This window comes from Pinus tabuliformis, chromosome 1_2 (assembly GCF_031772625.1).
Source record: "Pinus tabuliformis cultivar Carrire ecotype Pingquan chromosome 1_2, CPIR1, whole genome shotgun sequence".
Lineage (NCBI taxonomy): Eukaryota > Viridiplantae > Streptophyta > Pinopsida > Pinales > Pinaceae > Pinus > Pinus tabuliformis.
In genome coordinates, this window is record NC_142298.1 from 380,204,432 (window position 1) to 380,781,147 (window position 576,716).

The 576,716-nt window shown below is 38.4% G+C and overlaps 1 protein-coding gene across 1 annotated transcript; it reads right to left on the bottom strand.

The window, feature by feature from the left end:
- Window positions 1–214,024: 214,024 nt before the first annotated feature.
- On the bottom strand, window positions 214,025–465,191 carry LOC149205963 (ferric reduction oxidase 6-like). The gene is made up of 9 exons (XM_089395232.1): window positions 464,548–465,191; window positions 464,149–464,239; window positions 463,323–463,520; window positions 342,794–343,028; window positions 276,655–276,982; window positions 275,684–275,957; window positions 246,002–246,257; window positions 245,423–245,864; window positions 214,025–214,452 (listed from the first exon to the last, which is right to left on the bottom strand). The coding sequence occupies exons 1-9, from the start codon at window positions 464,783–464,785 to the stop codon at window positions 214,274–214,276; spliced, it is 2,241 nt and encodes a 746-aa protein (XP_089251358.1). The 5' UTR covers window positions 464,786–465,191; the 3' UTR covers window positions 214,025–214,273.
- Window positions 465,192–576,716: the final 111,525 nt, after the last annotated feature.

The following is a 576,716-nucleotide window of genomic DNA, read 5'->3' on the forward strand; positions in this document are numbered from 1 at the left end:
CCAATATCATTAATTCAATCAATGATATTTGGTCATCAATTCAAATCATTTTTGAACAAATTGACTTAGTGAAAGTTGCTCTTCAAGAGATTGAAAAAACCAAGGAAGAACTAGGAGGGAAGCCTGAAGAAGCTATCAGATTAATAAACTTTCTAAACAGTAGAAATAGGCATTAGTTGGAACAGTTAAACATTGAGGATAGGACTGCTACCATCCTTGAAATAAAGAAATTATTGACCAAAAGGAGTCTAATGCAAGGTCTGGAACGCAAATGTTAAAATATGTAGGAAGACATAGATGAACTTATGGAGAAATTTGGCATCCTAGAAAGTAAAGGACTTCCAAGTCCTTTAGTCATCAATGACAAGCTAATGTATCAGGATGATTATGTCAACAAATTATATCAGCAACCTAACAATCAAGCCAGTTCATCTGCAGCCAAAGCATTGCCCACAGGGAGAATTCTCTATGACAATTTGGAGAACCTTTTTTACATTGAGCATGAAGTGAGGCACTTGTTTCCAGTGCAACCAAATTTTGTAAAATACATAGAAGCAGATGAAATCTTCAGAAAACTAACAAGGACAAGAATACTGAGAAATGATTGGTGGACCAACATGAAAGACATCTTATGATTTACTATGGTAAAAAGTGAAGTAAATTGAAGTATTTACCATATCCAATTTTGGTAAAAAAGGATGAAGGATGGTAAAACAAGTAAAGAGTATCAGTCACAGGTAAAAGAGTATCAGTGAAAAGCTAAAATGAATCATGTAGCATAGAATTACGAGCAAGACAACAAGATGCATATTCATAGGAACTGCTTCCAGCTCCTTCAACAAAAACAGGGACAACAAACAAGCAGTTCACATTTAGTTTCTTCTTTTGAGACCATCTGTCTCTATATTCATGTAAAAGATATTTGGTTTTCCTAGAATGTATCTCTCTTAGTTAGGAGATATTTTGATGTAAATTTTATATAAGTACTTCCATATTTGAAGTACTAAGTGTGGATTCTTAGATATTTCTGTAGACACTTTATTTTGGAATAGAAGTGTTGTTGAACAAATTTTGTATGGCTGGATGGAAAAAAGTAATAAAGCAAAGGACTTTTATAGGATACCTGTGTCAAATGAGAAACAAATAAGTACTCTATATCCTGTGTTTTTATAGTTTTCTAGTTTAATAAATATTCATATGTGTTTCATGTCTAAATGATAAACAAAAAATTATATTTTAGAAAGAGTTTTACTGCATTCTGTCTTTAAAATCATTTATATTCTTAATGTTTTCTTCCAAGCTATCATAGGTAGGAAATTCTTAATTTCTCCTTGCTTTTTAGTTTATCATTGTGACCATTTAACAAAGAATTCTTAATTTCTTTTTGTTAATGAGCACCCACTTTCCCTCATCTTGAACTTTGTTGAAGGATTCTTAATTACCCTTCCTTTCAAGACCATTTCACCCTTTTAAGCTATCATCTGTCTTTTGTTTAGCTATCTTGCCTTGTGAAACCCTCCTTTGTTAAATCAACCTAATCCAGTTAAGCCATCTTCAGTTGACTCCATAGCCCAATGGCCTGAAATACCTTGTTCTATCCATCTGCTCCTGAATTCCACCACCAAACAAAATCAAAACCCCCCAAGCTTCATAACTAGCCTAATATCCCATAAACAAAGCTAAATCATAAAGAGAGAGCTCTCTCTGAGTACAGATTGGCTAGATTATGTACTTAAAATATTGGTTTGTGGTTACCTCGAACTCCTTTCCTTCTTCTAACAACTTCAAGGAGAATTTGAGTGATAAAATAGTGGCGACTTCACTGGGGAAGACAATTCCTCAGTCAAAACAAATCTTTAAGAAAATTTAAACCTTAAATCTAAAAGTATCTTAAAGAAATCATACAAGTTTTTTTGATATCCATTAAGAAAACCAAGAACAAACCCAAAAATCTAGCTTCAGAAAGGACTTGTTACACTAGAGCTAGTCCTGATCCCAATCCACCACAAGTGTTTTAGAACCCCAATCTGATCCCTAGAATTCTTAGAAGATAAGAAATTTCTGTTAATCCTCAACCCACATTCAGATCCTCATCTTGTCCTATTATGTGGATTTACCTCGAAGACCTATCCTTTGATGAATACTTTGGAAACTCTTTGTTTAGGACTTCATCCGATTCTGAATTAAAAGACCTAGTCCAAGACCAAGAGTTCATCCAAGCAGCCAATTTGTTAATTGATAGATATTTTCAGAATTCACCACAGTCTGATCTTACCACTGAAGGAACCCCTAATCCCTCTTGTAATCACTTTTGTTTCGCAAGCTCATTATCATTCCCTCATATCTCTCAACCTCAAACCACTCCACATCTTACCATCACCTCCAGCTCTTCATCCTCAACTCAAAAATCCACTGTTATTCCAACCCCATCTTTTGTTTCACCATTACCAAAAGCAATGGCCAACAAATATGCCCCTCTCGTACTACCAGCAAACTTAGGTGCCATGCCCCAGGACTACCAAAGTAAGATCACTACTTTTGATGGCACTGGAACCTATACAGCCCAACAACACACTAAGAAGATGACTGATTATTTTGAAATTTATGAAATAGATACCGCTGATGTGCAAACAAGAATATTCGTGCAAAGCTTATCTAGGGAAGTTAGAACCTGGTTCAGAGCCTTAGCAGCAAATAGTATAGACAGCCTAAGAACTCTCTATCAGTAATTCCTGAACAGGTGGGAGAAAAGGAAATACCCCCTTCAGATTCTATCTGAATACGAAAACCTAAGAAGAGGATCACAAGAAACTGTGTAGGACTGCTGCACTAGATTCAACAGTGTGTATAATGCTATCCCACTAGATCTTAGACCGCCACCTGGTTTAGCCTTAATCAAATTCCCTGATGGATTTGATTCTGATATGGCTTTCCAGCTAAGAGAATGAAACCCCCTACTTTGGAAGATATGCAAAGCATAGCAGTCAGTGTTGAAGCCAACCTTCTATTTAAAAGAGCCAGGGCAGGAGTGAAAGAAGGATACCATTAAAGGAAGAAAGCTCACCTTTTGAACAAAAGATAGATGCCATAATTAAAGGAATGGATAGACTAGGAGACAGAGTGGAGACAATTGAAAGGAAATCTCCTTGGGATAGCCAGCAAACCAACACAGGGACAAATCCTATTTTCAGAAAAAATCAAAACTTGAACACTGGAAAGAATGGTCTTGACCAAAACATTAGACCCCCTTTCCAAGAGAACTATGCAGAAGCTTCCCACGCTGAAGGCCCAGAAGAAGATACTCAAATTAATTTGATGGGGCTTGGTAATGAAGGAGAAATTTTCTTGACCCAAGATGATCAAGAGGCCCACATACTTAAACAGTTCCAAACCCAATCAGGGGAATCGTTCGACTTTAGAGAAGGATATGACACAACCATCTTTTCGGTGCATAAGCAATACAATCTAAGAAGTAAGAGAATTTATGTCCCTGAAACGAACAAGCAAGTGGTTCCAAATTAGCCCCAAAAAAGTAAGATAGTAATCACACATGTACAAATTCTTTCTAGATCAAACATTAATCTTTCTAACCCCATAATTGAAGATGTCTCTGATAATCAACCAAACAATAAACAACCCTCCACTTCTCTTCTTTCCAAGGGAACTGTGGAAGAACCTCCAGAGGTTGATCTAGAAGAATCAGCAAATCATGATTCTACCCCTGAAAAGGAGAAAAACATAGAAAACAGAGAGAATACTGTTGCTCGAAATCCAAAGGCCCAAATAGAAAAACCCTTTAATCTAGAAACAGAAGTAGGTAAGCTAAAAATTTATGTCCCATTATCTGAATTAGCTAAACATGATGCCTACCGAACTCAAATCAATAGATCACTGAAAATTACTGGAACTGAAGACTCAATTAATCTTTTTGATGACCAACCCGAATTAATCTTTGGCCCAGAAGTGAATGGAAAACCATTGGAAGGAGGAATTCCTCCCTTCTATGTGAGCTTAAACATACATGATAAGATTCTTCACAATGCCATGTTTGACTCTGGGGCATCTCATAATCTCATGCCCAAGTCTGTAATGGAAAAGCTAGACCTAGACATCACTAGACCATACAAAGATTTGTTTTCTTTTGATTCTAGTCAGGTGAGATGTTTAGGACTGATAAAAGACTTGTGTGTTTCATTGGTTCAATACCTTGCAAAAACAATTTTAATGGACATAGTGATAGCAAATATACCACCCAAATATGGCATGTTATTGTCCAGATCCTAGGGTGCTAAGCTTCAGGGATCTCTTCAATTGGATATGTCATATGCTACTATATCAGTTTTTGGACAACCAAAGAAACTATACAGAGAAACATTGATGAAATACATAGTAAGTAGTCAGGAAAGACCCCAAAATTTCCCCATCTACTCAGTACACTCTGATATGGATTCGTTCATTCTTTACAATGCAGAAACCAGTCCTTCCAATACTTTAGAGGTTTTAGCAACAGAACCAAAAGAAATTGAAAAATAAAAATCAAGTGTTCATATTCAGGAAATATCAGATAACAAAGAAAAGTCAGATGAAAATGAAAACCCAGATCCCACGGTTAAACAAATTCCTACTACCCCAGACACAAATTATGAGCATGAAATCCTTTGGCATTTAGAATTTGATGGTTCAGTCAATAAACTAGGGGCAAGAGCAGGCGTTTGGGTGTACAATTTAGAAAATGATCATGTTGAAGGCCATGCCTACAAATTAAATATTAGATGCATCAATAATATGGTAGAATATGAGGCTATCTTGTTGGGTCTTAAACTTGTTAAAAGATTAGGAGAAATCAGGGTGTCTGTCATAGGAGATTTGGAATTAAGAATTAAACAGATTAAAGGGACTTACTTAACTAGGGGTCCTAGACTAGGATATCATAGAGGAACAGTCATAGAAATTCTCAACACTTTTTTGGAAACCCAGCTTGCAACTATCCCTAGAAAACACAACATGCAAGCCCACAGCCTGGCCATGTTTGCCAGCACCTGTAAATTACCTTTTCAACCTAATCATCAATATACTGCTGAGATTAGGCACAGACCAACCATCCCTGATAATTTGAAGAATTGGCAGGTTTTTGATAGTGATAAGCAGATCAATAATTTTTTAACTTTAGATGAAGAGTTTTCTAACAATAACATAGATGTTGATACAATTATTAGTTCTAATCAAATAAATGAGGTAGAAATTAACATTTCAGAAGAAAGTTCAATAAATATGCTTCATCCCACAAAATTCACACAAAAAGAAATTCAAGACCTGAAACAAATGGATCTAGATGAAATAATTGAAGAAGAAACAGAGGTTATCAACCTAAAAGGCAATCATCTACCCAAAGGACTGACTCCTCTAGAAGATCTGCTTGACTCCAATGACATTCCCAAGAAACCTAAAATGGAGCCATTAAAAGAAGATATTGAAGAGTACAACTTAGGAACACAAGACAATCCAAAAATGATAAAATTGTCAAAATCTTTACCTCCTAATCAAAAGCTAAGGTACAATGAACTTATGAGGGAATTCCGGGATGTCCTTTCCTAGAGTTATGAAGATTTGAAGTCCTATGACACCTCTATTATTCAACACACAATACCTCTGAAAGAAAATCAAAATCCCTTTAAATAGAAACTCAGAAGAATTCACCCCGTGCTATTACCATCAATTGAGAAAGAAATCAAATGCATGTATGAAGTAGGGATCATTGCCTCTATTAGATTTTCAGAGTGGGTGTCTAACTTGGTACCTACTAGGAAGAAAACTGGGGAAATAAGGTTGTGTTGATCTGAGAAATGTAAATAAGGTCTCTCTTAAAGATAACTATCCTTTACCCAAAATGGATCACATTTTGCAAAGGGTAGTGGGTTCTTCTAGAATTTCACTTTTAGATGGGTTTTTAGGATATAACCAAATCTTGGTTCATCCTGATGACCAAGAGAAAACTACTTTTACAACACCATAGGCTACTTTCATATACATCAAAATGCCATGTGGACTAAAAAACGCAGGAGCAACCTTCCAAAGAGCAATGGACATTGCATTTGCCAAAGAAATTCATGATTTTCTTGTTATATATCTAGATGATCTAACTGTTTTTTCTAAATCAAATCAACAACACTTGGACCATCTCAAGCAAGTATTTTTAAAATGTAGAAAATATGGCATTTCTTTGAATCCAAAGAAGTCCTTGTTCAGTCTGGAGGAGGGTAAACTTTTATGTCACATTATTTCCAAAGATGGCACTCGAATTGACCCTTCCAGGATCAAAGCTATTCTACAGATACCTCATCTAAGAAGTATTAAAGAACTTCAAGCTTTCTTAGGGAAGATAAATTTTTTAAGATGATTTATTTCTAACTTAGCTGAACTCATTAGATTACTAAGTAACATGCTAAAAAAGGATTCAAGTACCAAATGGATAGTAGAGGGCAAGCAATCATTTGAAGAAATCAAAATGGCCTTAACCAAAACACCAGTCCTCACAAGTCCACAATTTGATAGAAACTTCATCATTTTTTCTTTTGCATCAGAACACACCATAGCTGCAGTTTTATTACAAAAGGATGATCAGGGATGTGAAAAACCTATAGCCTTTTTTAGTAAAGCACTCAGAGATGCATCATTAAAATAAAAAATAATGGAGAAACAAGCTTTTGCACTAGTAAAAGCAATTAAAGATTTCAGAGTCTACATATTATACTCTCATGTGATAGCTTATGTTCCTAATGCAGTAGTCAAATACATCCTCACTCAAGATGGAATTGATGGTAAAAGAGGAAAATGGATAGCTGCCATCTAAGAGTATGATATAGAGATAAAACCTACCAAGCTAATAAAAGGTCAGGGATTGGCCAAACTCATGGCAGAAACTAATTGTCAAGCCCTAGACATAAATGAATTGGATAACGAGCAGGACATGGCGACTCCACAAATCAGCCAGGACATTTTAGACTCACCTTGGTATGCTGATGTAATTTATGTTTTACAAAACATGCAGGATCCTCCAGGGTTATCTAGAACCAAGAATAGGTTTTTGAAAATGAAAGCTTCAAAGTTTTGCATCTTAGATAATACTCTTTTTTGGAAAAATCATGAAGGAATTTTGTTAAATTGTTATTAAAAGATGAAGTTAATAAGGCTCTCCAAGAATTTCATGCAGGAGACTGTGGTGGACATCTCTATTGGAAGTCAACTGCAGACAAAATCCTAAGGGCTGGATTCTATTGGCCAACCTTGTTTGCAGATGTGAAGAGATTTGTAACTTCTTGCCATAAATGTCAAATCTTTGAAGGCAAAATAAAATTGTTACCTTTACCCTTGAAACCCATTTCCATTGGGAAACCTTTTCAACAATGGGGTTTTGACTTCATTGGAGAAATTCATCCACCCTCTTCCAACCAACACAAATGGATACTCACTGCCACTGACTATTTTACTAAATGGATAGAGGCCATTCCCTCCAAACAATCCAATGACACTGTGATCATAGATTTCCTAGAGCCCAATGTTTTGTCCAAATTTGGTTGTCCCATTAAAATCATTACTGATAATGCTACAGACTTCAAGTCAAAGAAAATGATTAATTTCTCTAACAAGTATCACATTACATTGGGCCATTCCACAACCTATTACCCTCAAGGGAATGGACTGGCAGAATCTTCCAACAAGAGTCTAATTAATATCATCAAAAAACTGTTGGAAGAAAATAAGAAAACTTGGAACAAAAAATTGATCAATGCTTTGTGGGCAGACAAGCTTACAACCAAAAAATCCATTGGAACCAGTCCCTATGAGTTAGTATATGGCATGGAGGTTGTTTTTCCTTCATCATTAGGAGTTCCTGTCATGAAAATACTCCAAGAAGCTCAAGTGGAACCTAATGATATACAAAGAAGGATAAACCAGACTATCAATTTGCAGCAAACCAGGGAGGAGGTGTACCAAAGATCCCAAGTGTTGCAGGAGAAACTTAAGAAGATATTTGACAGAAGAACCAAGGCAGAATATTTCTACCTTGGAGATAAAGTGTTAAGATGGGATTCAAGAAGAGAGGACAAGGGGAAACATGGGAAGTTTTACTTCCTGTGGAAAGGACCATACATCATCTATGCTTTCAAAGGAAACAATGCATATTTTCTTAAAGAGTTAGATGGCACAGAAGTAGAAGAAGGACCAGTCAATGGTCGGATGTTGAAACATTACTTTGATCCTACTTACTAATGTTACCATGTTCTTCATAGTACTTATTATATCTTTTGTAATGTCATAATGTTGATTGGACAATAAGATTTTAGAGTTGAAGCCCAAAGAGAAGGCCCTAAGCTTCAGAAGTATTACTGTCATACATATACATAAAGCAGCAGGCAAGAGGAAGATTGCAGAGCACAGTCAAAGTCATTCAGAGGCCACTGATCTACTATTCTTGACTTTCCACTAGGAAAAGCCATCCCCAAGTGGAGCCACTATTATGCCCCTATACCAATAGGTGTCATATATCATGATTGACTTGGTTTAACTCTGAAATATGTTCATACCTTTGCTTGTTGCCAAGGTTTTCCACATTTGTAAAAAATAAAAAATAAAAATAAAAAAATGTAAAGAGGGTATACCCTAGAAAAAGAATAAAAGGGTGAAAAGAATAAAAAATAGATCAAAAAAATGAAAGAAAATGAACCCCACCAAAAATAAAAGACCAGGAAACTGTGCTAGTCTAAATGCCACTACCTTTTTACTTTTGTATGATAAAATATTGTGTGCAGTTTGTCACCTATACCACAATTCATGAATAGTCAAATAGTTTAAGCTTGACTAGTTCATACTTCAATTTCATGTTGTAGAAATAAAGAATAAAGATCTGACCAAACATTGTAATCTTGGCAAATAAGTAGATAGGTAGAGTGAATAAAAGGAGCTCAACAGTTTAATCCGAGCCCTTGGATGTAATAAGGTTAGACTTAGATAGATATCTATATGTAAAAGAAAAGAAAGTTTGATGAGGGTTTGCCAGTTTAAGTGCACCCTAATAAGGAAGTAAAAATTCTAGTTAACTAGGTAGGGTAAGTAGATAATGGTTGCAGAATAAATATGTGGTCAATGACAAGTTTAAATGTTTATATCTTTTACTTTCATCACTAAGCAAAGGAATGTATCACATGGAAAGGCACTTCAACATTCAAAGTCAAAATAATTAACTTCCCCACTCATTCCCCTAAAAATCTTCACTAATTCCCTAAGTACTAAAGGTAATTACCAAAGTTAGAGGGGCTCAGAGCATTTCTCTGACTTTTGGAGGGACTGGACCCTCGGCCCAATAATTTATAATGCCTAAGCGCTTAAGCCCCTTCATCAATATTTACCCCCCTTCATAAGTTATTCATTTCCCTAATAAAGCTTTTCCCAAGTAAAATCCTATTTTACTTAGGGAAAATAAAACACTTTCCATATAAACCCTCATATTCACTTAGCCTAAGTTTTAAATGTGTATGATGAAAATGTTTTAAACTTAGCGCGCATTTCACATTCCATAAAGTCATATTAACCACTAATTAATATTATTATTTATTTCCCGAAAACACACTACCCGCGCCCGTATTATTATATAAATCCCAAATATTACATATTCCATCCAATGGTTAAATATAACCATATAAAGTCAATAAAATGAGATTAATTAACTAATTCGTAGTTAATTAAGAACCCAACCCCGCCACCATTTAATGAGGATTAATTATGTCATTTGGACTAATTAATAACTCGATAACCAATAGAATCACCCCCGATATTATTAATCTCTTTAATTAATATCAAGCCCGCCCTTCGTATCTGTCAGTCACTTCAGCTCCCCGACAACCGTCCGACTGGATCCCGTAGATTCGACGGTCATCACGCATATCGCACGATTCTATGTGGTCGACATTTAGCGTGCGGTGGTGATCAGTGTCATGAATAGTACATATTCTACGTGTCAAGCATCGTATGGAATCGCGTGGTCCCGCCGAAATACCACTTACACTCCATTAGCGGTGCGATGAAACCCGTTTACTGCCTCCCGCTAAAGACAAAAAGTTAAGTCACCTCCCCGCTGACGCCACCTGTCCATATCCCAAACCTGCCAAAAGCTTTGACTTTGCATAAAAACAAAGTTAAAACAGTTTTTCATCCTTATTCTGAAAGCGCATGCATGCGACTTGAACATTGAAGTCAACCAACTCTTACACCAACCGTTAGCCACCCTGAAACTTGTAGTTCGACGCTGCTCTAGTCCACCACTTGCACCCAGTGAACTTGCACTCGATTGCCTGTCACTTAAAAATAGGTATTTACCAGTTTCCTTCCAGAAACCCTGTAAATACTTGATTTCCTCTGTGATTATTTTGAAAAACCCAAAAATAATTATAATTCAGTGGCGGAATTTAGAATTAAAGACTCCCATGACCCTCTGTTTTCACCAAATCTACTTGAAAACCCCATTTTCCTATCTAAATCCACAAGAACTAGAAATGGAAACCCTCGTGGCCCTCAGTATAACTCCTATCACTACCCCTCACAGAGATTTTGATTATCTGCCTTTAGCAGATAAATATTTTCAAATGAAAGACCTTGTAACTAAAGAAAGCTCCTTGAAAGTATTTTGTCAATGCCGGGACAATTACATGAATGGCTTTGATACCATAGGACTTTGGGAATCAAATCTCCCAAGATACATGCTCTCATCTATGCGCATTTTCCCTAACATTATCCATCAATGTCACGCCAATTATAATCCCACCCTCAGAGCAATAATGTCCCCCAATCAAACTGTTCTCTTCACAATTACTGTAGATTCAATCAATGAAATGCTACAGTTTCAGCGCAGTCAAGACCTCACCCCCATTTTCCTTGGAGAATGACTAGAGAAATCATCTAAATTGTCCCAATCTAAACTCAGTCGCCTTTGCCGGACTTTCATGGATAAACAACATCAACGCAAAGATCCTCCTCCCTATGTGGTATCTTTCTTCATAGAGATAGGCAAAAATATATTCAATATGATAGCTGCAGTCATGGGCTTCAATACTAGTGAATATGTGGATGAATTGACTCTAGTTTTAATGTCCGTTTTTACCCCTAGTTAGCCTCCTACTGTCAAATATAACTATGTTGCTTTCATTGCTGAGAAAATCCATGACCAGTTCATGAGGCTCGAAAATGAAAAGGTATTCAAATATTCTACAGTCATATATCACCTTTTCCTTTACTATCAGTCTGACAAGTTCCCATTCTCTATAAATAAACTTAATACAAAGGGTAATCCCAGATCAGTCATTTTTTGTACTTCCATCTTCCACTATTCACATACTTGTCCATATTCATATAATGAATTCATTGACCAGTTTGTCCACCCTATGACCACCATGCTAACAGGAAGTCCTCCTCCTAGGATTAGTGATGAAATCAACAGAATCCTTCAATTATCAAAGTAGTACAAGATAGGTGACTGGTACTTATACCAGAATCACACAGAAATCTAAATTTATGGTTGTGAACTCCCTCCATTCAAATTGCCTAAGTATGTTCCTATGATATTATTTGCTCTAGAATATTATAGGCAAATGTTAAACTCTGATCGAATTCATTTTACCAAGGCAAAGAAGAAAGCACAATTGAGAATTAAAGATCATGTAGGCCCATTTGTCTACAATAATAGGGAAGCAGGGAAAAGAGCAGAAGAAATCATAGAAAAAATGAGACTAAAGAAAAGCTTTGCTTGCAAATATGATCCACAAGGTTTCATTTGTGATAGGAGAATGAAACATAAGCTGTCACCATATAGTCATCACAGAATCCCTGAAATAGAGCAGTATGCAAATATGGATGAATGGAGGGAAGGAACTCTAGTTGAAATGGATAGTGATCAAGTTGAGGTAGAGAAAGTGATGAAAGACTTAGAAAATAAACTTGACCTAGACTCTTGTGAATAGGTACCAATTGAATCTACTCAAAGGCCAACACTAGAGCATAGTGCCTCTACAACAGAGACTTCTCAAAGGCACACACAGGAAACTAGTGCACCCCCAGCAGAACCACCACAGGAACAAGACCAGGGAACAAGTACTCCAGCATCGAAACAACTAGAGATGTCAGAGAAACCTGAAATCTCTGAAGAACGAGTTCCACCTCAGCCTCATCCAGCTCAAGTTGATATGGGAAATCCCCCAGTTTTGCAGACTCCTCTGAATGAAGAAAAGAACTTGAAAAGAGACAGAGAAGTAGCTAACCCTGCTAGTGGTCCTTCAAACTAGCCTGGTGCTAAGAGGCATAGGCTAAATCCATATTGAGAGGAAGAATTATTTGAGGAAACAATGGGGAGTTTGAGGAAAGAAGGTGGAGATAGTCTACATACATTCCCAACAGGTGGGACACCTTCCACTTCACAAACACAAGAGCTTGAAAGACAACAGAGTGTCGAAGTTTCATCTTTCAAATCTTCATCTGAGAATATCATAGACATAAAAGGAAAATTCAAGGAGATAAAGGCCAAGAATGAGCAGCTGAAGGCTCAAGCCTATACTCAATATTTGAGGATGACCCCTACAAATCAAACTAGATTGATGTCAGCCTATGACATCAAAGAAGGCAAAATGCAGATGAGCTTTCTAAAGCCCACAGTACAACAGCCCAAGTCATTTGCAGACTACCTCAAGACTGATTTTGAGGTCTTAGCTAAAGATATCCACCCCATAGATCAGATAGAACTGCATAAGCAAATAGGGGAGATGGTTTATTCTACACTGACAAGTAAGGCAATGATGGCACATAGGCTGCAAAATTCACTGAACAACGCTACTACCCAATTGCAATTAGAAAAGGCCTCCTCACAGGCAAAGGACAATAGAATCAAATCATTGGATGATTTGATTATTGATTTGGGCCATAACCCAAAGGATATCAAGGATGCAGAGAATTAATAAAGAAAGAGAATGAAGAAATAGTTGCACTGAGAAAGCAATCGAAGTTGCCACCACTCATTCACCCACAGACTGCTGAAGTGATTGAGAAGAAAAATGAAGAAGAGCTTATGGACTTGGTCCTTAAGCTAAATGAGAAACTAAAAGAGACAAAGAAAGAATTAGAGAAAACGCTACAAAACACGTAGAGTGAGTCGACCTCTCAACCTCAAAATGTAGTACCAGTGGTTTCTACATTGGCAACTGCTTTAGCATGAAATTTCCCTTTGGAAATAGCTGCAACTATTGAAGTAACAGGTACAGGTACATCACAGGCAGGATTTTCAAATCAAAGCACATAAGAGTTGATCAAGTCCATGGAGGAAATGAAGCTCCAGGTCACTGAACTGCAAAAAGTAAAGGAGAAATTCATTACTTTAGAACAAAAATATGATATATCAAAATTCAATTTTGCTGAAGAGATGAGAAAAAACAAAGGCTTGACTCAACAGATTAAAACACTGGAAAAAGATCTTACATTTGAAAATCCTTTGACTGATATCAAAAAGATATTATGGACCAATATCATTAATTCAATCAATGATATTTGGTCATCAATTCAAATCATTTTTGAACAAATTGACTTAGTGAAAGTTTCTCTTCAAGAGATTGAAAAAACCAAGGAAGAACTAGGAGGGAAGCCTAAAGAAGCTATCAGATTAATAAACTTTCTAAACAGTAGAAATAGGCATCAGTTGGAACAGTTAAACATTGAGGATAGGACTACTACCATCCTCGAAATAAAGAAAGTATTGACCAAAAGGAGTCTAATGCAAGGCCTAGAACGCAAATGTCAAAATATGCAGGAAGACATAGATGAGTTTATGGAGAAATTTGGCATCTTACAAAGTAAAGGACTTCCAAGTCCTTTAGTCATCAATGACAAGCTAATGTATCAGGATGATTATGTCAACAAATTATATCAGCAACCTAACAATCAAGCCAGTTCATCTGCAGCCAAAGAATTGCCCACAGGGAGAGTTCTCTATGACAGTTTGGAGAACCTTTTTTTACATTGAGCATGAAGTGAGGCACTTGTTTCCAGTGCAACCAAATTTTGTAAAATACACAGAAGCAGATGAAATCTTCAGAAAAATGACAAGGACAAGAATATCGAGAGATGATTGGTGGGCCAACATGACAGACATCTTATGGTTTACCATGGTAAAAGGTGAAGTAAATTGAAGTATTTACCATAGTCAATTTTGGTAAAAAAGGGTGAAGGATGGTAAAACGGTAAAGAGTATCAGTCACAGGTAAAAGAGTGTCAGTGAAAAGCTAAAATCAATCATCCAGCACAGAATTACGAGCAAGACAGCAAGATGCATATTCATAGGACCTGCCTCCAACTCCTTCAACAAAAACAGGGACAGAAAACAAGCAGTTCACATTTAGTTTCTACTTTTGAAACCATCCGTCTCTATATTCATGTAAAAGATATTTGGTTTTACTAGAATGTATCTCTCGTAGTTAAGAGATATTTTGATGTAAATTTTGTATAAGTACTTCCATATTCGAAGTACTGAGTGTGGATTCTTAGACATTTCTGTAGACACTTTATTTTGGAATAGAAGTGTTGTTGAACAATTTTTGTATGGCTGGCTGGAACAAAGTAATAAAGAAAAGGACTTTTATAGGATACTTGTGTCAAACGAGAAACAAATAAGTACTCTATATCATGTGTTTTTACAGTTTTCTGGTTTAAATATTCATATGTGTTTCATATCTTAATGATAAATGAAAAATTATATTTCAGAAAGAGCTTTACTGCATTCTGTCTTTAAAATCATTTATATTCTTAATGTTTTCTTCCAAGCTATCATAGGTAGGGAATTCTTAATTGCTCCCTGCTTTTTAGTTTATCACTGTGACCATTTAACAAAGAATTCTTAATTTATTTTTGTTAATGAGCACCCACTTTCCCTCATCTTGAACTTTGTTGAAGGATTCTTAATTTCCCTTCCTCCCTTTCAAGACCATTTCACCCTTTTAAGCTATCATTTGTCTTTTGTTTAGCTATCTTGCCCTGTGAAGCCCTCCTTTGTTAAATCAACTTGATCCAGTTAAGCCATCTTCAGTTGACTCCATAGCCCAATGGCCTGAAATACCTTGTTCTATCCATCTGCTCCTGAATTCCACCACCAAACAAAATCAAAACCCCCCAAGCTTCATAACTAGCCTAATATCCCATAAACAAAGCTAAATCATAAAGAGAGAGCCCTATCTGAGCACAGATTGGCTAGATTCTGTACTTAAAAGATTGGTTTGTGGTTACCTCGGACTCCTTTCCTTCTTCTAACAACTTCAAGGAAAATCTGAGTGATAACAGGCGGATGTCCCTAGGTGACACATCTTCATCTGACAATTACTCTAGAATTTCCATTCCATTTTAAAGGTACAAGTGAACTTTGACATCCCTATATTTGAAGGTCAAATAGATGTAGATGTTGTAGATAAATGGTTAAATCTGTTGGAAGGATGTTTTTCGGTTCATGATTTTTCCAATAGGGAAAATATCATTTTTTCACTCCTCAAAGCCACCCCCCACTTCAAGGCTTGGTGGCTCACTACTATGAGTGAAGGGACGAAAGAGATCCCTCACTATTTTTAGCCATACACACATGGAATTATTTCCAAGATACTATTAAGGAATAATATTACCCTGTCTGGAGCTATGAATACAAATACATACAATGGACTACAATGCAATAGCAAAGGGACCAAGATGTGCATGAGTTGACGAATCTTTTCCATACCCTATGCACAAAGTTGGGTATCAAATATTCTGAGAAACAACTGGTGCTCAAGTACCACTATTGTTTGCTAAAATACACTCAAAAGGAATTGGAGTTCCTGGATATCTCCTCGCTTGATGCATCATACCGATATGCTCCCAAGAATGAGCAAAAGTTCAAGCAGGAGAATCGAGACATTGTATCTATGAACCCAAAGCAGAGAAAATGCATCCCCAAGCCATAGAGCAAAGGGAAAAGCTAGGCCATGACCCCCAAGACAACTCCTCGAAGTTGCAAGCCAAGAATAATGGAAGGTGAAGTAGGACACTGACAAGTGGTGTGAGTTCCATAAAAATCCCACTGACAACATGAACGAATGTCATGCAAAGTAGGCGTTGGTGGACAAGTTAAAAGACTCAAAGAGGGATGCATGCTCTGATTCTAAGCGAGAACCCGTTAAGGGAAAGAAGATCATTGATGCAAAACCCACCACTACAGTAGCCACCACCAAGCTCTAAAGGGTAGAACCTGAAGATCCAGAGGAGGGGGAGTGCTTCTTCCACTCATAGATATAGGTAACGGGTTCGCTTGTGTAGTTCATCATTGACAGTGGAAGCTAGAGGAACTTGATCTCAACCCATGTCATTGAGATATTTAATTTTCCAGCAATGTTGCACCCATAGTTGTACACCATCAGGTGGCTCCACCAAGGGTGAGATCTTTGTGTCAGCTAGCAGTGTTTCCTGCCTTATAGCATCAAGCCCTTTGCAGATGAGGTATTGTGTGATGATTTCCCTCTAGAAGTTTGTGATGTTTTGTTATTTTAGCGTACCTATGGAAGCGTGATGTTGTATATGAGTCCAAACCTCGTTATATTATTATTACTTTGGGTCATAAATTTTATAGGATACTAGAGGTATCGCCACCTACTACTTTTTCTTTTATCCCTGCTAAACAATGCAGTAACATCATTTCCCAAACTAGGAAATTTTTCTTCCTTATGATTTGCCCCCAAAGAAAGAGGAATATTATGGCCACATCAACAACCTCCAGATAGATCTTCTCCACATGGCAGCAAAAAATGGACAAGGTCATGTAGGAGTAAAAGGACATATTCACTTCACCGATAGGGGTACCCATACACTGTCAAGTCAAGCACTCCATTGATCTAACCCTGGGCACATCGCTACCTAATGGACCGATTGTAACACCCTCCTCCCACATTTACCTAATTTAAACACTCCGCTGGGATAAACATGTGAGGATATGCTACTATGATGTGATTCAACTCCCCATTGTAAAATTAAGGAATTGGAACTGACACATCGCAACCATTTTGACCTTCAACACATCCTACAAAATCTTCGAGAGCCAACCAACCCTTCTAGGTGATCAACCCCTTAGCCAACTTAGTATTTCACTGACCTAGGGCCTTAGTCACTCCCATGACATGGGAATTCATGTGATAGGGACCCTCCAGTTGCTCTCACAGCAAGGGCATGTAAGCGACTAGGGTGTTTTTTAGCTAGTTCTGAGCCTGCGACCCAAGATTATATGCCACTTTTTCAAGTCCAGGTCTCAGACCACTACCCATAACTCCATGAAACTTTTAGAAATGAAAAATAACATCGAAGCAATAATACTAATGAAAATACATGATCAATGACTTGATTGGACTCCTACTAGCCATGACATGGATTTCATCAAACATGTCACAAATATGCATTCTATAGGTCATAACAACAAAACTAAGCATAGGGGTCTCATACTTATCTGAAAATCGCTAAGAATCATTGATTCCTTATCAAATTAGCTACATTATCGTATATTAGGTCAAATATCCATTGTTCATTCATTTACAAATCCAAACATGATGAGAAGCATACTTCATCATTGTCGTAAAACATGATCATAACTAGCATATAACCAACATAAAAAATAAGGATATAACAGCCATAAAAACAACATATAAACAAGTATATTTACCCATCAAAGACAAGAGGAAAGAAGCTCTTATTATCATAGTAAAAATGTAACCAAGTCTGGGACTTCTACGAACCACCCAATCATAGACTAGGCTGAACCAAATATTTCTTTCATCCATTTTCCCTCGTGACATATTCCAAGCATGAAAGTGGGATCTCATGGAACACATCCAACAAAACCAAACCAGGGCTTCCAGAGGCCAAACCACATCAAGCATAACCCAGTGATTCCACCTCACAGTCAGACATCACTAACCATCACTAGATTGGTCTCTACCCAAGTTGTCGAGGGCTCTGAAGTCTTTATTCCAACCAGGGCTTCCAAGACTAGTAACTCAACCCACAAATGTTGCCTAGCTTCTAAAGCATTTTTCCAACCAGGGATTCCAAGACTAGTAATTCAACCCACAATTGTTGTCAAGATTTTAGAGCATTTGTCCAAACAGAGATTCTAGGACTAGTAACTCAACCCACCAAGGGCTTCTAAAGCATTTGTCCAACCAAGGCTTCCCAAACTAGTAGCTCAACCCAAGTTGTTACAGGGCTTCAAGAGCATTTTTCCAACCAAGCCTTATAGGAACTAGTAACTCAACCCACAACCAAAAGAACATGAGAACCAACCAGAAATAAAAGGGAAAGACACCCTCACCACCATGGTTATCCAGGAAATGGAAAGGCTAAGAAAATACACTATCAATCTAGGAATCCCTCCTTGACAATGACAAATCATAACCAAGAAACCACATGCATATGCCATGCATGCCAAAAATGGCAAGGAAATCATACATGCAACTCGATACCTACAAGAAAAACCCGTTTTAGTTACTGATCGCAATGCTCTCTTGCACTTTCCTACTCTTCCTTTGCCTTCTTGCTCCAAAACTCTAAGTATGCCACACTGCTCAAAGATTTCTCCAAGAAAACTCTAAGTGTCCAAGAGTATGAGAGAGAGAGAGTAGAATAGAGAGCTCCATGCTAAAACTGACAAAATTCTAAGAAAAAGCTACCAATTGATCATCAGCAGCCCTTTTATCAACGATGCCACTAATTTGTTCACTTTCCCATTATTTTCCTTCATTCTCCTCCTCACTTGCAACCTGTGACTTTTCACCTTCCTTTTCTCCTAATTTCCATTATTTTCATAAATAAATGCCAAATAATGCCTCTTGCCTTTCCAAATCCTTTTCCAGTGCCTTTTCCAATTTCCTTAGCCATCATAAACTAAAATGAATGTTGAAAATAGCAATAAGAAATGCTAAAAATAGAATTGCTAAAAATAGCACTACTATAAATAGCAATTCAACCAGTGTTGATCTTAGCAACAATGGATGGAAAAATGGAAGTGCTAAAAATAGCATTTCAGGATAACTTCCTATTTTAGTTAGTCCCTAAACTAAAATAGTGAAGTAAAATTCAAATTTGATCTTAAAAGCAGTTTGTAAAATAATTAATTAATTCATCTTGAGTTAATTAGTTAAGGAAAATCAAACTTGAAGTCTATGTGGGGACATGCAATAGTTTCTCCATTAATTGAGGAATTTATCCATCAGTTAAAGAGATAAGGATGAGTTGTAATATTGAGTTGTAATTAACTAGCTCAATTAACTGAGTCAAGTCCAGTTAGATTAATTCAAACAATTTGTTGAACTAATGTAAGTTCAGTTAGTTAATGCTTGCATGCATATAACTACTGCACTTCAGATAACTGAGTATTCTCTCATAAATAACTCATGCATGTCAGTTTAGACAGAGACCCAGTTGAGATCAAATGGAGGGGCAGTGTACTATCAGTTGCTAGAATATTCCATTGTGAATATTCCTTGCATGCAAAAGGAATTATTTCCTTGAGGATTGCGCAGTTACTTCTTCAAGTTTAGTGAGTGTGATGAGGCCAATTCACACATGTTACATCATTGGACCCCAAGAAAAATTTCATAGGGAAATAGGAGGCTTGGAGGGCTTAAGGAGGACATATACAGTGTCTATTCAGTCTATGAGTTGTATTGTTTGATTTGCAGAGAGAGCATGATAGCTTGAGAGATGATTCTTTTTGTAACTTGAACAAGATTTCCACTTGTATGATAATACAGAGTTGGGGTTTTAGGCTGAGGGTTTCCCCATGATATTTGTTTTGTGTTATGGTGATTGATTTCTCATTCTCAATTATATGTGTTCTCTTGATCTTGCTCAATTCGATTAAGCTTCCACAAAGTGTTGTAGAAGTAGATCTTGTATTGTGTTTTAGTCTATTGCATAATATATTGATCTACAGTGGGAATTCCTACATGGTATCGGAGCAAAGGTGATCAAGGCAAAGAACAGTATACAAGAAGGAGGAGATCAAAGTCTGGTTCCTGAATATAGAAATCAAGTTCTTATCACATCTCTGTTTCACCTATGGCGTTCAGTGGTTTAAGACTCGAGTATGCCCTTGATGGCAGCTTGAATTATATAGCCTGGAAGCATTGCATGGAAGCAGTGTTATAGGATAACGGTCTAAAGGACTTCATTGATAAAGAAGTCCCCACGCTGACTGATGCTACTCAACTGACGAAATGGAAGAAATGTGTGGCTAGAGCAAGGAGAATCCTCCTGGAAGGAGTTCGAGACCACATTGTCTCGAGCCTCCATGGGAAGGAGACACTGTTTCCAATGTGGAAAACATTTAAATATTTATATCTGAATAGCAGCAATTAGAGGAAGCTGGAACTGAAAAACAAGCTTCGTAAGATCAAGTGTGAAAAGGGCGACACGATCTCTACATATTTGAACAAACTCACCACCTGCAGGGATGAGATTGGAAGTGTAGGGATCACTATTTTTTATGATGACATGGTGAGTCTTGCACTCATCGGTCTTCCTAAGAGCTAGTATAGCTATGAGGACTCGGTTAATGGAAGAGAAAAACTGCCAAATTGGGAACGACTTTGTCATCTTATGCATGAGGAAAGAAGAAGAAGAACCAAAGATGGATCCTCATTGAAGCAAGATGATGAGGGAAATCTAGCCTTAGCGAGTAAGGTGAGGAAATGGAAAGGGAAGGTGTCCCATCCCAAATCCGGTTCTTCCCATGGTGGGAAGAAGATTGAAAAATCGAAAGTGTGATGCTTTCATTGTCATGAAGTGGGCCATTATGCTACAAATTGTCCGTAGAAGAAATCCAAGAAGGGTTCCTCAAAGGGGTCCGATGGTGAGGCACTGGCCTCACAGTTTGGATTTCTCACTTATCATATGCATGGTTTCATCCATGGTGGGATGTGTGTGGTACCTGGACAGTGGAGCTTCATTCCACATGTCAGGTGACAAGAATCTTTTCAGTACTTTGGAGGAGAAGGATCTCCAGATGTGGATCAAGATGGGTTATGATGGAAAGTACCGTGTTTCAGGTGAAGGTAGGGTTGTGTTTTAGAGGGAGCATGGAGCTCCCCTCACCCTGACTGATGTAAAGTATGTACCAAGTCTAAAGAAGAATCTTGTGTATGTCGCTATGCTATAAGATAAAGGTTATGATGTAGTCTTTAGTCAAGGAAAGGTATCCTTGAGGCATATCAGTACTGGACAGACAAAGTGAATAGGGATTCGAGTCAAGAATCTCTACAAGCTGGAGGTAGATGACTATGCTACATTGAGTTCCAAAGCTAAGATGGTGTAGAGCCAAGATGTTGGCAAGTTCAGGCATAGAAGACTGGGCCACTTGCACCATTAAGCCCTGAAGATCATGTAGCAGATTTCTACCGGATTACCCAAGGGAATACTTGAGCAGACAACTACATGCAAAGGTTGTACCTTGGGTAAGTATGTGAAATATTCCTTTCCCGATCGAGACAATAGAGCTAGAGCAATTCTGGAGCAAGTTCACTCAGATGTTTGTGGACCTTTCTCTACAACCTCCATTGCTAAACAAAGGTAATATGTTATTTTTAAGGATGATTTTTCTCGTAGATGCTGGATCTACTTTATGCAAAAGAAGGATCAGACATTCTTGATGTTTTGTTAGTTTAAAGCCTTGCTAGAGAAAGAATCTGGAAAGAAAATAAAATCCTTGCGTAGCGATAATGGTGGAGAGTATGTCTCCCAACAGTTTAAAGACTTCTGTGTTGCAGAAGGTATTAAACGGGAATTGACAACACCCCATAACCCACAGAAGAATGGGGTGGCCGAAAGGAAGAACAGATCGATTGTGGGAGCAGCTCGAGCAATGTTGCATGACTAAAGCCTACCACTGCATTTGTGGGCTAAGGCATGCAATATAGTAGTATACTTGCAAAACAGAAGCCCGCACCAGATACTGGTGATGAAGACACCTATAGAGACCTATTCTGGGAAGCGACCTAATGTAAGTCACTTCTGAATCTTTGGATCATCAGTTTGCTGCCATGTGACTAAATATACTAGGAAGAAGCTAGACCCAACAGCTAAGTTGAGAATACTTGTGGGGTACACAGATATACCCCACAACTATCGGGTGTACCTACCTTCCACTCAAAGTACTGTGGTATGCAAGGATCTGAACTTCGATGAGCAGAAAGCCATGTTCTTATCACTTGAGAGGGAGCTCAAGTTCCACACGAATGAGGAAATTTCAGTTCCTAAGGATGAGGAGCCTCAGATTGATGCGGAGTAGCCACATGCAGAGGATCCGAGAGTGGAGACATCCACTCATGCTGATACTTCCAGAGATGGGCATAAATGCTCAAGGGAAGCTGACAGGTTGATGTTGGATGTGCGGGAGAATGTGGGACAACCATCTTCTAAGCATAGATAGAGGAGGTCGCCCGAGCGGTACACTAGGTACATGGCCCTAGTTGGGGAGTGTGTAGATACTAAACTTCTTCATTCGAGGAGGCAGTGCAGCAACCAGTTTGGGTTGATGCAATGGTGGAGGAGTACAACTCTATCATTCATAACAATGTGTGGGATGTTGTTCCAAGGCCTCAGGGCAAGTTAGTGGTGAGTTCCAGATGGCTTTACAAGGTAAAGCAGGCAGTTGATGGTAGTGTTGAGAAACATAAGGCAAGGTTTGTTGCCCAGGGTTTCTCATAGGTCGATGGGATCGACTACGATGAGACTTTTTCTCCTGTAGCAAGGTACTCATCGATTAGATCAATGTTGGCACTATCAGCTCATATGGGGTGGAAGATCCACTAAATGGATGTGAAGACAACATTCATCAATGGGAAGATTAATGAGGAGGTGTACATTAAGCATCTAGAGGGTTTCGAGACCTTCGATTGTGAGTCGCATGTGTGTCAACTCAAGAGGGCTCTGTATGGGCTAAAGCAAGCACCCAGTGCTTGGTACACCAGGATCGGCAGCTATTTCACCAGTTTGGGCTTCACCAAGAGTGAAGCAGATGTGAACCTTTAGCACATCATGGTAGAAGGTAAACCATTGATCATTGTTCTTTATGTCGATGATCTGATTTTGACAGGTGATGATCAACTGATACAGTCTTGTAAGGAGGACCTTGTAAGAGAGTTCGAGATGAAGGACATGGGCCTTATGCACTACTTTCTAGGCATGGAGGTGTGGCAGAAATATGGGGAAGTATTTGTGTCTTAAGGCAAGTATGACAATGAGATACTCAGGCACTTTCACATGGAGAAGTGAAAGCCCATACAGACTCCTCTAGTTGGGAACTGGAGGAAGGAGGATGCTACTTCAGGTGAGGTAGTAGCTACTACTGTTTATCGGTAGATGTTGGCTTCACTTATGTATCTGGTGAACACATAACCTGACTTATGTTTTGCAGTGAACCAGCTGATTCAAGCTATGATTCAACCTACCAAGTTGTTTTGGAAGGCAACGAAGCATGCGTTGAGATACCTCAGACGCACATCTTAGTTCGGATTGTGGTATAGACGGACAGAGGGATTGAAGCTTCAGGGCTTCACAGATGCGGATTGGGCAGGGAGTCCATCATACCAGAAGAGCACTTCTGGAGGAATCTTCGACCTTGTTTCAGCTACAGTTTCCTAGTACAACAGGAAATAGAGATCAGTGGCACTTAGCTTAGCAGAGGCTGAATACATGGCTACTAGTAAGGTTGCATGTGAGGCCATCTGGATGCGGAAGATTCTAGTGGGATTGTTTGGTCAGATGATGGATCCTACAGTGATCTACTGTGATAACCAGAGTTGTATCAAACTCTCGGAGAATCCATTTTTTCATGACAGGTCCAAGCACATTGATATCCGGTATCACCATCTTCGAGACTGTGTGGTCAAGAGGATCATGTTGTTGATGTATGTTTCGACTGAGTAATAGGATGCAGATATCTTGACTAAGGCATTTTCAAGATGCAAGTTCGAGTTCCACAGAGACATGATTGGGGTTACTAATAATTCCTCTCTTGTTGAGAGGGAGTGTTGAAAATAGCAACAAGAAATGCTAAAAATATAATTGCTAAAAATAGCACTGCTATAAATAGCAGTTCAGCTACTGTTGATCTTAGCAACAATGGATGGAAAAATGGAAGTGCTAAAAATAGCATTCTATAAATAGAATTTTGAGATACCTTCATATTTTAGTCAGTCCCTAAACTAAAATAGTGAAGTAAAATTCGAATTTGATCTTAACAACAGTTTGTAAAATAATTAATTAATTCATCTTGAGTTAATTAGTTAAGGAAAATCAAACTTGAAGTCTATGTGGGGACATGCAACAGTTTCTCCATTAATTGAGGAATTTATCCATCAGTTAAAGAGATAAGGATGAGTTGTAATTAGTTGGCTCAGTTAACTGAGTCAGGTCCAGTTAGATTAATTCAAACAGTTTGTTGAATTAATGTAAGTTCAGTTAGTTAATTCTTTCATGCATATAACTACTGCACTTCATATAATTGAGTGTTCTCTCATACATGACTCATGCATGTCAGTTCAGACAGAGACCCAGTTGAGATCAGATGGAGGGGCAATGTACTATCAGTTGCTAGAATAATCCATTGTGAATATTCCTTGCATGCAGAAGGAATTATTTCCTTGAGGATTGCACAGTTACTTCTTCAGGTTTAGTGAGTGTGATGAAGCCAATTCACACATGTGACATCATTGGACCCCAAGAAAAATTACGCAAGGAAATAGGAGGCTTGGAGGGCTTGAGGAGGACATATACAGTGTCTATTTAGTCTGTGAGCTATATTGTTTGATTTGCAGAGACAGCAGGATAACTTGAGAGCTGATTCTTTTTGTAACTTGAACAAGATTTCCACTTGTATGATAATACAGAGTTGGGATTTTAGGCTGAGGCTTTCCCCGTGATATTTCTTCTGTGTTATGTGTGATTGATTTCTCATTCTCAGTTATATGTGTTCTCTTGATCTTGCTCAATTTGATTAAGCTTCTGCAAAGTGTTGTAGAAGTATATATTATATTGTGTTTTAGTATATTGCATAATTTGTTGATCTAGAGTGGGAATTTCTACAATGAACACCCACTAGTAATTTTTTCCCACTATTCAACTTGGAATACCTGTCTCATGACCTTGGTCTTATATTTTCTTACATGAATTTTTAAACAAGGTTGTTACACCAATCTACCAATTCTCTATTCTATAGAACGATGAAATCAAGAGGCATATTCAAGAGTTGTTGCAAAAAGGGAACATCAGTCCAAGTTCATCACCTTATGGGAGCCCGATCATGTTGGTATAGAATAAGGATGAAACCTTGAATCTCTGTATCGACTATTAGGCATTTAATAAGATCATTGTTCAGAATAGGTATCTAATCCCACAGATTGATTACATTTTGACCAGATCAAGTGGGGAAAATATTTCAACAAGATTGACTTGAAGTCTGGTTATCACCAGGTACCAATCGAACCCTCCAATTTGTGGAAGATTGCCTTCAAATCCAAGGAGGGACTTTTCGAATGGGGGTTGTTGAATACCCTCGCAACCTTCATGAGGTTGATGGACAATATCTTGTATCCCTTCACCAACTCATTCGGGGTAGTTTATTTAGAATACATCCTAATCTTCGGCCAAAGTTGGGAAGAGCACCTACACCATATTTGACAGGTCCTCCAAACCTTGTGACAACACAAATTGTGTGCTAATTTAGACAAATTCACTTTTGGTATGACCCAGGTTTAATATCTGGGATACATTATTGAAGAGATGGATGTGCATGTGGACCCATCCAAGATACATGTTATTCAATATTGGCCAGCCCCAACCAGTCTAATAGAGCTCTGCACCTTTCCAGGTCATGCCAATTTCTATCGCAAGTTCATGTTGGGATTCTCTCATATCACTTGGCCTTTGAGTCAAGTCACCAAGGGCAGAGCAAAACCAAATTTTTTTTGGCCCAAATCCCAACAAAAGGCATTTTTTGATTTGTAGCATCGCCTCTTCTCTGCACCATTTCTCACATTACCTGACATATAAAAACCAATTGAAATTGGGACAGACACCTCAGACTATGATATTGGTGCAATTCTTACCTAGCAGGGGCATCTGATGTTGTTGGAAAATCAGTAAGGTAGTAAAGATTTAATCGATCTTGATAATTACTTGTGATGTTTCTTATTATTATGATTCTTTATATCTTCTTTCTTTAGTTCATCAAGCAATTACCAAAAGCAGTAGCACATAAAACAATGAACACAAGATGTAGACACAAGCCAAGGTAAAACCCCCCTCAAGGGGAAAACCCAGTCAAAGTAATTCTTCCTTTCAACAGTATTCTTTGAGACTCTTCACCCCAGAACTTGACCAAACCTTCCCTCCACACCAAGTCAACCTCTATAATATTTACCTCTTCCCAACAAATTCGAACCATGCAGCGACTTGTAGCAGCTAATAGCTTTCAACAACAATCCAACTTGGAAGACTTCGATTTCCCAATCCAGAGCACAAAACAGAGAAAGATGACCACCAAAATTCCAGTTTTCCTTGACTCCTTAGAGTTACTCAAACTTGCATTCACTTCAGCTTCCCAGAAACAAACTTTCCTAGCTACCCACTTCGCACTTTTGCCCAATAGAGAATTTGAACTTGATGAGAAGTGATTGCTCCAAATGAATTTGATGTCATTCCTTTTATAGGATTCTTGTGGGGTTGAATAGGATCTTAGGCCAAATTGGTCTTCCCTTAGGCCGACATGGTGTGGGGGTTCCATAATTGATATTGGACTCAATACTAAATCTTTTTACATGATTCAAAGCCCAAGAAGGGTCCCTTTAAATGTACAATAATTCTGTAGACTTGGAATAATTCCTAGAAGTCCTCAATGGGGACTTTGACCTAAAACATGGTGACCTAAGCATGAAACCCATGCTTTAATAAGTCACAATAATAATAATAATAATTATTTTCTTTATTCTTTTGACAAGTACATTACATAATGACTCAAGTACATTATTGAAGACTGAACATAGTTACTTTTTCCAACACTCCCTCCTAACTAGGGATGTGTTCATAATGTACATATACAATGGAAGATCTCAAACTATATGAACCATGAAGAAGTAATTTAGGCACTGTAATTCTGTGGACTAGATTCCTAACCAGGGCAATCTATCCAACTAGTCACTCAACAATTTGGGCATCGCAATGCCATGGACTAGATTCCTGACTAGGGAAATCTTTCCAAGTGGGACTAAGGTGGACTCAAGCTTTCAACCCCTCTAGGTACCATCAAGCTTACTTTCTAACCACCAACCCAAAATTCCAAGTGTCTATCCAAAACAGAGCTCAATAATCAATGCCACCTTTCCTACTTTGGATACTCAGACATTAACATAAAGTGCCAGTCATATGTCTCCCTAGGAAATGATTCACTCACAAACCCTCAACAGCCTTTGATCCAGAAAATCAAGAATGACGAATCTCTCCTAATCAAATTGATTGGTAACCAACATGCTATCAAATCCTTTGAGAGATTCACCTGTACAAACACAACCCTAATCAATAATATACTTTCACATGTACATAGTCAAATGCAAACCTTCGGGGTCTTCCATGCAACAGATGTGGCTTATCAACTTTCCATAGTAGGAATATCAACCAAATCTTCGACAAAATATTCCTCAATCATACATTTTTCTTCCTACTTCATATGCAACAACATATTCTTCAGTCAGATCTTGCTTTCCTTCTTTCAAAAGCACTTCAAAATGAATTCTCCAATTTCCTTTTCCTATTCATGGCCTTCACTCAGACTTACGACTGTTAGCCATGGTATAGTGCATGACACATGAAGCAGATAATGATATCTTTCACTCCCTCTCAATCAGGAAGCACCTTTTTATCTGGAGATCTCTTATATTCATGCTTCCTCTGGGAGATCAACTTCTTCTTTTCGACATCGGAGAATATTTCAAGGCTTCCAACCATTTCATCAGACTTATCATCATCCCCATCATGCTTATCACATCAATGAGCATCTTCACCAAGTTGAAGATTGTGTACTTGCACAACTTCAATAACAAGTACAACCAAAACTATAGAAGCATGATGTTAGCCATATCAAAATCATGGAAGCATTTCAACTTTATTCATATCAAATACCCAAACAAGAGACATATGCTCTTCAACATCTTGCTAGGGACTTTATACAACCTAGACTATTTCATAACAACATTCATTCCATCTAGGGTTTCAATAAGTCTTCCAAAGGTATGACATACCTTACTACAACATATAGAAAACCCTAGAAACCATTCACACAAATATAGATCTTCAAAGTGTTTAACAACCTTTCAAAACATATATGTTAGACTTCTCACTAGGGATTCATACAAATCCTAGATTTCATACAAACAGATTCATCAAAGTCAATCACAACTTAGTCATTAACTTGACCAACTTCCACTAGGGTTAGTTCCAACCCCTAGATTTTCAATCATCAAATAGTCACTAACATGACTAGCTATCACTAGGGTTAGTTGCAAACCCTATATTTCCAAGAAATCACCAGAGTCAACCAAAAATTCAAATTTCAACAAATTTTCACAAATCTCAATTCATCATATTTCAAAGATTTTACTTTGACTAAGGTTTAACTCCAAAACCCTAGAATTCCACAATCTCAACAATCATTAAATACATAGATCTCAGATTGTTACATTACACACAATAGACAATGTTACTACTAGGATTTAATTGCCAAACCCTAGATTTTCATTTTTCCAACAATCACTTGTTATATCACACATACTAGATATTTTAATTTCTCTAAGGTTTAGCCACAACAACCTTAGATTTCCAAATATCATCATCCTAGAATCTCAGACAAGGACTTCCATTAAATCCTAAAACAGGGACTTTCATTAAGTCCTAAGACTTATGACCATCAATAACTAGGTCAACACACATATCTAGGAATTCATAACCATACATATGCATATCATATGTCCAACAACATTAATACATCTTGACCTAGACCAACCTAGGACATATCCATATATATGCCTAGATTTTATCATCATGAAAATTACATTTCATATCATGTGTTAGTCAAACCCAACTTCACAATAATATCAAATAAGAGTTAGACACACAATCATCTTGATTATACTAGGGTTTGATCAATCATCACACACATACCAAGTAAATCAATTCTAAGACAATATAAGGGTCTTTCTCACACATTACATAAAACCCTAATAAACTAGGGTTCTAATGTAGAACACATGTTCCACCAAACCCCAATGAACTAGGGTTCCAATGTAGAAATATAGAAAACCCAACATTACCAAAACTTCAAAAGTTCAGGATTTTAGACCTCATCATTCAACCCTAACAAGTTAGGATTTCTAGATCATACCAAAATCCAAAACATGACATCATCAATGATAATTCAAATATAATTTCGCAATATCCCTAAGCATTTTAGGGTTTCAGATAGTCACACTAGCAAACCCTTTAGTTAGGGTTTTCCAAAACCTGTCTACTATTCTACATAGTAAATCAAGAATATGAGTGGGGTGGGTAGATTTATCAAGAGATGAATCACCCAAACAAGAATCACTAATATTTAATAAAGCTAGTCATAACAAAGTTAGTAATAGATCATCAAAGGAATCATCCTTTCAATCAATGTATTCAAGGCATACCTTTGTTTCTTGACTAACCTTGTCTTGAGAGATCCTCCTTGCATATTTTTCCCTAACCAAGACAACTGAGGGAGAAAGGCGATTAGTATTTAATATAATAAAAACTAAATGAATACATGAACCCAAAGCTAAAAAGACATGAGATACTTATCTTTTAGAGTTGTTGGGAGATCCCTCCAAGGCATGAGTGAAACCTACAACCTTAAAGTAATACAAAAATGTATTTTCCAAAGATATGATAAAATCCCATAACTTCTAAAACATATAAAAGAAGTTATGTAAAGAAAATGACTTAATAGTGTAAGTCCCTAATGTTGGATTCTTCAAGCTTGACTTTCTTTGAGTCTCCTTCTTCAGCAAAGTTGGCTTGATCTCTGCTTCTCTTCTTATTTGTTGGATTCTCAGGACAGTCACTCTTGTAGTGACCTTTCCTATGATATTGATAGCTCTCTATCTAAGACATGTCAAATTTCTTCCTTGGTCCCTTCGATCTCTTTCATTTATGATGAGAAACATAAGAATTTTATACTCCTTCAGGATTGGCAACCATTGATATCCTTAATTCTTCTTGACTACATGCAGTCCAAATTCTTCAAAGGTGGAAGCTACCTTCCAACTGTTGAGACCTGAAGCAAATACACCCCAGGAGGGTGGCAATCTTAATATAGAAGTGATCACCAATTCTTTGTCTGGAACAATCTCATCGATGGCTAAAAGATCATCCCTAAGTCTAGCTATCTTCACAAAGAAGGTTGCCATGGTATCTTCTTTAGTCATCTTCATATTCCTCAGCTCATTCTTCAAACTTGCTACTTGACCAATTTTCTTAATAGTGAACAACTTCGACAAGGATTCATACATCTCCTGAGCATGATCAATGTTAGACATGAATGGAACAAGATTGTCTTTTATCCCTTCTACCATCAAAGTCATAGCCACCAATCCTAGATCTCTGAATTTTTCTTTGTCGGCATTACTGACTTCTTTTGTAGACTTTTTTACATTTCCTTTAACCAATTCTAGCACCTTGTTCTTCTTTAGGATTAGGTCAATACTCTTATTCTAGGATCTGAAGTTATATGCTCCTTCAAGTTTGTTCTCACCCTTAATTGAGTTAGAAATCTTCCTTCAATATAATATACTCTTTCCCTGAGATAGTGCCTATGCATGGATATTCCTTTCTCTTCTTTCTTCACCAAAGCTCTGAAACCATGTTGGAAAATTAGAAAGGAAGTAAAGATTTTCTCAATCTTGACAATTACTTGTGATGTTTATTATTATTATTATTCTTTATATCTTATTTTACTAGTTCATCAAGCAATTACCAAAAGCAGCAACACATAAAACAATGAACACAAGATGTAGACACATGCCAGGGAAAAACCCCCCTCAAGGGGAAAACCCAATCCAAGTAATTATTCATTTCAATAGTATTCTTTGAGACTCTTCACCCTAGACCTTGACCAGACCTTCCCTCCACACCAATTCAGCCTCCAGAAGATTGACCTATTCCCAACAACTTCTATTATGCAGCAACTAACAACTTCTGATGAAAGTCCAACTTGGAAGACTTCGATCTCCCAATCTAGATCACAAAACATACAAAGGCAACCACCAAAATTTCAATTTTCCTTAAATCCTTAGACTAACCCAAATTCACATTCACTTCGGCTTCCCGACAATAGACTTTCCCAACTACGCACTTTGCACTTCTGCTCAAAAAATAGATTTTCGCACTTCTACCTAGTTGAGAGAATTTGAACTTGATGAGGAGTGATTTCTCCAAATGAATTCGGTGTCCTTACTTTTATAGGCTTCTTGAGGGATCGAATAGGGTCTTAGCCTAACTTGATCTTGCCTTAGGCTGACATGGTGTGGAGGTTCCATAATTCATATTTTACTCAATACTAAACCTTTTTACATGATTCAAAAGCCCAAGAAGGGTCTCTTTAAATGTACAATAAATCTATAGACTCATAATAAATCCTAGAAGTCCTGAATGGAGACTTTGACCTAAAAAATGGTGATCCAAGCATGAAACCCATGCTTTAATAAGTCACAAGAATAATAATATAAATTATTGTATTTATTCTTTTGACAAGTACATTATTGAAGACCGAACATAGTTACTTTTTCCAACAGATGTCATATCATAGTGAGACACTTTTAGATACAGTCTGAAAGTATCCCACTTATGACAATGAGATATATTCCATTTTGTAGGTTTTCTGACAATGGAAACATTACATTATGGGGAAGGAAACAGTCATCCACACACATCACCAACCCCTGTAGTTCATACAGACACAAGGAAAGTTGTAGAACGGTCACCATCAAAAATGTTCCACATGTCTGCAATAGTTCCATTTGAACATCAAATACAAGAAGGGAAGCACCAATAATGTTGCAGACTACCTCAACCGACCACTGGTTATGACACTGACCAATGTGCTCGACTTTTGTGGACACAAGACTTTGGAATGGTCACATCTTCATAAGAGTGATCCAAAATTCAGCACCACATACTAGATGCTCTTAGAAGGAAAGAAAGTTCTAGGCTTTCACCTCCACGGTGCACTGTTATGCCACCTGGGACACCTCTTTGTTCCTTCAAGTGAGTGTTCCAGGATGATTTAGGAGGCACACTACAATAGGTTCATTGGACATTTTTGGGTAGAGAAAATAATAACAATGCTGCAAAAATATTTCTATTGGTTGAACCTTCGACCGAATGTTGGGAAGTACATTAGATCCTGCCTACTTGCGTAAATTCAAAACCTAAAATCAAGAAACAAGGCATGTATACTCCTCTTCCTACTCCTAACCAGCCCTGGTAATCCATCTCCATGGATTACATGTCAGGCCTTCCTTTTACAAAGCATGGCAATGACTGTTTTTCGTGGTCATCGACAAATTCTCTAACATGGACATTTTGGTGGCCTTCAAGAAGAGTATCACAATAGAAACCACTACAAAACTCTTCTTTGAACAAATGTGAGTAAATTTTGGGATCCCACGGTCCATTATTTCACATTGGGACAACAGGTTCCTAAGTACATTTTGGTAAAGCCTATGTTCATTATTGGATATCAAGCTCACTAAGTCCATGCCCTTCCACCTACAAATTGATGGTCAAACAAAGGTCATCAACAAGATAATTATACACATTCTACACATGTACAACTCAAATAATCTACGCACATGGGATGAAATCCTCCCCTATGTCCAGCGTCACTACAAAAAATCTCTCCATAGCTCAATTGGCCGCAACCCCTTTCAGGTGGGATTGGGATTCCAACCACTATCCCACTAATGTTGTCGTAGCACTTGTAACTACTCAAAAAGATTCATCTCATGTCCTGTCTAAAGCTGAAAGAGCTACCAACTTCATTGAATGCATTCAAAACATCAACCAGCAGGTCCATGACATATTGGATAGAGAAAATTTCAAGTACAAAGAACATCATAATCAACACTGGGTGACACAAAAGTTCCAGGTGTCCAACAAATTTTGGTTACAATCGTAGAAGGAGTACCTCGCTGGACCCCACCACAAGCTTCGCATTCTCTGATATGGGCCTTGCACCATCACTAAGGTAGTAGGAGACGATGCTTTGAGCTAAGCATTCTACTGTTCCTTGGCTTGCACCCAGTATTCAATGTGGATTGACTTCGGCGATACTTTCCCCCATTATTGATCGGCTGACACCAACAAAGATCAACCAAAGTTGTATTGAAAAAACCACCAATAATAGGACCATGGATACACAGGTAAGAACATTCGCTAATAGAGTATACAACTATATTGAGTTTTCAAAGAAGGCCAACTAGTTCACTAAGGCAAGTGGCTCACCAAGGACGAGGTTCAATAGAAATTTCCTCACATCATGGAGGCCCTACACGCAATGGGGACAATTACTTCCTAGGGGGGAGGACGGATCCAAGTGGATATTGCTGGACACCTTGCTATTACACCTATACCTCTAGTTGGTTTCATAACTTTCCTTCTTTATAGCACAATTTATTATTTTTAGTAGTTTTTCTGGTCTTGAACTTCCAGATCTATTTTGACCCCCTAAATGGAGTTATTTTGAGGTCTGCAACAGGCATGTAGCTGTAGGAAATGGCTTGCTACAAATTAGGTAGTACTTAGAGATATATTTCTAACAAGGTATCGTATGTGCCACACGGAGATCATATGACAAAGTTATAACCCTAGGAAGTTGGTTGTCCAACTAACCCCAACAGGGCCCACAAACTCTTTGTGTTCCATCTCCTAGGGTTAGGGTTTTGGTGGTTCAGGGTTTCCCCTTATTGTTCAATAATAAAAGGGCCTTGAGCCCATTATAGCACAATTTAGAGGCATGTAGCTGCCACATATCTTCTCAGATATAAGCTACCATCATCTGATCTAGTTTATTTCCATTATGTTTGTAAGCATATTTTATTTCTTTGATATTAATGAAATGAAGATTTATTTCTGCTGCATCTATATGTTTATGTTTATTTCTATATTTTGTTTTGTTCCTTCATAATTCTGGATCAATGGTATTAGAGTGTTTACTCTTTCTTTGTCTTTCTCGGCATGTCCCATTGAAGTCAGTGTATAAGGAGTTAGGGCTCGCACTGGTTGAACCTTTGCAAGATTGGCCTCCCCGAACCTGACAACCTCCCATGGAAGAAGAAAAGAAAGATGAGGGAGTAGGATATCCTTTCAAAATATTGTTTGAAGAGGCCCTCAAGCAAAAAAGGAACGCAATGATCGAAAAATTTTCCTAGATCCTTCAACAGATGCCCACAGGCGACACACCTTCACCTAACAGCCACTTTGGAGGCACCACTCCCTTTAAGGTACAAGTGAAATTTGACATCCCTATATTTGAAGGTCACATAGATGTAGATGTTGGAGATAAATGGTTAAATCTTTTGGAAGGATATTTTTTGGTTCATGATTTTTCCAATAGGGAAAATATTACTTTTACGCTCGTCAAAGTCACCGCCCATGTCGAGGAATGTTGGGAAACCTACTATGATTAGAGGGACGAGAGGGAACCCTCACTGTTGTCAGCTGCACCCACTTGGAATTCTTTCCGAGATGCCATTAAAGAATAGTATTACCCTATCAAGAGTTGTGAAGACAAGTACATATAATGGACAAAGGGACAAATATGTGCATGACCTAACAAATTTTTTCCATACCCTGTGCACAAAATTGGGTATCAAATATTCCGAGAAAAATCTGGTGCTCAAGTATCGTGAGTGTTTGTGCAAATACATTCATGATAAAATGGAGTTCCTAGACATCTCCTCGCTTGGTGCAACATACTGATATTCTACCAAGATTGAGCATAAGTTCAAGAAATATAAGCGAGACTTTGGATCTACAACCCAAATCAGAGAAAAGGCGCCCCCATGACATAGTGCAAAGGGAAAAGTCAGTCTGCGACCCCCCAAGAAAACTCCTGGAAGCTACAAGCCAAGAAGAACGAGAAGGTGAAGAAGAACACCAGCAAGTGGTGTGAGATACATAAAACTCCCACTCACAACATAAACAAATGTCATGAAAAGTAGGTACTAGTGAACGAGCTAAAAGACTCAAAGATGAATGCATGCTCATATTCTGATCCAAAACCTAACAAGGGAACTGACAAGGGAAAGAATTCATTGACATAGAACCCACTACAATGGTAGCCATCACCAAGCTCCAAAGGGTGGAACCTAAGGATCCAGAGGAGGGGGAGTGCCTCTTCCACTCACAGATGTGGGTAAAGGGTTCACCTATGTAGTTCATTATTGACAGTGGAAGCCAGAAGAACCTCATCTCAGTTGAGGTTGTTAAGAGATTGAAGATTGAAGATGCCAACAATGCCACACCCACAACCGTACACCATCAGGTGGCTCCACTAAGGGTGAGATCTCTATGTCAGCCAACAGTGTCGCTTGCCTTATAGCATCAAGCACTTTGCATATGAGGTATTATGTGATGTTTCCCCTCTGGAAGTTTGTGATGTGTTGTTTGGTCAACCATACCTATGGAATCATCTTGTTTTATATGAGTCCAGAGCTCATTCTATTATTATTACCTTGGGTTAGAAATTGTATAGGATACTAGAGGTAGTTCCACCTACCAATTTTTATTTGATCTCTGCTAAATAATGCAGTAACATCATTTCTCGAAATGGGAAATTTGTCTTCCATATGATTTACCCTCATAGCAAGAGGAATATTGTGGTCACATCCATAGCCTCCAGATAGATCTCCTCTGCATGGCAGTAGTAGGTGGACAAGGTCATGGAGGAGTACAAGGACATCTTCACTTCACCCATAAGGGAACCCCTACACTGTTAGATCAAGCACTCCATCGATCTGACCCCGAGTGCATCACTACCTAATGGAATGATCTACCAATGCTCTGTTTTGGAGAATAATGAAATCAAGAGGCAGATTCAGGAGCTATTGTGTAAAGGGTACATCAAGCCAAGTTGATCACCCTATGGGAGCTAGATCATGCTGGTACAAAAGAAGGATGAAACCTGGAGGCTCTGTATTGACTATTAGGCGTTGAATAATATCACTTTCTAGAATAAGTATCCAATCCCATGGATTGATGACCTTCTGGACCAGCTCAAGGGGGCCAAATATTTTAGTAATATTGACTTGAAGTATGGTTATCACCAGGTACCAATCGAACCCTCCAATGTGTGGAATATTGCCTTCAAATCTAAGGAGGACCTTTTCGAATGGCCGATCATTCCTTTCAGGTTCATGAATTCCCTTGAAATCTTCATGAGGCTAATGAACAATATCTTGCGGCCCTTCACAAACTAATTTGTGGTAGTGTATTCAGACGATATCCTGATCTTCATCTAGAGTTAGGAAGAGAACCTACACCATATTTGACCAGTCCTCCAAACCCTATAATAACACAAATTGTGTGCCAATTTGGACAAATTCACTTTTGATATGACCTAGGTTAAATATCTAGGGTACATTATTGATGAGAGGGGTGTGCATGTGGAGCTAGCCAAGATACAAGTTATTCCGAATTAGCTAGCCCTAATCACTCTAAGAGAGCTCTACAACTTTCTGGGTCTTGCCAATTTCTATCATTGGTTCATGTTGGGATTCTCTCATATCACTTGGCCTTTAAGTCAAGTCACCAAGCAAAGAGCGAAAGAAAAAAATTGTGTTCGAATCCCAACAAAAATTGTTTGCCCAGTTGAAGCATCACCTCTGCTCTGCACCAGTGCTCACATTACCCGACCTGCAACAACCATTTGAAATTGAGACAAACACCTCAGACTATGCTATTGGTGCAGTTCTTACCCAACGGGGGTATCTGGTGGCGTATCACAGTGAGACAATTTCAAATATAGTTTGAAAGTATCCCACTTATGACAAAGAGATGTATTCCATTATGCAAGCCTACCAACAATAGAAATGTTACGATTTGGGGAAGGAAATAGTCATCCACATAGACCACCAACCCATGCAGTTCATACAGACACAAGGAAAGTTGTAGAATGATCGCCATAAAAAATGGTCCACATATATGCAACATTTCAATTTGAACATCAAATACAAGAAGGGAAACACCAATAATTTTGCAGTCTACCTCAACTGACCACCAATTATGGTGCTAACCAATATGATCGACTCTTGTGGACACTAGACTTTGGGTGGCCGCATCTTTACAAGAGCGATATAGAATTCGATACCACATATCAGATGCTCCTAGAAGGCAAGTAATTTCCAGACTTTCACATCTAAGGTGCACTATTATGCCACCTAGGACACCTCTATGTCCCTTTAAGCGAGCGTGCAAATATGATTTTGGAGGCGCACTATAGTCAGGTCGCTAGACATTTTGGGGTCGAGAAAATAGTGGTAGTGTTGCAAAAGTATTTCTATTGGACGAACCTCCGACAAAATGTTGGGAAGTACATTAGAAATTGCACTACCTATGCCATTTCCAAACCTACAATCAAGAAACAAGGATGATATACTCCTCCACCTACTCCTAGCTGGACCTTGGAATCGATCTCCATGGATTACATGTCAGTCCTTCCTTCTACCAAGCATGGAAACGACTGTGTTTTTGTGGTCGTCAACAAATTCTATAAAATGGCCATTCTGGGGGCTTGCAAGAAGAGTATCACAACATAAGCCATTGTCAAACTCTTCTTTGAAAAAGTGTGGGCACACTTTGGGATCCCACAGTCCATTATTTCATATAAGGAAAACAGGTTCCTAAGTACATTTTTTTCAAGCCTCTAGTCGTTGTTGGATACCAAGCTCACTATGTCCACGACCCTCCACCCCAAACTGATGGCCAAACAAAGGTCATCAATAGGATGATTATGCACATTCTATGCATGTACAACTTTAAGAATCCACACACATGGGTTGAAGGCCTCCCCTATGTCCAACAAAACTACAACAAAGCTCTCCATAGCTCAACTGGCCATAGCCCCTTTCAGGTGGGGTTGGGATTCCAGCCACTATGTCCAATGGATGTTGAGATTCCATTTGCAACTACTCAGAATTTAGCTCATGTATAGTCTGAAACTAACATAGCTACCAGCCTCATTGAACACATTCAACACATCCGCCAGTAGGTCCATGACATATTGGACAAATAAAAATCTAAGTACAAACAAGTTCATGATCAAAACTAGGTGCCACACAAATTCTAGGTGGATGACAAAGTTTGGTTACATTTGCATAAGGAGGGCCTCACTTGTCCCCACTGCAAGCTTCACCTACTCTGATATGGGCATTACACCATCACTAAGGCAGTGGAAGACAATTCTTTGGAGCTCAGAATTCCACCATTCCTTGGTCTGCACCTTGTATTCAATGTGGATCAATTGCAGCCATACTTTCCCCCATTGTTGGACACATCAGACATTGCTTAGCAGCTGACACCAACAGAGCTTAACCCAAGTTGTATTGAACAAGCCAGGATTGATAGGATAATAGATATAAATATCAAGAACACTCACTATAAGAGGATCCAACAATATCAAGTTGTCAAAGCAGGCTAACTCCTTCACTAAGGCAAGTGACTCACCAAGGACCAGGCGCATTATAAATTTCCTCACCTCATGGAGGCTTTGCACGCAATAGGAACCATTACTTCCTAAGGGGGGAGGACTGATCCAGGTTGATATTGGTGGCCAACTACCTATTCCACCTATACTTATAGTTGGTTTCATCAGTTTCCTTGGTTATAGCACAATCTACTATCTTTAGCATTTTTTCAATTCTTGAACTTCTAGAGTTATTTTGACGCCCTAAACAGTTTTTTTTTTAGGTTTGCTACAAGCCCATATCCATAGGAAAGGACATGCCAGAATTGTTGTAGTAATCAGAGAGATATTTCTAAAAAGGTATCATATGTGCCAAACAAAGATCATATGACCAAGTTATGACCCCGAGAAGTTGGTTGTCCACTAACCCCAACGAGACCCACAAACTCTTTGTGTTCCATATCCTAAGGTTAGGGTTTTAGTTGTTTATGGTTTCCCCTTGTTTTTTAATAATAAAAAGGCCCTTTAGCCTAATTGTAGAATAGTTTAGAGGCATGTGTCCACCACATCTCTTCTCATAGATAAGCTACCATCACCCAAGCTAGTTTATTTCCATTCTATTTATAAGAATATTTCAGTTCTTTGACATTAATGAAATGAACATTTAATTATGTTACATCTCTGTGTTTATGTTTATCTCTATATTATGTTGTGTTACTTCATAAGTATGGATCATCTAACTAATAAATCATATGTCAAATAAGCCAAAAAGAATAAAGGTGAATAGAAAATAAAATGTTAAGATCCTAAAAATGATAAGGTTTGAGCTATTCCACCTCACTATGAAGCCAATGCGCCTAGTCCCATGTTTGTCTACGAATATCTAAAGAAAAAAGACTTCACAAAAAAATGAAACAATGAAACAAAACAAAACAAAAAGGGAAGGAAATGGGTAGTAAGAAACAATATCGAGGGAATAGTATGTCAAAGATAAAGCTTCATCTTAAAAGGCTTCCATATTAAAAACTCCTAGCTCATGAGAGTTAGTTGGACTCGTTAAATACCTAAAAATAATCATATATGAAATTGAGGGTGTAATATTCCTAATTAGCCATGGCTAATTGGAATATTTGATTTTGTTCAATTTTTGCCTTCTATAGTTATTTGTAAATAAAAAAGTGAGGACGGGGGACATAACTCACTTTTAAAATAAAAAGTCACTTCCTAGTAGCACAATGTTGTGACTTAGAGGGGACCCAAGGGGGCCAAAGGGGGATGCAGAAATGGAGCCCACGCAGACACATGGAGGGACTGCGTAGGACGGAAGAAACACGTGGCAAGAGAGGAATCACGCAGGAGGAAGTGAGCCTTGGGATTGAGAGAGGCAAAGGCTATAAAGGAGAGAGGAGACCCCTCATTTTGATCATTTCGGTTATGAGCATTTGTGATAGTCATTTCGACTTAGAGCATACTGGTTGTTTAGCTAGTCTGCAGCACTATTTAGTGCATTGAGTGTCTCCGTTCGGAGATCTCACCCTTAGCCTTGGGGGACTTCGAGTGCCTGCTCAAGCAAGGTATTTCCATTGGCATTCCAACAGTAGTTTCATCAGCATTTCAGCAACAGTTTCATCAACGTCTTTGAGGAACTACACAGAACCCCAAGGGGGTGATTTTCGGGGGTGGCCATTTCAGAAAAGCTTTCTGGGTTTTTCTGGGTTTCTTGAGTAGAGTCTGATTCCAAAGTTTCAACCTTTTCTAAGGAGTGGAGCAGCCCAGTCCTCATTCTATTTCCAGCAGCAGCAGCGGCATGGCAGTTTTCCAACAGCTGGGACACAAATCATTGTGAGGTAGTTCCTTTGTTATTTTGAGTGTATTTCTTCACTTGCCTTATGCAAGTCGAGGTGTCGTCCTTTTGATCACCTTTGTACTCATTCCTTTACTCAGTATGATAAAATCGCTTAGCATTTCTCGCTGCATTTCGTGTGTATCTGTTTATATTTCATATGTTCATTATTGTTGCTGCACTACTATTATATCTCTGTCATTATATCTCTGTGATTTTCTCAGCTACTATACCACTTGTGCGTTTTCCTGGTTGAGATTTTGCTGGGGTTTGAGGAATATTCTAGGTTAGGGATATTACAGTGGTATCAGAGCATAGATCTGGCTCAGCCTGTGGAGCTAGCAATCTATGACACCAGGGGAAAAACCCTATATTTATTACAGAGGTCAAAGATACAGAGACATTGAGCATAGGTTGGAGAACACTTACAAAGAGGGAGACTGTGTTCTGGTGGTGGACGCAAAACAATAGGAGCCTGTGGTGGACGCAGAGCAGGAGGATCCGATGGTAGATGATGACGGGAAGAGATTTGCAGATATGCTCCTCAAATCCGTGCAGGATCTATCGAGGCAAATTGAAGTGCTGGGGCAGAGATTCACAGCAGTAGAGGCCAGACAGCGTGAGAGCCCAGAGGTTTTTCAGTTGGTGAGGGATCGGGCGCATCCCACCATTTTCCAGAGTAGCGTGATATTGCACAATAGGTGGCCTCACATGCCCCTACACACTCTACCATGCCCACTTTCTTAGGAGCCGGCACGGGGTCATAGCCCAGCAGGAGGCAAAGCCCAGACATATGGGCGATTATTTTGCAGAGTACTAGGCCTATGGGCAGGAGTTCAGGGAAACCCTCTCATTTAGAGATTTTGTTCAGCTCCAGCGAGATAGTAGACCCCGCGACCATCACAGAGGGTACCGGCATTACCATGATGGTGACACCCACTGTGCAGAGAGTAGATTCCACTTGCCTATGTTTGATGGTTCATCAAATAGTTCAGCAAAGTCTTGGGTGGAGAAGCTGGACATTAATTTCCAGCTTAACCAGATGTCGAAGACAAAGGCCATCAAGGTGGCAACATTGCATTTGGATGGTGAGGCCCAAGATTGGTGGTTTCATGGGATGGTTACACTAGGGCACTCCACAGTGACGACATATGCCGAGTTTACCAGGAGACTGATGGAGCAATTTGATCGGAGGGATCCAGAGCAGCATTTTGTTGAGTTGACAAGGCTCAAACAGACAGGGAGCCCAGAGACCTACATTGCATATTTCTTGAGGGTCTCTGTGATGGTGCCAGACCTATCCACGGCACGGAGGGTCTATATGTATGTTGAGGGGTTAGCAGAGCCACTTCGGGGTTTAGTCCGATCCACTAGACCAGCCACACTCTAGGACGCTATCAACAGGACCCGGGACTTACAGGATGTCTTACCCAGGACTCGGACACCTTACCCCCAGAGACAGACTTTCCAGTCTAAGGGGAAGGATGTGAGGATTCCACCTCCAAAGGGGAATCCAGGATGAGTACAGCTTGACGATGATGCCAGGAGGGAGCTGAAGAAGAAGAGGTTGTGCTTCACTTGTCAGGAGCCTTGGGCACCAGGACATAGATGTTATGCTGGTAAAGCACATTTTATTGAGGTCTTCTGTAAGAGCAATGGAGAGGAGGATGACGAGGGTGATGTGGAGGTAGGAGATAGCCATGTTGTACATGGTCCTTTGCCACCACCACCACTAGTAGCAAGTGGTGCATCTTTTGCACCCACCGGAGGGGCCCTTATAGCATTGCGAGGAGTTCCCAAGTATCTGATGCTACGCGTACGAGGGATAGTACATGGCCAGAGAGTATCAGTTTTGGTTGATAGTGAGGCGACCCACAACTTCATCGATGCCCAGATGGTTGAGCGGAGAGGTATACAGACAGAGAGCTTCGATGGGTTTTCAGTCTTGGTCCCAGGAGATCAGACCATGACGTGTGCTCGTTATGTTTTAGAGCTTTCGGTGACGATGGGCACCTACACATTGACTGACCACTTTTTCGTGGTTGATATTCCAGACACCAACATGATATTGGGTGTTCAGTGGCTTATCACTCTAGGGAAGGTCACGACAGATTGGAAGACCATGGAGACGGAGTGGGATGATGAGAAGACAGGGAGGCATGAGAAGATACGAGGACAACACACATATCCGCCTCAGACTGTTTCAGCTCATCAGATGGAGGAAGTATTCCAAAAGGGAGACATAGAGTGGGCAGTGGAGCTGCATGCATCAGAGGCAGGGACTACAGGGTAGACAGTACACCCAGAGATACAGTCTATCCTTGATCGGTATGCCATAATGTTTGGGGAGATTCCACCAGGACAGCCACCGGATCGAGGGTTTGAGCACACCATCAAGCTTGAGCAGGGCATACAGGCTGTGATTACCACCCCCTATAGGCACCCCAAGGCCTATCAGGATGAGATTGAGCGGGCTATCCAGGAGTTTCTGGCTCTTGGGCATATCCGACTGAGCACGAGTCATTTTGCTTCTTTTGTGGTGTTAGTGAAGAAGAAGGATGGTACATTGAGGATGTGCATTGACTACATGGCCCTGAACAAGAAGACCCTGAAGAACAGGTACCCCATACCCAGGATCGATGAGTTGATGGATGAGTTGAGAGGGGCATTTTACTTCTCAAAGATTGATTTGAGATCTGGGTACCATCAAATTCGCGTGAGGGAGCAGGACATTCCCAACACTGCCTTCAGGTGTCACTATGGGCACTTTGAGTTCTTGGTGATGCCTTTTGGGCTAACCAACGCCCCCGCTACATTTCAGTCCTGCATGAATCACATCTTTCATAGTCACTTGAGGAAGTTTGTGTTGGTATTCTTTGATGATATTCTCATTTACAGTGGGACTTGGGAGGAGCATCTCCAGCACATTGAGACAGTATTGTGTATCTTACAAGAGCAATGTTCTATGCCAAACTCTCCAAGTGTGAGTTTGGGTTGACAGAGATGTTGTATCTGGGACACATCATAGGGGTGGACGGAGTGAGGGTCCATGAGGAGAAGATCAGGGCCATCAGAGAATGGCCAGATCCAAGAAACGTGATGGAACTTCGAGGATTCATTGGCATTTGTACTTACTACCGGAAGTTCGTCAAAGGTTTCTCACAGCTTTCTGCACCCCTAACAGATTTGACGAGGAAGGGGGCCTTTAGTTGGTCGGATACAGCGCAACGAGCCTTTGATAGGCTCAAGGAGGTTATGAGCAGCTGCCCAGTGCTTTCATTGCCAGATTTCACGCAACCATTTGTTTTGGAGTGTGATGCGTCGGGAGAGGGGATCAGCACAGTATTGACGTAGGGAGGTCACCCTATAGCCTTTGAGAGCTGGAAGCTCCTTCCGCATGAGAGGTTGTATTCTATATATGACAAGGAGATGCTAGAAATCATGCATGCCTTGGCTAAGTACCGGCAATATTTGGTGGGTAATAGGTTTAGGGTGAGGATTGATCACAACAGCCTCAAGTTCTTTTTGGAGCAGAAGCAGCTACAAGAGAGGCAACAAAAGTGGATTAGTAAGATCCAAGCATATGACTTCAACATTGAGTATGTCAAGGGTAATAACAACGTGGTAGCAGATGCCCTTTCACGTAGCCCAGCCACTTTGTCTCTTATTAGCTTGGATACAGACTGGAGGGCTCAACTCTTAGTAGAGTACTCCAAGGACAGGTTTTCATGTGAGGTCATGGATGGGCAGGTGGCAGATAACAAGTACAGGGTGGTCGATGAGATCATCTATTATAGGGACTAGATCTTCTTGACTGAGGGGTCTCAGCTCAAGAAGAAGATACTCCAAGCATCACATGATTCACCTTTGGCAGGACATCAGGGGTTTACCAAAACCTACAAGGCCATTAGAGAGAGGTTCTCATGGAAGGGCCTCAAGGAGGACGTACTCCAGCACATCCGGGAGTGCGATGTTTGCTAGAGGAACAAGGGAGAGATGAGCCATCCCGCGGGTTTATTGCAGCCTCTTCCCATTCCGAAGGGGAAATGGGAGAGTATTTCGATGGACTTCATCACAAGGTTGCCCATGGTACAGGTCTTCCTAAGACCATCGTCAGTGATAGGGACAGTCGTTTCATGGGCGGGTTTTGACTGGAGCTTTTCCGATTGGTGGGGACAGAGTTGACACTGAGTACCAGTTATCACCCACAGAGGGATGGGCAGACAGAGATAGTTAACAAGTGGCTAGAGGTCTACTTGCGTAACTATGTCAGTGGGCAGTAGCGAGCATGGCTGAAGTGGTTGCATCTGGGGGAGTACTGCTACAATAATTCACATCACATGTCCATTGGTATGTCACCATTCTAGGCCTTATATGGGTATCATCCTTTATCTTTTGCTGACATGATGTTTGGTGATAGCAAGGCTCCTAGAGCCAAGATTTGGATCCAAGAGAGTCAGGATATCCTTCGAGCTCTCAAGGATAACATGGCTACAGCACAAAACCAACAGAAGCTGTATGTCAACAGGGGTCGGGTGGAGAGATAGTTCGAGGTAGGGGACATGGTCTACCTACGATTACAGCCATACCGACAGTCGTCACTGAAGCAAAAGGGGGTTGAGAATCTCAAGCCCCGCTTTTATGGGCCATACAGGGTGATACGCAGGATTAGACAGGTTGCATATGAGTTGGAGCTGCCCCAAGGCAGCAAGATTCATAACATTTTTCACGTATCATGCCTGAAAAAGGCATTGGGGCAGCAGGTGACAGTGACAGATGAGCTACCACCCATGGATGATGAGGGGCATTTAGTATTGCAGCTGGAGGCTATCATTGATACCAGGGAGAGGCAGTTGCGGAACAGGATGGTCCGGGAATTCTTGGTGAGGTGGAAGAGTTTGCTAGATGAGGATGCCACTTGGGAGAGTGAGAAGATCTTGCAGCATCCATCACTTCAGTTGCTTGAGGACAAGCAACATTTTGTCGGGGGAGACTGTAATATTCCTAATTAGTCATGGCTAATTGGAATATTCGATTTTGTTCAATTTTTGCCTTATATAGTTATTTGTAAATAAAAAAGTGAGGACGGGGGACATAACTCACTTTTAGAATAAAAAGTCACTTCCTAGTAGCACAACGTTGTGACTTAGAGGGGAGCCAAGGGGGCCAAAGGGGGATGCATAAATGGAGCCCACGCAGACACATGGAGGGACTGCGTAGGAGGGAAGAAACATGTGGCAAGAGAGGAATCACGCAAGAGGAGGTGAGCCTTGGGATTGTGAGAGGAAAAGGCTATAAAGGAGAGAGGAGCCCCCTCATTTTCATCATTCTGGTTATGAGCATTTGTGATAGTCATTTCGACTTAGAGCACGATAGCTTTTTAGCTAGTCTGCAACACTGTTTAGTGCATTGAGTGTCTTCGTTCGGAGATCTCACCCTTAGCCCAAGGAGACTTCAAGTGCCTGCTCGGGCAAGGTATTTCCATTGGAATTCCAGCAGTATTTTCATCAACATTTCAGCAGCAGTTTCATCAGCGTCTTTGAGGAACTGCGCAGAACCCCAAGGGGGTGATTTTCGAGGGTCGACCATTTCAGAAAAGCTTTCTGGGTTTTTCTGGGTTTCTTGAGTAGAGTTTGATTCCAGAGTTTCAGCCTTTTACGAGGAGGGGAGTAGCCCCAAATCCTAATTCGATTTCCACCAGTAGTAGCAACACGGCAGTTTTCCAGCAGCTGGGATGCAGATCAGTGTGAGGTCGTTCCTTTGTTATTCTGAGTCTATTTCTTCACTTGCCTTGTGCAAGTCGAGTTGTCGTCCTTCTGATCACCTCTATACTCATTCCTTTACTCAGTATAATAAAATGGCTTAGCATTTCTCGTTGCATTTCATGTGTATCTGTTTATATTTCATATGTTCATTATTGTTGTTGCACTACTATTATATCTCTGTCATTATATCTCTGTGATTTTCTGGGCTACTATACCATTTGTGTGTTTTCCTGGTTGAGATTTTGCTAGGGTTTGAGGAATATTCCGAGTTAGGGATATTACAGAGGGTCACTACGTGTTGTTTTAACTTCATTTTCTATATGTTATTTATCATATTATTTATCCCTAACTTAGTGATATGAGAAAAACCTTTTTGTCTTAGGATTTGTCACATGGATAAGGGTTAAGTGTGTCCTTCCATGGTAAAACTTAAGTAATTTTTAAAATTAACTTGTGTTTGATATTGTTAAGAGAAAGTGAATCGTGTGCATCACCTAATAACTTGTAATGTGTTTAAACCCGCCACTATAAGTGGACGTCCAATGATTTATAAAAAATAGTGTATATTCCACTAGACATTTCATCACAACATATTTGATAAAAATTCAATGAAACTTGAAATTGATATTATAAGGGTTATTATTTCTTTAGATTTTATATTATTAAGTTATTGATCTCTATTTTAGTATGCAATATTCAAAAATGTAGAAAATAAAGAAAAGAAAAAAAGAAATCGCTCACAAACCATAATAACACCAAGATATGACTTCGGGAACCCTTTTGAGAGAAAACCCAACTAAAAGGTGAGATTGCTTTTCTCTCTCATTCTCTAAATGGAAATTGTGCAAATATAAAGGAGCAATACCTATGGCCCATGGGATACTACATGACATAAACCCTCTCTATTTTTCCCTCTCTTTATCCACTCTTATCTACTTTAATAAACTAGGGAACAAAATGCACTAGAATAGAATTGAAACACTTTTCCTACTAATGGCCTGATTATAACACATCTCAATAGCCAACTATGGGTTAAATTTGACCCATTAAACCTTCAATATGAGTTACAACTCAACTCTTCTAGAGTCTTCTTCATAATGGTCACATGATTGGTCCCTTTTCCATGAGTAATGGGGTTGATGTGGCATCCTCTCAAATCATTGTGGATAAAATAGGAAGGTCAACTTCTGAGTGACATATCTTTTGCATACAGACTTTGTTTGAGGTCTTTCCTGCATTATTGGAAATTTATTTGAGCAAAAAACAACAAAATTTTGGTTGTCATAAGAGAGATTTTTTGGACCACAAAAAACTTTATTAAATGCCTCAAACTGCCTTAAGAAGGTTTTAAACCCCAATTCACAAAATTGGGACCCACTGATAAAAATGGCATTATGAGTTGATTCCTCCAATATTTCCACTCTAAAAGCATCATTATAGATGAAAAATAATCTAGTGATCTAATCTGGATCATCTTTCATTTAAATTCTTGTACTATGCCTTAAGAACTATGACACTACATTCTGATTTTTAAAGCTATCTTGGGATCTATGTAGCTATGCAAAACCAATGTTTATGTAGCTATGCACAACCATATCTATAGACATGTTGATCCATGCCACTTTTCTTGGGATACATGTCACTATTTTGTGATCCATGATAATACATCAAATATTGAGAGGGAATCCACATCATCATCATATTCCAGCTAGACCATTCTAGGGGGATGAACTTGATTACATTGGTATATTTCCTATTACATTTGGATTATTCTAGTGTACTAATTTTTATGGAACACACATGTGGATTTTTTAGGTAATTTTATGAGGTTGTTACATAGTTGGACCATTGGTTATAATATGCTACATTTTGTTATGAGGTGGTTGAGGTGGTTGTTTCTTTATTAAATAACATATATGATGAGGCACCTTTCTTTTGGGTCATACATACAATTTACTTCCCATTTCTAAAAGGGCACACTTATCTTGGTTAACCATCTTTCCACTCTGTATTATTAGACCCTACTTCATAGAGTTGGTTATGGGAGTGTCTTTCCTATTGGATTTCCGTGTTGACTAGATTCATGAATTTGAAGAGTTGAACTTTTAGAGGGGGGCACTCCATTTTTTTATGTATTATATTTATTCAAAGTGGTATCAAACCATGTTATCAAGGGATCCCTCTATTTTGGGCCCTTGGTTTTCTCATGCACATTGTATTTGCACATGGTTTCTCACACATGTTTTGAGTAGGGAACATTATCTATATAGGCATACTATAGGTTTTAACCTTGTACAGAAATTACCTGCATACTAATTCTAAAAAAATTGAAAAAAAACAATGGCGAGAATATAAAACAAATACATTGAGATTTCCCTGGATCCCAAAACTGGGACTACTAGATTGATTTTTTATATTCCTTTCAATGTTACAATACATATATATACATGTCGAAGCATTCATAAACAACAATCCATTAACCCTGGATTAGAACATAATCGTAGTTCCATCGACTAGATCTATGAGATACCATGGGCAGAAAACCATCATGCCTAAAACCATGTGCAAAATCCATGCACAAAACCATAGGTAGGTTTGCCCACCTAATATAGGGTCTTAAAAAAAATCACGAGGCCCTACCCCGGACCCTGTAGAGGGGGCCTAGAGCCCCCCTCAAACCACCCCTATGACCCCCCCTCTTCGTGCGTGGGGCTATTCGTGGAAAGAATATAACACATAGCCAACATTCTCCCGTTTGTTGTTTTCTTTTCCACATAGGGGGTCACAAGAGAGCTTAGTCATTAGTCCAACCCTATAACGCCCATTGTTTCTCTACACCAAGAAAACTTCTCAGTGCTCACATACTTCATCAATGCATCTACAGCATTCTTCAAAGTGTCCACCTTTACCAACAACACCTTTTTGTCCTCAACCATATCCCTCACAAAGTGATATTGAACATCAATGTGCTTTGTCTTTGAACAATAAGAAGGGTTCTTTGCCAAAAAAAATGCACTTTGGATATCACATCCTATCATTATAGATCATTGTACTAACCCCATACTTAAACACAATTTATGCAACCAAACTGCTTCCTTGCTTGCATGAGTGGCTGCCATGTATTCTGCCTCTGTAGTTGTGCCACTACAGACTGTCTTTTGCTCATCCAACTAACTGCACCTCCAAATAGGTTGAAGATATACCCACTTGTAGATATTCTATGATCCATATCTCCAACCCAATCTACATAAAGAAAGCCATGTATGTCCAAAACTCTATCCAATCTTGTTCTTCCTTGGTAGCACAGACCATAATCACTAGTGCCACGCAACTACCTAAAAACCCGCTTCAATGTTGTCAAATTCTCCTTCCCTAGTTTTGACATAAACCTACTCAATACTCCCATTGCATGTGCAATGTCTGGTCTAGTACAGGCCATTGCATACATCATACTATCGACTGCACTTTCATATGGAACACGGGACATGTACTCCTCCTCTTCTTATGTCTTGGGACATTGTTCAACAGATAAATATACACCTACAAGGATAATAACCTTCACTGTTTACTATTATGCATATTAAACCTATACAATATTGTCTCGACATACTTCCTATGGTTTAACTAGAGATTCCTCTTTTCTCAATCTCATTTAATTTCCATGCCCAAAATATAGTTTGCAACACTAAGATCCTTCATATCGAATTTGGAGGTTAATTTGGTCTTTAAGTCCTGGATAATTTTTTTTTCATTTCCAATCAGCAACATATCATCCACATACAAGACCAGATAAATAAGACGGTCACTAATTAATTTAAAATACACACAATGATCCACTTTGCTTCTGGTGAAGCCAAGTACCCATATAGATGTATCAAAAATTTTATACCATTTCCTCAGTGACTATTTTAACCCATACAAAGGTTTTTTTAACCTACATACCAATTCTTTCTTTCCCTTCATTGCAAAGCCTTCAGGTTGCTTCATGTAGATCTCTTCTTCCAGATCCCTATGAAGAAATGGTGTCTTCATGTCCATCTATTCTACCTTAAAATCAAAAGCGGTAGTAACAGATAAAAGTAATCTAATGGAAGCTACCTTGGAAACAAGAGAAAAAATATCATCAAAATCAATTCCCGACACCTGGGAATAACCTTTTGCCACCAACCGATCTTTGTATTTCTCCACTTTTCCTTCTACATTCATATTCTTCTTAAACACCACACCCATTTTATTCTAATGGATTTCCCTCCAACTGACAAATCCACCAAATCCCAAGCCTCCATTTTGTCCAAAGATGCCATTTCATCAACCATGGCCTCTTCCCAGAGTTCATCCTCTAAATTTGCTGCCTCCCTGACAATTATGGATCATCATCAGTAATATATAAAGAAAAATTTGAACAGAAAGCAGATGGACTATGCCTTTCTGTCTGCCTTCTTTCTCGAACTAATCTTCTCATAGTTGGAGTTTGTGGCTCGTAATCTTCTGATTCCTCTTCTATTGTAGAGTCTGATTCTTCCTCCTTTAGCTCAAACTCTATCTTCTCAGATTCTTTTGGTAGAACTTCATGTTTAATAACATATTTCACCTTTCTAAACACCACATCTCTTCTATACACAACCTTCCTTGTTTCAGGGTTCCAAATCTTATAACCTTTTAAATGATCCTTATACCTAATAAAGATGCACCTTTCAGGTTTACTATCCAACTTGGTTCTTTTCTCCTTTGGAACATGTACATATGCATTAGAGCCAAATACCCACAGATGTGAAAGAGAGGGTTTCTTACCAATCCATACCTCATGTGGAGTCTTATCCTGCGATGTTGATGAAGGTGATCTGTTAACCAGATAAAATGCAGTCTCCATTGCCTCTACTCAAAATTCTTGTCCTAACCCGACACCACTAAGCATGCTTCTTGCCTTCTCCATCAATGCCTTATTCATTCTTTATGCAACTCTGTTTTTCTAAGGTGTGTATGGAGTAGTCTTCTGCCATGCTATAACACACTTCTTACAGAACTCTTCAAATTCCTTCTTTCATAACTCTCCACCATTATATTTCCTCAACAACTTTATCTTCTTCTCTGTTTGGTTTTCACCAGAGCCTTAAATTCTTTAAAATATCCATATATTCCTTCAGAAGTCATCCATAAATGAAACATAGTACATAGACTTACCTAGTGATGGAACCGACCCAGGTCCAAACACATCACTGTGAACAAGCTCTAATATCCCTTTTGACCTCTTAGCACCAGAGGGAAAACTCACTCGATTCTGCCTCCTTTATACACAATGTTCACATAAATCTAAATCTAGAGAGAAAATTAGACATACCTTCTACCATACCATTACCATGAAGTATTCGAAGGACCTTCTCTCAAATATGTTGAAGCCTTTGATTCCATAGCATGGTCTTTTCTCCAGAGACGACTAGATTTTCTTCTTCACTTTCAGGAACCACATAACTATTGCACCCATCAACAATAGTGTTATCCAGAAGTGTGTACATAATTTCAATATTAAATCCCTACATCAATACCAGTGCTCCCTCAACCATCTTGTAGGCATATTTCTCGAACATTGTTTTTACACTTGCATCATCCATCTTGCTTACAAAAATTAGGTTTCTAGCCAATACAAGAATATACAAAACACCCGAAAATGTTCTAATCCTTCCACATTGCAAATTCAGTTTGACTTTTCTGCGATCGATGATCCTAACCTTCCTATCATCCCCTAAGAAGACATCACCACCATCATATTTCCCACACTCGCACACCATCATATTTCTCATACTCGTAGAACCACTCCCGAGAATTTTAGGCTACATGGATATATTGATGGTGACTGTGCTGGCAGTGTGGTGAGGGTAAAAGCACGTCTGGAAGTTTCTTCTCACTGGGGTCTACTTCAATTTCTTAGATGAGCCAGAAGAAGAAATTGGCTGCTCTAAGCATCATCGAGGCCGAATAAATTCTAGCGAGTATGGCTTGTTGTGAGGTTGTTTGGTTGAGGAAGCTCTTTAGTGAGCTATTTGATCACATGTTGGATACCACAGTAATATTCTATGACAACCAGAGTGGGATTTTCCTTTCAAGGAATCCTGCGTTCCATGACCTCTCCAAGCACATTGATATCAGGCACCACTTTATCTAAGATATGGTACAACATGGAGTAATAAGGCTCCAAGACATCAGGACTGATGAGTAGGTTGAAGACATCCTCACGAAGCCCTTAGGGAAGGTGAAATTCCTAGCTTTCCAGGAGAGACTTGGAGTCATGGAAAGACACTCCGATAAGGGTCTCGATTGAGTTGGACATTGATCTTTGTGAGATTCTAGGAGTTTGGGTTACTTCTTGGAGCTATGAACAACCGTAGGGTGAGTGGTTCACCTTCCCTTATTGGTGCAATGTATACACGGTGAGTGATTCACCTTCCCCTGTGATACCCATGATGGTTGACATTTGTGTAGGGTGAGTAGTTCACCTTCCCCTATGATTGATGACACATGTGTGTAGGGTGAGTGGTTCACTTCCCCTATGATTGAGATATGCATAGAATGAGTGGTTCACCTTCTCCTGTGGCATATGAGCAAGATGATTGGCTCATATTCTCTTGCTCATGCACCAAGATACATCCTACCCATGTAGTATTAGACCCATGGGAAGTACATCTCATCTAGCCAATGAGTTGGGAAAAGTGGATACGGACCATAACACTACCAATGGACGCATCATTTATTGTTGTACTCCCTATGTCTAGGATGCATAGTGTTCAACAACTTGATCTAGGATCAAGTCTAATTGAGGTTCTACATATGGATTGACCTTTGTCAGTGGAGAGTGGTAAGGCCTTGTGACTCACTCTTGATCGATTCTTCTTCATTATTCATATCATTTTTCAGAAGAGAAAAGATGAGATGAGATACAAAGATGGTACATGATGGCATGATGATCAATGATGATGGATGGATTGGCAGGTGGAATTCTCCGTAGTTGAGAGGGAGTGTTAAAATTGGAAACTAGGGCCAAATTCCACTTTAGACAGCTCATTTGATGGAGATAATGATTGCATCAAATTCCTCTTTTCGAGAGGACCAAAATTGATATAAATATCATCTAATTTGGACAAGAAGAAGTGTGTTTTTGAATTTATGCCACACGTGCAAATTGTTCAGCTCAACCAGATCATCATGTAGGCTCATGAAGCCCACTGGACATGTCACTTCACCCTCAATGACTTGTATAAATACAAGTGACCTATCACCTCATTTTGCATCATCATCACTCACACATTCTTCTCTCTCATTCTCTTATCGGTTCATACAACTATTGGGCATTCTCTTTCTCTCACACATGTGACAAAGGAGGACGAATTTCAAACAAAATTAAAGGGCCGAAAATTGGAGACTTTCCTGCAGTTTTATCAGTGTTGACTTTGACTTTCCAAGTGGATTTTCACTTTGATTTTCTAGGAAGATTTCTGTTTGATAAATCCGTACACTTCGATATAAGAACCGAGGTATTTTGGGCACTTTGACTGCAACAAAAAATTGCAAGTTGACCACAAATTTCAAGGCAGAATTTTTACAAAGTTTGACCATTAACTTTATCACTGTTTTGCACTAATTTTCACACATGTTCATGCCGAGTTTGATTGGGTTTTCTCATGATTCAAAGGAGAAATTTTGTTTTTTATTTGACCATTGTTGACAGTCTAGTTAGGGATAAATTTGACTACAATTAATTACAGATTTGACAGGGTTGTTTTGACTATGATTTGGCGAGTCAAATTTTCACTTTGTACTCTCTCTCTTTTCTGAACATTTGATATAATGAAAAAAAATGATCAAAGGGTTTTCCCCACATTTTGGTTTTTCCCTGGCATCTACCAAATTTGGTTTCCTCTTGTCTTGGCTTGTCTTTTTCATTTTATTTTCTATTCTATCTATAGTTACTATTAATGTGATTTATGGTTAATGTGGTTGCTTTTGGAAAACTAAATTAGAAATTGTCATTGAGATACTAAAGGAACATTGAAGTAATTGTGCTAAGCATAGAACATACCATTGTTAACTAAAATTAACATGGTATTAGAGCTCAGGTGAAGGAAAAGCCCAAGAAAGAGAGAGAAAAGCAATCGCTAAGGGAGAGTTGTTAGACAAGATTATTGGAGTAGCTTCAATGGCTGCTACATCTTACTTCAAATCTGAGGATAAGCTCAAGGAAAAATCTGACTATCGTGCATGTAAGCTGACTTTGGATTTGACTTTGGAAGAGCATGATTACATGGACTATGTGCAAGGAAGAGTGGTGGAGCCTCCTTCAAATGCACCTGTTGCTGCAAAGATGACGTTCAAGAAAGGTGAGGTCAAAGCTAAAAGAATTATCATAGAATCTATTCAAAATCATTTGGTTTCCTATATTTCTAATTTGGTAACATCTAAGGAGATGTATGATAAGCTTATTTGGATGTTCAAAGCAAACAATGCAAATCAAATCCTCTTTCTCAAGAAAAAGTTGAAGGACATCAAGATGGATAAAGGGGAGTCTATCCAATCCTAGTTTATGAGAATAACACAAATCAAGAATGACCTACTATCCATTGGAGAAGTTATCACTGACAGGGAGTTCACTCTCATTGCACTTGGAGGTATTTCAAGAGCATAATTGTGTTTAACACAACCATTCTCAATAATGATAGGATTCCTAGTTTCGATGAATTATTTGCTAGATGCACTTAAGAAGAGACGAGGGTGATGGATAGAGACAAGCCCTCAAATGGAAATGAACCTATTGATTTCTCCGCTTATTCTAAGAGGAATAATAATGTTGGTCCAAGTAGACAAGGTCGGGGGTTCAAGCAGGGATTCAAAGAAGGAAAGGAAGGTACTACAATTGTAACAGGTTCAACCGCTATGTTAGAGAGTGTCCTCACAAGAAGAATTCTCTAAGGGATGAAAACAAAAACAAAAACAATTACAAAGGCAATGAGAATCAAAGAAACAACAAGATAAACAATAAAGGGAGGAGGAATGCTCCCACTACTTGATATGGAATGGTTGACCTCCAAAAAGGACAACAAATTCCAGGTATGAGGAAAGTAATATTGTAGAGAAACAAAACGAATTTTATCTTATTTCCACTCTATCTACTGCCTCTCATGTAGATACGTCGGATCATTGGTTGATTGATAGTGGAGCCTCACGGCACTTCACTAGCTACAAGGAGGCCCTCTCAAACTTGGTTGAAAAGAAGACTAAGTTGGATATCATACTTGGAGATAATGCTACCTATCCTATGAAAGGGATAGGTATTGTCACTCTTCACTTAAATCAAGGTCAAACCATTCATCTACTAGAAGTACTTTATGTGCCCGATTTGAAGAAGAACCTAGTGTCTATTTCTGTGCTGGAAGATAAAGACTTCAAGGTAGCATTCATTGATGAAAAGGTACGTATTTGGAAAACAAACCCTAAATATGAATTTACACTTGGATTTAGGGTTGATGGTCTTTATCAAGTTGGAGGAAGTATTTTGGGAGACTTGACTTGTGATACTGATGAGCCCCAAAAATGGGTAATGTATTGGGCTCATTTTGCCTATTGTTCTCCATTTATCCACCATTTTTCATAGTTTATGTATGCTTTTGAAGTATGTTTATGTTCATTGAATGAATGAGAATAGTCACTTGACCATGAAGGCTAATACATGTTTGTTGTAGATTTTTGGACAACTTTTGGACCAAGGTCAAGCATTTATGGACCATTTGACAGCCAAATACGAGGGGACAAGGCTGAGGATTCATAGGAAGGGTGTCCCCTGCACTAAATGACCCCTTCCTCGAGTTCTCCACCATCAGCTCAGAGTTCAGCAGCCCACCAAAGTCGATTTCCAAAGGCAGCCGAGCAACGTTTATGAAGTGGTTGAGTACTGCAGTTTTGAAGGCTTCCAGCCTTCAAAGGTTACTTGTTGAACATTTGTATTTTGCACTATAGTGTTGCTTTATTTCTGAGCCCATTTTGGAGCTTCTGCTGTAACACATTTTGGACATGGTTGTTTTTTGAGCGATGGAAACCAGTTTTATGTTGCATCAGTTTTGAGCTTCTTTCAGGAGCCTGTAGATCTTGGGGTTGGGCCCAACCCAAGTGCCAGGACTTCCTCCATGTACTGTTATATGTTTTTCTTTACTGTCTTCATAAAATAGTTTATGTTGATAGATTAGAATCTTGATTGGTTATTTAGGTCAGTGTTGATGATTGAAAAAGCTTTCATGTTTCAGAGTGATTTGATAGGTTGACAGCAGAAAAGATCTTAGAAAAAGGCCATCAAGAAACCTTGGATCTCACCTCTCCCTCCTCAAGACCATGAGCTGAGACCATGGTGTCCTTGCTGCCATAAAAACACTGATTTTGCTTCTTCATGCAATTGCGAGTGTTAGTTTCTCATTTACAAAAGTTAATACTAGATGTGATTACATGCTCAGATTCATTCTCACTTGGTTTTCATAGGTTATTTCACATGATTTTCTAGCAAGAGATTTTTGTTCATCATGGTTGCTAGTTCCTAGGTCAAATTAGGTTAGAATAGCTAGATACTTGGTTTGCATGATCTTTGTTTGGTCAGTTTCAAGAAGTAGTGTGCAGAACACCTGAGAAACCTCCTTGCCTACCTTTCCTCCATCAGCGCAACCTGCTCCATCCCCTAGCTCAGATTCTTGCCCTTCGTTTGCCACATTTCCTCACTTTGACCTAATTTCCATATTTTTGTGCAACATTGCTCTATTCACCCTTGAAAAAATCCAGCCATCCTCATCACTTCTCAGCTCCAATTTCTAGGTCTTAGACCTCTTCACACCCTCATCCAACCTCCATCTCCACTTCTCCACCTTTCTTCCTCCTCCAATCCTTCAAACTCTCCTTTCGAAACATCCTGTAGAACATCTTGTAGAACCCCTGCAGACTTCCTGTAGAAGCTCACGAGAGCGGTTTTTCAAGATCCGATCACTGTGAAAATCTCTGGAAGGGTGTTAGGGACCCATTAGGCCCTCTTCTCACCTTCCCAACCTCTTACAAGCACCCTCACCATTTCCTTCCATCAATCAACCTCTGCACAGTCAAAACAGTTAAGCACATGCATAATAATTCTACAAGAACACTCAAAAATACAAAAGACATTCCTTTTCAGATTGCACTGCAAGAGTGGCTTAATCACATGCATTATACATTTCTAGAAGTCAATGGCATCCATTTCCGCTGCTTTCATCTTTTTCCTTGCACCGGTAGGGTTAGTCTGTAGAACTAGGGTTTGCTAGGGTTTGCATTCCTTTTTCACTTTCAGCTTCTTTCTGCAAGTAGACTAGCTCCCCTTGAGTTAGCTTTCATCCATCACCATTAAAATATTCTTCTCAGAGCTCATAGAAGTTGGCTTAAGCTCCTAGCGGACTTGTGCCAGCTGATCTAGTGACAACTGCGGCAAGAGCTAGTACTTGTGCATATAGCACTGTCGCTTCCAAGTTTGTTACGAACTACTGGGTTGATAAAAGTAAAGAAGGGAGTCCCAGGCGTTGCAGCATTATTGCTACAATACTGGAGCCCACCATCTTTTTGGCGCCGTTGCCAGGGAAGCGTCAGACTATTTGTGATTGCTGCCTTTCTTCTATTTTCTACTACAACCTTATGCGAAGTAGTTTATTTCATTCCCATTTTGCAATTTCATTTCTGCAAAAGTAGATAGACATTTCCTACTTTCATTTCATTTTAGCAAGCATAGATTAGATATTTCCCGCTTTCATAGATTAGCATTTCAATTCCGCAATTTTGATTCTGCAAGCATAACCTAGCATTTCATTCCTGCAATTTCCTTTCAGCAAAATAGATTAGTCCTTTCCTGCTTTCATTTCAATTCCGCATTTTCATTTCAGCAGGATAGATTTTAGTTAGTTGCAGTTCAATCACTTTCAGTTTTGCAGGTACAAGTAGAAAAAAAACGCCAAAAATCCACCAAAAATATTCTATTTCATGCCTCGTAGGAACAGAGACAATACAGGGAAATTCTTACCCAACACCCCCACCACATCACTGAGTCACCCTTCTCTCTTCTTCGGTGGCAGTGATCCAGAAGAACCTATAGGTGAACCTCCAGAGATATACGAAGATCCTATAACAGAAGAAGAGCAAGAAAACATTCCTCTTGAGACCATGGTTGAAAACAGAAACGGTAGAGAAGATGAGGAGAGAATAGAAGGTGCCTTTCCCATTCAAGAGACCAACGGGGACATGAAAATGGAAAACATAAGTCCCTAAGCCTTACCTCATTTCCATGGATTGACCACTGAAGACCCTGATACCTTCCTGTTTGAGTTTGTTGTCCTTTGTCGAACATATGACTATACAGAAGACGAGCAAAAGTTGAAACTCTTTCCGTCTACCCTCAAGGATGCAGCACTACGCTGGTTCATGGGGTTACCTGGAAACAGTATCATAACTTGGGCTCAGATGCAGCAAGCCTTTAACAAAAAATACTGGGACTACTGTAGGTCAAAGGAAATGAAGGGAGAGATCTTTCGGATGACCATGCACAGTGATGAGTCTTTAGAAGACTATGCAGAAAGGTTCCAACTTAGATATAAAAGGGCCAGGTGCACACTGGACCCCGAGTCTCTGAAGCTGGTCCTGCTCCGAGGAGTACCTGAAGACCTTCTATATACCCTCCATCTGCTAGCTGGAGGAGACATCTACCAACTACCTTATGAGGACATAAAGACTGTGTTTAGAAACCACTCTAGGGCAGCCCGAAAAAGAGGTAGGGGGAATCCACTTTCAGCTAGTGCCACCTTCTCCAAGCATGAGTTTGCAAATCAGATGGAAGACCTCAAAAGTGAGATGAGACAGACCATTTCCATGCAACTGGATACCTTCTGAATCCAACAGAAGAAAGAGGAAGCTGAGAAGGCTTTGGCCATCTTTTGTCCCAGATGTACAAGGAAGCATCCTAAGAATGAGTGTCCATTGCACTCAGTGGAGGTATGTTTCATTTGTGAGGAAGACCACCCCACAAACCAGTGCCCAACCTTACCCGGACTTAAAGCCATGTACCAAGGGGCTAAAGGGGCCACTGAGCCACTCTACTTCGTTAACCAAAGGAGGCTACATGGATCTAAGCCTTACCAGCAAGGGATGCAAGGAACATCCCAAACCTATTACAACCCCAACCAATCCACTCACCTGCCTTCTTGGGGTCCCCATGTTCATCCTTCCTGGTCCGCACCTCCTCCTTGGTCCTACCCATTTCAATACCATACTCAACCTACTACTCATTCATTTCACTCTCATGTTCAGCCACAACCTCAGTGGAATGCACCTCAACCGGGGTGGAGGCCCCAATACAACTCTCCTCCCGCTATTTTGCCTCCACCTCCTACTCAACCACAACCATTACCTCCTTCTCCTCCAAGACAACCCCAAATGCCTGCTCAACCGACCCCAACAATAGACAGGCCCAGCAGGTATACACTGGAGAGACAACATGCCCTACCTATGCTGTGGAGATTCAGGAGATCAACCTACGATCTGGAAAGGTCCTTCCATATCATCAATCTCATCCCCTGGAGGATGAGGAAGGGAAACAGGAAAGTGAACCCAAAGCCATTCCACCCTTTCCTGAGACACTAACAGTAGCCGCGCAACCAAACCCAGAGGAGACTGAACTTCTGGGAGAAGTTAAACAATTGTGTGTGAAAATCCCACTTCTCCAGGCCATAAAAGATGTACCAATCTACAACAAATTGATCAAGGAGATTCCCTGACTATCAATGTCATAGGACAACTGTCCGATCTGATGTTGGGGCAGATAATATGTCCAAAATATTTGGATCCTGGGAGTCCTGTAGTAGATGTCCACATAAATGGCACCATAATCCCCCACACCCTGATTGATCTAGGGGTTGCAATCAATGTGATGACCAGGGACACTTTGCTCAAACTCAACCTTCAGAGTTCCTTAAGAAAGACCTTGACAGTACTGCAGTTAGCAGACCGCTCCACGTGACACCCGAAGGGATTATGGAGGATGTCCTGGTCTCTATTGATTCTTGGCAGTACCCTGCAGACCTTTTGGTCCTTCGGCCAAAGGAAAAACTCACTGGATACCCCCTCATTTTGGGAAGGCCTTGGTTAGCTACTGCGGATGCTTACATCAGTTGTCGAGCTGGGAGCATGACCATAAAAAATGGGCCTATGTCCAAACAGCTAGTCCTATACCCTCCTGCCCAACCTCTTCTAGAACATGACTTACCTCTCTGGTTGGAGGAGGAATATGGGGATGAAGTCTACTCTACACCAGTGTGCATAATGGAAGCCACCCAGGGAGGTCCTCAAACCGAGGACGACCTAATTGAGAATTTGATTCAAAATCCACCTCCCGGTGTACTTCCATTAGAGAAGTTGGTGGAAAGTACCCAATCCCGCGCTTTAGTGGACCTCTGTGTGGCTGATCCGACCTCTCCCAGAGTTAAGAATGTCGAATTTGGCCTTGAAAGAACCTTGAAAATCAGCTCATCCTTATCTCCCTCTCAGGAGAAGGAACTATGTAGCTTATTGAACCGCCATTTGGAGGCTTTCACTTGGAGCTATAAGGAAATGAAAGGAGTCCATCCGTCGGTCTGTACCCATCACATTTACATTAAAGAGGATTGTAAACCAGTCAGGTAGCCCCAGAGGAGAATGAATCCAGCCCTTAAGGACATCGTTAAAGAAGAACTACAAAAGTTGTTGGATGCAGGATTCATCTACCCCATCTCGACAGCGAATGGGTTTCTCCTCTGGTGCTTGTGCCCAAGAAAAATGGGAAGTGGAGAATCTATGTAGATTATCGAGAACTTAACAAAGCCACCAAGAAGGACTATTTCCCTTTGCCTTTCATAGATCAAGTGTTAGATGGGCTGGCAGGGAAGAAGTTCTTTTCTTTCCTAGATGGGTTCAGCGGGTATAATCAGATCCAAATCAGCCCGGAAGACCAAGATAAGACCACCTTCACTTGTCCTTGGGGAACCTTTGCCTACCGGGTCCTTCCCTTTGGGCTATGCAACGCTCCTGCCACTTTCCAGAGAGCAGTACTGAGCATATTTGTTGAGCTGGTTCATGATTCAATAGAAATCCAAGAAGCATTGACTAACCTAGGAAAAGTTTTAACCAAGTGTATTGAGATGAACCTGTCCCTCAGTCCTGAAAAATGTGAATTCCTGATGACTGAAGGGACCGTTCTAGGCCATACAATCTCTCAGCAAGGATTACAAGTGGATCCTAACAAAATTTCTATTATCCAAAAGGTTCCACCTCCTCAGAAGGTAAGAGATGTTCAGAGTTTTCTAGGCTTAGCAGGATACTATAGAAGATTCATCAAAGACTTTAGTAAGCTAGCCTCGCCATTGTTTGGTCTTTTGGGGAAAGATGTTGAATTTAAATGGACTGACAACTGCCAAGAGGCTCTGGATGAGTTAAAAGATAAACTGGTAACTGCCCCAATCTTGAGAGGTCCAAACTGGGCCCTACCTTTCCACATCCACACCGATGCCTCGAACAAAGCCAGCCTTAGGACAAATTGAAGAGAAGCTACCATATGCCATATACTTTATCAGCAAAAACCTGTCCAAGGTAGAATTAAACTATACTGTGACCGAGAAAGAGCCCTTAGCTGTAGTCCATTCCCTGAATAAGTTTAGGCACTACATCACTAGTTATCAAACATTTGTACACACTGATCATGGTGTGATAAGGTATTTGATGAATAAACCTGATGTGAAATCTCGTACCATTATATGGTTACTTTTATTGCAGCAATTTGACTTAACCATTGTTGACAAGCCAGGGAAGGAGAACGACGTTGTTGATTTTCTATCTAGATTAGATTTGCCTGCAAATGAAGAAGGGACGGTGGATGACCAGATGCCAGATGAACACCTGTTTGCTATTTTAGTACTCTCTCCATGGTTTGCTGATATAGCGAACTACTTGGTGTCAGCACAATTCCCTCCACACCTATCCTCGAAAGAAAAGAGTAGAATCGTGAGGAAAAGCGCCCCCTTCACTTGGATTGGGGTCAACTTGTTCAAACTCGGCCCAAATCAGATCCTGAGGCATTGTGTTAGGGAGGAGGAAGTTTTTGACATTCTCCTCACCTGTCACGATGGACCCTGTGGAGGCCACTTTGCAGCAAAAAGGACTGCCTTCAAAATTCTACAGGCAAGCTACTATTGGCCCACTCTTCATCAAGATGTTAGAAGATACATCAGCCAATGTGACCGATGTCAAAGGATGGGGAAATCGACTCCAAGGGATGAAATGCCCCTCCAACCTCAAGTGACTTTCGAGCCATTTGAGAAGTGGGGCATGGATTTTGTGGGTCCTATCAACCCTCCTTCAAAGCAAAAGTCTTACATCATTTTGTGCACAGACTACCTGACAAAGTGGGCGGAAACAAAGGCAATCAAGGCAGCGACAAAAGAAAAAGTGGTTGAGTTTTTAAGGGAAATATCTTCTACAAATTTGGCTACCCAAGAGAATTATTCACAGATCAAGGAAGTCAATTCACCTCTAACCTGATTGAAGACCTGCTCGCTCATCACAAGATCAAGCACAGAACTTCCACCCCTTATCATCCACAAGCCAATGGGCAGGTGGAAGTCACTAATAGGGCTCTAAAAGAAATTTTGACTAAGGTGGTGAGTGGCAGCAGAAAGGATTAGGCGGATCGCTTGGTTTAGGCCACCTGGGCCTAAAACACCACTTGGAAAACCACAATAGCTTTCACACCTTATGAGCTGGTCTACAGGAAGAAGGCTCTGTTGTCCATAGATTTCAAGTACAACACATTAAGGTTGGTAGCTCAGCTGGACCTGGATCTTAGCCATGCGCAACAGGAAAGGTTACTACAGCTGAATGGATTAGATGAACGGAGAATGTAGGCCCTCCTCCACTCAGAAGTAGTTCAACTCTAGAGAAAGATATGGCATTACTGGCACCTTAACGAAAAGCAATTTCAACCAGGAGATTGGGCACTGTTATATGACTCAAGATACAAGGATTTCAAGGGGAAGCTAAGGACAAGGTGGCTGGGACCATATGCAGTGGAAAAATGCAACGAAAATGGTTCAGTCCTTATCAGGACCATTGATGAAGAAACCATCCCCATGCTCGTCAACAGGCACCGACTGAAAATCTACAGGAAGCCCCTTTCCAAGTAGGAGTTCATTGAAACTCTGGATAAGTCAGTGCTGGTAGTGGAGCAGGGCCTTGTCTCTACTCCATCCACACCTTGATCATCAAAAAAAAAAAAAATTTCCTTGGGTGAAAACCTCTTAGAGGCGCCCAGGGTAGACAGTGAGGGTAAAAACCTCTTGGAGGCGCCCCAGCTATCTCACCAAAAAAAAAAAACAAAAAACAAAAAAAGCAATAAGAAAAAGGAAAAAAGAAAAAGAAATAGGCCTAATTTCTGTTGAATAATTGCAGGTTGCAGAGAAGACATTGCAGGTTCGGGGGGGCGCACAAAACAAGGATAGAGATCAACACCAGACTACAAACATCCCTCACACACACCTCCTCCATGATCACTCCCCTTTCCTAGGATTTGATCACATTCAGGCTAATATTTCACCTTCTACAAGAAGTTCTATATCTTCTACAGGAAGATCCTGTAGAACCTCCAGACAAGCAAAAATTGATCGTGGGAGGGAATCCGAAGGTTGGAATCTGCCTATTAAGCCTGCAACCACCCCTGTTTACGTCCATCGCCATACATCACCCCGTTTCATCTCCTCACACCTCTATTGCACCCATTCTTTTATTTATGCCTGCATAGTCACACAAAGAATAATAATAAAAAAACCCCTGCCAGCAAGAACTTTGAATGACATATCTAGCAGTGGTGTTTCGCTCTCCCTACCTGTCAATATCCATCTAGACCCCTCATCAGCTGAATGCCTTGTCAGCAGTATAGCCCTACTTGTTTAGCTTGCATCCCAGGAGGAGAAGCAACTACAGGACATGCTACAGGAATCCTATAGCAGCTGATCCCTATGGAAGACATACTCTGGAAACAAGGACAGCCAAAAGATAGCAAAGGAGGCATGCAAAGAGCTCGTCTTGAACGCGGAAACATCATCAGCAGCCAAAACCAAGCAACACCTGAGCATGCAGCGACAGCAACCAATGGAATGAATTCCAAAACACGTGCATGCAGTGTCAACGACTGAAGGATTGGGTTCCAAAACCCGTGTAAGAAGCAGCAACAAACAGAGAAATGGTTCAGAGACCCGAAATCTGCATAATGCAGCCGTGACCACGCAGGTAAGTGTCTAAACTCATTCGTCAATTACATAAACTATATTTTAAAAAGCTACATGCCTATGGAAATGGTTGGATATACTGGGATCGATGGCCAGTGAACTGGCCACCCTCAGCCAGTTACATAGCCTCGTGGGATCCAAACAAGCTCAGTTACATTCAAATTTCTAACGAGATACGCAGCCAACACGTGTGGAGTGTCCACTCAGGGAGAAATCGTCGGGACTGGCAGTGGTGGCGGTGGTTAACGGCAGAGGGGAGGTGATGGCGGCCAGAGACACGCAGAGAAATTATGGTCGTGACATTGGATCAATGGTTCGGTCCGGCCACCTCACCCCCTCACCACAAATTACACCACAGTTAAAATATGCTCGGCTGAAACTCACACCACCCTCTGTTCATTTGCACTTGCAACGTCCTCGACTGAAGTACGCATCCTCCGCTCCAAAAACTGTTAACCAGTCGCCCACCACCAGTTTTTCTACATGTTTCCGAGAATCTCCCGCATATCGGGCTCATGCAGAGGCACAGAGATATTCTACAGGAACCGGGGAGTCTTCTACAGGAAACCCTGCACAGCTTTCCGGAGCAAGGAAACCTGGGATTTTTCTTCATCGAATTTGGAGCTCCAAGGGAGGTAGGCACGAAAACTCTTTATGCATGGTGTGATTAAAAAAGGTGGTGAATTGAAGAATATCAGAGTGGGGAACCAGAGAAAAATCTTCCTGGGGATTGGAAGAAAACATTTACCTGTGTGTTGCACTGGGTTTCTCAGTTGTTTTTGCATCTAAATTCTCCTCCACGTTCCTTTTTTTTTTTTAATTCTCCTGTAAAAAGATATGCAATTGTCAAAGTCAGCCTGTGTATGAAATTTGAATTTGAATATCTATATATGTGCTCGGAAGGAAAAGTTGAGCTCTGTACTCTATCTGTAGAAACGAAATTCTCCCTTTCATAAACAGGCAGCCGTGTTCTGGGCAACAACAGTCTTGAAAACCAGGGAATAGTTGTTAATTAATATTTGATACCTGAGAAATCCCTTCTTGAGTTAAGGGGGAAAACCATAAGCAACATTCCTTTTTCTAATCAAAGCAAAAAGAAAAACACTCTCACCATGCCAGGGGGATTCATAAGGAAAGAACCCTTGGACACCAGCAAAATTCACAAGCATCCTGAGGTGGTGGATCTTTTCATCCGGGCCAATTGGATGACATTTTTTGACAAAATTCGGGGTCATGACGAGGAGATGATAGAGGAATTTTTTATGTCCCTGAGACCTCAATCAAAGACATAGGCCATAGTAAGTTTTAGGGGTTTGACCCTAGAAATTACCCCTGAGCTCATCAGTCGTGTTACTGGTTTGCCATTAGGGCTCCCTTGGAGCAAAGAAGAGAGGTCATTGGGCCAAGTTGCCAAGAAAACATTCTTCCTACCAGAGGAACATGTTGTAGAAGACAAAAACGGGGTTAGGAGAACCAGCTTGCCTCCTCTCTGGAGTGAGGTTAGTTTTCAAATTATGAAGTACATTACATGTGAGGGAAGGTTTAGCATTGTCTATGGTTACCATTTCAGGTTGTTGTGTGAACTAAGGCATGGGATTGATTCACCTCTAGCCCAGAAGCTGAGCATTCCCTATTTTCTTCTTCAGTCACTCATTGAATGTGGTACAAAATTGAATTAAGGGACCCCAAATCAGCTGGCCCATCATGGGCTCATTAAGCTATTAGTGGAAGATGCCCTGCATACCTACACTATCCCCATATCTTGGGAAATCTTCCAAAACATGTCCCGGGATGACGATATCGGAATCCTGGCCAAAGACATCACCTCATCCAGCAGTGAGGGGGGAGGACACGCTGAAGAAGGTAAGAAAACCAATGGTGAAGGAACACAAGATATTCAAGCACAACAAGGATAGAAAGAAAAAGGGGGAGAGGGACAAATTGCTGAGCCTAAAACAGAGCAAGGAACAACAACACAAACCCCAAGGGAAAAGAGACTGTAGAGGAGAGCAGAGAAGGTAGAAACATCCCAAGTGAAGGTTGTCACAGCCAAAGCAGTCACACCAATACAGGCAGAAACAGTTGACACAGGGACTTCTACAAGAAGCATGGAAAAAGAACAGCAAAGGGGGAAATCACCTGAAATATTGGCCAGAGAGGCAGCAGCTGTGCTTGCCGCCTTAAAAACACCTCCAAAACAAAAAGGGAAGCGAAAGAGGAAAACCTCCATGTACTTTAAAGCAAGAAGGAGCACACGGATCAAAGTAGGCAAACCCTAGCCATAGTCAAAAGAGCCAATTATCATTGAGGACACAACACCTAAACCAAAAGAAGGGTCTCCCTCAAAGATATCCGTCACCTATGAACGAGGAAGCCCAAAAACTTCCACCTGGAGAAAGAGACTGAAGACAATGGACTCAAAGACAGTTCTATAGGAAGCTGAGAAGTCTCTACAGGAAATTTGGGCTAAGCTAAAAGCAACCGAGGAATTGGAGGAAAAGGCGGCCAGACAATCACAGGAGGAAGAAGAGACAGAGGAAATATTAGAACCAAGCCCTCAGCCCAGCTTGGACTCATATTATGACCTATTAGAAGCAAGGAAAATAATTCCCCAGAAATTTGCAGTGCCACTCTTCTTTGCACTGGAAGAAGAAGGAATTAGGACTCACACTTGGATGAGGATTTCCAAGTCCAAGGGTGTGGCGGACATAGGCCCCCTAGAAGAACAACTCAGGGAGTCAAGGAGAGAATTAGCCATGGTGAAGCATGTGGAAAGCAGTCAGAGGGCCAAACTACAAGAAGAGAACGAGCTGCTGAAACAGCAGCTACGGCTACAAGGAATTCATAAGGATGACAGGCCCTCCATTCTAGGAGAACAACAGCAACAGGAAAAGCCTTCAGCAAACAAAGAAACCTCTAATGAACAGTAGAAAGTGGATGGGCTGCAGGCCAAGGTTGAGGCACTAACAAAACAGCTACAGGAGAAGGAGTCACAGGCAGCTGAGGAAATACAGTCTCTAAAGAAATAGGTACAAGAAAAGGAAGCCCAACTGGCCTGCATGGCCAGTTGGGCAGTAGAGGCCTTGCAGTGTAGGCAACCTGCCAAGTCATATGCCCTATATCTTAAAGATCAATGGTTGTAGTTCCAGATTAACACCTTGGCCCAAAGGGGCACCATTCCATTTCAAAGCTACCATCAATTCATGACCTTGTGTGACAGCAGCTCAGCAGAGGATAAGGTTAAGTTATCTAAATTCTATTTACACAACTTAGCCCTTCCAAACATGGACCTTTGGGACTCCAATGCTACATTGGGAGATGTGCAACTTATGGCCATGGCCTCCTGGTTAAATCATGAGGAAAAGAGGGCAGCAGAGATTCGGGATATTATGAATAGGGAGCTTAGTGAACCACTCATGATCAGGGAAGAACCAAAGGATACATCAGCTTTAATACATGCCCATCAGCACCTGGCCAACAACCCTCAGGGTTTACCAAATTACATTAAACAACAAGCTCAAGCTATTTCCCACTTTGAGGACATGGAAAGACTATTGGGGGATAACTGCATTCATGCTTGCACAAGGAGGTGGAACACACTACCCCACAGTTTGAAAATAAGAGAATAACACTCTCCAACCAGGATGAGGGAGGCCTTGGCAAGGGTACCCCTCTATAAATAGTCTGCAAAATCTACAGGCTAATTGGATCGGCCTAAATTTCAGTCCTCCCTTGCTTTTGGGATTGCTGGAAGGAGTTAAGGAAGAAGAAGAAAACAGGCAGTGGGAGGAAGTGGAAAGAAAAGTAGGATTTCATGACCGAGAAGAAGACATCACCTCAGAGGCCTGGGACGTGAGGGAGGCAGTCAAAGCTATCAAGGATGATGAGCTAGACTAGTTGCTCAGAGGATGAGCAACCCATTTAGCAGGGGGGTGATGATGAGCCCCAAAAATGGGTAACGTATTGGGCTTATTTTTCCTAATGTTCTCCATTTATCCACCATTTTTCATAGTTTATGTATGCTTTTGAAGTATGTTTATGTTAATTGAATGAATGAGAATAGTCACTTGACCATGAAGGCTAATACGTGTTTGCTGCAGATTTTTGGACAACTTTTGGACCAAGGTCAAGCATTTATGGACCATTTGACAGCCAAATACGAGGGGACAAGGCTGAGGATTCATAGGAAGGGTGTCTCCTACACTAAATGACCCCTTCCTCGAGTTCTCCACCATCAACTCGAAGTTCAGCAGCCCACCAAAGTCGATTTCCAAAGGTAGCCGAGCAGCTTTTATGAAGTGGTTGAGTACTACAGTTTTGAGCAGCCAAGCCCCTTGAATTAAGGAGGACTGCTGGAGGTCCTTGTAGTGCATAAGTAGGAAGGCTTCCAGCCTTCGTAGGTTACTTGTTGAACATTTGTATTTCGCACTATAGTGCTGCTTTATTTCTGAGCCCATTTTGGAGCTTCTGCTGTAACACATTTTGGACATGGTTGTTTTTTGAGTAATGGAAACCAGTTTTATGTTGCATCAGTTCTGAGCTTCTTTCAGGAGCCTGTAGCTCTTGGGGTTGGGCCCAACCCAAGTGCCAGGACTTCCTCCATGTACTGTTATATGTTTTTCTTTACTATCTTCATAAAATAGTTTCTGCTAATAGATTAGAATATTTCTTGGTTATTTAGGTCAGTGTTGATGATTGAAAAAGCTTTCATGTTTCAGAGTGATTTGATAGGTTGATAGCAGAAAAGATCTTCGAAAAAAGCCATCAAGCAACCTTGGATCTCACCTCTCCCTCCTCGGGACCATGCGCTGAGACCACGGTGTCCTTGCTGCCACAAAAACACTGTTTTTGCTTCTTCATGCAATTGCGAGTGTTAGTTTCTCATTTACAAAAGTTGATACCAGATGTGATTACATGCTCATATTCATTCTCGCTTGGTTTTCATAGGTTATTTCACATGATTTTCTACCAAGAGATTTTTGTTCATCATGGTTGCTAGTTCCTAGGTCAAATTAGCTTAGAATAGCTAGATACTGGTTTGCATGATCTTGGTTTGGTCAGTTTCGAGAAGTAGTGTGCAGAACACCTGAGAAACCTCCTTGCCTACCTTTCCTCTATCAATGCAACCTACTCCATCCCCTAGCTCAGATTCTTGCCCTTCGTTTGCCGCATTTCCTCACTTTGACCTAATTTCCGTATTTTTTTGCAACATTGCTCTATTCACCCTTGAACAAATCCAGCCATCCTCATCACTTCTCAGCTCCAATTTCCAGGTCTTAGACCTCTTCACACCCTCATCCAACCTCCATCTCCACTTCTCCACCTTTCTTCCTCCTCCAATCCTCCAAACTCTCCTTTCGTAACATCCTGTAGAACATCCTGTAGAACCCCTGCAGACTTCTAGTAGAAGCTCACGAGAGCGGTTTTTTGAGATCCGATCACTGTGAAACTCTCTGGAAGGGTGTTAGGGACCCCTTAGGCCCTCTTCTCACCTTCCCAACCTCCTGCAAGCACCCTCACCATTTCCTTCCATCAATCAACCTCTGCACAGTCAAAACAGTTAAGCACATGCATAATAATTCTACAAGATTACTCAAAAATTAAAAAAGACATTCCTTTTCAGATTTCACTCCAAGAGTAGCTTAGTCACATGCATTCTACATTTCTAGAAGTCAATGGCATCCATTTCCGCTACTTTCATCTTTTTCCTTGCACCGGTAGGGTTAGTCTGTAGAACTAGGGTTTGCTAGGGTTTGCATTCCTTTTTCACTTTCAACTTCTTTCTGCAAGTAGACTAGCTTCCCTTGAGTTAGCTTTCATCCATCACCATTAAAAGCTTCTTCTCAGAGCTCATAGAAGTTGGCTTAAGCTCCTAGCGGACTTGTGCCAGCTGATCCAGTGACAGTTGCGGCAAGAGCTAGTACTTGTGCATATAGCACCATCGCTTCCAAGTTTGTTACGAACTACGGGGTTGATAAAAGTAAAGAAGGGAGTCCCAGGAGTTGCAGCATTATTGCTGCAATACTGGAGCCCACCAAATACTTCTCTTCAATTTGAATTATGCCACAGGAGATTTGTTCACCTTCATTATAAAGCCTTACCTGGGGTAAGGAAGATGGTCACAGGAATGCCTGAGTTCAATATGAATCATGAAGGAGTTTGTTAGAGTTGTGCTGCTAGAAAACTCACAAGGAGACCATTCCCTTCAAGTGAAATCCAAACTATCGATATTCTTCAATTGGTCCATTTTGACCTATTTGGTATGTTTCTCATAACATCATTGGGAGGATACTTATACTATGCAATTTTTGTGGATGAGTTATCTTGCAAAACATGGATCTATTTCTTGAAAAAGAAGGATGAAGTGTTCAAATGGTTCTATTCTTTCAAAGACTTGGTGGAAAATCAAACAAGGAAGAAGATCAAAATATTGAGGGCCGAAAATTGAACTAAATAGAAATCAAATGAATTCAATGACTTTTGAAGAGAGATTGGCAATAAGAGGGAGACAATCATTCCATACACTCCTAAGCAAACTGGATTTCCTAAAAGGAAGAATCAACCCATCATGGAATCCACCCATGCCATGCTCCATGATCAATGTCTACCAAAGTTCTTATTAGGAAAAGCTGTTAACACTACCGTATATGTTCAAAATAGAAGCCTACATCAAGCATTGGATTTCAAGGCACCCAAAGAAGTTTTCATTGGTCAGAAACCTGATGTTTATCATTTTATAATATTTGGTTGTCCCGTGTATTTTCATGTGCCTAAAGAGAAAAGAAAAGAGTTAAAAGCATCTGGGAAGAAGGTTTATTTGCGGGCTACATTGAAAATTCCAAGGAATACAAAATTTGTGTGCCTGGACAAAGAGATGTGAAAATTAGCCAAAATGTTACCTTTGATGAAGATACTGCCCTTGGGAAAGCCATATATCTCCCCATTCCAAGGAAGGATAATGATGATGCTACAAAAAAGCAAGATTAACCTCCGACCAATGAGGTTATGCCCGACGTTGAAGGCCTGATGGATCCCATTGATCCACCTCCTGATGATCCCTCTTCCTCAAGGAAAAAACCTTTATGGCTCAAAGATACTCTCGAAGATGTTGAAAGACATATTTCTCTAATAGGGACATTCCGTGAAAGTAAGAAGTCGAACATGTATCAAGGGTAATTGTTCAATATGAGCCATGTACGTTCGAAGAAGTCATAAAGCACCAAATTTTGAAGGATGCGATGAATGCAGAATATGAATCTATCATGAAAAATGATGTTTGGGATGTGGTGCCTAGGCCGAAGGAAATGTTCGTAGTCACCTCAAAATGGCTATACAAAATAAACATGGAGCTGATGGGAGTGTTGAAAAATATAAGGTCGGGTTCATTTCTCAAGGCTTCTCTCAAAAGAAAAGGAGTGGACTATGACAATATATTTTCACCGGTTACCCGATATACCACTATCTGATCGATTATTTCTCTTGTTGCCTATCAAGGATGGAGCCTACATCAAATAAATGTTAAGACTACTTTCTTTCATGGCTTTCTTAAGGAGGAAGTCTACTTGGAACAACCTCAGGGGTTCAAAAGTAAAAGATCGAAAGACACATGTATGCAGTTTCAAGAAATACCTCTATGGGTTGAAGCAAGACCCTAGGGCTTTGTATGAGAGGATTGATAGATATCTTATGAAGCTGGGATTTACAAGGAGCGATGTTGATCTTAACCTATACTTCAAGGTTGAAAAAGACATGCCTCTCATTTTGGTCCTTTATGCATATGATCTCATTTTGACAGATGCAAACCCTCTCATTTATCAATGCAAGAGGGAGCTGTCTTCCAAGTTCAAGATGAAGGGCCTACGTTTGATGCATTACTTCTTGGGCCTGGAGGTCTGAAAAAAGATAGGTCAAATTTTCCTTTCTCAAGGAAAATACATTGTGAAGTTGCTCAAGAAATGTGGGATGTTGTATTGCAAGTCTATGTCTACTCTTATGGAACTCAACTTCAAGAAGCTATGTGGAAGTGTTGTTGGTCACAAATTTTTTAAACCCTTTTGAATATAGAAAACTTGTGGGGGCACTGATGTCCTTGGTAAACTCTCGTACGGAATATGCTTCATTGTAAATACATTGATTCAATTTATGGTCGAGCCTCATCACATACATTGGATTGTTGTTAAGAATCTCTTAAGATATCTCTGTGGCACAATCAACTATAAACCAAGATACACTGTCGGGAATTTTAGGCTATATGGATATACTGATGCTGACTAGTTTGATAGTATGGTGGATCATAAAAGCACGACTAGATGTTGTGTTGCATTGGGGTCTGCTTCAATTTTTTGGATGAGTTAGACGCAGAATTCGGTTGCTCTAAGCATCGCCAAGGCCGAATACATTGCAGAGAGTATGGCCTATTGTGACATTGTTTGGTTGAGGAAGCTCTTTAGTGAGCTATTTGAGAACATTTTGGATACCACTGTAATATTATACGAAAACCAAAGTGGGATTCACCTTGTAGAGAATCTCGTGTTCCACGACTGCTCCAAGCACATTGATATCAGGTACCACTTCATCTAGGATATGGTACAATGGGGAGCGATAAGGCTCCAACACATCAAGACTGATGAATAAGTCAAAAACATCCTCACAAAGTCCTTAGAGAAGGTCAAATTCTTAGCCTTCAAAGAGAGACTTGGAGTCATGGAAGGACCGTCCCATGAGGGTTGTAGGTTTTAACCTCGTTTAGAACTTACCTGCATATGAATTCTAAAAATAGAAATTAAACAAAGGGGAGAGCATAACACATAAAACAAATATACACAAAGATTTTCCACTGGATCTCAAAACCAGGACTATCATATTGATTTTTCATTATGTTCCTTTTAATGTTACAATACATATATATACATGTTGAAGCATCCAATACCATGGACTGAAAACCATCATGCCCAAAACCATGTGCGAAAACCATGCACAAAACCATGGGTCCAAAAAAAAACAATTCATCGGGGCACTGCCCCAGACCCCGTAGAGAGGGGCTAACCGCCCCCCTCAAATCCCCTGTGACCCCATCCCTACGCATCAGCTCAACAAAGGGGGGCTCTACCCCCCCCCTCTAACCCCTCAATTTCGCTAGAGGGGCTAGTCGTGGAAAGAATATAACACAACCCAAGAAGGGTCTTGCTTGAGTTGGACATTAAGCTCTCAGAGCCACTAGGGTCTTCGGGTACTTCTTGGAGCTATGAGCGACTATAGGGTGAGTGGTTCACCTTCCCCTATTGGTGCGAAGTGTACAAGGTAAGTGGTCAACTTCCATTGTGATACCCCATGATGGTTGACATGTGTGTAGGGTGAGTGGTTCACCTTCCCTTATGATTGATGACACGTGTGTAGGGTGAGGGGTTCACCTTCCCCTACAATTGACATATGCATAGGATGAGTGGTTCATCTTCCCCTATGGCATATGAGCAAGATGGGTGGTTCATCTTCTCCTGTTGATGCCCCAACATACATCCTACCCATATAGTCCGGGATTCATGGGAAGTACCTCTCATATGGCCAATGAGTTGGGAAAAGTGGATAGGAACCATAACACTACTGATGGACGCATTGTGTACTGCAGTACCCCCTATGTCTAGGATGCATGGTGTTCAACAACTTGATTTGGGATCAAGTCTAATTGACGCTCTACCTCTGGACTGCTTTTTGTCAATGGAGAGTGGTAAGGTCTTATGACTCACTCTCAATCGATTCTTCTTCATTATTCATATCATTGTTCAACAGAGCAGAGATGAGATGAGATACAGAGATGGTACATGACGACGGGATGGCATGATGATCGATGATGATGGATGGATTGGCAGGTGGAATTCTCCCTAGTTGAGAATGACTGTTAAAATTGGAAACTAGGGCCAAATTCCACTTTAGACAACTCATTTGATGGAGATGATGATTGCATTAAATTCCTCTTTTTGAGAGGACCAAATTTGATATAAAGACCATCTAATTTGGACAAGCATAAGTGTGTTTTTGAATTTATGCCCACACATGTGCAAATTATTGAGGTTGGGCACATCATCATGTAGGTTCATGAATCCCAATGGATGTGTCACATCACTCTCAATGACTTGTATGAATACAAGTGGCCGCTCACCTCATTTGGTATCATTATCACTCACACATTCTTCTCTATCCTTCTCTCATTGGTTTGTACAATTATTGGGCATTCTCTTTCTCTCACACGTGTGGCAAAGGAGGACGAATTTCAAACATAATTACAGGGCCGAAAATTTCAGACTTTCTTGCAGTTTGACCAATGTTGAGCAACGTTGACATTGAGTTTTTAGGCATATTTTGACTTTGATTTTCTAGGCAGATTTCTGTTTGGGCAGGTCATACACTTTGGCATAGGAACCAAGGTATTTTGGGCATCTTGAATACAACAAAAAATTGCAAGTTGAATGCATATTTGAAGGAAAAAGTTTGACCAAGTTTGACTATTGACTTTGTGACTACTTTGGGTTGATTTTTACCTCCTGTTCAGGCCGAGTTTGACTGGGTTTGACTGAGCTTCAAAGGATACATTTTGTTGTTGATTTGACCACTGTTGTCTTTTTGGTTAGCGCTAAATTTCACTACATTTGACTATAGATTTGACGGGGTTGTTTTGATTATGATTGAGCAAGTCAAATTTTCACTTTTGTACTCTCTCTTTGCTGAACATTTGACATAATAATAAGAAGAATTAATCAAAGGTTTTCTCCACATTGGGGTTTTACCCTCGCATCCACCAAATCTAGTGTCATCTTGTCTTGACTTGTCTTCTACATTTTATTTTATGTTCTATCTACAATTATTGTCAATGTGATTTATGGTTAATGTGATTCTTATTGGAAAACTAAATTGGAAATTGTCATTGAACTACTAGAGGAACATTGAAATAATTATGCTAACCATAAAACATATCATTGTTAACTAAAATTAACATTATTGAATTCACCCTAAGTACATGTGATGGTACACCCTTGCCTCGAAAGGCATTTGTTAATCATTATGCATGGGCATGAGTGTGGCTTGAGCGTCGATTTAGTTTATAGGTGGTGATAAGAAAACATCTAATTTATACATTCAATGTTTTTCTTTTCAAAATCAGCGGCGAATCTGGACTTATGGCGACCAATATATAACAGGCTATAGACCCATTAATGCGGTTAGACTGTATATGCCAATGCAGTCAAGTTGTATATGTTGGACCATTAGAAAATGGTACTATCTTCAAGACAATGTTAGAGAGATTAATTAGGAAGGAGAAAAATAGTTTCAAATGCTTCAACAGCCATGAGTTAACAAATATAATTCAAAGTGCACTTGAGAAGTGCAAAAGAAAAAAATAGGAAATCGGAATCAAATTGTCTTCCTGTAAATGCTTGGTTTGATGAGGAATGAAAAATTGTTGTGGGGAAAAGTATCCGACTCGGAATGACCCTATCCCTACTCTAAGGGCGATAGTTCCTTAGCAACAACTGAAAGTAAAGCTTTGATATTTTCCTTTATGAAAGTACAGAGAAGGAAGAAAATATTGACCAACCGATATCCTTCGCTTTTGTCGATCTTGTCTTCTCTCTTCGTCCCTTGCTCCCAGCTCCTTGTTCCCTTGCCGGCCCAGCTGCACAAAGGTCCTGCACAAACAAGAGAGGGAAACTACAAGAAACATGTACTCATAACTGATGCATGGATTAGAGTGAATCAGATATACAAGTAAATACAATACATCAATGCAATACAAGTATATAGGAGAACATTCAAAGCTTTATTGATAGAAGTAAAAGGTTCTGAGAAGGTTACAACCATCAATGGCTCCAATCCAGCAGCACCTCCCCAGCAGCAAGAAATCTCATCTTCACCTCTATAAAAGCAATCACCCAATAGCTCTAACTGTAAACCAACAGCACTTCCTTGCTTTGCACAAAATTCCAGCCTCCCTAGACCTCATAGAAGAGCTCTATATATAGGAGATTTGGAGAAAGGATGAGTCAGCTTGAGGCTGGCATAAAGCTGACTAGTGTCCTCTCCCACTTTAGTTAATCTTCAGTTCTTGAGTCCACTTGGAGAATCTTGCTTCCACTTGGAGATCAAGACCTTCTTACTCATCATAGGGCGAATCCCTTGAACCAAGTGTCAGTTTGGAGACTTCCTGGGCAGTTGACACCTTGCAGAATGACTGTGCCACTTGGCCAATCTCGCCCAGCGCAGGTAGCCTTCATTGGTTTTGACTTTCAGCGCAGGTACAAGGAGGAGCAATTGACATTCAGCACAGTTGCTCAGTGGAGCAGCTGACATGATCCAAAAATAGCCTGTTTTTGAGTGTTTTCAGGTGGAGAACTGATGGGAAGTGCTGTGGTTTGTTGACCTTGTTTTTCTAGGGGTAAGAACAACATGTTTAGGGACTGAGGATCCCTGTAATTATTGACATTTCATGCTCCATGCTGCGAGGCACAAAAATGTCTATAACAGTTGCCCCCTAAAGTATGAGGTCGTTTATCGGGTGAAATGCTTTATCTAGAGGGTCCGAAGTTCATTCCAGTGCTGAGGAGGCGCCCTGTAATACAATACAATACAATACATTATTTTTCATTCTGTTTTCATGATCTAGCTGAGGTGGGCATTCCCATGCTCAGCTTTATAAATACATTTTGGTACATAGAACAGACGATCGTCTGATAGTAGACTGATAATTCTCTGCTGAAATTATCATCCTTTGAATAGGATGATCATCTGCTGCAATGATGTACATGACAAATGCTTTTATATTTCCTGAATATATATCGCAGCCCGGATGGATGAAACTAGATCCGAGGTCTTCAAACTCGTTCGATCTTCACTCTAAGTACAAGTCGATCCATGTGAGAATTTCGCTGAAGTCGAACATGGAAAGACATCGCTTGATTACCGGTCAATGATGAAAACCGTTAACAAGCGCGAGAGGAATCACCGATAATGATAATGACCCTCAAGGTACTGCAATACAATTCACGTGGCGTGAATAAAGGACTTGGCGTCGAACGCCACGCAAAATCTTCCGGTCGAAGGCCATTGATGTATACCTGTCGCCGGAAGTGAGAAGCTTGCCATTGAGGCATGCAAGCTTCAAAGTACTGATGGGGTTGTTCCTAGATCAACTTCTTGGATAATGAGCTGAAGTCGACAAGAAGCGATCCGTCAAAGGAGGGCCTTAATGAATCCCACATCAATGACACGGAACGGAGCTAATGATTTTAGTGGAGGTGAAAACAAACTATGACATATGATTTAGGGTGGCGATCATGAATGGATGAAGGATAATGTATGGCAGTGGATGGGACACGGTTGACACTTTCAGAATGACCTCTCTTGAACATATAACGACACTGATGCGATGGATCGGTAGCATTACCCCATGGATGGTTTGGCGAAGACCATGGTGATGAGACCGGTGAATGAAACAACCCAACCCGATGCGGTACGGAAGAAAAGTGTCATGTTCAAGAGCGACTTGCTACCATTAAGCTTCGATGTTCTCCCAATTTTTCCCCAGTCATTTCTGACCAGTACCTCTTTATTTTTGTCAAGCTCGAGGAGGATAACATATGCTTGTTCTATAACCTGCCCTTCGGGCAAGCCCATCGCTATGATTTAACGAGCTTAGCGATAGGGAAACTCGTTCTCGTCTAAAGACAAGTTTGTCGCTATCTAATCATTTTAACGAGTCTAACGACAAGGAAAACTCGGTCCTTTTCATCTTTAGAGAGTCTGAAAAGGTACAGAAAGTTAACTCCATAATTCCTTTTTCGTCATCTAATCCCTTAAGTCCGAAAAATTATAAAACAATACAGAAGGGATGGGTGTTCGGTACTTTTAACGAGCCGAACAAGACAAGCGCTCGATCTTTTTGTGTAATAATCCCTCAGGTCCAAAAAGATTAAAGTCTAAAAGAGGGATAGCTCTCCGGTCGCTTTAACGAGCTGGAAGGCCAAAACTCGGCAAACTTTTCATATTTTACGAGTCAGTGAAAAGAGCTCAAAGAAGACTCGTCTTTTGAGGAACGAGTGATAAACAGGGATAGCAGCAGATTCCAGGTACAGGTTGGAATTTTCCAATCACGGCAGTGTCACAAGGATGGCTAGGTGAAATCACTCTTCGCAGATGTTCCTCAAAATGGGTAAACACACATATGGGGGTGAACGACCGGCCAAATGACAATGGAGGTGATGGATGAAAACACGACCAAGGCTTTTAAGGCTGATAAATTTACGATCGTAATGGTTATTTACCGGGATAGGTTCATTTTTAATGAGCTTGAACTCTGGTGGAAACTTTTGCTCACACTTTTCTATTTTTTAACGAGCATAAATTCCGTGGTAAAACTGCTCGATTCATGGTCAAATCTGATTTTTTACTTTTACTAGCTTCTCTCTTTTCAAATGTAGTACTTCACCTTCAATTGCTGCAACAAACTTTGTTAGAAATGGACAATATTTGCATGAAAAGGAGATTATAACCCTAATATTTAACTTTAAACTGTGTAAAAAGTCATAAAAAGGTGTTTTTACCTCTCATTTACCATTTCATTTGCATTTTGCTTGTTGGAGCTCTGGAGGTGCCTCTTCTTCCTTGATTTTCACCAGCTGATTCCGGGAGATTCTGTGGACGATTTTCGGCGCCGTTTGGACCAGGTAGGAGCTAAACCTTAGCCCTTCACTTTCATGGTTTCCTTTTTCAGTTTCATGCACATTTTTCAGGGTTTCTGAGCCTCAGCGGTTTCATCAAGGCGCCCTGGCATCAGCGCAGGTTCTTCTTTCGAAACCTGCGCTGTATGTCAGGTTGTCTTAAGGCAGACTGCGCCTCAGCGCAAGGGAGAGACTCTCTGCCTGTGCTGGGCCTAGAAAAACTGATCCTGTATGTGATTTTTGATGATTTTTCGCTAGTTTTTCATCAAAATTAGGAATTTACTCCTTCTCTTGTTTGCTTGCAGGGAACTTTGAACAAAATGTCCCTTACATGGCGAGAACGAGAACATGAAGCAGAGGACATGGTTGCACTCCATGACCCGGTCACGGTGAACGCGCTTCGGAACTATGGCCTACTGAGGTTCTTCCGTATCTCTAGCATGAGAGCACAGATTTCCTTACTGCAGTACATGCTTGATGCTTGGGATCCTGTTAACCAAGTATTCCAGATTAGGGGGAAAACCATCCCCTTGACCATAGAGGACATGTACTTCTTGACTGGGTTGTCAAGGCGGGGTGCCCCCCTTTCTTTGTCAGGTACGGCTCGAGGGACTAATTCCACCAGAGACTATATCCGTCAGTATTGCCGGGAAGGTTCACAGCCGAGCAAAGACGGCAAGATCAATATCCGTGACATCACTGACAGGTCTCTTAGGTCCATTCTGTTTACCATTGGTAGGATGGCCGGTAGCACAGCTTTACATGTTGCCAACAGATCTTATATGCAGCACGCCTTGGAGTGTCTCCAACCGAAAGTGTTTAACTGGTGTGATGCAGTACTTGTTCAGATGAAAAGTCAATTGACCAAGGTAAAGGACGGGAGGCTGAAGAACTTTGGATTTGGTTCTATTCTGACTGCCTTTGCCTTGGAGAAAATCCCATTGATGCAGCCTCAGTACATCATACTTGACTTGCCTTCTCCGACCGAGCCACGCATGCAGAGGTGGGTTGACCACATGTCCCGACATGCTGGTCAACCTCAGATTACTTTTACTGAGGCCTTCTTTATGTGGTTCGAGCGTCAGGAGATGGTGTTTTCTGAGTATCCATATGTGGGTATGGACTACCGAGGTGATCCGGACTCGGTGCTACCGGATGGCGAGCAATGGGGCGCTATTGGTAAAATCTCTGACCATATCACTATTTATTGTTTTTACTCATGATGTTACTATGCAAAACTAATCAAACTCTTGGGTGCATGCAGATGTTGGTCCTGTTCGTCCAGCAGCCCGTCCACGATCGCCAGCTGCTGCCCCAGCAGCAGAGCCTGCTAGGAGAGTTGTCATTCGCGACCTTGGTGATACTGAGACACTTACAGTTGTGCAGGAGCAGGTTGAGAGCCTTACTCGTGGTCTTCCGGATGTACAGATTGACGAGTTACCTTTACAGTTGCAGCGGCACACTATTGGTGTGCCTAGACGATGGACTCGTCTCTTGCGCATGATTGCACAGACCGTGACGTACTATCATGAGCACCACTAGGCTAGGGTTCCCCCTAGCATCTTTTTGAGTTCTAGGTCATACGACCAATTTTGTTTTGATTACAGCACATCATGTACAAACTATAAACAGCTTTATATATTTTGATTTTCGGGGTTTATTCTGGTTTATTTGCGATCCACTCGCATAGCACCGATGCATCTCTTTTTATATATGTCGTAAATGTCTATCTAATACATAGTTTGCTAATGAATCTGTTAATGTGTTCAAGTTTCTGGAAATATGTTGGTATTGAATTGAATCAAACTCTCTTTCCAAAATCTTAACCCTTAGAAACATTCGATAAATAGCTGGATTGCGGACTGAATATATACCAGTGAGTTGCAGTATCACAAGCTGTGAGTCTAGCCTAACAATTAGTCGGCGTATACCATGAGCGATGGTATCAGAGAGGAGTTCAATCAACGCACTATACTCAGCGATGTTGTTCGTTGACTGCCCAATACACACACCTCTGAAACTTACTAACTCGCCGCTTGGATCAAAAATGGCCCAGGCTGCGGAGGACAAATTCCGCGTACTACGACTCGCTCCGTCAACATATCCTACATATGTCTCAGAAAAATTCGACATCTGCAACAAACGAGAAGGGTGGATTACTAAACCGAAAAAAACACTTTAGCGAAAACAAAATACAACAAAAGCACTCAGGTTACTATTCAGGCATAGTAACGCTTGAGGTACAACCCGTTGCGGGGTTGCGCCAGTGGTATCCCGTCATAATCCATTAACTCGTAGGCTCCTTTTGCTAACACCCTTTTAACAATATAGGGACCCATCCATAAGGACTTAAATTTTCCTGCTCCTAATTTGTCGGATTCTTGGTCGTAAAGCAAAACCAAGTCACCCTCAGAGAAGATACGAGGTTTGACATTCTTGTCGAACTGTGCCTTGACTCGTTTCTTATGGGCTTCGTTCGCCAAAGCGGCGTCACGACGGTTTTCATCCAACTGGATCAATTCCAAGAAACGAGCCTCTTCTTCTGAGGTTCCGGGGAGGAGGTCAATTGCGAGTTTAAGAGACGAAATTTCGCACTGGATCGGTAAGACTGCCTCCAGGCCATACACCAATTGGAATGGTGTGAACCCAGTGGCGTTCTTTACCGAGGTTCGGTAAGCCCACAATGCTGAGTACAGGAGTAGGTGCCATCTTCTTTTGTGAACCCCGATCATCCTTTGCAACATACGCTTCAGGACCTTGTTGATTGCCTCAACTTGTCCGTTGGCTTGTGGATAATATGGGGTAGAGCTGTCGTGAGATAGCCCTAGTTTGGCAGCTAATTCAACCATCATGTGATTGCGAAAATGCGATCCATGATCTGTCACTATAGCCTGTGGAACGCCAAACCTGGCGACTACATGATTAAAAAAGAAAAGGGCAGTTGTTTCACCAGTGTTATCCAATGTAGGCATCGCCTCGGCCCATTTGGTAAAATAGTCAACAGCGACTATAATATACCCATGCCCCCCGGTCGAGGTGGGGTTACATTGCATGAAATCGATGCCCCACTTGGCGAACGGCCCAACAGCAACTATAGGTTGCAAAGGTGTGGGCAGTCTCCTGGTTTTGCTATCAAAGATCTGACACGCATGGCAACTTCTGACAGCTATTATGCAATCTTTAAACATAGTTGGCCAGAAATATCCTGCTCGTAAGATTCTTTGTGCTGTTGCATATCCAGATTGATGCCCCCCGCACGCGCCTGAATGACAATCATTCAGGGCTTTCTCGGCCTCCTCATGGGTAAGGCACCTCCTCAGAACTGTATCGACACCACGACGGTAAAGTGTATCACCGACGATCATGTAGTCTTTAGATTGGTATCGTATACGCTTCTGTTCCGAGTGTGAGGTATTAGGCCTAAATTTTTGGGTTTGGAGATAAACAATGATGTCTCCATACCACTCATCGCTTACCGATATCAGTAACAAATTTTCGTCCACGATTGACTCTTCTGATGTTTCATCGTTGGACGACGATGGGAGATCGCACAGTAATTCCGCGAAAACTAGAGCTTTCTTCGATTTGGATTTTACAAAATCCAGATCAAACTCTTGAAGGATTGCTATCCATTTTGAATATTTGCCCCCAAGCAACTGTCGCGACAGTATATACGTCATGGGGTTGCAATCTGACAGAACGGTAGTTTTCCTAAAGAGGACATAATGTCGAAACCTTTGAATCGCTTGAACAGCAGCAAGCGCTAGTTTTTCAACATAGGAATATTTACTTTCTGTGTCATTTAAGTTTTTACTTAAATAATAAATAGGATGTTCAATTCCATCAACTTCTTGCACTAAGACCATCGCAATGGTCGTATCGGCTGCAGCTAGATACAGGTTAAAATCTCTTTGATAGTCCGGGGCGTACATTAATGACGCTCTTACTAGAGAATCTTTCAGAGCGTCAAAGGAAGCTTGCGCAACCTGGTCCCAGACAAAAGGCACATCCTTTTTCAAAAGACGAGTATAACCTTTGGCAATTTCTGCGTAATTTGGAATGAACCTCCTCAGAAAGTTTGCTTTCCCTTGGAGTTTCTGAATCTGAAGCAAATTTGAAGGTGGAGGCAAATTAATGATTGCCTGAACCTTACAGGGGTCGAGACGAATCCCATCCTTAGAGACTACAAAGCCAAGTAAACGACCAGAACCGACGCAAAACACACATTTGTGCGGGTTGAGTCTTATCTTGTAGTGTCGGCAACGTAGAAATATTGCTCTCAAATGTCGCGGATGATCAGTCTGCTTCCGCGAATGAGCCAGAAGATCGTTGAGGTAAGGTTGAACGATGTTCTTGATGTCATGGAAGGCATAATTCATTGCCCTCTGAAACGTCGCCCCTGCGTTCTTTAAACCAAAGGGTAATTTTCGATAAGCGAATGTGCCCCACGGATAGATAAATGCAGTCTTAGACTGGTCCTGTGGGCGGATATTTATTTGATTATACCCGGAAAATCCATCCATAAAGGAAAAGATTTCGCATCCGGCGCATTCATCAATTATCTGGTCGATGAAGGGTGTAGGGTAGTTGTCCTTTGGACAAGCTTGGTTTACATCCCTATAGTCGACGCACACTCTTATCGTCCCTTGTTTTTTCATAACAGGGACAATATTCGATACCCAATCGGTTAGAGGAACCGGGTAGATGAATCCAGCATGGAGAAGTTTTTCAACTTCTGCCTTAATGGCAGCGGCTTTCTTGGGGTGCACCTGCCGAAGCCGTTGTCTTACTGGTTTGATATCAGGATACATTTTAATCTCATGTTCAACTATGCTCGAGTCAATGCCTGGCATTTCATCATATGACCATGCAAAGACATCTCTAAATTCGCGAAAGAGAGCACCATATATTTCCAGTTCTGAAGGGGAACAACTTTTGCCGATATGAATATTCTCTACAACATCAGGTTTTGTCGAGATGTTTATGGCTACGGTCTCTTCAATATTGGATAGGTTTCGCTCTGAATCCACCGTATTTACAGTATTTGTTAGGAATTCAAACACTGAAGGGTGATATAGGTCGTGTTGAGTTTCTTCTTCACACTCTGGAAGAAGGGAACGATGGTGGTGATCATTCCATGGTGCCCCCTCAATCATCATTGATTGTAAGATTCCTTCGTCAGTCCCATGAACTTTTGACCATGGATCTAATGGGGTACCATATTCTCCAGACCTATCTACCCAAACGCTTGACGAGCGTTGATTTGGGCTCGCCTCTCATGCCTGAAACATTGATTGCTATAATATTTCTATAGGGCTAGGTGGCAAAACTACTTGATAATCCATGACGACTTTGTCTCCTGCGACCTTCGAAGAAGATACCATGTTGCATGTTGCTACAAACGAGATATCCCTTACATGGAAAGGAGGTGGCAACGCGAAAGTTCCCATCATTGTGGGATCTTTTAGCAAGCCTACTCCGATATCTTGCACTGAATGGTCGCTCCCATGGATCATGGGAATGCTTCCAGTAACTTGTGAACCATTAGGGAGGAAATTCTGTTGATCGACGATCGTAATCCCTCCTTCAAACGGGAATGCGATCCTCCTAAAATATGTCGACACTACAGCTGCCATGGCATATATCCATGGTCTTCCCAGTAGGATGTTATAGTCAAGATTGCCATCAATGACTTCAACATCAATTTCCACTGTTTTTCCTCCTAGTTCAACCTTAAAGTTATTTAGGATACCGTACGGAGTGTACGTCCTACCGTCAAATGCTTTCAATGTCGTCGAAGATCGCGACAAGGTTGGAGATCCAAGAGTTTTCCAGCAACTCATCGACATGATACATGTCGATGCTCCCTCATCAATAATCGTTCTATGAACAGTTTTGTTGAGTGCTTTCACTTGAATAAGGAAAGCTAGTTGCGCTGGTAACTGAGGATCATATCCTCTGTGATCAAAGGATACGAGATTGGAATCTTTAGGATCCACTCCACCAATTGCTGATAACAATGCCTGCCTTTGGGATGGACAATTTTGTAGTACCTCAAGAGTCGACATAGCAGATGGCGATTGGGCCAAATCTTCCACTATGTTATAATGTTGCGCCGCTCTGGCGCGAGGATTAAATGTCGACTTGTGGACTACTCCCTTAGGTGGCTTTATTGTTAATTCATGCGTGAGGGGGGGTACAGCTTCTGCCGAAGTTGTTGTCGAACTACTGGGTTGATCTTTCCCTTTGTCGTTCGACACCGGTGGATTCCCATAATCTTTATTCCTGGTCGAGATCAAAGCATCATTTTGCTTAGAAATCGACAACATAAGCACTTGTGACGGGGAAGCATTTCCACTATCAACCATATTTTGACCTGGGGTGGGAAATGGATCAGTCAACACAGCTGAAGTTTGGGAACTTTTAAAGAACCTCTTTAACTCAGCTTTGAACGGACAGTTCTTTGTCGAATGGTCCTTTTCATCGCATATCTGACATGGATAAATTTGTTTCCCTTGCCCAGGAGGGTTTGAAGGAGTTTTTTGAGGGGATGACTCACCCTGTTTCTTCTTCTTCCCTTTGTTTTGTTTCTTCTTGCTTCCTGGTTGATTGGAGTTTTTGCCTTTATCCGTAGATACAGCATTTACCTCCAATCAACCAGGAAGCAAGAAGAAACAATACAAGTAAATACAATACATCAATGCAATACAAGTATATAGGAGAACATTCAAAGCTTTATTGATAGAAGTAAAAGGTTCTAAGAAGGTTACAACCATCAATGGCTCCAATCCAGCAGCACCTCCCCAGCAGCAAGAAATCCCCTTTTCACCTCTATAAAAGCAATCACCTAATAGCTCTAACTGTAAACCAACAGCACTTCCTTGCTTTGCACAAAATTCCAGCCTCCCTAGACCTCATAGAAGAGCTCTATATATAGGAGATTTGGAGAAAGGATGAGTCAGCTTGAGGCTGGCATAAAGTTGACTAGTGTCCTCTCCCACTTTAGTTAATCTTCAGTTCTTGAGTCCACTTGGAGAATCTTGCTTCCACTTGGAGATCAAGACCTTCTTACTCATCATAGGGCGAATCCCTTGAACCAAGTGTCAGTTTGGAGACTTCCTGGGCAGTTGACACCTTGCAGAATGACTGTGCCACTTGGCCAATCTCGCCCAGCGCAGGTAGCCTTCATTGGTTTTGACTTTCAGCGCAGGTACAAGGAGGAGAAGTTGACATTCAGCGCAGTTGCTCAGTGGAGCAGCTGACATGATCCAAAAATAGCCTGTTTTTGAGTGTTTTCAGGTGGAGAACTGATGGGAAGTGCTGTGGTTTGCTGACCTTGTTCTTCTAGGGGTAAGAACAACATGTTTAGGGACTGAGGATCCCTGTAATTATTGACATTTCATGCTCCATGCTGCGAGGCACAAAAATGTCTATAACAAAAATGGCAAGGAGAACCTTGAAAAAGGCGGGAAAAAAGAAGATAAATGTAAATTTATATAAACATATACTTAAAAGGAAAAAAGATGAGTTCATGTAAACAAGGAGAGAAGAGTTAATATATTTAAGCAAGCATAATCCAAATCTTTTCTGACAGAAACTGCAATCAAGGAAGAAGGAAATTGAAAATAATATTACAACCAATCATTGGTTTGAATATGCAAGGAAACTCTATGAGAAAGAATCTGAGGCGAAGTCCTCCCATAGGATCCAACACAAATTCAAAGCTCTTCACATTACAGGAGGTGGGGAAATTATGGAATTAAGAAGCTGAAAACAGGAAAGGAAAAGGACTTTGTTGAACTTCAAGAAAAGTATCTAAAATGGGGAATGAACGCTCTTGCACCACACATCTTGAAAATATTCAACAACATCATTCAGTAAGGATTCCCAAGAGACTGGACAACTAGCCTAGAAATACCCCTTTTTAAAAGTGGAGACATTAATAATCCATCCAACTATAGAACAATTACGATCAATCCTTTATTTGCAAAGCTTTTCGGCAGCATGGTAGAAGACAAAATTAGCAAGTGGGCAAAAGTAAAAGAAAAGAGGGCAAGAGGACAAGTGGGTTTTAGGCCAAAACATTCTACAGCGGATCATGGCATCACATTAAGACACATTGTTGAAAAGGTTTGGGAGGACAAAGAAGAAGTATTTTGCTGCTTTGTTGACTTCAAAAAAGCATTTGACACAATCCCTAGGGATAAATTGTGGTGTAGAATGGAAGAACTTGAAATTCATATGCATTATAGAGCCACTGTCCATAGTCTTTATCAAGAAGTGAAAGTCAAAATTAGAACCTCAGCAAGTATTTCATAAATCTTTAGAAGTGACATTGGAGTCAAGCAAGGTTTCCCTCTATTCCCCACTCTTTTTTATCTATATATTGATAAATTGGAAGAGTGGCTAAATTTGCAAGGTGGAGATGGTGTTCAGTTGGGGGTGTTTGTGATAAAGCTTCTTTTATATGCTGATGATATTGTATTGATTTCTAAATCGGCCCATGGATTGAAAATGCACTTATATGCCCTTGAGCATTTTTGTAAAGCAGTGGGGATGCAAATCAATACTAGCAAGACCAAAATAATGATTTTTTCTAATAAAATGAAGTAGAGCCAGCATACTTTCTTCTTTGAAGACAACATTCTTGAAGAAGTAAATGAGTACAAGTACCTTGGGATTGATTTCAACAACAAACTCAATTGGGAGGACTGCAAAAAGAAGAGAATTTTAGGAGGGTGGAAAGCATTATATGCTCTTCAAAACAGATGTAGAGAGGAAAAGTTATGGGATTGGAAAACGATTAAAGTGCTTTTTGGACTCCTAGTTTTTCCAGTGATACTATATGGGTGTGAATTGTGGGCTAGCAGCACTCCCATCTCAAAATGGAAACAAATTGAGAAAATCCAAAAACGCTTGATTATGAACAAGTTCAAAATAAAAAGTTCGGTAACTTATGAGATAATGTTGAGTGAAACGGGAGCAACTTCTGTTGAAGCAATTGCTATGGGGTGGTTCATAAGATACCTAATAAGAATTGAACAAATGAAAGTGGGTAGATGGCTTAATGTTATCTTCAATGAAGGCACGAGTGAAAGAAAGAAAACATGGATGAAACAAAACTACACATGGATGCAAAAATGGAATATCTACCTCAATGCCTGTCCCATAAATAGCAAGGAGCTAAAAGATTTTGTTATGGAGAAGTTTCGTAAAAAGGTATGGGGGAAAGAGTTGGGTAGAAAGAAGAAATATTACATTGAGGAATTCAACCCTACGTGTGTTTTACAACGAAAAGAGTTCATTGGAGCTAACATTTCATGGAGGACAAAGGTTTTTATTGCTCAATTAAGAACCAACTCACATCAACTTCGGTCTTCAGTGTGAAACAAGACGGTGGAAAAGGCCAAAAGAAGCTTGGGAAGAACGTGTGTGTACATTTTGCACGTCTGGGGTTGTGGAATCGGAAAAACATTTCATTTTGGAATGTGATGCATTCAAAGACATCAGAGAAAGTTATGAGAACATGTTAGCTTCAGTTTCTTGGCAGTGTTTTTAGCGAGGGGATTGTTGGAAGGTTGGGTCAACTCATCATCAATTTGAATCGGAAAAAAACTGAATTGCAAAGAAAAAAAACAAGGAACTAATGGTCTCATAGACTATTTTAGTCTCATGCACCTTAAAATATCATTTGATTTCATAAATCGCAGCCACATTACCTAAAGTCCAAGTAGACCTATACAAAGCCGTGAGTGAAAACTTAAATTTTGAAATTTGAAATGAGGCAGGTATTTGGCGTGGTTGCTCCCCATCAGGGATGAATCACAACCGGAGTAAAGTTAACAACGGCATACCCCACATAAATTCACATTCAATCGGAAGGGGAGGTACAGTTCGGGCTTTCACAGGGTGGGTATGGTTGTTTGTTTAATTTTATCAAACGTCGAAAGATTCAGTTGGGGTCGAGATTGCAGGTCGATTGATGGAATTCGAAGGTATGTATATACATGTCCATGCTTTTGCCATTGTAATAATAAATTCCCTGATAATTTTTATGACGACGACGAGTAACGGGCTTTTGAAGGAGATGAGAGGTTGTGAGAGCAGTTGCTGTTGCGCATCGATGAGGAGGAAGCGGACGCTTTCTCCATCCAAAAATTACGTTTATGGGAGCGAAGGAGGGGATTTTAATTTTAAAATATTTTGGTTCAGTTTTAAATCTAAACAAGTGTTGTTGCTGGACGAGCCGACGAGTTCTCTGGATCCCATCTCCACTCAGAACATCGAGGAGTCGATCGTGAAGTTGAAAAGGGAGAAGTTACTGACCATTATCAAGGTGTGGGTGTGTCCCACAACGTCAAACAGATTCAGAGAGTGGCGTACGTCGCCTTTATTATTTTAATAGAAATAATAAAGATAATATATGTAAAAATAATATATTGAAAAACAATGTCTTTCAAAGTTTTATATTTAAATTGGTTTGAAATATTGTAATGTGTTGATCTTGAAATATTGTAATGAGATAATATTTAAATTAGTTTCAAATATTGCAGTGATGTTTATTCTCTCTTTTTGTGCACGAATGAGAAGTATAAATTGATCATGAAAACTTGTGCAAGCATAAACTGACAATAAAACCTTGATCTATCAACATAGAGCTATGGGTACCAAATTGTATTTAGAAATGGATGGAAAAAAAATTTGAATTTATAATTTTTGTGAAAAATTATATGAATTATTAAAAAACAAATTTGTATAGAATTATGAAATTGGAAAATGGATGATATTTTTTGGTTGGACTTTAGTGGGGAATGAAGGTGAAAGAAGACACTATGCAACCAACACCAAGCATGGGAGGCAACATAGAGATGTGCTTAGCCAATCAAATTTCCTAAGTTAGTATCAAGTATGAAGCACGTAGAGGGAAATACTTTCATGGAAAATAGGTCCATGTATTGTTTTGCAAAGTAATGTTTTTGTTAAATCAATTCATTAAGTAATATAGTTATAATTCATTATGCAACAAGCACCAAGTATGGGAGTCAACATAGATATATGCTCAACCAATCAAATTTCCTAAGTTAGAGGCAACATAGAGATATGCTTAACCAATCAAATTTCCTAGGTTAGTATCAAGTACGAAGCATGTAAAGGAAAGACTCATAAAAAAGGGTCCACGTATAGTTTTGCAAAGTAATGTTTTTGTTAAATCGATTCATTAAGCAATATTCTAGCTATAATTTTAGATATAGGTTCAATATGACACAATTCGAACAACTAGATTATAGCAATTTTGAATTTTTAAGATATTCTAAAATGTCTAAGATAGATAACATACCTTCCTTTGATCTTAATTTGTTCCATGGTTTAACTACAACAAATTTTAATACAAACTATATCTATTTTTGTGAAAAAAAGAACAATCCCATTTTTCAAATTTGAGGGTTTTGTCTTGCTCTATGAAAGCTAAGCTCCTTAGCAAGCCTCATGAGTAGGACCAATGAAGGAGAAACTAGTTCAATTCACAAAATATTTATAATATAACCAATGAAGTTGAATTTGATCCAATCCATTGAATATTGCTAACATAGTTAAACCTTTGCATACATCCCTTACATGAAGCCCAACGAGACATCACCAATGTTTTTGGGCATCTAGCTTGTTTTGTGCTAATAAGTGCTTGGTTTGAATCCCCTTGAGTGAAGTGCACTAGTCTACATTGATATATTTGCTAGGGATGCCATCTATGAAGATGTGGAATAATTCCGTAGGTTTCCTTAAGCAAAAAAAATCCCCTACTTGCATTACATTGTTAATCTCTAAAGAGAGACAAAGTTGAGAAAGAGCATTGTCATATTGATTGTGAGTAAGGACACATACCCATGTTGATTTGGATCGAGAAAATCCTACAGAAATTTGTGGCAATACTTTCCTTTTCCAATCATAAGATATCCTCCACTAGTACTGACTATTTTGTTAACCAATAATCAATAGATGGAATTATAAGTAATATTAAAAAATAAGTAAATATATCACACCAATTGCCACAATTAATATCAAACACTTGTAGGTAATGGTCGTTTTCCTAACATTGTTGTGTCGTAAAGGGCCATTAATCTATAAAAGAATTTTCAAAAGGCATTAGTCGAGGGTGCCCTTGGATTACTTAGCATTTCTGAGGTTGCCATCAAGGGCCTAAATTAGCACAAAGATAACCATCACTAAATGATTCTCATAATTTTTTTCTCTGTTGGAGCTTTGAGAGGGGAAAATTATGTTGTAAGAGATAGATTAAAGGATTTGTGTGTTAAGACATTACAAGTGGTGACCACTCAAAACATGTTGCCTAAGATGCCCACGAACATCCTTAATAAAGGGAAGGAGAAGCACCAACAATTTATTGACTTGTCAATTTCTTTGATGTCAAGTTCTCTAGGCAGGGGTGGAGGTTGACTTTGAATGTTTTTGCTTATGAAAGGCTAATAGGAGATCATTGTTAATCCAATGGAGTGGGCATAATGTGAAGAAGGAACATATTGGTTTATTGAAATTGTGGATTCTCGGGACAATCACTCTTGTAGTGACCTTTCCTATGACATTGATAGCTCTCTTTCTTAGACATGTCAACTTTCTTCCTTGGTCCCTTTGATCTCTTTCATTTATGATGAGAAACATAAGCATTTGATACTCCTTCAGGATTGGAAACCATTGAGATCCTTAATTCTTCTTGACTACATGTCGTCCATAATTCTTCAAAGGTGGGAGCTACCTTCCAACTGTTGAAACCTGAAGCAAATGCACCCCGGGAGGGTGGCAATCCTAATATAGAAGTGATCACCAATTCTTTGTCTGGAACAATCTCATCGATGGCTGAAAGATCATCCCTAAGTCTAGCTATCTTCACAAAGAAGGTTTCCACCATTAGGGAGAATTTTGAGGTCTAAAATGGACCTCCTAAGAAAAATGTACAACCAAAATAAACATTATAAGAACCAATACGATTCAAGATGATGATGTCAACCATGGGGTATGATTCACCATTTTTGAAGTAAAAAAGTAAAATGATTAAAAAATAATAAAACAATAAAACTACTTTTTCAACTCGTATTTTCAACTCATCTCCCTAAGGTTTTACTCAAATTTCGAGTGGGAGTACTCTTTGGATGCAAAATTTAATTCCTCGTCCAAGGAGTACCCTTGTTGCATACTTTCGATGGACCCTACTACACGAAAAATCAGAAATACATGAAAAAAGTGATTGCAATCACGTTTTTTCATATATTTCTCATTTTTTGTGTAGCAGGTTCCATTGAAAGTATGCAACATGGGTACTCCTTGGATGATGAATAATATTTTTCATCCAACGAGTGTTTACTCTCGAAATTTGAGTAAGCCCATAGGGAGATAAGTTGAAAATACGAATTGAAAAAATAGTTTTTCTTTCTTCCCTCTAAAATTCAATGATGTAATCTAATATTATTTTATTATTTACACTATTATTTTATAATTTCCTTAGGAGGCCCATTTTAGACCTCAAAAATCCCCTAATGGGTATCTTCTTTAGTCATCTTCATATTCCTCAGCTCATTCTTCAAACTTTCTACTTGACTAATTTTCTTAATAGTGAACAACTTCGACAAGGCTTCATACATCTCCTGAGCATGATCGATGTTAGATATGAATGGAAAAATATTGTATTTTATCCCTTCTACCATCAGAGTCATAGCCACCAATTCTAGATCTCTGAATTTCACTTTTTCTGCATCAATGACTTCTTCTGTAGACTTCTTCTTCTAGGATCTGAAGTTAGATGCTCCTTCAAGTTTGTTCTCACCCTTAATTGAGTTAGACATCTTCCTTGAATATAATAGACTCTTTCCCTGAGATAGTGCCTATGAATGGATCTGCCTTTTTCTTGTTTCTTCACCAAAGCTTTGAAACCATGTTGGAAAATCAGAAAGGAAGTAAATATTTTCTCGATCTTGATAATTACTTGTGATGTTTCTTATTATTATGATTCTTTATATCTTCCCTTTTTAGTTCATCAAGCAATTACCAAAAGCAGTAACACATAAAACAATAAACACAAGATGTAGGCACATGCCAAGGCAAAACCCCCCTCGAGGGGAAAACCCAGTCAAAGTAATTAATCATTTCAATAGTATTCTTTGAGACTCTTCACCTTGGACCTTGACTAGACCTTCCCTCCACACCAAGTCAGCGTCTAGAAGATTGACCTATTCCTAGCAACTTCTATTATGCAACAACTTTCAGCAACTAAAAACTTTCGACAATAGTCCAACTTGGAAGACTTCGATCTCCCAATCTAGAGCACAAAACAGAGAAATGCCACCACGAATATTTCGATTTTCCTTGAATCCTTGGACTCACCCAAACTTGCATTCACTTTAGCTTCCCGACAATAGACTTTTCCAACTACACACTTCTCACTTTTGCCCAGCAAATAGATTTTTTCACTTCTACCCAATGGAGAGAATTTGAACTTGATGAGAAGTGATTGCTCCAAATGAATTTGATGTCCTTCCTTTTATAAGCTTCTTGTGGAATCAAATAGGATCTTAGGCTGACTTGATCTTCCCTTAGGTTGACATGGTGTGGAAGTTCCATAATTCATATTTGACTCAATACTAAACTTTTTTACATGATTCAAAAGCCCAAGAAGGGTCTCTTTAAACATTCAATAATTTTATACACTCAGAATAAATCCTAGAAGTCCTGAATGTGGAATCTGACCTAAAACATGGTGATCCAAGCATGTAACCCGTGCTTTAATAAGTCACAATAATAATAGAAATTATTTTCTTTATTCTTTTGACAAGTACAATACATAATCACTAAAGTACATTATTGAAGACCGAACATAGTTACTTTTTCCAATAGATGTCATATCATAGTGAGACACTTTTAGATACAGTGTGAAAGTATCCCACTTATGAAAAAGAGATATATTCCATTTTGCAAGTCTGCCGACAATGGAAACATTACATTATGGGGAAGGAAATAGTGATCCACACAAACCACCAACCCCTGCAGTTCATACAAACACAAGGAAAGTTGTAGAATGGTCGCCATCAGAAGTGGTCCACATATCTGCAATAGTTCCATTTGAACATTAAATACAAGAAGGGAAGCACCAATAATGTTGCAAACTGTCTCAACCAACCACTGGTTATGGCGCTGAACAATATGCTAGACTTTTGTGGACACAGGACTTTGGAATGGCCACATCTTCACAAGAGCGATCCAAAATTTGACACCGCATACTAGATTCTCTTAGAAGGAAATAAAGTTCTAGGATTTCACCTCCAGGGTGCACTGTTATGCCACCTGAGACACCTCTTTGTTCCTTCAAGCGAGCATTCCGAGATGATTTAGTCGGCACACTACAGTAGGTTCATTGGACATTTTTGGGTAGAGAAAATACTAGCAGTACTGCATAAGTATTTCTATTGGTTGAACATTCAACGAGATGTTGGGAAGTACATTAGATCTTGCACTGCTTGTGCCATTTCAAAACCTACAATCAAGAAACAAGGCATGTATACTCCTCTTCCTACTCCTAACCAGCCCTGGGAATCCATCTCCATGGATTACATGTCGAGCCTTCCTTTTACCAAGCATGGCAACGACCGTTTTTTCATGGTCATCGAAAAATTCTCTAAGATGGCCATTTTGGTGGCCTTCAAGAAGAGTATCACAACAGAAGCCACTACCAAACTCTTCTTTGAACAAATGTGAGTACACTTTGGGATCCCACAACCCATTATTTCAGATTGGGACAACCAGTTCCTAAGTACATTTTGGTAAAGCCTCTAGTCATTATTAGATACCAAGCTCATTAAGTCCATGCCCTTCCACCTACAATTTGATGGAAAAACAAAGGTCATCAACAAGATGATTATACACATTTTGCGCATGTAAAACTTAAAGAATCTACGCACATGGGATGAAAACCTCCCCTATGTCTAGCATAACTACAACAAATCTCTCTATAGCTCAATTGGCCACAACCCCTTTCAGGTGGGATTGGGATTCCAGCCACTATGTCCCACTGATGTTGTCGTACCACTTGTGGCTACTCAAAAAGATTCATCTCATGTCTTGTCTAAAGCTAAAAGGGCTAACAGCTTTATTGAAGGCATTCAACACATCTGCTAGCAGGTCCATGACATATTAGATAGAGAAAATGCCAAGTACAAAGAACATCATAATCAACACTGGGTGCCACAGAAGTTCCAAGTGTCCGACAAAGTTTGGTTACATTTGTAGAAGGAGCACCTCGTTGGGCCCCACCACAAGATTCGCATGCTCTGATATGGGCCTTACACCATCACTAAGGCAATAGGAGACAATGATTTTGAGCTAAGCATTCCACTATTCCTTACCTTGAACCCAATATTCAATGTGGATCGACTTCGACGATACTTTCCCCCATTGCTAAGTAGATGACACCAACAGAGCTCAAACCAAGCTGTATTGAAAAAACCACAACTGATAGGACCATGGAGACACAGGTAATAACACTCTCCAGTAGAGTATCCAACTATATTGAGTTTTCAAAGAAGACCAACTCGTTCACCAAGGCAAGTGGCTCACCAAGGACTAGGTTCAATAGAAATTTCCTCACGTCATGAAGGCTCTACACGCAATGGGGACAATTACTTCCTAAGGGGGGAGGACTGATCAAAGTGGATATTGGTGGCCACCTTGATATTACACCTGGACCTCTAGTTGGTTTCATAAGTTTCCTTGTTTTAGCACAATTTATTATTTTTAGTAGTTTTTTTCAATCCTGAACTTCCAGATCTATTTTGACCCCCTAAATGGAGTTATTTTGAGGTCTGCAGCAAGCCTGTAGCCATAGGAAATGGCTTGCCGCAAATTTTGTAGTACTCAGAGAGATATTTATAACAAGGTATCGTACGTGCCACATGGAGATCATATGACCAAGTTACGACCCTAAGAAGTTGGTTGTCAAACTAACCCCAATGGGGCCCACAAACTCTTTGTGCTCCATCTCCTAGGGTTAGGGTTTTGGTGGTTTAGGGTTTCCCCTTATTGTTCAATAATAAAAGGCCCTTGAGCCTCATTATGGCACAATTCAGAGGCATGTAGCTGCCAAATCTCTTCTTAGAGATAAGCTATCATCGTCTGATCTAGTTTATTTCCATCATGTTTGTAAGCATATTTTAGTTCTTTGATATTAATGAAATGAAGATTTATTTCTGCTGCATCTCTATGTTCATGTTTATTTCTATATTCTGTTGTGTTCTTGTATAGTTCTGGATCAGTGGTGTCATAGCGTTTTACTCTTTATTTTTCTTTCTCTGCATGTCCCCAATGAGGTCGATGTATAAGGAGTTAGGGCTCGAACTGGTTGAACCTTTTCAACACTGGCCTCGTTGAACCTAATGACCTCCCATGTAAGAAGAAAAGAAAGATGAGCGAGCAGGAGATCCTTTCAAAATATTGCTCGAAGAGGCCCTCGAGAAAAAAAGGAACGCAATGATGGAAAAATTTGCCCAGATCCTTGGAAAAATGCCCACAGGCGACACATCTTCATCCAACAGCCACTTTGGAGGAACCAATCCCTTTAAGGTACAAGTGAAATTTGACATCCCTATATTTGAAGGCCACATAGATGCATATGTTGTAGATAAATGGTTAAATTTGTTGGAAGGATATTTTTTGGTTCATGATTTTTCCAATAGGGAAAATATTACTTTTACACTCTTCAAAGTCACCACCCACATCAAGGAATGTTGGGAAACCCACTATGAGTAGAGGGACGAGAGGGAACCCTCACTGTTGTCAGCTACACCCACTTGGAATTCTTTCCGAGATGCCATTAAGGACTAGTATTACCCTATCAAGAGCTGTGAAGACAAGTACATGCAATGGACTACGCTACAACAAAAAAGGGACAAAGATGTGCATGAGCTAACGATTTTTTTTCCATACCCTGTGCACAAAATTGGGTATCAAATATTCCGAGAAAATCTAGTGCTCAGTATCGTGGTTGTTTGCACAAATACATTCATGATAAAATGGAGTTCTTGTACATCTTCTCGCTTGGTGCAACATACTGATATGCTGCCAAGATTGAGCATAAGTTCAAGCAAAATAAGTGAGACTTTGTATCAGCAACCCAAAGCAGAGAAAGGGCTCCCCCATGACATAGTGCAAAGGGAAAAGCTAGGTCACAACCCCCCAGGACAACTCCTTGAAGCTGCAAACCAAGAATAATGGGAAGGTGAAGAAGAACACCGACAAGTGGTGTGAGATCCATAAAACTCCCACTCACAACAAAAATGAATGTCATGCAAAGTAGGCACTGGTGGATGAGCTAAAAGACTCAGAGATGGATGCATGCTCATATTCTGATCTAGAACCTGGCAAGGGAAAGAAAAGAATTGACATAGAACCCACTGCAATGGTAGCCATCACCAAGCTCCAAAGGGTGGAACCTGAGGATCTAGAGGAGGGGGAGTGCCTCTTCCACTCATAGATGTGGGTAAAGGGTTTACTTATGAAGTTTATTATTGACAGTACAAGCTAGAAGAACCTCATCTCAACTAAGGTCGTTAAGAGATTGAAGATGCCAACAATGCCGCACCCACATCCATACACCATCAGGTGGCTCCACAAAGGGTGAGATCTCCATGTCACCAATAGTGTCATCTGCCTTATAACATCAATGCCTTCACAGATGAGGTATTGTGTGATGTTTCCACTCTGGAAATTTGTGATGTGTTGTTTGGTCAACCATACCTATGGAAGCATCATGTATTATATGAGTCCAGAGCTCGTTCTGTTATTATTACCTTGGTTCAGAAATTGTACAGCATACCAGAGGTAGCGCCACCTAACACTTATTATTTGATCTCTACTAAATAATGCAATAACATCATTTCCCAGAATGGGAAATTTTTCTTCCTTATGATCTGCCCTCATAGCAAGAGGAATATTGTGGCCACATCCATAGCCTCCAGAAAGAGCTCCTCTGCATGGCAGTAGTAGGTGGACAACGTCATGGAGGAGTACAATGACATCTTCACCTCACCCACAGGGGAACCCCTACACTGTTAGGTCAAGCACTCCATCGATCTGACCCCGAGTGCGTCGCTACCTAATGGACCGATCTACCAATGCTCTGTTTTTTAGAATAATGAAATCAAGAGGTAGATCCAAGGGCTATTACATAAAGGGCACATCAGACTAAGTTGATCACCCTATGGGATCTAGATCGTGTTGATACAAAAGAATGACGAAACTTAGAGGCTCTATATTCACTATCGAGCGTTGAATAATATCACTTTCCGGAATAGGTATCCAATCCCATGGATTGATGACCTTATGGACTAGCTCAAGGGCGGCAAATATTTTAGTAAGATTGACTTGAAGTCTAGTTATCACCAGGTACCAATCAAACCCTCCGATGTGTGGAATACTGCCTTCAAATCCAAGGAGGGCCTTTTCGAATGGCTAGTCAAACCTTTCGGGTTAATGAATTCCCTTGCAACCTTCATGAGGCTAATGAATGATATCTTGTGGCCCTTCACAAACTCATTCATGGCAGTGTATTTAGATGATATCCTAATCTTCATCTAGAGTTGGGAAGAGCACCTACACCATAATCGACAAGTCCTCCAAACCCTATGACAACACAAATTGTGTGCCAATTTGGACAAATGCACTTTCGGTATGACCTAGGTTCAATATCTGGGGTACATTATTGATGAGCGGGATGTGCATGTGGACCCAACCAAGATACAAGTTATTCCGAATTAGCCAGCCCCAACCACTCTAACAGAGCTCTGCAACTTTCTAGGTCTTGCCAATTTCTATCGCAGGTTCGTGTTGGGATTCTCTCATATCACTTGGCCTTTGAGTCAAGTCACCAAGGGCAGAGCGAAAGCAATTTTTTTTTGTTCAAATCCCAAAAAAATTCGTTTGCCCAGTTGAAGCATCATCTCTACTCTACACTAGTTCTCACATTACTCGACCTGCAACAACCATTTGAAATTGAGACAGACAACTCAGACTATGCTATTGGTGCAGTTTTTAACCAGCAGGGGTATCCAATGGCATATCACAGTGAGAAACTTTCAAATATAGGCTGAAAGTATCCCACTTATGATAAAGAGATGTATTCCATTATGCAGGCCTACCAACAATGGAAACGTTACATTTTGGGCAAGAAAACAGTCATCCACACAGACCACCGACCCATGAAGTTCATACAGACACAAGGAAAATTGTAGAATGATCGCCATAAAAAATGGTCCACCTATATGCAACAATTCAATTTGAACATCAAATACAAGAAGGAAAACACCAATAATGTTGCAGACTACCTCAACCGAGCACCGATTATGGTTCTAACCACTATGCTTGACTCTTTTGGACACGAGACTTTGGGTGGCTACATATTTACAAGAGCGATCTAGAATTCAGCACCATATACTAGATGCTCCTAGAAGGCAATCAATTTCTAGACTTTCACCTCTAAGGCACACTGTTATGCCACCTAGGACACCTTTGTGTCCCTTCAAGTGAGCGTGCGAAGATGATTTTTGAGGTGCACTACAGTCGGGTCACTAGAAATTTTCGGGTAGAGAAAATATTGGCAGTGCTACAGAAGTATTTCTATTAAACGAACCTCCGAAAAAATGTTGGGAAGTACATTAGAAATTGCACTACCTATGCCATTTCCATACCTACAATCAAGCATCAAGGCTTATACACTCCTCTACCTAGTCCTAGCCGACCCTTGGAATCTATCTCCATGGATTACATGTCGGGCCTTCCTTCTGCCAAGCATGGCAACAACTACGTTTTCGTGGTCATCAATAGATTCTCTAAGATCCATTCTGGCGGCTTGCAAGAAGATTACCACAACATAAGCCATTGTCAAACTCTTCTTTGAACGAGTGTGGGCACACTTTGGGATCCCACGGTACATTATTTCAAATCAAGAAGACAAGTTCCTAAGTACATTATGTTCAAGCCTCTAGTCGTTGCTGGATACCAAGCTCACTAAGTCCACGACCTTCCACCCCCAAACTGATGGCCAAACAAAGGTCACCAATAGGATGATTATGCACATTCTACGCATGTACAACTTGAAGAATACACACACATGGGATGAAGACCTCCCCTATGTCCAACAAAAATACAACAAAGCTCTCCATAGCTCAACTGGCCACAACCCCTTTCAGGCGGGGTTGGGATTCGAACCACTACGTCCCATTGATGTTGACATTCCACTTGCAACTACTCAGAAAGATTTAGCTCATGTCTAGTCTAAAGTTGGCATAGCTACCAGCCTCATTGAACGCATTCAACACATCTGCCAGTAGGTCCATGACATATTGGACAAAGAAAATTCCAAGTATAAACAATTCATGATCAAAACCAGTGCCACATAAATTCTAGGTGGAAGACAAAGTTTGGTTACATTTGCAGAAGGAGTGCCTCACTGGTCCCCACCACAAGCTTCACCTGCTCCGATATGGGCATTACACCATCACTAAGGAAGTGGAAGACAATTATTTCGAGCTCAACATTCCACCGTTCCTTGGTCTACACCTCGTATTCAATGTGGATCAACTGCGGCCATACTTTCTCCCATTGTTGGACACATCAGACATTGTTGAGAAGCTGACACCAACAAATCTCAACGCAAGTTGTATTGAACAAGCCATGATTGATAGGAGCATGGATATAAATATCAAGAACACTCACCAAAAGAGGATCCATCTATATCAAGTTGTCAAAGCAGGTTAACTCCTTCACTAAGGCAAGTAACTCACCAAGGACTAGGTTCAATAGAAATTTCCTCACCTCATGGAGGCCCTACACGCAATGGGAACCATTGCTTCCTAAGGGGGGAGGACTGATCCAAGTTGATATTGGTGGCCAACTGTGTATTCCACCTAGACCTCCAGTTGGTTTCATCAGTTTCCTTGATTACAGCACAATTTACTATCTTTAGCATCTTTTTGGGTCTTGAACTTCCAGAGCTGTTTTGACCCCCTAAACAGTTTTTTTTAGGTCCGCTACAAGCCCATATCCATAGGAAAGGGCATGCCATAATTGTAGTAGTACTCGGTTAGATATTTCTAACAAGGTATCATATGCGCCAAACAAAGATCATATGACCAAGTTATGACCCCGAGAAGTTGGTTGTTCAACTAACCCCAACGAGGCCCAAAAACTCTTTGTGTTTCATCTCCTAGGGTTAGGGTTTTGGTTTTTTATGGTTTCCCCTTATTGTTCAACAATAAAAAGTTTGTTGAGCCTAATTTTAGAATAGTTCAGAGGCATGTATCCACCACATCTCTTCTTAGAGATAAGCTACCATCACCCAAGCTAGTTTATTTCCATTCTGTTTGTAAGCATATTTTAGTTCTTTGATATTAATGAAATGAAGATTTAATTATGTTGCATATCTGTGTTTTTGTTTATTTCTATATTATTTTGTGTTATTTCATAAGTATGGATCACCTAACTAAGAAATCATATGTCAAATAAGCCAAAAAGGATAGAGGTGAATAAAAAATAAAATGTTAAGAGCCCAAAAATGATAAGGTTCGAGCTATTCCATCTCACTCTGAAGCCAATGTGCCTAATCCCAATCTACAAATATCTAATGAAAAAATACTTGATAACAAAATGAAAGAATGAAACAAAACAAAACAAAAAGGGAAGGAAATGGGTATTAAGAAACAATATCAAGGAAATAGTATGTCAAAACTAAAGCTTCATCTTAAAAGGCTTCCATATTAAAAACTCCTAGCTCATGAGAGCTAGTTGGACTAGTTAAATACATAAAAATAATCATATATGACATTGAGGGTCACTACATGTTGTTTTAGCTTCGTTTTCTATATGTTATTTATCATATTATCTATCCCTAACTTAGTGATATGAGAAATACCTTTTTGTCTTAGGATTTGTCACATGGATAAGGGTTAAGTGTGCCCTTCCATGGTAAAACTTAAGTAATTTTTAAAATTAACTTGTGTTTGATATTATTAGGAGAAAGTGACTTGTGTGCATCACCTAATAACTTGTAATGTGGTTAAACCCGCCACTATAAGTGGACGTCCAATGATTTATAAACAATAGTGTATATTCCACTAGACAGTTCATCACAACATATTTGATAAAAATTCACTGAAAGCTGAAATTGATATTATAAGGATTATTATTTCTTTAGATTTCTATATTATTAAGTTATTGCTCTCTATTTTAGTATGCAATATTCAAAAATGTGGAAAATAAAGAATAGGAAAATGCAATCACTCACAAACCATAATAACACTAAGATATGACTTGGGAAACCCTTTTGAGAGAAAACCCAACTGAAATGTGAGATTATTTTTCTCTCTCATTCTCTAAATGGAAATGGTGCAAATATAAAGGAGTGAGACTTGTGGCCCGTGGGATACTACATGACATAAGCCCTCTCTATTTTTCCCTCTCTTTATCCACTCTTAGCTACTTTAATAAACTTGGGAACAAAATGCATTAGAATAGAATTAAAACACTTTTCCTACTAATGGCTCGATTATAACACATCTCAATAGCTAACTATGGGTTAAATTTGACCCATTAAACCCTCAATATGAGTTACAACTCAACTATTCTAGATTCTTCTTCATAATGGGGCTGATGTGGCATCCTCTCAAATCATTGTGGATAAAATAGGAAGGTCAACTTCTGAGTGACATATATTTTGCATACAGACTCTGTTTGAGGTCTTTCTTGCATAATTGGAAATATATTTGAGCATAGAACAACATGATTATGGTTGTCATAAGAGAGAGGTTTTGGACCACAAAAAACTTTATTAAATGCTTCAAACTCCCTTAAGAAGGTTTTAAACTCTAATTCACAAAATTGGGACCCACTAATAAAAATGGTATTATGAGTTGATTCGTCCAATTTTTCCAGTCTAAAAGAATCAAGATGGATGAAAAATAATCTAGTGATCCAATCTGGATCATCTTTGATTTAGATTCTCGTACTATGCCTTAAGAACTATGACATTGCATTATGATTTTTAATGCTATCTTGGGATCTATGTAGCTATACACAACCATATCTATAGACATGTTGATCCATGCCACTTTTCTTAGGATAAATGTCACTATTTTGTGATCCATGATAATACATCAAATAGTGAGAGGGAATCCACATCATCATCATGTTCCAGCTAGACCATTCTAGGGGGATGCACTTGATTACATTGGTATATTTCCTATTACATTTGGATTATTCTAGTGTACTAATTTTTATGGAACACACATGTGGATTTTTTAGGTCATTTTATGAGGTTGTTACATAGTTGGACCATTGGTTATAAGATGATACATTTTGTTATGAGGTGGTTGAGGTGATTTTTTCTTTATTAAATAATGTATATGATGAGGCGCCTTTCTCTTGGGTTATACATACAATTTACTTCCCATTTCTAAAAGGGCACACTTATCTTGGTTAACCATCTTTCCACTCTGTATTATTAGACCCTACTTCATAGAGTTGGTTATGGGAGTGTCTTTCCTATTGGACTTTCCTGTTGACTAGATTCATGAATTTGAAGAGTTGAACTTTTAGAGCGGGGCACTCCATTTTTTTTTATGTATTATATTTATTCAAAGTGGTATCAAACCATGTTATCAAGGGATCCCTCTATTTTGGGCCCTTGGTTTTTCATGCACATTGTATTTTCACATGGTTTCTCACACATTTTTTGAGTAGGGAACCTTATCTATATAAGCATATTATAGGTTTTAACCCTGTACAGAAATGACCTACATAGTAATTCTAAAAAAACCATGGCCTCTTTCCAAAGTTTTCCATCCTTTGAATCTAGTGCCTCCCTGATAGTTATGGGATCATCATCAGTAATAGATAAAGAAAAATTTGAACAGAAATAAGATGGACTATACTGTTCTGGCTCTTCTTTCTCGAACTAATATTCTCATAACTAGAGTTTGTGGCTCTTCATTTTCTGATTCTTCTTCTACTGTAGAGTCTGATTCTTCCTCCTTTAGCTCAAACTCTATCTTCTCGGGTTCTTTTGGTAGGAATTCATGTTTAATAACATATTTCACCTCTCTAAACACCACGACTCGTTTTTACACAACCTTCCTTGTTTCAGGGTTCCAAAGCTTATAACCTTTTAAACCGTCCATATACCCAATAAAGATGCACCTTTCAGATTTACTATCCAAATTGGTTCTTTTCTCCTGTGGAACATGTACATATGCATCAGAGCCAAATACCCTCATATGTGAAAGAGAGGGTTTCTTACCAATCCATACCTCATGTGGAGTCTTATCCTGCGACGTTGATGAAGGTGATCTGTTGAGTAGGTAACATGCAGTCTCCACTGCCTCTGCTCAAAATTCATGTCCTAACCCGACACCACTGAGCATGCTTCTTTCCTTCTCCATCAATGTCTTATTCATTCTTTCTCCAACTCTATTTTGCTGAGGTGTGTATGGAGTAGTCTTATACCATGCTATACCACACTTCTTATAGAGGTCTTCAAATTCCTTCTTGCATAACTCTCCACCATTATTCATCCTCAACACCTTTATCTTCTTCTCTGCCCGATTTTTCACCAGAACCTTAAATTCTTTAAACCTGTCAAAGAATTAAAATATCTTCTTGAGGAAATATATCTTTGTATTCCCTGAGAAGTCATCTATAAATGAAACATAGTACATATACTTACCTAGTGATGGAACCGACACAGGTCCAAACACATCACTGTGAACAAGCTCTAATATCCCTTTTGCCCTCTTAACACCAGAGGAGAAACTCACTTGATTTTGTTTTCTATATACACAATGTTCACATAAATCAAAATCCAAAGAGAAAATTAGACATACCTTTTCCCATACCATTACCATGAAGTATTCAAAGGCCCTTCTCTCCAATATGTCCAAGCCTTTGATTCCATAGAATGGTATTTTCTCTAGAGACCACTACATTTTCTGCTCCACTTTTAGGAACCACATAACTATTGCACCCATCAATAACATTGTTATCTAGAAGTGTGTACAGAGTTCCAATCTGAACTCCCTGTATCAATACAAGTGCTCCCCGAATAATCTTGTAGGTATCTTTCTCGAACACTGGTTTTACACCTGCTTCATCCATCTTGCTTACAGAAATCGAAATTCTAGCCAATGCAGGAATATGCAGAACACCCAGAAATGTTCTAATCCTTCCACCTTGCAACTTCAACTTGACTTTTCCACGACCTACAATCCTAACCTTCCTATCATCCCATAAGAAGACATCACCACCATCATATTTCTCATACTTGCAGAACCACTCCCTATGGGGAGTGAAGTGAAAGGATGCACCTGAGTCAATCAAACATGCCTCATGATCTACATGTATACTTGAAGAAGAATCCAAGTACACATCCCCACCTTCCTCTAAGGTGGTTTTTTTCCTCTACAGAAGGAGCTTCATCAAATCCATTTACTTTCTCAAGAGATTTGGATCTATTGTCCTTTTTGAAGTGCCCTTCCTTTCCACATTTCTAGCACAACTTTACAAGTTTTCTTGGATATTTAGATCTCCCACTCAAGGACTTATTTTTGTTTATGTTCTGGGACCGTCCTCTTTAAAACAAGGAATCACCATTCTGAACCTCCATATTTTTTCGTCTCATCTCCTTCGACATCAATGATGAGACTATTATCAAACTTCAAGGTAGTTGTATTGCTACCTATTGCAACAACCATACTATCCCACAAATATGGTAGAGAACACAACAAATAGATGCACTTATCTTCATCTGAAATTTTAATATCAATAGATAACAACAAGCTTACCATAATATTAAAGGTGTTCAGATGCTCTATAACTGAATCTCCATCCTTCATCCTCAATTTATACAACTTTTTCCGTAGGAACAATATGTTCACCAGAGACTTAGATTGGTACAAAGTCCCTAACTTGTCCCACAAAGCCTTCATCATAGCTTCCCCTAATACATTCAATAATAACGAATCTTAGATACACAACCGTATTGTGCTCTTGCTTTCCGATCCCACTTCCCATAGTCTTCATTTGACATTGTCGTTGGTTTAGTACTTGGATATACCACGATCCATTGATCTTTATCCACCAGTAGATCCTCCATCTTGAGTTTCCACAACTCAAAACTCTGACCATTAAATTTCTTGACCTCTATCTTTCCACTGCTCACCATCTTCTTTCATTGCAAGAATCGATCCCATAGGTTTCCCACTGAACAGGGTCTATCACATGCCCGAGAAAAACTCATCAATAGCAAAGGCATCCCCTTGAAGTCAAAACAACTCTGATACCAAATGTAGGTTTTAACCTTGTCTATAAATCATCGGCATACGAATTCTAAAAAAACAGAAAATAAACAATGGTGAGAATATAAAACAAATACACAGAGATTTCCCATAGATCCCAAAACCAGGACTACCAAATTGATTTTTCATTATATTCTTTTCAATGTTACAATACATATATATACATGTCGAAGCATTCATAAACCCCAATCCATTAACCCTAGATTAGAACATAATCGTAGTTCCCTTGACCAGATCTACAAGATACCATGGGCAGAAAACCATCATGCCCAAAACCATGTGCAAAACCTATGCACAAAACCATAGGTAGGTCTGCCCACCTAATATAGGGTCCAAAATAAAAATTTTGGGGCACTGCCCTGGATCCCGTAGAGGGGGACTACCGTCGCCCTCAAACCCTCAGACAAGGGGGGCTATTGCCCCACCTTTGACCCCCCTAGAAAGAATATAACACACACCCAACACAGATCATACTTATTTGTAATTAGTTGGAGAACAATAAAAATGATTATCTCTCATATACTTGTCTTTTAAGTCTATCTTGTTTATTTAATCTGAGGATTTTCTTTTGTAAAAGGTTAGCAATAATATTTCTATGCAACAAGTGAAGGTGGATGAAGAAGCTAACAAGGAGGCATAAGAGGAGTAAATTTGATAAATTTGGAGTTGCATGAGGTAAAAAATTCTTAATATTCCTCAATCATTTATTCATAAATTTATAGTATTGAGTTTTGCAAGATTCATTTGATTTCTAGCTCTTACTTTGCATAGAAATAGTTACACCCTCTTCTCTTCACGAAGATCTTGGAGCATCCAAGTGTCTCTTAGGGGAATTTGTTGGGTACACCTATGGTTGTCTAGAATCCAAAGGCATACTACAAGGATTAAGCCTCAAGAAAGGTCTAGTGTACAACCTAAGTCAATGTTAGGCAATGATCTATTTTATTCTAGCTTTCTAGCTCTTTCAATTCAAATTTTCCTTTTATTTTGTTTGTTACGATCTAAAAGTTTCAAAGTTGTTTTATTTATATCTAGATTGTTGAAATGCAAATCTTGTAACTAACCCCTATAAATCTAGCTTAAATTTGAATATTTATGCTAAATTGTTTGCTAGACAAGTTACCATCCATAATTGTTTACATAACTTTTCTCTATTTTTTTTATAAACAAACATTTAACTAGTTAATTAAACTTATATCTTAGTTTAAATTGCCTTTTTAATAAATCAAAGTTGTAATAAAAAATTAAAACTAAACATCTTTAACAAAATTTTGACTATTTATCAAAATCTATTTTTGTGTTGGAAGTTCGTTGGTAGTGAATTGTGATATATTGAACTTTCACTGTTTTGTTGCATTCACATTGAATCACACTAATTAACAACCTAGTTATGGATGAATTTGTTGATGGGGGGTTCATGTTTCTAATAGAGGAATGTGTCGATGGAGGTTTATATTTCTAAGGTATTTTAAAATCTCAATGTTCTATGTTGGAAACCCTTTAACACATTAAATAAATGGTATCTTTGTGAAATGACATGAATAGTAACCCTCGTGTCATTTGCATTTGGGTGATTTATTTTTAGAGGATCTATGGGATTTAAGGATACATAAGTTTTCAATGGTTATTTCTTGGGAACATTTATAGGGTGTCAGGCATGGTTTTTTGGACCCCAACCTAGGGTCTCTCATCGTTCTCGTCCCCATTCTCAGATTCAACTCTCTATTGTGTTCTCTATGCCATTTTTGCATTGAATAAACATGTTGTCTCAAATTCAGCTTCTTTGTCTCCTAGTAATCATATTATGTATCAAAATATCTATGGCAGCCTTGCTGGGAGGCCATACCAATGCCTGCAATAAGCTATTTTACATAGATCCATGCAAGGGCATGTTTCCTCGATGGGCAGATTCACTTGAGACCATTATTACTACATGTGAGTATCTACCAGCAATTTGGCCACCAAGCAGAAGCACATATAGTAAGATCTGCTTCTCTAGCTTCACAATATTTCAAATGGATACTTTTCCATTGCATCACTCATTAGTTTATTTTCACAAGGGGCAGTGAAAGTAGGGCTCGACGCATGTATTCTACAATTGTTGAAGTCTTGAATGTTTCCAGCAGATTTTTCCACCAGGTAGATGGTAAGCCTCAACCTGGGCACATGTTCTCCTCAAAGATGAAGAAACCTTATGTTGTCCCTCTCTATGTCATAGACTTTGGCCTGTCAATGCATTTGGCTAGTGATCAGCTGCACCACCTCAGAAGCTGAGAGAAGATATCCACTACGCGACTATATTATTAGTGTTAGATTGTGTAAAAGAGGTAGGAGATTAATCGCCTGTGGGTTGTTTCGCTCTACGAATTATTATAGACTTGTTCAAAGCCTTACAAGGCAGGTTCCTGGCACTTCTTGATAGGCTTGGAAATGACCATGGCTAGGTGGTTGTGATCATTGGATGGATTTTGGGAGGCCTCTATTGTTGGGTCTGAAATTGAGCTAAAATGGGCCTATTATGGTTCCTTTTCAAACCCTTGCAAGCTAGGTTCCTCACACTTCTTGCTAGGCTTGGAAATGGCCATGGCCACATGGTTGTAATCAGTGGGAAGGATTTTTGGAGGCCTCTATTGTTTGATCTGAAATTGAGCTAAAAAGGGCCTGTTAGGATTCCTTTTCAAACCCTTGCAAGGCAGGTTCTTGACACTTCTTGCTAGGCCTGGAAATGGCCATGGTAATGAGATGGATTTTTCGAGGTCATATTTGGTCTGAAATTGAGCTAAAACAAATCGATTAGGGTTCCTCTTTCTTTAAAAATTGCCCCTTCAATACAATCTCCAATTCTAGTCTATAACCATTTCTCTTGCTCGTATTTGTGGCACATGGATCGATTGACCTCTTAACAATCATTTTTTCTGCAGCCAACCCTACAAGACACCCAAAAATGTGAGTACAGTGGAAAATGAATAGACCATTAGCGTCTGGAGAATTCTTTTCTGTGTGCTATCGACATGGGAGATGGAAAGCAATATTTACAATGTTATAAGGTATTGAATACACCTAAGTACTTGTGACAGTACACCCCCGCATCCGAAGGCATTTGCCGATCATCATGCATGGGTATGAGCATGGCTCCATGGCTTTGATATGGTATGCAAGCAGCCATAAGACATCGTCTACCTGCATATATTCAATTCTTTTCCTTTCAAAGTCAAGTAATATTTACAATGATACAGGGTATTTGTTAAAATTGGCAACTAGGGCCAAATTTCGTTTTAGACAGTGCATTTGATTGAGATGATTGTATTAAATTCCTCTTTTTGATAGGACCAAAATTGATATAACTATCATTTAATTTGGACAAGAAGAAGTGTGTTTTTGAATTTATGCTCACACATGTGCAAATTGTTTAGGTAGGTCACATCATCATGTAGGCTCATGAAGCCCAATGGACGTGTCACTTCACCCTCAATGATTTGTATAAAGACAAGTGACCTCTCACCTCATTTGGCATCATCATCACTCACACATTCTTCTCTCTCATTCTCTAATTGGTTCGTATAGTTATTGGTCATTCTCTTTCTCTCACACATGTGGCAAAGGAAGATGAATTCCAGAGAAAATTACAGGGCCAAAAATTTATAGTTTGACCAATGTTGACCAACATTGACTTTAACTTTCCAGGCATATATCAACTTTGATTTTCTAGGAAAATCCCTGTTTGGGAAAACCATACACTTTGGCACATGAACCGAGGTACCCTGTGAATTTTGACTATAGCAGAAAATTGCAAGTTGACCACAAATTTTAGGGAAAAAGTTTGACCAATTTTGACTGTTGACTTTATGACAGTTTTGCGCTGATTTTGACCTTCTGTTCAGGTCAAGTTTGACTGGGTTTGACCGAGCTTCAAAGGAGACAGAATTTGATTGTGCTTGACTGAGCTTCAAAGGAGACATTTTGGTGTTGATTTGACCACCATTGAATTTCTAGTTAGGGTTGAATTTGACTACAGTTGACTGCAGATTTTATAGGGTTGTTTTCACTATTATTTGGCAAGTCAAATTTTTACTTTTGTACTCTCTCTCTCTTTGTTGAAAATTTGATATAATAATAAGAAAAATTAATCAAAGGGTTTTCCCCACATTGGGGTTTTTCCCTGGCATCCGCCAAATCTGGTGTCCTCTTGTCTTGGCTTGTCTTCTACATTTTATTTTATGTTCTATTTACAATTACTGTCAATGTGATTTATGGTTACTGTGATTGCCATTGGAAAACTAAATTGGAAATTGTCATTAGGCTACTAAAGGAACATTTAAGTAATTGTGCTAACCATAGAACATACTATTGTTAACTAAAATTAACATGGTATCAGAGCTCAGATGAAGACAAATCCAAAAAAGAGAGAGAAAAGAAATCACTAAGGGGGAGTTTTTAGACAATATTATTGAACCAACTTCAATGGCTACTACATATTACATCAAATATGAGGATAAGCTCAAGGATAAATCTGACTATCATGCATGGAAGATGACTTTGGAACTTTGGAAGAGCATGATTCCATGGACTATGTGCGGGGAAGAGTGGTGGAACCTCCTTCAAATGCACCTGTTGCTACAAAGACAAAGTTCAAGAAAGGTGAGGGCAAAGCTAAAATAATTATCATAGTCTACATTCAAAAGCATTTGGTTACATATATTTCTGATTTGGGAACATCTAAGGAGATGTATGATAAGTTGATTAGGATGTTCAAGTAGACAAACAAAATCAAATCCTATTTCTCAAGAACAAGTGGAAGGACATCAAGATGGATAAAGGGAAGTCTTTCCAATCATACTTTATGAGAATAACATGAATCAAGAATGACCTACTATCCATTCAAGAAGTTATTGCTGACAGGGAGCTCACTCTCATTGCACTTGGAGGTATTTCAAGAGCATAGGATGTGTTTAACACTACCATTCTCAACAATGATAAGATTCCTAGTTTCGATAAATTATTTGATAGATGCACTCAAGAAGAGATGAGGATGATGGAGAGAGACAAGCCCTCAAATGGAAATGAACCTATCACTTTCTCTACTTATGCTAAGAGGAATAATAATGTTGGTCCAAGGAGACAAGGTTGCAGGTTCAAGCAAGGATCAAAAGGAAGGTGCTACAATTGTAACAGGTTCAACCATTATGTTAGAGAGTGTCCTCACAAGAAGAATTCTCTAAGGGATGACAACAACAACAACAATATTTACAAAGGCAATGACAATAAAAGAAAAAAACGGTTCAACAATGAAGGGAAGAGGAATGCCACTGCTGCTCAATATGGAAATGGTCAACCTCCCAAAAGGATGAGAAATTTTGGGTATGAGGAAATTAACATTGTAGAGAAAAAAAATGAATTTTATCTTATTTCCACTCATCTACTGCCTCTCCTCCGATACATTGGTTGATTGATAGTGGAGCATCAATACACTTTATTGGGTACAAGGAGGCCCTCTCAAATTTGGTTGAAAAGAAGACTAATTTGGAGATCATACTTGGAGATAATGCTACCTATCCCGTGAAAGGGATAGGTACCACCACTCTTCACTTAAATCAAGGTCAAACGATTCATCTACAAAAAGTATTGTATGTGCCCGATTTGAAGAAGAACCTAGTGTCTATTTCTACGTTGGAAGATAAACGCTTCAAGGTAGCATTCATTGATGGAAAGGTATGTATTTGGAAAAGAAACCCTAAATATGAATTTACACTTGGATTTAGGGATGATGGTCTCTCTCATTTTGGTCCTTTATGTAGATGATATATTTTTAACAGGTACAGATCCTCTCATTTATCAATGCAAGAGGGAGTTGGTTTCCGAGTTTGAGATGAAGAGCCTAGGTATGATGCATTACTTCCTAGGCCTGGAGATCTGGCAAAAGCCAAGTGAGATTTTCCTTTCTCAAGGAAAATACATTGTGAAGCTACTCGAGAGATATGGGATGGTGCATTGCAAGTATGTGTCTATTTCGATGGAACACAACTTCAAGAATCTATGTGGAAGTGTTGTTGGGCCCAAATTGGAAAACCCTTATGAATATAGAAAACTTCTGGGCACCCTGATGTTCTTCATAAACTTTTGTCCAGACATATGCTTCAATGAAAATATGTTGATTCGAGCTATGGTCGAGCCTCATCACATACATTGGACTGTTGCTAAGAATATCTTAATATATCTTCATCGAACAATAAACTATGGAATGAGATACACTATTAGGAATATTAGGCTACATGGATATACTGATGGTGACTATGCTGGCAGTGAGGTGGATGGTAAAAGAACGTCTGGATGTTGCTTTTCATTGGGGTCTACTTCAATTTCTTGGATAAGCCAGAAGCAAAAATCGGTTGCTCTAAGCATCATCGAGGTCAAATACATTCCAACGAGTATGGCTTGTTGTGAGGTTGTTAGGTTGAGGAAGCTCTTTAGTGAGCTATTTGAACACGTGTTGGATACCATCGTAATCTTCTACGACAAGTAGAGTAGGATTCACCTTTCAGAGAATCCTGCGTTCCACAACCTCTCCAATCACATTGATATCAGCGACCACTTTTTCTAGAATATGGTACAACAGGGAGTAATAAGGCTCCAAGACATCAAGACTGACGAGAAAGTCGAAAACATCCTCACGAAGCCCTTAGGGAAGGTCAAATTCTTAGCCTTCCAAGAGATACTTGGAGTCATGGAAAGGCGCTCCCATGAGGGTCCCGATTGAGTTGGACAATGATCTTTGTGAGATCCTAGGGGTTTGGGGTACTTCTTGGAGCTATGAGCAATCGTAGGGTGAGTGGTTCACCTTCCCCTATTGGTGCGTTGTGTACAGGTTGAGTGGTTCACCTTCCCCTATGATACCCCATGATGGTTGACATGTGTATAAGGTGAGTGGTCCACCTTCCCCTGTTATACCCCATGATGGTTAACATGTGTGTTGGGCGAGTGGTTCACCTTCCCCTACGATTGATGACACATGTGTGTAGGGTGAGTGGTTCACCTTCCCCTATGATTGACATATGTATAGGATGAGTGGTTCACCTTCTCTTGTGGCATATGAGCAAGATGAGTGGCTCATCTTCTCCTATTGATGGCTCAATATACATCCTACCAATGTAGGACAGGAATCATGGGAAGTACATCTTATCTGGGCAATGAGTTGGGAAAAGTGGATAGGGACCATAACACTACCAATGGAAGCATCATGTATTGTCGTACTCCCTATGTCTAGGATGCATGGTGTTCAAAAACTTGATCTGGGATCAAGTCTGATTGAGGTTCTACCTCTAGATTGACCTTTGTTAGTGGAGAGTGGTAAGGCCTTATGACTCACTCTCGATCAATTCTTCTTCATTATTCATATCAGTGTTTCAGAAGAGCAAAGATGAGATGAGATACAAAGATGGTACATGATGATATGATGGCATGATGATCAATGATGATGGACGGATTGTTAGGTGGAATTCTCCCTAGTTGAGAGGGAGTGTTAAAATTGGAAACTAGGGCCACATTCCACTTTATACAACTCATTTGATGGATATAATGATTGCATTAAATTACTCTTCTCGAGAGGACCAATATTGATATAAAGATCATCTATTTTGGACAAGAAGAAGTGCGTTTTTGAATTTATGCCCACACATGTTCAAATTGTTCAGGTCAACCACATCATCATGTAGGCTCATGAAGCCCAATGGACGTGTCACTTCACCCTCAATGACTTGTATAAATACAAGTGACCTCTCACCTCATTTGGCATCATCATCACTCACACATTCTTCTCTCTCCTTCTCTCATTGGTTCGTACAACTATTGTGCATTCTCTTTCTCTCACACATGTGGAAAAGGATGATGAATTTCAAACAGAATTAAAGGGTCGAAAATTTCAGACATTCCTGCAGTTTTATCCGCATTGACTTTGACTTTCCAAGTAGATTTCGACTTCGATTTTCTAGGCAGATTTCTGTTTTGGAAATTCGTACACTTCGACACAAGAACCGAGGTATTCTGGGCACTTTGACTACAATATAAAATTGCAGGTTGACTACAGATTTCAGTGCAAAATTTTTACAAATTTTGACCATTGACTTTATGACTGTTTTGGGCTGATTTTGACACCGGTTCATGCCAAGTTTGAATGGGTTTTCTCGAGCTTCAAAGGAGACATTTTTTTGTTGATTGGACCACTGTTGACTTTCTGGTTAGGGTTGAATTTGACTACAGTTAACTACATATTTGACAGGGTTGTTTTCACTATATTTGGCGAGTCAAATTTTAACTTTTGTACTCTCTCTCTTTGTTGAACATTTGATATAATAAAAAGAAGAATTGATCAAAGGGTTTTCCCCACATTGTGTTTCTTCCCTGGCATCTGCCAAATTTGTTGTCCTCTTGTCTTGGCTTATCTTCTGTATTTTATTTTATGTTCTATCTATAGTTACTATTAATGTGATTTATGGTTAATGTGATTGCTATTGGAAAACTAAATTAGAAATTTTCATTGGGCTACTAAAGGAACATTAAGGTAATTGTGCTAAGCATAGAATGTACCATTGTTAACTAAAATTAACATGGTATTAGAGCTTAGGTGAAGGAAAAGCCCAAGAAAGAGAGAGAAAAGAAATCACTAAGGGAGAGTTGTTAGACAAGATTATTGGACTATCTTCAATGGCTACTATATATTACTTCAAATCTGAGGATAAGCTCAAGGAAAAATCTGACTATCATGCATGGAAGATGACTTTGGATTTGACTTTGGAAGAGCATGATTACATGGACTATGTGCAAGGAAGAGTGGTGGAGCCTCCTTCAAATTCACCTGTTGCTGCAAAGATGAAGTTCAAGAAAGGTGAGGTCAAAGCTAAAATAATTATCATAGAATCCATTCAAAAGCATTTGGTTGTCTATATTTCTAATTTGGGAACATCTAAGGAGATGTATGATAAGTTGATTGGGATGTTCAAAGTAAACAATGCAAATCAAATCCTCTTTCTCAAGAACAAGTTGAAGGACATCAAGATGGATAAATGGGAGTCTATCCACTCCTAGTTTTCGAGAATAACACAAATCAAGAATGACCTACTATCCATTGGAGAAGTTATCACTGACAGGTAGCTCACTCTCATTGCACTTGGAGGTCTTTCAAGAGCATCGGATGTGTTTAACACTATCATTCTCAACAATGATAGGATTCCTAGTTTCAATGAATTATTGGATAGATGCACTCAAGAAGAGATGAGGATGATGGAGAGAGACAAGACCTAAAATGGAAATGAACCTACTGCTTTCTCTGCTCATGCTAAGAAGAATAATAATGTTGGTCCAAGGATATAGGGTCGAGGGTTCAAGCATGGATTCAAAGAAGGAAGGAAAGGAAGGTGCTACAATTGTAATAGGATCAACCACTATGTTAGAGAGTGTCCTCACAAGAAGAATTCTCTAAGGGATGACAACAACAAAAACAACAACAATAATTACAAAGGTAATGACAATAAAAGAAAAAAATGGTTCAACAATGAAGGGAAGAGGAACGCTACCACTGCTCGATATGGAAATGGTCGACCTCCCAAAAGGATGAGAAATTTTGGGTATGAGGAAATTAATGTCGTAGAGAAACAAAATAAATTTTATTTTATTTCCACTATATCTACTGCCTCTCCTCCAGATACATTGGATCATTGGTTGATTGATAGTGGAGCATCAAGACACTTTACTGGGTACACAGAAGCCCTCTCAAATTTGGTTGAAAAAAATACTAATTTGGAGATCCTACTTGGAGATAATGCTACCTATCTCGTGAAAGGGATAGGTACTGCCACTCTTCACTTAAATCAAGGTCAAACCATTAATCTACAAGAAGTATTGTATGTGCCCGATTTGAAGAAGAACCTGGTGTCTATTTCTACGATGGAAGATAAAGGCTTCAAGCTAGCATTCATTGATGGAAAGGTATGTATTTGGAAAATAAACCCTAAATATGCATTTACACTTGGATTTAGGGTTGATGGTCTCTCATTTTGGTCCTTTATGTAGATGATTTATTTTTAATAGTTGTCGACCCTCTCATTTATCAATGCAAGAGGGAGGGAGTTGGCTTCCGAGTTCAAGATGAAGGACCTAGGTATGATACATTACTTCCTAGGTTTGGAGGTCCGGAAAAAGCCAAGTGATATTTTCCTTTCTCAAGGAAAATACATTGTGAAGCTACTCAAGATATATGGGATGGTGGATTGCAAGTCTGTGTCTACTCCGATGGAACACAACTTCAAGGATCTATGTGGAAGTGTTGTTGGGCCCAAATTGGAAAACCCTTATGAATATAGACAACTAGTGGGTGCCTTGATGTTCTTCTTAAACTTCCATCCAGAAATATGCTTTGGTGTAAATACGTTGAGTCAAACTATGGTCAAGCCTCATCACATACATTGGATTATTGCTAAGAATCTCTTAAGATATCTTCGTGGAACAATCAACTATGGACTAAGATACATTGTCAAGAATTTTAGGCTACATGGATATACTAATGGTGACTGTGCTGGTAGTGTGGTGGATGGTAAAATCACGTCTGGATGTTGCTTCTCATTAGGGTTTGCTTCAATTTCTTGGATTAGCCAGAAGCAGAAATCGGTTTCTCTAAGAATCATCGAGGTCGAATACATTCCAAGGAGTATGACTTGTTGTGAGGTTGTTTGGCTGAGGAATCTCTTTAATGAGCTATTTGAACACATGTTGGATACCACCGTAGTCTTCTATGACAACCAGAGTGGGATTCGCCTTACATAGAATCCTATTTACCACGACATCTCCAAACACATTGATATCAGGTACCACTTTATCTAGGATATGGTACAACATGGAGTAATAAGGCTCCAAGACATCAGGACTAATGAGCAGGTCGAAAACATCCTCACGAAGCCCTTAGGGAAGGTCAAATTCTTAGCCTTTCAAGAGAGACTTGGAGTCAGGAAAGATGCTCCAATGAGGGTCCTGATTGAGTTGGACAATGATCTTTGTGAGATCATGGGGGTTTGGGGTACTTCTTGGAGCTATGAGCGACCGTAGGGTGAGTGGTTCACATTCCCCTATTGGTACGTTGTGTACAAGGTGAGTGGTTCACCTTCCCCTATGATACCCCATGATGGTTGACATGTGTGTAGGGTGAGTGGTTCACCTTCCCCTATGATTGATGACACATGTGTGTAGGGTGAGTGATTCACCTTCCCCTATGATTGACATATGCATAGGATGAGTGGTTCACCTTCTCCTTTAGCATATGAGCAAGATGAGTGGCTCATCTTCTCCTACTGATGCCCCAACATACATCCTCCAATGTAGTATATGATTCATGATAAGTACATCTCATCTGGCCAATGAGTTGGGAAAAGTGGATAGTGACCATAAAAATACCAATGGAAGCATCATGTACTGTTGTACTCCCTATGTCTAGGATGCATGGTGTTCAACAACTTGATTAGGGATCAAGTCTGATTGAGGTTCAACCTCTGGATTGACTTTTGTCAATGGAAAGTGGTAAGGCCTTGTGACTCACTCTCGATCGATTCTTCTTCGTTATTCATATCAGTGTTCAAAAGAGCAAAGATGAGATGAGATACAAAGATGGTACATGATGACATGATGATCAATGATGATGGATGGATTGGTAGGTGGAATTCTCCCTAGTTGAGAGGGAGTGTTAAAATTGGAAACTAGGGGAAAATTCCACTTTAGATAGCTCATTTGATGGATATAATGATTGCATTAAATTACTCTTTTCGAGAGGACCAAAATTGATATAAAGATCATATAATTTGGACAAGAAAAAGTGCATTTTAGAATTTATGCCCACACATGTGCAAATTGTTCAGGTCAACCACATCATCATGTAGGCTCATGAAGCCCAATGGACGTGTCACTTCACCCTCAACGACTTGTATAAATACAAGTGACCTCTCACCTCATTTGGTATCATCATCACTCACACATTCTTCTCTCTCGTTCTCTCATTGGTTCGTACAACTATTGGGCATTCTCTTTCTCTAACACGTGGTAAAGGAGGACGTATTTCAAACATAATTAAAGGGCCGAAAATTTCAAAGTTTCCTGCAATTTTATCAGTGTTGACTTTGACTTTCCAGGGATATTTTGACTTCGATTTTCTGGGCATATTTCTGTTTGGGAAATCCATACACTTCGACACACGAACCGAGGTATTCTAGGCACTTTAACTACAACAGAAAATTGCAGGTTGACCACAGATTGCAAGGAAGAATTTTTACAAATTTTGACCATTGACTTTGTGATTGTTTTGGGCTGATTTTGATACCAGTTCATGCCAAGTTTGATTAGGTTTTCTCGAGCTTCAAAGGAGAAATTTTGTTGTTTATTTGACCATTGTTGACTTTTTGGTTAGGGCTGAATTTGATTGCACTTAACTACAGATTTAACAAGGTTGTTTTGATTGTGATTTGGCGAGTCAAATTTTCACTTTTGCACTCTCTCTCTTTGCTGAACATTTGATATAATAAAAAGAAGAATTTATCAAAAGGTTTTCTCCACATTGTGGTTTTTCCCTGACATCTGCCAAATTTGGTGTCCTCTTGTCTTGGCTTGTCTTCTGCATTTTATTTTATGTTCTATCTATAGTTACGATTAATGTGATTTATGGTTAATGTGATTTCTATTGGAAAACTAAATTAGAAATTGTCATTGGGCTACTAAAGGAACATTGAAGTAATTGTGCTAAGCATAGAACATACCATTGTCAACTATCATTAACATGGTATTAGAGCTCAGGTAAAGGAAAAGCCCAAGAGAGAGAGAAAAAATAAATCACTAAGGTAGAGTTGTTAGACAAGAATATTGGACTAGATTCAATGGCTACTACATCTTACTTCAAATATGAGGATAAGCTCAAGGAAAAATCTGACTATCATGTGTGGAAGACGACTTTGGATTTGACTTTGGAAGAGCATGATTACATGGACTATGTGTAGGGAAGAGTGGTGGAGCCTCCTTCAAATGCACCTGTTGCTGCAAAGACGAAGTTCAAGAAAGGTGAGGTCAAAGCTAAAATAATTATCATAGAATCCATTCAAAAGCAATTGGTTGCCTATATGTCTAAATTGGGAACATCTAAGGAGTTGTATGATAAGCTGATTGGGATGTTCAAAGTAGACAATGCAAATCAAATCCTCTTTCTCAAGAACAAGTTGAAGGACATCAAGATGGATAAAGGGGAGTCTATCCAATCCTAGACTCCTAGTTTTCGAGAATAGCACAAATCAAGAATGACCTACTATCCATTGGAGAAGTTATCGCTTACAGGGAGCTCAATCTTATTGCACTTGGAGGTCTTTCAAGAGCATCAAATGTGTTTAACACTACCATTCTCAACAATGATAGGATTCCTAGTTTCAATGAATTATTAGATAGATGCACTCAAGAAGAGACGAGGATGATGGAGAGAGACAAGCCCTAAAATGGAAATGAACCTACTACTTTCTCTGCTCATGCGGAAAGGAATAATAATGATGGTCCAAGGAGACAAGGTTGAGGGTTCAAGCATGGATTCAAAGAAGGCAGTAAAGGAAGGTGCTACAATTGTAACAGGTTCAACCACTATGTTAGAGAGTGTCCTCCCAAGAAGAATTCTCTAAGGGATGGCAACAACAAAAACAATAGCTATAAAGGCAATGGAAATAAAAGAAAAAACTGGTTCAATAATGAAGGGAAGAGGAATTCTACTGCTACTCGATATGGAAATGGTCAACCTCCCAAAAGGATGAGAAATTTTGGGTATGAGGAAATTAATGTTGTAGAGAAACAAAATGAATTTATCTTATTTCCACTATATATACTACCTCTCCTCCTGATATATTGGATCATTGGTTGATTGATAGTGGAGCATCAAGACACTTTATTGTGTACAAGGAGGCCCTCTCAAATTTGGTTGAAAAGAAGACTAATTTGGAGATCAGACTTGGAGATAATTCTACCTATCCTATGAAAGGGATAGGTACTACCACTCTTCACTTAAATCAAGGTCAAACCATTCATCTACAAGAAGTATTGTGTGTGCCCGATTTGAAGAAGAACCCAGTGTCTATTTCTACGATGGAAGATAAAGGCTTCAAGGTAGCATTCATTGATGGAAAGGTATGTATTTGGAAAAGAAACCCTAAAGATGCATTTACACTCGGATTTAGGGTTGATGGACTCTATCAAGTTGGAGGAAGTGTTTTGGAAGACTTGACTTGTGATAGTTCTCTTCAATCTGAATTATGGCGCCGAAGATTATTTCACCTTCATTATAAAGTCTTACCTGGGGTAAGGAAGATGGTCACGGGAATACCCAAGTTCAATATGAATCATTAAGGAGTTTGTTAGGGTTCTGCTGCTAGAAAACTCACAAGGGACCATTCCCTTCAAGTGAAATCCAAATTATCGATATTCTTCAATTGGTCCATTATGACCTATTTGGTATGTTGCTCGTAACATCATTGGGAGGATACTTATACTATGCAATTTTTGTGGATGACTTATCTCACAAAACATGGATCTATTTCTTAAAGAAGAAGGATGGAGTTTTCAAATGGTTTTGTTCTTTCAAGGCCTTGGTGGAAAATCAAACAAGGAAGAAGATCAAAATATTGAGGGCCGACAATGGAATTGAATATCAATCAAATGAATTCAATGACTTTTGCAGAGAAGCTGATATTAAGAGGGAGACAATATTCCATACACTCCTGAGAAAAATGGAGTTGCTAAAAGGAAGAATCAACCAATCATGGAATCCATCCATGCCATGCACCATTATCAAGGTCTACCAAAGTTCTTATTAGGAGAAGTTGCTAACACTACCGTATATGTTCAAAATAGAAGCCTGCATCAAGCATTGGATTTCAAGACACCTAGAGAAGTTTTGATTGGTAAGAAACCTGATGTTTCTCATTTTAGAATATTTGGTTGTCCTGTGTATTTTCATGTGCCTAAAGAGAAAAGAAACAAGTTAGAAGCATTTAGGAAGAAAGGTATATTTGTGGGTTACATTGAAAATTCAAAGGAATATAGAATATGTGTGCCTGGACAAAGAAACATGGAAGTTAGCCATGATGTCACCTTCGATGAAGATGCTACCCTTGGGAAAGCTAGAGATCTCCCCATTCTAAGGAAGGATAATGATGATGCTGCAAAAAAGCGGGATGAACCTCTGACAAATGAGCCTATGCCCAATGTTGAAGGCCCGATTGATCCCATTGATCCACATCTTGATGATCCCTCTGCCTCAAGGAAAAGACCTTTATGGCTCAAAGATACTGTCGAAGATGTTGAAAGACATATTGCTCTAATAAGGACATTCCGTGAAAGTAAGAAGCCGAACATGTATCAAGGGTACTTGGTTGCTATGAGTACTATTGTTCAATATGAGCAATGTACATTCGAAGAAGTCATAAAGCACCAAGTTTGGAAGGATGCGATAAATGAGGAATATGAATCTATCATTAAAAATGACGTCTGGAATGTGGTGCCTAGGCCGAAGGACATGTTTGTATTCACCTCAAAATGGATATAAAAAATTAAACATGGAGATGATGGGAGTGTTGAAAAATATAAGGCCGGGTTCATTGCTCGAGGCTTCTCTCAAAGGAAAGGAGTGGACTATGACGAGATATTTGCACCGGTTGCTTGATATACCACTATCTGATCGATTATTTTTCTTGTTGCCTCTCAAGGATGGAGCCTAAATCAAATGGACGTTAAGACTACTTTCTTGCATGGCTTTCATAAGGAGGAAGTCTACTTGGAACAACCTCAGGGGTTCGAAGTACAAGATCGAAGGACACACGTATGCAGTTTGAAGAAATACCTCTATGGGTTGAAGCAAGCCCCTAGGGCTTCGTATGGGAGGATTGATAGCTATCTTATGAACTTGGGATTTACAAGGAGCAATGTTGATCGTAACCTATACTTCAAGGTTGAAAAAGAAATGCCTCTCATTTTGGTCATTTATGTATATGATCTCATTTTGACAGGTGCAAACCCTCTCATTTATCAATGCAAGAGGGAGTTGGCTTCCAAGTTCGAGATGAAGGACCTAGGTTTGATGCATTACTTCTTGGGCCTGGCGGTCTAACAAAATCTAGGTCAAATTTTCCTTTCTCAAGGAAAATACATTGTGAAGCTGCTCAAGAGATGTGGGATGATGAATTGCAAGTCTATGTTTACTCTGATGGAACTCAATTTCAAGAAGTTATGTGGAAGTGTTGTTGGTCCCAAATCGGAAAACCCTTTTGAATACAGAAAACTTTTTGGGGGCACTGATGTTCTTGGTAAACTCACGTCCGAACATATGCTTCACTATAAATACAATGAGTCAATTTATGGTCGAGCCTAATCACATACATTGAATTGTTATTAAGAATCCTTTAAGATATCTTTGTGGCACAATCAACTATGGACTGAGATACACTGCCGAGAATTTGAGGCTACATGGATATACTGATGCTGACTGGGTTGGCAGTGTGGTGGATCGTAAAATCACGTCTGGATGTTGCTTCGCATTGGGGTCTACTTCAATTTTTTGGATGAGTTGGAAGCAAAATTTGGTTGCTCTAAGCATCGCCGAGGCCGAATACATTGCAAAGATTATGGCTTATTCTGAGGTTGTTTAGTTGAGGAAGCTCTTTAGTGAGCTATTTGAGCACATGTTGGATACCACTGTAATCGTCTACGAAAACCAGAGTGGGATTCACCTTTAAGAGAATCCTGTGTTCCATGACTGCTCCTAGAACATTGATATCAGGTACCACTTTATCTGGGATATGGTACAATGGAGAGAAATAAGGCTCCAACACATCAAGACTGATGAGTAGGTCGCAAACATCCTCACGAAGTCCTTAGAGAAGGTCAAATTCTTAGCCTTCCGAGAGAGACTTGGAGTCGTGGAAGGACCCTCCCATGAGGGTCTTGCTTGATTTGGACATTAAGCTCTCGGAGCTCCTGGGGGCTTGGGGTACTTCTTGGAGTTATGAGTGATCGTAGGATAAGTGGTTCACCTTCCCCTATTGGTGTGAAGTGTACAAGGTAAGTGGTTCAACTTCCACTGTGATACCCCATGATGGTTGACATGTGTGTAGGGTGAGTGGTTCACCTTCCCCTACGATTGATGACATGTGTGTAGGGTGAGTGATTCACCTTCCCCTACAATTGACATATACATAGGATGAGTGGTTCATCTTCTCCTATGACATATGAGCAAGATGGGTGGTTCATCTTCTCTTGTTGATGCCCCAACATACATCCTACCCATATAGTCTAGGATTCATGGGAAGTACCTCTCATATGGTCAATGAGTTGGGAAATGTGGATAGGGACCATAACACTACCGATGGACGCATCATGTACTGCAGTACTCCCTATGTCTAGGATGCATGGTGTTCAACAACTTGATCTGGGATCAAGTCTGATTGACGTTCTACCTCTAAACTGAATTTTGTCAATGGAGAGTGGTAGGATCTTGTGACTCACTCTCGATCGATTCTTCTTCATTATTCGTATCATTGTTCAGCAAAGCAGAGATGAAATGAGATACAGAGATGGTACATGACGATAGGATGGCATGATGATCAATGATGATGGATGGATTGCTAGGTGGAATTCTCCCTAGTTGAGAATGAGTGTTAAAATTGGAAACTAGGGCCAAATTCCACTTTAGACAACTCATTTGATGGAGATGATGATTGCATTAAATTTCTCTTTTCGAGAGGACCAAATTTGATATAAAGACCATCTAATTTGGACAAGCATAAGTGTGTTTTTGAATTTATGCCCACACGTGCAAATTATTCAGGTCAGCCACATCATCATGTAGGTTCATGAAGCCCAATGAATGTGTAACTTCACCCTCAACAACTTGTATGAATACAAGTGGCCTCTCACCTCATTTGGCATCATTATCACTCACACATTCTTCTCTCCTTTTCTCATTGGTTTGTACAACTATTGGGCATTCTCTTTCTCTCACACGTGTGGAAAAGGAGGACGAATTTCAGACATAATTATAAGGCCAAAAATTTCAGACTTTCCTTAGTTTGACCAATGTTGACAAATGTTGACTTTGAATTTCTAGGAATATTTTGACTTTGATTTTCTGGGAAGATTTCGGTTCGGGCAGGTCATACACTTTGGCATAGGAACCAAGGTATTCTGGGCATTTTGACTACAAGTTGAACGCAAATTTGAAGGCATAAGTTTGACCAACTTTGACTGTTGACTTTGTCACTGTTTTGGGTTGATTTTGACCTTCTGTTAAGGTTGAGTTTCACTGGGTTTGACCGAGCTTCAAATGATACATTTTTATACTGATTTGACCATTGTTGTCTTTCTGGTTAGGGTTCAATTTGACTACAGTTGACTATAGATTTGTCAGGGTTGTTTTGATTGTGATTGGGCAAGTCAAATTTTCACTTTTGTACTCTCTCTCTGCTGAACATTTGACATAATAATAAGAAGAATTGATCAAAGACTTTTTTTCACATTGGGGTTTTTCCCTCTGGCATCCGCCAAATCTGGTGTCATCTTGTCTTGTCTTGTCTTCTGCATTTACTTTATGTTCTATCTACAATTATTGTCAATGTGATTTATGGTTAATGTGATTCTTATTGAAAAACTAAATTGGAAATTGTCATTGAACTACTAAAAGAACATTGAAATAACTATGCTAACCATAAAACATACCATTGTTAACTAAAATTAACACTATTGAATACACCCCAAGTACATGTGACGGTACACCGTATTGAGTACACCCTAAGTACATGTGATGGTACACCCTTGCCTCCGAAGACATTTGCTAATCATTATGCATGGGCATGAGCATGGCTCGAGCGCCAATTTGGTTCATAGGTGGTGATAAGAAAACATCTACCTTTATACATTTAATGCTTTTCCTTTCAAAATCAATAGTGAAACTAAACTTATGGTGACCAATATATAACAAGTTATAAAACCATGTCACGTTGTATATGCTTGACCATTAAATTTCAACAAGTATAAATCTAACAATGAACATACACTGCGCCACCACTTTAATGGACCTATAGCCTCATAAATAAGGGCCAAGTAAACATATGCGAAGCCGTGAGCGAAAACTTAAATTTTGAAATTTGAAACGAGGCAGGTTTCCGGTGTGGATATTGCTTCCACATAAGGGATGAGTCACAACTGGAGGAAAGTTAACAACGGTGTACCCCCACATAATTTCGCATTCAGTATGAAGGGGAGGTACAGTTCGGGCTTTCACAGGGTGGGTATGGTTGTTTGTTAAATTTTATCAAACATCGAAAGATTCAGTGGGGATCGAGATTGCTGCAGGTCGATTGATGGAATTCGAAGGTATGTATATACATGTCCATGTTTTTGCCATTGTAATAATAAATTCCCTGATAATTTTTATGAAGACGAGTAACGGGCTTTTGAAGGAGATGAGAGGTTGTGAGAGCAGTTGCGATTGCGCATCGATGAGGAGGAAGCGGACGCTTTCTCCATCAAAAAATTACGAATTACGTTTCTGGGGCTGAAGGAGGGGATTTTAATTTTAAAATATTTTGGTTCAGTGTTAAATCTAAACAAGTGTTGTTGCTGGACGAGCCGTCGAGTGCTCTGGATCCCATCTCCACTCAGAACATCGAGGAGTCGATCGGGAAGCTGAAAAGGGGGAACTTAATGACCATTATCATGGTGTCCCACAGCGTCAAACAGATTCAGAGAGTGGCGGACGTCGCCTTTCTGTTGGTGGACGGGCAGATTGTGGAGACTCTGAAACCGGATCAGCTCTCCAATGCCAACCATCCCATGGCTCGCATGTTCCTTGAATTGAGTACTTAATTTAAATATTCACTATTAAATATTTTTTTATGAAATAATAAAGATAATATATGTAAAAATAATATATTGAAAAACAATGTCTTTCAAAGTTTTATATTTAAATTGGTTTGAAATATTGTAATGCGTTGATATTGAAATATTGCAATGAAATGATATTTAAATTAATTTCAAATATTGCAATGAGTTTTATTTTGTCTCTCTTTGTGCACAAATGGGAAGGGTGCAAGTATAAATTGATCATGAAAACTTAGTGCAAGCATAAATGGACAATAAAAGCTTGATCCATCATCAACATATATGCTATTGGTACCCAATTGTATTTAGAAATAGATAGGAAAAAGAAAATGAATTTATTTAATTTTTAAGTTATATGAATTATTAAAAAACAAATTGGCATAGAGTCATGAAATTGGAGAATGGATGATATTTTTTTGTTGGAATTCCATTGGAGAATGAGTGACAAACCTTGGTCGTTGCCCTTCCCATTCCAATGTGTGAGATTATTTAAGAATGAAGAAATGAAGGTGAAAGAAGACACTATGCAACCAACACCAAGCATGGGAGGCAACATAGAGATATGCTTAGCCGATGAAATTTCATAAGTTAGTATCAAGTATGAAGCACGTAGAGGGAAATACATTCATGGAAAATGGGTCCATGTATTGTTTTGCAAAATAATGTTTTTGTTAAATCAATTCATTAAGTAATATAACTCTAATACATTATGCAACAAGCCTAAAAATGGGAGGCAACATAGAGATATGTTCAACTAATCAAATTTCCTAGGTCAGAGGCAACATAGAGATATGCTTTGTTGTAGCATTTTTTGGTTTCGATAAGATAGAATATTTAAAAAAATGTTAAGTTAGGATATGGACATAACTATAGTGAATAAAATGTTAGTTGAAAAATAAATATTGATGATGATGTCCATATCAAAGAAAATGTTAGGTTAGCTGCTCTAAAAAATCAAGGCAAAAAGAAAATGTTAGGTTAGAAAGAAAATAAAACAAATAAACTCTGAAAGTGAGCAAGTCTAAATGCCACTATTCTTTTTCTGCAAAATAATGGTTGTGTGCAGCTTGTCTAAATGCCACAACCCATGACAGTTAAATAGTTTAACCTTGACTGCTTCATGCTTTAAATTTGATGTTATAGTTAGAGAATAAAGATCTAGCCAAACTATTTAATCTTGGCAGATCAGTAGTTAGGTAGAGAATAATAAGGTGCTCATCAGTTTAATCTGAGCCCTTGGATTGATATAAGGGTAGATTTAGATAGTTTGCTTTTGTTAAAAAAGAAGAAAGGAAAAGGGTTTGCTAGCTTAAATGCACCCATTAAGTGAAGAAAAAATGATAGGATAAGCAAAGGGTAAGTAGAGAAAGGTTGCAGCAGTTTGATTATTGATTGGACAAAATGTACATTTATCATGTTTTTTGTGTCCATGATCCAATTACACGAAGCAAATGAAGGTCTACTTGATCAAGTAATTAACTTCCCATTCATCTCCATTCATTCATATATTTACTAATTTCCCCTTCCTACCTTTATACATTCATATTCATTCATTTTCCACTAAGAACCCCTTTTCCTAAGGTCAAAACCCTTTTTTCCTAAGAAAAGTGAAAATCCCATACAAAATCTCTTTTTACATGAAAAACCCACAAAAATATATTTTCCCTAAGTATTGATGCTTATATGAAAAGCAAATAAACCATTAAAAAGCATTACACTTAGTGAAATTCCCCTTTTTGCATAAATTTCCCCTTTTCCGCTATATTCCATATTAACATTTAACTTAATGTATTAAATCCTTAATATTTTCCCTTTCCCGTATTATTAACTTCTTTATATAAAATACCCCGAAAACCCTTAGTTTTATTAATAAAACTATGTATTTCATAATAATATCGCATCGCAATATCGGCGGGACCACAGGCCTTTTCACATGCATTACTCCCCATATTGCGATATGCGATGGGAAGCCCGGACCTGACGCAGATATATATCGCAATCTAATCCCATATCGCATCCGCCCCCATCGCAAGTCCCGCTAATAGCATTCCCCTCTGCCATTGTGATATGCGATGCGCGATGGACCCGACCAAATATATATTACAGTTTACCGCCATTTCGCATCCGGCCCCTATCGCATTCCTTTGCGATGGGCCTACCCCCGCCTAACTCCGATTGCGATATTCGATTTGAACCTGGACCCGATATCATTATCCGCCAGAGTTAATACAAATTCAAGTCCGCCATTATGTGTTTTGCAAAGAATTTCTTTGTTAAATCGTTTTTACGATTTAAATGAAGAAATAGCCTAAACCTCCATTTAAACGTTAAACTCAGTTTTTAAGCCATAATTAACCATTTGATCCTCCACGCTGCTCATTCACTCCACCACCGTCTGATCTAATCCATCCAAATCAAACGACCCTCAACAAATTTCGGGTTGACTCTCTGTACGAGCATTACCCATCCGAAAAATGGTTTTCCACCATCCTCCATTGCTACATGTCAGGCTTTGATTATTTTGGGTGACTCCTCCCCAAAACTGCCCGTGCCTCATAAGCGGTGCGATGAAAACTGCCTTCCGCAAAACGACAGAATGGTCACTATTCACTATCGCGCCATATTTCAAAACAAGACTGTTTTTCCATTTAAAATGCCATTTTTGCTCTGTTTGCCTGTTTTATATAGCAAAGCCCCAATAAGCCTCTGCGCCCATATAAACCATCATTTTCTTTCCGATACGCCCCGGACTCCTTCTGATAGCCTTTCAAGCTCAGCAAAGCCATTGAAGATCCTCTGTCACCATGTTTTTCTTAATAAGTTTCTGGGTTTTGCAGGTAAAGACTGTTGTTCCAGGTTTGTAAACAAAAATTCTACGTAACAGTTTGAAGATAAATATGAGGATTTTACTATTGAAAAACACAGTAAAAACTAGAATGCACAGTAAAGGTAGAAAGGAGCACAGTAAAAGTCACTTAGCCAGGTCGAAGCATATTAAACAGAGTTTAAAGCATTATCAGGTAAAAAGGTTAAATGAAGCAATCTGCCAGCATGAAGGATACCAACAATCGATCAGCCAAAAGGGAAAAATATCAGACAAACAAAGCCAGCACAACCTAAATAAAAGGGGATAGCAAGAAGCAATTCAAGAGCTGCCCCTATCTTCTTGCATGAAGATCTTTTCCTTTCCTTGAATAAATCTTAAACAGTTTTAAGATATCTTTAGTATTATTATTATATAAATAACTCTCTTCTCGAGATGTTATGGGTTCGAAGTTCATGGTTTATTGCTCACTTCTTGTTAAGTCGTCACTGTTCATTCCATTTTGAACTTGGTTGCACCTTTGAAGGAAGCTTTTGTAGACACTTGATGTACTCAGTTTTTTTGGAACCTTAATACAAAGCAGAGGACTCTGAATCTGCTTTTGCACAGTTTTGTGTTATCCTGTAAGTTTTTCCAGTTTTCAATCATCATGTTTTTCTTCATATGCTTATGACTTATAGAGATATCTAGGTAGGAACAATTAGAGTTTCAATTGATTCCTATAAGCTCCTGAAGTGATCATCTATTAAGAGAATGGATTAATGCAATTGTTTGTATAGTTAATCCCCTCTAATCAATAAATCATCAACATCTTGTGTAAGCTTAAGTATACTGCCTCGAACCTTTGGAACGTAGATTAGAAGGTTTTCCAACTTATGATTGTTCTGTTTTATAGTCTGGAAACTATGATAATAATATTTTTTGTTGTCTTCTACTCACCACTATTTTTGATCTATATCATTGTGTAATGTTTTATAGCAGCCCTCTGTTGAAGTATTAATATAACCCAAAGGATTAATTACTTCAATTCTACATCTGTCTTCATTCATTGGTCTTCTAAAATTAAAACCAAAATCCCCCAAAAAACAATTATTTTAGATGCTTTGGCATTGGTAGCCTGACCTACTACTATCTCAGAGGTACAACATGCTTAACCAATCAAATTTCCTAAGTTACTATCAAGTACGAAGGACGTAAAGGGAAAGACTTAAAAACAAAAGGGCCCATGTATGGTTTTGCAAAGTAATGCTTTTGTTAAATCAATTCATTAAGCAATATTCTAGCTATAATTTTAGATATAGGTTCAATATGACACAATTCAAACAACTAGCTTCTAGCAATTTTGAATTTTTAAGATATTCTAAAATATCTAAGATAGATAACATATCTTCCTTTGATCTTAATTTGTTCCATGGTTTAACTACAACCAATTTTAATACAAACTATACCTATTTTTGTGAAAAAGAGAACAATCACTTTTTTCAAATTTGAGGTTTTTGCTTTGCTCTATGAAGCCTAAGCTCCTTAGCAAGCCTCATGAGTAGGATCAATGAAGGAGAAACTAGTTCAATTCACATAATATTTATATTATAACCAATGAAATGGAAATTGATCCAATCCATTGAATATTGCTAACATAGTTAAACCTTTGCATAAATCCCTTACATGAAGCCCAACTAGATGTCACCAATATTTTTGGGCATCTAGCTTGTTTTGTGCTAACAAGTGCTTGGTTTGAATCCCCTTGAGTGAAGTACACTAGTCTACATTGATAGATTTGCTAGGGATGCCATCTATGAAGATGTGGAAGCATTCCTTAGGCGAAAAAAATGCCCTACATGCACTATATTATTAATCTCTAAAGAGAGAGAGAGTTGAGAGAGAATATTATCATATTGATTGTGAGTAAGGACACATACCCATGTTGATTTGGATGGAGAAAATCCTATAGAAATTTGTGGCAACACTTTCCTTTTCCTATCATAAGATATCCTCCACTAGCACTAGTTGTTTTGTTAACCAATAATCAATAGATGGAATGATAACTAATATTAAATAATAAGTAAATATATCACACCAATTGCCATAGTTAATATCAAACACTCGTAGATCATGGTTTTTTTCCTAACATTGTTGTGTTGAAAAGGTTCATTAATCTATAAAAGAAATTTTCAAAAGGCACTAGTTGAGGGTACCCTTGGATTACTTAGTGCTTCTGAGGTTGCCCCCAAGGGCCTAAATTAGCACAAAGATAACCATCACTAAATGATTCTCATAATTTTTTTCTCCTTTGGAGCTTTGAGAGTGGGGAAAATGATGTTTTAAGAGATAGATTAAAGGAGTTGTGTGTTAAGACATTACAAGTGGTGAGCACTCAAAACATGTTGCCTAAGATGTACACGAACATCCTTGATGAAGGGAAGGAGAAGCACCAACAATTTATTGACTTGTCAATTTATTGGATGTCAAGTTTTCTAGAGAGGGGTGGAGGTTGAGTTTAAATGTTTTTGCTTATGAAAAGTTAATAGGAGATCATCGTTAATCCAATGGAGTGGGTGTAATGTGAAAAATGAACATATTGGTTGATTGAAATGTTGTGACTTCTCTCAAATTTGGATGGTCTTATCCCTTGAAAGTTCACTTTTGATTTTGTGATGGTTGGTTGAGAAAGCAAAAGGACAACGTTCAAAAGAAAAATAAAAAGAACATAAAATGACATCATTGAGCCTAATGATTAAGAATATTATTTACTCTTAAGAGGTCACAATACATACATCTTCATAGACTTTAATATATATAATGTTTTTTCTTAATTCTACATATTCATCTTTGATATTTCTCTTAACAACATTTTAATTAATAATTAAAAAACATAATGCTTTATATTATTATAAACTAAAAAAAAAAAATCCTATCATAACATTAAGGATCAAAATGTCAAAAATAAAATCTATATAAAGTTTTAGAGTTTTTGCTTCTGTGATCCATATCAAGTTTACAAAGGATTTTTCGGCGAAGATCACATGAGACATCATTTGTCGACGCGTTTCGAACCAACCAGTGTGTTTCATCATTAGGACAAGTTGGTTGGTTCAATGAAAACTTGTCCTGACGATGAACCACATTGGTTGGTTCGAAACGCGTCGACAAATGATGTCTCATGTGATCTTCGCCGAAAAATCCTTTGTAAACTATATAAAGTTTTTTCCATATTTAAATAAATATTGTTATTTAATTTATAATATAAAATGTAGTGATTTTGATAAACATGCAATATTGAAATTTCTAAACATGTTTTCATTGATATTGAAACTGCGAATGACTCCTTAAATCAATTATATAGATTATTAAAAAAACATAAAAAATATTTTAATCATAACATTAAAAATAGAAATCAAAAGTATCTTTAATCATAATACTAAAAGTGGAAATCGAAATCGTGATATTTTTATTTTTGCAATTTTTTTTTTTTGTAAATTGGTCTTCTATTCATTCTTCAAAAAAGTGTACATCATTAACAAAAACACAGGTAGTCTCACCCCGAACTGGCTTGTTGACTACTGCTAGTAGCAAGTGACAGTAAAACAAAACAACAAAAAGTAACAAAGACCACAGTCGAAAGGGCCAAAAGCATGAGATGACAAGTAAAACATATAAAACACCTAATATCATATCAATTGTCAAAAGTGATGGAGGTTGGGTTGTCAAGGGTTGCTCCACGAGGCGGAGGAGGGCAGAAGACGCATTGCACATGCTCTTCAAAATGGGCCATCCAGGCCTCCAACTTTTCAACTTTCTCGGAGAGTAGATTATGGCCATGCCAAACCACCACTACACGTTCTCGAGCATGGCACTAAAAATAGTGCATCTTGTTCAGTGTCATGATAAGCTTTGCGTGTTCCTCCTGCCTCAAACACTCCGCGATAGCCAATCTATCCATAATTGTCTAGATGAGGTCCCGACAATGATCCATGCAACATGTCTGTTGCTGTCCCCTTCCTCCATGATGCACCACCCCCTAACTTCGTCCTCCTCCGTGATGAGCATGCCCTCCTTGGTGCCAGCCTCTCATGGTGTGGACACCTCGGCCACCAATTGAAACTCCTAGGCCTCTGCCTCCCTGAAACTCCGAACCATCCTTGCAATTTCTACCAGATCTTCCTCCCCCACAACTTGCTGAAGGAGTTTTCTTGGGTAAATTACATTTTTGTTGATTTGTTTATATACGTAACAATAGTGTTTCACATATTAATTTAATTTGTTGCGATTTTTCTAATCTTCATGGTCGCTAACGTGTCAGCCTGTATACAATAATTTTGCAGGTCTTGTAACAAAAGGGTATCATGGATGTAAATGTTGTGGACATTCTCTGAAGGCTAGGTGGTCCAACCACCTACGAAAGCTAGTGCATGAATACTCCTAGGCATTCCTTCTAGAAGAACATTGTAATATTCCTAATGGCAAATTAACAGTGAATAATAAAAAAACATGCTCATGAAAAACACCCAAAAATTGCAAACATACATACATATCAGATACACATATATTGGCACCAAAACTGGGTCTTTGTATTAAAATTTGAGCTGGATAATTACAATATAGTGAGGGAAAGAGGAACTCGAGCTTGCTATAGCAAGCAAGACAAGGCCCAGGTTGAGAAATCACTACCCAAGTGGTCGAATATCAACCCAACTAAGCTCTGCACAGACCCAGTAAATTCTTGCTCCTACTACTGGAATAAAATAATAATATCTTCCACTCTTATGCTCAGAACCTCCTAAAATTGTAGCCGGTGCCTCTCCACAATTTTCTCAGCAAAAACCAGAAAGGAATCTGCCCCAAACCAACCACCCGGAAAACCCAAAAAATGGTGCAAATTACCAGCTAAGTAGTAAAACACACTGTTAGGTCCCTATAATACTAGTAATTACCCCATTACTATTGTAGTTGCATCCCTTATTAATATTGTTGTGCCCCTATTATCCCCATATTGTTATTACTGTGCCCCATAGAATCCCTCTATTGTTATTTTTGTGGCTTTATATTATTATTGTTAGGTCGGCTGGGTTATATTGTGACTCCTTAGACTCCCATATAAAGAAAGGAGGTTTTGTCATTTGAATCATCCAAGAATTGTTCATTTTTGTAATGTAAAGGAGGTTTCCCCCTCGAAGAGGCTAAATTCTAAGGCGTTGATCTATCTTTTCTATCTTTTCTTGACCTGGTTTCATAACATTTGGTATCAGAGCTTTGGATTCTAAGGTTTTGCTGCTCCAAACAGGTCATCCTGGAATTTTTGCTATAACTTTTCTTCTGCGATGTTTCAGAAGTTGAAAAAAAAACCCATTTGAGAAGAAATCGCACTGAACCCCAGGTCCGAATTTCAGAGCTTTTCGCGCTATATTTGCGGAGATATGATCTGAGGAAGTTGGTCTTTTTGCAGACTCCTGAATTACATTCCAAACAGGTGACCTGGGGAAAATCATCATAACTTTCTCTCTGGGGATCGCATTGAAATTTCATAAGAAGGTACAGAAAGAGGATAGACTCTAGTTTCTTTTATGCATTTTTCAGATCCAAATATCGAAACAGTGACTCATGGCACGTCGTACAAGTTTGCTCTACTGAACTAGTCTATAATCAAGTCATTGTGGGAGATTTCGCATAACTCTTCCTTGGAGAATCCAATTTGGGTCAGACTTGTGGCATTGGAAAGAGGACATAGAGAGCTACTGCAGGTCACAAATTCAAAACTAGATGATCAGAAATTACAGAGATACATCAGAAGCAATATCGAGCTCCTACAAAGTGAAAAAAGATGTGTAGATTTTCTTAAATTTTTGCTTAAGCTTGGTTTGAAAATTTATTTTGAAGGAATTCAAAGGGAATAGTAGAGCATTATTATCGGTAACTGATGCCCCGAGGAAAGAAAATGAAAACACCTAGTAAGGAACCTGAAAGCTCTAGCATGACTCATGAAGAAGAGGAAGAAATGCTACATGATATATCAAAATTACAAGAAAAAGTGCAACAAATGTCACTGTCACAAAAGCTAACAGAAGCTAAGATAAATGGCATGGAAGCTAAGATGAATGGCATGGAAGCTAAGATGGACAACTTGAAGATAGATTTGAACACAAATTTGAAGACAGGCATGGCATATTTGAAGACAGATTTGACAAATTTTCTACAAGAAATACTTACCAATGGTGAAAAGGTAGTAAAGGAAACTCATGATGCGAACAAAAGAAATGTTAATCATGATTTCTTAGACTCTAATGTGGGATCGAAAACCCATCATATTCTAAAAATCGACATGAGGAAGTTTGATGTCAAGGATCCCGCAACATGGATATTACAAATGGAGCAATTTTTCGATCTCAATAATGTGCAAAACACACAAAAGGTACGTATTGCAACTTTATATTTGGAACCAAATCAGTTTGTATGGTATCAATGGCTTTGCTCTTGTAAACAAATTATCACTTGGGCAATTTTTACGGAAGAATTGATAGCACATTATGAGGATACAAAAAGTAACACTTTTTTTAGCCAATTGATAAGTCTCAAACAAAAGGGTTCAATAATGGAGCACATTGAGGAGTTCCAAAAATTGAACATAAGCGTAAAAGATATTCCAGAGGAGCATAGGATTGATGTGTTCATAGGGACTTTAAAGGATAATATCCAACATGATGTTCGCCTTTGGGAACCTGATTCATTAGAGAAGGCATTCAGGTTAGCAAGAAAAATGGAAAGCAAAATTATGGCAACCAGGAAGCATACCACTCAAAACTATAAAGATGGAAGTGTGGTTGTTCCTAGTCTTCCACAACCTATAAGGTTGACACCACAACAATTGGAAGAAAAAAGAGCAAAATGGCTTTGTTACAGTTGTGATAGCAAATACACTAAAGGTCATAAGTGTGCTGAGAAGAAATTATTCTACATAGATTGTGAAGAGGAAGAAGAAAAGGAGCAAGGAAGGTCAAAAGAAGAGGATATACTCTAGGAACAAAGCCTAGATAAAGAAATGAATCTGACCATATCTTGTTGTTGTGGGGAAAAATGCCTATGCAGGACGATCCTATCCACCTAAGGTGTGACAGTGCCTTAGCAACAAACAGATACAGCTATTCTGGTTTCTTCCTTTATGAAATGTGAAAGAGGGGAGATCGATAGACTTACCGTTGTCTTCCGTTTGTCCCTCGATCTAGATCCTCTTCTCTTTAGGTGTTCACAGCCACTTGCCTCCTCGCTTGCTCAAGAGAACAGCTACTTGATTCCCACGAGATCACAAGAGAACAACTACCTGTGACAAGAGAACAGCTACTTGCGACAAGAGAAGAACACAACACAAAGGCAAATATTCATATTCATAAATGATTCAGGATTAGAAGTAAATCAAATACACTAATGCAATCATACAAATACACCAGTATATAGGAGAAAACCAAGATAGCTTTATTGATTGATAACAAGGTTCAGGAAGAGATACAACCCAGAGGGCTCCAATCCAGCATCTCCTTCCCAGCAGAATGGAATTCCTTCTTCAGCTCCCTTCAAAGCATTAAGCACCCAATGTTTCCAGTCTCAAACCAACAGCAATTCTTTGCAATAACAAAATTCCAGCCTCTAGATCTCATGGAGGAGAGATCTATATATAGTTGTTTTGGAGAGAGGATGAGTCAGCTTGAGATCTGACTAGTGTCCTCTCCCTCTCTCAGTTCTTGAGTCCACTTGGAGGTTCTTGCTTCCACTTGGAGATTTGGAACCTCTTACTCATCACCAGTCGAATTCCCTGAGGCAAGTGTCATTTTGGAAGCTTCCTGAGCATTGACACATTGAGGAATGAGCCTGCCACTTATCCAAACTCGCTCAGCGCAGGTAGCTAGTGTTGGAGTTGACATTCAACGCAGGTAGCCAGTGTAGCAGTTGACATTCAGCGCAGATGCTCAGTGGAGCAGTTGACATGATCCTGAATTGACTTGTTTTTGAGTGGTTTCAGGTGGAGAACTTCTGTGAATTGCTGTGGTTAGTTAGCCTTGTTCCTCTAGGGGTAGGAACAACATGTTTAGGGACTTTGGATCCCTTAGATTATGGACATTTCATGCTCAATGTTGTAAGGCACAAAAATGTATATAACAGTTGCCCCCTAAAGTATGAGGCCGTTTATCTGGTGAAATGCTTTATCCAGGAGGGTCCGAAGTTCATCCATTTGCTGGGAGGAGACTTGTAATAAGATACAATACAATACATTATGATTCATATTGCTTTCATGATCTAGTTGAGGCAGGCATTCCCATGCTCAGCTTTATAAATTCATTTTTGTACATAGAACAGACGATCGTCTGATGGTAGACTGATAATTTTGGCGAAATTATCATCCTTTGAGTAGGATGATCATCTGCTGCAATGATGTACATGTCAAATGTCTTTATTTTTCCTGAATATATATCGCAGCCCGGATGGATGAAACTAGATCCGGGGTCTTCAAACTCGTTCGATCTTCACTCTAAGTACAAGTCGATCCATGTGAGAATTGCGCTGAAGTCGAACATGGAAAGACATCGCTTGATTACCGGTCAATGATGTAAACCGTTAACAAGCGCGAGAGGAATCACCGATAATGATAATGACCCTCAAGGTACTGCAGTACAATTCACGTGGTGTGAATAAAGGACTTGGCGTCGAACACCACGCAAAATCTTCTGGTCGAAGGTCATTGATGTATACCTGTCGCCGGAAGTGAGAAACTTGCCATTGAGGCATGCAAGCTTCAAAGTACTGAAGGGGTTGTTCCTAAATCAACTTCTTGGATAATGAGCTGATGTCGACAAGAAGCGATCCGTCAAAGGAGGGCCTTGATGAATCCCACATCAGTGACACGGAACGGAGCTAATGATTTTAATGGAGGTGGAAACGATCTGTGACATATGATTCAGGGTGGCGGTCATGAATGGATGAAGGATAATGTATGGCAATGGATGGGACCCGGTTGACTCTTTCTGAACGACTTCTCTTGAACATATGGTGACACTGATGCGATGGATCGGTAGAACTACCCCAAATATGGATGGTATGGCGAGACCATGGTGATGTGACCGGTGAATGAGACAACCCAACCCGATTGTGGTACGGAGGAAAAGTGTCATGTTCAAGAGCGACCTGCTACCATCAAAGTTTTCTCGATTTTCTCCCAATTTTTCCCCAGTCATTGCTGACCAGTACCTCTTTATTTTTGTCAAGCTTGAGGAGGATAACATATGCTTGTTCTATAACCTGCCCTTCGGGCAAGCCCATCGCTATGTTTTAACGAGCCTAGCGATAGTGAAACTCGTTCTCGTCTAAAGACAAGTTTGTCGCTATTTAGTGGTTTAACGAGTCTAACGACAAGGATAACTCGGTCCTTTTCATTTTTAGAGAGTCTGAAAAGGTACGTAAAGTTAACTCCAAAAGTCCTTTTTCGTCATCTAATCCCTTAAGTCCGAAAAAGTATAAAACAATACAGAAGGGATGAGTTTTCGATAGTTTTAACGAGCCGAACAAAACAAGCGCTCGATCTTTTTGTGCAATAATCCCTCAGGTCCAAAAAGATTAAAATCTAGAGGAGGGATAGCACTTCCGGTCGCTTTAACGAGCTGGAAGGCCAAAACTCGGCAATCTTTTCATATTTTACGAGTCAGTTGAAAAGAGCTTAAAGAAGACTCGTCTTCTGAGGAACGAGTGATGAACAGGGTTAGCAGCTGATTCCAGGTACAGGTTGGAATTTTCCAATCACGGCAGAGTCACAAGGATGGCTAGGTGAAATCACTCTTCGCAGCTGTTCCTCAAAATGGGTAAACAATCATATGGAGGTAAACGATCGGCCAAATGAAAAGTGGAGGTGACGGTGCAAACACGACCAAGGCTTTTATGGCTGATAAGGTTACGTACACAATGGTTATTTTACCGGTAATGGGTTCATTTTTTAAAGAGCTTGAATGCGCCAAAACACTGCTCAGGCTTATGTTTATTTTTTAACGAGCATGAATTCCGCGTTAAAACTGCTCGGATCTTGCGTTTATTTTTTAACGAGCATGAACTTTATGCTAAAACTGCTCGTTTATACCAGTCATATGATAAGAGTGTCTCATTGGAGATGCTATTTTTTATGGAGCTTCATCTCACGTAAGCTTTGCCCCGGATCCTTTCTTTATGCAAGTTCGGAAACGACTAATCCTACGAGTTTAAAGGGTTAGAGGTCCTAAAAATTTAAAAAATAAATAGTCGCCCCTTGCTTGCACTCCAAAAGGTTTGCATGCCCCCAGGTATAAAACAGAGTTTCAAGGTTACCTCTACTTCTCTTCCGCCAAAACATTTGTTTTAACGAGAGAGGCTTACCTCTTTCAGGTTACCCAAAGATTGTCTCGTTAGTAGTTTAAACAAAACACTTCCTCGGCAATGTCTACCGAAATAGACAAAGGTGGGTGAAAAATAGTTTATTTCACTCACATAACTTTGACAAAAGAATCTTATTCTAGAACAACCCCTCTTCCTCTACGGACGGGGTACGGACTAGTCATATTCTCCCGCGGAAACCTACCCTATACCCAAAGTTTCCCTGCCGAAGCAGGCCAGGACGCATGCCCCCTGGGTTCCAGTCATATCCTCCCGGATTACTCGCGCTCATCAGGAGGACGGACCGTGGGTTGAGACACTTCTTGCGTGAATAGACCATTTAGGGATGGTATATGACTATTTGCGATGCGTGATCCGGGGAATGAAAGTTGGTCCACGAGCTTGACCATTCTTCCTTCATGCGGAAAACACATTACTCTAAAGAGTGATGAGACGATGGCTCCCATGCAATATATATAGTCTCGTCCAAGGAGTAGGTTATAATCCAAGGGTCCTTGAACGACCATCACGTTCATTTGAACGGTCTTCCCTTTCAATGTTATGGGCACATTGGGGAGGATCCCTAAAGGTCGACTGGTTCCCTTATCAAAGCCTGTTAGATTTCTCATTTCAGGCAAAAGCACAGGCGAACCAAGCACTTTCCAAGCAATAGAGGAAAGGATACTCACAGATGCCCCTTCATCAATAACTGTGCCAGCCATTACCATTCTGTATATTTGGACAATAATTCTGAATGGTATGCTAGCTGGCAAGTGGGGTCTGCCTAGTTGGTTCCAGTCAAAGGACACAACCAGGTTGCTTGGTGGTGGGACCGAGTATACGGCCGGATAGCGCTCTGATGAACTTCCTTCCTGCGATAAAGGAATGAAGGCATTGCCCCCTTGGTCATCAGAGTCAGTGCTGATGAAGAGAATTTGGATGGTGTCGTCTTTATTCTCTTCTATGATGATGTCATTCGAAGATAGAGCCTTTGAAGGCAAAACCGGATCAACTGCCGTATCAACCTTTTGACTTTCGTCAGGCATGGATCCAGACAGTTCATCTTCAATGACAGGTGCTTCGGCTGACCACCTGGGCGGGTCAGCCGGATTCTCAACTAGCGAGGGACTTGGCAAGAGTTTTTGATATCCAGGAGGAAGTTGCGCTCGTAAAATCGGGCGATCTTCCAGAACTCTTTTTGCCTCGTCTAAGAAGGGACAACGGTGGATGGCGTGATCGCCTTCACACAGTCTGCAGGGAAATTTAGCTTTCCCGCTCTGTCCTGGGGCTTCACTCCCACTAGTTGACGGTGAGCAGTCGACATGGCTATCAGAGGTCGATGCTACCGAATTGTGCAAACGGGGGGACCAGTCCCTTAGTATCTGGGGGATACAGGGACAATCTCTATGGAAGTGGTCTCCCTTGCATATGACGCATGGCGATTTAGGCCTTACGAGTGCTGTGTGTGGATTTTTGTTAAATGACACTTGTTTGCTCCCAGTCGCCTTAGGCTCCTTCTTCTTCTTTTCTTTCTTCTTCTTCTCCTTCTTCTCCTTAGGAACCAGGTTTTTTGTTCGACCAGTTCCGTCAAGCGAAGAGGAAGGAGGGGAGGAAGATGAAGTGGAAGGCTGGGAGGCAACTCTTGTCTGATCTAACTGTTGACTCGACTGTTCAGGAATGCTGGTATTCTGAAAGACATTGGTTGAAAAGAGCCAGACTGGTAGGCCAATTGTCAGTCCTGGAAGCGACAATGTGGCCATGTGGGGCGCACCAACATCTCCCCAAGAGAAGGGACTAGGATTTCCACCAAGAGGAATTCCTTGGTTGGTGTGCTCCATCTTTTCAACCTAAAGATCAACGCGGGAATAAAGGGTGATTGTTCCGTTTAAAATAAATTGTTAACGACGCTTTAGACACAACTTGCTTTTTCACTTTTAAAGAGTCGAGAAAAAGCTAAAGATGACTCTAGTCTCCTTCGATGTTTTAACGAGCCCGAAGTGACAAATGCTCGGATGGACTTTTTCTGTTATAGAGTCTGAAAAAGGCCAAAGGAACTGCTCTGGAGATCTAGGCAGAGGGTGTGCCAAACTTTTCGCAAAACCGCAAAATACTTTTTAAGGTACGGGCGGTCGATCTTCGTGAATGTTGTGTTCATTGCATTGCGATCAGTAGGGCGGCCGACACGGCTTCCTAAGGATAAAGGATATATGCCTATAGGGGTCTCCCAATATATACGCGACGGTACATGGGAGCACAATCCGTACTAGCGCTATCGTCCCTCAGGAGGAATCACCCACCTTCTACGAGATCGACAGTCACTAGGCTTAACGACGCCGGAACACGTCTCTAGCCTAGACCTCTATGTTGTGCGTTATGTTGCAAAGCATTGTTAGGTTCATTCAGTTTATTTTAAGTTGATCTTTTTTAGAAGTTTGCCTTTCAGGATCACCACGAGATGTATGGTACAATTCCTAAATGCAGTCTAAGATGATAAGCAAGCTTTATTATCTTTTCAACTTTGAAAATCCTAGCTACTAAGGGAAAAGAAAGACACTATCTTTTCTCAAAGAGCAATCAGCACACTCTAATGCACTCTTTCCTAAGTCAATCATGCAAACTTATCAAAATGCAAATGCACAATGCAGGTGTTTGTTTTCCACTTTCTTAGTATAGATGCCTACAAAGAAAGCTTTTTGTACAACTTTGAATTTGCTTTTAAATGACAGATACAAACAAGTTTACTTTTTCGAAAACAACAAGGGTAGAAGAGATTACAATCACTTTGCGACTTTCGAAATGAATACTTGTTTCAACATTTAAAAGAGACAAACTCAAACCAATAAGCAAAAGCAAATGATAATCAACTGTAAACAGCCAATGAACTCTCTCCTAAGATCACAGTCAATCAGATCTGAATCAAGGGCTACAGGATGATTATTTCACTCATGCAAAGGAAAACTGTAAATGACGTAAAAACACATAAAAACACTCACAGTCTTTTTGTACAAAAAGAGGCGGAATCTAAGCAAAGAAAAGGGGTTATCAGACTGGTACCTATGCTGGTTAAAGGCTGCAAAAAACAGAGATCAAAACAGGGCAACAGACAGCAGAGAACCCCAGCTGCACAAGGCTAAACTGGTTCAGCGCAAGTCCAACACTGTGGAGTTGACATTCAGCGCAGGTAGCCTTCACGGGACCTGCATTGAAATGCAGACTGCCTTCACAGTGTCTGCGCTGAAGGAGAAACTCTCGTTTCCCCTAGGTTCTGGGTCACAAAATGCTCAAAAATCAACTGTTTCAGGCCAAATCAGAAACACAAGCAAGGTATAAACAGAGGGATGCTTTGAGAGGGTACTAAATACTATCACAAAGGATCATCAAGTCATTTGTGAGTCCATTGTTCAGATCATAGACAAAATCCAGTGAAGGATCAAGGCAGCAACAGTCTACTTTGCAGAAGCAGTTCGATTATTGCTGTTGAGTCTATGAAGTAAACAATGATGTAAACACAAATAAAATGACTAAAACAATCTCCCCAGCGGAGTCGCCAATTTGTTGTGGGGAAAAATGCCTATGCAGGACGATCCTATCCACCTAAGGTGTGACAGTGCCTTAGCAACAAACAGATACAGCTATTCTGGTTTCTTCCTTTATGAAATGTGAAAGAGGGGAGATCGATAGACTTACCGTTGTCTTCCGTTTGTCCCTCGATCTAGATCCTCTTCTCTTTGGGTGTTCACAGCTACTTGCCTCCTCGCTTGCTCAAGAGAACAGCTACTTGATTCCCACGAGATCACAAGAGAACAGCTACCTGTGACAAGAGAACAGCTACTTGCGACAAGAGAAGAACACAACACAAAGGCAAATATTCATATTCATAAATGATTCAGGATTAGAAGTAAATCAAATACACTAATGCAATCATACAAATACACCAGTATATAGGAGAAAACCAAGATAGCTTTATTGATTGATAACAAGGTTCAGGAAGAGATACAACCCAGAGGGCTCCAATCCAGCATCTCCTTCCCAGCAGAATGGAATTCCTTCTTCAGCTCCCTTCAAAGCATTAAGCACCCAATGTTTCCAGTCTCAAACCAACAGCAATTCTTTGCAATAACAAAATTCCAGCCTCTAGATCTCATGGAGGAGAGATCTATATATAGTTGTTTTGGAGAGAGGATGAGTCAGCTTGAGATCTGACTAGTGTCCTCTCCCTCTCTCAGTTCTTGAGTCCACTTGGAGGTTCTTGCTTCCACTTGGAGATTTGGAACCTCTTACTGATCACCAGTCGAATTCCCTGAGGCAAGTGTCATTTTGGAAGCTTCCTGAGCATTGACACATTGAGGAATGAGCCTGCCACTTGTCCAAACTCGCTCAGCGCAGGTAGCTAGTGTTGGAGTTGACATTCAACGCAGGTAGCCAGTGTAGCAGTTGACATTCAGCGCAGATGCTCAGTGGAGCAGTTGACATGATCCTGAATTGACTTGTTTTTGAGTGGTTTCAGGTGGAGAACTTCTGTGAATTGCTGTGGTTAGTTAGCCTTGTTCCTCTAGGGGTAGGAACAACATGTTTAGGGACTTTGGATCCCTTAGATTATGGACATTTCATGCTCAATGTTGTAAGGCACAAAAATGTATATAACAGTTGCCCCCTAAAGTATGAGGCCGTTTATCGGGTGAAATGCTTTATCCAGGAGGGTCCGAAGTTCATCCATTTGCTGGGAGGAGACTTGTAATAAGATACAATACAATACATTATGATTCATATTGCTTTCATGATCTAGTTGAGGCGGGCATTCCCATGCTCAGCTTTATAAATTCAATTTTGTACATAGAACAGACGATCGTCTGATGGTAGACTGATAATTTTGGCGAAATTATCATCCTTTGAGTAGTATGATCATCTGCTGCAATGATGTACATGTCAAATGTCTTTATTTTTCCTGAATATATATCGCAGCCCGGATGGATGAAACTAGATCCGGGGTCTTCAAACTCGTTCGATCTTCACTCTAAGTACAAGTCGATCCATGTGAGAATTGCGCTGAAGTCGAACATGGAAAGACATCGCTTGATTACCGGTCAATGATGTAAACCGTTAACAAGCGCGAGAGGAATCACCGATAATGATAATGACCCTCAAGGTACTGCAGTACAATTCACGTGGTGTGAATAAAGGACTTGGCGTCGAACACCACGCAAAATCTTCTGGTCGAAGGTCATTGATGTATACCTGTCGCCGGAAGTGAGAAACTTGCCATTGAGGCATGCAAGCTTCAAAGTACTGAAGGGGTTGTTCCTAATCGACAAGAAGCGATCCGTCAAAGGAGGGCCTTGATGAATCCCACATCAGTGACACGGAACGGAGCTAATGATTTTAATGGAGGTGGAAACGATCTGTGGCATATGATTCAGGGTGGCGGTCATGAATGGATGAAGGATAATGTATGGCAATGGATGGGACCCGGTTGACTCTTTCTGAACGACTTCTCTTGAACATATGGTGACACTGATGCGATGGATCGGTAGAACTACCCCAAATATGGATGGTATGGCGAGACCATGGTGATGTGACCGGTGAATGAGACAACCCAACCCGATTGTGGTACGGAGGAAAAGTGTCATGTTCAAGAGCGACCTGCTACCATCAAAGTTTTCTCGATTTTCTCCCAATTTTTCCCCAGTCATTGCTGACCAGTACCTCTTTATTTTTGTCAAGCTTGAGGAGGATAACATATGCTTGTTCTATAACCTGCCCTTCGGGCAAGCCCATCGCTATGTTTTAACGAGCCTAGCGATAGTGAAACTCGTTCTCGTCTAAAGACAAGTTTGTCGCTATTTAGTGGTTTAACGAGTCTAACGACAAGGATAACTCGGTCCTTTTCATTTTTAGAGAGTCTGAAAAGGTACGTAAAGTTAACTCCAAAAGTCCTTTTTCGTCATCTAATCCCTTAAGTCCGAAAAAGTATAAAACAATACAGAAGGGATGAGTTTTCGATAGTTTTAACGAGCCGAACAAAACAAGCGCTCGATCTTTTTGTGCAATAATCCCTCAGGTCCAAAAAGATTAAAATCTAGAGGAGGGATAGCACTTCCGGTCGCTTTAACGAGCTGGAAGGCCAAAACTCGGCAATCTTTTCATATTTTACGAGTCAGTTGAAAAGAGCTTAAAGAAGACTCGTCTTCTGAGGAACGAGTGATGAACAGGGTTAGCAGCTGATTCCAGGTACAGGTTGGAATTTTCCAATCACGGCAGAGTCACAAGGATGGCTAGGTGAAATCACTCTTCGCAGCTGTTCCTCAAAATGGGTAAACAATCATATGGAGGTAAACGATCGGCCAAATGAAAAGTGGAGGTGACGGTGCAAACACGACCAAGGCTTTTATGGCTGATAAGGTTACGTACACAATGGTTATTTTACCGGTAATGGGTTCATTTTTTAAAGAGCTTGAATGCGCCAAAACACTGCTCAGGCTTATGTTTATTTTTTAACGAGCATGAATTCCGCGTTAAAACTGCTCGGATCTTGTGTTTATTTTTTTAACGAGCATGAACTTTATGCTAAAACTACTCGTTTATACCAGTCATATGATAAGAGTGTCTCATTGGAGATGCTATTTTTTATGGAGCTTCATCTCACGTAAGCTTTGCCCCGGATCCTTTCTTTATGCAAGTTCGGAAACGACTAATCCTACGAGTTTAAAGGGTTAGAGGTCCTAAAAATTTAAAAAATAAATAGTCGCCCCTTGCTTGTACTCCAAAAGGTTTGCATGCCCCCAGGTATAAAACAGAGTTTCAAGGTTACCTCTACTTCTCTTCCGCCAAAACATTTGTTTTAACGAGAGAGGCTTACCTCTTTCAGGTTACCCAAAGATTGTCTCGTTAGTAGTTTAAACAAAACACTTCCTCGGCAATGTCTACCGAAATAGACAAAGGTGGGTGAAAAATAGTTTATTTCACTCACATAACTTTGACAAAAGAATCTTATTCTAGAACAACCCCTCTTCCTTTACGAACGGGGTATGGACTAGTCATATTCTCCCGCGGAAACCTACCCTATACCCAAAGTTTCCCTGTCGAAGTAGGCCAGGACGCATGCCCCCTGGGTTCCAGTCATATCCTCCCGAATTACTCGCGCTCATCAGGAGGACGGACCGTGGGTTGAGACACTTCTTGCGTGAATAGACCATTTAGGGATGGTATATGACTATTTGCGATGCGTGATCCGGGGAATGAAAGTTGGTCCACGAGCTTGACCATTCTTCCTTCATGCGGAAAACACATTACTCTAAAGAGTGATGAGACGATGGCTCCCATGCAATATATATAGTCTCGTCCAAGGAGTAGGTTATAATCCAAGGGTCCTTGAACGACCATCACGTTCATTTGAACGGTCTTCCCTTTCAATGTTATGGGCACATTGGGGAGGATCCCTAAAGGTCGACTGGTTCCCTTATCAAAGCCTGATAGATTTCTCATTTCAGGCAAAAGCACAGGCGAACCAAGCACTTTCCAAGCAATAGAGGAAAGGATACTCACAGATGCCCCTTCATCAATAACTGTGCCAGCCATTACCATTCTGTATATTTGGACAATAATTCTGAATGGTATGCTAGCTGGCAAGCGGGGTCTGCCTAGTTGGTTCCAGTCAAAGGACACAACCAGGTTGCTTGGTGGTGGGACCGAGTATACGGCCGGATAGCGCTCTGATGAACTTCCTTCCTGCGATAAAGGAATGAAGGCATTGCCCCCTTGGTCATCAGAGTCAGTGCTGATGAAGAGAATTTGGACGGTGTCGTCTTTATTCTCTTCTGTGATGATGTCATTCGAAGATAGAGCCTCTGAAGGCAAAACCGGGTCAACTGCCGTATCAACCTTTTGACTTTCGTCAGGCATGGATCCAGACGGTTCATCTTCAATGACAGGTGCTTCGGCTGACCACCTGGGCGGGTCAGCCGGATTCTCAACTAGCGAGGGACTTGGCAAGAGTTTTTGATATCCAGGAGGAAGTTGCGCTCGTAAAATCGGGCGATCTTCCAGAACTCTTTTTGCCTCGTCTAAGAAGGGACAACGGTGGATGGCGTGATCGCCTTCACACAGTCTGCAGGGAAATTTAGCTTTCCCGCTCTGTCCTGGGGCTTCACTCCCACTAGTTGACGGTGAGCAGTCGACATGGCTATCAGAGGTCGATGCTACCGAATTGTGCAAACGGGGGGACCAGTCCCTTAGTATCCGGGGGATACAGGGACAATCTCTATGGAAGTGGTCTCCCTTGCATATGACGCATGGCGATTTAGGCCTTACGAGTACTGTGTGTGGATTTTTGTTAAATGACACTTGTTTGCTCCCAGTCGCCTTAGGCTCCTTCTTCTTCTTTTCTTTCTTCTTCTTCTCCTTCTTCTCCTTAGGAACCCGGTTTTTTGTTCGACCAGTTCCGTCAAGCGAAGAGGAAGGAGGGGAGGAAGATGAAGTGGAAGGCTGGGAGGCAACTCTTGTCTGATCTAACTGTTGACTCGACTGTTCAGGAATGCTGGTATTCTGAAAGACATTGGTTGAAAAGAGCCAGACTGGTAGGCCAATTGTCAGTCCTGGAAGCGACAATGTGGCCATGTGGGGCGCACCAACATCTCCCCAAGAGAAGGGACTAGGATTTCCACCAAGAGGAATTCCTTGGTTGGTGTGCTCCATCTTTTCAACCTAAAGATCAACGCGGGAATAAAGGGTGATTGTTCCGTTTAAAATAAATTGTTAACGACGCTTTAGACACAACTTGCTTTTTCACTTTTAAAGAGTCGAGAAAAAGCTAAAGATGACTCTAGTCTCCTTCGATGTTTTAACGAGCCCGAAGTGACAAATGCTCGGATGGACTTTTTCTGTTATAGAGTCTGAAAAAGGCCAAAAGGAACTGCTCTGGAGATCTAGGCAGAGGGTGTGCCAAACTTTTCGCAAAACCGCAGAATACTTTTTAAGGTACGGGCAGTCGATCTTCGTGAATGTTGTGTTCATTGCATTGCGATCAGTAGGGCGGCCGACACGGCTTCCTAAGGATAAAGGATATATGCCTATAGGGGTCTCCCAATATATACGCGACGGTACATGGGAGCACAATCCGTACTAGCGCTATCGTCCCTCAGGAGGAATCACCCACCTTCTACGAGATCGACAGTCACTAGGCTTAACGACGCCGGAACACGTCTCTAGCCTAGACCTCTATGTTGTGCGTTATGTTGCAAAGCATTGTTAGGTTCATTCAATTTATTTTAAGTTGATCTTTTTTAGAAGTTTGCCTTTCAGGATCACCACGAGATGTATGGTACAATTCCTAAATGCAGTCTAAGATGATAAGCAAGCTTTATTATCTTTTCAACTTTGAAAATCCTAGCTACTAAGGGAAAAGAAAGACACTATCTTTTCTCAAAGAGCAATCAGCACACTCTAATGCACTCTTTCCTAAGTCAATCATGCAAACTTATCAAAATGCAAATGCACAATGCAGGTGTTTGTTTTCCACTTTCTTAGTATAGATGCCTACAAAGAAAGCTTTTTGTACAAGTTTGAATTTGCTTTTAAATGACAGATACAAACAAGTTTACTTTTTCGAAAAAAAAAAGGGTAGAAGAGATTACAATCACTTTGCGACTTTCGAAATGAATACTTGTTTCAACATTTAAAAGAGACAAACTCAAACCAATAAGCAAAAGCAAATGATAATCAACTGTAAACAGCCAATGAACTCTCTCCTAAGATCACAGTCAATCAGATCTGAATCAAGGGCTACAGGATGATTATTTCACTCATGAAAAGGAAAACTGTAAATGACGTAAAAACACATAAAAACACTCACAGTCTTTTTGTACAAAAAGAGGCGGAATCTAAGCAAAGAAAAGGGGTTATCAGACTGGTACCTATGCTGGTTAAAGGCTGCAAAAAACAGAGATCAAAACAGGGCAACAGACAGCAGAGAACCCCAGCTGCACAAGGCTAAACTGGTTCAGCGCAAGTCCAACACTGTGGAGTTGACATTCAGCGCAGGTAGCCTTCACGGGACCTGCATTGAAATGCAGACTGCCTTCACAGTGTCTGCGCTGAAGGAGAAACTCTCGTTTCCCCTGGGTTCTGGGTCACAAAATGCTCAAAAATCAACTGTTTCAGGCCAAATCAGAAACACAAGCAAGGTATAAACAGAGGGATGCTTTGAGAGGGTACTAAAGACTATCACAAAGGATCATCAAGTCATTTGTGAGTCCATTGTTCAGATCATAGACAAAATCCAGTGAAGGATCAAGGCAGCAACAGTCTACTTTGCAGAAGCAGTTCGATTGTTGCTGTTGAGTCTATGAAGTAAACAATGATGTAAACACAAATAAAATGACTAAAACAATCTCCCCAGCGGAGTCGCCAATTTGTTGTGGGGAAAAATGCCTATGCAGGACGATCCTATCCACCTAAGGTGTGACAGTGCCTTAGCAACAAACAGATACAGCTATTATGGTTTCTTCCTTTATGAAATGTGAAAGAGGGGAGATCGATAGACTTACCGTTGTCTTCCGTTTGTCCCTCGATCTAGATCCTCTTCTCTTTGGGTGTTCACAGCTACTTGCCTCCTCGCTTGCTCAAGAGAACAGCTACTTGATTCCCACGAGATCACAAGAGAACAGCTACCTGTGACAAGAGAACAGCTACTTGCGACAAGAGAAGAACACAACACAAAGGCAAATATTCATATTCATAAATGATTCAGGATTAGAAGTAAATCAAATACACTAATGCAATCATACAAATACACCAGTATATAGGAGAAAACCAAGATAGCTTTATTGATTGATAACAAGGTTCAGGAAGAGATACAACCCAGAGGGCTCCAATCCAGCATCTCCTTCCCAGCAGAATGGAATTCCTTCTTCAGCTCCCTTCAAAGCATTAAGCACCCAATGTTTCCAGTCTCAAACCAACAGCAATTCTTTGCAATAACAAAATTCCAGCCTCTAGATCTCATGGAGGAGAGATCTATATATAGTTGTTTTGGAGAGAGGATGAGTCAGCTTGAGATCTGACTAGTGTCCTCTCCCTCTCTCAGTTCTTGAGTCCACTTGGAGGTTCTTGCTTCCACTTGGAGATTTGGAACCTCTTACTGATCACCAGTCGAATTCCCTGAGGCAAGTGTCATTTTGGAAGCTTCCTGAGCATTGACACATTGAGGAATGAGCCTGCCACTTGTCCAAACTCGCTCAGCGCAGGTAGCTAGTGTTGGAGTTGACATTCAACGCAGGTAGCCAGTGTAGCAGTTGACATTCAGCGCAGATGCTCAGTGGAGCAGTTGACATGATCCTGAATTGACTTGTTTTTGAGTGGTTTCAGGTGGAGAACTTCTGTGAATTGCTGTGGTTAGTTAGCCTTGTTCCTCTAGGGGTAGGAACAACATGTTTAGGGACTTTGGATCCCTTAGATTATGGACATTTCATGCTCAATGCTGTAAGGCACAAAAATGTCTATAACACTTGTAATGCATTGGCGGGAATTACCACTCCTCAAACCATCAAGATAGAAGGACAAATCAAGAAGAAAAAGGTACTAGTGTTGATTGATTCAGGAAGTACCCACAATTTTATTCATTGTAAGGTAGCAAAAGAATTGAATTGCTTCTTATACCCAGCACCAGAGTGCAAAGTGATGGTTGCAAATGGAGGAACAATAAATTGCTCTGGAAAGTGCCATAATATCAAGCTATCGATGGGAGAATATGTATTGACTAGCCCAATGCTTTCCATTCCAATGGGAGGTGTTGATGTTGTACTAGGAGTACAATGGCTACAATCCTTGGGTACAATAGCTTTCAATTTTCAAGAACTTTTCATAAAATTTTCCATGGAAGGAAAGGAAGTTGAATTAAGGGGTATTGCAAGGAAACCGGGAAAGATAATTAGCTCTAATGGTATGACAAAGCTTCTAAAAAAGGAACAAAGGGGTGTAATTGCACAATTATGTTCGCTAGATATTTCCACATTGCAATCATCTATTTCTCCAGATCTCCAAAAAGTCTTGGACAATCATGCCAAGGTATTTGAGACTCCCAAAGATCTCCCACCTATTCGTGATCATGATCATGCTATTCATTTCATTCTAGGAAGTGTTCCTCCAAACATCAGGCCGTACAGATATCCCTATGCCCAAAAGAGTGAAATTGAACATATGGTTGTAGAAATGCTAGAGGCTGGTATAATTCAACCAAGTCAAAGTTCTTTCTCTGCTCCAGTAGTATTAGTGCACAAGAAGGATGGATCATGGTGCATGTGTCTGGATTATATGGAGCTCAACAAGCTCATTATTAGAGATAAGTTTCCCATTCCGTCATTGATGAATTACTGGATGAATTGCATGGATCAATTTACTTCACCAAGTTGGATCTTCGTTCAGGATATCATCAAATCATAATGAAGACCGAAGACATTCCGAAAACAGCATTTAGAACTCATGAGGTTCATTATGAATTTTTGGTCATGCCTTTTGGCCTTACCAATGCACCTTCAACATTTCAAGGTTTGATGAATTCCATTTTCAAACCATTCCTTAGAAAATTTGTGTTAGTATTTTTTGATGATATACTAATCTACAGCAAGTCTTGGAAGGATCATGTTGAACATGTTGACAGGGTACTACAACTATTGGAGGAGAAACAACTATATGCAAAAAGATCCAAATGTTTCTTTGGAGTACAAGAGGCGGAATATCTGGGTCATATTGTATCTCATGAAGTAGTTAAGGTAGACGCTAGCAAAATTAAAGCCATTAAGGAATGGAAAATCCCCACATCCATAAAGCATCTGCGAGGATTTCTCGGGTTGACAGGGTATTATCGCAAGTTTTTTAAGAATTATGGGAGAATAACAGCACCTCTAACAACATTATTGAAGAAATATGCATTTTCATGGACTCCAAAAGCAACAAAGGCCTTCGAACATCTTAAAGAGGCAATGTGCCAAGCACCGGTCTTAGCTACACCGGACTTCACAAAAACCTTTATTGTGGAATGCGATGCTTCAGGAAATGGAATTGGTGCTGTTTTAATGCAAGATGAAAGACCCATTTCCTTTGAAAGTCGTCCAATCAAGGGAAAGTTTTTACACAAAGCTATTTATGAGAAGGAAATGTTGGCAATACTCCAAGCACTTAAGAAATGGCGACCCTACCTAATGGGAAGACACTTCAAGGTAAAAACGGATCATGATAGCCTTAAATACTTTTTAGAACAAAGATTATCCTCTGAAGAGCAACAAAAGTGGGTCACAAAGATGTTGGGTTATGACTTTGAAATCATCTACAAAAAAGGGAAGCAAAATGTGGTGGCAAATGCACTCTCAAGAAAGGATAAGGATGTGGAAGCATTGTTGTGCGCCATTTCTATTATCCAACCAGATTGGATAAATGAAGCAAGGGAGGAATGGAAGAATGACGAAGAAGTATGGGCACTTATTCGAAAGTTACAACAAGATTCCAGTACGTCTGATACATTTAGCTGGCAAAATGATTCTTTATGGTACAAAGATCGCTTATACCTCTGTAAGAATTCCCAACTAAAACAAAAGATTATTATGGAATTGCACACTTCTCCCTTAGGAGGGCACTCAGGATTTTTAAAAACTTACCATAGGGTTAAGAAGGAATTTTTTTGGGATGGCCTTAAATTGGATATTCAAAAATTTGTGGCGGAATGTTTGGTTTGCCAACAAAATAAAGTTGAAACAATTAAGACACCGGGTCTATTACAACCTTTATCCATTCCAAGCCAACGTTGGGAGGAGGTTTCAATGGATTTTATCACAGGTTTACTGAAGTCTGAGGGAAAGAGTGTCATCATGGTGGTAGTTGACAGACTTACCAAGTATGCACACTTTTGTGCATTATCACATCCATTTAAAGCCAGTACGGTTTCTACTGCATTTATGGAAACAATTCAAAAGCTACATGGAAACCCAAAGATTATTGTAAGTGACAGAGATCCCATTTTCACTGGAAATTTTTGGACATAATTATTTTCTTGTCTTGGTACTCAGTTAGCTCATAGCTCATCTTATCATCCTCAATCTGATGGGCAAACTGAGATAGTAAACAAATGTTTGGAAGGATATCTTCGTTGCTTTGTATCTGATAAACAGACACAATGGGTCAAATGGTTGCCTCTGGCTGAATGGTGGTATAACACTTCCTTCCATACAGCAACAAAAATGACCCCATTTATGGCACTTTATGGATATCAGCCACCATCCATCACATCATATTTAAGAGAAAATTCTAAGGTTCAAGCAGTGGAACATCACATCGAACATCAACAACAAGTCCTCCAACTCTTAAAGATAACCTCGTGTTGGCACAGAATAGAATGAAACAACAGGCAGATCAACATCACAGCGAAAGAAGTTTTGATGTAGGTGATTGGGTATTCCTACGACTACAACCATATAAGAAAATGTCCCTCAAGCAAGCTAAGAAGGATAATAAATTATCACCAAAGTATTATGGTCCGTACATGGTGTTGCAAAAGATTGGTACTATGGCATACAAATTGGAGCTTCCTGCAGCTTCTCGATTGCACCCAGTTTTCCATGTTTCATGTTTAAAGAAGGTTATAGGCGACAAGCTCCCAGTTCAAACAATATTGCCAGAACTTGACGAGGAAGGAAAAATTCAATTGGAACCGGAAGTAGTCACGGAAACAAGAACTTGACAGCTACGAAATCGATCAATTTCAGAGTATCTTATCAAGTGGAAGAACTTATCTGCTGAAGATTCCACATGGGAGGATGAGAATTTTATACAGAAGCATCCAGAACTACTCAAGTGTTGAGGAAAACACTTTTTTTTGAAGGAGAGGGGCATGTTAGGTCCCTATAATACTAGTAATTACCCCATTACTATTGTAGTTGCATCCCTTATTAATATTGTTGTGCCCCTATTATCCCCATATTATTATTACTGTGCCCCATAGAATCCCTCTATTGTTATTTTTGTGGCTTTATATTATTATTGTTAGGTCGGCTGGGTTATATTGTGACTCCTTAGACTCCTATATATAGAAAGGAGGTTTTGTCATTTGAATCATCCAAGAATTGTTCATTTATGTAATGCAAAGGAGGTTGCCCCCTCGAAGAGGCTAAATTCTAAGGCATTGATCTATCTTTTCTTGAGCTGGTTTCATAACACACACTGTTGAACAAAAGGGGATTTCTGGCCTCAATACTACCCAAAACATTTCGCAAATTTAATCGGGACCTCTCCTCCAAATACCCATAAATCCCAGAAATATTTAGGCCCCAATCCAATTCTCTAGAAAACCCACAATTGTGTGTGTTGGCCCAAATCGTTCTCCTATGCGTACTGATGGAGAAAGATGTGGAATTTTCTCCTAAAGTCTCCAAGAATTTCCCTCTGAAATTCCCTTGCAATTTCCCCACAAAATCCTTGTCCTTCTAGTTCTTCTTTCACACCAAAATCACCCACCAAAACCCCAATCAAACTCCCAGGTAATGATGGTTTTCACAGGCCCCAAAAATGCTACAATTCGAGTTGGGAAATTCCTCCACACTCAACCCTATAAAATCCTTCAATCCACCAGCAAATTTGCAAAGCAAACTTTCCTAAAAAGCCCAAAAATTCATTGGTCCTGTAGCTGCCTCCTCAAGGAATGTGTGTTCCCCTTCCAACACCCAATTTTCTCACAAGATGGGACGAATTCTCTGGAAAATGATTCTATAATAAATCTACAATGAATAAATCAAACTCCCCTAGAGTGACACTCGAAATCCACTAAAGGAGGAGCTGAGATTGTTGATCAGAAATCTCTTTTATTGAACAAAAAAATGTTGACTTGGATCAACTACTCAAGAAAACAAAAGTTCAATTCAAATATTGTCAAAAGGTCCAAAATAGAGGCCAATTCTCCTATTTATAGTTGTTGCTTGTCTTCTATCCTTGTGGAAACTACAATTCGACCTCCTTGCCTCTTCCTTCTTCCCTTCAATTTAACTTCCTCAATTAGTGTGAATTTCCTGATGGGGTGCCCCCCACATCCCACTATGTGATTAGTCTTCCCTTTGTCTAATGTTTGGGGCCTCCTTTACCACACAAAATTAAATTAATTAATTTTCACCCACTTTTCCTAAGTTTGTACCCAAAATTGTTCTCCATCCAAAATTTGCAAAATTGAGAAATGCACTTTGCAGATTTTTATTGGAAGGGACATTACAAACACCATTACAAAAGAGAAACATCCACTTTTAATGGTAAATCAGAGAGAACCCAAATGCATTCAATAATGACACTAGTTAAAATCCTTAGAGCATATGAGAGAGAGAAGGAAAAGGAGTTTGAAGAAATGTTCGATTCAAATGGGGAGCCTATGTTCGATGATCCAAAATTCTTTGATACCTATGTTGAGAAATTTCCCATTGGGATGAAAAGGAAATCTGTCTCTTATGAGTTCCCATATTGGGAGTTTCTTAAGAATTCCCACTTACTATATCCCATGCATATATCTAAAAATGTTTCATCTTCTTTATGAAGGCACATATTGTTGAGAAATCTAAGGCATTCAATGTTAACAATTTCTCTACTTGATAATTGCTTGTGATATGATTGTTCTTCAGTTACTCATGATATTTCACTTTGTTAGTCTATTAGTGTGTTATTTTTCATCAAGACAATTACCAAAATAAAGACAAGTGACACAAAATATAGGCTTCTCCAACCAAGGACAAAACCTCTCACCTTTAGAGAGGAAAACCAGATAAAATTCTTCTTCTAAATTTTCAATTGATAAGTACCAAGACCATGACATTGACCCTTGACTCTAGTATCCTCTTCAAGAACCTTGTCACCAACCTAGTCTTCCTTGCCCTTCTTTCTCTTGCTCCTTCTAGAGAAACTCAATCTCTACTTCTTATGTTGCACCTTCACAATTTCCCTAGAGAATCTCTGTCTCTAGGTCTTTTAGAGAAACTCGGTCTCTACTTTTCTATTCCAGAGGATTCCTTCCTTCACTATTCCAAAAGAAACCTATTCACTTCCTCCCAGAAGATTCCTTCTTCACTGCCCCAGAAGATTTCGCTGCCCCAAAAGAACCTACTTCGTTGTCCCAAAAGAATCTACTTCGTTACTCCAAAAGATTCTACTTCAATTTACCCAGAAGATTCTTCCCTCGATACCCTAGAAGAGTGTCCTTTTTACCTTAGAGAAAACCCTTTCTTACTCCTTTTTCTTCGAACTTCTTTCTGCACTTCTTCATTGGAATTGATTTCGAATGCGATTCTTAGAATGGAGGCTGAGTTCCCCTCCTTATACCCCTCTTCTCTAGGTCTTTATGCCAACTTGAAAGCTAGATGTAGGTCGACTTGTTCTGGAAGCTCCTTTGATGTTTTTAGGCTGACTTGAAGAGGTTTGGTGACAAGTTCTTTGGAGGATACTTTACATAGACAAGATGACCTTTTACAAAGTGTAACATGACTTCATTTACATGAAAATGACTCTTATAGACTAGATGAAAATTAAAACCTAAAGACTCTCAATGGGAGTGTTGACTCAAAAACAAAATCCTTGCTCATGAAACCCGTGAAGCAAGTCAATATGATAATTTTCATTTTTCTTATTTACATCTCTTTACATAAAATCATAATTACATGCCATTATGAAGATCGAACCTAGTTACATCTTTCAACACATATCATCGAAAGAAAATGACATATTGGCTGTTAGGAGAGATCTTATTTCTTCAAAAACTAGAAAGGAACATTGGCGAAGACAAGAAACTAGAGGAGAGGTTGGTCCCTCTTGGTTTTTCAAAGAAGGTGATGTCCCATGGATTTTAAAGAAAGATGATCTTTCTTTAACGAAGGAAATTATTATGAGTCTGAGGGTGCCTTATTTATATGGACCTTCACTATGACATTGTTTCACTATGGAAGGTCGTTTGTCGGGGTTGGAATCACATGACCATTTGAACCTTCTAAGAGTACGCATGTTAAAAGCATGATTTTTTTTTTTTTTCATTTTATGCAATGGGATATTTTATAATTAATTTTTGTATAATGTACTATTTATTTTACAATGTCATTATCCTTTGCTCATGCGTGGGTGTGTGAACCATGACTTCCCCTAAGACCTACGATGTGCCATATCTAAATTATCTACATTTGTACGTTGGATCACATCAAAGGAGATTCATATGGCTAGCATTCCATGGTGGCGTCAAGATATAGTTGAGATTGTTTGTATATTTGAGAAGGAACTGTCGACAAGTTTCATGGACTTGCAGGTTCATCTTCTAATTCACCTAGTAGATGAGGTTGAATTAGTTGGGGTGGTTTCTTGTCGTTGGATGTTCTTCTTAGAGAAGTACATGAAGAAATTGAAAGATTTTGTTCAACAAAGGGAAATATACGAGGGGTCTATGGCAGAGGGATATATATTGTATGAGGGTTTCTATTATGCCAGTGAGTACATCAAGCAGATTGACAACACACCAAGTGTGATAATTTGGGATGACGAAAGGGATGAAGACAAAGTAGAAGGGGAGCTTCTCATAACAAATGGAAAGAGGCACATGATGAAGGGTAAGTGGCTTATCATTTGTCAAATATATACACAGTAACTATTCACACTGAACTTCACATTAATACATATTTTGATCTCAAACGTACTATATATGTTGGTTTGATTTCATCAGCAGATTCAAAAATTGAAGCCATCACCAAATTCATTCTTTACAATATGGAACCAATGCAACTCTAGGTCACATTGTACAAGCATAAGAGGAGGAAATGGGATAATGACAAGAAAGAATTCAAACGGTTGAATGGTATAAGTTTTCCTTATCTTGATCATTTAAAAGAAAATATGCCAATGGCATGCCCTAATAGTTGGGTTGTTGATCAAGTCAGAGAGAAATACAGTGCATCTGGTCGTTACCCACATGTTGAAGAGGATGCACTAAACATAGGGATTAGGTGCAACAACTCGGTAATAATATCTTTCTATACATTTTTAACTTCATACTGCACCTTTGAATTGTAAAATATATATATATATATATATATATATATATATATATATATTATCTTTTAATTATGTTCGAGTTATTAGACACATGACACTGTGATTTTTTCACTTTTTTATAGGTGCATTTGTTCCCATCTATGTGGGCATATGGACATCATTTTCGCATGGAGGATGTCAATGATGGATGCATGACACAAGGCTTCCGATTGGAAGTCAAGTTCGATCAATCTAGTCATGCTAACCACCGCGATCAAAACCTAATGCGGGGGGCGCTAGGTTACATTGGAAAGATACAAGAGATCATTCAAGTGGACTTATCTTCATTCCAATGTGTTATTTTTAGGTGTAAGTGGTGGGACACCTTTGATCAGAATAATGTAAAGGAAGATCACGATAGTGGGTTGATATATATCAACTCTAGAGATGTGGCATGAAGCTAGGGAGCCTTATGTTTTGCCAAAACACTGCAACTAGGTGTTTTTTTACCCAGATGTGTTGGATAGGGATTGGTGGTTAGTATTAAGACACGACCCTAGATCAAAACATATTTCTGAGAACAAAAGTGAAATCATGTCAAGTGAGGAAAATAACCAGGGTGATGACAACAAAGAGTGATATGTACTTGTGTTATTTCATCATTTATATTATTGTTGTATATGTTTTTGTTTTCTTTATTTCGTTAATTATATTGTTTTTTTATTCATCATGTTGCCACTTTATATAATTGGTAAGATTCACAAACGTTTTTACAAGTTTTTTTTGTAGTGAAAACATTTTTGCACTTAAAACTAAGCATTTCCAATAGTGTACAATATCTATGATTATAAGAATTCAAGGTCACAATCCTTCTCAAATAGGAAAATGAGAAGAATATAACCAAAATGAGAAAATAGTGAATTTAGAAATAACATTGAAGATTTATTCTCGATTTAGATACTTATTTGTTTATTAATCAATTCACATGTTTTTTCTTCTTGTTTAGTTCAAAATCAATATAAATCATGTAGTGGTAACTCTATGAGGACTTTAACAATGAAAAAATTGTGTATTAGTATGTAAGATTAAATTATTGACATGAGAGGTAAAATCATGTTTACTATATTTAAATTACAGTTCTTGCAACAATATGTAAACTTAAAGGAGGTCTTATGCATGCATAAAATGTTGACTACATTTTTTTATGGACCATAAGAGAAACAAATGGGCTTACATGGATGCATGAGAGGTTTTAATTTTTTCTTCATGGATAATGGAACAATTTTGACTTTTCTTTTCAATGGTAATTATAAATAAAAGTTGAATTAATAAATATTTTATGGCTACGAATCATGATAAATAATGTGATGGTGATTAAGAGGCATTTGTTTGACTTTCTAATAGACTTGGTGATGCATTTTTCTTTCCTATTTAGATTATGTAAAATAAATATCTATTTTTATGTATTTATAAGTAAATTATTTAAAGTAGACATGTCTTTATCATTGTGAACATGATGTAATATTATCCAGGAGAAATGTGAAAACATGAATTTTACTGACTATCTCGTGATATGTATGTGAAAAAAATAACATTTCTTGAGTTGTTCATTAAGCAATAATCAAATATATTATTTGTAAAAGGTTTAAATCTAATATAGTATGATTTTTGTATTATTTAATTCATATTTCCTATTAAAAAGAGATAAATTTAAACCATTGCAATAGCAAATAAAGAACCAAAATAGCACCAAAATGTTATATCTTTATTACTAGAAAAAAGTTCACTTCCCTCTTTAAGGGAGAACTTCCAATAAATCAACTCCCGAACTACAAGTAATTGCACAAGCCTTATTTTACATTTCTTGATCATCATCTTTAGAGAGAGAAATTTCTAATTTAAATTGGTAAGAGTTGCTATAAATATTAAATTTAAATTGCTTGAAAATATCATAACTTTAGCAATAAATTAAATTTTATAAAAATAAAATAAAATTTTAAGTTATATTAAATCTAAATTAATTATAAAAAATTATGACTTAAGTTTTTAAAATTAACAATAGATTGAATTTTATAAACCAATATAAATCATTGTAACAACAGATCTATCAAGAGCTGAGAGGAATCAAATCTCATTATATGAAAATCTCTTTTTAGAATGTAAAACTTGAAAAAAGATGTACAAGTCAAAAGATTTAATCTCTTTTAGTGATTAATAAATCTATCATTAAAATAGATCTATAGTACCGGATTTCTATCACTATATATAGATCGACCATAGTGTAATTTTTCATTGGTTAAATTTTATTTTTGAATAATTTATTATTATTAATATTTTATATTAAAATTGAATGAGTTACATATTTTCGTCTCATTAAGAACTAACTAAATTATTTTACCTTTAATTATTTTTCCCATGTGAGTATTGAAATATTTTACTAATTAGGTTAGAATGATTGTGAATAAACTATCTAAGAAATAGAAAATATTTATCGTAATTTTACAATCATAGTTTCAACCATATTAAACTTTGTAATTTATAAAAATATGTTTGCATTTTATTTAATGTAAGTCGTTTGCATGCAATTTCATATATAAAATTTTGATATAAGTTCACCGATACATAATCTATAATAAATATTGTTTCATAAAATTAAACATCATTATGAGAACCATCTAACAAACATAAACATCATCTAAGATACACATTCAAATTCACTACCATCATCTAATTATATACACCTCTAGCACATATAAACGTCATTAGCTAGCACACAAATCTAATAATCTAATAGGGCATCATCATCGTGACCACATCTAACGAAACACAAGAATTATAATCCAACATCATCACCACACACATCCTCAAATTAATATACATATCATGTCAAATAATTGCTATCACATACACATCTATCTGCAAGCACATTAAATGAACATATCTAACATGACCTAATATATATATATATATATATATATATATATATATATATATATAGATATAAACAAGTCAAATAACTGTCTTATATAATAACAAGTCAAATAAGACAGTTATTTGACTTGTTTATATATAAGACAATAATTTGACTTGTTTATATATATATATATATATATGAGGTCATGTTAGATATGTTCATTTAGTGCGCTTGCAGATAGATGTGTATGTGATAGTAGTTATTTGACATGAGATGTATATTAATTTGAGGATGTGTGTGGTGATGATGTTGGATTATAATTCTTGTGTTTCATTAGATGTGGTCACGATGATGATGCCCTATTAGATTATTAGATATAAACAAGTCATATAACTGCTAGAAAATATCTTATACAACATATGTAGTAGTGGCAGCCTAGTCTGCAGTAGAAGGTGATAGATGGTCAACTACTCCCTCAACATTTGTTGAAATCTGAGGTGGAGAAGGAGGTGGCTGGTTGTCTCTCTCAGGAGAAACATGAGGCACATCCTCTAGCTCTAACGTCTGATCATCAGGTGAATGACGATGAGGTGTAATACTAGAAGGATCACTGACACCCTGACCATGATACGATGGGGTGTATTGCCAGAATCATGATCACCACTCCCATCATCATGATCTGACGGGGTAGCACTATGTGAAGGCTCATCTAACGTATTTGGTGTTGCATGCCTTGCATCCAACCTTGTTTCCAGTAGCCTACTAACTCTGACGATATGACACATAAGAGTCATCATCTCACGCAGACAGTCCCTTAAGAGATCCACGAACCTAGGAGTTGCACTGATGTCTCGAGCCCTCGTAGCGGACTCCCTCCTCAACCAAAACTCTAGAAAATCTATCGCAGTAATCCATCATAAATCTCAAACCATCCCTACGGGCCTGGATGCCCATGTCCCCCTGAGGATGTGCCTCACCCTCTTGGGCCTCGCTCATCTCCTGATCCACTCCTTCGAGTGGGGGAGGAGACATGTCCCCAAGGAATGTGCCGATGTCTACAAAATATATAGTACACAACAATAATTAGATGATTTCATTAAACAAGTTAAAGAACATGTTAGAATAAATTCTATTCTAATTAATTAATACAATAAATGGAAACTAGATTAATTTAATGAAAACATTAATATTACCTCTATCATTTGTAGGCTCATCCAATGTGAAGAGGATGTTGGGACACTGTCTCCAATAAATACCCACGTACAGAAATGACAACAAGATAAATGTGTGGTCATCTTCACTAGCCAGTAGCGCCAGTGCCTAGGTGAAAATCTTGGACGGATATTCCTACAGGCCTCTCTTGGGCATCATCTAGCCCCACATGCACATCCACACCTTAGTCATCGGCCTAGGAGGGAAACAATCAAATGCAGGGCTCATCTCTAGAAACCTATCAAAAAATAAACAAAAAACCTCTGAAGTGAAAGGAAAGCTCGTCCCCCCATGTATCATTGCACGACATCTATCTAAATCCATACAAAACTACCTCAAAAAAATTGCAGACCATTTGATACATCGTCGCGCCTGAATCAAAGAATCGACATAATACAAAAGAGGGAAACTAATGTGTTTTCCATCACTAGTATAGTGTGAAACGATGGTCACTAATAATGAGAGGCACCTAACCTCTTGTGCAGCAAAAGAAGCAATCTATAGATCTCCACCATGCACCTGAAAAGTTATTGGACAGACTACATGAGCCCCAACATATCTATAAGAGTAGACAAGCTGACTCTCTACTACAACCCTATGGGGGACATCAGGGAACTGGGGAGAATCCTCCCCTCTCTTGGATAGGCCAGTGATTACATATATGTCCTCCTCATAGGGCTTATACCATGCCTCGGGACCGACATGGAAACCTTGCTCCTGGACACTCCACTGGCGAATTAGATGTGCCAACAAGATAGAGTACGCCTTCATGGATGTAGCCTCCTCATAGTACTTAGGGAGGCCTACATTCCTTAAGAGCGCTAGGGTCATTGTGCTAATAGGGAGAGGGTATAAATCCCTATCCCTCTCTCTGGGCTCCCATGGTTGGAACACATTGTATGGTATGCCATTTTCTCTTACTCCTACAACTGCTCCTTCTGTTGATGTCTCTACTACATGATTGACATATAAAATACATCGGGCTCATACAAAAATCATAATTTTTTTTTTATTAAATGAAAATTGTATTTACAAATACGGAAACATAACTTTCAATTTAAAAAAAAATCCTTGGTGTGCCCAAAAAACAATAATCCACCCGCTTCGGTGCACTATCAAACACAACCGCACTGGAGACAGTGTGTACATATGTATGACACACCGTTTTTGGTTCACATATATAACTTTCATCGCAGTGCGTCTCAAACTTATGCATTGGTGCGTCTCAAACTTAAAAACCCTATAGTGATGCTTTTGTTAAGATGCCCCAGGACATTCGAATACATGTGCCACACCGATGCTTTGTTGGACTATAACACCACATTTTTCAAAAATTGAAAACTGCATAGAGGTGCTCTTTAGAAGATGCACTGGGGCATTTTAATACATGAACAACCCCAGAACTTCGTTGGAATATAGCATCACATTTTTTTGAAAACTAGAAACTATAGCGGTGCTCCTTCTAAGTATGCATCAGGGCATTTTACTACAAGAAGGGCATCAATGTTGCAGGTGTATATAACATTGAAAATTTTTAAAATTTAACCTTTATCCAATGCTATCGATTATTCAAGCATTGGTGCATGGTATATTGTGCACACACCAGGGCATTATAGTACTGGTTTAGCACCAAGTCGTCATCATAGTATAGCATAGGACTAGGCAAAATTAATTTTATGACCAATATTTTCGTAAATTTAACCCTTTTCCGGTCCTTGCGAGTAGTATATTCACCAATGATCTTTGTTATTTAGCACACCGTTTTTTCTTTTTTTAAATAAATCTGCCACAGTGCACCATTTTCTATTCGGCATCGATGCTTATATGTATAGTAAAGCACCAGTGCATTTGTATATTGTAGAAGCATTGTAAAAAAAACAGCCGCTAAAACTTTTGCCTGCCCACCTCCACTAGTGACCTCTGCTACAAACGGATTTTTGGGTTATTTTTATAGAGAATTCTGGGAAGGTATTTTCCTTGTAGTGCTTGAAAGGGGCATGGTTTTGTCAACCAGAAGGGGATGCTAATATGTGATAGAGTGATATACAACTCTTTTTCTACCCATCGCAAGAAGAGACTACAGTATTTCCATTCACTCTAAGCTTGTTACAATTATCAGATTTCAATAAAATAATTCCAAATTGCATGGAATAATGTTGTTCAGTAGTAGCTGCTCTGCCTCAAAATTGGTAGCATCGGAGCATGCTGAAACTATAATATTTCCATTTATTCTAGTAGTAGTTGCTCCGCATCAGAGCATGTTGAAGTAGTTCCTAACAAGATGTGTGAAATTTGTGTCTGCGGCTAAAGAGCAATGTGGATGTCCTCGACTAGGATGAGGCGTGGAAACTGTCACTACCGCATGACCAGGTTTTCATGGGCGTTTCCATAGCTTCAGACACTTTAATGTTCACACTTACAGTGAAGGTGTTATCTTGGGAAGCAGTTAAGAGTATTAACTACTTCGAATTTAGGTGAGATGTTGTGTTGAAGGCCGCACTAAAAGAGTAAGGTGCATCGTCAACATATTCTAGCCATTGAATAAAAAAGATAAGTTTCCTTCATTTCTTGAAATATTACATGTGAATTCATGTCCATGAAATGGTATAAGCCAATATTTTTATGCATACAGGCTCATTTTTCTTAAAAGATTATGCGTTGAATGCATAGAGGCAATGACTATTAGGTTAGAAGGAATACACATTCATATACACATAAAACATAACTACTGCATAAACAAAATAATAGCAATTGAGTTAGTGAAACACATAATTACATGCACCATAATAATAATTATGGTAATAATTCTTTTTGGAAAAAGAGTAGTTGTTTCTGCACATAAATAATAATGATTATGTTAAGTTTCTTGGAAATCACAAGTTTTTATATGCATAGAATCCATCGTTGTTATGCTAGATTTCCTTGGAAAATACATGCATATGCATGGACTATGTTAGTAATTAGTTCTTTTGAGAAGAATATATGTTGAGGTGCATAAAATTATAGCCATGATGCTAGTTTTTTTTTTAAGAAAACAAGGGTTATTATGTTAGTATTCTTTGAAAGAGAATTTATATCACATGAAATAATGTGTTAGCTTTCTTGTGGAAAGGATTATGCATTTGTGTGCAAGATTTAGTTAGCTTCTTTTGCGAAGAAAGATGTGTTTGCATGCAAAAAGAATAACTATCATATTAATGAACAAGTGGTTGCATGCAAGAAATAATAACTATTATATTAACTTTATGTTGGAATAGGGCATGTGTTTTCATGTACAATAGTTATTGTGAATAACTCTCATTTGGGAGAAAAATGTTGTTGGAAAAAACACGCAGTTATATGCGCAAGCATAGTATATATTACATTAGTTTTCTTTTAGAAAAGAACATGCATGCACACACATAAGAATAATATTTAGTGTATTAGTTGTTTTGGATAAAAAACACATAATTGCATAGCTAAGGAGCTAGTTTCTCTTGAATAAGTTATATAATTACATGCACAAAGATCAAATCTAGATGATAATAAAAGAAATTGGACAGTTGTAGTGGTTTGGTTTGGAAAACAATGTGTGTTTGTGCGAAGGGAATAATAGGTAATACGATATTTATTTATAGACATGTTATATGCTTTCTATTAATGCATGTGAAGAAGGCATGTCATGATGTTTTGTTTATGATTTATGTATGCATACGAATAGATGTTGAAGCATCACTTATGACAATTGATTATTGGATGATTATCTAATCATGATATCAAGTTTGCTGACAAGAACAATGGAAGGGAAGGATGGCAATTTACGCAAAGGATAGATTTGTGTATAACATTATGGAAGGTAAAGAATTATTTATCCATGCAAATTGAGGAATGTCAGTTGTAGGACTATCCACTAATGGAAGAACTAGACCCCAAATATGCAATGCTCAAGAATTGTGGGTAAATGATATCATGATGATTGTAATAGCTTATAGCTAGTTATATTGCATTTAATATGATATTTATTTGCAAATATTTTATGAGAATGGTCAATGGATGAACTCCCTTACGAGCCATTTAGTGAGGGGTAAATACCATCACGAGAATTTAATAATAAAATTAAAAATTTATTGGTTTTAACCCTACGAGCTTTCTAGGGTATATCAGAGTCTAATGATGTGATTTCCTGTTGTGTCATTTTTATGATGTCGATTCCTTGCATGATGTGACGTTTATATTATCAAGTATGATATTAACTCTTTGAGTTTAAAGAACCATGGAATTGATGCAAGGTTACAATAGGAAGTTTAAGTTAGTATGTTACAACAGTGGTAGTTAATGGTTGTGTACCTTATTATTCCTTTATTCAAGATTACTCTATGTAATGATAATGGTTTATCTATTGATCATTAAAGGAACATGGAAGTAATTCAAAAAGTTACACATTGGCACATGCTCTAAAAAATTTCTAACTCCGTTCATTTTCATGTAAGGTTACCAGGAGATGTTACAATTCCACTTCCTTGACACATTTGCAACCCCTAACGCTTGTGGCTTGATTACTAGTTTCCAATGGTCATGGCATACACCCCATGGCCCTGCCACCCTACGATGGTTTGCCCACAAACGTTTATATACAGGGATTGAACACCCTCGACACTAAACAATATTTCCCAACACCTTTATCATCATCGATGTTGGCCATAACTCGCAAGGTTACTCCACATAGTGGGTAGAGTTCAGGTTCATATAACACCAATTTTAACACCAAAGTTTTTAATACCAATTTTTAATACGTCCAGAGTGGTTGGGACCCCAAGCACCTTATAAAGTCATGTACTATTACTTCACCTTCGAACTTCGACCTCACATTCCATATTCGATGAGAGGATCATTTATTTATAAATTTAAAATAGAACATATGAATACATATAAACATGAGACATAAGAGAAATTATATTTATACCCATTTTAACATAACCAAACTTTGCCCCCATACAAACTTAATACCCTAGACCTGAACGAGGAGATTTTTCATGTAAGATGGGGGGCGGAGGTATATATATATATATATATCAAAAGTGATCATTTAAAATAAGTTTTTTTTTTTAAATAAACCCCCCTCCTTTCAACACCCAAAATTTTATAATGGCTTCATACATTTAAAAATATATAAAAATATATTTATTTATTAAAAAAATAACATTTAATCAAAATTAAATCTGTTTTTAATGGTGGCATGCCTTGCACATGAATTTTGGCTCACCGAGTCCAAAATTAATCAATTTCCTCCAATTTTATCATGTAATTAAACCAAATTAATCATCTTTGAGCCTTTATTAGCACCTGTACTCTATTTCAAAGGTGAATTTTCATCATTCTCATCCTTGAGACTTTTGTCAAATAGTTGGCGAAAACTTGTGATTTTTCAAATCCACTCCAAATTGGCCCATTACAAACCCAATGTTGTAATTGGGATATGATACCACCTTGTGATGTCCCCAACACCCAGTCGGGCAACACCACTCAACCAACGCTGCTTAATCATGATTAAATTAAATGTGGAAGTGTACATACTTGAATCTGCCATAATTTTTATCATGTGACTGCCTATTATAATTAATATGAATGCAACATTATATGCCATGAATGCATTCTTTTTCACATTTCAATTATAAAGGCAATAATGTTGCAGAAGTAAATGTACATTAACAACAATGACCAAAATTTTGAAACTAGGGATTTAACATAAAAACATTAATTAACACTGCATATGTTAATTTGGAAGCTCAAGGACAAATTCCCTCCTTTGGGCAACCTTGTTCATCAAGAAAGACCCCTCCTAGCCCTTGGAAAAATTTAATTTGGTAAAGAAAAAAATATTTTTAATGTGAAAACCCAAAAGTGCACAAAAGTTCAGGTCAACTTTAAAGACAAATTAGGTTTCCTCGAACCCATATAAATACAAGTGAAAGTCACCCCATTCGACATCATTATCACCCATTCAGTTCTTCTTCTCTTAGATGCTTATACATCTGAAATATTGTAATTCTCTTTCATTTGTGCAAGGAGGACAATGGAGGATTTGATTAGGCTGAAAGCCTATCTTTGGCCAACACTTTGACCAACATTGCCCTTTTGCGATTGGGCATAGTTTGACTTGATTTGAATTGGAATTTTGGACTGTTTTTGGAGGCCAAATTCTTTAGCACACAAATCAAGGATTTATAGGTAGTTTGACTTGCATTGACCATAGGACTTTGACCTACGTTGGCCACATACCAGCTGAAGCTTTGACGATAGATTTTCTCTCTCTTTTGACCGAGTATTTTGGTACTATTTTGGGCTAACTTTGACTAACACTGGAGGCTAAATATTTTGACTGTTGACCGAGCGCTTGGGGGAAAATTTGACCATTTACTTTATGATTCGTTAGGGCGTATTTGACCACGGTTAACTTTTACCACAATTGTATATTTGACAGTTTGACTAGATTTTCCTCTTGGCTCATCATCTGGATATTAGTTGATTGATTTTGTTGGATAGTCAAAGCTTTGAATTTGACTCTTGATTATTGAATTAGATAATTGTACTCTCTCTACTAAAATTTTTATAACAATCTAATAAGAAGAAGAATTTATATTGATCATTGGAAGATTAAATTGTTTTTAAATAGATTGCAAATTGAAGAAAATAATTGGGCAAAATTGATTGTAACAACATAGAACAATGAAAAATTAACATGGTATCAAAGCCAAGGTAAAGACAAGCCCAAGTAGACAAGAGAAAAGAGCAGTCATCTTTGCAAGAAGCTAAAGGAGCCTATTTGAATTTTTCAAGATGTCTACCTCTTACTTAAAGGATTTGAGAAGTTGGGTAACTCATCAAAAATTTGTTGCTTGGAGGACAGGTTGGAAGTGATATTGGATGAAAATGATGTCTTGGAATATGTGGAAGGGAAGGTTCCTGTACCTCTGGAAAATAACCATGCTGCTGCCAAATCTAAGTACACGAAAGGTGAGATCAAAGCCAAGAAAATTCTCATTGTTGGTTTTCAAGATCATTTACTTATTTATGTTGGAAGCTTGAAGAAGTCTGAGGATATTTATGACAAGTTGGTTAGGATGTTTGAGGATATAAATTTGAATCACATCCTCTCCTTGAAAAATCAACTCAAAGAGATGAAGATGAACAAGGGGGACTTTGTGCAATCCTATGTTATAAGGGCATCCCATCTAAGGGATCAATTGCAGACTGCATGAGAGCATATATCTTACAAAGAGTTGGTGACGGTGACTCTTCAAGTTCTTCCTCCTATTTGGGTAAAATTCATTACTAATATAACCAACAATAATGTACTTCTGACATTTAATGAGCTCGTTGGTAAATGCACTCAAGAGGAGACTAGGATGATAGCTAAAGGGAAGATTCAAAAGCATGAAGAAGGAGATCCCTGTGCATTTGTTGCTGAAGACAAGAAGAGAAAAGGAAGAGGAAGACCATCTAGTTCAAGAAGCCCCCCCCCAATCAAAGGATCTCAAGAGAATAGGAAGTATAATTGAATTCTTTAACTTCCACAGGCATGGTCATTATGCTCGAGAATTCCCAGAAAAATCAAATGACTCAAGATCGAACTACAATAACAATCTTGGCTTCAACAAAAACAAGTTCAATAATAAAAGAACACGAGATGATTGAAGAAGAAGATATGATCGAAGAAGAGGAGATGATAGAAGAAGAAAGTATTATGTAACACCCTCCTCCCACATCTACCCAAGAAACCAGCCAGCGAAGGTAAACATGAGACAAGGGGCCACTATGATATGATTCGACCTCCTAATTCACCTTAAGGAAGTGAAACTGATGGAAGCACACCATACAGACATCCAACATCATCAAAATAACCCTCAGAAGACAAGTCAGCCACTCAGACAACCTGTCCCTGGGTCCCACTGTTGTTTTAGGTCTCTTGGGCCATAGTCGCTCTCATGATATGGGAAAGGGAGTGACCAGGAACCTGAATTCGCTGTCATTGGCCTACCTACTAGTTATTGTGGACCAAAATTGTTAGTGTTGTGCCAACAACCCCGGGATTTAAGCCACTTTTTCAGGCTCAAAGTCTAGGACACTGCCCAAAACTAATCCATCCCTTCAAATCAATAAAGTAACATGGAAATGAAGGTACTAAATAAATTACTTATTCAATACCTTGACTGGATCCCTATTAGCCATGACAGGAATTTCATCAAACATATCATCAACATGTAATCTACAGGTGTAAATAACAGAATTAAGTGTAGGGATCTCATACTTATATGAGAATCGCTATGAACCATTCTTCCCTCGTGCCATTTTCTTCATTATCATCTATTAGGTCATAGACACATTATCCATTCACATACAAGTAAAAACATGTTGAGCTATCATAAAATGTGCATATAACCAGCATAATGGGAATATAAATACAATAAACATATGAACCATCAAGTCCATAAATATATTTGTACCTTTACACATGAAAATCAAGGGAATGGATTTCTCATTAATGAATGCAGTGAACCAATCGAAGATGGGACTATCACATTCCACCTGACCGTAGAATGGCTAAGCGAAATCTCCCTTCAACCATTTGACACCCCCGTGCCATATTCCAAGCATAAATGTGGGATCTCATAGAACACATCAATCAAAACTCGTCCAAGGCTTGCAGAGGCCATCCACCTCAACCCATCAAACAATGGTTCCACCTCACAGTCGAACATCACCAAAACCATCACCGGATCGGTCTCTATCCCAGCCATCCAGGGCTCCAGACCGTTTTTCCAACCCGATTATGGGACTAGTAACTCAACCCACAGCTTTTACCGGGCTACAAAGTGTTTGTTCAAGCAAGGTTATGGGTCTAGTATCTCAACCCACCAAGGGCTCTAGAGCATTTCTCCAACCCAGGCTAAAGGACTAGTAACTCAACCCAAGTTGTTCCAAGGCTCCAGAGCGTTTGTCCAACCAAGGCTACAGGACTAGTAACTCAACCCAAGCTAAGGAAATATGAGAACCAATAAAAAACACAATAAGGAAATAAACCCACAATAACCATGGATATCTAGGAAATGGAAAGGCTAGGAAATCCACTGTCATTCCCGACCATCCTCCATGTCAATGACATATCATAACCAAGAAACTACATGCATATTCCATGCATGCCAAAACTAGTGAAGAAATCATACATGCAACTCTGTACTTGGAAGAAAATCTGATGTAGCTGCTAATGGCAATGCCTTCTTGCACTTTCCTATTCTTCCTTTAGCTTCTTGCTCCAAAATTTTAAGTATGCCACACCCTCCAAGAGTGCTCCAAGAAAACTCCAAGTATCCAAGAGTATGAGAGAGGGAGAATAATGAGAGATAGCTCCAACTATGAACTGTAAAAAGGTTACCAACTGATCCTCATAAGCCTTTTTATGAACGAGGCCTCTATTTTCTTCATTTTCCATTATTTTCCTTCATTTTCCTCCTCACATGAAACTTGTGACCTTTCACCTCCTTTTTCTCCTAATTTCCATTATTTTCATAAATAAATGTGTCAAAATGCATTTTAATGTCTTAGCCATTGCCTTTTCCAATTTCCTTAGCCATAAACAACCAAATGAACACCCCCTAGGATGTCTTGCCCAACATTCAACTTGGAATAAGTGTCATAGTCATTTGTGGTTATTGTTTTTAACATTTATTACATGGAATTTTCACCAGGGCTGTTATAGAACCCTCCCCCTTGGGGGACACCATCCTCGGTGTTCAATCACACATATACCTCAACAACTTGCTGAAAGAAGACATATTGCTCCTGGAGCTTTATAACACAGCTCGATATAGTATTTATAATGAAATAGCTGCTCAAGAAATACCGCATCATGACAACATACCGCATAGTGGAGCTTTATATCACAACTCGTTATTTATTTACAATGATCATCCTGCTGAGTGCCAACTCATATGACATCATGACATCATGATAACATAACCACATGATAGCATAATAACATAACACCCATATTGCATAGTGAAGCTTTATAACACATCTCGTTATGGTATTTACATCCATACACGGGTGTACATATAACAACATAATCAAAATATATATACCAAACATATGCCAAATCATATATCAAAACATATATCAAACATATACTAACATCATATCTAAGAATATATACAAAACATCATATAGCACATATCAACCATCATAAATCATATATCGATCACCATAAAGAATTCACTAAACCAACATAAAACAAATACTAAACCACCATGCAGCATATACCAAGCCATAATAAGAAAATACTAAACCACCATAAGAAATCACCAAACCACCATATCAAAGATGATTTGCCTCAACCGGCAAACAAGGAAGGATAAATGGCATGCGTCTGATCTTCCATCTCCCATGTAGCTTCATCGGGCCCAAAGTGTTTCCATTACACTTTAACTTGCTCAATTGCTCAGTTCCGGAGCATGAGCACCTTTTTATGCAATATACAATGAGGCTCAAACTAGAATTCTCCATATGGTTCCACCTGCAATATAGACTCGTCAATCACATGATCAACATATTTAACATACTTCTTAAGAAATGAGACATGGAAAATGTCATGGAATTTCACTTTTGAAGGTAGTGCAAGTCGATAGGCTACTGGCCCAATCCTCTCGGTGATACTGAAGGGTCCAAAAAATCGTGGTGCCAACTTGGCTCATGAGCCAATCCGCAAGGATCTCTTCTTCAATTTGATGCGCAAGTACACATGTTCCCCAACTTGGAACTCATTGAACAACCTGTTCCTATCTGCATAACTCTTCTGCCTATCTTGTGTTTCCTTAATATTCTTCTTGATCACATGCATCTCCTGTTCCATGTTTGCCAACATATCTGGTCCAATCAATACCCTACTAACCGGATCACTCCAACTAATGGGCGTGTTAGAACTCCACCCATACAAAGCCTCAAAAGGACTCATACTTAGTGACTCCTAATAACCGTTGTTGTATGCAAATTCAACCAAAGGGAGATACTCTTGCCATTTGCATTGTTGATGCATCACATCCATCCTCAACATGTCCTATAATATCCTGTTGACCCTCTCTATTTTTCCATCTGTCTGTGGATGATAAGTTGTTCTGAAGACCAAATCTGTGCCCAAACCTACAAATAACTCCTTCCAAAACTTGGAAGTGAACTTCGTATCCCTATCTGACACAATCTTCTTTGGAACACCATGTAGTCTAACCATGTCTCAGATGAATACCTGTGCCACATCACTAGCTGAGAATGTAGACTTCACTGGAACAAAGTGTGAAACCTTTGTTAACCTGTCCACAATGACCATGATGGAATCATGCTACTTCACTGTCTTTGGCAACCAAGTCATGAAATCCATGGAAATGACCTCCCATTTCCACTCGGGAATATCGATCGACTGTAGCATTCCACTTGGATGTTTGCACTCTGCTTTCACTCACTCACAGTCGAAACATCTAGTCACAAAATTTGCTACCTCCCTCTTCAAATTCGACCAATAGTAATATCTCTTCACCGTTGTGAGTGTCTTTTGATAACTTGGGTGACCCGAATAAGGTTTCACATGAAATTCCCTCAAGATCACCTTCTTGAGTTCACTGTTATTTGGTACATATATCCTGTCTCAAAATCTGACCAAGCCATCTGTCGTAAGACAATAATCCAAGTCTTTTGTACCTGCACCTGTACTTGTACCTATGCCTGTACATGTACTTGTACCTATTCTTATACATGTACTGCCACCAATACCTGTACCACTACATGTACATGTACCTGTACATTCACCTGCACCTGTACCTATACCATGACTTATACATGTACCTGTACTATCACCCTACTGCAACATGTTCACAATCTCCATATATCTAACATCCTGTTGTCCTGCCTGCAAGATCTTGTCTTGAGAATCTGTCCCATAAGAGCTCATAGCTGCCAAGTGATTCACCTGTACCCTCTTGCTAAGAGCATCTGCCACTTGGTTCTCCTTGACTTTGATGTATCTGATCTTAAAGTCAAAATCGTTGATCGTGACCAACCATCTCGCCTGCCTGACATTCAGATTCTGTTGTTCAGACAAATACCTCAACCAAATGTGACCACTCATAAGCACAAACTGCCTACCAAGAAGGTAGTGTCTCCACATCTTCAATTCACGTATAATCGTTGCTAAATCAAGATCATGTGTCGGGTAGTTTTTCTCGTGCTCATTTAGTTTTTGGGACTCATAACAGATCACCTTTCCATCCTGCATAAGGACTCCACCAGGCCATCCCTTGCAAGCATATGTACATACTACAAACTCTTTGTCCGGTTCTGCAATCTGTAGTACTGGTGCATGTGTCAGCAACTGCTTAAGCTACTCAAATCTAGCGTCACACTCCTCAGTCCATTCGAACTTCTTACCTTTCATCTGCAATGATGTGATAGGATAATAAATCTACAAAAAGTTCTTGATGAACCTCTTATAATAGTTTTCCAGACCCATGAAAGATCTCACCTCATCCACACTCTTAGGAGCTACCCATTCCATGATGGCCCTTATCTTCTCTGGATCTACTACAATGCCCTCCTTGGAGACAAAATATCCCAAGTAGTGTACCTTTGTCTAAAAGAAACTACATTTGTTGAGCTTAGAATACAATTGATGCTCTCTCAACAACATCAACACTACTGCTAAGTTTTCAGCATGCTCTTCCTCATTTTTAGAATATACCAGTATATCATCAATGAACACAATAACAAACTTATCCAAATATGGATGCAACACACTATTCATCAAACACATGAATGTAGCCGGAGCATTAGTTAAGAAAAATGCAACAACAACAAACTCATAATTCCCATACCTGGTCTTGAACGCAGTGTTGTAAATGTCCTCCTCTTTGATGCGTACCTGATGGTATCCGGATCTCAAGTCAATCTTCGAGAACATTGTTGCTCCCTTCAACTGATCGAACAAGTCATCAATCCTCAACAAAGGGTATCTGTTCTTGATAGTCACTTTATTCAACTTCCTATAATCAATGCATAATCTGAGGGTACCATCTTTCTTCTTCACAAACAAGACCGGTGCACCCCAAGGTGATACACTTGGCCTAATGTATCCTTTGTCCAAAATTTCCTTCAGCTGCAATTTTAACTCAACCAACTCGGGTGTGCTTATCCTGTAATGTGCTTTTGATGCTGGAGCTGCCCTTGGAACTAACTCAATAGAAAATTATACCTCCCTATGAGGTGGAAACTCTGTAATGTCCTTTGGAAATACATCCCTGAACTGCTATAAAACCTGGTACTTGTTCACACATCTACATCTGCAACCTCCTTACCCTTATCACTAGAAATATGTATTGCAAATATCTTGCACCCTTTCCTGCGGCTACGCTTTGCTTGCATAGCTATCACCATCCTAATTGATGTGGATTTCTTCTTACCCTACAAGACTCTTGGTTCTCCATTGTCATCAACACATTCAATGGCCTTGTCATAGCAGTCAACCTTGGTTCTATGTAGATACAACCAATCCATGCCCAATAACATATTGTATGAACCCAATGGTAAAACATTCAAATGTGTTGTGGTAGGCATACCATTTAAGTCAAATGCGCAAGCTCTTACCCAATGATGAACTCGCTTCTTCATACCTGTATCCAACTGCACTAACCAAGACTCTGCATGCAACTCCTTATTCAAACCACACTTATCCACCAAGTTAGGACTAACATAGCTATAATTAGATACATGGTCAATCAAAATAGAAATAACTAGATCACAAAGCTTACCGTCCATCTTGATGATAAATTGTTGATGCTCTTCTTGTTTGTTATCCAAGGCTGCATAGATACATGGAATACTCTGACCAACGTCTCCAACAATTCGTGCCTCCCGCACAGTGTATATCTTAGGCCTACCACTCTTGTACTGTGGAAAATCCCTCCTGCGATGATCTCCTTCACAAGTCCAACATTGCACGGGCTCCTTATTCTACTCCTTAGATATGTGTCCTTATCCTCTATCTGATGCATTGAACCTCTTAAGTGGTGCAACATTCTACTTGTTACCCGAATCCTTTGTTCTTACTCACTTCTTGTCCCATTTGCCTTTGTTATTTGTTTTACCTCTCTAGTCTGGCTTCATCTAAGTTCAACGCTTTGATTGTTCATAGCAATGCTTCAATTTTCAGATAGCCTCCTCCAATGATATAGGCTCTTCGAATTCAATCCTATCTTCGAATGCAATCAGTAACCCACTAACAAATCTCTGAATCTTAGCTTTCTCCTCCTTGAGGTAAGGCACATACCTCAATAATTCCAAGAACTTACTGGTGTACTCATCATCTGTCATGGATCCCATTTTTAGTTCATAGAATTATTTTTCCCTGTCATCGAAGTATCTCTCTGACAAATACTTCTTCTTGAATAGCCGCTCAAATTCACTCCAAGTCAGATCTTCCTCATTTATGTCCCTGACATTCTTCACGTCTTCCCACTAGATGTCTGCTTTACCTTTAAGACTGAAAGTAGCCACTCTAGCTTTCATGTTCTCCAAGTAGTCATGCAACCTGAAGAATTTCTTCATACCAAGCAGCCATGCCTCTACATCCTGTGATCTATTTATCTCTCCATCAAAATTAGGTGGCTTTGCCTTCTTAAATTCATCTAGAAAGTATCCCCTATCACTCCTCCTATAAGGATGATAACGGTAACGATCATAGTGCTTATCTAAATCAGAACTACAGTCATACATGTGCCTATCCCTTCTCCTCTCCGGAGTGTCCAACAATTTACCATCTCTAATTGTATCATCTATATCTGATCGATGACCACCATGCGATCTACTACTGTATGCCCCATTAGTTTTATCTTCCTGCTCATGACTAATCCGTAGTGGTCCTTGTCGCTACAAATCTGACAAGCTCTGAAGTATTACTGCATTCACCTCTGCTAACTTTTCCTGTGACTATATGATTTTGTCATTATCTTCCTTACAACTCCTTATCTCCTCCTTTAAACTTCTCAATGTAACTTCCAAGTCAGAGGGGTTCCCAACACCATACTACTCTTCGAATTCGTAGGGAGAGTTTCTTTAGTCAACCATCTTGTTAGACATTTGATATTTCTTCCTACAAGGCATAATATGTCAGATAAACCAATCACAATAAATCATGTACCTTAGCATAACTTGGGGAGGATACCTTGTCTGCAAGATTACCAAATCAGCGTGATACATGTATAACATAATCATAACAACATATAGACATACGCGAGTAAATGTATAAACTCATAAACATTACTCTAACTAGGATCCAATCATCAATGCAAGGTCATATCAACAATGCATGCTATGACCTCATGCATGACAACAACCATTACTCCATTGTACACATTGTGTTATGAAACCAGCTCACAAAAAAAAAGAAAAGATAGATCAACGCCTTAGAATTCAGCCACCTCCTTTACATTACACAAATGAATGATTCTTTGATGATTCAAATGACAAAACCTCCTTTCTATATAGGAGTCCAAGGAGTCACAATATAACCTAGCTGACCTAACAATAATAATATAAGGCACAAAAATAACAATAGAGGGATTCTATGGGGCACAGTAATAACAATATGGGGACAACAATATTAATAAGGGATATAACTACAATAGTAATGGGGTAATCACTAGTATTATAGGGACCTAACATGCCCCTCTCCTTCAAAAAAGTGTTGTCCTCAACGCTTGAGTAGTTCTGGATGCTTCTGTATAAAATTCTCATTCTCCCATGTGGAATCTTCAGTGGATAAGTTCTTCCACTTGATGAGATACTCCGAAATTGATCGATTTCGTAGCTGTCGAGTTCTTGTTTCTGTGACTGCTTCTGATTCCAATATAATTTTTCCTTCCTCGTCAAGTTCTGGCAATATTTTTGAACTGGGAGCTTGTCTCCTAAAACCTTCTTTAAACATGAAACATGGAAAACCAGCTCACAAAAAGATAGAAAAGATAGATCAACACCTTAGAATTCAGCCTCTTCGAGGGGGCAACCTCCTTTACATTACATAAATGAATGATTCTTTGATGATTCAAATGACAAAACCTCCTTTCTATATATAGGAGTCTAAGGATTCACAATATAACCCAGTCGACCTAACAATAATAATATAAAGGCACAAAAATAACAATAGAGGGATTCTATGGGGCACAGTAATAACAATATGGGGACAATAATATTAATAAGGGATATAACTACAATAGTAATGGGGTAATCACTAGTATTATAGGGACCTAACACATTGCCACATGTAACCAGCAGTATGCATAAGCAATGCCAAACTAACTACAAATACGCATAACCGCATGTAGTCGAACATAATCGATCAATCCCTGTAATCAGCCTACAAGACTGATGCATGTAATCAAAATATTCAAAAATCTAACCTAACATACAAGGATGTAAGTAGGTATCATGAAAGCAACATGTAAGTGACATATAATCAATACACAGTCAGTCACATACCCATTTCAAATATACTTCATGAAATCAATAACAAATTCTTCATGATAACCATACTACAACCGTAATCTGACATCAAGAAAATGTAACAAGTATATAAGTGTAAGAAACACACATGCAATTGACATGTATGCATAACCAACACATATCCCATCCAGTTCGAGGGGTGAACCGTGCTCTGATACCACTTTATAACACCCTCCTCCCACATCTACCCAAGCAACTGGCCAGCCGGGGTAAACATGCGACAAGAGGCCACTATGATATGATTCGACCTCCTAAGTCACCTTAAGGAAGTGGAACCGATGGAAACACACCATACAAACATCCAACATCATCAACGAAACCCTTAGAAGACAATTCAGCCAATCAGACAACCTGTCCCTAGGTCCCACTATTTTTTTAGGTCTCTTGGGCCATAGCCACTCTCATGCTATGGGCAAGGGAGAAACCAGCAACCTAATGTCACTCTGATCGCAAGCCTGCCTACCAGCGACTGTGGACCAAAATTGTCAATGATGTGCCAGCGACCCTGGGATTTAAGCCACTTTTTCAGTCTCAGAACCCAGGGCACTGCCTAGAACCGATCCATCTTTTCAAATCAGTAAAGTAACATGGAAATGAAGGTACTAAATAAATTACTTGTTCAAGACCTTAACAGGATCCCTACTAGCCATGACAAGCATTTCGTTAAATATATCATCGACATGTAATCTACAGGTGTAAACAATAGAATTAAGTGTAGGGATCTCATACTTATCTGAGAATCAATATGAACCACAATTCCCTCATGCCACTTGTTGCATTATCATCTATTAGGTGATAGACACATTATCCATTCACATACAAGTAACAACTTATTGAGAGCCATGCATAGCTACTGTTATAAAATGTGTATATAACCAGCATAACAGGAACATAAATACAATAAACATATCAACCATACAATCCATAAATACATCCATACCTTTACACATGAAAATCAAGGGAATGGATTTCTCATTAATGAATTCAATGAACCAACCATAGATGGGACTATCATGTTCCACCTGACCGTAGAATGGCTGAGCCAAATATCTCTTCAACCATTCAGCCCAGTGCCATATTCCAAGCATGAATGTGGGATCTCATAGAACACATCAATCAAAACTCATCCAGGGATTGCAGAGGCCATCCACCTCAATCCATCAAATAGTGATTCCACCTCATAGTCAGACATCACCAAAACCATCATTAGATCGGTCTCTATCCTAGCCATCCAGGGCTATAGAGCGTTTTTCCAACTTGGCCATGGGACTAGTAACTCAACCCACAACTTTTACCAAACTCTAGAGCGTTTGTCCAACCAAGGCTATGGGACTAGTAACTCAACCCACCAAGGGCTCTAGAGCATTTTTCCAACCCAGGCTACGGGACTAGTAACTCAACCCAAGTTGTTCCAAGGCTCTAGATCCAACCAAGGCGATGGGACTAGTAACTCAACCCAAGCTAAGGAAACATGAGAACCAATCAGAAACACAACAAGGAAATAAACCCACAATCACCATGTCTATCCAGGAAATGGCAAGGCTAGGAAATCCACTGTCATTCTCGACCACCCTCCATACCAATGACAGATCACAGCCAAGAAACCACATGCATATGCCATGCATGCCAAAACTAGTGAAGAAATCATACATACAACTCAGTACCTGCAATCAAATCTGATATAGCTGCCGATGCTGATGCCTTCTTGCTCCAAAAATCCAAGTATACCACACCCTCCAAGAGTGCTCCAAGAAAAATCTAAGTATCCAAGAGTATGAGAGACAAAGAATAATGAGAGAGAGCTCCAACTTTGAACTGACAAAAGGTTACCAACTAATCCTCAGAAGCCTTTTTATGAATGAGGCCTCTATCTTCTTCATTTTCCATTATTTTCCTTCTTTTTCCTCCTCACATGCAACTTGTGACCCTTCACCTCCTTTTTCTCATAATTTCCATTATTTTCATAAAAAAATGTACCAAAATGCCTTTTAATGACTTAGCCATTTCCTTTGCCAAATTTCCTTAGTTATAAACAACCAAATGAACACCCTCTAGGATGTCTTGCCCAACATTCAGCTTGGAATAAGTGTCCCAGTCATCCATGGTTATTGTTTTTAACATTTATTACATGGAATTTTCACCAGGGTTGTTACAGATTCCATGGATGATCATGAAAAAGGCCATCATCCTCAAAATTGGTCAAGGAACTCCAGGTATGAAAATAATGCAACTGCTAGTCAATCTGAATATATTCTTATTTCTTCTCTTTCTAGTTCTTCCCCTCTCAATTTGTATGATAGTTGATTATAGATAGTGGGGCTTCTAGACACTTATATGGATACCGGGAATTCCTCTCTAACCTACTTGAGAGGGAGATAAATTTGAAAACCATCCTTAGAGACAATCATACTCATCTTGTGAAGGGATTTGGTTCTTTCAAATTCCATTTAGACTCTGGGGAATCCATCCTTCTTCATGATGTGATGTATTTTCCAAGATTAAAGAAGAAATTGGTATCTATATTTGCATTGGAAGACAAAGGGATGAGAGTAGCCTTCATAAGAGGAAATTCTTGTTACATATCCATTTAGGCACATCACTCCCATCATTCAGATCAGTACCATTAAGGCTCATCAAATCCTAATTCAGTTGCTACATGCCCTAGACAAGTCACCTCTTTGAATGCCTCCTTCCCTAAGAGTTCTTTGGCTTGAAACCCTCTAGAATTGCCTCCTTGAGGGACCAGTGCAGCCTTGGACAGGGGTAAGTGCACTTCAATTCAGGTAGGCCCATGTTAGGGTGCTCTGTAGAGCACCTAGGCCCACTTTGACCTGCGTTGGGCGAGATTGAGCGAAATTCACATAGGGTTCTGGGAATATTCTCATCTTTTAGAGTCATCTAGAAGATTCCCACACTTATCATCTCCTATGAGATCAAAATTGGATAGGGAATGAGTTAAGTAACCTCCTATCCTCTCATCCCTTCCTCCATGGAAACTAGCTCTAAGTTTGGAAGGCCATTCAATACCCTCATTTATGATAAAACTTCCTCCTTTGGCCTATAAATTGAGCACTCATCTAAGTGATCAGGGGATGGACTTTGAGAATTTGTAAGGAGATACTGTTGGAGTGAGAATTGAGATTGTAAGTGAGTAGTGTTATGTTGCCGGAGTGTTGTGCTATTGATGTGATGTTGGTTGGAACCCAAGCTGGAAGAGTGACAATGGATTGGACTTCATGGTTGTAATTATTCCTTCTATTCAATAAAGAAGCTTACACCCTTTTTCCATATGCTTATCTTGATATATGATGTTTATATGTGTGAATGTATCTGATTCCATTTACTTGTATTCGATAGATCTTTTGCTTTGATTGGTTCTTTGTCTTCTGTTTATGCTTGTAGGTACTTTTTGAGCGAGTTAAGTTCGAGAAGGAGTGATGAGAGTCAAACAAAGGAGACAAAAGGAAAGCGAAAGAACAAGTAGGTCCTTTGATCCCTTTGTCTTATTTATCATTTATAGAAAAAGGATAAGTGCTTTAAATCTGTTGTTCTAGGTATAGCTACCTACCTAGGGAATTAGTATTTATATGTAGATACCAAATTCCTCATAACAAGTCCTCACTTGGCCTATGGAATCTTGTATGGGGGATGCTTTTACCTCGGGATCTAGAATTGAAGGAATCTATAGAGTCAATGGAAGACCTTTGCAAGCTATGGTCCACAACATCAATCATCAAAGTGAGCTATGGAACTGAAAGTTGGCACATCTACATTATGAAGCACTGTTGAATTAAAAAACTTGGTTTTTGGGATGCCTAATGTTCAAGCTAGTCATGATGGGGTATGTTTGGGATGTGCCTGTGGAAAGAAGACAAGGGGACCATTCCCCTCTAGCAAAAAAAAGAGCAATTATATTCTTCAACTCATCCACTCTGAACTATGTGGACCCATGCCAGTGCATTCTCTTGGTGGCCATCTCTACTATATAATATTTATTGATGAATTCTCCAGGAAGACATGGATATACTACTTGAAGCATAAGGATGAGGCTTTTGATATTTTCAAGGACTTCAAGGCATTGATAGAGAATAAAATAGTGAAGAAAATTAAAGTATTTAGTTCATACAACAATGGAGAGTATGCTTCAAATGAGTTCATTTATTTTTGCAAGAAGGAAAGAATTAAGAAGGAAACTATTGTGCCATATAATCCTAAGCAGAATGGTGTGGTTGAAAGAAATAATATGTCCATTATGGAAGTTGGCCGAGCTATGTTGCATGATCAAAATTTTCCAAAGTTCTTTTGGTGAAAAGCTACAAATACAATGATCTATGTTAAAAACAAGGTTCCTCATCAAGCTCTGGATAACAAAACTATTGAAGAAGTATTCACAGGTATGAACCCGACATCTTGAGATATTTGGGTGTCCTGTATATTTCCATGTGCCAAAAGATAAGAAGCCACCAAAAAGAAATGTATGTTTATTGGATATTGTGAAAACTCTAAAGTGTTTAGAATATATATAGTCAAAGGAAAATCGAGTTTACCAAGGATGTAACCTTCGGTGTAGATGTTTTCCTTGGAAAAGCAAGGGACCTTCCTTTGCCTCCTCTTGAGAAGAAATATGATGACATGGATTTACTAGATAGCCCTTTTGTGCCCGAGACAGAGAAAGATGTCGATGATGATCCCATGGAGCCTATGGACCCCCTAGATTCTCCTCCAAGTGACCCCCCTCCCAGGAAGAGACCATTATGTATGTGTGATACATTACAGGATGCTAAGAGACATATTCCTACCAAAGGGACTATTAGAGAAAGAAAGAAGCCATGTTAGTACCAGGGATACGTTGTAGCTAAGATCTCGATCATATAGGCTGAACCTCCCACTTTTGAAGAAGCAATGAAAGAACAAGTTTGGAAGAAGCCATGGACGAAGAATATGAATCGATTATGAAGAATGATGTGTGGGATGTTGTTCTAAAACCTAAAGGATAGTTTGTCGTAACTTTGAAGTGGTTATGGAAGATTAAGAATGGAGCTGATGGAAGCATTAAAAAGTATAAAGCAAGGATTGCGGCTAGAGGTATCTCCCAGAAAAAAGGAGAAGATTATGATGATATATTTTCATGTGTTTCTCGCTACACCACCATTAGATCAATTGTTTCCCTTGCTACTAGTCAAGGATGGACTCTTCCCTATATGGATGTGAAGACTGTGTTTCTTCATAGCATACTACAAGAATAAGTACATGTTGAGAAGCCTTATGGATTTGGAGTGAAGGATAGGAATACTCATGTTTGTAGGTTGAAGAAATATCTTTATGTCTTGAAGCAAGCCCCCAGAGCTTGGTATGCCCGCATTGGTAGTTACCTGGTGAAGATTGGATTCACGAAAAACAATGTTGATCCAAATCTCTACTTCGAAGTGGTCCAAGGTATGCCTTTGATTTTGGTCCTATACATTGATGATTTGTTCTTGATAAGTAGTGAGATCCTGATGCTCGAGTGTAAGAGGGAGCTGACCTTTGAGTTCGAAATGAAATATCTTGTTTTTATGCATTTATTCCTGACACTAGAGGTGTGGTAGAGACCTTGAGAGATTTTTATTTCTCAAGGAAAATATGTGATGAAGTTCTTGGAAATATCTAGAATAGTGGAATGCAAGTCCTTGGCCACATCAATGGAGATGAACTTCAAGAGGCTATGTTGAAATGTTGTTGGACCTAATTTAGCAAATCCTTTTGAGTATAGACAGTTGATTGGGGCATTGATGTTCGTGTGATGTTCCTTATGAACACCCATCCAGACATATGCTTTAAGTGAACACTTTGAGTCAATTTATGATTGAGACCCTTCATGCACACTGGGTTTCTTCCAAACACGTGCTGAGATATTTGCATGGAACAATCAATCTTGATATGAGATACATTGTTGGAGATGTACGACCTCCTTAGTACATTGATGTTGACTGGGCCGTAAATCTTATTGAAAGGAAAAGCACATCAGGGTGTTGTTTTATCTTGGGGTCTACCATGATATCTTGGATGAGAAGGAAACAAAAGTTCATAGCTTTGAGCATGGATGAGGAAAAGTATATAGCTACTAGCATGGCTAGCTATGAGGTATTTTGGTTGACGAAACTCTTTGGAGAGTTGTTTTAGCAGGTCCTAGATATGACCGTGATATATTGTGACAACAAGAGTGGGATACAAAGTATCATCAAGCCCCAACACTCATTTCTAGGGGCATAACATTGGGGCTCTAATGTCAGATGCTCTCAAAGTTGGGCTAGATGTACTCTTCACTGTGTTGGAAAGGTGTCAAGCCATCCCTCAAGGGAAATCCAATATACATGTGATGAACTACCTAAAACATACCCTCAATAGAGTCAACCTCAGGTTGAAAAATGATTGAGGAGGATGGGCAACTGGGCATTTTACCCTAGCGAGGGTTTCGGTTAATCGTTGATTACTACAGACAACTGTAACACTGTTGACTCTTCGCTGGCTCCCCTCGATGCCTCCACTCCCCTGCAAGCGCCCACTGTCTCTGGCGGTTATGGTTCCGTTACACCTGTAGCATGGAGGATATGGATATCGAGGCCGTTGATTATTCTCCGGACCCATTCCCCGACCAACCTATATTTAACCGCCCTAACCCTAAACCGACTCATTCCTCTCATCGCTCACCTATCAATCCATCTCCATCTCACTCTTCTCCGGTGGTAACCCTCCCTAGACAATCAACTTCCTCTCTACACTTCGGGACTCTCTCCATTGATTCCCCGGCTCTTGATTGTCCCCTGCTCTCACCTGGGACCCTGCATCTACTTGTTGTTGTTTCGCCCCCATCTCCTTCCTTTGAGCCGGCGCCTCCAAGGGATCTTTTTCAATAGGACATTCCATCCCCTCACTCAAATCCGGACCACATTGAAGCGACTGAGCATCTGGTAGCAGGTTCAGACATTCCTCTCGACGCTGGATCGACGATACCATCGTCTATTCCCCCATCTGGTTGCTTCGAAACCCCTATCATCAGGGTGAAATCTGTGGCACAACAGTTGCAACAAGACGATCAAAGTCATACGAATTCACTGCAGGACGATCCCACTACCCCCCAGACTGGGAAAAGAAATATTAAGTGTGTCAAGGCATTGGCCAAGGATTTCACCATAAAGTTCGGCGAGGGTTTGTCCATGGGGGGAGTTGCAGACTCGGCAAGCAAAGTTCTGGTTGGTAGGGTTTGTGGTCGGGCATACTTTGCAGAATGTCTTGGCCTCTAGGTAAAAGAAATCTGGGGGAACATTTTCAAGGAGTTGCCAGATGTGCAGATTTTACCCTGGGGCTGTTTCACTCTCCACTTCGCTTAGGAAGAATATACGAATATGGCACTGGCCAGGTATTGGCACATTGAAATGGCCCCGATTATGCTGAAACAATGGAGTCCATTACTCGATCCAGAAAGGGAGCAGATTGGGGTTAGACTACTCTGGGTTCGCTTGCCAGGGCTCCCTCTACAATACTAGTCGGAGGATGTTTTCGTTTGTATTGGGAATACCCTTGGCACTTATTTAGACTATGATAAATCATACATATAGTCGAAGAACAGAACATTGGCCCACATATTGGTCCATCTGGATACCCGTGAAGGTCTGGAGGAGAAAATCACTCTGCAGTGGTGAAATTTCATGAGGATATAAATACTGGAATGCGAAGGAGTGCCATTCAGGTGTCATCGGTGTCATAAAGTAGGTCACCTGTATAAAGAATGCCCATTGATTTGAAAGAGTCCTGAACCTCCGGGGACTTCTGAAGGTGTAAAGGGTCAGCCGTGCTCATCTATGATACAGACACCAGCGACGGTCCCATACAAATACAGCATGGATTGCACTCCTCAGACATCTGGCTATGTTCATAGGCCTCCCTCCCCACCGCTGACTCAATCTTGGGCTGCTATAGAGGCTGCACACACCTTGGGTATTTCTCTTTCCTCCCTTCCTGTTAATTCTTTTATGAATGTATGCTCTGCACAACATCCATCTGCATTTCCTTCGGATAGGTCTTTTCCGCATCCTTCCATTCCTTGCTCCATTTCCTCCCACCAGCCTATTTTCTCCACCACTGCTCCATCTTTTCCCCTTGCATCCTCCACCCCTCCATCGCCTCCTCTAGATTGGCTGAATCCGCCTCATCCTTACAACCTTCACTCTCACACCCACTCTGTTGATTCATCATCCTCTCACACAGGTTTGGGTCTCACACACCCTGGACCGCCCATCAAACCCCCCCTGTGGGCGCAAATCCTTCCTCTCCAAAGCTATTCTACGTGCTGGGGCTGAAGTTGTAACTGGTAGACAATCCTCCTTGGATCGGGTTCTTAGAGCTATGAACACCCTGCCCTAGGTTCCCCCATGAAGTGGCTATCTTACAACTATAGGGGTATGGCTAGCTCCCCCAAAAAGTTAGCCCTTCGTAGATTGTTTGATACTGAACATGCAGACATTATCATGCTCCAAGAAACCCTAGGAGAAGCAGAGCATATCACTCGCATTCTGGGATCTCTGAAGCCAGGATGGCAATTCCTCTCCCTCGATGCCTTTGGTCGATCTGGAGGCCTTGCTATAGGATACAATCCACGCACTATCAAGCTTAGGGCTTCCTGGGGAGGAACAGGCTTCATCAACATGGACATTTTTTCGGCAGAACTTGGAATGGACCTTAGGGTCATCAATGTGTATGGACCCTGTCAAGGGCGAGAGGCTTTCTGGAATCGGTTTCTGAGTTTATCCATTACCTCGTCAGACAATCTCATCATTGGTGGAGATCTCAATTTCTCCCTTGGGTATGGGGAGTCCTGGGGATCCCAGGCTCAGGTGGATCCATTAACAGAAGCTATGGAGGCATTACTTGATCAACATTATCTGACAGATGTTCCCATGATTAAACCTCTTCCTACTTGGAGAAATAGAAGGGTTGGGGAGGCTGCCCTTGCAAGAAGACTGGACAGATTTCTGATCAAAGTCCCTTTGCTCCAGAAACTATCTAGATATAGACAATGGGTGGGCTCAGGTGGCATATCTGATCACTCTCCTATTTTCTTGGAGATATTGGGTTCTCATAACAAACCCAGGCCACCCTTCAAATTCAATCATGTCTGGTTACAAGATCCGGGATACATCAAGTTAATCACTGATTACTGGAAAGCAAATCCTCCTTCTGGATATCGAACTCTGGCTGAGGGTTTCTGTCATAACCTCTCCCATCTCAAACAACTTTCTATAAAATGGGAAAAGGACAAAGCACTAAGGGACGATCTTACCCTTGCTCAGATTGAATCATCTCTGGCTGATCTCTTGGATGATCAGAACAAGGGTTTCACATCGGCGGATGCAAAAGCTCAGCTTATTGAGCTGGAAAATCAGCACTCCAAAATTCTGAAGGAGAGGGAGGAAACCTGGCGACTTAAGAGTCGGGCAATCTGGCTACAAGCGGGGGATGACAATACAAAGTTTTTTCAGAACTATGCCAAGGGGAGGAAGGCATCCAACACAATCTGGAATCTGCCTATGCCTGATGGAGGCATGGCTGACACTTTCAGTAAGCTCTCTCAATTGGGGTATTCTCACTTTCAGAATCTCTACAAGGCTCCTCCAGGGGTTAATCTTGCAGAAATTATCCACATTACTGGTCACTTCCCCAGATTTGTGGATGAAGACTCGATGGATGATCTTACCTCTCTTGTCTCACTTGTTGAACTGGAAGGGACTCTGAAATGGTTCAAAAAAGATAAAAGCTCGGGTCTAGATGGTTGGTCGATTGAATTCTACCTAGCCTTCTATGAGCTCTTGGGACAGGATCTGCTCAATGTAGTGGAAGAATGTAGGATCTCTGGGTGAATGTACGAGGCCATAAATTCCACCTTTATCACCCTGATTCCAAAGTCAGACTCCCCCTCATCTTTCCATGATTTTCGGCCTATTTCGCTATGTAATTGTCTTTATAAAATCATAGCAAAGATCATTGCCAACAGAATCTGCCCCATCCTCTCCCGCCATATCTCTCCTGAGCAATTTGCTTTCCTCCAGAACCGTCAAATTCATGAGGCTATTGGTACGGCTCAGGAAGCTTTGCATTCTATCAAAATCAAAAAATTGAAGGGCATCATTCTTAAGATAGATTTGGCAAAGACTTTTGATAGAGTCAGCTGGCTATATATCAAAATGATTCTTATTCATATGGGATTCCCTCTTTCCTTCACGACCTGGATCATGTGCTGTATCTCCTCTGCAACTTTCAGCGTCCTCATAAATGGATCAGCCACACATTTTTTCCATGCGGAACGTGGCCTTAGACAAGGATGCCCTCTTTCCCCTCTTCTCTTCCTTATTGTCATGGAAGGTCTCAGCAGGCTTATAGCTTCAGCCAAAAGGGATGGAAGGCTTCATGGACTGAAAATGAGTGACCTCTGCTTCCTCACTCACCTCCTGTTTGTAGATGATGTTCTTATATTCCTTGATGGCAACATCCGAGATTCGGCCACTTTTGCTGACATTCTATTCATGTTCTCTCGGGCCACGGGTATGGAGGCCAATCATGGGAAGTCTACTATCTCTCCCTCCCACACATCCCCTCATGAACTCAGATTTTCCCATCAACATTTCCCCTATAACTTGCTTCCCCTGGAGCAGGGTCTTAAATATCTGGGTTTCTGGATTAAACCCCACTGTCACAAGATTGTTGATTGGATCTGGTTGGTGATCAAGATAGAGAAGAGATTAACTAACTGGAATCACTGATTCCTTTCTAGAGCTGGGCACCTTGTTCTAATCAAATCAGTGCTGGAAGCTACCCCTGTATACTGGATGGCATTGGCATGGATCCCCCATGGAATACTTGCCCGCATATAGAAAATCTGTTGCAGATACCTATGGAATGGACAACAAGATAAGAACATCTTTGCCTGGGTGAGTTGGAAACAAATTACACTCCCGAAAAAATGGGGTGGCTGGGGTCTTAAAGATCTGGATGTATTTTCTCGAGCTTTAGCTGCAAAAAATGGGATGGACTCTTCTAACATCCCATAACCTCTGGACCACGATCACATACCATAAGTACGTCTGGCCCCTTCAACTTATGGACTGGGTCTGTCTGCCTAGCTGGTTGAGAACTGGTATATCTACTGTCTGGAAGGCGATCCTTCAAACCCTGCCTATCATTCAAGAAAACCTGGCATTGAGGATAAATGATGGTCAATAGGTGCGCATTGGTTTGGACCCGTGGACCGGGGGAGGAAACAGACATTAGCTTCCAAGAGAGCTCATTCAGTACTTGAACCAAAGGGATATCAGAGTGATTATGCAGATAGTAGATGAAGATCATAGCACTATCTTTGAGCAAGGATGGAGATCTGCCCAATCCCTCAACATCCCTCTACAATGGCAGCATGTTTGGTATAATTATATAATTGCTCTGTCAGAATCACATGTGCGCATAAAAGATGGACCAGACGAGGTCATATGGACCTTGGTTGAGCATGGTTCCTACACCCCCAAACACAAATACCTTGGTTTGATTAAGAATAGACAGCCAAATATTATCCAGGACTGGTGGAGCATTATTTGGAAGCTAAAAGCACCTCCTCGGACCCAACTATTCATATGGTGTGCACTCAGCAACAAAGTTCCCACGAGAGACCACCTTACTCACTGTTCCTTCCACAGATCGCACTGGTGCTTTATGTGTAAACAAGAATCTGAAACAATTGACCATCTATTTCTAAAATGCTCGATCTCGGCTCAACTATGGCAGATATGCACATCCTCATTGTCCATTCCTGGGAGATGGGAAGGGAACAATATTAATCAAGCTTGGAATAACTGGGCTGAATCACATCACGGGACCAAAACTCTCTGTCTCCCGCTCCTACTATGCTGGAATGTTTGGCTCACCCACAATAGCATCATCTTCAAGGACGACACTGTCCGCTGGCCTATCATCTCTACAAAACTTGTGTCTGCATTCAATGAAATCCCAGAGACTTCACATGCTCCTCCCCGTCGCATTCACAATCCAGGGCCTATCAATAAATCTATCCCATGGGCATTTTTCGATGGTGCAGCCCAAGGCCATGGCTGCAGAGGTGGTTTCATTCTTCACTTGACCGAGAACCATTCATACAAAGTCCAACTTGGACTTGGGGAAGGAACTAACAATTTTGTTGAGCTTATTACTCTTCGGCACCTTCTACATTTCTCATTAGCTCATGATTGCATTAATCTACAGATTTTCGGGGATTCCAAAATCACTATCAATTGGTTCAACAACACTAATCTCTGTCATGCACACTCACTTAGGAACATATTGGATGAGGTGGTCTCTTTCAAAGCTCATTTTAACTCCATTTCGTGTCAACATATTTTCAGGGAATATAATGAAAGTGCTGACAGGCTTTCCAAGGCAGCCACGATATTACCCCGAGGTCAATGGATGATCCTGGAGTAGGACGGTGCAGAACAATTTCAATACTACCACAGGCCATATATTGATCGAGAATATCATAGGGTGGTCAGGCCCTAAATTTTTTGTGATATGATCGGATACAGTTATTGTATATTTTGTATTTAATTTTCCTATGTTTTAATCAAACTGTCTATATTATCTACTAGTTGGACACCCTGCGTGGTGGAGTTTTTTTTGCTTAAGTATTTTGAATGGCTGCTGCCATAACTTATAACTTGCTATGATATCTTGTATTGGCCTGAGGCCAATAGTTATGCATATGCCTTGGGCATCTACTATATGTAATTTTTCAAAATTAATGAAAGATTACAATTTTTCCTCTGGAAAAAAACAAGAGCGAGATACGTTTGGCAAAGAATCTTGCATTTTTTGACAAGTCCAAGAATATTGAGATAAGATATCACTACCTTCGAGATATGGTGCACAGAGGAGCAATGAGACTCCATCACGTTTCGACTGATGAGCAGATAAAAAATATACTCACAAAGGCTTTGTCGAAAGGGAATTTCTTGGCCTTTATAGAACAACTTGGACTAATCGATGTGTTGAAAATAGCAACAAGAAATGCTAAAAATAGAAGTGCTAAAATTAGCACTGCTATAAATAGCATTTCGAGATACATTCCAATTTTAGTTAGTCCCTAAACTAAAATTGTGAATTAAAATTCGAATTTGGTCTTAGCAGCTGTTTGTAAAATAATTAATTAATTCATCTTGAGTTAATTAGTTGTAGAAAATCAAACATGAAGTCTATGTGAAGACATGCAACAGTTTCTCCATTGATTGAGGAAGTTATCCCTTAATTAAATGAGATCAGGATGAGTTGTACTTTAAGTTGTAATTAGTTAGCTCAATTAACTGAGTTAAGTCCAATTAGATTAGTTCAAATAGTTTGTTGAACTAATTTTGAGTTCAATTAGTTAATGCATGCATGCATGTAACTGCTGCACTTCAGATAACTGAATATTCTCTCATAAATAATTCATGCATGTCAGTTCAGACAGAGACCCAGTTGAGATCAGATAATGGGACAGTGTACTATCAGTTGTAGGAATATTCCATGGAGGATATCTCTTGCATGCAGAAGGAATTCATTCCTTGGAGATTGCGCAGTTACTTTTGGGTTTGGTGAGTGTGTGATGATGCCAATTCACACAAGTGGCAGCATTGGACCCTAAGGAAAATTGCACAAGGAAATAGGAGGCTTGGAGGACTGAGGGAAGCCATATCTTGTGCCTATTCAATCTGTGAGCGGTATTGTTCAATTGTGTTGAGAGCAGGATAGCTTGTGAGCTGATGCTTTGTGTAATCTGAACATATTTCCACTTGTATGATAATACAGAGATCGGGGTTTTTAGCTGAGGCTTTCCCCAAAGTATTCTTTTGTGTTCATGTGTGATTGATTTCTCATTCGCAGTTATATGTGTTCAAATTGATATTGCTCAAATTCGATTAAGCTTCCACAAGTTTGTTGCAGAAGTAGATCTTGTATTTTGCTTTAGTATATTGCATAATCTGTTGATCTACAGTGGGCAATTTCTACAGGGTATCAGAGAAAAGGTGATCAAAGCGAAGAACAGTATACAAAGAAGGGAGAAGTTAAAAGTGTGAAGTTCCTAATTATAGCAATCGAGTTCTTATCACATCTCAATTTCACCAATTGTGTTCAGCGGTTTAAGACTCGAGTATGCCCTTGATGGAAGCTCTAATTATATAGCCAGGAGGGATCACATGGAAGCAGTATTAGAGGACAACGGTCTAAAGGACTTCATTGATCAAGAAGTCCCCAAGCCAACAGCAGCTAATGCCACAGAATTGGCGGAATGGAAGAAATGTGTGGCTAGAGCAAGGAGAATCCTCTTGGAGGGAGTTCGAGACCACATTGTCTCGAGTGTCCATGGGAAGGAGACATCGCTTTCGATGTTGAAAACATTGAAAGATCTATATCAGAATAGCAGCGATCAGAGGAAGCTGGTGCTGAAAGACAAGCTTCAAAAAATCAAGTGTGAAAAGGGCGACATGATCTCTACATATCTGACCAAGCTCACCACCTGTAGGGATGAGCTTGGAAGTGTAGGGATCACGAAAGTCGATGATGACATGGTGAGTCTAGCTCTCCTCGATCTTCTTAAGAGCTGGCATAGCTACCAAGAGTCAGTAAATGGAAGAGAGAAACGACCAGATTCGAAACGACTTTGGCCAGATCTGATGCAGGAGGAGATAAGAAGAAGCACCAGAGATGGATCTTCATCAAAGCAAGATGATGAAGAAAATCTAGCCTTAGCGAGTAAGGTGAGGAAAGGGAAAGGGAAGGTCTCCCATCCCAAATCCATTTTTTCCCATGGTGGGAAGAAGTTTGACAAATCGAAAGTGTGATGCTTTCATTGTCATGAGGTGGGCCATTATGCTACGAATTGTCCACAAAAGAAATCCAAGAAGGGATCAGACAGTGAGGCACTGGCCTCATAGTTCGAGTTGGATTTCTCTCTTATCACATGCATGGTTTCATCCATGGTGGGATGTGTTTGGTACCTGGACAGTGGAGCCTCTTTCCACATGTTTGGCGACAAGAATCTTTTCAGTACCCTGGAGGAGAAGGATCTCCAGATGCGGATTGAGATGGGTGATGATGGAAAGTACCATGTTTCAGGTGAAGGTACGGTTGTGTTTCAGAGGGAGCATGGAGCTCCTCTCACCCTGACTAATGTAAAGTATGTACCGGGTCTGAAGAAGAATCTTGTGTCTATCGCTATGCTAGAAGATAAAGGCTATGATGTAGTCTTTAGTAAAGGAAAGGTATTCCTGAGGCATATCGGTACTGGACAGACAAAGAGGATTGGGATTCAAGTTAAGAATCTCTACAAGCTGGAGGTAGATGACTGTGTTGCATTGAGTTCCAAAGCAGAGATGGTGCAGAGCCAAGATGTTGGCGAGCTATGGCATAGAAGATTGGGCCACTTGCACCATGGGGCCTTGAAGATCATGCAGCAGATTTCTATCGGACTTCCCAAGGGAAAAATAGAGCAGACGGATACATGCAAAGGTTGTACCTTGGGTAAGTATGCGAAATATTCCTTTCAGAATCGAGACAGTAGAGCTGGAGCAATCCTGGAGTGAGTTCACTCAAATGTTTGTGGACCATTCTCTACCGCCTCCACTGCTAAACAAAGGTACTATGTTATTTTTATTGATGATTTTTCTCGTAGATGCTGGATCTACTTTATGCAAAAGAAGGATCAGACCTTCGTGAAGTTTTGTGAGTTTAGAGCCTTGGTAGAGAGAATCTGGAAAGAAAATAAAAGCCTTGCATAGCGACAATGGTGGAGAGTATGTCTCCCAACAGTTTAAGGACTTCTGCGATGCAGAAGCAATTAAATGGGAGTTGAAGGCACCCCATAACCCATAGCAGAATGGGGTGGCCGAAAGGAAGAACAGATCGATTGTGGGAGCAGCTCGAGTAATGTTGCATGACCAAATCCTACCACTGCATTTGTGGGCTAAGGCATGCAATACAACAGTATAATTGCAGAACATAAGCCCGCACCGTATACTGGGAATGAAGACACCTATGGAGGCCTTTTCCGTGAAGTGACCAGATGTGAGTCACTTCAGGATCTTTGGATCATCAGTTTATTTCCATGTGACCAAAGATGCTCGAAGAAAGTTAGATCCAATAGCTGAGTTGGGGATACTTGTGGGGTACACTGATACACACCACAACTATCGGGTGTACCTACTTACCAGTCAAAGGACAGTGGTACGCAGAGATTTGAAATTTGATGAGCAAAAAGCCATGCGAGTATCACTTGAGAGGGAGCTCAAGTTGCATGCATAGGAGGAACTTATAGTTCCTAAGGAGGAGGAGCCTCAGATTGATGCAGAGCAGCCACATGCAAAGTATCTGGGAGTGGAGACATCCACTCATGCTAACTCTTCCAGAGATGGGCGGAAAAACGCTCAAGGGAATCTGACAAGTTGATGATGGATGCACGAGAGAATGTGGGGCAACCATCTTCTCAATGCAGATAGAGGAGGTCACCCGAGCGGTACACTGGTTACATGGCCCTGGTTGGGGAGTGTGTAGAGTCCGAACCTTCTTCATTCGAGGAGGCAGTGTAGCAACCAGTCTGGGTTGATGCAATGGTAGAGGAGTATGACTCTATCATTCAGAACAGTGTGTGGGATGTTGTCCCAAGACCTCAGGACAAGTCAGTGGTGAGTTCTAGATGGCTTTATAAGGTAAAGCAGGCAGCTGATGACAGTGTTGAGAAACATAAGGCAAGGTTTGTTGCCCATGGTTTCTCACAGGTCGAGGGGATCGACTACAATGAGACCTTTGCTCCTGTAGCAAAGTACTCATCTATCATATCAATGTTGGCACTATCAGCTTAGATGGGTTGGAAGATCGATCAGACGGATGTGAAGACCGCGTTCCTCAATGGGAAGATTGAGGAAGAGGTGTACATTGAGCAGCCGAAAGGTTTCGAGACCTTCGATCATGAGTCGCATGTGTGCCGACTCAAGAGGGCTTTGTATGGGATGAAGCAAGCACCTCGTTTGGTACACCAGGATCGACAACTATTTCACCAAGTTGGGATTCACCAAGAGTGAAGTAGATGTGAACCTTTACCACATCATGGTAGAAGGTAAGCCATTGATCATTGTTTTTTATGTGGATGATCTGATTTTGACAGGTGATCAGTTGATCAAGTCTTGCAAGGAGGACCTTGCAAGAGAGTTCGAGATGAAAGACATGGGTCTTATGCACTACTTTCTAGGCATGGAAGTGTGGCAGAAGGATGGGGAAGTATTTGTGTCTCAAGGCAAGTATGCCAATGAGATACTCAGGCGCCTCCACATGGAGAAGTGCAAGCCCATGCAGACTCCTCTAGCTGGGAACTAGAGGAAGGAGGATGCTACTTCAGGTGAGGTAGTAGCTGCTACTGTTCATCAGCAACTTGTGGGTTCACTAATGTATCTAGTGAACACATGACCATATGTATGCTTTGCGGTGAACCCGCTGATTCAAGCTATGGTTCAACCTACCAAGCTGTTTTAGAAGGTAGTGAAGCATGTGCTGAGATACCTCAGAGGCATATCTTAGTATGGATTGTGGTACAAACGGACATATGGAGTGAAGCTTCAGGGCTTCACAAATGCAAATTGGGCAGGGATTCCATCACATCGGAAGAGCACTTCTGGAGGAATCTTCAACCTTGGTTCAACTGCAGTTTCCTAGTACAGCCGGAAACAGAGGTCAGTTGCACTTAGCTCAGCAGAGGCTGAATACATGGCTGCCAGTCAAGCAGCATGTGAGGCCATTTGGATGCTGAAGATTCTAGTGGGATTGTTTGGTCAGAGGATGGATCCAACTGTGATCTACTGTGATAATAAGAGTTGTATCAAACTCTTTGAGAATCTAGTTTTTCATGACAGGTCCAAGCACATTGATATCTGATATCACCATCTTTGAGACTGTGTGGTCAAGAGGATCATGTTTTTGCTGTATGTTTCTACTGAGGAACAGGATGCAGATATTTTGACTAAGGCATTGTCAAAATGCAAGTTCGAGTTCCACAGAGACAGGATTGGGGTTGCTGATAATCCCTTTCTTGTTGAGAGGGAGTATTGAAAATAGCAACAAGAAATGCTAAAAATAGAAGTGCTATAAATAGCATTTCGGGATACATTTCAATTTTATTTAGTCCCTAAAGTAAAATTGTGAATTAAAATTCGAATTTGATCTTAGCAGCTATTTGTAAAATAATTAATTAATTCATCTTGAGTCAATTAGTTGCAAAAAATCAAACATGAAGTCTATGTGAAGACATGCAACAATTTCTCCATTGATTGAGGAAGTTATCCCTTGATTAAAGGAGATTAGGATGAGTTGTACTTTGAGTTGTAATTAGTTAGCTCAGTTAACTGAGTTAAGTCCAGTTAGATTAGTTCAAATAGTTTGTTGAACTAATTTTGAGTTCAGTTAGTTAATGCATGCATGCATGTAACTGTTGCACTTCAGATAACTGAATATTCTCTCATAAATAACTCATGCATGTCAGTTCAGATAGAGACCCAGTTGAGATCAGATGATGGGACAGTGTACTATCAGTTGCAGGAATATTCCATGGAGGATATCTCTTGCATGCAGAAGGAATTCATTCCTTGGAGATTGTGCAGTTACTTTTGGGTTTGGTGAGTGTGTGATGAGGCCAATTCACACAGGTGGCAGCATTGGACCCCAAGGAAAACTGCACAAGGAAATAAGAGGCTTGGAGGGCTGAGGGAAGGAATATCTTGTGTCTATTCAGTCTATGAGCAGTATTGTTCGATTGTGCTGAGAGCAGGATAGCTTGTGAGCTGATGCTTTGTGTAATATAAACATATTTCCACTTGTATGATAATACAGAGATCGGGGTTTTTAGCTGAGGCTTTCCCCAAAGTATTCTTCTGTGTTCATGTGTGATTGATTTCTCATTCTCAGTTATATGTGTTCAAATTGATCTTGCTCAAATTCAATTAAGCTTCCACAATTTTGTTGTAGAAGTAGATCTTGTATTTTGTTCTAGTATATTGCATAATCTGTTGATCTACAATGGGAAATTTCTAGACGATGTGACCCTCCTAGGTAAGGGTCCCAGATGATCGATAACATTAAGCGTTCTCTTCCCTCTTGTTGAGCTCCCAGAGTGAGGAAAGTAGTAAGGGCTCCTAGGGTTGAGGGACCTCTGCATAATAGGAGAGGGTGTGATCCTTACCCCTTTAGAAAGTCGATCTTGCCTATTGTCACTTTGATAGAGTATACCCCAATTGGCATCCTACCCACAAGTTAGGTTTGTTGGGATTGGTCCTCCCCATCCGACCAATGGGTTGAGGTGACTTTAGATAAGGTTTGATCCTTACCCGGGCAGGTAAGTTGGTCTTGCTCAAGTCTTGGGATGCAAGTTTTCTACCACTTGAATCTTAAGGGTCTAGATGGAGGATTAGAAAACAATAGGACAATGTATGATCCTCAAGTAGATCTCTCCTATTGTCACTAGATGATAGGATAGAGTGTGATCCTTGAGTAGATATCGCCTATTGTCCCAAACCAATAGGACATAGTGTGATCTTTGTTGTTGTGGTAAGTATATCTTGCCTATTGATGGGGTGGTAGATTTCGCTCCCCTATGATGGAAAAATATTCTTATTTTATATTCAAGAGTGTTCAATAGAGATGAGCAAATATGAGCAGAGACAACATTTGACTTGAAAATGACGAGATATTTGAGATGGGACATATGTTGCAGTTGGTAATTTCTACCTAGCTGAGAAGGAGTGTTAATTTGGTAGCTTAGGGAAAATTTCCCTCCTTTGGACAACCTTCCTCATCAAGAAACACCCCTCCTATCCCTTGGAAAAATTTATTTGGTCAAGGAAAAAATTATTTTTAATGTGAAAACCCAAAAGTGCACAGAAGTTTAGGTCGAATTTAAATACAAATTGGGTCTCCTCCAACCCATATAAAAACAAGTCAAAGTCACCTCATTTGGCATCATCATCACTCATTCATTTCTTCTTCTCTTGGAGGTTCGTACATCTGAAATATTGCATGTCTCCTTCACACGTGCAAGGAGGAGAGAGGGGATTTTGATTGGGCCGAAAATCTATCTTTGACCAATGTTAATTTTTAAGATTGGGCATAGTTTGACTTGACTTGACTTGGAATTTTGTACTATTCTTGGAGGCCGAATTATTTGGAGCACAAATCGAGGATTTCTAGGCACTTTGACTTGCATTGACTGTAGGAATTTGACCTACGTTGACCGCAAATCAACTTAAGCTTTGACTGTAGATTTTCTCTCTTTTGACTGAGTGTTTTGGGACTATTTTGGATTGACTTTGACCAACATTGGAGGCCAGATATTTTGAATGTTGACCAATTTCTTGGAGGGAGTTCAACTGCTGAATTCAGGACTGGTTAGGGCATCTTTGACCATGATTGATTTTGACTAGAATTGCAGATTCGACAGTTTGACCATATTTGACTCTTGGCTTATCATTTGGATATTGGTTGATTGATTTTGTTGGATAGCTAAATATTTGAATTTGACTCTTGATTATTGAATTATATCATTGTACTCTCTTTGCTGAACATTCTATGACAATCTAATAATAAGAATAATTTGAAAGGGTTTTCCCCCTTAGTCTTTGACCAAATTTTGGTGTCTCTTATTATAACTCTTGATTGTCGTATACTGTCATTGCATTTAATGTTCTATCTACAATTGCTATTGATCATTGGAAGATTAAATTATTTTGAAAGAGGTTGCTAATTGAAGAATAGAATTAGGCTAAAATGATTGTAACAACATAGAACAATGAAAAATTAATAACATTTGTATATACAACAATCCATAAGAATTTACAAGCATATATGGTAATGAAAAGTCGACTATTTGTGAGCTCTCCATGTTCCACCCATCCATAGACCGTGTGGTTAATAGCCTCAACCATAGGTCACCCTCGAGTTGGGACAACAACTCCAAGCAACATTTTTCCAACCACATCAAAACCCTGGCCAAGGAATCAACCCTAGAAACCTCAGTATCTAGCCATAGGCTCATGTCCCCCTAACCGACACCCAAGTTGCATAGCCTGAGTCTCTAAGTAGTTCCCATATTTCAAGGTGATTTACAGTAGACCAAGACGGTCCTATCCTATAGTTCCAGGAGCTCTGCTTTTTTCCAAGTGTCCAAGCACCAACAACCAAAACCAAAATAACCCCACAGATAGTGCCAAATTCCAACCAGGACTCTCTGATTATCACCGAAACGAGTTCCCCAACCAGAACTCCATGGCCACCAAGTCATAAACAGAGTCACCAGAGTTCATATAAAATAGCATGCATCCAATTCAGCATGGTTAACTGAATAACCGTACCACAATCAATTCCAGAGTCCACCCTAAGGATCCCTAACTAATCAGTAACCAATTGAATGATTAACTAATTGAAAAATATCAAAAAGAAACTACACTTCTTTATATATACATGCCCTAACTTTCCATGTGACACCCTTTTGAGCCCACATAGGCCCTAGGGTGCATTATTCACCTTGTGACACCCAACTGTTGCTTTATCCCTGGAGTTGCATCCCCCATACTCTTTCCATGGAGTGGGCTCCACAACCAACCTTATTTTATTAATAGAAAAATATATACAAATGTATAATATTTACTTCTCGACTCATCTTACAACTCAACCAAAACCAACATATCAATATCTAGGTACGGTGGCCCTAAAACATATCTAGATAACTACATGGGCATGCAATCCATATAATAAATTATCCAACTCACCAACCTAATAGTCACAAGTATCTGACTCATCATCCTAATATCAAAAGTACATGGATTTACATCATCAAATTAGGTATTTACATCATCAACATAGGTAGAGGTATTACAATATTTCTTATTTCATTGTTCTAGTCTACTACAAATAGAAATCTTTAAATAGAGTTGAAATTAATCTAAGTGTTGAGATTATATTATGATATGACAAAGTTTCCTTGTGATAAATTTTGGTTTAGTGATGGTTTATGGTTAATCTCATAATCATGTGAACTTTGGATCAAATGATAAAATTGTGCAAACACTTATTCCTATTAACCAACTATGTTGATGAATGTTGTAACACTCCCTCCCATCGCCTTGTCCCAACTCAGGTTGCGGGAGGTGTTACTTATTTTCTTTGGCCTAATCTCCAAGGTCTATTATGAAGATGGGACTAAACGACCTCTTTTTCTCATAGAATTGAAATCTCAAAACAAACATCACCATTGTGTTCAGCTCATCGAGAGATTTTTGACATATATATTTTCACCTCAATCTAACTCCTAGATTGAAATTTATGCCCTTCAAAAGTTTAACCAATTATGTTGGGCCTTGTCAACTTTGTGCTACCACATGATCCCTATTTTGGCCTCCATGGAATTTCCACATCAACACATGCATGGGGCCCATTGGGTCCTCACCCCACGGTGTTTTTCCATGCTTCTCCATTATATATGGCGCATGGGCCTTTGGCCTTTCCAATATTGTGATAACTTTTACCTCCCTCAGAGCCTTAATCCCTGGATGTGACATTTATAAGGTTAATTTGAGTTGCAAGCATCTGATCCTTTTAATATTGTAATGGATATTATAAACCTCGAAGCTCATATCCCTAGATGTGAATGGAACATAGAAAAGGGAGTCTGACCCTACATGATAAATGAGCCTCCACATAATTATTGGCCACCACCAACCTCCAGATTCTGGATCCCTAGATCCAATTCCCACGTGAGGGAAATCTAGCCTTGGAACCATTCAATCCTACCCAAATTTGTTGGTCCTTTCCCATCTTGGATCCTTGGATCCCAATTATGATCTGCTTGGAAAGAGATATCCACCCTGGATGAAATTTGGGTCATTGTGTATGGTGTTGGCTCTTTCCACCACTAGATCCCTGGATTTCCAAATGCAACAACACATAAAAAGGGAAATATGACCCCATACAAAGGAACTAATCCTTTCCAGCCCCAAACCACAGATCACTGAATTTATGTAGAAGCTCTAGGGAAAGGAGAAAAGGGAAATATGGGGCATTTCTTAAGGCAAGGGGCAACTACCAAAACACCAAATTTATTGAAGATAATGGCCAGGCCTGACCTTGAATATCAAAAATATTATGCCTTGTCCATAATAGGATAAAGGACACCAATAAGGGCCCAAACTACATCAGATCTAGAATAAGAAAAATGGCATGGCTCCAAAGGCCAATTCACAGGTTCAACACTATACAAGGTGGAATATGAAAAGTAATTCAGATCTATAGCTTGTTGTAGGTTGGTTATCTTCTTCAATGAAATAAGATTCCTTCATTCATATTCAAGGAGATCTATGATTTTGTGTGACCACTCAAGAAGGTTACAAACCATGTTTCAAATAGTATGGATCTCATGATATTAAACTAGTTGCAAATCTCAGTCAAACCATATATGAGTATTCTCAACCCACAAATTTATCAAATCAATCTTGAGCTAAGTAATCATTAGCATGAACAAAATACTCATTTAACTCAACATATAAAATAAACTCACAACCTGTAAGATATCCTACAATCATGAGTATGGCAGTGAATTGCCCAATTCAAACATTTAATATAACTAAAAACTTATAATATAACTAGCTAATCCCGAGTGAATTTTAGACAATCAATCATAAACATATAAGATATCATGTAATTCATGAAGATGGCAGTAACCACAAAGTTCAAGCATTCCTTCATGAATGTTCAAGACCATGCATTAGTAAATAAAATAACAAGGACAACCATAGCTCAAAATTCAAATATGCAGAGACTATTATGCTTATATGAGTGTGTGAGAATAGTTGGAAATGGAAGGAGGGACTTCCACTCTCCACCCAACCATCGAAAAACTACACTACAATATCTCTTGCAGCAAATCACCCCCGAGCTAGATCCAGAGTCCGAGGAGAAGCTTGCACATGGGATTCACACCAAAGGCTTGGCCAAACACTTGGGAGATGGAGTCCACTGTCTAGGTGGTTTATTAACTGCTCTCTAGCAGTAAGAACCATAGTGACCAACTTACTTTTATTATTTTAACCACAAGGCTTTTCACCAAGGTCCAGATGGGGATGTTTTTAAGTTTAGGAGGTTGAATTTATTGTTAAGGTGATCTCACAACTGTATTTTCATAGAAAGCACCATAGGGGTTTGTAGTCCACTATCCAGGTGGTTAACAAATATCCAGCAAGCACCACAATGACTCATATTTCCTTTTCTAAGTGATTAACAACCATACAACAACACCACAGTGATTCAGTCATCCACTAAGCCACCCAATGACCACTTAGGATTAGAAAATAAAGTCCAATGGCCTCAAAGACAAATTCATGAGGATTAACACCCAAGGTCACAAAGTACAGGCTCAATAGTAAACTCCAGTGTTGCTCAGTCATATTTGTCATACTCCATAACTTCACACCATCTAGAATTAGTCTTGTATGCCTTATATCCTCTAGGAGAGCACCCACACACCATAACTAACAATAGAGAGAGACAATTGACTCCCACTCATTACCAGAGACCAACAAACATGAAAACCCAAGAGAGAGAGGGCCAACACGAGCAAGCAAGAGAGAGAGAGAGGGCCAATACGAGCAAGTAAGCAAGAGAGAGAGAGAGAGGGCCAACACAAGAAAGAAAGCAAGAGATAGAGAGGGCCGACACGAGAAAGCAAGCAAGAGAGAGAGAGAGGGCCAACACGAGCAAGCAAGCAAGAGAGAGAGAGAGACCCACTCATTACCAGAGACCAACAAAAATGAAAACCCAAGAGAGAGAGGGCCAATACGAGTAAGCAAGAGAGAGAGAGAGAGGGCCAACACGAGAAAGCAAGCAAGAGAGAGAGAGAGAGGGCCAACACTAGAAAGAAAGCAAGAGAGAGAGAGGGCCAACATGAGAAAGAAAACAAGAGAGAGAGAGAGAGAGAGAGAGAGCAAACAAGAGAGAGAGAGAGGGCCAACACAAGCAAGCAAGCAAGAGAGAGAGAGAGGGAGCCAACATGAGCAAGCAAGCAAGAGAGAGAGAGAGGGATAACATGAGAAAGCAAGCAAGAGAGAGAGGGCCAACATGAGAAAGAAAGCAAGAGAGAGAGAGAGGGCCAACACGAGCAAGCAAGAGAGAGCAAGAGAGAGAGAGAGCAAGCAAGAGAGAGAGAGAGAGAGCAAGAGAGAGAGAGAGAGGGGTCCTTCATTGTGCATGTATTTTTATTTTTCTTTGTCCCTTGGTGCATTTGAGAAAGAATTGAATCAACTACACTCCTTGTTTTATTGAAGGGTTGTTTTCGGTTTTCTCCTTGATCCATGAGGAAAGAAGGGGAATGGGAACTTCCCTCTCCTCCCACTGCCCCAATCTAATATCATAATTACTGTCATCAAAATCCAGTTCTTCCCTAATCACATCATAATAAATCATATCAAACAATCTTTTTTCCTATTTTGAAAGTGGCTTTAACATTTAAGTTCGGGTTGGGTATGGCTTCCAAAACATGCGAGCAAGCAATTTCCCTCAAACTAAGGATCCATAAGATTGTCTTTCCTTCATTTTATTTAGTTAATTTTAAATAATGTGTAGTAATTTCTTACTTAGTGTTTCATCCAGTTGCAGTTCTTCATGTTGGTGTTGTAGTCACATTTAACATTATAAAAAGCATTGGTAAAATAGGGGATGGTGACAAATGTAACCCAAGTTTGCTATTCAAGTTGCAAGTATGGTAGATATGCATAGTTTCTTTGAACAATTAATCAAGTAACTCTCATTTTAGCATTTTTCAATAAGGATTTGAACATTGAAAATAATCATATACATAGATATTTCATGGTTTGCATCGCTAATAACACTATTGGTTTTTTTTCTTTAAGAAAATAATATGATCTTGCAATGTTCCAAGTTTTCATAGATGTCAAATGTTGATCAGTGTGTGATAAATAAATTTCAAGTATAGTATTTCACCCTAAAAAGATTCCACAAGCCCCTTGGATACTCTTTTAAAAAATTATTCTTTATGGTCACACCTTCATATCCTTACATCTACACCTTGAAGCAATATTTTGGCAAGTAACATTCATATACAAGCACTCTTAATGGTTCAATACACACACATATTAAGGAATTTGGGATTTAACAATTGCATTGAATGTTATGTGTGGTTCAATTGTTGCATGGGCACATTATTCTTCTTGGTGTAACTTAAAACTTTATGGTGTGTTCTAAGGTTGAGATATCCAAGTAAATCATACATTGAGCACTCATTTTTGGATTATCTTAAATGAATTTAAATATTTCACAACACTCAATCTCATTAGATTGTAAATTCATTTGCTTGGATGATTTTTCATTCTAAACTAAGATTACTTCCACACTATTACGAATTGGCTAGATTGAATATTAGGGATATCGCTTAGGCTAGGAAACCTTATACTTAGTCTACAACATGGGGCAAGGACACCACAATGATAATAAATGGCTTACTTGAGAGTTTCCTCTAAACTCTCCTATTGGGGTTAAGACTTTTCTTATTATGAAGAGTTTGAGTGGTAAAATTTTGGCATTGTTTCTGGGAACAAACTTCACTCCCTTGTTATTCACAGTTATGCTTGAACAATTTGATGAGAAGGATTCAAAGATTATCTAATTTATTCATTTGATCACTCCACGAAAGGAAGAATTGTTTCTATCTAGTAATTTTAAGATATATATATATATATATGACTTGTAGGGTGAAGCATGTGATATTGTGAAGACAATGGAAGTTCAACTTGGAAACCTCACTCAATCCGTTCTTGTCTAACATATGAAGATATTTTTCAAAGTACATTTAATCCATGGGTACTAGAATATTATGTTCCTCTATATTTTAGGGGCAACTCAAGTTTTCCACATGAGGAACCTAGTACTTGTCGAATTGATTATCTTCCTAATATTGAAGGTCATAGTTCAACTAGGTCTCATATTGTATCCTTCATGAAAACTATTTCTAAACTTAATGTATTTAATGAAAATATTGCGATGAGAATGTTTTTTCACCCTTTTGATTGTAAGGTAGAAGATTCATATGAAAACCTTAGAGAGAACTCAATATCTTCATTTGTAGATTCCTTGAGGGTGTTTCTCAAATATTGGAATCCATTCTATGAGGAGGTAAACTATGAAATATTTATCAAATATCCTATAATAACCCTCCTAAAAGAAAAAAGAGTCTTCCTATAGTCCTGTTGAAGAACAAATATCACCTCATGAACACTAGGAAGATCAAACCTATGCAAAAGACTCTAGAAAAGAAAAGTTATCCACCAAAGAAGAACAAATGAAGTACTTAAGTTATTGGGTTGAGGTTTTCCATGAAATAAAAAGAGAGAGATTACTTATTCCTTTGCTTTGAAAGCAATCCTTCATGAGAGTTGGGGGATGAAATAAGCAATAACATTGAAGACAACGACGCCTTTTTGAACTTATTAGAAAAGCAAGAGTCTATGCTTACAACTCAAGAGTAATATTTTTCTACCTTATGACCAATTGAAGATCAATATATGATTAATGCCTAGATGAAGAGGAACAACAAAGACACCATTAAACCTAAATGAAGAATAATTAAGGGGAGTTGAAGATCACATTAGAAATACATGCTTTAGTGATAAGGGAAACCAAAAGTTTACTTCTCCTCCATAGGGAGATAATGACTTAGTAATGTGCACCCCTTTCCAAAGTTTTGGAATTTTTTATGCATCCTTTGGGGTTAGGAATTTTTCTCTTTAGAAAGAGTTTGAGCAATAACACATAGCATTATCATCAACAAAAACTTAACATAAAGTGGGTGTGAGTGTTTGATGTGAAATAATTGGGCTAGGGAGAATCTTTGAATACTTGAGTACTAACAAGCACATGCTACTACCCTATATTGTGAAAACTAGAGCATGATAAACCCACTAATGATCCATTCTTCCATGCAAAGAACAAAACATATTAATAGCCATCATCAATTCATTTAGTAATTTGTTGAAAAGGTCAAATAAAACTAGTCTATTGCCACATAAGTGAACAAATAATTGATATATTCACAAATTCTTTGTCAAATGAAATGTTCCATTCAAGGAGTTACTTGGAATGAAAAGAACACAACTATATTAAGGGGAATGACAAATTTTAAAAAATATTGTTAATTATATTTTCATTGAGGGCTATTAGTTAGGAATGTTGTTTCATGTAGGTGTTATCTCCACTTTTTGTTGTATGTTGTTGGGTTAGTCATCCTTCCAATGTATAAATATGGCCCCCATTTTAGTTCCATGGACATCCCTTATTATTAATGATCTATGTTTGTATGTTGTGTGGGTTCCATGTTTTTCTTGATTGTTTTTTCTTCAACCTTAAGTATTAAGATATAACGTGTAATCCTTAGCCTTCCTTCAATGCCCTAGTATGGGTAAGGCTACATTCTCTCCCTTTGGAGTTCTGTAAGTTTCAGTGTAATTGGGAACAAAATATTGAAGTATGTTAAAGCATCACCTTTAATCCAGTAGGGAAAATGGACATGTGCAAGGATACGTGTAAATATGGATTTAGAGATACCACTTCTCACTCTATTATTATAGGCAATTAGAGTTGCTTGTGGGAAAAAATGTTGAATTTTTTGGAGTGTTCCATTTACATGTAGATTTTTAATATCAAAATCTTAAAAAAAATTGTCGAAAACAAGCATAGAAAAAGGTAGAAGAAACGTATAATTCTTAGCATTTCACGATTGAGTTTCATGACATTAAGAAGAAAGTAAAAGGTCTCAAGGAAGCTTCCTTTATATTTTAATGTTATGAAGTATTCACCACCTATTAAGAGGTTAGACACTATGTTGCACTTAATGGTATGTTATTTGCAATGTGATTTAATGACCATGACAATGTTTAGTATTCAAACAACACCTTGTGGAAGCTTATCAGCCCATGAGGGAAAAACCTGTCACTTTGGGAATTTACCTTGGTGGAGGAAATAACAATGATCCACTTTCACTAACCCAACATGCCTTGTGAGTGACATCAAGAAGAAGAAAAAAAGAGATTATAAATACCACAAAATAGTAAAAAACATTTTGACTTCAAAAGACAAAATAGTTGAAGTTTTGAAGGTAAATCACCCCAAAAAAAAGGATTAATCAAGTTCCTACAAAATAATGAGAACTTTGAAAACAATTATGCATCTTGGTAGATATGGAAGTCATGGAGATAATACATATAGAGAAGGATATTTAGGTTATCCTAGAGAATAAACAGAATGCATAAGAAGAAAATGAGGAAGGCTAAAGAGATCCAATTCAATTGAATGTTATGGTGGAGAAATTGGCTAGGGAAAAACTACATATAGAAGTAAGAACAAGAAGAAAACAATAGGAGATGAATAGGTAATTTGTCTTGTAAGAAGGAGAAAAGATAAAATGTCACATATTTTTGCTTGGATGAAGATCGCTATTCCCAAACATGTTGGTGGGGTAGGAATTAGAAGATCCCTTGAGTAAATAAGTCATTAGAAGCCAAATTTGTTTGGACATCTTGCAAAGAAAAATGAGCAAAGGTTTTAAGAAAAAAGGGAAAAAAAACATATGAAGAATTTTCTTAGGCTTCACCCCTTTCCATGGCTTAAATACTGCAAGCTTTGGAAGGAAGAGTTGACTCTCAAGCACCATCTTTATGAGATCAAAGAAGAAAAAGAAGCCAACTTCTCAAACAATGTTTGACACTTGTTCCCCTTACTACCAAGTAAACTTTGGGGATCACAAAAGAGATTGTTTTACAATGGTGGGATGGAATAATTTAAGGGATTTGTTCAAGTTAAAAGAGAGAAGTTATTAAGAAGATGTAAAATCAATATCTATGAATCCAAAAAGTTGAAAAACCAAAGTTAAAAGATACATAAATTAGAAGACTTCAAATAAACATCTTGAGATGAGGAAATGTAGGAAATGGAACTTTGTTTTTCTTTTTTCTTAAAAATGTCATATATTTACAAACATTTATGTACATTAGCGAATCAAAAAGTAGAAAGATATATACAATGGATCTTATATCCTCTTCCTCAATTCTACTAAAGCATGAATAAAATTAGAATACACTACTGCATATAGAGACTTTACATCCTTCATAGCAACAAACCTTTGGCTGACAACTGCATATGTACCTCACTCCACCACATGGTAGAGAAAGCAGTCAATGACCTAGCCTCATTATGCATTCAATGGATGTCTACACTTGATATTTGAGTAGAATTATGAGATGAGCCAAAAATACAAATAAAAAAGTTGTTTTATTTCTTTTCCTTTAAAAATTCATAACTCTTATTTTATTATTTTCCTTTCGAGCCCTATCTTATACCTCAAAATTCCCCTAATGATTGCAGAATTCATTTTGTAGACATCCTCATCAAGGATTAGCCCAACAATATTTGTGATAGTCGATATGAGTGGAGAAAAGCATACTCATGCACCAATGTATGTCAATCTTTCTAAGATCACATTGTTGACCCCCGTAGGTCCTACCAAAAAAAGATGCCCTTTCTACTCATGTGACTAGCCTAGGAATGTGAAAGCTCGACAATACAAGAATATTGCAATCTCTAGTTTCAAATAGGGCATCTTATTAAATCCCAATCCTCTGTACAACTATCACTATTCAATCTAACCAAACCTACTAATGTGCTCCAGCCTATCCAAATACTCTTGAAGATATAAAAAACCTAAAACCTAGAGTAAGTGGGGCAAAGAAATAATTTCACAGAAATCAAAAACTTCCCTAACCTTGCCAACATGTAGAGCTACAGCCACCCAATAATGCAACAACTCCTATCAAAGAGAAATACCCTCCAAGCAACAAACCACCCATTTAATAGTAAGAATACTCCTCTAGATAGAAATGTCAATCAAACTTAACTATATAAAATTAGCCATAATAAAAATTGTTTTTCAACATGAAAAAAAAGCTATATATTTGTATTGAATAAGTATCGACATACATAAACTCGATTTGATAATGCCCTAAGATAGACTGATTGCAGATTTCTCCACATCTAGAGATTTGGCAGAATTGTATGATAGATGTCCTGTATATATACAAAATATTTCTGATGGAGATAGAAAGCATATGAATCACCAGATATATAAAAAACAAAAAATATTTCCATGACAACAGAAGAGTATATGATCATACCTTTGCTGTGTGTTATGCCAATGTGTAGAGCCAATATAGGAAAACATACCAGAAAAAATCCCTTGATAATGGGTTATATGCCAGGCAGCCGAAAATCCTAGATCTGGAAGCAATTGTTTGCCGTTTTAATCTGCATCCTCCATACGCCTTGGGGAGAAGATAGGCCCTTTTTGGATAATGCATCAACTATCCTGTTATTTGTTCTGGCAATGTGTGAAATAGTATAGCTCTTCTTGTTGTTCCATAAAGCTGTTATCCTGTTCAACCATCCATCAAGATGAATGTTTTTTATGTTGTGCTTTGCCAAAACATGATCAATTATTAACTTCGAGTCTCCATAGATATGTAACTTTAGAATGTCAAGGAAAGTACAAAAGGAAAGGAGACCCGCTAATGCCACCGCCTCGGCTCTGTTGTTGGATCCCTGTCCAACATTCCAATGGATTTCAAAAGACTGTTCATCTGCTGTTTTGATGAAAACACCACATGCACTCGTCCCCTGTTGTGCAGCACCGTCGAAAAAAGCACATGGAGGGACCATGGACATCAGTGCCGAGTGTCTTCTATCATTCCTCTGCATGTTGTCTATTATCATATTATTTTTTCTTTTGCTGTTCCTGATCTGTTCGGACATATCTAGGGTGTTGTATAGAGATAGGATAGATGTAACAACAGAGGAGTTGAGTTCCATTTTTGCTTCAAAGAGCCTGCCATTTCTCCATTTCCATATAGCCCACATGGTCAATAATGGAATGGGCCTCCATCCTTTATTCATGGTGCTCCATCTTTTAAAAGCTTCAGGAATAGAATGGAAGGAGCCATGAGTGAAACCAAAGTGAGCCGCTAGATTTTCCCAGATAGGCCGCACCTGAGAGCATGTGAGAAATAGATGAATATTGTTTTCAGAGTTGTTTCTACAGAGGAGGCAGATTGCAGGCCCATGCCAGTTTCTTTTTTGTAAATTTTCCTAGGTGAGGTTATTGTGGAACACCAGCCATGCAAAAATTATGATCTTCGTGGGGCATCCAGATTTCCAGAAAACAGTAGGAAAAACGTCTCCAATATTACCTGCCTCCGAGGTTAGACGTTGTTGATATAATAGTTTCACCTGGACAGCCGATGATCCACCCAGGCCCTTCCATATAAGAAATTCTTTGTCGGCAGAGCGATAGATTCCATGGGCATGCAGCGATATTAAAACATCGTTCCATTGTATCTCCAAGTCATCCCGGAGCTGTAATTCATTCGTTGTTTTCCAAATGGGGATGGCTCCCTCCCATTTACTAATAGCGTTGGCCCAAAAGAAAATCCCTTTGTTGTGGAGCGATTTCAGCAAGAAAGGGGCTATTTGGATTTTCCCAGCCCCTCCGGCAAGTTCATCCTGTCTGATCATTATTTTTGCACCTGTTTGTAATTTCCAAATAAGGTTTTGCCTGAAAAAAGGTTCCAATTCCTGAAACCCCTCCAAATAGCGAATCCTAGTGGGGTCCCAATATGATTAGCCCTGATCCAGAATGTCATGTCTCTGTTGTCCATGTATTTGGCACATAATATTAAAATCAAAGGAATTGAAAGTTTCAAAATCTCTATAACTAAGTAATATTAAATTTTCCATTATAAAACAAACATTTATTAAATTCCCTATTATAAATAAAAACAAACAAACAGCAAAAAAAAAATGGTTACAATCTTTATTAGATACATACATTAACCTAAAAAAGTAGTTACAATCCTTATTAAACTCCTTTAAATTCTATGTTGTGAAAGCTCACTTGTAAAGTAATTTAAATGGAATTAAGACAAATTTGGTTATGGTTTAGTTACCAGAGTTACCAAAAATCACGCTTGTAAATGTCGTAATTATTCTTTTTAATGTTTATAACAAGGCAACGGATAATCAAGCCAAAATGGAATAACTAAAGGTTTGGATTTTTATTTCATCTGAACACTAACATGTTATAACTTAAGCGGACTTCAAACTTTGGTATAGACATTTTGAAATAAATTCAGAAATGTTGGTTGGATCTTAAACTCAATCATATGAGAAGGAATGAGAATGAGGTGTCGATCTTTTTTCCCACAAATGCATGAGTCTAAACCATCTTTATTTTAAATTTATTCACGAGATGATACTGGCTATATTGAAGAACTCCGCTTACTAAATTTGGGCAGGTTGTTATATGACCTTAAGTCTTTCATCATAACATTTGAATTTGAGAGTTAACCAACTATGCCACTAAGTCTTCTGAGTTTTGGAAAGGGCTATAAAGTTTGGCTCAATCATGTATGCCACCGAAATAAACTGTTGCCTGGTCTTTGTTAGGTGTATAAAAGACTACAATAAGTTGCAGCAGAAAATTATATCAACTGAGAACTCCATGTATTTTTTATACATATATTTATATGTTAACCAACTATGCTAGTAAGCTTTTTGAATTTTGGAAGAGGTTTTAAACTTGGTCTTAGATCATTCTTATTCATTTTGGTAGAAGTATGCACTTTATGCAGATATAATTCTTCACACCACCTCCTTTTCTTTACTTATTTTAATGTTTGTATTATTTCGAAGTTAAGATGCCTAATTTCACTTTTTCCATTCTTATTGAAGTCCCTCAAAGATCCTCATCATTCTTTTGTAGTGAAACATGCACAAAAGCAAATCACTTTTTATAACATAGATGCATACAGGTTTGTAGATAACAAGCAATAAGCCCAAGATGCACCTTGTCACTGTCCACCTATCAGAAAATCATGTTGACTACGTCACCTTTGAGAAAGGATACCATTGGGAGATAATGCAGACACATTTTTGCTTCCGCTGGGTTTTCCTAGAGATCAAACTCCTACTCGATTATAACCGAAACATATTAATATTACAGAAATAGATGAATAAATCATTAGGGTCATTGTCTGTGTAATTTATTGTAGACAATGTCAAATAACCTTTGGGAAAGTTATAAAATTCATATGAAAGGATATTAATTTACATATCAATAATTACATCATATAGATTTTAACTTGTATAGGTACCGTGAGGCAATTTTGGCCTTAGTGAGCCTTACATAATCATGTCAACTCATGAAATAGGCCAAACTAATAGCAAGACAGCAATAGAATTGCAAACGAAACCTATGTAAACATAATACAATGAGCCATTATGTCATAGTGATATCTCTATAATTAGTTCATTACAGATCAAAGCTATGACTGTTGAAATGAAACACGGCTCTGTTTCTCGAGTTTCTCAAGTTTCTTAAGTTGTATGACCTGCATTCCTTTGCTACGCTTGTCTCTAAACTTTCAGGACCACATACAAAAACACCAATGTCAACATTCTCCCACTCATTTGAAACTTTCCCAAATATATCTGCATTCAAAACCATGTAAAAGATTGTCAGATCTTGAGACCATCTTGATCAATGTAGCAATTATGAGTTTCCATGGGGATAGTCACAAGCAATTGGTTTAAATGTACTACAAACCATATATGAAATAATCTCAATGCAATTAACAAAATGATTATTTCGAAATAATCTTAATTATTTAGTTTAACATTACAGGTGTGCCAATTGGCCGATTTTTCCCTATTATTTCCTGATTATTGCAGATTTAATCTTTTCAAGGCCCTCGCTGATTAATTGCTGATTACAAATTATTTCATCTATGTTCCTAACAGTTGTTTCCCAATGTTATTCATATTATTTTATAGATTTATAGATAGAGATAGATATTCCTTAAAATCTGATCTATTTAAATTTCTTATATGTTCATTTTGCCTTCTCAAGGACGGCATTTGACAACGGTATGCCTCTTTGGCAATGCATAATCATGATTTTCTGGTTACTCAAAGCAGGCAAAGTAGGGGTTCTCAGCTGTGACAATATCTTTAGTCAATAAAAGTAGAACATATTTTTCACTAACAAATAAGCCCACATATGATACAGTGAAAGATGGAAAGGTTGAAACACCATTTTGAAATGTGATTAGAACTCAGGAACTGGGATGCAATAAGACATTTTAAACGCACAAGACAAGAAGGTCCAGAAAGGCTCACGTTATAAAGATAAAAAATGGATGGCTGTAAGATGAATTGAATTGATAGCCCATGCCAATTTAAAATTCATATCAGAAGGCAGCCTTGGAATTTGATTCAATCACCCCTAGCTATCTAGCTAAACTTCGATGATAGTTGCAGTTAATATCACATTGCCATTCATAATAGAATAAATCAGATGTGAAATGCTAAAAAATTAGAAGTTTCTGAAACAAAATCTTACTGCGAATCATATTTTCATATTTTTTATGTAAAATTTAAGATGCCAACTTATAGCTTTGTTTTGTGAGTGAATACTACTAAGTTTTGGGATTTTACATATTGTCTCGAAGGATGAGGTCAATTAACGAAATAATATTGATAATAGACAGTCGTTGGAGACAATTAAGAAAAATTACACAAATAATTCAATAACAATATTTTCTATCGAGTTGTTACATGTTGGGTGACTAGACCAAAGTGATTTGGATGCAACGATTGAAAATACAGTCTGTTTGAAATCCATGTCAGGGTATATATTTGTTTGTCGCAGTAGAATGCGTGTGCATGTACCCACATAGGCCCATCATAGGCAATAGTCTCATTTAATAAAGATGGTGTCTGACGTAAAATTTAATTCAGTGATAGTAACCTTAGATGTACTTTCAGTCTCGATTTATGATTAACAAGAAGCATATTTCTACAGCATAAACCTAACCAAACATTGGAGAGATTTTGAATATGAAGCAAGTAGGAATTTCTTCTTAAGTATAGCTTTGTAGTATTTCAGTCTATAATAATATTTGCCACTTGTACAACTATGATACATAAATGTACAGAATCAGAAAATGTGAATCAAATGCATCACAGCAAGAAAAATGAGGATCCTATAGAGATTTATGCTTTCAACTAGTTTCATTTTCCATGAACACATGTTTATCATTACAAGTTTTATTGACAAAATAAATTTGAACAGAACATTACAAGTTTTACTGACAAAATAAATTTGAACAAAATTGTAGATTGAAAGCCAAATATATAAACCAGTATAGATCCATCTTTAGCCTTGATCTATCAAGTACCAGAGTTTGCATTTTAAAAGAAGTTTGAGTATGGATCTAAGCTGATTATATATATATATATATATATATATATATCACACCTCCTTCATTTTGAACAACACACCAATAAAATGTTGTGGTGATACAATTCTTCCTGAGATTGCAAATTTTCATTGTATAAATAACATTTTTGAATGCATAAATATATTCAGTGCATTGAAAAATTCTCACACTCTGATTATGTAGACTACATAGATTAAGCTTGCAATAGCAACAAATCTTTATTGCATTTCAGTGACCAAAAAATATACTTGGAAAAGGGCCAAATAAATGTGAAATGTTTTAACCATAAGAAATTTCTTATTTTCAATTACTTTATAGAATATGTACATAGTTGACATTGAAATAATTTGCTCAACATGGTCATTCAAATACTTTATTTTCAATTGTTTTTAATATATGCATAGTTGATATCAACATATTTTATTCATTGTTATTAATATTTCTTAAATCCCACATATAAAATTCATATTAAGAATTGAATGAATTATGCATCTCTCTCTTTCTCTCTCTCTATATATATGTCAATTCTATGTTAAGTAGAGAAGGAATTACACATCCCCTTCATACTGGTTTTTAATATCAATCAACTAAGTGAGCAAGCACAATGAGAGTGAGATTATTGATGTTTTGTAATGCTTTTAATTAAACTAAACAAATATGTATATTTTCTTTTCTTTTGATTATAGTCTATACAATGTTTTTCTTTAGCGAATATTTTACTTTTATTTTAAAAGGGACATGTGTCGACTCTAAGTTGAACATTGAAGAAATTACACATCTCCCTCATATTGGGCAGTAGATTGTGCCTCTGGGCTCAACAAATGGAATGATGCAAAATCCAAGTACAAAGATTTGGAGGTGGAATTGATTGGATAACACTTAAAGCTTAATTTAGAATCTATGGATGATCTGGAAGGCTCAACTTCTAGGCTATCTTAGTTTCAAGAGAGTGTAATGTACCTTTCCAAGAATATTGATTTAATTGTTCATTTTCACATGGAGAAAAAGAAACATCAAAAAAATGAAATGAATAATTAAATTAAAAAAAATTATAATGAGAAATTGATAGTATTGACACATGGTGTTTGGATAGTGAAAATTTATAAAAAGAACGCTGAGAGTTCATTCAAGGCATGATTTGGTTATTGATTTTGATAATTGCTCGGAGCCAGGGAAAATTTTAAGAACCCCCTCTAAATTTACATGTGTAATAAATGGGCGAATCTCCATGGTATATAGGAAAAATGGAAGGCGATTTTATCAATAATATGATATGTATATATAATTTTTTGGCGAATCTCTCACCAGGCATGGCTAATATTTTACTCAATTATAAAATCTTGTGTTTATTGAATACACAAATGAAATCATTACATTTCTTTAAAATATCTTTTGAAATCAAAATATCGATAACCTAGTGGGTGTAGGATAAAATTCACCCGTGCCATTCACAGAAAGCATGAGAAAAAACCTAATACTATATATAAAAACAAGAAAAATTCAAATTCATCACTTCTAGGGACCTCGTAACCACCCTGCCAATACACAAGTATGTTCCTGTTTGAAATTAGAAAAATGACCCAAATTACAATCTGTTTACTCCAGCATATGTTGGAAAGTTATAGAAGGATGACTAGTGCAATCAATCCATTCCTTTTAGCCCTAGATTTGTTTCAATTTAAAACAGAAGTATACAAATATACTTGTCCAATGTCTATGCTTTAACCATTCACCTTAAGATGTTTTTACAATATAATTTCCTAAGTCTATTTAATATCTTCATTATCATAAAAACCAACCTATATCCATCTTAACTCCACATCTACCACTCTTAGGGGGATGAAATCTATTTATCCCTCTGAGCACTTGGTAGACCCAGAATTAAAATGGATCTAAGATGATAGAATTTCCCCTTTAAATAGTCTATGCTCACATGAATACCATGGTATTACCATGGGTCAATACCATGGGTTATCATAAACCTGGAGCTTAAAAATTACTATTAGTAATTTATAAAAATTAATAAAATTAATAGTTGATTTTTATTTTATTTTTTATTTTAACCAAGCTAAAATGTTTAACATACATTAAATTACAACATCCATTTTTACTCTTGATCAGATCAAATATTTTTTCACTCTATGCTAGTTTGCATAACACGATATTTGATACCTCTCAAGGGTTAGTAGATCTAGAGTAAAGATGGATCTATGCTGGTTTAATTCCCCCATTTAAATAGGCTACATTCCAGGTGAATACCATGGGTCAATACCATGTGCCATTTTGGTGAATACCATGGGTCAATACCATGTGCCATTTTTATTTTTATTAATACTAATATTAGGGTTAATAATGTTTTTTTGCATGGTATTAATAACAATCTAGTCCATGGTATTTGTCCCATAGTATTTTGCCCATAGGTTTCACCTAAATATAACGCATTTTTTGAGTGTTTGTAAATATAAGGTGACTTATGGAGTAAATATAAAAAAAAGTTTTATTTGTTTACCATACCTCTCGTTTATTTATATTTTTATTAATTTACCCTACATCTTTTACAAATATGGTATTCGGCCCATAGGATTCACTTAAATAAAACCTCTTTCTTGAGCCTTCATAAATAGAACGAGGGTTATGGACTAAATATAAAAAGAGGTTTTATTTATTTACCATGCGTCTAGTTTATTTATATTTTTATTTATTTACCATACCTTTTGAGTAAGTATAAAAAGACGTTTTATTTATTTACCATACCTCCACTTTACTTATATTTTTATTTGTTTACACCCTTGCATGTATATAAGGTGACTTATGGAGTAAATATAAAAAATGTTTTATTTATTTACCATACCTCTCATTTATTTATATTTTTATTAATTTACCATACCTCTTTTATAAATATGGTATTTGGGCCTTTGGCCCATAGGATTCACTTAAATAAAACCTATTCTTGAAAATGGGCGAATGGATTCACTTAAATAAAACCTATTCTTGAAAATGGGCGAATGGAAGGTTGTAACTCCTAATTTCAAGGACTAAATTTACCTTTTTTACCCTCTCCCTTAAAATAAGGTGAGCTATTTGAGGTGATTTGTAAAAATGTACTATGATACAAAATATTCGCCCACTAAAAATTTAAAACCCCTTAATTTCGCCAAAGGGCGAACATTCGCCCCTAAAATTTTCTATGTTCAGAGCTCTAGTGGCTTACAGTGTGAAGGAAAATCTTTTTGGAGATCCTAGTTTAAATTGGTGTTGAAATACACACCCTAGCTAGTGGCAATTACTTTCAACAGTGGAACATCCACCCTAGCTAGTGGCAATTAGTTTCAACAGTGGAACATCCACCCTAGCTAGACAAGTGGGAGAACCACTTCAGGGTCTTCATTGATGTTGAATGAGTAAGGGGGGTTGAACTTATACATTTTCACGAGGATGGAGTTGTGGGCCAAATTAATCTCTCCATGAAGATCGAGTTGCCAAGGACCCAACAAAAATGTTGAGGAAGTATCCAACCAAGAATTCTCGGACATTTATCCATCAGGTTCTCTCAATTAAATTGATGTAATTTCCTATCATTATTATAAATAAAATAGTTAGGGTTTTGCAATAAATTATCCACAGTTTGTGATCCCTGGATTTTTTAATTGTTTAAATTGGTTGAATTTCCCCAATTAAAATCATTGTGTGTTTTCCTAAAGAAAGTTCATAATAGAATTATGGGAATTTTAGATAAATAATTAAAGGGGATATTGCAGTAGTATTGAAGTTGGTTTTCCTACTAGCCTGAAGGATTTATTTGAGAAATGTTGCAGTAGGAGTTATTTCTCTCAATGGAAAGGGTGAACATAGAATTCTTGTGTGTTTTTGAAGACTATAACATAAACCTCACAAGGGTGATAGAGCAAGTTGGAGCATGGGCATTCTCAGATGCGGTTAAAGGAAAAGGAATATAGATCTATAGGTGGAGCAATAGTGGAAGACAAAATGGTCAGCCTCATTGTTGAACAAAATCTTAACACCCATGTTGCAAATACAAAGGAAACAAAGATTGAAGGTGAAGTGTATGAACAAAGTATCAATGATGAACTGAGAAAAGTTTCATTTATGGAAGATAAACAAGATGCAGATAGAATATATGTGCCCTTAAGCATTTATCACAAAAACTTAATGCAACTGTTGATTTTTGGTAGCATCAGATGTGCTCTAGCCATGAAAATTGGTGGAGAGGCTAAGGCACATGAGATCTCCAAGACCCAGAAATCGTTTGGGGAAATTCCACCTGAATGTTGATAAAATAATTAATATTTTTAATGAGACCCTAAGTCTAAACTTAAGAAAATTAAAATATTAATGTGTATTAATATAATATGGGTGAAAAAGTTCTAAATAACAAGGATCAAGCCAAATCTAATCTTAGTGTTGATTAGGGACATAATCTAACCGTTGAATTGTCAATAGGAAAAGTATAAGAGGAGGCTTGAGGGTTAGTTGGAGATACACCAATTTGATCAAGAATTCGATTTTCTGGGGCAGGGTTTGCTAAGAAATCGAGTTAGTGATCTGTTGCAGCGAGGGGAATTTCGGCAAGAGGTGGAGAATACATAGCAATGAGGCAGAGATAGTGCTGGAGAGAGCACAGAGGCTTAGAAGGCTGACGCAGAGGCAGTCAGAACTAATGCAGAGGCTGAGGAGGCCAGCGTAGAGGACGTAGAGGGCCAAGAAGCTGACGCAGATGGTCAAGAGGCTGACGCAAAGGTTGACGTAGACAACGCAGAGGGCTGCAGAGCTGACACTGGGTTGAAGAGGCAGCACTGAGGAATTTTCATGGGGCAGACTGAGAGTTGGTTAGCTGACACAGAGCCATAGAGGGTGATGCAGTCTCTAGAGGGTGACACAGTTCCTGAGGGTAGCTTGGAGCAGCTTTCGCTGTCCAGCTAAGGGAACAGTCGAAGTCACTGTGAGGCTATTCATCCGGTTGCTGATTAGCCAGAATATCTGTCTCCGAAGAAAGGTACTTCTACCAAGGAAAATCTCTGAAGGGTGAGCCATTTCTAGCACCCTAGTTGTATTCAGAAAATTGCATAATAATAAAACCCTCATATCTGTTGCACCGGTTTTCCCGCATTGGGTTTTTCCGGGGACGATTGTCCAAAAATAACGATGTCCCTTGTGTTGTCTCAATTTATTTCAGTTGTTGATCTGTATATGTGTGAAGGTTGCATTTGTGTTTATTTCGGTATTTATATTAATAAATAACTAGTTAGTGGAAAGAACAAGTAGTAGATAATAAACCAAATAATGCAGTAGGGATTTCTGATGTGTCAGACTTAGAATTTCCACATGGTATCAAAGCATTGTAGATCACAGGAGGACTGAAGACACCAGCATAAATCTGAAAATTTGTAGCAGAAGCAGCTGTCCTGAGAGACAACGTTGTTCCAGAGCAGAAGCAACAAGAGAAGAAGTGACGCAGAGCCTGCATCATCATTTCAAGCTAGAGGAAGGGTTAGTGCAGAGGTAGAGAGAGGCAGAAGAGGCTCACAAAGAGCCACGTCATCCTGCTCAGCCACGTAGGATTGATGCAATTGGCTGGAGGAGCAGATTCAAATTTTGCTAAGATTGCGCAAAGCCTAAAAGGCTCAATTTCTTCAGTTTCCAGGGCTTGGGGACCTGTGGGCAGATTGTGATTTGAGGATCTGGTGGGACGTTGTTTTGTCGATACATAATAGTGTCTAACGAGACAGAACCAAGGTAGAGGGAATCACTACCTTGACAGATTTCTAGCCAAGGAATCCAGATTCGAGTTCCAGTTGCAAGGAGGATTGGAGAGGAGCGGTTCGACAACTGGCCATAGGATTTCCAGGAGGGAAATCAGGACTCGAAGGGAGATTTCCAGGAGGGGAATTGAGAGTTAGAGGGACTTCAAAAGTGGAGCTAAAATGGAAGTGAACGGACAGAGGGATCAAGATAGGTTGGACGGGGCTTCCAACTTTGTCATCTAGAAGGCCAGGATCCTAGTAGTCCTGGATCATCATCGCATCAAGGACTTTTCCCTGAAATTAGTGGCTATCCCAATTGACCAAGCTGAGAATGAGAAGTATGAGGAGGCAATGGAGAGGGCGAAGTGCATGATCCTAGATGGGGTCAATGATCATGTCATACCACATATTGCTGAGAATAACACAGCAAAGGAGATGTGGGACACCCTGACCACCTTATACCAGGGCTCTTCCGTGCAGCGGAAGATGCTATTGGAGAATCAGTTGAGGTCATATCAGATGTAGAAGGGAGAGCAAATAGATCCTTTCCTTCTCAGGTTGCAGGAGATTCACGACTAGCTTACTTCTGTGGGGTCTACACCAGATCCAGAACTTATGGTGAGGACTGCCCTGAATGCAGTCTCCGAGGAGTGGGAGACATTTGTCCAAAGTATTTTGGGCAAGGCTACTCTTCCCGGTTGGGAGGAGATGTGGGCAACTCTTCGACAGGAAGAGATCAAGAGGATGACCAAGGCGGGGAGTAGTGGTAAGGGAGTTTGAGTCAAGAAAGAGGAGGAGGATGCAACTCTAGCATCTACTGGACAACAAGGGAAGAGGAAGAGAAAGGAAATCTCCAAGGTTAAGTGCTTCCATTGTGGGGAGTTGGGACATTATGCATCCCAGTGTCCCAAGAAGAAAAACAAGGGAGAGGCTTCCGATTCAAAGGCAGCTCCAGCTAAGGCGGAGAAAGAGGTCGAGACTGATGACGATTGTGCCATGAGTGCTCATGCACCTCTAGAGAAGAGGTGGGGAGACATCGAGTTGTAGTCAGGAGGACTACATACTAGGGGCAGGATCCTTGAGGTGCCCAAACTCTTGGATCACATCTGGCTACGGGAGCCCTTAACGATAGTAGCATGATGACAGGTGTCAGGTGGAGAAAAGTGTAGTGGAGCAGCAAGGCAGTGCTTGAGTGCAAAAATCTGAGGCAGCGTAGTGGAGGTTGCAGCAGTGTGAGAGGCACATAGGTGTATGCAGCAGTGCAGTGGCAGCAGAAGGAGCACAAAATAGCAGCAGAGGCAGCTTCAGCATCACGAAGCTTCCAGAATGACCGAGATGTCAATATTTGGGAGAAGACAGTTACTTACTTCTCGGTAATTGGGTTGCAGTGCAGCAGTTAGCAGTGGCAGTGCTAGGGGCAGCATGGGCAGCGTGTTGAGAGGGAGATGCAGTACAGATGTAGCAGTGGAAATGGCAGTGTCATGGGCAGTAGTACAGGAAGCAGCAGTGCAAGGATGTGAGGCAGCAAGCTGAGCATCAACACAGGTACCGATGTGGAAGATCAGTGTGATGTTTCTATAGTGAAGCATTGCTAGAGCACATTCCTCGCTAAGAGGAAGTGTTGATTTTTGGTAGCATCGGATGTGCTCCAGCCATGAAAATTGGTGGAGAGGCTAAGGCACATGAGATCTCCAAGACCCAGAAATAGTTTGGGGAAATTCCACCAGGATGGATAGATATTAAAATAATTAATATTTCTAATGAGACCCTAAGTCTAAACTTAGGAAAATTAAAATATTAATGTGTATTAATATAATATGGGTGAGAAAGTTCTAAATAACAAGGATCAAGCCAAATCTAATCTTAGCCGTTGATTAGGGACTTAATCTCGACTGTTGAATCGTCAACAGGAAAAGTATAAGAGGAGGCTTGAGGGTCAGTTGGAGATATACCAAGTTGATCAATAATTTGATCTTCTAGGGCAGGGTTTGCTGAGAAATTGAGTTAGTGATCTATTTCAGCGAGGGGCAACTCGGCAGGAGGCCGAGAATACATAGTAGAGAGGCAAATATAGTGCCAAAGAGACAGCACAGAGCCTTGGAAGGCTGACACAGAGGCAATTAGAACTGATGCAAAGGCTGAGGAGGCCAGCGTAGAGGAAGCAGAGAGCCAAGAAGCTGATGCAGAGGGTCAAGAGGCTACGCAAAGGCAACAGAGGCTGACGCAGGTAGCACAAAGGGTTGCAGAGCTGACGCTAGGCTGAAGAGGCAGCGCTGAGGAATTTTCGTTGGGTAGACTGAGAGCTGGTCAGCTGACGCAAAGCCGTAGAGGGTGACGCAGTTCCTAAGGGTAGCTTGGAGCAGCGTTCGTTGTCCAGCTAACGGAACAGTCGAAGTCATTGTGAGGTTATTCATCCGATGCTGATTAGCCGGAATATTTGTCTCCGAAGAAGGGTACTTCTGCCAAGGAAAATCTCGGAAGGGTGAGCCATTTCTGGCACCCTAGTTGTATTCAGAAAACTGCATAATAATAAAACCCTCATATCTGCTGCACCAATTTTCCCGCATTGGGTTTTTCCGAGGACGATTGTCCAAAAATAACAGTGTCCCTTGTGTTGTCTCAGTTTATTTTAGTTGTTGATCTGTATATGTGTGAACGTTGCATTTGTGTTTATTTCAGTATTTATATTAATAAATAACTTGTTAATGGAAAGAACAAGTAGGAGATAATAAACCATATAATGCAGTGGGGATTTTTTATGTGTTAGACTTAGAAATTTCCACAACAACCTGCGGAAATTGATAGCCAGTCAGATTATAAAGTGGCACTTGGTCCTTACTATGGTCAAGATGCTATCCAAGGAGTATTCAATTCGAGAAAGGTCTGATGTAAGAGTGTTGTCCAGGTTATTGGTACCTGCAGAAACCCACTAGATTTATGTATGGTACTAGAGTTTATGTCTAGTATGCACAAGCAGAAAGGCATTTTCAAGCTACCAACTCTTTGTAAGATTACAAAGATCTCAAGTGTAGTTTTTGTTATAGTAAATCTTCAGGAAAAATATTCCATTAGTTGGTTCTTTTTATGATCTCGTGAATTAAAATTGATGGGAAACCAACAACCCTCAATAGCTCAAATGAATATGGAACATGAGATGATATTAGTGTGAAATTTTTTAATCTATTGCAACAACTGGAAATTATTCTTCTAACTGATTATTACTAAGTGCAGTGTATTTTCTACGTCAAATAACGAATAAAATTTCACCAAAATTAAAATACGTTGTGGAAATAAATATGGAACTAAGAAAATAGAGCACACACACACACAAAATTGACATCATTATTTTTGGACAAATGTCCCCGAAAAAACCCAATGTGGGAAGACTGATGCAGCAGATGATGGTTTTATTATTATTATGCATCAGTGAAAATCCGAGTATAATCTAGATGAAAAATTGGCTATCCTAGGAAAATAATCTAGCCAATAATTAGTGAGACAATTTTTGTCTCAACCGACACTGATTTAGCTCCAAATCTGGCACAAACTAGCTACTCGAACTACCCCTGCGTCAGCCTCTGCACTGCCTTTGCGCAAGCCAAACTCGCACTGCCTCGAAGTTGCTCTGATGTGATCGTTTCACCCAACTTAGCCTTTGAGAATGACTCGATTGGCCTTCTAGAATTTATTCCGGCCTCCAACAACTGAATCAACCCTCTCTTCAACTAAATCGGACTCCTCCTCTGAAGCTGCTTGCGTAGTCCCTGCGCAACCTCACTGAGGAAAACTCGACTCTCCTACTACTGACTCTACAGAACCGGAAACTCCTCTGAAATCACTGTCTCTGCTCCCTCTCTATCTCTAGGTTCCTTCTGTCTAGAACTTCTCTCCCTTGCTTGATCTCTGCAACTGGGCAGCTCAATCTCTGCCAAGGAACTCGACCTTACAAGTGTGCACTACATATACCCATCAAGTTGCTCCTATACTCTCTCGTTGGTGAACCAACGACCATAATTAGAACCTAATTAATGGCTAACATAATCTCAAAATCGATCTGTGTGAGTTTCCATCTAAGAATTCTCACCTTTCTTAGTTAATTGTTGTTAATTAATCACTTTTCCTAATTTAGACTTAGCAAATATTTAATTATTGATCAATTAACTTAATTTAGCTGTCTCTAGGTGTTTTTTCCTCAAACCTTTTCTAGGTTTTGGAGATATTGTGTTTCTTAGCCTCTCTGTCCAATGTCGAGACTAGAAAACCTATCTGATGCTACAAAAACTAACACTCCCCATTAGCGAGGAAGGTGTTCTCACTGTCTCATAACATTCTCCCATACGTTGATGAGGCCTAACTACTGTGACAACCTGCCACTACCCACCAAACTACTATGCATACTCTGATTCATCTACCACTCTGTAGCTGAATTACCCTGCACTTGCATTGTTGCTGACATTGAACTATACCTCCTACACCGCTGCTAACTCGGCACTACGTTGCAAGTGATCTCATGGTGTTTCTCCTACTGCAACTGAGAACCAATCTTCCTGCTACTGAAAAGGGTTCTCCATTATACCCATCTGTTCTCTGAAATAGATTAAATTAGCTCTCACTAGAGATTTCATGAGTATATCTGCAACATGCTCTTCTGTGGGAACATGTTGTAGATGGACTTCTCCACACTGCACATAATCTCTGATGAAGTGATATTGGATATCTATGTATTTCAACCTATCATGAAACACTAGATTTTCAGAGAGCCTGATGCAATTTTGATTATCATAGTATATATTGGTCGCCTCCATCCTTTGACTAAACAGGCTCACCAGCAGCTTCTGAAGCCATATAGTTTTGCACGTGGTTGTGCTAGCTGCCATATACTCTGCGTCTGCAGAGCTCAGTGCTATTGACTTCTGCTTCCTGTTGCTCCAAGAAACCATCCTTGATCTAATGCTAAGCAGCACCCTGATGTGCTCTTCTTGTCCACTGAACTATTTGCCCAATCTGCATTTGTGAATCCACATAGTTTGACACCATCACCTCGAGTATACCTCAATCCATACTTGATTGTGCCACACAAATACCTCAGAATGTGCCTGGCTACTGTCCAATGCACTCTCTTCGGTCCCACCATAAACTAATTGAGAGTGTTGACTACGAAGCATATATTTGGCCTAGTGTTGACCAAATACATGAGGGAACCAATAAGCTGTCTATACAAGGTGGGGTCAATGTCCTCATCCTCTGATGCATCTAGCTTCCTCTAGTTTGTGATCATAGGCTTAGACATGGCTCTAAAATCCTACATCAAGAATCTCTTCGGAATCTCTATAGCATATCTCCCTTGACCAAGGAAGATCTCCCCATCCTTTTTCCATACTTCCAAGCCTAGGAAGTAATGCATAAGCCCCAAATCCTTCATGTCAAATTCTGCTATCGGGTTCCTCTTGTAGTCCTTTATGAGCCTTGACGAACCTGTTAAGAAGAGGTCATCGACATACAACAATATGATGAGTGGCTCATCCTCTACCATCAAATGGTAAAGGTTGGGATCTACGTCACTCTTGACAAATCCCATCTGCTGCAAGTAACTGTCAATCTGACCATACCATTCCCTCGGAGCATGTTTGAGTCTGTATATGGCTTTCTTTAGTTTGCACTCATGTGTGCCCCTCTCATGAGTATCAAAGCCCTCTGGTTGTTCTATATATACCTCGTCCTCTATCACCTCGTTCAAGAAGGTTGTCTTGATGTCCATCTGGTGAATTTTCCATCCCATTTGTGTTGCTAGAGATATAATTGACTTGGTAGAAGTATATCTGGCAACTGGGGCGAAGGTCTCCTCATAGTCTATCCCTTCTTTTTGCGCATACCCCTTTGCCACGAACCTAGCCTTGCACTTCTCCATGTTTCCATCTATAGTGTGCTTGATCTTATAGATCCATCGAGAGCCCACAACTGACCTATCCTTAGGCATCGATACTACCTCCCAAACATCATTTTCCATGATGTATTTGTATTCCTCCACCATGGCATCCACCCACACTTGATGTTGTGTAGCCTCCTAATAGTTAGAAGGCCCTACAACCTATGCCACCAATACGTGGTACCTGTTTGGCTATCTGTGTTCCCTCTTGTTTGTCCTAGGAGCACCAATAAAATCCTTGACATCTCTCAATGTCTGACGAACTTCCCCACTGGTTCGACCATTAGTGGTGGGAGGATCGACCAGCTCCTCATCCTGCCTCGATTGCTCCATCTACTATGAACTCACTGGATCTCCTGCACTTGAGGATATGCTGGTACTGGTAACTATACTAGAGCCTTGTGACTGACCTTACGATGGTACCAACAGTTTCCCCTACTGCTGGAGCAATGGAACTTCTATTAACTCACTTTGATCACTTGTTGGCATCTCACGAAATTTTTTGAAGGCTTGTCCTCCATAAACTTCACGTCCCATCTCACAATAATCTTCTTGATGCTAGGAACATAGATCCTATATGCCTTAGAGGTTCGCTATACCCAACGAAATATCCCCTCTCTGCAGTTTGATCCAACTTGGTACGCTTCTCATCTGGTACATGGCAATAAGCTATGCTGCCAAAGATCCTAAAGTGACTAACTTCTAGCTTCTTCCCTGAGAAGACTTCTTCTGGTGTTATCTTCCCCAATGCCCTGTGAGGAACCCTATTCTGAATATACATAGTCGTACTACATGCCTCTGCCCATAAGAACTTGGGAAAATCCTGGTCATTTAACATCGCATTTGCAGCCCCACCTATAGACTTGTTCTTCCCCTCTGCTACCCCATTCTGTTGTGGATTGTATGGAGTTGTCCACACCCTCCTGACGCCTTCCTTCGAACAAGAACCTGTGAAATCACTATTTGTGTACTCACCTTTGTTATCTAAGTGAAGCACCTTGATCTTCTTCCCTGTTGCATTCTCCACTAGAGCCTTAAACTCCTTGAAGCGACTAAAGACCTCATCCTTGGTCTTCAAGAAATAGATCCAGGTTTTCCTGGAATGATCATCAATGAACGTGACGAAGTACTCGTACCTCTGTGAGATCTAGTGGAAATAGGAACACAAATGTTTGAGTGTATAAGCTGTAAGACACCATCTAATTTGCTATCACTTCTTGGGAATGTTGCCTTAGCATATTTACCAAGCATGCACCCTTTGCACACATCATCATGTTCCGTGCCTAATTCTTGAACACTTGTTACTGTCTCGCTAAGCATTCTAAGTGCTCCATGATGTAAATGTCCCATCCTCCTATGCCATAAATCATTCAAGCCTCTCCCACTGTTACTGCCATTTGTCTCTATTGCCTTTGGAGAATCGAACTGCAACTTGTTCAATTTGTTGTTTCATACCCCAATATGTTTCACCTTTTTCCAGTTCTGGTGTTTGATGAACACCTTCTTCCCTACAAAGTGGACATCATATCCTTTATCTTGTAACTAGGATACTGAAATCAGGTTCATACCTAATCCTAACACATGCAATACATCTGTAACACTGGTGCTTGCTCCTGACTCCCTCTGAATATCAATGGTACCTCTCCCAACTGGAGTGCATTTAGTCCTATTTCCCATTGTTATTTGGAAGTCCATCTCCTCCTCATTGTAGCTGGAGAAGTAATATCTAACTCTAGTCATGTGAGTTGATGCTCCATTGTCTATATATCAGACTCCCTGTGAAGCTGAGCTAGATAGGCAAGTTGTCTGAGAAAACTTGTCCTCCAATCCAGAAGACAATTCAGTAGCCCCCCAAATATCAAATCTGTCTGTGGCCATACTGGAGGATTCTGGAAAATTTACTAAAGACATCCTGAGTATAATTTTGTGTGCTCTTTCTCTTCCAATCAACATTGATCTGTGACTGTTGGACTAGCTGCAAACCAATCTACATCTAGATTTGCTCACTGGAACTGCTTCTCAGAAATACCACTACCTGCTGGAACTACTACTAGGCTATTCAAAATTCTTTTTCCACCTGCAACTGAAAATCGAACCCTTGCCCAATAATTCGCACTTCCTAGCTGGACCTTTGTGCATATCTAGAATAAATTCGCTCAAACCCCCTATGAACTGCGAAATTTCTTCCTCTTCGTTACTAAGCTCCCGATCTATCTTCAACACTCTTTGATACCATGTAAATTTTTTTAATCTATTGCAGCAATTGGAATTTATTCTTCTAAAAGATTATTATTAAGTGCAGTTTATTTTCCATGTCAAATAACGAATAAAATCACAACTGCAATTTTCACCAAAATTAAAATACGTTGTGGAAATAAATCTGGAACTGAGAAAATAGAGCACACACACAAAACTAACACCGTTATTTTTGGACAAATGTCCCTAGAAAAACCCAATGTGGGAAAACCGGTGCAGCAGATGAGGGTTTTATTATTATTATGCAGCAATGAAAATCTGAGTACAATTTGGATGCCAAACTAGCTATCCTAAGCAAATAATCTTGCCAACAATTAGTGAGACGACTTTTGTCTCACTCGACACCGATCCAACTCCAAATCTGGCACAAACAGGCTACTTGAACTGCCCCTACATCAGCCTCTGGGTAGGCCAAACTCACACTGCCTGGAAGTTGCTTTGATGTTGTCACTATGCCCAACTCAGCGTCTGAGAATGACTTGCTTGGCCTTCTGGAATTTCTTCTGACCTCCACCAACTAAATCAACCCTCTCTTCAGCTAAAGCGAACTCCTCCTCTGAAGTTGCCTGCACAGCCTCACTAAGGAAAACACAACCCTCCTACTACTGACTCTATGGAACTAGAAAATCCTCCAGAATCATTGTCTCTGCTCCCTCTCTGTCTCTGCATCCCTATGAAAGAAACATTCTCTTCACATCCCACATAGAATTCAAGAGAGATCAAAGAGATATGAAGCTAGTGGTAAATTGTGTAGTAGCAAGGCACACCAACTCCTTGTTATTGGTGAACGTTCTCATCAAATGAAGTGCGCGCACGCACATACACACACACACACACATATATATATATATATTTGTTATGTTTTTTGATGATTTAACAACATCCTTGACAAAAGGAATTTTCCCTATGTCCTCTAACATCAAGTCAATACAGTGTGCAACACAAGTTGTCCAAAACAAGTTAGGATGTCCCTCCATAAACAGCCTGCCAGTAGTAACATAATTTGCAACATTGTCCATTATGACCTAGACAGCATGTTGTGGAGCTACCCCCTGAATGAGCATACCCAACAAATCATATAATAATTGTGCATCTTTGATATGTGTAGATGCATCAACAGAGTTCATAAACATTGTCCTCTTGGGAAAATTAGCCAAGTTAATAAGGGTTATATCCTTTTGATTAGTCCAACCATCTGACATCACAATGCATCCTGTGTGTTCCCATGATGCCTTGAATTCCTCCAATCTTGTAGTGCAATCGGACTTTTCATTTCGAAGAATAGGCCCTCTCAAGTCATCATAGGAAGGGGCTTTGTACCCTGGGCCAACAATAGCAATAACATCAAACATAGGCTGGTAAAATGGATTGTTCCTAGCAATGTTGAAGGGAATGTCACTCCATAGAAAACAACTACCTACTAGCTTGTCAGCTTCTTCCTTCTCCTTTTTTAAGGGTTGACCAGATAGACTGATCCGGGATCCTTCATCTACCAGAACTATCCAAGATCTTTTACTTCTGTGATGTTGTTAGAATTTAAAAGAGCACATATGCATGATTATATATATATATATATATATATACTTGTTATGTTTTTTTATGATTTAACAATATCCCTGACAAAAGGAATTTTCCCTATGTCCTCTAACATCAAGTCAATACAATGTGCAACACAAGTTGTCCAAAACAAGTTAAGGTGTCTCTCCATAAGCAGCCTGCCAATAGTAACATAATTTGCAGCATTGTCCATTATGACCTGAACAACATGTTGTGGACCTACCTCCTGAATGAACACGCCCAACAAATCACATAATAATTGTGCATCTTTGATATGTGCAGATGCATCAACAGATTTCGTAAACATTGTCCTCTTGGGACAATTAGCCAAGTTAATAAGGGTTATATCCTTTTGATTAGTCCAACCATCTGACATCACAATGCATCCCGTGTGTTCCCATGATGCCTTGAATTCCTCCAATCTTGCAGTGAAATTGGCCTTTTCATTTTGAAGAATAGGCCCTCTCAAGTCATCATAGGAAGGGGCTTTGTACCCTGGGCCAACAATAGCAAGAGCATCAAACATAGGCTGGTAAAATGGATTGTTACTAGCAATGTTGAAGGGAATGTCACTCCATAGAAAACAACTACCTACTAGCTTGTCAGCTTCTTCCTTCTCCTTTTTCCAAGGGTTGACCAGATAGACTGATCCGGGATCCTTCAGCTACCGGAATTATCCAAGATCTTTTTCTTTTGTGATGTTGTTAGAATTTCATTTAAAAGAGCATAAAAGAACCACATGTGCATGCTTAAATAAGAGGAAACATGACAACGATCAGCAAATCAAGAACACGATACATTTGATAACGAAGTTCACCCAATGTGGGCTACGTCTCCAGGCTCAGTGTCAAGATGGTAGAGGCTACTTCATATAATGCTGGAAATGATGATGATGTACATGGATTGTTGTTTTTCATAACAAGGTAATATTCCCTCAATAAGAGTGGCTTGTCTCTCCACGAGACGTTCTCCCTACAAGAATTCTCACTCAAAATGGCCTTCCTTCAGCATGACAAACTAACAAGATCTCACATAACGTGGCAATGAGTATCCCCTCAACATAGTTACACGGGGATCTCAACAACAATACATAGCATGAAAAGCTAATGACATCTCACATAATGGGGCAATAACGATACCTCAACATAGTATCAAACAGGGATCTCAAGGATAATACATCATCTCAGCAATAATGAAAGGAAACATTACATCACTGCTTCATGTACCTTCACTTCTAAAGATAGCCAAAAAATAAAAGGCTCAACTGCAAAAATTGACTACACCACTGAATTTTTGGCGTCGAATAGTGTAAATTCGACTACAATTCATCTAATTCTGACATTGTCAAATTCTGGGCATTCGGGAATCTTTTAGATTCCCCATGATTCTCCAAAGATTCTACTTAATGGGTTGACTGGAGATCTGCTGCTGAGATCACAAATCTGATCTCTCCATCATGATCCTTGCAGAATTCTGAGACTTTTGAGTATAAAGTTGGCTGCATTCTGACTCTGGTGAATTTCAGCCTCCAAAAGAATCTTTTAGATTCCTTTGTATTCTTCAAAGATTCCACGTTGCGGGGTGCCTGCAAATCTGCTGTTCAAATGGTGAATCTGACTTCACCATCGCGTTCCCTCTGAAATTTCGTGAAATTAGATAGCATTCTGACAATGTGAAATTTTATGTCCCAGGGAATCTTTTAGATTCCTCTCTGCATCAAGGAATATTCTCGGCAAAGATTCTATCTCGAAATTTGTGCCGCCATAGTTTTGCCTCGGCATCCATATCAAGGTTCCATCTCCAACCAAATGGTCCGTCAGGCCCCGTTCTGCCACCTCCTTCACTTATGGCTCCATTGACCTCTCCCACAGTCGAATGACAAAGAAGGGTTTTTATATAAAATGTGTGGCAGAGTTTTCAAAACCCAACCACTTGGCGCATTGGTTGATCCACCCGGGCCTAGGGCATTAGGCCCACCCACGGTTCACAGGTTCGAATCCCGTGTATAACAATCTTTTTTGCATTTTAAGTAATTTGGAAGGGTGGTTATGCATATTATGCAACCGTTTTTATTTTGTTTGGTGTAATATGTTATGGGGCCGCCGCATGGGGGCCATTCAACCCACGTGGCCAGCACGGGTTCGATACCCGCTGGCCTCCCATTCACTATACATATCTCGGTCATTGAAACGGCCAGCCCATTTTGGGCTTTAATATTGTAATATGTTATGCCATTGGGGTGGGCAAGTCTGGTGGGCCTAACCAACCCCTTTTTAATTATTTATTTTTTTTGGTTTATTTAAAACTGATAGCTATTTTTCAATTTGTCAAAAATAAGGGTCATTGGGAAAATTAATTAGGCAACAATTTCGCCCGCCTGGTGGCTGAATTCCGTGCGTCGGGTCTCAGTGAATTTGTAGGACCATTAAACCTGCCACTTGTCCAACTTTGACCAAAACTTTGACTAGCTTTATCTTCTTCATACGAACTCGGATTTGAGTGGCGTTCACACTGTTGGAATTAGGGTGATGAGCACATCGATCTGGTTCTAGTTTAAGAGAAATCTGACCACTTTGAATTTTGAGCTATTATAAACCCTCTTTGACCTCTGAGGGTCTTTGGAGCCACCTGGATCATAGATGGTTGTGCACCAGGTGTGGTTCTAGGGACAAAAAATGATGAGGCAAATGCGGGGCTGATTGTAGAAGTTGATGTTGGAGAAGAACCACTCTCACGGTCACCTACCACCACTCCACCCCTTGCCATTTGAGTCTCCATAGCTTCCTTGTTTAGTTTGGCTAATTTCATATCATCTAATGATTTGAGGGAAATACAGTTTATTTCTAGAGATGCATTTGGGCAAATTCCTACTTCATGTCCCAAAATTTGTGCAAGATGAAATTTCAAGCGGAAATCTCCCCCTGTCATATGCTTCCCACACAACTTGCAACTCAAATTTGATCTATTGAACCCCCCATTAGGTTGACCATATTCCCAAATAGGGTCCAAATGTCTTGGCATGTTTATTGAATTTTTTAATGTAAGATTGAACCTCGGGCACAAGAAGAACTTTTGAATTTTTGACAATAAAAACCCCTCTCCACTCAATGAAACAATAATGGCAAAAAAACACACTCTCTGTCCTAGCAAAATCATGGAAAATAAAAGGGTAAATGAAACCCAAGGAAAAAACAAAAAAATAGGGTCGAATTTGATACCCATACCTGCAAATTTGTGGCTTGTTGAGGAAATTCAGTCCACAATCCAAATTTATTTGAGTGGGATCCTAAATACCATTGGTTGTCTCCTCTCTTAGCTTAGTGGATTCATTCTCCTCCTCCTTGGCTCTCTAACTTGACCTTTGTTTGCAAAATGACACAAAAAACCCATCATAAAAAATTTATAATCTTGTTGTTTCGCCAATGATTTTTTTCAGGTCAGCTCCCGATTTAACCATGATTATTACGATAAATCTGCAATTTTTTCAATGAGAAAAATCACCCAATTTTATTGGGCGATAAAATTGGCTCCTTCAAAAAATCGCAATCTACTGATAAAATCACAATGTTCGCAACATGGAGTTGACCATAGGTACTACAAGGGAAATGGGGAGGAGGGATTCAACAAATAATCTAAAATATGATATTTAATTTATAAGCAATAGAATGATACTCTCTATTTTGCCTTTGATGCAACAAGACTCTACCTCAGCCCCACATTCTCTTACTCCTACTGTTTTAGATTTTGATGCCAAGGTAATGGATGGACTCATACAATGTGTTCAGTGGATGGTGTTGATTCCCATTAGATGCTTGAATATTTTAGAATAGATGGACACATAGACTAGCCATTGGAACATTTGGATAGGACATGAATTTCCCATATAGGACCACTAAAGAACCAAGTAAGATTCAATCTGTTTTAATCTCAATTTCTTTTCTACTCAATGGAAAATAATTTAAGTGTTTTTTTAATTCATTGTATACATTTGGAGGAAAAACTATTGTAGAGAGAACCAAATTCACAAAAACTTGCAATTTGGGTGCGCATCCAAACTTACAGCTCTTCAAGGTGCAAGCATAACTAGAGTGTGTTTGGGAAAATACACGCAAAGAAGCGTAGCATGTTAGAAATGTTCAACTAAAAATTCTAATTTACAATATTTTATTAATTTATGAACCACTTCCATCTAATTATAATATGACCCTGATGCAAGTTATATTCCTAGTGCCTTAATGGGATGATCAATGTCTACTATGATTTTATTCTATACTAGGTGAAGTAGATTGATAAAAGACCTGATATGAAGGCCATTTTGTTGAACACAATGAAGACCATCACTCATTCGAGGGTGGAGGTCAAGAGGCTTGTCATGGAGGAGGCACGTAAATGGTAGGAGAAGGATGTTGATGCACTGGAGAAGGTTTGGGGGGGATAAAGTATGGGGTGTTCCACTTCTAGCGTATACACCTTTGGAGGAGGAGATCAAGAGTGTATTGATGTCTCTATGTCCACAAAGATAGGTAGCTAGTGGAAGCCATTTCACTTTTACTTTGACCTCCACCTCAATCATAATGCCTTCCACTTCAACCCCATAATCATCCACCTCAGCCCAATAGCTACCACCTCAAGAGGATGAGAAGTTACTTTTTCTAGTAAAAACGGTAGAAGAAATTGATGATCCATAGTTTATTCATCATCATAGAATCTAAATGAATCATGAAATACATTTATTAATTTTTTTGATGTGATTTCATAACAACCTCACAACTATTAGGATTTAGGAAAACCATCAGGGTTTAGTGTCAAAATGTGATCTATCACTTAATATATTACACATCTTAGATAATGGTTCTATTTTCATATTTAGGAGGCGATATGTGTTGGACATCGGATAAACCAATGCTCCCCATGTGTTTCGTGACATGGACTAATCGTCTCTCGTAGATCCTTATCTCTGGCAATGCGATCATTGACTAACACTTGTAGGTTTTGGTCTAATGGCAATCGTGATTCCCAACAAGTGGTATCAAAGTGTATGTCACGAGTTCGATACACACCTAGCTCGCATTGGGCGGGAAATTGTTGGACATTGGATAAACCAACGCTTCCTCTGCGTTTCATGACATGGAATAACCACCTTGTAATGTTCCTAAGTAGGAATATGAGTGATATTAAGAAAATAAATTGTGCAGTAGCATATAAAATAAAAACATGCATTAGACATCCATGGAAACACCGCAAATATGGAACTGTTGAGCCATATATTATAAAATCAGAGAGCTAGATACAATATGAAATGGAATGGTGCACCTGGGCTTGTCTCAAGGACAAGCTTGACAAAACCCAGGTGAGAAATAGCTGAGCTGAAGACTGCCCAGCTGCTGCACCACTCTGCACTGCATTGTCCCAATAAACTGCTATCATGCTGAACTTCGACCTGCTGGAATGTGCCCAAAAAATTATATCCTTTGAGCCCCAGAGTCCTTGGACAAAACCCAGAAAAAATAGGAAGGGAATTTCTCTGGTTGTGACTTTGGATTTTCAGCCTCCTTGGAGCTTCTCCCCAGCTGCTGCTGCCAAATTTGACTTGCAGGAAACAACATGCAAATCCTTCTGAAAACACCACTGAAACGCTGGATTCACCTGTGCTAACTAACTCCTTGCTCCCCGGATAGCTCTTGGCCAAGATGACTTCTCTCCCAAGCCCCACGAAATTGCTACCAGAGGCCTCTGCACAATCCCTCTGCCCAGAAAGTTGTACAACTAATACACTGGTCTAGCTGGCTGCAAATCCCAGTGAAAATGCCCTCAACAAACAGCCTCCTCAGCTCCCGGAACTCCCAGCAAGCAATGGACCTCCCTGCTGGCTCTAACTCCACCTGCGTGTTTCTGGCTGCCCAGGAAATACGCAGTCCCCTTCTCTGCGTTGTTGGCTGAAGTGTGTGACTGAGCTGAACTCTCTGAAATCCTTGTGGAATAGCCTCCCTAGGGCGGGCACAGATGGTCCCCCGAAGAAGAGGTTGAATCTCCCGCTTGAGAGATTCGTGGCTAAACAGCCGATAGACTCGCTAAGCAGCAGAGCGTACTAAGTGTGTTTGTTTGCAAATGTTCAAGATGGTCGAAAATGAGAGCTCCTCCTCCTTTTATCACCTTGGGCCCCCTTAGCCTCATGTGGGCCCCTCCATCCACCCATTCGATTCCCTCCAAGCTCATCGAATGGCCAAGTTCGAATTACTCATGTGGGTGGCCCCCACATTCCACTAGCTGCAAAAATAAAGTCGAATTCCCCTATAGTTCCTAAGTCTAAGTGTGGGGTCCTCCTCCTAAGCCAAAAATGGAGCCAAAAATGTGTAGTTGCACCCTGTGACTAATATGTTTGAGAAGGGACATGACAGTCCTCCCCTCCCAAATGTTGCTTGCCCTCAAGCAACCTCAAAGTTGGGTGCTCCAGTATGTGCTCACCTTCCTAGGTGGCATCCTCATCCGGCAAGTTCTTCCAGCGTACCAAGAACTCCTTAATGGTCCTGCTCCTCAATCTCCTCTCCTTGCTCTCCAAAATGTCCTTTGGTTCCAACACCAAGTGGCCCTCATCATCCAGCGGGGGTAGATCAACTGCTGTTGTCACTTGTTGTCCCAACACCTTCTTCAAGCATGAGACATGAAACACATTATGGATTCTACTCCCCAAAGGCAGCTCCAGCTCATAAGCCACCTCCCTAACTCGCCTAATCACTCGGTAGGGCCCATAGAAGTGTGGTTGTAGCTTCTCGGCCCCCTTCTGTTTCAGCATAGACTATCTGTAAGGCTGCAACCGAAGGTATACTAAGTCCCCCTCCTCAAAGTGCCTCTCTGTCCTGTGTCGGTCTGCATACAGTTTTTGTTGATTTTGGGTTGTCACTAAATTATCCTTGAGAGCCTTGAGGATATCTTGGCTCTCTTGGACCCAGTCTTTGGCCTTTGGGGCCCAGCTGTCTCCAAAAACAATATCAACAAAAGTCAGTGCATCATATCCATAGAGGGCACGGAAAGGAGTCATACCGATAGACATGTGGTGCATGGTGTTGTAGCAGTACTCGCCCAGGTGCAACCACCGAATCCACGTCCTCTGCTGACCTGTCACATAGTTCCTCAAGTACCCCTCCAACCACTAGTTGACTCTCTCCGTCTAGCTATCTGTCTGAGGGTGATAACTGGTGCTAGGAGTGAGCTTCGTCCCAACCAACCTGAAGAGATCCTGCCAAAAGCCACCCATGAATTTGTTGTCTTTGTCGCTCACTATGTTCTTGGGGAGCCCATGTAGCCTGAAAACCTCCCAGAAGAACAACTCGACAACCTGTGCAGCCGTGTACCTAGTGGGGATGGCGAAGAAGTGGGCAAATTTGGTCAACCTGTCGACCACTACGTATATGCAATCCTTCCCCTGTACTGTGGGGAGCCCAGTGATGAAATCCATTGAAATACTTTCCCATTTCCCCTCCGGAATGGGAAGTGGTTGTAGTAGTCCTGTAGGGTGAGTCAGCTCCCCTTTGTTCCACTGACAGGCCTCACACTCCCATATGTGCTGTAGCATGTCCTCCTTGAGGCCCTTCCACGTGAACCTCTCCCAAACAACCATGTAAGTCTTTCGGAACCCCTGGTGTCCAGACAGTGGTGAATCGTGAGCTGCCTGGAGTATCCTCTCCCTCAACTGCTAGTTGGGCACCAAGTAAATGCGCCTCCTGTAATAGATGATCTCATCCATCATGCGGTAACACTCATCTGCATGTGTCCCTCCAGTACCTCACATGCCCTCTTGTCCCTGGAGTATTCCACCAACAACTGAGCCTTCCAATCCTAGCAGATGCTCGTGAGAGATAACCAAGCGGGCCTCTTAGATAGAGCATCAACCACCACATTGTGCTTCCCTCTCACATTGTCAAAATCATAGGCCTACACCTTTCTGACCCATCTTTGTTGCCTGTCATTGAGGCCCTGCTGCCCCATGAAATGTCGAAGACTGTTGTGATCAGTCTTCACTCAGAATCGGTTGCCCACTAAGTACTGGCAGAACTTGGCCAATGCATGGATAATGGCCAACATCTCCATGTCATATATGGAATATAACATCTCATGCAGTAAGAGCTTCCGACTCTCGAAAGCTATGGGATGCCCCTCCTGTTACAATACGGCTCCAACTCCTACCTCGGATGCATCACACTCCACCGTGAATGGCTGGGAAAAGGTCTGGGAGTGCCAAAACAAGGCAACTGCTCATCACCTCCTTGAGGCGATCAAAGGCGGCCTGTGCTCCATCAGTCCATGCGAAGGCCCCCTTCTTGGTCAAGTCGGTCAAAGGTGCTGCCAGTTGTGAGAACCCTTTGACAAACTTCCCATAATAAGTGCAAATACCCAAGAAGCCTCTCAGCATAGTCACATCTCGGGGTACTGGCCAATCCCGGATGGCCCAAATCTTCTCCTCATGAACTTTCACCCCATCTGCTCCAATGATATGCCTGAGATAAAGCATCTCTGTCAATCCAAACTCGGACTTGGAGAGCTTGGCATAAAATTGTTGCTCCTCCATAATGCACAATACCTCCTCCAAGTGTTGGAGGTGCTCCTCCCACGTCCAGCTATAGATCAGGATGTCATCGAAGAACACTAGCATGAACCTCCTCACTTGTCCCTGAAAGATATGGTTCATGCAAGACTAGAATGTGGCTAGAGCATTGGTCAGCCCAAATGGCATGACCAAAAACTCAAAGTGCCCATAGTGGCACCGGAAAGCTGTCTTCGGGATGTCCTGATCCCGCACTCTGATCTGGTGGTACCCTGAACACAGATCAATCTTAGAGAAGTACTTGGCTCCTTTAAGCTCATCCATCAGCTCATCAATGCGAGGAATAGGGTACCAGTACTTAAGAGTCTTTCGGTTGAGGGCTCAGTAGTCGATACACATCTGGAGGGTTCCATCCTTCTTCTTCACCAACACTACTGAAGAAGCGAAAGGACTAGAACTTGGCCTGATATGGCCCAACGCCAGCAACTCCTGGATGGCCTTCTCTATCTCGTCCTTATAGGCTTTGGGGTGCCTGTAAGGAGTAGTGATAACTGCCTATATACCCGGCTCCAGCTCAATGGTGTGCTCAAATCCTCTATCTAGTGGCTGCCCTGGTGGAATGTCCCCGAACACTACCGCATACTTGTCCAGTAAATCTTGTATGTCTGCTGGTGGTGGCTGCACCTGTCCCCCAACCTCTAAGATCCTCAACTCGACTGCCCATGCAATGTCCCCATGCCAAAGATCTGCCTCCATCCTGTGGGCTGAAACTGTTTGAGGCGGATAAGACTGCATGCCTCTCAAGACCACTAGTTTTCCATCTAGCCCAATGAACTCCATCTCAGGTTTCCTCCAATCCATCGTGACTCGCCCAAGGGAATACAACCACTGGACACCCATCACCACATTGGTGTCTGGCACATCGACCACAAAGAAGTGGTTCGTCATTGAGTAGTTCCCCATAACTACTGTCAAGGAGGGCATGTATCTGGTACACTGGATAGTACGGTCACCTGGCACTAGGACTGAGAACCCCTCAAACTCTGTTGTGGTGAGGCCCCTCCTCTGGACCAGTTATGCATCTATGAAATTGTGGGTAGCCCCACTATCCACCAGCACCGACACCCTTTGTCCCTGTACAGTGCCTCTGATCCTGAGTGTCAAAAACTTAGGAATCCCACATAAAGAAGCAAGGACTCCTCCTAATGGGGCAAGAGATGCCCCTCCCTATGGAGGTGGTGGTGGTGGCCCTCTGTCTGTCGGACTCTCTCCATCTGTCCCACCACAATCTTGCTGAACGTCATCCTCCCAGCCACTGTCAGAAAAGACCTCAATGTAATGTGCTCTAGCTGTAGTGCACCTATGGCTAGGTGCCTAGGGCTCTCTGCATGTGAAGCATAGCTTCCTCCTCCGGAGGTCCTTCCGTGTCTCCTCATCTAACTGCCCCCTCCCCTGTGTGGTCCTCGGTGGTGGGGGTCTAGTCTCATGCCCCTTCTATGGGAAAGGGGTCTGTGCAGGAAATGGTGCTCTGGTCTTGGGGATGGCCCCCTGTAAATCTCTAAAACACACAACCGCTTCCTGCAGCGTGGAGGGTCTGTGTGACTTCACCATTGCACGCAAAGGCTCAAGAAAGCCCTCAATGAAGGTGTACACCCTCCTTGCCTCAAACAGATCCGGGACCATCACTGACACACGCAAAAAATCTAAGAAGTACTGCTCTGGGTTGCTTGTTTGGTGCAGTTGTGTCAGCTCCCTGAAAGAAGCCTCTGGATCCCTCTGATCAAATCGCTCCACCACCCTCCGGGTGAAGTCCTCATAGGAAACTATCTGGGCATGCCCCAAAGTGGTTAGACCATGAAACCACCAATCATGGGCTTCCCCCTCCAAGTGCAGCGCTGCCATCTTAATGGCTTCCTGCTCCGTCATCCGATTGAGTTGAAAGTATGTGTCCATATTTTCAACCCAAGCCCTGGCTGTGCACTTGGCAGTGCCATCAAATGTAGGGAAATACATCCTCCCTATAGTTCTCTGCAACTCATAGTTTTGGGTCCCCTGTCCTCCGTACCCCTTGTTCCTCTCACTTTGCTTGAGCTTGCAGTAATCTCTGAAGGAGAGGGCTTCTTTGAAGTCTTCGTCCATAGCCTACCACTCTCTGAAGTAATCCCCCATCTGAGGAGTGTCTTCCTCCCTTGTTGGCTCGATTTGTGCCATTGGCACGAAAGAAGGTAGTGTAGCCCGAGTCGGCACACTAACTGAAGGGCGTTGTGCTGCTGGTGAGGGGTGATCGAAAGGCTGAGAGGCCCCGAAAGTTTCTCCACATAGAAACCCTCTAAGCATGGCCCTGTCCCTGTTCTGTGACTTGATCTCCTCCAGCATGTCTTTTTGCCCCTTGGCCAAGTCACTGAAGGCCCTTAGGAAGCTATCGAAAGCCATATCCTCCCTGCTCTTGGGTTTTGTCATTTCCTCCTCTTCGGCCACTACTTTCCCTCTTTCCTCTGTATCTAGCGTAATTTCTAACTCCCTTTCTTTGGTCCTATACCTTTGCCTACAGTGGGTGATGTTCTACTAGTCCCCTTCTCTCATAGGAAACAAACCCCACAACTGAGCCAAGAACTAGGCTTTGATACCACTGTAATGTTCCTAAGTAGGAATATGAGTGATATTAAGAAAATAAATAGTGCAACAGCATATAAAATAAAAACATGCATTAGACATCCATGAAAACGCTGCAAATCTGGAACTATTGAGCCATATATTATAAAATCAGAGAGCTAGATACAATATGAGATGGAATGGTGCACATGTGCTTGTCTCAAGGACAACCTTGATAAAACCCACGTGAGAAATAATTGAGTTGAAGACTACCCAACTGATGCACCACTTTGCACTGCGCTGTCCCAGTAAACCACTGCCCTACTAAACTTTAACTGGGTAGGATGTGCCCAAAAACTGCCCAGAAAATTATATCCTTTCAGCCCCAAACTCCTTGGACAAAACCTAGAAAAACCCAGAAGGGAATTTCTCTAGTTTTGACTTTGGATTTTCGACCTCCTTGGAGCCTCTCCCCAGCTGCTGTTGCCAAATTTGACTTGCAGGAAACAACATGCAAATCCCTCTGAAAACACCACTGGAATGCTGGATTCACCTGTGCTAACTAACTCCTTGCTCCCCGGATGGCTCTTGGCCAAGATGACTGCTCTCCCAAGCCCCACGAAATTGCTGCCAGAGGCCTCTGCACAATCCCTCTGCCCAGAAAGTTGTACAACTAATACACTGGTCTAGCTGGCTACAAATCCCAGCGAAAATGCCCTCAACAAATAGCCTCCTCAGCTCCCGAAACTCCCAGCAAGCAATGGACCTCCCTACTAGCTCTAACTCCACCTGCGTGTTTCTGGCTGCCCAAGAAATACGTAGCCCCCTTCTCTGCGTTGCTGGCTGAAGTGTGTGACTGAGCCGAAATCTCTGAAATCCTTGTGGAATAGCCTCCCTAGGGCGGGCACAAATGGTCCCCCGAAGAAGAGGTTGAATCTCCCGCTTGAGAGATTCGTGGCTAAACAGCCGATAGACTTGCTAAGCAGCAAAGTGTACTAAGTGTGTTTGTTTGCAAATGTTCAAGATGGTCAAAAATGAGAGCTCCTCCTCCTTTTATCACCTTGGGCCCCCTTAGCCTCATGTGGGCCCCTCCATCCACCCATTCGATTCCCTCCAAGCTCATCGAATGGCCCCCACATTCCACTAGCTGCAAAAATAAAGTCAAATTCCCCTATAGTTCCTAAGTCTAAGTGTGGGGTCCTCCTCCTAAGCCAAAAATGTGTAGTTGCACCCTGTGACTAATATGTTTGAGAAAGGACATGACACGCCTCTCATGGATCCTTATCTTTGGCAATGCGATCATTGACTAACACCCGTGGGTTTTGGACCTTGGTCTAACGACAATTGTGATTCCCAACAATATGTATATTTGATGTTGTTGTTGCTTTAGATGTTTAAAAAGTGAAAGAAAAATAATATTTTTATCTTTTTTCCAATATTTTGCTATAGTTTCCTTGATTTCATCAATAAATTATATTCCATATGGTTGACAATATATTCACCAACACAATATTTGCAGCATTGATTAATACATGTACTTAACTAATTTTGGATCTTGCAAATCTTACAAGAGAAGATAAGTTGTTCCATGTATTCTCTATGCATGACCTTTATTGCATTAATGCTACTACCATAGCCTAAACCTTGTGAGCCCTTAATAAACTGGAACGTAAAAGTTAAAGGATTTTTTATACATTTTGACACACTGAAGATAAAGAAGACTCTAGTAAGAGTTGTCCTAAGTATATCAAGAATGTCAACCAACCGATTCACTACATGAACAGCAAATCGATATGGTGTCAAATAGAAAACTAGGTCTTGGAGAGCAGAGATATAATAATTGGTACTATTCTAAAGAAACTTAAAAGAGTTTCGAGCCAAAGATAGAAGGGATCTTTTAGGATCCGATTTCAGTTTTGCATATTAGAAGTAAATGGATCTAAAGACTTTCATCATTTCCTTTTGAATTCCTTTTGTAGTCACAGGCTACCAAATGAATGCTTCTAGTTCTCCATGTAACTTACCATCATATCTCTCTGACCCATCTCATCACCTACAAAATGTTATATAGTTTCCTCTAACGAAGAAAATATTTGTGGATAGATTGTAGTCCCTTCGACCTAACTTTTGTTAATTTGTTAGACATTAATGATTAATACAATTATATCATCTTATCTCATTCATCCTCTGATTATAGTGGGACTCAGGTTTGCAGTCCTATATTCAGAAACATACAAACAGCCACCATAAAAATCCCAAATCAGGATATGACACCCAACAAATGAGAGACTTCTTTTTGTCAAAAAGCAAGAACATTAATAAAAAAGGATCAATCATCTTCCCTACCTGAAATTGTTTAGACCATTGAAAATATTTTTAGATGCAGAATTCTACAAATATATTATGGTCTGCAAACATGGCCCTAAAATATCACTAACTTTAATCTGAGGACTGCGTACTCTTTGCAATCGATGCATGCACTTCTTAGAAAATATCAGGTTGATTGCAAAAACAATATGCTCAAGAGGTAGAGGACGGAAAATACCTTTGAAGTTGGGTCTACATCCATAATGTGTATTATCGGGATTCACCAAATTCTCTGTTCCTTCACCAGCAACTACATTTTGCTGACTATAAGTATGCACAGTTTGTTTTGATTCATAGCTATCTTTGACTTTCTTCTGGTCCTCACAAGTTTTGAACTCCCACAAATTCCACAGGAAAATTGCCACACCGCCAAATATAACAACACCCACAAACATGCACAGAATGAGACACAATCCTTTCAACCACAATGGAGCACTATCGTAATTTTTGATATAGAATGTCTCTGTCAGTGCCATTGCTATGACAAAACCAAAAATGGATGAAACCAGGTAGAAGGCTAGCCATATATTATTTCCTGTACCAACCAAACTTGACATTGTTTTTCGTTTTATCTCAGGGTTAGAGAAAGAGTGGATGCCATTCACAATGCCCCCATTTCCCTGAACAGAAAAAACATATCAGATGCCTGTTTATCAATCTAGAAAACATTGGATAGCAGGGCTTGCCTTCAGAAAAATGTAGAATAAAATATGGTAAACAACTATAATCATGTAGTTTGCACAAAAGGCAACCTTACCAATTCAGGTTCTAATTCTCGTGTCACATAGACTTGAACCTCAAGGCATATCTTGTTAGCCCAATCTGGACAAATTGATTTTGTATCAACTAAGTCAAGTGTGTAAAGCTCCTTTGATTTTTTGACTGCCCAAATCAGCAATATGTTTCTTGGTAAACCAAACTGGCCCTGCTCAATACGATGAAGAAGGTCTCGCAAGATAGCCACAAATGGTGAAATTCCAATGCCACCAGCAACCAGAATCAGATTACCATAACTACATATACACATAGAGACATTTTAGACATCATTGTTTCATTTTGGTTCTACAAAAAGAGAAACAGCAATCTTATGCAATGGCTAAACTTTTTGTTCATATTCTCTCCTAAAAATATTCATTCCCAATACTGTAGTTCACCTTCATAATCCTTATGGAGACCTGGTTGACTTTATTGCATTAGCACTCCATCAACACTAACTGATTAAGCTTATTCTCAACCTCTAGTTAATTACATTTCCAACAATATAGAATACAAACATTTCACTGATACTGAAAAATATTCGGCAGGGATTTCATTGCAGCCAGTTCAACATTCAACAAGTCTGTAGGCTATGCCAGAAACTGGAAGAGTTCATATTTCAATTTCTATACTGAAAGATCAAGTCTCTTCTCCATAAAAAGAATTTGGAAAGTTGTCCTTGAATTGTGTCATTTGTATGGTTTTTAAAGAAGTGAAATTAATACCAAACTACTGGGAGTGGACCTTAAATGTCACCACAAGAAAAGAAACAATTTTAGCTGTAATTATACCCAGGAAATATAATTATTAATCCACATTTTCCCTGAAGCTAAATATACCTGAGAAACAAGATTCAAGTAGGTGGCTTACAGTTGACAGGGGATGAGCATGAGCAAGATTAAACATGCTGAAACTGATGTAGAGAAATATGAAAGCCCAAAATTTCCTTCTAACCGGGAGAAACAAAAAAATACCAAATACATGTATGTTAATTCTCATCTATATCTACATCTTCCCTCTTGCACTTGAAGTACTTTCTTTCTTAGTCCACTCATCCATTACAGTGCCCATGGTTTAGAACATTACCCCTGTGGCTGAAACCTGTTGAACCCCCTTGCTGCTCCTCCCTTTTTGAATCACCTCTAAAATACAAATCAATATCCTTTTTTTTTGTTTAAATCAATAGCAGAGATTGACTCCATGCATCATTTTTATCTACTATAAATCCATTCTGAGCTTCATATGTTTAAATAGGTTGTCATTGGGTGACAAACTGTAATATTCCTAATGGAAATATTAAGTGATAACAGCCATAAAATTCTCACATGCAACCCAAAAATCAAAAACACAGCAGAAATATCAGCACACCAACAATTTACTCCAAAATAAGTTGAGCCATTTTATTATATATCATGGAAAGAGTACAATGAGTTGGAACAAGTGCACGTGGGCTTGCTAAAGCAAGCTAGACAAGTCCCAGGAGTGAAATGGTGTTGCCTGAATGATACAGGAAGCTTGCCCTCCAACCCCTGCGTTGGCCAAGTAATTCTGTTGCTACTGGCTGAAGTAGAACCTGTGTTTGACCCTCCTAGAGTTCTCAGAAAATTATCCAAAATAGTTTGTAGGCTCTCCTCAACAAACCTATAAAAACTCAGAAAGCTTTCAGCCAGATTCCATCGCTCCAAATTTCCCACAAAATAGAGCCTAGTTGGCCCTCCATGTTAGTTTTTGTAGCATCAGATGTGTTCAAGCCATGAAATTTTGTGGAGAGGCTAGAATGCATGAGATCTCCAAAACCCATAAATTGTTTCTGGAAATTCTGCCTAGAAGTGACTTAATTAGATTATTAGTCAGTTTTCAAATATTTCCTAAGTCTAAACTTAGGGTATATGACTAACTAATCAGAATTAATTAAGTTATAGTGTGAATGTTCTAGAAACTCACACGGATCAATTTCAAGTTAATCCTAGCCATCAATTAAGATCTAATCTTAGCCATTGAAATCTCAAAAGAGGATTAGAAGAAGAAGTCGATGGGGCTTGGAGAAATGACTTTAGCAGTTCGATTTCATGAGCAGATAGATTTCCTGAGTAGCAGTATTCAGTTGCCAGAGAGAGAGCCAGAGAAATCAAAGCAGTGAGAGAGGGGCAGGGACAGTGAAGCCGAAGGAAGGATACCAGTTCCCGTGAGTGCATTTGCAGAGAGGCAGAGGAGCCACAGTGAGGCTTACATAGAGCAATGCAATAGCCTCCAGAGGAAATTTCGATTTTGCTGGGGAGAAGCAGAATTTCAGTGCCAGAAGTTTGGCAAAGGTTCTAGAGGCCAGGAGAGACATTTTCCCAGACAACAGCTGATCAGACAGCTTGAGGAGAAGTTGTTCCGAGCTAAGTGCAGGAGCAATTGTGCTAGGGTGACACAGTGATTGCACAGAGCCAGTTTGGACGGCTCAATTTGAGCTGAGGTCAGAGCCCGGATTTGCCTGTGGAGTGAGGAAATTCCTCACTAGATTTTTCTTGCCAGTTTTTCTCTGTAGGATTGCTAGTTTCGGCATCCAGTTGTACTCAGATTATTTCACTGCTGCATAATAATAAAACCCTCAGCTGCTGCACCAATTTTCCCGAGTTGGGTTTTTTTGGGGACATTGGTCTAAAAATAACTGTGTTATTTTGTGCGTGTGTTAGTATTTCTTCCAGCGTTTATTTTCTTCCGCAGTTTTATTTGTGTAGGTTGCAGTGTGATTGATTCAGTATTTGTTGTAGCACACAGTAAATAAATTGTTAATTTAACAATTAGGAGAATTATTTCTAGTTGGTGCAATAGGATTCAGGTTTTCGAATTTTCACATAGTATCAGAGCGCAGTTGATCAGCCGAAGGGCTTAGTAGCGAAGACAAAAGGAGTTTCATTGTTTAGTGTGGGCAACAATTCGAAACCCCAAAGGCAACATAGTCACTTTGCCAAGAGGCCGAGTTTCTTGAGGAGATTTGATTTTTTTGAGTGAGGGATAAAAAAATTCGATCTCTCTAGATCAAGGGATTCCAAAGGCAGAGGGAGCAACCCAGTATTTTCATAGAGTAGATCTCTAGCTAGACACAGTGGTTTTGCAGGATTTTGCTAGAGCAGAGCTATCATCAAGTGGCAAAAGAGCACACATTGAGGGAAAATTTTCCTCAGGGAACTTCTAGTCTCAAGAAGTTCGATTTCCCTTGCATATCAGCAGTCGTTGTGAGCATATTTTCTCACTCCAGAAGGGAGTGTGAATAGCCTAGCAGCAACTGAGCAGAAGGGAAGAGGAGATTTTCGACATTATCTGAGATGGTCACTGCCGGACTACGAGATCAGAACAGGTTGGATGGTGCTTCCAACTATGACATCTGGAAGACAAGGATGTCCTTCCTTCTAGATGAATATGACCTAAAACCATTCATAGATGCAGTGGTAGCTATCCCCATAGATGCAGATCAGCTGAAGGAGTACAGAAAGGAGATGGTGAGGGAAAAGAGATTGATCCTAGATGGTGTTTGGGATCATGTTGTATCACACATAGCAGCCAAGGAAATGGCCAAAGAGATGTGGGATACACTTTCCACGTTGTAACAGGGGAATTTTGAGCAGCGGAAGTTGTACTTAGAGGAGAAGCTGAGATGCACTAGGATACAGAAAGGGGAACACATAGACCCCTTCCTCACTAGGATTCAGGAGATACGGGACCAGCTGTCAGCAATTGGGGCAGCACCTCAACCCACAGAACTAGTGCGATTGGCACTCAACAGTGTCCCAGAGAAGTGGTAAGCATTTGGCCAAAGTATTTTGGGTAGAGAAACCTTACCAAGGTGGGACAGGATGTGGGCCGATTTCCAACAGGAGGAGTTGAGACAAGACCTAGTAAAGAACTCCAAAAGTGTCAGCAGTAGCGGATCGAAGTAGGTGAAGGAAGAGGAGAATGTGGCCCTCGCATCAAAGGGTTCCAGTCAGGGATAGGGGGAGCAAAGAAAGAAGAAGGACCTGTCAAAGGTCAAATGCTTTAGGTGTGGTGAGTTTGGTCACTACAGTACCCAGTGTACTCTCAAGAAGAAGGACAAAGAAGAGAAGGAGGACCAACAAGCAGCTTCTGCCGAGATCGATATGCTTTCCTCCAGGCTGGAGGAAGACTTGTGATGTTTGTCGACATACCTCTAGGAGTGAGGTGGGGTGACTTGGTGTTGTAGCCCCAAAGTGCTATAGATGGGCAGGATTCTTGAGCAGGTCCACTTTTTAAATCAATACCGTGCTACAGGGGCCCACATTATTTTGTAGCAGGATGGATCAGTGGCAGTAGATGCAGTCAGATGCCAGAGTGACAGATGCAGAGTCTAGTTGCAATCAAATGTTGGGCAGTGCAGTGCAGAGTGGCACAGTGCAGAGTCAGCAGGAGCGCAGATACCTCAATGACATCGCAGATACTAGTAGCAGTCAGAGACTTAGGTGACAGATGCATTGTACTAATCATAGTTAATTCAGTGTTTAGGATGCTTCTCAGTTGTAGATATTGCAATTGCAGCAACAACAGATGGAGAGGGAGTTGCAGTGCAGATGCAGTGTTGGCAGCAGTTCAGTAGGGTCAGTAGCAACACAAATGCAACAGATATCAGAGTTGCGCAGTGGTTGGTGGGCAACAGTAGCCAGACATCAACAACATAACAGGGGATGATGCGGAGACAAGGTGTTGCTACAATAGGTAGCAATTCTAAAACACACTCCTCGCTAAGAGGGAGTGTTAAATTTTGTAGCATCAGATGTGTTCAAAACACGAAATTTTGTGGAGAGGCTAAAATGCATGATATCTCCAAAACCCAGAAATCGTTTCTGGAAATTCCGCCTAGAAGTGACTTAATTAGATTATTAGTCAGTTTTTAAATATTTCCTAAGTCTAAACTTAGGGAATATGACTAATTAATCAAAATTAATTAAGTTATGGTGTGAATGTTCTAGAAACTCACACAGATCGACTTCAAGTTAATCCTAGCCATCGATTAAGATCTAATCTTGGTCGTTGAAGTCTCAACAAAGGATTATAAGAAGAAGTTGATGGGGCTTGGAGAAATGACTTGAGCAGTTCAATTTCATGAGCAGATCGATTTCCTGAGTAGCAGCATTCAGTTGTCGGAGAGAGAGCCAGAGAAATCAAAGCAATGAGAGAGGGGCAGTGATAGTGAAGCCGGAGGAAGGATTCCAGTTCAGTGAGTGCATTTGCAAAGGGGCAAAGGATCCAGGGTGAGACTGACACAGAGCAGTGCAGTAGCCTCTTGAGGAAATTTCAATTTTGCTAGGGAGAAGCAAAATTTCAGTGCAAGAAGCTGGGCAGAGGTTCCAGAGGCCAGGAGAGACATTTTCCCAGACAACAGCTAATGAGACGGCTTGAGGAGAAGTTGTTCCGAGCTAAGTGCAAGAGCAACTGCACTAGGGTGACGTAGTGACTGCGTAGAGCCAGTTTGGACGACTCAATTTGAGCTAAGGTCAAAGCCCGAATTTTCCTATAGAGTGAGGAAATTCCTCACTAGATTTTTCCTATGTTGCCAGGAAACATGGGTTTGGGGACAGGGATGGAGACGGGGACGGCATTTTTGGAAACAGGGTGCGTGGGTTCGTCGGGTAATATAATAATATTAAATTTTAATAATTATATTTTATAAATTATAAATTTATAAATTATAATTAATAATATATATGAAATTTGAATTTGTATATTTTTTCAACTTTAAACAAGAAAACTTTAATCATTTAAACATGCACATCATTGAAAATTCAACATTGACATTGAAATTTCAAAATTTATCACCAAAAAACTGTTCATTGTTTACATATTAATAAGAATCATAAATCATGATATATGTCCATTGTCATACTACATTCAAAATTTGCCTTAAGGCATCTTCAAACATGAACTAGGAAATTTTAAAATACTAAAATAAAAATACTAAATAGCTAAAGCCTAAGGAACAATGGCTTCCTCAAAGACCAAAAAACTGGAAAATACAAGTTATTTGACCTCCAATATTATTGCATCCCTTTTTATTAAAAAAGAACTAATAGGTATAAGAACCAAGGCTGCTTGGAAGTGGGAGCCAGAGTGGGGGACACAATTTTTAGAAGCTTCCAGATCGAGAGCGTTTTTTATACTATATATATTTTGAATCATTACATATAAATTCTGTGGTTTTTTTTTAGGCTTGTGGCTACATTAAAGTATAAATTATGGCTGCTGGCAGCATATATTTCACTGTTGTCCCACCAAACACACAAGGCAGCCCAATAAAATAAAGTTTAAAATGTTGAGTCTTTGAGAACTCAGAATACTTTAGGATTTTTGAGCGTACTCCTGAGTTTGTAGGAAACTTGGCTAGTGTATCTTAGTCAGCGGTGTGTGACAAAATCTGTCCCAAGTTTCACCAAAATAGTTGAGTCTAGCATTTACTTAAGTTAAGTAAATGTTGGACTTGTTGCTTTGGCATTAGACATCTTAGTATCTTACAATGTTACATGTAAATTCTTATTTTATGTTTGAATTTTTGAAATAACTTATAAAGTTATAAGTAGCATAAATATGTCATTCATGCATGCCATATCCTGGTATGTATTTTCAAAATATAGTTTTTTTTAATATAGTTTTTTTTATGAAGAACCCAAAGAACCCAACCTAAAGAACCCGAAGAACCCAAAGAACCCAACCTAAAGAACCCGAAGAACCCAAAGAACCCAACCCGAAGAACCCAAGAACCCATCAAAGGAAAAAAACCCAAATTTTCTTTTTGAAGAACCCAGTTCTTCATGTAAGAACCCGGTTCTTCTGGGTTCTTCTGGGAAGACCCCGTACCCGAATCCGGTACTTAGGCGCGGGAACCCGGGACGAGTTCAAGAACCCCATGCCCGGGTGCAGGAACCCGTGCAACATAGGATTTTTCTTGCCATTTTTTCTCTTTAGGATTGCCAGTTTTGACATCCAGTTGTACTCAGATTATTTCACTATTGCATAATAATAAAACCCTCAACTGCTGCACTGATTTTCTTTAGTTGGGTTTTTCCGAGGACATTGGTCCAAAAATAACTGTGTCATTTTGTGTGTGCTAGTATTTCTTCCAGCGTTTATTTTCTTCCGCAGTTTTATTCGTGTAGGTTGCAGTGTGATTGATTCAGTATTTTGCTGTAGAACACAGTAAATAAATTGTTAATTTAACAATTAGGAGAATTATTTCAAGTTGTTGCAATAGGATTTGAGTTTCCGAATTTTCACACTCCACCAGCTAAAACGCACTGCCAGAAATATTGTTGCAAATGAGGCTTTGATGCTGAGGAAATCCTCCACCTATTTGCCTTAGAACTCCCAACAATTTCCAACTCTCAATCCCTGTTCATTCCTCCCACATGAGCCCCACTCCTCAAAGGCTGCGTAGGCCCTACCAATCAACCTCTTTGCAGGCCCAGAATAGAAAAATTTGGCCTAGAGAACAGCCTCCAAGCGATCCCTGCAAATCACCGGAAATCTTTAGCAAATCCTTAAGGAAATCAGCCCTCAAAATCCCAGAATTAGTCCTGCTCAATTTTTGGTTCTCCCAAGAAGTGCATACTCTTGTTCTGTGCCCATTCTACTCCAAGTGATGACTGATTGTGCCTACAATTTCCTCTCAAAACATCTCTGAAATAAGAAGAGGTTCTCTCCTAGAGTGGCACTCAAGTCCATTGAAGATGGAGTCAAGATTCTCGCTTGGAAATCTCGTGTGCTGATCAGCACTTTGTAGACTTGGCTCAATAGCTCAAGTGTACGAGGGGGTTTGATCCACAAATTTACAAATGGCCCAAAGTGAAGCTCCTTCCCTCTATTTAACTTTCCTGCCTCATCTCTCCTCCAAGTGGGTCCCCCAAGTCGAATTCCCTCTTCTCCCACTTCACCAAGTTGAATTGCTCAAGGGGGTACGAATTCCCCTTTTTGGGAGTGGTCCCCACCTCCCACTTCTCTCTAAATTTCCTCTTTCCTAATGGTTGGGAAGCCATTTCCTTCAAAAATTTAGGTGGGGTCCTATTAACCCACTTTTCCTAAATTTAGAAGCCAAAATATCAAAATTGTGCAAAATTTGCTAAGTGGGAATATCACACAAACAAGGACTCTTTCCTTACGAAATATTGAGGGTACCCCCTCTAGCCCAAGAATTGGCTCGAATGCCTACAGTGGCATGGAAAGGTGCATCTTCCTCACTATACCATGGCATTTGGCCCCCCTATGCGAGATAGGGGACAACTTGGGGACAACACATATTATATAGGTTAAATTAAAGTGGGTTCCACAAAGAAGAAGGCCACCACGCAAAAAAAGGTTCACAATAAAAATCTATGGTTAAAGGTTCATCTTAATGAAGATCAAGCCAATAGTTCCATGCAACTTAAGGATGAGATTGAGAGGTTGCAAAAAGTAGGGGGGTAGGGGGAATTGACAACTTAATAGAAGATACATTGTAAGTATTGGATGACAAAATTAACAAGTCAATATAAGATTCCAAAAGATGATGGCTAGAATTAACAAGAAAGGTAAACAATGTCAAGGACAAAGCATCAAGTTTAACTAATCAGCATAAAGAAATGATTGGGCAATTAACTGGAAGATTAGATGAGTTAACAGTCCAAACCTTAAGTTATGAAATCCACCAATAAGGCTGAACTCATTAGCCATGTTAACCACCAAAATAGGTAACCCCATAGGAGAAAAAAATTCTCCTATAGATTTGACAGCTAGCTAGCTAGCAACCCCTGACATTCACTTCTCAAGGATGATATGCCATATGCCTCTACCATCTACATCATCCATGCACCTCTCACCATCTGACATTTCCTCTTAGATGAAGGTGGCTGCTACTCAATAGATACTTTGATCACTTTGCAGTCGGGTGCTTATTCTTGTTTTGCGTGTTTGGTATGGATAAAGGGGTGATCTGGGAGATTGACCAATTTTGACTGTAATTTTGTTCTATCATTTTACCAGGGGGCTAATCTTTAGCCCTAGTCCAATAGGACATCCCTCAAGCCCTTAGGTTTATAGGGGAGCATCACTTGGAAAACCTAGACTAAAATAGCATGTTCATTTTCCCTTACACCATAATTAACACTTTCCATATCTTATCACGGGCTCTTGACACCCTCTCCATTCTTTGGGTCTAACTTGTCATTGGTTCATTGGGATTTGGCACCCTCTTATCCATATCTTTGAGTAGGGCTGGAAAAACATTGGCCTGGAGGTTGATGCAACTAAAAGAATGGAAAAGCACAATATGGCCACAATGAAAGAAAAAGAAATTCAAAATGCAAAAGATGGTCAGGATGTAAGTTAGCGTGTGGGAAAAAGCCTAGCATGAGCTCTAACCTCCTCATTAGCCATCACTCAGTTCCAAAGCACTTGATGATCAAAAGGAACCCTTGCATGTCCCAACCTTGATGAGCGATAATCTGTCTCATATTAAGAGGTAAAATTGAATGCTATATCATGAAGAGCAGGCTCTAACCCTTGAGTTATGCAACCAAAATAAAAGCATTATCATGAAGAAGTAAAAGGCACACTAGAGGGGTGGAAAAAGAAGGCCAAGCAAGGTAACTCATGCCTCCACAATTTCTCTCTCTAATACATCTATTCACTCAGGATCTAAACTCCCATTAGCTAGTCCCCTTGACCATGGAAATTGGCCATGAAGCCTTTCCCCTCCATTGCCACTCATTTACACCAACTCCTATTGATTGAAGAGTTAATATTTGAAAGGCCACCTCCCATTGGGGCCTAGAAGAACCTAATATGGTTGACTATTAGCCACCCCTACCAAGGTAGGGAACACCTTTACGGGACTTAATCTAGTTAGATATTAGAAGGTGATCCCAGCTTGAAGTAACAATATGCTCTTAACATACAAGTTTGGTCCACTTAGATGCTTATATGATCTTAGTCTCTAATGAATAGTTTCTTTCACTTGAGTTTAAGTTGTTCTTGCCAAGTGGTCTACTATAGCACAAGCCTTGAGGGCACCCACTCTATAGTAGCCCAGACATTTCAGAGAGGTTGATGACTTAGCAGACGCAGTGTTTCACACTTACATCAAAGTGTTGGGAAATATGATGACTTGAGTAGCTGACGCACATCCCAAAGTACCCCAAAGACCCAAGACATTGATCTTCATTTTCTTGGCACAAAGGATTGTTGATGATTGCACCACTAGACCCAGCATACCCCCAAGTTGCCTTGACACTAGCTGATGGGAAGTCCATGATTCAGAGCCCAGATGAGGATGGTATTCCAAGAGATGACTAGGGAGGGCTTGTGGCACCTGATGGAGCCTTAATGATGGAGAGGAGGAGCACTACATTGACCATTGGACACCCCTAGAGATGATGTGAGGGCACCCCAATTGGATTTGGGACCCATGGACCTTCTTTGAGGTTGGATTTGAGGAATATTCCTTAAATGATGGTTGTTCATGATGCATGGAGATACCTTCAACCTTCATCTCACCATGACATAACTTTTGGAGCCCAAAAGTGGCATGATGTCATCATTAGAGGCTTATGTCTCACACATGTGGGTCTATTTTGGCATATTTTCACATTATGGTAGTGGGTTGGCTTGTAACCCAAGGATTATTTTATGTTTTCTCATTATCAAACTTGTTTAAGGGCTTCATAGGCTAAAATTAGGTGAGGTAGATCTCATATAAATAAAGGTCACCTCACTCTCACATTTCATCATAACATGTGGCCTATTTCAACCCTCTTAGAGATTCTAGCCTAGCTCTTGTAGGTTGCTACACTTGTGGAGATGTGATCTTTGTGAATATTTTTGCTATTGGAGATGTCATGTCCCCATTTTTATTTTCTTCTATAGTACAACTAGGATGGGTTTCCAAGGTATGTGATGGTCAGGGCACAGGAGCAAGATTACATCATCAAGGGTTTCAAAGGGGTTTTGTGGAGTTTTTTACGGGATCCAATGGCATTTGCTTGGCATATTCCATCATCTGCACAACTTTCCTTTTGTTCTGTTGCATTCCAACAACTTTCATAAAATGGGATTGTTATTGGGTCTGACTCAATTAATTACACTTGAGGTGGAATTCAAGGAGGAATATTTAATGGAATACCTCAATGTAATAGCTCATTGCAATCGGAATGAGAAATTATAAATGATGGGATGATGAGAAGAGACTTCCAGTGGCCAGATGAAGCATGGTGAGCGATTTACCATTTTCCCAGATTAAAAGTGACTTTAATTAGTCACTTAATTAAATAAAAGGAAGGGAAAATAATTAATTGAAGGAAAAATGGCCAAAAGTGACTTAGTGAAATAAAATAAAATTAAAAGTCACTTAGATGGAGTAAAAAAGGGAGCTTCTAGAATAATATTAAAATAATCAAAATAAGATGCTTCTAGAGGCTTGGAGATCTATCTATGGAGTCCTTTAAAGGAGGACGACGAGATCATTTGGGATATCTTGGATTTGTGCATTGTCTTGTGTGAGAGGTTTGAGAACCTAGTTCTCTACTCTAGTAGCCCTTAGACGAAAACCCTCGGGTGATTCAGTGAGAGTGAACAAGAACCCATCCCTCCCCTTGGTGGATCCATCCAGGATTCACATTATGTACTCTTTAGTTGCAGTTATTATGGAAGGTCGGTATCAGCGTGTAGCAAAATATTTGGAGGTCTACTAAGCTATCATCTCAGCTATTGTGTTGGTATGTAACTCTGCTCTTATATTATGATAAATAAAGCAGAGATTTCTTGCATGTATTGATTGACTATTCTTCAGTTACAATTTATATTTCATTGTTTGGCATTAATTTTCTGGATTAATTTGTGCAATTTGTTTATTGAAATTGCAGCAATATTTTTCTTAAGCAAAATCCCGAGAAATTCATAGAAATTAATATTCAAGACATTACAGGAGACTAGTCCTTTTTGTGGAGACCTCACTTTGGGATAATGATGGATTATTCATGGATATCTTGTGAGTATTTTTGTTGTTGAACATCTTTATGGTTATTGCATACAATATATTTTGCTAGGGCTTCTATGTTTGTGTAATTGCATATCTTTATATGAAATTTTGGTGGAATATTGTATGCTTTAATTAAATAATCTAGAACATCCCTTGAGAACCTTCTAGAGAGATTTTCTCATGCCATTATCCCTATATTGAGTGATAGCTAGGGTTTTAGAAGAGGAAAATTAGGGTTTACCCCCTTACTCCCTTCTAGGGTTTGATATCTCCATATTAATTTTTCCTTAGACTCCATCACCCAAGAAGTAGTTGTTGGCTTCCACATAGATTATCAAGCATTACTACAAATTCATTATTCTCTCTGTTAATTCCAGCCCTTCAAGGCAAGCCGCTAGGGTTAGGGCATAGGGTTGAATTCAACTAGGGTCAAGTTGTTGGCTAGTTTGAGGCTATTCTTATTGGTTGGACCTTATAACATTTAAATCATCCCTTTTTCACAATTGGAATAGCCTCCCTAGGGTTGATGTCACAAACCCTAGGCAATTTCCTGTAGGAAACCCTAATCTAGCATTAAAGCTTCAACATAGGGCTTGTTGAAGGCTTGTGTCTCCCTCTTGTTGATCATACCTATCTTGCAAGTCTTTTCTTGGTCTTATATGCCTATGTATGCCACTTTTGAAGCATATCACTCAAACCCTAGGCTATAAGCATTATTAGTAGGTTTCTTGGAGGGCATGCTACTACTTATCTCATTAGATTGAGCCTTGTTCTTAGTTTAAGTGCCCTGTCTGTGCCTATACTAACTGTCACCATTGAGTTATTTCCCTCGAATACCTGTTAGGTGACTTATACTAGGAAGCCTCCCTTGTGGTGAAAATCCACTAAAGAGCAGGAGGTGGAGTGTTGAGATGACAGTGGCCTCCACCTCCTAGTTGTTTCTTGGTTTAGCCCTTGCTTTGTGAGGCCTCTCACAAGACCTGCTATATTTAGAGGCAACGGGAATGTTACCACTCAATGTAGCAAGGGCCCTAGGAGGGGTTCCTAAAGGGAAACTACTAGACTAATTGACAACAATGGGACAAGGACCCACTGTCACCTCAGTCGATGTCCCCTGCGATTTATGAACTTTCACCGATGGGAGGAGTTTCAATATTAAGGAAATCACTAGAATAATGAGGTCAATAACCATGTACAAGGTGATTTCCAAAGCCCCTTCAAAAGAGAGGCTCAGATAATAGGTTTCTTGTCTTAGAAGCAAAGGAAAGGCTCTCCAAGAAAGGCTTATTGGTAGGAGGCATAGACCTAGGTGAAAGGGTATTCAACAGAAGGAATGCACCTAGATCAAGGATTCCTAGAAAAGGGAAAGGACCTCTCATAGGGTTTGTGAGATAATAAGCATGCAAGTGTTTGGGACCACAAGAGAGACCTGGGGGATCAAAAAAATATCTAGGGTCTCAGATGATCATCAATAATATGAATAAATCATGCAAAGATGAGAAGAAGAGTCAATGAAAGATGAACTTCCTTTGAGTTTTGATGTGTAAAGACCCTCAAGAAGACCCTTTACCAAGACTTTCAAAATGATTTTCAGGGTTCCAGCTAGGGTTTGAGTTTTCTCACAATCTGACTGTTAGAATTGGCTCAAATTTGGAGGAGAGCAAGAGGAAACATCAGTGCAGAAGGTTGTCCAAGTGATTTTATGTGAGCTCTTCTCTATTGCAATTCATACCAAGCCCTATTAGGTTGTCTAGGTTTAAGGCCAAATTTTAGAAAAAGGGAGAAAAAGAGAAGGAAAAAGGTTTGACCACCAAATTGGCTCAAACTAGTGCCTTATCCTTGGGCTATAGAGCCTATGTGCTTTGAAATTTGGCCAAAATTGTCTTCAAGGAGGCTAGAAAATGATGCCCTAGCAAGCACTCTCTAGCATTTACCCACCCAAGATTTATGGACTTTCATGGAAAGAAAACAAATTCTACTCCACTAGGAACATTCATCTACTTGTTATCAATGAGTAACATGCACAAATTTGCATTCTAACATTCTTTTACAATGATATTCAACAATTAGGGCATGAAAGAACAAGAGCTAGTTGCATAATTTCCACACATTAGACATTCTTTCATAAGCAAAATTCCTTAGCAAAATTTACTTACAAGATAACAAGAGATATATCCAAATCCAAGATCAAGAAGATGGCTCCAAGAGAACGAAAATTTCAGCTCCAAAAATATTGAAATGCATCAAGAGATCTCCAATAGACAACCAAGAAAGAAGTGTGAAATTCTCAAGAAGATATATCCGAGTCCAAGTGATGATGATTGATACAATGAGGCTCTATTGTATTTATATGAGCCTTTGAGGAATTCGAATTGCCTATTTTAGCCTAATGATGCCCCTATAATAAAAATAATGTGCAAAATAACATCACTTTGTTGACAAGCACACCAAATAGCTCCAAAATATGAAAAATTTTCCTCTCAAGAGGGCCGAAATGATAGTACAATGGCTAGAAGTGCCATTGGGAGGCCAATCAAAGTCCCTCATGTGCCATAATGAATAGGAGGGCTCCAACAACAATGATGAAGGGGGTGGCCCCTTAATCTCCAAGCAAATAACCTGTGGTGCTCCCAAGTGGTTGTGGGGGCACAAAGAATGGTCTCATGGGTCTCCAACTGAATCGAACAAACATGTGCTCCATCAATAAGGGTTGGAATGATGATACAAACCCTCCCACATCTCCCTGAGCGGGAGCAAAAGTGGGGAGCAAGAGCGAAAATGGGTGCGGGAGCGACATTTTCAAAAGATCCTGGTTTGGGAGTGAATCCCGGAGCATTTTTTATATAGTATATATATTTTTATATTTTGATACATATATGTCAACAAAAACATGTAGAATTATGAATTAGATATAAAAACATAAAAAAACATAGATTGAACCATATAACAACAATCATCTAGAAGTTATAATCTTCATCAACCATGTCCACAAGTTAGTAACATAGTAACATACAACATATTGAGTCTCGTGATTCATGAATCTTAAAGTTTCAAGCTTTCAAAATTCAATATATAACATTTATCATCATTGATCACCAAAGTGGTACTTGTAAGCTAAGTGTAACCATTACAACAAATAATATCTAACATGAAATGAAATGTTATAAAATGAAATGAAACAACTTTCAACTTTCATGAAGCATCATATTCATAATTCATTACTAGTGAGTTATAATTGCCAACTTAAAACTTAAATTGTCATATATTGTTTAAAAAAATATCATAATAAATATGAAAGAGTCAATAGTTATAAAACTACTAGAATCTAGAAAAGACAAATAAATTTATTATCTATTTCTTATGCTTGGGCCTCTTGCCACCACAAGAAATGTCTAATTTTTTAGTCGTGTTGGAAAATCAGGATCTTTGTCATTAATATCACCCTCTAAGCATTAATATCCAGAGGTATCTTTGTCATTACTTCTGTATTTGTATAGGGATCTTTGTCATTAATATCACCCTCTAAGCATTAACATAAGATAGAAAAAGCATAGCATGTTAAGTCAAGATTTTGTTTGAGTGATGCATACATTTTTAGGAGGGTCATGATAGAGGAGTTCGACAACCAATGTCACTAACATCAAGGTACATAGAGGGATTGGTGCTCTTGATTAAATACGAGTTCCATACCCTAATACATGACAAAATTCAATGGAAACATTGCAATTCTGAAATCTTGAAAAACTGATAAGTTTGTCGGATTTTGAATGAAATCTAAAATTCTACTTTCTCCATATGAAATCCAATGAGGTCGGAACCACTCTCAAACATCCTGAGTCATTTCATGGTAATGTTAAAAATTTAAGTAAAAGGATGAAAATGAAGATTAAGGAGAATGTCACTTTTACTTTAAGAATTTAACATTACCATGAATCGCATATCAATACTAGGGCCATAGGCTTGATCATTAAGTTGCCCCACTCAAAACTTATTTGTTTCTTTGAAAAAAATTGCATTTGGAACATTACTGCAAAAAAAAATTTGCAAAAAAAGCTAAACGCTCCCGAAAAGGCAGGGAGCATTTTTTTTTTAGGGAGCGCGCTCCCGACCCACTCCCGAGTCGCTCCCGCCCAGAGCGCGGATTAGGAGCGGGATCAAGGGGGGGACGCTCCCTCGCAACACTGACAAAACCCCATCTGGGCCCTGGATTAACAGTCAAGTGTCTGATGCAAGTATGTGGTCAGCTGGGCAATGTGATCTAGGTGCATCATCATCATCGAATAGCTGGGACACGGGAAAGCAATAAGTGGTGTTGAAGGATCCCATGGTGTGGTTATCTGCTCTCTGTTGTGGTGGAGGCCCATGGCTCTCAACGCTCACCCTACAAGTGCAATCATGTCCCTCTAGGGGGTTTGGAATCTGGATCCCATATAGGGAGGCCAAACCCCAAGATGAAGACCCACCTACAATCTTTTATAAGATCCAATGTGTCTCTTCACCTTCCAATACAAAAATTCATTAGTGTAATTGAGCAAATGAGCTTACAAATCATGGAACCAAGTGGACACTTCATGGTGGTATGCCCTTCCATAATGGCCTTTAGAATGTACAAGTGTCTCCAAGCTCAAGAGGGAGGTTAATCATGGACCCTATTAGGTGGTTTCAACCTCTAAGGGAGAGACAAGTCCATGGTACATTCGTTAGATGGCAGGTGTCATACGAAATAATGATGGAACGAAGTGGGGCAATAGGGAAGGCTCCAAGCCACATGCCATGGTACAAGGGTAGCTATAATGACAAAGGCCCACACTTGGGTGTATAGATGTAGGAGGGAGCAACTGTGGTACACAAGTTACCCCTGCCTTTGTTTTTCCACCCTTCTTCATATGCTTTTTGCCTTTTATTAATTTTTCTTTCCTTTAACTGCTCGAGGCTCCAGGAGATGAGAGCATGATGTGTAAGATATAGCACTGGTTACCCCTTTAACATTAGGCAGTTCATTGCCCACCAGGGGTTGGGACAATCATGGGTTCCTTAATGATGTAGGGAGCTCATATAGGACCCTAAGAACGAGGATGATGGCCACCAAATTGGACAAGGGGACAAGAGTACAGACTAAGCCCATTCTTTCTGTCGAATCCCCCCACTAATCCATGTCCAGATGTGTCCATGATAAGCAAGCAAAAATACCCAATTACATAATGAAAAGCCATACCTTCGGGGTTGGAAGGCCTATCTTCAAATATATGATCATAACAGATGGGCCAGGGCACATAATGGTTGGCTTAGGTGGCGGAGATGGTGGCACATTAATCTATCTAGTGGCTGCAAGGGGTTGTTGGCTTTTGGCTGAAGATAATCTAGGAGAAAATTTCTCCTATGTGTGTCACCCATTGTTGGTGGGTAATAAGGCCACAAATCATGAAAGAAATCAGAGTAGAATAAGTGATCCCAGTAAAAATAAAATTGAAATATCTAAAATTGACAATGAAGCAATGCCAAAATATCGTTGGCTTCAATCCCATCCCAACAAAGTAAGAATAAAGATAGGGTGTCCTTGTTACCCACCACTAGTGGGTGACCCCTATAGGTGAAGTTTTCTCCTAGATTTGTCTTCAGCTGGCAGCCAACAGCCCCTTGCAGCCACGTGATAGCTCGATGTGCTACTATTCTCTGCCACCTGAGCTAGCCATTGTGTGACTTCGCTTATCTGTTATGATTGTATGTTTGAAGGTGGGCCATCCAACCCTGAAGGTATGATTTTTCATTATGTAATTGGGTGTTTATGCTCGCTTTTCTTGGGAACATTTGGGTATGGATTAGTGGGGGGATTCGGTGGAAAGAATGGGCTTTGACTGTACTCTTGTTCCCTTACCTCTACTTGTTGGTTACCCTTGTATCCTAGTCCTGTGGGATCTCCTTTATGGCTACTAGCTTTAGGAGTGGCACTACATGGGAAACCTGGATTTTAGTTGCATGGAGTCGCTTCTTGATACCATACATCTCACTTCCCTCCGCTCATTAGAAGCCCCTTTCGCATTCTCCCCATCTGGGTGCGCATTTGTCCATTGGGTCCACAATGTGCTAGCCTACCCCTCCCCTTGTCCACACCTTAGGTCGAGCTTGGAACAATGCCCCGAAGGTTGATGCAGCTAAAAAAAAAGATAAAAGCATAATATGGCCACATACAACAAGAAATGTACCACAAAATGCAAAAGATGGTCGAGACAATAAAATTTAGCACGTGGGAAAAAGCTAAACATGAGCTTTACCCCCTATCATTATGGCCATCACCCTAGTTCCTAGGGCCCCTATGAGTTCCCCCTGCATCATTAAGGAACCCATGATTGTCCCAACCCCTAGTGGGCGATGAACTGCCCCACCTTAAGGGGGTAATCACTGCTACATCTTACACATCATGCTCTCATCTCCTTGAGCCCCGAGTAGTAAAAATGAAGAAAAATCAATAAAAGGAAAAAGGCATATGAAGAAGGGTGGAAAAACAAAGGCCGGGGTAACTCATGTACCACAATTTCTCCCTCCTACATTCATACACCCAAGGTGTGGGCCTCCCTCATCATAGCTACCCTTGTACCATGGCATGTGGCTTGGAGCCTTCCCATTGCCCCCACTCTATTCCATCATTATTTCACATGACACCTGCCATTTGATGGATGTACCATGGACCTGTCATTCCCTTAGAGGTTGAAACCACCTAATAGGGTCCTTCATTAACCCCTCTTGTTGAGCAAGGTAACACCATACATGTTCAAAGCCCATTTGGAAGGGCATGCCACTATGAAGTGTCCACTTCTACCCTTGATTAGCAAGCTTATTTACTCAATTGCACTAATGAATTATTGTACTGGAAGGTGAGGAGATGCATTGGATCTTATACAAGATTGCAAGTGGGTTTTCATCTTGGACTTGGCCTCCCTATATGGGATCCAAGCCCTCTAGAGGGTCATAATGGCACTTGTAGGGTGAGCATTGAGAGTCATGGGCCTCCAGCCATGCAGAGCATTGATTGGCATGCCATTGGCTTCTTTCGCACCACCACATTGCTTGTTCGTGCCCTAGTGAGCAAGAGATGATGATGCACTTAGACCACGTTGCCCAGCCAGCTACACATTACACCCAACACTTGGCAACTGATCCAGAGCCCAAAGGAGGTTTTGTCTTTCTTGGGAGACATGGGACGACATGTGTCATCTTCTAGCCCTAATTGATGGAGCATCGACTTGATCTTGAGCCATTTTGTTAAATTTGGAAACTAGGGCCAAACTCCACCTTGGACAATTCATATGATGCAGGTGATATTTTTATTGGATTCCTCTTTCCGAGAGGTGTAGGATTGATCTAAAGATCATCTCATTCTAACATGTACAAATGGAATTATGAATTTATTTCTTCTATGGACAAATTGTCAAGGTCAGCCAACAAACTAATGTAGGCTTAGAAGCCCGAAACACATGTATCTTCACCCTCAACATTTTATATAAATAGAAGGAGCATCTACCTCATTTAGACATCAGTCATCACTCACATTCAAAAGACATGTCTCTTCACCCTCAATGTTGCATATAAATAGAAGGAGCATCTACCTCATTTAGACATCATTCATCACTCACATTCTCTCTCTCTCCTCATCTGATTGGGTGTATGGATTTCTGGGCAGCCCCTCACCTCCACACGTGCAAAGGACAGTCTGTGATTCTCTGTTTCATGCGTTGAACAAATTGCAGAAGGTTTGACCAGTGTTGATCGGGAAGAAGTTGACCTTGTTTGATTGCGATTTTCTTGAAGAAAATTCTGTTTCGATAGGCAACATTTATGGGCACAGATTTTAAGGCATTCTGAATTGTTTGACCAGCATTGACTGCAGGTTTGACTCTGAGATGACCAAGTTTGACTGATATTTTCGGGATTGTTTTTGGCTTATTCGGACTGTCCTTGGAGGCCGAATTGACTGGGTTTGATTGAGCTGATTTGGAGGAAGATCTCTACTAATTTGACCAGTGTGGACTTTTTGGTTAGGACATCTTGTTGACTGCAATTTGACTGGACAAATTTGATTGTGATTGGGCCAGTGAATTTTGTATATTGTATTCTCTCTCTGTGTTGAACTTTTGAAGAAGAATTGATCAAAGGGTTTCCCCACATTGGGGTTTGTTCCTGGCATGCGCCACATCATGTGTCCTCTTGTCTGGGCTTGTCTTCTGCTTTTTATTTATGTTATATCTGCATTTACTATCATGTTAATGTGATTGCTAATCTGGAAATTGATATTGGGCTAATAAGAAAAATTGAAGTAAATTGCTCTTAAGCATACATAGAACATACCATTGTTATCTAAAATTAACATGGTATCAGAGCAGAGGTGAAGACAAAACCCAAGCAAGAGTGAAAAGAGCAATCACTGAGATTTGTTGGACAAGGACAAGAATCAATGGCCTTCGCATCTTACTTCAAGCCTGATGAAAAGCTCAATGATAAGTCTAATTATCATGCATGGAAGATGTCCCTTGATTTGACTTTGGAAGAGCAGGATGTTATGGATTATGTGCAGGGAAAGATTACTGATCCTCCTTCAAATGCACCGGCTGCCACTAAGACAAAGTGCAAGAAAGGTGAAGTCAAAGCAAAGAAGATCATCAGGGATTCTATTAACAAGAGTTTGCTTGCATACATCTCCAATTTGAACATATCTAAGGAGATGTATGACAGATTGGTTGGCATGTTCAAATTTAGCAATGCAAACCAAGTTCTCTTCCTCAAGAACAAGCTGAAGGACATAAAGAAGGGAAGAGGTGAAGATATCCAATCCTACTTCATGAGGATTACCAAGATAAAAAATTATCTTCTTTCAATTGGAGAAGTTATTGCTGGTATGGAGCTCACTCTCATTTCCCTTGGAGGACTTCCTCGTGAATGACATGTGTTCAACCCTACTATCCTCAACAATGACAGGATTCCAGGTTTTGATGAATTTTTGACTAGTTGCACTCAAGAAGAGACAAGGATCATGGAGAGAGACATGCCTTCAAATAGGAATCATCCCACTGCATTCTCTGCTCATGCTAAAAAGAAGAACAATGCAGATTCAAAAAAGCAATGTCAAGGAAGACCAGGATTCAAAGATGGAAGGAAGGGAAGATGCTTCATTTGTAACAAGTTTGGCCACTATGCTAGGGAGTGTCCTAATATAAGGGATACACCTCATGATGATGACAACCACAACCACAACAATTTCAGGGGCAACAACAATCAAAGGAATGGCATATTCAACAACAAAGGAAAAAGGAATGCTCCTGCTACTCAACATGGAAATGGTCGACCTCTTAAAAGATCAAGAAACTCCAGGTATGATGAATCTAATGTTGTAGATAACAAGAAAAAAGAATTTTATCTTATATTTTCCCTTTCTATTGCCTCTCCTCTGGACACCTGGGGAAATTGATTGATTAATAGTGGTGCCTCAAGGCACTTTACTAGGTATAAGGAAGTTGTTTCAAATCTGATAGAAAAGGATATAAATTTGGAGATCATTCTTGGAGACAATGCCACCTATCCCGTGAAAGGAGTTGGAAATGTTACTCTTCAATTAAATCAAGGTAGAACCATCCATCTACAAGAAGTACTCTATGTACCTGATCTAAAGAAGAACCTGGTATCTATCTCGATGATGGATGACAAAGGAAACAAGGTGGAATTCATCGATGGAAAGGTACGTGTTTGGAAAAGGAATTTCAAAGAAGCATTTACTCTTGGATTAAGGGTTGATAGCCTATATCAAGTTGGAGGAAGTCCATTGGGAGTTATGTCTTGCGACACATCTCTTCAATCTGAATTATGGCACCGAAGGTTTGCTCATCTACATTATAAGGCTCTACCCGATGCAAGGAATATGGTTAAAGATATGCCCGAATTTAAAGTAGAAGATGAAGGTGTTTGTTAGGGATGTGCCGAAGGAAAACATACAAGGGGACCATTCCCCTCAAGTGATAGCAAGACTATCGACATTTTGCAATTGGTTCATTTTGATCTATCTGGTATGTTGCCCGTGACATCTTTGGGTGGATATTTGTATTATGCTATCTTTGTGGATGATTTCTCTCACAAAACTTCGATATATTTCTTGAAGAAGAAGGATGAATTATTCTCATGGTTTTCTTCTTTCAAAACCTTGGTCGAAAATCCAATCGGGAAGAAGATCAAAATATTGAGGACCGATAATGGAACCGAATATGAATCAAATGAGTTCAATGACTATTGTAGAGAAGCTGGCATTAAGAGGGAGACTACTACTGCATATACTCCTAAGCAAAGTGGTGTTGGTGAAAGGAAGAACCATTCTATTATAGAAGCCACACATGCCATGCTTCATAATCAAAGCCTTCCAACGTTCTTATGGACAGAAGTTGCCAACACGGCTATGTACATTCAAAATAGATGCCCTCATCAAGAGTTGGACTCCAAAACTCCCGATGAAGTTTTCACTGGTAAGAAACTTGATGTTTCTCACTTTAGAATTTTTGGTAGCCCCATATATTTTCAAGTGTCGAAAGAAAAGAGAAGCAAATTGGATGCATCTGGGAAGAAAGGAAAATTTGTGGGCTACAGTGAAACTTCAAAGACATATAGAATCTATGTGCCTGGTCAAAGAGAAGTGGAGATAAGTCATGATGTCACCTTCAATGAAGATGCTTCCCTTGGGTGGATTACTAACCTTCCTATTCCAAGGAAGGACAAAGAAGCAGATTCAATAAAGAAGGGAGAACCGCAGGATGAGCTAATGCCCAATGTTGAAGGACCAATGGATCCCATTGATCCACCTCCTCATGAGCCCTCCTCCTCAAAAAGGAGACCCTCATGGCTTAGGGAAACTCTCAAAGATGTCAAGAATCATATTGCTCCTAGGGGGACTTTTCGCGAAAGTAAGAAGCTGAATAGGTACCAAGGGTACTTAGTTGCAATGAGCACCATTGTTTAAACTGAGTCGTGCACATTTGAAGAAGCTGTGAAGCACCAAGTTTGGAAGGATGCTATGAACAAAGAGTGTGAGTCGATTATGAAGAATGATGTCTGGGATGTGGTCCCTAGACCCAAGGACAAATTTGTTGTCACCTCAAAATGGCTCTACAAGATCAAGCATGGAGCTGATGGAAGTGTTGAAAAGTTCAAGGCCAGGTTTGTTGCTCGAGGCTTCTCTCAAAAGGAAGGTGTGGACTATGATGAGATATTTGCACCAGTTGCCCGATATACCACCATCCATTCGATTATAGCCCTTGCTGCCTTGCAAGGATGGAACCTACACCAGATGGATGTCAAAACTGCCTTCTTGCATGGTTCAATTAAAGAGGAAGTCTATGTAGAACAACCTGAGGGGTTCGAAGTTCAAGATCGTCAGACACATGTATGCAGGTTGAAGAAATCCCTCTATGGGTTGAAGAAAGCTCCCTGAGCTTGGTATGAGAGGATCAACAGCTATTTGATGAAGCTAGGATTACAAGAAGTGACGTTGATCCGAACCTTTACTTTAAGGTTGAGAATGATAGACCTCTCATCTTGGTACTTTATGTGGATGATCTCTTTCTGATAGGTGCAGACCCTCTTCTTCATCAATATAAGAGGGAGTTGGATTCCGAGTTTGAGATGAAGGACCTAGGATTGATGCATTATTTCCTAGGCTTGGAGGTTGGCAAAATCCAGGTGAGATTTTCCTTTCTCAAGGAAAATACATTGTGAAGCTACTTGAAAGATTTGGGGTGCTAGATTGTAAGTTCGTGACTTCTCCAATGGAACTTAACTTTAAGAAGTTATACGGAAGTGCTGTTGGGCCTGATTTGGGAAATCCTTCTAAGTATCGTCAACTCATGGGGGCCCTGATGTTCTTAGTGAACTCCTATCTGGACATATGCTTTGCAGTGAATACAATGAGTCAGTTTATGGTCAAGCCTCATCACATACATTGGATTGCTGCCAAGAATCTCTTGAGATATCTCTAGGGCACAATCACCTATGGACTGAGATACACTGTCGGGAATGTGAGGCTCCATGGTTATTCTGATGCTGACTGGGTTGGCAGTGTGGTCGATCGTAAAAGCACATCGGGATGTTGCTTCTCTCTAGGTTCTACTTCGCTATCCTAGATGAGCAAGAAGGAGAAGTCGGTTGTTTTGAGCACCGTTGAGGCGAAATATATTGTTGCTAGTATGGCCTCCTGTGAAGCTATTTGGTTGAGGAAGCTCTTTAGTGAGTTGTTTGGACATGTGATGGATACCACCGTGATCTATTGCGACAACCAAAGTGGGATTCATCTTTCTGAGAATCCCGTGTTTCATGACCGCTCCAAGCATATTGATATTACGTATCACTTTATCCAGGATATGGTACAAAGGGGAGCAATAAGGCTCCGTTATATTGGGACTGATGATCAGGTCGCAGATATTCTTACGAAGCCCTAGGGAAGGTAAAATTCTTAACCTTTCATGAACAACTTGGAGTCGTAGAGAGACCCTCTCATGAGGGTCTTGTTTGATTTGGATATCGAGCTCTGGGAGCTCCAGGGGGCTTGGGGTACTTCTTGGAGTGATGAGTGACCATAGGGTGAGTGGTTCACCTTCCCCTAATGGTGTGCGATGTACAGGGTGAATGGTTCACCTTCCCCTGTGATACCCCATGATGGTTGAGATATGCATAGGATGAGTGGTTCACCTTCTCCTATGGCATATGAGCAGGATGAGTGGTTCACCTTCTCCTACCGATACATCCTACCCATGTAGTCTGAGACTCATGGGAAGTACCTCTCATCTGGCCAATGAGTAGGGAAATGAGGATAGGAACCATAGTACTACTGATGGACACATTGTGTACTACCGTACTCCCTATGCTAGGATGTTTGATATTGATCTAGGATCAATGGAGACTGACTTCGGGTCAGTGGAGAGTGGTATGATACACTCTCAATTATTGGAGACTGACTTCGGGTCAGTGGAGAATGGTATGACACATTCTCGATCATTTCTTCTTCACTATTTCTTCATGGTTCAGCAGAGCAGAACAGAGTATAATAGGGATATCAGAGATGGTACAGATTGACAGATGGTTTGTGGAGTTCTCCCTAGTTTAGAGGGAGTGTTAAATTTGGCAACTAGGACCAAACTCCACCTTAGACAGCTCATATGATGCAACTAATATTTTTATTGGATTCCTCTTTCCAAGAGGTGTAGGATTGATCTAAAGATCATCTCGTTCTGACATGTACATATGGAATTATGAATTTATTTCTTCTATGGACAAATTGTCAAGATCGGCCAACAAACTAATGTAGGCTGAGAAGCCCAAAAGACATGTCGCTTCACCCTCAACATTGCATATAAATAGAAGGAGCATCTACCTCATTTGGACATTATTCATCACTCACATATCTCTCTCTCCTCATCTCATTGGGTGTACGGATTTTTGGGCAGCCTCTCTCCTCCACATGTGAGAAGGACAGTCTGTGATTTTCTGTTTCATGAGTTGACCAAATTCTAGAAGGTTTGACCAGCGTTGACTGGGCAACAATTGACCTTGTTTGACTACGATTGTCTTGGACAAAATTCTGTTTGGACAGGCCACGTTTTTGGGCAAAAATTTCGAGGCATTTGAATTATTTGACCAACGTTGACCGTAGAGAAGTTGACCGCAAGTTTGACTCTGCGTTGACCAAGTTGTCTAATATTTTCGGCACTGTTTTGAGCTGATTCAGACTGTCCTTGGAGGCCGAATTGTCTGGGTTTGACAACGCTGATTTCGAGGAAGATTTCTGCTAAGTTGACCAGCGTTGAATTTCTGGTTAGGGCATCCTATTGACTGCAGTTTGACTAGACAGATTTGACTGGGATTGTGCCAATGAATTTTGTATATTGTACTCTCTCTCTCTACCGAACTTTTGAAGAATAATAAGAATTGATCAAAGGGTTTCCCCACATTGGGGTTTGTCCCTGGCATGCGCCACATCTTATGTCCTCTTGTCTTGGCTTGTCTTCTACTTTTTATTTATGTTTTATTTTCATTTACTATCATGTTAATGTGATTGATAATCTGGAAATTGATATTGGGCTAATAAGAAAAATTGAAGTAAATTGCTCTTAAGCATAGAACATACCATTGTTATCTAAAATTAACACATTTGGAGACCCATGAAACCCCTTTGGAGCCTGCAAGGCCCAAATTGGGATTTGGAAATGTTTTGCAGCATTTAGAGGGCATCCCCCTCTTATACATTATTTTAAGGCCGTCACTCTCATCCCCAACACATGAGGCCTCAACGCTAGCATTGGAGAGCACTTTGCATTAATTACATGGGCTAAAAGAGAAATAAAATAATAAGTAATGTTAAAGCTATCTTGGTTGGCTTGTAACCAAGGGTTTGTTACCTTGTTTTAACACTTTAGGGGCTTCCTCATTAGAAATTTGAAATTATGAGTCTTGTAAAAATATGAGAGTCTCACTCTCATTTGAGATCATCACATTTTGGATTTTTAGCTAGCCTCATTAGATATTTTTGGCCTGCAACTTTGTGGAGTGATTTGGATGAATCTAATGCATTTTGACATTTGGAAAAAATTGTTTTCTCTCTTGGAGCTTCTCTTTGGCAATTTGATGGATGGATATATTCTTCATTATCTTGTAAGTGTTGTTTAATGCTATAATTCTGATCTAATAAATGTCTAATGCATGGAATATTGTCTATGGTTTTTAATGTGCCCTAATTTTGTTAGAACATTGAAGCTATTGGAAATTTTGCATGTGTTACTCATGGATAATGAATGAATGAATGTTCCTAGAGGTTGTTTTGCATATTGCATCCTTGAAACTCCATTTATTCTTGCCAACAAAGTATAAATTCCTAGAGTAGCTATGAAGCTGCCTCCATTAGGGCTAGCGAAGTTGCCTTTAGGTCTCCTTGAAGAGCGAAGTTCTCAAATCAAGATCATTTTTTACTCCAATCCTCCCAATTGCTAGGCACTAGACTTAGATCCTTGGTGATCACACATACTTGAGAAATCATTCTTCTATCACCTTCTTATCGCTCCTTTTCTCATCCCTTTAAGGATAAGGAAGCCTCCCTAGGGTTTGGTGCGAATTTGATTAGGGAAGAACTCTTGCAAAACCGTTTTGACAGTCTTCTGCGTTGGTGTTTCCCTAGCTCTCCCCCTGATTTGAGGCAATTCTCACAGTCAAATCTCAATATACTTGATGCACTAGCCATCACATGAAGTGGAAACCCTAGGTGCTATCCTTCAACTTGGGGATTCTTTAAAGGCTTGAGCATTTGTACTTGTTGAAGTATATCAATCATAGCCTTTTCTCTTGTCTACCCGGACTTTGGATGAACCTCTTTCTCATCAAATATTTCAAACCTAGGCCTGGGTAGTCCTCCTTTCAAGGGGTTTTTCTTGGAAAGTCTTCCTAGCTTCTCTCAAAGCTCGTACTTTCATTGAACCTTTCCATTGAATGAGCCACCTTGCCTCAGTGAAAACCTACCCTAGATACATTTATCACAAGTGAGCGATACTAGGACTCCTCCCGTTGGTGAAAATCCAAGAAGAGAAGGGGACAGAGGTTGTGGTCACAGTGGGCCTTTATCCCAAGGTGTTGTTGTGCCCTCTAGCTTTAGCCTATTTACCAAGCCTGTTAGTTTGTGCAGCAACAGTCCAAAAAAAGAAACTATTACCCAAAAAGAACAGATACAAGAATCTACTACAAAATGTACGTCAATTCATCTAAGGAAGACAGATAAGACCCAGGAAGTAGGAAAAGGGAGAAGTAAACCTATACTTTCCCTTGCAACCATGATGGGGAAATTATAGCCTCAGAGTTTGAAGCTCAAAGGAATTATAAAAAATAGAATTATGTTTGTTACAATTGGAAACACTTCAACACTAAGAGATGCATGTCAAGCTCCAAGGCAGGCACATCCAACAAGCAAGAATCTCAAGCTAAGTGCTCCATGAGATGCATCCAATGCTTCTCCTCCAAAGGACTCCAATGCTCCACTACTCCCTTCTAAGTTATGTGTACCTCCGGGTCATCACACTTGTGATAAGTACATCTGTTTAAAATGTTGTAATCTATACATGCTAATGATATAATTCTTTTACTTACCCAAACAAAGAAAACAGTTCCAGAATCTTTTTGAAAGGCCCATCCATCAGAAAGTTATGTTTTTGGTGATCAGGGATGCTCTAAGAAAGAGATGTGGTGGTTTTGGTTTTGTATCTTGTCTTACAACCACTTTGTTTCTTCGATCTATGAGATGTAAGGTAACATTTGAAGGTTCTAGAAAAATGTTTGTAATATTGACTAGCTTCAGTGATTACCTTACAAACTAAAATTCATGTCAAGTCCCTTTTCCTTAGGAAATAATTTGTATTAAAAGATGTCAGTACCTAGTCACAGATGCTTTTCCTTTCTAGCTTAGGTTAGAAAGGGGAGCACAAAAATACAATTATCCCGTTAATGTACTATATTGTTTCCTGTGTAATATGAAGATCCATGTTCTTTTTATTATTAAGAAAACAATCAAATGACAACCAATGTGTTCTTTCCACACCCAACACATGGATGGCCTCAACTCAACTCTGATCCTCATCCATGTGCTCCTAGAAAAAAGATGTCTCCTTTAGTACTAGGGAACCCTTCTCTTCTCCTATACAAAGAGAAAGGAATCACAAGAAGTTAAGATTGGTTCTCCACATTTCATAAACCTAGCTAGATTTTGTTACTTACGTCTGTTGCAAAAGCAAGTAACATAGGTTAGTAAAAGAAGGGGAGTCAAATTATGAAGGAAAAGTAATTGAAATTTATAGGCTGAAATTTTTGAAATGTGGGGGAAATCATACAAAACAGAGAGAATGAGCTAGCTGACTTCAATATTTTGTAAGGAAAACATAGGTTAGTAAAAGAAGGGGAGTCAAATTATGAAGGAAAAGTAATTGAAATTTATAGGCTGAAATTTTTGAAATGTGGGGGAAATCATACAAAACAGAGAGAATGAGCTAGCTGACTTCAATATTTTGTAAGGAAAGCAACATCAATGTAGAGATGAAACATAACTCTCATGGAGATGGAGAAATAGGCTGAAAAGGAGATATAACTTTATTTAAACTAACATTTTATCTTTAGCACACTCTAGGGCAGCTTATATGTCCCAAAATCTATAAAAGCATATTGGCTTTCACATAATTAGTCGAGGTGTATGTGTATAATAGCACTCTTCTTTAGCTCAACTAGTTAGAGCAATCGAGTATTATGAGATTAGAACAAAAATGGGCATCAGTGACTCTTAATGCTACTTTTGAATTCTTTGATTGTAATGAGTTCTATATTGTCATCCTGAGCAGATCGGGTATGTCTGAAGCATCATGTGATATGCATGCTTTAGTTAGTCAAGTACTTCCATCGGAATAGATATGTTCTAGAAAACAGTTGTATCAATTTCAGGAATTGGATTCGGTTCATGCGAATTAAGCTTCATCTTCCTCCTTCATTACATCATAGAATATAAGGTTGCAGTCTCGTTAACAGTAATTTCCTATTGTTCGTCAATATACAAGACTTGTAAGTGATAAAAAAATACTGTCTAAATTCTAACACAAAAAATAAATAATAAAAAAGCATATGAGTACTTACCTTAAGTGATAATCTACCTCATGCCCATAGGGACCTTCAACTGAAGCATTCAATTTAAAAGGACATCGAACTGCTAACTGTTGTTGTGTTTGTTCCCCGATCATTGAAACAATATTTTTCAGTTCGTGTGTCCATTTTCCAAGAGGTTTGATAAGAATTGATAAATGATGTCTACCATCATATGGGCTGGATGACACACTAAATGGATGCCATTGTAGCCAAGATAAATTTCTTATTTGGATAAAGACAAAACTCAGCGCATTGTAGCACAAACCTGGAAGAAATATGAACTCGTTAAAAATATAATGCTGAAGGACAATAAGTTGATAGACTAACATTCAAAATGCATAGAAATTGCTAGCTGAAGAGTATGTGACCATCGATTGCTTAATTGATGCTGGGAACATGGGATATTGTAGGGCTGTCACATGAGCACTGGTGTGCTTAGATTTTCAATTATACGAGCAAGGAATAACATAGGAGCCAGCTGACTATAAAACCAAGAGCAGCCCATGAAAATTTAGTGACCATTGCTAACATGGACTAACGGGGAGATGGAACTCCAGTTTTCTCCTAAGAGAATTTGACTTCTATGTCTCATTACCTGTGTATAAAAGAAAGGAAGACAAAAATGGCCTTATAATTTATCTTACAACTTTACTCGTAAGCAACTCCCATATCATAAGATTTCTTGTGAGTGCAATGTAAGGCTTGAATTTTTAATTTGTGAAACCATATGCGCTGAAAAATACTAGCTAACTCCCCTTTCTATGCTCTCTTAGTTCCTCTTTTAATTTTGTCTGGTACCAAAATGGAGGATATGAGTAAAGTTATAATGGTGTGGGAAATTGCATAATACAGCTTTCGCATAGATCACAATTCATATTGTGCATAAATAATCAATAAAACCATGCATGAAGGAATACCCGAAATGTCAAAATAACATAAAAGGGGACGACACTTGATGATACCTGGTGGCTTTGATATAACCAATTCGATTGTTCCACATGGAAGGCACTTTGCCGACAGCAAATCAACATCTCTTCGAGATTGACAGAATCTAAGAAACCGGTCAACTATGAAGAAAAAGATCCCTCCTGCTGCTGTGGCGAATAGATAGTCTCCCACATGTAACGCTAAGAACACTATGAAGACTATGTATAATTGATGTGTGTAGAAAAAGAGTTCGAAGTAGTGCTGTCGTACAAAGCGCAATGAAGTCACCCACATGGCCAACCCAGCGCAAAGGCTTATCTCCCCTGGGAGATTTGCAATATTATCCCGTTGCCACCGAACCACCTGTAAGGAAATATTTGGTTAAATAGAAGATAACAGTCTATACTAAACACGAAAAATCTTAATATTCAGGCTTGAATACAGAAATAACTGATAATTTTATATAACTTCGACAAATAAGAACAGAGCATCCTAGGTGATTTAACACTGAGATTACATACTATACAGAACCTTAATAATGTCTTTGTCGATGATCAATGGTTATCCACCATACAGAATCTTACTAGTATCTTCTTAGGTGATTTAGGATTGAGAATCTTTTCCCACACATCTATTTCAGAAGAAAAAACATCTACTATATGAATTCAAATGGTCAAAACTTACATACTCACTCTACATGGTGCTTATAATGGCCTTGGCCAAATATTGTGTGTGCATTTGGCTGTTATATAGTGTTGTTTTAACTGATAAGCACCATGTGGGAAAAGACAACATCTAACCATTCAACTATACCCCACTCACTCTACATGGTGCTTATAGTGTCCTTGGCCAAATATTGTGTGTACATTTGGCTGATAAGCACCAAGTGAGAATCTAACCATTCAACTATACCCTACTCACTCTATGTAGTGCTTATAGTGGCCTTGGCCAAATATTGTGTGTGCATTTGGCTGTTATACAGTGTTGTTTTAACTAATAAGCACCATGTGGGAAATGACAACATCTAACCATTCAACTATACCCCACTCACTCTACATGTTGCTTATAGTGGCCTTGGGCAAATATTGTGTGTGCACTTGGTTGTTATACAGTGTTGTTTTAACTGATAAGCATTGTGTGGGTAACAACATCTAACCATTCAACTACGCCCAATTTATCAAGGGGCTTATGTATCTTGATATCTCGCCATGCAAACTCTTAATAATGTCTACTTGGAACGGGCCAGAACCATCATTGGGTAGGTTGGAACTATCACTAATGGACAGTTCCAGCCAACTCGAGGCAGGACTATTAAGTCTGCATGGTGTTTTTTGTTTGCCGCCACCTTATCCAATATTGTGTGTACATTTGGTTATTGTACAAAGATTGACTAATAAGCATGTGTCACCTTATCCAATATTGTGTGTGCATTTGGTTATTGTACAGTGATTGACTAATAAGCTTGTGCCACCTTATCCAATTTTGTGTGTGTGTTTGGTTATTGTACAGTGATTGACTAATAAGCTTGTGCTACCTTATCCAATTTTGGTGTGTGCATTTGGTTGTTGTAGAATGATTGCACTAATAAGCATTATGGAATTAGAAGAAAGCTCTTCTTTACCTTTTCTACATGGTTCACTTTCTCGTCAAGTGTATCGCAAAAAGAACCACACTAACCGATACTTCCATGCCCAATCCCATCACCATCCAACTCATAAATTTGTGGGCTATTCGTATTTTTGATCCCCAGTTACTCTCCCAAGAGAAATCCCATCTAACTAAAGCATGAAAAGCAATGGATATTCCTCATTTCAAATCAACAAATCATTCCAAGCAACTCGTTTCCCTACCTCTAAGAAACCTCCAACCCTCCCCCTCAAGCTATGGTTTAGCTTCCTTAGATTAAAGGCACCATTGATCACATCTCCAAAATGTTAACCAAGAAAAACATTAAAACTCTTTTCAGGCCATGTAAGGCATTAACACAATTATCTAAATCCCCTAAAGATTAATTAGACCCATTATCAAGTCCTAGAATTCATAAAATTCCATGGTCATGTGGCATTTCCTATATAGGCCAAACCAGAAGATCAAATTAAATCTAGGCTGAAAGAACATATAGTCGATACTTATCATAATCACCTTGCGAAATTTTCTAGTGTTGAACATTCATTTAAATCTAAACACCTTATATGCTATGACCAAGTTGAAATCCTTGCCTCAACTCCCTTCTATTCCACTCAGATCATTTGGGAAGCCCTTGAAATCGAAAAGCACCAAAATAATTTTAACTGCAAAGATAGCTATAAGTAATTCCTAAAGACTCTCATTGAGCACCTTACCTCTGACCCCATCTTTCTCAATTAAATTCTCCATGAAATTATTTTATTCACCACCTTTTTTCATTTTCTTGTATTGCCCCCTTTTTCATATTCTTTTATTGCCCCCTTTTCATATTCTTTGTTACATTTTTACTTAATTATAATTGTTAATTATATATTTCACTTAACCCTCTATCACCTGAATAATTTTAACTGAGAAGATGGCTACACATTAAGTAATTCCTGAAAGCCTCTCTATTTTTTCATTTTCTTGTATTGCTTCCTTTTTCATATTCTTTACTCCCCATTTTTCATATTCTTTGTTACATTTTAATTAGTTATAATTGTTAATTATATATTTCACTTAACCCTATATCTTTTATTTCTTTATTATTTTCTTATTCATTGATTTTCAGTTATTTTCAGTTATTCAACATTTATTATTTGAACTAAAGTTTAGGTATCATTATGTATTAATCCCTTTTATCCCCATTCTTACTTTTAATTACCAATTGAATTTTTACCGTAATTTTTTTAGCATTAAATCTAACGTTCCCTTTTTTTAACCTTTGACTTTTAACATTCTTTTTCCCTCTTAGCATCTTTATAATCATTGTTTGCACTCCTTTCTAATCATTCTTCTTTTTTCTGGTCTCTGACTATTGGTGGAGTGTCCACCTGAAATGTTGGACATCATCCTTGCACCATACACCCAGTAAAAATCTCCAAAAATAGTTATACTAACAGCTAACCATTCAACTACACCCACTTGATCGAGGACTTAACATATCTTGATATGCCATGGATCATTTGTTTCCTCCTTTGGTATGTTCAACTGTTTGTTAGATAACCTTAAGGTATGTTTAGCTTATTACGCTTCTACAAAAGATGAAAAGTAAATAAAAGATCACCTTGTCAAAGAAAAGGGAGTAAATTGCTAGGTATTTAAATGTCATATTTCACTTTTATGAAATATAATATACAATAAGTTTGATCAATGTAAATTTACGTAGTGGAATGTAATATATGTTATCCACGTGAACAAAATTCAAACAACGATGAATGTTGTTTGATAGCATAAACTAGCTATTTCTTACTAGAATTGAAAATTGGTTCACCCTTTGAAGAGTTCGAACCAATCCCTGAACTCAACCAACAAGTTGGTTATGTCTTAAATTGGCTAGATTGGATGCCAAACTGGCCAATTCATAATGGAATTAGTTAGTTTGATTTAATTATGATATGAACTAGTCCTCATTCCACCATACCAATCCATGTGCCAATTCATCCCTACCCAACCTCACACTAAGTTATTGTTATATAATGACACCCCCTCCTTTATTCACCTCACTCATCTCTTAATGACCTTTGGAATTCACAGGTACCACAAAGACGATCCATTGTAGGGAGTAACATTTTTGCAACATGACGGTTTTTTGGACTCTAGAGGTTATTCAAAACCTTTATGTTTATGTATTTTGTTTCATATATGTATCACACTCAATGTCATTTTGCTATATTCATTTGTATATCCTATATATGGGAAAAACTTTCCATAGTCAGTGTCTAATGGCTCTATATATATATATATATATATATATATATATATATATATATATATATATATATATATATATATATAGATAGATAGATATAGATATAGATATATATAGACATACATTTTATGTATTATTTAGTCGATCAGTTTGGCCACTTGATGTTCTAGATTGTTTCATTCCATTCCAAGTCTGACCCTCATTCAGTTCCAATTTGGTTCAAGTTCTGAGAACTTTGGTATCGTCGAAGATCATTTGTTGATTTGTTTGGAATGGTGGTTATCAATGTATTTTTCATACCCAATACAAAGGAAGACCAAGGATTAGAAGTGGAACATAGATGCATGCTTGTTCCAAAAAAGGGTATATTGAATATTCACATAGGTGAAACACCTTGAGGCATTTACTCACACAAATCAAGATAGGGACACTAGTGTGCCCCTAAAATTGTTGTTTCCATTGTACAATAATACTTGTAGGGAAGATGCTTGATTTTTTCGTATTCTATAACCTCCAACTCTCTTTAGGAAAAGATCTAACTCTAATATTGGCTAGATAATAACTTACCTATAGCCATCTCAATGGGGTTAGTGATATGATAGGGAGGGTGGTACTTTGGCCCTTTTTTCTTAAATCCAATGAAACTAACTAAAGTTGTCATAATGTCTTGCATATTGTTAATCTAAATTAGAAGCAAAAGCATAAGGATAGATCTCGATGGTTTCCTTCATCTAAAATGAAGAGGGGATTCTCAGATTTTAGTTGTCTTGGACAATTTTATGAAAATCCAAACCTATTTCATTATTCCAATTATTCAATACTTCCTAAATCTTAGGTTATATCCCACTAAGTTGACATACATCCTAGCTCTATGAAACCTCAAAGTTAAACTCGCCCCTCATAGAGTATTTCTCGTTACCATAGTTTCTTTCTAAATGCCTCAAGTCCTAAGGGAGTTTCAGTATATGGTAGGCATCTTCCTAGAATTTAACAGCTTGGCCCCCATGGGTCTTCTCCATATTCTTCAAATGACATCATTAAGCTTCACTTCGATCCCTTGTCATTGATTAATGGTGACAAGGGCTCCCCTTCTCATCCCTCCCCCACTACTTGTATTTCCATCTACGATTATAATATTGAATAGAACTAGGAACAAGTTTAGAGTAGAATTAGAAGGCTTGCACTTGAGTTTGTCTATCTATTATTGTTGACATTGGCATTTGCTTCATTTATTTTATTGTCAGCATTTTTAGTTGGATACAAGGGCTTCAAGCTTGTGATAGTGATATTGATTCTAGTGTCTATTAACTTAAATGTATTATTGTTGTTGTAATTGTTGGATATCAACTAAGTTTACAAGTTTTAGTAAGGTTTCTATGTTGTTGCACATAGTTGAATAAAGCACTTAAAAAAAGATTGTGCAATGAATGCCATATTTGTATTATTTCTCCCTTTATTTTGGTTGTGTACTTTGAGAGGCACCCTGTCATTGCCTCATATGGTATCAAAGCATAAAAAACCTATAGTGATGATAGATTATCAGGTATTTTTAAAATGATTCATTAATTTTATAAAAGTGGGTCACTTCATGTAAAGTAACTTATATGTAAGAGTGAAATTATAGACAAAGTTAAATGAAGGAAAAAATTCTTTACTCTGAAACCTCATTGTGCATCCATCACCATGTGAGCCGATATCTACCTACCACATGGAACTTTGGTTACCTTTTATGTATTTCATAAAAATGGTGTAACTTTGACATCCCAAGTCCATTTTTAGTGTCATTTTTTAAATCTATTTATTTTTTAAAAAACATTCCATCCAAACAACCAATGTTTACTTTTGAAGCCATATTATGTGTGTATTTAATATGGCTACTCCAAGTGAGTTTTTTCTTATCAATTTAAGCCACTTCTCATAGTAATTCCATATCAAGGATGTATTACAAAGTAAAGGAATTTACTAGATTATTTTGGGAAAAGAAATTTCCCCCATTGATGCCTCAAAGAAAGAAAAATAAGATAATAAAAATGACAAAACACATTAATAGAAACATCCATCTCACCTTTAAGGAATTGATGACTCAGATGAATATAGGCAAAAGTTGCAAATTTTATTTGGTCAACAAAATGAGATTCAATCCCATCACTTGGAAACTAGTTGATTACTTTAAATTCTAGTGGTTCTCTTACATTGAAGTTTAACTAAGTTCATTCAAAACACTTGTACTTTTACTTAAAGACTATAAAATGGAAATGATGGATGCCCATTGTATAAATGGTATTCTCACTAAGCTTGGTAGTGCATATTTTTGTATCTACTTTTCACTCCACAAAAGAAGTCATAGGGGATGCTTACACACCACTCTCTCTTGAATCTTTTTTATTATTTTTTATTAGAGAGCAATATACTGTCTTGCACATTGAAGTGATTAGCATTGTAAGTACATCTAACAAAGCCCCAATGACCCAATAGAAGGATAAATCTAAGCATTCAAATAGGCAACCTCCTTGCAACAATAAGAAAAAAAAGGTTCTCAAACTTGCTCAACTAGCTTATGCTCCCAATGGTGACAAAGAACCAAATTCAAAAAATAATAAGACTAAGGGACATTGCAATTCTTGTGGGTGAGATGATCATTTAGAGCATACATGTTTCAAGAAGATGGAGGCCTTAGAAGCAACAATGAAGAAACACAACATCAATCTTCATTCTTATTCTTCTAACTCTTCTACTCATGAAGAAGCACATTCTCCTTCTAGGTTTTCCTTCAATGCAACATCTACTTTTTCTTCTAATGAGTGTCTTATTGATTCCAGAAAACCTGATCACACTGCTAATGTTAAAGACATATTTTCTTCTCTTAATAAATGTAATTCCAAACAAATATTTGTTGGTGATAATATATCTCTTTGTGTTGTAGGGTCTAGAATAGTTTAGTTAGATGATGGCCATTTTAATAATGTATCATGTGTTCCAAGTATATCCTAAAATATTCTATCAATATATCATATTACTCATTGAGATGAAGGTAAAACAATAGATTTTTCACCTCACCAAGTTGCAAACAAGGATTTAAAAGATATTAAACATGTCCTTGCGACTGGAATATTTGATGATATTACTAGGTTGTACAAATTTCAACTTTGGGTCATGATCTTTTCCATTGGTTTATATTTCTTATAGCAATGACTTGAGAAAACTTTGGCATGAACAATTTGGTCATTTAAACTCTCACTGATGAAATCGCTATGTAATCAAATATGGTGAGCGGTCTTCCTCTCATTTCTTGCAAATGTGGTGTTTGTGCTAACTATGTTCTTGGCAAGCATCATCAAGATAGTTTTGACAAGCATATATCTTGGCATATCTGGCTCCCTTACAAGTTGTTCATAGTGATTTGTGTGGTCCACTTCCTTCTCCTTATTTCTTTGTGTTAGAATACTCTTAAATTTCACTGATGAATTCTCCAAATGAACTTGGGTTTATTTCTTGAAATTTGAATGAAGTTTTTGACATGTTTTTTTACCTGTAAGGCCTTTGTAGAAAAACAATATGGACCTTAATTGTAAAGGTTAAGAATAGATAACAAAGACAAATATGTTCACAATAAATTTACAATTGTTGCACTACATAGGGCATTCAAATGCAACATATTATCCCATATACACCATAGTAAAATGTTGTTGCTTAGAGAAAAAATCACGCATTAAAGGAAATGGTAAATTGTATGATCGAATATAAGTGATTAAGTCTTCATTTTTTGGGTGGAAGCCCATTAATTGTGCCAATTACATAGTCAATTGCACTCCCACAGTGGATTCAAAAATTATAACACTAGAAGAAGCATGGAGTAATATTAAACCAAATGCAAACAATTTTTGTGAGTTTGATAGTGAAGCATGGGCTCACATTCTTTATGAGAAAAGGAAAGCATTCAACCTAAAATCAAAAAGTGCATTTTGGTTATAGATTTTGAAGATTTAAAAGTTATAGACTTCTTCAACCTCGTTCCAGTGAAATTATTATTAGGAAAAATGTTAATTTGATGAAAAAATCTTATCTTGTGAGCTTAATTCGATGTTTGTGCCCTCTTCAACTTGCAAGCCATCTTCGATGTCTATTCCATCTTCTCTTCCTATATTTTTTGTTAATGTTCCTACTCTGGTTTGTTCTTCAAACAATTGTAGTGAGGATGAACCCACTAGCACAAAAACTTCCCTAACATCTCCATACAACACAAGAAGTAGTCGATTATTTTCTCAGTGATTTTAGATATTAGTGATACATGTTCATAGTTCCATCAAGTATCCTCTCTATTGCCTCAAGTTTTAGAGACTCATGATTTATAAACATTTGTAAATGTTTCTATCCAATCAAATTGGGACACAACAACGAATGAAGAATAGTCTTCATTAATGGTGAATGAAACGTGGGAACTTGTACCTCTTCTGAAAGGAAGAATACTTGTTAGATGTAAATGTATATATAGAAATGTGTATAAATTAGATGGAAGTGTTGAAAGACATAAGGTTGGATTAGTTTCCAAAGTATTTTCTTAAGTTGAAGGGATAGACTATCGTATGAACCTCTTCCCTATAGCCAAAATGAATTCCACCTACCTTATTCTAGCTCTTTTTTCCCCACATAAATGGGAGGTCCATCAGATGGATGTTAAATTGTTAATTTTAGATAACAATGGTATGTTCTATGCTTATCACAATTACTTCAATGTTCTTTTAGAAACCCAATGACAATTTCCAATTTAGTTTTCCAGGAGCAATCACATTAACCATAAATCACATTGGCAGTAACTATAGATAGAACATGAATAATAAAAATGCAAAAGACAAGCCAAGACAAGAGGACACCAGAATTGATGGATGCCAGGGAAAAATCCCAATATGGGGAAAACCCTTTGATCAATTCTTGTTATTATTATATCAAATTTTCAACAGAGAGAGTACAAAAAGCAAAATTGACTCATCACTAGATGTCCAAAACAACCTTATCAAAATCAACAATGTTGTTATCAATCAACAACATTCAAATCAACCCTAACCAGTCAATGTGTAGCAGCAAACAATCCACAAAAGAGCTCGGTCAACCTTGGTCAAATGAGGCATGATCAGCTGGTCAAGATGCCTTGAAAATAGTACCAAAATTCCTCCTTAGACTTGGTCAAAGTCAAAGTCAAATCTATTCTAGAAACCCTAGTTGCAGGTCTAAAGTCAATATAGTCAAAGTCAATAGAAAGCCTCAGTTTTTGTGCCAATAAATGTGACCTGCTAAGACAAAGATCCTCAAAAATATCGAAGTCAAAATATGCTTGGAAAGTCAAAGTCAATGTTGGTAAAACTCTAGGAAAATTTGAAAATTTTGGCCTTGTAATTATGTCTAAAATTTGACCTCCTTGCCACACATGTGAGATAAAATCAACTACCTAATGAGGTGTATGAACCAATGAGAGAAGGAGAGAGAAGCATGTGTGAGTGAGTTTGGTGCCAAATTAGGTTGGAGGTCACTTATATTTATACAAGTCATTGAGGGTGAAGTGACATGTCCATTGGGCTTCATGAGCCTACATGATGATGTGGCCGACCTTGTCAATTTGCATGTGTGTGGGCTTGACCTCAAAAACATATTTTCCCTTGTCCAAATTTGATGATGTTTAGGTCAATTTTGGTCCTATCGAAAAGAGGAATTTAATGCAATTATTATCTCCATAAAATGAGTTGTCCAATGTGGAATTTGGCCCTAGTTTCCAATTTTAACATAAATCTACCTTCTTGCATAGGGATTTGCAAGAATAAATTTACATGGAATAACCCTCAAGATATGTTTGGAATGAATCCATTTTGTTGTTTCCTTAATAATTATCTATATGGTCTTAACCGAGACCCTCAGGGCTAGTATAATAAAATGGATAACTTTCCTCTTAAAACCAACATTTCTATATTTCATTCCAATCTCAATGTATATACCAAGAAAGTAGGTAACCATCTCATAATACACATTCTTTATGTTGATGACCTTATTCTAACTTGTAATGACTTCAAACTTAAAGCCATGCAAAATTAGGCCTTAAGGCGAAATTTGAAATGATAGACTTAGGTGATTTTCATTATTCCTTGGCCTCCAAGTATTGAAAACCAAGGAATGAATTTCCTTTTCTCGGTCTAAGTATGCATGTTACCTTATTTGTTGCTTTGACATGGAAGATTGTAAACTATCCCCTTCTCCCTTCCAATATGGAGTCAAACTTGTTGCCACCTATACTACAACCAAAGTAGATGTCACTCAGTACCATTAGTTAGTCGATAGCCTTTTATATTTGACTCATGCCCAACCTAATACTTCCTTTGTGATAGGTATTATTGCTCGATATATGGAAACACCAAAACAAAGGACACTTCAATATATTTAGGGTACAACATAGTTTAGGATACATTATAGTTCAAGGGGGACTCCTTTGTTCACTGGTTTCATTAATTATGATTTGGTTGGAAACCGTCATGATTAGAATTCTATTCCAAGTTGTGTTTCTCATATTTTTTTTTAAATTTGTAACTTTCCTTTGTAAGAAGCAACAAGATCTTGCTTTTTCTTTAATAAAAGTAAAGTAGCAAGTATAAATTAATGCAAGTCAAGAAGCCTTATAGCTTTGACATATCCTTTCAAAGTTTCTATTCTAGCAACAACATTCTACCACCCTCTGGTGTGAGAATTAGAGTTATATTAAATTCACCAAAATACAGTTCAACTACAAAAGATCAAGTTGCAAACATTTTCACAAAGTATCTTACATAAGTGAAGTTTTTAAAATTTTTCTCTAAGATGGGAGTTTAGGAAGTTATCATTAAGGGGGGGATAGGCTCTATTTCCTCCTTCTCCTATTGTGTCACCTTTGTGAATCCTTCAATTCTATCCCAATTTTTTTTTAAGGGGGAATGTTAATATATTTAGACATTTAGGAGTTACTTAAGACCAAATTGGTCTGATGTGTCTTTAGGTAAAGTGTGTTTCCTTAGTATCCATTAGCATGTATATGTGGTTATGTAATCCAATGGTTGTGATATGTTCTAGACATAAAGTAATTCAATGACTCATTCTCCTAGATACTAATAGCTATATTGATATATGGCTTAACACTCAGTTGGTCCAAGATCTCTATTTAAAGAGCATGGAGGGAACTAATACTCAATTGTGAGAAACTATGTAAAATTATTTTTTGAATTATTATATTGCCTCAAGTGGCTGCATTGTTTGCGGATGTGGACTATTTTCCTATTTGACAGTTTTAATCACATAATAAATTGATGTATTGAAATTTCATTTGTGTGAGTGATTACTTAACTTATTCAAACTATGTTAAAATACATTGTTTGTCGAACCATCCATTCAAAATGTTGACATGGTGGAATTGCACTACGTAAATGATGCTTGTAGATTATCAATTAAGAGGGTAGAAAAAAGTGGAAAGATAGGGACTGAGGTGAAGAGCAACAATATGAAAGAGTAAAGGATGAGAACAAAAAATTGGAAATAGAATTAGCAAAAGATCTCTGGGATGATATGGAGAATGAGAAGTATTAGTATAAAGAGGTTGTGATTGGTGTCCTCATAACTCAACTATTCATTGAACAGATTGACCCAAAAAAAAGTGAACCGGAACAAAACTAGAAAAAGAATCAAACTAAAACGAGTCAACAAAAAATACATAAAATATTAAAATTCTGAAGAAAAAAAAAATAATGTTCATGTGCATCCATATGAATCCAAACCATTTGTACACAACTATGAAAAAAAATTCATTTATATAGCAAGTAATAATGTGTATAACCAAAATAGCACTAAGTGTAATACATATTTGAACCAAAATACATCAACAAAGAGGCTCTAAATGGCCTATAGAGTCCAAAATTAAGCATAGTACTAATGAGTAACTATAATTACATAGTTTATACTCTACTCTTCTAATCACATGGTAGTAGTGTCTTTCCATGGTTGCATTGATTGTTGAACTCCTCTATCACGACCCTAGTGAAAATGTATCCTTCATTCAAGCCATGTAGAGACAAGGGTCATGATAGAGGAGTTCGACAATCAACACAACTAACATGAAGGTACATAGAGGGGCTTGTGCTCTTGACTAAATGTCAATTCCATACACTCATACATGATAGAATAAAATGGAAACATTGCAATACTACCAATCCTAAAAATTGTAAGTTTGTTGAATTTTGAATGATATCTAAAATGCTACTTTCTCCATATGAAGTCCAATGAGGTTGGAACCACTCTCAAACATCCTAAAACAATTAATGGTAATGTTAAAAAATTATTTAAAATAATAAAAAAGGAAAAATAAGGATAGTATCAATTTTTACTTTAGAAATTTAATATTACCATTAATTTGCAGATTTGTAGAGTCCTAGGGTTAGATATTTCACTTTCCTTTTTAATGATTTTTTTTTTTTTTATATATAAAAAAAGAAGCAAAAATGGTGGTATTTATGTATGCCATGCAATGTCATACCTAACTTTCTATTTTAGTACAAAACTAGTTGGTATTGGTCTAAAACATCGAATCAAACTAGTATGGCACTAAAACCAATCAGACCTACCAGTTCCAATCCACTTCCTATAAAACTAGTTGTGGTCGATTGTTTGTCAGAAGAGATGAAGGTGAAGCATGTGATTGAATGCATGCCCAAAGTAATGGAGGAAGAACAAGTTATTGAATGTCTTCTAGAGGATGCAAAGGATGATATTCTAGTAGGACGTGTGTTGAAAAAGTTGCATCCTAGTGAAGTAGAAGAGGAGGTACCATTGGAGGGGTGTCTATGGGAAGTTTTATTTCCCATAATTACTTTTTGGCTTCTTTTCGTGGGTGAAACAATAAAATCAAATGTAAATGCAGATAAATATGATTGCCAAAAGCAATGTTCATGGGAACCAATGATCATGAAGAGGCTAAATATGCCTCAGGAAAGGGAGAGAAGATGACTACATATAATCTATGTGCCAAACTGAAGGACGTGAAAAATTATGAAAGTTGTTTCATTTGAAGATAATGAAGAGGTTACAATAGAAGGGGGAGATCTACAACCCATACATCCAACATTCGTGACAATGTAGGATGATGTGGAAGAAATTGAGTATATTTTACAAGAAGTTGTAGGAATAATGGCAGAGATTAATAGGGAATACCTTGAGAAGTTCAATTTGAGGATTATTGTAGCAGTAAGCAACTTTATGAGCAAAGATAAAGACCCCAAATAAGAACTATGATATATTAAATGAATTAGAGTGCAAGGCATAAGGAAAGAGGACAAAGAAAAAGAACTAAACAACAAGCAATTATCATTGATTTATTAAGAAATCCATGAGCACATTACTTGCAAATTAATTCACTAAGGGAGTTTGATGTAGGAGCATCCTTGGGTAGTTCGAAATCCTACATCACCCAAAATTATTAGAATTTAGTTTTACCATTTTTATGGATTCCAGTAATAGTTCCTAGTGATTTTTCCCAAACTTGCATTTCTTGTAGTAAATCGCTAAAACACAAGTGTAGCCTTAGAGGAACTCAATAGGATTGTCCATGAGCACCACAATATCCTTCTTGTCACTTTAGGTCAGTGCTTCTTTGACACAAGAAGGGTAACCCTAGAATAATATTGCTAAATATATGAAATGCAAACTTGAGGTGAAATGCAGAGTTAATCTTTGGAAAAACAATTTTTTGAAAATAATTTTTTAAAAGGTGATGGATGAACCAAAATTTGTGTCAATCCAAACTAGGGAAAATGAATTCAAGAGAGAGATATTATTGGAGCATTTTCTTATGTGATTAGTATAAAATGAAGCTAGAATAGCCAAGCTACAATGATCCTATGTTGCTATTCACTTATGCAGAAAATTATTTTTGAGGAACCACGATGAACGAAAACTTCATAAAATGCATGAAAGGTGATCTCACTAAGTTATAATGAATATGATAGCTAATTATAATTAGGAAACGCATATATACATACACATTCCAACAATAAACCCAAAGAAATATGAAAGGTAATAATCCACAATAGATATCTTCCAAAAAAAAACAAAGTTACTAGATTTTAACCCTTCATTGCAAACTTGATGCAAGCAATTCCTAGCTTCAATCTTCAACAAATTAAATCAAAAACATCAACAAGAGACACCCATAACTTTCCATTTCCTTCATAATAAATATTGAACTAGGCAGAGTCCCCTCAAAATCCAACCATGAAAAAATAAATGCAGAGAGATAGCCTTTTTATAGGCTTATAACTCCATTTCCTTTCAATAGAATAAAAATATCCTCTTCTAAATCCACAATTTGCTACTAGATCCACATTCGATACAAGGGATAATAATTAAAATGTCTTAGATCCATACATTTCTCCAAAGAAAAATAATAAAATGTATCACTCAACCTCCTCAACGACTTTCTAATAAGTGGTTTCCAAATCCACTTATCAAGGAGCATGCAACCATTAAAAGTTATCCTTAAAAGCTAGAAGCTTCTCCTCAGAACAAATTTTGATGATTGTAGGGGATCTATTTAATTCTAGATGCACCCTTAAAATGGGTTTCTTGACCATGTAAACCCCTTCAAGAGGCCATGTGAATGTTCTATTAAAATTCCTCAAAAAGTATGCATGAAACCCTTAGTCATAAGAACTGTCCCTCCCCCCATCTCTTCATGCCCTAGAACAATTTTCAAGGTTTCAAACCAGTGGGAATGCAACATTTCGTTGGACTCTATCATGTATGAGGACATTTGAGTAATATTCTTAATAGGAAATATCCCAAAATGACAATTGAGTTTTCTGAGTTTCAACAAATTTGTTTAGTGAAGAATATTGTCGAACACATAGTGAGCATGCTGTTATAGTTGATCTTCATAAGTTTACTTGAAGGAACAATCATCATTTAAATAAAAAATCCCATATGAAAACACTTCAACTCAAATGCTCTTCTTTTATTAAACATCAGAAATTTATAAAATTGCACCATTAGTAACAATACTAAGAGATTCTTTAAAAAGTTGAGAGCTTATATAATGCTTATATAATGATTTCAAAGTGGCACGGGAACCAATTATATCAGCAGTGTGAGGATACTTTTCCACTGAAATATCTGGCCTCAAAATACATACAATTTTCCCCCTTAAAGCCACGAACAAAGGTTTCAATTGGTGCTCTAACTCAGCTCAATGCATAAGTACAAGATACCTTGAACTCATCCCTCTTCAAGAATGCTACAGCCACCAATTCGACCCAAGAAAATCTTCGATAATTCTACTCTACAGTGACTGTGACAACAAGTGTATACACGCAGGAAGAGAAGATATGTTCACTAGTCCATCGGGATTGTTATTGTACAATATGTAATTAGTTTCATATTCCATTTTTACAGTTAATAAGTTATCGAGACACAAATATCTCATACCTAGATTTCACATGTATAAATAAGTGATTTTATCATTAATATGATGCTCTTTGATTGTGGAGTTTATTTGGGCTTGTACAGTGGTATCAAAGCCTCGGTTAAGTTGTTTATAAACTTCATGCCTACTAAGTTTGTTTTTAAAGAGGTGTTGGTTTGAAGTTTATGGAGAGAAGAATGTACAAGTTTCATAAAATGCATTTTGAGGAGCGCATTGCTTGCAAAGGCATGATATAAAGATTGTGGGAGTGTTGGAAACAAAGTTAAAAGCAACCAAGATAAAAGCGATCACCCACCAGTAACTCTCATTTTTTGCACAATCTAACAATGAATAAATAACATTGAATATTAGTGAAGCTTTGAAGCATTTTTTTGGAAGTGAATTATTAATTATTTTTAGTGGAATATTCTTTTTTTCATATTTAAAATTTGAATTTAATCCACATATTACTAGAAAGTAGAGAATGCTTCAAGGTTCATGAAAGTGAAAGTAAAAAAGGATTTGTAAAAAATTAATGAATATGGAGACATTTTCCAGAATATGAGACCACAAGTAAGGTGGATACATTTCCTATATTTTTTATATTTCTTCGAGAAACAACATCTTTGTGTGGAAATAGGCAGAGCCAGAAAGTTCAAAGTGAACAGAGAAAGAAGCAGAGCCAGAAAGGTGAAAGTGAATAGAGAAAGAAGTAAAGCAAGATAGGTGAAAATGAACAGAGAAAGAATCAGAGAAACGTGAAAGCTAATAGGAGAAAAAATTGGTGAGTATCAAGTGAATGGAACAATATCAAATTGTGATTAAAGAAAATATTTCTCTCTTTTATCAATTATATTTAAAAAAAATGGTTAAAGAAAGGTGAAATGAGAAAGTAAAAGTAAAAGTGCCTAATTCTGAAATTAATTCACTTGGAGTTAAAAGTGGTGGAAATATTCCAAGTTTGTTTTCATTTTGATTTGAAATAAGTTCTCTGCTAGATTATTTTTGGAGCCCACCATCAAATCACTAAGCCAATTTTTATTTAAACAAAAGGAGAAAGGGATTTATATTTTCTTTTAGACGACTACTTCACATATTTGAAAATTTGAAAAGGATTTGTTTGAAGAATTTATTTCACTGCAAAACAATTATAACTTCAATAGTTTCCATAGTTGGAGTTGTGCTTAGTAGAAAGGAGAATTATCAAGAATGGTTTAGAAAACTTAAAAGTGCCCTTGTTTTTAATGATTTGTGGGAAGTTTGTCAAGGCAAAACAGATAAATACGAAAAATAAATTGCACCAGAGCTGCCTGATAATGAGAAACAACATGCAATTTGGGAGACTAAAGGCAACAAGACATATGCATTAATAACTGCATCAGTGACAGAAGAGGTAAGCCGATATATTGTTTCTTGTGATACTACATTCGAAGCATTAAAGAAGTTGAAAGAATTGTATGATTCACACTCAGAACTCGAAATTATTCAGTTGTTGTTGAAATTGTTCAATTTGGAGATGAAAGATAATGATCCATTAATGACTGCTTATGAAATAAAAGCCATTTTTCATGATATAAATTCCACTGCAATTGAAGTACATTTACATCTTACAGCTTTTATAAAAGTCCTTCACCTTGTCTATTCACACTACTTGGAATAGCTCCAAGCTAGTGGGCAGTTAAAAGACGTTACATTTGATAAACTTGTAAACAAAATAACTAAGAAAGAAAAGGCCTTTGGGAAGAAAGAGGCCCCACCTAACTCTAATGTAGAAACTTTGTGCCTTGCACAAAAGGATTAGAAGTCTCATGCTGAAAATTATATAGGTGATAAAACTAGTAGAGGTCATAAAAGGATAAATTATAGAGGCATGGGATGGGGGTAGGAATAATCAGGGGGACAGACAACAATTGAATTTTAATGATAGACCAACTATAAAATGTTTTAGATGTGGTAAAATTGGTCGTACTGCTGCTAATTGTAAAATCCCTTGGGAGAAAGTCAGTGAAAGGAGAGAAAAATTGAATGAAAAGAAATATCAACCATCACTAGAATCATAATGGAAGTTCATCAAATTTTGCACATTACATTGTTTCTCACTGTAATTTTAATATTAATGATGTTTTAAACACTACATTTTCTTCATGGCGAGAGTTGGATTTTGGATTTAGGATCCACTTGTCATATGACATTTAGGCTATATAAATTCCCACTGTAGATCAACAGATTATGCAATATGCTAAAACACAATACAAGATCTACTTCTACAACACTTTGCGGAAGCTTAATCGAATTGAGCAAGATCTAGAGAACACATATAATTGAGAAAGAGAAATCAATCACACATAACACAGAAGAAATATCACGGGGAAAGCCTCAGCCTAAAACCCCAACTCTGTATCATCATACAAGTGAAAATATAGTCTGGATTACAAAAAGAATCAACTCACAAGCTATCCTACTCTCTTTGCAATCCCTCTGCTGCTCATAGACAGTCAAAGGCCTCTCTCAAACCTTCTCTTCTGCCCTCCAAGCCTCCTATTTCTTTGTGCAATTTTCCTTGGGGTCCAGTGCAGCCACTTGTGTGAATTGGCCTCTTCACACACTCACTAACCTCTGATCTAACTACGCAATCCTGAAGGAGATAAATCCTTCTCCATGGATGAGCTTCCTTTATAGGAAAAATCCATCCAACTGATAGTACACTGTCCCTCCTCTCATCTCAATTGGATCTCTGTTTGAACTGACATGCATGAGTTATTCATGAGAGAATATTCAATTATCTGAAGAACAACAGTTATATGCAAACATGCATTAACTAACTGAACTTACATTAATTCAAACAAACTGTTTAAATCAATCTAACTGGACTTGACTCAGTTAACTGAGCCAAGTAATTACAACTCAAATTAGAACTCATCCTTATCTCTTTAATTGATGGATAAATTCCTCAATTAATGGAGAAACTGTTGCATGTCCTCACATAGACTTCATGTTTGATTTTTCACAACTAATTAACTCATGGTGAATTAATTAATTTATTTTCAAACAACTGTTAAGTTCAAATTCGAATTTTACTTCCTATTTTAGTCCAGGGACTGACTAAAATTGGAATCTATCCCGAATTGCTAAAAGTAGCAATGCTATTTTTAGCACTTCCATTTTTCATTCCTTGTTGCTCAATCCAGTACTGGTACCCAAACTTCTATTTATAGTAGTACTATTTTTAGCACTTCTATTTTTAGCATTTCTTGTTGCCATTTTCAACATAGGCGAGTTTTTTTTTTTTAATTTCAGTGATGATATTGATGGTGTTATTTACTTTGCTGACAAGTTTCAAATTAAACCATCTGGCATTGGGTCTATTCATTTGAAGATACTAAATCTTGCAAATTATGTTTTAAAGGATGTACTTTACATTCCACAATTTCAGCGAAATTTGATGTCTCATATCGATATTTGGTAGCAAGGGCATTCTATCCATATATTTGATGGCATCATCGAGATACGAAGAGCATATGATCATACAATTATTATGAACGGTATGGAAGAAGGTACACTTTTAAAATTGAATGGTACTTCATCTACTAATTCTTGTGATAGTTCTGATCTTTTAGCGCAACAAAGTGATATCATGTCTCCCAACTTGTTTTGGCATGCTTGATTTGGTCACATCAATTATGGCAGCATCAAAATTATGAAAAGCAAGGTATTAAAGGTCTTCCTAGAGTTCCAAATAAGATTACACCTTGTGATTCTTGTATTTTGGGAAAACATTGTAAACAAAATTTTCATAGTTCTTCTTTCAGATATTCACGAAAATTAGGTCTCATACATTCAGATTTATGTGGACCTATGCATGTTGCAACTGCCAATGGAAATAAATATGTGCTAACATTTATTGATGATTACTTGAGAATGTGTTGGGTGTAGTTGTTGAAGGATAAGTCACAAGTGTTTGAAGTTTTTAAAACTTTTCATTTGATGATTAAAAATGAAACTCAATGGAATATAGGGATTTCAGAACTGATAATAGTGGCAAGTATACTTCCCACGCCTTTGAACAATATTTGAAGGACAATGGAATCACACATAAAACCATTATACCTTATCATCCAAAAAAAATGGCATTGCAAAATGAATTAATAGAATTGTTACCCACCATTTCGTGGTTTATATCCCTAGGAGAAAGTTTTTTCTCCAAGATGGTTCTCTGTTGGCAACCAATAGCCCCTTGCAGCCACCAACTAGCTCATTGTGCCATTTCTCTGCCACCTAAGCCAGTGATCTAGTCCCTCGCCCATCTACCATGATAATATGTTTGAAGGTGGGCCTCTCGAACCTAAAGGTATGCCTTGTCATTTGGTAATTGAGTATTGTAGTTTGCTTATCAAGGACACTTCTATTCATGAATTAATGGGGGGGTTCAACGGAAAGAATGGGTTGGGTCTGTGTCCTTGTACCCTAGACCCCTTTTGGATATTAATCTTGTACTCTAGTCCTGTGGGATCCCTTATACTGACCATTTGGATTTAGGGATGGTATTTATGCGAAACCCCGATTTTGGTTGCATGGTACCACTCCCTTATCTTCTTATATTACCCTCTTTCTACTCATTGTTACCCCAATCATCATTTCACCCACCTGGGTCCACATAGGGTTAGCTTGCCCCTTTCCCTTGCCCACACCTTGGGTCATGGCTTGAAATGAAGCCCGGAGGTTGATGCAGCTAAAAACAAATATAAAAGCATAGTTGGTCACATTCAACAGGAAGATGTACCAAAAAATGCAAAACATGGCCAAGACAAACACATTTAGCATGTGGGCGAAAGCCAATAAATGAGCTCTACCCCATCATCGTGGCCATCACCCTCGTTCCTACAGGTTCTATAAGCCTCCTTCATTATATAGTAACCCATGAATATCCCATCCCCTAGTGGGCAATGAATCACCCCACCTTAAAGGGGCATATTCACTGTTATATCTTATATATCATGCTCTTACACCTTGAGCCCCGAGCAATTAATCAAAGAAAATCATAGAAAGGAAAAAGGCATATAAACCAGGGCATAAAAATCAAGGTCAGGGCACCTCATGTACCATGATTTCTCCCTGCTACAGATTATAAACCCAAGTGTGGACTTCCCTCTTATTAGTTACCCTTGTACCCCAACATGTGACCCCGGGATGCCCCTTTTCATCACCTATTTCATTCACCTATTTTTCACATGCCACCACCTTTTGAAGGATGTACCTTGACTATATTATCCCCTTTAGAAGTAGAAACCACCTAATAGGATTATTAGTTAACCCCATTTGGAGTTTAGGAAACATTGACACATCCTGAAGCTCATTGTGGAAGGGTAGGCCATTATGAAGTCGCCACCTGTGGTCCATGATTGGTAAGCTTATTTACTCGATTTCTCTAATGACTTGTTGTACTGGAAGGATAGGGGCCACATTGGATCTTATGCGGGATTGCAGATGGTCTCCATCTTGGGTTTGGTCTCCCTATACAGGGTCCTAATCCTCCAAAGGGCTACATTGGCACATGTAGAGTGTGTGTTGAGAGCCATGGGCCTCCACTACAGCAAATAGCACTCCATGGATCCCCACAACCACTCAGAGATTACTTGTGGTTCACTTATTGGACGAGGAAGATGCACCTGATCCATCATGCTTAGTTGGCCCTAGATTTGCACCATACACTCGGTAGATGACCCATGACTTGCATGATGGTGTGGCGTCACCTACACCATCATTCTAGCCCTTGTAGGCAATCTACATGCATCTTCAATTTTTTTGGAGACCCATGAGGACACTTGTGTGCCCCCACATGTCATTTGGAGCACAAGAGGTTATTACAAGGGGTCAACCCCTTGTCCAATGCTTTTGAGGGTCCTATTAGTCATTGTGGCACCCATAGACCTCATTAGGCCTATTAGAGGGCCCTATGACATGCATAGATTATTATTTGACCTCTTGAGAGGCTTACTCTTTCATTTATGAGCTAGTTTGGTGGGCTTGTCACTAAAAGTTGAATTATTAGAACATTATTTTATTTTTGGGGCTTATGTAGGCCGAGGAGGCTAATTTGAACTCCTAAGTTGTGCATAAATACAAGTGAGATGAGTTCGTTTCTCATCATCACTTTGATTTGAATCTCTTATCTCTCTTTAGATTTTCGCACTTTTTCTTAGTGGATGAATTGGAGCTTTATGGATGAATTTTGATGTGTGGATATTGGTCTATCTTCTCTTGCAGCTTCTCTCTTGTCAATTATGAATGGTTGGATATACTCTGTTACATGTAAGTACATGCTTTTTAATTTTATTCTTGTTTATTTTTGTCATATAAGTTGGATTGGGATTTTCGTTGCTCTAGGGCTAATTGTTGCATGCATTTATTGCTTAAAATTGTGGAATTTGTCTCTATTATAGCATCTCTCAATATATGGGCCATGTAATATGAGAAAAATCTCCTAGGGGTAATTCTATCAAATAATTTGACCTTGATAAGCCATTTCCTTTGCACATTGAAGTATTAAAGCTGCATGGTTACTTCTTCTTGACCTAGAAGGCTAGCAAAGTGATCTTGAGGCCTCCTTGACTGGGAACCAAGAAATCCTACTCATATTCATCATAGAATCCATTCTCCCAAATATTAAGGCACTGATCTACCAAGGGTGGTCACTAAAAATAATAATTCTTTCACCTCCTTCTAGGTCCAGCCAAGTTGGGGTACCCAGGGAATCAATTTCCCAACAAGATAGCCCTCCAAAAAGTTTTATCTCCTAGGGTCTTCTACGCTGGCCTTTCCTCAAGCTCTCCTCCAATTTTTAATCCATTCTAACGATGGAGTTGGGAGAAAAGCCAAGCCCTAGCTCCGGATCAAACCTTGTCTTGCCATCCCCAAGGCTAGTACCTCATAGGGTGAAAACAACATCTTCAAGTGAAAATTCTTTTTTTGATCCTTTCCTCACCTTGTCTAGGGTAAGAATATCATTGGTTGCTACATTCCTTCCTCATACCCTAGACTGGGTCCACTTGACCCTGTGTGGTCCCACTTCTTTAAAAGATCATTCTTCAAGAACCATCCAGGATACTAATTCTGACAAGGATTTTATGGATTGGATAATTCCCTCACAAGTATTATCCCATAAACCTAACCCTAAAATCCTCTCATCCTTTCCCTAGAATACATATTACCTTGCTTAGAAAGCAAGCAATCTCTATCCTTCAAACTCCTTTGGGAAAGGGTTTATTTGGGTCACTCATATCCACTGACTTATCCTTCATTAGTGACTCTATACATACCAGATCTCCTCCCATTAGTGAAAGTCTGTAAATTGAAGGGAGCCTTAGCTGAGGTGACAGTGGGCTAAGTCTCGATTTGTTTCCCTTAGCCTAGCATTTTCCCTTTAGGGATCCCCCCTTAGGTCTCCTACTAGTTTGGGTGGTAAAATGTTGGTGTCGTTTCTGAGGACACGAAACATGTGCTTGGTTCCCTATACGACATTATTGATATATCATTTGGCGACTCCATTGGAGGAATGAAGTCCTAGTTCCTCATTGAACTTCAAATTTAATGCTTGTAGGGTGAAGCAGGCATTTGTGAAGGCATTTTAATTCATTCTGGAAACTCCATTTTCGCATTATATGCAAGATCATGAAAAATGGTTAAAGAAAGTATCCACAACATTAGCCCTAAAGTAAAACAAGACCTATGGGAAAGATTGGATTCGTGGTTTCAGCTTTGTGATCATTTGATAGAGCACAAGAACAAGGATTTCATACTCAATTTTTATAACAAGAGCAAGTCAAACCTTGAAAGAATAAGGAAGGAGTATGAAGAAGAGCCCACATATTATATCTTCTTGATGCTTGCCTATTATACTGGTGCATTTAATTCCTTGTCTCACAAGATCAAGGAAATTTTTTCTCATTATCAGATGAGGATTTGGATGACCAGGATGACCAAGAAAATGAGGATGATGAGCCAATACCAGTTATGGAATTGGGAGCGAATAGTAGTGAAGCAAAAGACATATCCTATGAGGATGACGAAGAGTTGGATCCTGAAAGCCTCCAAATAACGCAAGAAAGAATGGATCAATATAGTAGGTGATGCAGGGGGTTAGTAAGGGAATGTAATTATAATGAAGTAGTTTCCCATTTATATGATGAAGAGGTGAAGCTTCATAATATGAAATGTGAATATAAAGAGAACCGCACTAATTCTCTCCTCCTAGAAGCGTATTACTGAAATCATGTAACAAATACCTTAGCCATTGTTCTTCAAGAGAAGAGAGAAGAAGAGGGTTTCGCGTGTCAACCAACCAAGATGAAGATGACCTTGAGTGTCTTGAAGATGAGCCCTCATTGGGGCCACAAGATGGATAGGATGATTCTAAGAGCACATGTGTTGAGGAGAATGAGGCTATGGAAATTAAGGTCGAGACTAAACTTACCTTTCTTAATGGTATCACTCCTGATGACTCTCCTTTTGAGAACCTTGAGGAAGGTGATCCCATGAGCTCCTTGGAAGATGACATTGGAGATTATTTCCACATTGAAAACGACAAATTGTAGGTTTTAATCCCGTATATAAATTACCTGCATTAGAATTGTAAAACACAGAAAATAAACAATGCAAGAGCATAACACATAAAACACATATACATAGAGATTTTCCCACTGGATCCCAAAACTGGGACTACCAGTTTGATTTTTCATTATGTTCCTTTCAATGTTACAATACATATTTATACATGTTGAAGCATCCAATACCAGGGACTGAAAACCATTGCATCCAAAACCATGGACCGAAAACCATCACGTCCAAAACCATGGACCGAAAACAATAGGTAGGTTCTCCCAACCTAATATAGGGTCCAAAAAAAAAATTCTCGGGCGCTACCCTAGACCCCATAAAGGGTGGCTAGCTGCCCCCCACTGCGCAACGAATGGGGAGCTCTGCCCCCCCTCTAACCCCCCGGTTCACTACATAGGTTAGTCATGGAAAGAATATAACACAACCCAACATTCTCCCACTTGTTGTTTTCTTTCCACAGGGGGCACAGGAGAGCTTAGTCATTTTTCCAGCCCTGAAATGCCCATTGTTTCTCTACACCAGGAGAACTTCTCAGAGATCATATATTTTGTCAATGCATCTGCAGTATTCTTCAAAGTGTCCACCTTTACCAGCAACACCTTTTTGTCTTCTAGCATATCCCTCACAAAGTGATACTGAACATCAATGTGCGTTGTCTTTGAATGATAAGCAGGGTTCTTTGCCAAGAAAATTGCACTTTGGTTGTCATAGTCTATCCTTATAGCTCCCTGTACTAACCTAATACTTGAACACAATCTTTGCAACCAAACTGCTTCCTTGCTTCCATGAGTGGCTTCCATGTATTCTACCTCTGTAGTTGATAGTGCCACTACATATTCTTTCTTACTCATCCAAATGACTGCTCCTCCAAATAGGTTAATCACATACCCACTTGTAGATATTCTCTGATCCAAATCTCCAGCCCAGTTTGCATCAACAAAGCCACGGATAACCAAAACTCTGTCCAATCTCGGTCTTCCTTGGTAGCACAAACCATAATCACTAATGCCACGCAAATACCTGAAAGCCTGCTTCACTGTTGTCCAATGCTCCTTCCCAGGTTTTGACATAAAATTGCTCAATACTCCCACTGCATGTGCAATGTTTGGTCTAGTACAGACCATTGCATACATCAGGCTACTGACTGCACTTGCATATGGAACATGGGACATATCCACTTCCTCTTCTTGTGTCTTGGGACACTGTTCAGCAGATAGCTTTACACCTACAAGAATAGGAACCTTCACTGGTTTACTATCCTGCATATTAAACCTCTGCAATATTGTCTCAACATACTTCCTCTGGTTTAACCAGAGCTTCCTCTTTGTCGATCTCTTTTAATTTCCATGCCCAAAATATAGTTTGCAGCACCAAGATCTTTCATGTCGAATTTGGAGGACAATTGGGTATTCAAATCCTGGATAATTTCTTTGTGATTTACAACCAACAACATGTCATCCACATACAAGACCAAATAAATAACACGGTCACCAATTAATTTAAAATACACACAGTGATCTGCTTTGCTTCTGGTGAGGCAAAGTCCCCGTATAAATGTATCAAATTTCTGATACCACATCCTTGGTGACTGTTTTAACCCATATAGAGACTTCTTTAACTTGCATACCAGTTATTTCTTACCCTTCACCACAAAGCCTTCAGGTTGCTTCATGTAGATCTCCTCTTCCAAATCCCTGTGAAGAAATGTTGTCTTCACATCCATCTGTTCTACCTCAAAATCAAAAGCAGCAGCAACAGATAAAAGTAATCTAATAGAAGTTACATTGGCAACAGGAGAAAAAATATCACCAAAATCAATTCTCGGCACTTAGGAATAACCTTTTGCTACCAACCGAGATTTGTATTTCTCCACCTTTCCTTCTACATTTGTATTCTTCTTGAACACCCATTTGCTGCCAATGGGTTTCCTTCCAACCGGAAACTCCACCAGATCCCAAGCCTCATTTTTGTGCAAAGATGCCATTTCATCAACCATGGCCTCTAAGAGTTTTCCATCCTCTAAATCTACTGCTTCCTTCACATTTCTGGGATCATCATTAGTAATAGATAAAGCAAAATTTGAATAGAAAACAGATGGACTATACATTTCTGGCTGCCTTCTTTCTCGAACTGATCTTCTTAAACCCATAGTTTGTGGCTCTTCATCTTCTGATTCCTCCTCTGCTGTAGAGTCTGATTCTTCCTCCTTTAGCTCAAACTCTATCTTCTCAGGTTCCTTTGGTTGGACTTCATGTTTAATAACATCTTTCACCTCTCTGAACACCACATCTCAGTTGTACACAACCTTCCAATTTGGTTCGTTTCTCCTTTGGAACATGTACATATGCATCACATCCAAATACCCTCAGATGTGAAAGAGAGGGTTTCTTACTAGTCCATGTCTCTTGTGGAGTCTTATCCTCCAACGCTGATGAAGGTGATCTGTTGACCAGGTAACATGTTGTCTCCACCGCCTCTACCCAGAATTCCTGTCCTAACCTGACAACACTGAGCATGCTTCTTGCCCTTTCCATCAACGTCTTGTTCATTCTTTCTGCAACTCCATTTTGCTGAGGTGTATATGGAGTAGTCTTCTGTCGTGCTATACCACACTTCTTACAGAATTCTTCAAATTCCTTAATGCAAAACTCTCCACCGTTATCTGTCCTCGGCACCTTTATCTTCTTCTGTCTGGTTTTCCACCAGAGCCTTAAATTCTTTAAACCTGTCAAAGACTTCAGATTTATTCTTAAGGAAATATATCCATGTATTCCTTGAGAAGTCATCTATAAATGATACATAGTATATAGACTTACCCAGTGATGGAACCTTCACAGGTCCAAACACATCACTATGCACAAGCTCTAATATCTATTTTGCCCTCTTACCACCAGAGGGGAAAATCACCCGCTTTTGCTTCCCATATACACAATTTTCATAGAAATCAAAATCCAGAGAGCTATTACTCATACCTTCTACCATACCTTTACCATGAAGTATTCGAAGGCCCTTCTCTCCAATATGTCCAAGCCTTTGATGCCACAGCATGGTCTTCTCTCCAAAGACCACTAGATTTTCTGCTCCACTTTCAGGAACCACAGAACTGTTGCACCCTTCAACAACAGTGCTACCTTGCAGCTTGTACAAAGTTCTAGTCTGAACTCCCCACATCAATACCAATGCTCCTCGAACCATATTGCAGGTATCCTTCTCAAACACTGTTTTTACACCTGCATCATCCAACTTGCTTACAGAAATCAGATTTCTGGCCAATGCAGGAATATGTAGAACACCTAGAAGTGTTCTAACCCTTCCACCTTGCAACTTCAACTTTACTTTTCCGCGACCAACGATTCTAGCCTTCCTATCATCCCCTAAGAAGACATCACTACCATCATATTTCTCATACTTGCAGAACCACACTCTATGGGGAGTGAAGTGAAAGGATGCACCTGAGCTAATCAACCATGCCTCATGATCTACATGTGTACTTGAAGAAGCCAAGTACACATCCCCACCTTCATCTAAGGTGGTTTTCGCCTCTGCAGAAGGAGAATCATTAGATCCCTTTCCTTTGTCAGGAGCTTTAGATTTACAGTCCCTTTTGTAGTGCCCTTCCTTTCCACATTTCTAGCACACCACCTTTATAGGTTTTCCTGGAGATTTAAATCTCCCTCTAGATTTAGATCTCCCACTCGATGACTTATTTTTGTTTATGTTCTGGGACCATCCTCGTACAGACAAGGCATCACCATTCTGGCTCTCCATATTTTTCCGTCTCATCTCCTTCGTCAGCAAGGATGAGACTATTTCATCAAACTGCAAGGCAGTTGCATTGCTACGTATTGCAATAACTAGACTATCCCATGAATCTGGTAGAGAACACAACAAACTAATGCACTTATCTTCATCTGAAATTTTGATATCAACAGACGATAATTGACTTACCACAGTATTAAACAAATTCAGATGCTCTGTCATCGAGTCTCCATATTTCATCCTCAGATTATACAACTTTTTCGTAGGAACAATTTATTCACCAGAGACTTAGATTGGTACAAAGTCCCTAACTTGTCCCACAAAGCCTTAGCCATAACTTCCCCTTATACATTCAACAATACTGAATCTGAGACACACAATCGTATTGTGCTTTTTGCCTTCCATTCCAACTTCTTCCATTCTTCATCAATCACTCCCGTTGGTTTAGTACCCGGATCTACCGCAATCCACTGATCTTTATCCACCAACAGATCCTCCATCTTGAGTTTCCACAACTCAGAACTATGACCATTAAATTTCTCAATCTCTATCTTTCCACTGCTCGCCATCTTCTTTTACCATTAGAATCGATCTCGCAAACCTCCCACTGAACAAGGTCTACCACAGGCCTGAGCGAAACCCCTCAGCAACAAAGGTGTCCCCTTGAAGCCAAAACAGCTCCGATACCAAATGTAGGTTTTAACCCCATACAATTACCTGCGTACGAATTCTAAAACATAGAAAATAAACAATGCGAGAGCATAACACATAAAACACATATACATAGAGATTTTCCCACTGGATCCCAAAACCGGGATTTCCAGCTTGATTTTTCATTATGTTCCTTTCAATGTTACAATACATATTTATACATGCCGAAGCATCCAATACCATGGACCAAAAAACCATCGCGTCCAAAACCATGGACCGAAAACCATCGCATCCAAAACCATGGACCGAAACCATAGGTAGGTTCACCCAACCTAATATAGAGTCCAAAACAAATTTTCCCGGGGCGCTACCCCAAACCTTGTAGAGGGGGGATACCCACCCCCCTCAAACCCCCCCGCTGCACAATCGACGCAATGAAGGAGGGGCTTCACCCCCCCTCTAACCCCCCGGTTCACTACGTAGGTTAGTCGAGGAAAGAATATAACACAATCCAACACAAATGGGAGATTGTTGGGCCTCAATTTGATTGTCCTCCCATTTATGATACTGGAAAAGAAGGAGAGATTGAGATTGTTTTTTCCTTTATCCCGAGCATTAATTGCGATGAAATCTCCATCGATACCCTTGGGGAGGAGAATTATTATTTTCCCTTGCATGAAGAAGAAAAATCTTTGATGAAAGTGACTGACTCTCCTTTTAATGAAATCCCAATCTTTGATGCTTATAATGATGAAAGAAATGAGGTTCTTACCTACCCAGCTTATGATTATGTATTAAAATCACTTGAGCATTTAGATCGTGGGGAAGGAGAACCCGTTGAATATGACACTTCACCTTCCCCTTTTCCTTTCCCTCTTGTTCATCACCTTGAGTCTCCCTCAAGTAATTCCCTCATCCCTTTTGGTATAACCTTGAGTGATCATGTCCCTTTTCCCCTTTTTGAATATGGCATCAATAAGGAACTCTTCATTGAATATACTCTATCCCCTTTGACCCATCCTCAAGATTATGATCACTCTGTGACCTATTGATTTCTGGTAGCATCAGATGAGCTTTAAGTCTCAACCTTTGCAAGGAGGCTTAGGCACATGTATTCTAAAGAACCCAGAAAGTGTTTTGAGAAATTCCATTTGTAGACAGTTTTATTAAAATAATTAATTATTTTTAATGGGACCCTAAGTCTAAACTTAGGAAAATAAAATAATTAATGGGTATTAATCTAACTGTGGGTGTAACTTGTAGAAGAAGATGGGGATCAAGCAGAAGTGATCTTATTCATTTATTATCTTCTAATCTGGGTCGTTGAATGTTAATGAGGAGTTTATTTAAGGAGGCTTGAGGGTCATTTGGAAAGACACACTGAGTGAGTTCAGAAGTTTGATTTTTTGAAGCAGAGTAGCTTTTGGGAGAATTTCGATAGTGATCTTTTGCAGGGAGGGCAGGAAACTGCTCCAGAAGCCAAATCGATTCCCAGTTGAGCTGACGCAGAGCCTTAGAGGCTGACGCTGGGCTTACACAGAGGCAACGCAGAAATAGTCGGGGACAGGTTGGTTCAGCTGCTGGATCAGCCGGGACTTGATGGGTAGAGTGAGGTAATCTCCCAAATTTCCTCTGCCAGTTGTATTTCTTTGTAACTAAATTATCGGGAGGGCATCGAGAGTTGTATTCAGAAAACTACTACTTAATAATAAAAACCCTCAAATTTGTTGCACCGGTTTTCCTGCATTGCGTTTTTCCGGGGATGTTTGTCTAAAAACAACTGTGTCACTTGTGTGTATCTTTCTCTATTGTTTTGTTCTTGTTTCAACATATAATTAATTTGTGTAGGCTGCAGTGTATGTATTTTGATGTGTGCTATAGGAAACTGCAAATAACTTTTTCATGTGAATCTAAAAAGTAGGAGAAATATCATCAGTGTTGCAGTAGGAATTCCTAGGTTTTAGGAACTTTCACATGGTATCAGAGCGAATGTAGGTGAAGCAAGAAGAACAATGCCAGAGAACCCAATGCTAAGCAGAAAAGGAGGTCGAAAAAGCTGCATGAGGCAGCAATTCGAATCCCCAGAGGGGTTTGCGCAGTCCTAGCCGGCGGGCTGACTTTCGTGGAAGTTTCTCTCTGAGTGAGTCAACAGAGAGAAGGGTTTCCATATCGAAATATTATTGTGGCAGAGGGAGCAGCACTGAAGTCTTAGCGTGAGGAGGAGTTGGTGGGACGCAGTTATTCTGCAGATCGTTTTGCTGGCAGAAAGACGCTAGAAGAGAAGAGAAGCACTGTGAGGGAATGTTTCCTCAGAAGACTTCCCACCAATAAGTCTGTTTTCTTATTGTCTTAGCAGCAACAGTAAGAGAAGAGAGGAGCAGTTCGACAGTTTTTTGTGGCAGAGATGGAAACTAGTGGCTTGAGAGATCAGGACAGGTTGGATGGGGCATCCAACTACATCTTCTGGAAGACAAGTATGTCATTCTTTCTAAATGAGCATGCTCTCAAGACATATGTCGACAGCGTGGTGGTTGTGCCTACAGATGCAGATCCGCTGAAGAAGTACAAAGAAGAAATGGAGAAGGCAAAGAGAATGATCATTGACAGAGTGAAGGATCATATAGTCTGTCACATTGCTATAAGAGAGACTGCTAAGGATATGTGGGATGCATTGTTTACGTTGTATCAGGGATCTTCTGAGCAATGAAAGATGTAATTAGAGTAGAAAGTGAGATCTGCTCAGCTGCAGAAGGGGGAGTGTGTGGATCAGTTCCTCATGAAGCTTTAGGAGAACTAAGATGAGTTATCAGCTGTGGGGTCTACACCTCAAGATTCTGAATTGGTTAGATTGGCCCTCAATTTTGTCTTAGATGAGTGGCAAGTCTTTGTCCAGAGTATCCTCGGCAAGGCGACTTTGCCGAATTGGGATGAGATGAGGGCAGCTATTAAGCAAGAGGAGTTGAGGAGAGATCTAATCAAGTGCAAGCTTGATGGGAGCAACAACAGTGGGTCAAACCCAAAGGAGGAGGAGGCGAATGCAACCCTTGCATCAAAGGGGCAGTAGGAGCAGCGAAGGTAGAAGAAGGAGGTCTCAAAGATAAAGTGCTTCAAGTGTGGTGAGATGGGTCACTACGCAACACAATGTCCTCCTAGGAAGAAGGACAAAGATGAGAAGCATGATTCGAAGGCTACACCCGTGAAGATCGAAGAGCAGGAGTTCGCCATGATAGCCGAGATATGATTAAGAGGGAGGTGGGCTGATTTGGAGTTGTAGTTCGAAAGAGCTACAGATGGGCAAGATCCTTTAGGAGCCCACCTCTTGGATCGATAACTTGCTACGGGAGCCCAGTTTTGTGGTAGTAGGATGGACTAGTGTCGGATGGTGTCGAGGAGTGTTGGAGAGATAGTTGCAGTGGCTAGGAGCACCAGAAAACTGATCAGCGCAGAGCATAGTTGGTGGCAGTGCAAATGGCACAAAGCAGAGGTCAAAAATAGCACAGAATATTCAGAGGGTCAACGCAGAGACTAGCAGTAGTCAGGCTCCAACATTCACATGGTATCATATATAACATAGTTAGTTCAATCATTTGGGATGTTTTTCCATTGTTGATGCAGTAGCAGTGGCAATTTTTAGTGTTGGGGCAGTTGGGAGTGGTAATGCCAGCAACAACACAGATGTAGAAATTCAGAGGGAGTTGTAGCACGGATGCAGTGTTGACAGTGGCAAGGTAAATAGTAGTACAAATGCAACATTTTTGCTGTGGTTGGTGGAGAACATGTCAAACATCAGCATCATAGAGGGAGATGTGATAGAACAGAGTGATGCTTCAGCAGGTTGCATTGTTAGAGCACATTCCTCACTAAGAGGGAGTGTTGATTTCTAGTAGCATCAGATGTGATCTATGTCTCAAATTTTGTAGGGAAGCTTCGGCACATGTATTCCAAAGGACCCAGAAAGAGTTTTGGGAAATTCCACCCGGAGACATTTTTATTAAAATAATTAACTATTTTTAATGGCACCCTAAGTCTAAACTTAGGAAAATAAAATAATTAATGGGTATCTAATTGTGGGCGTAACTTCTAGAAGAAGACTAGGACCAAGTAGAAATTATCTTAGCCATTGAAAATCTTCTAATCTAGGTAGTTGAATGTCAACGAGGAGATTATTTAAGGAGGATTGAGGGTCATTTTGAAAGACACACAGAGTGAGTTTAGAAATTGATTTTCTAAAGCAGAGCAGCTAGCTGCCAAGAGAATTTTGATAATGAGCTTTTGCAGGGAGGGTTGGACACTTCTCGAGAAGGAAAATTGATTCCCAATTGAGACGACACAAAGCCTTAGAGGCTGACGCTGGGCCTATGTAGAAATAGTCGAGGACATGTTGGTTCAGTTGTCGGATCAGCCGGGACTTGCTGGGTAGAGTGAGGTAATCTCACAAATTGCTTCTGCCAGTTGTATTTCTCTGTAACTGGATTGATGGGAGGGAATCTAGAGTTGTTTTAAGAAAACTACTGCTTAATAATAAAAACCCTCAGATCTGCTGCACTGTTTTTCCCGCATTGTGTTTTTCTAAGGACATTTGTCCAAAACCAACTATGTCACTTGTGTGTATCTTTCTCTATTGTTCTATTATTGTTTCGGCATATAATTAATTGGTGTAGGCTGCAGTGTATGTATTTCAATGCTTGTTGTAGGAAACTGCAAATAACTTGTTCATGTAAATCTAACAAGTAGGAGAAATATCATCAGTTCTGCAATAGGAATTCTCAGGTTTTAGGAATTTTCACACGACCTCTCCTCTCCAATGTGACCATCACATTGAGAAACCTATTTTTTGCACTCCTTCCTTCTCTCACCCTTCGTTCCCCTCTCATCACAACCGTGTGAAATCTTCAAAACATGATATTACAAACAATGATTGTGATGAAGATTTCTTGAGAGTGATCATTCATTCCACCATTGTGTACTTAGAAGGAAAGCCAAAGACCTCTAGATTGACATATTTTCTTTCTCCTAGGACTTCCCTTTACCTTAGATGGAGAAAATATTTTCCTGCCTCCCACTCGCTTCATCGGCCATGTAACTATGTCCACATTCGACTTGGGAGTTGTTGCATGAGTAATCGTATTGACAAGCATATGTATATTGATGTGATGATATGTTGGTTGCATTGGAATTATAATTAACTTAGTATCAGCCTTACTATATGCACGTTAGAGTAGCATGCATTGCATGTTGATTTCCATATTAGAACTAACATCATATGATATTTCTCATGGTGGATAAATACATATTTTCATATTTTATTTTCTATTGATATTATGGCCTAACATATAGCATGTGCGATCATGAGATGTCGCGAAAGCATGCCGCCCCATGTTTTTCCATCTATCATATGTGCAGTTGATAGGTGTATGGTAACCAAGAGATTTTTGGAGTTCTCATGACCTCCCATTTGTAAAGACTGATATTTCAATTCAATCAAATGTAAAGACTCATATTCCATTACAATCAAATGTAAAGATTGATATTAAATTTTATTACATTGACAGATTTCTTCTGCAAAATTCTATCAAATTAAATGCATCTGCGTACCAGATTCTCTCGTCTGGTGTTGATCACAGTGCTCCAAGTTTTCTGATTCCATTACCAAACCAACTTATTCCTCCCTGCCTATCTGGGATCAACCTCTGTGGTTCCTAGATCTAGAGAACTTCGAAATGGAAGTCCACTGGCCCCGTGCCCAAAACTCCAAGAACAGTTGAAGACTTTCCAATTTTCAGTGCCAAAATCCAGCCTCTCGCTCACCTCCAACTGATTTATCATTCTGCTCACCTCCAACAGATTTATCATTCTGCTCACCTCCGTATATTTCCTCCCCCCCCTTTTACGCTCTTCTTCCATCTATGTATATTATTCCTTGGTGGTCATTGCTTCCTCCTTGGTGACACCTTTCCCGCTTTGCAACGTGTAACTCCATTCGCTCAAAGTTACAGGGATATTTACGTGTATTGGTTTACTTTTAGGATTTTTTTTCTTATTAGTTTTCTTCAAATGCCCATAGTTCATAACATTTATTTTATTTTGATTTAAATTTCATATTTTAATAATTATTTTAATATAATTTATTAAAATTATGGGATATATAAATATATACCTTTATTTATAATTAAGGTTAAATTTTACATTTATTTCTTTATAACCAAATTTACTTTATACTTTTAAATTTATATTATTGAAATTATTTAGGTATTTTCTCCTTAGTTAAGACACATTTAGGCAATATACTTGGTGATGGGTGAGGTGTAACTTCTATCTGAAGCAGTGTCGATTTTCAACATTTATTGTTAACTTAGAATATATATATATCTATATATATATATATATATATATATATATATATATATATATATATATATATATATATATATATATATATATATATATATATATATAAAATAGTGCAATACATGCAATACATGCATATGTAGCTATCATATGCATGCATTGTATGCACACTAATACTCTTGTGCCCTCTATATTAAACATGGGTCATTACATACATCCCTCCTTCAGAAAACTTCGTCCCGAAGTTAGAGGTTTTTTTTTTTTTTTTTGAACCGTATATCGATACTTATTTTAGTGATTAGTACATTCTTGTTAGGGTTGCATATCGAGGTTAAATTTCTTATTTAATGTAACGACATTATAAAATTGGTGTTTTTATAATTTTAATGATCATGCGATGCCCCAATCAGGTTCCCAAGCTATTCTAAAATCATCCTATCCTTCCTAATCTCTTCCGCTCCCATCCTATCCGTCCTCTACTGGAGTATGCCCTTCTGATAAAGAATTTGAATTGATTTAAAGCCCTTCTAAGACCTTGTTGGGTGCCTCATAGTGAAGTTACAAAAGGAGCCGAGACCCCTCAAGCTCATGGCCTTAGTATATTTCAAAGGCTTGACTTAATGCTTATGCATCCAAGAAAAGAATCCAAGATTCCTACTTCAGGTATATCCTTGACCGAGTCAATCAAAGGTACAAAAGCAGTCATTTTGTTTTAAAATATGCTTTGCAAACTTATGTATTTGCAGACTTATGTAGTATCATAGCATCACATTCCTATATATATATAGTTTAAAAGAGCTGACCTGTGGAGCTTCCTAAATTTATAGCAATCATTATCACTCTTAAAGTCATAGTCCCTGTATGATGTGACTCGACTTTTGGACACTAATTTTTTTTTTTCATTATTTCAGCAGTAAGGGCTTTTCGCTGACTGATCCAAGTATCTGGAGCTTATTCCTCACGGCCAATACTAGAATCTAAGGCTGGTCGATAATGCACTGATCAAATACAAATGCTCCAAGTCATATCTATGGACAAACTGTTACTCATTTCTGAATATGGTAAAGAGTAAATTGCCCTGAAACGGCTCTTCCCTCTTCAGTTTCGGCTTATACCAACCACCTCCTGTCGTAAAAAAATCACATGGGAAAAGAAATCATTTAGAGCAGAGAAAATGCCCATTGATTTCTGAAGTCTCTGATTATTCATAGTATTTCCAGTACATCGATATGAAGTTTATTTTATCATATTGTCAGCGCAATTTCACAACAAAAGAGATAGACATCGCTTGTTCTAAGGATATGCTATCTATCGGTGTGTACAAATGGGTCTGCGGTCACTTGTCGTTTCCACAATTCCCCGCTAAACGCAGTTCATGATTTTATAGTGTATTAACCCAGATCACTACAGAGAGATATTTCTTGAAAGTTTATAAATATATTAATACAAAACGACACAACGGATTCATACGGAAATCATAACCCAGAGGTCGCAGGATTAAGGGCTCTGATACCAAATGTAAAGACTGATATTTCAATTCAATCAAATGTAAAGACTCATATTCCATTACAATCAAATGTAAAGATTGATATTAAATTTTATTACATTGACAGATTTCTTCTGCAAAATTCTATCAAATTAAATGCATCTGCGTACCTGATTCTTTGTGTACCTGATTCTCTCGTCTGGTGTTGATCACAGTGCTCCAAGTTTTCTGATTCCATTACCAAACCAACTTATTCCTCCCTGCCTATCTGGGATCAACCTCTGCGGTTCCCAGATCCAGAGAACTTCGAAATGGAAGTCCACTGGCCCCGTGCCCAAAACTCCAAGAACAGTTGAAGACTTTCCAATTTTCAGTGCCAAAATCCAGCCTCTGGCTCACCTCCAACCGATTTATCATTATGCTCACCTCCAACAGATTTATCATTCTGCTCACCTCCGTATATTTCCTCCCCCCCCTTTTACGCTCTTCTTCCATATATGTATATTATTCCTTGGCGGTCACCGCTTCCTCCTTGGTGACACCTTTCCTGCTTTGCAACGTGTAACTCCATTCGCTCAAAGTTACAGGGATATTGACGTGTATTGGTTTACTTTTAGGATTTTTTTTCTTATTAGTTTTCTTCAAATGCCCATAGTTCATAATATTTATTTTATTTTGATTTAAATTTCATATTTTAATAATTATTTTAATATAATTTATTAAAATTATGGGATATATAAATATATACCTTTATTTATAATTAAGGTTAAATTTTACATTTATTTCTTTATAACCAAATTTACTTTATACTTTTAAATTTATATTATTGAAATTATTTAGGGTATTTTCTCCTTAGTTAAGACACATTTAGGCAATATACTTGGTGATGGGTGAGGTGTAACTTCTATCTGAAGCAGTGTCGATTTTCAACATTTATTGTTAATTTAGAATATATATATATATATATATATATATATATATATATATATATATATATATATATATATATATATATATATATATATATATGCAATACATGCAATACATGCATATGTAGCTATCATATGCATGCATTGTATGCACGCTAATACTCTTGTGCCCTCTATATTAAACATGGGTCATTACACCATTCGAGTAGCTACGCCCATTTCTTCAATATATCACGTCCTAGTTGGAGCCAAATGTTACCCACCATTTTATGGGTAATATGCCTAGGAGAAATTTTTTTCTCCAAGTTGGTCCTTAGCCACCAGCTAGCTCATTGTGCCATTTCTATGCCACCTGAGCCAGCCATGTGGTCCCTCGCCCATCTTCCATGATTGTATGTTTGAAGGTGGGCCTCCTGAACCTAAAGGTATGCCTTGTCATTTAGTAATTGAGTATTGTAGTTTGTTTATCATTGACACTTTTGGGCATGAATTAATGGGGGGCTTCGACGAAAAGAATGGGCTAGATTTGTGCCCCTATCCCCTAGACCCCTTTTGGATATTAACCTTGTATTCTAGTCCTGTGGGATCTCTTTTACTGATCATTTGGCTTTAGGGATGGTATTTATGGAAAACCTCGATTTTGGTTGCGTGGTACCGCTCCCTTATCCACTTATATTACCCTATTTCAACTCATTATTTCCCCAGTCATCATTTCTCCCACCTGGGTCCACATTCCTCCACTGGGTCCACATAGGGTTAGCTTTCCCCTTCCCCTTGCCCACACCTTGGGTCATGGCTTGAAATGAAGCACGAAGGTTGATGCAGCTAAAAGGAAAGATAAAAGCATAGTTGGCCACATTCAACAGAAAGATGTACCACAAAATGAAAAAGATGGTTGGGACAAACACATTTAGCATGTGGGAAAAAACCAATAAATGAGCTCTACCCCATCATCATGGCCATCACCCTGGTTCCTACAAGTTCTATAAACCTCCTTCATTATATAGGAACCCATGATTATCCCAACCCCTGGTGGGCAATGAACTGCCCCACTTTAAAGGGGGATATTCACTGCTATATCTTATAAATCATGCTCTTACCCCTTGAGCCCCGAGCGATTAATCAAATTAAATCATAGAAAGGAAAAAGGCATATAAAGAAGAGCAGAAAAATCAGGGCCGAGGCACCCGATGTACCAAGATTTCTCCCTCCTACACATTATAAATCGAAGTGTGGGCTTCCCTCTTATTAGCTACCCTTGTACCCCAGCATGTGACCCAGGGCTGCCCCTTTTCATCGCCTATTTCATTCACCTATTTGTCACATGCCACCACCTTTTGAAGGATGTACCTTGAATATATTATCCCCTTTAGAAGTGGAAACCACCTAATAGGATTATTGGTTAAACCCATTTGGATTTTAGCAGACATTGGCACATCCTGAAGCCCATTATTGAAGGGAAAGCCATTATGAAGTCCCCTCGTGTGGTTCATGATTAGTAAGCTCATTTACTCAATTTTTCTAATGACTTTTTGTACTGGAAGGCTAGGGGATGCATTAGATCTTATGCAGGATTGTAGATGGTCTCCATCTTGGGTTTGGTCTCCCTATACGGGGTACAAATCCTCTAGAGGGATACATTTGCACATGTAGGGTGTGCGTTGAGATCCATGGGCCTCCACTGCAACAGATAACACTCCATGGATCTCCAAAACCACTTAGAGATTACTCGTGGTTCACTTATTGGACGAGGAAGATGCCCCTGATCCATCATGCCTAGTTGGCCCTAGACTTGAACCATACACTCGGTAGATGATATAGGACTTGCACAATGGTGTGGCATCACCTACACCATCATCCTATCCCTTGCAGGTGATCTACATGCATCTTCATTTTTTTTGGAGATCCATGAGGACACTTGTGTGCCCACACATGTCATTTGGAGCACCAGAGGTTATTACAAGGGGCCAACCCCTTGTCCAATGCTTTTGAGGGTCCTATTATTCATTGTGGCACCCATGGACCTCATTAGACCTCTTGGAGGGCCCTACAACATGCATAGATTATTATTTGACCTCTTGAGAGGCTTACTCTTTCATTTATGAGCTAGTTTGGTGGGCTTGTCACTAAAAGTTGAATTATTAGAACATTATTTTATTTTTTGGGCTTATGTAGGTCGAGGAGGCTAACTCTAACTCCTAAATTGTGCATAAATACAGGTGAGATGAGTTAGTTTCTCAACATCACTTTGTTTTGAATCTCTTATCTCTCTTTAGATTTTCACAATTTTTCTTAGTGGATGAATTGGAGCTTTATGGATGAATTTTGTTGTGGATATTGGTCTATCTTCTCTTGCAACTTCTCTCTTGTCAATTGTGAATGGTTGGATATACTTTGTTGCATGTAAGTACATGATTTTTAATTTTATTCTTGTTTACTTTTGTTATATAAATTGGACTGGGATTTTCGTTGTTTTAGGGCTAATGGTTGCATGCATTTATTGCTTAAAATTGTGGAATTTGTCTCTATTATAGAATCTATTAATGTATGGGCCATGTAATATGAGAGAAATCTCCTAGGGGTAATTATATCAAAGAATTTGACCTTTATAAGCCATTTCCATTGCACATCGAAGTATAAAAGCTGCAAGGTTGCTTCTTCTTGACCTAGAAGGCTAGCAAATTGATCTTGAGGCCTCCTTGACTAGGAACCAAGAAATCGTACTCATATTAATCATAGACTCCATTCTCCCAAAGATTAAGGAATGATATACCAAGGGTGGTCACTAAAAATCATAATTCTTTCACCTCGTTCTAGGTCTAGCCAAGTTGGGGTACCTAGGGAATCAATTTCCTGACAAGCTAGCCCTCCAAAAAGTTTGATCTCCTAGGGTGTCCTGCATTGACCTTTCGTCAAGCTCTCATCCAATTTTGAAGTTATTCCGACGATGGAGTTTTGATAAAATCCAAGCCCTACCTTTGAGATCAAACCTTGCCCTACCATCCCCAAGGCTAGTACCTCATAGGGTCAAAACAACATCATCAAGTGAAAATTCTTTCTTTGATTCTTTCCTCACGTTGTATAGGGTAAGAATAGCATTGGTTGCTACATTCTTCCATCATACCCTAGACTGGGTCCACTTGGTCCCATGTGGTCCCGCTCCTTTGAAAGATCATTCTTGAAGAACCATTCGGGATACCAATTCTAACAAGGATTTTAGGGATTGGGGAATTCCATCTCAAGTCTTATCCCATAAACCTAACCCTCAAATCCTCTCATCCTTTCCCTAGAATACATAGTACCTTACTTAGAAAGCAAGCAAGCTCCATCCTTCAAACTCCTCTGGGAAAGGGTTTATTTGGGCCACTCGTATCCACTGACATATCCTTCATTAGTGACTCTATACAATCCGGGTCTCCTCCCATCGTTAAAAGTTCGTAAAAATAAGGGAGCCTTAGTTGAGGTGGTAGTGGGCTAAATCTCCATTTGTTTCCCTTGGCCTAACATTTTCCCTTTAAGGATCCCCCCTTAGGTCACTTTCCAGTTTGAGCGGTAACAAGAACTTTGCTTGATATGATTAGATCTATGATGTTTTTTAAGAATGTGAAGTTGATGTTTTGGGGCGAAGCAATTATTTGTGCAACTTATATTAGAAATCGTTGTCCTACTTCTGTTATTAACAATAGAACTCCTTATGAACTTTGGTATGATAGACTCCCAACTGTTCAACATTTCAAGGTTTTTGGATAAAAATGTTATGCTTTGATTCCTAAAAAATTATATTTTTGGGTTATTCTAATACTTCCAAAGCATACAGGCTATATGATGAAGAAAATAAGAAGTTCATTCTTTCTAGAGATGTTATTTTTCTTGAATAAAATAAAGATAATTCCAGTGTTGATAGGCAAATGGCTCATTTGGAGAAATTTTCATCTAAAAAGTTCTATTTTGAATTTGATAATGATGTTCCACATACTGAAGGGGGGTTCCCATTCTGGACCAGTCTGTGGTTTTTCCATATTTGACTCATGAGAATGATGAGGATGTTACTGCTGAAGAAAATTTGGAGGATAATGTTGTTTCTATAGGGTCAAAAAGTGTTCTTGAAGAACCTGTACTTTAGGATGAGCAACCATCACAGCCACTTCAACAACATTTATGAAGATCCACACGTGCTCGAAAAGTTCCAAGCAAATATGATGATTTTGAGATAGGAAGTTATTTTAAAGGTAATTCGGGTAATGTTTCTCATGATTGTGAATTTAATCATTCTACAATTAGTGAACCCAGTTGTTTTGAAGAAGTTGTTGATTATGATGAATGGAAGGATGCAATGAAAAAGGAATATGATGCACTTATTAAGAACGGAACTTGGAGGTTAGTGGATCCTTCTGCAGATGTCAAACCTATTGGTTTCCAATGGGTGTATAAGATCAAATAAAAGGTATATGATTCGCTTGATAAATACAAGGAAAGGCTTGTAGGAAAAGGCTATGCTCAGAAGGAAGGTGTTGACTACACAGAGACATTTTGTCCTATAGGAAAATGAGGCACGATTAGAACTTTGTTTTCTCTTGCATCTCACAATAGTTGGAAGATACACCATATGGATATTAAAACATCCTTTTTGAATGGCGATTTGAAGGAGGATATTTATATGTTTCAACCCGAAGGTTTTTCTATCAAAGGAAAAGAGAAAAAGGTATGTAAATTGGTTAAGGCTTTGTATGGACTGAAGCAAGCATCTCGTGCATGGTATGGAAAATTAACTGAACAACTTCTCAACTTGAATTATAAGTTATTTGATCTGGATGATGCAACTCTTTTTGTTAAGAATATTGGAAAGTCAGTTGTATATCTGGTTTTGTATGTATATGATTTGATGATTAGAGGAAATAATGATGACTATATAGCGTCCATCAAAAGAGAGTTGATGAAATTTTTTTACATGACAAATTTGGGTTTATTACATTATTATTTAGGGATTGAAGTTGTTAAAAAACCCAAATACATTTTCATTTATCAGAAAAAGTATATTGGACAGATTTGGGATGTAGGATTGTAATCATCTCGCTACTCCTATGGAGTAGAATTTGAAGCTTGCTTCTTATGAAGGAAGTACATTTGACGATCCAACAAAGTACAAGAAACTTGTTGGAAGTTTGAATTTTCTAACTACTACTCGACCTGACATAGCTTTTGTTGTAGGGATGCTTTCCGGGTTCATGCATCAGCCATGTGAAGGTCATTGGAATGCAGTAAAGCGAGTGCTCAAGTATTTGAAAGGCACTAAAACATATGGCATCAAATATTTCAAAGTTGCAGATTTCCATCTTACTAGCATTCAGATTTTGATTTTGATGGAGATAAGGAGAATGGAGTCTCTACTTCTTGTTATTTGATCAGTCTTGGATCAACAACCATTAGTTGGAGATCACGCAAGCAATTTGTTCCTGTTGACTACACAGAGACATTTTGTCCTATAGGAAAATGAGGCACGATTAGAACTTTGTTTTCTCTTGCATCTCACAATAGTTGGAAGATACACCATATGGATATTAAAACATCCTTTTTGAATGGCGATTTGAAGGAGGATATTTATATGTTTCAACCCGAAGGTTTTTCTATCAAAGGAAAAGAGAAAAAGGTATGTAAATTGGTTAAGGCTTTGTATGGACTGAAGCAAGCATCTCGTGCATGGTATGGAAAATTAACTGAACAACTTCTCAACTTGAATTATAAGTTATTTGATCTGGATGATGCAACTCTTTTTGTTAAGAATATTGGAAAGTCAGTTGTATATCTGGTTTTGTATGTATATGATTTGATGATTAGAGGAAATAATGATGACTATATAGCGTCCATCAAAAGAGAGTTGATGAAATTTTTTTACATGACAAATTTGGGTTTATTACATTATTATTTAGGGATTGAAGTTGATAAAAAACCCAAATACATTTTCATTTATCAGAAAAAGAATATTGGATAGATTTGGGATGTAGGATTGTAATCATCTCGCTACTCCTATGGAGTAGAATTTGAAGCTTGCTTCTTATGAAGGAAGTACATTTGACGATCCAACAAAGTACAAGAAACTTGTTGGAAGTTTGAATTTTCTAACTACTACTCGACCTGACATAGCTTTTGTTGTAGGGATGCTTTCCGGGTTCATGCATCAGCCATGTGAAGGTCATTGGAATGCAGTAAAGCGAGTGCTCAAGTATTTGAAAGGCACTAAAACATATGGCATCAAATATTTCAAAGTTGCAGATTTCCATCTTACTAGCATTCAGATTTTGATTTTGATGGAGATAAGGAGAATGGAGTCTCTACTTCTTGTTATTTGATCAGTCTTGGATCAACAACCATTAGTTGGAGATCACGCAAGCAATTTGTTCCTGTTGATTCTACCACCAAAATCGAATATGTTGTGGCAACTCAAGATACAAAAGAAATCATTTGGCTTCATAAAATACTTGAAGATTTGCAGGAGAAACAAAAGTCTTCAACTCCACTACTTATTGACAACTCTTTTGCAATTCAGTTGGCTAGGAATACCAAGTTTCATGATCGAAGCAAGCATATTAACACCAAATATAACTTGATTCAACATTATGTAGAGGCCAAAGTTATTCATCTGATACATTTTCCTACTTCAGAGCAGATCACAGACATATTTACAAATGCTCTGGGATGTGAAAAGTTTGAAAAGTTCAGAATGTTACTCAGCATGTCAGATGTCCCTTCAAATTAAGGGGGGGAATGTTAACTAATCCTTCAGGATTGTTATTTTACAATATGTAATTAGTTTCATATTCTGTTTTTACAGTTAATAAGTTATCGAGACACAATTGTATTGTACCTAGATTGCACATGTATAAATAAGTGATTTTATCATTAATACGATGCTCTTTCGTTGTGCTCTTTAATTGTGGAGTTTATTCGGGCTTGAACAAGACATTCCAACCCCATGCTCAGCAACAAATGACACTGTTGGTCCTAGAAAAATGATAGTCTCCAACAAAGGAATATGTCCCCATTAAACTCAAGTTCTCATGAGGTACGCTTAGCCAACTGTGAATAAGATTTTCTATGCCCTCCCCCCCAAGGAAGTAAACTCGGCCCTTTGCAACCAGAATTTGACTCAGAAATCAGAGAATGGTTGGTCACCAAAGATGAGAGGAATATGCCCCTATTTGACTGGAACCTTTCCGAGAATATTCTTAAGAATGCTTAATCCCATTATTTGAGAGAACTTGGCCCAACAAGAAGAGTGATTTGGCATATGGAAGTGAAGGGAAACTCCTTTTTGACTGGAAACTTCACTCAAATAACCATAATGATGCTCAACACTTGTACATAGAAAACTCAGACTTGGCAATTAGATCCAAAATTCATCCCTTCAGTCACTGGGTATTCGGCCCTTTATGGAAGAACATAAATTGGCCCCTTGAGAATTGATTGTCCTGAGAGAACCTCCTTTCCCGCAATGACAAAATAGCTCCACCAAACTGAAGTTTCTCTACAAACAAGCTTCGTTAGATCCTCATAAATAAAAACTGGAAAATAAACCAACTAGGGTGGCACTGTTCTCCTTTGAAGAAGAAAGAGACTAGCTAGGGTGGTAAGAGATCCACTGATACTAGGGTGAGGATTTTGCTTGAAACCATCCATCTGAACTCACTTGAGTTTCTATTCAATTACAATGAGAAATGATCAGATAGAATTAAAATGAATAGCAATTGAGTCCACCCTCCTTTTATAAAATTTAATTGAGTCTCCTCAAGCTTCTTGATTCCTTTTCAAAGTTATTTTATTGGTGGGGCCCACTTTACACTAACAACTTTTTGCCACCCTTTCTAATAAAACAATATTTTCCACCATCTCCAATAAAATAATATTTTTTACAATTATCCAATAAAATAATTTGTCGTCATTCTCTAATAAAATAATATTGGTTGCCTTTCTCTAATAAAATAATATTTGCCCCCTTTTTTATTAATATCACCAAAATCAGGCAAAACTCCTTAGTGATTTCCATGCTCACAAAATTAGGGATATTACAATTTGATTGGAATTTAATCAAGAGCACCAAGCCCTATATGTACCCTAGTGTTGGTAGTGTTTCTTATTGAACTCCTTTCTCATAGCCTTAGCTAAAATGTACCTTTTACTAAAACCAAAATTATTGATCAAGCATGTTAATCATTTTCTAGCATATTTTAAGGCTTAAACTAGGCAGTTTGATCAAAATTGGGTGATATCGACTGATGTCCCTAGATGATCAAGGTAGAGGGTAAAGCTATACAAGAGGAAAGGAAAGAAGAGTGATACTAATGATGAAGATATCGATATAAGAAATGGTGAAACATGCATGGTCGTGCTACCCCACAGCTACAACATTTGGCAACATGAATGCCTTCAACAATTGCTGAAAACTTATTCCATAGAGAGGCATTTAGGAGCTAGCTCAGTTTATTGTTTTCAATCATTCAGTCTTGATATTTTGGCATGTATATAGCCTAGTTTTAAACATAATTATTAGGTCATGTTATTATTTTTTTCATGACTAGTGTAATTGACAATTGGGGCAATCTCATACTTGCATGACATGGGGTTGATTCCATTCACTACCACTATAACCACTAGGTGCACCTGCCTTATGCTAACATGGAAATAATTTAATTGAGGGGATCAAACCAAGGACCTCATAATATTTTAAATAGCACATTTATGCAACCTTGATAAAACTTTCATTGAAGGGAGCATTCACTTTGGCTAGTGAGCCAACACATGTGGTAAATGCAATATATTCCAAACAAGGAAAAGAGAGCTAGGTCCTTCTCTCCAAGAGACCATCCATCTCATCCCTCAAGGTGAAAATAATCTCAAAGGATCTCAAACTATGGGCCATAGCATAGATCCAAGTGCCTAATCCTTAAAGAAAACCCTAGATACATCAAATAAAGCAAGCACGCTAGGAAAATGTGCATGTAAGGTAGTTAAGCCTTAATAAATTTCTAGATGTTCTTGCTTCCATGTGGCTTCAGGATTGTTCCATTGATTGAGTAATTTAAACATGTTAAGAGTCAACAATATTCTAAATAAATGTCAACAATTTTGACCATAACAATATCTATTTCAGATCCAATATTCAAGGAATGTGTTCACTGTTGAGAGATCCACTCGAGTTGATTTAACAAATTCCTCACAATGCATATTTATATGAAGATATAGTTGAGAATAGGTCAATGGTTGTTATAAAAATCTTCACTTAGGTACCAAGCATATGCATTAGACACAAGTTTCTGCGTTCTCCTTCAAATTTGAAGGTCCTCCAATAATATGCGTTTAAGCTTTTATAGTTATGTCAAGGGTTACCCTATATATACTTAGGGTAGAGAACTCTACTTCAAATGCATTCCATTTTTATGAGATCTGTAAATTAATGTTGCTTGATGATGAAACCTTCAAAGTAATCCACTTTGGGGATGCTTTTGCTACAAATCCCCCTAAGTTTATGAGTGGAAACAATATTTCCTAGTTTCCTATTGATTAACTTGTTGTTGGAACATTAGAACAGGTCAACTGCAACAACACTTCACTACAAAAGATATACCCTTCATGTGCTAATTAAAAATCTAAGATGTAAGGACTCCCTTTATAATCTGCTAATCTCTCCATGTGAAAATTTGGACGACCCAAATTTCTATTGCAGCAACTAATTAAGTATCTTCTATTTGTTAAATCACTGAAAAAATTATTTACTGCATCCAATGTTATCGGAACCAAATCGGTTCTAGCAAAACTGGCCGGTCCGATCGGTTTGAAGGCAAAACCGGTCTGGACCGGTTTCGCCAGACTGCAGGTCCCACTGCCGCGCGGCCAAGCAGTAAAAAAACGTTTTGTTGTTGTTGTTTTTTTTATTAGTTTTCCTAATTTCTAAACCTAATCTAGCGCGCCACCCCCTAAACCCACACCCCCCAAAGCTATTTAAACACCCCCACCCCCTCTATTCTACTCACACTATTCATTCGAGTATCTTGCATTTCTTGAGCTAAGTTCAATGAGGAGAATTTGGAGAGTTTTTTGCAGGGTTGTTCCGAGGGAGATTTTTTGTAGATTTGAAGAGTTGATTGGAATCTTGGAGAGTTGTTGGGTTGGAATATTTTTGAGCTACTTCAAAGATTTATTTTTTCCTAGAGATTTTTGGGTTTTCTTCAGTGGTTTTTGCAGCTGATGGAAGATTTATTTATTTATTTTTGGGTTGCTACATAGCTGATTTTGGAGCTGATTTTCTCCAAAATATTTAGAGGGTAAATCAAATCAATTTCAGCCCTTTTATTTTCTAAAAATCAGCCATTTTTTTCTTATAAAAATTAAACACCTTAGTGTTTTTATGCAGATTTGTAGGGGCTGCTCTAGAGTTGACTTTGGAGGAGTTTGGAGCTTATTTTCTTTATCAAATTAAGAACGAAATAAAATGTATTTTTTTCAACCATTAATGTTCTATTTTTCTTCAAAAACCTATTTTTTTCTTCTCTTAAAATTTTAAAACCCCGGTTTTTTTTATGCAGAATTCAAAATTTCAAATTTCTTCTATTTTTTTTCTCAAAAATTATTGTAATTTGCAAGGTTATTTTGAGAGATTTTGTTGGCAAATTTCTGAAGGAGATTTTGGAGCTGATTGAAGAGTTTATTTTCACCTTGGTTGGAGCTTCTTCTCTTCTCAAAATTTATAGATCTTCTCCAGGTATTTCATTGTTTCTACTCCTCTTTTATTTTTCTCTAGAAAAAATATGTCATAAAATTCTAAAAACCATAGGGTTTTCTATGCAGATTTTTCTATTCTTCCCCATGGCCCCCAAAAACAAGAATGATCCAGCTTGGGTTCACTGTCATTTAAATGAACAAGGGGTAAAAGTCTGCAACTATTGTGGGAAAAAAGTTAAGGGTGGGGGGATCCATAGAATCAAAGAACACCTAGCACATTGGAGAGGGCAAGTAAAACCTTGTGAAAATGTTTCTGATGATCTCAAAGCAAAGATGCAAAGTTTAATTGAATCCTACAATGAAGAGAAGGGGAAAAACAAAAGACTTAAAAAAGATATAGCCAAAAGTCAAAAGGATGATGCCATGTTTAGTGACCCTGATTTTGAAGCATATGTGCCCAGTTTTGAAGAATCCTCTAGTTTCCCTTCTAAAGTTGGAGAGGGTAGTTCAAGTGGTTTAAACTTGAAGAGGAAAACAACCCGTAAAGGGATTGACTCCTTCTTTGTACCCCGCACCACCCCTAGTTCTCAACGAATGCTTGATGCTAAATGGAAGAAAATAGAGCAGGAGGTGTCATATGAATGCATTGCTAGATGGTGGTATTATGCAAACATACATTTTAATGCTACTAATTCTGTATATTATCAGCCCATGATTGATGCTATAGCTTCATGTGGAGCAGGCTTCAAAGGCCCTAGCTTTCATGATATCAGGGGACCACTTTTACAAAATGAGGCCCAAAGAATAGAAGAGTACCTTACAGAGTTCAAACAATCATGGACCAAAACATGATGCACAATTATGTCTAATGGATGGGCTAATGGTAGATCTCGCACCATACTAAATTTCTTAATTTCTTTTCCAAAAGGTACTATGTTTCTCAAATCTATTGATGCATCTAAGCAGGTGAAAGATGCATAGTTTCTATTTCGTCTTTTGGATGAAGTAGTTATGGAAGCAGGGGATGAAAATGTTGTACAAGTTATCACAGATAACACCTCTAACTATGTTGCAATAGGAAATATGTTGGAGGAAAAACACCCCACCATTTGGTGGTCTCCATGTGCAACCCATTGTTTGGACCTCATGCTTGAGCATATTGGCAAAATTGAGTGAGTGAAGAAGTGTGTGGAATACACAAAATCCATAACCAGGTACATCTAGGACCACTCATGGGTTTTGAACCTTATGAGAAAGCACATAGGGGGTAAAGAGCTTGTTCTATCAACCATCACACAATTTGCAACCAAATTCTTTCGTTGCAATCCCTTGTTCAACAAAAAGCAAACTTGAGGAAGATGTTTTCATGTGATGAATGAAATTCATCTCAGTGGAGCAAAAAGGCAGAAGGGAAACAGATGGTTGACCAAGTATTTGACAAAAGATTTTGGTCAAAGGCAGAGGAGATTGTGCTATTTAGTGAGCCTCTTGTCAGAGTTTTGTGGATGGTGGATAGTGATAAATCTGCTATGGGTTTTGTTTATGAGGCCATGGATCAGGCCAAGGAACAAATAAAGGTAGCATATGGGGATAAAAGACAAAAGTACATTCCTCTATGGAGAATCATTGATGAAAGATGGAACAAACAACTCCATAGACCTTTACATGCAACCGACTACTACTTAAATCCAAGGTATGTAATTTTGGATTTCAATTCTCATTGCTTATAAGTTATAAGTTTTAACTTTTGCTTTTAGCTTTTAGTTTTGTTGACTTGATTAATATGTTTTTGTTTTCTGAATTTTGAAGGTACCATTACACTACAAATTTTGGGGCTGATGGGGAGGTTTTAGGGGAATTGTATAAATGCATTGAGCACATGGTCCCAGATTCCAAGACTCAAGATCAAATTCATAACAAGCTCTTGAATTTTAGTGAGAATCTTAGTACCAAAGAGTCCCCTAGGTAAAAACTGTTAAAATTTGCAAATTCTTATATTAATAATTTACTCATTTGATTTCAACTTTCAAATTCATCTGGTAATACTTTTTTTCCGTCCACTATTTTTGTAGCCTATTGGTGGCAACGATTTAGTAGTGAATGCCCTCAATTGCAAAAATTTGCAATTAGAATTTTGAGTCAAATATGTAGTGCTTCAGGTTGTGAGCGGAATTGGAGTGTGTTTGAGCGCATACACACTAAGAAGAGGAACCGTTTGGAGTAAAAGCAGTTGAATGACATGGTTTTTGTTCAGTAAAACCTTAGGTTGAGGCACAATCAATTGCTGAATAAAACCCCTAAAACAAGCTACATTGTCTTGGGTGACTTTGATCTAACATTAGAATGGGTTGTGGAGAGTCAACCGGCAACATTTGATAGTGAAGATCTTTCTTGGTTGGACTTGGACCCACCTCCACAAGATTCAGAGGCAGATATATCAGAAGCACCAATAGTAGCTTCAAGGCCAGGAGAATCAAGACGTGATCCCATTGCAGACTCGGATGCTACCCATTCTTTAGATGAGGATGAGGAGGAAGAGGAGGAGGAGGAGGAATAGTATGATGATTCTAATGATGATTGATGATTTGATCATTGATTTGCTATAACTGTAGCTTGTAGCATTGTAGGATGTAGTATAATATTATGATCTAGCATGTTATTTTGGACTATAAAGGCCTTTTAGAGATCACTTCTTGATGTTTGTAACATTTTTGGTTCAACGATGTTTTTCATTAAGTGCTATTTTGGTTATATGCACTATTACTTGCTATATAAATGAGAATTTTTGCATATTTGTGTATAAATTGTTTGGATTCATATGGATGTACATGAATATATTTGTTTTTCTTTAATATATATATATATATTTATTTATTTATTTTTATTTTTATTTTTTATTTTTTATTTATTTATATTTATATATATATTTTTTTTTGGGCTCCGGTCTAGTTTCGACCGGTTCCCAGTCCACAAGGTTTTTATGTTCTATGACCGGGTCGGTTCCGATAATATTGACTGCATTCTACAACAAATATTGAAACTAATTAAATTAAATGTGGAAACAAGAATCCGAGCAAGAAAGAAATAACACACACAAGTGACACCATTTTTTTTGGACCATTGTCCCCGGAAAAACCCAATGTGGGAAAACTGGTGCAACAGTTGAGGGTTTGTATTATTAAGAAGTAGTTTTCTGAATACAATCTTTGGATGCATTACTGGCTATCCAATATAGAGAATCTAATTGACAAAAGATTAATGAGAAATACCTCACACTATCACTGGTGATTCGACACTGATCCAGGTCCTAGATGGCTAGCCCTCCTACGCTAGCTCTGCGTCAACTTACGTATTTCTGCGTCAACCTCTCTGGGGATCTACGTCACCTCTTCCCGAATCTCCTGTTGTCTGGAGCTTCATTCCTCTGGCTCTTGGGCCTCACACCCTAGCTTATGGCTTTGGAACTCAACTTCCCAGCTGAATTTCAGACTCCCTCTAAGGCTCTACACTACCTATGTAATGCCCTATGTTTCCCAACATGGCCTCTACGCTGCCTCTTCTGGATCTCTCTCTACCTCCTCTGTGATGTATTCTCGAATCAGGAAACTCTCCAACCGAAACTATCCCTATCCCTCATTGCAAGAAATCTCTTTGATCTTCTCTCTAGCAACAGCTATGCTACCCTCTATGAGAAATTCGATCTCTTGATCTCTCTCCAATATCCTTTCCAAATGCCCATCAAAGTCCTTCTTATAATCCTCCAGTTGAGTAATCAGCGACCCAGATTAGATTCTAATCTATGAAAACGGATTCGTTGAAATAGGCTGACGTGTCCCGAATCCGGCAAATCGAACACGATTCGTGCCAATTCGTGTCTGCAAATTAGGACACGATTGAATCTAGATCGTGTCCCAATTTCTGCACATGAATCCGAAAAAAGTCACCCTTGTGACCTCAAAAAGGCGAGTTGTTATTCTTTTTATTCATTTTCTCTTCTCTCTTTTATTGTGGGTTTGTTGTGAGGGGTTTGGAGAAAGGAGCAAAGGGTGTGGGAGCATATTCAAGGAGATTCAAGCAAAAGGTAAGTGCACTTCCTCTCTATTTTTTTGCATTTGTATTACAGTAGTTTGCATATGCATTTATTTTACAAATTTGTGCATTTCTGGTTTATTTTTTTATAGTATTCATGGCTCAATCAAGGGCAGAAGGGAAGGGGGAAAGGAAGGGGAAGAATGTCCCCATTGGAGATGCCCCTCCTCCCCTAATTTCATCAGAGTCTGCTGCAAGTATTCCGTGTGTTGCTAGTAATGTTGAGGAAAGAATTTCTCCTCGATGTAACATTGAGAAATATCCCTTGTGGAAATATGTCACAAGAGAGCAAGGGCCAAGCAACAAGGTGAAGGGAGGAGGCAATGTGAACTAGAGATGAAAATTTTTCCACAGTACTTTCACAAGTACATATTTCCATGTGAAAGACCATTTGTTGGCTTTACCAGGTTGTGGAGTTGGAGCGTGTACAAAAGTTCCTTTACAAAAGAGGAAAGAAATGGAAAGAGAGTTCAACGTTGGTATGGAAAATGTGGCTTCAAAATAAAAGTAAAAAACCAAGAATGATGACCCCCATCCATTTTTGAGGAAAGGCAGCAACAAATTCCCATTTGAGAGTTCTAGTGGGGGACAAACAACAAAAATGAAGGCAATTTCACTTGGTCCAATGGACAAGATTTTTAAAAAGGAGAAATGGGAAGAGCTTGATCTCACCATTGCCTTTTTTGTCTATCAAAACTTCATATCCTTTAATGTTGCACGCTCACCTTTATTTATTGAGATGTACCGAGCTCTAACTCAAGGGGCTCCATTAGGGTATATGCCTCCTGTTTCAGAGAAACTTAGAACCACATTGTTGACGAAGGCAAAAAAAGAGGTGCAAAAAATGCTTGAGCCTATTAAACCATCATGGCCAACATCTGGGATTAGCATTGTTTTTTATGGATGGACAAATCCAACATGGCACCCACTCATCAATTTCATGGTGTCTTCCTTGAATGGTCCAATTTTCTTGAAAGCAGTGGATACACTTGGAGAATACAAGGATGCAAAATATATGGGTGAGTTGTTTATTAAAGTTATTGAAGATGTAGGTGTTGATTCTTGTGTGCAAATAATTATAGATAATGCACCTGTTTGCAAGGCTGCAGGCATGATTGTGGAAGTTAAATATCCACAAGTGTTTTGGACACCTTGCATTGTCCATTCATTGAACTTAGCACTGAAATCCATTGCTTCTAATGTGATTTGGATTGGTAACATTATTGAGGATGCACGAAATATCTGTAACTTTGTACAAAATCATACAAATGCCCTCACTATCTACAAGGAGTACAACAATCTATCACTGTTGAAGATTGCGGATACACGGTTTGCTTCTTCATTGATCATGTTGAAGAGGTTGAGGGAGGTCAAGACCACTCTTGGGGTCATGGTTATTTCAAAGTTTTGGTCTTTTTGGAGAAAGACAGATCAAGTAGACTCTAAAAGAGTGAAGGACACAGTGCTAGATGATGCTTGGTGGGAGAGGGTAGATCGACTTATTCAGATCATGGACCCTATCATTTCTTTGCTTCGATTTGTAGATACACACCAACCCATCCTAGGAGAGATTTATGAGGGATGGGATTCCATGATTGAGTCTGTGAGGAGCATTATTTTAGAGAGTGAGTGCCCCAAGTATGAGACATCACTAGAGGCCTTCTGTGGAACTATACAGGATATTCTTGTTAGCAGATGGGACAAGAATTGCACACCTTTACATTGTTTGGCTCATTCATTTAACCTAAAATACTACAACCATGAGTGGCTGAATGGTGGAACTTCCCGCAGATTCCCTCCTCACATGGATGGTGAAATCTCACAAGGGAGGAAAGATGCATTCAGACGAGTCTTTTAGGATAGAACATTACTTGATGAATTGGAGGATGCCTTTGCAGAGTTTTACACTGGCATTTGTCGATTTGCAGGATATGCTCTGATTAAAGATAGGGGGGCTAAGAAGCCCTGTTCTTGGTGGAAAAATCATGGGGCAACAAGAACTCCTCTACAAAAGTTAGCCATGAGGCTCCTCTCTCAGGTGACTTCATCCTGTTGTTGCGAGAGGAATTGGAGCACATATGGAAATCTGTATAGTGTTAAGAAGAGCAGGCTTGAGCATTCCAAGGCAGAGACAATGGTGTATGTGCACACCAACCTTCGTCTTATTTACAGGCAGAGGGAAGAGTGGTTGAAGCGAAAGACAAATATGTGGGATGTCTTTCCTGATGATATGGGTCTCGACAATAGTGTTGAGTTGGCATTGGTCAACATGGATCTCAATGATCCAGTGCTAGAGCTTGTTAGATTTGATGATAGTGATACTATAGAGGGGTCATACTCCACACCAGTAGATGTAGAGATGACGTTGGATAGAGGGGAGGAGGATGCAATAGAGGAGAGCAGTGGTGACCATGATGACGACGACAATGATGTTGATTTTGATGATGACTATGAGGATTGATGACTCATGAGTCATGAGCTACCTACTGCCTTGAGGCTTCTATACTTGTAGTTGTTTTGTATTTTCTATTTCTATTTTCCATTGGCATTGCACTACCTATGTAACACATTTTGATTTTGATGACTTAATGAGGAAACTACAGCTATCAGTGTCTTTATCTTACTATCTTGTCTTTCTCCTATTGGATCATTGATGAATTGAATATGTATTATGAATTCAGAATTTATGATTTATCATTTATGTGACATTACAATTTTATTTGAATTTTGTATGTACTATGCATGCCATAATGTTACTAACTTACTTTGTAAACCATAAAACTTACATCTAGATGAAGATCTATGTTTGAAATCAATGAATTTGTATCATGAATGAGAATTTGTGTAAGAAATATCTAATTTTCAATATATATATATATATATATATATCCGAACATGTCTTGTTCCAGGGGGTCAACGTGTCCGAATCCGACACTCGAATCGTCGTATCCGTTGAATCCTGAATCCACGTGTCAGGTGACTTAGATTCTAATCAATGGCTCAGATCATTTGGACTCGATCTCCGTCTTCTTCTAGAAGTTTCATCCTTAGTTTGATTAATAACCTTTAATTATTTTAATTTCCTACATATAGACTTAGGCATCCATTAAAAATAATTAATTATTTTAATAAAACTGTCTCCAGGTGGAATTTCCCAAAACGATTTTTGGGAATTGTGGAATACATGTGTCCTAGCCTCCCTGCAAATTTTTAGGCTTAGATCACATCCGATGCTACCATAATTCAACACTCCCTCTTAACGAGGAATGTGCTTTAGTAATGCAACATGTTGAAGCATCACCCGAACTTTGTAACATACCCCTCTGCGCTACTGATGTCTAACATCACTGTCCACCGACTACTGCACAAATGCTACATCTGTAATGTTGTTGACCCTACCACTCCCAACACTGCATCTGTATTGCAACCCTCATAAGTTATACATTTGTGCTGCTGTTGGCACTGCCACTGTCAACACTACATCTGCAATGCAACCTTCTCCAATTGATGTTGTTACTGCATTAGCAACAGAAAAACATCCAAAATTATTGAACATGTGTTCAGCATGATGCATCTATTGCTGGAGTTTTGGCTGATGCTAGTCTTTGCATTGACCCTCTGAAGCCTCTACATTGCTGCTGACTCTACATTGTGCCAACTGCATTGCTGCCAACTCTGCTCGGTCTCTGGTGCTCCTGGCCACTACAACTATCACTTTGAAACTCCTCTGCACCAACTAACACTAGTCCATCTGGCTACTTCTGATTTGTGTTCCCGTAGCAAGGTATTGATCCGAGAGGTGGACTCCTCAAGGATCCTGCCCATCTGCAATTCTTTCGAACTACAATAGTAGAACACCGCACCTCTCCCTTGGAGGTATCTAGGCAACCATGGCAAACTCCTCCTCCTAGATATTTGTGGATGTAGCCTTCGGATCATGCTTCTCGTCCTTTTCCTTCTTCTTGAGAGGATATTGTGTAGTGTAGTGACCAAATTCACCACATTGGAAGCACTTGATCTTCGAGACGTCCTTCTTCTGCCCCCATTGTTCTTGCTGCCCCTTGGATGCAAGGGTTGCATTTTATTCCTCCTCCTTGGGCTTCGTCCCACAACTACTACTGTTATCCAGTTTTCACTTTACTAAGTCTCTACCCATCTCTTCCTGCTAAAGAGTGGCCCATATTCCTTCCCAATTCGGCAATCTCTCTCTGCCCAAGATACTCTGGACAAACACTTGCCATTCTTCTGAGATTGAATTCAGGGCTAGCCTTACCATCTTGGTAAGATGAGGTGTTGATCCCACAACTACCAATGAATCTCGAATTTCCGGAAGCTTTGTCAGGAACGGATCAATGCGTTCCCCCTTTTGCATCTGTGCGGATCTCATCTTCTGGTCCAAGTACATCTTTCGTTGCGCAGAAGATCCTTTGTATAGCATAGATGCTTCCCACATCTATTGGGTAGTATCCTTGCCGACAATGTGACAGACTACATGATCTCTCGCTCCATCAAGGATCAACCGCTTGGCCTTTGCCATCTCACCCTTGTAATTTTGAGTGGATTTGGATCCGCGAGTACAACTACCAAACTGTTGACATAGGTTTTGAGATTGTGCTCATCCATAAGACATGAGATCCTTGCCTTCCAGATCACATCGTTGGATGCACCATCCAAATGATCCTGATCTCCCAACCCATTAGCTTCCATCTCTACCAACGAAATGTCGAAATGCCTCCTCTCTCCTCTGCGCAACACTAGGCTAGCGTACACACTCCATGTTGGAGTTAGTAGATATGCTCCTCTCAGTTGTTGCTCAACAGTAGAGAAATCAAATTCCTTGGCTAGAAATTCTCTAATCCGGATTTAAATAAGAATGAAAAAAATTAAAGACATAACCATCAATACAGAGATGCAACAGAAATATTACTTCATTTCATTAATGTAAAATACTGAAATATGCTTACAAACAGAAGCGGAAATAAACTAGCTCGGGCAATGGTAGCTTATCTCTGAGAAGAGATGTGGTAGATACATGCCTCTGAACTGCGTTACAATGAGGCTCAAGGGCCTTTTTATTATTGAACAATAAGAGCAAACCCTAAACAGCCAAAACCCTAACCTGAGGAGATGTAGCACCAAGAGTTTATGGGCCCTGTTGGGATTAGTTGGATAACCAACTTCCCGGGGTCGTGACTTGGTCATATTATCTCCGTTTAACACACATGATACCCTGTTGGAAAGATATCTCCGAGGAAAATGACAGAAAAAATTATTTTTATTATCATATCGCTGGCGGTAGATTTCCAAAAAAAACTTCGTTTAGGGCCTCAAAACAGCTCTAGAAGTTTAGGAAAATTGCTAAAAATAGTAAATTGTGCTACAATTAAGGAAAATGAAAAACTAAAAGAAACAATGGTGGGGGTCCAAGTGGAATTGGTGGGTGGCCACCGATATCCACCTGGATCATTCCTCCTCCCTTAGGAAGCAATGGTCCCCATTGCATTGAGTTCCTCCATGAGATGAGGAAACTTTTGTTGAACTTGGTCCCTGGTGAAAGAGTTGGTATGCTTTGAAAACTCGACACAGTTGGATCTTCTGCTGGCGAGTGTGCTTGATATGCGTGTCCATGATCCACCAGTTGCATCTTGTTCCATGCAATTTGGATTTAACCCTGTTGGTGTGAGTTGTTCTGTAATGTCAGATGTGTCTAGTAATGGTGGAAAGTATGGCCGAAGGCGGTCCACATTGAACACTAGGTGCAGGCCAAGGAATGGGGGAATGATGAGCTCAAATGCATTATCTCTCACAGCCTTGGTAATCGTGTAAGGACCATATTGGAGTGGTTTGAGTTCCCGATAAGCTCCGATAAGGCGTCCCTTTTGCAAATGCAACGAGACTTTGTCGCCCACCTGAAACTTGTGTGGCACCCGATGTTGATCATGTCACTACTTGTACTTGGCATTTGATTTCTCCAGAATGTCGTGGACCTGCTGGCGGATATGTTGGATGTGCTCAATGAAGTTGTTTGCCTTATCAGTTTCAAACTGGACATGAGCCGAATCTACCTGAGTAGCTGCAAATGGCATGGCCACATCAATGGGACATAGTGGTCGGAATCCAAAGCCCACCTGAAAAGGGATATGGCCAGTCGAGCTGTGGAGAGCCCGATTATAGCTATGATGAACATAGGGGAGGCTCTCATCCCATATGAGTGGATGCTTTGAGTTGTACATGTGCATAATGTGTACGATCATCCTGTTGACAACCACAAAAACACAGTCATTTCCATGCTTAGTGGAAGGAAGGCCCGACATGTAATCCATGGAGATGGATTCCCAAGGTCGACTAGGGGTAGGAAACAGAGTATAGAGGCCTTGTTTCTTGATGGTCGGTTTGGAAATGGTGCAGGCAGTGCAAGATCTAATGTACTTCCTGCCATCCTGTCGAAGATTCGGTCCATAGAAATACTTCTGCACTTCCTGCCATCCTGTCGAAGATTCGGCCCATAGAAATACTTCTGCAGTACTGCCACCATTTTCTCGACCTGGAAATTCCTAGCAGCCCAACTATAGCGCGCTTCCCAAATCATCTTGACACACTCGCTTGAAGGAACACAAAGGTGACCCAGGTGGCATAACAAGCATCCTGTAGGTGAAAATATGGAACATGCTGACCCTCCAAGAGCGTCTGGTATGTGTGGCTGAATTTTGGGTCGCTTTTGTAGAGAAGTGGCCAATTAGAAGTCTCGTGCCCACAAGAGTTGAGCACGGTGGTTAACTCCATGATCTGTGGTCGACTGAGGCAATCTGCAACATTATTGGTGCTGCCCTTCTTATACTTGATATTCAAATGGAATTGTTGCAGTTATGTGGACCACTTCTGATGGCGATCATTCTGCAACTTCCCTTGCGTATATATGAACTGCAGGGGCCAGTGGTCTGTGTGGATGACTGTTTCCTTCCCCAAAATGTAACGCTTCCATTGTCGGTAGGCCTGTGCAATGGAATACATCTCTTTCTCATAAGTGGGATACTTCTGAATTGTGTCTAAAATTGTCTCACTGTGATATGCCATTGGATGCTCATGTTGAGTAAGGACTACCCCAATAGCATAGTCATAGGCATCTGTCTCGATCTCAAATGGTTGTTGCAAGTCTGATAATGCGAGCACTGGTGCCGATAAGAAGCGATGTTTCAACTTTGTGAATGCCTTCTGTTGAGATTCAAACCAAAATAATTTTGTTTTCACTCCTCCCTTGGTGACTTGACTCAAGGGCCAAGTGATATGAGAGAATCCCAACACAAACCTGCGGTAGAAATTGGCAAGACCCAGAAAGCTGCGGAGCTCTGTCAGAGTGGTTGGAGATGGCCAATCCCGAATGACTTGGATCTTGGTTGGATCCACATGCACCCCCTGTTCATCAATAATGTATCCTAGATACTGAACTTGGGTCATGCTAAAAGTGCATTTCTCCAAATTGGCACATAGCTTGTGTTGTCGCAGTGTTTGGAGAACCTGTCGGATGTGGTGGAGGTGCTCTTCCCAAATCTGGCTGAAGATTAGGATGTCATCCAAGTATACCACTACAAATGAGTTGGTGAATGGCTGCAAGATGTCATCCATCAGCCTCATGAAGGTTGCAGGAGCATTCGTCAACTCGAAAGGCATAACCAACCATTCGAAAAGGCCCTCCTTGGCTTTGAAGGCAGTCTTCCACACATCAGAGGGTTCGATTGGTACCTGGTGATATCCTGACTTCAAGTCGATCTTGTTGAAATATTTTCCCCCCTTCAGTTGGTCCAGAAGGTCATCAATCCATGGGATCGAGTACCTATTCCGGACAGTGATCTTGTTCAGCGCTCGATAGTCAATACAGAGTCTCCAAGTCCCATCCTTCTTCTGTACCAACACGATCGAGCTCCCACAGGGCGATGAACTCGGTTGGATGTGACCTTTCTGCAACAGCTCCTGAATATACCTCTTGATTTTGTCGTTGTCTAGAACGGAGCATTGATAGATTGGTCCATTGGGCAGCGATGCACCTGGGGTCAGATCGATGGAGTGCTTGACCTGGCAGTGCAGAGGCACCCCTACGAGGGAGGTGAAGATGTCCTCGTACTCCTCCACGACCTTGTCCATCTGTTGTTGTCGTGCGGAGGGGCCCTGTTTGGAGGTTGTGGCCACTGTCTTCTTCTTTCCTTGAGGGTGTATCATCAGGAAAAAAAAAATTCCGATTTTTGAAATGAGCTTACTGCATTGTTTTGTAGTCACCAAAGAGATGGCGGTAGGTGGTGCTACCTCCGGTATCCTATACAACTTATTTCCCAAAGTAATAATAACAACACAAGGCCTTGACTCATACACAACATGTCGCTTCCACAAGTATGGTTGGTCTAATAATACATCACAAACATCAAGGGGAGCAACGTCACATAATACCTCACCCGTGAAGGGCTTGATGTTGTATGGAAGGTGACATTGCTGCCTCACACGAAGATCCCATCCTTGGTGAAGCCACCCAATGGTGTACAGTTGGGGATGTGTTGTGGTCGATAAGCCTAGCCGCTTCACGACCTCTGCCGAAATGAGGTTCTTTTGGCTCCCGCTATCAACAATGAATTGCAACGCGAAACCCTTTACCCACATCTGGGAGTGGAAAAGGCACTCCTCCTCCTCTGGATCTTCGAGTTCCTCCTTCTGGATATTCATGGTGGCGACGGTGGTGTTGGGCTCCGCATTGATAATCTGCTTCCCTTTGTCATTCACCTTGTCGGGTTTTGACTTGGAGTCAGAACACGCATCTGATTCCAAAGCCTTTAGCTCGGCCACCGATGACTGCTTAGCCTGACACTCACTCGTGTTGTGAGTGGATCTCTTATGGAACTCACACCACTTTCCCGTGTCCTTCTTCAGCTTCGTGGTGTTGTTCTTTGCTTGCGGATTTGGTGGGTTGTCCTGGGCCACCCTGCCTTGGCTTTGTCCTTTGTTCTATGGTTTGGAGGCACCTTTCCCTTGATTCGGATTCATAGATCCAAAGTCTCTCTTTTTCTGTTTAAACTTTTGCCCAATCTTGACAGTGTATCGGTACGTCGTGCCGAGCGAGGAGATGTTCAAGAACTCCATCTCGTCCTGGATGTACCTGTGTAGGCAGTCACGATATTTGAGTACCAGATGCTGCTCAGAATCCATGATACCCAACTTTGTACGAAGGGTATGAAAAATATTGGTAAACTCTGGCACGTCTTGGTCCCTTCCTTGTCGCATGTATTTATCCCCATAGCTTCCGAAAGGGTAGTACTTAATGGCATCTCGGAATGAATTCCAAGTGGGTGCGGCTGAAAACAATGAGGTCGTACTTTCATCCTTCTACTCGCAATAGGTTTCCCACCAATCCTTGACGTGGGGGGCGGCTTTGAGGAGAGCGAAAGTAATCTTTTCCCACCGAGAAAAATCATGAACAGAAAAATACCCTTCTAGCAGATTTAACCATTTATCTACAGCATTTGCATCTATATGACCCTCAAATATGGGAATGTCAAAGTTAACTTGTACCTTAAATGGTGTGGTGCTTCCAGAGTAACTGCTGGAAGTAGATGTGTCGCCCCTTGGTAGCCGCTGAAGGATCTGGGCAAAGTTGTCCATCATTGTGTTCCTTTGTCTCTCAAGGGCCTCTTCGAGCAATATTTTGATAGGATCTCCAGCCCCCTCGTCTTTATTTTCATTCGCCATGGGAGGCCGTCAGGATTTGCGAGGTTGGTCTTGCAAAGGTTCGACCAGTTCAAGCCCTAACTCCTTATATCCTGACCTTGTTGGGGACATGCAAAGAAAAACAGAGAAAGAGCAGACCACTCTGATACCACTAATTTAGATTTAAACAAGAACACAACAAATTACAGACATAACCATAAATACAGAGATGCAAAAAAAATAATACTTCATTTCATTAATGTAAAATACTGAAATATGCTTACAAACAAATAAACTAGCTCGGGTGATGGTAGCTTATCTCTAAGAAGAGATGTGGTGGCTACATGCCTCTGAACTGCTTTACAATAAGGCTCAAGGGCCTTTTTATTATTGAACAATAAGAGCAAACCCTAAACAACCAAAACCCTAACCCGAGGATATATAACACCAAGAGTTTATGGGCCTTGTTGGGGTTAGTTGGACAACCAACTTCTTGGGGTCGTGACTTGGTCATATTATCTCTGTTTGACATGCATGATACCCAGTTGGAAAGATCTCTTCGAGGACTACGACGGAAAATATGATTTTATAAAAAAAACAATAGTAGTAGATTTCCAAAAAAACGTCGTTTAGGGCCTCAAAATGGCTCCGGAAGTTTAGGACCTGAAAAAATGCTAAAAATAGTAAATTGTGCTACAATTAAGGAAACTGATAAACTGAAAGAAACAATGGTGGGGGTCCAAGTGGAATTGGTGGGTGGCCACTAATATCCACCTAGATCATTCTCTGAGGAAGAAATTTCCTCAACCTTGTCTCCTTCCTTCTGGCACTCTTCTGCCCCAATAACTACTGTAGAAAAGTGTGTCTCACCAGAAAATTGCTCTACACTGCTCCCTCTGACACATGCAAACTTCGATCTGGAAATCTTTCTCTCTTTTGACTCACGCAGAGAGAGATTTTCCCATGAAAAATTTTCCCTCCTGGCCTGGACTGCGCAATCCCTCTAGGGATTCGATTTGCTGCCTATGCATCACTTCAACTTCTCTCCTTCTCTTCAGCGCTGGGCTCTTCTAGCTCTATTCTCTTTCTTCACCCGCCCTCTGATACCATGTGAAAATTTGGAAGATCCAAATTTCTACTGCAACAAGTGATTAAGTATATTCTATTTGTTAAATTACTGAACAAATTATTTATTGCATCCTACAACAAATACCGAAACTAATTCATTGTATCCTTCACAAATTAAATTAAATGTGGAAACAATAATCTGAGCAAGAAATAAATAACACACACAAGTGACACCGTTGTTTTTGGACAAATGTCCCCGGAAAAACCCAATGCGAGAAAATCGGTGCAACAACTGAGGGTTTGTATTATTAACCAATAGTTTTCTGATACGATCTTTGGATGCCTTACTGGCTATCCAATACAGAGAATTTGACTGGCAGAAGATTACTGAGAAATACCTCACACTATCATTGGTGATCCGACATTGATCCATGCCCTAAATGGTTGGCACCACGTTGGCTCTGCGCAGCTACTGCGTCATCCTACATAGTTCTGTGTCAACCACTTGGGGATCTACGTCACCTCTTCCCGGATCTCCTATTGTCTGCAGCTTTGTTCCTCTGGCTCTCCGGCCTCACACCCCGGCTTTTGGCTTTGGAACTTGATTTCCCAGTTGAATTTTAGACTCCCTCTAAAGCTCTACGTTGCCTCTACTCGACCTTACATTGCCCAGTGTGGTCTCTGCGCTGCCTCTTCTAGATCTCTCTCTACCTCCTTTGTGATGTATTCCCAGATAACGAAACTCTCCAACCAGAACTATCTCTGGCCCTCACTACAAGAAATCACTTCGATATTCTCTCAAGCAACTGTTGCGCTTCCCTCTCTAAGAAATTCGATCTCTTTATCTCTCTCCGATGTCCTTTCCAAATTCCATCGAAGTCCATCTTATAATCCTCCAGTTGAGTAATCAATGACCCATATTAGATTCTAATCAATGGCTCAGATCATTTGGACTCGATCTCCTCTTCTTCTAGAAGTTTCACCCTCATTTTGATTAATATCCTTTAATTATTTTAACTTCCTAAGTTTAGGCTTAGGCATCCATTAAAAATAATTAATTATTTTAATAAAATTGTCTCTGGGTGGAGTTTCCCAAAACGATTTCTGGGTATTGCGGAATACATGTGTCCTAGCCTCCCTGCAAAATTTGAGGCTTAGAGCACATCCAATGCTACCGGAAATCAACACTTCAGGCTTGAAATTCTCCATTAACCACGAAGCTGCAATAACTAGAGTCTGTTGCGCAGGGATCAATAGCTCACTACAACTTCATATTATTCTTCAAGTGCTCCTTTAATGTCATCATACATGACATAGTATCATGGTATCATCATGCAGATAATTATATTTTTGTAGTTCAACTATAAATAAATGACATACCCATCAAGATCAACTCTTGTCATATAGTTGATTTAGCTTGTCATAGGAAGACCCTTGGACACATTCCTGGCTAGCTAATTATGTGCCCATAATCCTCAAGGGACCAATTAACAGAGAAATTTCAGAATCCATGCCTAACCTTCACTACACCTGATTTCTAACTATAAGGCCTTAGCTGTCGCAGATGGTTTACCCTAAGAGATACTACTTCACTGCTGGTATACTAAACTAGCAATAAAACTGAGATAAAGAAGATCTCACAATTGCTACATCATAAGAAAAATGAATTTTACTGTAGATTTAGGAGAGAACTTGGCACTTCATATTTTGCATCAGATCCACAAATTTATTCCCATACCAAGTTACCATCAACAACCAATAGTGTTTCTTCAGAAATTTGAAAAAAAAATCCCAAATTCTCATAAAATGATTCTACCACCTGTCCTTTTTGCTATTGAAACCCTATAGTCACTTCTCCAATTTTATTTAAGCTCTGGAACAACACTAGTCTAATGCCCCCCCCCCCGCCTTCTTTCAAATTTCATACTAGCATAGCCCTCATTGTGTAGAATGAGGAACCAATGAGCTCTTTAAGATATCAACCATCCAACCAACAAAGGAAACTGAATGAAGCATTTCACATCTTGTATATTCATATGTACCACTACATTAATGTACAAGTGTTAAGAAGATAAAGAGAAATACATAAAAGAGGCAACAATCCATTATGATTATTTCACCTCCATTTGTAACCATTCACGTTTTTTCCATCCATTTCATTATGCCTGTGCTAAGCTAAGTTGAGTGCATTTGTGTATCTAGGTAGTGAGATAGAGTCCTATTACCACTAAAATCTAGGTAAGCATGATTGCTCACAACATTGAAACTATGCAACAAGCTATAAATGCATCCATAACATAGCAAGAATGTTACAATGATGCCTGCTAAAGTTGGCTTATGTAATATACAGGATCATACTTGGACAAAAAGGTTGAACTTCTCTATAGCACAATCCCTCCAAAGTGATGGACTTAATCAAGTCTGGATTCTTTTTGGGAATCAAAATCCCATTGGTATTAATTGTTTTTCTAAAGATATGTGGTATTATATTGTAGTAAATGTGGAGTGAAGATGCTAATAATAGTGATATTTCACTAGCAAGTAAGCTAACCATATTTGTTGGGTTGAACTAATTCAAATTGAAAAAGACCCATTGTAAGATTTGTTAGGGTAAACCTAAATACAAAAAAGGTCTCTTGTCAATTGCTTGGAATATTGTACATTGGGAAAAGTTTAGAGTGATTTAAGGTTAGTTGGCATTCATGCATGTCAAGCCTCCTATATCAACTTTAATACTTCTTCTACCACAACTAACAAACTAAACATTTTTTTAAGCTATAGATAAGGATCAAATAATCTCCAAATCATAAATAAACTATGTAATAAGAAAAGTACACAAATGGTGAAGTTGATGTATGATTCCGCCTTATTGAATTTGTATTAATCCCATTCAATGATTCAAAAATATGTTAATTATTATTGCTGCAAGTCAAACTTAGATGAAATAATACTTGTTGCATCCCAAAAAAATGATACAAATATAAAAAAAAATATAAATCAACTCAATATCATATTTAAAAAAATCAAATTTATGTACAAATTAAAATATTGAAAATTTTTAAATTAATAATTAAAAAATAATATATATATATATATATATATGTGGGGTATTCTTCTCTTAATTTTTTATATTATTTATATTATTTGAATTTATAATATAAATTTCATATATTTAAAAATTTGTATTTTTTTTTTTATATTTAATAAATAAAATTTAAAATAAAAATATAATAATTTTTAAACATATCACACTAATAAAAAATCAAACTGAAAAGTAAAAGAGAAAAAATTAAAAGTAAAAATCTTAAGAAAAGCTACCCATTTAATTTTCATTGACCGTAGTTCTCTTAACACATCCATAATCTAAAATGTAAGAAATATCTTTTTAATTGAAAATTTGTTAAAACTGCTCAAGTTTCAACGCTTAAATGTTTTCCAGTAACCGGTCATAAAATAAATCAAACAAAAGACATTCAGAGGAGAATAATTGACCCACCTCATGTAGGAAGCGGCCTTCTAGTCCCCATGCTATGAGATAACAAAGACCGTGTGCAGTGAAGAGTGCCATTGTAACATGACCCAGCCACACATGGTACTTTGTTGCATGTTCAAATGGAATGTCTATAAGGCGTAAAAGGATTGACCCTCTTGCCACAGGAAGGAAGAGAAATGACAAACAGAAAAGTCCAACTGCAGCAAGTTGTAGTCCTGACCGTTCTAGCAACGCCCATCTGCAAAGCCAATTCATGTATACTTAAATGCAAATATTTTCAAAGAGAAATGTGTACATATCTATGGCAAATTATTGGATATCTGCAACTATGTTCTATGCAAATGTGTATTCACATGGAATGGCAACATCTTTGGTTTATATAAAAGCCATATGCAATAATCAAGTCTGGCATTGCTACCACTTGAAAATTTGGTTTAGGAACTGGTATAACACGTTTTGCTGGAACCTACAACAGAATAAGAAATAATGTAAAATACATTCAAAGGATCAACTAGGGTTCTTGTTTGCATGTTCCTGCACAAGTTATAGAGAATTGACTGCTGTTCTCCCAATAGATAAATTTGCATGAATATGAGTGTCGGATATTGCCTTGATTCCAGTGATCACTTCAGGATTGGCTCTATTTGAACATTAAATGTTACAAACATTCAAACAAAACAAATCTTTACAGCTCAATCTGCAATTTTATTTTATTTTTTGAAAGTCTGGACATCAATCTGCTTTAGTGACTGGCATTTGAAGGAAAATCTGCTTTAGTGAAGGAAAATCTGCTTTACTGACTGGCATTTGAAGGAAAAAACGAGGCCATTGAAGGAGAAGGAACGAGGTTAGGGCATTGTAAGACTGGATTGTAGCCTCAGTCACTTAGTCTTTTCACCTTCATCTGTGGTCTTCGATCCCAATAATTTTCTCTCAATTTTTGCTAGCTGAACTAATTGACCCCCAGGGGGCTTTTTGCCGACAGATCAATTTCTCTCTTCGTTTCATTGTTAGTGTTTATCTACCTAGGATTTATCCATTTGTTTTAGGCACTCTCCATTGACATTGTTGTTCAATGTACTTTTGAGTGCCATTCAGGTAATGTGAATTTTGATATAAGGGTGGTAATATTCCTCCCAAGCATATGACATGTTTGAGGTCTTACCATAGTTGTCTACTAGCCAGGTGTAAACAGCCTGGGCAGCCAATGGCAAGGCTTTACGATTAGTTCAGATGCATTAGTGTCTCTGGCATTGTTTGGAGTCTCAATCGGTCAGCTGAGTTGAAATTTCAAGGGCAGCCAGTGGCAAGGCTTTACTATTGGTTCAGATGCATTCATTGGAGAGTCTGTTGGCTGAGTTGACATTTCAATAGTGAAAACAGTAACTTAAGAGTGGTTCTTGGAGAGTCTGTTGGCTGAGTTGATATTTCAATAGTGAAAACAATCAACTTAAGAGTGGTTCTTGGTTTTAGTGAGAGTGTTATGTTTGTCTTCTTGGTTTCCTATCATAACAGTGAAATATGGAAATGTTGTAAGACCTTTATTTGGATAAGTGGCGTCCTTTTTTTTTTCAACCATCCATCATTATAATTATTTGGGGAAAGCAATTTAAGATACAAAAAGTTAGAAATAATTTTATTAATGAAAATATTATTTAAAGCATTTTTTTAACCTTGCTTTAACAAGGTAGAGAATTGTTAATGCATGTTTGTAGCATTATAGATAATAATATTTATATACTTTTCACTTTTGAGATATTTTAGTGGATTTGTCTAGTTTTTATATGTTTTGGAGTTTTTTATTGTAATTTAGTAAGACATCAGATCTTATTTTTTCTTATTTAAATTCATTTTTGAATGTATAAATAAATTTAGTACTATGGAAAATTTTAAAACACTCAGATTGTAGTTCAAATATCAAACGTATAATTCCAATAAATTTTTGCTGAATTCTAGAAAAATTTAACCAAAATAATATACCCAAAAAGAACGTAAAAACATATAACAGTGAGACTATGACTTTTTAACTCCACCTATATTCAATGTCTAGTAACTTGCACCTCCTCTTTTTCTCATAGAAGTGGGAAGACTAACCATAAAATTTCCATTGGGCATTAGATTAGAAGCTTGATGAGCTTGTGGGAAGTGGTATTGTAGGTAGTGTGGAAGAGACTATTTGGGCCAAGAGCGCAGTGTCCATACTGCTGCAGATTTGTCCTTGGTGTCTATGCCTTCTCATGAGAGTTTCTATTCAACGTACTTATTTTCTAGTTATATGACGTCCGGTTATAAGCTATTTCCTTCCATGATTTGCTTCTGCGCTACAAATTCTGTGCTCAATTCTGGCTGAAATATCTGGTATTCCGTTTCTCTTACTGTCGTTCATCTCTTTGTTATTAATACTCTTTCAAATGTTAAGTATCTTGCAGCAGTTGTTACCTTTTTATTTTTCATATTCTGGATTGTTGTAGCTTTCTGATCTTCAGATACAATTCCGCATTTCAAATTTCAGACTTTCTTTTTCAAATATCACTCATGATAGTAGAATTCTTGGTTGGCTCATAATAGTGGTATCATAGCCCTAATTGATTAGATTTTTAGTCACAGTTTAGATTATGTGTTGAAGATAATGGAGAATATCCTAGAATAGGTAGAGTTGGTTCACATAGCCTCAAGATAGGAATTAGTTTCTATTTCTTAGGATGTTGTTCTAACTTCCCTAAAACCATGTATTCTATTTAATGTGTAATGTTGATGAACAATGTAGAGCGTTCTGCAGAGCCAGACTCTCCTGGTTCAGACTCTCTTTCGTAGAGCTGACCAGTGGGTTTTATTTTAATACAAACATTGCCATTTTTATCATGGTATCAGAGCATCAGGGCTGAGGAACCTGTACGCTAGCTGGTGGGTGGTTCTTTGAACTGAAATCGTCGCAGGTTTTGAGTGGATAACCGTGATGGTAGCACTACTACACTTCCCGATTTTTTTTTCTTCGATCGTCACAGTTTTCCAATGTACAACTGCGACGGTATCAGAAAATTGGCGTATTTCTGTGAACATCTCGGATATTGGGCGTATATCTGCGACTAGTCTTAGAAAATTGGTGTATTTCTGCGACGGTCTCTGATATTGGGCATATATCTGCGACGATCGTGTAAATCAAAGAAATTGCAAAGGGAGCCAAGAACGAGGCTGTAGTTGTCAGATAAGCTGAGTGGGGAAGTCAAGAACAAGGTTGTAGCTAACAATAGGAGGTTGTCTGGAGGCTGAGAAGAAAGCCAGGGTGATCTGCGCGTGTGTTGCGAGATCAAACAACAATGATCTGTCTCTGTCACAGATCTGAGGTAAATTTAACATCTTTTACCTGTCGATTTCTTTTTTCTAAATCACCAAGATGAATAACAACATATTTGAAGCATGCATGAACGAGCATAACAAGCTCGATGGTTCCAATTATGCAAATTGGAAGTTTAAGACGCAAACTTTGCTAGAAGAGCAAAGTGCTTTGCAGATTGTGAATGGGGATGAGCCGAGGCCCGCGGCTGGATCAGCATCGGTCCCAGATTAGGAGAAACGAGAAAGCAAAGCAAGGACAATGTTAAAGATGTCAGTGAAAGACTATATTATACTGCACATTAGAGAAGGTAAGTCAGCGAACGAGATCTGGGGAATTCTGAAGGAATTGTACGAGATCAGAAATTCAAATCGTCTTCTGTTCCTCAAGAGTAAGATTTTGTCCATGAAGATGGAGGAGAATGAAACGATTGCTTCATTCGTAGCAAGGATCAAGGATCTGAAAACCAAATTATCAGATATTGGTCATATAATGGACGATACAAATCTTGTGACCATTACAATGAATGGTGTCACTGATGATTATCAGATGTTCATCACTGGGATCAATGCCAGAGAGAAGATCCCACACTTTGAAGAGCTGACAAGTATACTAATGCAGGAAGAAGAGAGGAGATCGACTCTGAAGCCCCAGAGTGTTGATCTTGCATTGATGGCGAAGAAGAACTTCTACAAAGGGAAAGGGAGTCCACAATAGCAAAACGGAGCAAGTTCACATAAACGGCCAAATTTGACTCAAGGTATGCATCCCAATAAAAAATACTCTGAAACTAAATGTTTTTATTGCTTAAAGTTGGGTCATATTGCCAGAGAATGTAGGAAAAAGAAGTATCATGAAGAACAACAGAAGCCAAAGAGACATGCAGGTCATCTCACGAACAGTGATCAGGTGCAGAATTTAAGGTTGTTCATGGCAGATCGTGAGGAAAATGTTGATGCAAACATCTGGTATGTAGATTCAGGAGCGTCAACACACATGATAGGGAACAAGCACTAGCTAGAGGATTTTAAAGATATCAACGAAGGCGCACAGATTTACCTAGGTGATGACAAAAGTCATCAAATCAAAGGATGTGGGAAAGTTTCTATCATTCTACCTGATGGTAATATTAAACAAATTTACAATGTAATGTATGTGCCTGGCATAACAAAGAACTTGATTTCTGTATCAATGATTACAGATCAAGATTTGAAAGTTGAATTTTTAAAATCTAACTGTTACATTAAGGATCTGCTAGATGGAATGAAGACAATTGCTACAGGAATCCAAACAGGAGGATTGTACAAGTTGGATGTGAGACCTGCACCGGTTCGAGCATTGACAGCAGTGAGCCTGACTACAGAAGAGCTTTGGCACCAGAGATTTGGCCACATCAATTACAATGATTTGTTGTTACTACAGAGGAAAGAAATGGTAAGAGATCTTCCTATGCTAAAGCAAGTACATAATGATTGCGATGCTTATACTTTAGGAAAAATGCATAGAGAAGAATTCCCTATTAGAATAAAAAAGAAACAGAGGGATATACTGGAGTTAGTGCACACATACCTTTGTGGTCCCATGCAGACAAAATCATTAGGAGGTGCAGTGTATTTCCTACTGTTTATTGATGATTGTACGAAGTTTTCTTGGGTGTATTTCTTAAGTAAGAAGAGTCATATGTTCGAATACTTTAAGCAGTTTAAAAATATGATTGAAAAACAAACAGGGAAATAGATAAAAATTCTTCGTTCTGATCAAGGGGGAGAATATAGGAAAGATGAGCTGATCAGATATTGTAAAGATCATGGAATTTTGCAGCAGTTTACAATACCCCATACTCCACAACAGAATGGAGTAACAGAAAGGAAGAACAGAACTCTGGTGGAATGTGGGAGAAGCATGCTGAAAGGTAAGAATCTTTCAAATGGTTTTTGGGTTGAAGCAGTGAGTACTGTGGTTTATTTAAAAAATAGGAGTCCTACAAGAAGTCTTGAGTTTAAAAATCCTTTTGAAGTTTTGTATGGATATAAGCCTGCAGTAAAACACTTGAGAATATTTGGATGCAAAACATTTGCCCACATGCCAAAGGAAGATAGAAAGAAATTAGACTCAAAAGCCATCAGATGTACTTTTATAAGGTATTGTTTGTCACATAAAGCATACAGATTATTTAATCCCTCTACTCACAAGATCTTTGTTATTAGAGATGTTAAATTCCATGAGCAGGATAGTGAAGAAACTAGTGAGCACTATGATGGATGGGACATCTCGTACTTTGAAGAAGAAGATGCAGAGAACAATCAGGATCAACAAAAAACAAAGGTAGAGATGAACAACAGCAGTAGCAACAACAGAAACAACAGCAGCAGCAGCAACAACAACAACAACAACAGTAACAACAACAGGAAGAAATAAGGTTTGAAACCACCACCCCACCACTCAGGAGATTAGGTAGGAAAGCTCAAATGCCTGCAAGATATAGGGAAAATGCATTTATAACTAGTATGATGAATGTTGTTGAACCATCTAGTTATAAAGAAGCAAATGAAAGTAATGAATGGAAAATAGCCATGGAACAAGAATATGATTCAATAATCAGAAACAACACTTGGGAATTGGTAGAACTCCCTAGAGGAAAACAGGTCATAGGTTGCAAATGGTTATATAAACTGAAAATCAATGCAGATGGAACTATAGAAAAACTGAAAGCTAGGTTGGTTGCAAAGGGGTATACACAAAAAGAAGGGATAGATTATGAAGAAACCTTCGCCCCTGTAGCTAAATTGAACACCATCAGAATGTTAATTGCTTTAGCTACTAAGAAACATTGGATGATGCACCAACTAGATGTAAAGTCTGCATTTCTGAATGGAGAACTGAAAGAAGAGGTTTATTTAGAGCAACCGGAAGGGTTTGTCTAGAAGGGAAAAGAACATTTAGTCTGTAGGTTGAAGAAAGCACTCTATGGACTAAAACAAGCTCCCAGGTCGTGGTATGAGAAAATTGATTCATTTTTTCTACAAGTTGGCTACAATAGAAGTAAGAATGACCCTAATCTTTACACCATGAAAGATGAACAAGGGTGCGTAGTGCTGATTTCATTATATGTAGATGATTTGATAATTACAGGTGATGCTATATATCTAATTGATGAAATCAAGCAACAGATGTCACAGATGTTTGAGATGAAGCATCTCGGTGAACTCAGATACTGTTTAGGTCTCGAGATCTGGAGAGATTCAGGTCAAACATTTCTGTCTCAAGCAAATTATGTCAAAGGCCTGTTAGAAAAGTTTAGAATGGATCAATGTAAGTCTGCACCGGTACCATTGCAGCAGAACATCAAATTGCAGTGTGAGGATGGCTCAAAAGCGGCGGATGCAACACTTTACAGATAGCTGGTTGGGAGTCTGATCTACCTAACCACCACTAGACCTGATTTGGCTTATGCAGTCAGTGTGTTAAGCCAATTTATGTCTAAGCCACTTGAAAGCCACTGGAATGCAACAAATAATGTTTTGAGGTATCTACAAGGTGCTGTAGATTATGGAATTATTTACACTAACTCTTCTGATGTTAGACTGGCAGGATTTGCAGATTCAAATTGGGCAAGAAATGTAGATGATTGCAGATCTATAATAGGTTATGCATTCAGTCTTAGATTCAGGGTGATCACTTGGAGCAGCAAGAAGCAGAACACAGTCTCTTTGTCCTTAACAGAAGCAGAGTATCAAGCCATGTGTGCAGCAACGTGCGAGGCGGTTTGGTTGCGGAGACTTCTCCAGGATGTTGGGGAAGAACAGACAGTCACAACAACAATCAGATGCGACAATCAAAGTTCAATCAAGCTGGCCAACAATCTGGTGTTTCATAAAAACACTAAACTTATTGATACTCGGTTTCACTTTGTTAGGGAGAAAGTGCAATCTAAAGAAATTCATCTGGAATATTGTAATACATGTGATAATGTTGCAGAAATTTTCACTAAGCCTCTTGGAAAAGTTAAGTTTCAAATGTTTAGGGAGATGTTAGGCATATATGTGAACCCATTTTCCATTAGGGGGAGTGTTGAAGATAATGGAGAATATCCTAGAAAAGGTAGAGTTGGTTCACGTAGCCTCAGGATAGGAATTAGTTTCTATTTCTTAGGATGTTGTTCTAACTTCCCTAAAACCATGTACTCTATTTAATGTGTAATGTTGATGAACAATGTAGAGTGTTTTGCAGAGCCAAACTTTCCTGGTTCAGACTCTCTTTCGTAGAGCTGACTAGTGGGTTTTATTTTAATACAAACATTGCCATTTTTATCATTATAAACTAGGCTCATATCAGTGGTCTCAGAGCCACTTTCTTGGTTTTGTAGGAGCAACACCAAAAATAACAGATTGCCCTAGTTGTAATAAGAAGAGAGGTGGAGTAATAAATATCCAAGTTTATGTGAATTTAATAATGAAAAATCTCATGAAGAATGTTTTCCAAAATATCCAGGTTTATGTGAATTCTATAACCAAAAATCTAGGAAAGAATGTTTTCCAAAATGTGTCAGATTTATGAAGAAGGTTATAGGAGATTGCCTGTAGAACTTGAAGATGTTATGAGGGCTAAGAGTGAGGACGAGAATTTTTCATTCAATGGAGAAGATGTCGAAGATCCTTACCTTAGGGATAATTCTTCCTACACGAGGTACATTGTTTTGGAAAATCGATGGGTACAATTCACTCTCGACCCTGCATTACTTATTTTTGGTATCAACTGAAAAGAGAAAAATATTGAAGGTTCAACATGGATTTTGGGTGTCAATATTCTTGAGGCAGCCCCCTAGAAAACTCAAATTAATTGTTCCCTTTGGAAGATCTTATGAAAAGAACGACTTAACATCAAATTCTGAAGAACTCTCAACAATAATCTCAGTTAAATTTTTAATAAATTATTAGCGCTATCCTTTTTCACCAACATAGTCATCATTCCTGAATTTCAGAGAACAACCGATTATTCATAGCAAGTATTACATGCGCTTCAATGATGGTTTCTAACATATTTTGGTTTAGCAGAGGGATCTTTTATAATTCAAAATTGTTGATTTTTGTAGTTTGGGCAGGTACTTTTGCACAGGCTTTGTGTTTAGGTGTGCAAAAGTCGCCCATATTCTCCATAAAACAATTGCTCTAGTGTGAGCAAGTCGCTGATGTAACTTAGCCTAAGTTTAACTTAGGAAAAAATTCACATTAGTTTGTTGGCTTATTGAGCTAAAAGAAACTTAGGAAAAGAAAAGTAATTTACTTTAGTGAGTAAGTTTTAATCTTAGTTGTTGATCTCAAGTGACGTGAGATCTAATCTCAGCCCGTCAGTCACTTTGAGATTAGGGTTTTAGCTCAATGTAAAGTTATAAAGGCAAGCTAGGGAGAGGGAGAAGACACGTTATACAACTACACTAGCTTTAAGAGGAGGAAGAGGAGTGTGATACTCTAGTGTGTTGGGTTCGAGGAAGGTGCAAGGAGCAATGAGGGAGATAGATCTAGATCAACTGAGGAAGATCGAAGGATAGATCTAGGGCTTGATCAAGTGGATAACTCCAGGTTTATTGTTGTATATGTAATTCCTCAGTTGGGCCATTATCCAAGGACTCGAGCCCAAGTAGGTTCACTTTAATTTATTAATGAGGAACTGTGATTAAGAAAAATGTCATATGTGATTGAGATTGGTTGTGTAATTGTGATTCCATTGAATATTTTGTTAGGAACAGAGTTGTGTGTTTATTTAGTAAGTTTTAGATTAACAATTAAATGTCAAGGTGTTGGGTTCAGAAACTAACATGGTATCAAAGCTAGAACTTTGAAGAAAATTGATCTCAAAATTGCAAAATCCAAATTTGTATAGGAATGTGGGTGTTGGGTTTGGCCGCCATTGTACGAGACACAATTTTTATTAGGGGCCAAAGTCAATCAACCAAATAGCCAAAGAGAAATTTATTAAAGGCCAAAATTTTAAAGAAAAAAGGGGGCGTGATTTAAACAAAAAAAAGTTGCAGTCAGGGATGACTGTGTTGATTTCCAGTAGCATTGGATGTGCTCTAAGTCTCAAATTTTGCAGGGAGGGTTGGGAACATGTATCCCAAAGAACCCAGAAAGAGGTTTGGGAAATTCCACCCAGAAACAGTTTTATTAAAATAATTAATTATTTTTAATGGGATCCTAAGTCTAAATTTAGGAAAATAAAATAATTAATGGGCATTAATCTAACTGTGGTTGTAATTTCTAGAAGAAGAAGAGGATCAAGCCAAAAATGATCTTAGCCATTGATTAGCTTCTAATCTAGGCCATTGAATGTAAATGAGAAGATTATTTAAGGAGGCTTGAGGGTCATTTGGAAGACACACAGAGTGCATTCAAAAGTTCGATTTTCTGAAGTAGAGCAGCTGCTGGGAGAATATCGATACTGAGATTTTCCAGTGAGGGGCAGGGATAGTTTGGTTGGAGAATCTTCTCCTAAGACAAGATACGTAGCAGAGAGGCAGAGAGACACCAAAAGGAGGCAGCGCAGTACCCAGGAGGGGTTGACGCTGAGCTAGAAGGGCTCATGTAGAGGCAGCGCAGTTCTCCATGTAGAAGTCTAAATTTGATGAGGGAACTAACATTTCTGAGCCGGGAGGGCTGGAAACTGCTCCAGAAGGAAAATTGATTCATAGTTGAGCATATGCATAGAATTAGAGGCTAACACTAGACCTACATAGAGGCAGCGCAGAAATAGTCGAGGACACGTTGGTTCAGCTGCTAGATCAGCCGAGACTTGCCAAGTAGAGTGAGGTAATCTCACAAATTTCTTCTGCCAGTTGTATTTCTCTGTAACTGGATTTCCGTGAGGGAATCTAGAGTTGTATTAAGAAAACTACTACATATTAATAAAAACCCTCAGAGTTGTTGCACCAGTTTTCTTGCACTGGATTTTTCTGGGGACATTTGTCCAAAAACAGTTGTGTCACTTGTGTGTATCTTTCTCTATTGTTCAGTTTCTTGTTTCAGCATATAATTTAATTGGTGTAGGCTTCAGTGTATGCATTTCAATGTTTGCCATAGGAAGCTACAAATAACTTGTTCATGTAAATCTAACAAGTAGGAGAAATATCCTCAGTGCTGTAGTAGGAATTCTTGGGTTTAAGGAATCTTCACATGGTATTAGAGGTAGTGCAAGTGAAGCAAGAAGAACAGTGCCAGAGAACCCAGCATTGAGCAGAAAAAGGAGGTCGAAAAAGCAGTAGGAGGCAGCAGTTCGAATCCCTAGGGGGGTTTGCACAATCCTAACGAAAGGGCTGAATTTCGTGGCAGTTTCTCTGTGAGGGAGTTGACAGAGAGAAGGGCTTCCAGATCAAAATCTTGCCATGGCAGAGGGAGCAATGTTGAAGCCTCAGCGTGAGGAGGAGCTGGTGGGATGCAATTTTTTCTGCCGGCCATTTTGCTGGGCAAAAAGACGTCAGAAGAGAAGAGAATCATTGTCAGGGAATTTTTCCTCAGAAGAATTCCTGCCAAGAAGTTCGTTCTCTTATTAGCTAGGAAACAATAGTAAGAGAAGAGAGGAACAATTCAACAAACATTTTTCCTGGCAAAGATGGCAACCAGTGGCTTGAGAGATCAGGATAGGTTGGATGGGGCATCCAACTATGTCATCTGGAGGGCAAAGATGTCATTCCTTCTAGATAAGCATGCTCTCAAGACACATGTTGATAGCACGGTGGTTGTTCTTGCAAATGAAGATCCATTGAAGAAGTACAAGGTAGAAATGGTGAAGGCAAAGAGAATGATCCTCGATGGAGTGAAGGATCATGTAGTCTATCACATCGCTAGCAGAGGGATTGTTAAGGAGATGTGGGATGCATTGTCTATGTTGTATTAGGGATCTTTCGAGCAATGAAATATGTACTTAGAGCAGAAACTAAGATCTGCACACATGCGAAAGGGGGAGCACATAGATCCATTCCTCACGAAGCTTCAGGAGACTCGAGATAAGTTATCAGCTATGGGGTCTACACCTCAAGATTCCGAGTTCGTTAGACTGGCCCTCAATTCTGTCTCACACGAGTGGCAAGTCTTTGTCCAGAGTATCCTGGGCAGGGCGACTTTGCCAAATTGGGATGAGATGTGGGCAACTCTCAAGCCAAAGGAGCTGAGGAGAGACTTGGTCAAGCGTAGGCTTAATGGAAGCAACAACAGTGGGTTGAAGCCCAAGGAGGAGGATGAGAATGCAGCCCTTGCATCGAAGGGTAAGCAGGAGCAGTGAAGGTGGAAGGACGTCTCGAAGATAAAGTGCTTCAAGTGTGGTGATATGGGTCATTACACAACACAGTGTCCTCTTAGGAAGAAGGACAAAGATGAGAAGCACGATCCGAAGGTTGCACCCGTGAAGATCGAGGGGGAGGATTTCACCATTACAACCGAGATACCTCCAGGAGGGAGGTGGGATGATTTGGAGTTGTAGTTCAAAAGAGCTATAGATGGGTAGGATCCTTGAGGAGCCCACCTCTTAGATCAATACCTTGCTACGGGAGCCCAGTTTTATGGTAGCAGGATGGACTAGTGTCGGATGGTGCCAAGGAGTGTCAGAGAGACAGTTGCAATGGCTAGGATCGCTAGAGACTGAACAACATAGAGAAGAGTTGGCAGCAGTGCAGATGGCACAGAGCAGAGCTCAAAAGAGTTAGAGGGTCAGCGCGGAGACTAGCAGTAGTCAGGCTCCAACATTCACATGGTATCATACTGAACACAATTAGTTCAGTAATTTGGGATGTTTTTCCGTTGCTGATGCAGTAGAAGCAACAATTTGCAGTGTAGGGGCAGTTGGCAGTGGCAGTGCCAGCAGCAGCCCGGACGCAAAAATTTAGAGGGAGTTGCAGTATGGATGCAGTGTTGATAGTGGTAGGGTCAGTAATAGTACAGTTGCAACATTTGTGGAGCAATTGATGGACAATAGGTCAGACATCAGAGATGCAGAAGGAGATGTTACAAAACAAAGTGATGCTTCAGCAGGTTGCATTGCTAGAGCACATTCATCACTAAGAGGGAGTGTTGAATTTTTGTAGCATTGATGTTCTCTAAGTCTCAAATTTTTCAGGGAGGCTTGGGCACATGTATTCCAAAGAACCCAGAAAGCGTTTTGGGAAATTCCACCTGGAGGTAGTTTTATTAAAATAATTAATTATTTTTAATGGGACCCTAAGTCTAAACTTAGGAAAATAAAATAACTAATGGGTATTAATCTAACTGTGCGTGTAAATTCTATATGAAGACGAGGATCAAGCCAAAAATGATCTTAGCCATTGATTAGCTTCTAATCTAGGCCATTGAATGTCAATGAGAAGATTATTTAAGGAGGCTTGAGGGTCATTTGGAAGACACACAGAGTGAGTTCAAAAGTTAGATTTTCTGAAGCACAATAGCTGCCGGGAGAATATCGATAGTGAGCTTTTGCAGTGAGGGACAGGGATAGTTTGGTTGGAGAATCTTCTCCTGAGCCAAGACACGCAGATGAGAGGCAAAGAAACACTAGAAGGAGGCACAACAGTACCTAGGAGGGGTTGACGCTGAGCCAGAAGAGCTCAAATAGAGGTTGATGCTGAGCCAGAAGGGCTCACACAACGGTTGACACTGAGTGTGAAGGGCTCACTCAAAGGCAACGTAGTTCTCCAAGCAAAAGTCTGAATTTGCTGAGGGAGATGACATTTATGAGTCGGGAGGGCTGGAAACTTCTCTAGAAGGAAAATTGATTCCCAATTGAGATGATGCAGAGCCTTAGAGGCTGACGCTAGACCTATGCAGAGGAAACACAAAAACAACTGGGGACACGTTGGTTCAGCTAGCTGATCAACTGGGACTTGCCAGGTAGAGTGAGGTAATCTCACAAATTTCTCCTAGCAGTTGTATTTCTCTGTAACTCGATTAAGGGGAGGGCATCCAAAGTTGTATTCAGAAAAATACTCCATAATAATAAAAACCCTCAGAGTCATTGTATCGGTTTTCCCGCATTAAGTTTTTCCAATGACATTTGTCCAAAAACAACTGTGTCACTTATGTGTATATTTCTCTTTTGTTCAGTTTCTTATTTTGGCATATAATTTAATTGGTGTAGGCTACAGTGTATGTATTTCGATGTTTGCCATAGGAAACTGTAAATAACTTTTTCATGTAAATCTAACAAGTAGGAGAAATATCATCAGTGTTGCAGTAGGAATTCCCGGGTTCAAGGAATTTTCATAGACTGGGTGGTTAACAAGCCTGACAACCCACCTAGTGACCACAACCGTAGAAGATCAGCCTGTAGGCAGACAAAACCAAGCGACAAAGGAAGCTCACAACACATACTGGTAGCCTAAAAGGGAGGAAAGATGGCTAGTGGTCAATAGCACAGCCGCCAAACCACCCAGTCACTAAAAAACCCACTAGGGAAGTCGACAGTCATTAGGGCCAAGGCCGCAAGTTAAACATCAACAATTTTTTGTATGTGCGAGGATATGATATTTGTCATGTAGGTGGTTATAGGGTTCAGTTGTTAGCAAGAAAATATGTGGACGGGAGTAGATAAAAATTACTAGCCCAGCCGCGGTAAGCAAGGAAGATGGGGATAGCCTAAAACAACAATCGAAAGACTTGTCCATCGTAGAGGTCAATGCAGGCATGATACGATGAGGAACTATGCGAAGAGGTGAATCGAGGTGGATGCAAGTCGTTGTCATGAGTGAACCCATAGGGAAAGGACAATGTTGCAAACATTAGAACAAAGCGCTAGTGTCGAGAGTTGTGCTGGATTAATGTAGCAGAATCATGGTGGAAACGTGGAGAACTTCTAGTGTGAGTGATGAAAAGGCCATGACCAGTAATAGTTAGTCGTTAGTCACGGGCCATGACTGGCTGGGTTGAGAGAGCTTGTTGGCAGGTAGCTCAGGCAAAGAGAAAGGGATATAGGGTATTGAAGGTCAAACAATTACTATTCGAGTTGGGGCTGCAAGCAATAGTGTCACATGATGTCGGGTTGAGCGAAGATTTGGCACCCAATTTCGTGGTTGCAATAGCACACAAGCTACATAGAGGTTAGGCTAGGACTGTGAGTAGGACTACAGACAGGGCTGCGTGAGGTAGCCATCGGGATTGAGTTGTGGAAGTTAGGTCTAGTGCAAATTGTGGTACAAAGTAGTGTGAAGGATTATGTCATGAGCAAGGTCCCACATTGGACATGTCACATGATCAAGGAACGAGGAGTCATAATAGCCGACAAGGAGTTGTTGGGCAGGGGATCTACCATGACAAGCTGTGAGTAGAAGTGTCGATATGGTTTAGTCGACAAAGCATGATACGAAGGATAGTATGTTATGAAACCAACTCACAAAAGATAGAAAAGAAAGATCAACACCTTAGATATCAGCCTCTTCAAGGGGGAAACCTCCTTTACATTACACAAATGAACAATTCTTGGATGATACAAATGACAAAACCTCATTTCTATATATAGGAGTCTAAGGGGTCACAATATAATCAAAGCCAACATAACAATAATAATATAATGGCACAAAAATAACAATAGTGGGCTTCTATGGGGCACAATAATAACAATTTGGGGACAATAGGGGCACAACAATAATAATAAAGGCTACAATGACAATAGTAATGGGGGAATCACTAGTATTATAGGGACCTAACATGCCCCTCTCCTTCAAAAAAGTGTTGTCCTCAACACTTTAGTAGTTCTAGGTGCATCTGTATAAAATTCTCATCCTCCCATGTGGAATCTTCAGCGGGTAGGTTCTTCCACTTAACAAGATACTCTGAAATTGATCGATTTCGTATTTGTTGAGTTCTTGTTTCTGTGACTGCTTCAAGTTCAAATATGATTTCTCCTTCCTCGTCAAGTTTTGGCAATATTGTTTGAACTGGGAGCTTGTCACTGATAACCTTCTTTAAGCATGAAACATGGAAAACTGGGTGCACTCGGGAAGCTGCAGGAAGCTCCAATTTGTATGCCATAGTACCAATATTTTGCAACACCTTGTACGGACCATAATACTTTGGTGATAATTTATTATCCTTATTAGCTTGCTTGAGGGACATTTGTTTATATGGTTGTAGCCGTGGAAATACCCAGTCACCTATATCAAAACTTCTTTAGCTACGATGTTGATCTGCCTGTTGTTTCATTCTCTTTTGTGCCAAAGTTAGGTTATCCTTTAAGAGTTGGAGAACTTGTTGTTGATGTTTGATGTGATCTTCCACTGCTTGAACCTTGAATTTTCTCTTAAATATGATGTGATGGATGGTGGGTGATATCCATAAAGTGCCATAAATGGGGTCATTGTTGTTGTAGTATGGAAGGAAGTGTTATACCACTATTCAACCAAAGGCAACCATTTGACCCATTTTGTCCGTTTATCAGATACAAAGCAACAAAAATATCCTTCCAAACATTTGTTTACTATCTTAGTTTTCCCATCAGATTGAAGATGATAAGATGAGCTATGAGCTAACTGAGTACCAAGAAAAGAAAATAATTTTGTCCAAAAATTTCCAGTGAAAATGGGATCTCTGTCGCTTACAATAATCTGTGGGTTTCCATGTAGCTTTTGAATTGTTTCCATAAATGTAGTAGAAACTGTACTTGCTTTAAATGGATGAGATAATGCACAAAAGTGTGCATACTTGGTAAGTCTGTCAACTTCCACCATGATGACACTCTTTCCTTCGGACTTGGGTAAACCTATGATAAAATCCATTGAAACCTCCTCCCAACATTGATTTGGAATGGATAAAGGTTGTAATAGACCCGGGGTCTTAATTGTTTCAACATTATTTTGTAGGCAAACCAAACATTCTGCCACAAACTTTTGAATATTAGATTTAAGGCCATCCCAAAAAAATTCCTTCTTAACCCCGTGGTAAGTTTTTAAAAATCCTGAGTGCCCTCCCAAGGGAGAGGTGTGCAATTCCATAAGAATCTTTTGTTTGAGTTGGGAATTCTGACATATGTATAAACGATCTTTGTAACATAACAAATCATTTTTCTAGCTAAATGTATCATATGTACTGGGATCTTGTTGTATATTTTGAATGAGTGCCCACACTTCTTTGTCATTATTCCATTCATCCCTTGCTTCGTTTATCCAGTCTGTTTGGATAATAGTAATGGCATAAAGCAATGCTTCCACATCCTCATCCTTTCTTGAGAGTGCATTTGCCACAACATTTTCCTTCCCTTTTTTGTATATGATTCCAAAGTAATAAACCAACATCTTTGTGACTCATTTTTGCTTCTCTTTTTAAGATAATCTTTGTTCTAAAAAGTATTTAAGACTATCATGATCCTTTTTTACCTTGAAGTGTCTTCCCATTAGGTAGGGTTGCCATTTCTTAATTGCATGTAGTATTGCCAACATTTCCTTCTCATAAATAGCTTTGTGTAAATACTTTCCTTTGATTGGATGACTTTCAAAAGCAATGGGTTTTTCTTCTTGCATTAAAACAACACCAATTCCATTTCCCGAGGCATCACATTCTACAATAAAGGTTTTTGTGAAGTCCGGCTTAGCTAAGACCGATGCTTGGCACATTGCCTCTTTAAGATGTTCAAAGGCCTTCGTTGCTTCTGGAGTCCATAAAATGCATCTTTCTTCAATAATGTTGTTAGAGGTGCTGCTATTCTCCCATAATTCTTAACAAACTTGCAATAATACCCTGTCAACCTGAGAAATCCTCATAGATGCTTTATGGATGTGGGGATTTTCCATTCCTTAATGGCTTTAATTTTGCTAGGGTCTACCTTAACACCTTCTTGAGATACAATATGACCCAGATATTCCACCTCTTGTACTTCAAAGAAACATTTGGAGCTTTTTGCATATAATTGTTTCTCCTCCAATAGTTTGAGCACCCTGTCAACATGTTGAACATGATCCTTCCAAGACTTGCTATAGATTAGTATATCATCAAAAAATGCTAACACAAATTTTCTAAGGGTTTGAAAATGGAATTCATCAAACCTTGAAATGTAGAAGGTGCATTGGTAAGGCCAAAAGGCATGACCAAAAATTCATAATGATCCTCATGAGTTCTAAATGTTGTTTTCAGAATGTCTTCAGTCTTCATTCTAATTTGATGATATCCTGAACGAAGATCCAACTTAGTGAAGTAAACTGATCCATGCAATTCATCCAATAGTTCATCAATGATAGGAATGGGAAATTTATATTTAATAGTGAGCTTGTTGAGCTCCCTATAATTCGGACACATGCGCCATGATCCATCCTTCTTGTGCACCAATACTACTGGAGCAGAGAAAGAACTTTGACTAGGTTGAATTATACCAGCCTCTAGCATTTCTGCAACCATACATTCAATTTCACTCTTTTGGGCATAGGGATATCTGTAAGGCCTGATGTTTGTAGGAACACTTCCTGTAATCAAATGAATAGCTTGATCATGATCACAAATAGGTGGGAGACCTTTGGGAGTCTCAAATACCTTGGAATGATTGTCCAAGACTTTTTGGAGATCTGGAGAAATAGATGATTTCGATGTGGGAACCTCTAGCGAACCTAATTGAGCAATTACGCCTCATTACCGCTTAATTCAACTTCCTTTCCTTCCGAAGAAAATTTCATGAAAAGTTCTTGAAAATTAAAAGCTATTGTACCCAATGATTGTAGCCATTGGACTCCTAGTACAACATCAGCACCACCCATTGGAATGGAAAGCATTGGGCTATTCAATACATATTCTCCCATGGATAGCTTGATGTTATGGAACTTTCCAGAGCAATTTATGGTTCCTCCACTTGCAACCATCACTTGACACTTTGGTGTTGGACATAGGAAGCAATTCAATTCCTTGGCTATCTTACAATGAATAAAATTATGGGTACTGCCCGAATCAATCAACATTATTACCTTTTTCTTCTTGATATGTCCTTCTATCTTGATAGTTTGAGGAGTGGTAATTCCGACCAATGCATTACAAGATATGGTCAGATTCATTTATTCTTTCTCTAGGGTTTGTTCCTGGTGTATATCCTCTTCTTTTGATGTTTCTTGTTCCTTTTCTTCCTCCTCTTCACAATCTATGTAAAATAATTTCTTCTCAGCACACTTATGACCTTTAGTGTATTTTCTATCACAACTGTAACAAAGCCCTTTTGCTCTTTTTTCTTCCAATTGTTGGGGTGTCAACCTTGTAGGTTGTGGAAGGCTAGGGGAAACAACACTTCCATCCTTATAGTTGTGAGTGGTAGGCTTCCTTGTTGCCATAATTTTTCTTTCCATTTTTCTTGCCAACCTGAATGCCTTCTCCAATGAGTCAGGTTCCCAAAGGCGAACCTCATGTTGGATGTTATCCTTTAAAGTCCCTATGAACACATCAATCCTATGCTCCTTTGGAATATCTTTTACCCTTATATTCAATTTTTGGAAGTCCTCAATGTGCTCCATCATTGAACCCTTTTGTTTGAGGTTTGTCAATTAGCTTAAAAAAGTGTTGCTTTTGTATCCTCATAATGTGCTATCATTTCTTCCCTAAAAATTTCCCAAGTGAAAATTTGTTTACGAGAGCAAAGCCATCAATACCATACAAACTGATTTGGTTCCAAATATAAAGTTGCAATGTACTTTTTGTGTGTTTTGCACATTATGGAGATCGAAATATTGCTCCATCTGTAGTATCCATGTTACGGGATCCTTGCCATCAAACTTCCTCATATCGATCTTTGGAACATGGTGGGTCTTCAATACAATGTTAGAGTCTATGAAATCATGATTAACATTTTGTTTGTTCTCATCATGAGTTTCCTTTACTACCCTTTCACCATTAGTAAGCATTTCTTGTAGCAACTTTGTTAATTTTAGGTATGTTCTATGCTTAGAGCAATTTATTTCAATTTTCACAGTTAGCTCCATATCTTTTCTAGATTAGCAATCACATCAGCATTAAAGTAAACTGCAGATAGAACATAAACATTAATAACAGAAGACAAGCCAAGACAAGAGGACACAAGATGTGGCACTAGCCAGGGACAAACCCCAATGTGGGGAAACCCTTGATCAATTCTTCTTATATGTTCTTCAATAGTTTAGCAGAGAGAGAGAGATAGTACGTTTACAATAGAAGTCAACACTTTGACTTATCTAGGTAAGAGCATAGATCATCTCTAAGAAGATGATACATGAGATCAGTTGAAGACATGCTGCTTCAACTAATTCTCCACGGTGACTCCTTCACCCATCGTTGTGCTGCATTTCATCATCATGCTGCACCTCACCACGCTGCACCATGTTGCACCCATCATCACTATGCTGCATCCCATCATGCTTCATTAATCATGACTATATCCATCACTGTACTACATTATGTGCCATTGTTGCACCATGTTGCCATCCTGACCTATGTGTTGGTTGCACCTTGCTTGCTTGTTGTCCATTGCATGCTTGGTGTATTTGCTGCTAAGTACCATACAACTGTCCCAATGTTAGTTAGTTGTCCCTTGCATGTTGCTCTCCTTCGGAGACAGATGCTCCGGCTGTTTCGGCAGTTCCTAGTAGTCTTGGTAGTTCCGGCTGTTCCTGGCAGTTTTGGCAGTTCTGGTTGTTCTCCACAGACCCAGCAGTCCCGACAGTTCTGTCTTTTCCGGCAGTTCCGACTTTTCCGACAGTTCTGAAAGTTCCAGAATTTACGGATTTTCTAGATTTTTGGGTTTTTCTGGTAGTTCCGGCTTTTCCGGCAGTTCCGGCTTTTCTGGCTTTTCTGGCAGTTTCGTCTTTTCCAACAGTTCCCGCTTTTCCGGTAGTTCTGGCTTTTCGGCTTTTCTGGCTTTTCTGGCAGTTCCGACTTTTCCAGCTTTTCCAGCAGTTCCGGCTTTTCCGGCTTTTCCAGCAGTTCCGTCTTTTCCGGAAGTTCCGGATTTTCTGGCTTTTCCCGCTCTTTCAGATTTTCCAGATTTTTCGGTAGTTCCGTCTTTTCTGGCTTTTCCGACAGTTCCAGCTTTTTCGGCTTTTCTGACAGTTCCGGCTTTCTGACCTCTAGACTAGGGCAACGTTATTCCTTAGGATTTATCCTCCTACTAAAACCCAAAGACAAGTAGAGAGAGGAAGCGATCCCAAGTGTGTTGAAATGACTTGAAGGCCATCTCTATTTATACTAAAACATTGAGCACACGTGGGGTTTATTTGGTTACTGGCCAACCTTGACGAATTGTCTTATAACGCAAATAAATTCATAACTCCATGAATAATTATCAGAATCGAATGATCTTTAGATCAATCCTACACCTCTCGATGAGAGGGATCCAAGAAAAATATCAGCTGCCATAAATAATATGACCCACATGGAGTTTGGCCCTAGTTGCCAATTTTAACAAACTTAGTCAAATCTATCTTCAAATCTTCTATCTTAGCTTCCATGCCATCCATCTTAGCTTCCACGCCATCCATCTTAACTTGCACACCATTCATATTAGCTTCCACACCATTCATCTTAGCTTCCACGCCTTTCTTTAAACCATCAATCTTAGCTTCTGTTACCTTTTGTGAGAGTGAAATTTGTTGCACTTGGTATTGTAATTTTGATATATCATGTTGCATTTCTTCCTCTTCTTCATGAGTCATGCTCGAGCTTTCCAGTTTCTTACTAGGTGTTTCCATTTTCTTTCTTCAGGACATCAATTAATGATAATTATGCCTCACTATGCCCTTTGAACTTACAAACTAACTTTTCAACCCAAACTTATGCAAAATTTTAAAAAGACTACACACCTTTTTTCGCTTTGTAGAATCTCGATATTGAATCTGTTCTATCTCTATAATTGTAGATCTCCAAGGTCTGAAATTTCTTATTGTGGTATCCCTCTAAGTCCTCTTTCTAATGCCACCAGTCTGATCAAAATTGGATTCTCCAAGAAATAGTTATGCCCAATCTCGCAAGATGACCTGATTATATAATTTTCAAGTAGAGCGAACTTGTATGGCATACCACGTGCCATTGTTTTGACCTTCGGATCTAAAAACGATATACAAAAAACTACAGTCCGTTCTCTTTCTGTAACTTCTTACGAAATTTCAGTCTGATGCTCAGAGAGAAAGTTATAACGATTTTCCCAAAGTCACCTATTTGGAATGTAATTCGGGAGTCTACAAAAACCCTAACTTCCTCAGATCATATCTCCGAAAATATAGTGAGACAAGATCTTAAATTTGGACCCGAGGTTCAGAACGATTTCAGCTCAAATGGGTATTGTTTTTAGCTTTTGAAATTTTGCAGAAAAAAAGTTATAGCGAAAATTCCATGAGGACCTGTTTGGAGCAACAAAACTCTAGAATCCAAAGCTCTGATACCAAATGTTATGAAACTAGCTCACAAAAAGATAGAAAAGAAAGATCAGCGCCTTAGAAATTAGCCTCTTCGAGGGGGAAACATCATTTACATTACACAAATGAACAATTCTTGGATGATACAAATGACAAAACCTCCTTTCTATATATAGGAGTCTATGGGGTCACAATATAATCAAAGCCGACATAACAACAGTGATATAATGGCACAACAATAACAATAGTGGGTTTCTATGGGGCACAATAATAAAAATATGGGGACAATATGGGCACAAAAATAATAATAAGGGCTACAATGACAATAGTAATGGGGGAATCACTAGCATTATAGGGACCTAACGTAGTACTAGCAGTGCAATCAACAGGATTGGCAAAGGCCATCCCTTAGAGGGAGAGAGGGAGACTGTTCCAGTTAGGGGATTGGAAAAAAAGTTCGTGGGTGTCTCAAAGGACCGAGACTGACCCAAAATCATGCTAGAAGGACTTAGCGCAAGAAATATGGCAAGAAGAATTATAGTGACAAAGTACAAGAAGCAGGAGGATTTGAAGGTTGAGTGGTTCAGAGGGAGTCAGCCTTCAGTTTTAGGTATGGAGGAGAAGCTGATAGATTCCTCCATGTATGTCAATATATCTTTGTATGAGAAGAACTTATAAGATTTTTAGGAGTAAGAGGCTTCTAGGAACAATGCCAAGGGGAGTTGGACTTTGAGGATCTTTTCCAAAATAGGTGGAAGAGAAGGCTTCTAGTTCAAAGGGAGTAGCCAAGGCAACAAATACAAGTTTAGGTTCGAATATAGTTCCAGGGGACAAAAATTCCTGCCCCGCTAATAGGGAGTGTTGATTTTTGTAGTTTGGGTTGGTACTTCTGCACAGGCCTTGTGTTTAGGCATGCAAAATTTGAAACACTTTGTCTAGCATGAGAAATTTGCTTATGTAACTTAGCCTAAGTCTAACTCAGGAAAAAACACATATTGGTATGTTGTCTTATTGAGCTAAAAGAAACTTAGGAATTTACTTTAGTAAGTTTTAATCTTAGTTGTTGATCTCAAGTGAGGCAAGATCTAATCTCGACCATCAATCCCTTTGAGATTAGGGTTAGAATTAGGGTTTTATCTCAATGTAAAGTTATAAAAACAAGGATAGGGAGAGGGAGAAGACACACTATACATTGGCACTAACCTCGGGAGGAGGAGCAGTGTGATACTCTAGTGTGTTGGGTCCGAGGAAGGTGCAAGGAGCAATGAGGGAGACAAATCCAGATTATCCAAGGAAGATCGAATGACAGGTCTAGGGCTTGATCAAGTGGATAACTCCAAGCTTATTGTTATATATGTAATTTCTCAATTAGGCCATTATCCCATAATAGGAGCCCAAGTAGGTTTAGAATAATTTATTAATGAAGAACTATGATTGGCGAGAAATATGTGTCATATGTGATTGAGATTGGTTGTGTGATTGTGTTTCCACTCATTTTTTGTTAGGAACCTAGCTATGTGTTTATTCAATAAGTTTTATGCTATGAATTAAATGCCAAGTGTTGGGTCTAAAAACTAACAAAAACAAAGGTCTAAATGGATGGTCATCTATGTAATAGGACACATCTTGTAGGGGTGTCGTGTCTATGACCCGCGTGTCGAACACTTGTTTGACATGTGTTTGGGATGTGTCCTGAAATAGGACACATGTCAAACATGCATCAGATAAATGTCCTAGACATACCCTACCTATTCGACTCTAAAAAAAAAATTTCATTGCTATTTTCACACTTTCTGTTGTATGAAAGAGCTCTTACAATCCCTCATTGTTTAGGAAAAGAGTAAAATTGAGACTAGAAAGATTGCAAACATTTTGTAAATGTTCGAATTTCTAAAAATTGGATCTTTATGTTTGTATTTCACCATTGTATATATATATGTAATGATTGCAAACATTTTGTAAATGTTCAAATTTCTAAAAATTGGATCTTTATGTTTGTATTTCACCATTGTATATATATATGTGTGTGTGTGTGTGTGTGTGTAATGATTGCAAACATTTTGTAAATGTTCGAATTTCTAAAAATTGGATCTTTATGTTTGTATTTCACCATTGTATGTATGTATATATATATATATATATATATATAGATAATGCATCTATACAATATGCCCTTTGTGTTTTCTTTTTGAGGTTGACATGTGCCATGTGGGACACTCACATGTGCGTGTCCTCTGTGTCACATGTCCTCATGTCATGCAACTAGATGATCATGAAAACCAAATTAGATTATTTTATCATTGTAACATAATGGTCGAAACAACAATGCAAACTTCAGCTTTCACCTCAATTAGTTCATTATTTCTAGAATAACAATGAGGAGCTATAGGAGAAGAAAATTGTCTTAATGTAAAGGGACGTCTTTCCAACATGAAAGCTTAACTCATTTGCACCAACAATGGCCCAACTAGTACATATTTAATGTCAAATGGAGCAAATACAAGTTTACAAGCAACACTACAAGGAAATATGATTTGGTTGCTTCCAATCCAATGTTAACTGTTGTGTAAAGAAGCTTTCTAGAGATAAAGTTGGGTTTTAGAAATCTTGTATTGGATAAGCACAGTTACGATATTTCAAGTTCTTGGCCCTTTTAGGAAAAAGCGATTATTAGTTAATGTACGAGCAATATAAGAGGTAACATCAACACACTACACAATCAAGGTCAAGAAGAATAACTTAAAGTTTAGTGGTTCAGAGAAAATTAGTTTTATGCCAAACATGGATCTATCCCAAAGATGAAAGTAATGCATTCTTGGGATCCCATCAAACTAGTCAACATTGAATACATGTAGGAAAGTGCCAAGTTTCCTCTACACATGGGCTGGAGAATGTTAAACTTCATGATAAGAGGATTGATGAAATTGGAAACTTATGCTTTGAAGTCAAAATATTGCTTGAAAGTTTGAATTTATACGGGTACTTGTTATTCATGGATCAATGATAACCAAGGAAGGATGTGATTCCTTGGTTTTTATCTCACTTACTCTATAAGTATATTAGCTTTTAAAGAATTGGAGAAATTAAACTCTATAGAAATCAACATTTCCATTTATGATTGTGCCACCATAATGTTTTCCCATAGGGGTTATCAGAGGCACATTAAGTCTACTCATTATGTGATTGCTTACATCTTGCAACCAAACCAAGAACCCATTTATTTGTTAATTGAGGAAGGCTGGCATAAAATTTGCTTAGCAGTTCTTGGTATTAAATGGCAAGGTAAAATTGAATAATTCCATTACATGGGTGGGAGAAGATAATGTGGAGCAAGCACCTAAGGGTTTCAACTTTCAAGAACAAGGCATGGATCCTTTGTTTAATCTTTAGTTTTAAATGTCCAACCATATGTGCACAAGTCAATGATTTCAACAGTAATGAAAGAAATCAGGAGTATTCATCCTTCAAAACATCAATTTTAATTTCAACCACTACAACCTATTCAGTTTTCAACAAATTCAGTTCCAAAACCATCACTGCAAAGGCAAAATTTCCAACAATAACATAATCTGCAACATATTCTTCAATGGAAATCAATAAACTTGCAACATCAACAACTACAGGCACAACAACAGATACTTTAGCAGCAAGCTCCAAAGGTGCTTCTACAACATCCACAACAACATATCTTGCATCATGTTTAAAATGTGCAACAACAATAATCACAAAATCATCTTCTCGCACGTATTGTCTGTATTACTGGAGAAAGGGAAGAAAGGCCCTTTCTTTTCATTCAGCTCTTACTTCCTACATTATGCCATACTTATTTGGACCTATTACCACACAACCTAGTAGGGCCCTAAGGAAGGGAAAGCCTAAGGGACATCTAGTAGATTGTGTGGTAACATTTTTGGTGTCGTTGCTTTTTTATGATTTTTCTTTGTATTATTGCTTAGGGCTCTAGGAAATAAGACCATGTTGTGAGAGATATGTAGGAACTAGTTCCTCCTTAAGGTGGGGCAGTTCACCGACCACCGGGGCTTGGGACGTGCATGGGTTCCTTAATGATTTGTGGGCACCAAATGGCCCAAGGAACCAGGGTGATGGCCATGATGAAAGGGTAAAGCTCATGTTTGGATTTTTCCCATGTGCTATATTAAATGTCCCAACCATCTTTTGCATTTTATGATATTCTTTTCTTTTGATTCTTGCTTGTGGTGATGATATGCTTTTAATGTTTTTTAGCTGCATCAACCTCTGAGGAAACATTTCCAGGCCCACCCCAAACATGTGGACAAGGGGAGAGGGTGTGCTAATTCATTGTGGACCTAGTGGTCATGTGGACCCAAAGAAGGAAAATGATGAAATAAGGCTTGCATTGTGTGGAGGGAAGCGAAAAATGTGGAACGGGAAAATGGGACCACACAACCAAAATTAGGGTTTCCCAAGTAGTGCCCTTCCTAAAACCATAGGTCAATAGGGGAGATCCCATGGGACTAGGATTGAAGATTAACCCCCCATTTAAGGTGAAGGAATAAAAATATGGTCAAAACCCTTCCTTCTTCCAAGTTAGCCAATAATCCATGCCCAAGATGCCCAAGGAAAAAAAAACATAATGACCCAATTGCACAATGAAAAACATACCTTTTGGGTTGGATTTCCCACCTTCAAACATATGCTATCGACTGATGGGTGAGGGGACATATGTTAGTGCAAGGAGTGGAGAACAAGTGGCACACTATATTGAATACACTGGTGGCTGTAAGGGGTTGTTGGATGTCTATTGAAGATCGATCTAGGAGAAAAATTTCTCCTATGGGGTCACTCATTATTGGTAGGTAACAGCTGGCTCCAACTAGGACATGAGCTCTCAATGGAGTGCATGATCAATGTACTCAAATGGGGAGGTCAGGAGAACACCAACAATCCTTTGGGACTGCAAACCTGTATCCTGCACATCACAAACAATGTTGGAAGCATGTGCCCCAGGCATACTTTTATCGCCCATGTTTTTCATCAAAATAATAAATCATATAGGAAAACAAAATTATACTAGGGTGCAAGTCTAATCTACAATGCAATCTAATCTAATAGGAGAACATGATATGATGATGTTAGTTATGTAAACATAATATGCAATGCACCTACAATACCATGGATGCTATATTATGCAAGTGCAAAGTATAGTCATACAACCAATATGACCAGCTTATCATCTGATCAACGTCATATTTCCTACTCTTACAATCAATTATGATATAAATTTGAGAGAAAACATAACCATAATCATATGCGGGATAACAAGGGTGGGAGGAGGGAAAATAATAAAACCATACATCATGGAAGGGATTCATGGATGAAGGGAATGGATCCAACTTGCACCATCGAATACTTTCCTGTAAACAAAGAATGGAGGATCCAATGATCAAGTTCATGAAATCTCCTTCAAGGGCCTCCTTAGTGGTGTCATGCTTCATGGTGGCCTTAGGGTCACAAGGGGGGAAATGAGGGGATGACTGGCATTGAGGATCCCCATAACTAGGTTTTTCAGTACAAGGAGTGCATTCAAAAGGAGGGAACAAACTAGGTTTATCATCTTCAATGCTTGTGCAATGGGGAATGATAGGATGGTATGAAGATATACCTTCATGATTATAAGGAAGGAAAGGTGATGCAAGGTCTCTATTAGTATCATCATCAAGATCATAGATAGTGTCCTTGTCAAAATGATGGCCACCGATCTCCCACTTTCCTTATTTAATTCGTAAGTAATCACCATTGTAAACATTCAAGGAGTTAGTGGGATGGAAGCAGGCAACATTTTGAGCATGATCCAATCTACGACACTAACAATGAAAATGGATCTATGGGAAGTGGAGTTGAGGTTAGCCCTACCTTTATCAAGGATGTTATTGCTAATGATATACGTTTGGAAGACCTTGAAAAAGGTGGAAAACTACTAGATTGTGTGGTAACATTTTTGGTGCCATTGCCTTTTATGATTTTTCTTTTTATCACTGCTTGGGGCTCTAGGAAATAAGAGCATGCGATGAGGGATATGCAACAACTATTACCTCCTTAAGGTGGAGCAATTCATCGCCCACCAGGGATTGGGATGTGCATGGGTTCCTTAATGACGTGTGGGCACCCAAGGGCCCTAGGAACTGGGGTCATGGCCATGATGAAGGGTAAGAGATCATGTTTAACTTTTTCTCGCATGTTGTATTAAATGTCCCGACCATATTTTGCATTTTATGATATTCTTTTTTTTTGTTTCTTGCTTGTGGTCATGTTATGATTTTAACGTTCTTTTAGCTACATCAACCTCCAGGGCAACATTTCCAGGCCTGACCCAGACATGTGGACAAGGAGAGGGCTTGTGCCAGTGCCCTGTGTACCTATAGAAGGAAAATTACGAAATAAGGCTTGCAATGTGCGGAGGGGAGTGGAAAATGTGGAACGGGTAAACGGGACCACGCAACCAAAATCAAGGTTTCCCAAATAGTGCCCTTCCTAAAATCGTAGGTCGATAGGGGAGATCCCACGGGAATAGGATTGAGGATTAACCCCCCATTTAAGGTGAGGGAACAAAAATACGGTCAAAATCCTTCTTTCTTCCAAGTCACCCAATAATCCATGCTCAAGATGCCCAAGGAAAAACAAACATAAGCACTTTATTGCACAATGAAAAACATACATTTTGTGTTGGAATGCCCACCTTCAAACATATGCTCTCGACAGATAGGTGAGAGGGAAAATCACTAGTGCAAAGAGTGGAGATCAAGTAGCATACTATATCAGCTACACTAATGGTTGTCAGGGGCTGCTGGCTGAAGAGAGATCTAGGAGAAAAAATTCTCCTCTGAGGTCACCCACTTTTAGTGGGTAACATGACCATAAAGGCTACCATTCTCTCATGTCATGTGTAGGACATAAACATGTGTTTGAAGACCTTTCCAGATTAGTTGATGGTGTCTCCCAATGAATTATTAGTAGAGTTTCACAAATATGCGGTATTATATATGACATTCTATTGAGCAAATATGAGTTGCAAGTGCAGTTTTACCTGCATTGGCATCTTTTACAGCCAATTGCAAGGATTTTCGATTGGCTAAGATGCATTGGTGCCTCTTGCACTAATTGGACACAGTGTCAACCGAGTTAAGATCTCAACAGTTCCAAAAATACAATTTCTTTGAGGCAAAACTATTCAGGGAGGGCAGGCCTGTTGCAGAAATAACTTGCCCCATTGGCAATAATATTACTTGGGAACATACTTTTATCTTTTTCTTAGCATAAAGAATTACTAATGGATGTTCACATTAATGATTATTGTAATTCACGTTCACATTGAATGGTGGTTGTTATGTATGCTCACATTTATGCCCCTCTCACTCAAGAGATCCTTTATAACACCACCGATATTCAATGTCTAGTAACGGCCACTCAAAGAGTCAAAAGTGTCACGCATAAAGGATTGTAGCTCCTCTTTTTCAGAAGTGGAATCATTAGCTATAAAATGGCATATATGGATTAGAATAGGAGCTTTTGTGAAGTGTGCTATTACAAGTAGCCTGGAAGAGAAGCATCACACTTCTTTGGATTTGGCTTAAGTTGGGGTCCATATTTTGTCAGAGGCTTTCTGTTCAACGTACTTATTTTCTGGATTATATGATGTTGTTCACTTACAAACTATTTTCTACTGAGATTTAATTATTCTCTTCAGAGGCTATGTTTAGTTCTGGCTGAAATCTTTAGTATTTCGCTGGTAGTAATCTTAAAAACAGTTGAAGATTTGCTGCAGTGAATTCCTTGTTAGTTTCAGAATTTGGGTTGTTGTAGCTTTCTGATCTTCAGATCTAGTTCCATATTTCAGATTCAAAAGTTTCATTCAGATATTGATTATAATTTATAATAGAAGAACTCTTTTTGTACATTCTAAATGGAATTAATAGTTAAGAACATGGGTTTTCTCCTTGGAAGCCACATGTTTAATTCTGGGGAGGGTGGGATATGTATATGTGAGAAAACTGTTGTTTGCAGATATTAGTGTGGGGCTGGCAAGGTACCAACATCAACACGCTCATTTTCACTTATAGACTAGAGAGTGAGACCAGTTGTATTTCCCAGTCAAACCCCAAAGCCAAAAAAATCTCAAGAAAAAATAGAAGAAGTATTGTTTGGCTCATAACAATGGTGTAGGAGCTCCAATTGATAGCAGATTCATATCATATTTTCGGTTATTGTGTAGAATTTAATTTAGGGTCATAACAACATATTTTTTTATAAGATTGGCTATGGTTTAATATTATTTAAAATTAAGATTAATGAAGCATCATGATCCATGAAGACTCATCAGGGAAAATGTGCTAGGATGTTGTCCCTCACTTGGACACTAGTCACCACATCATTCAAGTCTCATTAGGCATGTTAGTTATGATGGCTCCATGATGCTAAAGAACCATACTAAGTGTTACCTCAGATAGCAACATGTTGAGCAGGAGGGTGTCCAAGGCAAGAGAAGCAATGTGTATACCCCCTCATTTTCTGATTTTCACATCATTCTTTTCATTTATTGCCATGCAAAAGCATTCATTATGTTACTTCTGGTTCTTCAAAAGCAAAAAAACAACATTTTACAACAAAGCTGCAGTTGAAGTAATTTTTTGGGGGGCACTTATGGCACATTATTGGTGAAAATGTGGATGCATGATAGAAATTCCCTATTTCGAGCAAGGACTTGCATATGTTACTAATTATGGTGTATTTGTGTGATCACACCTAAAACATGGGAAAGCAATGAATACAAGAACAAGAAGTCAAGATCATGCAAGCATGTGATACACTAGAGTTTTTCTCTTGTACAATTTTTACAGCCTCCCATTATGTACACTCACACATAGTCATATATATAAGAGCATAGAAACCAAAATTGGTATGTAGATGCACAAGTGGTATGAAAATCTTACATCACTTGGCTTCTTTTCTAAACAAACACGCTAAAGAAGAAAATAGGATAAGGATAAAGAGAAAAGAAGAAAAAATGAAAATCTAATGGAAATATGCACACTTTCGACTTTCAATATGAAGACTCATCATATCCTCCCTCCCAGGAGAAAATTGTCTCCAATTTCTATTAATGGTACACTCTTTCCAATGAAGGGTGTCATAGTATGTATGCCTTGTTTTCTTAAGTTTGTGTTATGGACCCATTTGTTTGCTAATAGTATGCATGGGTAAACATTTTAGGGATGTGGAGTGCTTGAACCACATGTGGAACATTCCTATTTGTGAAAATTCCTACACTGGAATCTTATTGAAACAACTTGTATTATTTCTCCTAATTGTTAATTAATTAACAATTTATATGCTACTACAAATATCGAAATAAACACACTACAACCTTCACAAATAAAATTTTGTGGAAAAATAAAAAGCTGGAAGCTGAGAAAAGCTAGCACACACACATAAAATTCACACGATTATTTTTCAACAAAAGTTCCCAGAAAAACCCAACTTGGGAAAACTAGTGCAACAATTGAGGGTTTTATTATTATGCAGTAGTGAGAAATTTTGAGTACAATTGGATGCTGAAATCAGGCAATCCTACAGAGAAAAATACTGGCAAAAATCTAGTGAGGAGTTTCCTCACCCCAAGGGCAATCCCCGACACAACTTGCCTTCAAAAACTCGGCCCTTTGACCCTTTGCATCAGCCTTTGCACAACCTACTTGACGTCAAGCCTCTGATTGGCCTTTGATGAAGTCGTTCTGCCCTCTGCTGGCTTGAAAGATGCTTCTCTGACACTCTGGGACTCCTTCCCGACCTATGGAACTGAAGATGTCTTTCTCTTGCAACAAATCGAACTTACCTCTAGAAGTTGTTGCGTTGCCCTTGCATCAGCTTCTCTATGGCTATTCTATCTCTCTGCAAATGCACTCATTGGATCTGAAATACTTCCTTCAGCCTCACTGTCTCTGTCCCTTACTCACTGCTTCAATCTCTAACTCTCTTCGGTAACTGACAGCTTCTACTCTAGAAATTGAACTACGCAAGTGTTTCAAGTGCTTTCTCCATCACCACATCAATCTCCTCTTATAATTCTCGGTTGGAGCACCAACGACCAAGATTAAAACTTAATCAATGGCTAGGATCATCTCTGGATCGATCCGTGTGAGTTTTTAGATGATTCTTGCCTTGACTTAATTAATAATGATTAATTAACCATATTCCCTAAGTTTAGACTTAGGAAATATTTAAAAACTAGTTAATAATCTAATTAAGTCATTTCTAGGCGGAATTTCCAGAAACAATTTCTGGGGTTTAGATATCTCATGTATTCTAGCCTCTCAACCAAATTTGTGGCTAGAACACATCTGATGTTACAAAATCTAACTCTCCATCTTAGCGAGGAATGCGTTCTAGTGCTGCATTCTCTGCCACAACACCCTGTCTATGCATCATCTCTTGTCACACTATTGATGTTTGGTCATACTGCCCACCAACCACTGTGCAACTCTTATATACGCTGCATTTGTGTCATTGCTGATGCTACCATACTGCTACCAACACTGCATCTACAATGTAACTCCCTCTTATATTTTGTTGTTGCAACTGTAACGTCTGCAACTGAAAAGCATCCAAAATACTGAACCAATTGTGTTTAGTATGATGCATTTGTCTCCCGAATATCTGAATGCTACTAGCATTTGCATTGTCATTGAAGGATTTCTGCTGTTGCTGACTCTGCACTGTGCCAACTGCACTGTCGCCAACTCTACACTGTGCTCCCCAACATCTTATTGCGACTAGTATGCAACTGACACTCTGGTACTTACTGCATCAACTGCCACTGGTCCATCCTACTACTGAATATTGTGGGTCCCTGTAGCCAGGTAATAAGCCATGAGGTGGACTCCTCAAGGATCCTGCCCAATTGTAGCACTCTAGGGCTACAACACCAAGTCACCCCACCTCACTCCTAGAGGTATATCAGTAAACATAGCGAAGTCTTCCTCCAGCCTGGAGGAAAGCCTATTGATCTCTGCTGAAGTTGCCTGCTTCTCCTCCTTTTCCTTCTTCTTGAGAGGACACTAACTATTGTAGTGACCGAGCTCACCACACGTGAAGCACTTAACCTTTGACAATTCCTTCTTCTTCTTTCTCTTCTCCCCTATCCCTTACTGGGACCCTTTCATGCGAGGGCCATAGTCTCCTCCTCCTTTACCGTCTTCGATCCGCGGTTGTTGCCATTGATGGAGCTCTTTAACAAAGCTCGTCTCAACTCCTCCTGCTGCATATCGGCCCACATTCTATCCCAGTCTAGCAGCCTATCTCTGCCCAATATGCTTTGGACAAAGACTTACCAATATTCTAAGACATTATTGAGTGCCAATCACACTAGCTCTATGGGTTGAGGCGCTACCCCAATAGCTAACAGATGGTATCAGACCTCCTGAATCCTGGTAAGGAAGGGGTATATACCTTCCCCTTTCTGCATCTAGATGAATCTCAGCTTCTCCTATAGGTACATCTTTCATTGTTCGTAATTACTGTGGTATAACATGGAGAGAAAATCCCACATCTGTTTGGCAATATATTTTCCAGCTATAAGTGAGACAACATGATCCCTGACTCCATCTAGGATCAATCTCTTTGCCCGCGCCATCTCTTTCTTGTATTATTTTTGTTGATCTGCATCCTAAGGAACCGCCATTACTGCATCAATATAGGCTTTCAGGCCATATTCATCTAGAAGAAAGGATATCCTTGCCTTCCAGATGACGAAGTTGGAAGCTCCATCCAACATGTCCTAATCACAAATCCCAACAATGGCCATCTCAACGAACTATCAAAAAATTCCTCTTTCCTTTTATTCGACTGCTGCTCTGTTATTCGCACTCCCTTCTGGAATGTGTGGGTTTGTTAGTTGTTATTTCCAATTTGCAACTGGAAAAATCGAACTTCTTGTGACCAGAAGTTCCCTAAGGAAAAATTTTCCCTCTGTGTGTGCTCTTCTCTCTTCCACCCCAACATTGGTTCTGCTTCAACGTACTACTGAAAAACACTTTGCATCCAACTAGAGATCTTCCCAACGAAAGTATTGAGATGCTTACTCTGCCTCTGGAATCACTCGATCTGGAAGGATTGAATTTTTATGGCCCTCTCTCAAAAAATCAAACCTTCTCAAGAAATACTATGTTGCCCTTAGGAATTTTGGCTTGTTGTCCACACCGAGCAACAAAATTCCTTTTTTTTTTTTTGCCTCTGAGCTCTCTGGCTGATCAATTGCGTTATGATCCCGTGTGAAAATTCTTACTCTGGAATCCTAGTGTAGCAATTGGTATTATTTATCCTAATTGTTAATTAATTAACAATTTATTTGCTACTGCAAATATCGAAATAAACACACTGCAATCTTCATAAATAAAATGTGGAAAAATAAAACATTGGAGGCTGAGAAATGCTAACACACACATAAAATCCACCCAATTATTTTTGGACAAAAGTCCTCGGAAAAACCCAACTTGGGAAAATCGGTGCAGCAACTGAGGGTTTTATTATTATGCAGTGGTGAGAAATTATGAGTACAACTAAATGTCGAAATATGGCAATACTACAAAGAAAAATAGTGGAAAAAATACAGTGAGGAATTTTGTCACCCCACAGGCAATCCCCGACACAACTTGCCTTCAGAAACTTGGCCCTCTGACCCTCTGCATTAGCCTATGTGATGTCAAGCCTCTGACTGGTCTCTGACGAAGTCATTTTTCCCTCTACTGGCTGGAAATATGCTTCTCCAGCACTCTGGAACTCCTTCCTGACCTCTGGAACTGAAGACGTCTTTCTCTTTCAGCGAATCGAACTTGCCTCTAGAAGTTGTTGTGCAGCCCCTGCGTTAAATTATCTATGGCTCTTTTTTCTCTCTGAAAATGCACTCACTGGATCTGGAATACTTCCTCCAACCTCACTGTCTATGCCCCTCACTCACTACTTTGATCTCTAGCTCTCTCCAACAACTGACTGTTGCTACTCAGGAAATCGATCTGCCAGGAAATCAAACCGTTCAAGTGTCTCAAGTTCTTTCTCCATCACCATATTGATCTCCTATTATAATCCTCTGTTGGAACACAAACGACCAAGATTAAAACTTAATCAATGGCTAGGATCATCTTTGGATCAATCCGTGTGAGTTTCAAGATGATTCTCGCCTTGATTTAATTAATACTGATTAATTAACCATATTCCCTAAGTTTAGACCTAAGAAATATTTAAAAACTGGTTAATATTCTAATTAAGTCATTTCTAGGGGGAATTTCCAGAAACGATTTCTAGGTTTTGGAGATCTCATGTATTCTAGCCTCTCCACCAAATTCCGTGGCTAGAACACATCCAATGCTACACAAACTAACACAATTAAACTAAAATGGTTTGAAGTAGAAAACTTTAGAATGTTCTCCTAGCTAAAGAATTGAATGTCTAGTAGTTGCTTGAAACATTTATGCAAAATGGATTGTGGTCATGTGATGGTCAAGGTATTCCAATGATAACTAATGTCATAGAATCTTGATGAAGCGACTTATCGATCTAGGTGGATAAGCCTTTAGAGGAGCTATGTCGTGTATACACAATCACAAGGCCTTAACTTGCTAAGATGCACTTTATTATCTTATGAATGATATGCAACTACTTAATTAATCCTTAACAAAACCATCACAACTATTCATTTCACAGTAGGTTAAGGAAGCTCTAATCTACAATAACATACTCAAATTAGAATACCAAGAACAACAAAGAAAATAATCAACTATAGGAGACTATCCGAATTCATTTCACACAATCTAGGATAATGACTTTTATGTCCATCTCACTTCTTTGTTGAAAATTAGAGAATACTGATATCAATCATCTTAGTAAGGTTGGGAATTAGTGAAACGTTGCAAGTAAAATAGATCAATGACTATTGTTCGCACATCAGAGTCTAAAGATATACACAAAAAATCATGAAATTCATAAAGGTTATAAAGCTTATTAGCCATAATGCTTATTATTTTAATTAAAAGGGATAAAATAGTATGAAATCTATTGAAATGCTATAAAATAGAAATGTTGGTAAGAAATGTATCCAATCATTGAAAAAAAATGAAAAAAAAGAAGGAAATTAATAGATGAACAGAGGGGATCCAACCATTGATTACAGCTTTGGAGATGACCCTTCAAAGAAAGTAAGGGTTGAATCCTTCAAAGGAAAACATTATTTTCAGCAGGCAAGCAAATGAAAAACCAAGAAATATTCTATGAAATTCAAAACTACACTATTTTATTAGAGGCCAACACATTAGTGCTCCCACACTCTTCTTAAAAAAAAAAAAAAAAAAAAACAACAACAACAACAACAACAACAACTTTGGATCTCCAAGGTGAATTCTAGAGAGCCCACTAACCATTTAAATGTTTTTATACAAATTAGTAAATGGTCTCTTACAATTAGATCCTTCTACCTTGTGGAGTTTTAAATTTGGCTTGAAATAATGGCCATTACACCTCATATTGAATTGGAATGTGAATTTATCAAATTAGGTGCTACTCTCCCACCAATTTCTCTTTTGGATTGTAATGAACGGTCAACAAATATACAATAATAATTATACCTATTGGAAGGATTTGATCCAGCCTTGGCATTCTTAGAACATAGAGTACCCTTTCAATGTTGAGAAGGGTAACCCTGCAGCGATCATGACTTACACAAAGGGTAGCATGCAAATCACACATTGAAATCTAGGAACCTAATCAATCCAAGCATTCATCTCATTTTCCATAATCATGAAAAAACATTTCAATTAAGAAGAAACCTTTAGGTAATATTGAAATGGCTTTATTAATAATGTAGGAATGTCTTAGGTACTCAAAAGGAAATGGATAGGTAATTACAGATGGAAAAATGGATGAGAAAATAATGAGTTAAAAGAGTATTTCTTAAAAGGAAGAAAAGGTGTGGAATATGCATCATACACTAATCAACAAGAGAAGAATGTGCATAGAATAAATAAACATAGTTACAATAATAAACAACATAGAAACATATAACCATTATACATTGATTTTCTTGGAAAAACGCTTTCAAGCGAAAAACCCCCACATTTTAAAGTACTCTCAATGTATTATTTAGCAACTAAATGGTTAATATATGTTACAAAGTCTTTATTCTATCAACAAGAGTGTTCAATAATAGAACAAGGATTGTAGAGAAATTTTGGCAGCCTAACAATGAGTTAAAAAACACACACTACTTTCCTTCAACCTTAGAAATCAATAAATAGGAATAACAAAGGTATAAACAATTTATATTTTTCTTATTCTACATGCTAGAAAACACCAAGAATTAAGTGGCTAACTACCACTTCTTATCATTCATTGCCTATAAATGATTTGCATTTGTTCCCTGCCACCACTCACCGTTATTCCCTTTTATTGCTCAACATTTATTCCCTAGTATTGCTCAACAATCATTACCTACTCTACAACAGTGTGACAAGGTGTATGAAACCCCTATCCCAACTTCCTCCTAATTTTCATACACCTTGCAAGATTATAATGAAGAATATCAAATTGCAACTAATCTACGAGGGACCATAAGGCCCATAGACTCATAGCGCCACTTGAATTTACTTGTGCTCTCTAATTTCATTAATGCATTTGTAACATTCTACAAACTATCAACTTTCTTTAGTGTCATATTTACATTCTCTACCATGTCCCTAACAAAAGGGTATTGGATATCTATATGCTTTGTTTTTGCATGAAAGGTCTGGTTCTTAGCCAAACAAATAACATTGTTGCTACATTGAACTTTAATAGTTCTTTGAGTTAAACCTACATTCGAATATGGTTTCATAATCCAAATGGACTCCTTAGGTGCATGAATAGATTCCATATACTATGTATTTGTAATGGAAAAAGAAGTGGCAACTTGTTGATTTCTCACCCAACTCATTTATGTACCAAACAATCAAAATGTGTCTTTGCTCGTATATCTCCTTCTACATCCCATACCTAATCAAAATCCATATAACCCTGTATGTCCACTGAGTGTTGGTCCCCTAAAATACCACTATGATAACAAATGGAATATCAGAAGCACATATAAAATACCTAAAGACCCTCTTCACTATAGCCCAATGTTCATATCCATAATTACCCATAAATCAACTCAAAACTCCCACTGCTTGGGCAATGTCTAGTCTAGTATAGAGCATGGGATATATCAAACTATTAATTGCACTAGCATAAGGAAGAGAAACCATAACCTCCATCTTTGTAGGTGTTGTACAACACCACTCCACTAAAAACTTAATACCTTTTGCCACAAATCTAGTAGGCCTAGTGTAAAGCCTCACTAGGTGAGGCTAGACCTTATGGCAACTAAACAAAAGGTTGCCACTACCACCTCATCAAATTTATTTTACTCCTTAGTGGATTTAAACCACAAGGAAGGCTTACCTAACCAAGAAATATGTTTAATGATATGGCTCAAGGAGATGATTAAAAGGTCTATTGTTGGATAGAGTATTGGCAAGGCCTTAGATGGCCTAGGTTTTCTATGTTAGGGTTCAAATACTGTATACCTAAGCCAACAAATAGGCTATTATAAGTTAGGCTTTGGAAGATATGTAATGATGTGACCTTCAATTTCATACAGTAGCCTAAGAAAAGATCTTAGAATGATACTCAACAATAAAGGATCAAGATATTCCAATAGGGACTAGGGTTAGACTAGGGAATTATTTTTATGGCTATTAGGTATCCATAAACAACAATAAAGAGAGTGACGTCAGCCCTATTTAAGAGGAATATGCCATGCACTATGCTATATTTTTCCTTTAAATAATTTATAGATGCAATTCCTAAATTATGAGCCACAAACATCCACTCAAACTTCACTTTTATGCATAAATTTTCCCTAGAAACCCTAGCAACATCTGTAGCCATCTAGCAAAGAGAGAGGAAATAAATTTTAATTGATTTTATGGATGATCAACACACTCAAGGTCATCTCCTTATCCTACTAGGGTTCAATGGAGTCTTTAGGGAAAGAATTCAAGGGAAGAAAGTTGATGGAGTAAGCACTTTTAAAACCCTAGATAGTTCTCTTGTGAGGTGAAAAATTAAACATAGGGTCTGCACATTAAGAGTTTCACTATATGCCATAGATAGAACAATTTTACATGCAATAATGAAGCAAAAATTCAGCAATAACGAAGGATTTAGTCGTGGCATAATAGAATCCCTACTTTAAACATTAAGCATGCGAAATTTCAATAATAAGTCAATAAACTTATAAAATCATCCGCAAATGCACTTCTTTCAATTGCAAAAAAATGTATTTGTGCAAAGATCACATCCACAAGAAATTTATGTCCATACATATCCCATCTTACCTATAGTAGTGATAAAGGCTAGCTTGCACTTTCTTAGAGAGGAAAAGAATTTGATGTGTGATGATGAAATGAAAATGAGTGGAGTCTCTATTTATATGAAACCTAACTCTCTCATTATTACAAAAAATACATGAAAATCCCTAATTGACAAGTTTACTTTAATTGTTCCTCAAGATAAAGGTTACAAGCCAACCTCATCGCTCAAAAACATAACCAAATTCCATAAATGCCCACATGTGTGGGAGAAAATACTCCCTCCAAGTGAGCTCTAAAAGCCACAAATATGTGTTATGTGGGATAATGAGTTCTTCATACTCCAAGATGAATATCCTAGATCATGGGCAAGCCTCTAAAGTGCCTCTATGCCAACATGTCATATCCATGACGCCTAATGTCAACCACTAAAGGGAAATATGGGTGATATGGCACTCTTTAACGTAAGTGTTGGGGCTCTAAAGTGATGTACAAGCCCTCCCCTATCATCAAAAGGATGGTCATCATCATCCGAGATTTCGAACAAGTGATTCCCATCAAACAATGTGAAGGCTACACTAGGGGAGTCTTGGCTCCACTAGGCACATCATTAATATCTCCAATGCCAAGATTCATGGGCTTAGTGTTTCAGCATCTGAGGGTACCTAATAGTGTCAAGCATCATGTGGGGTCCTCAAGTAGTACAACGATATACTCTGGATATGCAATGCTACATCAACAGGGTCATATTCTCTCTCTGCAATGGCTAAAAAAACCTTTGCTATGTTGTTGATAAAGTAGGGAAATCAACTCAAGAGGCCTTTGTTGTTGTGATGAGAACCACCTAAAAAAACCCTCTCAAGATCAAGTGAAGATAAACACCATTAGGTACAACAACCATAGATGTATTACAATGGACCATTCTTAATGTTGAGGGTACAATAATACTTCACACAAAGTTCACCTTCAAACATCTAACTAAACCAAATCCCATAAACAATTTACCTCATTATGTTAGGGATCGTTAGATGGAAAACCCCATTAGGTGATTCCAACCCCGAAGGGGAAGTGATGGGTCCCAAGTTAGCTCATCAATCCATTGGTGTATGTGAAAATGGTGGAAACTATGTGGGAATGATTTTAGGACACGGTGCCATAGCCAAGTGACCAACTAATGATGGTCCAAGATCCCGAGTGTATAGATGTAAGGAGGGAGCAATCATATAGGTATGAGTTACCCTTTCCTCGACTTTCTTTTTCCTCCCCTTTAAGGTGCCTTTACTTCTTTATGTTATGCTTTGTTATGGGTGCATAATTTAGGAGACCCAAACTTGCTTTTTGAGATTTAGCATTTAATACCCCTTAGTGATGAGTCAGTTTATCACTCACTAGGGTTGGGACAATGCAAGGGTTCCTTTTATAGATGGAGCATCATGTGCACAAGGAATTGGATGATGGCTAATGAGAGGGGGGGGGGGGGGGGTTAGAGCTCATGCTAGGATTTTTCCCACATGCTAATCAAATGACCCAACTATCTTTTTCATTTTATCTTTTTATTTCATTGTGACTTTCTTTTGCTTTTACCTTTCTTTTAGTTGCATTAGCTTCCAAGGAATTTTTTTCTAACCCAAACTCAAGGATGAAGATGAGAAGGTGCCAACTTTCATGACCAATGACCACTAGCCTGAAGAATGGAAATAAAATAATGGGAAATATGGAAAGCAGTAAATGTGGGATACCATGGGCACACTACTTCAATCAAAGTCTCCATAGTAGTTTCCTTCCTAAAACTGTAATGCTTCAAGGGAGGTCCCACTAGACTAGAGTCAAATACTAACATCCTAGGTGAAGTGAGGGAACAAGAATACAGTCAAGGTTGGTGAATCATCCATATCACCCCTTGATACATATTAGTATGCCCGAAACATTAAGTGGAAGAACATTATTACAAAATGGTTAAAAGTACTTGTTAATGGATGACCCACCTTCCTTCAATAAGGAATGCAAGATGGGAAAAATATGATTGGAGCAAGCAGTGGAGCATCCTAACATATGTCATGTGTTGATCATATAGGGATGTTGGATGGCTGGCTATTTAGGAGGAGAAATTTTTTCTCATATGGGTTACCTATTTTTTGGCAGGTAACAATACCCACATAAATTAGAACACTCAATGGTTTGAAATATGCCATGAAAAAATGTTGTAGCATAGAGTTTACATACTCACTCTGTTTCAACCAAAGCTTTCTATTTTTTTATCCCTCCTAATATCCATCCCTAAGATATAGTTTGTATCCCCCAAGTTCTTTATATCAAATTGTTCTAAACTTTGAGACTTCAAAATATGAATCACATCCTCAATGTTACCAAAGAATAACATATCATTTGCATACAAAGTGATAAAAAGGAAACAACCACCATCATGTGTGTAATATGCATAGCTCTTTGATTTGGATCATAGAAATCCTAATCTGAACACCAAAAAAAATGAACTTTTGGTACTACATTCTAGGAGTTTGTTTGAAACCATATAAAGATACTTTTATTTGTTAAACTAGTGCCTCTTTACCTTTTCCAACATAGTGCTCTAGTTGTGGTATGTATGTATTTCAAGTCACTATGTAGGAATTGTTGTTTTACATCCATTTGTTCTATATCTAAATCAAAAGTTTTTGCTATAGATAATAGGAACCCAATATATGTTAACTTAGAAATTAAGAAAAAGATCTCACCAAAGTCTATCCCTTCAACCTGGGAATATCTTTCACAACAAACCTCGCTTTTTTCTTTTCAACGTTCTCATCTAAATTAATCTTCCTTTTGAACACCCGTTGCATACAAATGGTGCCAAGTCCCGTGTTTCATTCTTTTTTAATGCACCTATTTCTACATTCATGTTTAATCTCCAGGAATCCTTATCTTCCATCTCCATTGCCTCTTTCATTGCTTTAGGCTCATTGATGTTAGCAAATAAATAAATATACATATAAAATAAGATCGAATATAATTATACCTATTTGTTTTCCTTCTTTGTCAAGTGGAATTTCAAGGAGTTTGAGATCGAATTTATTCCTCCCCTTTTGAACTCTTTGAACCCTCCTCCTCATTAGGTCCATCATGAAATTCTTGTTCATCTTTTGGTTCAACACTATTCATCTTGAGTGGTAGTCGAACAAATGACTTCTTCTCATCATGTTTTTCTTGCACCATTATGCGAGAAGGATTAACTTCTTTCAAACTAACATTTCTTATACAAAAAAAAATCTAGTCATAGGATCCCAAAGCTTGTACCCTTTCACATCAATTACATAGCCAATGAAGGTACACTTCATTACCTTGTTATCCAACTTAGACCACTTTTCCTTAGGCACATGAACATATGCCTCACAGCCAAAAACATGAAGATGTTGAAGTAAGGGTTTCTTTCTTGCATAGACCTCCATATGGATATTATCCATAAGAGATGATGTGTGAGACTTGTTAGAAAAGTGCCATATAGTACCAACTACTTTTACTTAGAAATAATTCTCTTATTTGGTTCCAGTAAGCATAATCCTAGATGTCTCAATCAAAATTATGCTTGTAAGTTCTATAACTCCATTTTGTTAAGGGATATGTGGAGTTGACTTATGAATTTCAATCTCATTCTCCCTACAAAACTTATCAAACTCTATAAAACAAAACTTGCTGCCATTATCAATCCTTAACACTTTAATCTTCCTACTATTATAATTTTCTAAGAGAGCTTTAAACTCCTTAAACCAACTAAAAAACTCAATTTTAGTTCTAAGAAAATATACTTGTGTACTTCTAGAATAATAAACAATGAATGTTATATAAAAATCCTTAGAAACCATAGCAACTTTAACTCAACCAAATACATCAGAATGGATTAATTCCAACAACTTAGAAGATTTATGAAAACTATAATAAAATTAAACATGATTATATTTTCCATATATGAAATTCTTGCAATAATTAAACTGAGAGACTTCAATCCATCAACATTTGTTTTTCAAGTCTTGTAGGTTATTCTTACCTATATGGCCCAACCTTTGTTGCCAAACATTGTCTTCTTTACAAGTAAATCGCTTTCTAAAGCAACAACTTGTCATTTAGACATATATATAGGTTATGGTTGTGAAGGCATAGATCCTATAGATATCTTCACTACAAAAATAGAAGAACTATTACATTGAATAGTACAAACAGAATACCCACATAAACAACATGTGAGCGCCATAGCTCTTTAAATCATCTTACACTATTTCTCAAAGAAAACAACCTACAACCCACATCATCAAGTTTGTTTATCGATAACAACTTATAACTCATAATGTGTAAAACTCGATTAATCCCCTTCACTTTTCCATTAGGGAATCTAATCAAGACTCTACCATGGCCAATTATCTTGAGAGGAGAGTCATCACTAAGGTATACATACCACGTTCATATTTCTCATGTACTCAAAACCAATCTAGATGGGAAGTCATATGGAAGGAAGATCCATAATCTATTAACCATGTGTTGATGGTGTTGGACCCACCAACATTCAAGGGGTATCCACGATATGTGGTCTCAATTATACATCACACAATTTGGGATAAGAGCCCCATCCAAAATATGGCCCGGTCGTCAGTTTCTTAAAGATTTTCCTTGGATCTAACTGTCAGCAAGAGATAGGAATGCAAAAATTCCTTCGAAAATCATGTGAGAGTGCTTGGTGAGGCTTCGGTTGTAAGTGTGTGAAGGTTACTACGAAGGGAGAAAATAAAGTGAGCCTCCAAGAGAGAGGTAATAGTACCACCCTAGTAGAGACACACGTAACCAATAAGGATCCGTCTAACATCCAGCAGAATAGTCCACAAATATGTGACGATCAACACAACCAATCAACAAGAGAGATTAGTATAATATCAAGCGGAATAGTCCACAAGGATGTGAAAAAAATAGTAATCATTACAACAAATTCTCAATATGTTAAGTACTAAAATAACCAAAATATTTCAACTACTTTAGCATAGATGAAAGCAAACATGAATTACAAACATCCACATAATAGTCTTACAAATATTCATAATATTTGCATGAAGAACGTGTTGGCCATGAGGATTCTTATATTAAGTAAAAGCTCCAAGACACATGTATACAATGAACACCACTAGGTCCAGTAGTGGAGCATTGGAGCCACTCCTTACTCCCCAAAAGAAATAGCTTGTCTCTCTAATGCGTTTTAGGGGGAGCCAAGGTGAAAAGTCATTTTCTCATATAATGAGGGTGTATATATAACCAATGAGGTGATGCTTCACCTTCCTTGTGACTCTTTGACTACCCTCATTATTATTTGGTTTCCTATGACTTTTCGAATTTACATGACTCTTGATATTTTGAATGTGTCCTTTGCACTTCCACTTTACAATAAATCTTGAATAGATAATTACATGATCCATAATAATGATGTGGCATATGAAAACTCATGACATGACATGACATGACACTACTGACATGGACTGCTTGATGACATGGCAATGTCAAGCCACTTTTGTTGTTGCTTTCTACATGTCTTCGCGCATATGCTCTTCCATAAACCTCCTTATGGCTTGGAGGTAAGAAGTCTTCAATGATATAAAGTCTTGAGTTGTGGTCGCAAACTACTGTCCCCTTTTGACTTGATCAACTTGTATAATCAACTACAAAGATTCCCTTTATCATGTTTCCCTTATTCATTCCTTCATCATTATCTTGTCATGGTATGGTAAGGTACCTAGATTTTCAATTCACTTAGGATGAGACAACATCAGTTCGATAAACCCCTAGTATAAGATGGTACATGTTGATCCACCAACTAAGTTAGAAATGGATAGAAGGCTGAGAGGGAGGCTCAATGACTATGCAATTGTGCAAATCAGGCAGTCAAGGGTGAAGCTTGATCCTTGAGACTACCCAATTTGTAGTTCAGGCTGGACTGAGGAAGAAAACTGTGCAGTTTGGGAGATCAGTGTGACAGCCTGAGGGTATAGGAATTGGTTCAACATATTGCGGAGTTCTTAAAGGCAAAGGAATCTAGGTAACTATGCAATTTCACAGCTTAGGAGCTCAAGGGCTGAGCTTGAGCTCTGAGACTGTTCAATGCGCAGTTAAGGCCAGGTTGGAGGGCTGGATTATGCAATTCTGGGGGCTAGGGTCTGAGCTTAAGCACTAGAATTGCGCAATGTGCAGTTGTGGGAGGAAGGAAATGTGCATTGCACAGTGTCAAGGGAAAAGGCTACAACTTGAGGGTTGGAACTGCGCAATGCACAATTGGGGAAGGTTGGATGAGGCTAAGTTGCTGGGAAATTTTTGAAAATTGGCTAAGTGTGGGATCAGTGAACTGATGTGATCAATGACATGACTTGACTGTGACCACACACTTAGAACACTTGATGACACAACAACATAGATCATCCATGACACATGAACCACACATTTCCCTCAGTGTGACAACTTTGTGATGACTTATGACAAGTGCGACACCAAAGATACACTTTGCGACGATCATGACGACACTTGTGCGATAATGCTTAAAACTTTGGGAATGAGTGCAACAAATGTTTACATGGTTATATAAACTCATTTGCACAAATATAACCCCTTAAAACCACCAAAACAAGCTTATACACATTATGCGATAACTAACATGCAAAAAGATGACATTTTTCCTTTCTTGCAAACGAGACCAAAACACTGAAATAAAACACATGGAATGGACTTCAACGTTTGCAACAATAATATACAAGACCAAGGTAGGCTCCAAAATTTGGTGTAGGCCAAAATTTTGGAGGGTGTTGTAGTAGCAACAACACTTGGCGACACACTAGTGGAATTCCAACTTCTCTGTCTGGGTCAACTTTTTTGTGTAGGGTCTCAGTTCTTTAGGGAGTATTGATTCATCATGCAAATCAATTTGGATTCCCCACTTACCATATGAATAAACATGGTCCCTTTTGTGCCTTTCGCAGTTGAACACAACATAAGATTCAACCATATTGCAATGTTTCGAATTGGAAAGGGTATTGAAGTTCACGAGCTTCATATATTCATAGTATAATTTTTCATCTCTGGTGTTTCTCTGCTATGAGCAGTTCTGGACAGTACCCCGATAGAGTCACTACAAGAACACAAACATTGCTCCGCTGCCAGCGAACCTGAACAATACCTTGCCAGAGTTTCTTTATTTACCTATCTGCGTAGGAAGTCTTTCTCTTATTTTTCCTTTATTTATATATTTAAGAGGACTTTGCATTGACACTTATTCGTTTTGTGAGCGGAAGAGGGATCCCAACTTATTGAGAGAAGAAGAGGTTTTTCCTTCAGAGAAGCATATAAAGACCTCTGATTTAGTTTTTCTCGTTTAGGTTTTTCCCATTTTCCTCATCTACTAATTGGATAATCATGAAAACACATAAACATAAGAACCAAGTGTGGCATAAGGTTTCCAAAATAGACACAGGGATCATGGTTTGACCAAAACTCTCCTTACGGACTGATGAGCCCCAATTTTGGTACAATTTGGGCTCATTTTGGCCTATTCTACTTGCTCAAACCATTCATTTTTATTGCTTATGCATGCATTTCTTAGTTTATTCATGTTGTTTGTAGGAAGAAGGGTAGGCACTCTCTCTACGTGACTAATGCATTTTGATTCCAAGTTTTGGCATTAAAAGGGAGCAAAAGACAACGAAAAAGGAGTTAAGGAGACAACGAGGTGGCACTGCGGGTTTTGGGAGAGGATGTCCACGGTTCTAGGGACATCCCTCGTGATTCCCATCAAGAACTCCGAGCTCTAATCCATCTCCCCTCCGAGCTTAAAAAACGGCCAGCTGTTCTACAGGAACAGCAGTTATAAACTGCTCTACAGGAACATCAATTATGACCATCCTACAGGATCAGCAGTTAAACTCTAGTTGGACAGCCGAGCTCCTAAAATGTAGGACACTTGTTGGATCATCGTTTTTGTATAAGTATGAAGGCCTTAGCCTTAGATAGGTTGTTGAAACTCTCGTATTGCTATTGTAATTTTGGAGCACAGTTCAGTTTTCGTTCCTTTTTGTAAGCCAATTTGGCATGATATCAGTTATGAATAAAGAAGGCAGTTTGTGATCTAGTTCTGAGTTTTTCTTAAGGAGACTATAGCTCTCAGGTTAGGGCCCAACCTGAGAGCCATAGGTCCCCTCTGCTGTAGTGTTGTTTACATTTCATTTCAGCACTTTGAGCTTTTCATTTACACATGCAATTCGAATTACAGGTTGTTAAGTTGGTCTTTTTCATGAGTTAGATAGGAGTTGCTTATGTTGAATTTGTTTCCACTTGCTTAGTGTAGCAGAGGATAGATATAATCGATTGGAGCTCCAACAAAAAGGTTGTTAAGGCTCACTGCCGTCTCATCTGGGATTGGAGTGAAGTCCATGACTAACCACCAAAAACATGCATTTCTTTACTTGATGATTGCTGCAATATAGTCACAGTCACGTTAGATGCTTCCTTGCCATTCACACCTGCACCACACACCTTCATCACAACTTCATGCACATTCTCCTTCGTGTTTAGATTGATGTTCATTGAATTCACAAGCATAGGTAGTTTAGGTTGATGCATTTTTGGTTGAGTGACAGTCATAAGCATTTGTTTCACTTACACTGCTCTCCCTCGTTCCATCACTTCGTCCTCCATCTTGATCACGCATGCAACCATATCTTTGACCCCTGCTCCGCTCTGTTATCTCCCAAAGTCTTTCACTCCTCACGTACTCCCATTCTCTAGCCCTTTCATTGACCTAGCCCTCTATCTTCCAACCTACTCCCTACATTCACTCCCTATCCTATTCCTCCACTTCTACAGCCATCACCAGCCTCATTCCTACCTTACACATCTCCCCCTACCATTCCATCACTCCTCCATCACTCCAAACACTCAGGGTAGGTCATCCTGTAGCCATTTGTAGACATCCTGTAGAAAACAGAGTATCCTGTAGGATCCTCCACAGCCATCCTGTAGAAGGCCACTCTCTCGGTTGCTGAGCATCTGAATGCGAGGAACCTCTGTGGATGGATGCTAAGGATCCCTAGGGACCTCTCCTAGCCTTCCCAACCTGTCCCACGCTTTCCTTCCTTCTTCATCCCATCTGCACAACCAAACCCTAGTTAGCACAAGATCACCATCATTCCACACACTTAAAGGAAAAATACAAAAACATATCTTTCATGATGCAAGTAGTTTAGATCCATGCATTTGCACCTATTAGAGGTAACAGCAGCATTGGTAGAAGTTTCATTCACATTTCTTGCATTGTAGAGGTTAGACTAGTTAAAATTAGGGTTTCCTAGGTTTACATGCTTTGATTTGCTTTCAGTTCATTTTTGCCAAGTAGAGTAGCTTTCCTTTGAGATTAGCTTTCGTCCATCAATTAGCAAGCTTCTTCTGAGAGCCTATAGAAGTTGGCTTGAGCCCTAGCGGACTTGTGCCAGCTGACCAAGTGACAGCTGCGACAAGAGCTAGTACTTGTGCATATAGCACCGTCGCTTCCAAGTTTGTACGAACTACCGGGTTGATAAAATGAGAGACAGGAAGCCCCAGGAGTTGTAGCATTATTGCTACAATACTGGAGCTCACCATCTTTTTGGCGCCGTTGCCGGGGAAGCGTCAGAGTATTAGTAATTGTTGCTTTTCTTCTACTTCCATACTCTTACTTCTGCTCAGTAGTTTACTTCATTTCCCTTTTTGCAAAAGTAGCTTAGCATTTCTTGCTTTCCTAGATTAGCATTTCCTGCTTTCCTAGATTAATATTTCTTGCTTTCCTAGATTAGCTTTCCAATTTTGCAATTTCATTTGAGCAATATAGTTAGTTGTAGATCACTTTGTTTCAGTTTTGCAGGTACCAAAGAAAAAAACAAAAGAAAGAAAAGTCCTTTCCATTTCATGCCTCGTAGGAACCGTGATAGATCAGGCAAATTCCTACCAAACACCCCCACCACATCACTGAGTCACCCTTCACTCTTCTTTGGTGACCGTGACCCAGAGGAACCTATAGGTGAACATCCGAAGATATACCAAGACCCTATAGAAGAAGAAGAGTTAGAGACCACTCCATCTGTAGCCATGGCTGATAATAGGAGAGAAGATGAGAGAATAGAAGGAGCTTTCCCCATCCGAGAGACCAATGGAGAGATGAAAATGAAAAACATTAGCCCCTCTGCTTTGCCTCACTTCCATGGACTGACCACTGAGGATCCTGATACCTTCTTGTTTGAGTTTGCTGTCCTTTGTAGAACCTATGACTATACTGAAGATGAGCAAAAGCTGAAGCTTTTCCCTTCCACCCTTAAGGATGCAGCCCTATGCTGGTTCATGGGATTACCTGGGAATAGCATAGCTACTTGGGCTCAGATGCAGCAAGCCTTCAATACCAAGTATAGGGATTATTGTAGGTCCAAGGAAACTAAGGGAGAGATCTTTTGAATGACCATGGGGAATGATGAGTCTTTAGAGGATTATGAGGAGAGGTTCCAACTTAGCTATAAACGGGCCAGGTGCACACTTGACCCCGAATCCCTCAAGTTGGTTCTACTCCGAGGAGTCCCTGAAGATCTCTTAGACACCCTTCACATGTTAGCTGGGGGGGACATTTACCAACTGCCTTATGAGGACATCAAGACTGTGTTCCGAAATCATTCTAGGGCAGCTAGGAAAAGAGGTAGAGGAAATCTCCTCTCCACTGGTGTCCCTTTCTCCAAACATGAGTTTACAAACCAATTAGAAGATCTTAAGAGTGAGGTGAGACAGACCATTGCCATGCAGCTGGACACATTCAGGATCCAGCAGAAGAAAGAAGAAGCTGAGAGAGCCTTGGCTATCTTATGTCCTAGGTGCACCAGAAGACACCCTAGGAACGAATGTCCATTGCATTCGGTTGAAGTGTGTTTCGTTTGTGAGGAGGACCACCCAACAAATCAGTGTCCAACCTTACCTGGATTTAAAGCCATGTACCAAGGGACTGAAGCCCCCACTGAACCTCTCTACTTCATCAACCAACGGAGGCCTCAAGGATCTAGACCTTATCAGCAGGGGATGCAAGGGGCATCTCAAGCTTATTACAACCCCAACCAATCGACTCCTATGCCTTCCTGGGGTCCCCCTGCTCATCCTTCTTGGTCCATGCCTCCTCCATGGTCTTATCCACCTCAGTATCCTACTCAACCTCCCTCTCATCCATATCACTCACATACCCAGTCGCAGCCTCAATGGAGTGCTCGTCAGTCGGGGTGGAGGCCCCAATACAACACTCCTCCTGCCATTTTGCCTCCACCACCAGTTCAACCTCAGCCTTTACCTCCTGCTCCTCCTAGGCAACCTCAGATGCCTGCTCAACCGAACTCGAACCCCAACAATAGACAGGCTCAGCAGGTATATACTGGGGAGACCTCATGCCCTACCTATGCTGTGGAGATCCAGGAGATCAATCTTAGATCTGGAAAGACTCTTCCAGATCGCCAACCTCCTCCCCCAAAGGATGAGGAAAACCATCAGGAGAGTGAACCAAAGCCTATTCCACCCTTTCCTGAGAGACTAACAGCCACCACACAACCTAACCCCGAAGAAGATGAGCTTGTGGGTGAGCTCAAGCAGTTGTGTGTAAAAATCCCACTTCTCCAAGCCATCAAGGATGTGCCTATATATAACAAGCTGGTTAAGGAGAAGTGTTTCAAACACCCAGGCAGACGGAAGAAAGATGCCTCAACTATCAATGTCATAGGACAACTGTCTGACCTTATGCTAGGACAAGTCATCTGCCCAAAGTACCTAGATCCTGGAAGCCCTGTAGTAGATGTTCACATCAATGGCACCATTATCCCCCACACCTTGATTGATCTGGGGGCAGCCATCAATGTGATGACCAGAGATACCATGCTTAAACTCAATCTTCAGGGTTCCTTGAGGAAGACCTCGACAGTACTGCAATTAGCAGATCGCTCCACCGTGACTCCCGAAGGGATTGTGGAGGATGTCTTGGTCTCTATTGATTCTTGGGAATACCCTGCAGACTTCCTGGTTCTGCAACCAAAGGCCAAGCTTACTGGATATCCTCTCATCTTGGGAAGGCCTTGGTTAGCTACTGCAGATGCTTACATAAGTTGTCGGGCAGGAAACATGACCATCAAGAATGGTCCCATGTCCAAGCAGCTAGTCCTATACCCTCCTGCCCAACCTTCTTTAGAGCATGATTTACCACTCTGGTTGGAGGAAGGAGAGGAAGACGAGGTGTACTCTACACCTCTGTGCACCCTAGATACCAATAGAAGAGACCCTCCTACCGAGGATGATCTGATTGAGACCCTGATCCAGAATCCACCTTCCAGTGCACTATCTTTAGAGAAGTTGGTGGAGGATGCCTAAGCTAGCACCTCAGTGGACCTTTGTACAACCGTCCCTGTCACTCCCAGAGTCAAAAGTGTGGAGTTTGGCCCTGAGAGAGCATTAAAGATCAGCTCCTCCCTATCTCCTTCCCAGGAGAAGGAGTTGTGTAGCCTATTGGCCAGCCACTTAGATGCCTTTGCTTGGAGCTATAAGGAGATGAAAGGAGTCCATCCCTCGGTCTGTACCCATCATATATACATCAAAGAGGATTGTAAACCAGTTAGGCAACCCCAGAGGAGAATGAATCCAGCCCTTAAAGACATTGTCAAGGAAGAATTGCAAAAACTGTTGGATGCCGGATTCATCTACCCCATCTCAGATAGTGAATGGGTGTCCCCTCTAGTGTTGGTTCCCAAGAAGAATGGGAAGTGGAGGATCTGTGTAGATTACCGTGAGCTGAACAAAGCTACCAAGAAAGACCATTTCCCCCTCCCTTTCATAGATCAAGTGTTGGATGGACTGGCAGGAAAGAAGTTCTTCTCTTTCCTGGATGGGTTTAGCGGGTACAATCAAATCCAAATCAGCCCGGAAGACCAAGATAAGACCACCTTCACCTGTCCTTGGGGTACCTTTGCCTACAGAGTCCTTCCCTTTGGGTTATGCAATGCTCCTGCTACTTTTCAGAGAGCTGTCTTGAGCATCTTCTCGGAGTTGGTCCATGATGCAGTGGAAATATACATGGATGACTTTACCCCTTATGGGGCCAACTTCCAGGAAGCATTGTCCAACTTGGGAAAGGTCCTAACCAAGTGCACTGAGATGAACTTGTCCCTTAGTCCTGAAAAATGTGAATTCCTAATGACTGAGGGGACCGTGCTAGGCCATACTATTTCTTCCCAAGGATTGCAGGTGAATCCCAACAAAATTGCTTTCATCAAGAGGGTTCCACCTCCTCAAAAAGTAAGGGATGTCCGGAGTTTCTTGGGATTAGCAGGATACTACCGGAGATTCATTAAGGACTTCAGCAAGTTAGCCTCACCATTGTTTGGTCTGTTGGCAAAAGATGTGGAGTTTAAGTGGAATGACGATTGTCAGAGGAGTTTGAATGAGATAAAGGACAAATTGGTGTCAGCACCAATCTTGAGAGGTCCAAACTGGGCCCTACCTTTCCACATCCACACTGATGCCTCAAACAAAGCCATAGGTGCAGCCTTAGGACAAGTTGAGGAAAAACTTCCATATGCCATTTACTTCGTTAGCAAAAACTTGTCCAAAGCCGAGCTGAACTACACTATAACCGAGAAGGAATTCTTAGCTGTGGTCCACGCACTGAACAAGTTCCGACATTATATTACCGGTTACCAGACTTTTGTACATACTGACCATGCTGCTATTAGATATTTGATGAATAAACCAGATGTGAATGCTCGTATTATTAGATGGTTACTTTTATTGCAGCAGTTTGATCTAACCATTGTTGATAAACCAGGGAGAGAAAATGTTGTTGCTGACTTCTTGTCTAGATTGGATCTGCCTGCAGGTGAAGATGGGACGGTGGATGACCAGATGCCTGATGAGCATCTGTTTGCTATCTCAGTACTCTCTCCATGGTTTGCTGATATAGCAAACTACCTTGTCTCAGCTCAGTTTCCTCCGCACCTCTCTTCAAAAGAGAAGAGCAAAATCATCAGAAAGAGTGCCTCATTTACATGGATTGGGGGCAATCTGTTCAAGCTTGGCCCCGATCAGATCTTAAGGCGTTGTGTAAGGGAAGAGGAAGTCTTTGACATCCTCCTCACCTATCACGATGGGCCTTGTGGAGGACATTTTGTAGCAAAGAGAACTGCCTTCAAGATTCTGCAGGCAGGCTACTATTGGCCCACACTGCATCAAGATGTCAGAAGATATGTCAGCTAGTGCGACCAATGCCAAAGAATGGGGAAACCAACCCAAAGGGATGAGATGCCTCTCCAACCTCAAGTGACTCTTGAGCCATTTGAGAAGTGGGGCATGGACTTTGTGGGTCCAATCAATCCCTCTTCGAGGCAAAGATCCTACATCATTGTGTGCACTGACTACCTGACGAAGTGGGCAGAGACCAAAGCCATCAAAGCAGCAACAGAAGAAAAAGTGGTCGAGTTCTTGAGAGAGAACATCTTCTATAAGTTTGGCTATCCAAGAGAGCTGGTCACCGATCAAGGGAGCCAGTTCACCTCCCACTTGGTTGAAGATCTCCTAGCTCATCACAAGATCAAGCATAGAACCTCCACTCCCTATCATCCTCAAGCAAATGGGCAGGTGGAGGTCACCAATAGAGCATTAGAGGGGATCTTGACCAAAGTGGTGAGCAGCAGCAGAAAGGACTGGGCAGATCGCCTGGTTGAGGCCACATGGGCTTACAACACCACTTGGAAGACCACCACCGGCTTCACACCTTATGAGCTGGTCTATGGGAAGAAAGCTTTGCTGTCCATTGAGTTTGAGTATAACACTTTGAGGATGGCAGCTTAGCTGGACCTAGATCTCAGCCATGCACAGCAAGAAGGGTTGTTGCAGCTGAATGGGCTGGATGAGCACCGCATGTAGGCCCTCCTTCACTCAGAAGCGGTTCAACTTCAGAGGAAGGTGTGGCATGACCAACATCTCCATGACAAGCAATTTCAGTCGGGAGATTGGGCTTTGTTGTATGACTCCAGATTCAAAGATTTCAAGGGGAAGTTGAGAACCAGATGGCTAGGACCATATGTAGTGGAGCAGTGCCATGACAATGGATCTGTCCTCATTCGAACCATTGATGAGGAAGCCATTCCCATGCTTGTCAATGGGCACCGATTGAAGATCTACAGGAAGCCTCCCTCAAGACAAGAGTTTATCAGCACTATGGAGAAATCTGTTTTGGTCATAGAGAAGGGTTCTGCCTCCACTTTGGGCATACCCTGAAAAAAAAAAAAAAAAAAAAAAAAAAAAAAAAAAAAAAAAAAAGAGAGAAAAATAAAGATCCTTGGGTGAAAACCTCTCTGAGGCGCCCAAGGCAGGCAGTAGGGGTGAAAACCTCATTGAGGCGCTCCTATTGTCTTTCAAAAAAAAAAAAGAAAAAAAAAGAAGAAAGTTTAAAAAAGATCCTTGAGTGAAAACCTCTTTGAGGCGCTCAGGGCAGGTAGCAAGGGTGAAAACCTCTTTGGGGCGCCCCTGCTATCTTTTCAAAAAAAAAAAAAGAAAAAAAAAGAGAAAAAAAAAAAAAAAACAATAAGCACAATAAAAGTTTTGCATGCAGATGTTCTATGGAGGAGAAGAAGCCTCTCCACTCCAAGCCAGGGGCCTTCATCATGCTATCAAAGGATGTCATCAACACCTCCTCCAAGAATAACAATGTTTTTCAAGGTATGTGCAATTTTTATCATGGTTTGGATCTTCTACAGGAAGATACAGTTTTCTACAGGAACAGACAGTCTTCCTACAGGAAGACGCGGATCTTCTACAGGAAAGTGCAAAATTTCTACAGGAAGCTCTGTGTTCTACAGGAAACTTCCTGTAGAAGGTTGCGACGGCCGAAATGTGTTTCAAATGAAGATCTAGCGACTGAGGAGTGGATTGAATGCATGCATGCCACTGATGGCACCCCTGAACATTGCTATTATCTTGCTCCACCATCCTCGTCGCCATGCAACCAAGATCCCTGCAGCAGCACAACAAAGCAATGAGTTCTCGTGAAAAAACATCTGTCAAAGAAAAACCAAGCACCGAGAGCCATACCACATCCACGTTATGCATCAGAAGCGCTGGGATCGTGATCGAGAAGCCAGAACCGCCAGCATGCAGCATGCACCCAAGGAGGTGAGACTGTTGCAAGGCTCCCGCGGGAATCCTGTAGCAGTCAAACCTGCAGGAGTGGATGCCATTCATCGGCCAGCCATCTGCAAGCAAAACGCGGGCGCATGCAACCAGAACGTCCACCACAGCGCCAGCATCCCGTGACCACGAGCCTCCGGACTGTGTAAGCCACATGCAGCAGGTAGATCCGTCGTCCAAAAACCTGAAAATCATATGCAGACGCGCGCAGGTAAGTGTTCTAATCCTTCTCTCCATCAAATCGCATGGATATTACTTTGATTTGTTTTGCATGGCATAAAGGTGAATGGTTGAGCGGCCGTAACCACATCGGCTAGTGAAGGGATAGTAGGATGATGAGGTGGCAGCCACAACAAAGGACACACGCAGCACGCACGTGAAGATCAGTCCCGTCAACCGTGAAACGAGTTTAACCGAAAAGGGCGGCGGCAGATCTGTGGGAATGAATGCGGCAGCAAGCGAATGTGCAGGCGGATGATGGGTGACGTCACCCAACGGTCCGGCGGGGACAACTCACCCCCCGCGCCACGGGCTGCGCCGATTCAAAATCTAATCGGCTCGATTAAGCGTGTATATCCATCAACCTCACTTCAAGACTCGAGTAGCTCCTCTGATTACCTCTGCATGTTGATACGCCAAGCTCTCGGCTACCTGAACGCTGGTAAGGCACCTCTCGACCGCTGTCCAACTATAGCTCCCCCCGAAGTCTGCGCACTGCTCCTACAGGAACAGTTTCTACAGGAACGCAGTCCTACAGGAAAGCAGTATCTACAGGAAGGTGAAGTCTTCACGTAAAAAAGGTGGCGGAAAAGAGGTAACCCTGAAACTCCTTCCGCAATTGGTTTTCAAAGGTGGCAAGGTCATTATTCACAGTCTGGTCATAAAAGATATTGGATTGCCGTGCCTATACTATCGCTTCTACAGGATAGCAGTATAATTAGACTGTGGTCTGTGAATTCATTGCATGCTCTGTCTCTAAGACCGAATTTCCTTTGTATCTACCGCCTTTGGTCAAAACCACTGTGTTCGTCATGCCTGGTGGGTTTATCAGGCGAGAGCCCACTGATTCAAATACATTAAGGAGAAACCCGGCAGTGGTTGAGCTCTTCACTAGAGCACAATGGATGCCTTTTTGTGATAAGCTACAGGGCTACGATGATGAAGTAGCCGAGGAATTCTTACAGGCCTTGAAGCCTAAATCCCTGACACTGGCCACGGTAAGCTTCAGAGGTCTCAGCCTCCAACTCACCCCAGAGCATATAAGTCGAATCACAGAACTGCCCATGGGTCTGCCGTGGGATAAAGAAGAGCGGAAGCAGAGCCAGCAAGCAAAGAAGGAATTCTTCCTGCCTGAAGAATCATTCACAGAGGACAAAAATGGGGTGAAAAGGACAAGCCTGTTGCCACCGTGGAACGAAGTCAGTTTGCAGATTATGAAATATATCACCTGTGAGGGTCGTTACAGCATCATATATGCGTATCACTTCAGGCTGCTCAATGAACTAAGACACCAGATTGACCTCCCTGCAGCACAGAGGCTGAGCATTCCTTACTTTTTACTGCAGTCCTTGATGGAGTGCTCTACAAAGCTCAAGGACGGAATCCCTGATCAGATAGCCCATCATGGGTTGATAAAATTGCTTGTGGAGGATGCTCTCCACTCATATAAAGTCCCCCTCACATGGGAATCATTTAGGAACTTAGCAAGAGAAGGGGACATAAAGATGTTGCTTGAAGAAACGGGGTCCTCTAGCGGTGAAGAAGAAGAGCCCGTAGCCAAGAGTAAGAAAGGGAAAAGCAAAAAGGTCCCGACTCCAACACAGAAGAAAGCACGAAAGGAGAAGGAGGAGGGAAAGGATGACAGAGCAAAAGAGGACACCCCCATCCTGTCAGCAAGGGAACAGAGGATGAAAAGCAGGGCAGTCAAGACTGAGGTGGTCCCTGCCAGCCCAAGCACCTCGTCAGCTCCTGCAGTCAAAGCCAAAAGCAAAATCCATGCAGCCAAGCAAGAAAAGGTGGCGAGAGTTGCATCTGCAGGAACGCAAGCACATGCTTCTACAGGAAGCCCGAAAACACAAAAACAGGCTTCTACAAGAAGCTCGAGATTGGAAAGAGGGGCTTCTACAAGAGGCACGAAGGTCATTGAGAAACAGCCTCCTATAGAGAGTCCGAAGACAAAGAAAGAATCTTCTACAGGAAGCCCGAAATCTAAAAAGGAGAGGCCCTCTACAAGGAGCTCCGAGAGAGCAAAACGCAAGAAAGAGAAGGCTGGCATTCTTGAGAAGGAGGCAGCAGTGGCACTGGCTGCCCTCAGCACACCTCCAAAACCGAAAGAGAAAAGGGAGAGGGAGACCCCTCTACCACCTGAAGCCAGGAGAAGCAAGAGGATGACCACGGGCAAGCCACAGCCTCCACCCAGCAGCCAAACCACTTCCGGGGATGTCCCTACTTCAGCCAGTACAAGGACCCCCTCTAAAACATCAGCCACCCCCGAAAAGGGGAGCCCAAAAATAACTTCCTGGACACGAAAGATAGGCCAGTCGCCTTCCGAAGCCCGACTCAAGGAAATAGAAAAGGGGAAGGAAACATCACCCTCATCACCACCAGGGGCAGAGAAGGCAGGGCCATCAAAAGCAGAAAAGAAAGAGCCTGTTCCGGTCCCGAGTCCTCGGCCAAGGACAAGGAGCAGGAGCAAGGTTGCTCAAGGATGAGCAAATGGTTCAGCTGGGGGGTGATGATGAGCCCCAATTTTGGTACAATTTGGGCTCATTTTGGCCTATTCTACTTGCTCAAACCATTCATTTTTATTGCTTATGCATGCATTTCTTAGTTTATTCATGTTGTTTGTAGGAAGAAGGGTAGGCACTCTCTCTACGTGACTAATGCATTTTGATTCCAGGTTTTGGCATTAAAAGGGAGCAAAAGACAACGAAAAAGGAGTTAAGGAGACAACGAGGTGGCACTGCGGGTTTTGGGAGAGGATGTCCACGGTTCTAGGGACATCCCTCGTGATTCCCATCAAGAACTCCGAGCTCTAATCCATCTCCCCTCCGAGCTTAAAAAACGGCCAGCTGTTCTACAGGAACAGCAGTTATAAACTGCTCTACAGGAACAGCAATTATGACCATCCTACAGGATCAGCAGTTAAACTCTAGTTGGACAGCCGAGCTCCTAAAATGTAGGACACTTGTTGGATAATCGTTTTTGTATAAGTATGAAGGCCTTAGCCTTAGATAGGTTGTTGAAACTCTCGTATTGCTATTGTAATTTTGGAGCACAGTTCAGTTTTCGTTCCTTTTTGTAAGCCAATTTGGCATGATATCAGTTATGAATAAAGAAGGCAGTTTGTGATCTAGTTCTGAGTTTTTCTTAAGGAGACTATAGCTCTCAGGTTAGGGCCCAACCTGAGAGCCATAGGTCCCCTCTGCTGTAGTGTTGTTTCCATTTCATTTCAGCACTTTGAGCTTTTCATTTACACATGCAATTCGAATTATAGGTTGTTAAGTTGGTCTTTTTCATGAGTTAGATAGGAGTTGCTTATGTTGAATTTGTTTCCACTTGCTTAGTGTAGCAGAGGATAGATATAATCGATTGGAGCTCCAACAAAAAGGTTGTTAAGGCTCACTGCCGTCTCATCTGGGATTGGAGTGAAGTCCATGACTAACCACCAAAAACACGCATTTCTTTACTTGATGATTGCTGCAATATAGTCACAGTCACGTTAGATGCTTCCTTGCCATTCACACCTGCACCACACACCTTCATCACAACTTCATGCACATTCTCCTTCGCGTTTAGATTGCTGTTCATTGAATTCACAAGCATAGGTAGTTTAGGTTGATGCATTTTTGGTTGAGTGACAGTCATAAGCATTTGTTTCACTTACACTGCTCTCCCTCGTTCCATCACTTCGTCCTCCATCTTGATCACGCATGCAACCATATCTTTGACCCCTGCTCCGCTCTGTTATCTCCCAAAGTCTTTCACTCCTCACGTACTCCCATTCTCTAGCCCTTTCATTGACCTAGCCCTCTATCTTCCAACCTACTCCCTACATTCACTCCCTATCCTATTCCTCCACTTCTACAGCCATCACCAGCCTCATTCCTACCTTACACATCTCCCCCTACCATTCCATCACTCCTCCATCACTCCAAACACTCACGGTAGGTCATCCTGTAGCCATTTGTAGACATCCTGTAGAAAACAGAGTATCCTGTAGGATCCTCCACAGCCATCCTGTAGAAGGCCACTCTCTCGGTTGCTGAGCATCTGAATGCGAGGAACCTCTGTGGATGGATGCTAAGGATCCCTAGGGACCTCTCCTAGCCTTCCCAACCTGTCCCACGCTTTCCTTCCTTCTTCATCCCATCTGCACAACCAAACCCTAGTTAGCACAAGATCACCATCATTCCACACACTTAAAGGAAAAATACAAAAACATATCTTTCATGATGCAAGTAGTTTAGATCCATGCATTTGCACCTATTAGAGGTAACAGCAGCATTGGTAGAAGTTTCATTCACATTTCTTGCATTGTAGAGGTTAGACTAGTTAAAATTAGGGTTTCCTAGGTTTACATGCTTTGATTTGCTTTCAGTTCATTTTTGCCAAGTAGAGTAGCTTTCCTTTGAGATTAGCTTTCGTCCATCAATTAGCAAGCTTCTTCTGAGAGCCTATAGAAGTTGGCTTGAGCCCTAGCAGACTTGTGCCAGCTGACCAAGTGACAGCTGCGACAAGAGCTAGTACTTGTGCATATAGCACCGTCGCTTCCAAGTTTGTACGAACTACCGGGTTGATAAAATGAGAGACAGGAAGCCCCAGGAGTTGTAGCATTATTGCTACAATACTGGAGCTCACCACGGACATATCGTATTTTCCGTCGGAACTTCATCAACCAAAGTGACCCATAACAAAGAAGGAGGATGAAAGTTAGCCAAATGTTGCGGTGTCACAAGACTCTTTTCAATTCAGCCACACACAAATAAGTTGGAAAACATGTTCACACACGATGCTTAATTACAAAAACGAAATAGAAAAGAGACCAAAAAACAAACAAGCAATAAAAGAAAATATGTACATAGGGCTAGGCACAACCCTATATCACCATTGAAAGTAGTGTTTCAATTCTTGGCCATTAACAAGAAGAGAACAAATCCTCTTGTCTAGTGATTGCAGACGAAATGTGTGTTGGCCAAGCTTTTTGTGTTTATTGAATGCTCTGATCTACAAGGATTTGAACTTAGTGTGTTTTCCCTTGTCCTTGTGGGCTTTCTCCCACTTCAAGACTAAGTGACCCACACTCAATTCATTCTTCCTGGAAGACTTCTTGTCGAACCACACTTTGGTGAAGTGAAAATTTTCTTTTGCTTTTTTCCTTTCTTCCTGCAGCTTGTGAAGAGTGTTTATCTTACGTTGAACCAATAAGCATAGCTTTCCCTAGGATTCTTGTGAAAGTTGAAGGGTAGCCAAGTAGATGTGCGGGGGTAGGATGCCTTCTTTTCGGTACACCAGGAAGTAAGGAGAGGTGTTCAGAGAAGCTTTTTGTGTGATTCGGTCAGCCCATAAAGCATTCACCAAAGTAGAGTGTCAATTTCTATGTTTATAGAAAATGGCCTTCGTGATAATCCGGATGAGGTTCTTGTTTGTAGACTCAGTAAGACCATTTCCTTGTGAATAATAGTTAGATGAATGTTTCAATACAATTCCATTTTCCAATGAAAAATCATATAATTTTAATGATGAGAAATATGTTTCATTTTAAAAAATAAGTGATGTTAGAATGTCGAACCTGTTTATCCACCACATAAAGTAGTCTATAAGAGTGAGGATGTAGCGGTGTTGCTTTGATGTGTGCAGAAAAATTTCACGAATCACATCTAAGCCCCATTGCTGAAATGGTTCTTTCACTACAATAGGCTACAATGGGATGGCTGACCTCTTTCCTCTGTCGGCACACCTTTGATAGACTAGACACTTGTGGGCATAGGTGTGAGCATCTTTGAATAATGTGGGCCAATAAAAACCAACCTGCATAACCTTGTGCACAATTGTGTTACCTGCAAAGTGTCTCCTAGCTGGTCCGTAGTGGAGATCACATAATACTTTCTCTGAATCGTATGATTCCAAGAATCTAATCAAAAATCCATTATGGTTCTTCCTAAAAATCACCCCATGCAATAACTGATAAGATAATGCTTTTAACTTGAGTTATTTCTTCTGTCATGGGATAAGTGATAGGGAAAGATGTCATCCTCTACATATTGGTGCACATCTGTTTACTTGCTACATGTCTTCGTGCGGTTGCTCTTTCTTCCACCTCCTTATGGCTTAGAGGTAAGGAGTCTTCAATGATATCAAGTCTTGAGTTGTGGTTGCAAACTGTTGTCCCCTTTTGTCTTCTCTTCATTGATCAGCTACAAAGATGTCCTTTAGCATGTTTCCCTTCTTCATCTCCTTCATCATCATCCTGTCATGATATGACAAGGTACCTGCATCAACAATTCACACAGGATGAGACGACATCAGTCTAATAAAGCCCTAGTATAAGATGGTACATGTTGATCCAATAACTGGTCTAGAACCGAATGGCAAGCTGGAGGGAGGCTCAGTGACTGCGCAATTGTGTAGCTCAAGTAGTCAAGGTAGAGCTTGAGCCTTAAGACTATGCAATGTGTAGTTTAGGCTGGATCGAGGAAGGCAATTGCGCATTCTAAGAGATTAGTGTGACAGGTTGAGGGAATGGGAATGGGTTCAGCCTATTGTGCAGTTCCAGAAGGCAAAGGAGTTTGGGTAAATGTGCAATTGTGCAACTCAGGAGCTCAAGGGCTGAGCTTGAGATCATAGACTACGCAATGCATAGTTAAGTCCAGACTAGAGGGTTGGATTTCGCAATTCTTGGGGCCAGGGTTAGGGCTTGAGCACTAGAAATGCGCAACGTGTAGTCTTGGGAGGCAGGAACTACGCATTGCACAATTTCAAGGGACAAGGCTGCAACTTGAGGGTTGGAACTATGCAATGCGCAATTGGAGAAGGTTGGATGAGGCTAAGTTGCTGGGAAAGTTCTGAAAATTGGCTAAGTGTGGCATCAATGAACTAATGTGATCAATGACATGAATTGACTGTGACCACACAATTAAAACACTTGATGGCACAACAACATAGATCATCTGTGACACATGAACCACACATTTCCATCAATGCGACAACTTTGTGATGACTTACGACAAGTGAGACACCAAAGATACACTTTGCGACAACTATGACAACACTTGTGCGACAATGCTTAAATATTTTGGAATGAGTGTGATGCATGTTTACATGGTTAGATCAACTCATTTGTAGAAATATAACCCCTTGAAACCACCAAAACAAGCTTATATACATTATGCGATTGCTAACATGCGAAAATACGACATTTTTCCTTTCTTGCAAAAAGGACCAAAACACTTAAATAAAACACATGGAATGGACATCAATATTTGCGATGACAATACACAAGACCAAGGTAGGCTCTGAAATTTGGTGCAAGATTTTTTTTTTTTGAGGGTGTTGTAGCAACAATAAAACCATGAAATATAACCTACATGGGTTTCCAAAGCTACAACAAAGGCATCTCCACCAATACCTTGAGGATATTTTTTCAACTCATCATTAGAGTCATTATTTTCATTCTCATTTCTCCTTTTCTATTCCTTGTCGTCTCTTTTGAAATGCTTGATATTTCCATAATTATAGAGTTTTTTCCTTGGACTTTATATAAATATTATGTCCCCTATGGGATATGGATTTTCCCTTTTCTCTCTTCTTTCCTTTCTCCTTTGATATTCCACAAAAAAATCAAGACCTCATTGTTTGATTAAGAAGTCATTTGCCTTACCTCCTTCAAGAGTAAAGCAGTCAGGACTTCATTAATCACCAAGGCCTATATATTGCTTCCAAATGTTGTTACTACGTTGTCCTATAAATCTATCAAGGAACACAAAAGGGTCATACAATGATCATCCTTATCCATCTCCAACTAATATCAAATGGATGATATTAGTATTGAATCTATTTAGGTTTTCATCTATATAATCAACATCACCCATGCTTAAGGTGAACAACCTTTTTCATTGAAAAATTGTATTAACCAGGGATTGACTGAGTACAAATCCCCCAAATTCTTCCACGGAGTTGTTGTGGCTTTTACTTTAGAAATGTTTAACTATAGCAAATCAACCAAAACATAACCTAATAAGGCTTCTTTCCCTTCTCTCCAATGCCACCCACTATTCATCTTTCATATTAGTGGGTTTGTTCTAGATACTACAAACCGTAGATCTCGATCTATGAAAATATCCTCCATAATGAGTTTCCACAACTCAAAATTATAAAGACTTGACTAAAGAAACTCTTGGGAATCAAAATGCAGTGTTGGGAGAATTTTTAATTCATATTGCACTAAGGAGTTGCAAAATGAAACTCTTTTGAATGAAGTTCGGTATTTTGTCTAAAAACTTGAGAAGGATGACTATTGCAAGTTGGTGTTAATCCCAATGTTTTGTTTCTCCAATAAGTTAAATATGTAGGCTTTGAAGTAAGACATTAGATGGGTTATTGTTGGAAAGGCCCCTTTTTTCGTCAAAATATCACTATTAGGAAGGAGGAAAGGCATTTCTCGCCTCATATTATTCTTTGAATACCTATTAATCAGTGTGTATAGGTGATTATTCTTCTTAAGTACAAACTAGTAGGATTTTTCTCCATTTATACCCCAAATTATTCATAGGGAATGATGGTTTTCATGTCCATATGAATCTTTATTTGACATCTCTAATAATGTGGCACTACCTTTCTTCATCCTTGATATTTTAAATAAATTGAGCCTCGTTGTAACAAGAATATGTCTCTTGACTTAGAAACTATCCATGCCTTTGTTCAAAGCTGCAAAGTTAGCACTTCAACAAGTTCACTAACACAAAGATCTAGTGTTCAGTTGTGGTCTTAATACATCCCAAGAAATATACTCAACACTTAGTCAATTAAGAAAGGAATGACACCATTCCATATACAAAGAAACCATAAAACAAATTGTTAAGGAAACATCTAAGGTATATTCCTAGACTTTATTAATAAGAATATTACAATGGAGTGCATAGGTTAGTTCGACCCGCTGGAAAAACCATTTTTATAAAAGTACGAATAAATGAAGGCCCACTACCTTAATTCCGCCCTACTTTCATAATTAAACCCCTAAATCACACACATTCCTACCTCCCACAGGTCCCAATTTTCAACAAACTAGGTTGCCAAGGTCAAATTTGTGAATTATTCCAAGTATTCGACTTAGTAACCTCTTCAAAACAAAACTCTTCAAGTCCATCTTGGATGGTTTTCTCATTGTTCCTATCCTCCTTTATAAGGAAGGTGACTTAACCAATCTCCCTTTTTGGGGCACCTTCCACCATGTCAGATGTTGAGTAGACCCAAAATACACAATCACCTATCTGAAGGCATCCTACAATTACAACAATTTCCATGAAATAAGGAAAATCCACCCCTTTCCATGCATTCTCCCCAAAATTCACTAACCAACAATGTTATTCCAAACAATTTTTATAAAGGAAACATTTAACTTGTGCCAAGTTAAAGGCTTATGTCAAGCCATCTAATTTCCAAGTATACATTGTCTAGATCTGCTACTTGCATGTTCTAGTATTCAATGCTCGTCTAAACAATCAAACTAGGATACTACTTAACACCACCTAAAGACAAAGGTTTTACATATACCCCATTAAAACTATTTCCATCTTGACAACACCCAACCAATGTTCACCTAAGTGTATATATATTGTACTCCTTAAATTAATTAATCTCATCTTAATATTGCCACAATGATTCCTTCCTCTCCTAATTTTTCTCCATTTTAAACCTATCCTTCCAACTAATAAAGTTCTCCTATCACCTCATTCTACCAAAACCAACATTCCTATGGGAAAATACTTGCTCCACTTCCTATTTCAACTAATCTAATATCATTGTACTACCCCAACTATAGATAAATTTAGTTCAACTTGCTTATCCCAAACAAGGACAAGTGCTTACATTGCAAGAGCTTTTGATGGACCTACCCTAGTAGAATCACTCTCATCAATCCTAGAAGTTTTCAACTAACTAATGTGGAAAACCAAATAATGAGCTTTTATATGCTTCAACAACTTTAACTTATACATTAAATTTCCTATATTCTCAGAAATTTTAATAGTTCTTCAAACATTTGAATGAACATATCAAATTTTCCTACTTGTGGTTAGAAGTTTTTTATGCCCTTCATAAGTAATACTTGTCTCCAACTTGAAACTATGCTTCTTTTTTCCCCGACCTACGTAATTCTTCATCCTCTTCATTGCCTTTGTAAATTGCAACATGTGTCCTTTCCACTTTTTCCTATGATCCTCTAAGGAACTCTATTGCAAATGAAAATCTGAAATATAATATTTTCAACATTGTGTAGAGTGAAATTGGTTATTGCCCATTGGAAATCTCAAATGTAACCTGAAGCAAAGTTTTTATGCAAGTTGTAACTAAATTAATCGACCTCTAACAACTCTAGCCATTTTGATTGGTTTGCATATACAAAATTCCTTAATTAAATTTCCAAAAGGCCATTGATATGTTCAACCTACCCATCAATCTATGGATGATAACTCAAGATCACCAACAACTTGGTTCCAACAAGTTTGAACAACTCTATTTGAAGTTACCTAGTGAAACTTGTATCCCTATCAGACGTAATGCTCAAAGTAAGACCTCAATACTTAACAACATTCTTGAGAAGCATATTCACAACCTGCTTTATTGAGCAAGGCACCTTGTTAGGAATGAAGGTAGTACAATTGCAAAATTGGTCCACCACAACCAATATGCCATTATAAGCTTGTGAAAATAGTCACTGAGTGAAAAGTCCATAGAGACACTTTCCTAAGGTTTCTTTGGAACTAGACAAGGTTGGACCGAGTAACCTGCATTCTAGTGTCTACCTTAGCTTTTTGGCACATAAAAAATTTTTGTACTTAGTCCTCAATATCCTGCCTCATATCTTCTTAGTATTAACCTTATTCCAGTAATGTCATATGTATTATTTTCCCTAAGTGCCCTACCAAAAGAAAATCACCCTAGTCTCTCAAAAGCTCCTTCTTGAGGTTAGATGAATTAGGTACATATAAGTAACCACCAAAGTATCGAAATATATCATCCGCCCTATTACCCCTCATATTACCATAAGTAGTAAATTGTGATTCTCATTACACAACAAGTTTTCTACAAATAACTTGTCAAGATGATACTCGACTTGAGATACAAATATATATATATATATATATATATATATATATATATATATATATATATATATATATATATATATATATATATATATTGTTGTGATATTGCATAAGATGCTACATATTGAGTTAATAATTTCTTTATATGGTATCTTGGCTTAATGCTTAATTCTATTTCTAAATGCTTAAATAAATAGGCATAATATAATATCCAACCTACCACTCATGTATCTCATAATTTTTTTATTATTAATATGCTAATGTCATCTTGCTATTAACACAAATGCAACGGAAAACTTATTTTAACACAAAAGTGATGGAAAACTTAAAGAGGCGAATGATTTTTTTATAGTAAAGACTATTTTTTTTCTATTCAATATAATAATAAAAAGTTTACATTCCTTCCGCTAAAATCTATTTTTTCAACTCTATACTAGAGACTACAAGAGAATCTATATAGCACTATACATATTCAAATCTGTCTGAGAGAGTAAAAAAACTACAACTAACATAATCTATATTACTGATTAATTCATAATATGTAAAGCTTGTCCAACTATGGAGAGATATATTACAACAAGTTTTCAAAAAGGATTTGAAAAAATGAATATATAGTGACACATAATTTGAAACTTCCAATTTTGAAAATATATGTTCACTTTGTTCAGGAGAGCCAAAATTTGAGTTTGTCAATGAACTTGTTGAAATTTAAAAGTTAATTCATATGGTCAATGGGAATGGAATGTACGCCTTGGACTTGGTTTCCATAAAGTTCATCATATAGAATGGAACCAAGGTCCAATGATAAAGCCCTTTTTGATAACTTGTGAGAGAATTTATTATATTCTCTATAGATATGTTGGAATCTGCTCTCCTGAAAGTGGTTTTTTGTTTCTCCAATTTTGTGCTTCCAAGCAGCTAGATTTAGGACTTGTAACTAAGAAACATCTACTAACCAATCGATAACACATTTGGAGTCACCAAGAATCATAATGCTTTTAATGTTTTTAGCTTAGCTAAAGTCATGAGATCCCAAACTGCTATTACTTTTTCTTTGGTGTTAGTCCCAAATTCAAGACCAACTCTGAAAAGGATAGATATGTTCTCTAAAAACTTAATCAATCCCCCTCCTCCACAAATATTCCCTTGCGCAACTCCATCAAAAAATCCAATAGGAAGATCAAGGGAAATAACAGGAAAATAAAATCTTGGAACTTTTCCGGATTGTAAAGGAGATATTCCCTAAAGAGGGAAATGATCTTGGAAGATTGAGTAAGGATAAAAATGATATCATTTTTTAAAATGACCTCGTTCCTTAGCAGCCATATGCCTCAAGCTACAAAAATAGGAAGAGCACAAAGATAAATGTATTTATTTTCCCATAAATATGGAATTTCCTTAAAGGAGGTCCACCATAGGTTTACCTGAATGCCCAAGACTTGTAGAAATGTAGACCAAATTTTATGAGCAATAAAACATTTGGAAAAAGGGTGATCCACAATTTCCTCATGATGTATGCATAGACCACATCTGTTTGCTCCCACAAAACTTCTTATCTGAAGGTTCTCCCAAGTCAAACTTTTATTGTTCAAGGCGAGCCAAGTGAAACATTTTATCTTGTTGGGGATGTTCCATTTCCAAATGAAATTGTTCCACCATTTGTAGTTCAAATCTACCTTAGAATGAGCGATCGATTCATAGGCGAGTCAGAATTTTACCTCAGCATAGGAGGAATCCTAGCTCTATATCAACCAGTCTTTGGAATTGTTTAATCTCACCCCATTTAGAATTATCTCTTTAATGAATCTATTCCATTCCCCTGCTAAGGAACCAACCAATCCCATCTCGTTTGAGGTCAACCAATATATTTTGGAGGGGAGAGAGGAATTCCCTCTTTTTATATTATGCAGGTGGAAAAGACCCTTTGAGTATAAACAATGAATCAACTCAAAGGATAGCTTAAAGACATGAGAACTTCCCATAAAGGGGTCCTTTCCAAGTACTATCTTGTTTCCATCCCAAATTTTCCATGCTAGCCAGTTGAAGACGAAGGGGAATGAGGAAATGAGTGCTTTATAGACAATGGAGCCTCTTTTGTTAGGTTTTTAGCATGACCTTTAAGCTAGTCTACAACCAACACATTTTTTAGATGTTTTCCTTTTATAACATGGCTCCAAAGTCCCCCACCAAACATGCCTCTCAATAGATTTTTTAGTGTCAGAGCTCTTGAAAACTAGGTCTGATTTTTAAATCCCCATCCTTCAAGACATTTAGGGATAGATAGGATGGATCTATTGACTAGATGAATCCCTTCTATTTTTTATCATTGCATGGAAAGTTGAACATCAATTGTTTGATGGAGGTAAGGATAGTTGAGGGAATCTTGGCTAAAGACAACCAAAATACAAGAATATTTTCCAACACCGATTTAACAAGTATCATTCTTCCCCACAATGATAGCCAATTGTAACACCATAAGTTTATCTTCTGATCTACTTTTCTGATCAACCACATCCCGACCCCTTTATGAAAATCTTTTGGTTTTAGAAAGAAGCCAAGGTAATTTATACCATTTTCCAGAGAGATAATCTGTAGGGGCATAAAAGTCTAAATAGCTGAGAGGATATCCGAGTTGAATGTAAATTGATGAAAGGTGGATTTATTTAGATTGATCTCCATTTTGATTTCCCTACAAAAAATATTTATAATTTTATGAAAATGCTACCATTTCGACGCAATGCCCAATCCCATTAGCAGTACATCATCCACGAAAGGAAGATGGACGATATATTTTTTATGAGAAAATTTAATGGCTTTTATATTATCTTCCTTATTTTCCTTCAACAGAAGGTGGCTCAATCCTTCCCTCACAAGAAAAAACAGGAGAGGTGACAGTGGACATCCATGCATGAGACCTTGAGAGATGGTGAAATTACAAGAGAGAGAACCATTGAATAAAAAAGAAAATTTAACAGAGGACACATAGCCCATAATCCAATTTGTTACTTCCAAGCCCAAACCAATATGTAAGAGAACAAGTCTAAGATAGGTCTAATTAAAGAGACAAATGATTAAAACAATGAGGAAATCAAAGATTATACTAAAGGGACCACCCTCTTTATAATGATTCACTAGCAGAAGTACAAAGTACAAATTCATACAATATTGAAATATGGGATAAACACCATTATTAAAATATGTGGAGTATGCCATCTGAATTAAAATACAATGTGCTAATGTGGAGTATGGACCCATGAAAGCTTGTATGTGGAGGATGTTGTGTGATCTAAATTATGGTAGGGTCACTTTCTTATTTTTAAACTTTGAGGCATCATTGGGCCATCAATTTTGATGAGAAAAGATTAGGGAACCACCGTCCTAATGTAAATGGCCATGTTTCAATTGATGATGAGGTGCTATCTCTCTACGTCTCATTATGGGTTAAATTTGATGAGTATTTACCTGCATTTTCTTTATTTAACCATCAAATATTAATATTTAAAATATGCATGTCATTGATGACGATTACTTAATTTTTCAAATCGTCGATATGATTTAAAAAATTATCCACACACATATATATTATATGAAATTTCAAATAAAACTATAGAAAATAGGAAGAAGAAGTTAGTGATTATGTTGGTTGAGACTCAAGCTAAGTATTTCGCTATGCAATACCCACAATACTGAGACTTTAGAATGAGACTTCAAGATAAGCATAAATTCATCCACAGTGGCTCTTTGGACTTATTAGAAAAACCTCTTCTTTTACTCCACTCACACCATGTGTTCTTACATTGTACATGCTTAAGCATAAAGCATGAACATTGAACCCTGAAGCTTAAAGGTTGAGACCCACACAATATGTCTATACCCATGGACCATTAGTATTTTATATAAAACACTAATTCACTTTTCTTGATTGTGTATGAAATAGTTGTTTTTCCTTTGATTTTGAGTTTTATGTAGTTTCTTTAGTGTTGCCACATTGGTGGTAAATCTCAGTTTTCATAAAATGGGTCTATTTATTAGTTTGGAAAGAAAAAAAATATATTTTGTGGTTGGATATGGAAATCTCAAATGTGTGATTACTAAGGCTATGATGTTTTCAATACATTCAAACTTGAATCTAAACAATATTTATTTTGTGCCTTTTAGGTGTTCACCTATCTGTCAGAAAACTCTATTCTTCTTCCTTGTTAGAAGATTACGAATTTCTTAAAAATTCATGCCTGCATATTATTATCACTTGAAATGTTAGAATACCCCCAAATTCTGATTTAAAAGTGGCTTCAAACTTGTATTGTAATTTATAAGGTCCTCCTTATGTCCAACTCATCAAATTGAAAGCTAAGATGGATTGTTGATGTTCAAAATATATTATAGTTAATAGGATTGACCAAGCTACTTGAAAATTTTTCAATAATGGTTTAGCATAATTTGTAAAACCTATGAAATTACCTATATAGTGACTATACATAATTTCACCAAATCACTGGCTAGTTTGGAATTAGGAATGAACTTGGTTGAATATGTTTTATCTTTTTAAAGTAATATAAACATATGCATCTATAACCCCCCGGAGCAGCTCAATTGGTGATGGAATTGAAAATGAAATGTTATGTGCGAAGAGGTTCAAGGTTCAAATCCCCACAATTCATGTGTTCCTACGTAAGGGGCATATGTAGGTGTATAGGGGTTATAGTGGTAGCAGTTGAAATCGACCCCATGTCACATGAGTATGAGACCAACCCACTTGCCAATTCCTCATAAAAAAACTATGTGACAGGTAGAAGTGCCCACCAAATTATATCAAACATCTCATCTAAGGGTTGTACCTAACAATAAGGAGAGCCACTTCAATTATGAGTGGGTTTATTAAATATTATTTTTGAGCTTGGTCAATGGTTTTGAAAAGATCGTTGAGGAAGTTTGTTATCTTTTTCTTCTTTTTCTTTTTTTAATAAATTTTATTTTATTTTATTTTATTTTGTTAGATATCTTTTAGAATGGTAGGTTTGAGTTGTGTAATTTGGAAGATTATGTTGAAAATAGTACCAAGGAGAGGTGTTACTAGGTTTTTATCCCTTTTAGCCTAGTAAGCACATTAATGGTTTTTGTCTTAATGACATTTATGAGTTATATTAATGTCATGTTGAAAAGGTACTTAGAAATGTTGTACCATGTACTTTTTATAATATTAAAGTCACTTGTACTTTATAAAGTGACTTTGTGTTAAAAGTACTAAGTGTACTTTTCTAATATTAAAGTAAGGAGAAAAATCACTTTATGAGAGAAATTAAAAAGGTACAACATATTGTGAAAAATTCATCTATTGCACTAACTAGAAATTATTCTCCTAACTGTAAATTTAATTGTGCGGTTTATTGGCTACGACAAACAATGACTAAAATCATAACTAAAATTTTCAGCATAAAAATATTGCGGAAAATAAAATACCGGAAACTAAAAAATTATAGCACACACAAAAATTGTGACACCGTTATTTTTGGATAGTTGTCCCCAAAAAAACCCAATGTTGGAAAACCGGTTCAACAGTTGAGGGTTTTATTATTTATGCAGAAATAGAAATTATGAGTACAATAAAATGACACCAAACTGGCATTTCTATTTGAGAAAAAATACTAGCAAAAATATCTGAGGGAATTTACCCTCCTCCTCGAGTAATCCCACAAGAAACTAAGCCTCAGAATTGGCTCTCGAACCCTCTGCGTCAGCCTTCTGCATTGCTTCTACGCTAGCCCTACACACACTACCCAAAAAATGCCTCTGATGTGACATCTAGCCTATTGTTGCCACTGGAAGTGATTCTTCTAGCCTCTTAGAAATTTTCCTGGCCTCTGGAAGTTGAATAAACCCTCCTCACTGAATTGAACTACCTATCTTGAGGCACTGTGTAGTCCCAGCCCTACCTCCTGAGGAATATATTTGGCCTTCTGTTCTAACTCTTCCAAAGCTGGAGACTCCTCCAAAAATCTGCTACTCTGCCCCTCTACTACCTGCAACTCAACCTCTAACTTGATTTCTCTTACTAAATCACTTGCACTAGAAAATCGAATTGTTTAGACCACTGAGTATTTGCACTGGTGTATTCTCCATCTACCCATTGACTTCTTCTTATAATCCTTTATTGGAGCATCAACTACCAAGATTATAACTTAATCAAGGACCCATATTAATTACCTGTCGATCTGTGTGAGTTTTTAGAATTTTTACCTTCACATAATTAATTCTAATTAATTAACTAGTTTTCCTAAGTTTAGACTTAGGAAACATTAAAAAATAGGTTAATAATCTAATTAAGTCCTATGTATGTGGAATTTCCATAAAATAATTTATGGGTTATGGAGAACTCATGTATTCTAACCTCTCCACTAAGTTTCATGGCTAGAACACATCTGATGCTACAAAAACTAACACTCCCTCTTAGTAAGGATTGTGTTATAGTGTTGCACGCTTTGCCACAACACTCTGTCTTTGTACCATTTCCTGTCACACTACTGATGTCTAGCCATTGTGACTGTCTACCACTACCTACTAAATACTGCACAAATCTGATGTTGCATATGTGTTATTGCTGACACTGTCACGTTGTTGCCAACTCTGCATCTGCACTGCAACTCCCTCTCATCTGTTGCTGCAACAACTACAACTGAGAAGCATTTGAAATAATATGTCCTAGCTATTGAAATAGGTTCTCCTCCATGCCTATTTGATCTCTGAAATAGACAAACTTAGCTCTCCCTAGATCTTTCGTGAGTATATCTGCAACATGCACTTCTGTGGGAACATATTGTAGCTAGACTACTCCACACTATACACAATCTCTGATGAAATGACACTTGATATCTATATATTTCGACCTGTAATGAAATATTGGATTCTCAGATAACTTAATGCAACTCTAATTATCACAATGGACACTGGTCGTTGCCATTCTCTGCCTGAACAACCTTACCAGCAACTTCCAAAGCCATATAACTTTGCTTGTAAATGTGCTTGCTTCCATATACTCTTCTTCTGCAGATCTCAAGGCTACTAAATTTTGCTTTCGGCTACACCAAGAAACCATTCCTGATCCAACGTTGAAGAAGTACCTATAGGTACTTTTCCTGTCCACTGAACTGTCTGCCCAATCTGCATCTATGAACCCACATAGTCTGATGTCATCCCTTCGGGTATATCTCAACCCATACTTTGACTGTGCCACACACATACCTCAAAATATGTCGCGTTGATGCCCAATGTGCCCTCTCTAGTTCTACCATAGACTGATTAAGGGTATTGACTGCGAAGCAAATATCTGGCCTAGTGTTGACCAGATACATGATAGAACCAATAAGTTGTCTATACGAGGTGGGGTCGGCATCCTTGTCATTTGTTGCAACTATCTTCTTCCAATTGGTGATCATGGGCATAGACATGGGTCTATAATCCTTCATTCTAAACCTCTTTAGAATATTTGTAGCATATATTCCCTACCCAAGGAAGATCTCCCCATCCTTCTTCCACACTTCCAATCCTAAGAAATAATGCATCAACCCCAAATCCTTCATATGAAACTCATTCCACTAGGTTCCTTTTGCAGTCCTTTGTGAGCCCTGATGTTCCTGTCAAGAAATGATCATCCACATACAATACTAGGATGAATGGCTCACCCTCTACCTTCAAATAGTAAAGGTTGGGATCTGCGTCACTCTTGGTGAATCCCATTTGCTGTAAGTAGCTGTCAATTTGACCATACCATACCCTGGGAGCCCGTTTGATCCCGTATAGATCTTTCTTCAATATGCACACATGAGTGTGCCTCTCATGAGTCTTGAAGCCCTCTGTATGTTCAATGTACACCTCTTCCTCTATCACCCCATTCAAGAATGTTGTCTTGATGTCCATCTGGTGAGTTTTCCATCCCATCTGGGCTGCTACGGATATAACTTACCAAATTAGAGGTGTATCTAGCAACTGGGGCAAAGGTCTCCTCATAATCTATCCCTTCTTTCTATGCATACCCATTTTCCATGAAACTAGTTGTGCACTTCTCCACGTTTCCATATGCAACATACTTGATCTTGTAGATCCATCGAGAACCTACAACTGACCTATCCTTAGGCCTCAACACCACCTCCCAAACATCATTCGTCATGATGTAGTTTTATTCTTCTACCATGGCATCTACACACACCTGATGTTGTGTGACTTCCTAAAATATGGAAGGTTCTGCAACCTCAGCTACCAATGCTTGATATATATTAGGCTTCATGCGCTCTCTCTTGTTCATCCTAATAGCTCCAAAAAACTCCCATGCATCTCTCAATGTATGACGAACCTCTCTATTGGCTTGACCACTAGTAGTGGGAGGTTCTACCACCTCCTCCTCATCCTGCCCCTACTGCTCCGTTTCTTGAGATCTCACTAGATTATCAGCTCTTGAGGAGATGCTAGTAATGGTTATTGAACTGGATCCTTGTGACTATCCCACTAGATACCCCTATGGTTTCCCTTGTTACTAGACCAATGGAGCTTCAACTGGTTGATTCTGCTCACTTGCAAGCATCTCACAAGATCTCTTGAAAGCTCGATCTTCCATGAAATTTACGTCTCATCTCACTACAATCTTCCTATTGCTGGGAATATATATCATGTATGCCTTGGAGGTCTCACTATACCCAATGAGAAACCCCTTCTTTGCGGTCTGATCCAATTTGGTGCACTTCTCATCTGGCACGTGGCAATAAGAAACGTTGCCAAAGATCCTCAAGTAACTAACTTTTGTCTTCTTCCTTGTGAAGACCCCTTATGGTGTTTTATTCCCCAATGATTTATGAGGAGTAATGTTATGAATATACTGTCGTGTTACATGCCTCTACTCATAGAAACCCAGGAAAATCCTGGTCATATAGCATTGCTTTTGTAGCCCCAACTGATGGTTATGTTTTTCTACTCTGCTACCCCATTCTATTGTGGATTATATGGAGTTGTCCATTCTCTCATTATGCCTTACTTCGCACAAAAATATGTGAAGTCTTTATCAATATATTCTCCACCATTATCTAAGAGAAGCATCTTGATCTTCTCCCTGTCTCATTCTCCACAAGGGCCTTAAACTCAATGAAACAATTGAAGACCTTATCTTTGGTCTTCAAGAAGTAGATCCAGGTTTTCCTTGAATGGTCATTGATAAAGGTGATGAAGTAGTCGACAGCACTGAGAGCTCTAGTGGACTTCGAGCCACAAATATCTGAATGTATAAGTTGTAACATGCCATGTGCTCTACTGTCACTTCTTGGGAATGTTGCCTTAGAATATTTCCCAAGTACGCATCCTCTACACACATAATCATGTTTCGTGCCAAGTTCTAGAACCCCTGTTACTATTTCCTTGAGCATATTAAGCATTCCATGGTGTAGATGTCCCATTCTCCTATGCCATAACTCATTCAGTTCCTTCCCACTGCTACTGTCACTTCCTATTAGTACCATTAAAGAGTCAAGTTACAACCTGTACAATCTATTGCTTTGAAATCCAATTTGTCTTACCTTCTTCTAGCTTGAGTGTTTGACAAACACTTTCTTCCCTATGAAGTGGATATCATATCCCTTATCCTATAACTGGGATACTGAAATCAAGTTCATACCCAATATTGGCACATGCATTTGTAGTGTTGGTGCTTCCTCCTGACTCCCGTTGAAAATTTATGGTACCTCTCCCTACTAGAGTACACTTCGTTCTGTTTCCAATCGTAATCTGGAAGTCCATTGAAATCTCCTTGTAGCTAGATAAATATTCTCTAACCCCTATCATTAGAGTTGATGCACCACTATCTATATACCATACACCTTGTGAAGTTGATCCTGACAAGCAAGCAAATTCATCCTCCAACCTGGAAGACAAATTTGAAGCCTCCTGAATGTCAATTTTGTCCATGGCCATAGAAAAGACAATTTGTGTGTTATTCCTCTTCTACCCGATGTTGATTATGTTGTAGAAAACCCTTCTACATCCAACCAAAAGTATGCTTAGTGAAAATCTGAGCTGATATTGCTCCCTCTGACTACTGGAATCACTGAATCTGGCAAGTCAAATTTTTTTGCCAACCTGCACTGAAAAATCGAACTCCTACTCAGCAATTCAATTTTCCTCTCTAAGCATTGCACAACCTCTAAGAATTTCGGCCTGCTACTATCTCTTGAACGACGAAATTATCTCCTTCACTTGTGAGGTTCCCGGCTGATCACTTACGCTCTGATACCATGTGAAATTTTCATCTATTGCGGCAACTAGAAATTATTCTCCTAACTATAAATTTAATTATGAATTTTATTTGCTACGAAAAACAATGAATAAAATCACAACTGTAATTTTCACCATAAAAATACTGCTGAAAATAAATACTAGAAATTGATAAATTCTAGCATACACATAAAAATTGTGGCACTGTTATTTTTGGACAATTGTCCCTAGAAAAACCCATTGTAGCAAAATTGGTGCGGCAGTTGAGAGTTTTATTATTTATGCAGTAGCAGAAATTCTGAGCATAATAAAATGATGCCAAACTAGTGTTTCTATCTAAGAAAAAATACTGGAAAAAATATCTGAGGGGATTTACCCTCCTCCTCAAGCAACCCCGAAACAATCTGAGCCTCAGAACTGGCTCTGAAACCCTATGCGTTAGCCTTATGTGTTGCTTATGTGTAGGCCCTACATGTATTGCCCAAAAACTGCCTCTGATGTGACGTCTAGCCTATTGCTGCCACTAGAAGTGATTCTTTCGACCTCCTGGAAATTTTCTCAGCCTATGGAAGTTAAATCGACCCTCCTTCTAGCTTAATCGAACTATCTATCTTAACGCAATGTGTAGACCCAATGCTACCGCCTGAGGAATATTTTCGGCCTTCTGTTCTGACTCTTCCAAAAATTGAGACTCCTCCAGAAATATGCTACTCTTCCCCTATACCACATACAACTTGACCTTTGACTTGATTTCTCCTCCTGAATCACCTACACTGGAAAATCAAACTGTTTATATCACTGAGTATTTGCACTGGTGTATTCTCCATCTACCCATCGACTTCTTCTTATAATCCTATGTTGTAGCATCAACGACCAAGATTAGAAATTAATTAAGGGCCCAAATTAATTCACTGATGATCCATGTGAGTTTCTAGAGAATTATCACCTTGACTTAATTAATTCTAATTAATTACCCAATTTCCTAAGTTTAGACTTAAAACATTAAAAAATAGGTTAATACTCTAATTAAGTAATCTCTAGGTGGAATTTCCATAACTGATTTCTCGGTTATGGAGATATCATATATTCTAGTCTCTCCACCAAGTTTTGTGGCTAGAACACATCTGATGCTACAAAAACTAACATGTATGAGGGGGGTCATTTGGGAGAAATGATCTCAACCACATTCTTGAGATTTGAGGATGAAATCTCAGCCAATGGATCCTAGGTTTATGGATTCATTCTTTTCCAAGGAGACAAAAGAGGAAAAGATAAGCTCATTTTTCACTTCACACTTAAGAGAGCATGAGGAGAAGAGAAGAGAGGAGAAAACTTCAACGAGAGGAGGAGAAATTGCAGCAGTAAAAGAGGGGCTTGAATCCCAAGGAGGAGGATCGTACAACAACACGAATTTCAAGGAGAAGGCATGATTTTCAAGGAGGATAGCCTCAATCCTTTAGCACGAAATTTGAGGTAATCATGCATGAATTTCGAGGAAGTGATAGTGTTGTTCTGGGCCAAAATTCAAGGCACAACTTTTTGGATTCTGCTTGTTGTAGGAAGCACGAAAATTGAGGGAAACTTCAACAGTTTTCTAGCACAAAATTCAAGGAGGTATAGTGAGCTATTGGGAACGTAGTTCAAGGCAAATCTTAGCACTATTTTCTAGGTTTCTTCTAAGCACAAATTTCAAGGAGTTGGATAGAGAAGAAATGCTAAATTTCTGGGCACAATTTTTTGTGTAAATCTGATTTTTCAATGGGCCCAAATTTCGAGAATGAGTGCATTTAATGCTACAGTAGAAGGGAGATAAGTAATGTGTATTTTTATGTACTTATTTAGAAATTACTCAAGCAATAAAATCCTCCTTTGAAGATTGGTTTTCCCGAAGAGGTTGTGGGTTTTGACCAAAAATAAGTGTCTCTTATCTATTGAATTCTTGCATTAATTTTCTATTAATTATAAGCCAATATGAAAGGGAAAAAGTGTAGATGCACTCTTTATGTTTGCAATAAATGCATGTAAAATTTATATCGCCATGGAAAAACATGCAGGTTGGGCCTAAACAACATATCAAAAATTGTAAACAGGATCAAGGGTGCAGGTCATTAAATTTCCTACATGGTATCATAGCCAGGTTGAAGGCTCACTTCTAAAATTCCATACAACTGATAAAGAGGGAAGCAAGCATTAAATTCCACTAACATTGAACCAAAACCTTTTGAAACTTTATCAGAAACCCAAAGACTTCATTAGTTCATAGGTAGGAAGGTTCTAACTCGCATATTTTCTCCAAATTGTTGTTTGTGGGGTCATGGAAATAGGGTTGAGAGTAGAGGTCAGATTGGTGGGGTCTAAAAATTTTGGCTCATGGAAGGAGAGAATCATGCTTCTACTAGAGGAAGTTGAAGTGTGGGATGTTGTTGAAGTAGTTATGCAAGCACCCACTGATCCAGCTCAACTGGTGGAGTTAACCAAGAAGAATTTGAAGGAAAAGAGGATCCTTATCCTTCTAGATGCCATCAAGGACCATTTATTCCCTTGTGTGTCTGGGATGAGATTTGTGTATCAAATGTGGGAATCCTTGGTCTCCTTACACCAAATTTCTAATGAGAACATGAAGATGGTGTTGAGACAAAAGCTACACAACAACAAAATGACCAAGACTGATAGTGTGACCTCATATCTCACCAGGATCTCACAGGTGAAGGATGAGTTAGTTTCCATTGGAGAGGCCGTTCTAGATGAACAGTTGGTTAGGATTGTTTTGGATAGGTTCCATGAGAAGTGGGATGGCTTTATCCATGGCTTGGTGGCCAGAGCATTTTCCTGGTTGGAGGATGTGGGATGATTTCATATAGGAGGAGACTGAGAGGAGTTTAAATGGGGGTAGAAAGAGTGGTAGGGGAGGTGAAGAGGAGAATTTTGCTCTTACGACAAAGGGAAATAAGAAGAAGGCAAAGAATGTTTCTTCTAGTGGAGAAAAGCGAGAGAAGGGGAAGCATAAGGCTAACGAGAAGGACATGAGCAAAGTGAATTGCTTTGCTTGTGGAAATATGGGTTACTAAGTTGTACAGTATCACAAAAAAAGGGTAAGAAGAAATAGGGAGTTGCAGCTTCAACTGAAGTGGATGATTTTGTGGATGCATTTGATTCAGAGTGTGCATTGGTGGTGAGTTTAGCCACTCATATTACATCTTCTCGTGCATGGTTCATTGAAAGTGGAGCGTCTTTCCATATGATCGGAGTGAGAGAGCACTTCACAAGCCTTTTAGAGGATAATGTTGACTTGGAGGTTGTGCTTGGAGACAACTCCAAAGTCAAAGCGGAAGGAGTGGGGACAGTTCCATTTCAAAGGGAGTCATTACCTCCTCTAAAGGTGACATATGTTATTTATGTTCCAGGATGAAGCATAGTTTGATATTAGTCTCTAGCTTGGAGGAAAAGGGGTTTTAGATACTATTTAGAAAGGGACAAGTGTTTATATATCCGATAGGATCAAATATCGATTTTTCCCATGTGATTGGAGCTCGTAGTGGGAGATTATATAGACTTGTGTTTCATCCTCTTAGAGCTATGGTAGAGCATACTAGCAGCGATGAGTTGTATGAGCTATGGCATAGGAGGATGTACCACTTGCACCATGGATATTTTTGGATCTTGAAGGATATGGTTATAGGTTTCTTGACTTCGGCACAAAGCATCATGATGTGTGCAGAGGGTGTGCTTTGGGAAAGTACACCAAGACACCTTTCTTGAGCAGAGATAACAAAGCTACATGTATCCTTGATTTGATTCATTCTAACATATGTGGTCCCATGTCCCATGTTTCATTGAGTGGATAGGAGTATTATGTGACTTTTAATGATGACCACTATAGGAAGACCCAAATTTACTTCGTTCAGACCAAGGATGAGTTCGTCTAGAGGTTCCAAGAGTTTAAGGCTCTTGTGGAGAACCAAATAGGGAGGAAAATCAGGGTGTTGAGATCATACAATGGGGGCGAGTATACCTCCACAGAGATGAAGGAGTTTTGTGGGAGTGTTGGCATCAAAAGGGAGTACATTGTGCCTTACAACCCCCAACAGAATGGGGTGGCAGAGAGGAAGAACAAGACCATTGTGGGTGCAACTAGAGCTATGTTGCATGATCAAAGATTACCTTTCTTCTTGTGGGCCGAGGCATGTAACATTGTTTATATTTGCATAATAGGAGCCCACACAAAGACTTGGGGAGAAAGACTCTTAAGGAGGTGTTTACCAGTAAGAAGTCGGAAGTTGTGCACATTAGGATATTTGGGTGCCTTACTTATTCACATGTCACTGAGGAGAAGAGGACGAAGTTGGAACCCTCTATAGAGAAGGGTATCCTAGTGGGTTATAGTGAGACCAGAAGAGCCTACTGTATATATCTTCTTGCACAAAGGAAGATTGTCCTAAGACAGGATGTGAGATTTGAGGAGGAGAGGGATTTGAGGACGTCTCAGGAGGTTGATTAGGTAGAGAAGCAGGCTCCTCATAGGGGGGCACACTACAGGTTTTAGGAGCATCAGGTGGTGCATTAGCATCAAGAGGTTCACCTTATTCATGGGTGACAGGTTCACAGAGTACAATTTCGCTTGCTTCAGGATCACTCGGTGCAGTCTCATCGGGCACAGGATCTCAAAGTCTAGGTTCTCCATTGGTTATAGTATATCCTTCCTCATCAAGAGGAGAGGCACCAATTGAGGATTTTCCCATACCACCATAGGAGACTACTACAGGGAAGAAGAAGGAAAAATGGCTTCAGGAGACCCTGAAGGAGGCTTAGGAGGAAATGGGGAGACGTAAGTGGCCAATGAGGGAGAGAAGATGACCAAAGGGGTTGGGTGGCTATGTGGCAGATGTTGTGGAGACAGAGCCAACAAGTTTTGAGGAGATTGCCAGTCAATAGATTTGGAGGGATGTCATGGTGGAGGAGTATGCATTTATCATGAAGAATGATGTATAGGATGTAGTGCCACGTGTTGAGGGGAAGTCGATGGTGACTTTCAAGTGGTCCTACAAGATCAAACATGTTGTGGATGGCAATGTGGAGAAGTTCAAATCTCGATTTGTGGTGTGGGGGTTCTCACAAGTAGAGGGAGTTGACTATGAGAAGACCTTTGAACTGGTTTCTCGTTATGATTCCATTAGAGCAGTGATATCTATAATAGCTGAGATGAGATGGAGGATTCACCAGATGGACGTGAAGATAGCCTTTCTCAATGGTGTTATATAGGAGGAGGTGTATATTGAGCAGCGTGAGGGATTTGAGTTGCATGGGAGGGAGTCTCATGTGTGTACGCTTAAGAACAACTTGTATGGACTGAAGCTGCCATCGAGGTCATGGTTTGAGAGGAACTACCTCTGATCTTCTTCTGACTAACTGTCGTTGGTCTAGAATCCTTTGGCTTTTCTCTCTGGAAATTATTTCGGCCACTAGCACCTGAAATGACCCTTACTCTAGCTAAATTGAAATAACCTATAGAGGCTTCTCCGCATGTCCTATGTCAGCCTCACTGTGGCTCTTTTTTCCTCTCTGCAATTCACATGCCGAATTTGGAAAACTTCCTCTGACTCACTGTCTCTTCACCTCACTATCTCTGCTTCGATATCTGGCTCTTCGACAACTATTGTTGCTCTCTGGAAATAGATCTACCAAGGAAAGAAAATTGTCGGTGTATCTTGTGTGTCTTCTCCAAGTTCCCATCAACTTCCTCTTATAATCCATTGTTGGAGCACCAACAACCAAGATTAAAACTTAATCAATGGCTAGGATCATCTTGGAGTCGATCCTTGTGAGTTTCTAGATGATTCAAACCTTGACTTAATTAATTCTGATTAATTAATCATATTCCCTAAGTTTAGACTTAGAAAATATTTAAAAATTGGTTAATAATCAAATTAAGACATCTCTAGGTATAATTTCCATAAATGATTTCTGGGTTTTGGATATCTCATGTATTCTTGCCTCTCCACCAAATTTTATATCTAGAAAACATCCGATGCTACAGAAACTAACACTCCCTCTTAGCGAGGATTGTGTTCTCACATTTTGCCACAACACCCTGTCTCTATATCACCTCCTATCACGATGTTGATGTTTGGCCACTGTGACTACATGCCACTTCCCACCAACCATTGCACAACTCTGATGTTGCACTTGTGTTGTTGTTAACCCTGTTGTACTATTTCCAACACTTCATCTTCACTACTCCCTCTCATATGTTGTTGCTGCAACTGCAACTACTGCAAATGAGAAGCATCTTAAATACATAATCAATTATGTTTAGTATGATGCATCTATCACTCGAGTCCTAAGTATTGTTAGCCTATGAACTCTCTGAAGAATATGCGTTGTTTTTTACTCTGCCCTATGCCACTTTGAATTGCTACCAACTCTGCACTGCACTTTACAGTATCTGATTGCAACTAGTCTACTACTATCACTCTGGTTATGATTGCATCAACTGCCACTGATCCATCCCACTACTGAATACTATGGGCACTCGTAACCGGGTAATTATCCATGATGTGGACTCCTTAGTGGACCCTGCCCAAATTTGCATCTCTCTAGGGCTACAATTCCACGTCACCCCACCTCACTCCTAGAGATATAGTTTCCATCATCGCGAAGTCTTCCTCCAACCTGGAGGACAATTTATCTATCTCAGCATGTGTTGATGCCTTGTTCTTCTTCTCCTGCTTTTACTTCTTTCTGAGAGGACATTGGGTACTATAGTGGCCAAACTCGCCACACCTAAAGAACGTGACCTTAGATAGGTCCTTCTTCTTCTTTCTCTGCTCCCCCTATCCCTGACTAGGACCCTTTGATGTGAGGGTCACATTCTCCTACTCATTCACACTCTTCGTTCTGCTGCCACTGATGCAACTCTTTAGCAAAGCTCACCTCAACTCCTCTTGTTGCAAGTTTGACCACATCTTGTCCCATTCTTGTAGCTCATCTCATCCCAATGATACTTTGGACGAAAAATTTCTACTCCTCAAAGACATTGTTAAGTGTCAATCTCACTAGCTTTGTTGGTTGAGGTGTGTTAGTTTTTGGTAGCATCGGATGTCCTCTAGCAATGAAAATTGGTGGAGAGACTAAGGCACATGATTTATAAAGAACCCATAAACCGTTTGGTGAAATTCCACCCGGATTGTATTTTATTAAAATAATTAATATTTTTAATGGGGTTCCTAAGTCTAAACTTAGGAAATTAAAATATTAATGGGTATTAATAAAAATATGGACGAGAATGTTCTAGAAAGTGAATCAAGTCAAGATTTAATCTTAGCCATTGATTAGAGACTTAATCTCGGTTGTTGAAGTCTCAACGAGAAAAGTATACGAAAGAGGCTTGGGGTTCATTTGAAAACACACAAAGATTTTATCAATCAATTTGACTTTGCTAGGGCGGGGCTTGCTAAGGAATTCGAACAAGTGATCAAGAAGTGAGGATCAGAGGCAGTACTAGAAGAAAGTGATTTCCAGTTGCAGTGAATATACTTCATAGAAGACAATGAAGATAATGGAGCCAACATAGTGCCAAGGATGGATAGTGCAACAACTGGAGGAGGTTGATGCAGAAGTGCTGGGGGATAGCAGAGATCAGTGCCAGGAATCAATGTGGGTGATTGGCAGGAGAAATATTGATTTCTCAGTAGCAGAAGCAACAACAACCAAGGTTGACACATTCAGATGAAGTCTCCACGCAGAAGCCATGTAGTGGCTGTGTAGGCTCACGCAGAGACTGCGCAGAGGGTCATCTAGTAGTTGCGGACAATATAAAATCTCCTGATTTAGTGTGAGAGAATTCTTAGTTGTCTTCTCTAAGTGGATTGCCATTTTCTCTGGGGCATCCAAATTGTGTTCATAAATTTACTGCTAATAATAGAAACCCTCAGATCTGTTGCACCGGTTTTCCCACATTGGGTTTTTCTGGGGACGATTGTCCAAAAAAAAGTGTGTCAATGTGATTGTTCATATGCTGATGTTTCTCTTTCCTTTTAATTTTCAGTTCTTAATTTGTGAAGTTTGCAACAGAATTTATTTTGATATTTACTGAAGCATTGGTGAATAACTTATTGTAAATAAGTAGGAGAAATAAATCAATTACTGCAACAAAATTTTCACATGGTATCAGAGCAAGGTCTAGGCAAGATGGAAGTAAAGAAAAAGGGCATGGAGAATAGTAGGGATCAAAATATTTCCGAATTAGCTTCCAGGTTGGAAGAGGAATTTGCTTGCTTATCAAGTTTTGCATCAACCGAGGACTGGTACATTGATAGTGGGGCTTCAGCTCATATGAATGGAGAATGAGAATATTTATGAAGCTATCAGGAGGAACATATGAACTTCCAAATCACAATGGGTAACAGGACAAAATGCACCCCAGTAGGAAAGGGAATTGTTACATTCCAGACAGCGGCAGGAGATCGTCTTCGGGACACAAATGTACTGCATGTGCCAGGGATAGGAATGAATTTTCTTTCTGTATCTCAATTACAAGATAAAGGATATGATGTATACTTCATCGGTAACAAAGTATATGTCAAGCATCGTAAGTGGAAAAAGAGGGCCCAGGAACTCGAAGCAATAGGTTATAGAAGTTTCAACTCGAGTCTCCTATGGCACTGATAAGAAATAATGTCAGTGGAGAAAAATACTTAAATGAACTGTGGAAAATAAGGATGGGACAATTACATCATGGGGCATTAAGGATGCTCAAGGAAATTGTTACAGGGGTTCCAGTTCTTACTACAAAGCATGATGATACATGCAGAGGCTGCGTACTAGGAAAGTATGCCAAAGAAGTTTATTCCAGAAGCAATAATAGAGCTAAGAGTGTATTAGGCTTAATACACTCATACATCTGTAGTCCAATATCTACAAAAGCTATCAGTGGTGCTGAGTATTTTGTCACCTTCATAGATGACCATTCTAGGAAAACTTGGATTTATTTTTTAAGAACCAAGGATGAGGTCTTTGATTGGTTTAAGGAGTTTAAGGCTCTAGTGGAAAACCTGATAGGAAGGAAGATCAAAATATTGCATTCAGGCAATGGTAAAGAATACACGGACAAAGACTTCACAGACTCCTGCGCAAGAGAAGGGATCCGAAGAGAATGGAAAGAACCTTACAATCCAAAGCAAAATGGAGTCACAGAAAGGAAGAACAGAACTATTGTTGGGGCAGCAAAGGCAATGTTATATGATCAAAATCTACCCAAGTTTTTATGGGAATAAGCATGCAACACGGTTTTATATATTCAGAATAGGACTCCTCACAGGCTTCAAGAAAGAATACGCCAGAGGGTGTTTTCACATAAAAGAAGCTAGAAGTAAGTCATCTCAGGATATTCGGAAGTATGACTTATTGCCATATTCCAGAAGAGAAGCGGAGCAAGTTAGAGAAGACTACCAAAGTTGGATATCTCATGGGTTACAACAAGACTTCAAAGGCCTACCGAATCTACATTACAAGTAGTAGGAAGATTGTAGTAAGGCTGGATGTAGGAAATCTCGAGAGATGTCATTTGAAGAACAGGCTGAGGATGCTCCTCTGGTCCAGCAACAGGGATCAGATCTAATAGGAAGATAGGTATCTAGTTCGAGAACTTTAACTAGTATGAGTATCTCCTCAAGGGAAGAGGAGACAAGAGTGTCACATCAGGTACAACAACAGAAGAGGAACGGATGGAACCTCCCACCACTAGTGGAACGACTGGCCGAGAGGTATTATAAACTCTGAGGGATGCAGAGGAATTCGTTGGAGCTCCTAGAGCCAAGAAAAGGCAACGTAGACAACTTGACAAGTATCAAAAATTGGTAGCTCAGATCAAAGAACCTTCTAGTTTTCGTGAAGTTGTACAACACCCGGTATGGGTGGATGCCATGGTAGAAGAGTATAGTTCCATCATGAAAAATGATGTCTGAGAAATTGTACCAAGACCAGAGAACATATCAGTTGTGGGTTCGAGATGGATCTACAAGATCAAGTATGCTGCGGATGGCAGCGTAGACAAGTACAAGTCTAGGTTCGTAACAAAAGGATATGGTCAAGTGGAAGGAATAGTCTATGAGGAAAACTTTGCCCCAATAGCTCGGTATACCTCTATCAGATCCATTATATCCCTTGCAGCATAAATGGGATGGGAGATTCACCAAATGGATGTCAAGACAATGTTCTTGAATGGGGTGATAGAAGAAGAGGTATATATCGAACAACCAAAAGGTTTCGAAACACATGAAAAGAGAACTCATGTGTGTAGATTGAAGAAAACCTTGTATGGACTGAAACAAGCACCCATAGCTTGGTTGGTCGAATTGATAGCTACTTATAGCAGTTGGGATTCATCAAGAGTGATGTCGATCCCAATATTTATTATCTATTGGTAGAAGGTGAGTCGTTGATTATGTTATTGTATGTGGATGATCTATTTTTGACAGGATCATCCAGACTGGGAGAGGATTGCAAGAAGAACTTGGAAACATAATTTGACATTAAGGATTTGGGGCTAATGCACTACTTTCTGGGATTGGAAGTTTGGCAGCAGGATGGTGAGATCTTCCTTGGCCAAGGTAGATATGCGTCAAAAATTCTGAAAAGATTCAGAATGCAAGATTGTCGACCTATGGCTACACCTATGATTACCAATTGGAAGAAAATAGATGCTTCTGGAGATAAGGAAGTGGACCCCACCTTATATAGACAACTCATTGGGTCGCTTATATATCTGGTCAACACCAAGCTAGACATATGTTATGTTTTCAACACCCTTAGTCAGTTCATGTTGGAACAAAAAAGGGTGCACTGGGCAACAACAAAGCACATTCTCAGGTTTGTACGAGGAACAATCAATTTTGGATCAAGATACACCAAGGGCGATGATATCGAACTGAGCGAATTCACTGATGCAGATTGGGTAGGAAGTTCAATAGACAGGAAAAGTACCACTGTGTATTGCTTCGGTATTGGATCTGGGATGACCTCCTAGTGCAGTAAGAAGCAGAAGTATGTAGCACTGAGCTCTATTGAAGCTGAGTATATGGAAGCTAGAAAATAAACACATGAAGCTATATGGCTAAGGAAACTGCTTGTAAATCTATTCAAGAAAATGATGGAAGCGATAAAAATCTTCTGTGATAATTAGAGTTGTTTCAAGCTCTCTGAAAATCCAACGTTTCATGATCGCTCCAAACACATTGATATTTGGTGTCACTTTATCAAGGACTGTGTTTACCGTGGGGCGGTACGGTTGGAGTATACTCCCACATGAAATCAAGTAGCAAACATACTCACCACGGCTTTAGGAAGAACAAAGTTTGTTCAATTTCAGGAACAAATGGGTATGTTGGAAAATCCCTTTTAATAGTGTGATGCAAAATTTGAGAGGGAGTTGTAGTATAGATGCAGCAGTGGCAATGGTAGTGTCATGTGCAGTAGTACAGTAGCAGCAGCAGCACAATGTTGGTGGTAGCAACAATGCGGAAAGGAGATGCTTCAGAGATAGAGAAGCATGCAGCTGGACATTGTTGTTAGAGCACTTTCCTTGCTAAGAGGGATTGTTAGTTTTTGGTAGCATCGAATGTTGTCTAGCCATAAAAATTGGTGGAGAGGCTAAGGTACATGAGTTCTAAAGAACCCATAAACCGTTTGGTGAAATTCTGCCCAGATTGTATTTTATTAAAATAATTAATATTTTTAATGGGGTTCCTAAGTCTAAACTTAGGAAAATTAAAATATTAATGGGTATTAATCAAAATATGGATGAGAATGTTCTAGAAAGCGGATCAAGTCAATATTTAATCTTATCCATTGATTATAGACTTTAATCTCAATCGTTGAAGTCTCAACGAGAAAAGTATATGAAGGAGGCTTGGGGTTCATTTGAAAACACACAAAGAGTTTATCAGTCAGTTTGACTTTCCTAGGTTAGGGTTTGCTAAAGAATTCGAACAAGTGATCAAGAAGTGAGGATCAGAGGCAGTACTAGAAAGAAGTCATTTCTGGTTCTAGTGAATATACTTCAGAGAAGACAATGAAGGATAATAGAGCCATCAAAGTGCGAAGGAGGGACAACGCAACAACTGGAGGAGGTTGACACAGAGAGATAGCGCATCAACTGGAGGAGGTTGATGTAGAAGTGTTGTGGGATAGCAAAGATCAGTGCTAGGAATCACTATGGGTGATTGGTAGGATAAATATCGATTTCTCAGCAGCAAAAGTAGCAACAGCCAAGGTTGACGCAGTTAGAGGGAGTCTCCACGCAGAAGCCATGCATTGTTTGCATAGGCTCACGCTAAGACTGTGCAGAGGGTCATCTAAGAGCTGGGGATAGTATATAATCTCCAAATTTAGTGTTAGAGAATTCTCAGTTATCTTATCTGAGTGGATTTCCATTTTCTCTAGGGCATCCAGATTGTATTCAAAAATTTACTGCCAATAATAGAAACCCTCAAATTTGTTGCACTGGTTTTCCCGCATTGGGTTTTTTTGGGGACGATTGTCCAAAAACAAGTGTGTCAATTTGATTGTTCATATGCTAATGCTTCTCTTCACTTTTAATTTTTAGCTCTTAATTTGTGAAGTCTGCAACTGAATTTGTTTTGATATTTACTGAAGCATTAGTGAATAACTTATTGTAAATAAGTACGAGAAATAAATCAATTATTGCAGCAAAATTTTCACAAGGTGCTGCTCCAACAGCTGCAAGCTGGTCTCGAACCTCTTGGATCTTGGTGAGGAAGGGATATATGCCTTCCCATTTCTCCATCCTGATGCATCTCATCTTTTCTTCCAGGAACATATTCCACTGCTAAAAATTCCCCTGATATAGCATGGAGAGAGCATCTCACATCTCTTTGGCAGTATCCTTGCCAGCTATGTGTGAGACTATATGGTCTCGGTCTCCATCTAGGATCAACCACTTCACCTTTTCCATTCCTTTCATGTATTCTTTTAGCTGATTTGCATCCTGGGGAACCACCACAACACTTTCTATGTAGAGCTTCAAGCCATATTGATCCCCCACGAAGGACATCTTATCCTTCTAGATGACATAGTTGGAGGAACCCTCCAACCTATTCTGGTATCTAAGCCCTGTAGTGGCCATCTCAAAAACTATTGAAAACCCCCTCTTTCCTTCTGCTTGGATGATGCTTTGCTACTCGCACTCCCTTCTGGAATGCGTAGATCTGCTACTTTCTAGTTGCTACTGCCAATCTGCCTGGAGAAATCGAACTTCTGAGACTTGAAGTTCCTTGAGATAAATTTTCCCTCTATTGTGTATGCTTTCCTATTTTGCCCAATATTGGTTATACAACTACAAAATCCTTCGCACCCAACTAGAAATCTGCTCAGCAAAAAATTGAGTTGTTGTTGCTCCCTCTGACTCCTGGAATTACTACCTTGGGAAATTCGTCTTTTCTGCCACCCTGCAACTGAAAATAATTTTTTTTCCCAACAATTTAGCCTGTCTATTTGGGTACTGCATTGCCTTTGAGAATTTCAGCCCGCTGCTCCCTCTGAGCAGCGAAATTCTTAACTCTACTTTTGAGCTTCTTGGATGATCACTCACGCTCTGGTACCATGTGAAAATTTCATCTATCACAACAACTGGAAATTATTTTCCTAATTGTTAATTTTATTTAACAATTTATTTGTAGTTTTCTACGACAAATACCAAATAATTCACACTGTGATTTTCACAAATAAACTACGGAAAATAATAGTGTTGGAAACTGAGAAAATACTAGCACACACACATAAAAATAACATCGTTATTTTTGGACAAATGTTATTAGATAAAACAAACTTGGGAAATCGATGCAGCAATTGAGGGTTTTAATTATTAAGCAGTAGTGAAATATGAGTAAAATCTATGGATGCCCAACTGGAAATCAAAACAAAGAAAAATACTGGCAGAAATATTTAGAGAAAACTTTCGCACCCCCACAAGCAATCCTAGCTCAATCAAGCCAATTGAACTTGCTTCTCAACTGCCTCTGCATGGGCCCTGTGTCAACCTCTGTGCAAACCTGAAATACACTAGTCTGGGAACTGCCTCTGATATGCTTCTGGCTAATTGCCACTGGTCTGGAATCCTCTGGCTTATCTCTCTAGAAATTCTTCCAGCCACCAACACCTTCAATGACCCTTCCTCCATCTAAATTGAAATTCCCTCTAGAGGCTTATGTGCATCTCCTGCGTCAGCCTCACTGTGGATCTTTCTTCCTCTCTACAATGCACTCGCCATATCTAGAAAACTTCCTTCGGCTCACTTTCTCTTCCCCTTAATATCTCTGCTTTGATCTCTACCTCTTTGGCAACTGTTTTTGCTCTCTCGAAATCGATTTGCCAAGGAAATTGAACTTTTGGTGTGCCTGGTGTGTCTTCTCCAAGTGTCCATTGACTTCCTCTTATAATCCATTGTTCGAGCACCAATGGCCAAGATTAAAACTTAATCAATGACTAGGATCATCTTGGAGTCAATTCGTGTGAGTTTCTAGATGATTCGAACCTTGACTTAATTAATTTTGATTAATTAACCATATTCCCTAAGTTTAGAATTAGGAAATATTTAAAAATTGGTTAATAATCTAATTAAGCCATCTCTAGGTTGAATTTCCATAAACGATTTATGGATTTTGGAGATCTCATGTATTCTAGTCTCTCCACCAAATTATGTGGCTAAAACACATTTGATGCTACAAAAACTAACACTTTTGGGGATACTTGTATATATAACAAGCTCGCACGTGTGAATAGGTTAGCGTTTTGGAGTGCGCCCATTGTAGATGTGTGCAACAAGGGTGTTAACCTACCACTAGAAAGTGCACTTGTGCTAGAAATGCAAAGAGCACTAATGCTAAGTTAAAGAGGTGTGCTCATCCCGCAAAGGAAAAGTGTGCGAAGGAGAGAAAGTGTGTAGAGCTTGTGATCAAGAAGTGTGCTTTAAAAATTAGGGATTTTCAAATGAAACTCAAATGAATTTAAACACTTAGGACATTTCAAAACTAGTTAGGATGACCTTGTGTTGGGATGGTGTCCCCTAGGGTCAATTTTGGGGCAAAAGCCCAAGTTTTGTTGTATAAAATGTAAAGTCTCCGCAAGTTGTGGTCGCAGAATGTGTAGATAGTTAAAGTGTCATAAAGGATTTTACCCTTCTTTTATGTAAGTTGAGTCGACTTTTGAAGATCTACCCATGGTCCGTGGACCATGGGATTGTATAAGTTGGTGTGTCTTAGAGAGTCTAAGAGAGATAGGATAATGAAGACAAATGTAATGGGTCAGTAGAAGGAAGAGCAAAGAAGTCTTAGAGTAGAAGAGAGGCTTTGCAGCTGTGTGCATAGAGGCCTAGAGTAGAGTCTGCAACTGAGTGTGCGGACCACTGCGGCTGAGTGTGTAGGGAAGTCTTGAGTCTGTAAGCAGAACTGGAGCATTAATAAAGATATTATTCCAGCAATTCTTGTGTTTGTCTGTTTACTTCTGTTTATATGAATGCACCTTATGTTATAATGGGTTTATGAAATAATGGTGTATTAATGAGCGAATTTACATGATTGATATTGTTACATGAATGCAATTACTGTTAACTGTTTGCACGAAGGTTATCTTATTGTACGCAGAAGTTATTAAACACTTAAGCCAATCTGAGTGATTACTAGGTTAAGAGTAATCTTTGCTGCGTGTAAGTAGCTCATTCACATATTTAGGGTCTGCGAAAGACAGTCGTGAACATTCACGGATGTATAGAAGCTGATTAAGGGTAGTTATATTAATAAGCCCTAAAGGCTTCTCGATCTACGCAAAGGTAGATTTAGGGCATAAAACCACATCACACTCATCTCTGGGTGCGGAAACTTGGTTCCAGCGTCCCCCCATACTGGTTTGGGTGAGACTTCAGTCTACGCTTCGCGGGTTGATGCCGAAAGGGCCAGTAGTGTAAGGATTTGTTTGGCGAAACTAACTCTGAACTTGGGTCGGGACCCACTAAGCCAACAAATGGTTCTGTTGTCAGGACCGGGATCTGCATAAAGAGATGTGTGATTTCACATCACTGGAATCCAAGTAAGAAAGAAATTGAGGAGTGGTTGGATATAAAGATCCATGAATTCAAGGCGCAAGAAAACATAAACCTGTGCCTGAAAAAAGAACAGTGGTTGGACAGATACCTATACACAGAGATACATGAAAAATTTCTTATATTCCTTCCCGATTGAGATATACGAGTGGATTGTTAAATTGGCAGACGACCAAGGAAGGTGGAGGCTTGACGGTCCAATAGTGTGGACCTCGAAGCTAGTGCAGAGATTGGAAGCTTCTGAAGATAATATCCCGTGTGTTTTCGATCACTGGCTTAATAGGGTCATAGGTGGATTTGTGACAGAATTTGTGGTCAATACCTCAGTCAGCTACAATGAAGCAAATCGACGCTTCTTCAAGGGATTGCGAGGTAAGTACTTAAGATCTTTGAATACTTGGATTAAGATGCTCTTGTGTGAAAAGCGGGTTATGCCATTACCTTAATGTTTGAAGCTACACGAAGTGGAAAGCTCTTCAGGGATAGAGGGAGAACAGTTCCTGAATATAGCCCTCTGATTGAACCTCCATTGAGTGACGACGAGGGAGAAACACAGGCTTCATCACAGAGCGTTGTCCAGTTAATAATGCAAGGGTTTTCGTGAATACCTCATCTGTCCACACCGCCTCCACCTTCACCTCCACAACATACACCTTCGCTCACACCGCCACCACCCCCGCCACTGTTCAATATGTCGAATACGATGAAGTTACCCATTTTTAAGGGCTTGGGAAATGAGGACCCGAACCAGTTTTGATTTGTGGTGAAGGTCATGTGGACAACACAGAATATTATAGATGATCATATGAAGAAAGTGCAGTTGCTTACTGCTATACAATATCGTGCGTTGACGTGGTACATTAAGTATTGCACTGATAACCCAATGGCATCACTAGTGGATATGCAGACTGCCCTGAACAAGGAATTTAGTAGGCCTAAGTCTGAAATGCAGTTGGTAGTGGGATTCAAGGAAATCGCGATGAGAATCAGTGAAACACCCTAGGAGTTGGATCAGAGACTGAAGTGCAGAATCCGCGAAGCCAATATGAATCTCACAGACAGTTAGCACCGGGATTGGTTTATAGCCATGCTCCTGCCTCACTTAAGAATTTCCTTGTCACAACAAAAGATAGGGACTCAAGCAGAAGCGTTGGAAATCGCAATGAGGTTACATGAGACACCTATCCAGGACGCGACATTGGGAGTTCAACATATTCATGCGGAGTTGCAAAATCTTTGCTTGGAGTTTCAAAGCTTGAAAAAGGAGAAAGCTGCTTGGCCAGAGGTGCGTGAAGAAGTTTGGTGCCTGAAGTGTAAAACCCAGGGGCATGATAAGTATCATTGCCCCATCTTCGCGAATTATGTTACAGGAGGAGGGCCAATGCCTCTGAGGCCAGAAGCTCAAGTAGGGCCAAGTATAGGGCCCGCGTTATGGTGTGCTATCTATCAAGTAGCTAGAAAACATGTAACAAACAATTGCCACTTGTTGTAGAAATTTGTGCAGACACCGCAACAACTCTTCTGCAACTTTTGTAAATCGGTGGGTCACGATGAGCATAACTACCGTAGCTATGAATTGATGATGGAAAGAACGCCTACGTATCTAATGCAAACAGAAACTCAACCTATGGATCAAGGCACTAGGGGAGCGCGTGAAGGATATCAGGGATGCGGACGAGGCCGAGGAGGAGGAGGACCTGGTAGAGGCCGGGAACAAGTTATTTGCTACAATTACGGAGTGCTAGGACACTACACAGGGGAATATACAAGCCAGACATGCCCGTCGTGCTGATACTATGCTCAGTTTGATCACGCGATAGAAGACTGCCATGTATTGATAGCTAAGATGCAAGAGAAGAGGGCGCAACCTCAATAGCCCACCCAGAACCTACAGATGATGAGGGTCGAAGAGGATCCCAATGTAAATATCATGCTTCGAAGTGGAATGATGACTGGTGAGGATAAATAAAAGCAACCTGAAGAAAGTGAGTGGGTCTGCAAGGCTCCTGAAAAAGAAGTTGGGCTTGACTTGGAGTGCGTGAAAGAAACATTCATGGAAGTGAAGAAAAGCTTCGTTGAGGCTTCTACCTCAAGAAGTCAAGACAAGATGTCTGAAGAAGTTGACCCCTCCATGCTTACTACCTTCTTGGAGACCTGTATGAAGTTGCTATGTGATAGTAAGACTGTGAAAGGATTATAGAAGTTGATAAATAAGTGTGCCAGTAGAGAAAATTCTCTTGAAGGACCTTGTGTAGTCAGAAAAATTGGTAAACACAAGATGAGAATGGGGCATGAGATGAGGCTCACTACACAAATAGAAGAGTATGAAATGGATCAAGTTATTTTGGATCTTGGGTCAGATGCAAACATTTTTCCTAAACAAACGTGGGAAAGAATGGGGAGACCTGCGCTACAGTGGTCTCCGATTCAATTGAGGATGGAAAATTAGCAAAAGATTATCCCTATGGGGAGATTGCAGGGAATGATAGTAGATATTGAATGCGCGAGCGCGTTGGCTGATTTTGAAGTGATAGATAATCCATACCCCGGGCTCCTTTGGATTGATCGGGTTATTGACATGAATGGGGTAATCAATATGAAGAAGAGGACGATGTCATCTGAAAGAAAATTGCTTGCGTGGTAGTACCTTTGGACCCTGCAGAAGGACCGCGCTATACTGAACTGGTCCGTGATTATGAGGAAAGCGACGATGATTTGGAACAAATCTATAAGATAACAGTGCGACATCAAGATTAGGTTAATCTGGCAGCTAATAGACGCATTGCATGGGACTGTGAAAGTTCCTTTAGATCAGAATAATATGAGGAATTGGAACACTGGCAAAATAGGTTGCATGAAGTATCTACGCTGCATTGTAACATGATGACTCAATCGTTGCATTGTGTACCATCGGAGGTAATAAGTTTGCCTTATTATGATGGTCTAACTGACGTAGATAGTTTTTTAGATGCATTTAAAAAGGAAGTGTCTGAGAAGCATCGCTTCCAAGCGCTCGATTTAGTACTACACGCTACGCCTGCAAGGTGGTGGGGTATGCAAAAAAACAGTTTTGATGGGTGGCGCGAATACAGAAAATGATGAGATTGCGGTTTGGCCAACCAAAATTCTGGCTAACAAAGAAATATGATGGAAGGAATGATTCACACGATCATTTAGCAAAATGGACTGACGCTTATGGAACGGAGCTGCACCCTGAGTGGGTGCTTTTATTCTATCACACTTTGGATGTAATATCAATGAATTGGTACCTGGAAACAAAGCTCCACCACAACACTGAAGAGTGGGACATTTTGGGACAGGGATTCTTGATGACATTCATTTTGAAGATGGATTCGAATTCATTGATGAGGTGATGCAGGAAGTCAAGGCAGCGATCTTCAGAATACCACAGGATTCTTTGGATTTGATTCAACCAGATTGGAGCACCCAGCTGCGCTATGCGTTGGAGTTTTATAATGTGACTGCTGAAAAAGAAGACGAGGATCCAAGGAACATTAACATCCTAGAGGAAGAAGGCTACCACAAAGTTGAGGGACCACAAATAGAGAATCGAGATATCACCGTGCCATTAAAGACTAGACAAGTGAACATTGGCACAGAAGCAGAACCGAAGTTTGCAAAGATAGGAGACTACTGGGATGATGCCATAGTGGATAAGGTTGCTGAGTTGCTTTGCGAATATCAAGATTTGTTCCCTGCAAATTTCTTAGACTTAAAAGGCATCATAGGCGATTTGGGAGTGATGAAAATAACTTTGAAACCAGATGCGAAGCCTGTTAAGCAAGGCCATATCGCCTTAATCCAAAATACAAGGAAAAGGTTCGCCTGGAGTTGGATAAGATGTTTACAGCGAGTATTATTGAACCAGTGGAGGAATATGATTGGGTGAGTCCTATGGTAGTTCAGGAAAAAAAGCAAAAGGATGAAATAAGCATTTGCATAGATCTTAGGAAGCTGAACGATGCCTGCGTTCATGATCTTTTTCCAACTCCATTCACAGATGAAGTATTGGATAATGTTGGCGGGCAGGAGGCCTATTCATTCACTGATGGGTTCTCTAGATACCATCAGTTAAATATTGTGCCAGAAGGTAGGAGTAAGACTACCTTTGTGACTAAGTGAGGATGCTTTCAGTATATAGTAATGCCTTTTGGACTTAAAAATGTGTCGGTGATTTGCGTGTAGTTATCGCGGCGTTCAAAGAATTCATTCACAAATTTTTGGAGGTATATTTTGACGATTGGACAGTGTTTGGACTGGTAAAGGGCCATGTGGCTAGTTTGCGCTCGATGCTGGATACGTGCCAGAGGTATCAGATCGCGCTAAAATTGAAGAAATGCTTATTTTACGTCCCTTTCGGAATCTTGTTGGGTCATGTAGTGTGCAGAAAAGGATTAATGGTGGACCCTGCTAAGATCGCGATTATCATTAATTTGGAGGTGCCAAGGAGTGTTAAACAACTGCGCGCAACACTAAGCCATACAGGATACTATTGGAAGTTCATTAAAAGTTATGCTCAGATTACTGCGCCTATGGAAAAGCTACTGAAAAAGGACGCTACATTTTTTTGGGATGAAGAGTGTCAGCGAAGTCTAAATGTATTAAAGGAGAAGATGGTCATTGCACTGATCCTAGTCTTCCCGGATTGGAAGAAGGAATTTCATGTACATGTGGATGCATCATGTATTGCGCTAGGAGCAGTACTAACACAAGCTGGTGAAGGAGAACTGGATCACCCTATAACGTTTGCAAGTAGGAAGTTGTTTAAGGCCAAAAATAATTACTTGACGATAGAGCACGAAGGGTTGGCTATGGTGTATGCACTCCAGAAGTTCACAAATTACCTGCTAGGCGGACATTTTAAGATGTACACAGACCAATCTACATTAAAATACCTAGTCAACAAGCCTATGTTGGGGGGGAAAATATGTGGATGGTTGTTGTTGTTTCAGGAGTATTATTTCGAAGTAATTATGAAACTTGGAAGATTGAATGCAAGGCCAGATCATCTGTCGTGCATTGAAACAGGAGAGGAGCACACCAATTTGGAGGAAGGGTTGCTTGACGCGTAGCTCTTCATGGTGCACGTAGCGGATAATCACTTTGCTGACATTATCCACTTTCTAACCACAGGGACATCTCCAGAGGGATACACGAGTCAACAGAAGAAAGAATTGGTAGTGCGCACGGTAGAATTTTTAGTTATTGCAGTGCATTTGTATAAGATGGGGTCGGATGAAATATGCGATGTTATGTGCCTAATTTTGAATGAACTAGTATCCTTGCTTAAGCTCATGGAGGAACTATGAGAGGCCATTATGTAGGAAAAGTGACAGCGCAGAAGATTTTACGCGCTAGGTTGTGGTGGTCGACGCTACATAAGGACTCTAAATCATATTGTAGGGCATGCGATGCATGTCAGAGAACTGATAGACCATCGTGAAGGGATGAGTTGCCTTTGAATCCATAGGTATCGATGCAACCATTTGAGAAATGGGCGATTGATTTTGTAGGACCGATTCAACCTCCAGGCAAGAAGACAGGTGCGTGGTATATCATCACCATGACCAAATATTTGACCAGATGGGTAGAGGCACAACCCATGAAGGAATGTACAAGGCAACAACAACAAAATTCTTGTTTGAATATGTGTTGACCAGGTTTGGTTGCCCGAAGATTTGAATGAGTGATTGTGGTATGCATTTCCTTAATGAAACGATCGGTGCGCTAACAGAATTATTCCAAGTTTATTATAAAAAAAGTACGCCATATCATCCTCAGACCAATGGGATAGTGGATGCATTTAATAAGATATTAGAGAATGTGCTGACAAAGGTTTGCAATGCCCGGGAGCAACGTGCACTGAGCCTGATAAGTGAATACATAGTTAACAATGAACAAATGTTCACAAAGAAGTCCAAAGCACTAGAGGCACAAAAGAAAGTTCAGGCACAGAACACCCAGCTTGCAGTTGTGGTGGTCGAGGCATGCAGAATAGTACCTGAACTGAATATACCAGAGGAAGCGTCATTGGAGGCAAAGATCAGGAAGCTGGCTACAGGTGTGCGCAACGCTAAGACATAATTGGCCAAGGTTCAGTTTGAACTAAACCTGAAGATAACTAAGTTGGAGTTGAAGTGACAACCTTCAACCCCGCCAGAGGTCAGAGAATAGCGCGAAGTCACTATGAAGGATGGAGTTGCGATAGTGGATGCCGTGGTGGTAGATTTCAGCTCGCTTTTTGAGCAAGCAATGTAGGTAGTCACGACCCTGCAAGAAGATGCCACCCTGTAGGCCTTGAATACACAAGCTCGCGAACTCCACCAACAGTATGATGAATTCAGAGCAAAAACTTGCATCGTTGCTGCCGCACAACGCCTTACTAAGTTGCAGGAGGCCAGGCAACTGCATCTATAGGTGGAAGCAACGTAGAAGAAAGAGGCGGTCCTCAAGGATAGATTGGGGCCTTGGCTGGATGAGACCTACATTATCTCCACCAACATTAAGGAGAATTTGGTGAGCCTACAAAGCACGCAACAGAAAATAAAGGAAGACAGTGTAAGACTGGCAACAGAGCAGCTAATGGAACAGATCAAACAGGCAGCCACGCAGAGCATGGTTGAAGTGGCAGTGGCACAAGTAGAGTTGGGAGGTATTTTCAGTAAGATCTTCGCACCAGCAGAGTGACTCAAGGGCGAGTCATGATATTTGTGTTGGGGGGCTATTGGGATAGGGTCCCCTAGGGTCAATTTTGGGGCAAAAGCCCAAGTTTTTTTGTATAAAATGTAAAGTCTCTGCAAGTTGTGGCTGCGGAACACGTAGATAGTTAAAGTTTCATAAAGGGTTTTACCCTTCTTTTATGTAAGTTGAGTCGGCTTTTGAAGATCTACCCATGGTCCATGGACCATGGGATTATATAAGTAGGTGTGTCTTAGAGAGTCTAAGAGAGATAGGATAATGAAGACAAATGTAATGGGTCAGTACAAGGAAGAGCAAAGAAGTCTTAGAGTAGAAGAGAGGCTCTGCAGTTGTGTGCGCAGAGGCCTAGAGTAGAGTCCGTAGCTGAGTGCGCAGACCCCTACAGTTGAGTGTGTAGTGAAGTCTTGAGTCTGTAAGAAGAACTGAAGCATTAATAAAGAGATTATTCTAGCAATTCCTGTGTTTGTCTATTTACTTTTTTTTATATGAATGTGCCTTATGTTATAATGGGTTTATGAAATAATGGCGTATTAATGCATGACTTTACATGATTGATATTCTTACATGAACACAATTACTGTTAACTGTCTACACGAAGATTATCTTATTGTACACGGAAGTTATTAAATACTTAAGTTGATCTGAGTAATTATTGGGTTAAGAGTAATATTTGATGCGTGTAAGTAGCTGATTCACATATTCAAGGTCCATAAAAGACAGTCGTGAACATTTGCGGAGGTATAGAAGCTGATTAAGGGTAGTTATATCATTAAGCCCTAAAGGCTTATCGATCCGCACGAAGGCAAATTTAAGGCATAAAATGGCATCCCACTCATCTCTGGGTGTGGAAACTTGGTTCCAGCATCCCCCCATACTACTTCGGGTGAGACTTCAGTCTGCTCTTCGCGGGTTGATGCTGGAAGGGCCAATAGTGTAGGGATTTGTTTGGTGAAACTAACTCTAAACTTGGGTCAGGACCCACTAAGCCAACACCTTGACCACTTAAGCATATAAAGAAAATGATCACTAGGGGCTCAAATATTAGATGAAGTCAAAATTTTGGAGGTTGGTTGTAGAATCTACAACAACCCCCACCACAATCACAACAACCATGTCCTTAGCACACCCTGATTCAAGCTCATAGAGAAAAAAGTCTAGAGTCCTTCTCCTCCCTATCCACTATGATAGGTAAATTAACTCTCCAACCGAAGCTTTTAACTCTCCATAAAACAAGTGGCTTTGTAAGGACAACCACCTTCCCCACACAACAAATACACCAGAACCCAACTTTGACACCCAAATTCTTGCCTGGGGAGCTAAACACCTAAGACCCTCTCCACTTCTCAATGTCAACATTCCTGGTGAATCTAGCATTCGACCGACCAACCTAATAGATAAACATTCAAATAAGAAAAACAAGCAAACCCTCTCTTAAATGTAGGGTAGTTGTAACTTATCATAGTATAAGAGGTCACAAAAAACCCCTAATTGACTGACCTTCTGACTTCTCCCAACCATACGCAGTCCACCCAGATGAATAAACTACCATGTGTCTAAGGAGGTCACCACCTCAAGCCTGGATCCCACACCTTCTCACATTGTGCTTCCTTGCAAACATTACCAGTTATGCCAGTACCAACTAAAATACCTCCATTATTCTTCACATCTTGGCAGGCATGGGATGGCACAGCCGAAATTCCACTTTGCAGTAACCAACACTCTAAAACCACCACCAACACTAATGCCATAACCCTCAATGAACAATAAAACACAAATCCAAATGCTCACACTGATATAGCCATCCACATCTCCAGGAAAATTGACATGTCTTTGTCATGGGAGGCGTTCTTGGCACGTTGCATTAAACCAAGTGGCACGTGGGTGAGGGTGCTAAGGCCCCCATATATCCCATCTTACAGCTAGTTGTCACCCCCATCTAGGAGACTCTTATTTAATTATTTTCCTTATGATGCCCATTTTAAACCTCGAAATTCCTCTAATGGTCATGGACCCAAAAAAAATGAATAATAAGATAACTAAGGATGAACTTCTTCATATCCTTAGCTCATTGAAAAATGGAAAATATCCTAGTCTTAATAGCCTACCCTGTGAAATTTTTTCAAAAGAATGTGTGAAATTGGGGGTGAAGACTTATATCAAATGGTTGAGGCTTTTTCATAAGGAATTCGTCAAAAGTTTTGAACTAGGTATTCATTAAAATTGTTATAAAAATACAACTAAAGATTATATTAGTAGGTGGAATCACACGTTGTTGATTAATATATCATATATAATCCTAGCCAAAAGAATGGCCATGTGATTTTGGAAAATTATTGCGCACAATGTCAGACAGAGGCATAGTAGATTTTTTCAAGAATTGTTTTTTTAAATACGATGTTTTCATTTGAGAAGCTATGAAATGGAACAAAGAGATTTATCAATGTTTTGTAATTGTCAAAATTGATTTTTACAAATCCTATTTTAGGATTGACTAGAGCTTCATTACAAAAATGTTGCATTACATTGGATTTGGTGCTCATCCTGTCGATATGATATTGATAAAGCCTGTGATAGGATTGACTAGAGGTTTGCTACAAATAGTTACAATTCCTAGCTTTGATGTTCATTATGTGGATATGAATTTGGAAAAGCATATGATAAGGTTAACTAGAGCTTCATCGATGAAATGTTGCATTTCCTTGGCTTTGGTGCTCATTGTGTGAATATTGTGAATGTTCTCTTTTCGTATGCTTCAAAGCTTGTTTTGGTAAACCATTTTCTTGTCATAGGATCATTCTTCATCAATCATTCAAGATAGGCTTCTCATTACCTCCTTACCCATAGGTTTAAGTAGTTGATATCTTGGGTTATATTTTAGACCAATGATACAAGAGAAGGTATAAGGTATTTCTCTTCCAATAGGTTATGAGATCATTAATAATCATTTTGCTACTAACTATGTTATATTTATTAGGCCTAATTTGGAACCGATTGATTCTTTGAAAGGTTTCCTTAATATGTTTCACCTCATATGTGATGGTGAGGGAATGCAAGTCAAACTTTTGGCTCATTAGAATTAAAGATCCTCCTTGGACTCCTGAATCTTAGAATTTCATCTACATTGGAGTGGTTTTCATATATTTGGGGATTATGTTTGGTATTGTTATCTCCTTTATTAGTATGCAAGATCAATGTTTACAAAGGTTATAGTTGAAGTTTTGGTAATGGAAATAAAAACACTTTCCCTTTGTTGGTAAGTTGATAATGGTTTCTAGAATTCTTCAGGGATCCCATATTTACTGTGTTTCTTGTTATCTTCCTAACTATATCCACTTTGGAAAATTGGAGAAATATATTGAGGTTCTTTTGTGGGAAAATGATGGAGGTGAAAGGGACTTATTGTCACTTGACATGTGTGTATCCTTCTTAAATACCAAGGTAGCTTGGGATTAAAAAATATAAAACTCTAAAAAAAATTCTTGCAGCCAATTATGTGATCAAATGATTGGAAGGTAATGCTCATCAAATGCTTGGAAGGTAATGCTCCATTGCAAGGCCTATTGAGATGGAAAATTTTGTAGGCTCAAGAGAGCCTGAAGGTGCAAGGATATTTTGGCTTATGTTATATTATTTTGTCTATTCATCTATTCAAAACTTGAGGCTTCTCCATTCAAAAAAAGGATTTGGGAACCATAGGGGATGGTCACTAGGAATTTATGTTAGAGCATTTCTGGTAAAAGGTATGTTTAGGATTTGGCTAATCAACCAATCTATAGCTGGATATTGAATGATGAAAGTGTTATTAAATCTTTAATTTTCAAGCTCTAAAATTCAACAAAAAATAAATTTTATTTTGAGAAGATTTATAGGACTTGTAATCTAGAACTTGAATGAATGGGAGAACTCACTAAAAATATATTTTAGCTTCTTACAAAGTAACTATTGGTTAGATATATTTTATCTTCTTACAGAGTAACTATTGATTAAATCTAAAACTTTGTTCCTTTATGGAAATAGTTATTTACAAGAACAATGCTCTATCTCTTCATTCCTTGAATTACGGTGGGAAGAGTTCTACTTTCCTTTTGTATACAAGTGTGCAATTTATTGTACTCCTTATATATATATGAGTGTAAATATGAGGTTTTTTCTATTAAAAAATCATTTTTTTATTAAGATGGCACTAAATTAAATCTAGTATCCTCATTCAAAAGACAAATAAATCAATTGGACAACCCAAAGATTTGCAACAAAAATAAATATATGTAGATCACCCAATTAATGTATTTGTCCTAATGAGTTTTATACAATCATATACATTTTTTATTGTGAATTATGTGAAAAATGGATAGTGATGCATGGAATCTAGGGAAAGCAAATAAAATCGCATGAAATCTATGAAAAATTCCAAAATTTCTCCAATTGCATAAAATTAGGCAAACGGGGAATAGAATTTGATGGGATGGAACATTTTTTTGTGAATTACGTGGAAAATAGATAGAGATGCATATAATATAAGGAAAATAAATAAAATCATGTGAAATCCACAAAAAAAACAAATTCCCCAATTGCATAGAATTTGGCAAACAAAACAACGAATGGAACTTGATGTGTTGGAAAATGGATGGAGAGGCATGTAATTTTGGGAAAGAAAACAAATCATATGAAATCTTAAAAAAAAAAAAATTCTCCAAATACATAAAATTTGGTAAACAAGGAGTAGAACTATGATGAGTTAAAGTAATGTATTTAGCAATATCTCTGAAAAAAATGATACCTAAAAAAAGCCCACAAAAACTTTTACTATTTATTTGAATTACTAAAATGTAAAACCCTTTATGCGAATATAACGCCATCTCAAAGTAGCCAAATACAAAAACATGGGGAGAATTCTCAAAATTTCAAAACCTTAATAACTTTAATCCTAAGTTTTTACACCACAGTATTAATGTGGTAAAGACCAAAAAAACAGATAACCATATAAACTTTATATATCATTATGTATATATAGACAGTTATTTGTTCCATATAAACTTTGTACATCATATTATATTATATATATATATATATAAACATAAACATAGAAGCCAATTTATACAATTACGAGGGACATGCAAAACTTTTGTGACTTGTTTTCTTTTTTAAAAATTCTTTAAAAATAAAAAAGAAAATGAAAATTAAGATAAAATCTTTTAACCATATATTTTTTTATTTGTAAAATTGTGCACACTTTTAATATATATATAAAGTCTCTTTATAATAAGAGGTACTAATATGGTCAATCTTTATATGTAGCATATTTATGACCAACCATATATATATATGAACAAAGATGGTCATTAAATTTACAATTGCATTGCCTATCTACATTTACCTACGTTAAATTATATATATATATATATATATATATAAATTAATTAATTTATAATTGCTTTGCCTATTTATAATTATCTCATAAAAATTAGATTGTGCTATAATTGGATTGTAAAATAACATAATATGATTTTTTCTATGATGATTTGGATTATAAAAAAGGTACACTGACTTGTTGAATTACTAGTATTATATCTAGCATTTCCAATATTGAAACAGCTAGCATTTCCAATATTGAAACAAAACACCAGCATAAAAAGTAATATGGAGTAACATGATTGCATATTAGAGATAGGTTAGTATAACAACCCTAAAGAGTGATGGAGAAATGATGTGAATTAGGAATAATGTTAATTAATATGAATGTATTTTAGTACAATTTTTTTTAATATGTGAGATTAATGTGTTCTTGATTTAAATACATGATGATGTATAAATTACTATGGCATGTTTTTTATTTTTATTTTTATGTTTTTGTTTTTATTATGTTTAATTGTGTGACAAATTATTATTTATCCACGTTAACCTATTAAAAGATAATAAAGAATGAGTATATCAAATTTCAAAATATTGAAAATCTTTGTTCTAGGGATTGTTAATTATAACCTATTGAATTAATTTAATAGAATTTATAGTTTAATGTGAATTTGCAAAATAATTGTGTTTTAACGAAGTTAAGATATTATAAATTTAATATTGTTACTTAATAAATGTTTGTATCATGTATTTCTTTTTTATATTTTTTATAAAAATGACAAATTTAATATTGTTACTTAATAAATTTTAATGTAACATTTAATTACACTCTATATATGTATTTAATGAGATTCTTTTAGTTTTTGATTTAATTTTTTTATGTGTTGTTTTTTTTATTTTTTAAACATTTTAATGTATTTTTCATTTTTTATGGTTGTTAATATTTTTTTTTTTTTTTAATTTAATTTTGTTTTTCATATTTTTTAATATTTTGGTTAAAATAATAAATTATAATTTCAATGAAATTGTAATTTTAATTTTGAGGGAAAATGTCTTATTAATTTCAATTTTTTTATTGAATAGTAAATTTTAAAGTTTTTATCAAACGTTATAAGATTATTAAATTATGATTAGAAAGGAAAATAAAACAATAAAACTGATTTTTTTTAAAGAGGAAAAAACTAAACATGGTTTAACTAATACATTTTTTTGTTTTATATTTTTCAATTTATTTTATTTAAAATCAAATAGATGTCTTTTTGAAAAAGTAAATTAAAAAAATATGTATTAAAAAACATATTTTAAATAACAAAAAATTACATTTTTTTGAAAAAAAATTATTAAACAGAAAAATGTTTTATCAACTAAAAATAAAAAAAATTCCATTATTAAACTAAGTCTATTAGAAACCCAACAACTAAACATATATATATATATATATATATATCAAATTACTTATAATAATTTATTAATTTTATACCTATGTTTTAGAATTTGGAATAAGCTTCCATAATTTTGATTTAACTATCAATATTTTTAGTAATAGTCACAAGTCAAGGTTGAGATATATCTCAAAAGTAGTGATGTCCTTTCTGCTTTTTTATTTAAATTTATTTTAAAAATTATGCTATATAAACATATTTGTGTGATTAACCTAAATTATGGTTTTTGAGCATGTAATTTCTCTCAATCTTGTAATAAAATTTATTTACAAATAAAAAACTAGATAAATCTATTTATATATATATATATAATTTTTCTTTTAATTTCTACGGTATAAAATATATCAAAATAAAAATATTATATATTATAAATTCAATATTTTAACTTCTATCAATATTTATTTGTGTCATTACCTATAACCAAATTTCTAAACTGTTAATTGTTTTATTGACAATATTTCCTGTGGTTTTAGGTTGATCAAGGTGAGAGAATTTTAATTTTAGGTTATACGCTCTACTCGTCATTGAAAAGATGAGAAAGGAGTTGTCTATAATGCGACTTTTTGAGATTCCCGTGACGGAATCCGGCGGAAGAAATTGAGATGAAATCATGATTTGTTGCAGTTAAAATGGTTTTTTAACTGCATATTCGGATTCAGCACCCTCAAAAACCCCTGGGACGCTTTCATTGTGCAGAAACTAGTTATCAAACTTCGATTTCAATAAATTACTGCCGGATTTTCACCGGAAAAAATCGCCGGAAATGCCTTCAAAAAGTCGCGTTAAAGACTACGTCGATGAGGAATTCTCCTGCGCAGCAATCGAGAAGAAACATTGACAATATGCCCTGCTGCGAAAGCCTCATATCGTCACATATGGTTATATATTACCTTCTTGATATTCTGCTGGTGGTCTGCCATATTCAGTGGCTTCTGGTACCTACAATTTTCTCAAAGAAAGACAGAAAGAAACTGTTGCAATTCTTGTATCTGAAAGCGCCACTGGGGACTTGGCCATTTTAAAAATACATGGCAGCTACACTATTTGGTAGCTAAACCACTGATCTGATGATAGAAGTCTACATGTGATGAATTCAAAAAAGCACACAATCCTACAGCGGTTTTCTTGTGACGGGGAGGCCGATCTCTGCATATAAGCCAAGTCTGCCTTAAATCCAAAGCAGAGATTTTCGGGCCACACGGTCAGAAACAGTCTTTAAATCAAAGCTACACGAGGTGTTATAGAGGCAACTACGAGGATTGATTTGGATCTCCCATAAAATAGGACTGACAGTTACAGCTTTACCACATGGTTAAATAGAAAAACGCATTTAAATTCAGATTCAAATGCGAATAGAGACCATTAATATGTTTGGAGGCCCTGTGTATTTTTTTTCTGGATCACAAGCAATATCTAGAGGCCGAAAACACAAAGGTACAACCACTGTGTTTCCACTTAGATATAGAGGTTGGGTGTGGGCATTATCTATCGCTTTGGCCTTTGACATTTGGTCTATGTTTTGAAATCCAAATAGAATTTCATATTAGTTTTTCTTTAACAGTGATTAATAAGGTAACGAGACTAATATAGTAGTATGTATAAATAAATGGTGGGTAAATATAGACTGATATTAATTTATGAAAAATATAGTAGTATGTATAAATAAATGGTGGGTAAATATAGACTGATATTAATTTATGAAAAATATAAAAATGTATTTTTAATACATTTTATTTACTTTACAAAAAAAATTATTATTTTTTGAATGGAACATTTATTTTAAATATTGAACAAATTAAATTTGTAACCACGGTGTTTTTTCAAAAAAATATTTTACAAAATGAATAACTACAAAATATTTATTAATTTAATTGAGTAAAAATGACATGAATCCAATCACTGCTACTAATATTTTATGGAAATTAAATCTCTATCATCTACTTAATCTTCAAAGAATAAAAGTCAGGGGAATAAACTAGTTAGCTTTCACTCAATCTATTATCTTTTGATTAACATCAACTTAATAATTATTCACCTAGTAATAATTATTGATAATAAAACTGCCCTGTTTATTTTATTTTATAATACGGTTTCAAAATTTAAATTTAATTATGAATAATTATTAGGTGGAATGTAGGGATTTAACCTTCATAAAATATTTTAAAAGTATACCTAAATCAAAGAGATTTATTTCCAAAATAGTTATGTCATTTTTGTCTTTCTAATTAAATTCATTAACTAAAAACAACATCATTTGAAATGAGTTATAATTTTTTGAGCATATAATATTGATAAGTTATGGTATTGACACAAACTTATTTACAAATTAAGAATTTCTATAATAATATAAGAGTAAATTTCATGATTAAGCATCTTATTCTATGTACTTTTAAATAAAATTATAGTTTAGTTAATTTTTATAATATTTTAAATTTTAATGATGTAAATTATATCATGAAATAAATATTTTATTAATTATTATAAATTTAATTTATATAACTAAACTAAATTAAATTAAATTAAAATTATATAAATCGTATTCCAAAACACTATCTAGATACTAGCACTGAAAACCACATCTCATCCAATAACGTTCTATTGATCGATACGACCACACGTATTAAAAGATCTGAAAGAACTTCCATTGAGGAATATGACAACGCGTCGCACAACCACTATTCCAAACCAGCCTTCCAGTTCAGATTGGCAACATAAAATAATGAATCATGCTCTTCAATATCAAAATCCAACATCTGACTTAACTTCTTTGCAACATCTACTCCTGGACCGTTGGACCTCCTTCAATTTCCTTTTGAACATGACCGTGAAAACTTTGGGATTACCGGGGACCTGGTGGTATAAACTTTAATAATCTTAGTGTATTGTCTTTGGTTTTTAAATTGGAGTGTATTGTTGTTGATTTCAATAAATTTATACTGGATTTTAGAGAAATTAGATTAGAAGTTTTATTCATTTAATAGTCATATATAACCCCACTCATTTAATTTTTATTGGTTAGTTACTTATTTTTAGCGTTACCCATTTAATAGACATATGCAACCCCACTCATTTAATTTCCATTGGCTGGCTACTTATTTTCAGCATTTTTAGCGTTACCCATTTAATAGACATATACAACCCCACTCATTTAATTTCCATTGGCCGGCTACTTATTTTCAGCGTTACAATTGAGCCAGATATACTTCTTCCTAAAAAGTTTTTTCAGGATAAAGTAAGAATAATTTATACATTAAATTTCTAAAATTTTTCTCAACCCTAACCACACATGCATAAGCTTAAATTCCCAAGGCCTATACAGTACAATGATTAGAGCTGGTGTAAAGTGGAAATCCTAAGTCAACATTGACAACAAGATTTTTTGTCCCTAATGCTTGCCATATATAGTGAGACTTTTTGGAAGTTTTTTTGGTGGGTTTTTCCAGTCTAATTTCTCTAAAATCTTGCAAGAGCTTATTGAAATCACAAGTTTGATGGGTAACCCTTGCACAATCCAAGTGCCCTAGAGGTTTTTCAGGCTGCTAAATCCATTTATACATTCAAAAAACCAGTTTAAATAACACAAGTCAAGATCTCACCTCAAATTTTTCAGTCAGATTCAAACACAAGAAAGTCCAAAAAGTGACACTAAGAACAGCTACTTCAAATTTTAGCAAACTAGTTATCCAACCATAAACATATACAACCCCGCTCATTTAATATCCATTAACAAACCACATATTTATTGACCAATAATAAATTTAAGATACAGAGTCAACACCTTTCCCGAAAAAATATGCAAAGCTCAAATCTAAACCTAAGTTACAAAGTCATGGTTATGTTTGTTCTTTTACATATTTTCTGAATAGGAAGTCTCAGCTAGAAAGTTAAACTTTGTAGCTGGGTAATTCTGCAATCGAGATAAGCTCAAGCCAGAGTTATCCTATCGCTGCTATTTTGATTTTCGTTTGGGTTATAATACCATCAAAATTAAGTTTTGATTTTTCTTTGGGTTATAATACCATCAAAATTAAATAGATTAAGCCAAAAAAAAAATTAATCCAATGTAAGTAACTTATGATTTTAGATTAAATTGTGTTTTTTTTTTAATGTGATTTTAAAGAGTGCATAAGGTTGAGGAACTATGGGGGAAGCGCGAAGAGCTAGGGTTTGCAGCAGGGCATCTGTGTTGGGCACCATGGAGGGGCGAGAGGGGGGGATTTCCACTCCCTCCTACAGTCATGCAATCTCGAACCGCTTTAAGAAGCCAATGGAAGCAGAAACCGGGAGTATCAACAGAGAAAAATAGGAAAACAGTAGATCACAGGGGCAGACAGAAAATCAGGAGGAAGTCAGAAGAGAGAAGAGAATAGGAGGAGGCAGTCAGAAAGCTAACCACAAGAATCTGACAGGACCATGTAAACCTAGGTCAACCATCACACCCCGAGTGGTGTTAAGTGATCCAGCACTATAGGCGCATAGGGATCACATGGTGACTTATGCAGTAATCTACAAATTTATGGGGTTGTGGCCAATGGAGAAGGCTTTACATGCATGGATAAAGAACCATTGGAAACCTAAGGGAGAAATAAATCTACACCTTGGATCCAAGGGTTTCTTCACAGTAGTGTTCTCAAACTTAGAGGATAAAGATAGAGTGTTCGAAGGAGGACCTTACTTCTATGCTACTGCAGGCCTCTATATGCGGCCATGGGTGATGAATTTTGTCCCGGAACGAGAGACATTCACATCAGTGCCTGTATGAATAAGACTCTACTCCCTACCTTTAGATTATTGGCTACCAGAATCCTTAAAAGCCATAGGCAATAAACTAGGTCATTTTTTAAAGATATTAGATGCCACACTGCACGGAAAATATACCTCCTTTGCCCGAATATGTGTAGAAATGGACCTTTCTGGAGCTATGCTGAATGAAATCATTCTATAAGTATATGATGAAGAATGCAGGCGGTGGACTACGAGCATGTCCCTTTCAAATGTCGCAAATGCCATGAACATGGGCACCTCTTCAGAGACTGCCCTTTAAACAAAATGGAGAGCAGTATTAAAGCCACCTCAGGCAAAGATACTGAAGGCTTTACCAAAGTGGGAGGTAGAGGGAAAGGAGGGAGAAAGAAATAGAAAAAAATCAATGAGGAAAAGCAGCCAAGTCATAATAGATTCAAGATATTAGAAGAAGAAGATGGGAATAATGAAGCGAACCAGGTACTGGAGGACAGTCCCACAGAGAAGGAAAAGGATGACAACATGGAGGATAGACCTGAAAATAGCCAACAAAAGGAGGATCTGCCAAGCACTATGGAACTTGACAGGGACCATGAGATGACCCCAAGCGAAGTGGGGACGGAGGATCATGAGCTGTAGGAAATTCTTGAAAGGGAGAATCTTGATCTAGAAAAGTTTCTGAAGCAAGGAACTGCCAAAGGGGTGGATTCACTACCTTAAGAGGAGTTTAACAGAGTACAACAACTCTTCCTCTGGAGATCTCAAGAAAAGGGTTTTGGGGTCAAAAGAAACCATGATAGTCAGGACAACGGAGGAGTAAAAACGATGGAGGCAACATTGGGACAAGCTCCCAAGAACCCAGGTAGGAAACGAGGAAGAAAAAGATAGAATTAGTTGTTGATAAAGTGTGGAAAACTCATGATCGACTCAGGTAAGATGAAATACCTTACCAGTTACTCATTTACAAATATTTCTTAGTGAAGCTCACAACAAGGAATATTAGGGGTCTAGGAAGTAAAAGGAAACAAAGAAATCCCAACAATAGAATGAAAGAAGAAAAACCAGATATGGTGTTTATCCAGGAAACAAAATGTTCAATAGAGAAAATAAGAGAGATACATAGCAAATGGCTTATTAAGTATGAATATCTAGAAGTTAAAGCAGACAACACAGCAGGAGGAATTCTCACACTTTGGAACCCCCAGAAACTTGGAATCCTAGATGTTGAAGCATCCAGGAACTACCTATCAATGGTTATCCAACCTTTAGGTGATAAGGAAGTTTATTTGATTACAAATGTCTATGGTCCACAAAAACTTGAGGACAAACTCAGGTTTCTAACCTCATTGGAGGAGCTAAGAGAAAGACATCCGGTCATCCCCTGGATTCTGGGAGGGGACTTTAATATGATCAGATCTCTCTCAGAAAAAAACAGTGGGACCAGATCACTAGGCAGAGATTCCATAGCATTTTAGAACTTCATAAACAACATGAGGCTAGTGGATACAGAGACAAGAAATGGTACCTTCACCTGGAATAATAAGAGGGGAGGGGCTTCTTAAGTTGCCTCTAAACTAGATAGATTCATTATCTCTGAGGACCTCATCCTCATAGGCCTTGACTTGTCGGCTTTAATCCTCCCTTTTGGAGGCTCGAATCACTAGACTATTCAACTGGAAGCTTCCTTTATAGGCACTCTGAGAAACAGAGCTGTCAGATTTGAAAACATTTGGCTTACCCATCCTGACTTCATCATCAATATTGAAAAATGGTGGATAGAAGATATGAACGTTCAAGGAACTAAAAAGTTCCTTCTGCATCAAAGATTGAAACACATCAAACTCAGGCTTAAAGATTGGAATAAGAATGAGTTTGGCAATATCTTCGAAGCCAAAAAAGCAGTGGAACAGAAACTACAGGAAATTAACCAGGTCCTCATCATAGATGGATTCATCGAGGAAAGTAAAATACAAGTTGACTCTCTTCAACAGGACTGGGAAGGCTTGTGTAAGCAAGAGGAGATCTTCTAGAGACAGAAATCGAGGGTACAATGGATAAAAGGAGAAAGAAATATAAGGTTTTTTCACAAGTCTAACATGGATAATAGGTCTCATAATAGGATTTCAAAACTCAAAGATCCTCAAGGAAAACAGCTCAATACCCACAAAGAAATAGAATATTCTCTAGTACAACATTTCCAAAGCATAACAGAGGAGCCTCTCGTAGACATATCACAATTCATTAATGACTTCACAAAGCACATTCCTAAACTTGTGACTAGAGAAGACAATTACAATCTTAACAGGCCAGTGACTGAAGAGGAGGTCAGCGAAGTCATCAAAGAGATGAAAAATGGGAAAGCTCCAGGCCCGGATGGTTTCAATGTCGACTTCTTCAAAGCATGTTGGGAAATATTCAAGCAAGATATCCTCGATGTGGTGGAGGACTCGAGGAAAAACAAAACTATCTTGAAGGCGCTCAATGCATCTTTTATATCTTTGATTTCAAAGCAAGAAAACACTGTGACTCTAGACAGATTTAGACCCATAGGATTATGCAATGTGGTGTACAAAATTATTTCCAAAATAATTACAAACAGGCTTAAGCCCATTCTTCCAACTCTTGTGTCTAAGGAGCAAACTGGATATGTGGAAGGAAGGCAAATTCTAAATAACATCATTCAAGCTCACGAGGTAGTACACTCTATCAAGAGCAATAAGTAGGCAGGTATGATCATACAACTTGACCTAGCGAAGGCTTATAATAAGCTAAGCTGGGCATACATCAGGGAGGTTCTAATAGAATATGGCTTTGATCATAACTGGATAAGATGGGTAATGGCCCTTGTTACCACCTCTAGTTTCTCAATCTTGCTTAATGGCTCACCTTCCAAAACCTTTAAGCCTTCGAGAGGACTCAGACAAGGAGATCCGCTCTCCCCCTTCCTCTTTATTCTCATGATGGAAGGTTTAGGCAATGCGATCAAATCTACCAAAGCAGAAGGCAAAATCCAGGGTCTTAAACTCACCCTGAATGGGGATGCCTTGACTCACCAACAATTTGTGGACGACACCATGCTGCAGGGTACACCCACGGTCAAGGAAGCTCTAGCCTTCAAGCAAATCCTAAATGACTTTGCTATGGCTGCAGGTACAGAGGTAAGCCTCACCAAATCAAAGATTTTGTTTTTTAATACTAACATTGCTATTCAGAGAAACCTCACCAGAATTCTAGGTTTTCAAAGAGATCAGCTACCCTCCAAATATTTGGGAATACCTCTTACAGACAAACCCCTAAGCAAGGTAGTTTGGGAGCTAGTTACTAACAAACTCCTGGACAAATTCCGGAAATGGACAAACAGGTCTTTGAATTTAGCAGGACGGCTAGTGCTTACAAAAGTTGTCCTTCAAACTGTCCCCATCTTCATGTTTTTAGCCCTTCCAGCTCCTAAAGGAGTTATGCAACACATCAGAAATATCCAAAGAGATTTTCTTTGGGGCAAAGGGGAAGAGAAAAAGAAATGGGCTTTGGTTGCTTGGGAAAAGATCTGTAAACCTAAGACACATGGAGGTTTGGGACTTGATGACCCTGAAACCCTAAGCAAAGTTTTGGGGGCTAAACTTTGGTGGAGATGGCTAAAGGAATTGGGTTCCCCTTGGGCCAAGGTATGGAAACAGAAATATGCAAATAATTGGCAAGAAAGGGAGCACATTCGAATGTCTGGGCTTATCAAAGGCTCCCACATTTGGAACAAAGCTTGGGAGAATAGAGCCATTGTTCAGAAACACAGTTTCTGGGAGATCAGAGATGGAAACCTAGCTTGGTTTTGGGAGGAAAATTGGCAACAGGAACCTAACCTGTTAAGAGAAGAATTTGCCAATCTCAAGAATGATACTGACTATAAAAGTTTACTCAGGGTAAAGGACTTTTGGGATCAGGGCAAAAGCGAAGGAAAATGGAGAATATGGAAGAACCTGATATATAGTGATGACTCCCCTTTGAAGGCCCAGGTAGAAGCTCTTGCAGTTATCTTGGAACAAAGAAAGATTCTGACATCAACATCTTCAGACCAACTGAGATGGGGAAAAATGATGAAGGCAACTTCAACCTCAAAGAATCCAAGCGAATGACCCTAGGACTTGACTTTCCAAACCTTGATAAGGTATGGAAGGACCTATGGCAGAACCAAAACTGGATTAAAATCAAACTGTTCATGTGGTTGGTGCAACATAAAAAAATTTTGACTTGGGAGAACCTTCGAAAAAGAGGTGTAGCTGGACCATCCAGATGCCAGCTATGTGAATTACAAGAAGAAACAATGGAACACCTACTTAACCTCTACCCATTCTCCTCCGCCTTGTGGAATTGGGTGGCTTCAATCTTTAGACAAACGGACAGGGACATTGGTAGCATAACCATCACTTTGAGGAATTGGAGGAGAAACTTCTCTGAAAATGAAATAATCAACAAAGCTTAGGCTATGGTTCCAGGCTTTCTAATCTAGGATGTATGGAAAGAGTGCAACAATAGGATCTTCAAGAACATAATTGATTCATCCCAAAGCATCATGTCTCATATCATAAGACAGCTCCAAGAGACTGTAGGAACCCTTCTAAAGAAATCCCCTGAGAACCTACCACAAGACCAGGATGCGCAGATACTTTTTCATTTGGGACTTCAGGGGCTTTTCCTCCAGGGCATAAACAAGACTGTAAATCATATAGCATCTGATAAGGAGTTCTGCCAACATCCCCCTCATGGTTTTATGAAATGCAATATAGATGGAGCCTCTAAAGGAAACCTTGGTATGGCTGGTTATGGCGAAGTAATAAGAGATGAAAGGGGTTTCATAAAAGCCATCTTCCATAGTCATTTGGGGAAGGCCACAAATAATATGGCAGAGCTCATGGCCCTTGAGCAATGCCTAGAAATCTTGATGGAGTCAAATTTACATAATACCATCATTGAAGCTGATTCTGAATTGATAATCAATTCGGTCAGGAAAATATGCAATGGCTCATCACTAGAAAAAGTGTCGAAACACTGGCAGTTATTGCAGGTCTATCAACGAATTCAATCCCACCTGCAAACCATGAGAACCCTTAGTTTTGTTCATGTGCGTAGAACAGCCAACAGGTTAGCGGATATTTTGGCAAACGAAGGAGTACTCTGTTCCAAAAGCAATAAAAGATATGACTGGATGGTGACTCCCCAAGGACGATTGCAGGAAGACTGTCACAGACAGGCGACCTTAGACAGGGAGTACTTTCAGAGCATGAGAAATAACCAGAGTGAAGACTGATGGAGACAGAAGAGTTTTGGTCAACACGGGGAAGTAGCATATGGTGAAAGTGCGAGTAGGTTGACAGGCACCAGACTAAAGTTTGCCTTTGGTTTTCGGGCGGGAAACTGCTCCCTGAACTCTATAATCCTATGGTTTTCGGGCGGGAAACTTCATATAGGTTAAGTCTTGAATGGACCTGAAATACTTTGAATGTGGCCTATTAACTCTTTGGGCCCGTTTGCTTTGTTAAGTTGTGGGCAAGTTGACGAGATCGTAGTCATCCTATGTATTTCGGGTGGTTAACTGCAAGACCATTAATTTTCCAAACAGACCCGAAATTCTTTTAGGCGGTGTCTTATTTATGCTTCGGGTCCGTAAAGGCAGTTATCTTACGGGCTAGTTGCACAGACCTTTTTGGATCTCTTGCATCCGGTGGATTTCGGGCGGTTAAACTGCTCGTTGGATATCTCTCCAATCGGACCCGAAATACTTTAGAGAGATGGCACAATTTTCTTTTCAGGTCCGTTTGAACGGATAAAGGGTAAGCATGGTGGCAACCTGATATCGCCTCTTGACCATTGGATCTTTGACGGATGATCGCACGGTCTTCGGGATTTCAAGTTCTACGGAGGTTATGAGTGGTTACTTGACATTGTTTTGTGGGCCTTCGGCACGGTGGGCCCCGTCAACAAAGGCTTTTTTGTGGCTCAGCTGTGAGGATAGAAGGTTTCTTTTTCACCGGTTGTCCCGGTTGACGCCTTTAGGGCGGTTTGTGTCCCTTAGTTTCTCAGCACGCTTGGATAAGCGGTTGTGTGGGCTACTGCTCCTTTGCAGCTAGTGTTGCTTAATGTAAATTATGTACTTTTTTACAGATTAATAGAAGGTCCTACTCTCACTTAAAAAAAATAAAAAAAATAAAAAAATTTAGATTAAATTGTGATTCCCATACCTGTAAATAAATGTTCATGAGAAATGAAAAATTTAATATTGTTACTCAATACATTTAATTACACTATATATTTAATGAGGGGTTTTTTTGTTTATTTTGTTTTATTATTTTTTATTTTCCTTTATTTTTTATAATTTTAATGTATTTTTTTATTTTTTAATAGTTTTTAATAATTGATTTTTTTTTTAATAATAAATTATAATTTAGATGAAATTGTTATTTTAATTTTGAAAAAAAAAATGTGATTTCATTAATGTTAAGTTTTTTTTAATAGTAAATTTAAATTTCTTATTAAACATTATAAGATTATTAAATTATGATTAGAAAGGAAAATAAAAACAATAAAACACTTTTTTTAAGCAAGAGAAAAACCAAGCATGGTTTAACTAATACATAATTTTTTTTATTTTATATTTTCAATTAATTTTACTTAGAATTGATAGACATTTTTTGAAATGTAAGTTTAAAATCTATATATTTTGAAAAACACATTTTAAAATATAAAAAATTATAAATTTTTGAAAAAAAAATTATTAAATAAATTAAAAAAAAAAATTATCAACCAAAAATAAAAAAACTTTCATTAGTTAAACGGTTTCCATTGAAAAAACCAAAAACTAAAAAAAAAAAATATTATCAAATTACTTACCATAGTTTATTAAGTTTATAGTAGTGTATTTCATAATTTGGAATAAGCTTCTATAATTTTAATTTAATTATCAATATTTTTAATAATAGCCACAAATCAAGATTGAGATTTATGTCAAAAATAGTGAGGTCTTGCTTTTTTAATTAAATTTATTTTAAAAATTATTTCATAAACATATGTGTGAGATGAAAATAAGTTATGGATTTTGGACATGTGAAATTAATCACTCTCGCCCTTGCTTTCACTGGATCTATTGTCCTTTGATTAACATCCACTTAATAATTATTCACTCTGTAATAATTACTAATAATTACACTGTCGTGTTTATTTTATAATACTGTTTCCGGAATTTAAATTTAATTATTGATAGTTATTAGGTGGATGGTAGGAATTTAATCTTCATAAAATGTTTTAGAAGTATGCATAAATCTAAGATGAATATTTATTCCTAACACAGTTATGTCATTTTTGTGTTTTCAATTAAATTAATTAATTAAGAAAATGTCATTTGAAGTGGGTTATAGTTTTTTAGGCATGTAATATTGGTAAGTTATAGTATTGTCACAAAGCCTATTTACAAATTAAGAATCCCTATAATAACATGAGAGTCAATTTCATAATTAAACATATTGTTCCATATACTTTTAAATATATATGTGTTTAACATGTATATTAATTATTTTTATAGTTGATATTAATAATAATTTAAAATAAAATTATTATTTAATTAACTTTAATAATTTTTTAAATTTTAACAAATTAAATATATCATAAAATAACTTTTTTATTTATTATTATGAATTAATATTTATCAACTATTTAATTTATATAATTAAATTAAATTAAATTAAAATTTTAAAAATTTTATTCCAAAATACCATCTAAATCCAACCAAAAACACATACTCACACTGAAAACCGCATCTCAACCAATAACTTTCTATTGATCGATACGACCACACGTATTAAAAGATCCGAAAGAACTTCCATTGAACAATATGACAACGCGTCGCACAACTACTCTTCCAAACCATCCTTCCACCTCAGATTGGCAACATAAAATAATGAATCATATTCTTCAAAATCAAAATCCAACATCTGACTTTACTTCGTTGCAACATCTACTCTGAACAGTCGGACCTCCTTCAATTTCATGGCAAGACAGCTTCTGAAGGCGACCGGGCATATTTTGGCATGACCTGGGACCTGGTGTCTCACTTTATTGTATAAACTTTAATAATGGCTTTTAAATGGGTTGAAAATAATCAATTTGTTAAGCCGTAGTCTAACTAGCTGGAGAAATTGCCTGGAAAATTATGGAAATTCCAGTTATATTTAGAGAAAATCCGGCAAGGATTTTTGTAAATTCAAGTTATAGTTGTTAAACTTCAAATTTTAGGTGTCTTAGATGTTTTTGATAGTGTTGAATCCATTTCCACCATCAAAAACACGCTTCAAACACTGTTTCTATAAGATTTTTTGAAATTTTTTTGCCCAAATTCCGACCACTTTTAGCGGTCCGAACAATTCCTCCGCCTCTGTAAACAACTCCATTTGTTAATAGTCATAAACGTATAAGGTTGTATATTTGATAAGTTAATAATTTAAAAACAAATATATACCACTTGCCAATGTTTATCATCCAATTTGTTAATACACATAAATGTACGGAGCTGTATATATGTACTGTTGGATTTTGACATATTAATGATCTAAGAGCAGACATGCATGCATTCATTTATACCCCATTGGCAAACTAGTTATTTGTTGCCTTCAAAATTTAAAATTTATGGATATGTGGCGAGGGTTGAGGACAAAAAGTCTTGTGTGGTTAGCGTTGAGGAAAATTTTTAGAAATTTAATGCATAGACTATTCTTACCTTATCCAGAAAAACGTTTTTTAAGAAGAGGTATACAGGGCTCAATTGTAAGCCTAAGATACAGAGTCAACACCTTTCAAGAAGTATGCAGGGCTCAAATCCAAACCTAAGTTACAGAGTCATAGCTATGTTTATTTTTTTGCAGATTTTCTGAATAGGAAGTCTCTGCTACAAAGTTAAACTTTGTAGCTGGGTCATTCTGCAATCAAGGTAAGCTCAAACCAGAGCTATCCTATCGCTGCTATTTTGATTTTTGTTTGGGTAACTTATCATACCATCAAAATTAAGTAGATTAAGCCAAAAAAAATATTAATCCAATGTAAAATTGTGATTCCGATACCTGTAAATTGTGATTTTAGATTAATTCTGGGGTTTTAATTCTACAGTTGGCTAATACAATAGTTAATCTCTGAGTTCAAATTACCAAAAAAAATTCAAAAGCAAAGCAGCTGTACTACGATAAATACTAGTGCTATGCACGCCGATTTCCAAGTTATGTAAAGGGAAAAACAGCTGAGGTACCTCTTTTCATATGAAGGCAAAGGTATCCGGCCAATCGCTGTATTGTCGCTGATTATAAATGCAGCCATTGTTGCCACTATGTATATGACAGTCAGTACTATCACAACTAGTTCGGCTGCAGAAACCACCCCAAAAGGTCCATCTACAAGTACTGGAAGTGTCCATGAACGAATTCGGGGGTACTCAGAATTCTTTTTCCTGAAGTTTTAACAACATTCCCAACCAAACAATCAAATTCATCAAGAACAGGCAAAATTAGATTCATGAATGTATCAAACAAAACTCCCAAGCACAATTGTGCTAATATGCATCTTATTTTAGGCTGGAGAATGAGAGATCCATTGCACTATTCCTTAAATTTACTTTTAAGTTTTAACATATTCATGGTGTCTAGTTGAGTTCTGTTCTCCAAAGATTGTTTTTCTCAGGAGAGTCTTGATTAGAGCTAGTGGTGAATGGTTTTTGCTAAATTTTTCAATGGAAAATTTAGAGAGCTAAATTCAGTTATTTGATTTTTTTTCAAAAAGTATTGCTAATTCAAAAATAATATTCTAGTCTATGGGTGTAGCTAAATACAGGATTGGCATGTTAAGAAGTGTTATATAAACAATGAAATTCAAGATTCAAATCTTTAAAGTTCAAACTCTAACCAAAAAAATAATATTCCTCTTATAACAGAAATGTTTTCCAACCAAACCAGAATAAGTAAAATTCTCCAAAGTTTCCACTTAAACTTTTCCCAATTCCTTAAACTTTTCTCAATTTGGACATAAAAACTTTATCTCTATTTGGACATAAAAACTTTAAAAGAGGCCAGAAAACAAACTTGTTAGCTTCCTTCGGAGAAATCTCAATGTATAGAATCCCCAAGAATGCTATAACTATAATTGGAACGGCGTATATAAGTAATGTACTCCCTGTAACAGCAGACAACGAATATAAGAGTTCTAAAAAATCAATCTTAATATACAGAGCGCCTCTCATTTTACCAAATTACTTGCAGAAACATTTTGTCAAACCTTCCCTGAGTATTATCAGAAAATTTCAGATAAGCCAGAAATAACTACCATTAAATCCAAGACAAAATATTCTTATTTCTTTCTTATTGATCAACTGTGATACCAAAAATCTATGAAATTTCAACCTGGAATTTCAAAATAAATGCTGAAACCTATGAACACACATTTGATTATGATGTTCAGAATCATAGAAAATGGATGGTTACCTGCATATCCGAAGAATGAGCCGCCCGTCATGTCGAACCAATTGTTGAGGAATTCAAGATAGAAGTTGAAAGGAAACAAAACTATCTGGCAAATCAACAGAATGAAGACCGCCCACATTGCTATAAACAGAGCCCATCGGAGTATGACTGTCAGAGTGCTCCTCAATGAACCATAAGCTGTGGTAGCTGCTGGATTAATCAATGGCTGCTCCAGTGTGCGCCTGTAACTACTCTCCATGTTTAACGCAAAGGGATTGCAGGCTCATGCACTAAATTCTAGTGCTGCTGCTGAAAGCTTTACAGATTTTTTAGTTAGGTAGCAGGAATGAAATGCATGCTATGGACTTGCAGTCCTTTATCCCTGGCAAAAGGTCTTTATAAGGAAAATTTGAGGGGGTTTGGCACTGAGTGAAGTTATCCTGTTTCAAGTCGAAGCAAACATTTGAGAAATGTGAATCAAAACGCACCCTCGCTGCAGTTGAGCAAATAAAATTCATTGCAAAATGTGATTCAAAATGGTCATTTTTGGGTTACGTTCACGGCAATCCGAGCAAACAAAAATTTACGGTTTACATAAATTCAATTTGTTTCGGGTTTTTTATCAATTGAATTGAGCAACTCAACTCTTTAATCAACAAAATTTTATGATTTGGATTTATCTCATACAGCGTTTGTTTTTCTGGGATAAATTAGGAAAGCTATAAAATCAGAATGAGCGTTTGTTTTTCTGGGATAAATTAGGAAAGCTATAAAATCAGAATGAGGATGGAATTGTCTTCTTGGGCCAGCTCATCATCAATTTGATGGGAAAAGAATTGAATTGCAAAAAGCTAAAAACAAAAAACTAATGGTGTCATAAATTACTTTTAGCCTAGTAAACCTTAAAATATCATTTTAATTATCAAATGGTTAAGTCTTCTAATGTGTAAGTGTATGTTAAATTAATACAAAAGTAAATAAATTCATTTCGAATTTTAAATTATTAAAATTATATATATTAAAAAAAATCACATCATTCATGTTGCGAACATGTTAAAGTATTATTATAATGTTTAGTATTTATTTAATTTTGTATTTATAAACATGTTAAAAGTATTATTATAATGTTTAGTATTTTTTTAATTTTGCATTTATAAAGTGTTTAGAAGGATTAAATTTCTTAAAGCATAATTTTTTTTAAGTGTAAAATTTGAAAAAAAGTTTATACCTCAAGAGATTTGATCATTTTAGGCACTTGTTAGACACTAAGTTAAGATAGATTTACACTAGTTTAATATAGCATTGAAAAAATCATGGGTTGTGAAAATCTAGAGCCCAAAAATGGCCAATGTAAACTAGCTTGATGATCTCAATTTTAAGTGCACCTAGAGCAATATGATCTCAATTTTAAATTTTTAAGTGCACCCGGTATTAATATTTATAAGCATTAGTTTGTTATATATATTTATTTTTAATCATTTTTATTTTAAAATATTTCAGGTTTTAGATTTCTATAGTTTGTTGTAATAAATTTTTAGGATACATCCAATCCATATTGACTTGAAAATCAACACGTGCAACTAAGGTTCATCATCATGATTCATCACATCAATTGTTTTTTACGATGAACTATAGTGGGTGGTTCTAAACACGATGAATATTGGAAAAGATATCTTTAAACAGTATGGATCACAAAAGGCTTTGCTTGGTAAGCACAACTACTATAATAATAATAACATATTATTAAAAAACCATATACTGAGTGGACTAAAGGTTATGCAATGAAATGATGTTTTAATGTCCACGAGACTAAAAATAGTCTATGGGACTATTAGTTCCCAATTTTTTGTCTTTTGCAATTCAATCATTTTCTTATTCAAATTGATGATAAGCTGGCCCAACTTTCCAACAATCCCCTCATTGAAAAGACAATGCCAAGAAACTGATGCTAGCATATTCCCATAACTTTCTCTGATGTCTTTGAATGCATCACATTCCAAAATGAAATGTTTTTCTGATTCCACTGCCCCAGACGTGAAAAATGTACACACCCGTTCTTCCCAAGCTTCTTTAGACCTTTTCCACTGTCATGTTTCACACCGATGTTGATGCGAGTTGGTTCTTAATTGAGCAAAAAGAACCTTTTCTCTCCACGGAATGTTAGCTCCAATGAACTCTTTTTGTTGTAGATCACATGTAGGGTTGAATTCCTCAATGTAGTACTTCTTCTTCATACCCAACTCTTTTCCCCATACTCGTTTACGAAACTTCTCCATAACAAAATCCTTTAGCTACTTGCTATTTGTGGGACAAGTATTGAGGTAGATATCCATTTTTGCATCCATGTGTAGTTTTGTTTCATCCATGTTTTCTTTCTTTTGCTCATGCTTTCATTGAAGATAACATTAGGCCATCTGCCTACTCCCATTTGCTCAATTCTTTTTAGATATCTTATGAGGTGCACCATAGCAATTGCTTCGATGGGAGTTGCTCATGTTTCACTCAACATTATCTCATAAGATACCAAATTTCTTATTTTGAACTTGCTCATGATCAAGCATTTTTGGATTTTCTCAATTTGTTTCCATTTTGAGATGGGGGCACTGTTAGCCCACAATTCACACCCATATAACATCACTGGACAAACTAGGAGTCCAAAAAGCATTTTAGTTGTTTCCCAATCCCATAACTCTGCCTCTCTACATTTTTTTTGAAGAGCATATAATGCTTTCCACCCTCCTAAAATTCTCTTCTTTCTGCAGTCCTCCCAATTAAGTTTGTTGTTGAAATCAATCCTGAGGTACTTGTACTCATTTACTTCTTCAAGAATGTTGCCTTCAAAGAAGAACGTATGTTGGCTCTGCTTCCTTTTATTAGAGAAAATCATTATTTTGGTCTTGCTAGTATTGACTTGCATCCCCACTTCTCTACAAAAATGCTCAAGGGCATATAGGTGCATTTGCAATCCATGGGCTGATTTAGAAATCAATACAAGATCATCAGCATATAAAAGAAGCTTTATCACAAACTCCCCCAACCGAACACCATCTCCACCTTGCATATTTATCCACTCTTCCAGTTTATCAATATATAAGACAAAAATAGTAGGAGATAAGGGGAAACCTTGCTTGACTCCAATGGATCTTCTAAAGCATTCTGAAATGCCTATTGAGGTTCTAATTTTGACTTTCACTTCTTCATAAAGTCTATGGACAACAACTCTATAATGCAAATGAATTTCAAGTTCTTCCATTCTATGCCACAACTTATCTCTAGGGACCGTGTCAAATTCCTTTTTGAAGTCAACAAAGCAACAAAATGCTTATTCTTTGTCCTCCCAAACCTTTTCAACAATGTGTCTCAACATGATACCATGATCCACTGTAGAATGCTTCGGCCTAAAACCCACTTGTCCTCTTGCCCTCTTTTCTTTTACTTCTGCTCACTTACTGATTCTATTTTCTACCATGTTGCCGAAAAGCTTTGCAAACAAAGGATTGATCATAATGGTTCTATAATTGGAAGGATTATTAGTGTCTCCACTTTTAAAAAGGGATATTGCTAGGATAGTTGTCCAGTTCCTTGGGAATCCTTGTTAAATGATGTTGTTAGAAATTTCCATGATGTGCGGTGCAAGAGTGTTCATTCCCCATTTTAGATACTATGCTTGAAGCTCAACCAAATCCTTTGCCTTTCCTGTTTTCAGCTTCTTAATTCTAATCTCCACCTCTTGTAACATGAAGAGCTTTGTAGTTGTGTTAATCTTGGAGGGAGGCTCCGCCTCTAATTCTTTTTCATAGAGTTGCTTTTCATATTCAAACCATTGTTGGGCTATAATATTATTTTCGATTTTCTTCTTCCTTGGTTGAAGTTCCTACCAGGAAATCTTTGGGTTATTCTTGCTTAGATATATTAGTTCTTCTCGCCTTGTTTTCATGAACTCGTCTTTTTTCCTTTTTAGTATCTTCTTATATAACTTTACATTCATCTTCTCCTTGCCTGTCTTTTTTAAGGTTCTCCTTTCCATTTTGCATTCCTCATCAAACCAAGCATTTATAGGAAAACAATTTGATTATGATTTCCTATTTTTTGCTCTTTTGCATTTAGCAAGTGCACTTTGGATTATATTTGTTAACTCATGACTGTTGAAACTTTTGAAACTAGTTTTCTCCTTTTGAATTAGTCTCTCTAACATTGTCTTGAAGATAGTACAATTTTCTTGTTTTTCCCCTTGATAGTGATTGCCGAGAGCATTGGGATTTTCTCCCATTCTGTCTTTCTTCTAACCATGATAAATTTATATAATTTGGGTTATGGTCTCATTTTAAGTCCAAAATATGCTCTCCAATCTTAACTTCATCTATCTTTTCTATCAAGCTTTGTGAACACATCACATAGTCAACGAAACTTGCCCCATTGTATGTGTTGCAAGTGAAGTTCCTAGACCTTTTCCATCTATTAGACCATTGCAAATAATTAAGTTGAAAGCCCCACATAGTGTAAGAAACTCCTCTCCAAAATGATTTCTAACTTTGTTATCTTTTGAACACCTCACCCATTGGGGATTCTCCTCTTCAATGAGCCAAATAGGATTGTGGTCCTCTTTACAACAAAGAATACTAGCTTGATGATTTGATGTTCTAGCATTGAAATCTCCCACTAAAAGAACTTCTCCCTGCTGAGAGTACATGACAATATCTTTCTTTAAAGATGCATACAAATCCTTGTTGTCTAGCCCCTTATTTTTGTAAGTTTTTAAGACTTGAAGGGCAAAATAACATGCTGCAATTCTTATGTGATTCTCATTCTCTTATATTTTGAACCATAAATATTGTTTATTTGCATCTTCTTTAATTAACTGAATGTGACGATCTTCTTTTTCTTTCACTAAAACTAGTATTCCCCCATAGCTATAAAATATATTTATTTTATTGGCAATTAAAAAAAGAATATTATAAAAAAGATGGCAGAAATGACCCGGGTTAATCAAAAGTTGTAAAGGATTGACATCTCAAAGGTTGGCCCTTGGAACTATATCATTTATGTAGCCACCACCTTGCCGAACTTTATTTCATTTTTAATGAGAGGTTATGTGTCTCTCTTTATTTCCTTTTTTTTCATGACCAAGATTTTAATTTTAAGGATAAGATATTTGTATTAGCTATTCAAATTATCTAATTTTTTCTTTAGTTGGTGTAATGTGTTGAGTACCATTTTTCCTTGAGTTACTCTCTCTTTCGTTGTCATGGTTATGAAACTTTCCATGTGCCAATGCATTTTGAATATCCTCAAGAATTTGTTCAATATGTTATGTGAGAAGCTTATATCACGAACCCATTGTATAATTCCTAATGTATTTGAGAGTTGGATGTTATGCAACACTACCCATGAATCTCACTCTAAATTCTCTCCACCTCCATCTTCTTCTTTTTTCAGATGGAAAAAGCATTGGTTTATAATGTACCAGTACATTTTCCAGATTAACTTTCAATATATACATTTAGAAATAGACTCCAAAAATCAAAGAGAGAGTGAGTTCTACCCCATTCTAAAGAAACTTATAATCAAAGAAATACAATATGTACTCTAATATACTGCCCATGTACTTACTAATAATATTGACAAAATTGTATCAAATGTTTTCAAATATACATCAAAATGTAAAAAGCAGTGTTTCTTAACTTAAGGGAGTTGGATCGAGCCTTCATTCTTGATTTTATTATCCACCTGATATTTGAAATTAATAGAACATGTACCATTTGATAGACCCTTCTTAGACAGTGAATCAACAAGTGTATTTGATTCCCAGAAAATGTGTTGAAAGATAATGTGATTAAAGGATTGCTTGAGGATGTTGGTGTGGTTGATCTAGCCGCTAAGATTAGGAGGAGAAAAATAAGTATTTCCCAAAACACCATCAATGAGTGTCTTAGGTTCTCCATATACATGAAGAATCCATAGACAATTTCTTAGTAAATCATAGAAGCCCCCAAAGCACCAGAATATTCACTCTCATGTTTGTTCCTAATCCCCCACTCCACGATATTTTATGATGAGTCATATTACATATCCTGAGCCAAACACCACAACCACGTGTACCTATTTGTGTTGCTATATCAAAATAACCTGCATGATATTGTAAGCAAGGAGGGATGAAATGGAGCGATAAATATTTATCTTGTTGTATGTAGTCATTTTGAGTATCCATTTACATCCCATAAAGGCGATAGAGTAAAGGTGATGCCTCCATCTTCACTTCCTTTGCGAAACCTTTTTGACAAACCTTTATTGCTTCTTTTGATATTGTCTTTTCTCTACAAGGATATGGTCCACCCTTGCTACAGGGGCTTGCCCCTTTTCCATGCATGGGTTTCCCCTCTACATGTAAACTAGAATCCACCTCCACTAAACCAATCTCAAGGCACCAATATTTTCACATCCTCTCTTCATGGTTCTCAATGGGTTCCCTTCCAATTCCATAGAGATGAACCCATTCCTCAACATTAACATCAACACACATCCAAACAATAATAAGAGCCATAACCAATACCAAAATACTACAAAACTTGACAGGGAACCCATCAGAGAAGAAATTGTTGCTCACAAATTTGGAAAAAATATCACACTGCCTTCGTGAAGCATTAGTTAAATCATAGATGAATTAAATAACACCGAAATCATGTCATGTGCTTCCACAATGGAAATTGTAATGGAATTAACTGTCTACAGGGGAACCAAAGCCATCATCAAGGATGAAGGATGAGTTAAGATGAATGCCAACCTCCTATTCCCTCACCCTTATCTCATTAGACTTGCCATACATTGTGTTCATTTGAGCTTTCTCTAGACACATTACATGGTCTTTATTATGAATATGTGGCAACCTGATCAATGATTAGAATTTTGAATTACTACAAGAAATATGGAAAGTTCAATTTTCTATTACTTTTTTAAATAGTTCAGTTTATTGTACTAATATTTGAAGTTAATGTTTTCAAGTTTTATATTTTTCTTAAGGGAAAAACTATATGTATGTGTCCCATGCAAAAGGTTACCTATCAACATGGAATTAGTGAAATATTCAATAACATTGACAAAACCCCATTAAACTAACTTTTACAACAATCAAAGAGGTAAAGGGTTACTTACCAACATGGGATTAGCAAAATACTGAATATCATTGATAACAAACAATTAAAATAACATTCATTAACTTAAGAAAGAAACTAATAACTTGGATGACAACCTCTTGGATAGGGTGATAGCCTTAGACTTGTTATCTGAGTTAACCACCTAGCCTATGCATTGGATTCTATGATGCATGGTACTTTATAGGTGTCTATGGGAGTACAAGAAACATACATTAGCTACTATGAGCTTAAGTGTAGGAAGTAGTCTTCATGCGAGCTAAGAGTGGATATTGGATTATGCTAGATACAAGAGTCATGTAACCACACACTCTAATGGCCTTAAGAAACCTATGCAATAATGGTAGTGAATATAGTTACTAAGGCAATTATGACTAATAATGGGGATGTTGGATTTAATTTGAGAAGTTTGTCCCACTTTCTAAATCAAAGTAACCACTTTGATTCTAGCCATCTTATTATTTGGTTATGTGTGTTTACAATGAGCCCTTTTGGCACTCCATTTCTATTTGGTGGTGCAATGACTATGACTTATTGGTATCTTGGTTTCATTCTTCTGAAGGTTGTAGGCTATGAGTTCCATGGAGATTTTTCGATGGGTGTTGTTGCTCTGCCTTGTAGGGCATTGGTGTGTGCTTCCCTATAAGCTCTCTGCATTAATTTTGGTAGTCAAGGGTCATTTACCTATTATTGGTGTTGAGGTCCCACTCTAATGCAATCATGACCAGTAAAAATAGAGTTTGACTCTAGTAGTAGGAATGCAACCAGGAAAGGAAGGAGGCATGCCAATGCTGCCAAACAAGCTTCTCCACAACCTCATGGCCATATTGTTGAGCAGGCTATGAGGCATGCCCACTTGTTGTATTAGTAGAGGGTTGCTCTATATATGCAACATGTGGTGGAAGGATTGACACATCAACTTAACAAATTAGCATGGGATTTTAGAGTTAGGTTTAGGGCTACAATTTCTTGAGATCTTCTAACACCAAGTTTTTTCTAAGCATGGGGTTCTATTGGCTTGTCAAAGCCTTAGTTTACACTACACTGGATCACTAAAAGGCTCATCGGCCATGATATTTGAAAAAAATTAGGAGGCAAGAAGCCAAGTTTACTATTCTCTCCAAAGTAGCTTTTGGGCTCAACTTCAAGGTATATGGTGAACGCTTTCATAGGGAGGGGGAAATGGTGGGATTTATGAGTCCCTCCACATCTCAAGGCACCAATTCCCATTACATCATCATCGAGGATGACAAAGAGGAGCAGGACTCTATAGAGATAAAGCTTAGGAGGACTCTCTTCATCAAGACCCATCTCAACCCTTCTCTTGATTATATCTATTTTTCTATTTTATTCTCTAGTATTCCCGTGTCCATTAATAATTGGGTTTAAGCTTAAGCTAGAAGACAGTATCATTTTTTATGTTTTTTTTTTTAACACATTAATTAGACCAAGTAATTTGAACATGTCTAATTCTTTTTTAACAAGCCCTAGATCACCAAAACTATACACTATTTTGTATCATAATAATATAATTTAAATAACTTCAAAAAAAGTCATAAATGACAATCAAGTAATTAACATTAACAATGAATAATTAAATTCCCCTGAATCAACTTTATTATTAATTAAACTCACCTTCAACCTGAAACTATTATTACTTCTCTTACATTAATTATATGAAAATTTTAACTTAAATTCTCCAATAACCACTCATTATAAACAAAATAATATTTACACATTATCAATCTTTACTATAAGATTCTACATAAAACACCATCCATAAAATTTAACTTAAACCCTCCAACAAGATGTCACATATAACATCATCCATAAAATTTAGCTTAAACTTTCCAATAACACGTCATTGTAAAGATAATAGCATTCACACATTATCAATCTGTTATGAATCCAACTCACAAAAAGATAGAAAAGATAGATGAATGCCTTAGAAATAAGCCGCTTCGAGGGGGCAACCTCCTTTACATTACACAAAAGAACAATTCTTGGATGATACAAATGACAAGGCCTCCTTTCTATATATAGGAGTCTAAGGGGTCATAATATAATCAGAGTCGAGATAACAATAATAATGTAAGGGCACAATAATAACAATAGTGGGCTTCTATGCGGCATAATAATAACAATATGGGGACTACATGGGCACAATAATATAATAAGGGGTTGTACTAATAACAATAAGGGGTTACACTAGTAGTATAAGGACCTAACATGCCCCTCTCCTTCAAAAAGTGTTGTCCTCAACACTTGAGTAGTTCTTGATTCTTTTGTATAAAATTCTTGTCCTCCCATGTGGAATCTTCAACGGGTAAGTTCTTCCACTTGATGAGATACTCTGAAATTGATCAATTTCGTAATTGTCGGGTTCTGGTTTCTGTGACTGCTCGAGGTTTCAATATGATTTTTCCTTCCTCGTCAAGTTCTGGAAATATTGTTTGAACTGAGATCTTCTGCAACTTTTGAATGAGTGGTCACACTTCTTCATCCTTCTTCCATTCATTCCTTGCTTCATTTATCCAATTTGGTTGGATAATAGAAATAGCACAAAACAATGCTTCCATATCCTCATCCTTTCTTGAGAGTGCATCTGCAACAACATTTTTCTTCCCTTTTTTGTAGATGATTTCAAAGTCATAACCCAACATATTTGTGACCCATTTTTTCTGTTCTTCTAAAGATAATCTTTGTTCTAAAAAGTATTTAAGACTATCATGATCCATTTTTACCTTGAAGTGTCTTCCCATTAGGTAAGGTCAACATTTCTTAAGTGGTCGTCATTTCTTAAGTGCATGTAGTATTGCCAACATTTCCTTCTCATAAATAGCTTCCTTGAGATGTAGCTGTAAAAATACCCAATCACCTACATCAAAACTTCTTTTACTGCGATGTTGATATGCCTGTTGTTTCATTCGATTATGCACCAAAGCGGCGTTATCCTTTAAAATTTGGAGAACTTGTTGTTGATGCTCAATGTGATCTTTCACTGCTGAATATTTTTCTTCTTGATATGTCCTTCTATCTTGAGAGTTTGAGGAGTGGTAATTTCTTCCAATGCATTACAAGATATGGTCAGATTCATTTCTTGATGCTCGATGTAATCTTTCACTTCTTGAACATGTTTCTTCTTGATATGTCTTTCTATCCTGATAGTTTGAGAATTGGTAATTCTGGCCAATGAATTACAATATATGGTTGGATTCATTTCTTCTTTCTCGATGTGATCTTTCACTTCTTGAACCTTTTTCTTCTTGATATGTCCTTCTATCTTGAGAGTTTGAGGAGTGGTAATTCCTGCCATTGCAGTACAAGATATGGTCAGATTCATTTGTTCTTTCTCTAGGGTTGGATCCTAGTGTATATCCTCTTCTTTTGATGTTTCTTGATCCTTTTCGTCATTAGGAGGCCTTTCTTGTCGCATCTTTGTCCCACCTTCCTTCAACCTTCCATGTCTTTCTTCAAATCTTCCATGCCTTTCTTCCAATATGCTTCCATACCATCGATATCAGCTTTCATGGCATAAGATTCTACATAAAACACCATCCATAAAATTTAAATTAAACCTTCCAACAAGATGTCACACATAACATCATCCATAAAATTTAACTTAAACTTTACAATAACATGTCATTGTAAAGATAATAGCATTCACACATTATCAATCTTATAGGGTTCCAAATATAACACCATCCATAAAATGGATAAACGTTGAAATCTACCAGCTTACCCATTAAATCACTTTCACCCATGTGGCCTTGACCAGTAAAATTTCATTTTGGGATATTTGGATCACTTCCATCCATTTGTGGTTTGGGTTCATCCCAAAGTTATTTCCTTGTACCCATTAAATCACTTTCAACCATGTGGTCTTGACTAGTAGGGTTTCATTTTGGGATATATTCTCCATTAAATCACTTCCATTCATTTGTAGTTATTCTCTTGTACCCATTAAATCACTTTCACCCATATGGTCTTCACCAGCAAAATTTCATTTTGAGATATATCCTCCATCAAATCAGATCAGAGCACATCCATCCATTTGTGGTTTGGGCTCATCCCAATGTTATTTCCTTGTACCTTTCCTTTTTGGATATATAAAATAAAGATAAGGTGGTCCATATGGTTACACAATTATAAGGATATGAAATCGCCCCATCATAAAAATGAATTTGATTAACTAAATGTTTACATGCTCATTGGAAATTGATTACTCTCCCCAAAATGCGCGGTCCTTACAAACTCATCGCTAAAAATATCATGTGGAATGTGGGGTAGCTAAGTTAATATATAAGTATGGGATGTTGTTCGATATTTAATAAATTCCAACCCATCCACGAGATATTTTGGATATGCTATTATTTTAATCATTTAATGAAAAACTCCAACCTGATCCTATACGGCAACTACCCCCTTTCTCGCTTAATGAAGTTAGATGGACTTGCCATTTCCGAGAGAGAAGATCATAATATTCCCAATAAATTATTCCTCTCTTTGAAGTGAAAGGGCAACAACTTAATGACATAATTGTGACGTAGCTAAAGGTAAGGGACAAAATAACTTCCTTCATTTTTAGATGGTTCATTGCAGGGTATATAACAAGTATGCATGTATTAATAATGAGGGTGATGGTATATATTTTTTAATATGAAATTAATGAAGTTTAATGGTATGCATAAGTTCAAAATATATTTTACGAATATATTTTTTTAATTATGTGATTATAAAGAAAATATAATTTATTTTATTTTAAATCAAATATATATGGTAAATAAAAAGTATTTATGAGATAATTTAATTAATAATTGTTATTATATAAAGTATTATGTAAATTATGAAATTTAAAATTTAAATTATTGTAAATTAAATTAACATAATCTCAATAAATCAAAATAATATACACAATAATAAAAATATTATTAACACATTTTTTAACTACATTATTTTAAATTATATATTATATTTCAATTATCACAAATTATTAATAATCATAAATATTTTATCAATATCTATATATATATATATATATATATATATATATATATATAACATAAATTATTCATCATAAATATCAATAACATTATTAACATAAATTAAATTGTACATTGGACTCTCATCTTCTTAAAGATTACAAGGTTTTCTTGGATATATGTTTGGTGAGACAATGTTATTTTGAATTGTGCATTTGGACTTTCATTTTCATAAAGTGATAAGGGTATCCAAAGTTCTCTTTATTATGTTAAAGACCCGATTAATCCCAGGGATGGAAAGGGTGTTTACATTATTCTCTGTTCTTGTGGAACTCCTTATATTGTTGAGACCGGCCGATCTATTAACCAAAGGATTTCTGAACATGCTGCCAACCTTAGGCATCGAAGAGCTCACTCCTATGCTTTTGGCAGAGCATGCAAAAAAAAATCATCACATCTGCATCGGAGAAGCTAAGGTTATTGTGAGGATTGACTAATTTCATCATCGTAAATTCAGGGAGGTCTTAGAAATCGAAAAGAGACCTGTTAATTTAAATAGAGATGATGGCTGGTGTATCAACAGAAACTGGGTTCCTACGCTTTCTTCCTATTTTTTTATTTATTTTTTTTCTCTTATAGATTATATTTATTTATTTATTTTTGTAATTTTTATTCATTAATGAGGTTATTTAATATAATATTATATTCATTAATGATGTTATATAAGGTGTTTTATCATTTATATATATTAAAATATATTTTATTTATTTATTTTTATTTTTAACTTTTTTTATATGGTAATTTATTCTCCTTAATTAGTTTTCCCTTAACCTTGTGGTAAAATCCCTTTCTATTTTTTCCCTATTCAATATGATTATATTATATAGTTTTATAAGGTTGACTATCGAATATTAATTAATAATTATTTGAATAAGATTAAAATATTAATTCCTTTTAGAATATCATTTATTGATAGTACCCAATTTATAACTCTTAAAATTATTTTTAATATATATTAATTAATTTAGTTATAAAGGGTTATTATTTTTCTAAATTATAGCTTTTTACATCATTAATTTATCCAAAAAATAATAATAATAACCATTTTAATTGTTTCCCTTCCTTTTTGGTCATTAACCTTTTCTATTTCCTACCCTGAGTCAAACTAGCTGTTATCCCTAACGGCTAGTTAGCAGCTCTCTACATCTATTTATCTAAATTCCTAGATCAGATTCCTCATCTTGTCCTGAAGATGAACCACACTGGTTGGTTCGAAACGCATCGACGAGAATCCCTCTTCTGTGATTTCTTCCGGAAATATGTTATGATAAAGGTTTTCTTTGTTATATGATAGGTGAGTATAAAATAGCATCAATTATATGATCATTTTTAGTTTTTTTTTCTAAGATATATATTAATGGAGGATAAAGTAGTTTTAGTTAATGATGTTAAGATTATTATTTATATATATATAATTATTATGTTTTTGAAATTTATTTTAAAAGAATTTATAATAAATTTATTGAATAAATGTTAAATTTTCTTTTCTAATGATATTTTTTATTTGAAATTTATTTTAAATTAGTTTGTACCATTTTTTGTGTGTTGTATGGGTTTTATGTTGAAAATAGCAACAAGAAATGATAAAAATAGAATCCATAAATTCTAGTTTAATTTGCCCTTGAATTAACTATGAATTAAAATCGAATTTTATTCTCATAGCAACTTGTAATAGTTAACTAGAGTGAGTTGACTTGGTTAACTTAAGAATTTTGAGTTGGAAGTCTTTTTGAAGTCATGTGTATGTTCTCCCTATATTATAGGGGTCCAGGATGAGTTAATTATGAGTGGTAATTAGTTAACTCAGTGTATTGAGTTAAGTCCAATTAAATTAGTTCCAAATTGTTTGAGGAACTAATAATGAGTTAACAGTAAGTTGATGCATTAATGCACTCAACTAATGCTACTCCAGTTAATTGAATATTCCCTCATCAGAAACTCATGCATGTCAATTCCGAGAAAGACCCAGTTGAGACTAGGGTGCAGGGATAGTGTACTATTTGTTTTAGATTTTTCTGAGTTGCACTGATAGTGCATGCATTCAAGAACATTCAGGAACTGATCCTCAAGGGATCACACAACTTTTAGAGGATTTATTTCCCTTTAAATACAAGCTATCCTCCATAGGAATTGTGCATTGGAATAGAGACTTGGAGAGCTTGTGAAGAGGCTAAGCTTTGGCCTTGAGCTTGCTTGTGAGTTGGGGATTGATTTTATTGAGTGATGGGATTGTTCTTGAGAGAACAAGCATTGTAATTTCATTTTGATTTTCTGGATTAATACAATACAAATAATGGGGTTTTGAGTTGTGGCTTTCCCCAGATATTTATTGTGTTATGTGCCCTTGATGTTCTTCCTCTTGCCGATTATTGTTTGCTTGATATTTATGTGCTTTCGCTGTAAAGAGTAGAAGTAGATTCTTGTCTTTTGTTTTAGTAGATTACATGATCTTGTGAATCTATAGGATTTTATACATGGTATCGAAATTGGATTGTTTTTTGGGCCGCGAGATTGCATAGAAGATCTAAAAAAATTTGTACAAAATTTTCAGATACAAATAGAAGATCTAGAATCTTTTTGAAAAAATACCCAAATTCAAAAAAAAAATCAGCCGAATCGAAGTTCAAATGAGGGATATATCGCTGATTTAAAATCATCTCTTTTCTAGAAAATTTGTGACAGCAGGACAAAGGAAGATATGGTGAGCCTTGCTCTTCTTGGACTCCCAAAGGGTTGGCATAGTTATCAGGACTTTGCAAATGGTTGAGAGAAGCTGCCAAATTGGGAACGACTGTGGTCAGATTTGATGCAGGAGGAGATCAAGGGGGACACCAGAGATGAGACCTCTTCCAAGGAAGTGGAAGAGGATTGTGCCTTAGCGAGTAAGGCAAAGTGGGCCAAGGGAAAGAAGTTCGAAGGAGAGGAGGGCAGAAAGAATATGGATTTGACGAAAGTCAAGTGCTTTCATTGTCATAAGCACGGGCACTATGCCAAGAACTACCCACAAAAGAAAGCAAGCAAGAAGGATCTGATAGTAGCAGCAGCAGGTGAAGCTCTAGCTTCACAATTTGAACTTGATTTCATTCTCATTGCATGCATGGTTGGCATTGCCATGGGAGGTGTGTGGTATATTGACAGTGGTGCCTCATTCCATATGACGGGGAATAGAGATCTCTTTAGTGATTTTGAGGAGAAATACCTCAAGCAGAGCATAGAGTTTGGAGATGACGAGAGGTATAGAGCTACCAGGATCAGTACAGTTATCTTTCAGAGGGAGTTTGGCTCCCCTCTCAAGATCACAGATGTGATGTATGTTCCAAGACTAAAGAAGAATCTTGTTTCAATCGCGGTATTGGAAGACCATGGCTATGATGTGGTTTTTAGTAAGGGAAAGGTTTTCCATAGACACATCACCACTGAACAGGTGAAACAGATCAGTGCACGAGTCAAGAACCTATATTCTCTTGAGGTTCAAGATGCATGCAAAGCCTTGAGGATTAAGGCAAAGGTTAGAGACTTGGTGGTTGAGAGGTAGAGTAAATTACCTCTCAACATGCAGCCCCAAAAGAAGCCTTGGAAGCAACTTAAGGAAGTTGTGTAGCAGCCACAACTAGAGAAGTTGAGAGGGGACTGAGTGGAGAGATCCACTCAAGCAGAGAAGGAGCAGTCTCAGAAGCAGACTCAGAGAATTGTGGAGCAGCCACAATTGGAGAAGCCGAGAGGAGACTGAGTGGAGGCATCCAGTCATGTAGAGACCTCCAGTAGGGGGAAATTTCAAGCCAAGTGGGCAGAGGGATCACATGCAACCATACCTCCAAGTGTGAGGTGGGGCGATTTGAAGTGATAGTCCCAAGAGGGCTGAAATTGGGCAAGGTCCATTGAGTGGTTTTATCTCATGGATTGTACCTTGCTACAGGAGCCCAAAGTACATAGTAGTGGGAGGAATCAGTGGGATTGATGCAGTCAGAGATCAAAGTGGCAGAGGCTAGAGCAGTCAGATACTGAAGAGCGTAGATAGGGTTGACAACAAGTGTAGAAAGGAAGAGTCAACAAAAGCACAAAGTTTTTAGTCGATGGAGGCAATAGTAGTCAAATACTTTGATGACAAAGGCATCATTCTGATTCGGGTTGGATGTTTTTTATTTCCGGAGTTGCTGGAGCTACAACACTAGAGAGAAGTGTTGCATGTGAAACATTCCAAAGGTTCAAGATTGGGATCAAGCTTAATTCCTTTCTTGTTAGGTAGTGTTGAAAATAGCAACAAGAAATGATAAAAATAGAATCTAGAAATTCCAGTTTAATTTTTCCTTGAATTAAAATATGAATTAAAATAGAATTTTATTCTCATAGCAACTTGTAATAGTTAACTAAAGTGAGTTGACTTAGTTAACTTAGGAATTTTGAGTTGGAAGTCTTTTTGAAGTCATGTCTATGTTCTCCCTATATTGTAGGGGTCCAGGATGAGTTAAGTATGAGTGGTATTTAGTTAACTCAATTAATTGAGTTAAGTCCAGTTAAATTAGTTCCAAACTATTTGAGGAATTATTAGTGAGTTAATAGTCATTCGATGCATTAGTGCACTCAACTAGTGCTACTCCAGTTAATTGAATATTCCCTCATCAGAAACTCATGCATGTCAATTCTGAGAAAGACCTAATTGAGACTAGAGTGCAGGGACAATGTACTATTTGTTTTAGATTTTTCTGAGTTGCATTGATAGTGCACGCATTCAGGAACTGATCATTAAGGGATTGTGAAGTTTTTAGAGGCTTTATTTCCCTTTAAATACAATCTATCCTCCATATGAATTGTGCATTGGAATAGAAACTTGGAGATCTTGCGAAGAGGTTAAGCTTTGGCCTTGAGCTTGGTTGTGAGTTGGAGATTGATTTTACTGAGTGTTGGGATTGTTCTTGAGAGAGAAAGCATTGTAATTTCATCTTGAATATCCAGATTAGTACAATACAGATAATTGGGTTTTGAGTTGTGGATTTCCCCAGATATTTATTATGTTTAGGTGCCCTTGATGTTCTTCTTCTTGTTGATTATTGTTTGCTCAATCTTTATGTGATTTTGCTATAAAGAGTAGAAGTAGATTCTTGTCTCTTGTTTTAGTGTATTACATGAGTTTGTGAATCTACGGGATTTTCTACACTTTATTCAATATCTCTTTCAATTAAAGATTCTTTTGAATTCTAATCTTAGTACAAGTCCAGGGTGGCAATTTGTAGGAGGGGTGCATTTAAACTTAGGAGGAATCTTGGCCTTTTGCGTTTTCATGGAGTTAAGAAATTGTCTCAAATAACCAAGAAAAACCATATGCTTTGTATTAGGGTGCTCTTCTGATGTCATCTATTCCCATTAAAAACATGATCATAGTAGATGATTCAAAAAACACAATCAGGTCTTCAAATGGGAACTTCTCCTTTGAATTCTCATCTCAAGAAATCCTCCATCAAATAAAAAATGGCACTCCTACAATTTGAGAAAATAAATTGTTTCCATATTTTTCTTGATAAAAATTTTGAAGTAAACAATTATGATAAAAAAACCGCTACATTGTTGGAAGGGACTCTTATAATCAATGGGTCTCTCTCCTCATTTCCAATCCCATGACATCCTCGTGGCATCAAACTCTCTCAACTTGAGTTTCCCACATGGTCGTCGTCGACCAACCTAACGTTATTATTGCCCCCCTGCCACTCAATCATTTGTCGTATGGTTTCTATGTAAGCGTTGTACCTTCCACATGTCTATCTCTTGTCTCAACTGAGATTTCCCCATGGTTATGCAATATGATAATTTTCAGGGAAAAGATAGACCTCAAATAAAAAAATGTACTAACAAAATCAACTTTAAAAGAACCAATAAGATTCAAGATGATGTTGTCATCCATAGGAGTAGATATTTTTGGAGGAAAAAAAAAAACTACTTTTTAAAATTGTATATTCAACTTATCTCCTTGTAGATTTACTCAAATTTCAAGTGTAGGCACTCGAGTGTGGAATTAAATTTTGCATCCAACAAGTACCCAATCTACATGCTTTTGAGTAAACCCGCACTGAAAAAAAAATGAAAATACATAAAATAAAATTAAAAAAACATGTTTCATGAAATAAACACATTTTTTCATGTATTTTCAACTTTTTTAATGTGGGTCTTCTCTAAAGTAGGCATATTGGGTACTTGTTAGATGTGGAATTTAATTTTGCATCCAATGGGAGCCTACACTTGACATTTGAGTAAAGATATATGGAGACAAGTTGAAAACAAAGCTAAAATAATATTTTTCTTTCTTTTTATTTAAAAATTTATAAGTTTTATTTTATTATTTTAACTATTATTCCTTTACATTCTTTAGGAGACAAATATATGAAAAAAATGTGTTTTCATGAAAGAAAAAGGTTTTTTTCATGTATTTTCAATTTTGTTTTTTGTGGGTCTACTCTAAAGCATGCATAATGAGTACTAATTAGATGTGAAACTTAAGTATGCATCCAACAGGTCCCTACACTTGACATTTGAGTAGACCTATAAGGAGATAAGCAAAAAAAAAAAAAAGATCTTTTCCTTTAAAAAAATATCTCTTATTTTATTATTTTAACTATTATTTTTTTTACTTTTTTTAGGAGGCCCATGTTAGACCTAAAAATTATCCTAATGAATCATGTTGTATAGAACCCTCATCATGATTTCACATGTATTTTATTGGATATTGAGAATCTTCATTCTTTTTCACTTCATGTTTGTACCCTTCATCATAAACCTCCTAGCTACAATTGCAACATTTGAACATTTGTTGACACCTCTCAATTACACCCTCACTCTCATGGTGGCCTACATCCTCTCTAATTTCAAGATAGATTAGGTTTAGATGTAGAACAAGCAAGATGATATGTTATCCAACAATGTTAGTTGAAGTTATGAATTACAATATAGGAATCATAGGTGGAATTCTTACTCAGTATAATTTTTGCAACACAAACATTCCTCATAGAGAATGGAGGATGAAATCAATGCTTTAAGGTTCATGATAGCATATTTGCAATATGGGCATATGGGTCTTCAACTTCATCCATCCTTGCAAGACATTTCAGAAATTAGTTCATTCCTTTTAGGTTTCCAATTCTTTCTTGATATGAATGTTCCAACACAAGGAGGAACTTAGGAGTGCTCTAAAAAAAACTAGCTCTCTTTCCTAGGTCATTAAATGAATTTTTTGGTAATTTTGATTTTAGGAGTTATACTCTCCACTTCCCCCCAAATGGAGGTCAATTGACATAATTACTAGATTCCTATAGAACAATGATAAGTATAAATCACACCGTGCATGATTCTTCATTGTTATTGTTTAATCATCATTATAGTGGTTTAAGATAAGAATAAATGATATTAACCTACAATATTCCTTGAATTGTTAGTTAACCATGCTATTAACTAATTGCCAAGGATTCCAAGAGAACATCACCAAGTTTATGCCCACACTATTCACTAATTTCCATTGCCCACATTGAGTTTGTTATTGAATCTAATGTGCAAAATTAATGTGCTTATATTCTATATAACCACATCACATCCCACTTATGTGTTCCTCGACATGCTAAACATCAATTCAACTCTAAGATTGTTCACTTAAGTCTCTCTTTTGTCCCTCAATATGCTCAACCTCAGCTTTACTCTGAGATCATTTGCATAAGTCTCTTTGGGTATGTATATTCAATGAAATAAACCTTATTTCCATGCATATACATCCATGAATGAATATAAGTTTGAGTTTTAGATTTATGACATTGGTTTCAATCCCAACATTGAAAGATTATGTTTCAAACTTCTTGTCTTTTTATTACAAGGATGATGCCTCCATTAAAAGAGTCTAAGAATTACAAACTTGGTGAAATGAGATTATAAATGTTGGGCACAAAGATCATGAGAATTATTTGAGTAAAATGTACAAAATGGAGAAAAAATAGGGAGTTTTGGAAATAGTTATCACTATCATCTAGTAAGCACCTCATTCTAGACAAAAATATTCTAAAAAATATTATGAAAAACTAAATGATATAAAGATATATGTCTTTAAAATCATGTCAACCCTAAACAAAACCACCCACATCATGTAATTTGTTTTGAATTACCTAACACAACATAAACAAAAGAATAACCTCATTGATCAGAGCATTCCCAACAACATATCTAGGTAACACATTTAATGTTACTCTTTGTATTGTTATAAGCTACTATATTCAAATCCTTTCCTGATCACAATGCAAATCACAATTGGAATGTAAGATTACAAGGATTCTATGCAATTTTGTTGCAAGTTCCATCACAATAGGATATTTCTCAATAAAGCACCTGCCTTGAAAAGTAACTTGAATATCATGTTAGTGACTAGATACATTACATTACAGGACTCCCTAAGACCACTTGAGAATTCTACTCTAAAATTTTGTAGTTTTTAAAATTGGACGTAGAAGCCTATGATGACTTCAAGTGTAAGGATTAATGACATTACTTTGGCAAGGTTTATTAAATAGTATTAGAGAATATGTACTGGAAAGTGGTTGTTTGTGCATGAAGGGTGTATTAGAGAATATGTACTTGAAATTGATATTTTGTGCATGAAGTGTGTAATATAAGGAGTTCATATGGAAAGTTTTATACAAAAGCATTGAATTTTTTCGAATGAAACTTTTCAATGAAGTTTGACATAAACTATAAAAATTTTAAAATTTTATTTAAATAGAATTTGTGATTTAAGATTATGAAGGGAGGTAGGAGTGGGAGGGATTGTAGTATGCTCTGATGAACAAGAGAGTTTTTAATATGCTTGGAACATAGGAAAGGAAACCAATAATCATACCAAACAACTCGCATTATGGTTAGGCCTCAAATTGCTCAAAGATCATTCCAAGAGGAAAGTAATTGTGGTAGGGGACTCATGGGTAACAATTAGACTAATAAGAAAGATCAAAAACATGCAAGATTGAAATTATCCAAATCTTCATGTGAGGCTAGCAAGCATAAGTAGACAATTTGATTCAATAACAAGTTTTCATGTGTATAGAAGACTTAACTCTTTGGCTGACAAACTATCCAATGAGGGAGTCAAGCAAAAGTTTGGAAACTTAAGAATAGGGGAGGAAATAATTTTCAATCCCTCCCCCATGATGAATCCCATGAACAAAGCTAGGGGATTTTTCTACCCCCATATCTTCTCTAGCATGAGGATGCTCGGAATCCTAAATTCAAGGCATAAAAGGAAATTGGTGAGAAATTTGGCACATTTAAGCAGGTGTATAAGAGGGAAAGTGGATGGCGACACATGCAAGGCGTTGATAACATTGTTAATGAACAAGTTTAGAATGAAGTCTTTCGATGGGACTTTGATTGCAACATGGAGCAAGGTAAGAGTATTAAGATATCATTGACATGTGAATATTGAAGAGATGAGATGGAATTTTATTACCATGGGACAAGAATGCAATTTTCGTAGGTTACATGACATCAAGATATTGAGGAGTGATCTCAGAAGAGGATGGATTTTTAACACTGCAATCATGGTTATGGGTGGTATTTGGGATATGGGATTCACTATATTAATTAATAGACCTAGGATGAAGCCTTGGGTGAGTGCATGGAGCTGGGTTACACTTTTTGGAAAGAGAGGGTGCGTTTTGGGTGAAAAACAACAGCTTGATAGAGCTATTTTAAGCGATAAATCGAGCAATATTTGAGCCCTCGATCGAAGTGTTTAAGGGCTTAAACAATATAATCTGAGGTTATAGAGGAGCTCGATCGAGCAATAAGATTGATCAAGCCATGTTTTTGAAATTTCCTGCCAATACAACCTAGGCATGGAATTAAAAAAAGTGGCTCGATCAAGCCTTAAAGCTAGATCTAGCTATAGGCTAGATACAGCCTTAAAGTTAGATCGAGCTATAGGCTAGATCGAGCTTTAAAGGTAGATCGAGCCTTTATTTAACAACGTTAAGGGCTCAATCAAGGGTTTCTTAAGCCCTCAATCGAGCTATTTGAATTTTGAGCATTTTAGGTGCTTGATCGAGCGTTTTAAGCACTCGATCGAGCATTTTAAGCACTCGATCGAGCATTTTAAGCACTCGATCGAGCATTTTAAGCACTCGATCAAGCATTTTAAGCACTTAGTCGAGCTCCTGAGGTCCTAAAAATCACAGCTTTAGCACCCCTTCTACAAATTTCTCTGCAACCCCATTTGTACCATAGTGGATTTAGGGCAGAATTTGTCCTTAAGTGGTGGAGTTTATCATGTTGGATTTGTGAAAGAATCCTATATCCAATGGCATATGAGATTGACACTTTCAAATTCATATCATATTTTTAATCTAATTTCTTTTAAACATAACTCTTGAAATTTTTTGATACAGTTTCAAAGGGGCTGAATAAAAAACCAATAACATAAATTACACGCACTAGAAAATTTTCAAAAAATACCACTATCTTCGTTTATGAGTCCTCTTCAAAAGGGTACTCTTGGTTTTTCAATTTATTAGATGAGTTGAAAAAAATCTTATGTGCACACAAGTGTCTCCAAAATACAATTGAAATATTACTTCGGCAACTTCGAAAAATAATAAAAAATATGATTTTGCATAAAAACAATAATTTTTTAATATGAAAAAACTTGGTTTTCTATGTGTAGATCATTCTCATATAGATATATATATATATATATATATATATATATATATATATTAAAATTTTCACTTTCTAGACTAATTCATGCTACGTGAACATATGCATACCTCTTAAGATGTGCGAAAATTTGCAAGGACGAGTATTGCATTTAATGGAAATTTGAGAGATTATACAACACTAATTTTTTTTGCAAAAACTATCATTGGAACAACAACATAATTCTCCACATATTGTGTTTTTACTCCAAATAAAAATTCACAATGCTTATATGAATTTTGAGGCTACAAGTCGATAAAAGAGGAAAAACTTGAAATTAAATCCCCACATTTGGCCCAAAAGTGTAACTCATCTTCATGCATTCATCCCCTTTGAAGAGGACTTCGACTACATCTGGGATCAGGAAAAGGGAAATAGGATTTGTAGGGTGTGTGAACTTAGAAGGGAAGCGATGGAATTATAACAGAGAAGGACGAGAATGGAATCTATACAAATTCTATGGCATTAAGAGATCATGGAGTGATATTAGGAGAGGATGGTTTGTTAAGGTTGTAATTATGATCCTAAGCGGTGTCTGTGAAAAGAAGACATTATAAAGGTAGAAATACACCTGAGCTGGCACTATGTGATTGAAAGGTAATATTTGGTTGATATCACTTAGAAACTAAGTAGCATTAGAATTCTTCTAGGTGGGCAAGAGGCAACCTAGGCAATGTTACAATCCAGAATGGTGCAAGGATGTGTGAAACAATCCACAATCTAGCAAGTAATGGAAGCCCAAGTGGATCAAGTTTTGGCTTTACAGGAAAACAAAATGGGTAACATGGAGGTAACAGGGGAGACCACAGACACTAGGGAAGAAGGAAAAGAATTCATGGTCCATAACGAAGCAACCTGGAGATTAAGAGTGGAATTGGGATTGTGGATGCTACTGGCTTGCATGACGAAGGAGAAGCCATGGAGTAAGGAAACAAACCAAAGACTTAGGAAGGAGACATGTACAAACGATAAACAATGTTTTGAATTATGTTATGTTCCAGCTTTTTTGTCTTACTAGTATTCTACAGGCTTTACAAAAGTAGAAGATTATGCAAAAGTAGTAGAAAAAGTATGGGCTTAGGGCATTATTATCATATAGCCCAATTTCGTAAGGTTATTATTTTGAATTGTGCCCTCTTCAGATTTACTGTCTTGGTGGTCTTCAAATCACCCTTTTAAATATAAATATAAATAGCCATTCATGTGAAAAAAAATGATTGTAAACCAAATTCTTTTTGTTAAGTAAGAATATTTATATTGGAAGTATTAATAGTTGAAAATATCATTTATATTTAATTTAATAATTGTCAAATTATGTATTTAAGAGATAGGATTATAAATTTAGATGGTAATAATGTAAGACCTACTATTTTTATTTTTCTTATAGGGAAATTAGGCATCATCAAAATTTGACACAATTACCACTAACATATATACAAATTTTCCAAAGTTTGAGCAAATATATTTCCATTTGTGGAAACCAAGAACCTTTGTGATTTTACTAGACTCAAAAAACATAAAACATAGACAAAATTGCACATGGTGAAATCAAACCTAGTTGTAAGTCACGACTACAGGAACATCCTTAGGGATGTTTTCCCTTGAATCCATATTGGTCTCAGAGATAAGGACCCCTCCTTATTTTTTTCTCATCCACTCGCAAAGAGCTCGAAGAAGGCACCTTTGCTTCTCTACTTTATTCAGTCAAGCTCGCAAGTCTCTGCATTTTTCTTCTTGTTCGATGAGGGCATGAAAAATCAACACTTTTGTATGCCATTAGAAGTATAGTGTTCTCTGGTACTTCATATCGTGAGTGTGCCTCATTCTTGTATTCAACAAATCTATGGATCCTCATCCATTACCTCTTCATCCTACACCACTTCTCACTCAACTTTAACCTTAGCTTCCAGCTGCCTTATCACATTTCTTGACACATGGGAGGCGGAGCTAAAAAAATCTTGAGTAGCCTCTCTTATTGCAACCTTGATGCAGTTTCTATAGATTGGAGGGATCCATGTATCACTAGATTGAGGAGCCACTAGAAAAGGTAGAACACCTTTGCAATTCAATTGAATTTGTAGAAGAGGAGATATCAAATTGCTACAGAGAGATGAGATCCACATTTCAAAGCATCCAAGGGTTGATCCTTCTATGATAAACATTCCCCACAACCAAAAAAAAATGACAAGCCACATCCTTCTATCATAAAATCACATTATTACCTTGAATACCATGTTAATCAACAAACAAATAGGGTGCCATCATAATGGAGGAGCCATTGTACATGAACTACAAGTTGCCATTAATACCTAGTATTGCATGTAATGGGTCAGGCATAGGATGGCACATGGCCCACCTTTTCATGTTATTGTCATCATATCCCACCCCTTTTCCTTCTTTCCTCTCATTCACTTATGTGGGTAATATTATAAACATTATTAAGAAGTGAAAATTTTAAATTTTCCTAAATAAAATATATAAATGTGAAATGTATTAAAATTTTACTAAAACATATATAAGAATAAAAAAAATTAAATTTGTATAAATTATGCAAGATTTATTAAGATTATAATTATTAATAATCTTAATTTATATTTTTAAAACTAGTTTAATGATAAACAACAATATCTTATAACATTATCCCTGGATGGGGTGACATTCAAGCCAAGGAAGGGGCAGGTTTCCATCGCCCTACCTAGCTAATGAGTTGGGGGGTATGGAAATGCACCCCCACCAAGTATAACAACTAAATTGAATGTCATTAAAATTACCCACAAGCAGGCAGATGAGGATACAATGTGATGTTCCGATTGATAGCATGAAGCATGTGGGGAGAGTGGCCATGTTGAAGAGTTTGGTACCGTTATATCACCTATCATTCATCGAGCTCTAGGAAAATGGCAGAGGAATTTATTCTTCTGTGAGATATCCCCATGCAAGATGAAGGTCTAGGAATGTAAAGCATTGGGATGAGAGAGAACATGAGAAAATAAGTAAGTTGAGGATTTCAACACCCATTTGCATGCCCAACAACGTGTGGACTGCTCTTGCCCTCTGTAATAGCCTTGGTGAAAATTCCATGTAATAAAAGTTAATAAATGAAAAATAATAACCACGATTATGGGACACTTATTCCAAGTTGAATGTTGGGCAAAAGCATCCTAGTGTGGGTGTTCATTTCAGTTATTATGGCTAAGGAAATTGGCAAAGGCAATGGCAAAGACTTTGGAAAAGAAAATGGCATTTTTGGCAATTTATTTATGATATTAATGGAAATTAGGAGAAAAGGAAATTGAAAGGTCACAGATTGCATGTGAGGAGGAAAATGAAGGAAAATAAGGGAAAATGAAGAAAATAGAGGCCACATTAATAAAAAGGCTTCTGAGGATCAATTCATGGATTTTGGTCAGTTTAGTTTTGGAGTTCTCTCTCTACTCTCTCTCTCTCACACTCTTGGGTACTTCGAGTTTTCTTGGATTATTTCAACATTGGATCAAGAAAGGAAAAGAGGATTCAAAGATCAAGCAATAAAGAGCAGGATCAAGCAGCTACAGCAGGTTGTCAAGGAAGGAAAAGAGGATTCAAAGTTCAAGCAATAAAGAGCAAGATCAAGCAGCTACAACAGGTTTACTTGCAGGTATCGATTTACATGCGTGATTTCCCTGCTAGATTTGGCATGCATGGTTATGCATGTGTTTTCTTGGTTCTCTTATTGTTATGGGCATGGGTTTTTCTAGGGGTGACAATGTTCTTCAACCTTGCCTTGCCATTTCCGGATATATGGTGAGATGGGGTTCTCATGTTTTGGTTGAGCTGGATTGCCGGATGGATTCAAAGATAATTGAGGTGGATCTCTAAATGAAAGAACACATGGCCTAGTGATCCATGAACCGGACCGTGGATTGTGCTAAAGCCACTAGCCTAGTGACCCCTGAACCAGACTATGGGTTGCAGTAAATCCATGTATTGTGTGCATCAGTGAGCCTAAGAATCCTCGACCGGTGAATGGCAGGATATATGTAAATCCTAGAGGTGGTTTCCCTTGATCAGGCCTAGGAATCCTTTCCCATGAATGGCGGGATATACGGTAAATCCTAGAGGGTGGTGTCTTGATTATCATGGAAAATTTTAGGGGCTAATATTCACAAGTGGGCTAATTTTCCATGTTTTTTCCAAAAAAAAAAGATTCACCAATTTCCATTTGTTTTTAAAATGATTTGCCCACATTTTATAGTATAAAATTATTTTACTTTAAAAATCGCCAAAATTTTATATATACTAATATAAAATCATTAGAAATCTAAATATTTTTACAAAAATATTGCCAAACATTTTACAATTTGCATATTAGGGACTAGTAAGATTCGTCAAGGTTTCTAAACTTTAAGATAAACTTCCATCCTTAAAATTTTCCTTGTCAATTATGTCCTAGTGATCCCTGGATCAAACTGTAGATTGCGATAAAACGTAGAGGCTAGGAGAGAGGAAAATTCCTCACGGTATAGGTGGAGAAATCTGGTGGCATCCATATTTGTTTATGGCCTAGTGATCCGATGAGGATTGCGGTAAAGTTTGGTTCTATTGATGAGGGTGAGGTGGTTTAGCCTCGGGAAGCCCTGGTTGGTTCTTTTGGTTTGAGTGCCACATTCTTGCTTGGAATATAGCATGGGGGTGATTGGTTGAAGAGAGACTTGACTCATTCAATCTATGGTCGAGTGGAACGTGGTAGTCCCATACTGGGTTGGATTTTGCATTCAATAATAAGAGTTCCTTTCCTTGGTATTTTCTATGTAAGAGTATTGGATTATATGTGGGATTTATGGTTGTTGTATTCTCATTATTTTTGTTGTTTATATGCTGGTTGTGAATATGTTTTATGACAGTGAAAATGTATGGTTCTCATCATGTTTGATTTTTAAATGATTGAATAATGAATCTATGACCGAATAGATGATAATGCAGTTAATGTTGTTGAAAATGGCAACAAGAAATGTTAAAAATAGAAATGCTAACAAATAGCATTGCTATAAATAGCAGTTTGGGTACCAGTGTTGGACATAGCAACAAGGAATGAAAAATGGAAGTGCTAAAAATAGCATTGCTATAAATAGCATTTCGGGATGGATTCCAATTTTGGTTAGTCCCTGAACTAAAATTGAGAAGTAAAATTCGAATTTGATCTTAGCAGCTGTTTGTAAAATAATTAATTAATTCATTTTTGAGTTAATTAGTTAAGGAAAATCAAACATGAAGTCTATGTCGGGACATGCAATAGTTTCTCCATTAATTGAGGAATTTATCCATCAGTTAAATAGATAAGGATGAGTTGTAATTAGTTGGCTCAGTTAACTGAGTCAAGTCCAGTTATATTGATTTAAACAATTTGTTTAAATTAATGTGAGTTCAGTTATTTAATGCATGCTGGCATATAACTGTTGCACTTCAGATAATTGAATATTCTCTCATGAATAACTCATGCATGTTAGTTCAGACAGAGACCTAGTTGAGATCAAAGAAGGGACAGTGTACTATCAGTTGGATGAATTTTTTCCTATAAAGGAAGCTCATTCATGGAGAAGGATTTATCTCCTTCAGGACTGTGTAGTTAGATTAGAGGTTAGTGAGTGTGTGAAGAGGCCAATTCACACAAGTGGTTGCACTGGACCCCAATCAGAATTGCACAAAGAAATAGGAGGCTTGGAGGGCAGACTAGAGGTTAGATAGAGGCCTTTGACTATCTATGAGTAGCAGAGGTATTGCAGAGAGAGCAGGATAGCTTTTGAGCTGATTCTTTTTGTAATACTGGCTATATTTCCACTTGTATGATAATACAAAGTTGGGGTTTTAGGCTGAGGCTTTCCCCGGGTTATATCTTCTGTGTTATGTGTGATTGATTCCTTCTTATCAATTATATGTGTTCTTATTGATGTTGCTCATGTTCGATTAAGCTTCCGCTAAATTGGTTGTAGAAGTAGATCAAATATTTTTCTTTAGTCTATTGCATTATCAGGTGATCTACAGGTGGGAATTTCTACATGGTATCAGAGCTAGCTGATTTGTAGAAAAATTCTACATGGTATCAGAGCACAGGTGATCAAGGAAAAATAGTATACAAGAAGGGAGAAGTTGAAGTTTGTGATTCCTGAATATAGAAATCGAGTTCTTATCACATCTCTATTTCACCTATGGCATTCAATGGTTTGAGACTCGAATATGCCTTTGATGGCAGTTCGAATTATATAGCCTGGAAGGATCGTATGGAAGAAGTACTAGAGGATAACGGTCTAAAGGACTTCATTGATCAAGAAGTCCCCAAGCCAACTGGTGCTTCTGAATTGGCTGAATGGAAGAAATGTGTGGCTAGAGCAAGGAGAATCCTTCTGGAGGGAGTTCGAGATTACATAGTCTCAAGTCTCCATGGGAAGGAGAAACTGTTTTCAATGTGGAAAACATTGAAAGATCTATATCAGAATAGCAGTGATCAGAGGAAGCTTACACTAAAAGACAAGCTTCAAAAGATCAAGTGTGAAAAGGGCGACACGATCTCTTCGTATATGAACAAGCTCACCACATGCAGGGATGAGCTTGGAAGTGTAGGGATCGTGACAGCTGATGATGACATGGTGAGTCTTGCACTCCTCGGTCTTCCTAAGAGCTGGCATAGCTACCAGGACTCGGTTAATGGAAGAGAGAAACTGCTAGATTGGGAATGACTTTGGTCGGATTTGATGCAGGAGGAGATAAGAAGAAGCACCAAAGATGGTTCTTCATCCATGGAGGATGAAGAAAACTGTGCCTTAGCGAGTAAGGTGAAGAAGGGGAAGGAGAAGGTTTCTCATTCCGAATCCAGTTCTTCCCATGGTGGGAAGAAGCTTGACAAATTGAAAGTGCGATGCTTTCGTTGTCATGAGGTGGGCCATTTTGCTACAAATTGTCCACTGAGGAAACCCAAGAAGGGATCCATGGAAGGATCAGAAGGTGAGGCACTGGCCTCACAGTTCGAGTTGGATTACACATTGTTCGCATGCATGGTTTCATCCATGGTAGGAAGTGGTTGGTTTCTTGACAGTGGAGCTTCTTTCCACATGACTAGCAACAAGAGTTTGTTCAATACTTTGGAGGAGAAAGATCTCCAGATATTCATAGCGATGGGTAACAATGAAAAGTATAGTGTCTCAGGTGTAGGCATGATTATTTTTCAGAGGAAGCATGGAGCTCGCCTTACCTTGACTGATGTCAAGTATGTACCAGGACTGAAGAGAACTTGGTGTCGATCGTGATGCTGGAAAACAGAGGCTATGATTTAGTCTTCAATAAGGGAAATGTTTTCCTTAGATGGATCATCACTAGACAGGTGAAGCAGATCAGTTCACGGGTCAAGAACCTGTATGCTCTTGAGGTTCAAGATGCATGCAAAGCCTTGAGGAGCAAGGCAACTGATGGAGACTTGGTGGTTGAGAGGGAGAGTACATTACCTCTCAACATGCAGTGCTAGAAGAAGTCTCAGATGATTGTGGAGGAGCCACAATTGGTGAAGCAGCTTTAGGAGGTTGTGGAGCAGCCACAACTAGAGAAGTTGAGAGGAGATCGAGTAGAGACATCTACTCATGCAGAGGCCTCCAGTAGGGGGAAACTTCGAACTAGGTGGGCAGAGGGATAACATGCATCCATACCTCCAGGTAGGAGGTGGGGCAATGTGGAGTGACAGTCCCAAGAAGGCTAGAATAGGGGCAGGATCATTGAGGTACCCAACCTCTTTGATTAGACCTTGTTACCGGAGCCCCAATGAAGAGTAGCAGGACTAGCTAAGTGGGTAGAGACAGATGTGGATAGAGCGGCAGAGAGAGCTACAGCGTAGGAATCCCAAGACAGCACAGAGCTAGCAGGTTGCAACAATGCAAGAGGCACAGGAGTGTTGCACCAGTGTAGGATGGCACAAAGAGGTGTGCAACGGTGCGAGATGCATGGAGTGTTGCAGTAGCTCAGAGGTCAGAGAGGGAGCACTTGTCAGCGGCAGATGGAGCTTCAGCATCAGAGGATGTTTCTAGCTCAATAGGAAGGTCAGTTGGGAGTTTTTTTTGTTTCTAGAGTTGTTGGAGCAATAACACTTGGGAGAAGTGTTGCATGCAGAACATTCCAAAGGTTCAGGATTGGGTTTGAGTTTAATGCCTTTCAAGTTGAGAGGGAGTGTTGAAAATGGCAACAAGAAATGCTAAAAATATAAATGCTATAAATAGCAGTTTGGGTACCAGTGTTGGACATAGCAACAAGGAATGAAAAATGGAAGTGCTAAAAATAGCATTGCTATAAATAGCATTTCGAGATGGATTCCAATTTTAGTTAGTCCCTGAACTAAAATTGAGAAGTAAAATTTGAATTTGATCTTAACAGTTGTTTGTAAAATAATTAATTAATTCATCTTGAGTTAATTAGTTAAGGAAAATCAAACATGAAGTCTATGTGGGGACATGCAACAGTTTCTCCATTAATTGAGGAATTTATCCATCAGTTAAATAGATAAGGATGAGTTGTAATATTGAGTTGTAATTAGTTGGCTCAGTTAATTGAGTCAAGTCTAGTTAGATTGATTTAAACAGTTTTTTTTAATTAATGTGAGTTCAGTTAGTTAATGCATGCTTGCATATAACTGTTGCACTTTAGATAACTGAATATTCTCTCATGAATAACTCATGCATGTCAGTTCAGACAGAGACCCAATTGAGATCAAAGAATGGATAGTGTATTATTAGTTGGATGAATTTTTTCCTATAAAGGAAGCTCATCCATGGAGAAGGATTTATCTCCTTCAGTACTGCGTAGTTAGATTAGAGGTTAGTGAGTGTGTGAAGAGGCCAATTCATACAAGTGGCTGCACTGGACCCCAATAAGAATTGTGCAAAGAAATAGGAGGCTTGGAGGGCAGACCAGAGGTTAGATAGAGGCCTTTGACTGTCTATGAGCAGCAGAGGTATTGCAGAGAGAGTAGGATAGCTTTTGAGCTAATTCTTTTTGTAATATTGGCTATATTTCCACTTGTATGATAATACAGAGTTGGGGTTTTAGGCTGAGGCTTTCCCCAGATTAGATCTTCTGTGTTATGTGTGATTGATTCATTCTTATCAGTTATATGTGTTCTTATTGATGTTTCTCATGTTTGATTAAGCTTCCACTAAATTGGTTGTAGAAGTAGATCAAGTATTTTTCTTTAGTCTATTGCATTATCAGGTGATCTACACGTGGGAATTTCTACATGGTATCATAGCTAGCTAATTTGTAGAAAAATTCTACAAATGTGATAAGGCATCAATGCTTCTTAGTGATTCCCACATAAGTATAATACCCCTATGCTCAGATATGTTATTATGACCTGTAGAATTCATATTTGTGACATGTTTGACAAAATGCTTGCCATGGCTAGTAGGGGTCCAGTCAATTATTTGTTTAAGAATTTGCATTAGCATCATTGTCTCTATGTTTCTTTTCATTTCTGTAAATTCCATGAAGTTCTGGGTAGTGACTAGGTCCTAGCCCTAGAATTTAGCCTTAAATATCGTAGTGGTTGGCATAACACTAGTAGAAAGAGGCTACAGTCACACTCAGGCAGGCTCATGGGAGCGACTGGGACCCTTAGTCGCTTGTAGGGCTTGGCAAGGGAGCGATTAGGGCTCTAGGTCCCTGAATTGTTAAGTCGCCTCGGGGGTTAGTCACTTGGAAAGGTGGGGTAGCTCTTGGAGGTTTTGTAAGATGTGTGAATGGTCAGTTTGGTTGTGTTTTGTCGGTTCCACTTCCTTAAGGTGACCTAGGAGGTTGAATCAAATCATAGTAGCCTCTTGTCACATGTTTACCCTGATTGGTCAGTTACTTGGGTAGATGTGGGAGGAGAGCGTTACCCCCTCGACTTTGGAAGACAATTTTAGTAAATGGTAATTCAGTCTGGAGATGTGTTATGGTAATTTTCAATTCAACTGGCTCACTTGCAGTGAATCTAGTTCAAATCGGGGGAAGGGGAAACTATTATTGCTTTTTCCATCTCTCTTTTACACATAAGTCGAACTTATCCATTTCTCTCAACTGGTGATATCCATTTTATATTTTGGTTCCTCTTCTCTACTTGTGGTTGCAGTTTTTTATTACATATAGTAGTTTTAGTTTTGTTCTCTCTTCTTGGTTGGGGTATTGTGGTGGGTGGGTTCTTTCTATGCCAATTACCTGAAGACTAGTTGTTTGGGAGGGTCATGGAGGTTGTGGGGTCTTGCATCCTTTCTTTGTGATGTTTGGGGTTTTCCGTTAGGGTGTTTGGTTCTTTGATTCTATACTGGTTGCATTCTTGGGACCCCATGGAGCTTGTTTTGGGTTGAGAAATATTATGGGATCTGGTGGTATGTGAATTCCTAGTGTTTCAAGGTTTTATGTTATATTCTTAGCTTTCTATCATCAACTTAGGCAGTATGGTTGGTGTCTCTCTTTTCCTTGGGTATTATGTCAGTGAATGTTATGATTGTTTGGTGGCATTCCCACCATTATATTGTTTGGTTTCATAAATCTGAACAAATCACATGTTATAGTCATATGAAGACAAGCATCATTGCCCATGAACCACGTACCCTTAGTAATGGTGCTAGAAATACAAGACACCAATGAGAATTCCTTCTTGAACCTAGTGGTAAAATCACTCACCTACATATCTACTGAAGTTGCTACCTAGTTCTTCCCCTTTCCCTTCTTCTTGTTTGAACATTGACCTGCATAGTGGCCAAACTTGTGACATGCAAAGCACTTAACTTTCCTCATGTCCTTCTTCTCTCCATCTCCTAAGGCAATTTTTCTTGTTGTGTTCCTCTTCCCCTTACCCTTCCTCGTCTGAATTGAAACAGAAAGGTTATCATCATCACACTTTGATTGGCCCCCCTAAATTGACTTATATGGAGTCTCCTTATATATGAATTCATCCCATAAACTCTCCCAGTTCGGTATATTTTCATGTGTTATAATCCCTTTGACAAAGGATTCTCATGTCTTATAAAAACCATTCAAGGAAATCCTTTCCATCTCCTCATCTATCACTTTCTTCCCAACTACAACCATCTCATCTCAGACTAATTTAACATAGTGAGATATGAAGTAACACTATCTGGCTTGGCCATATTGGTGTTTCTTAGTTCACCCTCAACACCATTTTTCTATTAGCATTTCTACTTTTATAAATTTTGGTCAACCATGGTCGTATTCTTCATGGAGAGATGGGGGATCACATGATCCTTCACCCCATACATGATAATTTTCTAACTGTCACATCCTTTTGGTTAAATATGGCCAGTTCTACAACACCAACAGGAGGATTGAGAATGCTACTTGCAAATTCCAAAATATTGTTCTCTATTAGTACTAACATTATCCTCTACTTCCAAGGACTATAGTTAGATGCCCCTTCCAACCAGTCTTCATATCTCAACTCTGTTGCAGCTATCCTTGCAAACCCCAAATCAAATATTTAGAACCTTAGAAAATATATTGCTAGAAAAATAAAGTTTATTGTTGTAAACCCTTATGACTTCTTCATCTTCCCCATAGAGTTTCTAGTGCTTTGATACCATGTTAAATTTTAAATATTGGGTATAATTTATTTCTACCTCAACTGTTATTTTATAACTAGAAAGTTATTTACTTAATAAAATCTAAAATTTGTTGGAAAATAAATCCATTGGTATTATCAACATTTTAGAAATAAATTGCAACAAAAAAAATTAGAAATTCACGACAAGAATAGCAGGAGATTTCTACCAAGCAATCTCTCTTCACTTTTATCGAAATTTGAAAATTTAGCGCCTAAATCCATAAAGAAATTACACAAAAGTATGACAATATTAGAACATAGAATTTAGCCACAATACTTTCATCCTAGGGAAGAATTTGCCCCCTAAAAGATGTTTTCTTTGGAAGATAAAATGGCCCTAACAAACTACAAACGTTCGACCCTCTTAGCCATATGACCTACACAATGGAGTGCTCTCCTTTTAAAGGAAACTCGGCCTCCAAGTCTTGGCCCATTGGCTAGAAGTTTTGACCCTCTCTCATAGTCTTGGCCCACTGAATATTTTTCGCTCTTTCCTCCTCCAAGTTCATGCCTCCTTCAATATTCCACACCCTCGCACAAATTCTCCTTCCGAAAATATTTTTCAAAATTTTCCTCTTTCTCCCTAGTGAGTTGAGCCTCTCACTCATGAGAAAATGGCTTCCTCAAAATAATTGTGTCTCCATCCTCTCCCTTAGGTTCTATTTATAATTTCATTTGAGCTAAATCCCTAATCTCCAAAGTGATAGAAGGATAGGATTAAATCATAACCCAATTGAAAAAATTGTGGATATTGGATCTAATTCACTTAAATAATTAAGTTATTTTTCCTTAGAAACATTAGCCCAATAGCCAACATTAATCAATAAATAAATTAATGTGTTTTTCCTAAGTTAAACTTAGGAAAAAAATCATAATATTTTCTCCTATCAAACAAACACTTAAAGAGGACACTCCCCTACAGGCTAGACACTTAGCTTATGCATAAGACCTTATGATGCTACAAACATCAAGAGCTATTGTAAAGATTGATATATCTTATGTTGAACATAAGACTAAAGTAGGTGGAGTCTCATTAGCAAAAATGTACATGCTACGTGATTTGAGTTTTATTGAAATCACATGTATGTTAGCATAAATGATAAAGTACATTAATTATATATTGCATGTTACATAGAATATCCGGCATATGAAAGGTTTCATGTTACAGATACTTATAAAAACATGGATATAATGGTTTTTATGAGGATATATGATAAGTAATGATCATATCTCGTTGATTGAATTCATTGTGGTTTTGTTATAAAGAATTCTTTGCCAAACTCTTATAATGTGAAGAGGCAATACATACGAAATTTTATTAAATTATGATGTATAAGGCATGATAGTATAATTATGTAATTAGAACATGATAAATATATGTATGGAATAAGTTGCAAGTTATATGGTTGGTACAATAAAATGGATGGTATGTAGCTCACGACCATCAATGAGGTTGTTGTTTCATATAATGGTGCATACCATTAACTCAACCATTACTCATGGAGCAGCTATAGCTTGAACTAGGGTTTCTTTTGCATTGTTTTAACTTAGAAGAATGCAACTTTGTAGCTATATGTACTATGAAACACTCTATCACTATGGCCATTATATAATAAATTTGTGGGAGCATTATAGAAATTGTGGAGCACCTCGATAGCACAACTTTTGGCTTAGGTTGAAGGTATAAAATTTCACTTATGTAATTTAAGATAGTATGGTTGTACCTATGGTTTATTGTAAAATGTTGTTGTAGTTCACTCAGGTTTGAATAATCTATGTTCCCAGTTAAACCCCACATTGAAATAATAAGTTTCACCATGTTTTTTATTATATTTTGGCTCTGTCAGTGTGCATTCTATATGTGAAACACCTTGTCTGCACTATGTTTATAAATTGTTATATTTAAAACCTTGAATCTATGATGAATTGTTGTAAAACTTGGGGCTCATAACAAATCCGGCATCCAGCTCTGTCATTATGGCTACTGAAGTACCTCCATACGTATATTTTTCCCATTTTTCATCCTCCTCTATATCCCTTAATGATTAAAGATATGTTAAATACACATTGTGTATTGGGATTATTTCTACGAAAACTACCTCTTTGAAATTTAAACCATGACGTATTGTTATAAAAAATGAATTTGGTTGACAAACAAATATAATTATATATATAAGAGAAATTTCAAACATGCAATATGAAAAATATTTTTTTTTTTTTTTAAAGAAGATAAAGTCATAACTATCCCTTTGATGTCTAGTGCTATAAATACCTAACCCTGGCGAATTTAAGCATGAAATTTTGACATGAAAATGGAATTTAGTAGTCACCCAGGGTCATGTATGAGATTATTTGTCATTATCCTCGAGTACTCAATTTATTTTTCTTGAATTTGTGCCATGCTAAAATATATTCAATAAAATGTTGTGAAAGTTTGCTTACTTTACTATATGTAGTAATTCATCGCATATTTCATGCTTGTGAAGTTTAAATAGTTTTCATTTTATATGTTTAAATCATTTTTTTCGATAGAGGTTCAAGAGGAAACAAGACAAGACAAGGGAGGAGGCTAAATGTTATTTGGAAAGAGGGCCTGAATGAGAGGATTTACTTCTCTATTTATTTTTTTTCTAATTCTAATGCATTCAATGAATTGATACAAATTGTGCTCTTTTATTTGGGTGGAAAACCAACCTTACCATAGCCCTTTACCCTACAAAATGCTTCATTATATCTACATGTTGGCCCAACGATCACACTGAGAGGGGTGTGTCAATCAGTGTGAGGCCAAATTTACAATTTCACAACCTTTCTTAATCATACAACCATAAAGATATGAACCATAAGAATTATATCATCAACTATAACAATGCATCATCATATCAGTAACATATCAAGAAGCTATCAACAACATAAGAATTCGTCACATCACAAAGAGACACAAGTTTTTAGGTGGAAACCCATACGAGAAAAAATCATGAATATTCATCTTCTAGGCTTCGACCTGGTCGAGGAAACTACCCCCAAAGAAATGAAAATTGCCACTTGCAGTAGGATACAACCTAATTGAGGCACCAACCTCGAAATATGAAAGCATTTTCTCACTATAGGCCACAACCTAATTGAGGCTCCAACCTCAAGAATGAGTAGGCTCCTACCTAATTGAGTCTCCAAACACACTGGAGGCACCCACCTCCTTCTTCAACTTCTTTGCGGACCTCTATTTCATATCAGTTTCAAATTGGATCCATTCTCATCATATACGCTAAGTTATAAGGAATATCATAATCAATAATTTGTTGTCATCATCACAACCCGTACCATCATCTCAACTTGCACAAACTGTCACTGCAACCTGAAAACACTGTCATTGCCAAAATCACTGTCATTGCAACCTACAAACGTTGTCACTACAAACACAACCTGAAACCATTGTGTTTCCACAAAATTTGTATCAATCACTATTGTTGGATGTCAAACTTTTTCCCATATTTTGCTTCAACCAGTTCATTAATCAGGTCACTCAAACCCTTTCTTGGATCTTGTTTTCATATTGTATCCAAGACAACTGAAACACACCCATAAACCCTCAAAGTGCATATAAGATATTATTATCTTCAAACAATAGTCAAAAGAGCATCATACCACTTTGGTTGCATTCATCTCTAATCCTTGATTTCCTAACTTCTTCTGGAATCAAATTTGGACCAATATTGATCCCATAAATCCAAAATAATCATATAAAACTTTATATTAACTTAAATGTTCTACATAAATCCCTTTTGCGGGTTCCTTTCAACAGTTATTCGAATTTTGGTGTTGGTTGCCGATAATTATTAAATAAGTGACAAAATGGAAGTATATATAAAATAAAATAAAAAATAATCGGACCTGTCAATTGGAGGAGATAGACCTTGCAACCTTAGGTTTACAATCCTCGTCACTTACCATCTTTCTTATATATTATGGCTTGTTAAGCCATCTACATGCCTTCCTTTTACATTGAGTACTATAGCTCCAATGGATCTGAGGACATGGACCACCCCTATGGTCTATCCTTATTCTAATCCAACACATCACCAATCGTATTGTGCTAACTCCTACCAAAGCCACTACCATGGCCATGCAGCTCCAATAGATTGTATCATATCATATGAACAACTCTATCCAAACGGGATCATTGTAAAACTTTTGCCAACTGTAGAAATAGGCTCGGCCACTACCAAAAGGTTTTGAATGCAAGCACCAATTATGACATAACAATGAGTTATGTTGTCAACATTGAAACCAGACTGGACCACCAAAATGAGAAAACCAAACTTCTTCCAAGAAACTGAAATGATAAACTTTGTGGTGAAAAAATACTTCATAGCAAAAACTTTGTTTGGAACCAGAACCAATACAAATCCTTTGCACCTCAGAACTATTTGAATTCCATTCGCAGACTTGGTTGGATACCCACACTTAATGTTTGAATTATTTTGTTTGGAGTTGAGCGAGGTTCATATATATATACATTTGGTTGGTGTTCCCAAGCCTTGGGTTGACCTTGAGAACCCATGAAACTTGTCTTTTTTATTAATTGACCAACGGATTGTGATCCAAGTCTTGTTAATTTTTATGCCATGGTTCCAGTCAGCCATGCCATATGATCAAGGTCGATGAATATCTAGAATTCCATGACTATGCAATCATACCCATACGACCAAGGCTCAAGGGTCACTAGTCGTCTCCTTGATGATTTCATCATGACATCATCGAGCCGCATGTAAACCATGAGGGTTTCCATGTGTCACCTTGTTTCAGACTTTTCACCAACCAAAGTGTGCTAAATCATAATGCTACATGGCAGCCTCTAGCGACACCACATCATCACATTTATGACAATTGGTTGAGGTGTCATGTTGACTCTGCGAGAGTGCCACGTGTCATTTATTAATAAGTCCACATCATCATTAAACACGATAATTCCATGTGTCATCAACTAGTTGGTTTGACGGGACTAATTAAACATTGTGCATCTTCACGTTCATCCAGTCATTGACATGTTAGGAGTGTCATTGATTAACCCAAGACATGCACACCATTTAATGAAGTTAACTAGAGCGCAACTTCATGCAGTTATGGTTGTTGATTGATTTGTCCAATAGTGGATCTCCCCTAAACTTTCCCACTATTTAACGCATTAATATTTTGGGTTTTGTCCATAAAGTTTATTTTGTCAATTAATATTGAAACTTCAATAGGTCGTAACTTATCATCCGGGAGGAGTTTTTCTAAGCAGGATATATTGTTGGAAAGGTATCGACAATCTCTATGAAACCATGTTGTTTGTAGGATATTTCGAGCATCATAACTTCATAAAAAACTCAAATACTTCAAGCACCCATATCTTCATGTGATGATACCTTGTGAAAGATCTAGATGTCATATCACTTCATAAAGAATCTTGTTGCTTCTTGGGTCATCAATTGTTGACGTTGTCTCATACATCCCTTTTGAAATCAATGACATATTTTTGCCATTAATGAAAACACTAATTGCAACACCATATCCAATCATAACGGATATTCTTGAATAGCAACCTCAACCCATGTACAATGAATTAGAGTATAATCTTTTTATACCTCCATCTGGAATTCCTAATTGGACAAGAAACCAGAGAATTCCACCTCTACCACCTGCTACCATATCCATTATTGCTTTAGGTACTAAATTTTACAAACCACCTTCTAATATTGAGAAAAGGTCTCTGCATGAATTCCCCTTACCAGAAGAAGTCAAAGAGAAAAATCTTGTTGGGGAGCTCCCAAGCACTGAATCATCTCGATCAAATTTAGTTAATTCCAAGTCTCACACTCAAAAAATAGGTAATGATAGAACAAAGGAGATTTATTTTACAAATATACACCTAGAGTTGTTTTAAACAAACATTCTTATTTCAACACAATACTTGTACTTTTGAAATACTTTAAGACATTAAAGTTTTAGTTGGTAGTTATGATATGATATTTATTTTTAGAAAAACTTAAAATGTCATATTTTCAAAACTTCGATATAAAGGGATAGAAATGTTATCATGATTATGTTATTATATTTTATGATATATCTTAATGCCATTATATGTTAAGCATGTCTCCTTAATCTCATTAATTAATTCTAGTGAGGGCCCATTTACTTTTAATTAGTGTAAAAAAAAAATGTTCATGATATTTTATGTGTTAATCATATTCTCCATTTATATTTCTAGAGTTAAATAACAATATTAATAATAATTATTATTATTGAGGAGAATAATTGAATCGAAAAATTGTTTGGTTCATGTACAAAAGGTGAAATAGGTTACCATAGAAAAAGGAGATGGGTTTATGGAATGTATCTCAAAGCTTTGAGAGTGTTTCTTTTTATGACCACACATTTTCCATTTTGAATATTCTTTGAACTAAATTGACTTATTGATTGGAGGGGTATATATAAAAGTGGAAAGGAAAGATAATTTGACATTGATTTGTGGTTTCCTTTAAGGTGGTTTATTTTCCTATATTAGTTTGCATTTATTAAAAGATTTTATTTTTATTCAACGCTAATTAATGTATCTCTTGCAAAAATTTAGCTCCATGTTTACATGACTTGAAGTGGTTCAGATCAAATTTTGAAACCATTTTCTTTCTAGGGCACTTAGTTGTCTTTGTATGATTTAGTATTACATCCTAGGCTTCTAGAGACATTCTTGGTCCAAGTCGTGTAAGGCTTTGTAAAAAAAGTTGGTGGAATATTCAGATTCATCATTTAATAAAATCATTCTTTCTTATTTGGTTTGCTTGAAATTTATTGAAGATTTATATTCTTGTTTTTATTATCATTTTCAATCATTTCATGATTATTTGTAAACTTTATTCACAATTTTTTTATTCGAGTAATTTTGTTTTTATTTCTTTTGATTTATTATAGAAATAAATTAAAAATTTTATATCTGAAGGTAGGTTTACAAATTTTAAGACTTAAACATCTTAAAATATTAGTGTGAATCACTTGGACTTTAAGCATAAGATAATAATATTCTCTATCTTGTTTAGCCTTACAAAATTCTAAGTGTTTTGTGTGAGAATTAGATATTCACCCTCAACACCCTTTTCATGGCCATACTAGGGACAAAGTCTCTGGTTAATTTATGGAACCGTTTCATTTTAATGACTTTGCCAATTCCTTACCAACCTGATATTAAAATACAATTTCTTGTTCAAAGAAGTGTTACTTCAAGTTTTTTTTATTATATTCTAGAAATTGTTATTTCACATGAACAAATCAAATATTCATGAGAGACAATTGCTTGAGATATAGAAATCCAAGAACAAAGAGAAACCTTTTAGCTCACTATTGTCATGCACATCCTTAAGTTGCCATATGTTCACTCAATCTTGTGTCTCACAAATAATAAGAGGTAAATCACCATAATTCAATCCATTGGTTGAAAATGGGATATCAAATAAAATTTTAGAAAGTTTATAAATAAAACTTTGTCAATCTCATTCAGAATCTGAAACTAGAGATACAAGTTTGTAAAGAAATTTTACTCCTAAAAGAAAATAATGAATTTTTGTGGTGATTCAAGTGCAACCTCTACATCTCAAGATTATACTTATTCATCAATTGGAAGCATGTATACTCATTTTAATCCATTAAATCAGCCATAAATCTTGGAAAAGTTATCAAACAGTCTGCATTATTTCAATTTGAAGAAGATGCAAATGCCACTCCATGGCATGTATCTTCTCCTTCAAATTTAAATCTGGAAACCAATCATTTTCTAAAGTTTCAAGATCATTTGTCAATATTTTCAACTAATGGAACTATTACTGCGAATGAACATTTGATTTCTTTTTCAAATGCATGCCATAATGTAGGAGAAAATAATAAGGATATGTGTATGCGCTTATTAATCAATTATTTGGAAGGAAAACTTGTTGCAGGTATTTTTGAACTATCTCTTAAATTTTTCTCTAATTGGGCTAATTATTATACTTCTTTAAATCCACTTATGAAACAGCTCAAAGTCTGATAGATTTGTTGTGAGATTATAACAATCTAGTTTACAATAAAGGTGAAACAATAAAGATTTTGATTTACATTTTACCAAAGTAGACAATCAAATCCCAGAGGTTATTAGACCTCAATATCAAGTTGCTTAATGCATTATTACAATGCATTACCTTATCATCATATACTGGAAGAGAAAAATGTTAATAATTTGGGATCATCTCTACAAACTTATTTAGAATATGATGAACAACTTAAAAGAACAGATCTTCCCATGGAAAACATAAACAAGCAAATTGATATGTCAATGGTTTTGCAGCTTGTTCAAGATATGAGTAATATGATCATTTCTTTTGAGAAAAATGTTGTTTTTCAATCAATTGCAGAAACTTCTCCTCCGACTAATTTGTAGAACCAAACAAGATTTTCAACCCAAAACAGTTCTTTCATGGTCACAATGTAATTTCTATGAAGAGAATCACGAGGAGAATACTTATGAAATAATAATAAAATGTTTGCGAAAGGATTTTTGGAAAGGAACCTAAATTTACTATTGCCATTTTAGATATAATGTTAGTGGACACAAGAAATATTTTTTATCGAAATAAGAGCAAGAGCGGTCCTCAGAACACTACCTTTGCTCGAAAGTCATTGTCTTAACAATTTGATTATCTAAATACTTCTAATTTAAATAATCAGTCAGTTAAGTTTACTCCACACCCTAAGGTATATCTCCGTTCTTCTTCTTTATCATTTTCGTAGTACAATATTTTAAAACAAATGGATAACATCAAAGCAGATGCTACATTATTGGGCATGGTAATTGTTCCAAAACAACAATATCATCTCAAGAGTTTTATAGAAGATAAGGTTTCTACCATTGCGAGTTGAAGAAAAAAATGAAGAAAAATTATGTGAAAATAAAGTTTTAATTATATATACTTCTCTGAATTAAGTTAAAAATTCTCCTTTATATGTTTCTATGAAGATCATGGACAAAATTGTACATTGTTGTCTAATTGATGGTGGATTTTATCCAAATGTTATGTCCAGAAACTATGGAAGAGTTATGCCTTTCATGCATCAATGAGAATTCTAAGAATGTTTTAGCTTATAATAATCAACAAGAAGCTACCATTAATGAAATTGAATATGTAGCTTTGATGATAGTGTTCATCTTAAAATTCGAACTACCAATGATATACATTTAATTGATATTTCCAATTAGTAATTAGTCAATTATTTTGGGAAGAGATTGACAAATTTTAATTGGTGGGCATATTTCCATGGATGGGACTCATATGTCTCTTTTTAAAGTTGGTAAGAATATTATTTTGGTTTTTGAAGGACATATCACCTTATATTGGAAGTGTTCCACAACTAAATGTCAATTTTATTGAAGAAAATATTAGTGTGTATTCGATATTTTTAGAAGAATATTTTGCTACACCACCTATCGATTCTAATGACCATATTTGGCATATGCATTTTGATGGCATGTGCTCAGGTGAAGGAAAGGGATTTGGAATTGTGTTATACTCCCCTTTAAGTAAAATTTATAATTTTTCTTGTAAACTTGAATTTTCTTGTACAATAATGTAACAAAATTTGGAACCATGATGCTTGGAATCTAAAATGATTTTAACTTAAGATGTTATCACCTCACTATATTTATTGATTCAAATAAAGTTATCCATTTGGTTAAGAAAATATATAACCCATCAAATAAGCTCTATAAAATATATAGACATGAAATTTGAAAAATAATTTCAAACTTATTGCCTTTCAATATTATGCATGTTTCTAGGAAATTAAATTCAATGGATGATAGACTATCTATTTATGCATCCAATCCTCGATACAATTACTTTATAAAAGACCATAATACACTTTCAAATCTTTATATCACCTACATTTTCTAGATAACATAGAAGTGTGACAAGTTAGATTTCAAATTTCTATGGTATTTATTTAGAAAAGGATGATTCAGATTCTCCACAGTATAGTATGAAATTTGGCGACGTTTCAAATCTCAACGAGGATCCATCTTCAGGACATTGAATGAATGAATGAAAGAAGCTTCCACCGGCCAGAAAGGAAGTTGAATAAATACTAAATGGATAAAAAATATTAAACAGCCGACTAAAATCCTAAACCTAAAAAATGCACTAGAAAACATTTTGATGATGAAAACATTTGTGCTTTTTGTAAAAATGAGCCTCTTTACAAAAGTGAAATTATTTTTTTACATTATAATAAATTTCCAAAAGTACTAACACCCTTAAAGAGCCATTTTTCCTCAATTAGTGTTAATTGTCATAAGAAATTTTCAAAGGAGGATTCAAGAAAAAATATAGGTGAAACCATCCCTGTGAACATTGCAACTCATGAAAACATCAATACTTTGAAAATTGGAGCCCAACGTTCAAAAAAACCAGAAATTCATGGATTTGTTACCTAAGTTTCAAGATATATTTGCATAGTCCTATGAATATTTGCATTGTTTTTATCCAAATATAATTAAGCATGCCATTCCTATTAGACAAAATATGAAGGTAGTAAAACAAAGACAAAAACTGTTGTATCGTCCATTTGAAGCTACTATTAGAAAGAAACTGAATAAAATGTTAGCAACTCATATAATTTTTCTTGTAAAATATTATGAATGGGTCACAAACCTTGTTTTAATTAGGAAGAAAAATGATGATATTAGATTATTTGTAGAATTCCGAGCATTTAACAAGACAAGTGTGAAATATAATTTTCCACTTCCTAACATGGAATTGGTTTTACAACTACTTGTAGGATCTCTTCGTTGCTTCGCTCCCAAGAGATATTTTTCCATACTTGATACAAACCTATTATGACTCTATTATGTGCATTTTTCTTAGATGAAATAATTGATATATTCGGTATTGTATGAGACCAATTAAGCATGATTTTGAACAATGACCTTCCTTGAAACCAAATATTATGGATTCTAGCCTACTGTATGTAAACTACCCTGCGTAGTCTCCGTGTGTTGATTCATATATGCCTAACATGTTATTAAGCCTACAAAGTTATTGCAAAGCTTGATATCTCTTATGTTGAACATAAACTAAAGTAGGTGGAGTCTTATTAGCATAAATGTGCCTATTACATAGTTTGAGTTTGTATTACATAGTTTGAGTTTGATTTAAATCACATGTGTTTAAACATAAATGATAACGTGTGTTGATTATACATTGCATGTTACATAGAATATTTGGCATATGAATGGTTTCATGTTGCAAATACTTATAAATGCATGGATATAAGAGTTTTATGATAATTAGGCTGATAGGCCTTCCTTTGAAAGGGACTTTCGTCGTCCCTTTGTTCCTCATGCTGACACGTGGCGTCGGAATAGAGCGGCACAACCGGGAGTTCTGCAATCTCGTGCTGACAGGCGTCCACACATTCAGCGGGAAATCCTGCAATTTCTGTTCATTGTTATGATATTGTTATGTTTGTTAATTCATGAACCTGACATCTGTCCCATTCAGTTCTGACATTTCGGTCTTCCTGTTACGCTGGTCTTACGCTTGCCAGGGTCGATCCAGGTAAATGTTCTTTACATTTTGTTTAACCTACAGAAACATTATTTTCCCAGTGATCACGCTTCTGACTACTATCTTACAAGAGGGTTTCTAGGCTACAGGTTTAGGTTCTCTACTCAGGTGAGACGAGTCAAGGAACCCTCATCAATTCTAGGGTTTTCCGTTTTCGAAATGGGTCCTTGAGTTTGTTTTTGTTATTTGTTTCTAATAACCTTTTTTGGTGGACCTTTACAGGTATGACAGAAATATTCCACACTAGGCTATATGTCCTCGAATATTTTAGTTCAGTTGAGGACAGTCGTACTCGCATATGGGTTCTATATTTCTAATTTTTTGTTCTTCCACCTCTATGTGAAGGCTCTCCATTACTATGATAAGTTTAGATACATATATGTATAATTTTTCTCTCCTATTTTGAAAGGCTATTATTTCCGCAATGCAGAGTTCTGAAAGTTACTGTGTCTCAGTTAGGGTCTTAGGGTTTTGAATGTAATCTCGTCACCTTAAGTGTTGAATTTGATGTTGTAAGAGAACTTTGTAAGTTACAGGGGTTATGGCTTCCGTTCGAGGACCTTGATGCCATGGTACACATTTATTATTTTTCCAAGATCTACTGAATCAACTTAAGGCTATTTGTCCTCGAATATTTCAGTTGAGCTAAGAATAGTCGTCCTCACATATGGGTTCTATATTTCTAGGTTTATGTTCTTCCACCTCTGCGTGAAGGCTTTCCATTATTGTGATAAGTTTAGATACATATATTTATAAAGTGTCTCTCGTCTTTTGAAATGATATTATTGCCATAATAATAGTTTGATCTGCTTAACTCAGAATTTACTGAATTTTGTTTATTCTTGTGCGTTCTCTGGTTAATGTTATAGAAATTATTTTCAAACCCATTTATAGAGTTTATATTGTTCGGATATGGTGCTTACCATAAGGAATTAATTACTATGTGAAAAGTTAAAATGATGGACCATGTGTTATTTAATATGGTTGTAACATCTATTTTTCTTACTTTCTAGGTTTACGTATACATATAAGGATGGTACTATTAAGTTCCTGTGTGCATGATTATGCTTGTTTCGCTCTGTTTCTATTTTATTTTAATTCTCTGATGCCCGACAGAGGATAGGATCCTCAGCTACAGGGAACCTAAATCTCTTCCCATGGGGCATCTACCTGAAATTTTATTCAATGTCGCAAACCTTTCCAAGCCAAAACCCCAAATTTCCTAATTGATTTGTGCTTAGTTATTAATTATTGTTCATATCACAGAATCAGGGACTATATTTCTTTTACTCGGTATAATGGTTCATCTAATCTGGCTATTCACACTAGTGACCACACTTGTTTTTCTTCTGAATATCACATTATTTTCTGAGAAAACCTACCTAAGCACTAGGATAAAGGGAATTGTTGTAGTCTGACTGGGAATTTTCTTAAAAACTATTATTTAAATTTAATTTTTGTTACTATCCCTTTATTTTTACAGTAACACTTTGCCATATGTCTCGTTAAATTGTAGCAATATTGTTTCCATGTAATAGTGACCACACTCGTTTTTCTTCTGAATATCACATTATTTTCTGAGAAAACCTACCTAAGCACCAGGATAAAGGGAATTGTTGTAGTCTGACTTATTAATTATTAATCACATGGATTGGTGTAGTGTGACAAATCATTGGGTCAGAAGATAGCAGCTCGCCTTAACATGAAAGCAAATATGTAAGAAGTTCGAACTGCAGCATGCAATGTGGGATACGACATTTTATAATAGGATGTTGCTGCTTGTTAATCTTTCTACATATATGAAGGGCAGGAGAAAGAGGAATTCTCTCTGTGAAGATAAAACTGCTTTTACTGTAGTACATAGTGCTAGTGGTTCATGAAATTGAAATTACAGCTGATGATTTATCAGTGATTGGACATCTGTTAGGTCCAGGGGATAGATACCTACTTATGAACTTTGACAGGTCTATTGTCATGATGTATTGGTATCATATATGGTCAAATTGAATAAATTCTGTTGAGAAATGTTTATGAAAGAATATCGGTTGTCAGCCTCGATAATAGGTAAAGAAATAACCTTGGATCATAGCTCCGGCAAAAAGATATTCTTTGACCAGAGCTCTTGCGAAACTACAGGTGATATTGTTGTAGACGTACCTTTTATTGTCATTTGGTTTTATGCCTTATCTCGAGTGTACCTTTTATTGTTTTTATGCCTTATCTCGATTCTCAAAGGTACTGTAGTCGAAACGAATGGGTGGGTGAGCGTTAGGGAAGTCGAGCGTCAAAATAAAGACTGATAATATTACCTATTGCTGGAGGAAACATTCTCGGCCTCGTTTGTCTTGTTTTTCCCTCTGCATGGTGCAGATACAGTGATAGTCAACCTTACTGACACCTATTTTTCTCTATTTATTTTTCCCTTGGCATAGTGACAGTTAGGTTCCTTTCTTTGAGTGATTTTTCCTCATTTTCATTTTTCCCATTGCACGGTGACATTTTGGGGAAGTTTCTACCCTAACTCAATTGTGTTTGATTGCAAGGTAGTTGAGGAGTGTAATTGTATTTGATTGCAAGGTAGTTGAGGAGTGTAATTGTGTTTGATTGCAAGGTAGTTGAGGAGTGTGTGATATACCTGGGCAAGAAAAGATAATGTCAACAAAATTCTAAAACAAAAGAAAACAATGGTCCACACCACGAGAGATTAATTTTGAAAGCCCTTGATTGGAAAAAAAATAACAATTTCAAAGCTATTGATTGAAAAATAGCAGTTTTCAAAGCCAGATAAAATTTTTAAGTATCCCGTAGCAATCTTAATCTATCGAGACTGGTATTAGATTACAATCCTAATTCCATACTCTGGATTGGATTATAGAAAGAGGCACACAAATGGACTAAAAACATAGCACAAAATCCCCAGGACAGGGAGCTGCCGCCTCCTAACCAACATTTTTTCAGTATCACAAAGGCTTCATGTGATACTTCTCATGAACAGATTTCTGTTTTAATATTTATGCCCCAAGAGGCTTCCATTGACAGGTGGTCTGCTTCTCCTATACTGATACTTGCAGTTGTGTGAATTTGTTATTTTATATCAAACATCCAACTTCCACTATAGTATCTGTTCACTGTGCATGATTTGTGTTATTTTCATGGCCTTCTCATGGGGTTGGAATAACAATCAATTGATCTTCATGAATTCATTTCTGTTTTCTCATAATGATAAAACTGGAGTTAAACTCTCATTTGTTTGCGGTGTTTTATGAATATGAACAATCTCTTTACAAATCATTATACTTCCTCTAAAGCTTGGGTTAAACTCTTTAGTTCATTTGCCTGCATTGTTTCATGAATATGAACAATTTCTCTTTACAAATCCTAAAAATTCCTGTTGAAATGGATCCTCTTTTCGTACGTCTGTCCAGATTGAGCTCTGACACGACGTCTTCTGCATTTTGATGGGGGTTGGGAGGATAACCAATGCTTTTTCTCTGTTAACTTGTCAAACTAGAACTTTGGGTTGTATGGTTTCACTTGCACCATCAGCATATTTCTTTCATGCCATTCTTCTTGACTGGAAAGATTCAATGATGCGTTTTTATGGCAGTTGATCATGAAACTATATTGTTGCATCTTTAGAACATGGAAAGCTTCAGTGATGTCTTGATGTCTTTTCATGGCAACTGATCATGAAAGGACATTGTTGGAACATCTTAGACCAACCATGCAACATTTGTTTCTAGTCGATATTACTATGAAGTAAGAACATACATTGGTCCACTTAATTGCCAATCCTCAACTTTATCTGGTGGGAAAATAGTGAGATGGATGTGTACTAAATGAGATTCGTATCTTAATGCGTATTTTCAGTTTGTTGTGATCTACCAGCTGCTGAATCTTCAAGAGAAGCCAAACGTCATTTAGTGTCATTTCTGCCGGAGGAGCCACAAGAAGATAAAGGGCTCAATATTTGTAGGGTATGTGTCCGTTTCCCTGATGGCCAGAGAGTGCAGAGGACGTTTCTGCACACCGATCCAATGCATTTACTTTGGTCTTTCTGTTGCTCTCAAATTCAAGAAGCAATTATTTTGGTCTTTCTGTTGCTCTCAAGTTAAAGAAGCTGCAGAGGGCCGGCCGTTTAGATTGGTATATATAGTTCCTGGTTCATCTCAAACATTAAATTATTATCATAAGAGCCTAAGCTTCGGAGATGATGGATTTTCCAATTTGCTCATATCCATGATCTGGGAATGAGATGTGATTAATGCATCTGTAAGTAAATTGGGAAGATTTCAGCTTTCAATCAATAAGCACTTATCAGTGTTAATTGCTGTGTTCAGATAACAAGTATTTAGCAGGGTTGATTGCTTTCTTCAGTTTTGTTACAAGTTCTGATTCTTTATCTTTATTGAGAAAGAGAAAATTGAAGTGTAAATTTCTGGATAAGTTCTAATTCCTCATCTTTGTTGAGAAAAAGAAAACTGAAGTGTAAATTTCTGCGTGATGAATCTACTTTGATTGAGTATAACCCCCTTTATATAAACGGTTATAGTTATTGAATTAGTTAAATATCTTGAACACAATAGATTGAAGTAATCTTTTACCTTATTGAGGTAATCTTTTTTTTTCCCCTAGGAAAAAGTCGTAATTTTATTCATATGTTGATAAAATTACATTTTGTAGATGCCCAAGGCATATGCAAATGGCTGAACCTGTAATGTCAGGCAGCGGAAAAAGTGAAAAAGCAGTAACACTGGTAGCAAGAGTAACTATTCCTGAAAAAACAGGAAAACACAGAGTAACAGTAAAAAGAAAATAGTATGTTCCAGCTGGCCTATTCTTTCCTTCCCTTCTTCTTTTCCACCCAGCGCCATCCTCCTGAGTCAGCAGTGGGTGTAATGATAGCTAGCTGGTTTTCCATTGTGTTCATTTGAGGTTCTTTGTCTGATTCTGAGCCCTCTGAGCTGTGGGTTCTCTTTATGCCACTTACTTCCAATTGTAACTCCTGATGCAGATCTGTGATAATCGGCCCCGCTTGAGTGGTAGGGGTATTCGCTGCCTGTTTCTGTCCTGCTTGTGAGGCTGGTTCCCTCAGGTTCTCTGTGGGTTCCTCATTTATGTCCTCTTCTTCTAAAGGATCTGTGTTCTGCCAGCCTCTGGGTTTTTTAGGTTGTTTCTTAGTTTTTCTGGGGTCCTTTCGGGCTATTGGGCAGTTGTTTTGAAGGTGCCCAGTCTGTAAACAGGTCCTGCATCGGAATGCTGTGTTTTCATAATCAAGCTGCTGTATCCATTGAGTATTATTAAAGTTCAGCGTGATGTGGTCAGGTAGTCCTTCACTCAAGTCCACTTCTACACAGATTCTGGCAAAAGTGAATATTCCCCTGATGGCTCTTTCATCATCCATTTTTAGGAATTTGCCTAGAGAATTCCCAATGGCGATTAACACTTTGTGATGCCAGAAATGGAGTGGGAGTCCATGTAGTCTCACCCATACAGGCATTTTTGAGACTATCATTGTTGTGGCATCAAAATCCGAGAACCAGGGGGTGGTGAAGAGACCGGCACTGCCCCAGAACCAAGGGCCCTGATTAATGATGCTGTCTCTTTCCTGTTCTGTGTTAAATCTAACTATGAAAAACCCCTTAGGGCAGAGGTAAATTTCACAGTTAGGTGACCAAGATGAGTAGATCCATTGATGCAGGGCATCTGATTTAGGCCAGAAGCCATTGAATCTGCAAATAACAGCAGTATTGGATAAATCGGTATATATGTTATTTACCTCAGGCATAGTAACTTGTAGGGTTGGTGATTCTGGCTTTTGTTCTACTATGTATGGCCCAGGCAGCTCTGATGGTGGTATTGTTTTGTTTTCCATCTTTTTCCCCTTCACTGCATCCCGAAAAGAGCTGGTGTTTTTTGAGCTGGAACCGCTGCTTCCACCACACAGTCGCAGGTTTAGAATGATGGTTGAATCGCTGGTTATACCGTAGTGCTGGAGTGTTTGGCTGTCCTGTAAACTGTATCCAGAAAATATGAGGTTTTGGTATTGAGCTGGGGTTCCAATATGCTCCTGGATCCTTTTCTTTAATTCGTGTACGCTCGTTCCTTTACTGAGTCTTAAGCAGAAATGTTTGCCTTCAATGGATTTAATGAAGATCTGGAGCAGATCTATGTTGGTGGAGAGTAGGCCCTGATTTACAGGTTTATAAGCTAGATCTGTCGGAATTAAGGCACCAGGGCTCTCTGATATCGGGTCTGAGCCGCCTCTTCTTCGTCCGCCTGGAGTTGGGGGGGCAATATTCCGTGTGGCCCCTGCTTGTGCGGCCCTTTCTGGCCATACCGTTCCATGTTTACCCCTTAACGCGAACAGAAGGTGCGATTCATGGTGGAAATGCGTTGACAGCTGCAGATCTGTATTTTGATAAACCTCCGGCCTCAGCGCTCCATACACACCCTTGTTCGTATTCAAAAGGCTCAGATCAAGGCGGGATAGCGCTATCAACAGCGGATCTGGACAAAGTCGATCTGTTTCCAGCATCGAGGTGTTATGGACCCAGATCTGCACTGTGAAGGGCTTAAGGGACTCCACATACCGCTGAAACAGTTCCTTACTCCCGTCCCGTACTAGATCTACAAACTTACCAGTTGAAAACCGCCCTAGGACGGCAGATCTACTCTGCAACGCATCACAATAGCCCTTGGGACCTGCCTCTCTGCCAAGCCAATGTATCTCATTCTTGTAGGCGAGCGTATCCAGAAACGACCAGTTAAAGACTTGCTGGTTTGGGGTGTAAATACCCGGGCACGCGATTTCTGGTGTCGCCCTCTGGAGAACTGTCTGCACCCTGACAATGGTGAAGCACACCGGTCGCAAAATCCTTTGGTTTCCACCGCAGTAAACCCTCCCCTCACCAGATCCGGCCCCGGACCAGAAGAAGCCAGCGTGTTCAGAAGATCCAGTGGCCAATCGACTCTATTGAGGTAATCTTTTACCTTATTGAGGTAATCTTTTACCTATGTGAACTGATTTGTATTCTTCAAATGTATTTATGTTTATTGAGATGCTATTTCTGGCGGCAAACGGACTGGCTTGCCGCCTGGCTTGCGGCAAGCGGACTGGCTTGCCTTGATGTGCTTAATTTTGAATGATTGATTGGATTTTATTATATAAATAATTGAGAGAATGATTGATTGGATTTTATTATATAAATAATTGAGAGAAACGAAGAATAATAATTTGTATAATTTTGATTAAGGATTTATTTTATTTTGGGCAATTTATTGAGGTTTAATTTGGATGATTGAATTATTATAATATTTTTTATTTTGAACCAAAATTGATTTCTTTCAATTTAACATTTCTATCGGCCTCTCTTTGCACCTTCCTTTTGGGGCAATTGCTAGTATATGACAAATGATGATCATATCTCATTAGTTGAATTTGTTGTGCTTTTGTTATAAAAAGTTTTAAGGAAAACTCTTACAATGTGAAGAGGTAATACACATTGCATTTTATTAAAGTTTTATGTACAACGCATGGTAGAATAGTTATGAAATTAGAACATGGAAAATATATGTATGGCATAAGTTTACAGTTATATGGGTTACATAATGACGTGGGTGGTATGAATCTTGTAGCCATTGCTATAGTTGGTGGTGCATTTAATGGCGTAGACTATCAAATCAACCATTACTCTTGAAGTGGCTAGGGCTCGACCTAGGGTTTCATTTGTACTATTTAAACTTGGAATAATGCATCTTTGCAGCTAGTTGTACTATGAAACAATTTTATACCTATGGCTATCGGATAATTAATTTAGGGAGAATTATAGAAATTGTGGAGCATCCCAACAACACAAGTTTTGGCTTAGGTTGAAAGTATGCAATTTCAGTTATGTAGTTTATGTTGCTATCACTGTAGCTATGATTTATTTTTAAATGTTTTAAATTACTCTTGTTTGAGTAATTTATGTTTTGAGTTAAACCCCACACTAAAAAAATAAGGTTCACCTTATTTTTTATTATATTCTTACCCTATTGATGTGCATTCTACATGTGAAACACCCTATGTGTGCCCAGTTTATAAAGAGCTCTATTTAAAACCTTGAATATATGATGGGTTGTAAATTTTGGGCCTTGTAACAAAGGATACACCTAGCTCTGTCACTATGGTTGTTAAAGTACCTCCACATATGCATTTTTTCATTTGTCATCCTCCTCGGTATCCCTTCCACAATTAAAGATATGTTAAATACACACTCTATGTATTGGGATCATTTTGTTATGCAAATGCACTCTTTGAAAGTAAAACCATGATGATTTGTTATTAAAAATGAAATTGGTTGATAAAGAAATAAAATTATATATAAGAGAAATGTTGACTCAAACATGCAACATCAAATTATTATTTTTTTGAGAAAAAAAAAAGCACGAGGTTGTGACTATCGTTTTAAATTTTGAAACGATAATGTCTTGAACCTAGTGATATAAAGCATGAAAATTTGACAGGAAAGTTGAATTTAGTGGTTATTGTTGAAGTTTGTAGTTTGGGAAGGTAATTCTACACAAGCCCTGTGTCTAGGCGTGCAGAAGTCGCCCGCATATCACCTTAGAACACTTTCTCCAGGTTGAGCAGGTTGTTGATGTAACTTAGCCTAAGTTTAACTTAGGAAAAAGAACATATTAATATGTTGGGTTATTGAGAAAAAATAAAACTTAGATAAAGTAAATTATTTACTTTAGTGAATAAGTTTTAATCTTAGCTGTTGATATCAAGTGAGGCGAGATCTAATATCAGTCGTCAATCACTTTGAGATTAGGGATAGGGTTAGGATTAGGTTTTTGGATCAATGTAAAGTTATAAAAGCAAGGCTAAGGTGAGGAGAATACACACAACAATAGCAAAAGATTGAGAGCAACATCTCAGTGAGCGTGTGTTGGGTTTGAGAGAGTGCAAAGGGGCTAGAGATCCAAATCTACGAGAGAGCATATCTACTAGATCATATCCAAAGATTTTGTAATATGTAATTTCTTTGTTGAGTCACTATCTCAATAGGGGAACCCAAGTAAGTTCATAATTTTTGTTAATGAAGAACTAATCTACTTGGGAAAAAATATGTTTCTGAGTATGTGATTCATATCATAATTTGCTTTCGCTAAATTTTTGTGTGTTCAAAACTTAGACATGTGTTTGTTTAGTTATCAATTATTGGGAATCAATACCAAGTGTTGGGTTCGATAAATTATTACATGGTATCAAAATGTCAACTCTCAATCGATCTCGAATTTGCAGGGGTCAAGTTCGTATTGGATTGTTAGAGCCAAGTTTGGTTGGGCCCAACAGAAATTGTTTTTTTAAAAGGTGGCAAAAGAATTGTTCAGGCCAAAAATTTTCAGTAAAGGAAAGAATTTTTTTCAAAGAAAAAAAAAATTAAAAATTTTAAAAATGGATTGGTCGTGGGTGGCTGATAGCCCGAGTCAACCAGTCGTTGGCCAAGGCCGATAGGTCGTAGCCCACCAGCTTCCAAGGAAACAGGCATCAGGGCAGATGCCTCTTAGGTAGCCAACAGGTCGGTTGATCAACCACGTGATGACTTAGCCTCTCACAGGACAAGGAGACTAGAGGTGAGGTCGAGCATGAATGTGGCTGAGACAAGGAGGTTGGCGACAGGGCCGAGCATGAACAAATCATGACAGTGTTGCAAGAGGTTGACAAAATAACAAGAGGGTGTAAGAGGATTGGGCATAGGCACAACCACATAAGAAGCACAACCACCACAACATAGAAAAATTGACCGCATAAGAAGCATAGCCACTAGAAAGTAGTCGCAACGGTCAAGTTGTGGTGTTGTCGGGTAGGTAGGCCTGCAAGAAATAATCGCAAATTATAGACTGCACATCGACAAGGGTGCGACATGGGAGATTACTGCAGGAGATGTGAGGGTAGCAAGGTTGGTCAAATAGCATGTCAGGGTCTAGTTGAGGGTGGCTGATAGAGTTGACTATTAGATTTGTCAGCAAGACTGACTGGGTTGCAGAAATATACTAGCACAGGGTGTTTGCGGACTACAACATCCAAGAAATTTAATTGTTGTTTAGTTTGAATAGGATGGATATAGGGTTGCATTACTAGGATACGTAGGATGGGGCAGTAAATTTCAGCTCATGGAAGGAACAGATTGTTGTGTTATTTGAGGAGAAAGGGTTGTGGGACATTGTAGAGAAGGTTGTCAATATTCCTACAAATCCTACTCAGTTGGATAAGTTTAATAAGAGGAATGTGAAGGCCAAGAGAATAATCTTAGATTCCATTAAATACCATATTATACCTCAAGTGATAGGGAAGAAGAATTCCTTTGAGATGTGGGAATCCTTAACTAAGTTATACGATAGGACAAACCAAAACGGAAAAATGGTCTTGAAAGAGAAACTAAGAAATGTCAGAATGTCTGAACCTGACACAGTTGCATCAGACCTGACCAAGATCACTCGGATTAGAGATGATTTTGTAGCAGCGGGGGAAACTATTGATAGTGAAGAGTTGGTTAAATCAGCCTTAAATAACTTTCCTCTTAGATGGGATGTCTTTGTTGATGGGATTGTTGCACGAGAGAATCTCCCCAGTTGGGATAGATTGTGGGATGATTATATACATGAAGAGACAAGTAGATGTTCCAAAAATGCAGGCCAACATGATGGTGGGGATGATGATCATAATGTTTCTCTTACTACAAGAGACAAAAGTAAAGGGAAGTGGGATAATTGCTTTCATGAAAAAAATGAACAAAGTGAAGTGCTTTGCATGTCACAAGATTGGTCACTATGTAGGTCAGTGTCCATAAAAGAAGAAGAAGAAGAAGTAAGAGACTCGGGTGGTTGCAACAACATCAACTAATATTGATGACTTTACAGAGAAATTTGACAAAAAGTGTTCTCTTTTTGCCTGCATTTCATCCAATAGCATTGTTGTGGATGAGGATAGTGGATTATGGCTAGTGGCCAGTAGAGCACCTAGTCACATGATGAGGATAAGGTCATTATTCCACGTTATTTCTAAGACAAGCTTCGACTACCGTGTGAGTTGTGGAGCTAGCACCACACATGTAGTAAACGAGGTTGGATGTGTTAGATTCTAAGTAGAGTCAAGAGGAACTACGGCGATGACAAGGGTGTTATTTGTTCCAAGGTTGATGGTACACGTGCTCTTGGTGTCAGCCTTGGAGGATGATGGATATAGAGTTATTTTCTGGGAAGGAAAGGTGCTTATATATATTCAGAGGGAGTGACCTTGGATGCAGTAGTAGTGCTTGGCATCAAACAAGGTTAGTCATACAGATTGTTGGGACAACTTGTGGGTGTATCTGAGGGGATCTTGGATATAGGATCAATTTCATTTACTGAGGGGAATAGGGGACTATGAAGAGTGATTCTGTGAGTAATGTAAAAAGACTTGATTGGTATGATATTACATTGATAGATGCTCAGGTGTGTGATAGGACTCCTCAAAGCATGGCTAGTTGTGATAGATTTTCAACTTAGGATTCAGGATCATAAGGAGAACTTATAGATATTGAGATGGGATTGGCGGCAGATCTAGGTGGAGTAGGTTCTTCCAAAAGTACATCCCTCACTAAGAGGGAATTTTGAAGTTTGTAGCTTGAGAAATTACTTTCGCACAGGCCTTGTGTCTAGGTGACAAAATTCGACCACATGTCACCTTACAACACTTTCTCTAGGTTAAGAAAATTGTTGATGTAACTTACCCTAAGTTTAACTTAGGAAAAAGCACATATTTGTATGTTGTCTTATTGAACTAAAATAAAACTTAGATAAAGTAATCCATTTACTTGAGTGAATAAAATTTAATCTTAGTCGTTCATCTCAAGTGAGGCGAGATCTAATATCGGTCATCAATCACTTTAATATTAGGGTTATAGTCAATACTGGGGTTTTTGTTCAATGTGAAGTTATAAAGCCAATTCTAAGGTGAGGAAAAGACACACAACAATATCACAAGATTGAGAGCAGCATCTTAGTGAGAATGTGTTGAGTCCAATAGATTATGGAAGGGTTGGAGATCTAGATTCACAAGAGAGAGCAAATTTTCTAGATCAGATCCAGAGATTTTGTAATATGTAATTTCCTAGTTGGGCCACTATCCTGGGACAGAAACCCAAGTAACTTTGGAATTTATTTTTTTTGTAACCCAAAGGAAATTGGAAACACGTGTGACACGGGGCTACCATGACCTATCCTCCTCTCCATAAACTAGGTCACAACTGGGGGGATTTGAACCTTGGATCTCTTAGTTACCATGGACTCACATTACTTTGATCACCAATTAAGATTCCCCCTGGGACAAGTTCATAATTTTTATTAATGAAGAACTGATTTATTTGGGCATGAATAATTTTGTGAGTATGTGACTTGGATCATAATTTTCTTCCACTTAATTTTTATGTGTTAGGAACTTAGTCATATATTTGTTTAGTTATTAATTACTGGGAATTAGATACTGAGTGTTAGTTTCATTAAATTCTTACAGTTACCCTAAGTAATTTTTTAGATTATTTGTATTTATCTTATAGTACTCAATCCACTGTTCTTGAATTTGGGTCGTGTTAAAATATATTTAATAAAATGTTGTGAAATTTTACTTACTTTTCTGTATATATTAATTCGTTGAAAATTTCATGGTTGTGGAGTTTAAATGGTTTTTATTGCATTCGCTTAGATGAAATATTTCAATAGAGGTTCAAGCGGAAATAGAGAAGACGAGGGAGGAGGCCCAATGTTATTTGGAAAAAGAGAAAAAATAAGAAGATTTGCTTCTTTGTTTATTTTGTTTCTAATTCTAATGAATTCATTCAATTGGTACAAAATGGGCACTTGTATCTGGGTGGAAAACCAGCCTTATTATAGCTCTTTGCCTCACAAAATGCCACCATTATAGCCACACCCTAGCATCATGGATATTCTTGAATAGCAACCTATTGAGGGTGCTAGATACCACCAACATACATGGGGTATCCTCGGTGTGAAATCCCAATTAGGCTTCACACCATTTGAAATAAGAGCCCCGTCCGGAGTATCGACCCGGCCACCGTAACACAAAGGTTTGTCTTGGTTTCAACGGATAACATAAGAGATTATATACATAAACCTTGAATAAGAAAGAAAGTTGACTTTGTAAAACATTGATTGCAATGTGTAAAAGGAGACCTTCATGAGTGGGAGACAAGAGTGAGTCTCTGGAAGGAAGTAATAGTAATAACCTAAGAAAGACACATGAGAGCATAAAAAGATTTGTTAGAAAAATAGTTCACATAACGATTGTAAAGTGAATACAACACAAATTCAACAAGATAAGTACTAAAGCCACCAAAATAGTTCAATTTCTCGAGTACATATGAACACAACACATATCGTAAACATCCCAAGAATAGCCCTAAAACATTTTCGATACATGCATGAAAATGTTTTGGCTCTTTAAATTTTAATTACGTGAAAGATCCAAGTACACATTTACAATGGTGAGACACTAGTTCTAGTAGTGGAACATTAAGTCACTTCTTGCTTCTCCAAATAAAAATTTTCTCTCCTATGTGAAGAAAAGAAGCCAAGACTAGCTCTCCAAAGCCTAAGCCTCCAAAATCCCATTGCTTGAGTTATGAGGTTCCTTTTATAACAAGAGGAATGAAATTTGATATCCTCATGATTCTTGAATTACCCTCGTGACTCTTGGACTTCTATTCATGACCTATGGACTTCTCTATGTGACTTTTAGACTTCTCATAAAGACATTTTGTCCATATATGACTAAGTGACCTTCCATATTCCACATATGAATCTTGGACTTCCACACATTACATTTTGTCATTTTCTTGAGAATACATCATTACATTCCACATGATGATGTGGCATGACACAATGGACACACATTTACTATTATGATGAAGCTTGTACAAGTTAAAACTTGACAATGATGGCATGGACTTCATGATGAGGTGGAATTTCCAAGTTATCTTCCTTGTTGCTTCAACTTGCATTATTGTTGATAGATCCTATCTATGCTTTTTCTTCATGAAGGACCCACTTTGTTCTTCTCCTTCACCCTCCAAAGTATCTTTGATCAATATCGAAATCCTCTAAGTAATCATGTAATGTCTTCTTTCCGTCTTGGTCCATGATTTTCTTCATGTCTCCATGATATCTCTCTTTTGTTCTTATTCTCTGCAGGCATTTCTTTATGCTTTCTCCTTTCCATCTGCTTTCATAATTACCTTGTCATGCTAGGAAGGTACTCTTTCCAATGAAAATCATTCATGACAAAGTGAAATCTATCATAAAAACATGTATTCTATCACTACCTACCTCATGGAATGATAATCTCATGATAGGCTTGTGAGAGGGTTAAAAGGAGGCTTGATTAGGAGGGTGTAGTCAAAATCATCAAGGTTCCTTCAAGGTACGCTTGTGCGCTCAAGCAAGAGAGAGAACTCAAGGGCACAGGGAATAGGTCTCAAGCATGAAGGGAAGTCATTCGTGGTTTTAGTATGCGCTCATGTGCTCAAGGAGGCGAAGGAGGGCATAAGGGCACACACCAAAGGGACAAAGGTGTTAGGCTTCAAGCCTTCCAAATGCGCTCATGCGCTCAAGAGGAACAAGGAGGGCACAACTCTTCAAGTCGAAGGAGTGCACTCAGATGAAGGCTTCAAGATTCATGACTATGCCATCCACTCTAAGGGAAGGATGAATGCTTTATGCTTCAAAAGTGCACCATGCGCTCAAAGGCTTTGTGCTTCAGGGGTGTTCCATACGCTCAAAGGCTTCAAGCTTCGTGAGTGCACCATGTGTTTTTTAGGAGACAGAAGACCATTCGTTATTCCAAAGTGTGCTTCATTGTTTCAAAGTGTGTTTAAGCTTGTGAGGACATAGTTCTCTCCAACATTGGCTACGTATTCATCTGGAATGCACTTTTCACTAAGGGAGATAGCACAAGGCTATGTGACTTGTCCTTAGAAAGTACTAATGCATTGTGAGAGGGATGAGACCTTAGAAAAGACTTAATGCACAAGTATGGGAGGAAATATATTTCAATGAGGCTCATGAATAAGTTGTGCTCATCACCTAGTAAGAGGGTTAATGCCTTTAGAACTTGCACTAGGCTGAAGGACCAAGAAGAGCTCTCAAAATGGCTAAGTGTGGGACCAGTGGAGTAGGAGAAACAAATGCATCCTAGCATGAATCAAACATGGACCACACACATAAATGTCATTAATACAAGTCAACATAGTGCACAGGACTCATGAACAACAGTCACACCTTAAAACAATAGCAAAGTGGCACCTATTTCTAAGTGTGATAGTTGAAAGGACACATTACAACACTTAGAATACAAGTTATGACAGAAGTAACGACTGTGACTAAAAGGTGCGCTAAGTTGTAGGAATGTGTCTAGCACATATTCCAATGATATGTAGGACCATGTAATGCAAAAGGGTGTGCCATAACTAACTTTGGTAATATGCAAGCTCTGACACATGCAGGAGTGAAAACAATAAAATTGACACCCGTGACAGGATGAAAACATGAAGACAACACTTGCAAAATGCGAACAACTTTGAAATCAACACATCCCAGAGTGAAGATAGTGTGAAAATATCACTTATTAAAGTGAAAGCAAATCAAAACGATAGCCACGAATGTGAAAGCAACACTTATGAAAGTGAAAGTGCGCAAAAGATGAAAATTGAGCAAACTCACCAGAATAGAAGTACAAACGCAACTAAAGTGAGGGGGACTATCAATGAAAGTGTACATTGACTGTTGACATGAGTTTAAAATCACATATGAATTATCTTAATGGACGTTGAGCAAGTGACTTTGACAAGTAGAATTTGAGCAGAAGACTTAAACATATAACAAAAAATCAATAAACTATGAAGGTATTATGGATGAAAGATCATAAGATCCTTAGTAGGCTCCAAAATTCAAGTGTAGGCAAAATTATGAAGGGTGTTGATCGCAGCATCAACACAACCTCAACCTATGCCCAATGGATTGGAGGGTAATCTTGTTATACCTCCATCAAGAATTGTTAATTCACCAACAAGCCCAAGAAATGCACCTCTACCACCTATTATTGTACCCATTGTTACTTAAACCACTACATTTTCCAAGCCACATTCTAATATTGAGAAAAATACTCTACTTCAACTCCCCTTACCAGAAGAAGTCAAAGTAAAAAATCATGTTGAAGAACTTCGAATCACTTAATAATCCCAATCAAGTTCAGATAATTCTAGGCCACATACTAAAAAACCATGGAATTATAGAAAAAGAGAGATTTATTTTATGGATATGCACCTGTTGATAGTGTTGTATACCTCCAACATACAGGGGGTCTCCCCGATGTGAAGTCCCAATTAGACCTCACACCATTTGAGTAGGATTTCCATCCGGAGTTTCGGTCCAGCCCTCATAACACAAAGGTTCGTCTTGGTTTCAACGGATAACATATGAGATTATATACACAAACCTTGAATAAGCAAGTAAGTTGACATTGTGAAATACTGATTGAAATGTGTAAAATGAGACCTTCACGAGTGGGAGACAAAAAGTGAGTCTTTGGAAGGAAGCAATAGTACTAACCTAAGAGAGACACATGAGATCATAAAAAGATTCACGAGCAAAATAGTTCACATAATGATTGTAAAGTGAATACAACACACATTCAACAAGATAAGTACCAAAGCCACCAAAATAGTTCAATTTCTCTAGTACATTTGAACACAACATATATTGTAAACATCCCAAGAATAGTACTAAAACATTTGCAATACATGCATGAAAATGTGTTGGCTCATTGAAATTTAATTAGGTGAAAGATCCAAGTACGTAGTTACAATAGTGTGGCACTAGTTCCAATAGTGGAACATTAAGTCACTTTTTGCTTCTCCAAAGAATAGTTTTCTCTCTTATGCCAAGTAGAGAAGCCAAGACTAGCTCTCTAAATACTAAGCCTCCAAAATCCCCTTACTTGAGTTATGAGGTTCCTTTTATAACAAGAGGAATTACCTTTCATATCCTCATGACTCTTGGACTTCTATTATGACCTTTGGACATATCAATGTGACTTTTGGACTTCTCCTAAAGACATTTTGTCTATATATGACTAAGTGACTTTTCATATTCCACATATGACTCTTGGACTTCCACACATTACAGCTTGTCCTTTTCTTGAGAATACATCATTACATTCCACGTGATGATGTGGCATGAAAAATGGACACATATTGTCCATTATGATGACACTTGTACAAGTTACAACTTGACAATGATGACATGGACTTCATGATGAGGTGGCAATGTCAAGTTGTCTTACCTGTTGCATCATCTTGCAGGCTTGATGATAGATTTGATCTATGCTTCATCTTCATGAAGGATCCACTTTGTTCTTCTCTGAGTCTTCATGCTATGACTTCTTTCTGTCTTAGTCCATGATCTACTTCATGTCTCCATGATAGCTTTCTTTTTTTCTTCTTCTCCACAAGTGTTTCCTTATGTTTTCTCCTTGTTATCTGCTCTTGAGCATCACCTTTCGATGTTAGGAAGGTACTACTGCCAATGAGAATCATCCATGACAAAGAAAAATCAGTCTTAAAAACATCTACTCTATCACTACCTAACTCATGGAATGATAAACTCATGATAGGCCTGTGAGAGGATTAAAAGAAGGAGACTAGATTAGGAGAGTGTAATCAAACTCATCCAAGCTCACAAGAGGCCTTCAAGGTGTGCTGACACGCTTAAGAAAGAGAGAGAACTTGAGGGTGCAAGGCGCAGGTCTGAAGCACAAAGGGAATTCATTCGTGGTTTTAGGATGCACTCATGCATTCAAGGAGGCTAATGATGGCACAAGGGCTCATATCGAAGGGATGAAGGGGGGAGGCTTCAAGCCTTCCAAGTGTGCTCATGCACTCAAGAGGAACAAGGAGAGTGTAGTTGTTTGAGTCAAATAAGTGCACTCAGATGAAGGCTTAAGGATTCGTGACTACATCGTGCGCTCTAAGGGAAGGATGAAGGCTTCATGCTTCAAGAGTTTGTCATGTGCTCAAAGGCTTCAAGCTTTGTGAGTGCGCCATGCACTTAAAGGCTTTAGGCTTCAATAGTGCACCATGTGCTCAAAGGCTTCAGGCTTCATGAGTGTGCCATGCACTCAAAGGCTTCAAAATTCAAGAGTGAGCAATGCGTTCAAAGGCTTCAGGTTTTGTGAGTGTGCCATGCGCTTTTTAAGAGATAGAGGATCCTTCATTGTTCTGAAGTGATTTGAAGTTTGGGAGGGCACGTTTCTCTCCAACAATGGCTACTTGTTCATATAGAATGCACTTTTCACTAAGGGAGGCAATACAAGGCTATGTGACTTATCCTTAGGAAGTACTAATGCACTGTGAGAGTGAGGAGACCTTAGAAAAGACTTAGTGCAAAAGTATGCGATGAAAAGATACATTAATTAGGCCCATGAATAGGTTGTTGTTGGGCCTCATAATTGTCAGAAATTACTTGCCTTACTTCTTAGTTTTCATATTATCTTCTAAGTCCTTTTTGTAAATAGGCCATGATAACTTATGTAGTATGGACTCTAGTAGTGTTTTATATGAATTTATTATTTTATTATTTTCATGAATAGATTTGACCAATAAAGTGTTATACTTATCAATGAATTCTTATTTTGGACAGGAATATGTTAATGCATTGGCATTTGATGTTGCTTCCTGGAATGATCGTAGGAGATCGGATAGCCTCAAATTGTTATTCTCTGTTTGGAGCAAATTAGTTAAAGAAAATCTTTTGACCTAATCCTCCAAATGTATTAAGATCTTTGTAGCTTAAATGAGCATCCTAAGAATCTTTAGATTCTTAGGATCACTCATTATTAGAAATAGATTTTTTGTCCTTATCTTTTATCGACACAATTTAAAAATCGCATTAAGCCTTGAAATGGGTTGTTCAAGTTGTAATATTTTTTTGACATAAGCTCAGACTTGCGAAGACATTATTGGTAATTGGTTCTTTGTAATTGAATGGAAGCATTTATTACTCAAGGTTAATTTGTTGTGCTGATTCTTTTCATAAGGCAATTTGATTCTAGTGATTTGGGCCCGATCTTGGAAGAAACATTGTCTTCACTTGTATCATTACATTAGTGTTTGATTCTCCTATTTCAACTATTTCTCTTTGCACAATTGTTCTTAATTTCTCATTGTTTTCTTATTAAATCTAATGCTCTATTTTGAATCATATTTATCAAAATCGTTACAGAATAGATTTGTTGTAGTTAATCTGTTAAAAGCATTGTCATTTCTTATCGTTTCTTGTAGATTATAATAGAGCGTTATCTTGCATACTTAATCACTTTTGATATTATGATTCTGCAGTACTGCTTTTCTACTTTGTAGTTGTTGTTCCCTAAGAAAAATTCCTATGTCAATAGATTTTCTTTTGATGTTTCCTTAGAAGACTTTATAATTTAATGTTTTGAATGGTTTACTATAATTAGAAACTGCATTCTGAGTTGATTTCTTTGATATTGCATCTTTGCTTCTCAATAGGATGATAGTAACTAGTCATACCATCATTTCTCTTACATAAATTGTGTTGATAACCTTGAAATAGAAAAATGAAACCTCGGGTTGATAAATTAATGTGTAGTAGTTAGTTGGTCCTTTTAGGAACAATTAATTGGCTCAACATTTTGGCATTATTTCCGGGGAGGTTGTCAAAGAGAGTGCTAGTTGTATCCCTGGGGGATGGGTATTAAAGATGGAAGGTAAGAACCTGTGCATGCACCCAAGTAAAAATCTTGTGCTAGTGCCTGCCCTCGACTGATACGTTTAGGTTTTTTAGTGTGTATGACTAGAAAGAAGCCTAGGACTAGGAACCAGATAGAGATAGATCAGAAATCTACCCCGAAAATCACCAAAACCCAAGGTCAAGTTGGCCTTGGAAGAACGACCTTTATAGATGAAATCATTCACAAATCAGAATCTCAAGCGTCATAGGTCCCCAAGCAGTATCTAGGAAGGGTTCTACTGTTATTGCACCTTGAGTAGCAACGTCATATGTTGCACCTAACGTCAAGATTCATGATAAAAATTTAGGATCTAAGTAGAACTTTCAAGATATACCTGTTAGGCATCTCAGTCCTTTTGATAAGAGTGAGGGGCACTCTTGTAACTTAAGGGAAGGGAGAGGTGAGACAAGTGAATCATACCCTCAACCTTCTGAGTAGGAATATCCTGCGACACCCATTATGAGACGAGAAACTGAAGTTCCTGACCTGAGTAGTGTTATGAGACCTGGTCAAGGTCCAGAACCCCGTCAGCATATTACTCTTTTTTAGATAGTACCTCCTAACTATGAGATCCCTGAAGGTTACTGGAAGATCTTTGACCAAATGGAAAATGTAGTAACAGGAACGCAAACCTTGACCATAGAATATCCTATTGTTGATTTGTAGGCTAATGCACTGATGAAGGTTATCTTGCTGCAAAACCTTCCAAAATTTCATGGGATGGCCTCTGAAGATCCCGATGCATTTTTGTTTAAGTTTGATGTCTTATGTCGAGGATATGATTATACTATTGACCCCCAAAAATTAAAGTTGTTTCCTTCTACCTTAAAGGGAGCAGCATTACGATGGTTCATGGGATTGGGGGGTGGTACTATAACTTCATGGGATCAAATGAAAGAGGCTTTCCTTACTAAATACCAAGATTATTACCGATATAGGGATCTAAGGGAATAAATATTTAAGATGATGTCAAAAGAAGATGAAACCTTAGAAGAATATGTTGAAATATTTGAATATAATTTACATATATCACCATATACTACTCTACCCAAGGATGTGTTGAAAATTGATTTGATTAGAGGTATGAAATATGAATGGATAGAAATGCTTAATTTAATGGGGCAGGGTGACATTTCTAAAGAAGAATATGATGACATTGTAAAATTGTGTATCAGGTGTTCACAAGGGAGTACACGAACCAAGCCTGGGACTCGCGATCCTCTCAGCATAACCAACAGAATTGCAGGAGGGGAGTTACATGAGCAGAGATTGGTAATATTTTAGAAGATTTTAAAATTGATATCTTAAGTACACTGACAACATAGTTGGATTTTTTACAAGTAAAATAGAAGTAGGTCGAATCGAAACAAGCATTATCTATTTTATGTCCTCGTTTTCGAAAGAAGCACAGTCATAAAGAATGTTTGTTGGATATAGTCGAGATTTATGTTAATTATACCAAATATTATTCAATCGATCGTTGTCATTCACTCCCTAGGTTGAAATTTCTATTTAAGGAAGTTGAAGAAAAGCCAAAACCAATGTACTTTGTGGCACAACGACGATAATGGCAGAATCGCCCATCAGGTATGATGCAAGACCGTTCTATGTTTTTTTCTGGACAATTTTCTCAGCAACAGTTTCCTGGATTAAATTGGTAGGGCTAGCAACATTCTTCTAATACGTGGCAACCTTAGCCATATAGTTTGCCACCGTGGACAAATCACTCATTCCTTGGTCCTTCTTTGCCAAATCAACAATATACCACAACTTCATGGAAGAATACAATAAATAATTCATACCCTCCGCAATCGGAAAACCAACCTACTCAAGGGCCAATGTGGTCCCAGAATTGGAAATGACCTACTGGGTCGATTAATCAATCAATGGGATTGATGTCGTAGTCACAAAATCAACCACCATCACAATCTCCACTTCAATTACGTCCAAATGCTCCACCTCTGCTACGAATTAAGTTACCTGCACACCCAAATCTGAATCCAAATAATAGACCTGTGCAATTTTTCTAAATTCTAGAAACTTCGAATTCCCCCCCTTCTTATTTGGAATGTAATCTTTCCATAAGATCACTTAAAACATCAAGAGCAATAAGAAAATGACAAACCCTCTAAGGAGCAGTCTTCAATAAAACATTTCTCATCCTACCGTAATCATTATTGAAGTAAAATTGTCTAGTAAACAAACAAAAAAACAGAAACCCATTGAGGTTATGGATACTTCTCCTCTGTTCCCTGAGAGATTAGCCATAGTAAAATCACTTGTTTATCTTGACTTTGATCTCTTAGGGTAATTACAAAATTTATGTATCAAAATCCCTCTCGTGCAGGCTATTATATAAATACCATTTATGCTAAAACCATTAAATAATTATGTGTTAAAAATCCTGGTAGGAAGCCAAAAGACTCTCCTATAGTCCATCTTTTAGGGAAACTCTTTGATCTCATCCTGGGAAAACAAATACCCATCAAATATGATGACCCTGGAAACCATGTAGTCACTATCTAGATTCAGGGATATAATTTCCAAAACACTTTTGTGGACCTAAGAGTAGCCATAAATATTATAACATTTGAAACTTGTGGATTCCTTGGAATAACCAAATTTAAATTGACTCCAACCATGCTGGAACTAGATGACAGATCTGTAGTAAAACCGAAGGGGACTTTAGACAATTTCATTGTTTCTATAGATTCCTAGGAATACCCAGTGGATTTTTTGGTCCTCAATCCTAAAAACAAAGTAGAAGGACACCCTTTGATATTAGGTAGGCCATGGCTTGCCACTGCAAATGCATACATCGGGTGTCAAACTGGAAGTATGAAAACTGTATTAATAATCTTATCTTATACCCTCCTGCTAGACCCAGCATGTCGACTGATAATTTTAGATGTTCCCTACCCAAATATCAGGAAGGAAATTTACGCTCTCCTCTTACTATCGACAAAGCTCTTATCTTTATTAGACAAACCAAGGATGATATAATTAATAGGTTTATTAGTCAACCTTCCACTATTGGGAACCCAACCTGTCAAATGTTGAAAGTTGTGCTTGACAACGAGGCCCAAGGAGGTACACTAGAGGACTTGAACATTGAACATGTACCCACGACTGCAGTTCACAGTAGCATTCCCATTGAAATTGAGCATGACAAGACCCTGAATATCAATGCCAATCTTAATGACCTTCAGCGTTAAAGGCTAATTCAAATTCTTCAAAAATATAAAAAGACTTTTTCTTGCGAATATTTTGATATGAAGGGCATTTATCCACAACTTTGCACACATCATATTTATATCAAGAAAGATGCCTGAGCCATTCACCAGCCTCAAAGAAGACTAAATCCACATCTCAAGGATATAGTAAAACAAGAACTTCAAAAGTTTCTTGATGTTAATTTCATATATCATATTTTTGATAGTCACTGTGTTTCACCACTCGTAGTAGTCCCTAAATAGAATGGAAAATGGAGAATTTGTGTCGACTATAGAGAACTAAATAAAGATACACAGAAGGATCATTTTCCCCTTCCATTTGTGGACAAATTCCTTGACACTCTTGTCCTAAGAAATATTTTTTTTTCCTCGATGGGTTTAGTGGATATAATCAAATCTAGATTGCCCTTGAAGACCAATATAAAACTATGTTCACTTGTTCGTGGGGAACATTTGCATGTATAGTCTTACCATTTGGGTTGTGTAATGCAACAACCACTTTTCAAAAGGCAATCCTCAGTATTTTATCTTATTTAATTAATGAAGGACTTGAGCTATATATGGATGATTTTACTCCTTATGGTAATGATTTTGACCAATCCTTGCATATTCTTGAGAAGTTTCTTACACGATGCATAGCTACCAGGTTGTGCCTCAGTCATGAAAAATGTCATATGATGATGACAGAGGGCATAGTTCTGGGGCATTTTATTTCTGCCATAGGCATTCAGGTATACCTAGCTAATATCGAGGTAATTCTTAAACTCCCTACCCCTTGAACGCAAATAGAGGTATGTAGTTTCCTTGGTTATGCTAGTAATTATCGCCAGTTTATAGCAAATTTTTCAAAAATTGCAGCACCATTGTATGTATTAACTGGACATGTGGAATTTGAGTGGAATGATAAATGTGACATTTCTTTTGCATATCTGAAAAAGTTAGTCTCAACAGCTCCTATGTTGCGAGGACCAAACTGGAATCTACCATTCCATATATCCTCAAATGCATCAAATACAGCGATAGGATCAGTCCTTGTACAAGAAGAGGATAAAAAGCCTTATGTGATTTATTACATTAGCAAAAACCTTATGTTGGCTGAGTTAAATTATAGTGTGACAAAAAAAACAATTTTTAGTTGTTGTTTATGCTATAAATAAATTTCTCCATTATATAATGGGATATCGTGTTTTTTTGTACACTAATCATTATGTCATTCATTATTTAGCTAAAAAACTTGTTACAAATGGTAGAATAGCTCGTTGGTTACTATTATTGTAGGAGTTTGACATTATTATAAAGGATCACCTAGGAAAAGAGAACCTTGTTGCAGACTTCTTATCAAGAGTTTAAGCTGCATTTGATTCTTCCCCAGTTGAGAACCAATTCCTAGATGAACATTTTTTTGCTGTAACAATCAAAACACCCTGGTATACTGATGTTGTGAATTATCTGGAAGTCAGGAAATTACCATCACACTTGTCATCCTACGAAAATAAGCATGTAATTTAGTGCAGTGCACGCTTTTCATGTATGGACGATTACCCTTTTCATACAGGGGTTGATCTTCAAATTTGAAGATGTGTGAAAGAATATGAAATTTATGATATCCTCAAGGCTTGTCATGATAAGCCCTGTGGAGGTCATTTCGTTGATCGAAGAATTGGACACAAGGTATTACAAATGGGATATTTTTGGCCCACAATATTTAAAGATGCAAAGAAATATGTCCAGAGTTGTGATAGCTGCCAAAGGATGGGTCATCCCATTCAGGCTAATGAAATACCCCTTCAACTACAAATTGTATTGGAATTGTTTGAAAGATGGGCAATGGACTTTGTAGGCCCCTTTAATCCACCTTCAAATCAGAAAACATGTATTCTAGTTTGTACAGATTATATGACTAAATGGGTGGAATTCGTAGCACTCCCAAGGGAAATGGAAGAAGTAGTCATCAATTTTATGTTCAAACTATTTGTTTGATATGGGTTGCCTTGGGAGCTTGTAACATATGGGGGATCGCAATTCACTGCTCATAAAATTTCAACCATGCTGTAAAATTACCATATTAAACATATAATTACTTCTCCTTACCATTTGCAAGTGAATGGGCATGTGGAAAGCACCAATAAAGTCTTAGAGGTGATTTTAACTAAAACAGTATCTATAAATCGTTGAGATTAGGTTGCCAAGCTTCTGGAAGCCTTATGGTCTTATCAGACAACCTAGCGCAATACCACTGGTTATTCACCTTATCAACTCATTTTCGGTAAGGAACCCATTTTTCCTATTGATTTCGAAGTTAAGACTCTCAGAACTGCAAAGGAATTTGGATTGGATCTTATAGAAGAACATAAACAATGCTTACAACAAATCAATGAATTGGATGAAATGCGTCTTATTTCTTTACAACATACTATCATAATTCAGCTACAACGAGCTAAATGGCATGATCGGTTGATTAAAAAGAAAAACTTTCAAAAAGGGGATTGGCGTCGATATATGACTCCAGATTCCAAGACTTTCCAGATAAACTTCAAACAAGGTGGCTCAGCCCTTACAAAATTACTAAGGTTTATGACAATCGAACCATTTGCCTTACCACAATTGATAATTTTGGTATTTTGTTCCTTGCCAATGGGCATCGACTTTGTCTGTACCCTCAGCCACTTACTCAAGAAACTTTTGTTCACGAAATTGATAATGACGCCAATTTGCAAGTTGTGGCTGACCACGGAAATTTACCCAGGACCACAAACAGGTAAATGTTTCTTTAAAATATTTTTTTACTTTGTACATAATGTAAATAATTTTATTTTGTTTTTATGATGAATATGGAAAAATCGTTGATATTTCAATCATAGTCGTTATTTCCTTAGTCTTCGTCGTTGTTTCCTTACTATTACAGTTGTCGTTTCCTTAGTCTCAGTCGATGTTTCCTTTATCACAATTGTTTTTTCCTTAGTCACAATCATTGTTTCCTTAGTTACAGTTGTTGTTTCCTTAGTCTTAGTCGTTGTTTCCTTTATCACAGTTGTTGTTTCCTTAGTCACAATCATTGTTTCCTTAGTTCCAGTTGTCATTTCCTTAGTCTCATCTATTGTTTCCTTTATCACAGTTTTTGTTTCCTTAGCCACAGTCATTGTTTCCTTAATTACAACCAGTGTTTCCTTCATCTTATTCAATGTTTCCTTAGTCACAGTGTTGTTTCCTTAACCACAATTGTTGTTTCTTCACATGAGATTATCATTTCCACTATCTTATTAATGTTTTTATTTCTTTAGGGTAAGGAACGTTTTTTTAGCATTCCTTTCATATGATGATGGAAAACTAACTTATTTAATGGTTATCATTGGAGAATTATTTATGGTAAATCATTATCAGAATTCTGAAATTTCCATGATTTTTAATCCCTTTTGGTATTGTAGAAAATCCATAAAAATACTCATGATGTATTCCTCCCATCACCACTTAAAGAGCATTCTTTCACTCCAATCTATAAATAATAAATGATCATAAGTTTTGAGGACAAAAGAAGCAAGCTAAAAAAGTAATTATTATAATATTTTTTACACCATCCTTAGCTCTTAAGGAGTTGACATGCCACCACATTTACTAAGTAATCTACGAAGATCAATAAAAAGCACAATTTAACAGAGGAGAGTAGGTCTCATCGCGAACCGACCTACCATGATCATAGGATCTAGTGGAGTGACATTACCACTTTTGGTTACCAAGCCAGAGTAATATCCTTTGGCCTTCTGGTCAAAGGACAAGAGGTCTCATCACGAGTCAGCTTGTTCACCCCATTAACTCTAGTGAATGGCATTTTTATTAACTGGTTACCATGCTAGAACAATGGACTTCTATATATATATATTGAAATTTCCTTAGTAAACGGGACAATGACATCTCAAAGGGTTAAAAAGGCAACTGTATCGAGGCTATGGACACCTTCTGGTAGTAGAGGCCATGCCTGTGGTATTGAAGTAAAATCAAAAACTACAATATAGCTTGGATATTTTATTTCTTCAAAATTAATAAGTAAAGATTGTTAAAATTATAATGGATATCTATAAAATACTCCTAGAAAGTGTTGGCGTTTGGTTGTCCATGAGTTTTTCATTATAATTCTACATACTAGGAATATTTTAATTTTGGAAATCCATCATTCTAAATTAATCTCCTTTATTCTCTCTAATGATGTACTTGATGCAACTATTGTTTCCATCCATTTGTTCTTTGTATAAATCTCTGCATGCCTTTATTTTTTCCACACCCTCCATGTATCATAATAATTCGAGTTATCATTACATCGCATGAGTCATAAAAATCTCAATGATCTCCTCACATGTCATAGATACACTTTGTTTTCTATTCTTTCCTTTTGATGGTTACTCTGTTGCACTACATTAATACACCCTTATCCATCAATCGTGCCAAACCTGTCATCCATTAAAACCTAATTAAAGACCGTGGACGACCTTTATCTTTATTGGGGAGCAAGTTGACACTGAAAAATGACTTGTTATCCGAATTTTCAAATATCATTGCATGTCATGATCACTGAGCCTCTATACTCTGGGAAGAATTACTATTATCATGTATTTTGAACTCTGTTGTTTCCAGCTGCAAAATTGTGTCTTGTTGAACAATAAAAATGGGTGGTCATTTGGTCTAATATGAACCTATTCAATTACAGGCTTTGGAACAAGTGCGCAACATCTTGATTCAAGCTAGATGGATGGAGTATTTTCAATGTTTATAGGGTTTCAATAATGAGATATCATTAGAATTCACGAATAATTTGGACAATGACACAACAATGGTGAGAAATATACAGATACAAGTAAGTGAAGGTGTAATAGCAGAAGTAACAGGTCTTCTGACAGAAGGAAAAAAGTGGTACGAGATACACACTTCTCTCCAGAATGTGGCCATCTTGTTTCTAAATACTAGTGAAGAATTTATCAGAAAAGGAAAGGGGTATAACCACAATTAATTGTCGTAACCATGGAAAGAAGTAGTAGGGATCATTCAGTGATACATTACATGTAATGCAAGGTACAATTTGGCGAGGGGACATCATATCAAACTAATGGAATCCTTGAGACGAAAGGTAACTCTAGACCTTCCCTACTATCTCAATTCATTTTTGCATGAGATTGCTACCAGGTTAAGAAGATCCAAGTACCAAGTATCAGTCGTAAGCCACCATGGAATTATCAAGCTATTAATTATAAGGAGTCTTAATCAAGATCAACAGACTTAGGGAGGGTTCTTTGGAAACCCTGACCCCTGGTCAATACATTCCTTTAGGGGATGAAACAGTCACTGGAACATCTGGGAATGTTTTGGTTAGTGATGAATAGCTAGAAAAAGGAAATTAGGAAAATTTGAATGAAATTCTAATGACAGAAGATGTCTTATAGGGAATGGCTCCAAAGTCTTTTGAAGATTTTATTGATGAAGGACGAGATGATGGCACTATCTTTTCAACTGAACCTCGGACTAATTTTCCTGACGAGGGCTTCATGAAGTCTGGAACTAACGATATGACAAGAGAAGTTGATAATTCATTTACTAATATATTGACAATCGAACCTACTCAGGAAATTATTGTTGAAAAACATGAGATAGTAGTTGTTGTTTCTTCTCCTTTTATTCTAGCAGCATTGGCTAGTAGTTTTGATCAGAAGACCACAAGTACCAGAGTTGTGAAGAATAAGGGAAAAGGAAAATTTCATGAGGAGATTTATAAATTGAAGAAAGAAAACAAGAAACTATGAAGGAAGGTACAACAACTAAAAAATTGGTTGCATGGCAGTAAACAGTTTCATAAAGGTCATGAGAAGAGACCTAGAAGAAAGAAGGAAACTCGAGAAATGGAAGCCCCAACGGATCATATTTGTCTTTAATGAAGCAAGTGCCCAGACATACTTTGTTATTTTTTCTACCGAAGTAGGAACTCAAACTGACTCACAATTTACCTTTAATGGCAAAGGAGTAAAAACAGAGGATGTGCCTCCCTATACTCTCTTGATTGTAGAAGCAACCATTAAAGTCTTGCACAAAACTATGGAGAAATAACAGGAGACCATAGCAAGATATCGAGGAGAAGTGGTACCTTAGAGGGAACATCAGGAGTTACTCCAAAGATTCGGAGCACTAACAAAAATAGAAGATGAGATCTATGTGCAACTAAGGGCAGCTTAGAGGAAAGTACATACATTAAAGGACCACCTTCATAAGGTTGCAAAATAAACGAAGGAAATCTGCTCCATATATTTAAATGCCTTGGCATCTAGGTCCCTAGATCCGAATTATGCTTTGTATTTACTTGAGTGATATATTTTGCTCAAAGTTAAAGCTATACAATTTGGACAACCATATGAGTTTAGAAATGTATTGGATTTCATTTCTACTTTCCACAAACAGGATGAGTATACACAATATCTTCTGTGTGAATTATATATGCATAATTTCTTTTTAGAAGAGCATGTGGAAGAAAATATTGTCCCATTTATTGGAGACATTCAATTTCATGCTTTCATATCATTTTCCAGACACCAAGTGAAATGGGAAAAATCTTATCACACCTTCCAGAGGAGAGAACATGGTCTTGATATTTGGGTTAGAGGGGAGCCTAATAACCCCTTTCGCACACAAATTCATCATGGTATCTTCATAGAAAAACCTGGTGTTGCTTCTGCACTTGCACAGATCCATTATGATGTCATGCATTTAGGGATGGAATATTTGGAAGATATCAAGGATGAGGCTCTTCATGGAGCTAAAGTGAGATGGCAAGAATCACCTAATGAAGTCAAGAATAGAGATCCCTTTGGCTATCACAATTTTCAGTATGCCATGACTAGAGTAGAGGACTATGTTCACTTGGTATTGGAAAGAGGTATCAATTGGATACGATGCAGGTACAAATGTCGCATGATTGGGTGCCCTCAATATTTTTATAAACTTGATTATGAATTATCAAATGCAGGTAAGTATGTGGCTTTTAAATAACTTTGAAGTAGAAATGGATTCAGGCATAAAGGAGAGGAATCTTATGAATCTTACTACTTGATTGTCTTACGCATTAATCATTTGTTTACATGAGGTCATGCAAAAAGGCTAGTTGGGAATGTGATGTTGGGCCTCATAATTGTAATAAATTCCTTGCCTTACTTCTTAGTTTTCATATTATTTTATAAGTATCTTTTGTAAATAGGCCATGATAACTTATGTAGTATGGATTCCAATAGTGTTTTATATGCATTTATTATTTTGTTATTTTCATGAATAGATTTCACCGATAAAGTGTTATTTACTTAGGAATGAATTCTTATTTTGGAAAAGAATTTGTTGATGCATTGGCATTTTATGCTGCTTCCTGGAATGATCGTAGGAGATCAGATAACCTCAGGTTGTTATGCTCTGTTCGGAGCAAATTAGTTAAAGAAAAACTTATGACTTGATCCTCTTAATGTATTAAGCTATTTGTAGCTTAAATGAGCATCCTAACAATCTTTAGATTCTCAAGATCGGTCATTATTAGAAATATATTTTTTGTCCTTATATTTTATCGACATAATATAAAAACCCGCATTAAGCCTTGAAAGGGGTTGTTCAAGTTGTAATATTGTTTTGACATAATCTCAGACATGCAAAGACATTGTTTTTAGTTGGTTCTCTGTAATTGAATGGAAGTGTTTATTACTCAAGGTTAATCTGTTGTGCTGATTCTTTTCATAAGGAAGTTTGATTTTGGTGATTTGGGCTCGATCCTGGAAGAAACATTTTCTTCACTTGTATCATTAGATTAGTGTTTGATTCTCCTGTTTCAGTTATTTCTCTTTGCGCAATTATTCTTAATTTCTCGTTGTTTTCTTATTAAATCGAATGCTCTGTTTTGAATCAGATTTATTTAAATCGTTACAAAATAGATTTTCTTTAGTTAATATGTTAAAATCATTGTCATTTCTTGCCGTTTCCTGTATATTATCATGGATCGTTATCTTTCTTACTTAATCTCTTTTGATATGATGATCTTGCAGTATTGTATTTTCTACTTTGTAATTGTTGTTCCCTAAGAAACAGTTTGATGTGAGTAAGTTTTATTTTGTTGTTTCCTTAGAAGCATTTAGAAGTTAATTTTTTGAATGCTTTATTATAATTAGAAACTACATTCTCAGTTGATTTATTTGATATTTCAGCATTTCTTCTCAATAGGATGGCAATAACTAGTCATACCAGCATTTCTCTTGCATAAACTGTGTCGATAACCTTGAAATAGAAAAATGAAACCTCAAGTTGATAAGTCAATGTATAGTAGTTATTTGGTCCTTTTAGGAAAAAATAATTGGCTCAACAACGACGCTCATCACCTAGTGAAAGATTTAAGCTTTCATAATTTTCACTGAGCAAGAGGACCAAGAAGAGCTCTCAAAATGGCTAAGTGTGGGATCAACAGAGGAGGAGGAAAAAAAGCATCCTAACATGACTCAAACATGGATCACACACATAAATTCCATCAATACAAGAGAACAAAATGCATAGGACTCATGACCATTAGTCACACCTTGAAACGACAGCCAAGTGACACCTATTACTAAGTACGACATTTGAAATGACACATTACAACACTTAGAACACAAGTTATGACAGGAGTGACGATTGTGACCAAAAGGTACGCTAAGTTGTAAGAATGTGTTTATCTCATATTCCAATGATATGTAGTACTGTGTAATGCAAAAGGGTGTGCCAAAACCAACTTTGGTGATATGCAAAGATGTGACACATGCAAGAGTGAAAACATGAAGACAACACTTGCACAATGCGAAGGAACTTGAAAGCGACACATGTCAGAGTGGATATAACATGAAAAGGACACTTATTAAAGTGGAAGCAAGCAAAAGCAACAGTCGTAAACATGAAAGCGACACTTGCGAAAGTGAAGGTGCGCCAAAAGTGACAGTTGAGAAAACTCACTAAAATAGTAGTACAAATGCAACCAAAGTGAGGAAGGTTGTCAGCGAAAGTGCACACTCACTGTCGACATGAGTTGAACATCACACAAGCACTGTCTTGGTGGACGGTGTTATGCTTAGTCGAGCTTGTGTAAACGAATTGTGCTCATGAGTTCAACCAGAAGTGTGCATGTGTGATCAAGTGACTTTGACAAGTAAACTTATCACAAAACATCAATCGACCATGGAATGACAGATCGTGAGATCCTCAGTAGACCCCGAAATTCAATTTAAGAAAAAATTTGGAGGGTGTTGATTGCAGCGTCAACACTTGGTGACACTTTAGTAGAACTTCAACTTCTCTGTTTAGGTTTAATCTCTAAGTGCAAAGTCTTAGTATTTCAGGAAGTATTGATTTTCCATACATATTACTTCGATTTTTCTACTTAACCTGGTTAAAGATATAGTCCCCTCTATTCTTTGCTCAGATTGAAACACATCAATATAAAACTAGTCATGCCTCAACTGTTTCGATAGGGGAGAAGGATAGTAATTATATCAAGCTTTTAAACACATTCCTCGGTGTTGCTCCACTGTCAGCGAGCCTGAACAATACCCCAGTGGAGTCACCTCAAGAGAAAACATGCTCGTTTTAAAGGTCATAATGAAGGTCCTAATAGAGATACAGGCTTCATAGTTTGACCAAAGGGTTTCTCTCAAGAACGAATCATATTTTCCATTCATACATCATTGACTTTAAAGATATATAAACCCAAGATAAAGAAGAGGTAATAGATTAGCCAGGCATTTTTCGTCATCACAACTACCCTTTTCAAGTTTTGCCACATTGTCTTTTGAGCCAAAGGAACATATTTCATGCAAAGCCTTATTAAACATGACACAAAGGATAAGATGTAACGAAACAAAGAAGTAAAAACAAGAGACAAAGTAAATGGAGACTGAACCAAAAAGAATCATGTAAGCCAAAAATATGGAAACAAAACAAATGCAAAGACTAGATGGAGAGCAAGAAAGAAGGTGGATGTAATGCGAAGGAGACTAAACACAACTAAGCCTACTCCTAACCTAATCGGCTAAAAGGTTAAGGATAAGTGTAATGATATTTCTAATGTAGCCATTGTCATTCCCGACCTGCAACCACAATGATATGAGCAATTAAAAGCAATATAAAAAAATGTGCAATAGAAAAGATAAAACTTGAAAACATTTCCCAATTAACTGATGGTCTGGCTTAATAAAAAAGGAATGCGCCATACCAACAAGTTTTAACCAGTTTTGAGCTTTATCTTGCTTACTGAAATATCGATCATACAAACCTTGCAGGTTTCTTGCGAATACGCATTCATTTATGTTTTCAGTTCTTTCAAACATCAGAAAAGATTGAAACTTATTATTTGCAACTGAGCTTGTCAAGTAAGATTTCTCTAACCATTCCAAAATTGGATCATGATACTCATAACAACCACTTTGAAAACCCTGAGACTAATGAGAAGATAAATTCTCAGTTAAAACATTCAAATCACAAAGATAATCTCTAGTATAATGATCAGATTGGTCGATTAACATATAAGGTTCTTAAGTCTTTATCAGTTCCCTTTGTATCCAATTACATGCAAAATCAACAATATGAAAGCTTAGGGAATTTAAAACAATTGTTGACATTGTGAATCCAAGAAACCAACTAGGATACTGAGTTGACAAAAGATTAGGAACATGTGTCAAATCAAACACAATAATTATACCAACACAAGGGTTTTAGTGGGTTGAATGATTGAACCAATCTCCAAAAGAGGAAATGTGTCATGGATATGATTAGCTTCATGACATGCACAAAAGAGATAGAAAGAAGATCAGATTCAGAAAATTTTAACAGAGAAAAATCCTTCAACCAAAAATGACCTTTATCTTGATAATCAAAGTAGGGGGTTCTAAAACTGTGGGATTTGTGACAGATGTGCTCTCCAACCTTTGGCCCAACTCAAGGGATCCATATGAAAATGGACTAACCAAAAAACATCATTTATCTTATTTGAAAGTCTATCTTGAGCATCGTGAAGATTAATTTGGAATGTTGCATGTCCTTCAAGGGTAAACTCACATCTAGTGGAAGAATGTTAAGGAAACAATTATGCATGAAAATCTAGATCCAACTTAGTTCATAGATGTGGACAGGATTGCGAGGACCTAACATAACCATCAGCAAGGGCTAAAGCACCTCGACTTCCTGAAAAGTCTCAGAACTTTCTAATGGTGGATCATCAAACTCAGGTAGCTTAGAAAAATCAACAAGTATGCATACACCACTATCAATGAAAACATTGTTAGTGCCACTGGTTTGATTGGGCTTAAAATTAAACAAATCATATTCCTAATGGATAGAGAATTTAAATGCATTGATCGATAAATTCCCTTGATTAGATGGAGTAGGAAAGTCTTCCTCCTAACTTACGAAAGATTTACAATTGAATAAATCATGAATAACAGATTAAAACTTTTCATCCTCTGATTGTAGTATCACACCATAATGTACCTGATAGCAACCACGATCAACCAGATAAAGATCCAATGAGTTTAGGGGGGAGCCTACTAGTGTGAAAAACTTATAAAACATATCTTGTTACAATGAATAGTGTCCTAGAGATGAAGAAATACTTAAAGACTCAGGAGGAGGAGCAACAGTTGTACTTAAATCGGATTGAACTTGAAAGAACAACGGCTCAACATCATTGTCATCAGTATAATGGTCAAATATACACATACCAATATGACACTCAAATTGACCAAGATCTTCCAAAGATTCAAAAATCTAACAACTTCTATTTTCATATTTGACATCTAAAGATGTATGAATTAGAGGGGATTCAAGGTCATTCTGAATTGAAATATCATCCCAATTCACAAATGGATATTGTAAACTATGAGAAACAAATTACGAATCGATACCTTGTAGATCCAAGTCCTCCGAAGAAGAAAGTATGTCATCCTATGTACTTGGATATTCACCACCATATGTGTTAATCGAAACAGGGATGTCATGGTGATGATTATCCAAAGTCTCAACTTGAATGTGAGGTTCAGAGCCATTTGATAGGTTGTCAATATTAAAATATCGGTGATCAGCCTTATCATATTGAAAGAGGGAGGAAAGATAAGACATATAATCAACACATTTCTCCTCTACATGTGAAATACATCTACCATATTCTTGATTACCGCTTGAAATAACAGGTTGAATATCATTAAAAGTTGAAGCAGGTTGATCAAGTGGATTATGAAACAAGGAATCATGAAACATAGGTGGTAGAGATTTTAGAGTATCCCCATAGACTATCAAGTTTTCATTTGGATCAGATTCGAGAGTGGACTTATGCACATTAATATGGTATTGAAAACCCAAGGGATCAACTTTCACTTTAACCATTCCAAGTTTTCCTCAATAGGATGTGGAACATAAGAAGTGGATGGAGGTTTAATGGACATATCAACAATTTGATTTTCATATTTCCCAACTTTAACATCATCACCAGGGAGCACCCAAATTGGTACTGGAAAAGGAGGAGAACAAGGAACAAAAGGAACAACAGGTTTCTCCTCAAAAAATTGAGGTGTCTCATGGTTTGTAAAAGTTGGGGAGGGAGAATCATTCGGGGGTTCAAATCCAAAAGATTTCAAGGTGAGTAGAACCAAACTCTAAAAAAAAAATATGATGAAATTCAAATCAACCACCCCTTTGGGAAATTCATAAAAAAGGTGAAGAAATTGATTAAGAAAATCATCTACAGATTCACCAGGTTTCATTCTAAGCAAGTCAATTCTATCACATACATCTTGATAATCATATCTGTCAAAATATTCACGAATCTCCTTAACAAGTTGCTCAAATGAATGGATAGAAGAAGCAGGTAATCTATGACACCATTTATTAACTCGAGTTTCAAATGTGACGGTGAACAACCTAGCCATGACATCTTTACAATAAATTCCATTAGAGAGACAAAAATGCATAAATTGAATGAAGTGTTTGAGAACAGTTAGTCCACTCTTGCCATCGAGCTTAAATTGAGACAAGTTATGAATAATTTTTGCAGGGGTGGTAAGATAAAGTTCTTTAGAAAAACATATCGGGATTATGATTTAGGAAAGATCCATTTAAGATTGGAGATTTAAAATAGACTCAATGGGCACAACTTGTCATATGGCCCTCCTTCTAGTGCCAGAATGTTGATGATGCTGGATATCGCCAACATACAGGGGGTCTCCCCAATGTGAAGTCTCAATTAGACCTCACATTGTTTGGAGTAGGAGCTCCATCTAGTGTATTGGCCCAGCCACCATAACACAAAGTTTCATCTTAGTTTCAATGGATAATATAAGAGATTATATACATAAACCTTGAATAAGAGAGTAAGTTGACATTGTGAAACACTAATTGCAATGTGTAAAAGGAGACCTTCATGAGCGAGAGACAAAAACTGAGTCTCTAGAAGGAAGTAATAGTACTAACCTAAGAGAGACACACGAAAGCATAAAAATATTTGTTAGCAAAATAGTTCACATACCAATTATAAATCACATACAACACACATTCAACAAGATAAGTACCAAATTCATCGAAATAGTCCAATTTCTCCAGTACATATTAACACAACATTTACCGTAAACATCCCAAGAATAGTCCTAAAACATTTGCGATACATGCATAAAAATGTGCTGGCTCATTGAATTTTAATTAGGTGAAAGATACAAGTACATAGTTACCATAGTGAGGCACTAGTTCTAATAGTGGAACATTAAGTCACTTCTTGCTTCTCCAAAGAATAGTTTTCTCTCATATGCCAAGTAGAGAAGCCAAGACTAGCTATCAAAGCCTAAGCCTCCAAAAGCCCCTTACTTGAGTTATGAGGTTCCTTCTATAACAAGAGGAACGACCTTTCAGATCCCCATGACTCTTGAGTTACCCTAATGACTCTTGGACTTCTATTATGACCTTTGGACTTCTCTATGTGACTTTTGGACTTCTCCTAAAGACACTTTTTTAATATATGACTAAGTGACTTTTCATATTCCACATATGACTCTTGGACTTCCACACATTACATCTTGTCTTTTTCTTCAGAATACATCATTACATTCCACATGATGATGTGGAATGACACATGGACACATATTTACCATTATGATGACACTTGTACAAGTTATAACTTGACAATGATGACATGGACTTCATGATGAGGTGGTAATGCCAAGTTGTCTTCCTTGCTGCTTCATCTTGCATTCTTGATGATAGATCTGATATATGCTTCATCTTCATGAAGGATCCACTTTGTTCTTCTCATTCACCCTCCAAAGGGTCTTTGATCAATATCTAAATCCTCTGAGTCATCAAGCAATGTTGTTTTTTATGTCTCGGTCCATGATCTACTTCATGCCTCCATGATAGCTTTCTTTTGTTCTTCTTCTCCATGGTTGTTTCTTTATGCTTTCTCCTTGTTATCTTCTCTTGAGCACCACCTTGTCATGCTAGGAAGGTACTCCTACCAATGAGAATCATCCATGACAAAGAAAAATCAGTCTTAAAAACATATATTCTATCACTACCTAGCTCATGGAATGATCAACTCATGATATGCATGTGAGAGGATTAAAAGGAGAAGGCTTGATTAGGAGGGCGCAGTGAAACTCATCAAGGCTCACAAGAGGCCTTCAAGGTGCACTTGTGCGCTCAAGCAAGAGAGAGAACTCAAGGGCACATGCCTGAAGCATGAAGGGAAGTCATTCGTGGTTTCAAGATGTGCTCATGCATTCAAGGAGGCTAAGGAGGGAACAAGGGTGAACACCGAAGGGACGAAGGGGTCAGGCTTCAAGCCTTCCCAGTGTGCTCATACACTCAAGAATAAGAAGGAGGGCACGGCTCTTCGAGTCGAAGGAGTGCCCCTAGATGAATGCTTCAAGCTTCGTGGTTGTGCCATGCGCTCTAAGGGAAGGATGAAGGCTTCTTGCTTCAAGAGTGCACCATGCGCTCAAAGGCTTCATGCTTCATCAGTGCGTCATGCACTTTTTAAGAGATAGAGGATCCTTTGTTGTTATGAAATGTACTTTGTTGTTCTGAAGTGCAATCAGGCTTAGGAGGCATAGTTCTCTCCAACATTGGCTACTTGTTCATCTGGTATGTGCTTTTCATTGAGGGAGGCAACACAAGTCTAGGTGACTTATCCTTAGGAAGTACTAACGCACTATGAGAGGGAGGATACCTTAGAAAAGACTTAGTGCACAAGTATGGGAGGAAAATATATGTCAATTAGGCTCATGAATAAGCGAAACCCATCTTCTGGTGAAATATTGAAGCTTTCATAACTTGCATTGAGCAGGAGGACCAAGAAGAGCTCTAAAAATGGCTAAGTGTGGGACGAGCAGAGTAGGAGAAAGAAATGTATCCTAACACGACTCAAACATGGATCACATACATAAATTCCATCAATACAAGCCAACATAATGCACAGGACTCATGACGATGAGTCACACCTTGAAACGACAGCCAAGAAACACCTATTTCTAAGTGTGATAGTTGAAATGACACATTACAACACTTAGAACACAATTTACGACATGAGTGACAAATATGAAGAAAAGGCGTGCTAATTTGTAAGAATGAGTCTAGCGAATATTCCAATCATATGTAGGACCATGTAATGCAGAAGGGTGCACCAGAACTAACTTTGGTGATACACAAAGGTGCGACACATCCAGGAGTAAAAAAATGAAGACAACACTTACACATTACGAAGGAACTTTAAAGTGATGCATACTAGAGTGAAGATAACATGAAAACGACACTTATTAAAGTGGAAGAAATAAAAAGCAACAGTCGTAAACATGAAAGCGACACTTGTGAAAGTGAAGGTGCCCCAAAAGTAACAGGTAGGAAAACTCACTGAAATAGTAGTACAAATGCAACCAAAGTGAGGGAGATTATCAGCGAAAGTGCGCACTGACTGTCAACATGAGTTTAATATCGCACAGGCATTGTCTTAGTGGATGGTGCTATGCTTATTTGAGATTGTGTTAAGCACACTCATGATTTCAACCAGAGTTGTGCATGTGTGAGAAAGTGACTTTAAAAAGTAAACTTATCGCAAAACGTCAATTGACCATGGAACGACAGATCGTGAGATACTCAGGATGCTCCAAAATTCAAGTGTAAGAAAAATTTTGGAGAGTGTTGATCGCTGCATCGAAAACAACCATAGTTATCTTAAGGAGACTTTCTTATTTCAAGATATTACTTGCAGTTTTGAGATAAAACATTGAAATTTTCGTTGGTGGTGATGCTATGATATTTAATTTTGAAAAAACTTAAAATATCATATTTGTGTAAATTTTTATTTAAAGGGGATACAAGTGTTATCTTGATAATGATGTTATATTTTATGATATATCCTTACGCCACTATATGTTAAGTAGGTTTCCTTAATTGGAAGTCACAAAGAATTTCTTTATTTTATTATTATAAATCCTTTGGATCGAGTCTAATAGAAACCCATCTACTTTTAGTTAAAGTTATAAAAAAACTTTATTTATCTTTTATGAGTTAATCATAGTCTCTATTTATATTTCGAGATTTAAATAATAATAATAATAAATATTGAGGGAAACAATTGAGTTGAAAAATCGTTTGGTTCAAGTACAAAAGATGGAAGAGGTTACAACATAATAGCAAATGGATTAATGGAATGTACGCCAAAGCTTTTAGGCTATTTTCAGATGATTATACATTTTCTATTTTGAATATTCTTTGGGTTAAAATATCTTATTGATCGCAAGGATATCTTTAAAAGTGGCAAGGAAAGATAAAGGGGCACCGATTTGTGGTCTCCCTTAACGTTCTTTATTTTCTTATGTTGGTTTGCACTTAATAGAAGTTCTTATTTTTTTCCAGCCTTAATTAGTGTATCTCTTGAAAAAATTAACTATGTGTTCTATATTACTTAAAGTGGTTCAGATCATATTTTCATTCCATTTTCTCTCTGTGGCACTTAGTTGTCTTTATATGATTTAGTTTTACATATAAAACTTCTAAGGCCATTCTTTGTCCAAGTCCTCATAGGGATTTGTAGAGAAAGTTGGTCAAATATTCAAATTGGTCATTTAATAAAATCATTGTTGATTTCATTCTTGTTTTTTTATTTGATATTAATTAAAGATTTATATTTCAGATTTATGTTTTGTTTTCTTTATTATTTTCAATCATTTCAATATTATTTGTAAACTCTATTTATAATTTCATTGTTCAAATATTTTTTCTTTTACTCATATAGAGTTTTATAGAAATAAATTAAAAATTTTATATCTTAAAGTAGGCTTATAGATTTCAAGACTTAAAACATTTTGAAACCTTAATTAGAATCACTTGAGATTTTAACATAAGTTAATAATCTCATCTATACTCCTTAGCCTTGTGATTCAATGTGTTTTTGGGGAATTATTAGAGCTTCACCCTCAACAGTATATTTTTTCCAATTTCAAAGCATGTGACCATGTGCACTCCAACAATCATTGTTATTAGTGTGACTTTGATAGGGGTATGAGGCTCATCACTGGGGTTACCCCCTTCCTTGACGTTTGTCTTCTTCCAACTTATGGAGTGTTAATTTTTAATACCAATCAGATTTCTTTTTTCACGGAAAATTAATTTATCTCCAATAATTTATTTATTTACCTGCATAAACACAGATTTGTTGAAAAATAAAATCATTGGTATTTTAACTTCTAGAATTAAAATTTTATATTGTTATAATTAGGTATTTACCCGCATAAACACGGATTTGCTGAAAAATAAAATCATTGGTATTTTAACTTCTAGAATTAAAATTTTATATTGTTATAATTAGGTGTAGACATAAGAGATATGATGGAGTGGGGGGGTCTTGGATGCTAAAATGTTTTGGTCCTCACGCATTTCACTCCATGGTCTCTAGATCAGAGTTGATTTGTCTAAAATAATATTTCCCACCCCCATCGATAGGGTTGGTGCGGGGGTTAGAAGATCTTATCCAACGCCAAAAAGCCTTCGGATGCAAATCCAATTCTGCATGCCCAAATCTTCAATTTTTTCCACCTTCTAGACCCCAGATCCAAGCATATCTTACTGACCAAAATCTTGGTATATACACAAAAGGGGAGAGGACTTTATAGATACTCATAAGGACATTAGAGGGCATATCCATTTTGATTTAAATAAATGACGAGGATTCAATGGAGAATGACACACACAAGATACAACAGGAACTCCCAATAGCTAAGCAAAGGCTCATCTCAGAAGGGAAACTCCTTAAGGAAAAAAGGTCTCTCAAAGAATCAGTAAAAACTCCACTCTATCCCTGATATTGAAATTACTGAGAGGATAAGAACCTAGGCCTTCAGACTCCTACAAAGAACCTGTCAGAGGAAGTGCAAAACATGTTAAGGCCACGACTCTTATTGGGACACTGCCTGGGCCTTACATAGTGGAAAATATGGAGAAACACCCAAATATTGAGATCTGAAACTCACAGGTAAATAACATGTTCTCATAATTTCATGAAGAGACAATTATTTATCGACTTAATGATTTGTTTCCAAAACTAGAAGACCTATACTGATGGATCTACACAAACTGGACTACAAAATGTGACATATACTTATGCCTGAAGGGGTTCTTCATCGTTCACCCTTCCTCAAAAAAAGATTACGATAAAATTTTAGAGGAAGGACCATGGTTATGGGGTAGAGTTGGGTTATCCACCACCCTTTGGTTTGTAGAATTCAACCCATCAACAATGGAAGTGACAAAAATGCGTGTATGGGTCTATATGCCTAATATTCCACTCCCTTTTTGGCACCATCAATTTCTTGAAGGCATTGGAAATGCTCTGGGAGATTTTATCAAAATAGATAGCAAGAGAATAACAAAGGGGATTTTCACATATGCTTGCATTTATGTGGAGAATGAACTTAGCAAGGGGTTTCCGGATCGTATATAGAAAATCAATTGACATTTTTAGTGGACACAAAGCTTAGATTATGAAAACATGGTCTTTAGATGTCGTGTATGCAACCAAATTAGACACCTACAAGATATTTGTCCTCTAATCAAAAAAACCAACAAAAAAAAAATTGGCAATCTCGTGAGCCCCCTCCTTCTGATGATGAAGAAGAGGTGGATCAAAGGGATCCTCCAAGCAAATAAATTGAGGATATGAATGAAACATCAACACAGGAAAAACCCCCTCCATAGTCAACAAATCTCAACTATAACGTAAAGATGGCAATCACATTAATCCCCGCAGTACAAGAAACAACAACAATGTAGAACGACGTGATACCAAGAACCAAAATATCACATATATCCAAGAGTTTAGAATCAGAAAAGGATCTCACCCCTGCAACAAACCCAGGGGATTCAACTCTAGCTATCATCCAACTTGCCATAAGGGTATGAAAGGAAGTAAAAATGAAGGGGAAGAAAGGGAAAGTGGATGATTTCTATAATTATTCTAGTTGTTAGGTAATCTTGCTTGTTTTTTCTTTTTTTCTCAGTCATGGGGGCCTTAACCCACTAGCGTGTTGAATCCATGTGATCCTTTATCTCTAAATACATGTTAGACATGTATCTACAAAATGTAATTTTATTTCAATTGATAATAAAATTACGTTTTTTTTAAAGGAAAAAAAAATTCTAGAATTAAAAATATGCCCCGAAAAATAAATCAAAGAGATCAATCACACATTGCAAAATTAATTAACCCATAAAAATTATCTGTCATTTCATTATCTAGAAAATCTGGGTTTTTCGACCCACATAGATATAAGGAAAAATACGAATACATAACCTACAACTCGGCTCCCTCAAAATGAATTTGGCCTAGGTAAATAGGCCTCAAGGGAATTTTCCTCATGATGAATTCGACCTGAAGAACTTGACCTCCAACAACTCTATATGCACCCTCCAGCAACTATATCTTTCCCTACCACTAATGCACACTGGGAAAAACCAAGAACTCCAACAACTCAACCTCCTCCAGATAAATGCAATCTATCTCTAGCAACTCGCCCTGCAATCTCCTCCTAATCGGCCTCCTTGGATTCACATGAGCCCACTCGCACTTCTCCTTCTCTACACACTGGTCCACTAAGCCACTCCCATTGTAGAGAAAAATGCTCTTTGAATCATGACTCGATCACACACTTGTGTCTTTGTGTCATGTCTTGACCTCCTTGCTAGGATCCCTTTATAATCTTCATTGAATCCAAATCCCTAAGCCCAATCTCCCTTCTATAACCATCTTGGAGATCAATGGTTTAGATTATTTCTAAGTCACTTAAATAATTAAATTGTTTATCCTTAGAAAATAACTCAATAATCCATAATAATTAATTTACCTTAATTATTATACTTTTCCTAAGTTATACTTAAGAAAGAAGACATAAATCACTAGAAGAGGCAAATAATGTCTTCCACATGCTAAGACACCAAGCCAATGTAGAAGACATTTCAAATTTACTCACATCAGCACTCCCTCCTAGCAAGGAATAGTTTCTCCACTAACTTCAACTTATCCCAGTACTTCACAAACATCCCTTTCACTAGAGGCTTAGTGAGAACTTCACCACCTACTTCACAAATTTCCATACTCTTTGTCATGTACTCTACCTCTACTAAACTATGATCCATTGACTATTGCTTCCTGTTGAACCATGAGATCATGGCTGATCCCAAGATGAAACAACATCAAGATGTGGACTTTTTGTCCACCACACTCCCTGCCCAATTAGAATCGGTGTACCCCTACATCTCCACTCCTCTAGATTTGGCACATCCCAGTTCAAAAAGTATATTATCCCTCACATGTATCTCAGTACATGATCTGATTCCACCCAATGAACTTGTCTCAGTTCCACCATGAGTCGATTAAGTTTGTTCACAACAAAACATATATTATGTCTAGTTTTGACCAGATATATCAAAGAACCTATCAACTTCCTATACAGTGTGGAATCCACTAATTCACCCTCAAAAGAGCTTAGCTTCTTCAAGTTAGTGATCATAGGTATAGACATAGGCCCGCAATCCTCCATCCTAAATCTCCTCAATATCTCCACTGCATACTTGCCCTGCCCAAGGAAAATATTTCCCTGTTGTTGCCACACCTCCAATCTCAAAAACTAATGCATCAAGCCAATTTCCTTCATGTCAAATTATGAAGCAAGATCCTCCTTGCACATCCCTATAAGCTTCTTCGATCCTTTCAAGAAGATATTGTCCACATATAATACCAAGATGAGCAGTTCACCCTCAACGAGTACAAAGTAAAAGTTGGGATCTGCGTCACTCTTGGTGAAGCCACAACCAAGATGATATCCACAATCCTAACATGCCATGCACGTGAAGCCTACTTCAAGCCATAAAGGTCCTTCATCAACTTGCATACATGGAAATCTGTCCCATATACCTCAAAATCCTAAGGTTGCTCAATATACACCTCCTCCTCAATAACTGTTAGTTTTTCTTAAGGGCTATATTGTTCTTTGCTTTGTTGAAATTTATAATTCTATCCGTTAGAAATTTAATCTGTATTCTTCTGGTTTATTTCTTCTACTTGTTAATTCTAAACAAGTTATTTAAAACATATAAGTAACGAAATAAACACAATATAGTCTCAACATCTAGAGATCAACAACTGAAAGAAAACAAACACACAAGTGACACCATTATTTTTGGACAAATGTCCCCAGAAAAACCCAATGCGAGAAAACCGGTGCAGCTATTTTGAGGGTTTATTATTATGCAGTATTTCCTTGAGTACAATTGGGTGCCAAACTGGCTCACCCAACAAAGAAAAACAATCGACAGTAATACCTCTCTATTTAGAAACAGGTATTCAGAAAACCTGTCCCACAAAACCCTCTCCAACAACTCTGAAGCACTGCATCAGACTCTTTTTTCTCTGCGTCAGCCTCCTGATGCCCTGCATCAACCTCAGAACCCTCTACGTCAACCCTCTAAGGCACTGCGCAACCTCTGGTACCTCTGCGTCACACCTACAACCTCTGCATGGATGACGTAGGCCCTCTGGCCTTTGTGTTATCTCTATTGGGCTTTGCATGGCATGCTCTAGTTGTTGCGTCTTGCTCTCTGCCTTTGTGCTCGTCTCTCGACACTATCTCTACCTCTCTATCCAGTACTCACTGCCCCTCGCTGTTGATCACTAATTTGACTTTGCTTAACAACCCTGCTATAGAAAATCGAATGACTAATCACTCTCGTGTGTTCTCGAACTGACCCTCAAGCCTCTTCTTATACTTTTCCAGTTGGTCCTTCAACGGCCGAGATTAAATATCTAATCAACGGCTAAGATTAGATTTGGCTTGATCAATGACTTTTGGAACCTTCTAACCCATTTTTATATTAATAATTTTATTTTTCCTAAGTTTAGATTTCGGAACTCCATTAAAAATATTAATTATTTTAATATCTCCCAAACCGGGTACAATCTGTCCAAACCATTTCTTGGTCTTGGAGATCTCACGAGCTTTAGCCTCTCCACCAATTTTCATGGCTAGATCACATCTTATGATACCCCAAACCAACACTCCCTCTTAGCGAGGACTGTGCTCTAGTAATACTCCTCACTGAGCATTACTCTGATTATATGGCACCAATACATGTGTTAATGCTAGGCCTACCTACCCAACATCCTCTACAGTATTGCATCCTGTATTGTCGCCATGGATCTTCCACTTCCATTGCTACATCTGTACGACAGCTCCCTCTGCATCTGTGTTGATTTTGGTCCATCCTCTCAACATTGCATCTGCACTGCATCCCTCTCTTATCATGTTGCATCGTGATATTGCATACTGCTACTGCACTGTAGCTCAGTTACTGAGAAGTAAGTAACAGGTCCACCCAACTTCTGACACCCTTGTCAGGCTAGAAACAATCTTGATTTTGAAGCTCCCTCTGCCGCTAACAAGTGCTCCTTCTACTGACCTCTACACTACTACAACAACTCCCTGCATCTCACACCGCTGTAAACCTCTATGTGTCATCCTGCACTATTGAAACACTCTCCATGCCTCTTGCACTGCTGCAGCCTTCTAGCCTCGCGTTTCCCGGGGAATCTTGCACTTGTAGCACTCACCGCTGCTTCATCCACATCTATCTCTACCAACATCCAACATTCCTGCTACTCTCTCTTCAAGGCTCCCGTAGCAAGGTATAATCCAAGAGGTTGGGTGCCTCAAGGATCCTACCTCTCATCACCTATAGTCATCCTGACTACAGCTCGATGTCTCCCCACCTCTTCTCTAAATGTACATGAGCACTCATGGCACAATCGTCATCCTCCTCTACCTCCTTTTCCGCCTTAGTTGGCGTTGCCTTGGAGTCAGACGCCTCTCCCTTAGTCTTATTCCTCGGGAACTGGTTCGCATAATGACCCAGTTCCCCACAGTGGAAGCACTTGACCTTGGATAGGTCCTTCTTCTTCCTCTTCTCCTGCTTTCCCGCAGATTCCAGAGTTGTATCCTATTCCTCTTCCTTCTTGATCCAGACTCCTTTGCTGCTACTTCCCATCTTGCTCAACCGCGTGATCTCCTCTTGGTGAAGAGACACCCACAATTCTTCCCAATATTGAAGATCCGCCTTGCCCAATATGCTCTAGACAAATGTCTCCTACTCCTTGGATATTGCGTTAAGTGCAGTCTTCACCAACATCTCTTCATCTGGCGTGGCCCCTATGGAAGTCATTTGATCCTGGATCTCCTTCAACCAACAGAGGAAGTGATCTATTTTCCCCCCCGTCTACATCTGGTATGACCGCAGCAAATTCTCAAGTAACATCTTCCTCTGCACGGAAGTATTCTGGTACAATTTCTTCAAGGCATCACACGTTTCCTTTATCGACTCCTTCTCGACAATATGTTGGACCACATGATCCTTGACCCCATCAAGGATGATGCACTTTGCCCTAGCCATTGCCTCCTCGAACTTTTAATTTTCAACTGGGTCAACTGGGATCATCATTGTTCTCAAGGTGAAAGCCTTGATGTGATGTCTATATAGAATGGATTGGATCCTGGACTTCCATACCACAAAGTTGGACACCTCGTCCAACCTGTCCTGATCCCTCAGCCCATTCTTGGCCATCTCTCTGCTCTTCTGTCGACTCCTCCGAGTCTCTCTACTTCCCTTCGGAAGTTCACTCTTCGAATCCTGTTGAGTCTCTCTACTTCCCACCTGGAAGTTCTTTATTGGACTCCTTCTGAGTCATGATTTCCCTTTTGGAAATCCTCCTGCCAATCGTCAAGTTGCACCTCTCTGGTCTTTTGTGCACTTGCAACACTGATCCGAATTCCTTGGCTAGAAATCTGCCTCGGTAACAACTCCCTCTACCTTGGTTTTTCCCTGTTAGGTAATGTTCTACCCACAGTACCCCACCATCTTCGCTCCCGCAAACTGCCCACAACTTCCTATGCGTCAGCAACTGAAGGACTGAGCCTCTAGGCTCTGCGCAATCCCGGCACTGGAAAAAAAGCTCCCTCAGCCAACTGCGTCAACCCTCCTGGTTTTTGCGTGGCTCTGCATGAGCCTCTTTCTACCCTCCTTAGCCTCTGCATTGGCCTCTCTCTAGCTCGGAATGATGACGCAATCCCTCTGCGTCAACCCTTCTTCTTTCACTTTCTGCAAGGATCAGATTCTGTCACACAAGATAGCTGATTCTGCTGCAAATGCTCTACTTAGATGATGCCTTCAGCTCTCCTATCATCTGCAACCTCCCTCTGATACCATGTTTAAATTTCTAAGTCTATCCATTATAAATTTAATTTGTATTCTTCTGGTTTATTTCTTCTACTTGTTAATTCTAAACAAGTTATTTAAAACATATAAATAATGAAATAAACACAATACAGTCTCAACATCTACAGATCAACAGATGAAAGAAAACAAACACACAAGTGACACCGTTATTTTTGGACAAATGTCCCCGAAAAACCCAATGCAGGAAAATCGGTGCAGCTATTCTCAGGGTTTATTATTATGCAGTATGTCCTTGAGTACAACTGGGTGCCAAACTGGCTCACCTGACAGAGAAAAACAATAGGTAGTAATACCTCTCTATTCGGAAACAAGTATTCAGAAAACATGTCCCATGAAACCCTCTCCAGCCACTCTAAAGCACTGCATCAGCCTCTTGCTGCTTTGTGTCAGCCTCAGAACCCTCTGTGTCATCTCTCCGAGGCACTGCGCAGCCTCTGGGACCCTCTGCGTCACTCCTACAGCCCTCTGCATGGATGTCGCAGGCCCTCTGGCCTTTGCGTTGTCTCTACTAGGCTCTGCATGGCCTTCTTTGGCTGTTGCATCTCGCTCTTTGCCTCTACACTAGTCTCTCGGCACTATCTCTGCCTCTTTGTCTAGTACTCACTGCCCCTCACTGTTGATCATTGATTCAACTTTGCTTAGCAACCCCGCTCTAGCAAATCGAATGCTTGATCACTCTGGTGTGTTCTCCAATAGACCCTCAAGCCTCCTCTTATACTTTTCTTGTTGGTCCTTCAACGACCGAGATTAAATCTCTAATCAATGGCTAAGATTAGATTTGGCTTGATCCATGACTTTTGGAACCTTCTAACCCAATTTTATATTAATACCCATTAATATTTTATTTTTCCTAAGTTTAGACTAATCCATTAAAAATATTAATTTTTATATCTCCCAAACCGGGTACAATCTGTCCAAACCATTTCTGTGTCTTGGAGATCTCATGTGCTTTAGCCTCTCCACGAATTTTCATGGCTAGATCACATCCGATGCTACCCCAAATCAACATGCTTTGATAGTTGAATTTCTTCGTTTACACTTTAAATTCACCCCATAACATCATATTATTCATATTTGCATCATTATTGAACAACATATGCAATTATGTAGAAATAAAAATATCATCATCATCAATGCAGCGGAATATAAAGGAACAATAAAATAAAAGAATTCACACATAGAGACACCATGATTGGTCGGAGGCTAGGGAAAAACCCACTACGGGGAAAGCCCTTTCAAATTATTCTTCTTATTAGATTTTCATTTAATGATTCAGCAAAGAGAGAGTACAATGATTTATATTTTCAACCATAAACCTATCTAACAAAATCAACTAAACAATATCCATAAGATGAATGCAACCATGCCAATGATCAAAACTCTAATTCAAGAACCTATAGTCAACTATCATTGTCTGCAGTCGACTATCAAACACTTAGGTCAACGAGCAAAAACTTCGGTCAACTGAAAAAATGAAACTTTAGGTTCCAATCACAGGGAGGAAGTGGGTATGCGAGCGATTCGGAACTTACAGTTGCTCCCTTAAGCCTGCAAGCCAGCGACCAGTCGAATCTATCTTTTTGAAAGCCTACGACTGAGAAACAAAACCCTAGAAAAATATACACGAGCTTCGGACCCTGTAATCTTGGACCTAATCTCGGACCTGCACCAAAATATTTCCATGAACTTGCCTGAGACCTGTTGGAGACAAAACCAAAGAAGAGAATAGAAGAATGCTCCAAGATAATGTCTAAATGAGGTAGAGATCACTAGTATTTATGGCCTTCCAAGGTGTCGAATTTTCTTTAGGGCCGACCTGATCAAATATGCACATGTGGGCTTATAATTTAAAAATACACTTTCCCTTGTCCAAATTGAGCACTTCAATAATCACAAGTGGTCCTCTTGAAAAGAGGAATCTCATCCCATTGTTGGAATTTGTCACTGAACTGCCAAATTAACAATAACCCCATTGAGGAAATTGTTCTTTAGATCTATCAAATGTATCCTCCACCCCATCTCTGAAGCAATGGACAGAACTGCTCTAATAGATGCATATCTGGTGACAGGTGTGAATGTCTCTTCATAATCTACTCCCTCCTTCTAGGAGAACCCTCTCGCCACGAACCTCGGTTTAAACTTCTCGATATAGCCATTAGTTGCATGTTTGATCTTGTAGACCCATCGAGAAGTGACCACATACTACCCCTCTGGTCTCGACATTATATTCCTAACATCATTGCTCATAGAGTTATACTCCTCTATCATGGCATCTCTATAAACCTTCTTACCTATAGCCTCCTCAAAAGTGGAAGGCTCTAACTTGCTAGCACTACACGATAGTGCCAAATAACTGGAATATATGGTTGATAGTGTTGAAATCCAAATCAAATATAGAAATTCTAATCATGATAGTTACTTGTGACAATGTATTTATGTTTTTCATTATGTATTTTACTTCAATCATTAGGTCATCAAGCAATTATACAAATACAATGCAAAAAAAGACAAGAAACACTAGAAATTAGGCCAACGACCTGGGCAAAACCCACAAGGGAAAAACCCAACAATCCTTTCTTTATATAATCTTAGTCAACAAGAGAAATCCAAGTCATAAACAAACAAACGAGTATAGAAGCAAGTCTTCCAAGTGTCAAGTCAACCCTCCATAACCAGGAATAGTCTGCCTGAAGTCTGTCACAATGTTATCCTCAAGCTACCACTAAGTTTTCCCCATAAGATTGCTCATAAAACAAATATAACATTCTCTTAAGAGCCTGCACCACCACAGAGGTATATTATAGTAACTTGCATCAACCCAAAATAGACTAACTCAAGAGCTCACATTTCCAAGAATTGCATGCCTTATGTAGCTCGCATTTTGCATGAGTATAGTGCCTCTTTCATAGTTTCATATTGCCTCAGACATCACCCTTTACTCTGCCTCAATAACCCCCAAATTTCCTCTCCACAGATGCTCCATGAATTGGTTTCCAAATGTAGGAGGGTAGATGCCAATATATAGTTTTTCCTTCATCCAAACAAGTGTCTCTTAACCTAACTTCTCGAGGGCCGACTTGGCCAACTTGGGGACACATATACACTTAAAAAAAATCAATTTTTCTTTTTCTTTTTAATGTCCAAATGGGACATGAAAAAAATAATTTTATTTTGACCTTTTACATAGCATTATGAATATCGAACCTAGTTACAAAATTCAAGAAGAAGTCTACTCAGCATACTAGAACCCTACACATGCTCCTCAGCATCTCTCAATATTTTCTCGACCCATCTCGGCCTCCTCCTAGTAGAGCTCTAAGGAATATCCAGATCATCCTTCGAATATGTTGGTTGTTTCCTTATTGGTGTTGTTGGATTCTACTCCAACTTAGGATATTCTCGCTCCCACTCCTCTACCATTGTTGACTCCCTCGCATGAGTTCCCTTAAGTGTCCTATCCTCATCAAATCTGACATCCCGACTCAAAATCACCTTTATTTGTCCTGGAATGTAGACTCAATAGGCCTTTGATACCTCACTATATCCAACAATCATTCCCCTCTTAGATAATGGCTCCAGCTTAGTCCTCTTTTTTGTAGGCATATGGACATAAACTGGACTATCTAATATGCACAAATGACTTCCAATTGGTTTCACTCATGTAAATAGTGCCTCAAGATTCATGTCCTCCAACACCCTATAAGGACTCCTATTCTAAACATACATCATTGTGTTGTAGTCCTTTTCCCACAAGAACATAGGCAACTCCTAATCATAGATCATTGCCCTCGCCACCTCCATTATGGTCCTATTTTTCGTCTCAACATCCCCATTTTGTTGAGGGTTATAAGCTATTGTGACCTTCTTGATTCCTTCTTCACTGCAAAAATATAGGAACTCGTTGGAGGTATACTCGCCCACATTATCTAATCTCAACACCTTAATCTTCCTCCGTGTTCGGCCCTCTACAAGTCTTCTTGAAATATTCATCTATGAATGCCGCAAAATATAAGGACACTGTGATCAGCATCACAAACATAGGACCACAAATATCATAATGCACCAAGTCTAACACGACATGATCTCACTGTGAGGACATAATCTTGACTTGCTTTCCAAATGCACACTCTTTGCACACTCCATCTTGGTCCACCCGGATCTCTAGAAAACCAGTAACCATCCTCTACACCATCGGAAGAGCTTTGTAGTGTAGGTGCCCCATCCTCATATGAAAAATATCACTCTATTTTTCACTATCATGTATGAGAGCCTTCACCGGCTACCCACACAACACATAGAGATCCATATCCCTTCTATCAATCACCTGCTTCTTGCTAAGATTGGTCCCTTTCTGCCGAACAACCACTTGACCTCATGTAATGTTGACCTTTAGTCCTCTGTCTTCCATGACCAAAACTAAAAGGAGATTGTTCTTCAACCCCAGTACATATAATACCTTGTTCACCTCCATAATTCTACCTGAGCCCATTTGGAACTCGATACTCGCAATGTCCTCGATTGTATACTTGGCCTTTTCACCAAGCTCCATATTTACATATTTGGCTCCCCTACTCATGTTGGTGAAGAGTTCTCAAGACCTCGTCATCTGAGAAGATGCTCCATTGTCAACGAACCATATACCTCTGGTGACGGTTCCAAAAATGCAAGATACTACTGTGAAGTTTTCCTCGAACTTCTCTGATTGTAGAATTCTTTCCCTTTCCCTTGTTTTTGTTAGGACACTGACTGGAAAAATGCATGAACTTATGACAAGAAAATCATTTAACGTTTCGCATGTCCTTTTCCTTCTCATTATGTGAAGATGCTCCTCCACCCTACTTCTTCTTGGCCTTCACTTTTCCCTTTTTCATTTGTGCAGCAAGATAAATTTCATCTTTCTCCTCACCACCCTTTCGTTGTCCTTTAGTCAAGGAATTTTCCCATATCTCCTTTTGGATGAATCCATCCCATAACTGGCACAAATCAAGAAGTTGATAATGAGCAAGAATCCCATCCACAAAAGTGGGTTACTACTTAGTGCACCCCTTTAGAAAAAATTTGACTAGCTTTGAATCATGCACATTTTTCCCAACAGCAAAAAGCTCATCACGAGCCTATTGGACTCTCGCGAGATAAGATGTCATGGTCTCAGATCAGTTCATTTTAATATTGTTCAACTTCTCTTTCAATGCCCTTTTCTTGTTCTTGTTTGTACTCTAATAAATGTCGATTAGAGCTAACCACATATGTGTTTAGGTTTCCTTCCTTGATATGTGGGGGACTATACGATCCCTCACACCATCTAGAATTATGCAATTCGCTTTCATATCCTTCACCCTATGCTCGACTACAAGATTTGGATCTGAAGGACCCTACATGTATTTATTCACTAAATCCACAAACCATTCGACTTTAGAATCCAGGCAATTTTCTCCTTCTAGGGGCTTAAATTTGATACCCCTTCCAACCTGTCTTCACATCTCAAACTAAACAATGATTCCATCTCCACAAATCAACCAAAACCACAAAACCTAGCTGCAGAATTTAAGAAATAATTTTTTTGCTGCAAAATTTAAGAAATTATTTTGTTGTTTCAAAAGGCAAAACTCACAAGTGCAAACCCTCATCATCTGAAATATCTCTTTCAAAGTCTTCTAGACTACTTTGATACCATGTTAATTTCTAACACCAACCAGATTTATTTCTCACGGTAAATTAATTTATCCCCGACAATTTATTTATTTACCCATATAAACACTAGTTTTCCAAAAAATAAAATAACTGGTATTTTAACTTCTAGAATTAAAAATATGTAGTGGAAATAAACCAAAGGCATCAATCGCACATTGCAAAATTAATTAACCCATAACAATTCTCTATCATTTCATTATCTCGAAAACATGGGTTTTTCGACCCATAGAGATACAAGGAAAAATATGAATATGGAACCTGCAACTCCACTCCCTCGGAATGAATTCGGTCCAGGTAAATCAACCTCAAGGAAATATGCTTCTAGATGAAATCGACCTGAAGAAATCGGCCTCCAGCAACTCAATCTACGCCCTCCACCAACTAGATCTACAACCTGCCACTAATGCGCACTGGGAAAAACCCAACACTCCAACAACCCGACCTCCTCCAAATAAATACAATCTCTCTTTGGAAACTCAGAAATCTCCTCCTACTCAACCTCCTTGGATTCACATGAACCCGCTCACACTTCTCCTTCTCTACGCTTTGGTCCACTGAGCCACTCCCATTGCAGAGAAAATTTCTCTCTCTGAATGATGACTCAATCACACACTTGTGTCTTCATGTTGTGTCTTCACCGCCTCGTTGGACTCCCTTTATAATCTTCATTAAGTCCAAATCATAACCCCAATCTCCCTTCTAGAACCATCTTGGGGATCAATGGTTGAGATTATTTCTAAGTCACTTAAATAATTAATTTATTTATCCTTAGAAAATAACCTAATAGTCCACAATAATTAATTTACTTTAATTATTGTACTTTTCCTAAGTTAGACTTTGGAAAGGAGACAAAAATCCCTAGAAGAGACAAATAATGTCTTCCACATGCTAAGACACCAAGCCGATGTAGAATACCTTCTAGAGCTACTCACATCAACATGGAGCACCTATGATTGGTCTTGCCTTGTGTGCCCTTCCTCCTTCTGGTGAGCCTCTTCTTGTTCATTTTTCTTCCTTTCTTCTTTGGTTGCTTGTCGCGTAATTTCTTCCCTTCGTTTTTCCCGCTCTTTAGTTGTATGACTTTTCTATTATTTATTCTTCTTTTCCTCTGCTTTCCTCCTCTTTTCTTCCTCTTCTCTTGTTTTTTCTATTCCTCTATCGTTTTTCTTTTCTTCTCTTCCTCTATTGCTTTGGCCTAAGTGGTGATCATAGATTCTTCTATCATGTTCTTCTCCATCTCGACCTGAGTTGTCAATAATTTGGCCTTTTCCTTGGGCCTTATGCTCCTTCTCCAATATTACACACTTGGCAGCTTGCCTCTTCTCCTTGTTGACTTTTCCTTATTTCTTGACTTCTAAAGCTTGCTTCTATAGGAATCTTTGGCCTTCCACCTTTTTTTTCATCCTCTCATTCACTTCATCATAGGATTGATCTCCATTCCATAAGTCTTGATTTCCTTACAATGATCCTTGACTATCTCTTTTGAATCTTATCTCTACAATTTTTCTTTATAAATCCCCAATCCTTCAATATAATTTGCTTCCAACTTAGCATGTGGGTTGTCCTACAAAAAGTAGACCCCAAACCTTGTTAGTTTTTGTAGCATCAAGTGTGTTCTAGCCACGAAATTTAGTGGAGAGGCTAGAATACATGAGATCTCCAAAACCCATAAATTGTTTATGGAAATTCCGTCTATAAATGACTTAATTAGATTATTAACAATTTTTTAAATATTTCCTAAATCTAAACTTAGGGAATATGGTTAATTAATCAGTATTAATTAATTCAAGGTAGCAATCATCTAGAAACTCACATAGATCGATTCGGAGACGATCCTAGCCATCGATTATCTTTTAATCTTGGTCGTTGCTACTCCAACAAAGGATTATAAGAGGATGTTGATGTGGTGATGGAGAAGACACTTGAGCAGCTCAATTTCTTGACCAATAGATTTCCAGAGTACCAGCAGTCAGTTATTTGAGAGAGCTAGAGATTGAAGCAGTGTGAGAGGGGCAGAGATAGTGAGGTTGGAGGAAGTATTCTAGATCCACTAAGTGAATTTGCAGAGAGGAAGAAGAGCCATAGAGAAGCTGATGCAGGGGCAGCACAACAGCTTCTAGAGGCAAGTTTGACTTGTTGAGAGGGATTGACGTCTTCAATTCCTGAGGCTGGGAAGGAGTCCCAGAGTGTCGGAGAAGCATCTTTCCAGCTAGAAGAAGGTATAACAACTTCATCAGAGACCAATCAAAGGCTTGACATCTAGCAGGTTGCACAGAGCAGTGCAGGGGCTAACACAGAGGGTTGGAGGGCCGAGTTTCTGAAGGCAAGTTGTGTCGAGAGCTTCCATGACTGCAGCCTTTCTTCATGAGAACTTGTCCTCCTTATGTTACATAATAGGGCATAGTTTAGCCCAAAAAAAAACTTCCATTCTTACCAAAACAAGTCTGCAGTCCACCTGGGAAAACATTGACCCTGTCGACATACCTTTTAGCAAGATGAGGATTGTGGCCTGCTTGAGAAAGGGTCCTTGCAGATGTGGCCCATGAGGAGAGAGTTTTTCATACCATACAAACATGGTCAAACACTCTTGCTCTATGATCAACCTCAGAGAAAACCCAGACCTGCAATAAGAGAAATATATGTCGAGAAGTAGGCCGAGACTTACCCTTAACATGCTCGGCCTCCTGCCTTTGAAATTCTACCCATCAAAAAACCCAACTAAAACGCCAATCTTACCTTTCCTCCTTCGATGAGGTCATATCCCTTCTGTGACTATTTTAGAGAGGAGAAATATGTGAAATGATGTGTCTAAATGATGTTGATATCACTTCTATATATATAAATCGTTGGGGTCAAGAGAGGTGACTATTGGACTTGATGAATCGACATAGAGGTGAGGCCGACCTTGATAATTTGCTTGTGAGAAAACAAAAACTCAAAATCACACTTCCACTTGTCCAAATGAGACGATCTTTATATCGATTTTGGTCCTCTCGAAAAGAGGAATTGAATGGAATGATTATATCCATCAACTGATATGTCTAAAGTGGAATTTGGCCCTAGTTTCCATTTTTAACACTCCCTCTCAAATAAGGAGAATTCCACTTGCCAATCCATCATCGATTATTATGCCATCCTGTCGTCATGAACCATCCATGTAGCTCATCTCTTCTCTGTTGAACACTGATATGAATAATGAAGAAGAATTGATCAAGAGAGAGTCACTAGACCTTACCACTCTCCACAGACAAAAGTTAGTCTAGAGGTAGAACCTCAATCGAACTTGATCCCAAATAAAGTTGTTGAACACCATGCATCCTAGACATAGGGAGTACGTCAGTACATGATGTGTCCATAGGTAGTGCTATCATCCCTATCCACTTTTCCCAACTCATTGGCCAGATGATAAGTACTTCCCATGTCTCCCAGACTACATGGGTAGGATGATGCGAGAACATCACTAGGGAAAGAATATAGCACATCCTGCTCACAACCACACATAGGGAAAGGAGAAACCGCATCCTACAAACACATGACACAACCACCAAGAGTAGGGAAAGGATGAACCATGTCCTACATGCATGCTAATCATTAGTCGTAGGAAGGATCCTACACATGGGGAAAGGATGAATCACATCCCAGCAACATGTCAACCATCAATCCTAGGGAATGATCATCCTACATGTGGGGAAAGAACGAACTATGTCCCACCGACATGTCCAGAAGCAGATGCCTAAATGCATCTCTCACTGGGGTATCCGCAAGAGAAGTTGAATCACTCATCTTATGCATATGTCACCAAGAGTCCGGGAAGGTGAACCACTCATCCTACACACATGTTATCTGTCATAGGGGAAGGAGAACCACTCACCCTGTACATTGCACACCTATAGGGGAAGGTGAACCACTCACCCTATGGTCGCTCATAGCTCAAATAAGTACCTCAGGCTCCCAAGATCTCCCAGAGCTCAGTGTCTAACTCATGTGGGACCCTCATAGGAGGGTATTTCCATGACTTCAAGTTTCTCTCAGAAGGTTAGGAATTTGACCTACCCCAACAACTTCATCAGGATATCTGTGACCTTCTCATCAATCCTGATGTGTTGGTGCCTTATTTCTCCTCGTTATACCATATCCCAGATAAGGTGGTACATGATATCAATATGCTTGGAGCGGTCGTGCAACACGATATTCCTTGAAAGGAAAATCCCACTTTTGTTGTTGCAGTAGATCACAGTGGTATCCAACACATGCTCAATCAGCTCACTAAAGGGCTTCCTCAACCAAACAGCTTCACAACATGCCATACTAGCAACAATGTATTCGGACTCAGCAGTGCTTAGTGCCACTGATTTATGCTTCCTGCTCATCCAAGAAATTGAAGAAGATCCCAATGAGAAGCAACATCTAGACGTGCTCTTACGATCCACCACATTTTCAACCCAGTCAGCATCTGTATATCTGTACAACCTCAAATTCCCGACAATGTATCTCAATCCATGATAGATTGTGCCCCAGAGATATCTCAAGGCATTCTTAGAAGCAATCCAATGTATGAGGCTTAACCATGATTTTTCTCAAAATTTGTGTAGTATGGCATATGACTAATCGGGCGTTTATCAAGAACACCAGGGTCTGAATCAATAACTTCTCCATCTTATCAGACCTTTAAGCTCAGAAACAAAGCTAGGTCCTTCATTTGACTTCTAAAAGTCAAATCCGTCTCACATAGATGAATAAGAGAATCATCATTTTGACAAACATCATTAATAGTTGCATTCAAGCATCATAGCTTGACCATAGCTCCCTCTGAATATCAGGAAAGTAACCTTGCCCAAATCATAACCATCGAGCCATCTACACCCTGTTATTAATCCTTTGGTCCATGTGCCAAAGTCAGCCAATTATAGTCATGTTGCTTCTCAGGTAGCAAAGGTTATCAGTTATCAGATCATAATTAGTTGTTTTGTGTAGCCTTCATCAACGTCCTTTGACATGATTATCCTTCTTGAAATAATCATTGGGCAAGAGTCATCGAGCCATTCTTCAAGGATTCTATAGCTCCCAATGAAGTCTTACTTCAATTGGTCATCTAGCTTTCAACAATGTGTTGCTAGATAATTGCATTAAATTACCCAATTCATTATAAGAATGTTCTTCTCATCCAGTCATTTGTTCCCATATGAAGAGGAGTTGACAAGAGCTTTTCTCTTCCTTCAGAATTACCTCAACTTCCTTCGAATCCTCTGGAAGAGATATCGATGATTTGGTCAGAAAGGTTGGAGGAAGTATGGCATCACCTACTGAACGAGGAACAAATAATGCTACTACATCAGGGATATCCAGGGTCAAATCATCTACTGAGTCGAACCAAAAAAAATTGTTTAGGGACAAGATCACTGCAGCCATCCCCTTTTCTTAGTCATGCCTGTCTAGTTTCATGGAGATCGAATAGCCCAGATTAGAAAGATTAGAACCTTATGAAGCTGCAATGGTAGTAGAAAATTATTCCTTTATTGATTCCTTCATATGGTAAGGTTCCTTCTCGCTCTCATAGTTTGGGTCATGCGATCAAGATGCACATCCCAATCTATGTCTAGAAATCCTCCCCAAGTGTCTTTTCCACCACAACTAATTTTGTACTTCATGATCAAAGGACTGTAATGGGATGCCAGGTTCTTATAACTAATCTTGAAGATGTCAAAGGTACTTCACCCCTTATCCAAGATGCCAAAGACAAGGGTGTTGTAATAGATCTTGATAGCTTCTTCATAGTGGATAATTTTTTGAAAGAAGGCAATTTTGCTTTTCTTAATATGGTCCTCTTGCTTTAGACTATTCCTTCAAAAGTGATGTTATTTTTTATTTTAAAGATATATTTAGTTCTACAAGCTTCCAAGGAGATTGTTCCTTCTTAAGCGATCTAAGATATTTGCCAAGATTGCTTGCCATTATGACTTTTAACTGAATCTCTGCTCAAGTCATTTTTATGGATCTCGATGCATCCCTTTATATAAAAAGGAGAGAGTTCCCACTGTCATAAGTAATGTTATAATTTGCAAGCCTAGATTCGAGCTAAACCTTGAATCTTCTTCATCATATGAATCTTAAGACTTCAATAGTTAGAATTCTAAAAAAGTTGTTCTTCTAGGGATGATATTTTATTAGCATGACATCGAATCTTGTCTTCTCAATAGTTCAAAATGAGAATGACATCTTAACAGGGAATTCAACTTCTTAGTATTACTGACAACAAATTGATCTAGCACAAAATTCGATCCTTTTGTTTGAGTAGCTCGGCCTCACAAATCGATCCTCAATAGACTGATACGTTTATTTGACTATCAATGGAGTTTTGCTCAAGAAATTAAGTACTTCAACACCCTTAGAACAAATGAACTTGGACCTCTGCTCATGATAATAATTTTGTATTTGATATACTAGGATTTCATCCTATAGGAAGGAATGATCTCATCCCTCAATCTGTGAAATTTTGCCTTCAATGGGGAGATATGATATAGCCTACTACAGGAAAATAACAATCTGCATGCAGCTTGAACCCATGTATAATAGGAGCTTGTCCCTTCCAATAATAAATGAGGCAGTGAGAACAATTCAGCCTACTCAAGGCAATTTCAGTTTCATAAGGGTACTCAGCCTCCTAAATATGCTTCTCAAGAACAATACCTGAGCTCAGATAAGATGATTTGGTCTCCTGGTAATTTATGCAAACGATGGAACTTGGTTTACCACAATATCTTCGTACTTCAATAAAAGTAGTCTCGTCCTCTTAATTGACATTTCTTTGACACATAATTCGGCTTTGCATGAGCTATTGGATTAGCCCCTTAGTCCTTCAGAAAAAAGTCTTCACTTTTCCTTGGATAAGTTTTCGACCTAGTCTTAATGACTATGGCTTGAGATCATGCCCTGAATTTCTCTTCAAATTCCATAAGGAGCTCGGTCCTAGGTATATCTCTTCCTTTTGACATGATGAAGACTAATCTTTAGTGATCCCCTTTTCTTTTTCTCATTGATTGCTTTCTTTGTTGCTTGGGCTTGTCTTCACCTAGCTCTGAAACCATATTAATTTTAGTTACAATGTTCTTCGCTAAGGACAGTTACTTCAATCTTCCATATGAGCTCATTTATCAATCCATTTCATTTCCATTTGAATAACATAAATCGTTATCAAATTGACAATAACTGAAGAAAGAACATAAACGAAAGATGTAGAAGACAATACAAGACAAGAGAACACAATGATATGGCTCAAGCCAAGGGAAAACCCCAAGATGGGGAAAGCCTTGATCAATTCCTCTTATTATCATTATCAAATGTTCAGTAGAGAGGGAGAGATAGTGCAATAATTTGAAGTCAAAATTGACTTCTCAATTTGAAGATCTGCCATAAGATATAGATGACTCATTCAACATTGCAATCCAGAAGCACTTCAATATAAGTCCTCTCAACGGGTGTCATACAACAGTAGAAGTTGATCTAGTGAGGACTACTTACAATCCATCAAGAAACTACTCCAGACTGTGCAATCTAGACAACCATCCAACGAGCATGCAAAAATTGTCCAAATACATTATCTATGTTCATACCTTATGATCACAAGAGGAGTATGTTATTGTTGCTTGTTTTTCCTGGTTAGGGCATGCGGCACACTGCTACATCCTTCACAAATTCACCCAAAACATCCTTCCATGACTACGGCCTTCCTTCATGAGGACGTGTCCTACTTCTATTACATAACAGGGCATAGCTCAGCCCCCAAACAAGCTTCCATGCTTACGAAAACAGGTACGTGGTCCACCTGGGCAAACATTGGCCCTCTCAACCTACTTTTTAGCAAGATGAGGACTGTGGCCTGCTTGAGAAATGGTCCTCGTAGATGCAACCCACTAGGAGAGAGTTTTTGATACCATAGAAACATGCTCAAACACTCCTGTTATGCGGTCAACCTAAGAGATAACCCAGACCTGCAATGAGAGAAAGATATGCCCAGAAGTAGGCCTAGACTTACCCTTAAAATGCTCGACCTCCTGCCTTTGAAATTTTTCCCATCAAACAATCCAACCAAAATGCCAATCTTACCCTTCCTCCTTCGTTGAGGTCATCTCCCTTCTGTGGTTATTTCAGAGAGGAGAAATATGTGAAGTGATGAGTGTAAATGATGTTGAGAGAACCTCTATATATATAAATAGTTGGGGTCAAGAGACATGACTATTAGACTTGATGAGTGTTAAATTATGGTATGTTCTATGCTTAGAGCAGTTTACTTATTTTTCTTATTATGATTGACAGATTAGAAATCACATGTACATTAAGTAAAGTGCAGATAGAACATTTAAACGATCAACAGAAAACAAGCCAAGACAAGAGACACAAGATGTGGCAGCTAGCCAGGGACAAACCCCAATATGGGGAAACCCTTTGATCAAATCTTCTTTTATCTTCAATAATTCAGCAGAGAGAAATAGTACAAAAATCTGATTTATATTAGCAGCAGCAAACCCTAGATCAGCAAAGTCAAACTTGGTCAAACGAGTTGAAATTGACCTCCAATATGCTTGGTCAATTTCCAGTCAACTTGCCCTTGAATAGCTTGAAGAAGCAGCCCTAGAACAGCCCCAAAAGTTCAGTCGATTTGCAGATTTCTGAAGTCAACTTGCAGCCCTAAACTAGGGCAGTCAATATCGGTCAAACCGGAGGTCAGATCACCTCGATTTCTGTGCCAAAAATTGCGGCCTGCCAAGGAGGATCAGCCACACCAAATCCGCAGTCAAGGAGGAGTCCACGCTGGTCAACGCTGGTCAAAGTACCTTTCTGCAGCTTGAAACCCTAGAAATCTGCGTCCTTTTTCCACACGTGTGAGAGAGAGAGTCTTTCTGCGCAGGAGAGAGAAAGAGACTCTTTTCTGCGCAGGAGAGAGAGAGAGATGATGAGAAGTGAAGTGACCAAATGAGGAGAAGACATCCTGTATTTATATGCAAACGTTGAAGATGAATAGATGTGTCTTTTGGGCTTCTGAGCCTACATAAGTTGCTGGCCGACTTTGACAATTTGTCCATAATCAAAATAAATTCATATCTCCATAAATACTTATCGGAATCAGATGATCTTTAGATCAATCCTACACCTCTCAACGAGAGGAATCTAGGAAAAATATTATCAGCCATGAATAAGGTGACCCACATGGAGTTTGGCCCTAGTTGCCAATTTTAACGCTTCCTCTCAACTAGGGAGAACTCCATCTGCAATTCGTCAGACCGTCGCTACTATTCATCCATCAAATGCACTGCCTTGTACAGCTTGACTTCTGCTTTGCTCTGCTATGTTCTTGCTTTGCTCTGTTCTATTTTGCTCTGTTCTACTCTGCTCTATTCTGCTCTTCTCAAACTATGAAGAAGAATAAGTGATCGAGGATGTATCATACCATCCTTCACTGACCCGAAGTCAATCTCAAAGTGTGTACCACTCTCACTAGTCCCAGACCAGTATCATTGATCCCATATCAATGGAGGTCATCCTAGCATAGGGAGTATGGTAGATACAACCATGCGTCCATCGATAGAACTACTATGGTCCCTATCCTCATTTCCCTGCTCATTAATCAGATGAGAGGTACTTCCCATGAGTCCCACACTGCATGGGTAGGATGCCTCGATGGGAGAACTAATCATCCTGTCCACAGGAGAACGAATCATCCTGTCCAGTGGATGCCACAGAGAACTAATCATCCTAGCCTACAGGAGAACGAATCATCCTGTTCCATAGTCGCCATGGAGAACGAATCATCTTGGCCCACAAGAGAACTAATCATCCTGTATAGTCGCCACGAGGTGTCACAAGGGAAGGTTGAACCTTTTACCCTGTACAAAGTGCACCAACAAGGGATGGTGAGTCACCCTATGGTCATATGTCACTCCAAGAAGTACCTCGTGCCCCCCTAGAGCTCCCAGAGCTCAGTACATCATACTTGACCCTCATCAGAGGGTCTTTGAAAGACACCAAGTCGTTCTCGGAAAGTCAGGAATTTGACCTTTCCTAAGGGCTTTGTTAGAATGTTGGTGACATGTTCATCTATATCGATATGTTGGAGCCTTATTGCTCCTCGCTGCACCATATCTCGAATATAGTGGTACCTGATATCGGTATGCTTGGAGCGACCATGAAATACGGGATTTTCTGATAAATGGATCCCACTCTAGTTGTCACATAGAATCACGGTGGTATCCAATGTAAATCCAAACAACTCACTGAAGAGCTTTCGCAATCAGACTGCCTCACAGGAGGCCATGCTAGCAGCAATGTATTCTGCCTCGGCGGTGCTCAAAGCCACCGACTTCTACTTCCTGCTCATCTAGGATATCAAGGCAAAACCCAAAGAGAAACAGCACCCGGAAGTGCTCTTTCAGTCAACCACATTGCATGCCCAATCAAAATCAGTATACTCGAGTAGTCTCACATCTCTGGCAGTGTATCTCAACCCATGAGTGATTATGCCACGAAGATATCTCAGCAGATTCTTGGCACCAATCCAATGTATGTGGTGAGGTTCAACCATATGTTGACTCAACATGTTGACTGCAAAGCATATATCTGGACAGGAGTTCACTAAGAACATCAATGCTCCGACGAGTTGACGATACTCGGTGGCATTTTGTAAAACAGGTCCAACAACACTACCGCTTAACTTATTGAAGTCAAGCTCCATCGGAGTAGTTATGGGCTTGCATTCCACCATACCGAATCTTTCCAATATATTCACCACATATTTTCCTTGAGATAGGAAAATCTCCCCTGGTTTCTGCCAGACTTCGAGTCATAGGAAATGGTGCATAAGTCCTAGGTCTTTCATCTTGAACTCAGAAGCTATCTCCCTCTTACATTTGTGAATGAGAGGTTCTGCACCTGTTAGAAAGAGATTGTCAACATACAGCACTAGTATGAGAGGTTTGTCATCTACAACCTTAAAGTAAAGGTTAGGGTCGGCTTCACTCCTAGTGAATCCCAGCTTCATCAAGTAGCTATTGATCCTCTCATACCATGCTCGGGGTGCTTGCTTTAGCCCATAGAGGGCCTTCTTCAACCTGCACACATGAGATTTTCGATCATAAATCTCAAATCCTTCAGGGCTCCACGTAGACCTCCTCTTTGATCGAACCATGCAAGAACGTGGTCTTAACATCCATCTGATGTAGGCTCCATCCTTGTGTGGCTGCAAGGGCTATGATTGAGCGAATAGTGGTATATCGAGCAACAGGTGCAAATATCTTGTCATAGTCTATACCTTCCTTCTGGGAGAAGCCACGAGTGACAAAACGAGCCTTATACTTTTATGTACTTCCATCAGCTGCATGCTTTATCTTGTAAAGCCATTTAGAAGTGACAATTGTCTTGTCTTGGGGTCTGGGGACCACATCCTAGACATCATTCTTTATAATACTCATATTCTTCGATCATAGCATCCTTCCATACTTGATGCTTGACGACATCTGTGAATAATGAAGGCTCATTTTGGATGATCATGCTCATGATGGTCAGGTATCCCTAATACCTGTTCGGTTTCTTACTTTCACGGAAGGTTCCTTGGGGTGTTGTGTGTCCTTCAACATCATCAAGTGTCCCCCTAAGCCATGAAGGCCTCTTCCTTAAAGAGGAAGGTTCAGGCGGTGGAGGATCAATAGAATCCAAGGGTTCTTCCACATAGGGCATTGTCTCATCTTCTTTTTCCTTCGATTCCCTGGTGTCAGCTTCTTGAGAGCTCCTCAAAGTAGGAAGATTGTCCACCTTGCTAAGGGCCATATCTTCGTCAAAGGTGACATCATGACTAATCTCGACTTCCCTTTGACCAGCTACATAGATTCTATAGCCCTTAGTATTTTCACTATAGCCCACAAAGATTCCTTTCTTTCTAGATGCACCCAATTTATTCCTTTTCTCTTTTGGCACATGAAAATATACAGGGCTTCCAAAAATTCTAAAATGATATACGTCGGGTTTCTTACTAGTGAACATCTCTTTGGGAGTCTTGGAACCCAGTGCTTAATGAGGGCATTGGTTTTGTACATATATGGCCGTGTTTGCAGCGTCGGCCCTTAAAAACTTTGGAAGTCTTTGATCATGGAGCATAGCACGGACAGCTTCCACAATTGTACGGTTCTTCCTTTCTGCCACACCATTCTGCTCAGGAGTATATGGTGTAGTAGTCTCCCTCTTAATGCCAACCTCATTGCAAAAGTTATGAAACTCATTGGATTCATATTCAGTCCCGTTATCAGTCCTTAAAATCTTGATCTTCTTTTCGGTTTGATTCTCGATCAAGGCTTTGAAGTGTCGAAACTAGGAGAACACTTCATCCTTCTTTTTCAAGAAGTATATCCAAGTCTTGCAAGAATAATCATCT

What these genes read in the sequence shown, in the direction of transcription:
- LOC149205963 (XM_089395232.1), bottom strand. Translation starts at nt 464,785, where the DNA reads ATGGAGAGTAGTTACAGGCGCACACTGGAGCAGCCATTGATTAATCCA. An exon ending in GGTTATATCAAAGCCACCAG is followed by an intron (nt 275,958 to 276,654) that starts GTATCATCAAGT and finishes TATTTCTTCCAG; the next exon opens with GTTTGTGCTACAATGCGCTG. An exon ending in GAGGTAGATTATCACTTAAG is followed by an intron (nt 246,258 to 275,683) that starts GTAAGTACTCAT and finishes GTGTATATGTAG; the next exon opens with TTATGGTAATCTGATTCTGG.